At 40.5% G+C, this 544,329-nt stretch overlaps 8 protein-coding genes and 1 long non-coding RNA gene across 31 annotated transcripts; 3 read left to right on the top strand and 6 right to left on the bottom strand.

Annotated features, from left to right (window-relative positions):
• Positions 1–22,186: 22,186 nt before the first annotated feature.
• PM20D1 (peptidase M20 domain containing 1) lies at positions 22,187–47,088 on the bottom strand. The gene is made up of 13 exons (XM_020797756.3): positions 46,797–47,088; positions 41,136–41,222; positions 39,059–39,294; positions 37,725–37,811; positions 36,853–36,986; positions 36,155–36,274; positions 34,609–34,684; positions 32,088–32,149; positions 30,870–30,948; positions 28,323–28,394; positions 25,872–26,040; positions 25,104–25,203; positions 22,187–22,626 (listed from the first exon to the last, which is right to left on the bottom strand). Exons 1-13 carry the CDS (start codon positions 47,086–47,088, stop codon positions 22,497–22,499), a joined length of 1,644 nt encoding a protein of 547 aa, XP_020653415.3. The 3' UTR covers positions 22,187–22,496.
• Positions 46,983–58,421, top strand: LOC140706577 (uncharacterized). Its single transcript, XR_012086292.2, has 4 exons — positions 46,983–47,119; positions 52,632–52,738; positions 52,887–53,011; positions 53,187–58,421. It is a non-coding gene; the product is annotated as an uncharacterized LOC140706577 (long non-coding RNA).
• On the bottom strand, positions 52,857–101,232 carry SLC26A9 (solute carrier family 26 member 9). 2 transcript variants are annotated; one of them, XM_020797776.3, is made up of 20 exons: positions 101,108–101,232; positions 95,019–95,158; positions 92,238–92,348; positions 90,376–90,551; positions 88,948–89,112; positions 87,136–87,288; positions 78,453–78,535; positions 76,276–76,423; positions 74,763–74,876; positions 72,716–72,793; positions 71,588–71,683; positions 68,346–68,452; positions 64,980–65,049; positions 63,605–63,697; positions 62,264–62,404; positions 60,395–60,712; positions 59,362–59,416; positions 56,351–56,496; positions 53,178–53,255; positions 52,857–52,923 (listed from the first exon to the last, which is right to left on the bottom strand). In XM_020797776.3, exons 1-20 carry the CDS (start codon positions 101,230–101,232, stop codon positions 52,876–52,878), a joined length of 2,445 nt encoding a protein of 814 aa, XP_020653435.3. In that variant the 3' UTR covers positions 52,857–52,875. The 2 variants fall into 2 exon arrangements, with proteins under 2 accessions (XP_020653435.3, XP_078247993.1); XM_078391867.1 differs by lacking the exons at positions 52,857–52,923; positions 53,178–53,255 and having other exon boundaries at positions 53,302–56,496.
• A 56,579-nt stretch (positions 101,233–157,811) lies between these two features.
• RAB7B (RAB7B, member RAS oncogene family) lies at positions 157,812–179,361 on the bottom strand. 5 transcript variants are annotated; one of them, XM_078391865.1, is made up of 8 exons: positions 179,081–179,361; positions 171,791–171,992; positions 171,258–171,389; positions 170,369–170,430; positions 166,828–166,954; positions 166,221–166,436; positions 165,123–165,248; positions 157,812–160,294 (listed from the first exon to the last, which is right to left on the bottom strand). In XM_078391865.1, the coding sequence occupies exons 3-8, from the start codon at positions 171,258–171,260 to the stop codon at positions 160,214–160,216; spliced, it is 615 nt and encodes a 204-aa protein (XP_078247991.1). In that variant the 5' UTR covers positions 171,261–171,389; positions 171,791–171,992; positions 179,081–179,361; the 3' UTR covers positions 157,812–160,213. The 5 variants fall into 5 exon arrangements, with proteins under 5 accessions (XP_078247991.1, XP_078247992.1, XP_072853374.2 ...); XM_078391866.1 differs by lacking the exon at positions 171,258–171,389; XM_072997273.2 differs by lacking the exon at positions 171,791–171,992.
• Positions 179,362–180,853: 1,492 nt separating this feature from the next.
• On the bottom strand, positions 180,854–201,535 carry CTSE (cathepsin E). Its single transcript, XM_020798084.3, has 9 exons — positions 201,394–201,535; positions 200,406–200,562; positions 197,586–197,703; positions 195,069–195,187; positions 193,514–193,713; positions 192,263–192,385; positions 190,051–190,192; positions 189,065–189,163; positions 180,854–187,876 (listed from the first exon to the last, which is right to left on the bottom strand). Exons 1-9 carry the CDS (start codon positions 201,447–201,449, stop codon positions 187,712–187,714), a joined length of 1,179 nt encoding a protein of 392 aa, XP_020653743.3. The 5' UTR covers positions 201,450–201,535; the 3' UTR covers positions 180,854–187,711.
• A 2,699-nt stretch (positions 201,536–204,234) lies between these two features.
• Positions 204,235–217,275, top strand: LOC144588671 (uncharacterized). The gene is made up of 6 exons (XM_078391864.1): positions 204,235–206,961; positions 209,244–209,323; positions 211,214–211,314; positions 212,592–212,792; positions 213,613–213,653; positions 215,269–217,275. Exons 2-6 carry the CDS (start codon positions 209,310–209,312, stop codon positions 215,395–215,397), a joined length of 486 nt encoding a protein of 161 aa, XP_078247990.1. The 5' UTR covers positions 204,235–206,961; positions 209,244–209,309; the 3' UTR covers positions 215,398–217,275.
• Positions 217,276–222,749: 5,474 nt separating this feature from the next.
• Positions 222,750–236,290, bottom strand: AVPR1B (arginine vasopressin receptor 1B). Its single transcript, XM_072997269.2, has 2 exons — positions 225,528–236,290; positions 222,750–223,249 (listed from the first exon to the last, which is right to left on the bottom strand). The coding sequence occupies exons 1-2, from the start codon at positions 226,477–226,479 to the stop codon at positions 222,930–222,932; spliced, it is 1,272 nt and encodes a 423-aa protein (XP_072853370.2). The 5' UTR covers positions 226,480–236,290; the 3' UTR covers positions 222,750–222,929.
• Positions 236,291–263,928: 27,638 nt separating this feature from the next.
• FAM72A (family with sequence similarity 72 member A) lies at positions 263,929–273,312 on the bottom strand. Its single transcript, XM_078391863.1, has 4 exons — positions 272,585–273,312; positions 268,098–268,175; positions 266,053–266,177; positions 263,929–264,966 (listed from the first exon to the last, which is right to left on the bottom strand). The coding sequence occupies exons 1-4, from the start codon at positions 272,734–272,736 to the stop codon at positions 264,872–264,874; spliced, it is 450 nt and encodes a 149-aa protein (XP_078247989.1). The 5' UTR covers positions 272,737–273,312; the 3' UTR covers positions 263,929–264,871.
• Positions 273,313–273,713: 401 nt separating this feature from the next.
• Positions 273,714–532,676, top strand: SRGAP2 (SLIT-ROBO Rho GTPase activating protein 2). Of its 18 annotated transcripts, none has more exons than XR_013544325.1 (24): positions 273,714–274,010; positions 276,273–276,824; positions 351,604–351,796; positions 379,498–379,660; positions 418,192–418,254; positions 428,106–428,321; positions 429,890–430,018; positions 438,420–438,644; positions 444,399–444,500; positions 446,075–446,272; positions 459,452–459,536; positions 462,271–462,298; positions 467,131–467,161; positions 472,948–473,008; positions 478,827–478,904; positions 480,201–480,335; positions 485,862–485,967; positions 488,972–489,208; positions 493,049–493,128; positions 494,757–494,937; positions 495,397–495,543; positions 496,574–496,901; positions 497,135–497,712; positions 531,207–531,462. XR_013544325.1 is itself a non-coding variant. In XM_078391859.1 (24 exons), exons 2-23 carry the CDS (start codon positions 276,758–276,760, stop codon positions 497,198–497,200), a joined length of 2,904 nt encoding a protein of 967 aa, XP_078247985.1. In that variant the 5' UTR covers positions 273,714–274,010; positions 276,273–276,757; the 3' UTR covers position 497,201; positions 531,207–532,676. The 18 variants fall into 18 exon arrangements, 17 of the variants coding, with proteins under 17 accessions (XP_078247985.1, XP_078247984.1, XP_072853367.1 ...); XM_078391859.1 differs by having other exon boundaries at positions 438,423–438,644; positions 488,972–489,196; positions 497,135–497,201; positions 531,207–532,676; XM_078391858.1 differs by having other exon boundaries at positions 467,134–467,161; positions 497,135–497,201.
• The last annotated feature ends 11,653 nt before the right edge of the window (positions 532,677–544,329 follow it).

The raw sequence follows: 544,329 nt of genomic DNA, 5'->3' as shown, positions 1-544,329 counted from the left end.
TGGCTTTAAAAAGCACCCAGCAAGGGTGCCAGCCAAATTTCTGTCGGAAGGGCATTCCACAGCTGAGGGGCCACCGCCGAGAAGGCCCCCTTTCTAGTTTTTTCCTTCCGAGCCTCTCTCGGCGTCAGACCCCTCAGCCGTCCCTGCTGGCGATGACGGGTGATTCGGGTAGATCTGGGTGGAAGAAGACTATCTGCCAAATACTGAGGTCCCAAACCGTTTAGGGCTTTATAAGTGATCATTAGCACTTTGAAGTCGGCGCGGAAACGAATGGGCAACCAGTGCAGAGCAGCCAGAGTGGGGGAGATGTGTTGGTGTTTTCTCACCCCACTAAGGAGCCTGACTGCCGCATTCTGGACCATCTGAAGTTTCCGCGTCAGCCTCGAAGGCAGCCCCACGTAGAGTGCATTACAATGGTCTAATCTCGAGATTACGAGCACATGTACTAGAGTAGTGAGGGCCCCCCGATCAAGATAATCCCATTTATTGGATAGTAAATCCCACTGGGAAAGAAGTGGGGCTTCTTTCGAGGTAAATTTATATAGTGGACCCTTGACTTACAGACGGCTTGACTTACAGACTTTTCGAGTTACAGACTTCTCTGGCCGCAAAATTTAGATTCGACTTGCAGCCGGAGAATCGACTTACAGACCAGAAAAAAACCAAAATGGAACAAAAACGGCCTGTTATGGGATTAATCGGTTTTCAATGCACTGTAGGTCAATGGAGACTTCACCTACAGACTTTTTGACTTGAGAACCGCCTTCCAATACGGATTAAGTTCTCAAGTCAAGACCCCACTGTACAGGATTGTACTGCAAATATGCGGTGCCAGTGTGTGTTTGTGACTGGTGAAACATCTCTTGATACCTCACTTGAAAATCCTGTTGGTCACTATAAGGCACTTCTGACTTGACAGCACATAACAAGAAATGTAATGTATGGTCACAACACTATTGTGTAGCCTTTATCTGCACAGCTATTTTTATTCAAAGCAACCCAGATGCTAAAAAAAGCAATATTGCTGTATGAGACTACTTTTAATTACATTTCCTTGCTGGAGGAAATTAATGTGAAGGGATGTGCTCAAGGTCCAATATTACGTTTTCAGTGAAGCCGGTTTTCCTGATTCCCATGTTTCTGTCTTAACTACAAAGACATGTGTCACCTACTCTTATGTGTACTCCTGTGTGTGCTAACTTGGGAGTAAATCCTGTTCAGTTCAAAGAATGTGTCTTGCAGCTTTACTTCAAGTTAGGAAGTCTTCATTTAGAAATGCTCAAAATGGACCTAGAAAATCATCTAAGTTATTTATGTTTTGGTTTGTTGTGTAATTACCAACACCAAATATTTTGTGTTGATTTTAGTTTTGAAGATTGGTTATCCTTAATCTGGAACCCATGGAAGAATATTTGAGGACTGAAACTGAGTGAGGTGAAATAAATGAGAAGCTTCCATAGGAGCTGTAATATTCATGTTAAGACCATCTTTTGTCACTACATGTTTCTCTGTTTGCCTTTTTTAAATTAAAGAACGGACACATTTTCATGGCTCAGAAACTTGCTTTAAAAATTGAACATCCAAACCCTGAAAACAAAGGAGTTTTCTTGAACAAGTGTGAGGAGAAATTTTCAGTGGTAGTTAAGCTTAAATCCAACAAAGATGAAGAGGTAACTGGGATGGGCAACTTGTAGCCCTCCAGATGTTGAGCAGGACTCCAGTTATTCTGCAACATTGGCTTTGCAGGTAAAGGCTGATGAGAATTGCAGTCCAACATCTAAAAGCCAGAGGTTGCCAACCCCTGCTCTACACAAAGACACAGAACTCATCTACACAGCTTGGTACAGTGATTGTGTGAATCAGTGGTTCCCAACTGTGAGTCCCCAGATATTCTTGGACTACGATTCCCAGAGGCTCTGGTTAACATAGGTAGCGGTGGAGAGTTATGGAAATTTTAGTCCAAGAAAATCTGGGGACTTGAGGTGGAGGACCACTGGTATAGAGGAATGATCATATGGAAACCATTTCTAGTTTCTCTCCTTGGAATAGTAGGGGTCACCTGTAGACTAGTCTGCTGATTCAAGCATGCAGAGGATCATGTCTTACAGTGTCTCAGAATGCTTGTCCAGGATGGGTGAAGAAACTTGGCATCAGGTAGAATAAATTCATCTGAATACCTTATATCTCTTTTTCCAGCTTGTTCTTCATGCAATTGCAGTTAATAAGTCTTACTTAGCTATGGAAGCTGCTTTTAAATAAACATGCTTTGGTTTAGGTTGCAAATGGAGGATCCTCTGATTTTGCTCTTTTGGCCTTGTTTTACAGATCTATGTCCACACCTTCCTAAATGGATCAATTCTATTTTCTTCTGCTTAGCACAATATTAATTTCTCTCTTTCAGCAGAGTCCCTCTGTCTGAATTAAATTAGCATCACTGCCTCAGATTACAGATGTTTCTGTTGTTTTGTATTCACTCCTCCCCTCATTATAAATGGAATTCATGCAAAAGATTAGCCAACAACACTCATCAATCACAGTGACAGATCATCCCCCCACAACAAAACACCCATAACAAAAAAACACCCTGATCACAGGAAACATCCAATCTCCTGAAAAGAACAAAAACAAAACCCACCTTATCCCACAGCTACAAATACTCAACAATCCCACACACCGCACCAGAACACAGACAGTATTCTAAAGCAGTGGTCTCCGACCTTGGGCCTCCAGATGTTTTTGGACTTCAACTCCCAGAAATCCTGGCCAGCCTAGGTGGTGGTGAAGGCTTCTGGGAGTGGTAGTCCAAGATCATCTGGAGGCCCAAGGTTGGGGACCACTGTTCTAAAGCAAAGCAAAGCCTGCTGCTTATATATCACCCCATAGCGCTTCAAGCACTCTCTGGGCAGTTTACAAGTTAATTATGCAGGCTACACATTGCCTGCCCAGCAAGCTGGGTACTCATTTTACCAACCTCAGAAGGCTAGAAGGCTGAGTCAACCTTGAGCGGGCTACCTGGGATTGAACCCTGGGTCGTGAGCACAGTTTTGGCTGCAGTACAGTGGTTTAACCACTGAGCCACAAGGCTCCTGTCCTCTGAAGACAACCATCGGACCAGTTTTCATTGACAGATTGTCAGGAGTCTGAGTGATTGCTTTTTGCACTAACCTGGTGGCAGTGAAATTAGATACTAAGAACTGGATTGTCCATTTCTATTTAAGCAACCTTTCATTCATCATAATTTATGTAATAATTTCTTTGGGACAAGTGGGGTGAAAATTGGCAAAATCGTGGAAATATGGAAACTTTACAGGGTTAATTGTTTATTGTGTAACGTCCAATGTTCTGAGCCCGGAGGCTGAATACTCAAAGCTAAGTTTTCTTAATTTGGGGGTTAGAAAAGGGGAGAGGTTCTTATAAATGGGGCATGTTATGAATGGAAAAAAATATGGTAACACAGAATGTAGGGGAATGAGAAATATTGCTTTGTCAGTGAACTTCATGGTGCTTTTCTGGATGTTTGCTTTATCTTGGAAAAAAATAGATAGTCTTTGCAACATATCTGTTTACTTAAGAGCTGTTAGATTAGATGCAGGGAAATGCATTTTCTCACTACTGAATCCCTACTGTTTGTTATTGAGAAAACACCTTTTTTAACCAAAGGAACTTCTAGATTACAATTATGTGTGCTCTATAGCAGTGGTTCGCAAGCAAAGATCCTCATATATTGTTGAATTGTAATTTCCAAACTCCTGACCATTGGCCATGATGACTGGAGGTTTGGGAAGGTGAAGTCCAACAACATCTGGTGAACTGCTGCTTCATGGACTGGCATGTGTGAATGCCATGACATCTGTTGGCTAAAACCATAACTGCTGAGATGCAATACATTTAAATTATGGCCTTTTTGACATTTTCACTTGGTTTTTCCTTTCATTCCTTAAGGTTGGATAAGGTAGGGAAGTGCTATAGTCTTGTTATGTCCAGCTGAGGAGCTATAGCAGGAGTTGAGCAATTGTGGCCTTCCAGATGTTGCTGGCCCGCCACTCCCATAAGCCTGGCTCAACATAGCCAATTGTGACAAATCATGGGAGCTGTAGCTCAACAATATCTATGGACTACAGAATCTGGGGGAAGCCTAATTATTTTTCCCTGTTGAACGTATGTTGCCACCATGATCCATGTCCTTGAGACACTTCAGAAACTGTACATCAGTATAATATTCTGACAGTGACTTTTTTCCTTCCAGGGAAGACATGCAAGTGGACCAGTGAAAATGGGGGTAGTCATGGTTGCAGTGAGGATATCACACTTTGTCTTTATCACAGGATTGGATAATGTGTGATATTAAGAAATAATTGAACCTTAGTTTCCACTATCCTTCATCATTAGCCATGCCGGCTAGCACTGATGAGAGTTTCACTACAACAACATCTCAAGGGTCACACATCCCCTACCTTTGACATATACGTAATTTATTCCCAGAGCCTGGAAAAAGTTACCTTTTTTGGCATCACAGTCACAGCATTCCTCAGCCAGGATAGCTGACCAAGTTTCCTGAGGGACTCTGTTCCTGATTAGACCACAGCTGTGTTTATTTAGTCCACAGACTTTCCCACGTAATAAACAGTTATTGAAAGAAAGCAGTAAAACAAATCACACTCCAGAGAGACAAGGTAAATAAAACATTATGGCTGCAACCTCATCACCAAACATTATACCACATAAGGCTGGTATCAGCTATGGCATATTTTGGGGAAGTGAAAATTTTCCAATTCCGGTCATGGGACAGATATTGCCATCAATGGGATGATTTTACTGGCAGCAGTAATCTGGCAGCAGTAGTTTTTGAAAATTAAAGACTCCCCATTCCAGGGCCCCCAACAGCTTCCTCATGATGCAGGGTAGCCTTGGATCTCATGTGTGTGTGAGGACAGTTGGACATATTTAATTCCTGAGAAACCACGGTGGCATGAACTGCTGGATAGCTTAGGCCCTACATACTTTGGGGGTTTAGGTATGGGAGTTTGATTCCCCACTGTGCCTCCTTGACAGGGGCTTCACTCAATGATTCCTTCCAGCTCTGCAATTCTAAGATGATAATGATTATATATACTGGAGTTCAAGCAATATGTAGTAGAGCTAAAGATTTCAAAGTATGTAAAACTCAAGGATCAACTTTTCATTATAAATACTGCTTATGTCCCATCCCAATAAAAGGTTATTGTCAGGTTCTGGTGAATTCTGATCACGTCCTAACAAAAATGGCAAAATATTTGGGCATTTGTCTTTATTACAAGCTTATTTCTGGTTTTTTGCAAATACTGAGTGTAAAATCCAGTTGTCCCAAGAGAGCAAGTAGTGAAGTTACAAAACATACCTTAATTGCCTTGTGAAGACCGAATTGCAATAAGACATTTCATACTGTTTCTTCTGTCCTGACTGAACACTCCACAGCTCTGATGGTTTTTTTTTTTAGTCCCTGCACAGATAGTTAATAGTTTGACCATGACTGTACCATACACATTAATAATGAGCAGACACGATTTGCATGAAATGTACTTCCTGCAAATGAATATACACTAATTTATTTTTCATTTGGCCTCTAGTCTATATAATTATATCTCTAACTGGATTAATGAAAATCAAATCTGATTGGATTTGCCATTTGCCTTATTATGACAAAGAAAGGCAAAAATCAGTATCAGAGTCAGGCAGCTTGCAGGCATTGAGCATGTAGCGAACCCTCCCCCCTCCCTCCCTCACATATTGGGTCTTTATATCCAGGTTGAAGTGTCTATAAAGGGGATAACAGTCTTATTTACTGACATATTTATACCTTGCCTAGAGATCTCTTAACACAGTCCTGGCAAAGTGTGGCCCGAGGGCCACATATGGCCCACAAGCCACTCCTGTCCTGAACATCAAAACCATTTATAGCTTTTTGCCTAAAGTTGATCAGTTGCTTATCTTTAACATACCACAAAAAACTCTTTAGTATTTGTGAAGATTAACAAGTTTAAAATAAAAACAATCATAACATCACTGTTTCATTTTATTTTTAAGTAAAGTTGGTTTGGCCCCCGAACATAGTTCAGATTTTTCATACCCCCCCCATAAAAATTAGTTGCCCACCCCGTCTTAACATATCTGGGTAGACTCAGAATAATCCTCAAGAATGTCGTTTGTATTCCTCTACCTGCTAGATAAACTGATTGGTTCAAAATTGGGAAAGGAGTACGACAAGGTTGTATATTGTCTCCCTGCTTATTTAACTTCTACGCAGAATACATCATGCGAAAGGCTGGACTGGATGAATCCCAAGCCGGAATTAAGATTGCCAGAAGAAGCATCAACAACCTCCGATATGCAGATGATACCACTCTGATGGCAGGAAGTGAGGAGGAATTAAGGAACCTTGTAATGAGGGTGAAATAGAGTGCAAAAAATGGTCTGAAGCTCAACATCAAAAAACAAAAAAAACAAAGATCCATCACCTCCTGGCAAATAGAAGGGGAAGATATGGAGGCAGTGACAGATTTTATTTTCCTGGGCTCCATGATCACTGCAGATGGTGACAGCAGCCATGAAATTAAAAGATGCTTGCTTCTTGAGAGGAAAGCGATGACAAACCTTGACAGCATCTTAAAAAGCAGAGACATCACCTTGCCAACAAAAGTCCGCATAGTCAAAGCTATGGTTTTTCCTGTAGTGATGTATGGAAGTGAGAGCTGGACCATAAAGAAAGCTGACCTCCGAAGAAGAGATGCTTTTGAACTGTGGTGCTGGAGGAGGCTCTTGAGAGTCCCCTGGACTGCAAGGAGAACAAACCTATCGATTTTAAAGGAAATCAACCCTGAGTGCTCACTGGAAGCACAGATCCTGAAGCTGAGGCTCCAATACTTTGGTCATCTCATGAGAAGACTCCCTGGAAAAGACCCTGATGTTGGGAAAGTGTGAAGGCAAGAGGAGAAGGGGACGACAGAGGATGAGATGGTTGGACTGTGTCATCGAAGCAACCAACATGAATTTGACCCAACTCTGGGAGGCAGTGGAGGATAGGAGGGCCTGGCGTGCTCTGGTCCATGGGGTCATGAAGAGTCGGACACGACTGAACAACTAAATGAACGAAACCTGCTAGTTCACAGCCATAAACCAAAGCTGATTATCATCTAATAATTTGTTATTACAAGTCAGCAATATGTCCCCCTTCCCAAGAAGAGCGGTTAATCTACTGAGATTTTTGTTTGTGATGTTTTATGGGTGTATGTAGCATGCAGGATCTCACTGTGGCAGTGAGAAAGAGCCACTCTGGTTAGAAGTGACTGACTAGCATATTTAATATAGGTCAAGGACTCAGACGTGTATGGAAACATTGTACAGAAATGTTGGCATACTCCGTGAGCTTCTGGTTTTGAAAAGAAACTCAGACCTTCAACATGTTTGTAAGGACAAATTTTTCCTAATCATTCAAAGAACTACTGAAATATTAAGGCATTTCAAACCTTTTTCCGCCTCAGTGCCTCACCTTATTCTGCAAAAAAATGTACATAGGGATAGTGTAATCAATTTCAAGACATTGGGTGTATCCTAACCTAAACTTACAGTGGTGCCCGGCATGACGATGAAAATCTGTTCCATAGAAATCGCTGTTTAGCGAAATTGTCGTCATACGAAAACCCTTTCCCCATTGGAATGCATTGAAACCCAGTTTAATGTGTTCCAATGGGGAAAATACCTCGTCATCCAGCGAAGATCGCTCATAGGGAAGCCATTTTATGAGCGCCAATCAGCTGTAAAAATGGCTGCCCTGCGAAGCATGGGTCCAGAAAACACAGGGCAGCCATTTTGCGAAGCTGACATTCATCGCAAAAAAATTGTCATCTTGTGAACAAACGGTTCACAAAGCACAGACCTAATCGACGTCCAGCGAAAATCCCCCATTGGAATGACTGTTTTGCGAATCACTATAGCGATCACAAAAAGTCATCGTTATGCAGATTTGTTGTTTAGCGGACTCATCGTCTTGCAAGGTACCACTGTACTTAACCTAACTTTCAACTGGTCTCTGTACGTTTTAGGATTCTGCTATTACCACTGCTGGAACATTATTGGTGGTGGCGCTGCAAGTTAAAACCGCAGAAGCCTCTGTGTTGAAAGGTCAGAAGACCAGTACTTGTAAGATCAAATCCATGCGACGGACTGAGGTCCCGTCACTTGTCCCAGCTCCTGCCAACCTAGCAGTTCGAAAGAATGCAAATGCAAGTAGATAAATAGGTACCACCTCGATGGGAAGGTAACAGCGTTCCATGTCTAGATGCGCTGGCCACGTGACCATGGAAACTGTCTACAGACAAACGCTGCCTCTATGGCTTGGAGATGGGGATGAGCACCACACCCTAGAGTCGGACACGACGGGACTAAATGTCAACCTTTACCTTTATTACCGCTCTTGGAACATTATTGACTTTGTGTAGCCATGTCAAATGATATACTGTTGAAAGGATCAATATGGTAGGAAGACTGACTGCTAGGCATCTGTTAACTTTTGTCAGATTTTGATCTTGGTCATCAGGACTCAAAGAAAAATGCCAGGAAGACTTTGCATGCCAGGGTATAAGAGACATTTCCCCAGCCTGAGCTGATACTACTGGTAACACTGTGTGTTCTACATACAAGGCATTCCTGGTTTCACCTTCCTGACTGAAGTGCCTTACATTTACAGAAAAAGAGTCAGCCAGTGAAAGAGCTTCCATTATTCCAGAGCTGGGGTTACCATCAATTTTCTCCAAAACAATATCTCTCAGATGTGTTAGAATCCAGTTTCATCATTTCCAGTCAGTATCTCCATTATGCCTGGGAATGATGGGGACCATCGTTGATCAGTCAATTCTGAGTTTTGTTTGTTTGTAACTATCATATCTTAATCATGGGACACTGAAGCTGGAAGAGGCCTATGAGTCCATCAAGTCCAACCTCTTGCTCAATGCAGGATTACATTCAAGCACATCTGCCAGCTGATTATCTAAGTTTTTCTTGAATGCCTCCAGTGCTGGAGCACTCACCAACTCCCGAGGTAACTGGTTCCACTGTCATACTGCTCTAACAGTTAGGAAGTTTTCCCTGATATTCAGCTGAAATTTGGCTTCTTGTAACCTGAGCCCATTGTTGTGTGTCCTGCATTCTCGGATGATCGAGAACAGATCCCCCCTCCTCTGTTTGACAGCCTTTCAAGTATTTGAAAAGTTCTAGAAAATCACCCCTCAGTCTTCTTTTCTCAAGGCTAAATATGCACAGTTCTTTCAGTGTTTCCTCATAGGGCCTTGTTTCCAGCCCCCTGATCATCATTGTTGCCCTCCTCTGAACTTGTTCCAATTTGTCAGCGTCCTTCTTTAAATGCGGTGTCCAGAACTAGACACAGAACTCAAAATGAGGCAACAGTGCCGAATAGAGGGGAACTAATATCTTGCGGGATTTGGAGACTATACTTTTGTTAATGCAGCTTAGAATAGCATTTGCCTTTTTTGTAGCCATATCACACTGTTGGCTCATATTCAGCTTGTGATCTATGATGATGCCAAGGTCCTTCTCACTCATAGTATTGCTGAGCCAGGTATCACCCATCTTGTAACTGCGCAATTGATTTCTTTTTCTGAGGTGCAGTACTTTGCACTTATCCCTGTTAAACTTCATTCTGTTGTTTTCAGCCCAGTGCTCAAGCCTATCCAGATGAATTTGAATTTTGTTTCTGTCTTCCAACTATTCCTAACAATTTTATGTCATCTGCAAATGTGATTACCATTCCCTGCACCCCCTGATCCAGGACATTAATAAAAATGTTGAAGAGCCCAGAGCCCAGGACTGAGCCGTGGGGTACCCCACTTGTTACTTACACCCAGTTTGAAAGCTATTAATCACCACCCTCTGAGCAGGATTCTGTAGCCAACTGTGTATCCATTTGACAGTTGTTCTATCCAGCCCATACCTAGTTAGCTTGCTAATCAGAGTATCACGGGACACTTTTGTCAAAAGCTTTGCTGAAGTCAAGATATACTACATCTACAGAATTCCCTCTGTCTATCAGGGAGTTTACCTGGTAAAAATTTAATCAGGTTAGTCTGGCAGGATTTGTTCTTGACAAATCTGTGTTGGCTTTTACTTATTACTGCATTGTTTTCTAGGTGCTTGCATAGTGACCGCTTTATCATCTGTTCCAGAATTTTGCCTGGGATTGATGTCAGGCTGATTGGTCTGTAGTTCTGATGACCCCCCCCCCCCGTTCGCTCTTTTTGAAGATAAGAGACAACAGTAGCCATCCTCCATTCATCAGGCACAACACTCATTTCCATGATTTCCAGAAAAAAAACAGATAATGGTTTTGAGAGTTCTTCAGCCAGTTTTTTCAATATTCTTGGATGCAGTTCATCCAGCCCTGGAGATTTGAACTAGTTCAAGGTAGTAAGGTATTCCTTGACTATTTGTTTATCAGCTGCAGTCCTGTCCCCTCCACTTACAATTCACATTTGTTACATTTGGGTCCATTGCAGCCTTCGAAGGATATTTGGAGTGAAAATCTGGCCCAGGTCTGCCAAACCTCACTATACCTGGTCTGTGGAGTATGGCTACCTCATTCATCCTTTAAATTATGCTACAGGTATCCTGTTTCCTTTTACATTCTTGCTTATTCTCATGGGGCTTTTCATTTATTATGGCTATCCTCACACATGTGTAACCTTTTCTAGCTCTGCACCTTTGTGTTGTCTGGGTCAAGAGTACAAACTATTTATTTGGCTTTGCTTCCAAACCTAGACCAAAAATTAGCTCAGAAGCTGTGAGGAAAATATAGGGATTGCCAGTGTGAATCATTTCACCCTGCCATTTCAGAGTGAACCTACACCCTGCTCAGATGATAGCTACCTCCAATAGAAATTTATTTATTTGAAATATTTCTGTACTGTTCTTAAAAAAAAACTATCCAGGCGGTGTACAACTGTGCAGAAGAAAACAATTACAAAATAGCATAAAAAGATTAAAACAGTAACCTCCATCACAAAAATTATAATTAAAAATATACTAAAATAATTTTGAAATACAGATTTTGAAAAGATCTTAGTATCTTTTTCTAAAATCAGAGCGCTTTAAGGATCAAGCAATGATCTGAAGATAGGGTACACCATGTTACTGGCTGAATATTTGTGCTTTCCTTATCTAAAATATCATAGTATGATGATAACTACAGTTCTATGTGACATCTTATAATCTACAACACACAGCTGCCCAGCTGCCATATTCTCATGTGCTAGTCATATGTTTCACAAGATGCAACAGATAATGTACAATGTATTACTACCGAATCACTTTTTTTCCTCTGCTGGGATTTGAGGCTCGACCTAGATAAAAGTAGCCTCATATCCTGTGACATTCCTAAGCCAGCAGCTGTTGATCTGGTAACAAAAGCAGCCACCTGTCATAAAAATCTAGGCCAGCTCACAGTTTTTCTCACCATTCTCTGCAGATGTTCACTGATTTCATAAAACATGAAGATAAATAAAAGTAAGGAGAAACTTTGACAAACTCATCTGCCTGATCATTGTCCACAAGGCTGGAAAATTAAACTTCATCACATAGTCCATCCTGGCATGGTCCAGTTAGTGACTGTGTTGGATGAGGGGCTGTAAATATTATCCTCCCCCCACCCCCCAAAAAATAACATTTCAAAAATCCAATTTAATCCAATTTACTGGATTCCCTCACTCACTATATACTCAGAGGCAAAGTCAATGCAAAATAGTTTTTTACCCACCCGTCCCCCACCAACACATTCCATATACAGCATCTTGTGCAACTGGCAGCTGAATCCTAATTTAACTCTGATGGTGGGAGTTCCACCACATACCTTGGAGGAGCAACTACTTTAGAAGGCTGAGGAAAACAGTGAGAGTTGCTACCCTGATCCCAATATCCGCTGTCTGTGTCAATAAAGGCAAATCTGGCATCCTCAGGCTACAAGATACTTAATTTGAACAATGTTCTCCTTGAGAGAAACATGATTCAGCTTCTGAGTAAGCGGAACTATGATGGTTTGTGTCAAGCTGGCAGTAAACCTTCCAGCGGCTGCCTTTCATCTGCAAAGCCATCTTTCTTGTGATGTTTGGAAAACAATCCATGAGGTTTGGATGGCTGCCTCAGGCACCTCACATTTCGTCAACAGAAAATACTTTTAGACTAGACACAGGAAAGTGACTTAAAATGTTATGTGTTGTATAAGCATCACCTGTGGATATATGTATTTCATTGCATTTGCATATGTGTTTTTGAAGGTATTTCAGTACTTTAATAACATGCTACTGCAACTATCAGCACTTGAAAACAATTTCTTAGTTTTAATTCCTTAAAATATATTTTTTTCTTAAAGAGCTATAATGTCAGTAACCCAATGTTTTAACCTTACTTGACCATTTCATTGTCATATTAATGAAGTTAAGCCATCTAAGAAGCCATGGCATGAGGAGTTGCCCTGATAAATCAGAAATCCTAATTAATACATCAAACAGGAGATGACAAGAATAAACATTGACATCCAGGGCGTCAGTGAACTAAAATGGACAGGAATGGGCGAATTCAATTCAATTGATGATCGTATCTACTATTGTGGGCAAGAATCCCGTAGAAGGAATAGAGTAGCCCTCATAGTCAACAAAAGAGTGGGAAAAGCTTTAACGGGATATAATCTAAAAATGATAGAATGATTTCAATACGAATCCAAGGCAACATCACAGTCATCCAAGTTAATGCACCAACCACCAATGCTGGGGAGACTGAAATGGACCAATTTTATGAAGACTTACAGCACCTTCTAGAACTGACACCAAAGGAAGATGTTCTTCTCATTCTAGGGGATTGGAATGCTAAAGTCGAGAGCCAAGAGATAAAAGGAAGAACTGGAAAGTTTGGCCTGGGAGTTCAGAATGAAGCAGAGCAAAGGCTAATAGAGTTTTGTCAAGAGAACAAGTTGGTCATCACAAACACTCTTTTCTAACAACACAAGAGGCAACTCTACACATGGACATCACCAGATGGGCAATACTGAAATCAGATTGATTATGTTCTCTGCAGCCAAAGATGGAGAAGCTCTAGACAGTCAGCAAAAACAAGACCTGGAGCTGATTGTGGCTCTGATCATCAGCTTCTCATAGCAAAATTAAAGCTTAAACTGAAGAAAGTAGGAAAAAACACTGGGCTAGTCAGGTATAATCTAAACCAAATCCCTTATGAATACAAAGTGGAAGTGAAAAACAGATTTAAGGAACTAGATTTGGTGGATAGAGTGCCTGAAGAACTTTGGATAGAGGCTCGTAACATTGTACAGGAAGCAGCAACAAAAACCATCCCAAAGAAAAGGAAATGCAAGAAAGCAAAGTGGCTGTCCAAGTGGCCTTACAAATAACAGAGATGAGAAGGGAAACAAAATGCAAGGGAGACAGGGAAAGTTACAGGAAATTGAATGCAGACTTCCAAAGAATAGCAAGGAGAGACAAAAGGGTCTTTTTAAATGCAAATGAAAGAAATGCAAATGCAAAGAAATAGAGGAAGATAATACAAAAGGAAAAACCAGAGATTTGTTCAGGAAAATTGGAGCTATTAAAGGAACATTTTGTGCAAAGATGGACATGATAAAGGACAAAAATGGTAGGGACTTAGCAGAAACAGAAGACATCAATAAGAAGTGGCAAGAATACACAGAAGAATTATACCAGAAAGATTTGGATATCCCAGACGACCCAGATAGTGTGGTTGCTGACCTTGAGCCAGACATCCTGGAGAGTGAAGTCAAGTGGGCCTTAGAAAGCATGGCTAACAACAAGGCCAGTGGAGGTGATGACATTCCAGTTGAACTACTTAAAATCTTAAAAGAGGTGCTACATTCAATATGCCAGCAAGTTTGGAAAACTCAACAGTGGCCAGAGGACTGGAAAAGATCAGTCTACATCCCAATCACAAAGAAGGGCAGTGCCAAAGAATGCTCCAACTACCGTACAATTGCACTTTTCACACGTTAGCAAGGTTATGCTCAAAATCCTCCAAGGCAAGCTTCAGCAGTATGTGGACCAAGAAATCTCAGAAGTACAAGCTGGATTTCAAAGGGGCAGAGGAACTAGACACCAAATTGCTAACATGCACTGGATTATGCAGAAAGCCAGAGAGTTCCAGAAAAACATCTACTTCTGCTTCATTGACTAGGCAAAAGCCTTTGACTGTGTGGACCACAGCAAACTATGGCAAGTCCTTAAAGAAATGGGAGTGTCTGACCACCTTATCTATCTCCTGAGAAACCTATACGTGGGACAGGAAGCAACAGCTAGAACTGGATATGGAACAACCGATTTGTTCCAAATTGGGAAAGGAGTACGACAAGGCTGTATATTGTCCCCCGGCTTATATAACTTATATCCAGAATACATCATGCGAAAGGCCGGACTGGATGAATCCCAAACCAGAATTAAGATTCCCAGAAGAAATATCAACAACCTCTGATATGAAGATGATACCACTCTGATGGCAGAAAGTGAGCAGGAATTAAAGAACCTCTTAATGAGGGTGAAAGAGGAGAGTGCAAAAATGGTCTGAAGCTGAACATCAAAAAAACAAAGATCATGGCCAGTGGTCCCATCACCTGCTGGTGATGGCTCTCTCCTTTAGGATTAGTGACTGAAATAGAGAATTTTCCTGTCAATATGAGAGTTAATGCAGAATTATTTAAAGAAAAAAAGTGATTAGATTACAAGACTGGTTGTATAAAATGAGATTGAAAGATCAAATGAAAGTCTGAATTTTGAATGGAAGAATGGTATAATGAAATATGGAACATTGCTATAAATGATAGGTTAACTTGTAACTTAAAGGGTAAGAAGGGACAGATGAAAAAGAATAATTTCTATGATATATGGGGCAGATTTCTTGAATATATGCTAACAAGAGGAAAAGGGAAAGTTCCAAATCAGGAATCAAAACAGTTCTGGAGAAGAGGACAATAAAGGAAGAAGAAGAATAAGGATAGAGGAAGAAGAGGATTACTACAAGAAGTCCCGACTATGGTGCTGGGGAACACAATCAATTTATATTTTGGTTTATATATTTTATGTTTATGTAATAAAAAATAAAAAAGTGTTCATTCTTTTTGATTCTTGTTTTAAATTCTAAAACATTTTGGAGCGTTTCAAACTGTTCTAACTGTTTTGGAGTATTAAAATTGTATTCATTTCTTTTAATATGATCTTATTGATTGTACCTTTATACTAAAATCTGTCAACATTGGATGAGCTGGAAATATTTGAATAAACTATGGCAACGATGGCAGCATGACTCCCACTCCTAAATTTTATAGCTGCACTAAAGAAGATTGGATTGAGCAGGAATGGGTTTTCATGTGGAAGGACTTGATGTTCTGATTAGTTTTTGTGCTCAGAGCAAATCTCTGGGCTAATAATTATTTAATTTTATGTCAGGAATAGGAAACTAGAGGACAGTTTTTTGGCCCCAGGATCTCCCATCCATGGTTGTGAAAATGATGAAGTGTGTGCATGTCTTAAACATGACCAGGAGGCTCTGTGGCCTGTTTAAAAGGCAAAATCCTGGAGGCTTTTGGCAATGGCAATCCACCTTCTAAAAAATGATTTCGAAAACCAGTTTTTGACAGAGGAGTGTGATTGGGGTGGGGGCTGTGTGCCTAGGGCTACACTTTGCTTACTCTGCCTGGAAGTCTATGCATGGTTTTACTAGACTAATGCTGGATTACAGGTTTGCAGTAAAGGACTGAACATCCCACAACTGTGTTGTTCCCGGTGTTATATGATAAGGAGAAAAAGAAGTGGACAAGAACTGCAGGGAAGCTTCTGTGTTACAGAAAGATGCTTAAGATTTTGAGCAAGCCACATAGCTCTGCACTGCATGAGGCAATTGGACCACTGTCAGAATGAGCCATTTCACAAGCATCTGTTGAAAACAATCATGAAACATAAAATGAAAGTGTCCATATCTACATTTCCCTGCTTTGTTGCCCATCGTGCTGCTTTGTCCCAGCTTGGCCAGCTGAGCTATCATTCAATCCATCATTTCCCTCTCCTCAATGTGGTCATTTTCCTTCCTGCATTATACCATTTCCTTTTGTGCTGGTGACTGCTGTTCCTAAATCAGTCACAAAGGGAGGGATGGAGGGGAATGATGAACGACACTCCCTTCCCCATCATGCTGGGCTGATTCTATCAGCAGGCCATGCTGTCCTGGGAAACCAATGGGATCGGAAACAGAGCACAAGTTTCTTTGTGCAGCAGCTCAGAAGAGATGCCATGCCATGCAGTCATTAAGAAATGTCTCTCCAGCCATATTTCTGAGAGGCGCCAAGTGGCAAAACTATGTTTCCCATGAGACCCACTTTATAGCTCTCTGATGCAAAGAGAATAGCAATTGTTTGGTGAACATTTATTACTTTCAGCATTGCTACTGAACAATTGCCTGAAAGGGATGAGATAGCAGTGGGCGGCGATACAGCAGAATTGAGCTGGTGTGGCTGAAGCTTAGAAGGCCAGCAGGTACCAGAGGGGTTGAGATGCTCCTGCAGAACTGAGAAGATAGAAGTTCAAAGGTGTCCCTGAAGGCGATGTCTGTAAATAGCCACCTATGACTTTTTATTTAGTGAGCTCATTACAGTGACGTCTACCACTTACCCTCTGATGTTTGTTTTCAGGGTGATGAGGTCAGATAGACACACAGACACCCTGACTCTTGGAGTCTATAGATAAACAAAGACACATGGAGGAATGGCTAGAGGCATGTACCCATAGATTATATCAGCAGTTTTCAAACTTTGGGCCCATGATGTTATTGGATTATAATTCGTAGAAGCCTGATCATTGGCTGTGCTGTCTTGGGCTTCTGGAAACATCTGGGTTTAAATTTGGGAACCATGAAGGTAGTACTTGCATATTAGCTTGATGGAGGAGAACAGTGTGACAGAGACCATGGTAATCAGCTACTGGAAACAGCTGATCATTAATTGTCATGCCTGTGCCTGTTTTCCTAGCAGGAGTCAGAGGTGAGAGAACACTAATGTGTTCAGCTATCTGTGTGGGACAAGAACAAAGGGAATAACTCTTCCTGGCCCTTGATTCTGAACTACATGAGCCTGAATATATTGGGGGGGGGGGTGGAATCTGGAAAATACAATCGATCTGGGGCGGGCTGATTCACATTTTTTCCTGTTAATCACATGATGCAACAGGAAATGGGAATCAAGCCTGGAGTCCTACAGCCCCAATCTGTAGTAGCTTTTCCTCCCCATCAGACACCTTTCTACTTTTTAAAAAGTTGACTCCTTTTGCTTCTATTCAAACTGGGTGATCACTTTGAACCAATGCAGAAAGGGAAGCCCAGTTGATAGGTGAAGAAATTAAGCTTGTTTCCATGGGTAAGAGGTTTTTTTTTAAAGCTAATGATATAACTATGAGAAAATTTCAAGGAAGAAGCCTTTTTATTGTTTGTGAGGCAGTTCTTTGTAGTGTTACCACCTGTAGGTCCATATGCAGAATTGCTAGCAAAGTGCAAGAAAAGGAGCACTCTCCTGTTTTCCGTGTGACCTGATTCCCTGGTGAAATTTCACAGTAAATTAATTCACATTTTCCTCACTGTGTGGTTGCACCAAGGGTTAAAATGGAGGTCAAGATCTGAGGCTTAAAGGAGATGTGGGGTAAGGCACAATGAATGAAATGAAATGAATGAAAATTTGAATGAAAGATAATGAATGAAAAATTGGGATGTTCTTTTTCTAGGTTATAAGTACAGTACTGTAATTGGGAAGATCTGTTAGGGGTGAATAGGTAAGGGGACCATCCAAATGCATCTGAAAGCTCAGAAGCAGAACATAGAGATGATTGTTTTTCACAGTTCCTTGTTTTTAATACTTGGTTTCTAGCAGTTCCCAAACTGTCTTCCAAGACAGGAGTAGGCACTTTTTGGTTCTCCAGAGGTTAATGGTCTGCATCTCTGGCTAGGGCTGAGGACAAATATTGACCAACAAAATCTGGCAGATCACACATCCCCTATCCTGACTCTAAGAATCTGTTGAATCCAGCCTTTTGTAGCCTAATTCTCTCCAGATGTGTTAAACTGGAATTTCCATAATCATTAGAAGGATAATATTACCTTTGAAGAGAAGCAATTAGAATTTTAAATCAATGCTTCATTCTCATTTTGCTAATTGGCAGCCTTATGGGACTGCTTTAATGCAAGGTCTGTAAACTAGAAAATTATATTCAGCCCTATCTTCCTATGCTCCCCATCAACTTGAAAAAGAACTCTACTGATCAATTCATTTGTCACCTTCTAATTGAAGAAACATAGGAAACTCACCTTGTATTGAGTCAGACTATTGGTATGAATATCATTTATATAAGGACTAGTAGCTGCTCTCCATTGTATTTAAACCTGTGTCCTAGACCTAATTGCAATGCCAGAGCTGGAACTGGAGATGTTTCACATGTAATCCACATGAGCTACCACTAAGCTAAACGGCTTGCAAACACTTGCAGGAAGTTTACAAGCAGGGTATTATGGCCACAGTGTCCTCCTGTTGTTTGTCTCTAGCATTTGGTATTCAGAGGAATCTGGCCTCTGAACCATGTAGATTAGCTATTGCTGGCTGGTGGATGGCTTTCTTAGAAGGTACTGGGGATAGGGGTGGGAGAAGTGTGCCTGGAGAAGTTGCAATTAAACAGAGGTATGCTGAGTGGGACTTGCAACAGCTTCCACTTGGTGAAGCTGCCTTGTTATTAAAACACCTGACATCTTATGGCCTGAGAAACACAAGCTGTCTGTAATCTCAGGCTCAGAATACACGTAGGCCTTAAAATAGAAGCTGGCAAACAGAGCTTGTTTTAGAAAATGCAGGTGTGGGCTTTGACCTTGCTTTAGAAGTGATGCACTGCTCTTTCTTCGCTGTAGTGTTGCACTCTGGCTGAACAAAGATAATGTGAGTCTGGCATACAGCCAGAAGATAGGCAACTTTCTTGTCACTAGCATATCCTAGTTTACTAGATGCAGTAGCAACTGTGTTTACACCACTTCAGTAAGTAGTATTTTCTGTTACAGAGTTCTGACCTTTTGGTCAAATCCCTCTAGCTGTGCAGCAGAAGTTCAGGATTTCACCTTCCTCCAACAAATGACCTACACTTGATCTGTTTGGGAAAGCAGATATCAGGGTTGCCCCACTTCCAGGCAAAAAAGTGTTGTGTTTTTGTGTACAAACCCTTTCACTCCAAACATTGTTGGTAACTGATGTCGAAATCTTCTTTGGAGTCCAGGAAGTAATGCTCACAGTCAAAGAACACAGTGTAACAAAAAACTCTGCCACACAAATATTTTCCAAGTCAACAAAAATGAAAGGCAGCTTCCAGAGGCAGGACCCTGGCTCTTCCACTGTAAACAAGACGATATTGCACCAGGCCCCCCCCCCATGTATGTTCATCCTGATGATTTTTCTGTCCATACCAGTGTGTGTAGCGTATCACTGTGGGTGGGAAAGTGGGAATATCAAATTCACTGCAGTGGCATTCTACCAAAGAAAACAAAATCGAAACAATCTTGTTTAGTTGCAACCATGTACTTATCTATTTAAACCTTTTTACCACAAACTCAATTTTTAATTCAATTAGTTTAAAAGTAATTAGCTAAAGCACTGGTTCTTAACCTTGGGTTACTCAGGAGTTTTGGACTGCAACTCCCAGAAGCCTTCACCACCAACTGTGCTGGCTGGGGTTTCTGGGAGTTACAGTTCAAAAACATCCAAGTAACAAAGGTTAAGAACCACTGAGCTAAAACATGGTGCTATAATGGTGACTTTTCCCCTCTCTTCATTCTTTTCACTAATAGTTTTTATAACACTTCAAAACAATGTCACAGCACTTTCATTTAGGTTACGTTTTACTAATATTTTTATATTTAAAACAATGTGATGTAGTGGATAGAGTGACAGACTAGGACTTAGACCTGGGTTCGAATCTGTGCTCAGCTATGGAAACTCACTAGGGGTGTGGCACTGGAAAAAACACTCCTTAAATTTCACACTCACCTTGCAAGCCCTATTAGGGTCACTATAAATCCATTCCAACTTCAAGGCACATAACAAAAATACCTGGAAGCACGCTCTATGATTAATAAAATATTAATAGTCTACTTGCAGAAGGCACAATGGTCCATCAAACCCTCAACCTCTGGCTCCACAACCAGATACCTAAACCACTGAGCTATCTAGTCAACTGCCATGAAATTTTACCCAAAGAAAAATCCAGCCCTTGACATTAAAAAATTATTCCACCCCATGAACCTTTTCAGTGATTTTTTAAAATTGTGTGAATTAAATATCTCTAAAATACATCAACCTTTATTTCTGAAATTATACTTTTATTTTATGCATAATTATAGTCTGAATTACACCATATTGTAATGCTAGCAATCAAATTATCAGGGTGAAGAACAGCTAACTAGCACCTCTAGTATTCTGTGAAAGTCATGACTAGGAAATTTTGGGCTCAGTCTTGAAATAATATAAAATAGTCCTGAGTTGCAGAAAATCATCTTTTAAATATTTTTTGAAATGAAGAACACCTTTGTAAGAGAAAAAAGTTGGCTTAGTCGGAAGGTGGTATCACAAAGCAACTGCCTGACGGACTACCTGAATGTTAGAGGTAGCAGAACTGAAGGGATGGGATAACAATTAAAGAACAGCAGGTGGAAGGATGAGCTGACCTCTACCCCTAATTTTTCTTCCCCGGCTGCTTTATCCCACTTGTTTTTATCTTCTGATTGTGCTTTAAAGTTAGAAGCAAAAGAAATAACTCCTGCTTGGAAAAGCAGGGAGGATGTGAGGAAGAAAATGATTCCGTTCTCATTTCCTGCTTGCCTGTGCTAAGCTTTAAAATTCTTCTCTCAACGTATTGTACATGAAATCAACAAAATCCACAGGGTCATCCACTACGGAGGGCTATTTGAAGCATCTTAGTGCACAATCCCACACCACCTCTTTTCAAAACTACTGTTTGTTTTGTATACCCACTCCTGTCCTATCTACACATCCAAGGTTTTTATTTGCAGGACATTCTGTTTTTCCCATCCATACAGAGGAAGAAAAGAACATCTTCTCATAATGCTTCATTTCCTTCTCCTGTCCTCTTCCACTGTCAATTTCTCCACCCTGTTGTCTTTTTCACTCCCTTTCCCAACATCTTTACCATTCCTCTCTGCACCCCCCTTCCTGCTCTGGTACCAAAATTGCTCCAAATGGCAGTTGTTCTTTTTCTTGTAGATATCTGTTCACACCAAGCCCTTTTTTCTTAAAAAGAAATAAAATCCAACAATAGAAACAGTGCTGGTCAGCAAGATTAAAGCACTAAGCCACTTTGTTCTTTGCTGTCTATGCTAATCTTACTGCAGTTTGTTTAAAAATCTAAATTTTAAAATTTGTGCATGTGTGTTTTGTACTTCAGGAGGGGAGGCAAGAGATGCTAGACATTTCACATTATTAGATATGTCAAACTACACCCTGCTGTGCATTCCAGATTTGGTTGTGCCTTTGTAATGTTTAGCTTACACGAGGTAAATCACTTGTCACTTTCTTGTGGGTGTAGCGAAAATAGTTCTGCAAAGTTGTGGAGGTCTTTATTATATTTTCCTGTTAAACAGTTAACAAAATGCAGAAATACTAAGAGAACATTTTAAAAAAACCCTCAAAAGTATAAAGTTGAGAGATGACTTGGAGAAGTAAAATCCTGTTTGCTTGACTTCTGCTGATTTGAAAATGCAAAAACATATGTGGTAACTTACACTTCAGGTTATTAATATGTAAGGCTAGAAAACTAGTATCTAGTATCTTTAGAAATATACAAAGGAAGCAGCTTCCTTATGCTTCCATGCAGATAAGTCCCTTTCCCTCTGTTTATGATGAGGTGGAAGCTGCAATCTCTTATTAAAAGAGGCATATTTCACTGCATCTTGTTTTGGGAGAAATATCCTTTCTCTCCCCGCCCCCATCCACAAAGTGTAAGTGGTTTTAGTAACTGGAAATGACCTTGAATCATGTCTGGTATATGTGAAGGCTTTTATGGCCCTTGGATACCCAAAACACAGAGAGCTTGCCCACTTCCAATTTAAGAGAACAGTTTAATGATTTGTATTATGCAAACTTTATAGCACTGTCTTATGTTCTCAATCCTAAAAATTTAGAGATCAAATGTTTTTGAGCTACAAATTACAGCATAATACCTTTATCACACCACAAATTAATTAGCCAGTTCGCTTTACCTTTTAGTACATTTCACAACCATTTGTGGCTATAAATATGAATGCCTATCACTTCAACTCAGTTCAGGAGCAGAGGGTCAGATGAAGCACAGCTTCTCTGTGTAATTCTGATGGCAACAACATCCTCAAACCTTTCAGCTTTTCTTGTTTCATAACTCATGAAGCTTGATATGTGGTTCTATTGGTTGGTGGAAATCACTATTTTGAATGAGTTCAAAGATAAATTTCACTTGTCTTTCATAACCTTCAATGGAGATTCTTTCATTCAGCCCATGGAACCTAATTAAAAAAAGGGAGAGGGAGAAAGAAAAAAGCAACAATTTTCATGCCAATCTCCATCAGTTATCCATTGCTAAAATGTACATAGTGCAGTGACAGCCTGTTATGTCCTGTAGGTTTTACTTAGTAATAAGACTGATTTAAGTCCCACTGATTTTGGTGTGTCTATGAAGTCTGGAGTGAATCCCACACTTCTGTATTTGAATTAGTGATTTATTGGTTCCTATGTTACCATTCTGCTAAAATAAATACTGTTAGCTTTCTTTGGCACCTTTGATGTAATGGTTATATTATGAACAATGTAATGTTATAGCCATCCTTGTTGAGTTGCCTATCTCTATATCCCATCTCTACAGAGGAACCAATAAATTACTAATTCAAAATACAGAAACATAAGGCATCGATAAATGTCCTGAAACATACATCCCACTCCTCTTTCAAAGGCATGCTTAAACAAAATTGTTTCCTGCCATCTAGAAAGAAAGAGGCAAAGGAATGTTTTTCCATCAGAATATGCTTTGGCACCAAGTCTAGGTGCTAATACCAACAATGATATTTCCCTCACTGTCACCCACACCAATTAAACTTGTTTTACAAAGTAGTTATGAAGGGTTTGCAATAATTCATCCCCAAGATTGTACAAAGAGTGGTGCACACTCTAGCCTATGCTTGGACTTCTGGTTATTTGCATAGCAAAACAAAAGCTAACAACTGGGAAAGGTCTATTTGGATTTATACATCTGGGGCAACTACATAGGCTTGGTCCAAGACATTTTGTTGCCTTGGACAAAGCAGCAAATACATCCTGCCACAGACCAAGGCCCATGGTACCATAAGGCAATGAAGTTAATTTGGCATCCAAGTCAGAAAATCTTCCCAACAGCACAATCACAGTAAATTCAGTTATGAATATTTTGCTGCCAATCAGACCTCAAAAGGAAAAGCATTCCACAACTGGAGCACTATAAGGGAAAAGTCCCTACTCATGTCTCCACATTATGAGTTTTTGCACTGGTGTAACATAACTGGCAATTAGAAAATATCATCAAGTTTAAGGATGTGTCACTGGAGCCCAAGACCAAGTTCATCCACACTCTTGTATTTCTGATCACCATGTATGGGGGTGAATGAAAATGAAAAAATGAGGACAGTAAAGAATGCTGATGGGGGGAAATGATTTGTTTGAAATGTGGGGCTGGAAGAGAGCTTTGCAGATACCTTGGACTACCACAAAAACAAACAAGTGGTCTAGATCAGTGGTTCTTAACCTTGGGTTACTCAGGTGTTTTTGGACTGCAACTCCCAGAAGCCTTCACCACCAGCTGTGCTGGCTGGGGTTTGTGGGAGCTGCAGTTCAAAAACACCTGAGTAACCCAAGGCTAAGAACCACTGGTCTAGATCAAATCAAGCCTGAATTATTTTTGCAGGTAAAAAGGCTGAAGCTGAGGCTGTCCTACTTAGGGCGCATAATGAAAAGGCAGGATTCTCTAGAAAATACAATAATGCTAGGGAAGGTGGAAGGCAGCAGGAAAATAAACCCTAACAGCCTGAAGCATTTATTTCAGAAATAAAGACAAAAAATGTTACCTTTCCTCTGGGACTGAATTTCCAACAGTGAAATTATGGAGCATTCAGACTTGTAGTCCAGGCAATGCAAAAGCAGTAAGAATCTAAGTCTAGTTCAGGTCTACAAGATATGTTTTAGGGTGCAACTAGATGGTCAAACTGTCCCAGGCTGGATTGGGTTGGAGCAGGCTAAACAGGATCACTTTGAGGTGCTATATATCTTTGGGGACAATCCTTGCTTGGGGACAATCAGGTGGTTTCTGGAGTAGGAAGCCAGCAAGAGTAAAGCAATCCTATTTAGCCTATTCCACACTAAAAGGAAAGGTAGAAAAATGAAAAAAGCCCACAAAAGATCCTCATCTGTGGAGAAGTAGGGAAAAGCTGCCATGTTTAAACCTTTACTTCTAAGTAGCAAAGTGTCAAATTGGCTTGCCAATCAACCAATTCCACACTGGATTATAAATGATTTTAAAAGTCCCAAAACTTTTGCATACTCTTCTGGGGGGAGTGAGAGGAAGCTTTTAATTTATTAATAAGTGGTTTGATCCTGAGTGGCTAAGTACAGTGGCAGCTATGTTATCTGCTTTGGTTCAATACTGGCAATTGCAAATGCCAGAACTGAACTAAAGAATGAGCCTGCTTACATTAAAACAACAACAACAAAAAACAGCAGCCCCTGCCAGGGACCCAAAAAGCTCTGGGTGTGCATGAATAAGTGTCAGGCTGTTTCACTGCCACACATCATGCAGTTGCTGGGGAAAAAAAAAAGTGAACAAGCCCACTCTCAAAGAGGACCATAGCATGTGAAAAAACGCTATCTGACTGCACCCTTAAATCCAACTTTACTAGTCAAACAGTCAAGTGCCTGATCTTGTGTTTTTATTAAGAAATATTCAGCAAGAATACTTTACCTTGGTAAATCACTGGCACCAAAGATCACTGGATTAAATCGGTAAATGGCATCTGTGAGACTGCCATAGTGTCTGCTATCAGTGTTTCCAACACAAATACCTAGAGGAAAAAAACTCAGTATAACAAATGAAATTGATAGTATTTAAGTCAATGTTGGAAAGTTTCCTCAAGAGCACGGACTAGAGGAAATTAGTTCTCTAGCTAACTTTGGTTGCATTGGGAATAATATGCCCAACGCTCCTTAAAAGCTTTGAAAACTCTCCCTTATATATATACACAGGAGAGACTGGACAAAAATAAACATTTTAAGACTCAGAACTATGTACATTAAATATTAAATAATATTAAACACTAACACTTTACTCAGTAGATTATTTTGAATAAGATGGAAAGGCTCATAGTACTCTGAAGTACAACATACAAAATCTAGCAGAAACAGTACATTAAACGAAGGAAACAAAAAGCAGCCACCTCTCTTGATTTGCATATGTGAAGTTAGATATTAGAGCAATGGTTGCCAGTACTGGTTGCCACTTTCTGATTGCTGTTGTTTCAATGCAACTGTTTAAAACTGCCATGTACCTTAGGTCAGAAAGAGGCAACAGCAGAAAACAAACTGTTCTCAATCATTAACAGTGTGTGAGCTGGGGGTATGTGTTGCAAGTGTAGGTGGGAAGAGAGAAAACATTTAAAAAATGGAAACGACATAGCAGCTGGTGAATGGAAATGGAAGAGGAAGTCAAAAGTAAGCATGCATTTCCCAGTACCTGGAGCTGTGCTGCCAACATCTGGAAAAACATCCAGGATGGCCTGGCGGAAAACCTGCACACCAAAGGTCTGGTCATCCCAGGGGCTAATTGGTAGTGGATCAAAGGCATCCCCTGTTTCTATCTCCACTCTCTTATCATCAATTGTTTCATCTATTATTTCCAGGACCTAAGAACACACCCAAAGGAACAAATAAGCCAAAGCACCACAGTAGTTAAAATTACAGAGTTAAAGCGTTCCAGGATCTGTGTCAACTCTGCAAACTAGCTACTGCTCTCCAAATAAAGATACACAATCAAGACAAAAGTCCTTGAAGGGCCTCATGGTGACAGCATGCTTTTCTCTTACGCAATGGGATCAGTAATGCTGTAAGTGAAAGTTCAATTAGTTTTCGGTCATTTCCTCAAAAAGGCCTTTCATTAGGTAAACCTCTTCAACACAGATACATCCACCATGTACAAAACACTTAGAGGTATTAAACAAGTGGGGATGGGGGGAATGACAGGACAAATCATCCAGTTGTTAGGTTATTAACTTTAGAATGGGAAATCAACTTTTGTCACCTTGATTTCCTGACTATCAATTCAAGTTTTATATCTTCAAAAAGAAGAAAGTATTCCATAACAGCAATTTCCTACTGTAAAAAGGGAAGAGACACAGCATACCAGACGTGCCCAGGATACTCATTCCATATCATACATCTGACATGATTTGGAGGGTTCCCTTGGTGGACACCATGATGGTGGGCCATGATTCTCAATGGGCAGACCGCAGGTGGTATAGAATCCATCTTATACCACTAGACAGATATTAAGAGTTTAGTTTGCCCCCACAAGACCAACTACCACCCATCAAATGGATGGAATGTTGTCCTTTCTACTCTTAGCTGCCCCCTGGGCAAACTGACACTTCTATACCCAAACTAGAAAGATGCAAGAGAGCAATCCAACTGTAAGAGCAGGAAGTCATGTGCAAAAAGATGAGGCTCGCTGAATTGCTGTCCGTGCCTTTTTTGAGTTTTAAATTAACTTCTGCCTACCCAATCTTAGTACAATGTGGAGAAACTGAGAACCAGCACCATATCAGAATTTACTCCTAGTGGCCTATACTGGTCTTTCATAGGATATTTTTTTTCCTCTCCTGGCTTTTGTCACACTGGAAACTTGAGTGAAAAAAGGTTGTTGTTTTTCCCTTTTCATCTTGCTGAATCATCTTTTTGGGCACAGAAATTTGCTCTTTACCTTCCTCTCTGGCATCACACAGCTATTCAGCATGGATACACAATTTTTTATGGTCTCAACAGCTCCCTCAGGTATTGGTAGAGCTTACACATGCATGCACATACATATAGACACATTATTTGCTCCTCAGCCCATAGCGCATAAGAACAGTGAGGTTTAAACTTAGACCTGAGATCAAGGGATATCTGGTATAGGATGGGTGGCTGGGCAGGGTGCAGATAAAAGTCCCCAGTGATCACTATTGAGATGTCTCTTTCTCTGTTGCTGCTAACCATGGGGAAACAGTGACATCAGGGTTTCTTCTCATCTCAGGGGTAATGAGCTGGCCTGCAGGGAAAAGTGAGTAGGATCCTGCCAGCTTTGTTGGGAGAGGAGAGTGAACTAGGGGCTCTTCCAGAGGAGACATTTCTACTACCTTGTTCTGTTTTCCTTTTTACTGCTTGATTATGAGAAAGTGTGGGATTTACTTAGAGATGCTGGGATTTGTGGCCGAAATTGGTTTCCACAAAAAATGAGGAGTAGGGAACTGTGCAGCATCAAAAGGCGCTTCAATATCAGTCCCTCTGCTCAGAATCAACAGGCTTTGCCATTCCAGCTCTATGCACTTCTGCACATTGAGTAAGAGGCACAGCTATAGGTCTCCCAAATCATTCTTGGCAACCATAGCTATGGGTTTCTTGATGATGCTACTATAGCACCACTTCTTTCTTTGCCAATCAGCACTTCATTTCCTCCTGCCCAATTCCCTGTTTGTTTTGTTGCTGGTAGACTAGGGAAGCACCATAGTGCTAAATCACAACCATAATTGGCCTGTTTATGAATGCAGGGCACAAGGGTCTTTCAAGAAGGGAAAAGGGGGCAAGCTTTGGACTGGGAAGGGAAACGTCATAAAATGAATCAGGTTTGGATGAGCTAAAAAGGTGCACAAACACAAAGGGAGGAAAAAACACATGCACATACTGATGTAAGAGGAAAATTATCTTGATGACAGAGGGTGGCTACTACACCTTAAAATCAGGGCTCATCAGAAAATGTAGAGGGGTACAAATGTGCCAACTATAAGAATTTCCAATTCAGTTTTACAGCATTTTCCAGTCAGATTCATTGTCAGACCCAGGAGGCCACTTCAGAGCCCCAGACTAGCCTATGACAAACTCAAAGATTAAGCATAAAGGCTGAATGAAACCATAACACACATATTCATGGTACCTGGTCAACTGTTTGAGCTGAATGAATGCGGAAATTCACAGTTGCATTTGCTGATGGTGGAATAACATTTGACTAGAAAGAAGCAAAGGGAGGAAAAAAGGATATTTTATTCAGAATAGTATATTCAAGCAGTGACAAACCTTAGGCCTAAACCTTAGGTCTGCTGCCAGTAATTTCTGAAGCCATTACACAATCCTTACTTGGTCGGTGGCATCCTATCAATTTTAAATCAGCCTTGCAAATTACAGGTTCAGGGAGAACAACTAATCTGGACCCTTCTTGCCTGAAGTGCTGCTGTTCCCCTCTATCTCTGCATTGCCACTGAAACAAGCAGCCCCATTCTCCCTTTTAGCAAGGAAGGAACCTATCAGATATACATGCACTGGTTGCAGCGCTAATCTATGCTAGATGGGACTAATAAGCTTACTTCCTCTACAAAAGAGTTGGCAGAGTTGTGCTCAGCTTCTCTTCTGCCTCAGTAAACCTGGGTTTACTGAGCTGCTGCTGAACAAGCAGCTTCTTCTGTCATACAGGAAGGGTTGAAGTTTGTGTTCTAAAAAAAGAGTTTTCAGCTGCCAATGAACTGAATTCCCTATAACTAGAAAATCCTGGAAAGGGTTGCCATTGAGTCAAATTTGACTTGATGACATACAACTATTACTATATGTTCAGATATATTATATATCATATGTATTATATATGCTCTTCTCCAATGATGGAGTGTAGGGAGGATGGGGCCGCAAATATGTTTAATCAGGGGTTGCTAAAGCTTCTTTTAGTCTACACGTCTCTCCCCTGCAGTTCAACCCCTCCACCAAATTATCATGTTTCCTTATCCAGCTTCTGTAAGTGAACTGGAATGGAAGAAGCTGGAAGAACAGCTTACAAGGTCAATATAATTCTTTAAACGAAGCACCTACGTCACAGGTGATGGGGCATTTAAAAGATGAAAGTCTGCCACAACATGCTCTTGTTCCACCACTAGGTGTCATCATTTAACTAGCATAGCAAGTGACAGTGGCTTAACCAAGCAGGATTTTCTGAAGGGCATACTTAGAATACTGAATAACGATATCTATTTTCAGTGTCTGTTCATTTATTAGACTAACAAACCATTTCCATTGTTTGAACAATTTCAGGGTCTCCATGTATTATTCTTTCACTGATAATCAGACTGAATTGGCTAAAATTTTGGTTAAGCAAATTTGGATCCCAACTGCTTTCACGGCCGGGATCTAATGGTTGTTGTGGGTTTTTCGGGCTCTTTGGCCATGTTCTGAAGGTTATTCTCTGAAGATGCCAGCCACAGAGACTGGCGAAATGTTAGGAAGAACAACCTTCAGAACACGGCCAAAGAGCCTGAAAAACCCACAACAACCATTGGATCCCAGCTCTTTGATGGAGGCCTTCCATGCGGCTGCCTTGCCTCCACCCAACAAACAGTAACCTCAGATTTCCAAAAAAGCAATGAGAGGAGAGCAGATTGCTTGGCAGTTCTTTGTTTGAAGAAATGGGAGATAAATTCCAAAATGCTGCTTGGAGAGGAGTCTCCAACCAACCACCCCCACAATCCATTCGCATACTGCCTCTCAACTCACCTTAACATTCGCATATTGCCTCTCAACTCACCTTAACATTCGCATATTGCCTCTCAACTCACCTTAAGAAAACTTGTCTGGCATGAACAGCAGCTATGCCATGAAACTTTGATACTCTAATATATAATTTTTCTGAATTATACACAAGTTTTTTGTGCCTGATGAAGATGAATTATCATTGAAAGCTAGCTAGCTACTTGATTTTTAAGTGGTCCAATAAAGGTTCTGCTTACTCCTGCATTTGTATTGTTTTCTTTGTGGTGAGGGGGGCACATGGCCTGCCCTCTGACCTTCAGCTTTCTCTGGAACTTTCTAAATGCTAGTATAGGTTGCCAATTATGCAAATATGTCTTGGAGCAAGACTTTTGTTTAACAACAACTCTGTCAACTTGCTGTTTTCAACTCTATGGTCAATAAAGCACACATACATATCCCCATTCCTATACCAGCATCTCTTCCCAAGTACATGTATGCGGAATACTGCTTTCTTTTCTTAAAAATGAAGGGAATGACTGTGGCTAGCTTTTACGTAAAGCTTTCTGCTCCACCAGCGATTCTGATAACTATGAACAATAACCGATATCATGATATATACAAAACTGAAGGCCTATTCACATGGACTATCTGAATTGTTTCTTTTTCCTCCTTCTTTTAATATCAATATACTTGTATGTATAGTCCCGTGGTATAGATATCACTGGGCTTGTTCACATTGCTGTCAGTTCGATTAGCACATTTCTTGCTAATTTTTTTTTTTTTGTATGTGTGACTGCACCCTTAATCTACATTCTAAATTCATGAGCAGGGTATACTGAACCTGGAAAAACAACCTGCTACTCAAGAAAAAGGATTATATTCCTGTACCTTGGTATCAGTAACCTGAAAAGGGAGTTTATAAATAAATGCAGATTCTTTTCACAAAAAGTCCAGATTATTTGTATAACAGTACCTTGACTCCTGCATGAAACATGGTGATTGCAGTGGTGGTCCGAACAAGAGCATTAGTGGCAGGCTGTCGCTCAAGAAATCTGCATAAAGATTTAGAGGGTCAAAAATGTCTTAAACAGTAATAACAATATTTTAGAACAATATACTATGTGCATTTGTTTCTTTTCTTTTCTTTTTCTTTCCTTCTTCTCTCCCTCAGGAGAATGGGAGCAAGCTTTCAAAGTCTCACATTCATGAAGCACCTTAAGCAAAGTAAGGAGAGGAGATGGGAGGGGATTTTCTTTTGTATTTTTTTCCCCTTCATTTTCACTTTAAACGGAAAGAAGGGCCAAAGAGGGTAGTTTGAGGGGTGTGTGTGGTTGATCCTTGCATGTGGATGCAAGGATTGCCCCAAATGGCATATATCTCAAAGCAACTCTCTTGAAGACAATGCAGCCTGACCCAAGTCAGGATAATTTGGTCATTTAGTGGCACTTTGATTTTCAGCATCCTTAGGCTGGGAGGCATTTGGATTCAGCATAGTCTCAGCTGGCTTGGTGTCAGTCAGCTCAGGTGGCCCGCAGCCATCTTAGCTAATTAGAACTGTGCTTTAAGCTTACTGAATTAATGCATATTTTGCCCCTTTGGTCTACAATTTCTTTTTCCTTCCTTTCAGATGGTGAATTTTAGATAGGTACCACTAAAAGGTAATTCACAGTAAAAAAAAATTATTTAGATCCATTATTTAACGGTGGAATTTTATATATATGGAATATATATAAATATAAATATAAATATATAAAACTATAACTATATAGTTATAGTTTTATATATATTTATATAAATATATAACTATATTTTTATATATTATTTATATATAAATATAAATATAAACAAATAAAATTATATAGAGTTTTTTTTATATATATAAAAAACTCTTCAGAAGAAGAATGTTCTCTATCTTCTACTTCAACATGCTCTTAGCTCTCCTCCCTGCATTTATGATAAGCATATGATTCTCTTAACACAAGCCCCTTCTTAGACTTTCACAAAGGTTAACATCTGATGCTTTGGAAATGTTTTAAGTGGCATAAATTCTTTGTTATTTGGCACCTTGTGAAAATGAAGCAATGATTTCAACAGGGAAATAGAATACTACAAAGACGATATGAAGCTGCTAATGAGCATGAGCTAATCAATCTTAAGGTGGGAATGTCTACATAACATGTTTCTTTCTTACCTGCCAACAAGCGGTCCAAACAGCCACAGATTTGCCATGATTATATTGAGAGGGAAGCTGAACTGTATAGCAAGAGGAGGGAGAAACAGATACACATCAGCAAGTCTAGATTCAGGCAATTCTTTTCTTCTCTGTTTTTTTGTGTTGTTCCAATGCAAACGAAAGAAATAAACATGTGAGTACCAAAACATTTGCAACTCCAACAATTTTCTGAGAGAAGGGTTGCATTTTCTGACAGAATTGCAAGGGTGCCAATATTTTTGGCCATGACTGTATATAAGGCAAGATCCAATCTATTTTCTCTATATATAGGTGACAGGGCAACAAGAGAGTAATGTGATGGAGGAGAAAACAAGTGGGCACACAGGCACAGAGCAGAAGGAAAAAAGATGATTTGGGAATGGATTGTATCAGGTCAGTAACATTACAAAGATAAATTCCAACATGACACACCAGAGGTTTAGGATTTTGATTACGACACTTCCTTTGAACAATTAAAAAAATCCAATTGAAACACAAATTTTGTAGAATGTTATACATGCAAGAAGCAGCTATGATGCAACTTTCTTTTTGAACAAACCACATTCTGAGTATAGAAGACTGACGTGTTTCAAACATAAGACTGAACCATGGTTTGACACTACAGCAAAAAGAGATGTACAGTGGTGCCTCGCATAGCGACATTAATCTGTGCAGCAAAAATCGCTGCTAAGTGATTTTGTTGCTATTCGATTTAAAAAAGCCCGTAGAAACGCATTAAATGCGTTTAATGCGTTCCTATGGGCAAAAAACTGACCTTAAAGCGAAGATCCTCCATACGGCGGCCATTTTCATTGCCTCTTAAGCGAGGAATCCGTGTGAAAACACAGCGGGCGGCCATTTTTTACCCGGCGGCCATTTTGGAACTGCCGATCAGCTGTTAAAAAAACATCACTTTGCGATGATCAGTAAGTGAAACAGGGAACTGATCATCGCAAAGCAGGAAAAAAACCATTCAAAACATCGCAATGCGATCGCTGTTGCGATCGCAAAATCTTCGTCGCTATGCGGTTTTGTCACTAAATAGAGCGCCCATTAAGCAAGGCACCACCGTATTCATATATTCATCCACATATTCATCCACATATTCATTCACTCTTTCAACTTGTAGGACACCTGCTCTCTGCAAGATTCTCCATCCCCATTCCAATTTCTTTCTGATTTGAGCAAACTATACTTTGTACTTGTATCCAAATGATAGTTTGTGCTTGCCCTGCAAGCCGGGATTACAAACTAATTTAAAGCTGGTTTTCAATAGCAGTATGGAAGACCAAGCCCCTCTCCCAGTTAACAGATTGCTGTTTTTAATAAAATGGCAATATATCAAAACTAGGAACTGACTGAAGCAAAGTGCATAATTGGGGGAGTCAACAATAAGACCATTTGTTTCCATAATACTAAATGGCACTTGGTGTTAACTGTGAACAGAGCCATTAATTGTATTTTAATGCTGGATCATTATATTTACAGCTATTTTCATAATGGCCAAAAACTTGTTGCATAGCATTGTAAATCACACTGCAATAGGTACAATGAATCAATGGGGATTTAGTGAGTCAAATCTTCCATATGTTCCATCACTTCAAATGGATCTATTCTCACTGCAAATGCAACATCAATTTTTGGACTTTTGTCTACAAATTTCTGCACTATCCATGAAGGAACTGTGCTGAGCCTGAGGACATGGAGTTTTTGCCACAAAAGCTTGTGATTTGTATGATTTTATAGTGGTCCAATAAAAAGTATCACTCACTCCCGTGTTTGTGTAATCTTGGGGACCATATGCATTATCCTTGTTCTTTCTGGATAATTATGCTAAAGTAAGTGTGGCTTACTATGCGAAGCAACTGGATTTTGGCCATTCAGCAACTTTTTCGACTGGTAAAGGTAGTGTAGACTTTTTTGTATTAATTATACCAGAATCAAAGCTATATAAGAAGATCTGCAATTAACTTTATAAAGTAGAGATGATATTGGAATTTATAAAACTTTGGTTAAAATCCTGTTGCTTAATGTGGGAAGTCACACTAGAATTGGCCTACTGAATGAGTGGGGATTTGCTAAGTCAGTTTGTTGAGTCAATTCCTTCATAGGTTCCATTGATTCAAATGGCCTACTCCAATTGTGACTCAGTGCTAAAGTAAGTTACAGTTAGCGTGGGTCCATTTGAATCAATGGAATCTATGGATGAGCTGACTCACCAAATCTATACTGATTAAATGTGCATAACCCAGTGCAATTTACTATTTTAAGCAAAGGATTTTGGTCTTTGTCTAATTAAACATTTGGTAGCCCATAAAACCCCAGAAAACATCTGCCTGAATGTGTTTCTCGTGAAATGTCCTTGAAATTACTAGCGAGGGCATTATTGGTGACTAACACTGCTGTAGTATATTATTACTTGCAAAAAAAGTTGACACTGATAATTTCAAAGTAATTCCACTCAAAACATATGAGAAGTTACATATTGCTGAATGCTTACCTCTGGTGCTAACTGCTCAAACATAATGATTTCAGGCCCATGACCAAACAGATTGGGCATAGGATTTTGCTCTAACCTATAACAATAAAATGCAGAAACTGAAACAAACAACTTTGGATGAAACATAATTACATCCAAAAACAAAAACAACGCAAAAAGCACAGGAGAGATACAGTATTACAATTCTACAATCAAGGATTAAAGCAGAGGAAGTTTCTTTGAACTGAAAGTATTCAGTACTGACATTTAAAAAAGCATTACTTTTTTCTCTTTGCCAAGGATGGGACCCACCAGTTGCACATGCACATGTTGCAAAATTGACCTATGCTGGAAGGGCCTGACTGGAATATACCTTCTAAAAAAGAGTGGACAGACCTGAATTTTGAAAAATGACATCTTTTGTTATATAAAAGTTCATTACTATAAAACGCCTGGTGTAATGTAAGCAAGATGCCAGCCAGCCAGCCCTCAAGAAGCCAGCGAAGCCCACTGAGCCACAGCTGAGTGGAGCCTAGCTGAGCTGAGCCAAGAATCCAAGGAGGGAAGAAAAGAAATACATAAGAAAACAAATACAGCAGCGCAGAGGTAACACACAGAAACCATGGATTTTCCTTCACAGATTTTAACTGACAGACGGAATGGGTGAGCGCTCAGAAAAACTTTTTATTTTTCACTTGTATGTGCTAAAGGGCTAAAAAGCTAATAAATGTATTTGTACCTTTACAGTAGGACCCCCACATCTGCTTGGGATTGGTTCCAAGCCCCACTGCAGATACTGAAAACTGTGGATAATAGCCAGTACTACATATAAAGTATATATAGAATGGTAAAAGGAGCAAAAAACACTAGAAAATAATATTTTCACATGCATTATCAGAACTGGCTACTACAGACCACACTATGTATTGTTCATTAACAAGTATTCATAACATGGTTTCTGGCTCGTTCTAATAGCCTTTTCTAGTAATACACCTGAAAATAGTTTTTTCTGGATTTTTAAAAAAGAGTTTTAATATTTTCATACCTTAGATAGGTGGAAACCATGGATACTGATATCAAGGAAATGTGGGTATGTATTCATTTTTACTTATTTACAAAGTTACATGTTTTCAACACCTTTGAAGAATTTTTATGCTTATGGAACATGATGCATGAAGATTGTAGAATCAGACATGCTATTGTTGCCTGGACTCATTTTTACTTTACCATGAGTGAAAACAGAGATTTATTTTCATTCTCTGAAAAGAGATGGGCCAAGTTTGGAAGCTATATTTCTGGCAGGATCAAGTAAATGACTTATACTTAGATACCTAGATGAACTCTGATATGATTACCACGATTCTCTGGTTCACACTAGTATTTAAGCCTTTCAGGAATAAGTGTTAGCTGTGATGGATCACCACAGACTTAAACTACCAACGAGTATTCTATAGCGCTCTGAGAGCTTCGAGTGTCATACTTCTGACCTTGAGAATGGGACTTTCTTCTGAAGAAACATTTATCAGATTGTCCTTGTAATCTATTATCAGAAGAAGTAAATACTCACTTGGCTAATGCTTCAGAAAGAATACCAATGCTTGTCCTCTTAGGTGGTGCAGAAGAATGGCCTGGTGCCAATTTCACAGTGAAATTTGCTGTAATTGCTCCCTTTTCTGTAATGCCTATTCTATTAAGTGGGAGAAAATCCATTAAATGAAATTCCATGTAAAACACAGCAGGATTTTGAACAAATGTGACTTATTTAATTATTAGGTCTGGCTTTTGCTACCTTACTGTGGGTTCTATTTAGTTTTCTTATTTGCTCTTAAATTCCAGCTTGAAACTGTGTCTTGTGCTTGTGATCTTGGTTCAGTTCCCAACCATTCTATGCTGCATTACCAACAAATTCCCATATTTATTTGAGATCCAATCACTACATAGCCCAATTACCATGTTATTCCAAATTATTTTCAACATGACTGTGTGGCTTTGTAAGGCTGTAAAATAGGAACTGCGGATCTGTCCATACTGTTTAATAGCTGGAGGGTATTCTGAACAGGAATGTTCATAGTCACCCAGTTATGTTCACCCTTAAAAAGATGGGTATAGAAAACATTGTCAACACCCCAAATTAGGGGTGGGCAAAAATTCTAGATTTCTGTTGAAATTATTTGCTGCAGCTCAAGCTGAGCTTCCAACTCTTCATTCTTTAAAAAGAACATAAACAACATTTATTGTAGCAAACTTTCATCTTTCTTTACTTACAAAGCCACTGGTTTCTCTATCCCAGTGATGATTCCTTCGTATATAAAGCTTCCTTCATCAAGCAAGAAGGAAAGTTGAACTCCTCTAGACTCCAGCTCAGCCACAATCTTCTTTGCTCCATTTTTACCACCTACCTGGAAAAAAAAACATACCATCTCACTAAATTAAGCCACTAGCCTCCTATTCTGCCTCAGGCAGTAACAAGTATTCAGTGCTATAGCAATTACCACAAAATTATTTTCCATTAGAAACAGCATTATGATACAAATTACTGGAAGTGGAACCTAAACGAAATGTTCACCACCTCATCATCCTAACTACACCAATTGCTGGATCTTACTAAAATCCTGCATTCATATGCAATCAGTACCACTGAATGACACATGTTAGAAGCTATTGTGCATCCTACAAAGGAATCTCTTTTAGCACAGTAGCTGACCTCACATTAGTAGAAGTAACAGAATCCCCAATTTCCAACAACCAAACCATACATTTCAGCACCCCTCTTTCTGTAGGGAAGTATTTGTCATACAACTTCCCAGTTTAAAATCCTGAAATGATTACCTTTGGTTTAACACAGAGAGTTCAATTTTTGTTTGATAGGGTAACTGCTAGTGGTTATGGAAAAACACTGTAATAATTAGCAATACTAAAAATAGATATTCTTTGCAAATCAAAACACTACCATTCTTTTGAGCCCTAATGAGGATCAAGTTCCTGTAATGTATGAAAAACAGCAATATTAAAGACTCTCTAGATAAAATGAGTAGCAAATGTTATCTACTTTGAATTTACATTTCACCCTTTGAGATGGAGCTGGTCATGATACCAACATAAAAAAGCAAGAGGAAACTTGCAAAGGCACAGCATACCTCTTCATCGTGTCCAAGGCCAATATAGAAAGATCTCTGAGGCCTGTAATTTCGTCTTAATAAGAATTCTAGAGCCTGTAGAATCCCCTAAAGAATGGGAACAAGCAAGCAAACAAACAGACAAATCAAACATGCATTTCTGTCTCTTCATCAGAGAATCTGCACTATACTGAGAGCAACCAGCATCTGGCTACTGGAAAGCAGAGCTGACAAACAGATTTCAGTATATACCTTCTCTTCATGGATTTATCACAGGCCTATCTACAGGAAGTTCTCTCTCTCTCTTTTTCCCCAAAATTCAAAATATAAGCTAAATTGATGCTGCTAAGCTTCAAGGTACAATTCAAAACCAAAATATAAACATTTATTTAGTGTTTTGAGCCTGCCCAGCTTGCTTAGTTCTCTTCAGGACAACTAATTCAGCTAAATTTCATGCATCTCAAGATGTTTTATTTCAGTCAGGGTGTGGTTATACCATTGATATAATTTGAGAGCTAGATCAAGGTTTTTGAAATCAGTTTAAAGTCACGAGGTAGTCATATGGCTTTTGCGTTAGCGTGTGCATTCACCCTGACTTAAATGTTCAAAGCCTGGATTTTGTTTGTTTTTCAAAAGCTGAGTCCAGAAATAGCAGAAGATCACAGCCCTTCTTCCTCCCCATTAATTTCGGACTACAACCTCCCAACCATTTTTTCTCCAAGCCCTGTGTTCCCATTCACAACTTCAGTTTAGAATTTATGCTAAAAGAAGAGCATAAAGGAAAAGCCTTCTCAGGCCTATTTTGCAGAGAAATAACAGACATACTCTGAAAATGTAAGACTGAGACAGATATGTGTGGTGAATAGTACATCTGAAGCAAAGCAATACACAGCGATATGGCCAATGATGTGAGTTTTAAAGTACAGGTTTCACTTACCTATATTGAATCTTTCACTCCACACTGCAACAGAGACAGTGAGTCATCATTACATAAGAAGAACTAGTCTTGTAAGAATAAAAGCCTTACATAGTTCATCATTCCTTCCCCATAGTGGCCAAACAGATGTCTATGAATAGCCCATAAGCAGAACATGAGTGCAATGTAACCCACTCATGTTTTCCAGCAACTAAGGCTGAGAGCCATGCTATTTCTGATACTGGTGTGGTAATATACAACCATCATGACTAGTAGATGTTGACAGCCTTGTATTTCACATTTGTTTAATCAACTTTTAAATCCATTCAAGATTTTGGCTATCAAAACACAACTGAAGTAAAACAAATTTAATGTGGATTTGAATTTCAAGAAAGGTTTTGTGTTCCTCACAGAAGACACAATTCTACACAACATTTACCATGACAGAGTTTTTGTTATCCAGTGTTCCTCTTCCATATATAAACCCATCACGCTCCTCAGCGGAGAAAGGATCATTGACGTCCCACCCTTCTGGGGAAGCTGGGACTACATCTATATGTGCAATCAACATGTAGGGCTGTAGCTGAGGATTTGACCCCTTGATGCTGAACAGGTGGCTATATTCGCCAATGACTTCATGTTGAATGAATGCAGCAGAAAAAACTGCAGGAAAGGCTTCAGGAAAGAGAAATAGAAGGGACAACTGCTTAGCCAGGATTACTTCTAACACTGAGATTATGAATTAGATCAGCGGTTCTCAACCTTGAGTCCCCAGTCGTTCTTGAACTAAAACTCCCAGAAGCCTTCACCACTAGTTGTGCTGGTCAGGATTTCTGGAAGTTATAGCCCAAGAACATCTGAGGACTGAATTAGATGAATCAGTGGGGACATATTAACTAAGGACATGAATTAATTTTTAAAGGTTTAGACTGATGATTTCTTTTACATTTCAGATAATGTTTTATTCCAGGAAGTGGAGGAATATTCTATACATGTCCTACCTCTTCACTCCCTCAACCTCTAATCTAGGGAACAGATTTTGAAGTACATACACATTTTTTGGTTGACAAGTAAATACATGTGCACCTCAATCTTTTGTAAAAACAATCAGCAGTATTACATATCTGGCCAACATTAGCTGTGACTTGTTTGTGCAGCACTTGTTACTATACTTAGTAAAAAGCTTACCAAATCTTCAAAGTTTTCATATACATTGAAATCCCCTTGTGCAACTCCAAAGTTGTAAATATTAATAATGTCATCAGCCACTGATGTTAAACTATAATTTAAAGTTGCCTATCCCCCTTAGGTGCTGATGATCCCTAGGGATCCCTTTCAACCTGGAACTGTCTTTGGACTCCTTGGGACAGGGTGAAGAGAAGCCTTCAATATTAAAAAAAAGCTGCTGCTAGTCCTGCTTCTAAGTTTGGGACTGAAGGCAGTGATTTTCAGATATTAAAGGCTTTTCTCCCCTAACATCTTGAGGCTCCCAAAGGCTTCCCCAGGTTGAAAGGGATCCCTAGGGAACCTTGGAACCTGGAGGTCAGGGAATGGAAACTTTAAATCAAACATTAACATCGGTGACTAATGATGTCATCAGCATTTATGCAGCTTTATCAACAGATTTCCATTCACTATCTCACAGTTATATAAGTGGGTCTATAATGCATTGTTATCATCATATTGCTAGTGGAGAGTTTAGGTTAAGGAGGAGTGATTTAACATTACATATTTCTATCTGGAAAGATTTTTGAACTCAGGACTTTCTCATTCATGTTCTGGTCTTAGGCTGTAATCTTACATACATTTAATTGCTGGCAACTATCGCTGTATTCAGCAACTTAGTTCTGTGTAAATATGTACAGAATTCTGCTATTAGCATCTATGCTACATCAGTTTTCCTCCAACTTTTATGAGTTCAACTTCAGAATTGAAACACTGTATTGACATAAACCTTTGCATCACAAAACTGATCTGTAGACAGATATGACAGCAAATATTTCAAAGAACACTCTATACTAAGCTTTGGGGGGAAAGGAGGCAGCCTTAAGATGAATCAGATCACTGTTTCATCTAGCTGAGAACTGACTGTCTACACCAAGGATGTAAATGCCCTCTAGATTTTATGAGTTTCAACTCTCAGAAGCCCAAGATAGCAAAGCCAATGGGACAGGACTGTGTGTGTTGCAGCCCAAACATCTGGAGGGCCAAGAGTTTCTCAGCCCTGCTGTACACATGGTAATACTGTAATACAATTTTTCAAAAATTACAATTACAAAGACATTCTCCTTTTTAAAAGCCTCTGCTATTACTTCAGTTAATTAAATAGCAGAGTATTCAATAACAACTTTCAATTTTGTCACTTATGTGCTACTGAAAAATAAATCACATTTTATCAGTGAAGTGTATCAGTTTTGTTAAGAAAATCTAACAATTCTTTAACCATGTAAGAATCAGATTTTGTATTCAGTTAATGTTAATCTCTCAGTTAAATGTAAGAATATAGACTCAAATACCTTTGCGAATATATGGTTCAAATTCTGCCAGGGCTGTCACATTCTGATCATCTGGTGCAAAGGAAACAGTCTGTAGTCTGATGGCACCTTATGTAAAATATAAGAAAACAGATTTCCAGTTTTCTCAAATGAGTTATATACTACAAAAATACTAAAATGAGCTTAAACACTTCTCTGTCTGACAAAACAATGTATCACTTCCAATAAATCACCTTCAATATTTCTGCAATTAAACACTAGCTATGTATACAGTTTGTTGCCCAATATGCTGGTTCACATATTCAGATTTTTGCACATTCAAGATGTACAGGTATTATTCCTAATTATGTGACATCTCACCTTCTTGAGCCTCAGGCTCAAGAAGGTGAGATGCACATCTTCAGTCACAGGTACGGTCTTTCAGATGGTCTGAAATAATATTTAACAAGGACACAGAAGTGGGCTGTACATCTAACCTCCACATATTTGTTGGCTGTCTAAGCCGAGAGACCAGGCATGTACAGAATAGGTAGGGAACTATTTTTCCCCTTTCCATGGGTTGCATTCTTCAGGAGCCATATATCAGTAATCAGTGGGATGGAGCCACCTTTTCTCTTCCTATCTTTTTACCTTACACATTTCATCCATTCATAGAACTATACCGCATTTTTTTCGTGTAGACACCCCTGTGTGTAAGACACCTCTCACTTTTCTAACCCAAAATTTCTTTCTTTGCAGAAAGCTGCTTTCCCTCTCACAAAAAGTGGAGGGGGAAAGCAGCTTTTTACAAAGAGAGGGGGAAAGCATTTTCCTTGCAAGAAAGTGGAGGGGGAAGGGCTTTCCCTCTCCACTTTCTTTGCAAAAAGCTGCTTTTCCCCTCACAAAAAAGTGGAAGGGGAAAGCACTTCCCCTGCTTTCCCCATCACTTTCTTTGCAAAAAGCTGCTTTCCCCTCGACATTTTGCGAGGGGGAAAGCAGTTTTTTGCAAAGAAAATGAAGGGGAAAGAACTTTCCTTTCAAGAAAGTGGAGAAGGAAAGAAGGAATCGCTTTCCCCCTCCATTTTCTTGCAAGAAAAGTGCTTTCCCCCTGCACGCTTTTTTCTTTACAAAAAGTGGAGGGGGAAAGCAGGGATCAACGTGCTTTGATCCCTCCCCCCTCCTTACTTCCGTGTATAAAACGACCTTCAATTTTTCCTCTAATTATTTTAGGAAAAAGTGTTGTTTTATACACAGAAAATTATGGTACTTAAGTGCAACCATCCCATTTATCCATTTCTCATTAATTCCTTTTCCTCTGTCATCCATGTGTCCATTTGTACATACATGTATACATGCACATCAGTTTACCCAACCACGTATTTTCACTCAAACAAGCACACCATTCTCTTTCTGTCTACATCACACACACATGCATGAACTTCATACAGTTTTTTTGCCTCCTCCTGTTTCTATCTTATCTTATGTACAGAAACTATTTACACAGAGATGATGAACCTGTTGGTGGTAGGGACATCAGATAGGATCCTGCACTACACCAGGGGTCTCAAACATGCCGCCCGGGGGCCATTTGCAGCCCGCTGGATGATAGTTTGTGGCCCCCACCTAGCCTGCCCCCCCGAAGCACCCACACATCCTCTGCTGTCAAGTGTAAAAAAAAAAAAGCCTCGCAGACAGGCGGGCTGGCTGCAGTTCTGGATGGAGGGTGCAAGAGGCGCTGTCTTGGGAGAGAGCTGGCGAGCGAGGCGTGCTGCTGGCCCTTTTCCCCGAGTGCCCAAGCCACTGCCGAGCGATGCCTGAGAGTGGCACTCGCTCCCGGCCCATTCTCGAAGAGCGCCTCCAAGCCATCAACAGCAGCTGCTGCTGCCTCTTCCAGGGAAGTGGCTCTCTGGCTCTCTCTCGGCACCCCCAGCACCAGCGGCTGCCTCAGCACCCGGTGGTGCTTCCTCCTCGTCGTCCTGCTTCAGCCGCCTCGGCTCTGGAGGCTGCCTGGGCTCACCTCGCAAAGTTTGCTTCTCTGTCGTGGTGGGGATAGCTGCTGCTGCTAAGTGCATCTTTTTTTGAGGGGCACCCTCAGAGGAAAGTTGATGGACTTCCATGTGTGTGTGCATGTGCGTGCACCTGTGGGGGCCCCACTCCATTCTGTTTAATTTCGCGAGTACTGATGGCGGCTTTTCTCCTTTGGCAAGGCGATTCTGTGAGGGTTTTTTAAAAAAATATGTCGTGCCCTCCCCCCCCGCTAGTTGGTCGCTGGCGCGCCCTCTCTTCTCCGCTTCTTCGTCCTGCTGCTGCTGCTGGTAGTGAAGAAGGAGCCGGAGGGGGTCGTGGCCGGCGATGAGGGCTTATGCGCCCCTCCTCCTCGGAGCCCCAGCCGGGCTAAGGAAATTCCTGGGCGGCTTCCTCGGGTTCTTGCTCCGCTTTGCGGAAAATCTGATGCGGCCCAGCCTCACCCAGACTCTACTTCCAGCGGCCCCCAGGTAAATTAATTTTGAGACCCCTGCACTACACAGATTCAGATCAAATGAAAAGCACTATCACTCAGTATGTATACCTCTTGCTTGGATGCTAGCTAATCAGGCAACAGAAGGAAATGTATGAGTAATTTTTAACTAGAATATTAGCTGGAATATTGATTATGATGATCAGAAGCATTATTCATTGATGCAGATTATTACTGTAAACTGATTCATGTAAAGAGATGTTTTATAAAATGCATGCAGCAGCTGTAGCAGCAAGCTTTCATGGAGTAAACAACTAAAAAAACTGCTCCTGTATGACAGGTCATGGTGCAGCAAAAGCACTCAACTGAGCTAGCAAGACAGAAAAAGCACTAATTCAGCAAAGCTATGAATAAAGGATAACCTTGTAAAAAGCAGACAGACTATAATTTTGCTGTCTTGAATTACCAGAACTATATTATAAGGAAGCAGAGACAGACACATTTGCTTTGAAGGAATGAGTACTTTTTTTTTTGCCTGATTCCATTTTTACATTTGACAAAATAACTCATTTACCCACAATTATAGAGTGATATAATTTCTATGTCCACAGCTCCACATGTCAATCTTCTTTAAAGACACTTAAAGAAAGATCAGGAACTATTAAACATAATTTATTGTGTCTTCAGAATTCTAATAAGCAATGCTAGAACTATTTGCAGATTAACATATAGCAGAAATGGAGGAATGTTTTGTAAAAGAAATATATTTCTTAAAACCTCAAACAGACTGGATCACAATATCTGAAGCACTGCCTCCTCCTATACAAACTCGCCTCATCTCAGGTCTGCTTAGGAGTCCCTTTTCCAGATGCCCACACCTTGAGAGGCTAGGTATACGACTGGAAAAGGCGCTTTTCATACTCCACTTTTTCACAATAACTTTCTTTTTCACACTCATGCACACATTGATTAATGAGGTGGAATTTGAAAAGAAAGGTCAGTCTGTATCAGTGGTTCCCAACCTTGGGTCCCCACTCCCCAGATATTCTTGGACTACAACTCCCAGAAATCCTGGTCAGAACAGCTAATGGTGAAGGCTTCTGGAAATTTTAGGGGACTCAAGGTTGGGAACCACTGGTATATATCAACCACCTTACTGCCAAGCAACTGTGCTTAATACTGCTTTGATCATCACCATCAACATCTTACAACTGCAGAACTGGAAGGGACCCTCTGAAATGAATCATCTTATCCAGCCCCTGTCAAGGAGGCACAGGGGGACCAAATTCTCAATCTCTCTGCCTAAACCACTCAGCTATCCAGCAGTTCATCAAAGCAGAGAGATGGGACCTTGATAAACGTGATGGCAGGGTGACTACTTATGGTATATACTGTATCATCAAAAAGGTGGATAAAAAGGGCACTGAATAGCATAACGTTACATCTGTCAATATATATGTTTAGATGCAGAATTAGAAATTATTTATTTATTTATTTATTTATTTATTTATTTATTTATTTATTTATTTATTTATTTATTCATTCATTCATTCATTCATTTAATATCCCACCTATCTGGTCGGATCAGAACTATAACTATAACTTAAACAGAACTCCTTCCATATGAACCTACCCAGCAGTTAAGATCTAGCCAGGGGGCCCTTCTGAAAGAGCCATCCCTCAAGGAGGTAAGAGGGATGGCTCGTAGACAAAGGGCCTTTTCGGCAGCTGCCCCCCCCCACTATGGAACGCTGTCCTGAGAGACATTCGTCTGCTGACGACGCTGATGACATTTTGGCACCAGGTCAGAACCTTCTTGTTCCAGAAGGCTGTTAATTGAAATAATATCAACTGCGGGTCCTGATGGCAACTTTTAGAGTATATATTTTAATTGTATTTTAATTGTTTTATCTTTTTTTACTGTAGTTAAATTGCTGTCAGCCGTCCAGAGACCTTGGGGTAGTGTGGGTGGCATATAAGTTAAATAAATGAATGAATAAATAAAATAATAGATATAATTGAAGTGGAACTGCAGAGGCCAGACAACTCAGTATATCTACTGACTCTGGTGTCCAGATGTTAACTGACCGCTTGGCAGATATCCTTTGATTTGTATTCCTGTATTGAGAAGTGGGTTGGACTTGATAGCCTTGTAGGCCCCTTCCAACTTCACAATTCTATGATTCTACGACAATGTGCAATTCGAGTCCCTGACAGAGTCCTTATGTTTCATTTTAAATCACAGTTGGACTTAACAATCCTTCAAATGGAGAACGCACGTCTTCAAAAGAATGATTGACCAAAATCCTGTTGTTTAAAATAATAAATTGCATTAAAATAGGCCCACTGTATTAAGGGGGATTTGGTGAGTCACCTCCTCCAAAAGTTCCATTGATTCAAATGCTGATTTAGAGCAGGCCCACTGGAATCAATGGAACTTATAGAGGTGTTGACTCACTACATCCCCATTGAATCAATGGGATTCGTCGTCGTTTAGTCGTGTCCGACTCTTCGTGACCCCATGGACGAATCTAGTGTTATCAATGGGATTACACTAGAGCAATTTATCACACTGACAACAGGATTTTGGCCATTGTCTTCCAGCAGCTCTACAAATGGAGGAGCATCCTCACTGAAAGAAGTATGTGGCCACCCTATGGAAGAGTCATGTCCATGAAGCAAAACAACAACAACAACAAAAAACAAAGCATATTGGGCTGAAGTGGCACTCCGCAAAAGTTTGTGCCAAATGAAACCTGTTTAAGTCTTTAAGGCGGCACAAGCCACTTGCTTGTTTTCCCCCTGGGGAGCATAAGACTCTTTTAGGAAAGGCTGGAAAGCCAGCAAGTCGTTTAACCAGTATTGCTGCACCTCCATGGTCATTTGAAGGGAAGATACCTTTCACACAATGTATAAGCGACTCAAAAATAGGAAAGACGTCCGAAGCCTGCCTACTTAAAAGCCAAACTTCCTCAAAAAACCAGCATTCGGGGCGGACGATATGGTGAAACACGCCAGTATTTCGCTCTCAGGAAGTTTAACATGCAGCGTGTGTCCCATCCCGAGAGACAATTCATTTGCCCCTTCTGCACATTTTGGGCAGTATTTTTTTTTCCTTTCCCCTCCGGCCCCGACACGGCGAAATGGCCAGCGGTTTTGAGCGGCTTTCAACCTGAGGGGGTCGCTGAGGAAACGAATAATTGCCTTGCCGGGGCTGGGCTTTGGCTCCTTCCTCCGGTGTTTACCTTGAAGCAGCTCCTTGAGCTCCTGCCGTTCTTCGGGGCTGAAAGTGGGCTGCAGGCGCCGCGCTTGCTCCGAGCGCGCCCAAAGCCCGCGTCCCCCCCGCGCGGGAGGTTCCCTGTGATAGGCTCGAGCGAGCACCACGATCGTCAGGACCACCCCGCTGGCGCACAGCCCCAAGCCGGTCAGCCACAAGGCCCCCCGCACTCGGGAGCGGCCCGCCGCCATCTTCTCGCGACGCGATCTCGCCGGAACTCGGGGCGCTTCGGGAGGCCGACTCGTCCTGGCGCCAATCATTAATGGAGCTGGTTATTCATCACCGGCGCAGGTGGAGAAGGTTTCCGGACCGTCTCGCCCCGGGGTTTTTACTCTGAAGTTCCTCAGATTCAAAGGCACACCCCTGGGCTCCTGCGAAGATTGCATAAAATGGGACTTAATTCCCGAATATCTATGCATAAAATAGGAATGCAGGTGTACTTAGGACTGTGGCCTTCAGCTACAAGCATGATCATACTGCTTTTCTATGCTCATAATGTTATTGTCATTATATAATATTATTCGTATTATTTAAAAATTGCAGATGAGCAAGGTTTTGTACTTCACAGAATTCTTCCTTGTGTTGAGAACTGTGGAAGTATTGAAATGGAAGTATTTCTGGTCTAGTGCAGATAGAAGCCCCTTAAGCAGACTGTTCTTGGGCCCAAAGCTGTCCTTTACACTATTTGGAAGTAAATCCCTTTGAACACAGCAAGATTTGTTTCTGAGTAAACTTGCATGGGACTGAGCTTCACTGAAAATTGGAAATAGCTGCAGTGGTCTATTAGATAATAAAACATTTATATGTATGTTGGAACCAAAGTTTCCTGATAATGGATGTTGAACCAAAACAAATAAGTACTTGAGCTGTGGAAGCAGCGAAAAGATGCTTGAGCATGGTGAAAAAATCCCAGTACACTTTGTAACAGAAAGTTAAAGGAAAGCAGCAGATGGTCCTTATCATTCTGCTGTGTGTTAGTTTCTTTCTGTTCTTATCACAACTTTTGCATGCACCTTGCAGGTTAGTTATATACTTTGCTGCTGCTTCTCCCTTCGCCTTTGCTCTTACAGCATGCTGCACGTTGTTGTGATATAGCCCATTCACATGCACAGCCATGATTGGATGGGAGATTTTACATGATTCCATGTGGACAGGGACTCAGCAGGCAAAGCCCTCTCAATTCTTTATGTGTTAGCGCATGCAACATGACATATTTTGTTTATGCCTAAAGTGCCTGGGGTGTGTATAAAGGGGGCTGCAATAATTCATACTAGTCGTACCATGTTCCCTTTCCAGTGTGGTCATGTCATCGTATGGTCAAGGAGCACAGGCAGTGAGACAAACATACCATGAGGCCAGAACTTCAGACTGGGGTCTTGAGCTGCGTGTTCAGGGTCCATAGTGGTGTTTGTGTTGCTTTACCAGCATGTCACGATGGCATTTCAAGAACAGCAAATGAAAGTATATGTGTACCGGAGATATACTGAGATTTAGCATGAAATAGTACAATTTAGCTGTTGCATGATGAAAGCAAGGCTCTGATTGTGAGTTGGAGGGAACAGGTGAGCAAACCAAAGTACAAAATCAGGACCTGGCCAAGAAAAAGGTGAATACTTGTATAGATGGCAACATCCACTAGGGACATGTGTGAAATTTGTTGTCATAGCTTTTACCCTAGCCTTTTTCTACACTCTGACTTCAGCTTTTTAAGAGGGCAGATATTTATAAATCCCTTATGACCAGCACTTGCTAATCTTTCATGGTGGAAACTGTGGAACATGGCCTGTTGTACTGTGCATGTTATGAGGACTCCTGCAGTTTACTATTTTCTCCAATTTTAAGGTATTATCCAAGTAGACTTGACAAATTTTTTACTTCTCCGACTCCTCAGGGGAAATCACAGCCAAGGTTGCAAAAATTTTATGCAGCAGTGTATACAATAAGGAAATATTGCACTCACTAGATTACGAGTTTACACTTAATTATAATTTGATTTTAAATCTGGTTTGATTAGACTGTAAATATTATATGGTTTGCTATATTTTAATCTTGTTAACCTAATATGGCTGACCTATGGCCATAATAAAGTGTGTGTCATATCATGTCATAACAGCTCAAAATAGAACAAACTCACAGAAATTTTGAGACAGTGCATGCTAGGAAGCTGAATGTAAAAAAACAGAAGTACTGCATAAGAACATAAGAAGAGCACTGCTGGATCAGGCCAAGGGCCCATCTAGTCCAGCTTCCTGTATCTCACAGTGGCCCCAACAGATGCCTGTGGGGGCACATGAGACAACTAGATACCTATCTCCTGTTACCCCTCCCCTGCATTTGGCATTTGGAGGTACCTTCCTTTTAAGCCTGGAGATTAAACATCCCCATCATGGCTTGTAACCTGCAATTGACTTTTCCTCCAGAAATCTGTCCAATCCCCTTTTAAAGGCACTTAGGCCAGATGCCATCACCACTTCCTGTGGCAAGGCGTTCCACAGACTAACAACACGCTGGGTAAAGAAATATTTTCTTTTGTCTGTTCTCACTCTCCCCATACTCAATTGGAGTGGATGTCCCCTGATTCTGGTATTGTGTGAGAGTTAAAAGAGCTTCCCTCTATCCACTTTATCCATCCCCTGCATAATTTTATACGTCTCAATCATGTCCCCCTCAGGTGCCTTTTCTCAGTCTAGACTAAAGAGCCCCAAATGTGGTAGCCTTTCCTCATAAGTAATCATTTTAGTCACTCTCTTCTGCACCTTTTCCAGTTCCAGTATGGTTTTTTTTTTTTTTTGAGGTGTGGTGACCAGAACTTTGCAATACTCCAGGTGCGACCTTACCAGCGTTTTGTACAATGGCATTATAATGTTGGCTGTTTTATTTCCAGTCCCCTTTTTAATGATACCTAGCATGCAATTAGCCTTCACTGCCGCTGCACACTGGGTTGACACTTTCGTCGAGCTGTCCACCAGCACACCAAAATTTCTTTCCTACCTCACAGACAGCTCGGCACCCATCAGCTGATAAATAAAGTTCAGATTTTTTGCCCCAATATGTATTACTTTACATTTTTGTATATTGAAACACATTTGCCATTTTGCCGCCCAGTCTCCCCGTTTGGAGAGATCCTCCTGGAGCTCTTCACAGTCCCTTCTGGTCTTCACCACCTGGTGAAGCAGGTTGAAGTTCATCACGTTATCTCATTTAAAAGAAACATGGAAACACTGTAATTCATATTGGATCATTCCAAGACACAGATGTAGATAAATTGCAAGAAGGGAAACAAAACATTTAAAAAATAACAAATAGTAATGCCTGTCTCCATCTAATGTAACCCTTCTATTCACAGCTTGCCTGCAGGAACATACTCCTCAAAAATACTTGAACAAATAACTTTAGGATGGGTGTCCATTTTACTAAACAGGATTTATCTCAAAGAATCATGCATAGGATCAGACTTAAGTGACAGACTAGCTGGTGAAGAAATGTGTGCATTTCGTTGCAGATAATTATTGCACCATGTCAACAAATTGGTTAATCAATGTGCATGTGGTTGCCTAATACCAATAAACGTATTTGTGGAGCAATGTATGCTTCATGTGACAATGATTGCCTGCGCAAATTGAAGAAGAGTAAACATTTTTCTGTATAAGTCAGTGGTTCCCAACCTTGGGTCCCCAGATGTTCTTGGACTAAATCTCCCAGAAGCCTTTACCACTAGCACTGCTGGCCAGGATTTCTAGGAGTGTGCAGTCTAAGAACATCTAGGGACCCTGGCTTGGGAACCGCTGCTATAAGTAGACTGGGCAAGAAGGAGGGAGGCTCATCTCTGGATGCAGCTTCTCCTTTCCCTCCCCATGGATTCATGGCTCCCCAGTGCGTAGTTGCACATGTCATAATTTGGAGCATGTGAATGTGTGTGCATGTCCACATAGTATGGAAACAGCAGACTCTTCTGGAGGAACCCTGCAGTTCTGAATTTGTGACTAAATTACTGTTCCTAAATCATTCCTTCATCACAGGGACATTTTAAGTTTTCACAGTATTCAGACTACAAACATTAGCTGTTGGAAACAGTTCTCCTCCTGTTGAAAGGGGGTGGTTGAGGCAGTCTTCCATGTTCGTGAAATTAGAGTTCAAAGGCATCTCATGCTTAAGTCCTGGAGATCGATCATGAGGATTGGGATTTTTTGGGGGGGGGAAGACAATGGAATTCTTAGCTGATTTTTTTTTCTTGCTTGTGGACATGCTGGCTGAGCACTCATCTCTCTGTGTTCGAATAACATGTGCAAATTTTGGTCTCTGCCTCTGTCATGTTTAGATTAAGGTGTACATCAGCTTCTTCAGTAAAGGGGTGGAGCTAGGCAAAATATTTTTCTGGTTTAAAAAAATTTATTTAGAAATTGGTAGGGGTTATGAGCCCCCCCAAACAAATGTTCACAGTGATACTTGTAAAGATCAGCATTTTCATACAAACTTATATTCCCTCATCCTTCCATGTCATTTAGCTTGAATTGGAAATCTCAAGCTTTGCATTAACTTTGGAATGCTTTTAACCTTAAGTCATAGCTTTAAAGATTCAACACCTTTGAGGGTGCAAGACTGTATTAGGACAGAAAACTATCCAACATCAATAATAATTTGCATCATTCACATTTTTATATAAAAATTATTTTGCATTAACAAAATATAATTACAAAAGAGGCTCTATGTTAACTAATTAGGCAGGTCTGCCTAAGAGGTAGATTCTCTTTGTTATGTACATTAAAGAAAAACCATGCGTTTGAATGGCCTAAAACAGCTTGAGAAGAATCATATAATAAACCAAATGCTAGTTTTAAGCTTAAATTGCATGTAAGGTGATGCCTGTGCATGGAGTAAGTTGCATTCTAAATATATTTAACACAGTATTTAAGACATACAATTTCTCTGTATCCTCTTCTGTACACAATATGTATGGGACTGGCAATCAGACTCAGCTCCTTTCAGCCTGTATTTCCCAAAATGAACCCAAGCTGAACTTGTCATAAAAGTTTGGCTATTGAGAACAGGGACCTAAAGCACCAAATACTTTGGAAGTAGCTTTTCTTTTGAAATTCCTAAAGATGAGGACTAGTTAGAAAGCCATCAAGATAAATGAAAACATAGTATTTGGCTTCGTGTCCATTTAGAAGGCTGCATGCCAACTAAACTTCATTTTTCCATTCAAAGTACAGTACTGGGAAAGTATTTTGCATTTAGCTCCTATGGAAAGTAATAATCCCCCCCCCCTCCGTGAACAGAAGGGTTCCAAAACAGGAAAACTAAGGCAAGGGAGAGGACTAATGGAAAGGTAGCACTATCTTTAGGCCATCATTTGATGATGCTCAGTACCATAGCACATGTAATTTCTTAGTGCATGTTCTAAGAAATTATGGATAGTCACCAAATATGCATGGTGCATTTAGGCCACAAAAATTCAAGCAGTTTTGTGTGGATTTTACTAAGAAAAACAGAGAATGAGCTAGGCAGCATCATTTAGACCAGCTTACTTTTTGTGTGAAGTCTATAAAATTCAGTGCACCCTTTAGAAACAACTGTCCCCTTCAATATTCAAATTGCAGTACCGCAAGTGAGAGTTGTACCTGCCAGTCAACCAAACACTGTCTGTATTCTTGATGTTCAAGATGCTGGGAAGTTATTAAGTTATGCAGATGTATTATATGCAGTCTTGGGTTTGTAAGCATTGTTTGAAATATAGGAAGAAGGAAATGGGAATAAGAGAGAAGTAGTAACTGTCATGTACTCTTCTGCTCCTTCTGGACAGATAAAAGTATTCCCTGAGTTCCTCCTTCTGTTGCCCATGCGAGCTGCTTCAAGAATCTGTTGCTCTGAGTTTGATAAACAGTTCGGAATGGAAGGAGAGAATGCCAGGTAAGAGAGATGTCCCCACGCTGTAAATGTACCCATGGTCCTGTGCCAAAAATGCACAAAGTTGTTTTCCTTGCCTTCCTTCATATAGGAATATCACGGTCAAGATGTTTTCCATCTCACTAGTTTTCTCTTTGAATTCACAATGTAGTCTGTGCATCCGAATGAAAAATGCTTCCAAACATTTCCTAGAGAAAAAGGAGGATTTGAACAAATGTTATGGATGGTATGGAGTCAGAAATACACAGAGAGAAATGGTAAATGAATCCAGAGAAGGTAAATCACATTTTAGCCCTATTGATATCAGTGGGACTTTAGTTATTAATCACTTGTGCCATTGCTTTCAATGGGGTTGAAGCACAACAAAGTACAGAACCAATGTGTAAACAGAAAATTCTGATTTTTCATTTATTTCCATCCCTCTCCCACACTTTCAACTTACTTCTTCCAGGTTTTGGAATTCTGCACTACTATCTTCCAAGGATTCATCAGAGATAGAGACTTCTATCTGACTTGATCTCTGCACAACAAATGGTTAATATTACAAGCTATAAAACATGAAAATGATGAGTCAAAGTAATCAGTTATTTATTTGTTCAAGAGTTAACACAACAATAAGGAAAATTACCAAATAAAAATGACAGTAAGGTAAAAATTAGAAGCTATTACAAATATTGAGATAAGTCACCAGTATATCTAGCCACAAAAGTTTTGACCAATTATCATAGTTCAGGGCACAAGAAGTAATCCAAGATTGAGACTGAAGTAATATTTCAGATCTGAAGACATGTGGCATGTTTATAAACACACCTTGTTGTCCCTTCCTGTAATCTTACCTTATTTCAAACACCATGAAAACTTTCTGCATTTCATAAAGTTGTTGAAGGATATTGGCTGGAGTCCAGTAATAGGTTGCAACTAGAATAGGCTAAGTGGAACTTGCAGAGAGGTTGACTTGCCAAATTCCCTCTGATTCAGAGGACTTACTGTACTGTTGTATATGTATATTCAGGATTAACATGGCTAGAAACAAATGGAGGCACTTCCTAGCTGAACTGCTGTGGCTGCATTTTGTACCAATGTACTTGTGTTATTGTTCAGTCGTTAAGTTGTGTCCTCCAGCACCACAATTCAAAAGCATCAATTCTTCAGCAGTCAGCCTTCTTTATGGTCCAGCTTTCACTTTCATACATCACTACTGGAAAAACCATAGCTTTGACAATGCGGACCTTTGTTGGCAAGGTGATATCTCTGCTTTTTAAGATGCTGTACTTGTACCCAAGGCCTAAATATCTTACAAGAAAAGACTCATTACATTCTAAGAAATAGGTTCTATCAGTAGTTTTTTAATAGTGGAGTTTGGATGATGCTTTGTAGTGTATGGTGCTTCAGTGGCAATCACTAAAAGTTATTGTTAAGGTATAAAAGACACAAATATTCAGGTGTGCAATGTATGCTGAGCTTCTTAAAATATTTTTCTAGCCTTATATTTGTATCTCATGATCTTGACTCAACCTCACCATGGAGGAAGGACTTAGTCCTTTGCCCCACATCAGAATGATAACCAGATTGTTTCAGCAAATCTCTTAGAAGCAAATATAATTCTTACACAACAAAGATAAGGGGCTTCATCATGTCAGCTGAAGGCTGGGTTGACAAATCCTTTATCAAGTAGTGCAATGCAAATAAAGAAGTAAGAAGCAAGACTATCCCATGACCTTGATAACTGAGTGCAACATCGCCCTTTTTACAATTACTGTATGTGTTTCCACCAGTTTGTTGTGGTGTTTGCTTTGGATGCTAATTTCCAGGCTCATGATGCAACAAGTATGACTTGCAAATCCAAATGAACCATTGAGATCACACCCACAAGCGGAAAAGAGGTCATCCTACCTCTTTTCAAATACAGCATTTTCAAGGGTTCCCTTTATATATTCAGCTTTGTCATATACTGTAAGATAATCAGTATGCAGATGACATTGAGTTCTGCTTGTCTTATTGATCAGATTCAGATAAGTGGTAGGACATGTTTAATCTGGACTTGAAATAAATAATGAACTGAGTGAGGACCACCGAACCAAAGTTCAATCCCTGTAAGACTTATGTTTGACTGCTGACAAGTTTGTTTGACCTGGGAAGTCAACTGATACAGTTCTGATTGTGGCACATGCCTACCACTGGACCTTAGAGGACGACACCTGCTCCCCAAATATTTTTGTTCTAAAAAAGGTTATTTTCACTTTTAATGGCCAAGTTAAAAAATAATTACAATTTTTAGAGCAGGTGCGCTAAGGGGTATTGATAGCCATCCAAATATGTCAAAATTACTTGGAGCACAAAGGGACATTCTGAGCAATTTCTTTTTAAAAAAAAAGCTTTGGTGAGGTGGGATGCTGGATGCCCCAGGAGCACTGGGTAGTGCAGTTGGGCCTTGTGCCTCCTGGGATACATTTTGCCCACCATTGGACTAGCACAAGCATTTCAGATTCATTGCCACATCCCTACAAATACAGGGATATAATAACAAAGGGACTTCTGCAAAGGCTTCAAGAAAGAAAGAAAGAAACAGAAAAGCACAATGATTTCTGTAATGGCATGTCTTCCCAGACATTATTTCATTCAGATGAATCAAGAATACATGATTGTTTGAACACCCCAAAACACATGGTCCAGATGTTACCAGAAAGTAATTTGATAGTGGCTACTGTTTCCCATTTTATGAATAAACAAATAACATGCCAGTCATCTCTGGATATGCCACATTGTTAGCTGATAGCTCATTTCCTGCGTCCTATGTACCATACAGGATTTAATTTCCATCTTTTCTACTCAGTGTTTTTAAAATGGTTTTTAAGGCATTTCCTCATTACACTTAGCCTGGACTGTCAACATAAGTGTATGTTTTATCATTATTAGTAGTATAATTAGGTCCAGCGGATTGGCAGAAAAAGTAAGCCATGGTCTTCTCTCAAGATGTTAGCTTAGCTAAACTAGGTAAACAGTGCTGTTGAGCAAACACAGCCATAGGAAAGATTAGCAAAATGGAGTTTGAACAGTAAAGCAGGATGAGAGTGCCTGTGCTGCAGTAAAATCATCCCTTTCCTTTCATATCACATGCCGTTAAATGCACCTTTGCCATGCATTTGTGCATCCATTTTTGTTCCATTACTTTTAATCCTTTCTACAAATAAAGAGCTGTCCATTAACTGCCAGCATACATTGATGTTTATCCATTGGCCAGTCCTTTATGGTGTAGCCTCTGACTTCCTCTTCTCCACTTGTTTTAGTAGAAAGAATGTTAGCATTCATTTTGAATACATAAGCCAAACACTGTTGTATCACTTACAGTTGTAATCACTTACTTGGCTTGAAAATGGGTGACAATGTCTAATGACAAGAGGAGATTATTAAGATCGATGGGGTTTCTAGCACACAAGAGTGGGATTGTGAGTCTGTTGGTGATGAAGAATAAAATAAAATAGGGAATGTACCTAGCTGCATATGATGTTCTAAGTTAGCCAATCTGCTCAAGACAAGGTCTGAAATTAATATGGGAAATATGAAACATAGATGCACCTCCACCAGTATTAATAGCGAAAAAAGAACAATACATACCTGGTCTAACGCAGAGCGATATACAGCTTTGTTGCCATTTATTGTTGCAAACATAACAGCGTCATGTATGGTCACAAAGAGATGACTAGGCTCAAGGCCTCCTTCTTCAAAGACTCCTCCAGTGCGAATGTCATCATAAACTTGGGCTAACAAAGAAGATAAAGATACATTGCATGACTGAAGGCAAGGACTGTCTGTTGGAAAGCAATCACTTCTACTGGGATGTAACCATTTGCTAGATTTCCTGGAGAAGACAACATCACGTGGAATGTCCCATTGCTCATGCACTCCAAGCAAGGCATTTTGTTAGCTGCCTTTAAAAGTAACTTGTTGCCTTTTTGTCACATTGCATGTTATTGTTTAATTTTAATTAAGATGAGTTAGATTTGTTCACTTGAAAGTAAGGACCCTTTGCTGCTCGGAGCAGGGCACAATCATGTCTCTATCTTCTCTATCAGTGCTAACATAATGCCAGAAATGTGGGAGGCAGCCACCCACCACCTCCAGGGATGACTAAACATCTCACTAACAGAGCAACAAAACATTCTAGGTACTCAAGGAAAAGACTGCTTCCCACACTTCCAGGACTGTATAGCTGTCAGGGAAGGGAGGAAGGCAGGCTTTTATGTTGTTTTGAGCAGCATGGCACCCTTATTTTCAATTTAAAAGTAGAAAAGATCTACATATTAAGCAATTAAAAGTAAGCACTAATAAATATTATACATAATTGTAATGGTATTTCATTCATTTAGAAGTGGTGGAGTTCATTTCTGTTACAAAAGTAAATATGTTACCCTCAGAAAAGTGATGAGTAATTCAAATGATGTTACTTTTTAACACATTGACTGAAATTCTGTTGCTTAGCTTAGTAAGTCAGAATTAGAGTAGGCCCATTGAATCAATGGAACTTACAAATCCCCACTGATTCAATGGGCATACTCCAATTGTGACTTACTACTCTAAGCAATAGAAATTCAGCCATTCTGTCCAAGCTCTGGAAAAAAGTTGTGCAATACCCCTTGCCTGTTGCAGCAGGCCTATGGAGCACAAAAGTCAATGTACTGTATCTAAAATTCACCAAACACAGTACAATTCAGAGAGAATCTCAAAGATGAGTTTTGTCACTTTTCCAGGCTGAAGTTTCATAACCAGGAGTAAAGGAGCTGCTGGTTGGGAAATGGTCTTGTCAAGTACTGTGAATATAGTTGGCTTGTATACAACAGATTTTTTTTCCTGGGATGATAAGTGATAGAAACAAAGGAACAAAATGGTTCTGAAAATCTTGGGAGAAGGATTTGCACAGTGACTCTGAAGGGTGAGGGAGTGGGAGAGAACAACATTGCCTATTTGCTATGTTGCCCCCCCCATGTGGATAGACAGCAAGACGCACTCCCCCCCACACACACCCATACTAGATGTCCAAAGTATCCATGGATCCTTGTGATTCTACTTTTATCCTACAGAAGGAAAGGATTAATTTTGTAGTGGAAGGAATTTTCTTCTGGAGGAAAATCAGGAATGTTAAGATACTGAAGGGACTGTTTAACCATTGTTCCTTTCACTTGTCTTACGAAAACCATCCTCTTCACTTGCTTTCACAGCTTTCTGAAAGGGTAGAGCATATCAACGGGGGGGGGGGGAAAGAGAGGAAGCATGGAAATCTCTGAAATTACTCTGCTTTGTGAAAAATAAAACAAAACATGTGTCTGTCACGCAGAGGACATCACATGCAGCATCATCTTTCTGGATACCATTAACTGTGTTTCTCCCATGTGATACAAAATATCTATTTAAAACCATAGGCTGTGTTGAGCAATGATGGATCTTTGTACTACTGTACTAATGTGAGACTACTGTCAATGTATCACCTTTGGATTTTATTTATTTGTTTCATTAATCATCAACGTTCCCCCTAAAAGTGATTCCAAGAATGTTATTAAAGTTGGTACAAATAAAATATGAATATCAGAGCTTGGAAAATTACTTTTAAAATAATAATTAATTATATTGTTTTTTAAAAATAAGCTTTTTTATGTTCTACTTTTTAAATAAACTGCTATGTTACTCATTACTTTTTTGTTACTTTAGTTTTACTCCTAGAACTGATAAGACAATAGTGTAAAAATTTAACTCAAATTGTCTGCAAAAATACATAAAAATTGCCTTCATAAGGAAGTTTTAAAACTAAGTAGGATACACACATATACACAGCATGGGATGGTTCCCACTCACTACTTTACTTTTGAAATGTAACTTAATTGTGCCCTTGTTACTTTGACTTTGGCCAGTATCCTGTTGCATAGTTATGCTGGTGTAGTGGGAATGACATCATTGGCAGCAATAGTTTGCCACTAATTTAAAGGTTCCATATGACTTGTGCCCAATGAGATGAAGTTGCAGGCAACCCAAAATGAAAGCAGGGAGTCTTAGTGATAGTCTGCCATCCTTCCTGCTGCCAAACAATGGCTATTTTGGCCATTATTACATACAACGTAGGGTGTGATCACATGGGAAAATTTTTGTAGAATTATCTGGTGCATTTAATTTCCTGGTAGTTACATGATATACAGGGAGTTATGCTCCAGCCTGACTGCAATTTGCCCAAGATGGATCTTTTTGGTCCAGCTGTAGAGCTATTACTTGGGGCCAGGCTGAAGCAGTTCCCTGATAGATGGAAGGGTCACTTTACAGGAGATCGCTTCCTGAAAAGCAACCCTTTTTGGTGAGATCGGAAGTGTGCCTTTCCTATTTGATTGCAGCTTTATTATCTTCCAAGTTCTGAACAGAGTTGAAATTGTGGTTTTCCCATTTCTATGGTACTCCGTACTTAATTTCAGTTGTAGCTAGTGAGCAATTATCCAGGAACTGATGCTTCTCCTATTTGTGTAGGATGCAGTAACATGCTTCATGTGGATTAAATCTATACCTGTCCCTGTCATTTATTCAACCCCTTTTCAAGGCTTAAAAATGGATGAGAGTTGGATTTTGGTAACATAGAACAATATTCTTACCAGGTATATTGGCTAGGTAGACTTTAATTCCAATCCTCTGATAGTTGGTGCATAGCTACATGTGGAAAGAAAGATGATATTTATACAACACAAAATCTGGCCACCATCAATTTATTGCAAATTTCAGACATATTATTTTGGGAAAGTTGTTTCCAGTGCTATTAGATGGTCAGAGGTAGGTTCATAGCATTGGATTTTCAAAAGTACTCATCTATTATTAGTGCTATGTGCAACCCTACATCTATTCAATGGAACAACAATGGGAATGACTAAGTGCTAAACTTTATTTTGAAAAATTGGTTCAAAATGAAAATGGTGTTGCAAAATGGAAGCTACAGAGAATTTAAATCTTTGGGCACAACCACGCTTAGGTCTATAATTCTGCACTTATTATATTATCTCCTAATTCTGGGGCTTATTTTAGATTTTGACTGTATAAATATGTATAAGCACAATTCACAGGACTTATGGAAGGACCTAAAGCAATAGTTGGCCATGGGTTATATTTGTCATCAATCTACATACTATATGTTTTTTCTTGTTGCAGTAGTCTTTGTATCCTTTGTCTAATGTTGTTGCCATCAATCTATATGCAAAATCACTTTTCAGTTGCACTTGAGCCATCTTTGGTCCCTACCTTTGTTCTCTGCTGAACCCCTGTATGAACAACAGTACATGTTTTGATAGCCTTTCTTGTATCATCTCCTTCTGATGAATTCTGAACCTTAGACCTTACTCCAAATCTAGCCATAATCATGTCATAAAGCCTTTTCTGACTATTGATCTGTATTCTACAGAATCAGCATTTTTCTCTGGATGCTTCACTGCCAGCACTTAAGGCTACAGTCTAGTTGCCAGCTCCCTGAAACCAGTCCAACATTACCTTTTGCTTTCCACCACCACCACCTCCCTTTAAACTACAGTTCAATTCGAGCAGACTTAATGGAATGTGAAGAGAATGGGCATTTTAAAGACAGTGACTTCAGAAGGTAATGCAAGATAAACAGGAAGCAGAACCATGAAAATGGTATACCTTGCCCAAAGCTTTTGTGCCCATTAGATCCACGAAACAGACTCCACTCATATCCAAGATGATTGTGTGAACATTGACAAATGGAGGTGCTGTGATAATAGGATCGACACTTGAGGTGGGGATAACACTGCAGGTGCTGCTCCGATGACTAGCAGTGCACCTCTGTTCACAGGTAGCATTGACCTGCCTTGAAACATTCACTGCAGGGTTGAAAGCGATATAAGAGACGCTGTTGCCGTTAGCTGCAGTCTGGTTGTTATTGGTATCTGTTGGAGAAGTGCTTTCAAAATCCTTCTGAAGTTCTTGCAGAGACATTGTCTGTGGCAAAGGAAGAGACATGACATACAGTACAAATTTATGTTTATTTTTATTTCTTACATAGATATGCACTCATGCACAAACACATCACAATTCTATCATTGCTGGTATCTGAAATTGTTAAGGCATCCAAAAATATTATAAAACTGATAATTATAAATTTTAAAAAGCAAAGCTGTCCCAAAATTATATAAACATTAGAAGAGCTTAATGCAAGATTTTTAATGAAGAGATTATTTACAACAAAATATTGATTGGATTCATAAAAGTGCCTCAGGAAGGGGATTAGTTGAAAGTGACTTCCTGCCTCCTAAACGTGCCCCATAATTTTGGGTTGGCTGTTGAAGGGATGCTCTTGAATGAAAAGGCTGAAAAGGAAGTGGGAATCATGAAAAATCAGGTGGAAACACCTTTTATGTGCATTTAGTTGCTTTTCCCTCTCTTGAAGTGACAGTCACACATCTTAAAAATGCGTACAGAAGTAGGGCAAAGAACAAAGAAAGGAGATCTTCCAAACTTCATTTGAAGAAATGAGCTAGAGTTCATGTCAAACAAAACTTGCCAGTGTATGTATATGTGTATATGTATTTATATGCTGCCTTTCTCCCACATAGGGGACCTAAAGCAGATCACAGCAATTAACACTATATGATGATAACAATTTTAAAAATACTGTTTAAAAAACTACATTAAAGCAATTTAGCATTTGTCAATATTAAAAACAAGATTTTTTAAAAGTTTAAAAATATTTTAAAGTCTCCTAATTTAATAAACACAGTATTCCAGAGACCACGACCCCGCTTATTGCTGAAAAGCCTTTCTAAAAATGGAAAGTCTTTGCTTAATGCCAGAAGAACAAGGGGGGGGGGGGCAACCTGGCTTCACAGTGCAGTGCATTTCAAAGCCCGGAAGCAGCCACTGGAAAGCACCCTTGTGTAAGATGCCAAAGGATTGTTGTTTTTGCTACCAAATGGAGTTACACTCTTGGAAATTTCCTCCTCTAGTTATCCTGGCTCAAACTTTTTTCTTTCTTTTTTTTCCTTTCCTTTTTTTGGCCCATGATACATTTTATTGCTATCTTTCATAAGAGAATCCAAGAGCTTGCCTAGGATTTCCAACAGAGAAGAGAAAAATCTTGGCTTAATAACCACCCAACGCTACCAATAGGAACAATTCCATTCTGTCCCAACACTTTAACCTTCAATATTACTACTGTGGCTAGCTTGTGATCCATTTTACAGTTTGCTGGAGATGGACTGTAGACACAGAAACTGTACACCACCCTCTGGTGATGTCATTTTGTAGTGCAGCCGATCCATTAGCAGATATCTTTTTACTGAGCAAGTCATTCCTGTTTCATGTCTAGCAATTGATCACATTTTTTTAGTTTTTGTCATTCCCGTTCCTGAATAAATGTCTCAGAATTCAGGCAATTGTAGTTCAAAACAACAACAACAAAACAAAAAACACAAAACACAAAAAAACCCTACCAAACCAGCAATAAACAGTCCATACAGATAATTTTCCCCAGTTCCACAAAAGCTCAGTTACCTTGTTCTTCCTGAAGAGAGATTTCAGTTTGCTTGATTTTTGTGCGGCGGTGGCTGCTTTCACTGCTGCTGCTGCAGCCTTTTCCTGATTCTTCACATATTTTTTCCTAGCTAAGTAGACTTTTATGGGGTCCACTCCAGTCTGTTTACAGAAAAGACAGAATATTGTGTGGTATTCCTGCCTTTGTCCTTGTGATTTATGAACATCAATTTAGAATCCAAACAAGGAATTTGTAGTTTTACAGTGAGGGGTGCTATTGAAAAGCGAAGGGTACGCCACCTTATGGATACACAGTTTGGAATAAGGGATAGGCTGATGGACCAGGACTGAGGAAACCAGGGTTTGAATCCCAGCTCAGCACTGAAAACCCACTGGGGAGAGGGACAGAGGCACTTGTAAAACTACTCTTTAAATATTTCAGTCCGAAAACCCTACAAGTTGCTCTGACTTGATGGCACATATCAGGCCTTTTTATATATGGAAAGGCTCACTAGCAAACAATGGGGAGATAAGGATACTAGATCTGGTTTAAGGTCCAGACAAAACATTTTGACACAGATATGTCCGATGGTTTTTCAAATGGCTACTTTTCCCATGAAAGGAGATGAATTTCAAGACAACTTTTTTGTGGATTTCAAATGGCAGATAAAAAGATAAATCCACAATTTTAAGCAAAATTGAGAGCTGACTGGGAAAATAAAATCTGGTCCTCAAAAGGAACCAAACTAGGGAAATATATATTCCTTGCAGTTAAAAAGAATCGCCCCTCAACAATAGGATTGTTGAGTTAGAGATGCCTCAGCAATTGGATTTGCAAAGTGGGCTAGTGTTTACCTTCTAGTGACCAATCACAAATCAGAGCAGGGCTAAATACAAGATACAGATAGGAGACTCCACATGTTATAACAACAAATGAACATCTTTCACTGCATGAGGAAAGATTGGTTCTAAGTACAGGAGAAATATGTACTGTCTAGTTGGACCCTAAGCCTCCTTTAGAACACTGCCCATCCTTGGTTCCACTGCAAGGCATCCCATTTCCCTTCATCATCTGCCTTATCATAGATAGGAATCTCATGTACGAACTCTGCAGAAATGTGGTTTAAGCACAGGTAATCTTTGAGTTTGTGTAAGGGAATGGGAATGATAGAGAGATTCTGCTCAACTCTTCTCCTGCCATTTCATTCTCTTTTGACCTTCTTTCCCACTGAGCCCCACCTTTTATGTCATCACCTGCCTGTAGGCTTCACCTTTGCAAAATAAGTAGGGTATAGAAGCCATCGTGTGAAAAGCACCTGGTGATAGTATAAGAAGTTTACTCAGACTCCCTTTTTTTTTTACCTTGGCAATGACTTTCTCTCTAAATATCTCTGAATTAGCAAAGTATAGCGGAGAACAGTAGGTGACAATTTTAATCCCTTCTATTTCTTGGACCTGCAATGAGAGAAGGAGAGAGATTGACAAGGATGAAGCAGAATAAAATGTGGATTTCAAATGGCAGATAATATTGGGCACGGGAAGGAAACAAAGGAAAAATCTGGTAAAGAGATTCTGTCCAGTGAAGGGATAACTAATAAATATCAGAACTTTTTTCGTGTGTCCATCTGTGGTGAAATGAACACACATGGCAATGGTGGTGACATTGTGACAATGGGCTTCTTTCACTGCTGCACAGGTGTTTATGACTTTGTACGCTATGCTGTTTATATGGAAACAACAGGAAATAGTAGTACTGTACATTTATGCAAACAGCCAGCCAGAGACAGCATGCCAAACAGATCAGAGATATAAGCACATAGATTAATGTGGTTCTGCATAGGAACCTTAGAATAATGTGGTTCTGCATAGAGACCTATTGATGTTTAATAATCCTAGGCTATCCAAAAGTCTAGAAGGAAGGATTTAAAAAATTCAGGAGAAACAAGTCATTCTTGCAATGTATTTATTGACCTAATGAACAATAACCTGGGGATGTGGACAAGGTGCTTGGATCTGTCCGTTCTACCACCACTCCGCTCGACCCTTGCCCATCTTGGCTAACTGGAAGATCTGACAGGAAGTTGACGACATTTTGGCGCCAGTTCAAAACCTTCCTGTTCCAGAAGGTCTTTAACTGAAATAATATCCACTGTGGGTCTTGATGGCAATGTATTGAGCACTATATTTTTAATTGTATTTTAATTGTTTTACCTTTTTATCTTTTTATTGTATTCAAATTGTTGTAAGCCACCCAGAGACCTTTGGGTAGTGTGGATAGCATATCAGTTAAATAAATAAATAAATAAATAAATAAATAAATAAATAAATAAATAAATAAATAAATAAATAAATAAATAAATATTCTACTTTGGCCATGACCATCACAAGTAATTTTTGTTATCTGAGGCAAAGGGCAAAATGGCATCTACACACTGGTCATAATTTAATATACAGAAGGTAACCAGATAGTCAGATAAGTGCTAATTCAACACTTGCAAGAGAATAGTATCCTACAGCACACCTGAGGACACCAAATTAGTTCAGGAGTAGAGAGCATGCCCTGAAGAACACAAGGCTGTGTTATACAGACAGTTGCCCTTTCCTGCCCCTATCATGGTTCAGCCAATCATGCCTTGAGCCAGATCACATGAGATTACCTTTTTAAACAAAAATCGAACATGTTCATTAGCCAAATGCTGGCAAAAGAGGGGGAGAGGAATTTTGCAGCTATATTTACCTTATTGTAGACTTTGGGGTTCTTGTATATATCAGAAGCAGCCACAGGGCCAAGGACAGAACCATTGCGACTGGGAAAGAAAATGAAAATAAATATTAAAATATAATTGTATCTTAAGATGTGGGCTTTTCTCCATGACAGTTCATGCTACAACACATTTAGTAATTTTGGAAGGTGGAAATTTTTGCTTTTTACACCCACAGTTCCAAGAATCTCCTAGCCATAACCTTCCCAAGCTCTGAGTAAAATCGCACCAGTCTGTAGTGTGTATAGTGTAAAGGAGCCATATTATGAAGATAAATCTGTTTTCTCAGATTCTCAGACAGAAGCAGAGTCTAGCTGTCTGGAGCTAGTAGTGAGTCATCAGAGAGTGGCTTGGCTTCAGTAGCAAGTCACAGCTAGAGTAGGCCCACAGAAACAATGGCTAATTGAAAATTGTATTTGCACCAGTCTTGGAGAGTTCCTCACACCTTCTTTACTATTCTCTTTCAAAAATTCCCCAGACTTGGAAATAATACTTTTTGGACTACAAACCCAGAATCTACCAACTAGCAGTGTCAAAGGACATGCAAGCTGTGAGTATGGGAGTAATATAGAAAAGTATATTTTCTGACATCTAACCCTAGTATTCAAATGAAAATGTACTGAATTGTTGAGAGTGTGAAGCATGAGAGGGTGTACCTGCTATATAAATACATATATAGAAATGGCCAATTAATCATTCTATCCTTGTGATTTCACTTAATTAGCGTACTTCACAATAGTCAAAGATATTGCAACAGGGTTCTTGTAACTATGATAGTTTGACTTTTGAGATGAATTTGCCCCCATGTGAAGACAAATCGATGCAGAACAGCTTTTTAAAAAAAATCTTCATGCCAACTAATTTTAATGTATGTTTAATTGTTTCTAAAATGTGATATTTATATTGTGTTTTTAAATCTCTTCATTATTTGTTGTGAGCTGACTTGCAACTCATGTGAGAGAAACAGACTAGCTCAAGGGGTACAGAGCATGCCGCGCGGCACATGTCACTCTGTCTTCCAAAAATCTTCCATCTGTCATTTGTCTAGCCATTGAAAAACAAAAGTACAGATAAATTAAAATTTTCATTATGGAGATGCTATGCGAATGTGACCACACTACTGGGGCTGTGACTACATATTCAAATACTTTGGGATTTGCTCCACTTATAAAATGGGTGGATTTGAGGCAGTTTCTACTGACTGCATGATGCAAAGGCTGATTTGAATAGATCCAGCCCTTTCTGTTCTCAAAGCAGCTTCCCCCCCCACACTCTGCTGCTGGGGGGCTTCTGCTTTTTCAAGCCAGAATGATTTGAATGGGCTTTTCCTCATCTGGTTAGTTGTGATATGTTCTTGTAATAATGGGTGTGTGTCTGTGGGTGGTGTTTTGGTCACATAGGCAGTTGAGAGAGTGATGTTCAGGACCAGAGGAAATATGCCGCTGCATTCTTTTCTTTTCCCCAATTATCCTCTGAGTGTTTTTTATTTAAAAAGTTTTCTCACACATATAAGATTAGTGCTAAATCTTATCACTGGATCATATAAGATTAGTGCTATCACCTCATCACTGGATCATCATCATTATTATCTCCCATATTTACACCTCATCAATCCCCATCGAATTGACAGACCTGACACCAAAGGAAGGAAAGAAAGAAGGGGAACTGTAGGTTGGAATGCAAATTGTGTCACATTCAGCATGAACTCCTGGATCAATCCACAGCCCTTGCCCGAGCACTGACTGTGAGTTCAAATGTAATACTGTACAAGCTGCAAATAAATTTGCAGTGTAGTCGCACCCAGGGTTGCAGTCACACAAAGACCAGGCAGGACTTGATCTAGCTAATCACAGTTTGAAAAAGCAGTTCCTCCAAACTTGTTATGAGCCGTGGTTGAGTACAGTGGGCATCAGACTGAACAGATTGGTTAAATGTTTCAGACCAAATTAGGAATGGGGATTGAAATGCAAGTCAGGCTGTAACTATACAGGTGAATACTATGGGATTTGCTGTGGAATTAGAACAGATGATTTCAGACTTTAAAAAACTGATCACATGATGCAAATTAGCCCAACATTTTTGCTTCAGATGTAGAGGGTTTAAAAAAATGTATTGCTGCCACTTGAAGCTTCTATCTCAGAACAAGAGCAATTTGAATGATGTTTTTCCCTTGTGACCAGTTCTTTCATTCTCCAAAAGAACAGGGTGTGTGATTATGGGTGGTATTCTGATGATGTAGTAAGATAGGCATGATGTTCTGGATGTAGTAGCACCACCCCTGCAATTTTTCTCCCTAGACATCCCAAAGTATTTTTTTAAAAAACAGAGTTTAGCACTAGATCCTCGCTATGTAAGCAAAAAAGAGAGAAGAGATAAAGATCAATACTGTATGAAATAGAAACAACTCAGACAAACTACAGCAGACCACTATGTTTCCTCAGTATGTGTGTATGTGTTTGTAGGTTGTAAAGAATTTTGGGAAAATGCCTCCTTTCTCTAACACTGTGCAGCACTTTGAATAGCCCACTGGCTCTACAATGAACCTTAAAAGGAGAGCCAGACATGGGCAGAAGGTGGGATCAGAGGAAGGAGGGCTGTGGTACAGATCAAAGCACATCTGATTGAAAGGCCAGTGTTGATACTAGAACCAAAACAAGCTACGACCTCCGTGTGATCACCTAATTCGAATAGAAGCAAAAACTAGGCTGTGAATCAAGCTACAGCAAAGCCAAAGTGCTCCAGTTCAGCTTGCCAGTGTACTCACAGTATCAGACAAGAGTCAAATCCAAAGACAGAATGAAGAAGCAATCTAAGGATAAGAGACTAGGAACAGGAGTGAGCAGAAGCACAATACTGATGTGGCTTTCTGCTGCTTTGCCTATATTTGTTTTCACATGGGCTACCAAGGTCTAGGGAAGCAACAGAGCAAATACAGACTGCCCTAAAAATATGCTTTTCTTTCACCTTATACTAACTCACTAACAATGACATCTTTTTTTGGTGAAGTTGCCATGACAAAAGATCAGTGTAGGGCAGCATCACATTTATCTCTTCTACTGAGATTTTCATGAGCAATAAGTGGGTTTTCCATTGTATTTATTTGAGAGAGGAGGATACATGCTGCAGGTGTTTCCAAGCATGACGTAAATGTTTTCATATTTATACCAGGGAGATTAGAGAGCAACTATCTGAAACTGACATCATTGTTTGCCAACAGGGATGGGTCTTTTTATGCTCCATGTGCTGCCTGTCACACATGCCTCTGACATTTTGACCAAGATGATGGAAAATGTCTTTACTTGTACATTCCTATTACAGACCACAATCAGGAGAATACTTACAACTGGGTATGGAAAACCACCACCAGGATGGAAAAGCCTACTCCCACGGCAAGTCCAAAGGGCAAGCTCAGGAAGAAAGATGCTAGGAAGCTCACCACCCACACCAGCTGGGGAAACACATAAACACAGTGGGTCATTTCCTTGCACTGGCCAATGATGACTTTGTATGAGGGAATGGAGATGGAAAACACATTTTAAACACATTCTTTGATTTAAAGAATTCAAACCAACATTAGCAGTATCTGCTTAGTAATGCAGAATGTGGTGACACCAAGAAATCCTGTGATAACCAGGGTGCATAAAAATCAATTGCAATTTAAATCACAATTAAAATTTTAAAAAATGATATTTTGATTTCAAAATCTGATTTTTCAAATTTCAATCGTGATTTCAAATCCACACTGTTAACTATTTTGTTTTTTGAAAGGATCAGGATTCTAGCCCTCCATGCTGGCTAAGAAAAATGTGAACGCAATTTCTGCAAACACTCTAGAAGTACCAAGGATCTGAGCATGAAAAGGTTCAAGACCATGCTCCATATCCCCTACCACCATATAACTACTTTGAAGGAATAAATGGCCCCTGTTTGCATTACATTTTTTCCAGGATCAAGTTATTAAGTAGGCCAGCTGGCATGTGTTATAGAACTGCAATCATCACAGATTGTCGTTACAAGAACCATATTAATTAAAACCCTGAGTTTTCTTTATTTCTTTTCCTATTCTCTCCTATTCCTCCTCCCTTTTCCTTTTTTGTTGTATGTCTTAGATTATAAGATGGCATTCAATTGTATTGGTGCATTCTAATAACACTTCCTTCTGAGATTATTCATATTAGTGCCATTTTAGTAGCTATAAACTGGCTTCTGCCAGCACACATTGCCTTGTAACATCCACACCAGTAAAACAAAACTTGTGCAGTTGGTATAGGCATCTAAAGCTGACATATTATTTGCAAAGGTGATGTGATTCATCCCAGAGGTTGGAAATAACATGTTACAAATAACAGCATTACTCCTAGTTGTAGATGACCGTGGCCACCTACAATTTGTGGATGAGGTAGCCACCCCCTGATGCGCAAGTCATTCTGGATTCTAACACAGTAAAAGAATCTAAAAAGTAATAAGTAACAAACAACAGAACAAGCAATGTAGTGTGTTACTGAATTATACCCTGTTTCCCCCAAAATAAGACCTAACCTGAAAATAAGCCCTAGTATGATTTTTCAGGATGCTCATAATATAAATAAGTCCCAGTTAAGTGAAGCCCCATCTTCTACCATTGTGCAGCAATCAGAAAATGACATGACTGTAAAATAAAACATCCCCTGAAAATAAGCCCTAATGCATTTGGAGCAAAAATTAATATAAGACCCTGTCTTATTTTCGGGGAAACACGGTATCTAAAATGGCGACCAGGCATATGGCTTGACCTTTATAAGAAGGTGAATAAAAATACATTGAAAATAAAGTTGGTAGGCTTTGAAACATCTACTGAGATATTACCCCTGTTTTTCAAAATTCTAAATCAAGGTAACAAATGGTACAGAGCAGAGATTCTCCTGCAGCCCTTTGTGGATGAGGTGACATTGGGGCATGGTACATGCGCCCCTTGCCCTGACGTCATCAAGGCACCAGATGATGGTTCCCCATTCAGTATTTTAGCTAGACCCCCTTCCCCATTGTGCTAGCATAGGCCACCTGAGCTCAAGTCTTAGGAACTAGGCTGTTATCTGTAAGCAACAGATGATACGGCAGAGAGAAATGAAATCCTTACTGCTGGAAATGAAATCTTTCCTTCTAACAGACTGGAGCAAGAGGTGGAGGGCAGCTCCTAAGGCTGATTAGCTGGTTCGTTGTTTTGACTAACAAATCAACAAACAAAAATTTCATATTTCTTCTGAATATCCATACTTGATCCGTCACTCATTTATTCATTGGTGTAATTCATATTCCTCCTGTGTGTTTGCAGTTTACTTAAAGCAGCCATTGTTGTGTGGCTTTGAGTACTGCTGAATGTAGAGTGTAGGAATAAGTACATGAAGTAAGTGCTCTCAAAGTCAAGATGATCCTTCAGCAGCTTTAAAGTTAACTACTTGTAAAGGTGCTCAAATCTGCCAGTGTTGTCTCTGTTGTGCTCAGCATATTTTAGGATATTCACATCCACTAAAACATACGCCACTTTCATAACACCATTGTCCAGAATTCTGTAGCATAATTTCTCTTACTTTCTCTTTGAATATTGTGGCTAGCTAATTTAAATAATTCTTTTCACTGATAAAGCAATGTCTGAAGAAACTCACAGGACATTGGCACGATTTATATAAATATAACCGCCTGCCATAAATCTTGTTTATGTAAGAATCAAACATTTATACATTTGATTTTTCCCTTGATGCTCATGTTAATGTGTTTATATCAACCAGTGCCTGGAGCAATTATCTTCTTGTAAAAAGCGTTTTCTTCTCTGGGACTATATATAAAGCATGACTTCTAGATATTGGAATAAAGTGGTGCATTGCATCAGATAATTTGTCCCTCTAGCCTAGTGCTGTGTACTCTGACTGGTAAGGGTCTCATACAGGGGTTTTTCCTGTGCAACCTGATCTTTTTAAAAAACTGTTTACTATGATGCCTAAATGCAGCCTTTTTAATAACAGTTCAGCTTTGTAGATTACACACACCAACCAAGAGGGTGCTCAGCTCATTATTATTTTAGCTGCTTTCAAATCGTAAACATTTAGTCACAGTCTAGTTATAAAACTCTGAAAGGAAACTTCAATTATATGCCATGGAAGTCCAAATTTTCTTCCTGGGCTAAATATGCAATGTAGCTGACACACTAGTGACTCCTCTCTTAAAGTTCTGCTTCATTCTGAAACTCCTGCTTTTTTGTGGAATATTTCTTATTATTTTCAGTGAGAGATATGGTTTAAATATATCTCCATAAATATAGGGACCACATGCTACTTGCCTTTAAAACAACTCCAGACACTCTCAGAGACCCACATTCTATGATAGAATCTAAGAAGAGTTTCATGACGGTGGAAGTACAGAAGACAAATACACCTAAGTGCAAAGTCTCTGTATTCTTTTAGATTTCATGCTGTTGTTTTACAGGGGAGTGACTTAATCCAAACTATCACAGACTAACACAGCTACTCTTCTAATACTTAATCCAAATGTAATATTTTGTCCAGGTCCCTCTATTCTTCCCCCAAGACATTTGACATGAGACACTCACACAGTCCAGCTTGCTTTTTTTCCAGAGATAGTATGGATCAGTCAGTTGTTTGAGAGAATTCTTTAGGTTCACAGCTATCAAGGCTCCCAATACAGCCTACAACATCAATCACATAACATTAAAAACAATGACAAAAATCCAGAAGGACAGTATGAACTTTAGCTACCCAAATATTGTACATGAACATATTGCGTAACTTGGCTAAGAGAGAGTTGTTTGGTAGTTTCACCCATACACACACATTACAGAAAGACTAATCTCACAACCAAGATGCACCTTGGCACCTTGCCAAGAAAACCACAAATTAATTTGCTGATTTAAACCATATGCAAACACCAATAGGATTCCAGCCAAAGAACTGAAAACACCCTGCACAAAACCAGCATCCATTTATATTGGGTCTGTACCAATCCAATGGTTTTTGGACTTATCCAGATAGGACATGTGCTTTTGCTAAATAATTCCATTAGTTACTGATGGTTTTGTAATTTTTCCCACCATCCAAATGGCACAACACTAGGTCTGATATGATCTGTGGCTCTTCCCGGGCTTTCCATGGTTTTTGTTCTTCCAGAAGAAGGTGGTTTATTTTTTCCCCAGAATTTATTCTGAGGTGTGGAGTTTAGCACTGCAACACTTTCCTCTGGAGAGTTGATTTTTTTTCCATCCAAGCCTCCAGATATTTTAATTAGCACGCCATTTTAGCATTTTCTTAAATGAAACAGCAAAGCTCCAGTAGGAGAAAGGATTTCTTGCCAGGATTTCAGAGATCTTCTGGAGAAAAGAAGTTCCAGAGAAGTGCCTCTTTAAAGTTCTGTGTAGATATAAGTCCCGGTAAGCACCAGGAGAAAGCAGAACTAAGGGGAGGGCACAAAACTTTTACTTCAATCAGACAAGCCTTTGTTTCTCCCAGATATTCCTGGTATTTCTAACTTACTACAGGTGCAGTGAATTCTATTTTACACATTCACAAAATTCCTCACAAATTGTCATGATTCTCTAGGGAAGAGAATGAAGGAAAACCAACTTAAATATATTCCACAAAAAAGCACATATAGGAGAAAATAATTAGGATATATTTATCTTGGAAACATGTACAAAAGCAGACTTTTCAGACTGCAATTTTACCTTAGGAAGGGGGCTAAGGTAGGTCCCCAAAGCCAACATGGTAATCATCACTACCACTGCCACACAAAAACTTGATATCTGGAGGGAGAAAAGCACCATTACTGCAAAAAGACTTAACATGTCATGATATCTGTCAATGGTAGGGTCAAGAAAGAAATAATCTTATGGCTACACGATAAATCAGGGTTGAACAACTTTAGGGCCGCATTCCCCCTCTCACACATTGGCCAGGAGTCAACACTCTGCTGTCACCTGATTGTATTTGCTGCTGTGCCACCAAATTTCAGCAGCATGTTGACAGCAAAGAATAGGATATTCCTTTTAAAATAACTTTGCATGGAGTATATGCCTTGTTCTAAAGCAAAATCATGGACCCAGGCAGCTTCTGTAAGAGCAATTCTCCTTTAAACAAAAGGATGTGTCCCCTGAATTTTGTTTTTTCAAAAATTTCTTTAGAGCTTCCCCACAGCCAAAATGTCATCGTGTGGCCTCAGATTTGGCTGAGGTGGTGATAGCAACAACCACAAAAACAGGGGATGGCTTGTGTGACCCAATGGCAATGCGTTGACCAAAATCAGATTATTCTCCAAAGAATCTTGGAAATGTGGATTTGGTGATGATGCTAAGAATGCAATGTTTTAGCATCCAAATCCTCCTTCACTTTACATTTCCAGGGTTTGCTGTATAACTAGAATGACTATTAAACCACCTTGAGTTCCTGCAAAGCAAAAAAATGCCCAACATTCTGTCCACACTGGTATTCAGATGGTATATGGATCACTGATGGTATGGTTTGGAGTGAAGGAAAAAAACATACCTTGTCCTCAAGTGTTTCTACTTTGAAATATCTATCCTTCCCTTTTAAAAGTTGTTGTGCACCTTTCTGGCCAAGCAGTAGGACATACATTCTTTTTGGCATGCTCAATGCTTAGCCTATTTAGTCAGGAGATAGCAGCCATTGTGGCTGTAGATTCTGAGAGAGAAAATGGGGTAGGGGGTGAGAATGGGGCAAGGGAAGTGGGGCAGGAGCAAAGGGGAAAACAGAGCAGCACTGACAGAGGGAGAGAGAAGTGTAAAAAAATAATTTCACTTCCCCTGATCCTCCACAGGTCAGAGGAATCAATTAATTGACAGCTGACTGGGCTACTGAATTTACTCTTCAGACAGATAGGACCAGTGGTGGGATTCAAATAAATTAACAACAGGTTCTATGTCCTAATGATAAATAAATAAATAAATAAATAAATAAATAAATAAATAAATAAATAAATAAATAAATAAATAAATGAATGAATGAATGAATGAATGAATGAATGAATGAATGAATAAATAAATAAATAAATAAATAAATAAATAAATAAATAAATAAATAAATAAATAAATAAATAAATAAATAAATAAATAAATAAATGCCCAGGACATTTAAAAAAAAGGTACCATATAAGCAACAGTCTTATGTGGTATAAGCAACAGTCTTACGTGGTACCTTTAACTTAAAAAAATCATAGTAAAATGAGGACAGTTGGGTGTTTGACTGAAGCGGTCTCACCCCAAAACTTTTTCCCTCTGTGTCCTGCCCTCATGCCTTGTCAATCACCCCCCTCTCTGCCTCGAGGCCATGAGCTTTCCTCCAGTGACGTCAAGGACTCATCCTACCCCCCCCTTTCCCCCATTGATGGCTCTGCTCTTTCCAGGGCTTTATCTCTCTCACCCACACCCCACCTCAGATGGCTCAGTGTGGCGCAGGAAGGGAGGCAGCTAATTGCGCTCCCTCCCCCCATTCGTCGCTGGTCACCTGGCCCCTCCTCCTTCATTCATCTCAGGCCAGCAAACGGTTCTAAGAACCAATAGTACATTTAGGAATCGGTTCTATAGAATAGGTGCGAACCTGCTGAATCCCACCTCTGGATAGGACATCATTCCTCTCTCCACAACCTCAATACTGTATACCCTTCGTAGCCCAATCCACCCGACATCCAAAATTGCCAGTCTTCCACATTGCCCAGAGTATCCCACACTGAGAGGAGTAATCAACCAAATAAACAACCTGAGATTTTCCTCCGGCTCCATCCACAGCTAAGGTTACAGAAAGAGCACAGCAGATCACATGGATTTTGAAAAAGGATCCAAAAAAATTGCTGCAACCCAGGGCCAACATTTCCTAGGGAAGCAAGGAGAAAAGGCTAATCAGTTTAAGTGGTTAAACAAACCTCGTGGTCTTGCCCTTGCAGCAAGGTTCCTTTGATAGGAACTGCAGAAATGCAAGAAATAGGTCAAACAGTCACATCAGACTTTGAGGCTACAGATGTCAGGGCGGCATTATTCATGCAAAGATTGCCACCAGCAGGAGCGCCATACAGCTGCTGTCCCATTTCCCACAAAACTATCGTTGCTGCTCATTCCAGAGATATCCCAGGATTTTCTGAGTCAGACGTCTAGGTTGTGTGATTTGCAGGTTCTTGAGGCATGGCAGATTCAAACGTGGTTTCTTTGAACCACGACCAATTTAATCTCAGGCTCTCTTTACTAGCAAATCATTCATTCAGCAACAAGGAGTATAGAAACGTTCTGCAAAGGTTAATTTGCAACACTTGGTTATTATCTTAAAAAGCTGCCATTGTGCAAAGCCTAAGCTGCATGATGCATATACATGGCATTCTCAAGTGGCACGATTCTGAGCTGTTCCTTGGAAGAATCTGGTTAATGTGTCTGAAAGTATTTACAAAATTAATCCCTTAAACTAATTGCTAAATAATACCTACTTAAGAGTTCCTATGTTTCTGCTCCAGATTTTTCTCTGAGTCATGTTTTAATCTGCAGTTGTGAAACAACTAAGGGACTGGTATCAGCAAGAGTTTCCCTCAAACGTGAGGAATATCTGCCTCCCGATGCTGCTGGAATTTGGAATGGAGCTTTATGTAGTCACTTATGTGTGAAAAAGAAAGGTGTGGGTTTTTTTAAAAAAATATGTATAGATTAGCTCTCATACTGCTTCATCCAGGAATTGCTCCCCACAAGCAAAATACAGATGGATAAAACAGATTCTATTCGCTCTCTGTAACTCTTTCACACCAACATGAGCTGCTTTCCTCCCCTTGCAACTGCCTTTCTCCATTAGAAGAAAATTGCTTGGTCTACCTGCTAAGCTGCTGCTTGCCAGGACTTCATAGCTTGCCAATAGTTCTGTCCTAGCTTCCAGAAAGTGCCCCCCTTTTAAAAAAAATCATGAAAGTAATATTCTCTCTCCACTGTGTTCATCTACACAGTTGTGAGTAGCAATGTTAGACAGCTCCTAGGAGCCCTAGGCTTCAAATATGAGGAAGGAATCTCAGTGTTTTTACTTAGAACAAAGACCTTACAGTGGGAGTTCTGTGGGAGAGCTAACATTGGAGGGAATGCGGAGTAAATCCTGTATATTTCATTTTGCTCCTTCCATAAATACAGCATCACCTCTCTAAGTTAACTTTAACTTGCAAATGACACTCCAGAACCTTTGGGTGAGTGTAGGGTAAAAATCACTTCTCTGCACCTTTCTCCACCAAGAGCCCTGGGCATATTACCTGGTTTGGATCCACATCATAGCCATGCTTTGTTGCAAGAGTTCTGCCCATTGCCAGGTTGATCACATAGCCCACAATGGCAAGTGAAAAAGCTGTGCCAATCATGTGTTTCCACTTTCCCACCTCAGGTAGAGTGGCAGATGGAAAACTAGAACCGAAGAAGGGGGAAAAAAAACCTTAGTAGTCATGAAACAAAAGTTGCAGATAAAAATAAGAGACTCAACAGGGGATACTTTTTCATGACACAAGATCTAATTCAGCCATCATGAAGATATAGTCATCAATGGACAAATGTATACATGCTGATTGCAATTCATATAAAAACGATTAGCAAAACAAATTGGAGGGATCTGAAGGACCGTCATAGAATCATAGTTTGAGCTGAATCATAGAATCATAGAATTGAGTTGGAAAGAGCTCGTAAGGCTATTGAGTCCACCCCCTGCACAATGCAGGAATCCAAATCGAAGCAGATCTGATAGATTGTTGTCCAATTGTTTTTTTGAATGCCTCCAAAGTCATATTTAAATGTCAAACCCCCTCATGAATGTCTTCACAGTTGCTAAAAAACATACATGCCATAGAAAGCCTGAATGTCAACAATTTTCTCTGTAGGATCACTGTGGAATTTGATCCAGAACTGATGACATTGGCTTATCTGTTTTTCATTTGATATTATTTCAACGATTCTTCTGTTTTCATACTTTCATTGTCATTTTGCATGTTTCTATTGTTACATGACTGTTAGCAGCTTTGAATGTCTTCAAAAACATGGTATCAGTTCAAGCAAACAAATGGATTCAACCTGACGGTAGTTTTGCTCTTGTTTATAAATGACACCCCACAATCCTTGTTCAATGGTGTTGCAATATTGCAGAAAATATGCTTGTGAACTGCATCTTGTAGAGAGCTCAGAGATGTTAGTATTTTGGACAACAGATCCCAGAATCCCCACTGGGAGTTGTAGTCTAGTAAAACTGACTTTTCCCAGCTCTGGGCCAGTAGACTTGCACAGTCTGCTACGTTACAAAAAAATTGCCTTCCAGACAAGTTTTCTGCTTCATGCAGGTTCCATTGTGTTACTTTTACAGTATGGTTGCTACTATTGAGTCATGCCCTTGTGCTGGTCATCTGTGGAAGTTTTAATCCTATGAGAAGCCCAGATCAAGTGACTGCATATCAGTGTCTATGTCCCTGATGGAGACTGGGATGCCAGTATGGGAAAGACCCACATAACCAGTCTGTCCATGAAAGCTAAACATCTTCATGTTACCAATACTGCATGTGAACTAGGTCTAATGAGCAATTTTTCTATGGCCCCTAAGTCACAAAGGCATTATTTGCCTTTATGCATTATTTGGGTGAAAGGTGAACAAATATCTGAAATGTTTCTGTTTATGGGATACACAGTAGTTCCTTTAGCAAAGAATGCAGGCTTGTATGAACAATAGTTATGTTGCTGAGAGTAGGCTCTCACGTGTCTTATACAGCAGAGATGATTCTGCACTTCGTAATTACAGTGTACTTTGTAATTCATTAATCGCCTGACTCACATCAATCAAGGCTTGCAGACACTGTCCACTTTTAGTCTGCCCTACTTTCTACTTTGAGATGTTGCAACATAGCCAATAACTGGAAGTGCTCAGAGGTATTACAATTTGTTTTCAGAAATGTCTAAAGTTGTTCTTACTTCTATTACAATCCTTCTCTCCATCTCTCAGTAAGTTTGGCTGCAAATACTGGGACCCGAGAAGAGGGTTTGCAGTGAAGTTACAATGTTTTAAGAGCCTCCAGTTTTGTTGCTTCCTCCTACAGTTCACCTTAATGGGTGTTAATATATTAAATGTGGAGCAAAGGGAATGGCATGTGCTATGCAGGCCCAGTTCTAACATGTTTACTTCTTGTTCATGGAGTTTGAGCATTACATCTAGTTAAGTCCAGACTACAGAAAGGAAGACGTCCATCACTATGTACAGTAGAATTAATATGCTGAATTTGTCAGAACTTGAACAATAACTTCCAGAACTGTCCATCCAGGCATATCTAGTGGCCCTGCTATCTAGAGGATTCTGGGAACTATATATTTAAAAATGCATTTTTGGAGCTGTGGACATTATTAAAATATTCCTATATTGCATGGGGAGGGGAAGGGGAGAATAGTCAGTGAATTTACTCACCCCATAGTAATAGCTCCAACAATTGGCATGTCATATTTCTCAGGCATATTATAACATCCAGAAACTGCAGTAGCTATTATGACCTGAAATCAAAGTAAAGGTATAGTCAAGCAGTGCTTATTTTTTCATTTTCTGCATCAGTATATACATGTGTAGGTAGATGCATGCAAATTTAGATATGCAAACAAACACACTCACACACACAAGGGAGAAATGATTTTATTTTAGCTCGGTGGTTTCAGCATCTGGCTGTGGAGCCAGAAGTTGGCAGTTCAATTTCCCACTGTGCTTCCTTGACAGGACGTTATGACCCATAGGACCCCTTCCAGCTCTGCAGTTCCAAACTCCCCCCCGCCCCAGATTTATATGCCTCTTTTTTTCTGAAAGAATGACACTCAAGGTCACTTTGGCTACCTGACAGATTAAAGTACTGTATAGATCTGAGGAGCATATAGGCCTTATCAAACCTTCTCAAAGCAAGCAATCTTTGTAGGATTTTGAGCAAGGTTATGCTCAAAATCCTACAAGGTAGGCTTCAGCAGTATGTGGTCCAAGAACTCCCTGAAGTACAAGCTGGATTTCAAAGGGGCAGAGGAACTCGAGACCAGATTGCTAACATGCGCTGGTTTATGGAGAAATGCAGAGAGTTCCAGAAAAATATCTACTTCTGCTTCGTTGACTACGCAAAAGCCTTTGACTGTGTGGACTATGGCAAGTTCTTAGAGAAATGGGAGTGCCTGACCACCTAATCTATCTCCTGAGAAATATACATGTGGGACAGGAAGCAACAGTTAGAACTGGACACGGAACAACTGATTGGTTCAAAATTGGGAAAGGAGTATGGCAAGGCTGTATATTGCCTCCTTGCTTATTCATGAATACATCATGCGAAAGGCTGGACTGGAGGAACCCTAAACCGGAATTAAGACTGCCAGAAGAAATATTAACAACCTCAGATATGCAGATGATACCACTCTGATGGCAGAAAGTGAGGAGGAATTAAAGAACCTCGTAATGAGGGTGAAAGAGGAGAGCACAGAAAATGGTCTGAAGCTCAACATCAACATCAAATAAACAAACAAACAAACCCTAAGATCATGGCCACTGGTCCCATCACCTCCTGGCAAATAGAAGGGGAAGATATGGAGGCAATGACAGATTTTACTTTCTTGGACTCCATGAATACTGCAGATGGTGACAGCAGCCATGAAATTAAAAGATGGCTGCTTCTTGGGAGGAAAGTGCTTCTTCCTGAACATATTTCTCAGTTTATTTTGTAACAATCTGTATTTTTTTCTCATCACATGACCAAATGGCAATCAGAAGATGTAAGCAGAAGACTGAAACTCAGAAGGGTGACTATGAAGGAAGTAGAGAAGCTCTTCATGTATATATCCACTTTAGATTAAGACCAAGGTCATCCATACTGTGATATGTTTGATTGCTATGCAAGATGTTAAGGCTGGATAGAGGAGAAAGCTGAGGGGGGAAACAAAGATTTATTTGAGCCTGAAATATGGCTGTTTATGATATGACTGTTTGGTGATCACTCATCTGTAGAATTACTGTAAACCAGAAGGGACTTGACAGCACATAATAAAAACTTGACCAGAGTAATTCTATATTTTATGTATGTTATGACTTCCTGATCTTTATTCATTCAATTTAGTACTTCTTTACTGGACAACCTCTCAACCCAAGAAATTCTTTGCATTTTGCTCGGAATCAATGGGTGAAATCCTGTTGCTTCTCATATGTAGTCACAACTTGAGTAAGCCATTGAATCAGCAAGTATTTGGTGACCCAACTCTTCTGTAAGTTCATTGATTCAGTCCATTGTCCAGTTAATCCATTTTCCCACCTTAATAGACTTTTGCAGTAAGGAAAAAGAGAAAAGCAAACAATTGTAAACTGCTCATGTATGAGTTACAAATGGGTGAAGATCTTGACCAGAATCCTGTTTGTCTAGAATCTGCCCATACAATATAGACTGTGCATGATTGTTGTTTGTTTGAAGGAGGGAGCCAAGTAAGCAGAGTGAGAGAGCAAGAGTGGTACCTGTTCTCACAAAGCTGATTCTTGGGGTATTTGGTGGCTAGGTTAGGAAGGAGCAGAAAGGAAATGAACATGTCGTTTGGGTGCATGTATCTGTTTGGCTAGCCTTGTGTCTGTCTCTGCCAGGGGACTATGCTTGGAGACTGAGAAGCGAGCATTAAGAATGGCAAGGTGGTGGGGAGAAAACATCTGGTCATAGAAATTTAGCATTTCTATGCTAATATCAAATCACAAAAGGATTTCAGCCATTGTCAGCCCAAGACAAATCATGTCCCCTGTCCTCAAATCATGCATAAAATCCTACAAATGAAGAATGATGATGGAATAAAAGCTTACACTGGAAGTACTCAGAATATTTCTGTACCCACCAACCTGTACAGTTTCCCCCAATTTAAATATGAAAGCAGAAAATAAAAGTTGAAACTCCTCCCCCCAAACACATAACATTGCATTGTTAAGGCAGCTATTTTTTCACTTTCAAATGTACAGTGCTTCATTTTATTTGAACTGATTTCTATCCCTTTTTAAGCTCTGTAAAGGGATACAGGATACAGGGAAATTCTTATGTGAGCAATTCTCCCTTAAGTGATGGGATGAACGTGTTACAGTGGGATCTTGACTTAAGAACGGCTTGAGTTAAGAACATTTTGACTTAAGAACCACTCTCATAGGAAAATATTGACTCGACTTACATACTTAGATTTGAGTTAAGAACTGAAAAAAACTGCGTGGGAGGCAGGGAAAGTGCAAAATGTGAACTTTCAGTTAACTGTTGGCCAGTGAAAAGGGTGCCTGTCTGCTTCCTCACTCCTCCCAGCGTTTAGAGAGTGGATTGGGAGACAGTCTTCAGACTGCCTGGTACTGTACTGACTGGACTGTATTTTCCCTGCCTTCCCTGAACCTTTCTTGCCCTAAGAAAAAAAGAAACAAAATATCCCCCTCTAGTGGTCGAAGGCGGAATAGCAGCTTCCCATTAGTTTCTATGAACGGAAAAGAGCAGATACGGATCAAATGGTTTTCAATGCATTCCTATGGGAAATGCAGATTTGACCTGAGAACTTTTTGACTTGAGAACCGCCTTCCAATACAGATTAAGTTCTCAAGTCAAGACCCCACTGTATTTATTTTTAAAAGGAAATAAATCAGAACATCTAACATATGGACCCCTCTATCATGAAAGGCTTAGAAGCCACACATGGCCAGAAACTATATTAAAAACATATTACCTTTTTCAAATCAGAACAGAATAACCAGGGGAAACAGTCTTCATTCTATCCGAATAAAGTCCAGTGCCACCTAGTGATTAAGCTTCATATAATCCACAAAGTTCGTACTACAGTGGGGTCTTGACTTGAGAACTTAATCCATATTGGAAGGCGGTTCTCAAGTCAAAAAGTCTGTAAGTCAAGTCTCCATTGACCTACAGTGCATTGAAAACCGATTAATCCCGTAACAGGCCGTTTTTGTTCCATTTTGGTTTTTTTCTGGTCTGTAAGTCAAATCTCAGTCTGCAAGTCAAACCTAAATTTTATGGCCAGAGAAGTCTGTAACTCAAAAAGTCTGCAAGTCAAGCCGTCTGTAAGTCAAGGGTCCACTGTATAATGAGTTTATTTATCTTTAAGATACTACAGGAATTTGTGTTTTTTCTTCTGCTGCAACAGGCTGTCATGGATACCCAATGGAAATAACCAGCATATTGCAGACCTAATGCCTGCAGGAGAGAAAGTTATTATAGAAGTGCATGAAAAAAATCGGGAATGCAGACTTTAAAGGGATTGCAGCCCAGTCAAGATAACTTCAGATCCAGGGACTGAGAGAGGGAAAGATTCAATACCCTATCAAAAGAGCCCTGTGGTTCAGTGGATAAACTGCAGTACTGCATTCAAGCCTCTGCTCATAACCTCAGTTTGATCCTGACAGGTTCAGCTAGCCAGCTCAAGGTTGACTCAGCTTTCTGTCTTTTTGAGGGTGGTAAAATGAGTACAGTACCTAGGTCACTGGGGGGGCAAGTTGTTGTTTGGATTATTATGCTGTAAACCGCCAAAGAGTGCTCTAAGCACTATGGGGTGGTATATAAATTGAACCAGTAACAACAACAATCAATCACTGTCTCCTGACAACCCCTCAGCCACCCTGCCCAAACATCTCTGAAGGCTAGAAATCCTAACTAGTGAAGAAAGGACTCTTTTCTTTCTGCTTTCCACTAAAGTTTTTTTTTAATAACTTATGTCCTGATCTGGGCTGGTTAAAGATGGTACTAAAGCACTGAGGAACAAGTGATTGTAGTGCTAGCTATAACTTCAATGTTTTGATTGCTGTATTTGTATTTAGTTATTTTATTGATTTCTTTAGAACATTTCTCTGATGCTGTTCAGCAAAAATCTCAGGGTGTCAGCTCGCACTGTACAAATAAATCTACATTTGCCTGGCATACCTTCCCCTATCCCTTTGGAGGGCTTTTCCCTGAGTGGGGTACTATGCTGACTAAGAAGATTGCCTGTCAGATTCAAGCTGGTGCTGGGGCACAGATGCAGTCCTGAGGTGACAATGACTATAGTGTTTGGGCAGGCTCGTGTGGTAGGAGGTAATTCTTTTGGTCCACAAAGTGCTGTTTCCTTAAAAGAGCACTTCATAAAAAAAAAGTACTCAGACTGCATTCATTCTCGAGTCTTCAGTTCACAAATGTAGCCTGGAAATTACTGTGGTAACAATTCTGTGATTCTAACAGAGCTGTTAGAAGTTTCATGTATGGATACAGAAATTGTTTTATGTATAACTGTGTTTTTTGTGTGTGCAATATGAAATCCCCATTTTTGCAAAGCAAAGCGTGCTTCTTATATACTACCCCATAGTGCTTCAAGCACTCTCTGGGCGGTTTATAAGTTAATTATGCAGGCTACACATTGCCTCTCCCCGGCGAGCTGGGTACTCATTTTACCCACCTCGGAAGGATAGAAGGCTGAGTCAACCTTGAGCTGGCTACCTGGGATTGAACCCTGGGTCATGAGCTGTGGTACAGCTGTTTTAACCACTGCGCTACGAGGTTCTCAAGACTTCTTTGGTACATGTCTATTTTCTGAATCTACAGTCCTTTCTCCTTTTCCTCTTAGCCTGGATTCACTTCTGCCACTTCTATTTACATGCAGTGGCATAAACTGGATGTAAAATGTTCTTGTATTAGAACAGTTACACTCATTCCACGGGCCATTAGGCCATCAGTGGTTGCAGGTCAAGATGGCTTTAAGTTACTTCCAACATTTTAATACCAATTTCTGAAAAACACAAGGGGGAAGGCACTATTGTGTTCTTACAGAGCATGCTTTGGAACAATTGCAATTGGAACCAAAGACATCTATCCACCTCTCTGCATTTCCCACAGCTCTAATTACTCCAGTGTTCCTGGAACCTGGTTGTCAGCACGTACATTGCCCTCTTGCCTCCCCAGTCACCTGCGGTATATAAGCATCTTACTTGAGCTTCATTTCTTATCACATTTCAGTACTTTGGAGTACAGTCATATTATCTGGACATTTCCTGTTGTTTAGGCCAGGGATATTTTCACTCAGACTTGCTGAAATATGAGTTGATGCATTTTTTAATCTGTGATCCTGAGTAAACCAGGGTCGCTGCCATATCTGACAAATTGACTGAGCATGTAGCTTTGCATTGTTGGTTGAATACATGTAGTTGATATATAGGTCACCAATGGAGTTAGCAATGGCAGCATGTTTGTCGGGTGAATAACATCCCAGTGCTTCTAATGTCCACATGGGTCAATTTGTCTCTGGCATATTGTTTTGTTTTGTGTTTCTTGTTAGAATGTTTACAGAACCAGACTCCAAAAGAACTGAATAAAGGGCTCATAAATCATTACAAGGTATGAAATGCAATCAAACACCATTGTCTCTTAGAGCTTTGCATGAAGTCCCTGTATGTCTGAAGAAGTGGACAATGTTCCATGAAAGCATACATTAAAATATAGCAATTAGTGTTTAAAGTGCCACAATGTCTTTTTTTTAAATAGTTTTTGTTTTATTTTGTGTTTCTTGTTGAAATGCTTACACAGACTAACATGGCTACAATTTTGAAAACTACCATTATAAGCTTCCAAGATATCATAAGATTTTTGGTTGCATTTGCAGTAACAAAATAACAATTGCACATTTATTGTGCAAAAGAAAGAAAAAATTCAAATATTTGGAAAGGCCCCAAATATTTTCTGCTGCAATCAAAAGCACATCAACTTCCCTAAAGCAGAAAGCATGAGTGTTAATATGAGATCCATACATGAACTCTGATATGTTTCATGATTATATTTTGCATCACTCTGCGTTATATTAATAATCAACAACCGTTGAAAGGAAACTCCATATGGTGTACTAAACAGAATTTCCAACAATATAAAACTCAATATAATTAATGTATCTAGCATAAATATTGTAATTATTTATAACTGCACAAGTAATTGTATGTAAATCCACCATAATGTAATATATACAAATAAATTACCGTATTTTTTGCACCATAAGACGCACTTTTTCCCCTCCAAAATGTGGGTGGGGAAGTCAGTGCGTCTAATGGTGTGAATGCAGCAATTTCGTCGCTGCTGGCCCCGTGGGGGGGGGAGCGTCGCAAGGGTCCGGGTGAGCCTTCCAGGACCCATGCGAGGCTCCCCCCCCCACGGGGCCAGCAATGACGAAATCGCCAGCTTCCAGGTGGGGGGAATGTCGCAAGGGTCCTGGAAGCTCACTCAGATCCTTGCGACGCTCCTCCCACCCACGCACGGGCCAGCACTGGCAAAATCGCCAGGTTCTGGGAGTGTTTTAACGCTTCCCAAGCCTCAAAACACTCCCAGAAGCTGGCGATTTTACCCCCCCTGGCCCCATGGGGGGGTGGGGGAGCGTGGCAAGGGTCCAAGGGAGGCTCCCATGACCCTTGCCACCCTCCCCCCAGCCCCCCACGGGGCCAGCCCTGGCAAAATCGCCAGGTTCTGGGAGTGTTTGGAAGCTTGATAAGCCTCCAAACACTCTCAGAAGCTGGCGATTTTACCCCCCCCCCCGGCTCAGAAGAAAGCAGATAATTTTTTTTCCTGTGTTGTTCTCCTAAAAATTTGGTGCGTCTTATGGAAAGGTGCGTCTTATGGAGCGAAAAATACGGTAACTAGAGATGGGCACAAATTAAAAAAACGAATCACTAAATTTATTTTTTAAATTGCTAATTTGTCAGTTTGTGTCCATACAAATCAATGTCCCAACGAATATACCATATTTTCCCATTTATAATACACCCCCATTTATAATACACCCCCCCCAATTTTCTAACCCCAAAATTAAGAAAACCTAGCTTTGAGGAGTCAGCCTCTGGGCTCAGAACATCGGATATTTTGAATCTCTGTTGAATCTGAACCTACAGACTCCATCTCCAAGGAGGTGTGTTCCGATTGGTTTGTTCAGGATATCTGACATCAGTTCCACAAGGCTCATGATTGGAGGAAGTTAAGTCTCCTGACTGTAGAAAACCAAGCCTCATGGCTGACGCAAGCCTGTTTACAGAGGCAAGGTATGTGCCATTTTGTTCTCTTCTCAGTTATCTCTGCTTACTTCCATGTAAAAGATGCCCCTCAAATTTTAATGTAATGATTTTAGGAAAAAGTAGCCTCATAGATGGAAAACTAAAGTAATTCAATGAATTTTTAGCGATTTTTGATTCATTGGGCTATAAAATGCCCCCCCCCGCACCTAGAGATACTAAAATGCAGGGAAGCCTCCTCTGATTCTCCTCTACAGTCCCTCCACATTTGGTGAAGAATGGTTTTCAGATGTCTGGATTATACATCCACAAAGAGCCCCCTCTAGGAGAGTCCCCCCCCCAGCTCCTAGAAACACCAAAATTACAAAGAAGCTTCTATTGGCTCTCCTTTATAATCCCTACATTTTGTGAATTGAGCTTCCCCAAGTGAGCTGCTAAAGGACCCTTTTTGAGGGGGAACCACTTTGTGGATGTATAACTGTCTGAAACCCAATCTTAACCAAACTTGGAGAAATTGCAGAGGAGAGTCAAGGAAAGCTTCTCTGTCTTTTTGGTGCCTCTAGATGCCTTGGGAGAACTTTCTCGGGAGGTCCTACTTGTGGTTGTATAACCCAGATGTCTGAAACCCAAACTTTACTAACTTTGCAGGGTTTGTAGAAGCGAGTCAGGGGAAGCCTCCCTGTAAATTTGGTTTCTCTAGGTGCTGGGGGGCATTTTATAGTGTTTCAAAATGAATTGACAAATCAATGTATTGATTCATCAGAAAAAAAATGTAACTTGTAATTTGTTGACCTTGATGAACCATGAATCAAAACCTATCACAATTTTCCTGATTCTGGCTCATCTTTAAATATAACTGTAGTTATAGTTAACTTATATAATTATTGGAGATTCTGTTTAGTACACCTTACAGAGTTTCCTTTCAATGGTTGTTATTGTTTTCCATACTCCCTAGTTGCTACATTATCTCAGTAATCAACAGCTGCTTTATAAACTTACCACTTTCTGTATAGAAAAGGGAGGGCAGTGACCCTAATGGGAGTTCTCTAGCTCCTTTGAGTTAAGCAGGAGAAAAGAAAGCTGAGGATCTGCTACTTACTATAATGATCTCCATGGGAATGGGCACTCGAATCTTCTTCATGTATTTTATGTTCAGCTCTTTCACAATAATCAAGAGCACACTGCTGATCAAGGCAAACACAAAGGAGGCCACGTTGGTCTTTGGCAGGTTTTTACAAATATCAATAAAAGTCTAGGGACAGGAAAAGAAGAGAAGCATTACACAGGAAAATGGACAGCAAAGGGGATCATCAATATACCAGCACTAGAAGACATGACACACATACAATAATGTACTGTAATGTAATGTGCTTGGTATTGTGATTCTTAGGGTTCACCAGGATTTCAGGGCAAGAATTTTACCAGCCCGGGGGGGGGGGGGAATCTTTGAGGCCAGAGATTAAATCTGAAGTCCTCCACATGCAAGGCACATTTTCAACCCCTGAGCTTATTTTGAAGGGATTCTTCTCTTAGAATCCCACAGCCAACATAGTGTTGGCTGAGGGATAAGTTTGGGAAACAGTCATCAAAAAGTAACTTCTTGAAGCTTTAGCTAAAATTTCTCCCAATAATGTGGGGCTTGCTCTCCCAGACACAAAAATGGCACATCAGTGGCCATTATTTACCTTGGTAGCCTATATTTCAGAACAGTAGTCAGCACTCAAAACATCATAAGAAAGCACAATCCCTTCACTAGCCCTAGCCAGTTATGGATTAATTATAAGGTTAGTAAGTAGGGCCTGACCAGACAGGATGCGTTTAATCTGACTTGTTGTTTCCAGTGACAGCATCCAGCTGTGATCTCAGAGGAAGGGTTCCAGAGGCCCACAGGAGGCATCTGCAGGCTCTGTAATGGCATGAAGGCTTTCCCTAATCCCTTCTAATTAAAATTTTGTAGAATTAATTGTAACCCTTTGTTACCTTCATGTACATTCCCCAGTATTGCATGACCCTAAAAGCACTCCTGATCCTTTTAGAGGGAAAAGCATCTGAGGTGCAGCTTCTCCTGTCATGTAGCATGACAAATGAAGGTCTGCTTTCTGTGGCAGATTTGATGACTTTTGGAATCTTATATTTCTCACTTTAAATATCACTGCTTTCTTAGTTTTACCTTTTATTCCTTCTAGTTGATTAACCTAACAGATATACAATTACAAAAAATCAGGTTGTAACGGGCAGACATAACATCACATGTCCGTCACAGCTGGGCAGTGAGTCATCAGCCAATGGTGTGATGGAGGGTGGAACTTAAGGGGAGGAGTTAGTATAAAAAGGGGGGTGAAGAGTGTGTGCAGAGAGATAGAGCTTGAGATGAGTGTTTGAGCTGAGGGTTTAAAGTGATTGTTAGTTATAGTGAATGAGAGAGCCTGTCAGTGTGAAATAGTCTGTGAGAGCCAGTGATTTATTTACAGTGATTGACTTATTGATTCTTTACCAGTGATTTACTATTTTTATTTCCTGTAATCAATAAACCAGTTTTTGTTTTTCAAAGTTACACTTGTCCTTCGCTTGATTTTCAAGGATAAGTTGGTGGCAGCAGAGTTTAAAGTAAAGTAGCAACCACTCTCTGAGGTTTGAGGGTGGCTGTTACACAGGTAAAGTAGTTATGGAAGATACACTTCGTTCATTTGTTTTGAGGAGAAAAAGTCTTCAACTGTTTTTTTTAATATAACTCACTATTATTCTGATTTTCAATTCTCCCATGTATATAACTTCCAGCCGTTCCAGGGTCTGACCCAATTTACATTTACCTAGCTGAATAATTTATTCATGTCCTGCAGGATTGACTTGAACATTGCTAAAATACGCTGCACGCATGTTTAGGAAACAATAATACCCAACATTCACTTACATAGACAATAGCAAGGGGTCCTGTGTAGGATGCTATCTGCAGGCCAAAGATATACTTGAGGACAGAGATGAGGATTTGAAGGCCAGCTGCTGTCATAAAACCTCTAATGAAGGATTCTGAAAGGTAGATGGCAACGAAGCCAAACTGCACGAATCCCAAGCATATCTAAAAACACACAAAGAAACAGACTGCCAGATGAAATGACAAGTGGAAGCTCTCAGTTCCATTAAGGAATCCCTCAGAAAGAGATGACCTAGTACAATATCTGGTATTGTATATGGAAATGAGTAATATACTCTCTCAGAACAAATTCCCCCCAGTGTTGGAACATGACACAAAATTGACCTATGTGACCTCTTTTGGCTGCTAGAAGCATGAAGTAAGAGAAGATAAGGTGGGGCAAGGAATTTACAAAGCCACACCAATATTTAGTTGTGGTTTAATCCTTGAAAAGAGCATTCCTACTACATCTGCAACTTATGTCTTGAAATATAAAGGCAGCTTCGCACACACCACTTGAAAAACTGGTGATATATAGACATACAATCACATGTTTTAAAGCATCTGTGAATGCATCAGAGGACCCAGTGGGTGTTTATAAAGACATATGTTCATGTGTATATGCCATCTATGACATACAAGCTGCCACCTTGCTTCCTTGTTTAAGTGTGTTCTTCCTTATACACTGAGACATCAGACCGTTGCTGAACATTGTTGTGTGCAGTGAACATCCAAATCCTTCTGTTCTTCACAGAAAAATGTATATTTTAAACTATTTTTAACTCCTTAAATTTCCCAGACAGCATGGCCAGTAACTTTTCCAAATTTTGATTCTTCTTTCTGTGAGTAAGGGGGATGGGAAACGATTTTGTAATATTCATACTTTTTTCCACTGCACATTCTGAGCTAATAGATGAAAAGTGCAACAAGTATAAATATCTATTTTTTTAAAAAACCTTTAAAATAATTGCTTTAGGCTAGTTGAAAGCAGAATTCTGGCTTCATGGTTCCCTTAAGCAAATATAATGTGGTCTCAAAAATAAAAAGCCTGTTGTCCAGCATAAAGCATTGAATGCCATGCTGTGGAAGAAAACATCTGGCTTATGTCCTGTAAACCAGTGGTCTCCAACCTTGGGCCTCCAGATGTTCTTGGACTGCAATTCCCAGAAGCCTTCACCACCACCTCCACTGTCCAGGATTTCTGGGAGTTGAAGTCCAAGAACATCTGGAGGCCCAAGGTTGGGGACCACTGCTGTAAACCCTACTGATAATTGCAAGCATAAATATATTTGATATGCTGATACAGTCAAAATGTTGTTATACAATCATTCCTTTGCTTTCCCCACTACTGAGCACACAAACAGTTACTATCTATCCCCATGCAAGACTGAATAGTCCACCATTTTTTTGGATACTGGTTTTCTTTACCTGTATTATAGCAGTCAAACAAGCCAAGGTGGCAGAGATTTCCAGTCTGGCTGCTTCCATTGCTGTGTTGTTGATCATAATCTCATTGGCTGTATGGTTAAAATACTGGAATTCTGAATCAGGAGCCAGCTCATGGCAGACAGTCCCCACAATAATACTGATGACTGCAAAAGTGCCTGTGGGAAACAGATCAGTAGTAGCTTCTGTTTTCATGCAAAACTTTTTCTCATGTACAAAGGAACAGCCTAGAAGTCTTTAAATGGCTGAAGAATGTCTGGCTGCATGTAGATCAACTATCCTGAATAGACTACCCAGCAGATTGCTTTTACATCAGAGATTCAGAACCTCCAGCCAAGGGGGGTGCCCCACTCCATCCATTGGTTCTCTCTGAAGTCCTGCTCCTCTTACCAAGAATTAAACCTTTCATCCTGGCCAGTGAAAGCTTTATCAAAGACAAAATGCCCTCTTATTTGAAACTCTTATTTCCAATCCCTGATTAGAGATAAATGATTTTCTTGATGCTTCTCCCTGGCACATCCACTGTCATTCTGTGCTTAAGCTTCCACAGAATTTTTGAGTGTCAGTAGTCACTTCATAAAAGCTTAGTGGCAATGAATAAAAGTGAAGCAGAGAGAATCTCTTATTCTCAGTATGCCTAATGGCATGACTGGTAGCAAGATGACAGAAAGCAAATAACTGGTGGTTGACTGATTCCTGAAAAACAAAATGTGTGGTTCAGTTTTTCCTCAGACTCACAATTGGTGAAACTGAGCTTCAGCACTTACTTCATTAATGAACTGAGGGTGGGATCAGATGGTGATTTAGGTCACTTTTTGGAGCACCCAGAACACAGTCTGATTTGATCTATTTTCTGGTGGCCAAATGACATTCTGGAGACTGTGAACGAGCCTGACCCTACCCTGTGCCTAATCTGGACCTTTACAAGGTGATATATATTGCTTTTAAATTGCATGCTCAGATATCTAATTGGGTAGGGGCAACCAATGAAGCAAAACTCAAGAAGATAATATGGACTGCATTTTTCCATCTATAAGACGTTACTTTTTCATAAAATCATTACCCTAAAAATTGAGGGACATCTTTTACATGGAAATAAGCTGAGATGTGGCTGATAGTCAGATTCCAAAAGATCTCCTGTATGGAGAATTAGTGCAGGGAAATCGCCCCAGAAGGAGACCACAGCTGTGATACAAGGATATCAGCAAGCAGGTTCTGAAGGCCTCAAGAGATGGGAAACCAGGTGATGAAACATGGCCTCTTGCATTTTGAAGAGATACTTGTCCAGCAGGCTGAGGAAAAGAGGCAGTCCCAAAACCAGAAAAATCAGGGAGCTGGACTGGGGACAGATTGTCCAGTGTGGAAGGGATTGTCACTCTCAAATTGGCCTTCTCAGCCACACTAGATGCTGTTCCAAGTCCTCCATTCAGAGCACGTTACCATAGTCTCTTGAGACTGAAAGATGCCTAATATATAATAATAAGCTGAGATAACTGAGAACAAAATGGCACATACCCTGCCTCTGGCTTTCTTCAGCCACAAGGCTTAGTTTCCTACAGTCAGGAGACTTAGCTTCCTCCAATCACTGGCCTCATGGAACTGATGTCAGCTGATCCTGAACAAACCAATTGGAACGCACCGCCCTGGAGGTGGAGCCTCAAGATTCAACAGAGACAAAATGTCCAATGTTCTGAGCCCAGAGGCTGACTCCTCAAAGCTAAGTTTCTTAATTTTTGGGTTAGAAAATTGGGGGTGTGTGTCTTGTAAATGAGAGTGTTTTATAAACAGAAAAATATGGTATACTGTATTTGATTCAGTCACTAAAATGGGAAATGTGAACTTACCTGGGACCATCTGATGAACACCTCCTAAGAAGAAATAGGTTATCAGAGGGAAGAAGGAAGAGTAGAGTCCATTGACTGGAGGTAGGTTAGCCAGCAAAGCGAAGGCCATGCCTGAAAAACACAAGTGAAGAGCACTTCTCAAAACATTCTTCTTTGAAACTGACCTGCTGTGCGGAAATCAGTGTTACACAAAGAACATGCCATTTACAATATATCAGGATTGTAGACCACCATGTTCCTCAAAAAATAATAGAGACATTTTTGTTTGGTCGTTAAGTTGTGTCCGACTCTTCATGACCCCATGGACCAGAGCACCCAGGCCCTCCTGTCTTCCAGTGCCTCCTGGAGTTTGGCCATCTCGTCCTCTGTCATCCCCTTCTCCTCTTGCCTTCACACTTTCCCAACATCAGGGTCTTTTCCAGGGAGTCTTCTCATGAGATGGCCAAAATATTGGAGCTCAGCTTCAGGATCTGTCCTTGTAATGAACACTCCGGGTTGATTTCCTTCAGAATGGATAGGTTTGATCTCCTTGCAGTCCAGGGGACTCTCAAGAGTCTCCTCTAGCACTACAGTTCAAACGCATCAATTCTTCGATGGTCAGCCTTCTTTATGGTCCAGCTCTCACTTCCATACATCACTACTGGAAAAACCATAGCTTTGACGATGAGGACCTTTGTCAGCAAGGATATATATATAGAGATGTACATAGAAGCTAATCATAGTAGTACAGCTGATCCATAGTAGTACAGCTATTAATCTATGATAAGTATGGGGAGTGGTTGTTGTGTTTTGTTATTGTTTTTGCATCAGGGAACGTATTCCTTCAGAGTTCATCTGTTACAAAGTGCATGCTGTTAGTGGGTAGGGTTGATGCCAAGGGTGGATGGAGCCAGAACCAACAGTGAATTAAGCAAGTCCCATTCCTCATTCTTCTGTCATCCTGCTTTTGCTCTCTATTTCCCACAGGCCTCCTTCCCTCTTTGCCATTTGATGCCTTGGCCACATATGGTTTTGGCTGACTAGTTCCTAGTGAGAGCTTGTGCCAGGCATCTGGATCAATTGGGTCAGAGGTTTCTTGAAATTATTAGGAAAGTGCAAATGAAAATAAGATAATGAAAGAATAATAAGTAAAATGTATAAAATATTATTGGAAGCAGAAGATTCTATTAAAACCTTATAGGAATATGTTTTGGGAGAAGAATTAAGTACCAGGAGTTGGGAGAAAATATGAGACATAAGAATATTAAAATTTATATCTGTAAGGATAAAGTAAAGGTTTTATATGTTAGTTTGGAGATAAAAATTAAAACAGATACAAAATATTCTGAGTTGCATTGGAGAGGATGTCAAAAATACGTACTTAATTTCATATTTGGTGGGAATATGAGATCATATTGAAATTTTTGCAGTTAGTTTTTGAGGAAAGAATGGAAACCAAGTTAAATTTAGAGGCACACCTTAAAATATTGCTTTTATCAATTTTTGATTTGGTGAAATGTAATTGGTCAACCAAAGAGTTAATATCAAATTTAGTAAGAGTGGCAAGATTAATGGTAGCTACGAATTGGAAAGTAAAGTATGGTTTTCAATTAAATGAATGGTATAAAAAGTTTAGGGATATAGCTATTGATGATAAATTAACATAAAGAAGGGATTGTTAAATAAGAATCATTTTACAGATATGTGGGAAGAATTTATTGCATTTATATTAATAAAGAGGAACGGATGCATACCTTTCTAAGAGTCATTAAATTTTGGAGAAGAATGGAGGTCCATAAAGGGAAGAAAAACTGGTTATATCTCCAAATGGTCTAATGGGGAGGGAACACTTTCTGTATAGTTGTTTTTGATGTTTTGTTTTAATAGTTTTTTTTCCTTTAGGTTTGTATGCTTATGTTTTAAAAATAAAAATAATTTTTAAAAGAAATTATTAGGCTCAGGGGTTCACGAGCCCCTAAAAAGCTAAGATTACCCTCCACCAATGATCAGAGAGGCTAGGCAATAGCCTCAGGTTTAGCCTTGAAAAATCTCCCAGGTTGAACTCTTCTGACCTTACAAATTTGGGGGAGAAGTGAGGTATAAGCTAAGGCACCCATGCCAATGTATGGTAAATGCTGTCTGGTAAATTTGAGTTTGTGTTTTAGAACATTTATCCTTGGAAAAACTCAACAGGAATGGGAAAGAGGAAGAGGGGAAAAAGAAAGTGGAAAGGAAAAGGAGATATGAACTGGGAACATGGCAAAAGACTATCAGAAAAAAATGCTATTTAAGGAAATCTGAGATTTCTTTCTTATGGAAGAAGGAACATGATTTCTTGGATATTATAGAAAGTCATGATACCATGCAGATGATATAGGGATGTTTCTTTTCTAATAATTGTGCCACAATATCTGGTAAAAAGGGGTGGGTAAGCATATCTGTCACCTTCTATGACAGCGAGCATGACCATGGCTGCGTATGGGGTTTCAAGGAATGTGTATTAACACATTCTGGCTTATGTATTACTTCCCCCAGACAATCATGATGATGGGGTGGAGGCTTCTTAGATATTTGGAGCAGGAGAAAGCAATAGGTTCAAACAAATAGGTGACAAACCAACAAATTGGCATTTTGAGCTAGCAGGCCATTAGGCCATAAATAGGCGCATGTTACCAGGATTATTAAGCCATTCTTTCCATGTGGTGCTTGAACAAAGTACATAGATATTAGCTTCAATGTGTCCTGTGGTTCAAGTATCCTAAATAATGTTTGGATAATGTGGATAAGGGAGCGTTCTCTTACCCTGAGGCACTTGAATGGTCCCACCACTGATTCCACCAAGGACATCAGGCACAATGTAATCTTTGATTTTGTACTTTGGAAGCCATACAAGTATGGGGAACAAGCTGTACAGGATGAGTTTCAGTCTGGATGGTGAACATCTAAAGAGAAAGGAGACATAGAAATTGCAAGGAGTATTTTCACAAAAAGAGTATTTGTGGGAGTTGATCGCTCATGTCATGACCCAAAACACAAGGCCTCACCATAATGTAGAATGAAGCAAATGCCTTAGGTGGAAGGAAGGTGGTAGTGAGCAGAGTTATAGTCTCCCCACCCATCTCTCTTCCTGATAACTTCTCTCTTTTTATAAAAAAACTAGTGTGTGCCACAGAGATTGTTTTCCTTGCCCTTCAAGAAGAGTTGCCTTATGGTGGTGAGGGATGCTCTCCAGTTGCCAGTACTAAAATAAGATTCTTACAATAAAATAAAATGAATAAAAGGAGGCCACCATTTTGCCTTGCCTTCAGGCAGTAAAATATTTTGGAACAGCCCTGCCAAATCCTTATCTAAGGAGCCGCTATTTTAGTCTTGTGGTTTTCTCCACTCACATGCAACTAGCACAATGGAAAAATATATAATGTATTGCCCTATTATTTATAATTAGTGCCTCTGCTTACTGTAGTAATGGGTCAGTATCCCATTATCTCAGCCTCCATCAGGCTCTGGAAAACATGATACCTAGCTAAATTCTTTTGATGTCTACTCAGGTTTGTTTTCCAGTTGTGACACATCTTTCAAGGGATCTTCAGGCCAAAACAAATTTTTATTAAAATCATTATACTTATTTAGTATATTACTGGGAGAGTAAACACAATGAGTACTATTAGCCTGAGAAGCCCTGGAACAACCTGTTCAGCAGATTAGCTAATAGAACAAAGTAAGCATGAGTGGCCTACTTCAGCAGTGGGACATGAGAAATCAACAGGATATAACTGCACATTTATGCTCTTTAATTCAACCTGGTGTGGTGAATGTTTGCTCCAGTAGAACTTCCTGTAGTCCTGTTGCTCCACTAGAACTTCCTTTCAAATTTGCCTTCATATATTTGCCACTGGCTGTTTGCCAGAATTGTCTGCTCCTGACGGATAGCCAGGTATTGGGCAGAGGATTCCCCCTTTATTTGTTGCTGCCTAAACCTGTAACTGAAGATGTCAAAATTCGAACCCGGGGCCTTTTCTATGCAAAGCATGTCCCCTTCCCCTTCCCATTATGTTTAAATGTACATTAGACTTAATGGTGCAGTAATATCATTGAATTATTCTGACTGGACAACATTAGGATCAATGCTAATTTGTTTATGATAACATTTGTTTATGACACAATGAAGCTGGAGGAGAATAGAAACAGTCAATTTTTATTACATTCCACCACAGGCTGTTACACTTTGATAGTGTAACAAAAATAATCCATATTAAAATAAAATAAAATAAAATCTGCTTTTGAGCCACTTTGGAGAGGTAATAAACATTCCATACATCAGATATATTGCCAATTCTTAGGTTAAAGTTTGTATTAAAGCACTCTTCTCCACTGAGTTGGTTGAATTAAGCTCATAGGTTTGCCTTTTAATGCGTTGCTGTATTCATTCATTCGCCTTTGCTCCCATCTTCTCCCTCCCTCCCTCCCTCCCTCCCTCCCTCTCACTCTCATATAAAATACTAGTTCTCCTCTTCCTGCACTGCATTCTTCTTTCCCATACTCCCTTGGTAAAGTGTTGGCTGTATGTACACTGCTGCTGGACTAAATTTGTGCAAAGGAACAGCCATCTTAATTAGACCATAGGACTGCTTTCTCCACTGCATTTAGATCATTTAGATTTACTTTGGCGCTACTTATGGTCTGAGCCGAGGAGCATCTCAGTACCAAGATTTCAGGTTAAGATGCCCTGCCTGGCTTGAATCCTGGGCAGCTTGTGGGTTTATATTGAAGAGTGTATTCTCATTAATCCAACGGTAGTCTGCTCATGTGGTATGTAGTATCAAGCTTTCCTAATAAGATCCTGCTCTCCCTAATCTCACATTTAAAAAAATCTGTGATGGTACATCAACAGCTTGCTTTCACCTAAGAAAGAATGTAACGCAAGCTGAAACAGACAGTTCATCACAGGCAAAGAAAGGGTGAGAATCAATCCTCCCTTTTAGTTGCACTACCAGCTTGCAGCAGACTGCCCAGGTTGATGTGAAAAGATGCATGCTCATTTTAATTGGCAGCTTCCATGTTGACGTAATTTATTTAAATCATTTGTTCCACTATAAATTTATTTTACCACTTTGTAAATGGGTTAAGTATTCCCTGTACCTAAGCAGAGTGCAAATTAATTCATCAATTAGAAAACAATAATGGACTCATCATCAAGAGGGTCACTAGGGTCACTTCCAGCTCTGCAGTCAATTGTATTTTTATAATTTTGACTGTGCCTGGAGTTTAACAACAACAACAACAACAGCAACAACAACAACAACAACTACTACTACTACTACTACTACTACTACTACTACTACTACTACTACTACTACTACTACTACTCCAGGCACAGTCAAAATTATAAAAATACAATTGACTGGTATTATAGAACAGATACAAGTTTTAACCAAAAACCTAAGTATCTGTTAAATATCTACGCAGAATATATGCTGTTCCTAATATTGCTGTTTTTTGTAGCTCTGATGGTGTGATTATTGAGATCTGCAACTGCTTATAGTATTGTGTGACATTTCTTGATATTGTTCCCAAAGCCCCAATGACTACGGGGACTACTGAGGTGTGTTTCTTCCAGAGGTGAGAGGTTTCGATTGCCAGATCCAATCTGTACTTTGCTAGTTTTTCCAATTCTTTATTTTCAGCTCTGTAGTAAATTGGCAACAAAATGTCTGTTGTTTTAAGATTTATTGCATACAAATATCCCAGACAGTAAGGGATATCTGTAGTAAGCAGCAATTACTAAGGATCTTCCTACTCTTCATCAGGTGTGAATGCTCCTGGTGTATAAGGAAATGCTCCTTTCTCTTTTGGAATTAAAAGTACTGTATTACCACTGCATTTTCACCTCTGGGTGGCACTGTTGGAATCATCTGTAAATGCACCATCTAGAGACCAGTTATTCCTTTGGCATGATTCCATAGTTCTGTCCACTTAAGAGACTTTTAAGCGACATTGGGTGCCACCCAAATCTAAAGTCAATATGGGGATTATTGTGTAGTTGAAAGTAATGCATCCAGTTTATTTAAGTAGTACTTGCTTGGTTAAGCTTTCACCTCACCTATGTCACATATACGTAATACAAGAAACATATACCACCGAGTACATTCATGTTCTACTTCTTGTGTCTGATTGTCTGCTGCTAATTCACCATGCCTAGATTATATATATTTGCATATGCATTTTGTGTTTGTGTTTAGTTATGCATCTCAGCAGTCCTTGTGTCTTGTGTCCAAGCAGGTATCTTCTGCCATAAGATGAATGGTGTGGGGCCCAATCTCTTCCCAATCTGTCTGCAGCCTCTTCCTAATAAAGGTGCAGGTAAACAGCTTGGCAAATTTTCTCAGATCTCATACTATCATTTGAGGGAGGTGGTCTCCGTAGCACACAATGCCTCTTGTCACCTCTGGCTGGCAACACAACGATGTTCCTTTCTGAACAGGGATAATGTGCTCTATATTCTGGTAATGTTTTTTTATTTTTATGCTTTTAATTGTATTTATTGTGTTGTATTTTTGTCCTCACTGCACTTTATGATTTTGATTTGTGCCCCTAATGTATTGATGTTGTTATTTGTTATTTTGCTACTTTGTTGTTTTGTTTACTTGTTGTAAACCTCCCAGAGAGGTCTTGGCTGCCAGATGGGTGGTATATAAATAAATAAGCAAGCAAGCAAGCAAGCAAGCAAGCAAACAAACAAACAAACAAACAAACAAACAAACAAACTTCCTGGTTAGATTATTTCAGTACTGTAAATGGGGACTGCCTTTGAAAATAGTTCATAAAAATGCAACTAATGCAGAGTGTAGCGCCCAGAAGGATGCAAAGACTTGATAATATAAAATATAAAATAGTATAAAAAATACTTGATCTGTCTACAGCAGTGGTCCCCAACCTTGGGCCTCCAGATGTTCTTGGACTACAACTCCCAGAAGCCTTCACCACCACCTCTGATGGCCAGGATTTCTGGGAGTTGAAGTCCAAGAACATCTGGAGGCCCACGGTTGGGGACCACTGGTCTACAGGACACTGGCTGCTGATATACTTCTGGGCCCAAGTCATTTATTGTATGAAGACTACATGTACTTGGTGGAAATGGGTTGCCAACAACTGTTGCAGGGGAAATATAAAAAATGAGTGGGAGGGGAAGAGATACCACCATTCAATAGTGTATGTATTTTGGTACAGGGCCCCATTGTTCCTAAGTATATCTGGCTATCAAGAGAGGATACAATGACTGAATAGAGTGTGTATGTGCCTGAGTGTGTCTACATGAAAGGATATAGCCAAATGGGTTGTAGTGGTGGACCTCATTCCAGAATTTCTGCGTGAGTGTGCCCCTTTATTATGCCTAAGACCACAGCTAAAACAAATAATAATAGAATCACCTTGAGTCCCCTTTTCAGGAGAAAGGTTGCATAAATAGATAATAATAATAATAATACCATGAAGAAAACTCAGAGCTTCATAAGACCCAGATAATGCTATATCACCACAGCACACCCACACACCACCCCTTTCTGTTAGTAATGTACCATAAAGCAGATGGCTCATTCTGTTGATTAACTGATCAAGACTCACGTCTTCCAGGTATATTTTCTAATTGACCTCAGGCCTCTGTCTTTCCCTGCCCCCACTCCTCACTTTCCCAACTGTGTTTAGTTTTTTAGATTGTAAGCCTCAGGGCAGGCTTCAGGTGTCTTTTACTGAGGTACCACACCTCATTTTTTAAGGCATACTAGACATAATAAGTGAAACAAGAAGAAATATATGTCATCTCTGTTATTTCCAGCCTTTCTTGCATGGAGCCTGGATATATGGCTTTTTGGCTCAGCTTAGCACAGGCTGTGCTGACTATGCTGCAACAGTCAGTCAGCAATTCATTCAGTAGCTAGAGGGTTGCATGGGTTGTAGACGAAGAGAGAGAGAGAGAGAGAGAGAGAGAGAGGTTTTTGAAATAGTTAGAATTCTCCCTAAGAACTTTGTTGTTCTTACTCCTTCTGATGCCATAGTGTATCGCTGGATAACATGAGCCTAAATCTGCTTTGAAGTAATAAAGGACCAACAAGCCTAATTAAAAAGAGCTTAGTGTGGCAAGACTATGAAGATCTCGCCATGGTTGGCATAAATGCCTTCTTATTCTTACAGTTGCCTTACTCTTTTTAATTTTTTAAATATGCAACTGGGGAGGGTGTTATACAAGATTAAGCGAGGTTTCTTAAAAGAGTGCTTATCAATACTACAGATCTTTCTTTTCTGCAAAAACCATTATATTTAGTCATGAAACTGCCCCCACCAAATAACAGATTTCGATGACAATGAATCAGTGCAACCTTAATGTCATCCCTAATTATTATTTTTCCTAATGGTGAAACGCAGAAGGAAAACACATTTACTCCTTTTTCCAATATACACAATTTTCTTCTCATCCTTCTCGGCATTGGCAGTGGGAACATAATAATTGTCTGCTCCTCAGTGTTTAAGAACAATCCTTTAACAAGAAAAGAAAAGAAAAAGGAAACAGAGAAAAAGATGACTCTTAATTTATTTTGCAGTTTCCATTGATGCCTGAGAATTTTTGGATATCTGATATTGCCAAGATTGATGGTGCAGCATCACTTTGACTACCCATTCTACAGGAAGATTTGTTGGACATCTCTGTTCAGTTGCGTTTCTGAATAGGAACACTGGTTTTAAGACTCTTTACTCCTGATTTGCACAAAACCAGATTATAAATCAAATTGGATGAAATGCAATCTCATTAAAAGTTTCAGTTGGATTGACCACCAACCGACCACCATTAAATGGTGAGCTATCTGTGTGTTTCCACTGAGACAATAAATTTCACATACCTGAAAAGATTCTTTAGTTTCTCTCCAAGAGGGTAACTCCTACTTTTCCTCTCAAACTCTTCATCAAAGTTGTTGCAAGAATAAGCCGGACGGTTAATGATATATCGTGGCTGAGGTTCATTCATCTTCGTTTTATCAAATCCTTCACCCCCAAATAAAATGGAAATAAACTGAAGTGAGAATTGAGAACCACCAAGAGAAAGAGCATCAGTGAGGTTGGCAGCACCCCTTATACTCATTCCCAGTTACCTGGGCTTTTAGATTTTCCTTCCCAAAGTCCCGCCCCTTTCCCTTCCCATTTCTGAAGGCATTGGGGTTGGGCTGCTCTGAGATGTCATTGCATTGTGGCAGGCTGCATAGAGTTTTAATAACAAATTACTTTATTATGATGTGGGAAGTAGACTAGGTTGAAGAAACATTCACATGGCCAAGTGTTAGGCCATGTGCATCTGCTGCTGTATAGTGTTACTATATAGCCTTGGGCCAGCCAGCCAACTTTTCTGTATTAGTGTGTCATAGTGATGAAAACTGGGTTAGTGATTGCTGCATCAGTGAATCATCATACGCTACTTCACATCTATACTGTGCTGTAGCAAGACTTCACACATATTCTAGAAACCCTGGAGTTTTGCTTTGTGGATTGTGCTGTGCTCCTTGGAATCCTGTCATTTCACATCTGATTTGTATGTTGAAAACAGTTGATTGGTGCTTTATAACAGTGATCAGCAGCTCAATTAATATGCCATAGAGCTAAAGACAACACAGAAATGTAACAATTTGACCTATTTTAATTATAATAATGTCAGACATTCCTGTTTGACCAGTCCTATGCAATATCAAGGTGTTTCCAGAGGCAGGTAATAAATAAACTCTTCAAGGTGCAGGTCTTAGTATAAACAAAGCTATCAAAGGAGGGGAAAAGAGCACTTTGCAAGATGATAAGTCTAGGGGTGGAGTGGAAGAATATATAAAAATAGAACAAGGATATAGATCATTATTTTAGTACTGCACTTAAGTACTTAGCAGTCTTGCTAGTGGTCAGGAGAGGAACTATTATAAAGGACAGAGAGATTATGAAGTAATTGTGGATGCCTCTGTGTGGCTCACATGCTTAGAAGAGATTCCTCTCATGTGGTAAATTCATCAACTGTAGTTGATATGTTACTGATAAGCATTAGAGTTGCTTGCGGCTGATAACTGAACGAGTAAAGAATAGATTGAAATTGTACCATGACATACCTGACGTTATTAAGCTGTGGAATTTTAGCACCATTTCAAAACATATAACTTAAAAAACAAACCCTTCAGCAGGTTTTTTCTGTAGTTTGTGCTGCTTACAGTTTTAAGAACTTTAAGACTCTGTATTTATTTACTGTACAGAAGAAAAAAATTAACTGAACAGAAAATGGAATTGATCATTATTTGGTAGTTCTCAAAAATCTATGAAATAAATAAGAATATTCACTTCAACAAGTCAATGGGATAATCAATGTTTATTTTAGCTCCAATGAGAACAGAAAGAAAGAGAATGCAGCTTGGAAACATCTGTCAGAAGATCTGGATTTTGCAAGACTAAACCCTGCATATGGTTCTTCTCAGGGATTGAAAACATGGAAGTTTGTCCCAGGTGTGAACTTCTCTATACCTCACCCCAGCATTTAAACTGCTGCAGTGATTCACACAGAAACATTTAATTTATGGGGAGGTACATTTCAAAACAACTCCCCCTTCTTCCTCATGGCATTCAGCAAGTGAAATTGTGCTGAATTGACAAGACATGGCAAACATTTGAATTAGTGCTGTATTAGTTCAACACTATAGCCAACCTTGGAGAAAAAATATTTTAAAGCACAATTTTGAAATTGCATTGTACTTGTAGTCATCATCAGTGAGGACTACAACTATGAGCAGAAGACAGGCAAAAAGAGTAGGGTTCACTTCCCCACTATGCCTCACTCTGTGGCCATTAGTGACGTCATCTGGAGATGCCCAACAATGGCCCTAAAGGACCGATATAAACTTATGGCTCAAGGGTGTGTGTGTCTGGCTGTGAGGCTAGATGATGGAAATTCAATTCACCACTATGCCTCTTTGACAGGCTAGACTTGGCGATCCATAGGGTCCCTTCCAGCCCTCCAGTTGTAAGATTATGATGATCACACAAGCCAGAAGCAAGACAAAATGATGCAATCGGAAACAATAAGAAAACCATAAATCCTGCCAATCAAACAAAATGTAATAATAATTGTGCCAAAAGATTGGATATACTTGTGATTAATGCCAACATCATGTGGTTGATGGAATAAATATCAAAAGGAACAGTGACAAACATGGCAGAAACAACAATCTAGTTGCTCCCTCAATTCTTATTGGTTGATAATGAATTTATACTCAGTCTCTCTCTCTCTCCCTCTTTTTCTCTGTCCCTCTGTTTACACAGGAAGATAATTGGTTTTGGAAGAACCAATTGCTGTAATAGATAATCCACATTTGGGACCATAGGGCTCTAATCCTGAACATAAGATATTCAAGGTATAACTCCTACTTGCACAGGGCTGTACGGTTCTCATCAGTTTGGTTGAGAATGTTTCCCCCTGTACATGAGAGTACTTGGATGAAAGGCTTCACCTTGTGACCCCATTCTAAATGGGATTTTTAAAAAATAGCTACCAGATATATGTAAAGTTGCAGTATAAACTGGGAGTTAATAACAGGTGGCCTCCCGCACCCCACCCTGAGACTGCCTAAGGGAAGGAAAGGGTGAGAAAGGGGCAACAGAGGTTGCCAGGGGAAAGGCAAGTTTCTGCAAAACTTTCTGAAATGGGTAACTAATCACTTCTGTCAATAAAGGAATTCAGCCCTTGTCACTCACTTTAGAATTTACACGTAGATCTTTTCTCATGAGAATATAACAAAGGAGTAGTCATGAATCAGGCCCACTTGCCGTCTTTGCATTTCAGCGCGGTCCATGTACGGAAAAGCAATGCAACCCTTTTCGATCTGTGAAGTTAGTTTAACCTTTGATGGGATATACTGTATAAATCTGAAGACCAAAACCAGCAGGTACTTCAGTTTCTGCATTTGGCCATTAAAGTCCCACATTTCATTTCAGACACTCAGGATGATTTAAATTATAGACTCTTAAATACTTTGAGAATTTTGGGTAGGTTCAATATTGGATGCCCTTTTACAGTCCAAAAGTGAGACTTCTGGCAGATCTGTATACTGACTACTGCCAATCCTAGTTTGATATCTTGCTTTCTTTTGTACGAATCACAGTTTCCTGGTTTGCTATGTACTGTTGTCCATTATAAAGCACAACTGGAAGTTTCAGATTTCCTTCCTCCATGTGCAAAGGATAGGAGAACACTTGAGTCCAAAGTTCTTTTTGTGGTATGTTCTCACAAGATTAAACTACAGTATGTGTCTATACACTATTTGAAAGTCATACAGGAGCTTTTTTCTGTATGACCAATCTATAATAACAATTATGTGCTTTCAAGTCAGTTCCAACTTATAGTGATCCTTTTCAGGGCTTTCTGTCTCTAGTGTATTTAGAAGCAGTTTGCCATTCCCTTCTGGATATAGTCTGTTAGCATGTAATTTCCCCAAGGCCACACAGGCACAGAGGGGCATTGAACCCTTGAACCTTGGCTATGTAGCCAGATGCTCTGTCTCATAGAACTCAGAGTATATCTTTAAAGAATCATAATGTAAGTCACATATTTAAAATGCCTTTTTTGTCTTTGTCCCCTACCTTTTTGAAATTAAACAGAAACATAAGCTTAATTGTGTTGTAAATAATAGGAATTATTATTTTTGTCTACATTTCTGTCAGCATACACGGCACTATTTTTGTGGTTACCTTGGGTCCCTTTTGGAGAAAAGGAAGGTTGGAAATAATTAAGTAAGCAAGTAAGCAACAAGCAAAATTCTCACAAATGATGCTTCATCTTTTACATTTTTATAAATTTCCTAATTCAATTCAAACATGCCAGAATGGTCATGCAGCTGAGAGCAGGATGGTTCTTTTCCACTCTATTGTTCTGCTGTCCTACAACACTTAAAATGCACACGGTTACTGGAGAAGTGATACCAATAAGTGCAATTCTTTCTCATGTACATTTCACTGACTTTAGAATACCCATTCTGCCCCCACCCCAAGTCTGGTTATGAATAATTTGAGATCATCCTGGGCAAAGACAACAGAATCACATAGAAAACATTCTTATTGAATCACCATCCTAACAAAACTACCCATAGTAATGCAGAGCCCCAATGAGAAAAATGCTCCATTTATAAAGTGCAGTCACTAAAGTAAACATGTTAACAGCTGTTAACAACCATAATGGGTAGAAGAAGAAGAAGAAGAAGAAGAAGAAGAAGAAGAAGAAGAAGAAGAAGAAGAAGAAGAAGAAGAAGAAGAAGAAGAAGAAGAAGCCATCATGTCAGTTCCAACTTATGGTGACTCTTTTTCAGAGTTTTCTAGATAGAGAATGCTCAGAAGTGGTGTACATTCCCTTCTTTTGGGGTTGTCCTGGGACTGCACAGCTTACCGAAGACCTCACAAATTGGCTCTATTCGCAGGAAGCACAGTGAGGAATCAAACTCCCGGTGTAATATTTATGCACAGCACTGACTGCATTCAAGAATCCTTAGTATTTTGCATATGGAATTTCCTATGTATCTGTAGTTAGAGAATCCATGCGCTATCTTCCTTTATGTTCCTTTGTTTGGTGTGACCAGTGAAGGGAATGTGGGGCTGGGGTGGATAGCTCAGTGAACCTGTTGCCCAAGTTTTTCTCCCTCCCATTTATACTAGCACTACTCTTCTGTCAGAATCTCTCTCCCACAAAACAGCTACCTTTCCCACCCTCTCCTTGCAGTCCTTGATGTTAAACATTGTGACACCCAAGGAGCCAAAAAAAGCTAACACTACGAACCATGGTCGTGGCCCCTTCACTCTGGAACAAGTTTCCTGCAGAGGTTCGTCAGACAACAACCCTCTCAGTTCTTAGCAAATTAATAAAAACAGAATTATATAAAGCTGTGTTTTATTGATGCTTTTAACCACTGACTTGAGATGCCCAAATTTGTTTTAAATTTCTTTAGTTCTATTTAAATGCAGTTAAATGAGTGTCTGGACTAAGGGATTATAAATCTCTTAGTTAGCCATACAAAAATGTCACTTGTCCAAGATCTAAACATACTGTAGTGACATACCCTCACCGTATGGACATTTATTTCAATTGTTGGGAAAATATGGGGGGGGGTGTGTGTGTCAGGTGAGAATCTGCTGCTCCCACAACATCTCATCTCCTATATGTTCCTTGTTGCACAATACATGTAAAAAGATCTCAGGATGATTGCATTTGATTTTTTCCTCCCTGCTGTTCCGTCTATGCCTTCTACTGCATGGCGCCCGGCTCTACAGATCAGAAATCCAAAAAGTTTCAGCTTGTTTGATCTAGGGCAAGGCCATTGATAACGGCATCTGGAAAATCGGACTCTTAGTGAGGTTGACATCATTGGCCTGTTTGTTTTAGATGGGATTTAAATCATGGGACTTTTTTCTTGTCCTTTAGCCACTTGCCTTTCCTCAACCCTTCCTGCTTTGCTTCTTATACTTGAATGTGTCTGCCAGCAGTTTTGACATGCAGGAAAAACATAAAGAGGATGTAAGGGTATGTGGCTCCACACTAGAGGTTTGGACATTACAACATGATGTGCTGAAATAAAAACTGGAATGAAACCCTGGAGTAGGAGAATGTACACTTCCCAAATGCTGGACAGGTTCAGTGGCATTCAAGTCTTGACTGATGGATCTGATTGTCTGAGGCTTGTCTTAAAAATGGCTCTTTTCTGGACTTACTTCCAAATGCATGGATTTGTTCAGGCTTCTGGAATAAGCTTTGTAACACTAAGAATTGAAGTTTGCAAATCTGTGCATAGTTACTTTGCACGGACACAGCTTTAAGTTCAGTAGCATTCACTTCTCTGTAATGTATTTCCACGCATGTATGGTCAGGATGTACAGCAAAGCCAAGGAACAGGTGGCCCTCTGGATGTTATGGGACTACAACTCCCATTGTTCCCATTAGTTCCAGGAAATTTGGTATAAAAAAAGAAGATAGGTGCTGTAGTCCAGTAGGATGTGGAGAACCATGTTCTGCTCATCTTTGTCATGAAGCATCTGAGGGGCTAGATGTCTAGAGTGAATTATTTCTTAAGAAACAAGCTATTCAATTAGGAAGAACTGTGGATGATCTTTGGAACCAGATTGGGCTATTGTAGCTTGCTGTTGCTACTGTTTCTACAGCCAACGTCAAAAACAATATTCTCCCTCCTCTTTCCTTCAGCTGGACTTGGAAAAGTTAATTTTTACAACTGTAACTCCCAGATTCACAAATGCCCCCATCAGCTGCTGAAGTGAGAAGAGGGCTTCTGCATAGGGTAAGCTTTATCAGCAGTGGCTGCTGACTCAGTTCGTAGTCCACCAGAAGTCACAAAAGGCCGCAAGGAAGATAGGCAGGATGCCTAGCAGGACACCTTGGCACAGATCTGACAGAGATTCTGTTACCCAGAAATATACAGGGAAGTGGAGAACTGCTGTGCCATGTATCCCAAGTGCCAGAGGGCACAATAAAAGGAAGGAGAAAAACTCTCCTTGGGCAGCCACTTCATAAAGTGGCAACTGGACCAGTTAAAAAGAATAGAAGAATATAGATAGGTCTTTTGCACTATCCTGGGGCAAACTCAGTTAGTTAAACATGTCACAGAGACTTAACTGTGAGGAATAGTGCAAACCTCAAGGTGAACCTGGCCCTGTCAGTTTAAAAAGGTGATAGGACAGGAGGTAGAGGGAATGCTAAGACTAGCAGTGATAAAAGCTTCTTGCAGGCTGTGGAGGAGCCAACAGTTCTTCGTCCCCAAACCAGATGGAAGTGTTCATTTTTGCATAGACTATAGAAAAATGAATGGAGTGTCAAAGTTTGATGCCCGTCCCAGTGACAAACTCTTAGAGAAACTAGAGGAAGCCCATTTCCTAATTTCTCTTGATCTTACTAAGGATATTGGTAAATATCCTTGAAGACCCAAGATAGAAAGAAGCCAGCCTTCTCCATCCCTAAAAGACTTTGTACATTCACACACATGTCCTTTGGGTTACATGGAACCATAAAACCTGGTGGATTATGTGTTACAACTAGTACAGGGCCATACAGCAACATATATTGATGACATCATTAGTTTTAGTTTGTCATGGGAGGAACACTTGAACCATATTTGTCAGGTATAGCAGGAATTGCAAAAGGCAGGTCTCACAGTCAACCCCGCCAAGTGTAAGATAGCACAATCTCAAGTACAATATCTAGGTTTCCAAGTAGGCAGCAGGTTAGTTAAGCCACTAGATGATAAGGTTACCAAGGTCTCAATATGACCAATCCTATAAACTAAAACTGAGATCCAGCAATTCCTGAGGTTGGTCACAGACTACACTCCTCCCCCTATAACAACAGTTCCAGCAAATGAAAGACATCAGCTTTCATCTTACATGACAGTATTTGGTACTACAGCCCTTTTCATTTACAGTCTTTTACTGGAAGAAGAAAGCCCAGGTTGATCATTCTTCTTACCAGGGTTCCTGGCTCATGGAAGAGCCTGTAATAGCCTGCTTGGTGGTGGTCAGGTTGCATGAGGATGACAGGTTCCCTTGTCAGCATGCTGTCACACCTGCATAGTACCACAGCCAGTGGCTGGGTATAATGCTGGGGATGATGGTTACAGTCCTGAGAAGGATTTCTCCCCCAAGCTCTGTCCCTCAGTAGTATTTAGTCATGTAATACTTATGGTATCACCAGACTGTTGTTTTTTAAATTCTCTTTGCAAATAGCATGTAAAATGGAGCACATGAAGTTTGCTATATGATGCCATTGTTCATGTTATCTGTGTTTTTATCTTTGATAAGTGGGGAATAGAGAAGGGCAGTGGTGAGGCTTTTGATTTCTTGGTCCTCCTTGCCAATTGCATTCCTAGTTCAAATTCTATACTGGAAGTACAAATTTGTAATATCACCAATCTTTGTTTTGAGACTTTTGGGCCATATGAGATACTTATTCTATCTATCCAAGTGTGTGTCATTCATGGAGGAGGAGGAGCAGTTTGATAGAATGGGGACAATAGATGCTAGTGCTTGCTCTTGAGCATCACCACACGGGGTGGAGGGGGAAGGAGGACAGCCCATCCTCCTTGCTAAAGCAGCAAATGTCAGAGGAGACACTGTGGGTTGTTAACTGATGACATAATCTGGACTTGCTCTCAGTCTTGCTAGCCATTTCAGCAGCTGCACAGTGCTGTGTGAACAACCTTTGCCACCACTTCTAAGTAAGCAGTAATGGTGGCCACGTTTCTTTCTGCAGACAGTGGTGTTTAGCAATGGTCGTAGGCCCTGTCTCTCCAGAAAACTGTCTACAAAGCCATCGTGGTTGTCCGTTTTGATTGGTGGATATTCTCCATCACCTAAGGCAGTGCTCTTTATTAGCTGTAGTACCTTTAGAAGGAGACAAGAGGAACTGGATTCTTGACCTAAAAAGCATATGCTTCTAGCGTTGATCATGTGTGTTGCCACATTGTCCTTCAGTGCTACTGGCTCCTCAGCCACAACCTCAAGAGATTCCATTAGTAAGATAACTAAACTATGTAATAAGGCAAATATAAATGGTAATATAATTTGAAGGGAAATATTGATAGCTGTTGGTATATTGTACTAGTAGTTATATGACTACTTCCTTCAGGTTGGTGTCTAGGAAGCTCAGGAATTTTTCAGTCTCCTTTTCCAGCCAGCTGTGGACGGGAATTGCTGCACAGAAATTTGGCATCTCAAGCCACATGCTATCATTAAAGTTTCCATGACACATTTGCATCAGATTGTTATTTGGATTACCTGGCCTTCATCCCATTAGGCTAGTTCAGCTAGCTGACCTATATTCCAAATTGGAGTCACCTCAATAGCCTAACCTTTCCTGCTTTGCCCTGCCAATGCATTGTTAAAATCAGCAAAGCTCCATTGCTACCTTTTCACAGGGAACAGGGATAAGTTTTTCCCTGGAAACAAGGGCTGCCATTGTGGTAGCTGCTTAGAATGGGAACACCTCCCAATCACATTCCAGTAACATCTGCTTTATTCTCAAGCCTGCCCTTGAGTCTCATGGGAATTCCGTAGGGTAACTGCCCACTATTTTATAGTGATGTGCTATGGAGAATTAGTCACAAGACATCCTGTACTAGAAACCATTTTGTCCATGGAAGCCTGAAAGCTGAAGCCAGGCCTGAGAAGTGGACTTCTTTCATGTGAGGGAGTGCATGTTGGTGCTTCTCAAGGCCCCATTGGCTTATCTAGGGATACATTGTGAGTTGCAGATAACTGGGGCCATTACGTGTGTGCAGCTAGTTGTCTCCCACTTAACTAGAGCTGTACTGCAGCCATTACAGCTCTGAGTTCAAAAACTGAGCTCTGTGAAACACAAAGCTCTGTACTGAACTTACAGATAGATGTAGAGATATAACCAACCATCCTTCCTGCCAATGGGGAAGTAAGGGTAGGGCTTCTATGGAACTGCCTGTCTCCATCTTGCTAAAGATGGTACAATTGAACAAGGAGGTCCTTGATCTCAAACTGTGATTTTACTTTAAAGAAGAAAACATGCTGATATAAGGAAGTGTAATATGAACTTTCTTTTCAGTTTGTTACTTAAAATTGGGGGAAACAAGCTTTGCATTTGACTATGAATGCAGACCTTCCTAAGCAGACATCAGAGGGAAAATGAAAGTGTGGGGTGGAGATTAAACATGCCCATGATGAATGCATCATCACGGGCATCTGATGATCATGAAAGATGACGTGCCACTTCAGCGGCATGAGCTTTTCTTTAAAATAAATTACAGATGGTGGATAACCAGTTAACTTTGATAAGGCAAATGTTGTTGCAGAGAATTTTTAGTCTTGTGAACTGGTCTTGTCTGAGAATTTTGACCCTCCTCATTTGATTTAATTGAATGGAAGTTCCTATAAGAAAGAAGGAGACATTTCAAGTAAATTCTCCTGGGTGAGGTTCAGGATTCCTGCACCTACCTTACTTGGCTGAACAGTGTGTGTGCATGTCTGTCTTTCAAAATACAATCATCTCTGGAGCAAGGGGCAGCTTTCTGCTCTTGAGCTAAACCACAAGGGAAGATTGGGAGGGAGCAAGTTTAGTCACCCAGGAAGTTGCAGAGTAATGAAGGGATGAGTAGAAGAGGAGAAAAATAAATCCAGTGTCCCTGGACCACCTAGCAAGGCTATGGTGAACTCAAAAATGTAACCAACAGAAATTTTAAAGTGCCCTGAGAATGAGGCTGGAAAATGGAAGCCCTTTCCATGGGGACATCAACATTCAGGCAACCATGGGGCAAATATGATAATATACTGTATTACTAGTGGCATGTTTTATGGAAGGGAGACATGGCACTTCCCTTTCTAATACCCATTAAAGGGCACACATGACAGGAGTGGCTGCATTAGAGACAAAACGTAGCTACAATGATCTGATTTCCTGGAATTTGGAGGCCTTGGGGAACTTGCTGAAATGCTAAAAAAATGACAACTAATGCTGAGCCAAAAGTCCTCTGAAAGCATTTTTTTCTTGGAGAAACAGTTTCCTCTTCCCCTCCTTTTCTTTACTGTTCTTTTTCTTACTCTGTTTACTTTGAAATAAAAGGCCATTTCACATTATTTTTTTCCAAGCCCACCTCACCCTCCCACCCTGTTCTCCATATGGCCTGCCATATATTGCCGGACTGCAATTTCCAGCATCTTTCACTATTGGCTGTGCTGCCAGGGATGATGAGAGTTGTTGTCCAACAATATACTAGGAGTCACAAGTTCCCCATCTCTAATTTACATGACATTTCATCTCTTTTGATGCCTGCAGTGTGTTACAGGCAGGAAAAGAAATGCTGGGGAAAATTAGGAGAGAAAGGCAATCCAAATTGAAAAATACAGAATTGCATAGCTTTTAGGGGAAAAGTCCTGAGTTGCATGGAATTCAATGGAACAACTAAGAATAATGAAATGATAAGGAAATGAAGTATATACTGAGGTCTTTAACTACACCCTTAAAACATTATTGAAATAAATTACCTGGTATAGATCTGGAAAGAATGATATGATTGGGGTGGATATAAAGGTAAAGGTTCCCCTTGACATTTTTAGTCCAGTCGTGTCCAACTCTAGGGGACGGTGCTCATCCCGCTTTTCAAGCCATAGAGCCAGCGCTTGTCCGAAGACAGTTTCCATTGTCACGTGGCCAGCATGACTAGGGAGCGCCATTTACCTTTCCACTGAGGTGGTACCTATTTATCTACTCGCATTTACATGCTTTCGAACTGCTAGGTTGGTGAGGAGCTGGGACAAAGCGACAGGAGCTCACTCCATAACTTGGATTCGATCTTACAACTGCTGGTCTTCTGACCCTGCAGCACAGGCTTCTGCGGTTTAGCCTGCAGCACCACCATGTCCCACTTGGGCTGGATATACTAGATGATAAAATGGATCAAAAATTCTCATGTCACTAGCCCTAAGAATGCCACCCTCATGTGGCAGAACCCTATACAGTAATCATGAATTTGACATATATTGAATCATGAGCATTTTGAAGGAAGTATGTTGAGGGTCAGGAAAAAAATGTATTTTGGATCATGTGCCTGAGGGGATAGTGGTTACAATCCTATGCAGATTTAATGTCCCAGTTAACTCAGTGGAACTTCTAAGTAACCATGGACAGGTCTAGTCTATTATCAAGCTTTTATCTGAAGCCAGGAGGTCAAAAATTCTATGGCTTCAGACAACAGGTCTTCTAGAATTCCTAACCAAATGTTATGAGGCAACAGGCATTTTCTCATATGAGCAATAAATCTGGTTTTGCATTTTCTAGATCTGCTATGTGACTCTAAAATCCATATTTAACAGAATTCCACAGTTGATTTCTCAGACTGTGGTCATTTTATATTTTCTACCTCACAGCATTAATGACACAAGAGAGTCAAAGGTACTTTCATGTAAAGTACTTTGTGTGTGACAATGCTGCATGAATCTCTGCATAGATTGCCTATTAGCCAACAATTGCTATGGAATTGTCAAGCTCTTATCTACTACACATGTTTGGGGAAAATTAAATTCACATCACAGTTCCTGCTCGGTACTGATTTCATAACTAGGGCAGGTCTACTTTCATTATCCAGTACAAAAACATTTTTACCCCTCCCTTCCTTTATTTGCTATGGAGGAAATTATGCTTACTTGGGAACCATGTCTATACACAGATGGACCTCTATAAAACATCCAGTCTACATTTCTCTGAGAGACCCTACCTTGGCTTGGGTACCCTCCAGATCGTTCAGATTTTTGTCTCATTAGCCCCATGGTCAGTGTTGGGGATAATGGGAACTGCAGTATAAAACATCTGAGGGGTACTAAGTTGGGAAAGACCTCCATAGGGCAAGGGCACTTTAGGTTCTATCCATCTAGTGATAAAAGGCATTCCTCTTCCAACAATTTTGGCAGCCTGGCTAGCTTGGCATATGATTTCTCTTGAATTACAATTTGACCCAGATGTATATGCTGGATTAACTCTATGGGGCAATCATGATCTGAAAGGTTCAAGACAACTTTTTTATGGGAGAAAATTGATTTTTATATATACAAATTGAATCAACTGATAAGCCCAGAGCAGGATTTTTTTTTTTACCATTTTCAACATAATCTTCTGGAGTGGCATAGCAACATCTGAATTTACTTTTCTTTTTTTTTTTTTTGGCATCCATATGCAAGCTGTCAGCTTTGACTGGCTACGCAATATTTGCAACTTTAGAAGCTTTCAGAGAAATTGAAACCAACAACCGTAGGTTATACTTATTAGAAATGTTTATTTTATTTATTGTATTTATTAGATTTTTATCCTGCCCTTCTAGACATATGTCTACTCAGGGTGGCTCACGATTAAATTATTCATAAAAACAATTAAAACAATGATTTACATTGACAATATTAGTATTAATCAAGTTGGAAAATATGAAACAAAAGATTAAGTAAAAAGTAAAAAAGAAAGCACTAAACTTGATATTAATGAAAAGACTATAAAGTGGAACAAAGAAATGGACTATCAAGTGCAAATTAACCTGCCCTAACTTCAGTACTTCAGCTCTCTTTAGAGATCCAAAACTATGTCTGCATTTCAGACATCCAAAACTATGTCCCACAGTTCAGACATCATGGATACTATTTCATTTATCTAGAAAGAAATGGGCTGTTTCAACTAAATGCTGGTGAAGCAACACACATACAGTATGATGTAGCCGTTTCCAGTGGTTAGACATATTTCCTGTATATTACAGTGAACCAAAAAAGTGGCTTTCTTCCTCTTGGTCATGGAATGCTATATTGCCTGGTTAGATTGTTTTCACCCTGATTGGGGGCCTATTTACCCAAATTTTCCCCATGCCCATTTCTACAACCAGCTGGCCCAGATGTAATTCTAGCCATCCTTCCAGTTCTTGATTGGCCCACCTCTGTAACATCACAACGGCCCATACTGGTCTCAGGTTTTAGGCCAGTGCTTCCCAGCCTTGGGTCCCCAGATGGTCTTATATTACAATTCTTCCTTATTTATAAAGCAATAAACAGTCTGGAGCTTGGATTGTATTTAAGGAGACAGTTCACATTTAATTCACTGGCTGAAATCCAGTAGTAAATTGCAACTAGAGTATGCCCACTAAATGGAATTTACAGAGGAGCAGACTTATCAAATCCCCACAGATTCAACGGGTCTATTCTAGTTGTGATTTACTACTAGACTTCAAGCACTGTGTCTGAACTCTATGCAGTGGTTAATGATATTTTATTACACTGTGACTCTGTTTTTAAAATATTTTCTACATTCAAATGTGCCATGATGAGGGAAGGGTAGTTCATTCCAGTTCGTTTATTACCGCCACAGGTGTTTGGAGGTTTGGCGCCCTGCCCCTGCCAGTGGATGCCCACTCAAAGGCAATGTCTCAGTTTCCCTGCCTTGCCTCCTCCAAGCACTGCCTCTGAATAGGTAAATGAACTGCCAACCCAGCAGTTCACGCCCCTCTCTAGCCTTGATTTTTTTTTTAGTAGATGTGGCTGCTTAAAAACAATACAAGAGGGTACAATACAAGAGGAGAAAAGGAGAGGATCAAAGACATTTTGAAATCCTGCAAGAGCCCATATGCTACAGATGTGAGATTTTTTTTAGGTATACTCAAAGGCAGCTCCTATGCTCTGATGAAGTGAAATACAGGCTCAATAAAAGTCAGTGGCCTTATATTAATTCATACCTGATGTAGGGGCAAGGCAACACAAAAATTTTATACATAAATTCTGAAAATTTATAGTTACATGTTTTTAATGAATCTTTGCAAGGACTGTACCACCTCCTTTAAGGCAAGACACGATGCTGGTTTATGCTACAGGATGGTAATATTGCAGGATTACTTTTATACTTTGTCAAATACTTTGTACACATAGAAAAAGCATTGTATAAAAATATACAGTAACCCTAGATTCATGTCTGTAAAATAATGTTTTTCTCTTGATTTGTATATGGCTTCAAAACCATGCATCCAGCATCAATCCCTTTTGTTCCAGATTAAGTAATCTGGAGTAATCCACCACATAAATTGCAGTCTCCACTCCACTTACACATACTGATTCAAAAGACAGAAAAATCTCTTTCCTTCATTTGACTGAATTTTGTCAATTAGGGTTTTTTGGTTTTTTTGCATTGTTTATTTTTGTATGTAAATAGAAATTATGTCAGTTACAATGTCAGTGATGTTATTTTACTCAGCAACATTTTTAATACCAGAATTTAGGAAGTTAGAGATGTTAAGATAATATAAATTGGCATGGGGGAAAATACTTGAAATTCTACTTAATACCTGGAGCACTGCTCACTACCATGCTCTCTCTCGCTTTTTTTTTTTTTTTGGCACTATCTGGAAATCTCAGTCAGGATCATGGCCCTCTTGTGGTAGGTTGTGTACAATAAAAGACAGCTGTGGGACTTGAAAAACTCCAGTTTCTTTTAACTGATAGTAATGTACTGTCCTTCTGTGAATTCCCCACTTCTGTTGTGGTTCCATTTGCCCAATTCCTCTGTCTTATAGGGAGATTTATGACTGAATATAAATTGTTGGGGTGCCAGGATTTTTGATGGACATGGACCTGCTTCTTTAGCAACACCATAACATACAGAAAACAAGTTCATGAAATATTTCAAGTGATTATCCTTGTGCCAGATAAAACTTCCCTAGCCAGTTTTTTCTATATTTAGGGTTAGAGCCAATTTAAGAAATGGGAACAGAAGGGAAGCCCAAAAGATGATGTGGTTACCTTTCATGATTAATGCACTCTTAACACACACTCCTTCGTTTTGGTGATTCAAAAAATGTGAGGACATTAGTGAACAGCAGAGATGGGCATGAATTGAAAAATGAATTGCATATTGGCCAGATAGGCAGGATATTAATAGAATAAATAAATAAAAAATAAATAAAATTTGTCAGAAATTGCTTATTAATTGATTTGTATTCATATGAATCAATGCCCCAATGAATACAACTTTGATTCATCAATTCATTGGACTATAGAACATCATCCCAGTCACCTAGAGACACCAACATTGCAGAGGCTTCCTCTGACTCTTCTCTACAAGCCCTCCAAGATTGGTGAAGATTGGGTTTCAGATGTCCAAATTATACAGCCACAAAGAGCCTCCTTGGAAAGTCCCCTCCCCCAGGCACCTAGAGACACCAGAACCACAGAGAAGCTTCCCATGATGCTCCTCTGCAATATCTCTGAGTTTGCTGGAGATGGCTTTCTCCAATCCAGCTGCTAAAGGGCACTTTGTGGGTGTATAACTCAGATGTCTGAAACCCAATCTTCACCAAACTTGCACGACTTGTAGAGAAGAGCCAAAGGAAGCTTCTCTGTGAACTTGGTGTCTCTAGATGCTTGGGGGACATTTTATAAGGGTTTAAAGGCAAACATAGACGTTTGCTATAACCGGGCTGAGGGGGCTCCCCATTGAAATCCACAAGCACCAGCAGAACGTCAACAAAAGTTCACTACAAACGATCACTACACACAAAAGACCAGCTAATGACACCCATCAATTACAGTGACAGAAAATCTCTCCCCTTATCACAACAATACACCCACAACAAGACAACACTAATCACCCATCTCCTGAAAAGGACAAAAGCCTATCTCACAGCCATAAATGCTTAACTCCCAAGCAAACTATACCAGAGCACAGAGTGCGATCCTCTGAAGATGCAGCCACAGATACTGGTGAAATGTTAGGAAGAACAACCTTCAGAACACGGCCAAAGAGCCCAAAAAACCCACAACAACCATTAGATACCGGCAATGAAAGCCTTTGCGAATATATTATTATTATTTTTACACTGAATCAAAAGGAGGGAATGGCAGATGGGATGTGTACAAAATAAATAGCACCTTAAATAGCACACCTTAAATGGCATTATAGAAAAGCAGTAAGCAATCAAATCACATGCACATGCTCTTCCATGAGTATAAGAGACTGAAAAAGGAAGGGGCAGAGGGGAACAGGGTGTGTTTTGCTTTTTTTTTGTTTTCCTTTACCCTGTTTGCCTTTCAAATGCTCTTAAATTCTGTTCCTGACGTAGTATGTCAAAATAAAGCTCCCCATTTTTCACCAGCCCTCTTGACTCTTTAGTAACTAAGCTGAATGTCAATGTTTTCCTTTGCTAAAGTTAAATATTTGGGAGTATTTATGGATGATTTTTATAGGCAGATGGTCCTTTAAAGTGAAAAAGCAGCCAGCAGTTATTCATAGATCCAGCACTTTCCATAACTGCTGAGTCTGTGCCAATGTTTGATGTACCACTTCACATAAGTTTCAAACCAAACTAACTATGCATTTGGCAACCAGGATAAGGGCTCCAGGCACCTGGCAGCTATTACAAGCCGAAGAACCTGAAGCAATTGAGTTAAAATAGGCACAGACTGATTTCTTCTCTCCCTCTTGAGCCAATGACTAAACCAACATATTCACGCTATAATTCAGGAATAGGCATGGTGCTACCCTCCAAATGTTTTGAATAGTGCCTCCCATAACTGCAACCGGCATGGCCAGGAATTCTGGGAGCTGCCTAAGCTTGATATAGTGCATAGCCATTGGAACACCTGAGAAGTTTGTTGTATATTTTACCTGAGGCCAATGGTTTCCAATTTTGGGTAACCTAGGTCAGTGGTTCTTAACCTTTGTTACTCAGATGCTTTTCAACTGCAACTCCCAGAAACCCCAGTCAGCACAGCTGGTGGTGAAGGCTTCTGGGAGTTGCAGTCCAAAACTCCTGAATAACCCAAGGTTAAGAACCAGTGACCTAGGTGTTCATAGACTACAGTTTCCAGAAGTGTTCACCACCACTATGTTGGCTGGGGTTTATGGGAGTTGCAGTCCAAGAACACTTGGGTTAACCCAATAACTATTTAGGCTATTTTGGCACCTGAGGTAGAAAATCACAGAAACACCTCTTCCCAGTCCTCACAGTAAAAATACAATGATAATAAATTAAATAGCAAGCAGTATGCTTCCTTTTCATGCAACATAAAATCTGATGCACAAGACAGTTGCTTCACTTGGCCTAATGGCAAGACTGGCCCTACACCACACTCGTTCATCTTACGGCAATACCTGTGATAGGTACAGACCAGGATTTTTCAGTCTTTGGTGTAGTGAACTTGAGTTAAGCTGAAAGAGATCATGCCATTAGAAGATGAAATTCCTTAAGTACTGAAAAGATCTGATTGTTCCAGCAGGATTTTTCTCACACATCCTGCAGTTTGCAAATTAGCTCAGCTTGTTTTGTGCTGATGTTACCAAGATAAATTTGAAGAAAATATTACTCCTAGACAGAGAAAGGACTTTACCTGTTCAACCTCCCTACCATCTAATCGCCAGCTAGTTTTACGTGACAAATTGTTCTTAGAGAAAACAAAATCTTAGATTTTCTCATAGTTTATCCCTAGTTATTAAGTTTACAATACTTAAAAAGGACTTTAAGGAATGTCTGAGACCAGTTCTGGAGCACTGCAAAAGTGCTGCATCATCTGTGAAAAGGAGGGTTACTACCCTGTTTCCCTGAAAATAAGACCTAACCTGAAAATAAGCCCTAGTATGATGTTTTAGGATGCTTATAATATAAGCCCTATCGCAAAAATAAGCCCCAGTTAAGTGAAACCCCGCCCTCCACCATTGTGCAGCAACCAGAAGAAGATGACATGACTTTATTTGAATAAATGTAGATTGTAGTACATGAAAAAAAAAAACATCCCCTGAAAATAAGCCCTAATGCCTTTTTTGGAGAAAAAAATAATACAGTGGTGCCACGCATAACAAGCGCACCGTTTAACGATGAATCCACATAGCGATCTATTTTTTGAGATTGCTAATGCGATCGCATTGCGATGTTTTAATGGGCAAAACATCGCATTGCGATGAACGGTAAGCGTTTCGCTTACCGATCTTTGCATTGCGATGTTTGCGGAACAGCTGATTGGCGGTTCCAAAATGGCCGCCGGGTGCCCAAAATGGCCACTGCAACCATTTTAGCGCAATTTCCTCGCTTACCGAGGTGGTGAAAATGGCGGCGCTATGGAGGATCTTCGCATAACGGTGAGTTTTTGCCCCATAGGAACGCATTAAACGAAGTTTAATGCGTTTCTATGGGGTTCCCCCCCGCATTGCAATGTTTCCGGATAGCGACGATTAATCTGGAACGGATTAACGTCACTATGTGGGGCACCACTGTATAAGACCCGGTCATTTTCAGGGAAACACAGTATACTCCATTGCGCCAATTTTGATGGATCGTTTTAAAAAAATTAAACAACAAATGTTCAAAGGTGTTTCCCTTTGTCATACTCCTTTGCTTAAATTAAATACAGTAGGTTTGTCATGTCCCCTTTCAAACCACTGTGCATTTAGCCTATGCAATCAACACATAGCCTTCGAAGCAACCCTAACAAGTATTTATGGATCATAGAATTCTCTAATTTCTGCCATAGTTTATCACAATTAAGTGAATCAAAGGCCCTTTTCACATCCATAAATGTCATGAAAAGACCTCCACCTGGAAGAGCTGTATACTATTCTGCTGAACTTTTCAATGAGAGGCAATGGTCAACAAGAGAGATATTCCTTCTAAAGCCAATTTGTTCTTGGCCTATGATATCCTTGGCCTCTAGTCATTCCTTCAGTTGGTCTAGTAGCAAAGCATGCTGCTTATTCTCTAATTTCTTAGTAGGCCATGAGTATATAGTTTACTTAAAGAAGAAAGGAGGCTAACTGGTTTATAGGACTCAGGACTGGATCTCTGGACTTTTTAAAGTATCAGTATGATGGTGGCACAGTCAAATGCTGTGGCTAAGATTGATGTCCACCATTGCGGATAAGTCCTAAATAATTCATTTGAAATTAAGTCTGGGACTGGTGTTTTGCCCTGGGGTAATGATTTGATATGAGTTTCAATCTTTTGCATATTCATTAGGTGCTACCGGAGGGGGGTGGCATTCTTCTAGCAGAATTCATTTTGCCATTTTTGGGGGGGTTGTTGCATTCCAGAAAACTTCTTGTAATATCTCTCCAAAATTTTACAGAAGATACAAAATGGAATAGAGTAATTTGTAATAGCGGAGTTTAGTATAGAACAAATTTAGTATTATTTCTCTTATTAATGACCTTATCAAATGTTTCCTTCATTCTTCCCTTTTCTGTAGTCAGTGAAAAACCTAGGACAAGCATATGAAATAGGATTCTGAATCAAGGTGCTTATCAGTCCCATTGCCTTCTACAGAATTTTCTGTTTGTTTTTCTTCCCTGTTGCCCCTGGAGTATCAGCCAACAAAATGTTCCCAGTTGCTTTCCTCCAACTCCTACATACATTTCCTTAGCTATTGCAGGAACTGATGCCTTTCTCCACAGGATTCCTTATCAACATCAAGATACTGTAAATCTCACCTAGTGCTATGCAGGCAAACAATGAATGTTAACTAGACTGCCTCTGGGCATTGGTAGTGACGGGCCATGACTTAGCCATTAAGAACAGAATAGCAAACAATGACGTCTTCGATGACCTTCATTTTGGAAAAGGAAATGTATCCATATAATGATCAAAGTTCCGAGTCTGACGTTTCCTGCATTGTGGCATATAGTTTTTGTTTTGTTTTGTTATACATTACATCAAATTTATAGCATTTTGAATTTATGACTGTGTTACCTGTTAGCCTGTCCATTAGGCGTCAAAACAGAAACAGTTTTGTCCCTCTCACCAGTCTTTTGTGCATGATTTTAAGTCTGACAATCCTGCACTGCTTCTGCACGTACTATTTTTCTCCACAGAATATCTGTACCTCTTTGTTGCCTGTGTCAGTTTCAGACTCTTGCACTGGTCATCTTTAAATGGGACTATTCAAACTGTTGAAACTTGCCAGTCAATAGCCTGAAATTGACAGGTGAAATAAAAAGATACTCTCAAAGCACCTGGAAGAATTAGTTTAGCAGGAATAGGTGGCATATCAGTAGAATTATTTCAAGGTATGGAAACTGATTCTATCAAAATCCTAACAAGAATATAGAAAACAAAGCAATAGCATACAGACTGGGAAAGTTCAATATACATGCCAATTCCGAAAAATAGATGCCAATGATTACAATAACCCATGGGGCTATCAAGGGTATTTCCTATGCAAGCAAGATGATGCTCAAGGTTTTTCAGTGAAGATTTTTACCATGTATGAAGAGAAAACTACCAGATATTTAAGTTGGATTCATAAAATGAAGATGCGCTGGAAATCATATTGCAAATATATATTAGCTGGAGAAGTATATCAACACATTTCAGAAGAAATGTCTGAAATGGAGACTTTAGCAAGAAATGAGAAAACTGAGAATAAGAAAGGGCAGCTATGAGGGAACTAGAAAGAATCCTTAAAAGTAAGGATGTGTCAGGAGAGATCAAGACCATCCATATTACAAGGGGGAGAATTTCTATGACATGTCATTTCTTTTCTTGCAACCTTATGGTTGAGCTTATGGGTGGGTTTAAACATGTTTATGAGAAATCTGGTAAGAAAGGCCAGATTACTCATAAACATGTTTGAACTTATGGATTCAAATGTAGATTGCAGAGAAAATGTGAAATGTCATAGAAATCCTCTCCCTACTGATTACAATTTATGGATGTGAACGATAGCTGACAGGGGGAAAAATCTATTTCTTTCAAAATGTGTTGTTGGAGGAGAACTTTATGGATACTATGGATTGCCAGAAAGACAAAGAAGTGGGTTTTAGATCAAATCCAGCCTGAATTTTTACTAGAAGCTAGTATGAATCAACTAAGCATATTTTTGGAGATATAATGAGGAGATAGAGCTCACTGTGAAAGTTGCTGAGAAGAGTTGAATGGTAGAAAAAGAGGAAGACCAAACATGAGACTAGGATTGACCCAATAGAAGCAACCATGGCCTTTCTATGGCAGACTTCAGCAGGGCTGTTAATGATAGGACAATTTGGAGGTCATTAATTTATAGGGTCACCATAAGTCAGAAGTGACTTGATGGCACATAATAAGAACACTGCTCACCATTCATTGTAATATGTTAGACAGAAGAATTATCACCAACTATGTTTCAATACCTGAAACAGGTACAGCAGTGATTAGGAAGTATGGTTAAATTACATGGCATTCCAGGGCAGTATAATGTCATTGTGCTCTACTTTGCCACCAGTGCAGGCTTCCTCCTATGAAAACAAATCTAAAAGCAGTGTTAATGTGGATGCCATTTGCAGCAGGATGTGCTTAATTACTGCTCACATCATTTCTGATTTATTTTTGCCTTGTGGGTGCTGGGGAACAATACTGTCTCCTGCGATGCCACAATGAAGGGGGAGGCATGAGGCATGAGAAGTGAAGAGGCAGAAGGCACAAGGAGCTGAGGAGAGTTAATTACTTGTGAGTCCTACCCCAGAAAAACATTATCTTTTTGAAAAAAGAAAAAAAAAAGACAGTCAAGGAAACGGAACAATTTATCGTGATTTACTTGAGATAGTATCATTCCTAATTATTTTATAGCAATAGTTTTACTGCAATGTATTAACAACAATGCCCTATGCTAATCACATTTATTTTTTGTTATTTATTATTCTGATTAGAAAGGTGCAGGGTTGAGGATAGCAGACATTGCCCCTGGAAAATAACTATACATACTTTAAAATATATTTTTATACAATATCCGTTTGTTTTATTTCCTTCAAACCACAAGTGCTTTCCACTACTGTTAGAAAATGAATTCTCTCTCTCTCTCTCTCTCTCTCTGTCTCTCAGTACAAGAGTTGTGCTCAGTTCACTCATTTACATTCACAGAAACATTAGGACATTTCTCCAGGACATCCAAGTTCACCTTGAATAACATAGCGTAAATGTTTACAAAAGTGTAGTGATGTTTGGGGAAAAGAAGTTAGAAACGACACAATGTTTCCCTACATATAGACTCAAAAACCAACATGGCTTACTGCATCCATGCCAAAAGCCAAGGGACCCTCGCATGCCAAAAAAGAGAAGTACGGGAACACACACTCTCTGATGAGCCTACCTATAGTGTGTCTATGTTATAGGGCCCATACTTTAAAACAGTCCTTCGCTAGCCATTTGGTGCTTATTGGAGTACCTATAATTATGGCCACAATCATTGTGAATGTGAGCTGCCTGGGCTATAGTTCTTAAGGACTGATAATGCTGGACTTGTAGCATGGCTATCAACAGCAAAGTGGGAAAGGAGGGGGTGCCCTAGCAGATCTGTTCACAGGTTAATTGTTGTGGGCTAGATAGATAGACATATGGGAGGCATGTGGCAGTGTGGATCATGAACTGCAAATACTTGGTGACATCTTGAGTGCCTAGGCAAATATTTCCAGAGAATTTGATTCTATGGCTTGCAGAAGATGTTCCGGTAATCTAGTCCCCTACCCAGTCCTTTCCACTCCCCACAGCTGAACATGGTCATAATGAGAATGTGGGTTTGGTTATCTGTGACCTTATAAGATCCCGCCTGTCCTCTTCAATTTGAGCATCCTCCCTCTCTGTGTGGTCAAGGTATCTTCCAAACCAATCTGAACTCTCCTGTAGGACCTTGAAGAGCCTGTTGTTCTGCTTTGTGCCATGATCTGTCATCCTTTAAGCTATTTCACCAGCAGCCTTTCTTGGTTTCTCTGTTCTGTAGGCACCACCATCTTCCTTGCAGGGGAAAGCAAAGCTGCCCTCTTGGCTATGGCTGTCTGTGAAAATGGGCAAAGAGAGAGAGTATTAGTATGGGATATAAACAGGGAAGAAAGTGCACAGGTATCATGTACAGATTGGCAGTGACATAGCTGACTCTTAGAAGTAAAGCCGCAAACATGTCGGCAGGTGGAATATGGGTCTAGCTATCGCTTACTGATTGGAACAGACAGGAAGAATATTTAAGGACAAAAACACAAACATGGTCATAACTGACCAATATTGTTTGTGAAGTAGAAATAAGAGGAAGGGTATTATTCCAGCAGTAGTCACTGGTTTTTCAGAACACCAGAACTGTGATGTTGATGTATATTTATAAATTACAATTGTTGCACATCCCAAGTGCACAGAAGTGCACATTGTACGTGTCTCATGTGCCATTCACTTCACATGCCGATCAACTGGCTATACCTTGCTTGTCAGGCTAGATTGGCCTGATATGAAATAAATTGTGAGAAAAAATTCTGTCCACTGCAACATTTTTGCAGCATTTTACCTTGAGTTTGTAATGCTGTTGTCTATGTGGCAGCTTTAGTTTTTCTCTCAGCTTGAAATGGCTTTGTGAATCATAAATCACAGTGCAATCCCAAAGACAAAGCTTGAGGAGAAAAATTCAGCCCTTTGACAGTAAGGCCATGGAACAGAGAACATACCCAGTAAAAAACCTCCAAACTGTAATTGGCACAATTGTGGAAAGAGACCGGGTGCAACTCTGCTTACAGAAAAGAAGCTGCATGTATTTGCAAGGGGAAGAATAGAGAGATCACCTCCTCAGGTTTCTTAGGCTATCTTATACCTGCTCTGACCTTCCTTCAACCATAAATTCTTATTCTTAGGTTTGCTGATGTCACTTCCTTCCCTCACACACCTTTCTCTTATCCCTTCAAGGATGAGACATCTTGCTTATGTTCTTCTGAGATGAAAATGGCAGTCATGGCTTCTGACATCTCCAACGTAGTTAGCTAGAACTAAAATTTCTATCACCTTCCCTATTACAGGAATTCCTTTCTAATATACTCAAACCTTTCTATTTTCTCTGAAAGAAGTAAAGATGTGATTTCCTTTACAAAGAGGAAAGTGTGCCTAGGTAAACATTCTGAGTTTTAAAAAACTGAATCCACAAGTTAGCATTGTTCCAGGGCTACTGTGTACTTACTTTCTAGCAGTTACAACACTGAGGAATCAAATGGGGGCCCACAAGTTTTTGCAAATAGTAGGAACCACCTTCCAAAATTGGAAGACAGTGCATAGATCTGCAGTTTAATAATTGCCATAGCTTATGCTTTAGAAAAGTAGTGTACAAAACTAAAACCTTCAAAATCAAAATAAGTGTAGGAGGCTGTGGTAGACACATAGCAACACTAAAGGAAGGGGCACACATACTGGTCCTTGGGAAAACAGGAGCATTCAAATGTGTGCAGGTGTGCAGGTGGGAAAATAGAATTTAAAGGTGCATACCAGCACCAATACTAATGTCATTGATTTTAATGCACCACCATTTCACGCTGTGAAGTGCATGTTTGAACAATGGAACAGTTCATTAAATTGCAACTCCACATTGAAAAGTGAAGTGAATTAATCTAGAAGACGTCCCAGGTATGCAACTGGCCATCATTATACAGCAGTGGACACCAAATGGTTGCCACATCAAAGTCCAATGATGGAGTCAAATGGGAACGGCCAGGGAAGGAGGAGTACTGCAAATATCAACTGAGAATTAAATCCCATAGCTGTATTGTGGCAGCCAGCATGAAATGGTAGCCATGTGAAATCCAAAGGAGAATGTGTGGGGGAAAAGGGGTTTAAGCTCAACAAGAACCAGCAGAACAATGAACCATGCCACTGTATCATGGCAATGGGAACAAGATGGTGACTTTGTGGCACCCAAAGAGGAATGCATGGGGAGGGAGGGAGATACACCTGAAAGCAACAAATGATCCCAGCCCTATACTGCAGCAGCAGGCGGAGGGGAAAAAGATGTTTCTTGCATGACAAGCATGGGAGCCATGGAAGTGGGGAGGGAAGATTTCAGGACTTGAATAAGTGGATATGAACCCAAGCAACTTGGCAAATAATGGAGCTTGTAAATAAAAAATACTCACATCATTCCCCTTGTCTATCACGGTGCAGTTGGGGCTTCAGCACTGTTAGGATCATTTGTGGCAGCTGTGAGGGCAAGGAGAGAGATTTACAGGATATGACCAAAGCAAAGGAATGGTTTGGTAAATAGTAATAATGAGTGGAAAAGAATGGTGCTTAAATGGTTCCTTACCTGTGACCTCCACTCTACTGCTCAGATCCATGGGCAGTATGTCTGCCACACTGATGGCATCCAAGTCCTGTGAAACGAACTCTTCCACTCCAGCTAAACAACTGGCGTCTTGATCCTATGGTGGAGGACGAGGAGTGGAGCCAGAGAGTGCTAGAACAATTATTTTGATGCTGCTTGTCCAACATTTTGGTGGATGGCAGCATTGCGAGATTGGATTGTTCTTCTTGAAAATGGCTTGTGTTTAGACCATTGCCTGACTGACCACTGTATATAATGGTACTGAGTAGTCCTTCTGCAAATGCTTTGCTTCTGTATGTCACTTGAGCACTGCGCAGGAGTGCCCTTCCATCACCTTATTATCTTGGCTCATTTATTTATTGAACTTGGTTGCAGCATCTTCACAGGTATCATGGGTTCAGTAGGTGGACTGGACCAGGCCTTCCACCTGTTTCTCACCCCAACTTAATCAATCAACAACTTCATCATTGCACCAGGAAAAAAACACCTGCCACCCTTATTTGAGCTCATATCCTTGGGCACGACTCATGAAAAGTGAAAACAAAAGTAAAAATAGTGGGAACATGGAGGTGCAAGATGCACAGCCAAGGGTAGAAACAACAGTAAAAAGATGGCTTCTTGCAAGAGCAGCAACAATGATGGCCAAGGAAGGCAATGGAATGAAGACAGACCAAGATGAAGGGACTAACTGGAAAGGGGCATCATGGTCTGAAGCCCATCCGAGGAAAGGAAATATAGGAACACCCACAGTCCTAATATTCTGAAGCAGCCATGCTTTACCACCATACTCTATACCCATGACATTCAGAGTAAAAACAAAAACTTAGAGCAGGAAAAAAACAGTGCAAAAGACGCCGCACCCCATTTCCCCTGTGCATCAAATGAGCCACCCAAACTGAATATAAAACTACAACATAGTGTGTCCTTAGTGTAGACTGACCTGACACTGTTGCCCTGATTCATTTATCATTATTTACTCAGCCCGAGAAGGGCATCCGTGTCAGTCTGTTGCTGTAACAACAGCTATTCGGTGCAGGTACCATTACTTGCCTGGACTACAACTCTCAGCATTCTTCAGCTAACATGGCCAGTGGAAGTGATAGAGCCCAAAGTGACCCCTCCCCCAAAGTGATCCTCTGGCACCTTAAAAGCTAAGTACATGAAAGGTTATGCCATAATAAATGTGTTTGCCTTTCAGGTGCCACAGGACTCTGCTATTTCTGCCTCCAGTTCTTCTGGCATCTATACTACTGTTGGCCTTTGGAAAAAAAACACACAATCAAGTCTTGGGGAATTAGAAAGTTTGCAGATTGCAGCACTCCATTAGCACTGGAGAACACTTTTATGCAGGCCGCCTGCTAAGAGCTTTCTAATGCACACACTCTGTTCCTCCCTCCCTCTCCTGCTGCTAGAGAACCAGGCATGGGGAAGAACAAACAGATTCAGGTCACCCACTCTGTTCCTCCAGGAACATTTGTCCTTCAAAAGCAATTCATAAGATATCATAGCTGCAGGGCCTCCCATTATTCTCCTCCTACTTTGCCTCGTAATCAAATCATCCTCTCTTCCTTCTCTCCCTCTGTCTCTGAGTGCCTCCCTTTTTCTTCACATCTGGGAGAAGAGGAAAAGAAGACATCCTTAATTTCCCATGCTCTGCCCATCAGTTATAGGCACAGTGAATTTTAAATGAATGGGTGCACACATACATATCTTCTTATATATTATTTTTTCCTATTTTATATTATTATAAATGCACAGATGGTACAGCAGTGTCATTCCAAGATATTTCCCTGCTTTTGCTGTGGGGCAGAGAATAATGTGACACATACCCGTCCCATTCCAGATGCAGAACCCAGCTAGACTGATATTTGTGTCTTGCTTCAATGGTGTAGTGTCCTCCATCACAATCAACCGATCTTATGATATATAGGATAGACTCAGATAGTTCTAAACACTTGGCCCTCTAAATATCTCACTCCTCTTTCCCAGCATCCACCACTTGAAATTGGCACCTCATTCTGCCTAACCATACGGCCAGTCCTATGATGTAGCAATTATACATCACAGTATATTATGCTGTCATTTTAAAATATAGGTATAGCAAGCACTCCAATGCACACAGACAATATGGCAAACATGTATGAAAATGAATGTGGTATATATGTAGTTTTTACAAAATCATCACATGGCTGGACACCTTTCTTTAAGAGCTGAGGCCCTAAACTTTAGGGCTTTAGGCATTACATGATAATCATGTATTTAATTTTCCTGTTAAGAAAATAAAGGGCCCAGAGATGAGTTTCCAACAATGAACACAAACCTCTCTCTATAAAATATGCTTTTGAACCCAACAGGGAAGGAAATTGAATGTGTGCAACACAGGCCAGGTGAGGATTGATTCAGATTCTGAAATGTGGTTAAATGGGTGTGATGTAATTTGAGACATACACACACCCCATCTTCTGTGCAGGGACAGGATAGAGTGATGGCATAATTGTGTGCTCTGATCTCAGTTTACTACCCTCCAAAATGAGGTTCCATGTTGAAAATCAAGTTCTGAATGTCTGCTTTATCAAAGGACATCTATTAAACTCACAACATCTCTTTAAAATCAAAAAGTAAACCAGATACTGCTTGTTGTGCACATTTTGCTGCTCGGGCAAACGTCATGTTCTTGTGTTGTGCGCATACATAAGTTTTCTCTATCAGTGCAAATAACCAATGGCAGGATTTTAATGGGAAACATGATACTGAGAAAAAGAATTTACCCCCTCCTCACATGCCATGTTCCGAATCAGGTTTACAAAGGCATTGTTGCAAAAACATTTTGAGAACAGAAATGCATCCACACATCGCTGGTATCACACCTCATATGTCCCTGTGAGGAACTCTGGATGTTCAAAAGAAGTAGCAAGTGGATAGGATTTCCTCTGGGCAGTATTTCCTCTCTCTGTGTTTCTGTGTCTCATTTGAAAGGGGCAAAGAAGATGTATATTCTCTCCCACCTTCAGATAAGGCCCAGAAATGTTGGGAGAAGAAGTGTAAGTCTCTTTTTTGAACCTTCTTTCACCTCTTCTTTTGACTGCTCTGAACAACTCTTTATTTTGCCTAGGAAGAGCAGCACTCAGTCCCACAGTTATAGTTCAGAAGCTGCAATTATTCTCCTCCACTATGGTAAGAAATTGCTTCCCTACCTGCTCTTTATGAATAGCCATGTAGACACCTGATGATAAATGCAGAAATTACCTCTTGATATAGCATCCGCAAGGAAAAACTTCAGCAGTGCACAAGATCCTGGTAAAGAAGCCCTAGCTAGAGTTTAGAAGAACATAAAAACAGAACGGAGCATAAAATGCAGTGCCTTTTGTCTAGCGATGTTTATGTGCAGCGGAGAATGGTGTGGCTGCTGCTACCGCTGGGCATACCCCTGCCCCAGGACAGCAGCATATGTATTCCAGCCCTTCTTCAGCCCTGCCATTACTTCAGCTACCAGCCATGCCAACAGCAGGTGATGGGAGTCGCAATTTGTCGTCTAGAATTTCTGCAGGATGACCTCTTTTGTGATGGTTGAGTAAGAATGCCTCCTCCTGCTCATCATGACCCCCCTCAATTCCCTACTTTTTGTGCACAGCAGAAAACAGCAGCCCACTGTTAGAGGTGTTTCTGGCTGTGGGTCAAAATAACAAGACTTCAATAGTCTGATCAGTTTAAAATCTCAGCTGGGTGCCTGCTACCACAAACGTTTCTAAAGCACTGTTTTGTCTGGTCTATGAAAGCACAGAGCTAATACTGATAATCTTTCCTTATTAACTCAGGAGAAATTGAGGCACACCATCATTTAACTACCTGCCCCAAATGAAACTGAAAAAAAATCAGACTGGCTTCTCTGCAGCAGGTCAACGCTTTGCCCTTGGTCTTAAACTATCACGTTAGTTTTAAGCTATCATCACACTCAAGTAAAGTATCCTTCCTCTGCTACACGTCTGTGCTTAGGCAAGCTTCAGCCTGAGGACCTGTTCTTTGATATGCTTGTGCATAAAATCCAACTTAGAAGAGCCCACGGTTTGAGAGAAGGGGTTCTCAAAATGCAAGACTGCACACTCCGTGATCAGACAGCTTTCCAAGGAGGTCAGTGTAAATTTGCCCCAGCATCACTAAGAAGGGATTTGGTTCTGTCTACGGTAGTATATTTATACACTGTATACTTATACATTGCCATATTTTTCTTCATAAATCATTACAGACTAATTCCTCAGCAAACTTGCTTTGCAAAAGAAAGAAATTGCTTAAATATACGTATATATATATGAAATTCATACCCAAGCCCAGAAGTGCAAATCTTCCCCTCCACCCCTCCCAACACCCGCCCTGAACAAAGAGTGCAATTGTGTTGAGAGTAAGGCTTACCTTCGCTCTGTAGGAGAGGAGAGAGAGGGGCTGATTCGGGCAGGTGTGTGAACTGCTGCAACAAGTGACAGGCGGCAGAGAGCTGCTCTCAAGGTGGTGCAACTGAGAAGCTCTAAGCTTGAAGAACTCTGTGAGTCATTTATAAACTTACCTCAGCCAAGGGGATAGAGGACCAGGCTTGAAATCTGATTGGCTTGCAAGTTTGCCAGTTGTACCAAGTATACCCAGGCAAGTCCCAGATTGGAGAAGAAGATAAGGAAGCATGGGAGGAAGGACAGCTTTTTTTTCCACATATATGATTGGCATGTGCCTCCGCCTCCCTTCCCCAGGCTTCCCTTTTAGAATCAGACTTTTTGATCCCTTTGACATAGGTGGCCACTCCTAGACAATACATCACATTCAAAATCCACCAGGGTCTCCCCCCTCTCCCCCAATTACTTCGCTCCCAGTGTTCGGACTTTGGGAGGGTTGTGAGTAGAGGACTTGCTTTTGTTGACCTCTTCTATGGTTTCATGATGGACCAGACAATGTCTCCAGCCTAGCCTTCCTGTCTTGCTGATGGGCACTCCACATCAGGCAAGGACAATAGGACTCATTGTATCAGCTTTTAAACTCCCACAAAGTTGGGCTTTGAAGATGGGATGCTCAAGGGAAAGCACCTCCCTTCTTACTTCCAATTCTTTTTAAATGGGATGAGATAAGAGAGATAGAAAGAAAACAAAAAGAAGGCCTCCTCAGAAGTGGCAATTGGTTTTGGTCTTCCCAGGCTGAACGAGGAAAAAGAGACGGAAGTACTCCATCCATTTCTGCACTGCCACCCATGCACAAATTGCTCGAGGCCGTATCTTCTGATTAGCTGACTGGAAGACCCAAATCAAAGTTGCTTACATCTTCAAAAGTGCAGTCTCTTCTTTGTCTACTGTGGATCATATGAACCGCACAAGACAGTGGGAAAGCAAGACCTGAACTCTTTTGAAAAACCTGGCCTCACATGTATTTCAGCCTTGATAACTTCTAGAGATGACCACTTCTCTGCCTTATTTAGTGATTGTTTTAAGACCCCACAATTTGGCCTTCCCCAAAAGTGGCACCCTGCAAATCTAGTTAGCTGCACTCATCCCAGCTAACATTGCCTTAGTGGATGGGGATGATAAGAACTGTAATCAAACACAAATGAGGGTGCCAGTTAAGGGGGAGGGTACCAAAGATGATAAAGGTCAGATACTTGCCTGACCAAAGAAGAAATACTGCTTTACTTTTATGCTCTCCATTAAAACATTTTGCAATAGATACCTATGGAAATTAGAGATCTGTAAAAAATCTAGATATAAATCCTTGGTACTGATGGATGCAAGAGATATCGTTTTTGTTTTTATTTCTTCCAACACAACAGAAGTACATGTTCTGGTGAGTTTCACCACATGCAAAGGTCCTATTGATGTGAAGCAGGAGTTTCCAAACAACCTTCATTCACTGAGGGTGGGAAGGAGATGAATGACCACTAGCCATACCTCTTGCTGGCTGGCATTTGAGAAGGTAATCTACACACATATGTTTCCAAGTGCATGGGATGCCTTCTTTTGTTCAGTGAATGTACAGCTGATGCATATGTTGATGATGATGGGTCAAGTTCACATGGGTCTCTTATGCATTCATTTTCCACTTAGTTAAAAAGACGTTGAAGACCACTGGACTGTGTGTTGCTATTCCTTCATCAAAGGTGCAGCACGACAATACTTGAGCAATGTAGTTTGCTTCATTTTGCACAAAATGACCCCCCCACACACACCAGAACCATTTCATTTAAAAAGCAAGGGAGGACTGAGTAGAAACTTCCACCATACACAAAGTTCTAACTTCTTAAATTCATTATAATAGCCAAACTTCAACTCTGGGTCAAACTGAAGTTGGGGACGTTTTCTTTCTTTTCTTTCTTTCTTTCTCCCACTCCATCCTGATGAAGTATTTTACAGGTCTCAAAAGGTAGCCTGTTTTTGAGATTTTATTGGTCTGATAAAGGTATTATCTGACAGACCAATAAAAGAGGGGAGGGTAAAAGTGGAAATAAAACTGGAGATATGGAGGTGGGGAGGTTACCAAATGGAAGCAGGTTAGATAAAGAAGTAGCACCACATCATTGACAGGTTCCCAGGAATTTGCTGCCAGGCCCTGGGAAATGAATTTTGATATCTTGTTTATTCCAAATGAGCAGCTCCAAAATTGTCAGTAATTTTTCATCATAAAGTATCATTAATACACCCGACTTATCACAGTGTCCAAAGGAACACATGCAGAAAGAAACCATAGCTATTTGATTTGTTCAGTAGAAGTCTGATTAATTGCTTTATGAGAGATAAGAGGAAATAGTTGACCAATTGTTCTCCTGTAAATATCATTAATTATTTCTATCACTTGATATTAAAAGGGCACATTGATATATGAAACTTCATAGGCTTAGAAACAGGAATTGTACAGGGAATTGTGCATCAATTCCAAGGGTCTATTTTTTCCTCTGTCACAGTTCATGGTCTTGTCATCTTGCCATCACTGAGTTCACAAGCTGGGATGGAAGAAGGTGCCCTGATGGCTGTTATTGTTAATTGAAGTAGCAAATGTACCAGAGGCCGAAGGAAGGAAGGAAGGAAGGAAGGAAGGAAGGAAGGAAGGAAGGAAGGAAGGAAGGAAGGAAGGAAGGAAGGAAGGAAGGAAGGAAGGAAGAGTTCATGCTTCTTCACACTTCAAGTACAGTATGTAGTCCCCACCAAGAAGCAAACTGAGAGCTATTAGTCTGCTTGCTCATTTTCTAGGTTTCTATCCAAAGTTCCTCTCTGAAGTAGAACTCAAGATAGCCAACAAGATAAAAATATTAAACCACAATTAAAATGAACACAAACTTTCTTTCTTTCTTTCTTTCTTTCTTTCTTTCTTTCTTTCTTTCTTTCTTTCTTTCTTTCTTTCTTTCTTTCTTTCTTTCTTTCTTTCTTTCTTTCTTTCTTTCTTTCTTTCTGATTGTATTTTATTGTATTCATTTATTTTATTTATTTGTTCCATTTTTACCCCACCCATCTAGATTTGGGACTCTACTCTGGGCGGATTACAGAATATAAAGATAAAAACAGCATTAAAATAACTTTGATCATAAGAACAGAAAGATCAATAAAGAAAACAGGATCCAAGATGGGATAAAGAAGCTATGTAATTTGAGGGGGGAAGGCCTGCCGGAAAAACCAAGTCTTTGACTTGTTTTTAAAAATTCCCAGTGAGGGTGCCAGTCAAATCTCTGGGGGTAAGGAGTTCCAAAGATGAGGGGCCACCACCGAGAAGGCCCGGTTTCTTGTTCTCTCTGTCCAGGCCTCTCTTGGGTTAAGCCCCTTTAATCATGTTGTTTATATATGTTGTAAACTGCCCAGAGAGACCTTTGGCCTGATGGGTGGTATAAAAATGAAATAAATAAATAAATAAAATGTTTTTGCTTTAAACATATACTAAAGTAAGCATGTGGTGGTCATATTAGTTCTGCCCGCCTGCAGACCTTAGGCTTACAGGTGCCCCATGATCCATCAAAAGCCAAACACTAAACCCATTATTAAATACATAGTGTATAATTAGAAAATACAGATACTTTCCCTTTTTTTCACATACAAGGTAACAAATATGCCTTCAATCAGGGTTAGGACCATGTGGCATGGGTGAAAGTGGATTAAATACCTTTTTACCAGTTTTTATTCTAAAACGTCACTTCCCACACAAGAGCTTTAACATTTGTGATGTGCTGAGGACGGAAGGCTAGTTTAAGGAGCACAAGGAAGGCTAGGTGGACGGGTGGTTAAAAATCCATGATTTAAAAAAAAACAATTTGATTTAAATAGCAATAAAAATCATGATTTAAATTAAAAATGATTTAAAAATTTAAATCATAAAAAACAATATTTTTTAAAAAAATTAAATTTTAAAATATTAAATTGTGATTTAAATTGTGGTTTAAGTCAAGTTGATTTAAATCAAATCCACCTTGCTAGATGGTAGTTGGAGAAGATGTGGGAACTTGTACCACTTCAGATATTGCTGAACTACAACTTCTGTTATCTCTCACCACAGGCTAGGCTGGCAAGACTAATAGCAAATGGAGTCAAGACAGTCTCTGGTGTGCGACACATTTCCTAGCTCTGCACCAGAGTGACCAGATACAAAAAAGAGTGATTGTCCTGACATTTTCACTGGTGTAAAGAACAATGAATCTCCTCCTCTGGATGCTTGAATGTTAACTTGCAGAATCTCTAGCCATTGGTTACGCTGGCTGGTGCTTCTTGGAGTTGAAAATGGCTTGGGCCCTGGATACTTGAAGGACCGCCTCCTTCCATATGAGCCTACCCGGCAGTTAAGATCTAGCCAGGGGGCTCTTTTGAAAGAGCCATCCCTCAAGGAGGTAAGAGGGATGGCTTGTAGACAAAGGGCCTTCTCGGCAGCTGCCCCCAGACTATGGAACGCCCTCCCAACTGAAATTCGTCTGGCGCCGACGTTGATGACTTTTCGGCGCCAGGTCAAAACCTTCCTGTTCCAGAAGGCTTTTAATTGAAATAACATCAACTGTGGGTCCTGATGATGGCAATGTTAATTGTATTTTAATTGTATTTTAATCATTTTATTTTTATTGTATTGAATTTTAATTATTGTAAGCCGCCCAGAGACCTCTGGGTAGACTGGGCGGCATATAAATTCAATAAATAAATAAATAATAAGACATCTGGAGGACTATAGATGGAAACTAATTGAATTCCAACAAATATGGCTGGCACTACAAAGTGCATCTGCTGAAACTGGTTCTATGTAGCTATTTTTAAGGCTTCAGGTGCCCGATTCTCCATTGCCTGAGGACACTGTATGGGACACTCCAAATGTCATCCTGTTTGCTATTCCTAGCACCTAGCCACCTCATTGTGCAAAAGGGTATTGGCTGAACCTGAACAGATCTTAGAAACAAAAACCAAATAATAAATATGCCAACTAACTTTTAGCCTGCTTACCGTGGCTTCTATTTGCAGAGGGAAAAGGACAAATTTAGCTTCACCTACCCCAAGAAAAGAACTCAACACAGCTTCTTTTGGGTAAAAGAAAGACAGAGGAGGTGAGTTTAAGCTTTACACTATGCATCAAAGTTGCAACTAACTAGCAGTTTTGGTACCCAGAGTTTTACTTCCTTATTTGTTAAACTTGGATTGTTTGAAAATGACACCAGAGGACAGAGGAATGGGGAGGAAGACATAGGTCTAAGCATGTGATGGTCCTATTAACTCTGCCCCGAACCCAAGTAGTTCTTTCTAGCCAGGGAGGAGCAGTTTAAAGTGGGATAGATGCTAGAGAATAAGAGGGTTGGTGCCTTTCCAACAACAAAGACTAACAGGTGGGTTCACACAGCCTTCTAGCCACAAATTTTAGTGTCCTCTCAAATTTTCACATACACTGAGTCAAAGTCCCAGTTACCCTACCCTGGTTGCAACTCTGCTACACACAGAAACATGGGGTTTTTGATTTGATGATGGCTGGTTCTAGGAATGCTCAGAGATTGAGAAAGAGGAAGTGAGAGTGCCCTAATCTGGACATGAATGTACCCTACATTATACATTATAACTGCTTATCTCTCAACATGATAACACCATCACAAAAGATAGTTTAGTTCCAGGTACTTAATATTAATGAATTCGTTTTCTTGACTAAAAATAAATTATAACTGAGCTTTTATTGTTGTTATTATTATTACTATGAGCTCAGTGAACTCCAGTTTAGAGACCCAAATGGCAGCATGACTGATTGGAAATACAGTAATTACCTTTATAGATAAAAGGGCAATATATGTCAATAGATTGATAGGCCAGTACGGAACACAGGTACAATCCTATGAATCTCCTCTGCCAAGTCAGCCCATTGGGAGCAACAACCATATTCTCAGGTGTGTAGCAGGTTGCTACAACATGGTGCCTTCTAGACGTATTGGATTACAATTCCCATGATCCTGAGTCAGCATGGCCAGGGGTTGATATACAGGGTTGTAGCCAGAGAAAGTCCTGCTATCTTCCAGTCAGACATGCTTCCTGTTGTGTGGGGTGCAGAATAAACTTTTAGAGAAAGAGAGTGTGATGTGCTTTGAACAGTTAGGAAAGGTGTTATAACAATGCTGCTCTTTATTACCAAATTGCAATGTTAAATAGGGCAGTTTAATTAACATTTTATACTTGATTATTTAAAAACAACAATAAAGGACTGGTATATTAATCAAATACCGTATTAATTTATTTTCACATCTGAAACACAAAAAAATGGCTTTAACACATCATTTCATCAAAGGTTCCCTCGCATTAGATCCAGGAATTTGTATACCATTGTGAAATAATAATGTAGAAATTTGTGCTATACTTGAAAGTTATTTTCTTCTTCCATTCCCTTCTTCTGCTTCCAGGGCTTTGGTGGTGCTGTGTGGTGGCAATGACAGCATGGTTAAGGGGAATAACAGAAATTAAATTCATCTTGGTTGTCGTTTTTGTATTGAAAAAAGCTTCACCTGTTCATTTGTCCCTTCTAGGTTTCTGTAAAAACGGTAGTGGCTTCCCCTTGCCCAAAAGTCTAGTGATTTTTAGGAAAATTCTCAATAAGATGGTGTGACGGTCACCTCCTAGAGCCACCTACGTTTTGTGGCCTCGCAAAGGCTCCAGTCGTGTTTTCCTTTCACAGCAACCAGTGGATTCCCTCAATCCACAAAATAAATGACGTTTGATCAGACACTTGTATTGTGAATGCGAACAAAACTTATTTATTAAAACGAAGCCAATTTAATAATCACAGAGGTTCTTCAAATGTACATACTATTCTCTTGCCATATAATTTCCACCTTCTCTGTCTATTTATCTTAACCAGCCTCTAACTCAATCTCTCTCTCTTCTGCCTCTGACTCTAACTAACTCTGACTCTCTTCAACTTTCTCTCTGACCAACCCTCACTGACTCTCAGGCTCTGCCTTTTAACCTCTCTCTCGGCTCCGCCTCTCAAACACATTAGCATAGTATATGAATAATACACGACTTATTTTGCATAACAAGGGGTGAATGCTACAAATGGCAGCTAGCTTCTTAGCTGTCTCATAACAGCATTCATTGAGGACGAACCCGAACAAGACGGAAATCCTGTGGGTGGGCACCCCTTGTGCCTATGGTCTGGCTGCCTCACTTTCTTTTGGGAGGGCCACTCTCTCCACGAAGGATGAGGTGCACAGCTTGGGCATAATTTTGGTCCCAGCACTGTCAATGAATCTCAGATAGCGTCTGTGGTCTGCTCCGCCTATTTCCACCTAAGGCAGATTGACCAGCTGCGTCCCTACCTTGACATCAGGCCCCTTGCCACGCTGGTCCATGCACTGGTAGTCTCAAGATTAGACTACTGTAATGCTCTCTATGCGGGTCTGCCCTTGGTGCTCTCACAGAGACTTCAGCTGGTCCAGAACTGGGCCGTCAGACTACTGAGCTGGTCGAGGAGACATCGATGCATTTCCCCCACCTGGCTGCCCTGCACTGGTTACATGTTTGTTTCCGTGTCTGCTTCAAGGTGGTGGTGTTAACATACAAGGCCAAGAGGGGCCTGAAAAACAACGGCCAGAAACCAGGCCTTCTCAGCAGTTGCCCCACAACTGTGGAATGGTCTCCCACCATAAATTTGCCTGGCCCCCTCATTGGAAAATTTCAAATGATAATTAAAGACATAGTTATTTAGGCAGGCCTTCCCAGACTTTATAATGTCTGGATACAATAGTGCTTTAACAACTACGGTAGATATTCAATCCTCCACCATGCCTTTACTATTTTATTTTTAATGTTTTTATTGGTATTATTTTTACTTTTGTCTAAATTGCAATTGATTATCTCTGTCTTATTGTATTGTGTTGTATTGTGTTGTGTTGTATTATTGTAATGTGTAAACCTCCCAGAGTGGCCTGGATAGCAAGATGGGTGGTATAAAAATCAAATAAATAATAAAATAATAATTACAATAATAATTTGGACTCACATGTGAATTAGCATGTTGGGGATTCAAGGACAGAAGCTGAATCATCTGCTAAGTACTCGGTTTTTAAATGCAGTGTTGTGCTGGATAGCTCAGTGGTTTAGGTATCTGGTTGCAGAGCAAGAGGTTTTCATCATCATCATCATCATCTTAGAACTGCAGAGCTAGAAAGGACCCTATGGATCATCAAGTCCAGCCCCTGTCAAGAAGGCGCCGTGAGGAATCAAACTGCCAGCCTCTGGCTCCACAGCCGAGGGCCTGAGCCACTGATCAATCCTGTTTGATTCCCCGCTGTGCCTCCTTGACAGAGGTTGAACTCAATGATTCATAAGGTCCCTTCCAGCTCTGCAATTCTAAGGTGACGACGACGACGACGACGACGACGACGACGACGACGACGACGACGACGACAACAACAACAACAACAACAACAACAACAACCACAACAACAACAACAACAACAACAACAATTACTACTGCCTTACCGCTTTGAATGTGCTTTTGTGTTGCTTATGTTTTTTTTTTGGGGGGATGGCATTCATTTAATATTTTCTAGTATTTGTATATTCACTGTTGTTAGCTTAAATACTGTTTTTTAATGATGTGAGCGATCTTGAATCCTTTTGAAAGAGAAAGGCGGGGTAAAAATATTTCAAATAAATAAATAAAATAAACAATCACTGGCAACTTAGTCAAGATGAAGAGCCTGGATGAAATGTTGGGAATCCTGTTTTTAAAATAAATGTTTGGTTTTGATGAGAATGTTGCCTTTTAGGTTGAAGGTCAAAATGGGTTTGTGCCCCCACAAGTGGATCTCTGAAGTTGGTGTCTGGGGTGTCCCAGTCAATTCAGACGAACGTCATAATCTAACTCTGTTCATTTCTGGCGCTTCAAACAGTCCCTTTGCCTTTTTTTCAGGCAAAATAATCCTTGTCAATACCAAGTTGCCTTGTGTTATATTTTTAGACCAAATAAATCCCCTTGTGTTCCTTTGAATGCCACATGCCTTGTCTGGGCTGACACTGGGAGGGAGAACTTTATCCATGCAGGAATGAGGAACCGAAATTAGAGAGAGGAGGAAGGGGGAGGGGAGGAGAAGGGCTGGAGAGAAGAACGAGGAAAAGCAAGCCAGAAATATTGAATTTTAAAAACAAAACAAAAACCCCAGTCCTGCTTCTACCAAAAAGAAAAGCTTTAACGTGGTCTTGTTTTTCTATTAGAGTGGAATATGTCTGAGCTCCTGTATTCTATCTCTGGTTTTGGCTTGAGTTACTACCTTGAGGAGGTCTAATTAAGGCGGTGGTGAGAGTACCCAGACATGGTAGCAAAACCAATGAAGAGTCTCATGGCACCTTTTGCCAATGGATTTGGCTCACTTCTTCACATGCAAGCACATTTTGTGTGTGTGTGTGTGCTTCAATTGGACTCTTTATTCAGCCCAAGTGTGGATTGCAGTGATCCCCATTTTTTGAGAAACAGAAGTCAAGTAAATGCAACAAATAATGACTGAGAGAAGAAACACAAGAGGATAGTAGGGGTAACAGGTTCAGTTTGACCCTAAAGAAATGTAGGCATGTCAGTTGGATATGAGCACAGTGACCTCCATATTTAATTATGAAATGAAAATATCCCATTTACTGAAAGCTTGGGAAAGACCTAGGTGAGTGATTCTATGTTTGCAGTGCAATCCTCCTAAGAACTTATAGTTGAAAACAATTATGGTTGAAGTCAGGAGCACTGCTGTGCATCTTTAAAAAAAAGAGGTAGAAAGATTTTGTGGAAGTAAACTAACCATTTTGGTTCTAAAATACTGCAGGGACTATATAATTATATGACATAAAGATATGGTTTATGATGTCATTTTTACACACTATGATTAGGCAGCTTCTGTGCTGCCTGTAGATTAAAATGGGCTCATGATAAGATAAGGCTTGTTCAGTGCAAAGGTCTTTGACATGGCACAAATCAGAAAGAGCTTAAATCAATTGCTAGCAGAATTCCCACTCTCATACACTGCTATGATAGAGAAGGTCCTGTCATAAGGCAGCCACTTCAAGCAGCAGATGCAGCAGTTATCCTGGCCATTCCTTTTGAGCTGCTTGGCCATAGCTTCTGTGGAAGGACAGAGCCATGTATGTCCTATAGTTCCTTCTGTCTTCCCTCAAACGGGTTGGTTTCCAGTACTCCAACAATCCTTGTTGCCCTTCTCTGAACCCATTCCAGTTTGTCAGCATCCTTCTTAAAGCACAGTGTCTAGAACTGGCCACAGTAATAAAGATTAGTTCTAACCAGTGCTGAATAGAGGAGAACTAATATTTCATTATTTAGCGATTATGCTTCCATTAATGCAAGCTAAAATCGTATTTGCCTTTTTTGCAGCCACATCACACTGTTCGCTCATAGTCAGCTATTGATCTACAACATATCCAAGATCCTTCTCACATGTAGTACTCCTAAGCCAACTACCCCTGCCCCCCCATCTTGCAATGGTGCATTTGGTTTCCTTTTCCTAGGTGTAAAAGTTTGCACTTATCCCTGTTAAATTTCGTTCTATTGTTTTCAGCCCAGTGCTTGAGCCTATCAAGATCTTTTTGAATTTTGTTTCTAGCTTCCAAAGTATTAGCTATTCCATCCAATTTTGTGTCATCTGCAAATATGATAAGCATTCTTTGCACCCCTCATCCAAGTTATTGATAAAATGTATTCGTGAAGGCTTTCATGGCCGGGATCTAATGGTTGTTGTGGGTTTTTCGGGTCTTAGGCTGTGTTCTGAAGGTTGTTCTTCCTGACGTTTCGCCAGTCTCTGTAGCCGGCATCTTCAGAGGACAGCACTCTGTGCTCTGGTACAGTTTGTTTGGGAGTTGAGTATTTATGCTGTGAGATCAGCTTTTGTCCTTTTTGGGAGATGGGTGATTTTTGTTGTTGTGGGTGTATTGTTGTGATAAGGAGGAGAGATTATCTGTCACTGTGATTGATGGTCTTTTGTGTGTAGTGATCACCAGTCCTTGTGGCTGGCTAGAGCTTGTTGACTTTTTGCAAGCTGTATTTTTCAATGCTGGGAGCCAAGTTTTGTTGAGTTTCAAACTTTCCTCTTTTTTGTTGAAGTTTTGCTGGTGCTTGTGGATTTCAATGGCTTCCCTGTGCAGTCTGACGTAATGATTGCTGGTGTTGTCCAGTATTTCAGTATTTTGAAATAGAATTTCATGTCCAGCTTGTTTTAGGGCATGTTCAGCTACTGCCGACTTTTCTGGTTGTTTTAGTCTGCAGTGTCTCTCATGTTCTTTGATTCTGTTGTGGATGCTTCGTTTTGTGGTTCTAATACATACCTGGCCACAACTGCAAGGTATCTGGTATATGTATTCGCGAAGGCTTTCACAGCCAGGATCTAATGGTTGTTGTGGGCTTTTCGGGCTCTTTGGCTGTGTTCTGAAGGTTGTTCTTCCTAACGTTTTGCCAGTCTCTGTGGCCGGCATCTTCAGAGGACAGCACTGTGGGAAGAACATGGTCAAAGAGCCTGAAAAACCCACAATGTCATGAGTGCAGCCAAAGATCTGGAACCTGAAGGGTTAACTGTGGCTGAGGAGAATGCTGAGCAATTAGAAATACAAACACCTGAATCGCCTTCAGATTCTCCTCCCCCAGTAGACAGGCTGAGGGCCAGGCTTCGGGGAAGACTTATGACCAAAAGGTCAGAGGATCGCTTGAAGGCTGCCCGCAGAAACATCCGATCAACTAGCCGTGAGTACTGACAGGATGAAAAGGCTTCCAGCAGTTCAAGGGGCTGTTTTACTATATAAACAGCTCTCAGATGGCTGAAAATCTGTGGAAGCAACAAGTCAAACTTCTGGCTTGCATCCATGCTCCTGACAACCTTGAACTGTGTTCTCTGGACTCTTGGCTCTGGACTGTGACCCTGGACTATGTTGTGTGAGTTAGCTTTGGTATTTGGATATCGGCTCTGCATTCCCTGAATTCCTGACTTTGGACTGGCTTATCAGACTCTGCTGTTGTAACCCCTGGGAATGTGACACACAACAGCTATCTGGTATATTCCTGCAGTGGTAAGGGGGTCCCTTCTGTCCTTTGCTGACTGTAACATTTGTTGTATTTTTGTGGTGGGCTTGAATACTGTTTGTAGGTTGTTGTTTTTTTTTCCCAAAAGGTCCCCAAACTGCACCAGAGCACAGAGTGCTGTCCTCTGAAGATGCTGGCCACAGAGACTGGCAAAACGTTAGGAAGAACAACCTTCAGAACACTGCCTAAGAGCCCAAAAAACCCACAACAATTATTGATAAAATGTTGAGCACAGGATCCAGGATTGAGTCTTGTAGTACCACACTTGCTACCTCCTCCAGTTTAAGAAAAAGCCATTGATAAGCACTCCCGGAGTATAATTCTGTAACCAATTGTGTATCCACCTAGTAGTTGTTCCATCTAGCCCACACTTGATTAGCTTGCTAATCAGAAAATCATGGGGTGCTTTGTTAAAGGCTTTGCTGAAGTCAATATATATTATGTCTACATCATTCCCACTTTCTACAAGGGAGGCTACCTGAAAAAATAATGAGATAAGATTAGTCTGGCAGCATTTGTTCTTGACACATCCTTATTGGCTTTTAATTACCACTGCATTGTTTTCAAGGTACTTACAGACAGACAGACTGCTTTATAATATGCTCTAGAATTTTTCCTGGGATTGATGTCAGGCTGACTGGTGTGTAGCTCCCAGGTTTCTCCTTTTTAACATTTTTGAAGATTGGGACAATATTAGTGCTCCTCCAATTATCTGGCACTTCACCCATTCACCATAATTTCAAGAAAATAATAGACAGCGGTTCTCAGTTCTTCAGCCAGTTCAAGGCAAACTGTATGAAAGAGAATGTTAACTTCAGCAACGCTGAGTTTTGAGAGAGAGAGAGAAAAAAAAAAACAATCTGAAAACTCAATGTTGCTGAAATCCCATGTCCAGTTTCAATTTTGGGGATTTGGCATGGGGGGGATGGGGAAACCTGTTTTATTGCTTCACCACCATTTGGAGGCTTTCAGGGCTGGAAGCAAGGTTTTTTTAAAAATATTTTATTTTGCAGGGGCAGGGTCCTCTGGGATGGTTACAAAGAAGACCATGGCTGGCCACATGAGGCCCACTCTTGACCTAATGCATGACATGTTACAATTTTTAAAAGACATGGAGCACCCTGAAAATAAAAGCCCTTCCTTTCAACAGTGGAATAAACCTTCTCATTTTTATTTATTTATGAGTCACACATATGATAAATTGATATTAGAATAATAACATGCTGCCAGTCTGATTCCAAGCGGCAAACTTTCCTTGGATTTGCTGAGTGTAAAGTACTCAGAGGTGGTGTACCTGTCCCTCTTCCTGGCGGCACTCTGTGACCATGTTGTTTGCCTCAGGCCGAGCAGGCTGGTTCTTCTTTCATGAAGCACAGTGGGGAATCCAACTACTTATCCATCCTCCAACCCACTGACCTTTCCATTTAGGTTGATAATGAGAAATAAAGGTATTAGCCAAGTATGGAAAATTCTGGAAGTATCTGTAAAGTGAATGCATATTCTCTCAGAAGATTACTGAGGGAAGAGAGGGAAAGATGAAATAGATGCACCCTATTTCATAGTCTTGCACAGACTGTGAAAAGAATTACTGACACACCTCCCTCTCTCAGAATTGCAGCTGGAGACACAGCACCATCATGAAGCTTGAAAAAATTATTGGTCATTAGTCTTGGAAAACCAAAGCAAGATTCCATGGGGGCTTTATTGCTCCCTGTGGAGAATATTTATGTAGAGATCAATGGCGCACTTGATGTTAGCATTCACTGCTGACTCCAGCATATTTCTCACTTGGCTTGAAGAGTAGCCACATCCTAGTAATCCTTATTACATGCTGATTTGCTGAGTCAAGTATAAATGGGTGGTGTTAGTGCGGCCTAGTTTTTTGCACATTCTTGAGCTAGAAAGAAATAATACCCTACCTCAGCGTTCACTGTGTCTCGGTTGGTTGGTTGGTTGATTGATTGATTTGATTTTTATACTGCACATCTGGCTGCCAAGGTTGCTCTGGGCAGTCTCCACAATTATTAGAACACATGTTATCCTTTCATGGCCAAATAAATACCCTTTATAGACCTTTTAATTGTTTTAGACTATATTTTTCTCTGCCTGAATAGCTCAGGAGGCATTTAAAGAACAGATCATCAATAGTCTGAATAAAGAGGAGTGTTTCATCCAGATGATCTTTTTGACAGGAATAAATGTAAGAAAAATTATTTCAGGACACCAGGAAATGAGGATGTTGAGTTAATGGGTTTCTACTGTAACTAATCATTAGAAAATGTTGACCTCGAGGGGTTCTTAGACAGGACTCAAAACAGAATGAAAATACATAGTCATGAATGTCATCTGTCCTCGCTGTTTAAAGCATACGAGATGAAACCAATTTATTTGGCATTAAACTTTTGGTACTATACTATCATGCTCAGACACCCTGACAGAGGAGTGATCATCCCAGTTGGGTACTTGACAAGAAAATTAATTGGAAATGGCATTGTGGATTAAAATAGAGACCATGCCTTAAGTGGAAGCATAAATATTTATTGCAAACAAGGGGATATTTCAATAGGTTGCAGGTTCTTTGTGCCATACATCCTATCTTATATCAGAAAGGGGCTGTCTTTACACATCCCCTGGGATAATAGACCTCTTGTGAATCAGGCACAGTTGAGTACCTTGCTCTTTGGAAATTATGGGAATGAGATAGTACTGAGAGTACTACATAAACAAGGGTGGGGCCCTGATAAAATAAATACTGATGAAGCACCTGTTTCCCATGAACATACATGGGATGTCTTCAGAATTCATCCACAAGAGAGTATAATAAAGCAGCAGTTCTTGTATTCTTTGGTGCTTTCCTGGTAATCTGTGGCAATGTTTGACTAACTTGGTGGAGGGCAGACTTTTGTGTATTGTAATATGAGATTCTGAACATATACTGTAGGTCCTTTACTAATGACCATAAGTCATTTGTGTTGGCTGTTATTAAACAAAAGATAAAAGGTGTACGCTTTCCTTTTAGGTTGTGTTTTGGTAAAACAGGTGGAAATGCTTTCAACATTAAAGCTAAGTTGTTCTATGTCTTCATGTTAGCCTCCCATTCAATTTGCAGATTGTTTAGATTGGACTTGAAAGATTGCAAGAAGAGTGCCAAAGTTGGAAAGATACTTACAAAGGCTGCAGTTCACTGCAAATTGTACAGTTAACATAGTCTCTGTTAAAACAGATTCACTGAATGAATGGGATTTGCATAACTGTTGACTTACCTTCCCATTGATTTAATTACTCTGTTCTCTACTCTAATTGCAGTTAAGAATGAAATTTAGGCAAATTTGCAGGAGCAGCCCAAGGCAGAGCTTGACTCATGTGATGTTCTTTCTCCATCTTGATTAAGGCAACACCACTGTAGGTGGAAAACCACATAGCTTTACAGCACAAGGGACTGAAGTCATTCCTTGTGAAGTTACAGATAGGGGGTGCTAGTGGATTGAGCAAGGAGTGGTGCCTCGTAACATAAAACTAGTTGTAACTTTGTTATTGGAGGGGAAGGGGAAAGTAACCAGCCCAAATTATGAGATACCCTGGCTATAAAGAAGCGTGCTGCGATTTGTAGATCCAATCACACACACAGTTCTCCAATTCTGAAGAAAATTTAGGAAGATCAAATATAAGATGGATTGAAATGACATGATGGCGCATAACAATAAAACAACAGCAGCAACAACATTCAGTTCTCCATTATGCTTCCTTGACAGGGGCTGGATTCAATGATGCATAGGGTCCCTTTTAGCTATGCACTTCTGAGATGATGATGGTGATGATGATGATATTCTGCAAGAGTGTGTAAGCATTAAATTCCACAGGAAGTCAAGATTTTGACAAATTAAGCAGGTGTAAAGTTTGATGTAAAATTATAAGTAGATTAACAAATTAGTGAAACATCTGATAAGCATACATTAATCCTTTATAAGCCACTTATACATTACTGGAAGTTTTCCATAGATGGCTTCTTGCTTTTTGAAATAAATATTATAATCTTTTCTGATGAGTCTATTATTCTTTTCTGACTTAAACATATTTTCCTCTTTCATTTTTAATTTTTGTTTCCCACATAAATCTTGTCTTTTCCCTTTGATTTGGAAGAAAAATAGAAGGTTTTTTTTTCCCAAGCTCTATGCTTCTGTTCAGTTCAACTGCCTCCTGCTCCTGCTTGCAGTTCTTGTCAGTCACAGTCACCTGTTCACTCTCCCATGCTGGACTGAGTTGGGTAGACCAGAAGTGGATGAATTCAAAGAGCAAGGTTCATTGAAAGCATCTCAACCAAAGGCCCCATCATAGCATGAAGTGGCACTGCTACAGATGCTTTAATTTCAGCACAACCTTCCTTAACTGGGTGACCAACAGCAAGTTGAACTCCTGTCTTTCTCAATAGCCAAACTAGAGAACAATGGACAGTGTAGTCAAGAGGGCACTCATTAATTTAAGGAAAGCTGATTTTAAAAGAATTATTTGTTTTATATATTTGCGAAGGCTTTCACGGCGGGGATCTAATGGCTGTTGTGGATTTTTCGAGCTCTTTGGCCATGTTCTGAAGGTTGTTCTTCCTAACGTTTTGCCAGTCTCCTCTGAAGATACCGGCCACAGGAAAAACCTTCAGAACATGGCCAAAGAGCCCGAAAAACCCACAACAATTATTTGTTTTGTTTAATTTTTTTTTTACCTTTTCTTCAGTGAGAAAGAATGTATACATGGTTCTCCTCTATCCTACATTATCCTTCCAACAATCCTTTGAGGTCAGAGTGTGATTGACCTAATGTCACCCAGTGAGTTCCAGGATCAAGCTGGAATTTATATCCAGCCTCTTAAGTCCTAGTCCAGGGGTCTCAAACTGTGGCCCTCCAGATGTTCTTGGACTTCAACTCCCAGAAATCCTGGCCAGCAGAGGTGGTGCTGAAGGCTTCTGGGAGCTGTAGGCTAAGAACATCTGGAGGGCCACAGTTTGAGACCCCTGTCCTAGTCCAATGCCCTAACCACTGTGTCTCGTAAATTGAGCGTGGGCTGCAATATTTGATACAAGAAATTGTATCATTATATTAAGTAAACAAGGGAGTACATATGAGAAGTTTCATATGGCCTGCACATGAAATAACTCAAATTAACAAATAATGTTCAGTTAGATTTTTTTCTTGTGACACAATGATAGGACTTACACCTTTCAAAGTCATTATACATGTTTATATACTCTGTATATATTGAATCAGTGGCTTTCCCTGTTGTTGCAGGGTATTTGTGCTGCTTCCAAACTCATTTGGTCGGTACCTTGATTATATGGGAGTTCATGTGGACACAAAGATAGAATTACTGGATAGATAATTTTGCACAACATTAATGGCTATCCAAAAACATTGTGCAGGGTGGACCATATTTGAGAGCTGAAAAGTTGACCCCTAGATTTGGGGTACTCTTCTCTGAAAAAGATTGGGGCCACAATTCCAGCTTCTAGTTGAACTTGATTGTCATCATTTCTATTTCATATCCAGACCTCTAACCCCCAGCCCACCCAAAATCAGGATTGGACATCTGCATGATTAATTTCAGCACTAAGAGTCATGTTGACTAATACTGCCTTGCCTGATATTACTCTACTCTGCATAGCATATTTAATACCAGGATTAAAGACTGAAAACTGGCCAAGTTTAATAGGTCATTTTTCTCCATCCATCTCCTGAACAAAAACAAAATCAAGTTGTGTTAATTGTCATACTTTGTTATTGTAGGTCACAATATTGATCCTGTAAAGAATAATTTGTCTCAGTTTAAAGGAGAAATCCCAGTTTCTTTGGGCTTAGTCCAGTTATAATCCCTTCAGTGACTCCTTTTTTTCTAACCATGAGACGCAAGTGATACCATGGGAATAGACACTGCCCCACTTGCTCATATGGGATCATGGGCTGCCTTTGGAGAATGATCACAAAGACAATGAAAACATGATCTAACACACCTGTAGAGTCACATGTTTTCCACTCCTGATTTATAGACATAGGCATTACTGTACTTCCAGTTAAGAACTTGCAACTAGCAATTAGTGAGAAAATAGGATTAAACAACACTAATTAGAACATGTGACATAACCCTAGAAGTATCCTCTGTAGGTCAAATAGTGCAAGACATACCTGCTTTGCAGGTTAATGGGAGTACTGATTTCTGCTAAATGTACAATGACACTGCTATAATTAACGTCACGGCGGTGAAGTGGCTTATGATGCGGTGTAGCTGAGCTGTTTCTTGACGTGCTCCATCACACCAGCATTACTTCCCTGTCTCCACCCAGCAGACAGCTGCTGCATTGCTGCTTGGGCCATCACAAAGCCAGAGTTTGTGATCTGGGGACAAAAGTTATATCCATACCAATTATTTGTTGGTCAAGGTAATATTGTAATATATAAAGGCAGGCAACTTGCAGCTGTCTGCATTCCATCAGCCCTAACCAACGTTTATTCATTTATTTAAAATATTTATACCCCATCTGTGGCAACCCCAGACCTACTGGAGTATCCCACCCTGTAGTTATGCTGCCACCAACCATTCCCTATAAGGAGTCACACAGACCAGGAATGGATTTTAATAAATAAAAGAACAAGGTTTATTGAAACAACAAACAGGGTAAATAAAAGAATCAGGTAAACAGGATAATGTAACGTGGCATAACCCCAATCACACACATACAACAGCTTGGTTCCCACGGAACACTTTAAGGTAACGCACAGACCCTGAACCTATCAGTTCTGGCTACCTAAATAGAAACCTGAACCTATCAGGTATGTACTAACTGACAAACAGTTGTACCCAGTCTGACACACAGACTCCAACTCTTCTCCACACCAGCTCCAAATATATATACAGTACAGCTCCTCCCCCCTGATGTCCCGCCTTCCACTCCCCATAGGATGGAACTTTCCCTCCAAACCCATGACAGACAGGTACCATCAGTGCTGTATGTGACACCTCCCCTCTTTATAAGTTGTTTTGCAGGGGAAAAGCTAAAGTGCTTTTCTCCAAAAAAAACAACCAGGATCAAAACACATAAACAGTTATACAATATCATACAATCCCATACTTACTCACTCTAGGTCAAACATATCACTTATGCATTTAAACATTAATATTTGCAATACATTAAGTTACCTTTATTAATACAAACCAAGCCTGTTCAATAAACAGGTACATTTAACTTTTGGTCACGAAAATATACATAGTCCATGGTTTCTTCGCCGTCTTCACTCGTCGGGTCTTCTTGACAAGGCGTCAGCAACACAGTTCATTAACCCTCTGACCACCTTCACTTCAAAGTCAAAATCTTGCAGGTTTAAAGCCCACCTCATAAGTTTACTATTATGGGTTTTCATTGTCTTTAACCACTGCAGTGGTGAGTGGTCAGTGCACAGAACAAAATGTCTTCCCCAGATGTAAGGTTTGGCCTTCTGAATCGCGTATACTATGGCCAGGCACTCCTTTTCCACGGTTGCCAAATGTCTCTCACCTTTCTGGAGTTTCCTACTCAGGTAGGACACTGGATGCTGGTCACCATTTTCATCCTCCTGGCAAAGAACTGCTCCTACCCCGCTGTTAGACGCATCGGTATAGATGATGAACTCCCGGTCGAAGTCGGGAGCACGCAGCACTGGATAATGGACGAGCGCCTCCTTCAACTTCTGGAACGCCTCCTCACAGTCGCTGGTCCACGGGATGCGGTCATCAGTCTTCTTCCGCGTCAGATCGATCAGCGGAGTCACCATCTCGCTAAACCTCGGGATGAACTTTCTGTAGTAGCCCACCAACCCAAGAAATGATTTGACTTTTTTCTTGGTGTTGGGTCTGGGCCAATCACGAACGGCTTCTATCTTGGCCTCTAGGGGTTTGATCACTCCCTTCACTATCCCCGGCTTATTTGAAAAAACCTTATGATGTTTAGTGAGCAGCACTTTTAGTTCTTGTTGCTGGTCTTGGGTGAGTGCAGGACTGATCTTCACCTCATCTGGGTTGTATTTCACTTCCCCTCTAGCCTCCCAGAAGGGTAATTCAGCTTCCTCACTCTCAGCTGCTTTTATCGCAAATAAAACCCTCTGTTCCCCTCTGTAGTAGGGTTTCAGGGTATTCACATGTACCACCCTCCGTGCTTGGTGTTCCTCCTGTTCTATAAGGTAGTTCAGATCTGACATCTTGGAAATGACCCTGTATGGTCCTGCCCATTTGAGCTGCAGTTTGTTCTCTTTGCAGGGCCTAAGCCAAAGCACTTCCTCCCCTGGGTTAAAGTGCCTCTCCCTGGCTTTCTGGTCATACCAGGTTTTCTGCCTGACCTTCTGAGCTTGCAGGTTTTCTGCTGCTAGCTCTAGGTTTCTCTTCAGGTCATTCATTAAAGTGTCTATGTACGTCACAACATCTTGTGGGTCATCCTGGGTGATCTGCTCCCAATTTTGTTTGATTAAATCAAGTGGACCTTTTACTTTTCTCCCAAACAAAAGTTCAAACGGACTGAACCCGGTACTGGCTTGGGGCACTGATCGGTAAGCAAACAAAAGGGATTGCAGCTTCTGGTCCCAATTGTTTGGATTCTCTGCCAAGTAAGCCCTAATCATGCGCATCAGAGTCCCATTGAACTTCTCCGTTAACCCATTACTTTCGGGGTGATAGGCAGTGGTTTCCTTGTGTTTAATTCCACAGATTTGCCATAACCGTTTCATGAGCTTTGATGTAAACGATGTGCCCAAATCTGTGATTATTTCTGAGGCAAATCCCATCCTGGACATATACCCCACCAAGGCATCTGCCACTGTGTTAGTTTCGATATTAGTCAAGGGTATGGCTTCGGGGTACCTCGTGGCATGGTCCACAATGGTGAGAATGAACCGGTTCCCCCTCTTTGTGGCCTTGGGCAAAGGTCCCACAATATCCACTCCTATACATTTGAACGGGGTGTCAATCACAGGCAAAGGGCACAACTTCGCTTTGGTCCTGTCACGGTTATTCCCCTGCCTCTGACACACATCACATTGTTTACAGAACTCCTTGATCTGCTTCCCTATTTCAGGCCAGTAAAAATTTTGTGTGATTCTCTGCTGTGTTTTGTTCACCCCCCAAGTGCGCAGCAAACATGTCAGAGTGCCCCCTTTGTAAGATCATGGGGCGATACTTTTCAGGTACCACTAGCTGACTTCTGATCCCATCTCCCCCTTTTGAGATATTCATCAGGGTCTCTCTATATAAAATTCCCTTTTTCTCGCGAAATCTCGCTGGGGTTTCAGGTGTTAGCTGGGTGTCTGTCACCTTTTCAAAACACTTTCGGAGAGTGGCGTCTGCCTTTTGCTCTTGGCCAAATTTGCTGTCCGTGGCTAAGGTTTCTGCCACGGCTTCGGGACTACCCTCATCTGCTTCAACCTCGGGCTCTTCAGTACCCCCCTGAACTGTCCCCGTGGTAGCTTGTGAGCGTGTAATCACTAGCACCCGTTTCACATGTTCAGCCCAGGTCATTTCCCACGAGCACGGCTGCTGGCAGAGTCGATGAAATCGCTAGCCGCCAAACTCCCCTCCAGCCTTGAAAGCTCTCAGGTACCTCAGCTACTGGCAGTGAGATCACCTGCCCCTCAATCCCTGCCACCTTCAGGCTCTCATTTGGGATTATATACTTCCTAGGACTAATGTCTGGATGGCACAGGGTCACCTGGGAACAAGTATCCCTTAGCCCCCTATACTGATGGTCAAGTATTCCTACGTCCACCCCTGCGGTCTCAAACAATTGCGAATCTGTCCTCACTAGTAAGCAGCGCTTGACCTCCACAAGAGGACCATTTTCCCCAGCCTGATCAGCAGATGTAACTGTTCCAGACTGAGTAGCCATGGCAACAGGCTCCCTCAGTGGCAAGGAGCTTTGCTCTGTCTGGACACAGAACACAGCTTTTGGCTTGGTTCCACTCAAATCATGAGGCAAATTTCCCTTTAGCTGCTTTAATTTCTCACACTCTGAGATTAGATGGCCCTTTCCTTGACAGAAATAACATTTTCTGCTGTATTTGGAGTCTTTCTCATCTGGTTTTGGTTTTCCCTCCAAAATCTGAGGTCTTGGTGGTTTCATGTCTGAGGGCTTCCCTTCAACATGGGCCCCTCCCCCTTGCTGGTTTTTCCCTGGTCCCTGAGAGTACCTGCTGTAGGTTTCTTTGGGCTTACCCACAGTTTTCCCCTCAGCACCTAAGGGCTTCCTTATTTGGTAAATAAAATCTGCGATCTCTGCCGCTTCTGTCACCAATTTAGGTTTCCTCTCCCTCACATTAGTTCCCCATGCAGGACTGAATAAAATTGTTCCAGCGCTATCAGGTCTTTGAGCTGCTGGAAGGTCTCTGTCCCCTCCTGAGACAGCCATCTCTCTAGCAACCTCACCAGTTGGGCCCCCACTTGGGTAAAAGTCTGCTCTGGTTTTTTTGTGAGTGACCTGAATCTTTGCCTCAGCTGTTCAGCATTTATCCCATGCCGGGCAAACACCAGTTTTTTAAACTCAGCGAAGTCCTTCAGCAGTTCCACTGGCATCTCTGCATAGACTTCTGCCAGGCTGCCACTGATTAAAGATCGCATAATAGTCATCTTCTCAGTTTCCCTTACTGAGAAGTCCACAAACGCTCTTTCCACGAGGGAAAAGAACACCTCAGGGCAATCTCCCTTGTGGTACACAGGGAATTTCTTCAGGTCAGTTTTAGACAATTGGCCCACCTCAGAATCTCTATTGTTATTATTGTTCTGATTCATCATTTCCAATTTTCTTAACTCAAACGCCATCCTCTCTCTCTCCAATCTTTCTTCTCTTTCAGACGCCATTCTTTCTAGCTCCAACTGTCTCTGTTTCTCTTCCCTTTCAAACGCCATTCTTTCTAACTCAAATTGTCTTTGTTTCTCCTTTTCCCTTTCCTCCATTTCCCTCACCCTCAGTTCATGCTGTTGGGCTAGGAGCATTTTTCTGAGTTCTGAGGTCAGTTTTCCCGTGCTCTCATCCTGCACTGAGCCAAATTCCTCCTCAGAACCTTGGTCTCCCTGTGGTTCTCTCACTTCCCCCATTTCTGCCATTTGGCTTCGAGTCAAGGGCATAATCCCCCCCAGAACAGGCTGCCTTCAAAAGTCACGCCTCAAAATAAAACGACGACTTTTTTCCTTTTGCCTCAGAAACAGCCTTCTATAGACTGCTGCTGTCCCTCCAGCACCAACTTGCAACTGTTGCCAGGCAGAATCCACCCCCTCTGCTAGGCCTCTCAGCAGACAGGCTAGATCACTGTCACTTCACGCAGCTTTGCCTCAGCCCTTTCCCGCCAAAACAGGTTGCCTCAGAGCTCCCTAATCTAGTCCCCCCAATCTGAGTTTGCACGTTCTTCCACTAACCTACCTCCCCGTGAGGTAAGCCTAGAAGATTACCACCGCGCCCTCAGATTTTCCCTGACTAGACCCCCCTTGCTCTGGGCACACTTGCCAAGGCTTTGCTGGACCACTGGACAACTAGACCAGTCGTATCCCACACGCTGGACACCAATCAATGTGATGTGTGTCAGAGGCAGGGGAATAACCGTGACAGGACCAAAGCGAAGTTGTGCCCTTTGCCTGTGATTGACACCCCGTTCAAATGTATAGGAGTGGATATTGTGGGACCTTTGCCCAAGGCCACAAAGAGGGGGAACCGGTTCATTCTCACCATTGTGGACCATGCCACGAGGTACCCCGAAGCCATACCCTTGACTAATATCGAAACTAACACAGTGGCAGATGCCTTGGTGGGGTATATGTCCAGGATGGGATTTGCCTCAGAAATAATCACAGATTTGGGCACATCGTTTACATCAAAGCTCATGAAACGGTTATGGCAAATCTGTGGAATTAAACACAAGGAAACCACTGCCTATCACCCCGAAAGTAATGGGTTAACGGAGAAGTTCAATGGGACTCTGATGCGCATGATTAGGGCTTACTTGGCAGAGAATCCAAACAATTGGGACCAGAAGCTGCAATCCCTTTTGTTTGCTTACCGATCAGTGCCCCAAGCCAGTACCGGGTTCAGTCCGTTTGAACTTTTGTTTGGGAGAAAAGTAAAAGGTCCACTTGATTTAATCAAACAAAATTGGGAGCAGATCACCCAGGATGACCCACAAGATGTTGTGACGTACATAGACACTTTAATGAATGACCTGAAGAGAAACCTAGAGCTAGCAGCAGAAAACCTATCAGGTATGTACTAACTGACAGTTGTACCCAGTCTGACACACAGACTCCAACTCCTCTTCTCCACACCAGCTCCAAATATATATACAGTACAGCTCCTCCCCCCTGATGTCCCGCCTTCCACTCCCCATAGGATGGAACTTTCCCTCCAAACCCATGACAGACAGGTACCATCAGTGCTGTATGTGACACCATCTTTGTCCTCCAGACAGCCCACGGCGGCTTACAATATTTAAAAAGACAATATTTAACAACTTTTTAAAATTACAAAAAAAACCCCAAAAAACCAAACCCACCAGCCATATTTTTAAGAACCCCCTTTTAGTTAGCTAGTTACTGAGAAAGTGTTTCTGAAGAGAAAGGTGTTTGCCTCCCTGCCGAATGAAAGCAAAGACAAGGCCAGGCTGGCCTCCCATGCAAGTTCCATAGACAGGGAGTAGTGTCAGAAAAGGTTCCCCTTTGAGTCCTCTCCAAAAGCATCTATGACAGTAACAGGACCAAAAGAAAGGCCTCCCCCCCCCCGGAAGATTTAAAATCTGGGCAGGCTCATAAAGGGAGGTGTGGTCTAGGCTGGACCCAAGCAACATCTGAGGACGACATGCTTCCTGTAATAGAGATTTGGAGGTGTTTGGTGGCTTCCACTGAGATAATGTTTTCAGATTTTTAAAAACTCTAAAAAGTGGAGGCCTTTTAGTATACATGGAAATCCAAAGGATCAAGCCACTACTAAAAAAAACCTTTAAAAAACCAGCCACCATTATTGTGCGGTTTCCGATGAAAGGTGAAAGAATAGCCTCAGAGAGCAAGTAGGCTAACTTGCAATAAACTCGTAATCTTGCCTTGGGAAGAGTGTGCATGTTTTTTCATCGTTATTACCTATTCCAGGTAGACTGGAGGTGCTGCCAAAGGTCTTATCTGGTTGGGACTTCAAGCTGATCTGTCTTCTCTTTCCTGTCTGGCAATCACCAGATGTCAGTATCTCAGCAAGAGGACCTGTAGGAGGTGGGTGGGTGTCCAGTTGCCAACTTTTCCTTGTCTCCATCATAGATATGTGTCTTTTTTTTTCTTTTGCCAATATGCTCAGACTAACACAGGTTCTTCATTGAAAAGTTGGAGTCACTAATTGTAATCTTTCATCCTTTCCTTGTTTCAACACAATAGAACAAAATAGAGAGGGGTGGGAATTTTAAATACTTTCTTCCTCTAGATACAGCAGGGAAGTTTTCTCCTGTTACTTTTTCTAGTTTGAAAGTGGTGACACAAGTCACCCTCATTACTCAAATTGTGACATAAGGAATTCTAGGGGAAAGCCCCTTCTTTGAATCAGAGAAACAGCAGACAACCCATTATCTCAATACTCTGGATGATCTGAGTCAGACTTTCATGGCAGGTGTTCCAGGCAGTTCAGGTGGCCATGTGTTCGATTTTACAGAGGACAGTTTCTTATTTCAATATATTCTCTCCCTGAATGACTGTCCAGCCCAAGTTTGGTTTAAAGAGAAAAAGGCATAAGAAGGCAAGAAAGCAATGACCTTGAAGTTATCTGTCAGCAGTTATCATCTGAACAGGACACTGAACTCACCGGGCACCTGGTCACGGGCTTCTCCACTGTGGTGAGATGCACTGCATTTCTCCTTAAAGTGCAATAATTATTTCTGTACGTGTATCTATCCAAATAAATTAACATACACAAATGTTACAGAAAGGGGTGTCCGCTCTTTTCTTTTCTCTTATTTTTGGAGGGTGGGGATGGCGATCCAGCTAGCTTTGCTCAGGGATGACTCCGTGGAGATCATCTATGGGAATTCCTATTCTGTGACAGACAAAAAAATGTTGCTAAGACAGATTCAATCTACCCGCTCCCTCGGATAGGTCAAACTCCTGAGGGCAAACAGACTTCTATATATATATATGGGTTAAAATATCTTCAATTTAAAACAAACAAGCTCCTTGCCCCTTCTAAATTGGATTTCTGTTAAGCTCGTTCTGGATGTGAATCTATGCTGTGTCTCGTTGATGTATTCCTTTCCTACAGGGGAAATCCCTAAGTCAAGACATAGTTGCCCAAGTGAACTGGAGTCAGAAGAAAAGCATAGATGTTGATATCCCACCTCTTATGATTTGCTGAGAAAATGTGCTCCTTCCCCACTTCTGCTTCACGGGAGCATAAAAAAAAAAAAGACCCAGACAACTGGCATTTGTACAAAATCTTTTTTCAAAAGACATGTTTCCTTTACACTTTTGTATATTTACACGTTATTTAACACAGATTTGGAAGCAACTAATGGAATGTTACAGAGGTGTTATGCTGCTCATTTCACAAAGTTTTAAACTCACAGGAGCTTACAAAAGTCTGTAGGTGATATTTAAGGGGATGCATGTGAGGAATATTAAACCAAACAGGTCGGTTCTACGAAAACAGGTGCTTCTTGCTGTAGTTTAGAAGAGGTAGATTATAACATGTGCAACTGTGATATCTCCTCGAAATCTGGGTTATAACTGAGTTATAGTGTGAGCAAGAAATGGATAGGATTGCACCTATGTGTTCACTGTGAATACATGTGAATGCTTCCTTGCTGCACATAGTGAACATACAGATCTCTGGGTGGGTTTATTGTCCTGTGAAAGCATGAAATCTGAATGGAGCTTCAGTCTATTCCCCATATACAAAATTTATGATTAACTCATTTCAGCACCAAAGGTATTAAATTATGTTTACATGTGATCCTGAAAAGCATAGCTAATCCCATTTCAAACTATTTGTGCAGTCTAAGAAACTTATTAATGCAGTACAAAAGCATGACACTTTAGAAGTATTCAATCAAGGGTGCATCAACAGTGGTCAGTGAAATGAAATGCCTCCAGAATGCATGTACATGCAGAATTCGCAAGCAACAGTGCTAGCCCATTGTCTTCAAAGATTCACAAAACAATGAAAGAAAGATAAAAGCCTCTAGACATGGAGGTTTTATTAATGGTCCATGAATTCGTCTAAACTGTTTTCAAAGCCTCTAAGTTAGTGATCATCTTTTAGTGGTGCCTTCTGTAGACACTTGTTTCTTAATTACATATTGCATGAAATAATACCTACTTACTACCAATTATTATTACTGGTTTGGTGTACTTTCTAGATTTATAATTTATAAATCTCTGCCATGGCTCCAATTAGTCATATTTTTTCTAACGTCTAATGTCATAAATAGTTCGGCCTTTAACTTTTAGAGAAAATTATTTTTAAAATGTCCATTCACCTGCCTAACATCAACATTATAGGCACGATAGAGGTATTTTTAAGCACAAATTGTTCTAACATCTAGCAATTCAATGACCTTCATTAATGAAACTTGCCATGTGAGAATATCCCTACTTGATTCCTCATGCCAGTCTATGATGATAAAATACATGTAGTGTTTAACCAGGCACCAGAATGTCCTTTCCCCACAACCACTTTTCAATGTCTGTTGCACATTTTAAAGTTCATATTCATTCTACTCCTTTCCATTTTTGTGTGATTTAAAATGCATCTTTTTCTTTTTTTAAAAAATCCTTGTTCATTTTTTCTCTTCTCACCGTCCTTCAGAGAACTCTCCTTTGAGGTAGGCATTATTGCCATTTCACAGATGAAGATACTGATGATTCAGATGTTCACACCTGTGGTTTGGCTCTACTGTTCTCCCTACGTATGCAACATCCCATTCCACAAGTGTAAGGTTCAATTTTAACCATTCCTCCAAAAACAGAAGAAATGTGATATACTGTACTGAGAAATAACTATGGCTATGTTGCGGGGACATGACTATACTATGGGTACACCACAAATATATGTCTGCCTGATACACTGGAGTTAAATACTCTTAGAAAAACTGCAGATTTTGATTATGTTAAAAGAATCTACAAATCCTTCCTGGTTTTCTAAGTATGTAAATTGGAGAATGCAAATACTGTGACTGGATCCAAATATGAATTACTAAACATTTAACTCCTATAAACTTTTTTCAGAGAATTAAAAAACTAAGAGAACTGCCCTGATACTAGTCGTTTCAGTCTATGTGTGACATTACATTCACCACTGTATATTTCGTAAACAAACCTTAGCACTTTTACCTTTGTGATATGTTCAGACTGATACTATACTTGTGATGGCTGTGGCCTGGTTCAAATCATGGCACATTGGGCTACCATTGAGAAATATTCTATATGTGCAAATCAGGCACCAGAACCTAAACTATCTGGAAGTACTTACTATAGTTTACCTGCATTATCAACAGACCATAACAAAATGTTATGCACCAGTAAAGCAAGATGAGATCAAGTTATGTCACAGATGTTCTTTGAAGAGTTCGTCTGACATCTCAGAAGTGTATGGATGGAACACTAATGGCCAGAACCACTATGCAGTTTTGCTGATTTAATGTCCAGATATTTTAGGCTGATTCCTATCTCCATGTTCATAATCCACCTTTAGTCGCTGTTAGCATACAAAGAACAAGATTGCTTCAGTTTCCCCATCATCTCTAATGGGTTTTTCAGCAGGTGTCTCTGCTCCTTGCAGCAACTTTCGGACCAAATGGAAATGTCACATCTCTCCAAATGACATCTCAACAGCATTTTGTTTTTGGTTGGTCTTCTGGAGTGAGCTTTATAGAATCTGTTAGGTAGTTCTCAATGATCCCTTTGTACTAAAAGGAAAACAGAAAGCTGCATGAGTATTTGAAGCCAGGGAAACTACAAGAGCTACCTTGCCAATTACACCAGACGTTCATCTACTGTAGTACACCCTAGATTAGCCAACCAGCTCCTCTCAGAAACTGGCAAAAGGAGCATGATATAATTTAGGAATGAACAATGTGTAGCTCTCCAGTTGTTGTTGAACTGCAACTCCCATCATCCCTTACTTATGTTCCCTAAGGCTTATGGGAGTTGTGATCCAACCATACATGGAAAGCCATGTGTTCTCCACCCAATACAGTCACTCCTCATTGTTGTTGTTTTGTCCTTAAGTCGTGTCCGACTCTTTGTGACCCCATGGACCAGAGCACACCAGGCCCTCCTGTCTTCCACTGCCTCCTGAAATACTCCTCATTACTGCCGTCTTATAATCAAGGGAAGGCTCTCCTGGAGCATAAAAATGCTCTGGTTTTGATCTCATACCAATGTGGTGCTGTTTGGAAAACATATATCCATCTGGAATATTTAAGCCAAAATTCTGCAAGAGAGCCGAAGCCCCACCTCAGACATCTGACAAAGAAGCCACTTGCCTGGAATGTCTGCTAAGAATGAAGGAATAATGGCGGGTGAGATCAGTAACCTTATGAAACACGGCAGATTACATACATCCCTTTGGTCCACACAAACCAGTGACTGTGAGGGAGATGAGACAGGAAGTGGCAGGATCCAATATTTCCCTAAAGGTAGATGAACTAAAACCAAGCATCTTCTTTGGCTTGTTTCCTCCTCAGAAGCTTGGGGGACAGAGAAGGAGGAAGAGAAAGAAGATTACCTGACCCCTAACTTGGGTTAATACACAAGCAGAGTAAGGACTGGGTAGCGATCAGTTTGCAATGTCATGAGTTGCAGTTTCAGACAATATGAGAAGATTCCAGCAAAAGCTCCAATTAAGGCAAAATGACTGAGTTCCTTAGTATTGCACCTGGCAGCCTCTCACAATCTGGTGCTTTTCACTTGTGTCGGAAAGCAGCTCCACATGAATGCTATGTTTACTGGGAAACTGTGGGTGTTCAAGTCCAACACATTTGAAGGGCTCCAAGTCGGGAAAGAAGGGCACAAATTAGTTAGATGTGGTGTGGCAAGAAAAAAAAAGTTCCCCCATTCCTTTGACAACAGATCAAGGTCAATACCGGCCCAGGACATTTTTCTGCCTGAAGCAGAATGCCCACTCCCAAGCCAACTACACCAGAGCACAGGTTGCTGTCCTCTGAAGATGCCGGCCACAGGGACTGGCAAAACGTCAGGAAGAACAACCTTCAGAACATGGCCAAAGAACCCGAAAAACCCAAAACAACCATTAGATCCCGGCCGTGAAAGCCTTCGCAAATATACTACCCCACTTCTTTTTTCTTTCAATATTAACTAGTCCGTGGTAAATTGTTCCACCTGAAGCAGCCTCCTTTGTCTTCTGACACAATAAGACCTGCCTTGTTCAATGGGACCTTGGGAACCTACAGTAATCTTGGAATAACAATATTTTTATGTGCCTTGCCCTGCACAACAACATGCGGTGACAGCGTCACCTTGTGGTCAGAGATGCTAACCTCATCCAACATGCTTAAAGATTAATCCCTTCTAGAGAATGCTTTCAACACAACCTTCCTTATACAAGCAAAAAGGATTGTTTAAATGCAGTGTTTTCTATCTGGGTTAGTTCTTTGGTTAGGAAGTGAATCTCTACATTTTAGAATTTGATTTTTTAAAAATTCCATCTGCAATGCCATAGTAATTTGTGGTGTTATGTGCCATCAAGTTACTTCCAACTTATGACAATCTGGTAGGGTTGATAAGATATGTGAGGCACTCAGGGAATAGTTTACTATTGACACACACCCGCACACACACCCACACCCTGCTGAGCTTCCATGGCCAAGAATGAATTTGAACCCAAGCCTACCAAGTTTCACTGTGACACTGTCCATTACAGTGGTGCCCCGCTTGATGATGACCCCGTTAGATAATGAAATTGCTTTATGATGACATTTTTGCGATCACTATAGCAATCGCAAAACGATGTTTCTATGGGTAATTTTCGCTTTATGTTGAATAGTTCTCTGCTTCGGGAACCGGATTTTTGCTTGACAATGATCTTTACAGCTGATTGTCGGGTTTTCAAAATGGCCTCCCTCTCTTTTCCGGACATATTTCCGGAAGACAGCGATCAAAAATGGCTTCCCCTATCGAGGATCTTCGCTGGATGATGAGGTATTCCCACCACTGGAACACATTAACCGGTTTTAATGCATTTCAGTGGGTTTATTATTTTTGCTTGATGACGATTTCGCTTTATAACCATTTTAACTGAATGGATTATCGTCATCAAGCAGGGCACCACTGTACACCATACTTGCTGTCATGTTATTTACATATTTCTCTTTAAAAGTATTTATAGTCCCCTGTCCGTTGTCACTCCTAAGTCTCAACAACAGCAACAACAATGACTTTTTGGGACTTCATCATGGCTTTCTTTTTGTAATCTGTTGCATTTTGAAAATCTAAGTACAATTATAAGGATATGAAGTGATTTATTATATTCCATTCCTATCATTCTTTATAGTCTGAATTCTGCACACATCTTCCCCTCAAATTTGAATATGCATAAGAGAGGGACAAAAATACATTATTTTCTCAGCTTGACAACCAAACACTGCATTTGTTTGTCATCTTCCATCTGGAATAAGAATAACCAGGAAGCTGCAGCTTCAGAGCTGACAACACTGTTTCTTTCTCCATTACTAGAGGTTGTTAGAACAGCTGCAATCCACAGGGGTTTGTGGAGGAAAGAGAAAGGGAGATGATGCATCCCCTAAAATTTAAAGCGCAACATTCTCCAGAGGAGGATCACAAAAGGTTAAGGAGAAAAATATTTTAGAGATGCTACAGCAGACAAATGACTCCTGGCTAGATTTTTTTAAAATTTCTGCTGCATTATTATTTGATTTTAATTAGCTGTTCTTTTCCATTAAGTTGTATTGATTGTTCCATATATTATGAAGCGTCCTTGAAGCTTTTAACACCCCATACAAGAAAGATGAATCAAGTTTTAACATGTGTTTGTCAAAAATGCACAGGCTTCCAGTCTCAGCCACCAAAATCCGTATCTAAATCAGAGGGCAAAATCCTGTTTTGTAACTTGGTGCCTAGAGTAACCTGAATTGGGTGCCAGAAATGTTTAATTTATACTAAATAAAAGCTTCCTATACCCCTCTCTCCATTTTAGGTTCCAAGGCTCCTTAGGGCTTTTTATCTACCCTTGGTAGCCTCCTTGGAATGGAGTGGGGAGCCTTTAAAGTAAAAAAAGTACTGCCAGATGAGCAGTGGTGGTCCTCAGCAGTAGTAATCTGGCAATGATTTTTAACTTTTAAAGGCTCCTCTCCCATCCTGAGGCTCCCAAAGGCTTCCCCTGAGCACAAGAGCACCCCAGGGAGCCTCATAAACTAAAACAGAGGGTTGTTGTTGCTTAGTCGTTAAGTTCTGTGTGACTCTTCATGACACCATGGACCAGAGCATGCCAGGTCCTCCTGTCTTCCACTGCCTCCTGGAGTTTGGTCGTTAATTAAATGTTTCCAGTACCTGATCCATGTTAAGACAAGGACAAAATTATGCAGCAGGATTTTTGCTCAATGAGCACTTTCCCCCACCCTCTTTCCTAAGTTTCTCCCTTGCACTGAGGCATGCTTCTTCTTCTTCTTCTTCTTTTGCCTTAAATCTGTTTTTATTCCAATTAGAGTGTTTCACAATTATGTATGCGAATGAAATATAGGTAAAATTAAAAACAAATTGAAATGTTAAAATGACTAGAATATTTTTCACTAGAAGCAGGCTGCTTTAATAGACTTATCTGGGCCATTTGAAGAACTAGATCTTTTTTATTTTTTTAATTTTTATTTTATAATATTTTATTTTATTTTTATAATATGTGATAATGTATAGCATTATATATTCCCTGTTATCCTGAGTTTTTCCCCTTTACCCTTGAAATAAATAAATAAGGCATGCCTCTTAAAGGTACAGTGACATATTGACTATCAATAAAATATTTACTAGGCTGAGTTCAGTTCTGGGGCCAATTAGAGTAGATCCTCTGAAATCAATAGGATTTAGATTGGTCATGAAGCCTAAGGGAAGACCTCCATGACATTTCACACTTTCTCTGCAACTACATTTGAACTCATAAGCGAATTCAAACATGTTTATGAGTAATTTGGCCTTTCTCACCAGATTACTCATAAACATGTTCAAGCCCACCCATAAGGTCAAACATAGGTTGCAGAAAAAAATCTGACATGTCACACAAATCCTCTCCCTATGTCAAGTTTTATTCATTTCAGTGGGACTACCCTACCCGGGCCTAAAACGGGGTTTTGCCCATTGTAATTAAAAAAAAAAAAACTCAATAAATCTGTGTCACCAAACCTTTTTCAGTGCTGAGTGTTGGGATACAAAACAGAAAAACAAATAGACAGTTGAGGAGAAAGTCAAGATTCTGAATCACTATATGATGAAATATTTCAGATTTTTTAGGATGTTTTCAGATAAGCGTTTCTCCGCCACCATCCTGTCCCATTCACTGAATTTAATGCCCTCGTCACTACCAGACGTTCTCTATATTCTTTTGGATGCAATTGGTGAAATTGCTGGGAATTTAAAAGTGAAATTATCCTTCACATCTCGACCTCTCCCACTGTCTACTGCAGCAAAGGCAACAAAAATCTTGTGTCGAAGTCCAGTTTTTAAAAGGCAAAACCTGGTATCTCTTATGGTAAGGCTAGGACTTACCCTTGATAGTGCTTGTCTTGCCAGGGTCTCAAAAGCTTGTACTACATTGATATCATTCTTGGCACTAACTTCAAAATATGCAATGTCCTTTTCTTTGCACCAGGACAATGCTGCCTCCTTGGATACCTGCAACAGAAAAGGAATATATTTAGGTGAGTTAATAATCAAAGTGGAATGCTTTACGGGGAGGATATTTCTCTCAATATCTCATAGAATAAAATTGGTATTTCTATTTAACATTCCCAAAGAATGGAAGGAGAGAGAGAGAGAGAGTCGAAAAGGATAGTGTTGTGTATTAAACATTCCTTTATAAAGCCATACACAATTGTATTTCTGCATACATGTGCACCAGAAGAGGGCGATAAAGATAGTCATTGCTTAGAGTACAGAAAATATGGCCTACTCAAATCCCTCTCCTCTCTTTCAGTGAAGAATTGTAGAGGTCAAATTGTATGGCACACCAGCTTTGCAATTAAAAGTTGATCATTTATTTTCCCTCTAGGAATGGAATTCCTTCAGCTCCTTGTCTGAGCAATCAGGCTTGGAAGAGAAGCCTGTGTTGACCAACTCTCCCAAAGACCAAGCACAAAACGAAAGGAAGCTGATGGAGGTGAGGAAACCTCACGTTAATTCATAGTAGCACAAACAATGTTTTTAATTTCTTTACTTGTAATGACATGCTAACCACATTATCTACTTTGACACTGATTTAGGCTGTTTAGTGTGGTGAGAGCATGGCTGGCTTAAGATCACAGCAATGCAGAGGTTGAATGATGAGTGTGTGTGTAGGTGACTATAGGGGAATACCAAAAGAAAGAAGGATAAGACAGAAATTCTGTAAAGGCTACTATTTTGCCTTACACACAGAGATTAATAGCTCCTGGTCTCCCAAGTGTAACTGTAGAGATCCTCACATTTAAATTCCTTTGACATCTATCGAAAACATTATGTAAAATGGAAACGTGGGAGAAAGTCTTCCATAAGAGTGAGAACGCTTCTCACACTCATAAAGCTTTCAACCTAGATTGTAAGGTGTCCAATTAAGTTAAAATATGCCTGCTGCCCTGCTTCCTCACAGATTGTACATTCTTCACTTACCTGCCGGTCCTTCAAATCAATTTTATTGCCTAGCACAACCATAGGGAAGCCTGGATCAGCAGGGACAACTTTCTGCAAAAAATCTTCCCTCCAGTCATCTAAGGTGTCAAAGGAATCCATGTCTGTGACATCAAAGGTCAACATGCAGCCATCTGAGCCTTTGTAGAATGTGGAAACCATGGACCGGAAACGCTCCTGCCCTCCAGTATCCCAGATCTAGAGGGAGAGAAAGGACAAATAGGCACTCGTACTTAGTACTGAGATAAATCTTTGGTTATTTCCTTCTCATAGGTGGGAATAAAAGTTTTAAAAACAGAAGAGCTTTTGTGCATGTTTTGCCCTGAAAGACATTTTGGGCAAAACTTCACAGAAGTGTATTCCACATTCAATATAATTAAAGTCTGTTTAATATAATAAACATTTTCTGCAAAAAATGTGCATTTTGTATGAATATTTTATATTAAATATGAAATATTAAAACTCTCTTAGGAATTTGCTGCCAGCAAAGCAATTCTTTCTCAACAGCTGTAACTTAAGAACGGTGTATGTGTCTCATCTGCAATGTACGCCTGAACACGGGGCAGGAGAGCTGGCACATCTTTCTCACCTGCAGTTTCAATGGTGTTTGATCCACAACTACCACTTTAGACAAGATGCTGGCTCCCAGAGTAGTTCGATAGTCTTCATAAAATTTCTTGTGAACATACTGATGGAGGAGCGAGGTCTTCCCTACTCTAGGGAAAAGGGAAAAACATATACAAAGAAGTTACATTTTTAGCAAGCTACAGCTCAGAACTGTGTGAAGAAGACATTTTGCTTCCCTTGAATAGATGGAAACGGGGGCCCTCATTACTTTCCTGTATCTCCTTTCCAAAGTCAAAACCCTATAACTAGAAGTCATAATGGAACAGATCAGTACACATGTCAGTGCTATTCAGTTAGCCTTTGTGCAGATCATTGATCGGAATGGCCTGCGCTCATTTTCTGTACTCTGCATGTATTGATTTTAGATTTTGTTCTGCAGGCTGATCTAAGCTCCCCTCCTGACTGTTCTGACATAATTTACTTCCATTTCTTGATTCTCCACTTGTTGATATGCTGAAAATGCCTTCTATTACAGTTAAATCATGGATGGGCAGCTTGTAGTTCTCAGATACTGTCAGACTCCAACTTAAAATGCTAGTCAGCATGGCCAGTGGTGAGGGATGACAGGAGTTTCAATGTAACATCTAAAGGGCAACAGGTTACCCACCCCAACGATATACATGTACCTAAACACAGTTAAAGGTAGATGTAGCAGTGCCGGTGATGTGCATAACATCTGAATGCCCTGGCTCATTAAAATTCATTTTTTAATCAACAGTGGCTTAGAAGAGGCTGACACAATTTGCTCTTTTATTGAAAATGCCACTGTCTTTCGATCTCACCTCTGCTGTGCTCCCAAACACAAGGGCAAAGGCAACAAACGTGACTTTTCAACTAATGAGCTACAACTGAAATTCTAGAGTTGGAAAAGAGCTTATTATTAGCCCTCCCAATGTTGGTGGTTTTCTAATTTTATGACATTTCAGCTGTTCTTAAATAGTTTCTAAAGGCTGAAAGAAAATTAATTTGTTTTACAACAGGTAAGAAGGTTAGTGGGGAAAAGTTAAGAGTTTAAGAAGTCTAATTCTGTTTTGCTTATGTTGAAAGGGGAATGTTTTAAATAATTAAAATTGATCCGAAGTGCCATTTAGATGGACATTATGCTACTACAGTAAAGGCCTTACCAAAATCAAGGATACAAATCCCATTCATCATTTTACTTTTCACCTTCACAAAAAAGTTCTGAATCAAATCCAAAGTTCAGCATCTACACATGTGTTCCTCAATTGGAATGCATCTTCTAATAGATTTATTATGCCAGTTCCTAACACTGGCTGTTATTTACACAGGGTATAAACAAAAGCATAGCTCAGATCCATGTGTGCTACCTTACCATCTTGCATAAATGATGCATGGAAGTGGTGGCCTTCAAACACTGAAAAATTGGTGAAGGATACACACTGAAGACTCCCCTTGTCTAACCTGTCACACAGTCTAGAACAGACTTATTTACATTCATGTTCCACCTTTCATTCATTGGGCTCAAGATGGTACAGATGAGCTCTCCTCTTTCTCACTTTAAGTCTCACAACAACCTCACGAGGTAGGATAGGAAAGAGTGACTAGCCTAAAATCACTCTGGGAATTCTCTGGATCAGTGGAGATGAACCTTGATCTTCAATCCCAATTCAACACTTTGTCCATTATATCACACTGGCCTGGGAATCTTATGATTATCATGAAACACATATAGTTCTCTCCTCATTAGCTTGGAATTTTTAGGAGGGGCTATGAAACCCGTGGCCTTCCAGATGTTGCTGGACTGCAAGAATGCATGGAACCGGCAGTCTTCATGAAGCCCAGTGGGCCATAAGCAGACCACCTGGACAACCTTACTTTAAAGCATAACCATTGAAATCCTCCTTTCCCCATTTATAAAATCTTCTGACACTAATTAAGAATATGAAACAGTCCCCTCCTTTCCCGTCAACAGAAGGGCATCCAGTACTGGTCCCCATCATGCAGTGTCTAGTACCCTCACGCCTATCAAAATCTGAATGTAAGTCTCAGACTCAAGAAAGGAATGCCCTTGACCCACTATGAGGTTTCCTAAACTGCATTATGCTTTAAAGTGACTGCATTTGTTTTACAATTTCGACTTCAGCAATGACCCCTGAGATCCCTCACAGTTCTGCAATTCAATGACTTCCTCATCAGTGTTATTAATTTGCTGTTTATATGATCATGCATTTTATTCAAATGCTGTGTGCAAGAAGCATAACAGTTGCATGCACTCATGTCTGTTTGACAGCAGAACTGCATCCATGAACAGAACAGATCTTCCTTTAAATGAGCATCTTCCTGCACCCCATAAGCTGCAGAGGAGGGATGGGGAAGATCTCCAGGGGAGAGATGAGGAAGAGAACACAGGTGGCTGCAGCTGAGAGGAGCAGAAGCAAAAGTTCTGTTGCATGAGCAGATGTCAATTCTCAGAATACTGGATGTAGACCTTAATTTTCTTTTCTTTTTTTCTATGTGTGTGCGCCACGGTCACGTTCTCTCACAGTTGAACTAATTGTATCACCAATAGTTCTCTACTTTGCTTCAGCATTATCTGTTCCTTTTATCTAAAGTAGCCACTCAGGGTGCAGTTTTCAATGAAAGACAGGACTAGAGTGCAGGAGAAGAAGCAGCTTTACTTTTTTCTCTCTCTGCCCATTTTCTACCTCCAAGTCACCTTGAAAGTTGTTTCTAATTCTATAATGAAGAGAAGAAATAAGTTCCCATCTTTCTCCCCTCCTTGTGGCACTAGGCTAGAAAATGGGCAGAAAGAAGATTAAAGTGACTTTGCCTGCTGATCTTCTTTTGAAGATTATGTCTTCTGCAGCTGCTTTAGACAGAGAAAAATGTGGTGGAGCCAGGAGATACTTGTGATCAATACAGTACAGTCTGTTATTTGAACCTCATTCTGGAACTTGTTATTTGTACTTATTTGTTATACTTATATCTTACTTTTCTGTCAATCAACCTCAAGGAGGCATATATGGCTTTCCTCCTCCCCACTGCATGCTCACAACAACAGTGCAACACAGGTCAGGTTGAAAAAGCCTTACTTGCCAGAATCACCCAGTGAGCTTCAGGGCTGAATGGGGTTTGAGCCCAGGGCTCCTGAATCCTAGTCCAAACACTATATCCTGCTGATTTTAATGAGTTTATTGTTAGGGATTCCAAAAATGCCAACAGAAATTTAACATTTAACATCACTTGGACACTCTCTTTAGTTAAACTGTCAGAGGAGGATTGGGGAGACCTGGGTTCAAATATGTGTCAGTCTCTCTCTATTTCTCTCACTTTCTCTCTCTTAGTCTACCCTATCTGCCAGGGTTATTACAAGGATGAATAATCCTGGTTCCTTGGGAGATGGATGATATAAATGTAATAGGCAATACAACACAACATAATAAAAATAGCATTAGTATAAGCTAGAGGAGAAAAAGCCATTGCAGTGCTTATGCAGATCTGTCCTGGTAGATGCTTCAAATTGCAAAAAGAATAATGCTTACCCCAAAGCTCCAATGATAATGATTTTCAAATCCACTCGTTTATTTGAAGTCATGAATGAAGTCTAAAAGAGAGGAAAGTTATTGACATTTTAGACTTGAATCCATTGAAATGATAGAAATCCACCCACACATGCATACACACAGTGCAGCAGAAGGTGGCTCATCTGACTGGGTAGTCACTGCGTAGTACCTTTCAGTCTACTACCATCACTGTGAAAGGATAGGTCTGTTCTACCTTAAACACTGTCTCAACAGATTTTGTGAGCTCTCCTTAAGCAAGACAGTGTGTAGGTGCTTAAAAACTTGACCCTTTTCCAGGTTTCTATACTCCACTCAACAGGTATAAATTTGTTTTCCAGTCTAGTCAATGTTGCCTTCCTACATGAACTGCAAGATTACGAATGGCTAGGAAAATACAAATCTCCCACTCGCAATATTGTTACATTTCTCAGAATTCTTCCATCATTTTCTTTGTTTTGTATTGAGTTGCAATTTTATGGGTACTTTTTAACTGAAGTTTATGTATATTCTGGTAAGCAATTTTCCTAATATATATCCTTTAAAACATTTTTGGAATATTTGTAGTTTTGTATGCATTTTCCCAATAACTAAATCATTTTTTTCAAAACATTTGGAACTGTGTACATTTGTCTGTATATAATTCAAAATGAAAAAAGAATCTTGCAGTTTCTTCCCAATAATGGGAAACTGAAAGATATGGACACACTTTGGTAATATCTCCGCCGACCACAAACTGAATGAATTTGTTTTTAAAAATCTGTTAATGGGAATGCCTTTTCCTTCCTTATATATGATATTCACCTCAACACCAAAATAAGTCTTTTTGTTCCATATGGAGTACCAGATCTGCAAGGCCCATGAAATTTACCATGATGCTTGCCTTGAGACATGAGGCAGGCAGCTTCCAGCAAGAAGGCTTTTTTCCACGGTAGCAGCTTCCTTCTGCAATGTTCTCATCAAAGAGTTTACCTGACACCTGCTTTATGGTTTCTTCTGGTGCCTGGCAAAAAAAACATTTTATTCTTCCAAGCCTTTAAAAATTTGTCTCAAAATCACAGGCTTTTAAAAGTCACCTGCACTCAGCTGATATTATTCCTGCTCATGTTCCTGCTATCTTCTCTCATCTGTTGTCTAATTCTATCTCTGATCCATGGCTGATCACTATATTTTATGTCTGTATTTTATCTTCAGATTAAAAAACTGGCCAAAGTAGCTTGGTTAGGAGGCAACATATTGAGAAAATAAACAAACACTGTGCATTTGTGCTTGTCTTCACACTTGACTTTATCTGCAAATAATCCGTGTACTATACTTTCTCCAGTGAAAGGAGAAAAGGTCTGGGAGAATCTTCTGCGTACAGTTGACAAAGGACAACTGTCACTAAAACAACTCTGAACAAACCTCTTAGTGTTGTTGTTTTTTTCTGCATGCAAGAGATGGCACCAGCCAGTGTTGTTTTGCTAAGGCTTTCTCTCTTGATGCCTCAGTGCTTCTGTGAAAAACTACACATTCTTTGTTGGCTTGAACTGCTATTTCATTGACTTTCACACAAGGCTGTATTTTGTGTTCTCTTTGTAAGTGATTTGGTGCTGATTAGATGAATCTGGAAAGCCAACACAAATAGCCATTAGAGGGGTTGCATACACCTCACAAGGTGCACATTGCCAACTCTTGGACTGCATGTTTTAAAGAGACACAGGTTGCATGCAGCCATTAACCTTCAGCTAGGCACTGAGAGTGCTAGCTAACATCAATATTGCTGAAGCATTAATGGGCATGTACAAACAAAGGTAATTCCATGTATTCTGATTCACTGAAACATCACCCAAATTTGGAACGAAACTTTACTAACTACTTACCTTACACCAAGGATTGTAAACCTCTGTTCCCACCCCCACCCCCAACGAGGCTTTGGATGAAGTCTGCTTCTGAAGCCCCATCCACTTTGGAGGGAGAGCAAGCAGGACAGCATGTGAACCATGTCCAGAGTTTGAAAAAAATCATGACCATGATGGCCTTTAGATAGATTATGGCAAGCACCCAGTAGGATTACTCACAGCACAGAACATTAACACTAAACTACCAACCTTAGAGATCTCTTAACAAATAATATTCTCAAAGCATAAATAGCTGACTCATTTGTTCAGGATAATAAGTATGACTCACAGTCATTCTGAGGGACTGTGAACACCCCTGATCTCTAGATAACCAAGTTCCTCACTCATGGAGCTGATTTGCCCTCCACAAGTAACTAGCAGCAAGCTCTGAAATTGATGGCAGAATAGCTCCTAGGAAAGATATGGGCGACATAGTTTAGAGACCAAAATCAATGTTTGTGTTGAGGCCTCCTGCTGCTTTCCTGCAGGATCTGCCACCGAACAACAACAAGAATGTGAGGCCTCCTTGTGCTTGAAGCCTGAGCCAAATGGGCCTCCTTTCCTATCCACTTCCTACGTAGATCCCACCCACCACCTATTTCAGCTCAACTACATTTGGAAGTTTTCCAGGCATTCATTATGTGGGTGGATTTAGTAGCCTTTACACACACAAAAAGATCACAACTGTTAACTATGAGATTTATCTGGAACTGGAAGAGTAGCCTGGCAACAACCAAACAGACCAGGAATCTCAATCGGGGCTAGCACCCCACTGATGCAATGGCCAAGCTACACATTACAGAAAGACGCCAACAGTAAAGGAATTCTCTCTTCTAAAGATGTGCTAGCTTTAATGTATCATTTGCCCCAAAACAATGACACCTAAACAAAGGGATTCTTCAGGCTTTCAATCTTCTAGTGTTAAGGGAAGTGCCATGTGTGAACATGGGCTGAGATGGACAACATCCCAAAATTGGAGGCCAGTGAAATCTGCTCCGGAGTAAACAGATTGCCACATTAGCTTCACTTCACTCCTAAGAGACAGGATGGGTCTAATGCAGTGGTTCTTAACCTTTTTGAAAGAAACGCCCCCTTGAGCCATTGAGGAAGTTATCATCGCCCCCCTCCCCATGGTGATGATATTTATTTATTTATTTATTTATTTATTTATTTATTTATTTATTTATTTATTTATTTATTTATTTATTTAAGACACTTAAATCCAATGACCCCTGAAAACAAAATTCAATTCCAAGAAAATGAAATGCCCCCAAAAAGTAACATTTAATAATTTAGTTGCAAGCGAATTTTAAGACGCAAAAAGAAATACAGTATAAAAAGGGCATAAAAACAAACCGCAATGCAGGAACTAAAAATTTCAAGACAAAAACTCTGAAACTAAATTAAGATTGGAGGAAAATATATATTCATGCACACTGTAAAAAGGCTGCAGCCATCTTCACAGGTTTGGCTTGCTCCAGCGCCCCCCTACCGCCCCCCTTCTGCTCCAGTGCCCCCACACCGCCCCTTTTCGTTCTACTGCCCCCCTGAAAAATGAAATTGCCCCCTGGGGGGCATTATTGCCCACGTTAAGAACCACTGGTCTAATGTACAGATAGACAGAAGTACCCCAAACCAATGGCGGATATATACAATTCAGGCAACTGGGAGCCTAGGTTTCAAACTGAATATCATTTGCCTCTAGTTTGTTTGTTTGTTTGACTTCTATACTGCCCATCTGGCTGCCAGGGCCTCTCTGAGTGGTTTACAACTAAAAAACAGATAAACAATAATATGAAACAATAAACACAATAACAATCAGAATCAAAATTAAATATCAGATAAATATAGACAAGTTACATAAGTTGCAATCTAGTTAATTAAAGATTGGGACTTAATATGATGCTTAGAGAGATTTAGAGACAGGACTAGGCTTGAGTTTTCCAATCTCTGGCATGAGTAATTTTACATGAAACAAAGAAAAAGGACTGCACTCAGCAAGATTGCCATGGGAAGGGAAGAGCTGACATGAAATGTGTTTATCCACACCCCTTACTTCTGCCCCAAGGACCATAAGGTGGCTTATGGGGGCGGGGGGAAGATCCAGTAAAAACAGAACATCAAACAGCAGTGAAACTATGAGTAGAAGCACAGTAGCTGGACAGGAATCCAAAATAAATGCACCATCAAATGAGGGACTTTGGCTGGCTGGCTGGCTGGCCTTGTCAGAGACAGAAAGGTGCCCCACAAACACATCTAGGGAGAGAGTTCTACCGTTTGGGCATAAATACTGAGACAGCCTTCTTTCCAGTAGTTGCCTTGTTAATCTGCTCTTGTCCTGAGGTTCATTTGCTATTGTTTTTGACACAACAGTTTGATTCTGTATTATAGGCTTCTACTGTCACCTCTTTGGGACTCAAGGCTTAATTGCAGAACCCAATCACGAACAGCCTGGGAGCATGGTCAGGCAATTTCCCAACTGCTGAAGAAAACCATTCCTTTGGGCTGTTGGTCCTCTGGCCTAATCTGGAGGCTCAGGACCCAGCCCACAGAGGAAATGAAATAAAAATGGGGTAGAAAATCCCAGGTGATCTCCAATAGCTGAATAGGGACTTCCTTTCCATTCTCCCTCCCAATGCTCAGTGACTGAATTCAGCTGGCTGAGCATTTCATTTCTTCTTCCTCTTACTTAAGAAAAGCGAGAGCATTACGCACTCTCATGCAATACTGTAAAGAGGAAATGCTACAAATAAATTACTCAAAGACCAAAGTTTTAGTATTTGCTCAGAGGCTGAGGATCTATAAGTGATTAATTGATGAGCATTAAGGCTTACAAACATTTGGGTGTCGTCTTACAATATAAAGGAAACCACAAGGCTCACGTTAACAATGTGGTACAAGCAGCACAAAAATCTAGCCTTGCTATATTAAAATTCTTCTACACAAAGGGAGGCCAGTACATATCAGCTGCACTAAGATTGTTCCAGGCCATAACCCTTAGTCAATTCTTGTACGGAGCACAATTGGGCCCCTATTCTTCATTTATTCAGTTAGAAGTACGTAGTTCAATCTAAATTTGTAGGGGCTATCTTACAAGTCCCAAGAAGGTTATCCAATACAGCCCTTAGGCTTGAAGTGGGCTACCTGAAGGTTGAAGCCAGTGCTTGGCTGGCTAAATTTAACTTTTGGTTAAAACTAACCTTTCAACCAATTGGACTGACTTCACTGGTATTACAGGATAACCATCAGCCACCTTGGAAGAGAGCAATATACAATAAAATCACCAGATACAGCTATTCAGTAGAATGTATCCAACAAATGGGATAATTAAAGCCAAGAGCGATCTTGGGCAGCGTATTATTGAGACTGAAAGGCAGCAGGACCTTGGTATTATCATAAATAGGCTTATACTTGACAACACACTGCTTCCACTCAAACCAGCTAAATATCTGTACTTACCCTTAACACCTAAACAATGCAAAGCCCTTACTCTGGCCCACTTCACTGCACTTCTGTCACCAGTCCAGGAAGGCAAGTACTGTACAACAACACCCCTTACACTCAGCGTATATGCCCCTGTAACTCTGGTGAGATGGAAACCTTCTCCCATGTGTTACTTCATTGTGCTTTTTATTCTGGCATTCAAGAAGTCCTTGTTAACCCTTACATAAGGGCATTTCCTGGACGATCGGAGGCGCATTACACACTGCTCTTGCTGACAGGGAGATGTCCTCGCAGATATACTGGGCTAAACCAAAATTCAGATATACTGTATTGACAAAACTAGCTAAATTCTGTGCTGCTGCAATCAAAATCCGTATCTGTAAACTGGTGTATACATGTAGAGGCCTTAATGATCATATGGGCTCTATGAGCTTCTAAGTAACAATTCTGTCATTCTATGCAAGCTACAATAGTCCATAGGAAAGGCCTATGATAGGGAGGCAGTAGATCTCTAATAAGATGTATGAATGCAGTTTTATATATAGGTATATAGATGTTTTCAGTGTTTTTAGATTGATTTTATATTTTGTAATTGAAATAATGTTGCTTATTTTTGCTGGTCAATGACCGTAATAAAACATTTATTATTATTACTTAAGAAAGGCCAGATTAAGAATGATGCATTATAGTAGTAGTATCAGCTGAATATTGCTAGTATGACAGGCAGGATTATAACATATGTTGCTTTCCCCAGTACTGTATTGCCATTCCTGAAAATGCTACACCTGCTCTTTTAAACTGCCAGAGGGTCAAACTTTTAGACAGTTTTAGACAGTCTGCTATTAGAGCTGAAATCACTTTAGCATTTCAGACATGTGATTCAGGCAGCCCTTCATGTCTTGAGAAATCAGACTTACAAATGAAAAATGGACTCATGCCCTCAAATCCAGTAATAAAACAAAGGAAGCTAATATGCAGACAATGAGAGGTGGGAAAAGACACTGCTATGACAATCACACATCAGTACCTAAGTGTTCTAATTTGGGTTAGGCATACAATGGTGCCCCGCGTGACGACAATAATCCATCCCATTGAAATCGCTGTTTAGCGAAATCATTGTCATGCGAAAACCCTTTCCCCACTGGAATGCATTGAAACCCAGTTTAATGCGTTCCAATGGGGAAAATACCTCATCGTCCAGCGAAGATCACCCATAGGGAAGCCATTTTGCGAGCACCGATCAGATGTAAAAATGGCTGCCCTCAGAAGCATGGGTCCAGAAAACACAGGGCAGCCATTTTGCGAAGCCAACGATCAGTGGAAAAAATCATCGTCTTGCAAACAAACGGTTCGCAAAGCACGGATCTAATCGACATCCAGCAAAAATCCCCCATTGGAATGACTGTTTTGCGAATCGCTATAGCGATCGCAAAAAGTCATTGATATGCGGATTTGTTGTTTAGCAGGGTAGTCATCTTGCGTGGTACCACTGTAATGTCGCTCTGCAAGACCAAAACAGTCATTGAATGATAGGATCTTTTGCAGATCACTAATATACTGGGTTGCCATGAACCAGAACAACATAGGTTTTAACACACAACTTCAGTCCAGACAAGGAGGTGACAGTATCCCAAGGTTTCTCTGCCCTAAAATCTGCATGGTGGGCAGAAATGGAACTAAAATGTCTTTTACTGAAATGGTGATACAGCGATATGATGTGGTCACATTCAGTGAAGAGCTAACAGGCACAGCAGCCCTGCCAGAAAAAATGTCAGTCAAATAAGGCAACAGATCATGTGCTTATTGTTTAGTATAACAAGGCGAGGCTGGTAATGAGGATAAATCATAACTGATGCTGGATTTCAAGCTTTAAAATGGCACCATCACCAACCATCCTGGCCCTGTGCCTTCAAAGATAAAAACTAACATTTCATACCAGCCCACCTGGTAGTAAGTCCAGTTGAATTTAAAGGACATTATTTTGAGTACTGTTTCAGTTGCCACTCCCGGTAGAGATGCAGACAGTTATACAGTTATACAGAATAAATTAAGCTTTTTCAGTTGCTTGTCTCTACTGCAAGATAGCCTTCACCTTGTGAATGTCTCTCTGCCATGCAGGTTTTTTTTTTTTTTTTAAAGCAGTTTAAATGGGGCAGTTAAAGGGTGCCATCAATAGCTGCTTTTTTGGGACATATATAGGAATTTAACAAATCACATCATCCACATTTTATAAGATGAGGGACTCAATATGTTTTATTTATTATGTATCTATTCTGCCTTCTATAACTACTGCTCAAAGCAAATGACAGCAAAATACAAATATAATGCAAGAAGAAAAAAAACAAGGTGAAATCTGAGTACAGTAACTGCATCCCAGTTCCGCCACAGTAGCTAAAGTGGTACTTGGGAGCTGCTACCTCCTCAAACCCCATTTCTTTTCCATTAACCTACACCCTTGTAATTGAAGAATTTTTCAACTGAAGGCTTCTTTTTGCTTGTTGGCACCATCAAGTCCCTGGTCAGAGTTTGCAAAAGTTTGGATTAAAGCCCCCAGAATCTTCCAGCCTGCACAGCCGGCAGGAACTGTGGATTCTGGGAGTTGGCGTTCAAACTTTTTAAAAACTTTCCCTAGTACTCCCTCTCTCCCGCGGAGTCCGTGGGCCCTCATCATACCGTCTCTACAATGAAAGCGAGCTGGTTCTCTCCAGGTAGCGCCTACAAACAACTTTGGACCTGCTCAGCAAATCGGGTCAGCCGAGGGAAAGAAGTCGCTCAGCCGACACTCAGAGCACCAGCAGGAACTGTTTCGTGACGGGCTCTGATCCCTGCCTTCTCTCCCCCCCCCTCGACTTTGTTTTCCTAGAAATGACCTGTCCAAGTTACAGCGAAGAACCCCAACTGGCCGGGCCCTGCCTGGGCCTTTCTAGGCAGCAATTCAGAAAAGCAATTTTATTTTAAAATTTAATTTATATTTATATGCCGCCCACACTACCCAGAGGTCTCTGGGCGGAGTACTCAACAATTATGACACACACAACCTAAAGAACCCCCTCATTTTGTGTTATTATTTTCCCTTGCTATAAAGGCGCGGGGGGGGGGGTGTTGAAGAACAGAAGATGCACGCCTGGCTCTTCTTTCTCCTCCTCCTCCTGCGCGCCCCGAACCAGCAACCTTCCCTTCCCCGCGGGCTCTTCCGTGACCCCGCTTCTCCCTCTCTGTGCCAGGCCGTCGGTCCCTCCTTTTCTCCCAGCCTTGCCCCGCGCGGCACTCCGGGTTAAGATTCACGGTTGTGCGAGGATGGGGTCCTTTCCCCTTCCCAGCCCCTTCCCAGCCCGGGTCTGCGACAAAGCCTCGACCCTTGCGCCCTCACCCGGGTTCCGGATGCGGGAGAAATCGGAGCGAAGGAGGCGAGGCACCGGCGGCGAGCGGGTCGTCCTCCAGGGCCAGAGGCTCTCTCGGGCAGCCAACTTCGCCGAGCGGCTCGCCCTTCTTGCTCCCGGTAGCGCTCGAAAGGAAAGTAGTGGGGAGGGGGGGGAGATGGAGAGGCGCCTCAAGAAGCAAACGCAGGCGGGGAAGCCCTCCGAGCAGAATCCCGCCCCCCACCCGGCAGATACTTCTTCCCACGCCCATTCTCTCCTCGGCTCATCTTTCCCCCCCCCCCTCAAGGGGAGGGCAGCCGAAGGGGCCGTCCCAACATGACATCACTCGCCGCGAAGGGATGAGCGGGATTTGAGGCGGGCGGCCTTCCCCAAGCGGAGCCCAGCAAAGCGGAAGCAAAGGCTTTAGCAATCCGTGCTTATGTCAAACTAGGTAGCCAACGTCAGTCGCCTTGGCAGCCACCTACCTACCTACCTTCCGAGGGTCGTGTTGAAACAAGGTCACTCTGGCATAGTCCCCTTTCAGTTGACCAGGACGCCTCTGAAGCAGAAGTTCTCGGGGCTTTTCCTGTCCACAGCTTCACCCACTGAATTTCTAGGAGTCAGGGCTGCTGTCCTGCTGCCAGGGAAAAGGTAGCAATGCTGCTTCCAGCCCAAAGCGGCCAACGTGGAAAGGAATGCTCCCCCAGCCAGTCTTTGCTGATGGAGACTCGGGAGTTAATTTCCAGACCCCCCCCCCCAAAAAAAGCAGATTGTTCTGCTTGTATACTGCCCCATAACCCTTAAAGGAGTATCTGAGCAGTTTACAGTTTTAATTATGCAGGCTATGCATTCCCCCCCCCCCACTCAATTTACTGATGTCAGAGGACAGAAGGCTGATTCAACGTTGACCAAATACCTGAGCCTTGGATCAAACTCCAGTTGTGAGCAGAGTCTTCACTGCAGCACTGCAGTTTAACCACTGCACCACAAGGTGTTGGGATCCAATTCCACTGTTTTCTAGGGGCAGACCAGTTAAGGAATATGTGTGTGCGTGCGTGCGTGCGTGCGTGCGTGCGTGCGTGCGTGCGTGTGTGTGTGTGTGTGTGTGTGTGTGTGTGTGTGTGTTGTTGCAGGGAATGAGAGAGATAGTGATTAGAATGTCAGATTTAGGACTGACATGTTTCAGACTTTCAGCTGTGAAGTTTACTGAATGAATGTGGTCTGGTTGTACACACTCTCTCCTCCTCAGAATAACTTGCCTTGCAAAGTTGTCCTATACATAAAGAGGTGGCAGGATGAGAGAATCACATACACTAGAGTAAGCAGAGGAAAAACAGAAAGGCAGAAAAACAAAACAACATGTGCTGGCTTTTCTTCCCATATTGTTATTCTGTGGGGGACAAAACATACCTGGCACTAAGTTGTTTTTAATTTTATGTATTTCTGTCTGGCCCATGATTTTCATGAGCTGAGGTGAGCTTACATCAATTTCACCAGTTTTGATCACTATCAAAGCATAGCTTTAAATCTAAGATCCAACTCATAAACAACCTCCTAGAGAAAACATAATCTTCAATAGGAGAGACATTTTACTTCTTCCCTGGCCAGCATTTTTTTCTGAAGAAAGTTCATTCGAGCTTCACTTTGCCACATGCCAAAGACCGATAACAGTTTTAACCAAGAACACTGTACAAGGGTGAATGAAACACCCTCTCTCTCCTATGCAATTGGTTTTGATCAAGACTGAGAACTGCCATGGTTAATGTTAAACTTCTTTAAAACAGTGGGAAATGAAGCTTTCCGGTAACTAAGCCCTCTGATGGCTTCAGGAAATAAAGGAAGACAAACAAAAAGTAATACTTTTTTCACTCTTCTTCCCAGTACCTCCTTACTCCTCCAAAACAGACTCTCCTGGTGCACATATTGTCCCAGTGCTTAAATTCTGATAAAGGAACAGGAACATTCTCCTATATTTGAGTCATCAGTCCATATTATTTGGGATCAAATGATGGAGGATTGTTTAGTAATAGAGGTAGTGCCCCCTGCATCTGCTCAGAGGTGCTCACCATCACTCTGCCTTCATATTTGTTCAAGGAAAAGTTCTGTCTCTAAAAGCAGCTTTAGGACCGAGCCATAGAAAGGACACCAGCCAACCTGATTCAACTTAAGACTCAGGCTACACTGTAGACTGTATGATTTATGAAATTATGTTCTTTTGTGTATGTGTCTCTGACTATGAAACAATTTTCAAATAAAGAGTTTGTTATAGTAAACGGATTGCTATTTTCTGAACTAGCTCCATTTGTTATATGAAGCAGCAATTAGCAAAGGATCGTACAAAAGACTCCACTTGCAGATCTTCTTTTATCAAATAACTGCAAAAGCAATCTCCCTCTACCTCACATCTTCCAAATGTGTCTGACTACAATTCACATCCTCCCTTTTGCTTTTGCTGGCTTGGGATTGTGGAAACTATAATCTAAACATATTTAGAGGACACCATGCTAAGTCAAGCTGTGCTAAAGGCACATGAGCTGGCTTTCCTCTACCCTGCCCAGTTAGTGATATATCAGACAGATAAACATTGGGGCACACAGAGCTGGAGTGATGTATGAAGTAGACAGATATTTACACACTTGCTTGGCTGAAAGGGAGATGTAGAGGTCAAAAATACAATTGGTATAAGAAAAAAAAAGTCTCTAAGACTTTATTGCTTTTGCTGCAACAGATTAACATGGCTCCCACCCTGCATGGTATGAAACAGGTTTTGCAGGATTTTAGTACAGTGCTTGATGGAGCAGGGAGTGGCTTTATGCCCAAGGCATTTGATTAATAGCAAAAGTGCAAGCAAATTCCTTTGTAGCTGGTTTCATATCTGGGCAGGTTTCTCTCTGGCAGTTAGCAGAGAGCCTCACCCATTTTTCAGAGCTTTGTGGAATTCTTTGAATTCTTTTGCCATCTTCATTGGCATGGAAATATACCCTTGGGATGTCACCACTGTGTGTGGTGCTGATAAGGAGTGCCTGACAGAAATACCTGGAATACTGTTATCTCTAGTTAAGAGCAGAAAGATAACTTTTTATTCCACCTTCTGCTGGAATCATGCTTGAGTGTTCAGTAGGATTTCAAGTTCAGTTCACATGACTACGTCTGTTGTTTTTAGTTCCCTCATTAATATGAGTGGCATTCAGAAGTCTTGGCATGATATCCCTCATTCACTCCTGTTCCCCATTTTGTAGCATCCAGAGGTCTGAACAGAATACTACCCTCTCTTGGAGCATCTGAGGATTAAGGAGGTTCTTTTAGCCTAGAATTGTGCCTTAGGTGTAAGCCAGGACTGGGGAATGTCATAGTCCTCCAGATGACTAAGCATAGCCCACCATTATACCACATCTTGGGCCAGGCTGGTTTGGGCTGATGGGGGCGGCAGTCAAATAATATCTGTAGGGCTACAGATTTCTGTGTCTGGGATCTTGCTTCTTCACCAGGAAGCATGTTCTGTCAGAAGCAATAAGCAAACATTCAACAGGTACATGTACAGTGTTTCTCAGTATGGAACCATAGTAATTTTTAAAAAAAGTCTTGTGTTAGATATCTGTCTTGCATAGTTGTTAAAGGCACAAAAGCTGAGACAGACGAAACAGCAGTCATACTCTTCTACATCATCTTTGATGGTGATCCGAAAGATAAATCCATGACAGAACCTCTAAATACCTTTCCCAACAGACCTCTTCAAGCTGATGGCAAATCTCCCATGTTCTTCCTAGGCAGCACAATGGGAATGGCATTTCTACTGACGAGAGAGACATCTTTCATATGTCTGGAGGACATGTTCCCCACTACAGAACTTAGAGGGTTCCTACACCATAAGAACACCTGAATATTTGTTTATGTATTTATTTAAGGTAAAGGTTCCCCTTGAAAAATTGTCCAGTTGTGTCCGACTCTAGGGGGCAGTGCTCATCCCCATTTCCAAGCCGTAGAGCCAGTGTTTGTCTGAAGACAGTTTCCGTGGTCATGTGGCCAGCGCGACTAGACACGGAACGCTGTTACCTTCCCACCGTGGTGGTACCTATTTATCTACTCGCATGTGCATGCTTTCGAACTGCTAGGTTGGCAGGAACTGGGACAAGTGACGGGAGCTCACTCCGTAGCGTGGATTTGATCTTACAACTGCTGGTCTTCCAACCTTGCAGCACAGAGGCTTCTGCAGTTTAACCCGCAGAGCCAGCACATCCCTATAATGTATTTATTTACACACATGCAAAAGCCCTCTTGTACTTTATAGAAACTGCAGGGGCAATGTTGCTCTATCCCTCCAGCCCCACCTCCACTGCCCAACTTGTTTTGGCTTAAAGTGGAGTTTACAACAGTGGGAATGATGAGTAATCACTAGCTGGCAGTCATTTCCAGTTTGGAGGAAAGGTTAGGGTAAGAAGCTGGAATGATTTTGAGAGAGCACATTGTGGACCTTGGGGAGCAAATTAAGCCTGTAGTTTGCCCATCCTTGCTCTATGGCAGTGGTCCCCAACCTTGGGCCTCCAGATGTTCTTGGACTTCAACTCCCAGAAATCCTGGCCAGCAGAGGTGGTGGTAAAGGCTTCTGAGAGTTGTAGTCCAAGAACATCTGGAGGCCCAAGGTTGGGGACCGCTGCTCTATGGGACCTCTCAATGAGCTAAATTGAGGCACCTCTCTTACACATCAAGATGAAAATAAGTTTGCTTGTTAATGAATCTTTCAGCTTCTGAACAAGTTTCTTATTGCAGCTTCCTTGCACAATCTACAAAATATTTTATGATTAGAAATTACGGTGTTACCGTCTTTATGAGAAATGAAAATTTCTCTGTTTATTGACTTTCAGCTCCTGTATAATGCTATGGCTGGTTACTACAACCAGGTTTCTTATTTGGAAAAAAAATTGTGGTAACCTTGCAGCTCCAGAGATTCTTGGCCATGAAACTTTGGAGACTCTAATATATAATTTTCTGAACTACCCACAAAATCTTGGTGCACAGCCTGAGGAAGATGAATTATCATTGAAAGTTAACTGTCTTCTGTTTACTTTATTTTTTAATGGTCTAATAAAGGCATCCTCTGCTCTTACATTTGTACTGGGTGAAATGGTTTCTCTAGATCCATTTCAATCTGACTTAAGTCCTGAGTGTGGGATGGAAGCAGCTTTGATTATCTCCATGGATCGTGAAAATGTCTCATTAGTTCTGCTGGACATTTCAGTGGCTTTTGATACTATCAACCATTGTATCCATCCGGGTACCCTCTCAGGGATGGGCCTTAATGGCATTATCTTACTATGGCTCCAGTGATTCATTGAGAGCCATTCTCAGTTATTTTATGGGGTTCCTGTATGATGCTTTGGCTGTTGCATGTTTGGTCCCTTAAAGGCTTTGTCTTGTCCCCTGTTCTACTTAACATATACACAAAATCACTGAGAGTTTTGAAGTTCAGTGCCAACTCTACTTCTCCTTTCCATCTACAACTAAGGGAGTCGTTTTGGTTCTAAAGAGTGTTCTAAAGCATGGTCTGGAGTCAGTAATGGACTGCTTGAAATGAAAAAGTTGAATGTAGACAAAATAGGGGCACTTCCTTCCTTCTTTCTAAGTTTTGTGCAAATAAGGAATTGGGAAAATAAGCACACTACTGGCATGTGACATACTCAGAAACCCTAGCAATAAAATTAAACAATTATGAGTCAGAAAATATGAATAGAATCCGATAATGACCATTAATTTCACAATTCTATCTATAGTCTTACCTGACTTTTTAACATAATCGCTTCTGGGAAGCAATTCTAGGTGGGTCTAATGAGTGTTGATGTCCTAAACGTGTGTTTGGTAGGGCACAAGTTTGTAAACAACTGTGCCACCGGCTACTACAGCCAGAGCCTGGAAATGATTTGTTGGCCATAGTCCTACTGGAGATTTACGTTGGTATAAATGTATTGTACTTGCATAAACGGTGGCAGCAAACTGTTATCTACAGGACTGTACTGTGGGATTCTCCTGGACACTTGCATCTGCTTTCTGGTTGTGATATCACATGTTCCACTACAGATTGCAGAAAAGGCAGATGTTGCCTTCAATCAGCTGATATGAATAATCCACTATAGTGACAGAGTTTGTGGTCAGGATTACAGAAGAGCTGTGAAAATCATATGCCTCACTTCTTCTTTTAGTTTTTGGAAGTTTTGATTATTCTGTAGTGATGGGCTCAGGTGCAATATGTAATAACTTTTCTTCTATCTCCCTTCCTCTGCTTTGGTAAGAGTTAGGAAGTTGCAAAGCAGCCTTTCATTGAGTGTTTTTTTTTTTTTTTTTTTTAGGAGAGAATACTGGAGACTTAAGAGTCATTTCAAATAAATTCTTTACTCCAAAGGTGTAGAAGCTAAGCAGGTGGAGGCTAATAGGCATCCAGCTGCAGAGTTTATTGCAGAGTTAATTCTAAAGCAGCTGTCTAGATATGGGCATGAATTGGAAAAAAAATGGCAATTTGTCACAATTCGTAATTTGTCAAGGTCAATGAGTCACAAATCACTAATCTATGAAATTTTTGCAATGTACTGATTGACATATTGATTCATCAATTCATCTTGACTTTAAAATCCTATAAAACACCTCCAAGGCATCTAGGGACACCAAAAGTGTCTATATGACTAGATGGGCAGGCTATAAATGTAATAAATAAAATAGCGGAAAAGCTTCCTCTGACTCTCCTCTACAAGCCCTGCAAATTTGGTGAAATTTGGGTTTTAGATGTCTGAGTTAGGACATCCAGCACCCACAAAATGGGTTGCCCCAGGGAAGTGCCTTTTAGCAGCTTGCTTGCAGCAGTGCTGGAATTTTCCCCAAGCCAGGTACCAAAGGGCACTTTCCTGGGGGGGACCCACTTTGTTCACACTGTGTTATTGCAAAAGTGCACTCAAAAATCCTCTGTAACATAGCGAAAGAGCCCTGGCGCTTCCCTCTTGTGTTTTTAACGGCTCATGTGAGTAGCCTACTCATACAAGGTATGTACTTCTGGAAGAAAACTCACAGAAGATTGCAGTTCACTTTCCTCATGGATGAGTATTCAAGTATAGAGCAACCTCAGAATTAGAAGTGTCCTATTCCATAAATTCTCCTCTTCTTCAACTTTATGGTCCTTAAACAGGCAGATTGCTCATACAACCAGATGCAGGCACAAAAATGCTTGGCAAGGTAACATATCATTTGGCTTTACATTCAATAGTGTCAATGCAGAAAAAAACAGATACAGCTAGCAGCTAAAAAGAAGGATAAGTACAAACAGAGTGTAAAATAGTTTGTTTCCAACTGGATATAGAAGAGTTTTTCCACATGAGGTGTTAGGGGCAAAGAGGGGATGGGTGTCCTGGCTCTCAAATGGGCAAAATCTGAACATGTCCTTCAGATGTAAGCTTTTTATTTGATCTGTTTATGGAAGATAAATATTTTGGAAAAATCTCAATGTAGATTCTCAATTGTATGAGAAATCTAAACATTTTGAAGTAGAGACTCACGTTTTAGGCCTGTAAAGTTAAAAGTATCAGCTTTTAGTCTGCTGACATATCTGTGCGTCTCTGGGATGTGTATGTGCATCTTTCCATAACCTTTCCATGTGCTGTTCCCATCAGCCATGTTTGAAAGTTCCATTTCTCCTATCTGTTGACACTGCTGGTGGCAGCAACGCCACCCTATCAAAACAACAACACTGCTCAGTTTTTTGGCTGCCACACACCCATCCCCAATATTCTCCCTCTTTCTGGAATGGAGCAACACACTCTGGGGTGTGGAAGGAGCCACCTCATGGTGTATCCAGGGTGGTATCTAATTGCACCATGGAGCACTCCTGTATCATCGATTCTGGCAGCAACTGTAGTGGTTCCACGAATGATGGTGGTGGCCCAGAACTTAAGTGGTGATTCTTGATAATTATTAATTGTGGTGGCGTGTGGTGAGTTCTATCCATAGTAAGGGAATCCTTGCCGAGTCCTGCCTTCTTAAAAAGGAAAACAGCAAGAAGGAAACACACTCAGCAAAAAATTTTATTTAATCAGTCTCCTTTTATTTAATTAAAGTTAAGTACATTTGCATGTTGTAGAAACCTTAATATAAGGTGCTTTTTTTTAAAAAAAAGTTGAGATCACAAGACAATGTACAATTTAATAAACACAGTATTGCCAGTTGATTCTTTAAATCCTCCCATTTCCTATTATATTAACAAACTGCAACAGAAGAAAGTAAACAAGTTCACCTGTTCAGCCAATTAAAGAGCACGCCTGCTTTTCATGAGTTACACAGGAAGGGAGGAGAAAAACCTTCTCACAGTGCATGATTTCAGTACAGTGACATGAATCTGCAGGTTGCCATAACTCAATATTGATAAAAGTTTAGAGAAAAAAAGAAATGTGCAAGAGCCTTTACTAAAATGTGCAGGTCAGCTCTCCCTGCTGGGATCCTTCTGCCTGGGACATCAAGATATTTATACATATAAAAATAAATGTCATTATCCCTGTTGCACTCTTGCAGAAAAGCGTGCCACAATGAAAGAGATTATTTTATCCAGACCGTTCAAAAAGAGACAGAAATAAAGCCTGGTACCTAGACTGCTGTACCTGCCGAGTAGATTAAGAGGCAACGGGAGCTAACCCTACTCTGTTATTCCCACGGTCAAAGACAGAGTAGTACTGGCCAATGAAAACATCCCCTAGAATCCAGAGTGGCCCGGATGTCGTTTGCATGTCCAGACCCTGGAAGCCGCTGGTGCAAAGTTGCATCCCATCACTGGAGTCCTAATGAGAAGAGGAATTGTAGATGTGAAAGCAACGGATACTAACTTGCATGAGAACAATCTGTGCTCAGTTCAGCGTACCAGAGAGCGTACCAGAGAGAAATGAAAATGCTATTCTGCAGCTGTCAATACAATTAGATATTTTAAAACACAAATGAAGTGAAACACTGAGAACATTCTTTAAAAGTCACATGGAATCCCTCCCTCCCCAAAAGATGCTGATGGCCAACCTTGTATTTTGATGGTAGTGCTTGGCTACATTCCCAACCAGGGAGATACACAGGATAACCTCTCCTCCCACTCAAAGTAATTAATTCAGAATAATTATGATCTCAGTCTTTTTAGGCACCATCACTGATTCCATCCACTTTTCATAAAGTGGAGGTGTCTATTTGGGGGGGGGGGGGTCAGAGCCTAAATAATGATGGGGCAGTAAGGAGGAGGAGGAGGTCTGGCCCAACTTCGCAGACCTTTTAAGCCTTGTAATAAGACACATATATGGAAGTCAGAACAATTAGTATAAGGAGCAAAGAAAACATGATAAGACTTTCCTTCAAAGTCTAACAAAGAAGTCTAATTAAAGGCCAGAAACAAAGGGGCCTCCTTTATCTAGGGAAAAACTAGAAACATTTTAAAAGAAGATGGGAAGAGAAATTGAAACAAACACTAGCTTCCTCCAAATGAAATACACCTGTCCACCTGCATCCTTTTGTAAGCAAGAAGGATTCTTTGTGACTTGTGTATGTGCACATACCTACATGCTGTAAATTATGTTTCCTACTATAATACCTTCAAACTTCTACTTGACCCATAACCAAGGAGGCACTGTTGACATGGACCTGGGATAAATCTGTAGCTTTCCAATTGTGTAACTGTTTTCTGTTTTGACATATGAATTAAGAGTGTAAATCATAGGTCTCTTTATATGATCGGCACTATATGGCTCTAAGGATTTGCTTCTAGTTTTGATCTTTGTAACGCATAATCTCTGGTAGACATTTCCAAATCTAGGCTGCTGAACAACAGCTGAGCTCCTTAACATGGAAACAATTATTCATTAAACAGAAACTGATCTCATGCCTCCTTACCCTCACACAGACTTAAAGATAGCTATTGCTAAATTTGTAACCCACACATCGCCACAAATGGCATGTGTTTTATAGACAAGGAACTGAAAGACAGTACATACCGCGAGGGTGTAAGCCTCTGGGGTAAGAGTGTAAGGGATTCCGTTGATCGTGAAAGTAACAGAAGGCATCACATTCAGGTTGTTGCATTCTACAGCATACTGTGGACCAACCGACACAGTTTTGCAATGAGAATAATAGATTCTACCACCATCACCATCACCACCACAGCCCTGTTCAAAGCAATGCACCCTAACTCATGTGATCTTGACTGTTCCATAACTAAGGTGGAACACCTCAAGGTACCAAAATTTAGAAGATGTGGAAGTCTAGAGGTGAATCTTCTGATGAATTCTTTCTGGCCTTTCACTTTCCATTTTTTTAAAACATAAACCTTTCTTTCTTTCTTTCTTTCTTTCTTTCTTTCTTTCTTTCTTTCTTTCTTTCTTTCTTTCTTTCTTTCTTTCTTTCTTTCTTTCTTTCTTTCTTTCTTTCTTTCTTTCTTTCTTTCTTTCTTTCTTTCTTTCTTTTTCTTTCTGAGGGGATCACCACCTTTTCTTCTTCCCTTTTTTTGGGCTCTTGCCTATGCCTCAGGAAGGAGTGGGTGAGAGACAACGCCAACTGCCTCCCAATGCCAAAAAACTTGGTCTCTGCCTCCTTTCTCCGTATTTCTCAGATAGATAACATTTGGAAGCAATGCCTCAAGCATGCTTTTAGAATGCTGCAAGAGAAAGCAGTTTAAAAGTGGTAATTGGGAGTAGAGAAACGATCCATTAGGTAAAGGGTTAAGTACACCTTCTCCTTCTCTCTCCTCTCTCTCTCTGTTGCATACTTTCTCCCACTACTGCCTTCTGGTTAAAACATAGTGACTCTTCATTTAACAAGAAAGAAAGAAAGAAAGAAAGAAAGAAAGAAAGAAAGAAAGAAAGAAAGAAAGAAAGAAAGAAAAGCTGGCACAAAATATAGCAAAAATATAGCATAACTAAGAGTGAAAAGATAAAAGTATAAAGCTTGTTTGATCTGACGGGCATTCTGAGGAAAGACCTACCTCTCCATCTACAGGTTGAGCCCCAATTAGATTTTGCATCTGCTTTATGTCCTCAGAAGGACCTGTGATGAGAGAGGTTCCTGTGTCCACTATAGCCTGGCATCCTTCTGCACAGAATTCAACTGTCCCACCAACCTGGATACTGAAGAGGAAGAAAATAAAATAAATCTGGAACTCAAGGGGCAACTTGCTTCTCTAGAAGGAAGGCTATCTGTCCCTTCTAGTTTTTTATGGCCTTTCTTCTTTAAAAGGACCCAATGTCTTCTGATTATTTAGGAACATAGAAAGGGACATTGTGCACAGTCAGACCATGTTTACACACAGCAAGGTTTTGCCAACAGTGACTGGCAGGAGCTTTTCCCCATGACCATTTCCTAGCCCTAAGGTGCCAGGGTTTGAACCAGGGACCTCTGATGTGTGGATCTGTATTTTAGGTTGCAACACCCAAAATTCCCCAGGGAGCATAATCTGCACAGTAAGATCTGCACACCACTAGCAGATTCTTCCACTGAATTGTAGCCCCACCTTTTGGAGCATTATTTATGCCTGAGCACAGCTTTAAAGACTAATCATTTTACTTAGAGTTTCAAAGCCTTAGAAGTAGTTAGCTGGCATTAAGGGCACCATTTAAAAAAGTAACTCTTTGCTTTATTACTTTTCAAAACAGCTGACATAGCTCCTTTTGGTTATTTTTTTAACCAAATTTATTTTTATAAATTTGAAGGGGACAAACTGCTAGCTTGTCCCATGACTTCAACAAGAGCCAGCAATGTAGCCATGTGTAATTTTTTTTTTTACTATTCAGGAAGCCATGCTTCTGATACTATAAAAGTCACTAAAAATTTAGACTATGACTACATAATCCAATAACGCAGGCTTTGCTGCAGTTATAGTATGGGTCAATTTGAAGGTGTGTGTTTTTTTCTAATCACACAATGTTTCAAATTGGTCTGACTCTTTTTGTTCCCAATGTGGCTTTTTTTTCTCTGCTCCTGGGGGCTTCTACTTTTATCAAGTTGGAATAATTTGAATTGACTCTCAAATCAATTTGCAGGCCCTGTGTGATCACAGACTGTGAATTCAGCTGTAATGTAGGCTGCAAATCAAATTGCCAATATAGTTGGAGCCTTACTTATATTACAAAAAGAGTGAAGACAATAACTCCTTCTGGAACTACAGTTATAACGTAACATTGGCCAGAATCCTACTGGTGTTCATGTAGGAGTTGCATAAACTACTGTGGCTAATTGGTAGGGTGCCCGGGTGTGTCTTACTCATGTACTTGCACACACCGAGTTGTGCAGATGAGATGCATCCATCACATTTTCAATTAGCCATGATTAAGTTATACATACCTTAGTGATCACCAGTAGTGTTCTGGCCTCAGTTATATTTTCAATACTAAAAAAGGGAATTAATTATAAGTAATTTCTTGCTTCCAGCTTTGATGGTTGATGGAATTCAAAAGATTTGTAAGGGTTGATGCTACTTCAACTGCATCTTTGAAAGAAGAAAGAATCTAGCCTTTTCTCTTGCTCTGCTATCCTGCTGAGAATCATTTCCCTGAAGCTATTCCCCTATTTACTGTTGTAGTACTTGAGGAAAGAATAACAAAGAGCAACTTCAGGTGAATTTCAGGCGGAAAAAGTTTAAACCTCCTTTCATATTACAGACCTAATCCAGACTGAGAACGGCAGTGCTGGTGGTAGTTGCAATATATGTGTGGGGGTGTGATAGTACCGTATTACTAATACACGAGGGATCTGAAGCATAGGCTTAAAAATGCATTTCAAGTAACATCTTGACTGGCACTGAAATGCCTTTATCACTTTACCAGTTTAAGCCTTGCATCATCTGGACGGCAGGAAAAACACTGGCACCATCAGTGTACGCTCAAGTGCATATTGAGGAATAAATGCACCATCTGGATGGGCCCACAGTTATCTTGCACAGAAGTGAAATTATTATTTATTTGTTACAATAGCATTGTATCTAATAAATTATATTAATTGTACCTTTATAATTTTTTTAAAAAAATTGCAAGTAGCTCACTATTCAGAATGTGTTATTTCAAGCTCCAGACTGAAGTGCCTGATTTGCTTCATCATATTCAGGAAAATAAACTTATTTTTATGGCTACATCTTGTCCCCAAACTTTCCTGCCTTTATCTTGATTGTTATTCCAGACAGTCTACTCAAACAAAACATTTACTTATCCAGTAGGATCTGCCAATATCCCTGTTTAGTGACTGGAATCCAGTTGAGGTTACCACTGAAATGGGAAGGATCAAAGCCACCAAAAACCAGTTCCCCTCCTACAGAAGAATCTGGGTTCCTGGAGAGAGAAAGAAGAACAGATATAGTATAATATGGCCTTCCCCCTCCTCCCGCCATAATTTTGCTTACTCTGCCCAGGTCTCTAAACTAGAAAATTATGTATTACCCAATGAACTAGAAGACTATTTGCTGAATATTATTTACAAATAGAATAAATAATTAAGAACTAGAACATTATTTACTAACTATTGAACTAGAGTATTATTGTGGAATATTATTTACCTGGCACTGCAGTCCAGATGTTTAGATTTTCTGCTGTCTACATCCTTTCACTGGCCTAATACCAGATTACTGATAATATCTCAGCCAGCTCAATATATTTTATTCCCTGAGACAAAGAACAAAGGACAGAGCCTCATGGTGCAGTGGTTAAACTGCAGTACTCCAGTCAAGCCTCAGCTCACAACCTCTTCCATTTGAGGTACTCTGGCTGAGGGAGTGTACCCATTTTATTTGAAAGCAGCAGGGTAACTAAGGGGTTCCAGGTCAAGCTGCATGGGTCACAGATCTTCTAATATCTTGCTGCCATGTCTCAGCATTTGCCATCTGAAGCAACTGCCTTATCCTGCCGCATGGCAGAGCCAGACATAGGTATTCTTTAGTTTCCCATGTAAAAAACTGGGAGAGGCAGTTTTCTATAATTTGGGGAAAATAGGGAGAAATTCTGGATTCATTCCACATTGCACACCAAACAATGGAGAAATAATATCTGTAACTTGGTTTCCTTTCAACTTTTGTCTTGTCCAGAACCTAAATTCAGCAGGTTTGGCCAAGACAATGGAGATTACTCAACATGGAAATGTTTCTCTACCTTTGGTCTAAAGATATCTGTGTTTTATATAACCCCCCTGAGGACCTGATCTCAGCTGTCAAGTTGGTTCTGCCTTACAGCAACCCTACTAAGATTTTTGAGACATGTGAGATATTTAAGGAACAGATCATTATTGCCATCCTGATTGTCCACAGGTGAGTAGGGATTTGAATCCCAGGACCTCTGATGGCCAGTCCAATATATTATTATACTATACTGACTCTCCAACTAGTTTTGCTTAAAACGGGCATTTGCCTTGAAGGAAGAGCCAGGAATTGACCCAAGGTCATTGGCTTTCCAATGAAATGCTCATACCTGCTCAAATAAACAGAAAATATTGGTAGTTCCACCAGGTTTTGGGCTATCATGTTGTCAAACACTGGGGTGACTCCATCTACTGCCAGGGATGGATAGGCCAAGCCAAGGATCCCATCAAATTCAGAATCTAGAAAAGTGCTTCCAGGTTCAGAGGTGCTTTCTGCAAACTGCTGATTGGCTATAGTCAGTCCTTCAACCTGGAAGGCATAAATCATTCCTGTTAGTTCTCATCTTACAGTCCTACAAGTAAACAGTTATAATGGCACTCCAGGGGAGATTATTTGGCAAAAAGAAAGCAAGAACTGGCAGGGTTGGAGAGCTGGCATTTCTTTATAATAAATGTGATAACATATGTCCCCATTTTCTCCTCCCCTCCATTGTTTGCCCCCATCTTGTTGAAATGTATTTCACTATGCAAAAATTGTTTTATATATATCCCTATTGTGTATTTTTATGTTGTAAGCCGCCTAGAGTGGTCTTAACCGACCAGATAGTAATAATAATAATAATATGTAACTCCCTTCAAGCTCCCTCCTTCTTTCTGATCTCACAGTATTTGATGTCAATCATAGTAGTTGAGAAAAGAAGGAATGCCTTTTTCAGCAACGATATATTGTTATCAGCTTTTGTTTTAATTCTAAGTATTCTGGAATGTTTGAATTTCCAATCATCAACTGAGACCCATTTGTCTTCCAGAAGACCTGCCCTTGGTAGAAATCAAAAGTTTCAGAATGAAAATTTCTCCTTGGAACCCCTCTATGCATCCTCACAGCCTGCTCTGGAGGAGTGGGAGATACTTCAGAACAACTTGGAGGCAGAGAGAAATGCAAGGAAAAGAGAACAGGTGAAATTGAATTTCACCGAGAATTCTTCTGCTGCTTTGAGAAAAGATACAGGCACATCCAGAGGAGGAATGTGAAAATATACACATAGAACAGAGATGGGCAAAATGTATATGTGACCTCCAGGGTCTTTTTCATGTATGTCACATATCTCAGACACCCTCCTGAATAAAGGTTATGGTATTTTCCAATCCTGAAAATCTCCAGAAGTGTAAATCATACATTGTAACAATGCATAGACCTTCTGGACCTTGTTTGTTTCTACGCAAACAAAGCCATTTTTTTTCCTTAAAAATACAACAAAAGTTGTTGTCTCCCACAATGGGCTGTGGAGAAGAAAAATTGGCCCCTGGACTTATAGAATTTGCCACCCTGCTACAAAATCTGGGATATCTCTCTGATAATGAGTGTTAACTTCTATGGAGGGAACACATATCTAGGCAACAGGAGATCATCTTAAGATTCATTTCTTTCAGAAAGCAATCACTTCCTTCAAATATCTTCTGCTCTTTCAAGTGAATGGGTACTTTGAAGCCAGTGCAGGATGTACATTTGGAACATATAGAGAAAAGTGGGTGGTGCTCTTACACTCCTCAAAATTGTTGGGTCCCTGCTGCCCACATAGCATTTTCCACTCTCAAAGCAAACAGGTTTAAACAGAAATAATGCAAAAAATGTTTTTTTAAGGTGCACAAGGGCTTTCCACTTACAATTACTTCATCCATTCCAATTATTCCTGTCAAGCTGCCAGTGCCATACTGGATGGAAAAGGCAGTTCCCACTTCTGTGTAGGTGCTGGATTGTGATGGGTGGAATCTAGAATGGGCCGCTGTAGGTTTAAAACATTGAGGAAGGAGGAGGGGAAGAAGGAGAGAAGGAGGACAGAGTGAATTAAATGTGATACTCCCTAACTGATATATGAGCAGTCAGGTCCACCTGTGGCAGCTGCCTCAGGCAGCAGACCCTGGGAGGCAGAAATAGCAGTTTCGTGTTTCATCATTTTTAGGGTCCTGATTATCCCATTTTGTTGCCCAGAGCTATGCACTGCCTAAACTGACCTGCTGCCCTTAGGTATGATGGGGAATGCTATCTCATCAGCCATATTAAATGAGAGTTCAGCAGGCAGTTCAGTAGAACTAGACCATCCTGCCCCTTGCTTCAGGCATCAAAATGTCTTGGCCTATGTACAACATACAGAACTCTGGCATGTCCTCTTGCAGCCTGGCCCTAAAAACATTTATTCTCAAAATAAGGGCTTGACTACACTGATCATTTGGAAGGAGGCTGGTGGCAGTACAATATGCCCCTTTGTTCAAACCTCACATCCAAATGGCATATCAGAATTCAAGTGGCACTATTAGGTCTGGTTTTTTCCATTTTAAATTTCCAATATCATGAAGTAGCTTAATAAGTGAACCACTTCAAGATATGAAGAAATTGAACACTTCCTCTGCTTCTTGGGGGGGGGGCAGAGGAAGTGAAATTTCTTTTAAGACTCTGCTAGACTATAACTGAGGCACTATATCACTTGAACACAAAGAAGAAGTAATTTTTTGTTACTTTCAAAGGGTTGGTTGAGAAACACGGATTTGGCTGCAGGCAGTTTCTTGACTGGTTCTTAAAGGAACACTCTGGGAATGATTTGGTTCATTCCAGCAATTATGCTGTGTGTAGTGGCTGGAAAAAGGAACAAACCAACCCATTCCTGCAGCAGACCAAACAGTGGGCTTTATGCCTATTTGATAGCACCTAAATATGTTGAGTTCAGTTTAGCTTAGTCTAAAGTCACCACACCCTGAACTACAGGGTGAACCTGTGCCAGAACTTGGAACATCAGGTTGAAAATTAATCAGTTACTATTAAACAGTAGAAAGTCATTTCTATTAATAATTAAACTGTTGTTTCTAGCTGGCTATTTCACACATGGATGTTATGAGTCACCAAGCAATGAAAATGCATATGTGGACCTGTCTCCTCTCTCTGTTTAATATAATGTTCAGTTGTAACATATATTTTCTTGTTCACTACATAGCCGGATCCTATGTACATTGTTTTACTTTGAACTAAATTGCATTGTATAAAGTGGGGCTTAATCCTAAGTGATCTTTTATAGAATTGAAGTCTTAGGCTGAAATATTGTATGTTGTTACCTGGGAGTCCCATGGAACACAGTGAGACTTACTTCTGAGTAAACTATGCACAAGATGGCACTGTAGGAGCATTTCATCCAAGGCTTCTTTTATCAAATCATTTACAACGAAAATCATCCCCAAATGCTTTTTCCTCTGTCAGCTTTGCATGGTGAATCTATTTTTAGACTAGATTATTATTTCATCATTTTTCATTGCAAATGTGCCCCCATGTGGTGAGACCAATATCACATCTTGAAAATGAAATATCAGATAAGCATGAGATTGCCTTCGCTACTAATACTTCTTTCTAGCCAATCCTCACTTTCTCTTTATATTATTAATGTACCGGTTATATTCCCTTTTGTCCTAGTTGCTGGATATCGATGATTTGCAAGCGACTTCTGTCACAAGAAAGTAATTTGCAAAAAGTTGAGGAAGAGATAATTGAATTCTCTTTTACAGGTGAAGTAAGTGTATGATTTATACTACAGCCATACATGGAGATGACATCAATGTGTTTCACATGGTAGATATGCTATGGGATGACGAAGCTGCATTTCTCTCTCACCATGGAAATTAAGCCTCTGTAAGAAGCCATTGGCTAAGGCAGAGGTAGGACATGTTGATTTTTGAACTACATTTCCCAAGATTCCTATAGCCACTGTATAATTTTGGGAACCCACCATGGAATTCTGGAATTCCATTTTGGAACCACAGTGGAATTCTGGAAGCCTCAGCCACAAATACTTTAAGAAATGTCAAATCAGACACTATAATCAGCATGTCACACAATGTTCTCTCAACTTCATGTCTGAGCAACTGGAACTCAAAGGAAAGTAGTGCTTAACTTCTGACAATGAATCACAATATAAAGGAATCAAAGTTTACAAGTGTTGGTAGATCAGAGAAACCTATGATCTGATTGTTTCTGACACCGGAGGAATTCTTATAAGGACCTTATGTGGCATCTACTTCAGGTCAGATGAGACTCTGTCCTAAATGTTTTCCACCTTACTAATGACTGTACACTTTACATGGAACAAGTGTTCACAACAACCCATCCTTCTTTTCCCCCATCCTCACAATGATCCATACCACACGCTTTGCTGGCGCAGTATACTGATGGTACCCATAGGTTGGAGGAGCCAGTATCAAAGAGTACTGTGAAATTCTGTGGTGGATTCCCGATAGAGATTTGTCCAAAATATTCCACCTAACAGAAAATGAAACCAAAGTTTATTATACATTATAACATAGAAATGCCCAGCACAGGAAGGAAAGAACTCTTCAGAAGCCTGAATGGAAATCTCACCAGGTTCAGTCTTCATCGGACATAATATATGTAGTACAGGAGTACCTTTACTGACCAGGTCCAATATGCTTTTGATTAAAATGGTTGTTTTATCTCCATTTATCTTTTCATTTGCTTATTTACTTTTGTAGTTTTCTGCCACAAGTGAGACTCAAGGGAGCTTGCAAATGAATAGAACTATTGCAGTTAAAGCATAACATGAACATTATATGACTGAAAGCCTAAAAAGATACTCAAAGACACACCAATAGAAGAAAACACGGGATTTCATCATTGTGAGGTTTATGATTTGATTATAGCTGCATAATAGAGAAGCGATGTTATTGTGCAGCTGAGCAAATCAACATTCTACAAGGAAATTTTAAAAATGGGGGCAGGCCAAACAAAAACTTATAGCTTTTTAAAAAACTGCACTTTGGGTCAACACCAAATTTGGTAAGGCATATTCAAACTATTTCTGCATCACAAAAACACAGAGCAGTTGCGTTTCCCACTGCCCTGAATGCTTTCAGTAAATATTCTCTCAGGATTCCTGAGATCAGGCTCTTGATACAAGTTTTCAAAGGGGAAATCCGCTCCAAGTCTGGGGCAATCTGAACTTTTGAACCTGTCACTCAGGATCCAGTTGAACTTTCCTTCCTGAGGAAACAAGATTTGTGCTTGCAAAGGTATTCTGTGTCTGGATGCAAAAATATTTTAAAATATATTTTAAAAAGAATAGAGAACAGATATTCAGAGCTCACTCATTCATTTCAGCTGTGAAATTACTGGGTTTTTTAAAATTTGTTTAGGTTTTTTGCTTTTTGCTTTTGTTTTGCTTTGTAGCTGGGAAGTCTTACTCAGTGTTAGCAGAGCTTTGGTGCTTATACCCTGTCATAATCTCAACTACTCCACCTTTTTTTTCACTATGCAACTGTTTAGTAACAAAGAAAAAAAATCTCCAGAGATCTTATGTGACATCAAATCTCATCAAATGATAATTAATTTGTGTTTGGGTAAGAAGTGGTTTACTGATCCCAGTCATCTTCTGGGATTTTCACTTGCTTGGTGTCACATTGTGAATGGTAGTGAGCACAAGAGGCTATCCTTTAGACTAGTGGTCCCCAACCTTGGGCCTCCAGATGTTCTTGAACTACAACTCCCAGAAGCCTTCACCACCACCTCTGCTGGCCAGGATTTCTGGGAGTTGAAGTCCAAGAACATCTGGAGGCCCAAGGTTGGGGACCACTGCTTTAGACCATCTTGACTGCTGCCATTGGCATTGTCAACATTCAGGCTGCCCTTTGCAATATAAAGGTTTGCATTGTTTTTCCTGCTGGCAATGTGGGCACAATATCGTGCAGCAATATCAGGCCATTTCCTGGAATTCTGAATTGTGTAGACAGAAGCACAGTATCACATTCATACACCAGGGTTCTTTAAAGAACTGAATATGGGGCAGTGCTTGATCAGACCTGTGGTACTGGACTTTCTGATGTGTGGCAATGGATTCACAGGGGCTAAATTGTTAGGATCATAACTTGCATATAATCTTATTATTCTCTCACAGTATTGTAGAAGTTCCATTTTTATCACTGGCAAGACTTACATTTCATTTGCAGAACTCATTGAGCCAGGCATTCCACAAGATGCTGAAGTAGCTTATTATGATTTCATTAGGCTACAGATCCCTTGCACTAATCATTCTGGTCATACCTCTAGTAAAGCTGCACTAGCAGAACAAGATCACTTTAGTACTTTTTCTGTTAGCTTGTCATTGGATGCCATATTCTCTCTTCACCTATGCTGAACTTATATACTAGTAAATACATCCAACTATGACATAAACACAATTTTGTTCTGATCTCTGTCTGAGAGTGTTCATTTGCTTCTAGAAATGATGAGTACATTGCTGTATAATTGCTCTCTTTCCCATACTCTATTTCTCTTTGGCAAGCATGTTTCGCATCCATAGCCAAAACATAGGGGCTGTTTCAAACATTTATTCCCCCCAACATAGAAATTCATTTATTTTATGTTAATAATCTAACAATGAGTAAAAAATGAAAGGCTTCATCAGTAATATGAATGGAGCAATATAAGGCCAGCATTTTATTGCCAAGTGACCTGCTAGAAATGGTAATAAAGTAAAAGCAGATGGATAATCAGAACTTGGATGATTTAGAACAGCTGTGGATTATAGTCCCTCCCCCCCCCCCAAAATGACCATTTTCCCATGTATTATCTGTAGGTAGTACATGGCACATTGCCCACCTTTGACATTCCTCGATTCATAACAGCCTTAACTTACCTGGTTCTCTCCAACATGCAAACAAAGGGGGGTTAAGCTCTTCCCCTCTCTGTGATTGCTTTCTCTACATGAAGAGTTATGTGTCTGAAGGTTTTTCAGGGTCCTTATTCATGTATAGAGCCTACATATGAGCAGGAACTTCTCCCTTGCAGAGATACTATTCTCCAGGTTGAGAAAACAATGATGAAGAAGGGAGCAGCCAGCTTCTCTCCTGATTGTATTGTGGTCGGGGGGGGTAAGTAATGCCTCAATAAGACTAGTGACAGTTTTGCTCTTTGTTCTTACTAACCCCCTGCTTTGGCTCCTAACTTACATCAAAATAGTTGAGGAGTGGCTCACTGGTATCCTTGAAAGCTGAGCATTCCTGGGTGTATTGGATCATGTCCAGCTTGTGGCTCTTCCAAAACTGAGAAAGCTGTCCACGTTCTCTCAAGGTTTTCCGCAAAGATTTGTGTTTTTTCAGAGGAACTCTAAGAGCAAGACAGGGAATCTATATAACGAATGCTATGTGATAAACAAAGACTTAAAAACTCATTTTCACAAAATACTGCTAAGCAGCCAGCAGTTCATACTCTCTATGAGCTGCACATGTTTTGAGACTTCGATCCATGGTACACACTCTGTGATCACGTTATTATGTTAGGAATTGCAATCTATTTTTTGCCACCATTAGATATTTATTGTGCAATATCAAAATCCAGTCTGCCAAAGCGGCGAAGACATCCTTTATGATTCAACTTATAGCACTCCATTATCAACAAGTATGTTTGGTGGAGACACTGCTGCCAAACTCTGAAACTCCCTCCTACAGGAAGCCAAGCCAGCCCCCACTTTGCTTTCCTTCTGGAAACAGATGAAAACCTTTTTTCTTTAGGCAGGGTTTCCAGTATAGCGGTGTTTCTCAATCTCTTTTGAGTCACGACCACCTTTTATAATCACCAAGTAACCTACAACCCATCACCATATTTGCATAAATGTACCCCTGAATCACTTGGGTGTCAAGCCAATTCAGCAACACGCCACTTACAACAACAACAATTTTGATGCAGGTTTCACCTCCTCCCCCATGGAACAGAAGATAGGAGGGTACACAGAGGGGAATATTCTTTGGGCTTATTCTGTTATTTTTTCTTCTTTCCCTTGAAAGAGACGACTGAGCTAAATAGGGTTGGTTCCATGCACACCAATCACTGCATATAGATGCAAGGATCACACGAAATGGCATACCACACCTCAAAGCGACCCTATTCAGCCTAAAGCAGCCCAAAACACATTGACTGCCTCGTCGCACCCTCACTTACCTTTGTAATCCATTGGCCAGCCAAATGCAAAGGATTACAAGAATCAGCAGCTTCATCCTGGCAGCCCTATAGTTTCCTTGACTCCTAACTTGTGAACAAAAGCTGTGTTCTTATACCCACATGCCCAACCCAGCCACTGTGATAAAAAAAATAAAGATAAAAACGTACAGTAAGAAAGCCACACCATTTAATGTCAATATAGCGCCCATGAAATAGAAATCAATCCCTCTGCATGTGCTTCGTTCCAGTGGCCATAGATTAGGATTTTAGTTATTTTCCTTTCCTTTTTATTTTGAAGCAGAAAAAAATTGAAAGAACTGTAGGACTTTGTTAAAAGTATGTACAGAATCAGATTTAGACACAAAAACTATGAATCCTATGTGATGTGGTTTGTACAAGACTCGTTTGTTGCCTAATAGTCATATGGAGTTTCTGGAATAAAATATGTGTGAATCAACAGGTTGTGTTTATGGTACAACAGATTGATTGATTGACTGAGTGAGTGAGTGAGTGATAAAACCATGTGCAAGTACATTGTCTTTCCAACAAGCTATTATTCTAAAATAAATACACATGAAAGGAATAGGGCCCATTTGGAATGAAAACTGTATAACTTCTTGTGGGGAAAAAAGCCTTTACATATCTTAATAAAAGAAAAAGTATAATTGGTATTTTTGCTATCAGCGTATGGTGTGCTACTGCTGAGTGTGTGAATATCAAAGAGGAGCAAGTACTCAAGAGACTCATAATAGAATAAAAAATAACACTTTGGGTTACCACTCCAAGAAATGCTTTCAGAGACAGTGTAGCAGAAAGATCTGTACACTTGGTTACAGAAATCTCTAAAGCTGACTTCTCTGTGTGAAGCTCTCCTTAGTCATTAGGGAAAATTATGTGTATCTGCTTCTCTTTCCCAGAGTCCCTAATCCTTTAGGCTTGCAGAACCCCTAATCCATGTGTGTTGTGCATGTTTAGGCTACGCATGGGCACTTACACTTTAAAAACAACAACAGCTGAAACCTAAATTTTTACATCACCGTTTACTCTCTCTATGTTCTTTACTGTTTCACTTTCTTACCATCAATACTTCTAATACCCTTTGTTTCTTGGTAATATGTCACAGTCTGAGAAAAATATTTCCATTGAGCCCAATATCTGAACAGTGGAGTGCAACAGACGATGTGCAAGAGAAAACTATATGACAACATCTTTCTGATGGGGGCAGGAGTCTGGAAAAGGTTTTTCTGAAATCTTGGAGGGAGCAACTTTCTAAGAGTAGAAATCAGAGTATAGAATAAGTTGCTATTAAAGACAGAGAACATTTCCTATACAGATCCAGATCAGCTGTCTGTCTGGCTCAGTACTGTCTCTATTGAGTAGCTATAGCTCATGGATGTTTCAGAACTATAGGTGAAACAACTTCCCTGACTGCAAAACAGAGGGAACATGAGTTTGGGTTGTCAGCTGCAGAATGCCTAACAAGGACTCTTTTGAAGGCATCAATGGTGGAAAGTGGCTGAATCCCTGGATTCAGGAAAGATCATCCAAGAGAAGTGACTAGCAGAAAATTCAAGGCCTACAAAATAAGGTACCTCAGTGATTCTGTGTCTGAATAACAAACTACATGAAAACACTGGATCTCTATGTTGTTTTCTTTAATAAGATGATTTTTAGAGACTGATTACCTTTAATACAATGATTCTTTAATGGATCGATATTATTGAGAACATTGCATTAGTAAAAAAAAGATCTTTTTCCTCAGAATATTTTTCTGTTCTGACCACAGCTTCTATGATTCTTCTTTTCTTAAACACAGCACATCATTGGGCATTTTAGTGTCACCATTATCAGAAAATAAGATACCAAAGGAAGTTCTGAAGCTACACAGGAAGAGGTACAGCTGATAATAAAGAACGAGATGAGAAACAGCAGTGGAGTGAGGCCTTTACTCTAACGACTGCTGTCTTAGCCCTGACTGGGATGGTTGTTGAAAGCTTTGTAAACCATGGTTTAGGGAGCTGGAAAGAATTGCCAAACATTCCTTCTTCATCTCTTCCCTCCAGAGTTCACAAGCATTAATTTTTTTTGTACTCTAATTCTTTGAATTCCCAAACCAACATAATTATGGCCATTTCGGGAAACTACAGAAAGAGAATGTAAAATTTCCAAGATTTGCTCCGCTTCCTCCATCATGCACTGACTTGGTCACAAATATCCAGCTTTGTATGAGGAACTCTGGAACTAGAAAAATAAGCCAGGATGTAATTATCCAGAAAGAAAGATAGTTTGGACTTGTTCAGCTGTAGCCTTCATACAGAAAAGGGTGTGTGTGTTTTTCAATGAAACAGTAGCAGCCCTTTTTCTGGAGACACATTTGGAAGTTCTGAACAGAATGAACAGGTTGGAATGAAAGCAGCCAAAGGTGTTAGTTAAGCTCATTTGCCAGTCAGAACATTGATTGGTTTAGCATCCTAAGAACACTACAGGCAAAGGAAATAAAACAGCTAGGTACTAAAGATCTTATGGGGAGCAGCCAATACAACCAGGAACTTCTAGTTTGGGTTGGGAGGGCACGTCTATGATGAGGGCATGTTTCAAAATTCCATTGTGTCTCATTGACCAAGTGACATTATACAGAAGGAACTGTGTTGTAATCTAAAGGACATTAAATTAAATGTATATGATTCCCAGAGCTTGGAAAAGTGGTGTGTGTGTGTGTGTGTGTGTGTGTGTGTGTGTGTGTGTGTGTGTGTGTGTGTGTGTGTGTGTGTGTGTGTGTGTGTGTGTGTGTGTGTGTGTGTGTGTGTGTGTGTGTGTGTGTGTGTGTGTGTTTGGACTAGAACTGTCAGAAGTTATTCCCTGATCCATCAACTGGCCATGTTAGGTGGATATGTCTGGGAACTGAAATCCAAAAAAAGTGTCAGGCTTTGCTGATCCCCACTAGTCATACTTGATAAACTTTCAGCTCAAGAGCCAGACAAGTATCTTGAGGGGGCACCTCTCAAAGCAAGCAGGACACTCCCCTTCTGGCATGTGGCCCTCAATGTGATTGCTCAGTCATCATTCACTCACCCATAGTAATTACACACAGCCCTCCCCACAGCTTCAGTGAAACTGGCACCAACAGAGACCTCCAACACATATGTGAATAGTGGTGGAGGTTAGGTCTTCTCATCCCAGACATGCCCCCACATCTCCATTCCCCTATTTTTCAAGTGGGGCTTGGCAGCAACAAGGTTTTACAAAGTCTCTTTGCTAAATGGGAAATAATTATGTGTTGTCCAGTCGATTCTGATTTATTATTCTATTCCCAAGAATTTCTGGGTGTGCAGTTCTCAGAAACAGTTTACCAGTCCTTTTTTTCTGAAGGTGCTCTGGAACCGAATCACATCAGCCACACACCCTCCAGGTAATCTTGGCTGTGCCCTCTCCTGGGAGGTACAAGGGTGATTCCAACTCCCAGCCCCTGGCTCTGCAGTCAGAGGCTCAAATGCCCGGTGCTACAGAGGAAGAAGAACCTCTTAACTCTGGAGATCAGAGATAGCAGGGTTGGCCAGAGGTGATATCTGGCCCATGAGTCAGAAGTTCCCTTCCCTCAGTCTCCACCCTTCCATTTTTTGCCTTGGCTGTGAGAAACCTGACTGCAGGCCCATATTTCTTCTCACGGAACTATGCATCTATATCTTAATAAACCTGTTTTGCTAATACCTTCCTCTGGATGAAGCTAGATGTAGTAATTAAGTTCCAAGAGATGCCACACCTTCCTCTGTTTCCAGTCATCAGCTACTAGTACTGCCCAGTCTATAAAAGCGTTCAGATTTACTTCTACTGATTAAATAGTCCGTTCAATCTTTTAAATAAAATGCATGCATGACAAATATACACTTATATACATTCAGAGATAGATAGATTAGTAAGGTACTTTATAGCCCTTTTTGCAGTATAAAATGCCATTTCTTTTGAGATAGAAGATCTTTACTAAGATGTTTTTAAAGAGGCAAGAGAGAGAGAGAGCTTTTGCTGGATCTCCCAGCAAGTGGCAGTTCAGATTGGACTATAGCAGTAGAGACGAGGGTTTAATCCTTTTCCCCAGCACCATTGTCCTGATGCAAATGCCTTATTGCCACTGACCTCTTCCATGCTCACTCAAGCACCTACTCTTCCATGTCCACTGGAGCCCATCCACTAAGACTTGACATAGTGCATAAATTCCATTAGATCTATATCTCTATTACTTCACACACAGGATGTTTGCATTTTAAGACTATTTTCACTAGCTTCATATTTGGAATTGTCATTTTTTGACAACAACAACAAAAGACCTTTTTCTTAAAATAATAATCTGGTTGTGGTTGCTGAAGTGTACACAAGAGCTTCCTTGTATTGGTGTCACCACAAAGACTAAACTCAGTAGGGGGGGGGGGAGGAAATGGCTCTCCCATGCAGCACTTTAAAACAAAAGCTCAAAAAGTCATTTGTACGATATTATTATTGTAATTCCAAAGTTTCAGAGTGGTTGGTTAATGTCAATATGTTTGTGAAGTCAGTTACCTGTGCATACTATTTGATAAGACTCAGCATACACAAGATTTCTTTACATACCAGTATACATTGATATGACCCAGAGATGACCAAACTGAACATAGACTTTGAATCCGGAACAACTGCTACGCCCAGGGGGGAAACTACTTTTTCTTTCCCATTTACTTTTGAAATGCTTTTCTTAGAACTTAAAAAAACATAACTATAGCTCAGCAATGTGGCAGCTATGTTACGTTCAGAAGGTCACAGTTTGATCTCCAGTATCACTAGTTTTTTAAAAGCAACCTTTTACTTTCCATTTTTCTCCAATACAACAAAACAGTTTCAGTGCTACAAATATTACAAAAGATCCCCTCCTCTCACCCACTTTCTTATTGTCTCAGTGCTCATAACAAAGTCAGAGGCAGCTTCACCAACCACAGCATGGGACCCCACTTGCACCCTGTGATATGCCCCCTCCCCTTTTAGGTCATGTTTGTGTAACTGTAAATGGCTTGTGATATTAGAGTGAGGCCATAGTCCGTACATTCAAAACGTTAAAACAGAAAAAGGAGTGATGTTATCCTTTTTTTTTCGTAATACAATTACCAGGTATGTTATGATGACTTAGTTATTCGGGAAAGGTACTAGGTAGAAGTAAATAGCTATTTGTATTTATTTACTTCTCAGCTTTGTTTAAAACACCGAAAATAACGATGGATGAGAGTGAAATGATACATAGCAAGAAAACCAAATGCTTCTAGTGTCAGTATCCTTATCTCTTTCTCTAATCTGACTTCTTTATCTCATGTTAGTAGCTACACAAAGCTGCTTATGATTGGTTTTTGAAAGGAGGCTCCGTACAATTTCCTCTTGCACATTTCCCCGTAATTTTTTTCCTTTGCATTACTATCAACTAGAACAGTAGCTTTCAGATTGCAATAAGGATAACTGCCACTTCAGAAAGATCCTTGAGGGAAATAGAATTACTTATGACGCAGCTTATAGGGAAACGTCTTCTGGAATGGAAGTTACCTCACTGAGTGGGTAAGTAAATGGTGGGTAAGTGATGGAACGGAAAGGAAAGGAAATGGGTTTCTATTCAAATGTACTCTCCACCGTTTGAGGTATTTTATTCAATGTCTTGGACAGTAGTTGAAGCATACAGAAAACCCTTGCAAAATTATTCCAGTTAGAGAACCTGTCTGGAATAATGGAGGACCCACACTGGGAAAGAGATAATAACAGAACATCCTCCAACATTCTAATTTGAGGAAAAAGTTAATGACAAGAAAGTCTCAGTGAGGGTAGTAGAAACCGCTCACCAGGTGAACTACCAAACAGAAAAACATTGTTTATGAATCTGCAGTGAGCCCTGGCTAGAGGACAACGAAACTGCATCAGATAAAATAAAATCTCTTTCCACTGGCTCTGCTAAATGGAAAATAAACTGCCTCTTTTCACTTGCATAGCATTCTTGAGAGAGTTGCAGACTAATAAAGACAAAGACTATGATAACCAGGGAATTGCATTCTAATTTTTAGCACCGTATAAATTCTGATCAAGCATCAGTTGAGATGAAATCTAGTTAATGAATTATTTGTCTCAGTGAATAGTTTTGCTGCCACACCATGTATAAAGTTAAAAAGGAGCTAGAAAGTTAGAAAGTACCCATGGTGTGAAGCAAAAGAAGAGTAAATAAAAAAGAACGAAATGAAAACATTGTGTATGAAACTGTTATTTGACTCAGGGCTCAGTTGCATTTGGAAAATGTTGAATTTTTGTAGCCTTGCATGCAGCTTTTACGAGATTTGGTTGGGAGTGATCTCTGCTCAGATTCTGGATCTCTTGGATTCAGTACTGGTGAGGAAGCACCTGCTTGCCCTGTTCCTCAGGGCTGACTGGTTCATTAGAAAGAGGAGGCACCCATCTCAGTAGCAGATATTCTGTCTCATCAAAGGATAACAAATGGTTAGCTGCTTGTTTTGCTATTCTGGTTCAAACTAACAGGCATAGGGAAGGAAGTGTATATACTATACTTCTTGACCTTGAAGTAGGGAGTGCCATTTTTTGCTCTACCTTAGGCAACAATGTGTCTTGGGCTTCTCCAAACTTTGACACCTCAGGTAGGAAATCTCACGGGCACCTTGTTCTGGAACTAAAATAGTAACAACTTAAACATAAATTAGATCTTGAAAGCATGCAAAGGTGACATGAGCGTCACCTCATTCAGTGTTTTAATACAGCTGGTTCACTACATACATCTAGGATTTGTAAATCAAGACACTAAATAACAATTCCTCTTGCCTAGATCAACTAACAAAGGGAGAATACTTATTGACAGTTTGGCACAGTCAGTGTAAAAACATGAGCTCTAGTTATATGAATATTGGAAATAAATATATTGGAAATACTTATGTGGTTATTGTAGAATTGAAGCATGAGTTTAACAACAAGGATAGATTATCTAACCAGTCATCTATCCAGTACAACTCTGGAAAGAATACTAGAAAAAGCAAATTATGGCCAAAATCCTGTGGCTTGGCATATTAAATCACACTGAGCCCACTGAATCAACTGGAATTTGTTGAGTTAACTCCTCCATAAATTCCATTGACTCAAAAGGGTCTAGTCTAACTGTGATTTATTTTACCATAGGAAATCACAGTCAGAGTAAGCCCATTTAAATCAATGAAAGTTATGGAGAATTTGACTCACTAAATCCACATTGATTCAATGGGCCTAGTGTGATTTATGTTAAGCAACAGGATTTTGGCCTATATGATTTAGGAGCACTTAAACAAAATGTAAATTAAATCTGTTGATGGATAACTGTTACTGTTATTTTCCATGAACACTGCCTTATGAACATCACTTTTTGTATTAATTCTATCAATGAGAAAAACAATTACATGCAAGGACACAGCTGTCCTGATGGCAAAAGTAAAGGGAGGAAGAGGTAAAACATTGTAGCGCCTTAAATACTAATATTTCAGTGTCAGTTTTTATGGATCAAAATCCACTTCTTCAGACACAGGGAGTACAAATACATGTCTTCTATATTTATAACATTGTGGTGAGATTCACATTCAGGTAATGTTCCCTCTAATTTTCTGCCAGGGCTGGGTGGGTGGGAACCCCACGACCGGAACCAAATGAATGGCAACACTGGCTGCAGGTAAGCAGCACCAATACAGCACTGCATGACCATCATTTGTGCAGCTTAGGGGGAACATTTTGTCCATGTGATGTGGTACAGATAAGAAGACTTCATCTCTATTAAGACTTTCGGCAATGCACTTTTCTGCTGTATCTGTATCCTTTGCTAGGACCTGGAGGAAGCCAGCAGCTGCATGAGTTGCTGAAAACCTGTTTCAATACAGTCTGCCAAAAGAATGGATGCTAACAAGTAAGTTCTGTAGAAAACAGAGTCTCAGTAGGTCACCACTGCAAACCCCTTTGATCAATACTCCCACTCACATCAACATGTACATTAAAAATATATTCAGAGTTGATTATTTTGCTGCCTGAAGCAGTACATAATGGCACCACCGCTTAACCCACATGAAGGCACACAGTGCCGAAATAACCTGGCAATCAGGTTAATAAACATCTGTCCAATCCAAGGCTGAAATCCTGTTCCTTCTTGTAATAAATCACAACTAATTTTGTAATCTTGCATAAATAGATTGCAAAATTAGACATGATAGAGTGGCAAAATTAGTGCACTGGTCATTATGCAAATATATATATATATATATATATATATATATATATATATATATATATATATATATATATATATATATAACTTGCTGGCCTCCAAAAACCGCTGGGAACATCAGATAGAGAAGGTGTCAGAAAACGAGGAAGTCAAGATCCTGTGGGATTTCAAGATCCAAATGGACAGACGCCATGAACATAACACACCAGACATACTAGTAATAGAACAAAGAAATGTCTGGATCATTAACATTGCAAATCCAGGGGATGACAGAGTTGAAAATAAAGAACTGGAAAAACTAACAAAGTACAGAGACCTGGCAATCAAAATATTTCACTTATGAATGAAACACACTTCAGTGGTCCCTGTGGTCATTGGGGATTTGGGAACAATATCAAGAAATTTCACACAGTACTATAAGCAGTTCTAGATCTCAGAAATATCACCATCAGAGCTACAAAAACAGCACTATTAGGAATAGCATACATACTCCACCAATTTTTAACAGATACTTAGGTTTAATCATCATCATCATCCATTTGCTATCTTTTCATGAAACCCAAAATCTGCTGCTTGTAGTGGCTACCTTATTAGGTAATGGTAGGGCCAGCCCCATGTACAATTATTCTTCTTAATGAGTGAAAATAGACTATATCTCCTACCAGAACTCCTGGGCTTAAGTTACATTGGAAATTTGTACATCTGTTCACAATGAGGTGCTCAAAGCAGCTTCACTTTTCAAACTCTGTGTGTAGACATGGCTATACTGATAGCTTTCTTCATCCAAGACATGAAGATTCATAACATTCCAAGATGTGTTTTGTGTTGCCATCTGCTTCAGTTTCTCTCTATTCACAAAGCTGACATCCTTTGTATTCTCTTCCGTATCAGCTATTCTTACCTGAGATTGAAAACATGGGAGAGGAGGCCCTAACAGCTGAGGCCAGAGGGGGTGGGGGTGGGGGGAAAACACCAAAATGGGGATGGAGAGATTCAGCTCAGAGGATCTAGAACTGTATGTTAGTTCCAAATTAAAAAAATTCTTACATGTTACACATATTGATCAGCTGTTTATCTACTTACTTAGTTGATGGTATGTGCCATAAACATTAATGGGGGAAATCATCACCTAAAAGAGTGAGAAGTGTTCTGAGGGTCTTTGGAAGCATGCATGGGTTCTTTCCTAGCATAGGATGGGGATGCTTTGAGGGGATTAAAATGATGTGCACTGGAACTTTGGTCAGGCACAAGGACATCATCCTTAAATGCAAATAGACTTTTCAACCCTCGTGGCGCAGTGGTTAAACCGCTGTACTGCAGCCAAAACTCTGCTCATGAGCTGGGGTTCAATCCCAGGTAGCCGGCTCAAGGTTGACTCAGCCTTCTATCCTTCCAAGGTCGGTAAAATGAGTACCCAGCTCGTGAGGGGGGCAATGTGTAGCCTGCATAATTAACTTGTAAATTGCCATGAGAGTGCTTGAAGCGCTATGGGGTGGTATATAAGCAGCACGCTTTGCCTTGCTTCAACCCACCCACACCAAAAAGTCAATACTTCCCTTTTCTGTCTCTCTTCAGCTGTACTATTCTATGGCAAAATATCCTCATTTCTACCATAACATCCATGTTCTGTCTTCTTGGGCTAATAGTGCTCTATGGAAAACTCTGCAAGAAAATTGGTAAGATCCTTCCCTAATGAATATTCTTCTGCACAGGCTTGGTTTGTGGATATTGTTGTTTGTTTCTGAATTGTATTTTTGCTATCCATTTTCATACAAAAGCACTCGTAAGCTAGGTAGAAATAATCCAGAAGTTAACTATCCTAAAACAGAATTAAAATGTTGTAGAGGCTAGAATGTTGTTCTGGAAATGGAGAGACCAAAGTTTAAGTTGGTTTGACCAATTTCATTCTTCCCCTCCCCCAAATGTTTCCATGCCTGAGCGGGGATTAAAACTCAGGTGTCCATCACTCTATCCACTACAATACACTGGGTAACCATCTGTAATATTACATAGTTTAATACCATAAAAAGTTATGTTTGTTAGATCAAATTACATACTTGCTTTTAAATGTGAGATATATGCAAGTGTATCCAGGATTTCATGCATATTTACTCAGAAGTAAAAGGCTCAGAGTTCAATGGCTGAAATCCTGTTCCTTCTTGTAATAAGTCACAACTAAAGTAGGCCCATTGAACCAGTGGGGATTTGATGAATCAAGTACTCCATAAATTCCACTATTTCAGTGGGGTTACTTTAGTTGCAACCTACTACTGTGTTTACCCAGAAAATAAGACAGGGTCTTATATTAATTTTTGCTCCAAAAAATGCATTAGGGCTTATTTTCAAGGGATGTTTTATTTTACAGCCATGTCATCTTCTGTTTGCTGCATAATGCTGCACAATGGTGGAGAGCGGGGATTCACTTAACTAGGGCTTATATTACGAGCATCCTGAAAAATCATACTAGGGCTTATTTTCAGGTTAGGTCTTATTTTCGGGGAAACAGGGTATGTTTGGCAACATAGCTATGGCCAAGGGGCTCATGAGGTTGCTTTTGTATCCAGTGATTGTAACTCAAAACACTGGGTCTGGACTGTGCTTAGGCTAGGTGAGATGGGAGCCAAATATTACAATCAACTGCAGAAGAGAACAGAACTCATTCACCTTTACTAGATGTGTAGTATGGTGAATTTTAGCTGTTGTAGTCTGTCAAGCAAATTTCAGATTTTATTTATAAGTTAAATAAATACATAAACAAACAAACAAACAAACAAACAAATTCTCTTTTCTGCACAACCATTAGAAGTGCAGAAGTATTGTCTTATTTTGTACCACCATAGTCTAGAACAGAATCATTTGAAAACTTTGCCACCAGGGAGAATTGTGAGAGGAACCCTTACAGTATTTCTTACCAGTATATTTGGGTTAAGTAGGCTTACATTTTCACTTTCAGAAATATATGCCTGTAAACATGATGGAGGAAAGCAGCCTAGGCTCAGATCCAGAAAAAATGACAATACTGCACCCAGAGAGGAATTTTCTGCTGAGACAAATCTAATGTCTGAACACAGTGTTGTCTCTAAGTGGCTAAACATGCAGCCCAACGTCCAACAGCTGCAGAAGCAAAATGTTCAAGCCAACAGCCACATCACAGGTAGGCTTACAACTGAGGGGGGGGAGAGACTACACTAGCCATTTGTCCCATAATTTTCATTGGATTAGGCACATATGAAATCAAATAAAAAACCAATGACTAAAAAATGTAAAGCTCAATACAAGGAAGCCTGTTGGGGAATAATCTCTTTTTTTAGTCAGCATGGGTGGTTTTATTTTGCTCAATTTGGGCTGAAATTCCTCTTCTTTGCTTTTTGCCCCATGTGATCAGTTGATCCTATGCTAAGGGGTGCTCATGGAGGTGTCAGTTCACTTCAATCAGGTGTCTGTTGTCTTTAAACAGTGCTGTTTTTTTAATGCTTCCAAGTTAGCACTGACTCAGATAAGCAATATGTCAGCTTGGGGAAGCAAAAACACCAAGTGATGGGATGCTCCTAGTAGAAATTGCCAATTGACACCTTGTCAGATCGAAGACAACTTCCATACATGGAGCCCAATGCAAACATTTGACTGCTTTCTCTGCCTCTGTCCCTCCTGATCACTACAACACAATATTTTTTTCATTGTTTGGATGGGTACAGAGATTTCATCTGCAGAAAACAACAGGGACCCAATTTGAAAAGCTGTAGATCAAAGCAGATCAAAATGTATTTTCTTTGCCATGCAGAATCCCTCTGACAGTATACATTTAGACCAGAGAACGAACCAACCAGTTGTATCAGGATTTGGCTTCAGCTTATTGGTTCTTACCCACTCAGAGCTTAGTAGTCTGTCTCTACTTTCAAACCTATTTTCTTTCATTGGTCTCCTTCCTTCTGCTTATCTAAAATATCAAAATTAACTGTATTCCTTGCTCATAGGTAGCAGCTCAGGAAGCTCACCGCACTCTCTCACCAGACAGGTAATGAGATTTCGTTTAGCACAAGCTCACATGAATTGAAATGAATTGTTATAGTGATGATAACCTTTTGCTAAAATGACAGAAACTTCAATGCAGTTTGTAAAATCTGGGACTCTGAATAACCTAATTTAAAATAAACATAATCGTCTTTAGCAATAGAGATAAAGAAGAATGTTGTACAATAGATGGCATCCCAAATATTAAATTAAATGAGAATAGTGATTACATAGACGTACACAGAATTGTTCAGACATTAAGGTATATTATGAATAAATAATAGATATAAAATAGTTGGGAAATGTGGATATATTCAGAATTTGGATAATTAGAATTTTTATTCAATACCTTAGTGAGAGTAATATACAAATCAGTTCAGAAATAGAATTATACAAGTAATCAGTGACAGGTTGCTATTAAAAAGTCTACTAGGTGAATATTGTTATTGCATAGATTAGATTAGGCATCCTCCAGACTTGAGAAACTATGGTAATGTGCTCTGTATAGAATAGCATCTAGTGTGGCTGAGAAGGCCAATTTGAGAGTGACAATCCCTTCTACACTGAAGACAAATACAATCTGTCTCCTGTCCAGCTCCCTGATTTTGCTGGTTTCAGGACTCCCTCTTTGCCTTGGCCTGCTGGACAAGGGTCTCTTCAAATTGGGAGAAGCCATGATGTACCGCCTGCCTCCAGGCTGAATGCTCAGATGTCTAGGTTCCCCATCTGTTGAGGTCCATTCCTAAAGCTTTCAGATCCCACTTGCAGATATCCTTGTATCGCAGCTGTGGTCTCCCTCTGGGGTGATTTCCCTGCACTAATTCTCCATACAGGAGATCTTTTGGAATCCGACCATCAGCCATTCTCACGACATGCCCAAGCCAATGTAGATGCTATTGCACAACATAAGTTCTAATGTTGATGCATCCGTCCTTAGATGTGCACTGCAAGAAGCATGGAGAAGAAAGTAAAATATCATAAACTAGCTATTTCCTCTAAGATCTGATCTGAAATGTGGACAGGAGACAAGACTGTTGATGAGGTTTGTATATCAGCAGCAAGTGGAACTGCAGTGAGCACCCAGTCAGTAAATTAAAACAAGAAGTTCCTATGTATGGAATGAAGCTACACAGGGCCAGTCCAAGGCACTTTGCTGCCTGAGGGAAATGACACAGTGTCCTCCATCCCTTGCCTCAGTTCCATGGAGAGAAACTGACTGTACTAGAAAGAGGTCTTGGGTTTGTTGTAGGTTATTTAATGAAAATGTCAACTCAGCTAGCAAAACTGATGCATAGCTCAATGGTTGAGGTATCTGACTGAGGAGTTAGATTCCCACTGCCTCTCCTTGACTGGGGCTGGACTTGATGACTCATAGGGTCCCTTCTAGGTCTTCCATTCTAAGATGATGATGATGATGAACAGGTTACTCTCGATGCTTATGTTTATGTGTGCAGAACTTCAAATGCAGAAGCTCCCACACCAGTCCGATGCGACTGCTGTGAGCAAAAGAGACCTTGGCAAACTGCCAATGCAGCTTCAACTTTTTGGCTCTATGCATGTGCAACTATTGATGGGGATATTGGTCTTACTATATTTAAAAAAATTTCCTCCTCTTTCAGCATTCTGATTCAGATGATGAAATCAATTACACGACGATTGTATTTGGAGATTCCGGGCATGACCCCAGCACTGTTGAGGACTATGAAGATCAAAATGTGAATGTGCATTATGAGAATGTATCACCCTAGGAAAGGAAAGCAGACTCTAGTTGCAACTGGTGCAAGGAACGATACTGCAAAGAACACACAAGGATTCTCAGTAAAGGTTGCCACAGCTCTGTCTCTTCCAGCAGTTATCTTTTCTCGTGGCCAATTCTACAGCTTGAAAGTTTCATATTCCCAATCAAAGAGATATGATTCCTTTTGCTAGTGAATAACATGTAGTGCTGCTCATAGCCATTATATATGATAATATGTCAAGAACTAGCTCTCACCGCTCTACAGAATCTCCCTCTGCTGTGATAACACAAAATGTTCACAAACATTCTAAATGCTAAAAAGGGAAGTCTTGGACAGCTGCAGATCAGTACAGGTTGGCACAGGGCCAAGGTTAAATATGGACTCTCGGGTAGCTATTGATGGGAACTGGAAGGCAGTATAGAGTTTAAATGAAATCTGAATTTTACATGTTCATTTAGAATCACTCTTTTGATCTCTAGTTGAATGATACCTTCCATCATTTCTAATCTGAAGCCGTGTTTAACAAAATGCTAATGCCGCTATTGATTTGATACAGTTACCTTGTTTTCTTACTTTTGTAGTTCCCAGCCTTGACATTTTATAAAGAGTAAGATACAAACAATTGAAATATATTTTGAAAAGTAGAAGAAGTTAAATAAAACATAAGAACACTCTACACTGGTAGGTAGCAATTAAAATATGTATAGGTGAACTATGAATTAAATTGAGTTTTATATGTTAGTCACAACTATTTTATGGAAAATAGCCTAAACTATATTGTTAAACTAGTTTTGATGGAGGCTACCTCTTCCTAATTAACTCCTGACAGTAATAATTATTTTAATACACTAGTGCAGCAGTTCCCATAGGTCTCCAGATGTTCTTGGACTAAAACTCCGAGATGCCTTCCTTCACCACTAGCTGTGCTGGCCAGGATTTCTGGAACCTTTAGTTCAAGGACATCTGGGGACCCAAGGTTAGGAACCACTGCACTAGGGGAATAAAGGTACTACTTAAATAATACAATGGCTAAAATCCTGCTTAAAAATGCTGGATGTATAAGGGGAATTGCACAACGGATTTTGCAGTCTTCTGTCTTTCTGTTGTGCATCCAGACACTTGACTGAGCAATCCAGTTATGTTTCAGTATATGACAGACATCCATAAACTGGATTTTGTACAGCTGGTACACAATCATGTGCACCAGCTGTACAAAATCCAGTTTATGCTATGCAATTGCAGTGGGATTTATTATTATGCTAAAAACTCTATGTAAATACATGGCCAAAGGAAACAGCCATCATTCAGTAATCGGAACCCGTCTTCTTAATTATCAGAAGAGGCTTTGTCAAGCTTTAACCATCCCTTTGCCATTTCTGGCAGCATGCTCATTATGTAGCACAAAAAGGCTGATTGTTCTCAAAATCTTTCAAAGAATCCTACTGGCCCAGGAAGAGACCAGGAAAGCCTGCATGGAGACCTCACAGATCTCTCCTGATTGCAGGAAATCAAAGAAGGTCTGTAAGCAACATTCTCAATACAGGTGTTCAGATGTTTGATTTCTGGACTATAACTCCCAGAATTCCCAAGATAGCTGAATACCTCTATTTGCAAGCATGTACCATGATCAAAGTCATATTGGGCAATACTGATTTAAGTGGTGTTTGTAGGATTCTGGCCTTTATTGGGAAGCCTTCTAGGGAAAAGGTTTTGGTTTGCTTTGCTTTGCTTACGTATTATATTGCTTTTCATTGATACTACTACAGGCTTCCATGCATCATGCTATCTCTGTGTTGTAAACAAACAAACAAACAAAACAAAACAAGCAAACAGATTGTTTGACTCAAGGAAATATATTAAGCCATTTTTATGGTTTTATGCTGTCAAGTTGCTTCTGAGTTTTGGTGACCATGATAGAGTTTGTAGACTATGGGAGATGTTGAGATTGCAGTTGTTCCATAGATTGGCTTGTGAAACCTGCTGAAATGTCCTCATCTTTTTCATGTAGCCACCTTAGACAGTCATGCAGCTCCCCTAGCCAATCTAACACCCCTCCAGCTGGCTTGGAGTAGCTGCCAACATGGCAGGCTGTGAATCAGGCAAGCTCCATCTCAACCCACCTGAGTGGGCATCGAGGAGAGTATCCCTATGGATATTATCTTGAAGACAAAGGACATGAAAGGGGAAACAAGAGCAATTTAGCCACGAAAACCTTTGAAGCAAGGCTAGGAGATCTCTTACTGGAAAAACAATTAGGATCTTACTTCTTTTAGTGAACTTTATAAGCCAACAGGAATGCTACTAAGGGCAATCACTGGGAAAAGGGAGTACTGTTGAATTTCTTTCAGAAGGATTTGAAAGAATTTTCATTTTCTTTAGAAAACACACAAGCATAAGGTTTCCTTCTATTTACACTCATCATTTGCAATCAGAAACATATTTTCTATGTCTTTTTCTCCTCTGGAATTAACACAGAGAGATTCTATCTTCACTTTAAACTTTATCTTAAGCTAAAGTATTTTAATGGCATGTTGTGGTCTGGGAAATCAAATGCCTGGTCCTTTGCTGTTTGTCTTGTATTCCTACCACAAGTCCCAATGTCCTCAAAGCCAAAATTCAGCCCTTGTTCTCTTTGGTGCTTAGGGTTTTCACCAAATACTACCTAAATCTTCACAGCTGGCATTTTGTTTTGCTTATATTCTTGATATGTGTCCCTTTGGCTGCCCTCTCTCAATGAACAATGAGACGGTTTATAAATGTCAACTGTGAAATCAAATCCAATCATTCATATTTGAAACCCACCAAACACTACCTCTCATCACTTCCTTTGATATTTCTCATGTTTCCTTTGAATTGACATCCCTGAAGGGACAGATCAGCTCACATAACTCTGAGGAAGGATACGTCACCCTGAAGGCAGCAGATTTCATGTGTTAGGTTACAGTTCCTATTATTCCAAGCCAGCCTGGAGGTTGTGTTAATGGCAGTCCAGGATGGGCAACATACAGCTTGTGGGCCACATGTGGCCTCTCCTGCCTATTTTTTGTTGGTGGCCAGACCTCCACGGATTTTGGGATGCACCTTCTATTGACTGGGGGGGTAGGGAGAATGAAAATTAGCTCCATGGGCCACCATAGTTGCTCACCATATTTGTTTAAGGAGGTTATTCTCGTTCCTGCGGTTGGTTTCTGAGCATAACCTGGCTTTTCATGGAAACAACTGCTCCTAATGTGAAGTGGATATTTTGTCATGTTATTCCTGTCTAGAGTTTGTCCCATTGTTAGGTAAAGTGAGGCAGCTGCTTCAGGGAACAGATGTAGGGGAGCAGCAGTGAGATGCTAGAGGTCAGAGATGTGGAATCTATGCAGACTACCATGCATTGCTGAAAATGCCTTGTTCCTCTCAGATGTATGTCGTACTGTATTGGCTGAAGGGGGATTCAGCTGTCACTCTGGTCAACTTCTATTATGTCAAAGAAGTGCGAGCCTCTGTCATTTTGTGTTTCACCTCAGGCTGCAAAATATCCTGAACCAGCACTCTACTTGTGTCAGTCAAGATTCTTTGCACCCAATTATGGAGTTACTTGGATGGTTGGGATGTTCATAAGCCTTCTAACATCACAAGAGAAGAAAAATGGTGGCTTCTCTGAGTGGAGGGCAACTGCCAATTTGAGTGGGGATTATTTGCTGTTGGACTATGTAGACAGAACTATGAGCCAATCTGAGAACTGTATACAGGAGCAGGGAGGTAATGAATAGAACTCAGAAAAATTACTTTTTGGACCCCAGTTCTCAGTATCCTTCCAAAATATGGATGAGGCACATATTGATAGGGCTAATGTATTCTTGATGGAAATGTGATGCTTGAGCTTGGAGAAATGGAACAAACAATAAAGCACCTTCCCTTATATAATTACACATGTATAACATGCATATGAAGTGGAAGGGGGCAAACCTAGCAGTCAGCTGGAGTGCCAAATTACATGTACTTGCTTCAGATGCACAACTATTACAGAGAGAGAAAGAGAGAGAGAGAGAAATAGGAATGTTACCTGATAGCAGTCCCTCACTCCTAAATATGAACTGCACTAGAAAGTGGGAACCCTTGGTGAAATGGATTGATATTATAAATGTGTTCAGGCCAGACAGAAGCAAGTATTTCTGTACACAATGCATAGCTAACATGTGTAGTTCACTGCCACAAAGTGAAGGGATGATCAATAACAGGCCAGTGGAGTGTCCTGCCTGTACCTTTTCTTCCCTTGTTGGATTGACTGAGTTGGAGCCTGCCTTTCTCTCAAAACCAAGATAAAAAGAGAATCACAGCAGGAAACAGCTAAAGATAAAACCAAAGATCATTAAAATGTTAGAACAATTAAACAAACTATAATAGTAAAGTAGAATTGAAGTGAAAATAATTTGAATACACATTGATAAAGAAAAGAAAATAGAGGAACCACCAGTTCAGGGACCCTTTCCCAACAGTCAGTCAGTTGTCCAAAATCTGCCTAAATAAAAAGTCTTTGCTACCTGGCAGAAAACACCATAAAACAATGTCTGTGACTTTGGTCGGAGACAGTCCAGAAGGTTACCATAAGCAAAGGCATGGAGAGTCCCTAAGAGGTCCAGCACAACCTACAAGGCCATACAGTGGACCCTCTACTTACGGAATTAATCCGTATTGGAACGGTGGCTGCAAGTCAAAAAGTCTGTAGGTCGAATCTCCATTGACCTACAATGCATTGAAAACCGATTAATCCCATAACTGGCAGTTTTTATTCTATTTTTGTTTCATTTTGGTTTTTTTCTGGTCTGTAAGTCGATTCTCCGGCTGCAAGTCGAATCTAAATTTTGCGGCCAGAGAAGTCTGTAACTTGAAAAGTCTGTAAGTCGAGCTGTCTGTAAGTCGAGGGTCCACTGTACTCCCTTCATTCAGTACCCAGTTTTGACCATTCACCAAGGAGACTGAAACCATCTCCATTCCACTCTGAAGCCAGAGGAGACCAAAACCGTCTTCACTCACCAAGGAGACTAGGACCATCTTCATTCAACTCTGAAGCCAGATTGGATTTGATCAAAATAATCTGTCTCACTAGGGTCACCAGGTTTTAGGGTTACTGGCCAAAGTCTTAGGATAGACCTCTCTTTCCTTGGGTTTCCAGGTGAGAAGACATAGCTTAGGGCAAGTGACACTGGTGGAGGAAACAGTCTGATTTACTGTATGTGGATGAAGTGGCTTTAAAGTCTGCTCTATCTACACCCAGGACTCACTGGGTCCGCACAGAAGTATTTCTATGTGTGTTGTCCTTGTGCAACATCAAAAGCCAGAATGACTCCTGGATACTGGTAGTACACGCAATTGGGTCTATCATGGTGTCTCAAGCAAGGCAGTAGGTGGTGTGCCAGAGTCACAATTTGTGAGCCTCTTCACAATTTGGGAGGCAAGGAAGTTTCTGCAAGCCTGCAGAAGGTCTGGGGGGGGGAACATTCCCATATATTGTGTGTGTGTGACTTATTGTAAAATGCAAGCCCTAACAGGCTGCCTGAAAACGTGTGTTTATCCTCAAAGGCTCTGGGTACCCAGATTATTTTGACAACCACATTTAACCTAGATTCTCAGCCTATGTACCTGAACTCTTCTCGTGCTCATTCCCAGCATCGGCAGGCCCAGGGGCAGCTCAAGTCTCTCTCTCTCTCTCTCTCTCTCTCTCTCAACTCTTGTCTTGCCTACATCTATTACACCATGTGGACATTAAAAGAGACTACTCTCTTGGTCTTAGGTTTTCGTTCTGGATCTCTCAGGGGATAAGCAATCCTACATCTCATCCAGGAAGCTCTCCCACCACACTCTCCAGCATCTTGCCTGACAAGGTGGAGAGTGGCTCAACGTTAATCCAGTAGGGTGGGATTTGGGGAGTGGTTTTTCAACAAAAGTCTTATTATTTCCTCCACTTATTAGACACACTGGAAACTGCCTTGCTGCAAAGAGGCATTCACTGTTCCTTTTATCTATTCCATCTGTTCCTTGGACATTTTTATAGGCCAAGATGATCAAACACCCAGCAGAGACATGGTGACTCTCACTTCTTCTAAGATCATGTCCATATCATCAGGCTACACAAACTGAAAGGTATCCATTATCACTAGATATTCTCTGGACTGCATAATCAACAATGTCCACGTCAAAGCAGATCTGAGCAATGCTACGGAAGTGTAATAAGACTCATGCTCAATGTAAGATATGGGTGGGGACCTAGGATTTCGTGGAGTATTAGATAACATATCTTGTAGCCTGTGTGGGGCAGAGAGTGTCAGATAGCAGGCATTATCTTCAGGGTAACTTTTAAGAAGGAGACCAGGACTGCAAATGTAGCAAGACTTCCTCACAGACTTCTGTGGGTTGGATGGACAACCTTCATAGGCTAGATATTCTCTCCCAATGCCATAGGTCATCAGAGAAAAGGTGAGCACATGTCAAAGTAGCAGTGGAGTTGAGAGGAGGAACTTGGAGGTTCTCAGAAGGAAGATGTGTCCTTACAGAATCTTTGTTCCATCAATGGGTTCTTTTGTGTATATTGTTGAAGCCCACTGATATAAATTGTTAATTGACCACCGATCAATTTATTTCAGAAGAAATGGACTAAACCGGTAGGTTCTGTTTTTGACTACAGCCAAGCACATCAATAAAAACTGGATATTACTATTTTTTTCTTAGCTAAAATACTCAGGTTTATACAGAATATGAGTTTGGAATTAACTAGTTACAAAAAATATGTTACTTGTAATTAATTCCATTTTGTAACAACTACATTGTAATTAAATTATATTATGATTACAATATGTTGAGGGACAACTTAATTCCTTGTGATGGTATAACTATAGCTGTTTTAGTTATTCTTTTTTTAGTTACACTAGATATGGTCTCACTACTTTGATATGTGTTGCACCTTAGACCAGAAGCCTGCAGCAGTTGAATGACAGCATTAAATTAAATGGCATTTGATTTTTTTTAAAAAAAGAAGACTATTTTACTTTCTTTTAATAACACAAAAGGAAAGAACTGTGTTTTTTTCGAAAAGACTGACAAAAGAAAAGAAGAGCAGGAAAAAATCACTTTAAAGACTTGACAGTTTTATTTCAGTGTGAACTTCCATGTGTCAAAATGCAGTTCCTCAGACATGTGGATTTTGATCTATAAAAGCTCACACTGAATTAAAGCTGTTCGTCTTTTTGAAGTGCTATAATATTTTTCTTTCCCCTCTTGCCCCCCCCCCCCCAGTTCTTTTGCCAACATGTTGAGACAGACATAACTACTTCTTTGGAATTTTTTAAAAATAAAACTGCAACTGTAACACTAACCAGTTTTTAGCTCTGGAACTGCAATTTATTGATTTTTCTAGAATTAACTTTTCAAGCTCTGTATAGAATAAAGCATTTGTGCATGGAAATTTACAATATAGGGCCATCATATTGTAGGCCTGTTTTAAAGTTTAACATACAGAACACTTATCATTCAGTGGCACTGCACAGGTTCAGGATACTTTAGAGCATCCCTGAATCAGTCACAGTGTCCTCGTAGGGCTGGTAGAAATCTCTCAAGCCTTCTAACTGCAGCTGAATCCCATCTTCAGGAGCAGCGGGAGTGTTCTGGGGGCTGTGAGTCAAGATGGTTGTTTTCCGACTGCAGAGGCTTCCATTGGAGAACTGCCTCTTGAGATTGGAGTGAAGACTCCCACAACAGGAGAGAAAGTGCAAGATGTCCTGACAGAGACGTCCACTGAAGAACATGTAAATCCAAGGGTTACAGCAGCTGCTAAGGCTGGCCAGCAACATGGTGATAGTAAAAGTCACATTACTCGATTCTGAAACAAAGAAGGAAATAAAGATAGCACTTTTAAAAAAAGAGTCTATGCCAATACATGCAGGCTTTCAGACGCAGGAATCATGCCTATCTGCCATAAACTGTAGGCATATGGCAACCTATCCTGCAGTCATTCTTGACCAGTGTGGCTTCTGGGCACATAATACATGCTCAGTAATGCACATTCATCGATGAGGTGGTCTTCAATATGAGAGCCAATGTGGAATGGTGATTACAGGGTTGACAAGGGCTTGGGAGTTCCAGGTTCTAAAAATTAATTATGTCTTAACAGACGAGTACTCCAGAGTGGCAGGCACCACTTCTGAAGTATACTCCACTCTTGTATTACACATGCCTAATCTAAGACACTGTCTCTGCATTGTTTCCAACCCAAATATGTCTTTATTCATGTCCAGGTTTAATTAACTTGCTTTAATTTTGTTTAATTAATCATTCTAAATTTCTTTTGTCCATTCACAGTTACCTCACAGGCAAGATCAGAATCTCCCCTAGTCATGAGTCATAAACTCATATTTTAGAACTTTGTGAATCAATGTCTGTCATTTATAACTATCTAAGTATGTTTCAAAGGGTATACTGTACAGAGATTGAAAAAAATAAAGCAGGAAATTACATTCTGAAATCAATGACACACTGGCACAATTCTTGTGCATTTTCTTAGTGGTTTGGTTTGTAAAGAAAGAATTAGCACCCCTAAGCGACTGGAACTGTACACATGTTTTCCTGTAATAACAGAACATTTAAATCTAAAGGCTCTGATCTGTTTCATAAAAATCAATTAAAAATTGCCATTGGTTTCAAAAGGAATAACATTGTTCTTAAGAATATAATCTCCACAGATAGATGGTGCTAACCAGAAAGAGCATGTTGACTGGAATATGGCAGGGTTTGGGAACATTGGGCCCTCCAGCTAGTTTGAAGTACAGTTTCCCTCATCCCTTAACAATAGCCATGGTAAGAGGGGCTAATGGGACTTGTAGAGTGAAACATCTCAAGGACTAAAGTATACAAATCTCCTGTTTCCGATAATGATCTATGGTGCTTGTTATGCACATAGTGAAAGTTCCATTGAGCCTTATGTGAATTACTCTGCGCTGGGAGTGCTTTGCCAGCAGAAAGATGGATTGTCTTCAGTCTCTGTGTGTGACAGATATCACCTCCTATTTATCATGCCAGATAGCCTGATTGTTTCTCAGTACACGTATATACAAGAACAAACATGTGTTTGCCAACATGTAAATCTAAAATGACCCCACCCTGTCATTACCTAAAACCCAAAGAATATTATAACTCAGGTTTTGGGGGATGTGAGCCCAGATTTGCCAGTCTCTGTCACATTTTTGCTATGGCTGATTGCACTCTTCGAGTTTCTTTTGGATTCAGTGCTTTAGGCTAGGAATTATGCCCTCTCCAAAGTGCTAGATGCCTTTTAATGATAATAATTCTCTCTTTCTCTAAATATGTTATTTTTAGATTTAGACAGCTATATAAAGATTCATTCTCCAGATGATCTGTCTAAGAAACACTCAGTCAAGGTAATGTAAATAACTCAAAATAAGGAAAATTGACACCATAAAAGCTTACCAACAAATTCACTTCTGCATTTGAGTCATATAATCAATTGTGTTTTGGCATACCCTTTTTTCTATAGCATGTGATTTATGATTTCCCTTCAAAGCCACAATCAAGGCACATTTGGATCTTTTATCAGCCTAGATATATTATTTGTATAGGGGCAAAACACAATTTCCTCCAAATCTCTTCACATATAGAATAATTTATGTTCTGCTCTGACAAAAGCTAGAGGAGATGCAGAGCTATGCAGTCACACAATTAGAACAGCATGCATATTGTGGATGTTTGCAACAGACATCAGCCTAGGCATTGCTATTTACTCTGATGCTACAAAAGATGCTGACATGCCTTGGAAAAGAAGTCAATCTGCCGTCCTGCCTGGTATGATCAAATGAATGAGTAAGAGAGACGGTTCATCTCTACTAAGGTATGTGTAGAAAACAGGAGCTGTGTGTATACTTTTGTATGGGAGAGGTAGAGGGTCTCTGAAGTGTGTGCATACCTGTTTGTATATGTTTTAAGAAAGTGATCTACTTTTATTTTTATATGCAAGTGAATGTACTATTTCTGGGGTGGGTGGAAAAGCTATACTCTGTTCACTAGGAAGTCTGACTGTGCTCTAGTAATTGCACCTGGGAGCGAGCAGGGTGAAAATTCCCCACTAGCTTTCAGCTTCTACTCACCATCATTTGGTGCATTCTTGTCCCACACAGACCACATCTGCACACTGAAGAAGGGCGCCCAGCAAGCCACATAAGCCAGTACAATGACAAAGGTCATCTTCACAGTGCGGATCTTTGCACGAGAGATAGTACGGACACTGCTGACCCGGGAACCAGACTGGCACTCAGCTCCCTTCTGAGTTGAGGCTGTGTAGGAAATGGAAGCTGCTGTACAGGCTCCCCTACCGTGCTGTGTCTTTCCTCGAAGGTTCTTGCAGATCTTGTGGCAGATGAGACCATAGCAAATGGTGAGGATGGCCACGGGCAACACAAACACACACAAAGTCATCCATGTGATGTAGGCCTTGGCCCCCCAAGGGTACCTGAATTCTGCCCAACAGTCCAGCACTCCCGAACCTTGGCGTACTTCTCTCACTGAGAAGATGAAGAGTTGAGGCAAGCTGAGCAAGCAACTAAGCAACCATGTGGTCCCAATCATCAGGTAAGCCTGGCAGCTGGGCTGCTGGAGAGTGCGCAATGGGTGGCACACGGCCATATAGCGATCCAGCGTCATCGCAATCAGCATGTAGGTGGAGGCAAACATGCTCAGCACCTGCAAGTACTTGACAAGTCTGCAAAGTGGATCGGGTCCCTGGAAACGATAGGTCACCTCCCAAATCATCTGAGGAAGCACCTGGAATAGGGCAACCCCAAGATCAGTCAGGCCCAGGTGCAGGATGAAAAGGTGCATGCGACTCATCTTCTTCCTTAGTCGGTACATGGCGAGGAGGACACCCAGGTTCCCCGCCATCGTCACCACCAGAATGGCAGCCAGAACCCCAATCTCAGCTTTGGCAAGTTCCTCATCTCGAGTGTAGAGGACTGTCTGGTTAGGGTCCACTTCTGGTGGTCTGGTGTTCTCCAACGAAGAGCTATCCATGGAGCTGCTAAGGTAGGTGCTATTCCTCTCCATTGACAAAAGAGTCAAAGATGCCTGGTGATTTCTCAGAAGTAAGTACTGCAGTATGAGGCACTGGGAGTTAGCAAGTCTTGTTTTTTCCCCCCCAAAATTATATCATATCAGATTATCAGAAAAATAGCACCTTTCTGAATGAATCTGAAGAAGCCTGGTCATTTTTCCCATCTCTGAGTTGGATCTTATTTAACTGTCCATATCCTTATTTAACCCCAATACTTCTTTCCAGGATGAGATGAGTCAAAAGTCAGCTAACAACAGAATCAGTTTTAAACTGCCTTTCCCAGTTTGCGTGAAAATATGTAAATTTTGTGTAAAGCTGCAGCATATAAAACAAATCTTTACCAGTTTTCACTGCTCACTTCTGCATGCATCTTAACCCTCTTCCTTTCCTTTTGGAATTATCTAAAGGTATATAATCCATATTCTCCCATTGTCTTGAATTCTCTGCTAGCTCCTTACTTTCTTGAGATCCATTCAAAATTCTGCTTCTCTGAAACAATGAAGTAATTAATGTTTAGAGCCTTTTCTGTATTTATTGGTAAATACATAAAGCAAACATTATACCAGGAAAAACACATTGCACAGTCAGTCACACATTTTATCTAAGTAATAAATTGAATTAGAAAAAAGCATTTACAAACAAATCCAAGGTGATGACTATCTTTCTTGAAGCCCGTGGTAGGTATCGAATCTGAATGCTGCTGATTCCCAGGCTGTGTGAACAGTGTCTGCTGTGTGAGTCTGGGTTTTATAGAGAGAGAGCTGCCTGCTCTGGTTGGTTCCTGCTGTCTAGCTCCATTGTCATCTTTGCTGTTGAGCTGGAGTCTGTGCAGAGAATCTCTGCCTAATACAAAACACACATGCTTATACACCTACTGTATAACTCTGCTTTATACAACATGCATGTACATGTGTATACACACACAGGAAGTGCCCCTTTCCTGGGCAAAGAAACAGATGCAAAATAAGAAATAAAAATCCAGCTTTACATCTATTGCTTGTGATTAATATTTTTCTTTCTTTGTGTCTTTTTAAAACTTTTTTACTAGTTTTACTGTAACTTTTGCACAACTGTGCAGCTCACTTACTGCCTCTTGGATTCGCATGGCTTCTTATTACAGTACATATCCTCTCCTGCTCTCTCCTTCTATTTACAACAGGTTCATGTAATGCAATAGAATAGACTAGACTAGAATAGAATAGAGAGTCAGTGTCCATTTTGGAAGAGCTGATTATCAATGTATTTCAAGTGCAGTGTTTTTTAAAGAATTATTGCAAACACAAAATGAATAAAAAATTGTTGCTCTTTAAGACCAGACCAATAGATTGCTCACAAAATTTGAATTTGAGATCTGCTGAGATTAGAGATTTATGCATGAAATGTTGAACAGTTTCCGCTACACATAATAAAAGCAAAAATGAGTCATTTTTCACTTTCCTGAATACTTCCCCAAAATGTAATGCAGAAGCGTCATAGTGATAATTTTACCTAATAGAATATCTTGATCTCGGGCAGAGTTTTGCTGTGATGACTGTAATGGTGATAGTGTTGCTCCTTTTATTTCCAAGGAAGCATCATTTGGGTTTAACTGGTGTTAAGATCATGGGCTTTATCAATAGGTTGCTTGTTACTCCCTCAAGGAAGTAATAAGCAAACACTGGCTGCTTTCTGTATATTACTACTTCTTACCCCCCCCCCCAATCTGTAGTTTTTCCTGCAGATGGCAGGAATAAAATAATACAGATAAGGTGTTGCTACTCTTTACTTAGCGAGCACCAGCCACAAGATCATGCCATGTGCACTCATGAACATATCATAGGTGTTAACTAAAACAAATGATTGTGTGAAGATAGGGCTACACTAATCTGTAGAAATGGCCATCTGCATGGATTTGTTGTATAGAGCAATACACATTACAGGGAATAATAATATTCTCAATTGTCTGAATCGTCTTATTGCCTGGCAGCGTACTCAAGTGTAAAATAAAATGAAAACAGAAATGAAATTCCACTAAATGTAAAACTGAAACAGAGAAGAACTTGAAAACCCTATTCCTGGTCCTTCCTTAGCATATATGTCATGTGGTGTTTATTCTTGTACAATAGCAATATCTTATTCTCTTCAAAAAGGAGGAGAGCAATCAAGAGATACTTTGCCAAGGGCTAATTCAGACCTAAATTGGACATACAGTACAGGTGTAACACAAATTGTTGCTTGGGGTATGATTCTCCGGTGCTACCAGAATTGGGTGTACAGAAAATAATTGAATTTGTGTTATTTGAACATCTCCTTCCTCAAAACTGTGGCTGATCGTTCTCACTAACATGGTAAATTTATGTCAGGGTTGGGATCTTTTGCTATAAGTAGCAAGAGGCAGGGCTGACATGCTTGAACAGCCTTCCAAACAAATCATTCATTCCATACAGAAAACCGGATGTCAGAGAAAGGGTTGGTCTGTCATTGTTCCATAGAAGATGAAAGCTTCTTCCTGTAATCAACGTTACTAGATTCATCAGCAGCAATGACAACTGGCCATTTTGATGTATAATGTTCAATTACAACCATGTTATTGCCTGTTCTTTGAGTCTGATTGCAATTATTTCTTTCTATTTAATTAGAGCTATTACAATATTTTTCCCATTTAATCAAGCTATCAAATAATTTGGTTTTTAAACCATGTGGCTGGTTCTCATATTCCAACTATTACTAGCCTGCTTAGTCCTGATACTTGGCCAGCAAAGACAGAGTAGAAGGCAAGTACATGTTCACATCCACTTTTAGTCTAGCTTGACTATCTGGCTGTTCAATAGACCACCCTATATTTAGCCTTTGGACTGGCTTCAAGTCTCCCTTCTTACACTGATTCTGTGTTTGGACCTTATAACTGCCTTCAGACTACCACACTAGCACTGCTGAATCTTACTAATTTGAAGCTGCTCCGATATCCTGCAAATGCCCATGATATAGTCTGTTCTCCTATGGCAGGGAATTCCAGAGTCTGGATACAGCCAGTGAGAAGCCCCTGTCTGCTGTCCCAAGTAACACACCAAAGGCCCTCCTCTTGTGAGGTTCAGCCACACCTTCTGCTTGTACTCCAGTTGTTCATTGCCTTACTTGTGTCAAATTTGAACTCCACAACAACCAGCTACAACCTGGAATCCTTGCTGACAACTGCTGGTGCTGCACCTTATCACTTCAAAATCATATCAAATCTGAAGGAATATCATAGGTAGGCAGTAAGGAATTTAGTAACACTCCTTTGTTGAATTGTGTGTGAATTCCAAGGTAGTCCTTTAAGGACCAAATAATTGCTTTTGTCTAGTTTTGTATACCCTCTTTGTCTCTTGTTCTGCTTTGGAAAATGTCTAGAACATCTTAGTGTTCACCGTATGTTTGGGATGTTTGGGGAATTATTGCATAGGACAGCATTCTATTTGTAATGCCTGCCAGCATTATTTCAGTGGGAAATTGCTGTTGTGAAGTAGGTGTAAGATTTCCTATCACACACAATAAGCATGACTTAGCATGTGACAGAAAATGCGTGCACTGGCTTCTTAACTTGTGGCAAATGGATCCTGAAAGTTGTCCGTTGATATACACTAGCATATTCAGATTCCGGCTATACAGCTAAAAGAAAGACACAGAAGAAGAGTTAATGATTCTTATAATATATTTTGTACTATATTTTGTACTATATGAATAACCTTGCTACACGCTAGCAAGATTATGCTCAAAATCCTCCAAGGTAGGCTTCAGCAGTATGTGGACCAAGAACTCCCAGAAGTACAAGCTGGATTTTGAAGGGGCAGAGGAACTAGAGACCAAATTGCTAACATGCGCTGGATTATGGAGAAAGCCAAAGAGTTCCAGAAAAACATCTACTTCTGCTTCACTGACTACGCAAAAGCCTTCGACTGGGTGGACCACAGCAAACTATGGCAAGTTCTTAAAGAAATGGGAGTGCCTGACCACCTTATCTATCTCCTGAGAAACCTATATGTAGGACAGGAAGCAACAGTTAGAACTGGATATGGAACAACTGATTGGTTCAAAATTGGGAAAGGAGTACGACAAGGCTGTATATTGTCCCCCGGCTTATTTAACATACATCATGCAAAAGGCAGGACTGGATGAATCCCAAACCAGAATTAACATTGCCAGAAGAAATATCAACAACCTCCAATATGCAGATGGTACCACTCTGATGGCAGAAAGTGAAGAGGAATTAAAGAACCTTGTAATGAGGGTGAAAGAGGAGAGCGCAAAAAAATGGTCTGAAGCTCAACATCAAAAAAACTAAGATCATGGCCACTGGTCCCATCACTTCCTGGCAAATAGAAGGAGAAAATATGGAGGCAGTGGCAGATTTTACTTTCTTGGGTTCCATGATTACTGCAGAGTGACAGCAGCCATGAAATTAAAAGACACCTGCTTCTTGGGAGAAAAGTGATGACAAACCTAGACAGCATCTTAAAAAGCAGAGACATCACCTTGCCAATAAAGATCCGCATAGTCAAAGGTATGGTTTTTGCAGTAGCGATGTATGGAAGTGAGAGCTGGACCATAAAGAAGGCTGACCGTCGAAGAATTGATGCTTTTGAACTGTGGTGCTGGAGGAAACTCTTGAGAGGCCCCTGGACTGCAAAAAGAACAAACCTATCCATTCTAAAGGAAATCAACCCTGAGTGTTCACTGGAGGGACAGATCCTGAAGCTGAGGCTCCAGTACTTTGGCCATCTCATTAGAAGAGAAGACTCCCTGGAAAGGACCCTGATGTTGGGAAAGTGTGAAGGCAGGAGGAGAAGGGAACGACAGAGGATGAGATGGTTGGAGAGTGCCATCAAAGCTACCAACATGAATTTGACCCCACTCCGGGAGGCACTGGAAGACAGGAGGGCCTGGCATGCTCTGGTCCATGGGGTCACGAAGAGTCAGACACAACTTAACGACTAAACAGCAACAACATAGCACATTTTAAACATGTGTCCTCTATCACCCAAGCCATGTTTAATGGTTATCTGAAAAATGAAGAAAGTTAAAGTGTGTCATGGGGCTGAAGGAGTATTTATTAGCATGTGCTTATGAAAATAATTCCAGTGGCTCAGTGAATTGTCCTGATTTGTATCCTACTCAGCTTCTGCCAGAGGCAGTATTGACTTATTGCAATGATTCAGTGCTCCATCAAAAGGCTGTTATTTTGCTGATAACAGCATGTTTGTTTGCCCAGTGGGCAATCTGTTTTCCTGTTGCCCCCCTCCCCAGCTACCTCTTGCAAGTGCTTTTTTGCTTATACTGCTTATGAGGCATTGGATGACATGTGTGAGAGAAAACAAATACAGTGAAAGCCATGTGAATCCTTAGAGTGCATTCAGATTGATCTATTTATTTTTCAGCCAGCTGCCCATCCACATCTGCTATAGCTCCAGGAAAATATCTGCACTGGATGCTCAGTCATAGCAATTCTCACCTCTCAATCACCTCACAGGCCTAGACTGGGGGCATATGGGGCTTAATTAAATCAGGCCTTGAATTAGACTTTTTTTTTAAAAAAAAGACTGAGTACATTTCTTAGCTTGCTTTGCGATATACTGTTGATATGAACACAGTGAGTATATTCTTGGTGAGCTCACTACTACTTCTGCTGTGGAAGGATATGCAAAGCACAAAAAAGCTTAAATATTAGCATTTTAGTCTCTTTTAAAACATTTTATTTTAAGAAATCACATTAAACAACTGTCAACTATATACAATGTTATATAGCATTAACAATGTAAGTCTGAAATATTAAATCAGAATCAAATAAAGCTTGAATTTAGAGCTCATATCTATGACAATCAGTTTCAGTGTTTTTGGTAAAATCAAAAGGTACATATAAAACACAGTACTAAGAGGACTTTCTCTCTTTCTTCCTGTTTTTAATTGTCCACTGTAATTACTGACTGTGTCCATACTTGCCCCTCTTTGCTGAGGTCTGAGTTGATGAATTCCTGCTATATCTTATTTAGAAAGACACAGAATGATTTATTGATAGCTTCACTATAGAGCAAAAAACAAAACAAAAAACCAGCAGGTAGTCTCTGTGTCAGACTTGGAACTAATTAAGAGGCAGGGACAAAAAGTTGTCTGCAACCATAAAACATCCCTGAAAAATGGGTGTTTTCTTAAGCCTGTCTTTTTCATAATCAGTAATGAGGAAACACACATGCTTCTGTGAGCATGTCAATAGCAAAAGGGCATTTTTAAAACCACAGGCTGTAATGATATAATGCCAGGCTTAATGGTTCTATCTTCTTTCACTTTATGTCTGAGATCTTTCCGGGGTCCTTTAACAGAAGGCAGCTATGTAGGAAACTGCTGGAAGGGCAATTAAATAAATAGTAGCATTGTACAAGGTAATCCCTCCTAAAGAGTTGTGGATACTGCATTCCCCAGACCTGGGAATGTTTAGATTCCACACAATAAGGTCACCTTTCAGTTCCTTCTTCATTACAGTTATTGGAGACAAAAATCTAGTACATTATTGCTGTAATAAGTCAACTATTAAGTACTGTAGCATTGCACTCGTGCGCATGCCTCTCCCAAAGTAAGTCCTTTGACTTCACCGGATCTTATTCCACGACGAGTATGTGCTATGGGGTGGGGAACCTTTGGCTTGCCAGATATTTTGGAGTCTAGCTTCCAGAAACTCTTAACCAATGTGACCAATGGCAAAGTCTCATGGAAGATGGAAATGGTTCCTTGATGGTGATGTGCACAAGACACACAACCAAAATACGAATTAGGGTACATATAGGCACACACATCAGAGAACTATTGTGAAAACATGAAGGAAAGAAAATTTCACTTTTTTTGAACTCAACAACAATGCACAGGTTCAGAAATAGTCATTCCTCGACTATTTCAGCTCCAGAAAAGGACCAACATGTATGGTAGGACACATGAATAAATAGTGCATGCAAAAAACATGCCATTTTTTTTCTTGGTGTTGTTTGACCAATATCTATTGCCAGCATTAACCCCAACCCTACTTCTGCTTTCATTTACAACATCTTTTTGCTATAAAAGGAAAACTTAGGATCATGGAAATTTGAGAATATATGAAGATGTACCTTCAGTCTTAGCCAGCTGTCACAACATCAAAAACAATGTGTTGGGTTTTATTGCTTCCTGCTCAGGAGTGTAATTTTTCTGACCTCATTTCACCTGCTGCTATGGGGGAAATTGTCTGCAACACTGAATTTATAACTATTTGTGGGTTTACACTGACATCATAAAGACCATGGTCCATAATTTTCATGTTGATGCCTGCTTTGTATTCTGTTTCCTTTCCAGTCTTACTTCATGTGATCTTGAATGACAACCAGTTACTCAGGAATAATAGAGGACACGAAGGAAGCTCCTTCCAAATGAGTCCATTTAACCCAGTATTGCCAGCTTTGACTGGCAGTGGGTTTTGCAGAGGATATTTTGCTAGCTCCACCTGGAGTGTCTTGACATTTCCTGGTGGCCTCCTGGGGATTCTTCAGTTGAACGATGAACAGTTATCCAAATCTGTCATCTCAGAATTCTTATCCCTATATACCTCCTTCATTGCATCATTGCAAGAGCAATAGAAAAAAACACACTTAATTTGTAATGGTGATTGCGGTCTTCCTAAAAGCTCTAAGAAAGCATTAAAGTACAAACCTACATATATCATAGATGCTAAATTATCACATTTTGAACTACAATATTCATCTGACATTTGAAAGTGTAAAAATCTCCTGAAGTAGGAAGGCCTGGGTGAGCCACATCCCTCACCCATTATATTTCTTGATAATAGGGGTGATAGCTGGGCTCAAAATCTCTCTAAGTGTGATTATCTAATTAGACGGGAAGTGGAAACAGGTCTTCAAAATTCAAGAGAGCACAAAGCCAGACTGTTAGCTTCTGCCAATTACCACCCATCATAGCACTTTTCCTTTTATCAGTCACACACCATGAAGAGCCTGCTTCTTCCCTGGAGAAGCTACAATAGGAGCGCCTTAGATAGGCTGAGGCCACTGATAACAAGCCTGCTTTCAAGCTTCTGCCTCTAGGTTTGTTATCAAATTATGGAATGGATACTAAATACCTGGAAAGGCGTATAAAGCTCCAGGGAGCAATACGAACCAAAGGTGTGGGTAGGGTGCCTTCTCCTTATCAGGCAAGGAATGGGGTGGACTGAAAAAGAATCAGACCTGTATCAACAGCTTTCTGTATTACCATTGTGTTGCCATAGCTGATCTACCATCCCCGCTTGATTTGGGAGGAACGCCTTTCAAAAGGTGTTTTTCCTGTGTGTGCTTTTATTTTCTTATTTCTTGTTCATCTCCCACCAGAGGTTGAACATCATAATGCTTATTCTGATACTGAGTCCTGCACTTCTTTGACCATTTATTTTACCTTGGATCATTAGCTGCTAGAATCAGTACTTTGCATTTCCCATTATGTAACTGAACTATTTCAGCTTTCCGCATTTTCTGTGTTTCATGATTTCTTGATGTTTATTCATTGTTTATTGGTCATCTTCTCAGCCAAGAAATTCTTAGCACCCTGTCATAAATTCACATTTCAGATCCTTCTGTTTTTCATAGTAAATTGTGTTAAAGTCTGTAATTTTGGGCCACATGACAGAGCTGGCAATACACAGCACCATACAACGTGTATTATCAAAGTCAATTTTGCATTATTGAATATTACATTCTTCATCTTATGAAAGCTGCTCCAACCATCTATATTCTGAATTGTATTATTACTGTCCATTCAACCATATTTCAAGGTACTTTTATTTGCCAAGAAGTTTCACACTTTCATTCTGGATTTTTAATTGTACTTTTTGGAACGCCTGCTTTTTACAGATTACTGTATTGTGAACCTGATTTTCTTTACATTCATTTTTATATTATGTTCATTACATACTTCATGGACGTCACTGAATTATTTTGTTGACTCTTTGCAGCTACTGAGCTGTATTGTTTGCAAATTGGATGTTCTTCATATCCTCTCCATTGACAATTATATTATTCGAATCAGAAAGTATTTTCCTAAAGATAGTCACAGAGTACAATGCAAAAAGCAGTGGAGAGAGTTTATATTCTTGTTGTACTCTTCTTCATATCTTCTGTTCTCTGTCATCTGATCTTCAACTTTTCCTGAAATTACAGACTTGTGTATACTGCTTTCCTTGCTGCACACAAACTAGCAACCAACTGAAAAAGATCATTTTGAAGGGATTTCAAAAGCTGGAAGGAATGACTGGTTAGTGTTGTATATATAGACAATCTCCTCAGCCCGGAAAAGTCACTCCCAGTCACTCAAACTACAAAGAGCATGCAAGATTGTAAATAAAACTAAAACAAAAGTTTCTTCATAGTCAGTAAATATCCTACCACAAATACATATATCTCTGGCTCATTATTTGAAGGAATTCTGCCATGTGTTATTTTAAATAAAACTTCAAGCCAATGGCTTGCTAGACTCACGATTTCAAGGACTGATTCCAGTTCGATACATAATATAACAAAAAATTACTTGTCAAGGCTTGAAATTTTGTATGCATACAGTGTTAAAATAATTAAGAGAACTGTAAAAAAAAGCAACCCTGAAAATGCACCTTGTGCCTAAGAAAATTAGGTTGGAACACAAAGTCACTGAAAAACAATCATCTCTCCATACAAATCTGAAAGCAAGGTCAATGTTAAATAACATGGCCTTGCAGAAGAATCTCTTCCATAGCTGATAGCTGAACATGTAAACAACCGAAAAGGAAATGCAAAAGGAGAAAAAAAACCTCACAGATACAAAACATTGCAATATGTTAACATGGTCAACAGGTGGCATTTGCTGATGTAGCAAACTGCTGTACCTATAACTCAGCGATGGCGAACCTATGGCACGCGTGCCACAGCTGGCACTTGGAGCCCTTTCTGTGGGCACATGAGCCATAAGTTGGCGGATCGCTACTCTCCCCCCCCCCCACAGAAGCCATAGTGCTGGTGCTTCAGCAGGCGGATCTGGAGCAGCTGGTGCTGGCAGCGGATCCAGAGTGGGGTTTCGAGGCACCTCTGTGCCAGGATTCCCCCTTCTGCCGACACTTCTGGATCCGCCGTAGCATGCCACCCTCCCCCCCCCCCCAGTTTGGGCACACAAGCCCCAAAAGGTTCACCACCACTGCTATAACTTATGTAATATAATATAAATATATGGAGGCAAGATGCATACTTGTGCCATCACAGACACTGGATATCGGCAACACAGGTAGTGGGTTCAATGTATGCCCCATTGAGCGCACAGGAGGAAAGACACAGTACATATGTAGCACATAAATAATGAATAAAAATAAATATTAACCATAATGAATAAAAATAAATATTAACTATACCTCAGTTGTGATTTACCATTATTGATTGTTATACTGGATTGCAAACTATTGCTGTATGGCTTTATGATAAATTGTTTTATTTATTTACCTTGCCATGGGATCTACGGATATAGAGTAGACTAGAAATCTAAAGAATGAATAAATAAAATGACTCAAATCATTCCATAACAATAAATAGACTGATTTTGGCCTAATCCTAATGGATGCTCTCAGTCATTGGACCTGACAAGCTGATCAAGAAGACAAATGTGTTTTTAAAAGGGTATGTCTGCGGACACCAGCTTTAGACTTTTTGTTTATAGCCCTAGTAAGCTATTGCTTTTAACAGTTTAGCACCTTGCAGCCCTGGAGCTGTAATGCTTGCCTCTGAGACATACACAGTTGTGGTTGCAGACATGCCTATTGACTCTTTTTAAAAAACCTTTGGTTATCATCTATTATTCACAGATAATGGAGAGTGCTACTGAGGCTGTTTTGCAAAGAAGTTACTTTTAATCTTCGGGGTGGGGGAAAGGACTTTAAAACAGACACAATATAGATTATTAATCGTTTCAGAAGTTTCTTTATTCCTATCTCCATGATCTGTTATTGTATTGATTCACTGTATCACACTTACTGGCTGAAATCCTCTTGCAGAGCTATGCAAAAGGAGTAACTTTTGAAAGCAAATTGTTTCAAGTTAAAAAAAAATCCTCTATAGACATAATCAGTTGTATGCTGAGATACCTGAATCAGAATGTAGCAGATGATGTCTATGGAGAGTTCTTAATTTGAGGCAATTCCCTTTCTAAACGTATGCTGTTTGTATTACATCAGTGTAACTAGGCAAGAGAATTTGGCCATTATATTCCAACAAAAAAATAGAAAACTCTTCTTTTATACAATCTGAAGACAAGGGCAGTGATACCTTTACCATACTACTAAAAAAACATGAATACAACCCATCTTTCCATGCCACAAGGACCTTCATCAGGCTGGGCACTGCAAAGCTGGACATGGTGTAAGAGAAACATAAAAGCTGGACAGATACAGAGGCCAGTTTTCCTTATTCAAAGCAAGTTCCAAAATGGGAGTTGCAGACTCATATCAGAGGTGGTAAGTTTCATGTTTCACCTCTGGTGGTGATTAGACCAAGAGTTACAAGCCACCCAGTACACTTCCCCATGGCCCTACATTGAAGCACACTGAACTTTTATGTTTGCCCTGCACCACACCCACCTATGTAATGCCCAGCTGGATAAAAACTTGTACAGAATTGAAAGCTTGCTTATGTTTTTATGAGCTTTGTGGTGCAGTGGTTACAACCTGGATTCAATTCTATGCAGCTGTCTCAAGGTTCACTCAGCCTTCTATCCTTCTGAGGTTAGTAAATTGAGTACTCAGCCAGCTGGAGGGGAGGCAATGTGTAGCCTGCATAATTAAATTGTAAACTTCTCAGAGAGTGCTTTAAGAACTATGGGGTGACATACAGTAGGACTCCCATCCACAAGATCAATATCCACGGATTTGCTTATCTGCTGCCTGAAAATATTAAATAAAGAAACCCAGAAATACATATTTATACATATATCCAGGGTGTATTTACTAGAAATGTTCACCAGAGGAATCCAGACACCATGCTAGGCATAGTGTTTGCTAGTTCCATGTTTTTCAGTATCCGCAGGGAGGAGTCCTTAAAACCAATCCCTCATGGATACTGCAATCTTACTGTATAAGCAACATGCTTTGCTTTGGCTTTTTTTTGGTGATTGAATAAAGTTACCACCCACTCTTGTCTTTGTCTTGACTGTATTGTTCCTATTTATTACTGATCCACTTACTGTATCATATTTGTTTCTTCCCATTTCTAACATGGTATGTAATGTTTTATCTTACATACATTTTCAGAACAACCCTAACATCTTTGGACAGTAAGCTGAGGTGGATCAGGGTGAAGTAGAAGTACCTCTCCATCCCAAGAGAGGATTGTTTGCTAGTAGGAACAGCAGACACATTTGCCCCAGTCGTTTTTGGTATGCCTGCACAAAGCTGCCACCTGGAGCATAGAAGACATGGAGGGGAGATGCTTGGGATCCACTAGATGACAGCTACCGTATAGTCCAGCATATATCGAGGCTGCCGGGTTGAAGAAAGCTCTTTAGAGGGTTACACAACCATTCTGATCTGCTTTTGATGAATATCAAATTCCCTTGTTGGAACATCGTATGACTTGACACTGGGAGAGGATGCCAGTGATAGGGAGCTTTGCAGCTACCTGCTAAGTGAAAAAGGTATACAGGCAAGTATCACTAAATGCCATCTTCATTTTCAGCCCAATAAAACTAGTTGAAAAGAGCCTATTTCTCCTGTCAGCCGTCTCCTGGCACCACCAGGGATTCTGAGTTCATTGGTTCTGCTGAGCTAATTTACAGCTCTTTCCAGGTAATCCGAAGACACATTTAATTTGTATTTTCCATGCCTGGAAATGATAGGTAATATGTTTAGGAACCTGTAATAGGACTGCATTTGCTAAGCTGTGTGCCTTTTACGAATTATTTTCCTGAGTAGTTCAGGGAAAAAAATTAAATATATTACCTCATGCTAGCTATAAGGACCACAACTCAATATCAACCTTCAGAGGTTATCAACATTAAATACATCAAATTTGATTTCAGGAATGCTCCTTGGTGAATGAGAAGCAAGTGCAAATTGACAGTTAAATGCCACCTGAATCTACCACTCAATGCAAATGAACTTCTAGGTACATGACATGAGATGTCAAGGAGTTTTGCTGTAGTCAGATTTGTTGTTCTACCTTTTTAGCAAAAACAAACAAACAAATAAATAAAGCTTAACCACTTCTTTACAATCAATAACACATGCAATGATGCTTCAGAAAGAAAAATGAAAACTAAGGGGGGGAAAGGAGAATAAAAAAACAAAGGAAAAACATAGTGCCACTGACTCAAGACTTGAGTTCTTCCTTAAAAGCACTACTGTAGTAGCAGACATTTTCAGTTCTAATTCATGTAAGTTCCCTTCCATTTGTAAAGCTTTGGTGCACAAGTCACACTTGTAATGAAAATGTGAAATCTATTTTAGCTTTTAAAAATGCTCCCTGTACAGCACAAATGCCACTATTCCACTTTCACCAGTTATCAGGCATTTGTTGTTATGTAATGAACTCGTACATAGAAGACAGCCTTGGATAATTTACTTCTTAGAAACTAGGTTTATAACCATGACTTGATGCAATCACATTTACCAGCTAAGGGGCAGATCAAAGCCCCCCTTTAGCCATGCTGACTGGAGGAATCCTAGGAGTTGCAGCCCCTCAAATCCAACTTTTCCCAGCTGTAAGAAGCGTATGTTCTGAAATAGATGGATGTCATCGAACAGCCGCCGCCATGCTTTACTGTGGTCTCTACCTGGATCAAACCCCCAAATCAAGCCAAAATTCTGTCTTCAGAAGATTTCCCTGCATTTTTCTCTGTGGCAATGTTGATGATATTTTGAAGTAAATGGGCATGGGTGTGATTCACAGTCTGTGATTCACTTGTATAAACTGGAGATGTTGTAATTGCCTTGCCCTTCAAAAGCAATGAATCCTGTGAAAAGACAGTCATGAATTTCTGACTTCCTAGAGAAGGAGAAAAGTCTACTACATTAGTCTACACCTCTAAACTAAAATGTAGGTCATAAATTAGGAAGGAAGATGCAGCAGAGAGTGCTGCAGCTGCTTATACCTGATCAAGTTTTATTTAGAATAAATGTTTTGTACTTTTGCAGTCCACTTTTTCAGGTGCAGGGAAGCTTCTGTTAAATTTCTTTCTTTCTTTCTTTCTTTCTTTCTTTCTTTCTTTCTTTCTTTCTTTCTTTCTTTCTTTCTTTATTTATTTATTTATTTATTTATTTATTTATTTATACCCCACCCCTCTAGACCATGTCTACTCGGGGAGGCTAAACTTCATAGCTTAACTGCAGTGTAATCCTGTGTGCATTCATTCTAGAGTAAGCCCTATTATATATAGCAGGACTTACTCTGGAGTATATGTAGAGCATGCTGGGGAGGAGTAACCAGGCATTTATGTAATACAGTACATGCTTCTTCCTTTTAATTTGGTCTGCGTTTTACTGAAACAGTAAAAGTACCTTGTTTACATAATTAATAATAATTGCGTACTGTCAAGTCAATACCATGTTGACCGACTGAGGTGTGGAACAAAGAATCTCTAAAAGAGTATCTGATATGGCTGTGTGAGAAATGATGATTGTGAAGCAGTCTGTGCACTCCGAAGGGTTAGAAGTACTGTAGAGCATTACTAAGTAAATGTGTAAGATGGGATGTGTGCAGAGACATGTTGCTCCAGTGTAATAAGTAATAATATCAAAATTAGAAACTGTTGCATCAGTGGAACCATTTGGCTATAAAGGATAGAAGTGCTATCAAATAGAGTGTGTTGATGCTCACTTCAAGAAAAATGACAAATTCTTCACATTGACCATAAACAAAAAATGTAAGCAAATATCTTTAAAAAAAAAAGACCCACATTTTAAAATAACAACTGGTAAGATTAAATCAGAGCTGAACATGTCTGAACTTTTCAAGTCTGAAAATTCTTTCAAGCTAGACTGCAAGTCCCTCACAGAGGCCCTTCGCCTTTGACATTAATTATTTCTGTTGCTCTGCAAGAATGAAAACTAGACTTCCTGCTGAGAAGGAAGCAGCCAATGGCTGAATAATTTCTAACATATCTCATAGTAGTGGTTTTACCCATCCAGGATAGCTAAGGAAAGAGGGCCCTCTGCGCCACTCATCAAAATGCTTTATCCTTGCTCAAAAACTCTCTTGGCTTATTAACACAGACAGCTTGTTCAGATTTAATCCATGATCATGGCTCTGATCCGGAACAAACAGGGGTCTTTGGTTCTTTGAATTCTAAGGTCTAGCAGGTCATTCTTTAACCTTTCCAGAACTTGCCAGTTCAATTCTTGTCACCCGAGATTATTACTGTCACAGATATAATTAGTTAACAAAACATTTAACAGTAGGGGAATGTGGATGTTAGAAGAAAAGTACATTTGACCATTGAAAAACATAACATTTATATTATGGCATAATGACAATTAATAATAATAATAATAATAATAATAATAATAATAATAATAATAATAATAATAATAATAATAATAATAATAATAATAATAATAATAATAGTTGTTGTTGTTGTTGTTATTATTATTATTATTATTATTATTATTATTATTATTATTATTATTATTATTATTATTATTATTATTATTATTATTATTATTATTATTATTATTATTATTTAGTATCCATCCATGGATATTTTTAGAAATTTAGGACATAAAAAGTGAAAGAGCAATTTAAAAACTACTAATGAATTAGAATGACAGCAACAAAACTTCAACTGTCTTGGCACATTTCAGAAAAAAAGAAGATAATATAATATCAATTTGATCTGGGGGCTGAATCCTCTAAAGCTGTGACATATTTATTTGTAAATGTAACACCACCATCTAGTGTTTGCTATGGAAACATATCAAACTAAAGCCTTAGCTTTTGCTCAATACTTTAAAAACATACACAACGGTCAATTAGTGTAATTAATAGTTATTTGGTTGTTTAGATTATTAAAGTCATTTAGTAAATTCCCAGATTTGCAGAAGACCATGAGGAAATAAAGGATTGTGAGGGAACTTTTCTGGCAGAGGAATCATATAGAACTATATGACTTTAAAATGTAAAATCTTCAGAAATTCATTAAATTCCAAATGATTTTTATAAACATTTTATCTTCCCCTACACACTCATTATTACATGATCTTAACTCCATATTAAAATATTATGCTCTCCCAGAATTCCAGAGCATTGCCAGAATTATTCTAAAAAAACACTACTGACATGTCAGAAAGTGTATGATTGTAATTCCGTATTCCTGGTTCAGTCATTGGCTTGGTCTACTAATGTACACAGCCTTTGATAAAGTGAAATAAAAGAGCTATCAGCTTGCATGGGTTTGGGGGATCATTATGAGGGTTATTAATGCATTATGTCCCACATCTAAGGTATAAGAACATCTAGTTTATATTCTCTGTTCTCATTCCCCATGGAAACCCATTGTTGCAATGGGTTTTCAAGCTTAGAGATTTAAAGCTCCAAAACATACTGACCAGCTTTATAGATTGATGAAAAGCAAATGCAACTTTAGTGTCTGCATCTTTCCATTTAATTTGACATTAGTAGTATGCAATAGCTGGAGCAAACTACTTATCACACACTTTTCTCTGTTAAGTCATTAATTAAGAAAAATCCCACCCCCGTAACAGCAGAATTCACACCATGGATTGACATAGTTGCAGTTTCCTCTGTCCCTCACCATCGCCTATCCCAACCAGAGTTGATGGAATTTTCAGTGCAGGAACATCTGGAGGCCACTCTTTATCCATCCTGATTTCCATTTATTTAATTAATTTATTTATTATTTGACCTACCCCGCCCCTCTAGACAGAGTCTACTTGGGGCGGCTTACAAACAGTTATAAAACATCATAAGTATAATCATATAAAATTGTCATTGTGACTATCAAAATATATCATAAAAATAATCACATGATTAAATCAGCAAATTTAGAAGTTCAAGATGGAGGAAAAGCAAAAAGCAAAAAGCGTGCTGCTTATATATCACCCCATAGCACTTCAAGCACTCTCTGAGCGGTAATCATGAGAATAACCAGTCCCAAACTTCATTACTTGTAACAAAAAGATCAACAGAAACAGAGGCTGGAATCCAGGAGCAGCTGTTCTAGGAAGTCACAGTGAACTCACAGTCAGCTTACTTTTATGTGGACATGGAGAGGACCGAAGGTCTCTCTCTACACATCCCAAATAATCTGTAGAAGAAACTGCTTTTATATTTACCAAATGTTATTTGTTGGAATGAAGATTTTTCTTTTATTATTATTATTTATATGTCTGATGAAGATGGTGTTTTTTGTTTGTTTGTTTGTTTGTTTGTTTTTGGTCACTCTTCACTCCAGATGTTCTTAGACTGCAACTCCAATGATCCTTCCCTACTGGTTATGCTAGATAGGGGTAATTGAATTGACTCTGCAACAACACTTGGTGGGCCTCAATTGCTCATCTCTAGCTAGATGACTGGCATTTCAATAATCCATCCAGATAGATTTGCCTATCTAAAGGTGCTTTTACAAAGTTCTCCATACATGTACAAACACACACACATACATTGTAATCTGCTGGAGTTCATCAGAGTCATTTTGGTTTTATATCAATTTTTTTCTTGCTTGCTTGCTTTTTTTTGCCTGTGCGGAGGTGATCTAATTCTAAACTAACGTAGCCATGCAGTGAAAGGGTGCTAAAGCAAAAAAATTTATTTGGGATGACTAGGGAGAAAGATCGCCCCAATTTACTCCATCACCAGAAAACCATCTGAGGTCACGCACACCCTGGACCTTTTGTAGAATGAAACAAATGATCACACAAGCAAAACACCATTCGAAAAATGTTGCAGTTGTAAAAAAGAAGAAATCCTATGAGCCGGGAGGGAAAAGTCCGGAAAGGAAAGGAAAAAAGACAGGCTGATTCACATTGACCTTTGTATCCTGTAATCATTGACAAATATATTGAATTAACCTGTGCCAGTTCTGGAGCAAATTGCAAAGTATTTCCCAATGTAATCACATATTTATAATGCATTTTCCCTCACATTATTACACACAAAGACAAATAAAAATTCTGGGCAGCAGTGAAAATAGAGCCATAGATGAGATTTCCGTGTAGCTGTTCACTTCTCTAGGTAGCAGAAAAGCTCCTGGATCATTGCCATTTTGTTTGCAAAGTTGAAATGGAACCCAACCAAATTCTGTTTTTGCAATGCCTTCCAAACTTTGACAGAATGAGAGTTCTTTTCAAAGCAGAATTCCTTTCAATGTCTGTTATAAAATACTGTAGTGTCATCCTTAAAAGTCATTCCTAAAGCAACTCTGCTTTTGTTCTCTTCTGACTTCCCAGTGCTTCACTGCCAAGCAAGTCAACCAGATGTCGTGGGTGGATGGGAACAGACATCAACGTTCACATGGTCTTCTGGATCTCCTTGTTATTTCAGTGCTACTGCCAGCAGTGTCAGGATTCATCTAGAGCTCTGAAACAGGTACAAGATAAGAATGTTGTCCAAGCCAAATTGAATGTGTGGGGGTGGGGGGGAAATCTGTCAAACAGAGAACAATCTATGGCTTTCTTTTGAACATTTTAATCTTCATGACTAACATAGTTGAGGCAATGTTGTGTTCTGATTAGCATGTCAGAGTGTGACTGCCTCAAATCCACTTGACAATAAAGCTCATTGAAGAGCCTCCTATTATAGTCTCTGCACTATTCCTCAAGCTAGCCTACCTCACAGGGTTTTTGTGTGGATAAAGAGGGAAGTGGACTGTGTATAAGTCTTTGGATGAAATGTAGGATATAAATGTAGTCAAATATAAATGCAAATGATGTAGGAAAAAATTGTAAACAGTACAGACATTGATTGCAGGAATTTTTGCCTTTTGCGCAGCTGTTGCAAGCCATCTTGAGACCCATTGAGTCAAAAATGAGAACTACAACCACTATCAGTTCAGCCAGGGATAGAACAAAATATTATCATGCTGAATGTCACACCATCAGAAGACATGGTTTTAGTTAAAATAATCATATTTTAACATCATCATCATCATCATCATCATCATCATCATCATCATCATCATCATCATCATCATCATCATCATCATCATCATAGTGTGATGTCGACTCAGTTCTGACTTACGGTGACTCTTTCCCGGGGTTTCCATGTAAAGAGTACTCAGAAGTGGTTTACCATTCCCACCTTCTGGGGGTGTCCTGGGACTGTACAGCTTCTCCAAGCCCACACAGGCCAGCTCTTTTCCCAGGAGGCACAGTAGGGAATCAAACTCTCAGCCTCAGACTCCACAGTCAGACACAACCAAGCAATCCAGCCTAATACCATAATTGTGTGCCATCAAGTCAATTCTGATTTATAGTGACCAATTTCAGGGTTTTCTCACTAGTGAGCCCAAAATCATTGCCCTCTTCTCACACTGCCTCCCCAGCCATAACAGACAGTAACAACATGATGCCCTCCAAGTACTACTGCTGCCATTCCCAACCAGCAGACAAATAAGTTCTGCCACTGCTGCATATCCCACTCAAGGACAGCAACCTGACTTCCCTGCCCACCTCCTCTGGGTGCTGCCTCTGAGTGGGCACCCACAAGAGGAGGCCGGGCCAGGAACTACCGAAAGCCAGTTTGTCTAAAGGATGAACCAGCCTGAACCACTGAACCGGCGGTTCATGCCCATCTCTTGTTCTAACTACAATTATTATTTTCCTTTGGGTTTTGCCTAATATGCTTGCACTGACTAACGCAGCTACCTCTTCTAAATCTATTATTTTGAGCAATTTACTCATTCCAGCAGCAAGAAATCATAAAAAGGCATCAAGATGATCTCATATAGAATTTTTATTTTTCTGTTTTATTTTCCTTATGGTCACTGAGATAGACTTGAAGGTGCATGGACAAAACAACAAAATTCCATCAGGATTCCCAAACAACATACTTTTCAGCTTACCATAAAGGACATGATTAGGAGCTTCTTCCCCATATAGAAGTTGGCTGGACTGGTGATGAGAAAGCATCTTCTACCATACCTAGGAGTGGGACATTTGAGGAAATTAGGAAAGACTATGTACCTGGCATACATAGTGCTATCCTTCAACATATAGAAATCACTGGGAGCTCAGGAGGGCCAGCTAGGAGTTTACTGGTGCTGCATGCTGACACCATCTGCTGTTGGAGATGATTGCCTCACTCTGCTTAATGATAGGGCCAGCCTTGATTTTCCTGGGAATTGAGTGCCCTAATTTTTCCAGATCACATCGGACTAAGTAAAACAACCTCTCTTACAAGCCCCTCATCTCATTATATGCTCTGGAAAATGGTATTCCCTTGGCCATCTTTTTCCATCCCTGGAGTATTCTTTGTATCATTCATAATCTATCCAAATTTTGGTTACAGAGGAAAAGTAGATTTTGCAGAGTACTGTACAGTTATGCTACAAGAAAAGCTGTAACTAGGCATTGACTGAAAGCAGTTTCTTGTACTACAATATTGCCCTCTACTGGGAAAAGTTTCCTGCAAAGGAGTAATATTGACTTAACAATATTGTGCATTTATTAATAATCTTAGAACTGCAGAGCTGAAAGGGACCCTGTGAATTATTAAGTCCAGCTCTGGTTTTATTGCTTATTGTTCCTTTTTTGTAGGGGTTTTAAATTTTGTTGCAAGCCTTGAAAGGTAGACATTAATATTTAATTTTTAAAAAATGTTACGAATCTGATCGTTTGGATTGAGAGTACAATCATTACATAGAGATAATCCTGCTACATTAGTGCATTTGCTGCTGCTACATTCTATATACTGTACTCTGGTTTCTTTTTGGATCATACTACTATCCTTTGAAAAATTCACCTTCTTTAGTTTTCATGAAAAGAGTACAAGCCCTTTGACATATTTTTTGGCTTCTTATTTTTGAGTTCTGCATATGACATAGAACTGGAAAACAGCCATCTTTCAATAGACTGCACTGTCCATTTGAAGCCTTTAACTCACTTTATTGCAGTTGTGGGAAATTCAACCAGCAGTCACTTATGACAACACCCTAAAACTGCTTTTTATAGTGTATTTCCAATTTATTAAAGTGCGTTTTTAAAATGAAACAGCAGATGGTGATATAGTGTCAATTTTGAATCAGTGTATACAGTAATACAATAAAATGGATAGTTCAGTCAGAGACAAACAAATGAGAAACACAGATGTGGCATTCAGACTGGTGACCTAAAGAAGCTGGCTCACTACAGTAGGTATAAAATGCATAGCTGGTGATTATCTGGTATTTGGTTATTGTGATTGGGTTCTTGATAAGTCTTGGTGCGGGAATTGAACGGCTGACTCATTTAAACTATTAACAGATTTATTCAGATTCAGCGTAGGTGTGTCAATAACAACTTGATTCCAATCATATAACTGTCTTTCAAACCTCATAGAATTATTATAATAAACATCTCTTCTTAATACTGGGGAGCTGGGCCAAATCATTCCTTGTCCATTGGGTTCCTCATCGGGGTTCTCCTCATCACGCAAATGATGCCACAGCATGGTTAGCGATCTCAGTCCCCCTCTGGTGGTGGTTTGTTGTAGGTGGCATCTGGGCACACCATCCTCTTCCAGCGACCTCGTCCCCTCAGAAAGACCACCACTGTCCTCTATGAAGTTTCAGTGATAGTCACTCCCTCTCTCTCTGGTATTGGGTCTGGCAGCAGACCTCCCACCTTCAAATTGGGAAAGTATTTTAGCAGCTCACTCACATGTTCACATCTCTATTCCTCCCTTTCTTGTTCGTTGAAATCCAAAAGTCCTGCTCTCCAGCTCCCACCTTTATCGCTTCCTCCCACACATCAATGCTTTGCTCCTCCTTCCCTTCTTCTGTAGAACAAACCACTACTCCTGTCCTCTGAAGATGCCGGTCACAGAGACTGGTGATGCATGAGGAAGAACAACCTTCAGAACACGGCCAAAGAGCCGGAAAAACCCACAACAACCATTAAACCTCTACTTTAGCTCTTTCTTCATCAACCCTATGTTTTGTTACCTCCCTCTCCCCTTCCTTGATTACCACGTCCTTGCTATCTGGAGGAGATGGCGCACTCTCGTCCTCCTTTCCTTCACACTTATGAAGCTAAGCAATTGACAGATACAGTAATATAAAAAGGGCCAGTCATGACAAGACAAGCTAAAGGCACTCTGATCCTGCTAAAGAAAGCCCATTCTGATATTTTCAGACAGAGATGAGCCATTCTAGCTCTATTGTGTCTCTAATTTCCACCATTACCGACAGGGGAATTTCCTTAATGGGCTGTTCTCTCAGTGCCAGAGGTGGAGTTGATGTTTGAAATGGCTTTTCCAGGCTGCAGAACCACTGGGAGCACCTGTGAAATTGGTGCAGGTTTTCTGCAGACATAACTGGGAGATGAGAGGACGCAGAGCAGAGACGTCGCAGATACTAGTTCTGATTTCTAAATGTTTAAAATAGAGACACAGAGCTAGGTACCAAAAATGAATCACTCTGCATAAGTTACAAAAACATCTTCACTTCTGTCTAACTAGCACTACACTTACTCTGGAAGAAGCCCCTCTCATCTTTTGGGGGACTTAGTGTAGGTAACTACATATGTGTGCTAGTATTTTTGTTTATAATTTCCAGACATTCTCTTTTCCACATACACTTGGGTCAATCACATTCTGAAATAAAAAAGGAAGAGGCCATATGGTCCCCAACATTACACAAACGGAAGAATGGATGATACCTTTTACTGGAGCATTATGAATCAAACAAATTGCAAGGTTTCATGGGGGGAAATTCACTTCTTCAGGCTTAGCACAACCCCTTTATGAATAATGCAGAAAAATTATACACAAGAGTCCAAAAACTGGTAGTTTCATGTCTGTGAAAGTTGATCTAATTTGTCTGAGGCTGCAGTCTCAAGTCTTTTTGCAGCATGGTCAGGCACGCACGCACGCATGCACATGCACGCAACGCATGCACATACACACTTCCTGCTTTGAAACTTCAGTTTCTTTTTGGCTGTGGGGGGTTGGGGAAAACAGCACAATAACATAGCAGCCTCTAGGATAAGTTAGGGGCTATAATTTGGTTTGTTCACCTGGTAGAAACAGACAATTGTGCTAAATTAAAGTCAAAATAATTTTTTACTTGGTGAGCATAAGGACCCGGAGTTTTGGACCAGGAATTTCATTCCATACCACTCATGTGTGGCATTAATTTCATTACCCTTATCAGATGGCATTTACAGGTGTTTCCCACTTGGCCCAATCACTGCCATGTGATAAGTGATGACTGAGCCACCACTGCATGTTCCAACCAGATACCAACTGTTGTCCTTTATCCCAACTTAAAAACAGCTGTCATACAAAAGTTTTAACACACTGCCACTTCACTAGTGCCTTGCTCTGAATTCACCAGAGACATTCCTCTGCATATTCTATCAATTGAAGACGTGCTGAAAGTGAAGTCTAACTTACACCAGAGAAAGATCAGCAGCTACCAGAATATTGTTTCCATTGTAAAACTGGATTCCTCAAAATGTATCATTGGGGTCCAAACTATACACTGAAAATTGTTTAACATTAGAACTGAAATCTGTTGGTATTCCAAATATGTGGTCCTGGCAGACTTCCGTGCTTCAGAAATCAGACTTGCCAATGAAGACTATGCTGACGTCCAGAAGACCACTCACAAAACAAAGCAAGCTAATTTGAAAAACTGCAAGTGTCAAACGTTGATGTTGTAACAATCTGACATTCTGAACCCTTAAGGAATTACCTCTCCTAACAATGGGATATCCGTAGTGTATAGGCTGACTCTGAGCATTCCCTTTCCTTTGACCGAGCAAAGATACATCCTGGGTTTTAAAATACTTGTAGAAAGGGAACGTGTTTTCATTTCTAGGAAACACAATTTTATATTGCACATCACTATGCAATCCAGCAGACTGAAACATGACTCTTGCTCTCCTATCCCTCAGCAAAAGTTCCAGCTAATGTTCCTGTCCTCTTGTGACTCCTACAATTTTCTTATTTCTGGCATTCTGAAGTCAAACCTCAGCTGTGTCACCATTATGTAGTCTTCTGCTGAAAAAAAAAAGAACTTCTTTTAAAGCTCAAACAGTAGGGAAATTCACAAACTGACAGCATGGCCCCTACAGATGACAGGTGTACCAAACATGCGCTGTGTTCTTCCTCTACATGAGAAGGGAACCCAAGGCCAGTCAGAACTCTTGTTCCTCAATGTGGGTCTCTGTTTGTGGCTGGCAAACATGGGACTGACTGGGGACAGGGACAGCAACTGTGACTTCCTCATCAGTGCATGAGGATGTACATGTGAAACATGTTTATTGGATGATGGTGGTAGTGATAACTGATAATTAATAATAAGCAGATCTCAGAAAGAACACCATCAGAGTTATCAAAAAAAGCAATATAACAAACAGCATATATACTGCACTGATAATTAACAGAAACTTAGGTTCTTGGTTAGAACTTGTATCTGTTATATAATACCAGTCAATATTTCTATAATTTTGATTGGCTGAGTCTGATGCTGATGATTATGATAATAATGATGCTGATGATAATAATAATAATAATGATGCTAATTATTCTACTACTACTACTACTACTAATAATAATAATAATAATACTAATACTAATACTAATACTAATACTAATACTAATACTAATACTAATACTAATACTAATACTAATACTAATACTAATAATACTAATACTAATACTAATACTAATAATACTAATACTAATACTAATACTAATACTAATACTAATACTAATACTAATAATACTAATAATAATAATAATAATAATAATAATAATAATAATAATAATAATAATAATAATAATAATAATAATAATAATAATAATAATAATAATAATAATAATAATAATAATAAAAGTTGCTTAAGTTGATTCCAAATCATGGTGACGCTTTCCAGCATTTTCTAGGTGTATCAGAAGTGATATACCATTTTTTCTTATGAACAGGGTATTCTGATGCCCTTGCTTAAATCTCTATCCTGTCCTACCCAAGAACAAGGAGAAATCAGATGAAACAATTAGGTCAAGAGAGGCAGCTTCATCAATCAGTAGTGGTTTAGGAGCAGGGAGTGCTGTATCCTGCCATGCCTTGTACCTTGAAGTTAACCTATCAGGCATGGAGTGAGACACTGTCTCATTGCCATCATTGTACTAAGATACAGCCAGTTCAGTTGGCTTCTGAACAATGGAGCAGAGAGGAGGTATGCTGTCTTTTGTCTCAGATGGCAAAATATCTGGAGACTACTCTGCCTTAAACCCTGAGTGCTATTTTTGTCTTCCACATCTTTGTGCCTTCATAGACTTAGAGCTTAGAAATGCTGCTAGCTGGGGGTTTCTGGGAACTGTACTTTGTAGTAACATTTCCAAGCTCTGCATATGTTTGCTCACATCCTTCACTCCTTTGCCTCCTGGACTCTCTGTCCTCCGGAGGTGTTTTGCTCCCTTAAACAGTGCTATCCTTTCTCCTTGTTGCCCCATATCCTTGGGGCCATCTCCTGGAACACCACTGTGATGATATCTCTCTGCAGCTTTATCTGTACTCCTCAAAAGAACTTTTTCCATAATGATTTTGGCACAGAGCCTCAACCCCTCCCAATAGTGAGCCATGGTATATGTAACTTACTCAAACCCATATTGTCTCTCTCACTCCGTCTCCCGCCTTTCAGTTGCCTCTCTTGTGTAAGCATCTTGGGGCAGGGATCTGTTTCTCTTTGACTTTGTAAAGCCTTGTGCACAACAAGGATCTGTTTGTACAAAACAGAAAAGGACCTCAGCTCCTTAACATGAAGAAACACATTTGAGGTATGCAAGCACAAGTTTTTTGTCCTTTTTGGCAACATTTTTATCATGCTTTGTATTAATTGATAACGCAGGTCTACGTCTTAATCCACTTGTTTGTGAAAGCTTGCATTTCTACTTGTGCCTTTTACCCAAGCAGACCATATACAATGGCAATTATGGGATTAAATATATATACTTTTCTACACCCCTCCAGGGTAGGGCTAATTCTGGGTGAAATACATCTGTTCCTAGAATGTGTTTTCTAGGGGAAAGCACCAAACAGCATATCAGCCCCCTATGGAAACTAGATCTGTAAGGAACGCCGTTTAGTTTGTAGAACCTGTCTCCCTGAGATTTGTATAGTAGTTCCCTCTCCTTTATGAGTGGGTGGGGATTATTTGGCGATCCAGTGAGAAGTTGTTTCAGAGAAGATGGTCTGCTTTGTACATCAAGTCTTAGGGTTTATGCAGCTCTTTATTTATGCAGTGTATCTTTTTTAGCTCACACTTTAACTTCATAAATAAAGTTTGTGTGTGTGTTTTGCTTTGATTTTGCCTGATGTTAATGTTTGTGTGTTCCTACATTTGAAGAAGCAGGGAATTTCCAAAGGAGAAAACAACTTCAGTTTAAAGTAGAAAGTTGTGGTTGAAACTATACTTGAAAAAGGGGAAGACACCTAGTTCACAAATTGATTCAGTCCATCCAAAATATGAATACTGATGTATTTTGTACTATAATTTCACACTAAATACAAACCAGTTGGACTTGACTGCTAGATTATATATGTATGGGTAGAACTGTGCTGTAAACCTACTGTTTGCAGGTACTAAGGCGATCAAAGAATGGCCAGGATCCTATTAATGTCCTCAAAAAGTTTGCCCAACTTGTCACAGCTAACCATGGCTAATTGATGGGCTCCTGGAATGCATCTTGGTTATGGTCATCTATCCAAATGTACCACCAAGATGCCTCCCAGCATCTCATCAATTAATCATACGTAGTTAGCTGTGGCAAATTTTGTGTACCTTATGCAAACACGAAGAGTATTCTGTCCCCTAAATTTTACTGCAACTCTTCCACACTACTAGTGAAGTGTTATATATGGAACAGAGTGCCTAGTGGGATTATTTTGTAATATTTATTTGAAGTGGAAATTAAGGTACAAAAAGGGCATTTCATTCTGGCCACATTTTGAGTGAGGTTTAGGGTTTTTATGTTTGCTCTGAATTTATTTACTTTTAGGGGTGTCATTTCAATCATAATTGTTAGCTTTAAACAGAAATGTGTTTTTCTGTGCGGAATCTAATCCAGACTTTACATTTTATTTTGCTTTTAATTTAGTGTTGTGAACGCTTGCTCCGGCTACGGGAATGTTGTGTGGATGAAAAGCTTCTTTTGTCTTTTCCTTCCTGATTTGGCCTTTCTGCAGTCCAGTGTTTTCTCCCACAAGCATGCTTTTGCTTTGATTTGGAATTTTTCCTATGAAGGCATACATGTGGAAAATGTTACATCAGACCCGAAAAACCACATGGGTTTTTTTGGGCAAGCTCTACAAACAGGATATCACATTCTTGAAAGCATTATGTATCTGTTATGGATGTGTTAAACAACATTGCCAGAAAAACACCATGTAGGAAGAACTGATAGTTCTTGTTTTTGCAGTGTGGTGCTCACCACTGAGGACTTTACAGGATTACAGGCACTGTCCTGCCCCCTCCCCTCATATCTCCCATAACCCCATTCACTCCAATGGCATTCAATCCAACTTTATTACTATCTCCTAAGGGGATTCCCAGTTTGGTGACTCTGCAGAACAGAGTTCAAAGCTCCTCTTAGCCATGAAAAACCACTAGAGGAGTGGAACTGGAAATAACACTCTTTAAATATCTCACTTACCTTGAAAATCTTATCAGGGTCACTATAGGTCAGTTTCAACTTGACAGCATGTTGCTGGCTCTCTCTCTCTCTCTCTCTCTCTCTCACACACACACACACACACACACAAATGCGGCAGAGAAACCGTGACCTTTCAGATGCTGTTAAACTCCCAACCCCTGTCAGCTCCATCCAGATGGACTATAGTCACATGGATATTCTATGCATTTTGTCATGTTGGTATATTTATGTGTTTATGAACATATAAATGTTATGAAATCAAATCAGAATTACACAGTGTTGCATATTATCCATTCATGAGTACCTGGCCATGTAGAATAATGCAAGAGAGAACAACTGTTTTGAAATAGGAAAATTTTTCCAATTTGAATGTGGGGAAAAAATAGCTGAAAGTTGAGGAGGGAAATTGCTAAGCAACCACTGCTGCTTTGTAATATCCCCCTCCTCTCAGCTGACATTTTTGCTGGAATATTTAAGTGATGGCGTTTAGCCATCATATTAAGCAAACCATATGAATGTGATGCTTTAAAACTATGGTTGTTCACTGGTTTGCTTTAACACTAAAACACTATTTCCAGATAGTCAACACCAGATATTTACCAGTGCCTTATTTTGGCCTCACTTGGGTTTCATTGGCTTTATCAAACTGAAACTTGGCTTTTGATTGTGCATTCTTCAAATTAGCACCTATGTAAGAACACATCCATCCTCATAAGATGCTGTAATGTCTGCAAAAATGTTTACATGTATTTTTATTTACAATAGACACATAGCTGCTAAATTTTGAACTGTACACATTCACTTTTCTTTTGAAGTGATTGTAGTCACTATGGTATTTGTTAATTTATTGACTTAAACTGTGCTATTATTTTGCCACAGCTTTTTTAACCTGATCCCCTCCGGATGTGTTGAATTACAATTCCCATAATTCTTAGACTGCATATCCAATGCCTATATTGGCTGGGTTTGATGGAGGTTGCAAAATTATTTCTCAGGCTATACTGTATACTGCAAGCCAGTGTGGTGTTGTGGATAGACTCAGGAGACCTAGGTTAAAATCCTTGTTGAGTGTAGAGGCTCACAGAGGGCAAGCTACCCAGTGATAAACCATCCCTTTAACATGTCACCTACCTTGAAAATCCTATTTGGGTTGCCAGTTTGCCATAAATATGAAGAGACTTGATAACACATAACATTCTGGGAATTATAGTATAGAAAAGCAACTTTTCCAAGTTCAGCTGAACAGAGTGGAAAACAGCTGTTTTTGAAGGACAGCAATAGGAAGCTTTGTTTCAGTTTAGGATTAACTCCTGACTACTGATACTGAAATCCTATACCGTACATAGCTGCTCAAAAATATGTCCCACTTAGTTTGGTGAGGCTTATTCACCGAAGAGCGAGTATATGTGACAGGGACTGCACCATTTACTCCATCTGGCCAGTGTTTTAATGTACATCACTCCTCTGATAATCAAAATATTTTTATGTTGGGGGGGTGGAACCACACCACCATGCTTAATAAATATTTTGTCCATTTTAAGATCTATTGGGATACTATATAGTGGTTCTAGGACCAAGCCCTTAATCTTAGGCAGGAATTTCTTTGTTCCCACAATAGCTGCATTTTTGGTTGCCTGAGGTTTCTGATAAAACACTGACACTGATGATTTATTACCTACTTCCTGGTTCCCAAGGATACTGTGTAGGCTCCATTCTATAGTATGCTGCTCATAACCAAAAGGTGAATGCTTCAAAATATCTGTGTCTCTTTTATTCACCAGAGGTATTTATCTTTCTTCTTTACATAATCTTTCTTTCATGTGGTTTCGAGATCATAAATTCCCCCCTTTTCTAATTCAGAGTGTCTCTTTTTCAATTTGACTGTTTTTTGCAAGTCAGTCTTTTCTTGTCACATCTTCAGCAAATCAAAGTGAAATGCCAGTGCTTTTTATTCCCTGACGTCCTCAAGACATATTGCAGAGGATATGTCTGAAGAGGGCTTTGAGGAACTCTGACACATTGACCCAAAACACCTGCTGTAGGCTACATCACAGTTTTGTACTGCCCATATTGTCGCCTGGCAGACACTGTGGCAACAAAGGGTAACTTGAAGGTACCGTATTTTTCCATGTATAAGACTATACTTTTGTATAAAACCTTTAGACTAAAAATTGAGGGTCGTCTTATACACGGAAGTAAGCTGGGGAGAGAACAAAAACAACTGGAGGGGAAAGCAGGGATCAAAGCGATCCTGCAGCGCTTTGATCCCTTTTCCCCTACACTTGCTAAGCCCTGCTTATTTTTCTTAATTTTGGATTAGAAAAGTGGGGGGTGTCTTACACATGGGGGTGTCTTATACATGGAAAAATACGGTAAATACAAATGGTGCGCAATGTCACAATTAGTGAACACCCAATATATTTTGGTGCACTCCTATTTACATTACTTGGATATCATATGTCCTAAAGTAAGATGGGACACTTCCGTGGCTGCCTAAGCCAGCCTTCCTTGACATTGTACCCTTTAGCTGTTTGAATATCCCTGTCACGTCAGGTATGATGGAAGCTGAGATCTGAAAGAATACAATGGAAAAAGCTTCCCTAAGTGGAAAGATTTCCTATCTGTGTAGTTTATAATTATTTATATTAACATGAATAGTTCATGCTTAATGTTTATAGCAAGTATTGTCTCTTAAGTTTCATAACACTGCCAATGATTAAACTAGCATTGTTTAGTCCCATGAATGGTGCCCAAACTCTGTTCATTAGCTCTTCTCTCTTCCACAGGATTCCCAGCCTTCCATTGAGTAACATGAATTGCCCTGCACTAAGAGTTGCTATACATTAGTTCTTCTATGGAAACCTGCCTCAAATACTCAAAGTCATCATAATGTTTGTTTTGTTTTGTTTTTTCAGGATGTTTGGCTGTGTCCTGGAGGTTTTTCCTTCCTAACATTTTGCCAGTCTCTGGAAGAAAAATGTTAGGAAGAAAAACCTCCAAACATGGACAAACAGCCCGAAAACCCCACAACGATCGTCGGGTCCTGGTGGTGAAAGCCTTTGAGAATACATTGAAGAAGTGACTTTTTTGGACCTTACTGTAAATCCTAGAATCTCCCTGTCAACAAGGCCAGGTGGCATTCAGGGAATCATGACCTACTTTTCAACTTCTGAAAAAGATTCATTGGCCCATGATAACATTACACCCACCTTTCTTCCCATGCCTAATACAATTAACACATCAGAAGCATTCAAGTCTCATTCTCCAGCCAATAACAAGAAGAATGCACAAAGCGAATAATTTGGAAGTATCATTTGTGGGCAAGGTGGAGTAATGAGTTGTCTACTAAGATAAAAACAACAACTCCAGTCTATGTAATTGAATAAATACATCTGACAGACTGACATGCCCAGACTTCACTCTGCATAGCAGAGCCTCTCCCAGATTCTGGAGGGGAAGGTGAAGAAAAACTCAGATATTTTTTGCCTGAAGATCCACCTTCTTTCCAAGCACATCAAGTGTGGCTAAATCTCCACCTGTTTCTCTTCATGGAAAAAATGCTAAAAAACAACAAACCCCCAAACCCAACCCTAAATATTACTTTTTAATGTCAATATGCCAAATGCAGGGGAGGGGTATCAGGAGGCAGGTATCTAGTTATCTCGTGTGCTCCCAGAGGCATCTGGTGGTGCCATTTTGAGAAACAAGAAGCTGGAGTAGAAGTGCCCTTGGTCTGGTCTAGCAGGGCTGTTCTTATGTTCTTTTGTCTTCTTCACCTATTCCCACCAGAAAAGTCATATCATGCAACTAATTTTTTTTTGCCTCTGTGACTGGACACTGCTGTGCAAAGGCTGAGAGTTATAGTCTTATTGTCAAAGTGCCTATCCAATAGTGGAAGCAGGTACTGAGCAGGTTATATTGATGCAGGTTGATGGTTTTCAACCTCTGACTCTTCAGCTGTTTGGGACTTCAGCTCCCAGAAACCTTAAGCATTGGTCATGTTGGCTGGGCCTGCTGTGAGTTGAGGTCAAAAACACATGCATTACTGACCAGCACTGAAATAATTTAAAACAATGTGGACGTTCAAGTCTTTCTGGAACCCCTTACTTTGTTCTTCCTGGGGCAGTTCTCTGTCCTTAAGCATTATTATAGCATTCATAAATTACTCTATATCCAGGGAACAGTAGCATGTGATTGTGCTTTGACCCTGCTTCATTCCACTTGGGCTATATATGATCGGGAATCTCATGCAATCTGGGTTCTAGATCCAGGGGTGGTGGTATAACTGAATTCATCATCTTTCTATTCAGACCTTTCTCCTCCAGAGGTGAGGCATGTAGGCTGTCATCAGGAGCAAGTCATGTTTGTTTGCACAGAGAGAGCATTACACTCCAAGCTTGTCTGGGGTACTTAAAAAAAATTGAGAGCTAAGGTCATATTGAGGCTAAGAGCAGGAACCAAGCATGGTGGGCCGAGCCAGTTCCTAAGCACCTAGAAGAGAAATGACTTTGTGTGATTCTTGCTATCATTTTCAAATTCCACTCCTTCCCACAAATTTAAAACCCATAAAGGGACATGTATCTGGCTTGGCACCTAACGTTTCTTTTTGCTTGTGTTAGAAGAATGATTCAGGGAATTGTGGAACTATGGGGTATATGTGCAAACATTAGACTCAGGAGCTACCTACAGGGTCTCAGGCTTTTCACGCTCAAGGGTCTCAGTGCCTGGATCTGCTGCCTCCCATTAGTGCTACCAGTTCTTTAGTCTCTGTGCTCAGGGTACTGCTGGACTCTTGGGCCATGGCAGATAGCCTCTGGCACCGAAAACTGTTACTGGGGTCTAACAGGAGCACATGATAAAGCCACATGATTGATCCATTCCTTTAATTTGGCCCTTTCTAGGCATGCAAATATACATGAGAACATGAGATGAGTATTGGTGTAGTTGTTGCTGATGTCAGAAAGACACCGATTGCTTCCGGTGGTGGGGAAAAGTGATAGTCTCCATGTAGTAGGGAAATCTGTGACCAATAACTCCTAGATAAAAGACTTTGTAACTCCCAAACAGAAGGTACTGAACTATAGCTCTTTCTTCCTTTTGGTTGGCTTTTAGCACCAGCAAAACCATCCAGGCAAAGATGGGAAGACAAGGATTTGAAAAAGTGTTTTTATGTAAGAATATGTTTTTTAAAAATCCACTATTTTTGCCACTTCCACTGAATACCCTAGAATGTGACATAAAATGACTTGCTTTTAAATGTAGATGAAACCTTCTCTCAGAAAGGATTCAGGATTTTCACAATTCAGACATTTTTGGCAATGAAAGCATATTTGTTTAATCTTCTGTATTTCACAACCATGCATGCAATGTGCATAGGTGTCTGTGCAATATTCACACACAAGCAGAAAACAGGAAAACCTGTGACTTCACTTAAATACTTCCTCACACGGATGAACAAGACCAATGATGTCCTTGGAGATTTCACATCTTACAGTGGTTTATGAAGAATCAAGGAAACATAATTGGGATAATGACATTACATGTTTCTGGAAGTATTGCTTTTCATATTTAATATACATACCAAGTGTGTTTAAATGCAAGACAGCAGGAATATTTATGTGGCTACAGTTTTAATAGATTGTACTAGAACTGGAATAGTCTTCAGTTTTTAAAATATGTTTGTTGTTGGAAAACAGCAGCTGTACTATTCCTCCCTATTAATGTGGGTTTTTTAAAGCTTTCATATGCATTCTATATATGCAGAAACACAGATGGAAGTTAGTAAGATACATTGTGAGCAAATTTTCCTGGTGTATGATATTACCCAGAGACATCACATTGTCAGTATTTTGAAGAGCCCCAAATGATGGGCAAACAGCAGCCAAAACCACATGAAATGTGAGAGTTCTTTTGAACAACTCAGACCTGGCAAATTCGTTTGCTTTTGCTGCTGTCCAAAATTAGCCTTGTTTAAGTAGAGAAATCAATAAGTTCAATCTTTTCTAGTTAAGACATACATTTTGGCAAGGGCACTAAGTGAAAGCATCTCGCTGCAAACTTGAAATCACTGAGGAGTGAGTGATGCTCCTAGGAAACATGTTATAAAGTTTATGGATACAGCAGACAAAGCATGCACGCCAATACGTTTTACAACTTCTTTCCCTCTTTTCAGACCGAAACTGAACAAATAAGTAAAGCAGCTATGAACTTAGCATATCTGGTCTGGTATTAAGACATAAGGTTCAGAGACATGACTAAGGCTGCAACCATTTTCAAACAGGGAGCAATGCCATTTAAATGTGCCTTATTTCTGAGTAAAATAATGACACAACCCTGCTAAACTGCTAATTTAATGAGGACTTCCTCCCACTTTTTTGTCATTAAATCCAGGGAACTAAAATAAATGCAAATTTGATGTATTTTGCTTATGCCAACCATGTTCTGCAAACCCTGAGACTTCAGTAGGTTTATATGCAGGTAGATGGAAAAGTCAGCTGAATCCTGTTCAGAGAAGAGCAGGTTTCTGTGATTTATATAAATTATATCAGTTTGCTTAATTCATACTAGCTGGAAAGAAGGGCAAGTACTATGTAGCGGTCTTGCATCTAGTTACCTTATTACTGGTAAGCTTTTCCAAATTTGGTGTATTTTGACATTGACATTTGGACATTCATATTACACCAGTTTTACTCATGCAGTATGTGGTGATTCTGCACATTTGAAGACGGTGTGTTTAACGTTATGGAGAATTGTACTTCTCCCTTGAATTGCACAGGTCCAAATAGCATGTGTCTCTGGCCACCCAGAACCCCATGAGTTTAGCACTGAAGGCATGAAAGTGGTCTATTTGCCCCCAAACTCAGCATCTCCAATTCAGCCTCTAAATAAGGGAGTCATAAGGATCTTTAAAAGCAAAAGCGTGCTGCTTCAAGCACTCTCCGGGCAGTTTACAAGTTAATTATGCAGGCTACACATTGCCCGCCCCTAGCAAGCTGGGTACTCATTTTACCGACCTCGGAAGAAGGCTGAGTCAATCTTGAGCCGGCTACCTGGGATTGAACCCCAGGTCGTGAGCACAGTTTTGGCTGCAGTACAGCAGTTTAACCACTGCACCACGAGGCTGTTTAAAGTTGATTACACATGGTAGTGTATGGAAGGGATTGTCAGTCCTATGAAAAAGAACCCCCATTGAAAGAACTGCTCTGTACTGTATATGTATAAACACAACTGTTTATGTTTTGTAGTTACATTTTTGCAGGCACAAAAATTATACGTGGATTTTGAACAACAAAAGGGGGCTGGTGCTCCTAACCCGAGTGTTGTTGAAGGGAGAAGTGTACACATGTTAGGCTTGAGTATAAGCAGTTTTGAATGTGCATAGGCAACATGCTGTGGTGACTGGCAGCTGAATAGCTGAATAGCTGAATGGTGGAATGTTGTGGGATTGTGATCTGGATGGAGTTAGTTGATATATGGCTATCTAGAGACCAGAACATTAGAGATGAAAGAAGTCTGTTTGACAGTAGTAATCTGCAGTATAATTTCGGAAGAGAAGTGCTGTTTATGGTAGTTCAAGTACTGTGTTTAAGATTGAAAATCTGTAATATAATTCTGAATATTATATTTGGATTTCACTTTTGTCATTACTTTTGTATTTTTGAAGGCTTTCATGGCTGGGATCCATCTGATGGTTGATGTAGGGGTTTTTTTTTTTTTTTTGGCTGTTTGGCCTACCTTTCCCTTCATATCTATTACCTATAGTCCTTAATTAAAATTCTATTTGATTGTTTGAACCAATATTAAGGAAAATATACCCATGTAACATGAAGCTATACTTTAGTACTAGGGACACAGAAACACTTCCATATAACACCTGAGTCATCTGGAAGACCAACTTAGCATGAAGAAGGTCCTGGGTGGGACAGTATAAAACCCAAAATACTTGTGAGAAAGTAGTTTTAACACCTTTTCTTGTGGCACCAAGGATTGGTGGCTAGGATTTTAAGTGTTAAGATATGAAAAAAGTGTCTAAGTGGTGACTGCAAGATCCTGAGGATGCATGACCTAGCTAGTGTAAAAATTACCAGAACAGCTCACAGTGAAGGCTGTTTTGGAAAACTAACAGCTAGAAGCCTGCTGTAAACACATTTAAAATCACACTTATGCAGATATTGAATCTCATACGTGTAAAACCATAGAACAGTTGCTATGAACACAGTTGACCATAGTATGAACCAGCCTCAGAAGAGCAATCTCCTAGTACTACCAACTATAGAGCATTTATGCAAATAATAATGGTCTTATAAATATTAGTGTAGCGAACAGCCAAGCCCTGCCCTCACCTGTCCGAGTGGAGTTGGAGCCAATGAGACGACGGAAGGTGGAGCCAAGGGGGGAGGGGGCTAGATATAAAGGCTGGTGTATGGGGTGTGGAGAGAGATTCTGTGAGTGAGAGACAGTGTGAAACTTAAAAGTGAACTTAGAGTTGGAGGCCTGTAAGAACACTGAATGGAACAGAGAGTTGATAGAGTTTTAAAGTAGAATTGACTTAGATACCAGTGATTGGCATCCTGTGATTTACCTATTGAATAATTATCCTATATGAACTTCCCTGATCTAATAACTTAAGTTTTAAAAGCACACATGTCTCCTTGAGTGAATGGTATTGAGGCAGAAATACCTGGTGGCAGCAAAGAAAGAAGGGCAAGAACCTCGTGAAGGTCTGGGGAAATAGGGGCTTCAGAGGAGATCATCACAATTAGGTAAAGGTTCCTCTTGACATTTAGTCCAGTCATGTTTGACTCTAGGGGGCAGTGCTCATCCCTGTTTCCAAGCCATAGAGCCAGCTTTTGTCCGAAGACAGTTTCCATGGTTATGTGACCAGCGCGACTAGAACAGAATGCTGTTACCTTCCCACTGAGGTAGTACCTATTTATCTACTCGCATTTACATGCTTTCGAACTGCTAGGTTGGCAGGAGCAAGTGACGGGAGCTCACACCATTGCATGGATTTGATCTTACGACTGCTGGTCTTCTGACCCTGCAGCACAGAGGCTTCTGCAGTTTAACCCACAGCGCCACCACGTCCCTCTTATAAATATTACCCATGCCAAAAAAAAGGCTTAGCAAGTAAATCAAGTAAATTATCTGTAAAGCAAACAAACAGATGTAAGTGCTGATTTGCCTTGAATAGTCAGTCTGTTTTGTGTATGATGAGTTCCATTCAAGTAAATGAACATTGATGTAGACATAAAAAGTCAATCTAGCAATTGTAGGTTCTTCAAGAAAAGGTGCTAGATGCCTACCAGACCAATAAAGCAGCTTATAAACTTGATCACTGACATATCCAGACTGCCTGAATATTCTTGTAATAATTTCGATTCCAAAGAGTACAAACATACTTTAAAAAAAAATCATACTCCAGATGGCACTTCAATTTTGGAAAAAACAACTGTTCAATTTGCAGTTTATCTAACTGCTGCTTTTGACTTTAGTACACTATTGGCAAGATTCAGTTCAAGTCAGGCCTTCCTCCTTCCTCTCCAAAAGGCACCGTGCCACCAGTTATATAGGGAATACTCTTGTGCCAGTAGAAACAGAGAAACCAGAAGTTTTTTATTGAACCTGGCCTTATATTTATTACATTCAGTTCCAGGGTCACAGTCACCACTTGCTTTTTCTCATAAATAACTTCAGAAGTAGATACAGTTACAGATGCTGCTGCTTAAATACTTTTTAAAGCCTCTTTTGTTTCTGGATTGAATGCATCTGCAATTCAACAAACAGAAATTTCTAGTCCTGTTACTTTTCCTTTGCATCTTCCATTTCCATTAGGAGCAGGGAAGCCTGCCAGTTCCCAGGCTATGGCCTCACAAATGTTGGCCACAAATACACTGGCAGCAAAAAAGCTATTCTGAAGGTTTCCTCGAAAGTTAGTACAGTATTTTAAAAGAACTCAACTTCTATGCTTGCACAACATATTCAGAGAGACCTAAACTTAAAAGTGTTCCAATACTCGACTCTCCTTTAAGCCAACACAGGTTTATGGGCTATTGGCAGTAGCACAAAGTCAGTATTCACAAGTGGCTCCACATGCGACAGCATTAATTGTGGCCCTTGAAGGGAAGCCATGCATAGCCCCTGGCCTACCCAGCTGTATGGGGAAAAGGAGGCCATGCAGGCTAAGCTGTAATACATCACACACCAAATACTGTTGCCAGTCTTTCCTTTAGACAACTGGAATTGATGCTGGTGTGGAGCTTATTCCTTGATCTTCTCTCCAACAACACTATCCATTAGAAAAGAGGCAACAGCAAGCGATTGTAGAAGCCAGCCATGAATATTGTTAGCAGGTATCCCTCCAGGTGAACAAAGACTGCATTTTGACCATATAAATGGATGCTTCCTAGATCAAACAGTGTAAGGTATTACCCTTTGAAGTGCATCTCCCCACCCCAAACTGTTGCAAATGCCTTGTGGAGATCTGTGCATGTTACATATGCAAGAGACACACCACAGAACACACTGCTGAAAATATTTATCTGATGTATTCTTCTTCAATGATGCTTGATTCATCTTCCACTGTACTTTCCTCTAGATCTGGCAAGTTGCCCCAAAGCAAAAAGTTTGCACCTGAAAAAGAAATGCAAACAAATTCATTTGTACTCTTTGACCACAATTTAAAAGTGACTGAAAATCCCCACAAACATGAGCAGATAACAACAACAACAAAAAAAATCCCATAATCCTATTCACAACTTTTGTTGCTGTTGTTTAGTCGTTAAGTTGTGTCTGACTCTTTGTGACCCCATGGACCAGAGCACTCCAGGCCCCCCTGTCTTCCACTGCCTCCCAGAGTTTGGTCAATCTATAGCCTTGTCGCACTACTTTCCCGATTTTGAACCAATCAGTTGTTCCATATCTATTTCTAACTGTTGCTTCCTGTCCCACATATAGGTTTCTCAGGAGATAGAAAAGGTGGTCTGGCACTCCCATTTCTTTGAGGACTTGCCATAGTTTGTTGTGGTTGACACAGTCAAAGGCTTTTGCGTAGTCAATGAAGCAGAAATGGATGTTTTTCTGGAACTCTCTGGCTTTCTCCATAATCCAGCGCATATTAACAAGATACTAAGTCAGGGTTAGTATCTAATAAATCTTTACATAAGTAGTATCTAATAAGGAAATCCATAATTTCTATCATCCTTCTATTGAAATCTCACCATCTAGTACAAGGCTAACAGCCAGTCTTTTCAGATTGACTCCTGTAAATAGTTGCAGAGAGAAGAGAGACTTTCAACAAGTGGACAAAGGACAGCAAGACTTGGAAAATCTGCAATTCTGAAAGTTCACTCTTCTGCATCAGAAGATGCTCCAGGGCTGGCCATTCTCATCTCAAGTTCAAAACCACTTATTAGTCTTAACAAGCATAGGCCCACTGAATAAATGGAAATTTGGGAAGCATAATGACTCAGATGCTGAGATCCTGTTACTTAGCATATTAAGTTGCGTTAGGACAGGCTGACTGAAACAGCAAGAATTTGTGAGTCAACTCTTCCATACGTTCTGTTGATTCAAAGGGGCCTATCCTAGTTGCGACATAGTACCTCTTGTGGTGTACATTTTCTTGAGGCACCTTGCTGTAATAAAAACATTTAAGTCAGAACTATATAAGAGGATAAAGAAAAAAAGGAAGTCTTTGATGAATGAAATGTTTCATACCAGAGGGATCCAGCCTGTTTATTCCAAAAACGGCTTGGCTGTGAAACATCCAGAAGTGTCCATTGTTGCAGGAGAGTAAGCAAGGTTTGCATGGAGCAATCACATGGTAACCTACGACATTGCCGCTAGAAGAAAAAGAAGAATATCTGGCATGCAACTTCTTAGGTGAAATGACAGACAAAAGTTAACGTTACAAGAACTAGAGGTATATAAAAACACTCTGAGTAAATGGCAAATTAATAAAATGGGATTTTCCACCATCTATTAAAACTGACCATGGCTGTTTGATTAAATACTGAGAAAAATTCCTTTTAAAAACAGTACAGAAATATATCAAACAGGGAAAAACCTAATTCTAATAAAACACAGTATAAGAAATAATAAGCAGAGCAACGCAAAGCAGGGATGAGGAGGAAGGAAGGTGGACCAAACCACTGCATTCTGAACATTGCCACTTTGTGCTAGCTGAGGCAGAAACAAAGAGTGAATTAGGAAAAAAAAAATATATTGTGCCAGTTTCAGCTAAAGTAGCAGATAAACACAAATCAGGCTCATTCTAAGAGTGGCTTTGGATCCAGCATACCCAAAGCTGGTTCCTCCCTGGATCCTGGCCACATAACAACCATATGAGGGCTTCCTGACTGAGCACAAGAATATTCCCTGCCCCAGTAAAGAAGCACCAATGTGCTATTGGGATCCAATTTGTTCATTCCGATTTGTACGAGGATCCAAATCTTAATCCCCCAAATGTTGTGCTACCCATTGATTTGTATAAGGAAACTAAAATAGTCATAACTTTCTTATTTTTTCCCCATATGAGATCATGGAATCTGGTGAATAACTGCCAAACTGCAGGCCAGCCGTCCCACTGGTTTCTCTGACAAACTTATTTAAATTTGTTTTGCTTTCCCACAAAAGTTAATGAAATGAAGAAATAAGGTAGAAAATTATTTTAGAGGAAATTAACTGCGGCCTACTGCAAACAAGTTGTCTGAGGGTGTATTTTTGTGTATGCATTAATATTTTTCAAGTTTTCTAATGAGTGGTGCTTTTGTGCACGGCGGTAGTGGTGTCTATGATGTATGTGTGCTGCTTGTGTATGTGTAAGCAACATACTTACACAATATACATATACACGATAGGAAAAAAGTTTTTGAAAGCACTTAACAACATTAGACTGGAGCCAAATCAAAGCCAAACCTTAAAACCTTAGGCCAGAAGAGAAATGGGGGTTAAAAGGATAAAGAGAATGTTACAAACTTATAAAACTGTTACTGAAATAATACTGGGACTAACATACAGAGTTTCTCAAATAAATAATACAGTGTGGGAAAGTGAAAAAAGATTAGGAAAGAAGGATGGAAGTTTAATAACTGTCCTCAAGCTAAAGAATACCCACTACTGTCCATCTCTCCAGGCACCATTATTAAAGAATGATTTCAAGGGTTTTGCTCCACATGAGAAACGATGGCTGCCAATGATAGCTCCAGCTCTCCTCTGCCCCCTGTCGGAGCATTTTTGTTTTGCAGTATTTTGGAGACGCACTGTCTGGTCTTGCTTTATTATCCACATCACCCAATCCATCTAAAGCAATTCAGATCCATTTCACGTCAGGGTCCATTCCAAATCAGTCTGGATTAGCCCAGTTTTATATGGGACTCAGCCAAATTGGCTGCAGAGTCCGATAATGTGCCATTCTAACTCCCCCAACTTTCAACATTGTGGTGTTAGGAGTGTCCTCAAAAATATGCACCTGACAACGTTCTTTTGACAGAAATATTTACAATGGGTAGGGTCTATGAAAACACTTGACTCATACATAATGGCTGTGAAAATAGGCACCATTTTCATTTCTAGGTCATCAAGCAGCTTAGCTGTAAGTAGAACTCTAGTGAAAATACTTTGGGCCTATACTTGTCATATAACCCAAGCGAATGTTAAATAATTAGTCTAGCTTCAAGCTTTTGGGCACAAATGTACAAAGGAGGAGAGAATACAAAGCTGCCTGATTCTGAACATTATACTGAAACTATAGCATTACTTACCATTTCAAACAAGCAATATTTTTTAGTTTACACTTGCAGATTTTTGTGAAATAGCAGTGCCCAATGAAGTCCACGGTGCTGGTATGGATTAGAGAAGAAATATATTGCAGTTACTTGAAATGAATTTTGTTGTGGTTTCGCATTGTTAGCTGTGAAATATTCTGGTAGTTAAATTTCCAACAGAGCTATCACCTTTGCTTTTGTCATTTCTTTGTATTTTCATTTTTCTAAAAGCCATCATAAGCCTTTCTATAGTTAAGGTGATATAACATAACAATATCAATGTTTAATGCCACCTAGAGTGGTCCGGTGATCCAGATAGGCGAGGTATAAATGAAATAAATAAATAAATAATCTTTTGTTTAAAAACACTTTACCAAGGAGTCTTTTTCATATACTATCTCTCCAAAAACTGATGAAACAAAGTAGTCCTTTGGAGAAACACTTTAACCAGTTCTGTAAAATTCTGATGTCCATGACTGAAATATTACCTTTTACATATGAAATGCAATTTTGTTCTAATTAAGACAAGTCCTATTTATTTTTATTTCCCAAAGTGCATTGTGCCTGTAACTATTTTACTTACATTAGGATACTAAATGTAGTGTGGATAACAGTTTCATTGTCATGAGAAAGCATATTAAGAATTAATGTTTAGGTATTAAAATCTAGGAAAAAGAAAAGATTGCTAGAATAGCAGGGTGATTGTTTTAAGTTAAGACCACTATTCAGGGTCACATCTCATTAGGATATTTGCCCTCCAGATGTTTTAGTCACAATGTATACAATTCCTAAACACTGGACACGCTGGCTGGGGCTTTACAGAGTTGTAGCCCAAAATAAATGGAGAAAGCCAAGTTGTTTACTACTTCTGTCCTTTAGCAGAAAATGTTGTAATAGATTAATTTTTAATACCACCCTAGCCACCTTATACAAGGATCCATACTAGAGTTAATGGACTAAAGATGTCACAGGAATTCCAGTGCTAAATGCAACATACTTCAAGGTTACAAGCCTAAGCACAGCTGCTAGCAGTAGGGCAAGCTATGCAGAGGCAAGTTCAACATTTTTCAGAGTAAACATGCACTGCAAGTCTCTGAAATGGAGGTGGTGATTGTGGCAATAGCCAGATAGCTTGAAAAATATGCAAGCCCCAGTGCTTTCCCCTCTTGTCTTTTCTATATTTACACCTAGATTGGTACTCCTAGTCTTCTTTCCTTCTCTTCTCTCTGAGCAAAGAAAACAAGCAATAAAAAAATGGAATGACAGATTAGCAAATAGCTAAATGGCCTTTCAGACTACCGTTTCATCTATCCAGCAATTCAAGAGTATTTTGAATATTCATATATGCAGTGCAAACATTGGGAGTAGTCATAACGAAGTACATCCAACATTTGCAACATTGTTTCAGTCGATTATTTCTTGACACTGTGTGAGACAATAGAACAGTTTGTCTCCAAGCTCTGTATGTATGGTTACATCCCCAATCCATAGTTTTGAAATTCAATTTTTGATTACTACATGCCAAGTCCATCAGCCAGTCTAAACACTGGCCATCTTTATGATGAAATTATTACAGTTGTAGTCCAAAAACACATTTTTCTAAGTGGTGCCCAGTAAACATACTAAAACAGTATCAATTACTGCAATATTTCTTCAAGAATTGGTCAGCTTACATTACTGAATACAGCAATTATATTTTCATTTCTCATTATGTTACTGATGGATATGGGTTCAGCTGACAACTGCTACCACTCAATAAGCAATGAACTATAGAAATAGGATGAGGTAAACCAATGTGGAAGATTTAAATCAATTTTAATTCTACACGTAGTGTGCACCAAACACATTGACAGCATCTCAGAAAATAATTGAAGCTACATCTCAATGTGAATTGTTTTCAATTTTAATTAATTAATGTTAATTAAAAGTATATTTCATTGCTTACTAATAAAATAACTACTGTTATTGCCTTCCTGAGCAGAAGCAACACTTTTGCTGTATAATTCACCAGAAATACTTTTTCCCTGACTTGGTTTATGTGAGACAGTTCTTAATTTTCCACTGCTAGCACTTGCCACAGTAGATGCATACCAATGCTGAGTTATAGTGTTGCTATTCTTTATCTGCTGTTCAATAATGTAGACTTTTCACCAGCCTAGTATAAAAGATACTCTATCTCAAACACAGAATTGAAAGAATTCTGAATTCATAAATTTGTTTTGAGAACCAGAGTTGAAGAAAGCCTGCAGTACTTGAACACAAAAAGACACACTGGGTTATCCTAGGTTTCTTCATTTTAGCAGAATCAATAACATTTTTATTCTCCACTTTTCAACAATATTAAATTTTCCCCTTCAGGTTTAGCCACTCCACCCTAACAGAATATACCTGGCTTCTGTGCTATTACTACAATATGAAGAAACCAATAGTGGTAAATTATCTCCTGAGGCAACAAAACATGGCTTTCATTTGTAACACCTCAGCAACTACAGCTTTGTTTCAATCTGCTTATTAGGCATCACTTGGAATTTTTTTTTCTGGATTAATAGCTGAAGCATAAGGTTTGAAAGTCAATATATAATTGTTCAGTAAAAATACAGAAAAACATACATATTTTCTTATTAAGAATTAATATCAGCCTCTGGAAGATAGCTATGAAAATACTACTACCATGGCAACCATAGAGGATTTTAAAAACACACACACAAAAACAGTAGAGCAGTGGTTCTTAACCTGCTACTCGGATGCTTTTGAACTGCAACTCCCAGAAACCCCAGTCAGGACAGCTGGTGGTGAAGGCTTCTGGGAGTTGCAGTCCAAAACTCCTGAGTAACCCAAGGTTAAGAACCAGTGCAGTAGAGCAGTGGTCCCCAACCTTGGGCCTCCAGATGTTCTTAGACTACCACTCCCAGAAGCCTTCACCATCACCTCTGCTGACCAGGATTTCTGGGAGTTGAAATCCAAGAACATCTGGAGGCCCAAGGTTGGGGACCACTGCAGTAGAGGAACATCTTCTGCTGAGATGAAGAAAAGTTAAGTTAACCAATTGTGGATTTTTGTTTTTAAAGACTGTGAGGTCTGTTCACCACTGGTTCTCAAAATAATTTCCTGGCTCAGAACTCTTGAATTCTGTGCAAATATTTTGTACCAGGCACTACTAACAGATCTCAGGATGCCAATAGAAAACATAAATAAAATAGATCTTGCATGTCTGAAGTTTGCCCACTCCTGCATGAAAACATAAGCATGTGTACACGTGTGCACATGTAACCTATCATGTGGTGTACATGCCCTGTATAGAAATGAGGGCAGATCAAATTTTTTATGCATCATATGAATTGCTTGCAATCATACTGCTGAATTTTGGGAAGGTGTGCTGTTCTATCCCAAGAGTACCATCACTTTGGGATAGCCTCTATTTGCGTCATTTTTATTTATGTTCGTATGCTGGGGAAATTAAATTTGGGGCACTTCTCAATCTCAAAAGCACTGAAGTTCCTATGTATATTAGCACTATAGCTACTTCAAAATTTTTTGCCTTCTAACACTTTCTCTCCTCCCCCCTTTTTTTACAGTTACTTTGAATCACAACCACTGAAGCTTTTGGGTAGTAGATACTGTATCTTTCTGTGGTTTATATGCAATACTTTGTACTTTTGACTGTTACCACAACCAATAGACCAGAAACTGACTAAGGGAAATGAAAGTGACAGTTCCAGCATAATGCCAGTACAGTACACAATACTGAACTGTAGTGTGGGTGGAATAATCCCAACATTAGAACCATTTGTTTTTCTATCATACTTTAAGCTGATTGACATTTTAGGACAGTTGCCAAGCTGTCACAAGCCAGCCTGAACAAAAACCTCTATGCATTTGGGCATTGGGGGAGACTGCTTTTTTGGATCTACAAAACCGGTAAAGTACTTGCCAAAGCACAATAGAAATGGGTTAAATTTAGATTGCTGAGTAAGGCTTATTCTGGGAAACCCCCAATATACTCCTCTCTCAAATGCTGAATCTTTACAAACAGAAAAATTCCATGTCCAAACCCATTTGCAAGTTTGAATACTTCACCATAATTGGTCATGAGGCAAGCTTCCCCCAGCACAGCTAGAGCTTAAGGGGTGCAAGGAAGGCCCAGTAACTCATAGGTTTTTCTTTCATTGTTTCACTACCACTTCCCAGCATCCATTGCAACTGCTGTGCTCTGCTTTAATAGTAAAGCCAGCCCTGACACTTTGGCTGAAAGCTTCCTGCATTCCACCCCCATGGTTTGACCACTTCCTTTCACCTCATGTTATGCAAGTATCATAAGGTTGCATTAAATATAGAATTTTGATCCCAATCAAGATAACTTACTGCAATTTACTGGCAACATAAAACATCCTTAGAATTTCTTACGGGTCCAAGATTAGAAGCAAAATATTAGATTTGAAATGTCATCAGATTCTAAATGCCCCCAGACCCCCACATTGACTCACCTGGTGGGAGGGATGTCTGTGGAATAGAGATCTGTCTCCGTGTCAGCCAGGAGCACAGCTTTCATGCCTCGTGAGCTTAGCACTTGTTGACAGAACTTGCAGCACAGCAGGGAGACACACCTGTCAGCGAAACTGCAACTGCTGGTGGACATGGCAACGTCAGTCTGTGCCAGAGGGGACTCCAGTAAGTATGTTGCTGTGCTTTTTCTCCCAATAGGACAGATACAGGTATTGTCTTCCTTCAGGAGCAAAGCTACTCTTCTCCAGTTAACTTTCCTGCTCTTGTCTTTTTGGTGGATCTTCACTCACATCGAGACGTTGGTTTCCCTAATTCACAACCAACAGCACAGATTCAAGCACCCACCTTGAAGAAGATCTGCCAGGCATGGCATACTTCAGAAAGAAAATTAATTACTTGATCATAGAAAATTCGTCTCGGGAATCCTGGTGTGTGGAGACTGATGATATGCAAACGCATTAAATAAACAAGTAAATAAATGAACTTCTATAAGTATGCAAGGAAAACAGTGATGATGGGAGGGAGCGCAAGGTTTTAAAGTTTGACTAATACCCCAATAATTTTAAATAAAAGCCACTGGGGCTCTCACCATACAGTACTTTCTCCAGTCTCTCAAGAGTGTTGCCTCAGCCAAGGTACAATCTTTCCTTTCTCTCTCCCATCCACCCCTCTCTCCGATCAGCTTCCCAGCCTTCAAGGAATAGCCACAATTTCCCCCCTTGATATGATTCCCCACTGTCTCAGAAGCCTTCGTTGCTTCTCAGCCCGAAGATCCGGATCTTTGTACCTCCCGCCAGAGCCCCCAAGATGGATGCTACCCCTCGCTTTCTCTCTCCCCTATGTGCTCCGGACCTCCTCAGAAAACTGCGCACCTCCTGCCAGTCCCTTATCAAGTTTGAATCTGTCGTCGTGTGTTTCATTGGAGGAAATCTAACCCGCCTCCAGAGCCTGATTGGCAAAAACGTCTCCCCTGTTAACCAATGGAGAAATTAGGCCACGCTCCCGCCTATCGACAGAGGTAAGAGGTGGTGGGGGAGAATGAAGTCCCGCCCCTAACTTTCGATTGGTCGAATTAGGACTTATATTTACATGTACCGCCCCTTCGTGGACACAACCCGTTGGGCTGAGCTTCTAAGTCTCAGAGCCTCCTGAATGGTCCTCCTTCTCCTTCTCTGGGCGGTGCCAGTACGGAAAAGTGGCGGGACCAGGGCGGTAAAGGGAGGAAGCTGTGCGTCGCCGATTGGCTAGGAAAACTGCCAGTCTTCCAAGTCTTCGCTTGTGATTGATGCTTCTTTTTGGAGTGGGCGGGATTTTTAGAGTCGGGCTGCGGAGGGAACGTTGACCGCGGGAGAAGCCTGAGGGGGAAGCGACTCGAGGGAAGCCGGTCCCGTCTGTGCCGCGCGGCAGGTAATAGTTGCGTCCAGGATGAAGGAATCCGAGGTCGTGTCCCGTTCTCGCGTTAGGATCCGGCACAGTTTCCCCACTCCCATAATATTCCTTAGCGGGATCCGCCCGTCCGCCTTGAGAAAGCTGAGCATAATGAGTGAATGTGTACTAACCTCCCGCCCGGACAGGAAGCCCATTCGGGAAACAGCGCTGCTTTTTTCGAAGGCTACAGCATTTCCCCCCAGCCCATAATACTCCCGCCCCACCACCCGCTTTGGGCACAAAGTAAGGCAGGAGCAGACACGGTCGTGTGGGAGACGTCCTCTCGTCCAGGGACAGAGGATCGATGCCCATCCCATAATATTTCCCAATGCGGCAAGCGGGGGAATCTGATCTTCGTGTCCTGTGTCGTGTTCATGAGGAAGAAGGACTCTCGCAGACTCAGCAAAGACGCAGTTTTCTGGAAGGACTGTTAACCCGTCCCGAAAACGATGTTGTTGATGTGCCCTTTAATGCTCTAACGAGCTCTTTCGGAGGGTTGACTTTCCATAGCACCAGGGAGTAACTTTTCAAGAAAGTTTCCACTTAAAACAACAACAACAAAACAATACGGCACCAGTTCTTCCTGCTCCTTTTCCTCGAAAGTAGCCCAGCTTTTTATATTGCTTTCCCCCCTAAAATTTAGTTCTCCGTCCATACTAAAATATTCCCTGGTGAGCAAATGCTTATTTCCTGTGGCGTGATTGTTCTTTCCCATTGTGCATAGCTGAAAAAGCGTTGGCTCCCTCCTGTTTATTTGCCAGACAAGCTATACATCCAACTGTGCCCTCAGGCCATACACCCTGGCTGTTCCTAGACTGGCAACTCTTACTTTTTAACATCCTCTTTCTGATAGGTTTTGCAACCAAAAGGAAAGGCAGGCATAGCTGCCAGCTTTCGTGGACAATTTTGCAACCCACCAACAAAATGCAGCCCATCAGCTTCTATGCTGCTCCACTAAGGTCTCAGTAAGTCACTGGCTAAGGGCTGCAGAGAAACAAATTATCAAGAGGCAGATGAGTAGGTGAACATTTCATTCCTGTTTATTTTTATTGAGAATTTACTACAGTAAATGCATCTGTACAAGACAGTAAGATTTGCCTATTGTAGAGCCTGGGAGAATTAACATTTAAAACCACAGTACCAAGGTTGCTCTGCCATTATGATCATTACTCCAAGAATCTGAATAGTGCCTCAATTTGACTTCCTACATATGGTCTATCTCCGAATCAGACGAGCTAGAAAACAGTTTGGCAGGTCATATATTTTGGAGAAGAGAAAACACCCTGATCCATCAAATTCGCATTAGATCTATCTCCCTAGTTTTAGTGAGTGCTTTAAAGATATATTCATTATTTCTTTGTAGCTTCTTGATAGGATGTGTTCTAGAGTTAGCCAAAAATAGACTTCAACTCCTTTGGAGGCAGCCACACTTTCTGTGTTTTCATCAAATGCTTCAGTTCTGACTTGGTTATCATTTACTGTTTCCTGTCTCGGTGACCACATTGTTCATCTGTGGGTGTGCATCCAGGTTTTTTCTTTCCCCAGCCCCCTCTTCACATTTGCCAACAACAGTAGCTTGTAATAAAAGAAAAGTTGTGCCCTGACTTTCCACTTCTGAGAGTTTTGCATCTTGTCTTGCCCACACTGAACTGAGCTGCTTTTCCTGGCTCCAAATTGGCTTTGATGTCTGAGGCAAATGTCTGCCCCCCCCTTTTTTTCATTCTCAGTGTAGTGGACTTCAAATCTGAAAAGTTAACAGTGATACATACACCCCCTCCCAAAATGTGTTCTGTTGGCTGGACCAAGGACTACAGCCTCAGGGGAAACCAAAGGGATTAATCTTGTTTATACAGTGGCTTGTGGATTCATTTGTGAGCCCCTGTAGGTCATGTAATTGGAGGATTAGGATCTGACTTCTCTCTTTAGCAGATCATGTTGCTCTGTCTCTAGTTCTTTCCCTTCATGCTTAGTTTAAATATCACTTCCCCCTTTATTTTGAATAGGTAGAGTGTTCCTTTGTCCCTCTCTTTATTTTCTTGAGTCAGTTTTATACTAATGGTATCACCTTCCCTAATCTACCCAGAATGTAGGTATTTCACTTTTTTCTTGTGTTAAGATGTTATTTTTCACTTCTTCTGTGGCTTAAATAGGTAACATTTATAGTTAGGATTCCTATTTTTAACTTGCATTTGTTATGTATTTTTAACTGGTTGACAATCAATTACATATTTCACTTTACAGGCTCTTGGACTGAAGAAAGTGACTTTGAAGCTTTTGTTTCTTCTATCATTTGGGATTTAATTTGCATCATCTCTGACGCTATCTTTTTAAAAAAAGCAGCAAGTCAAGCCCACACAACATGTTGTTGCGCAGAAGGACTTCCACTCCCTGGCTGTGCTGTTAATGTTAGCAATCAGGAAAAGCCTTTGGGGGCTGCAGATCCTCTCTAGTCTGATGCTACTGCTGCCACCACTGCTGCTAAGGGGTTTGGTGCAGGGAATCCAAACTGCTGCCTTTTCTGTTCGCTGATCTCTTCACATCTGCATGTCTCTGCTGCTCGCATACACACCATCTCACACCCTGTCTCCATGGACTGATTGCCGTTGAGGGAAGGCGAGCCCCACTACGTGATCCTTTTTAGGGGAGAAAGAGAAATTGCATTTATCTCTTGTAATCTGGAAGATCTGTTCTGAGGATAGTCCTTTTTTTGGGGGGGGAAGGAAAACATGACGTCGCCAGCTAAATTCAAAAAGGATAAGGAGATCATAGCAGAATACGACACTCAAGTCAAAGGTGAGGTCTTTTTTTTTAAAAAAGGCATATATATTTATTTATTCTGCACTGTATGTACAATGTCTGTTTCTGAGTGTCTTTCAGTTGCAACTTGCAAATACAGGCACTCATACTATATGGGTGTGGAAGAGAAAAGCATTTACAGATCGTCAGGAATTTGCACTGCTTTTCAATAGTGCAGTTTTAGAAGGGATTGACAGTGAATGTTGCTTTATGGGTTGGGTTCTTGATATACCACCATATTTTTTATACATTTTTGATTTTTTGACACTTTTATGGCTTACTGTAAATATATGTATATGGTGAAAAATTATTTATGTGTTTAAAATGTAACATGAAATCTGTTCATATTTGATTGTAAATAGTACCCTCCCTAGAGAAATTTATGTGTTCACTTAAGAAGCTTTGTTGCTTGGCAGTATTGTGGATTTTGGCTTATACAGTAGGAGCTTTTTGCAACTGTATGCACCAAAAAGCTTTCACTCTTCATAAACGCCTCCTGTATGTGCATGTTTCTCACACCCCTGGCAGCTGGCTGCAACGCCCTTCAATTTAAACTGGATCTGCGCAATGATAAATTGTTTTAGGGATTCCATGGTTGCTGGGGGTTTTTGGTGCAAGATGTGCGTATAAAGGCCATGTATGCTATGTTTGCAACAACAACTTGATAGGCATGCTCCATGCAATAATATCATGATGACATTAGGAGAGTGGGCTTGGTTTCACACCATCACATGTCCTGGGTGGCACAGTAAAGAGATGCTTGCCTAACTCTTTTGTGTCTGCAGAGTTTTTTTCAGCATAACCATGCATGTGTGTGTTGCAGGATCTTGCTCTTGCTTAGGTACAGCCTGACAAAAATCCATGTTGATGGGGTGAACTTTGAAACACTCATTTGAATGTGAAGTGCATGATATGCTTTGTATGTGTACAAAACAGGATAAACATACATAGAGTGGCTTTGAGTTTGCCGAAAATTAACTAGTCTTTAGTTGTGAAGTATATGTGCAATAGGTCTTGGTCTTCTGCTGTATAAGCAAATGTGAATTTGTGGGCTTAGCATATTCTGTCTTTACCAGTTTCCAGCTCTCTCTGTTTCACTGAAAAAGCAATACATGCTATTTTTTGTTTAAAAAGAGGTTACAAAGCATGGATCATAAATAGCTTTTAAAAGAAGTGTTTCAGGATTCCTGGTTTTGAGGCAGTAGCCAGTCAAAGCATTTTTGTCCTCCCCTCCTCCTCCTTCCAATGTTAATGTAATCTTTTGCTTTGCGAACTAGCAACTAGGGCTTTCCGAATTCCGATGGCCAACAGGAGGCACTGACTCAGAAAAGCATGATCTCCATCCAGCAATAGATTGCTGTCTAGTCTGGAAGGGCAGGTGGTCTTAAAATGCAGTGTTCAAAATATATGCGCAAGAGACTTGAATTTCCTTTGTTTCAGGATACAGCAGGGAGGGTTCCCTCCTCCAGCTTGTTGAAACAATGCAAAAGGCGGTTGTTCTCTACAAGTGATTGCTCATGTATTGTGTTGTCAGTATTTGGGGGAAGGCATTTAAGATAGGCAAGAAAAGGACAAGATATGTTTTAACATAAGCCTGCTGTTTTGTTCATAGACCTGGATGGCATCTTTGGAAGGAAAGCAGTGTTCTAGTGGTAATTGTTTTCTTTGAGTTGTTATTTCAGCATGGCCTGAAGCAGAGCAATGTCCCCTGCTGCAAAAAGTATTAAAGTTATTCACTTTGATTTTGTACTTAGGGCTAAATAATGCAAATTAAGAACATGTACCTCTATGTTTTCCCTTGCAAATAAGCTCACAAAGTTACTAGCCTGCCAGGTTTTTTTTTAACCTTGCTTACCAAGGGGTTAGTCACCTGAGCTTCTGTGTTGACCACAGCAGAGTAATGGCAGTAGGAATATCCCTCTTGTAAGAACAGCATGAAAATGCAAGTGACTAGCCTTTCAGTTGTCTGATGGAAGTGTCTCCTATTGTGAAACATTCCTGCTTTCACAATGAGGAAACTAAGCAGGCAGCTGGAGGGGGAATGGATGATCCATCCCTCCTCAGCTAGCATCTTTGCTCTCCTACAAGGAATTCTTGGCACCTATGATGATCAGCTAAGTTGCTAAATATAAACCTGAGGTATGTGCCAAAACCTGGTTACAGTGGGGTCTTGACTTGAGAACTTAATCCATATTGGAAGGCGGTTCTCAAGTCAAAAAGTCTGTAAGTCAAGTCTCCATTGACCTACACTGCATTGAAAACTGATTAATCCCGTAACAGGCCGTTTTTGTTCCATTTTGGTTTTTTTCTGGTCTGTAAGTCAAATCTCAGTCTGCAAGTGAAACAAATTTTGCGGCCAGAGAAGTCTGTAACTCAAAAAGTCTGTAAGTCAAGCCATCTGTAAGTCAAGGGTTCACTGTAATTATCTTTTAACCCAGTTTTTAAAGGAGATGTGTAGGTTCATTTATTGAATGGTTAGGAGGACATCCCTGATTGACAAGATCCTAAATACAGTACTCAAAAGTCTATGTTCTAAGTCATAGTCTAGTGATGTACAGCTTTACTCTGCAGATGAATTGACTAGTGAGGAGTTTTTCCTTCCATCTCTGGTTTTATTTGTCATTGCAGAATAAGTGTTGGAAACAGAGACTATGCATTAAGCTCATAATGTAAACTTTCCAGCCTCTTTTAAAATTGGCTTTCCTTTAGCAAAGGAAAACCACTGTTCTAAGTGATGCATAAATCCTCCAGATAAGTGGTTAAATACCACATGTTACACAGTATGTTGGAGAAACAGATACCTCATGTGGCACTTAGCCACATACTCTATGAATAAGTCTATGATTTTTAGTGGTTTCTTTTAAAACAGCCCTTAAAAGAAAAAGAGAAAACTTTAATATGCATTACTTATATCTATCTACTGAAATCTACTATATCTCTCTCTAACAACTAGCAATATTCAGACTCCAAAAAGTCAGAGGTTTCTGTCTGTTGGATAAGTGTAACCCAAGGAGAACCAATGATGTGAGCTATAAACATAGCCACATGTGATTCCTGAGAATTTTAGGAGAACCACATAGTTTCAACATATATATTGATAACTGTGATTATTTTTGCCACTGGAAGTGTGATCGCATCTGTTATTGTAAATTTGATAAAATCTGATTGTTTTGAAACGTTTTTTCACCTTTGCATTCCTAGAGAAGTTATCTTCATAACAGTTGTCTTGACTCTTATTAAAAATGCACTGCACATTGAAGGCAGGAATATACCAAATAGCTGACATTTTCTTAAAAATTCACCCTTTCCCCTTCTTTCAAGAGAATGTTGTCTTGCTGTGTTACTATGAGTTCCATGGAGATTAAGGATTCTGCAGCTAGAAAGGTATCTGCATGATTTCCATATGACACTGCCAACAGCATAAGTTCCTCATTTTCACTCAGTAGGCTCTCTGTGTTTCTTATGTGCCACCAAGCTAATTTATTCTTAACAGTATGCATTCTGTAGATGCCTTTGGTTTATAATTCTTGGATTGGTTGAAGATTACTACTCTTACTGGGAGTCTAAATGTGTTCTGTCCGGTGTGTCAAGACAAAGAGAAACAATGCTATTTTTTAATGTTTGTTCTACTTCTCATCCTAGTGAAATATTAGATTTAATTGATTTGCATAAAAATCTAAACATCAGCACTTCTCAAATGGTGTGAAGAAGCTGAGAAATTAGAGACATGGAATAGGAGGATTTTCTGGAAAATTCAGACTTTTCTGTCGGTGCTTGGAAATGACTGGCTAGAATTAGGAAGGGTCAATAATGAGAAGGAAGCAATACTTGCAGTTTATCTTTTCCAAGTGTAGCCTACAGGGCCAAGTCAGCTTGTTCCCTGGTACTGTGCTAATTGGAAAATGACTTCAGCTGGTATGGGGAGGTGGGGAGTTATCTTGTCTTCCTGAACATCGGAGGGAACTGGAAGTTTGATTGGCAGATCATCTGGAAGAGTCCGGAATGTGAAGGCTTATGTATAAACAGTTTTGCTTTTGTTGGCTTAGCTTACCTCTCAGGAAATGCTATGCTCATTTTGCTACCCTGTTTTCATGCCAGGAAGGATGCAGACTGTGCATGCTCCAAAACCATGCTGATGGTACGCTAATATGTGAACATTAGGTAGATTAGCTAACTTTTTAAATTTTCTGGTGTCTTTCTCTTAACTGTTTCAGCCTTTGCCTCAGATTGATTGATTCCTCCAAGTACTTTTTGGAATCTTTTTGGAACTCATGCCTTTTTGTCTTTCTCACTACAGTATCTTCAAAAATGTATTAAAATTCTCTATTCAGTTGTTTGGGTTTTTGACTAAGAGTATTTGTTGTACTAAAACCAGGTCTTGCCTTGACCAGTTATCAGGAGCCTTGACATCTTTCTGGTTATAGCGGCAGTTCTGCCTTGTAGAGTTGATATAATGGTCTTAATTGCCTAACTGTGTGCATTTTTGGAACTCCTTGAAAGCAATGGCGTTAATTCCTATGCAAGAGTCAGCTTTTAATATCCTTCTTCCAAGAAAACCAGCATCCGGAAAAATAAGCTAAATATGTTAAAGGCTCCCCACCCCCCATTCCAAGTCCCAAAGACTTCCCTTGGTTGAAGGGGAATCCTAGGGAGCCTTGGAACCTGGGCATGGCAGAGACAGGAAGCTTTAAATTAAAGATTAATATCAGTGATTGATGACATTATCATCATTTGCAATCACAGAGTTGGGCAACAAGATTTCAGCCAGTATTTCAGTGTGTTAAACAGATATGTGTAAAAAGAGGAGCCATTTAATAAGATCAAAGTAATAATGGTAATTTTGAAACTTTAGGGTATGTTTTGAAAGAACATTTTCAGATGTTCAGGTTTGAAACATAATGTTTTCTTTCATGCTTGGTAAAAGAGAGGCACACTTCATCTTTGGATTTTATACAGCAAGGAAGAATACTTTTGAGAGTTTTGTGTAGTTAACTGTGTATTAATTTAATGCCAGTAATATGTTGGAGCAAATCAATGGTTACTGTTAGTAATCTTGCAACAAGATATTTTTTATATATTTGTTTCAGGAAAAATGCACAGTTTCTACTAGCAGTTTTCTCTAAGTAGTTTTTTGGGTTTCTTTAGTGGACGTGCATCTGCAGTATCAGAGTTTTTCTATTTTTGTGATTTTTTTCAAGAAAAACAATATTGTTGGCAACTTCACATATTATGGAGTACAGACTATTACGTGGTTTGAAATCTTCCTTATTTTCAAAAGGAAATCCTACACTCATAAGGACATGAGCTGGGCAAACCTCCTTTTAAAATTACAGAATTGTGTGCTTAATTTCTTTTAATAACTGCTAGGCTTGTGACCCTGAAAGCCTGTCTCTGAAGCAGGCTGAATGAGAGTGAATAATGCTTTGTGTGTGATGCAGAAATTTGGCATTGGGAGGGTGCAAAGCAGAGGATTCTTTTGAGAGGCTAAATGTAAAATGATCTTGTGTTTAGAAGAATCAGAATTATTTGGGAGTGAAGTTCTGCAGTCATGATGTTACAACATTAGTATGTAGTCTGTGGTATGTCTAGATAAGAATTAAAGAGAAAGAGACATGGTAAGAAGTTACCACTGGGCAAAATGCGTCTACAGCCTGTTATATGTTAAGCAGAGAGTATGCTAGAATGGGGAAAGCAAATATATAGATCCTGGAAAGAGGCTAAAGTAAGAGTTATTATCTTTGTTATGGCACATTTGGTCAACCACATACTGTACACATACCTTTAGGGGCACTATAGAGAGACCCTTCTCCTGAGATGAACGTTTATTAGCTGTTAATTAGAACATGGTCTTTCGATCAGATGAAATGTGTGAGAAGTGTATATTTCTTGTGTGTGGAAATGAGAAACTATTCCTTAGAAGGGAACCTTTTTTCCTTGGTTGTATGAATGTCTGTCTATATATTCTATAAAAGACTTCTATACTCTTATGCTAAGTAATACATTTATGTAGGTGAGTGATGGAATTCCCATGAAGGGGTACTTGATCATTAAGAATATATCACTGAATCTAGCAATACACATCATGGAACTGCCTTCTATTTCCACTTTTCCTTCCTGCTGTAGCAGCTACCTAAAATAACATCTCCAAAGACTCTCAGAGCCTTCTGGAGCAGATTTCTGGGGCATTCGGAGACTGTGGTTGAAAGGAGAACTGTTCCTCCATGATTGGATTCTGTTACCAGTTGTGGTTGGAAGGAGAAATCTTCCTACACTATTGGATTCTCTTGTTACATAAGTGAATGCCCAATGTTAGATATAGGCCAAACACAGACAGTCTAATTGGCATCACAGTGGCTTGCTTGCCTGTTGTGAAGGATATAGATAATAGAATCATCATAGAATCATAAAAAAGTGAAGTTGGAAGGGGCCACAAGGTCATCAAGTCCAACCCCCCACTTAATGCAGGAATACAATCAAAGCACATCTGCTAGGTGATTACCTAATTTTTTCTTGAATGCCTCCGGTGTTGGAGCACTCACCAACCTCTGAGGTAATTGCTTCCACTGTTGTACTGCTCTAACAGTTAGGAAGTTTTTCCTGATATTCAAGTGAAATCTGGCTTCCTTTAACTAGAGCCCATTGTTGAGTGTCCTGCACTTGGGGATGATCAAGAACAGATCCTGCCCCTCCTCAGTATGACAGCCTTTCAAATATTTGAAAAGTGCTATCATATCACCAATCAGTCTTTTCTTTTTTAATTATAAACATTAATTTTTCAATATATCTACATTTAATCATGCTTGTTAAACATCGTGTTACATGGGTTGCTTACATTTGTTTGTTCTTTGCATCTTGGTGTCTTCTCAGTTGTCTCTTCAAAATCTATACATTTTTTAAACATTTAGACCATTCATGTGTGTGTTTTAGTATACAATATTGACTAGTTTTATACAATTTTTCTTTATATAATTGTTTAGCCATTTCTATCTCCACATTTTCTATCATGTCCATATCAACATCGTAACTAATATATATTCATTAAGTACTATTTGTTTTGCCCCATCTTTATATCTAACTTCAATTTACCTTAAAAGCCACCATGTTATGCCTTTACCCTGATTAATGATCCCTTATTTCAGTTTAATTCCCTTTTTAAATATATAAGATACTGTATGCTGTTTTACAATTCCAGAAGTGAAGTATATACATGCTTTCAACAATGAGGCCACCTTAATATTTCTTTTCTCAAGGCTAAGCATGCCCAATTCTTTCAGCCTTTCTTCAGAAGGTTTCGTTTCCAGCCCCCTGAACATCCTTGTCACTCTCCTCTGAACTTGTTCCAATTTGTTAGCATCCTTCTTGAAGTGTGGTGTCCAGAACTTGACAGAATACTCAGGGTGAGGCCTAACCAGTGCTGAATAGAGGGGGACTAGCACCTTGCAGGATTTGGAAATTATTAATGCAGCCTAAAATAGCATTTCCCTTTTTTGTAGCCATATCACACTGTCAGGTCTTATTCAGCTTGTGGTCTACAACAATTCCAATATCCTTCTTGCTTGTAGTTTTGCTGAGCCAAGTATCCCCCATCTTGTAACTGTGCCATTGGTTTCTTTTTCCGAGGCGCAATACTTCGCACTTATCCCTGTTGAATTTCATTCTGCTGCATTTAGCCCAGTACTCCATCCTATCAAGGTCATTTTGAATTTTGTTTCTGTTGTTCTTTACTTAATATTTCCTAAGGTATTAGCTATTCCGCCCAATTTGGTATCATCTGCAGATTTGACAAGCATTCTCTGCACTCCCTCATCTAAGTCACTAATAAAAATATTGAAGAGCACCAGGCCCAGGACTGAGCCCTGGGTTACTCCACTTGTGATCTCTCGTCCCAATTAGAGAAGGACCCATTAATCATCACCCTCTGAGTACAGTTCTGTAGCCAATTGTGTATCTACCTGACACTTGGTCTATCCAGGTCACATTTAGTTAGCTTGCTAATCAGGATATCATGCAGCACTTTGTCAAAACCTTTGCTGAAGTCAAGATATACTATATAGCATTGCCTCTGTCTATCAGGGAGGTTACCTAATCAAAAAACAAGATCAAATTAGTTTGGCAGGATTTCTTCTTGACAAATCCTTGTTGGCTTCTAGTTACTACTGCATTGTTTTCTAGGTGCTTGCACAATGACCGCTTTACAATCTGTTCCAGAATTTTGCCTAGGATTGATGTCGGGCTGACTGGCCTGTAATTCCCAGGTTCCTCTTTTTTTGCCCTTTTTGAAGATGGGGATAAGATTAGCCCTCCTCCAGCCCTCTGGCACCTCCCCCATTTCCTATTATTTCAAGAAAATAATAGATAGCGGTTCTGAGAGGTCTTCAGCTAGTTCCGTCAGTACTCTCGGATGCAGTTCATCTGGCCCTGGAGATTTGTACTTGTTCAAGATGGTAAGGTATTCCTTGACAATTTGTTTATCAATCTACAGCTGCAATCTTGTCCCCTCTCCACTTACACTTCCAATTTGTTTGGAAATTCATAATTTGTCTTATGGGAAAAGACTGAACTAAAATAGGAATTGAGTACCTCTGCCTTTTCTTTGTCCTCTGTTTTCATTTTTCCATCTCCAGACTTATTGTCTGAGTAGGAGAAGGAGTCATTGTTAAAATAAGTATCTGAATATACCTCCTGAATAATCAGGAGGCCATAAAGGCTAAATTAGGCTGCTAGTCTAGATTTTCAGGTTTTCATATTTTCAGAAATTAACCTTGTTCCCATTAGTGTCAGCTTGACAACTGAGTTTTAAGGGCTCTATGAGTCAGTTGAGATATATTTGTGGTTCAACAGTCTGGTTTGTTTGATATAGAATCATAGAATAATGGAATTTAAATTACCTCTGGAGGTAGTGTGCTTGGCAATGCTAGAGGTTTTCAAAAGAAAATGAGATAGCCATCTGGCAGATATATGTGGATTTGGATTCCTCCATAGAGTTGGATTCTATGGCCTTTGTGAACAACCTGGAAGCTTTGGCATTCTTGCCTCTGTTTCTTTGACTGGTCTTGGATAAATCGTCCTTTATTTAATCAATGATGATGGACAAACCAGGAACCTGTAGATGTTTCCAACATGCTAGCCTTACAAACTAGGGTCAGGTCTGTGATTCATTCCCATCGGTGCAATGGGGACCTATTGGTCTTGACTCCAGTGAGAAACTGCTGTGCTTTACATGAGATAGTGAAATAATTGTTGATAAACAATTGAATTGGAAGAAATCATTGATATTTTTGTAAAATAAATGAAAACAGACTCTTGACTTGAAACAACTTGCATCTCACTCTAGAAAGTATAAAAAAATCTGGTAACTGAATGAGCAAATTTACCTTTCCTTTAAGAAAAGATTTTGTTTTTTTGGGTGCTGGGTGTTGCAAATTGTGATAAAATTTGTTTAGTGCTATTAATTTTACCACTGTTAGGCTTTTTTCATATTAGAAGGATTCCAGGCTTTGTGTATTCAAAACTAGTATTTTTCTATTACTATCTGAGCACAGAGTCTCATGTAAATTATAAATACAGGAGCATAACAACTTACAGATGTCTGAGCTTAGAATTGAATGCTAGTAATTCTGGCTTAAAAATTAGGGTCGTTATCTGAAAACAAGATATACTAATTTTTCTGAAAGCATTCTCCCCAACCCTCTGAATAAACATAACTATACTGATGGCACACCTGTGTGGGTCTGAAGGTATGTATAGTTTATCTGAGTATGTGAATCAGTGTCCTTTTCCCCCATAATGTTAAAGTACCATAAACATTTATGTGGCAGTTACATACTTTCATTATGGGGAATGAAAATTATAGAACTTGCATTTTCAGTTTTAGTTAACAGAGCCTCAGTGCCCTTGTGCCCCTTCCTCCCTTCCCTCACTTAAAGTGCTGTATTTTCTAGTTCTTTCATTGAGAGTTCTTCTAGTTCTTGGTTGTTTTCTTTGATGATCCTTTCACATTTGGAACAAAAGGACATACAATATACTCTCTTGTGTGAGAATGAGTCCAGGGCTTACCAAGCAAGTTACTTTGATTCTTTCTTGCCTATGATAATTCCTTGCAGCATCTTGATATTTGCCAGCATAGAGCTCACTTGAATTGCTGATGTCTGTTTCTTCTGTCAGTTAGATATCCAGTACCAATGGACTGGTATAGCTTAGGCTCAGTCTTCCCCAACCTCATATTCTGTGCTTGGTTGGACTACCTCTATCATGAGCTTCAGCTAACATGCCTGGTAGTGAGGGATACACAGTGTGGTATAGTGGGTAGACTAATGGACTAGGACTCTGGAGGCCTGGGTTCAAAACCTCACTTGGCCATGGTTGCTCACTGGGTAAAAGCCCTTCTGTTGAACACTTTATTGATGTTTTTATTTGAGTCATCCACTCAAATTATCTTGACTAAGATATCTTGTAAGCCCTTTTAGTATTACTGTTTAAGTTCCAATTTAATGACACATCTAACACAATATATTGAGGGCTTCGGGTAGGGGAAGACTGCTTAGGTTATCAACAAAGATCTTTTCAGCATCATCTATTTCAAATGAGTATTGCCTGTCTTGATCAAGAAGCTAATACGATATTGCAGTGGAGCTTTGTCCTACTGGGAAGGAGTGCTTATATAGGCTTTGGGAGTGCTCTCGTTTCTGTTGTCTAAGGGTTGCTGAAGTACCTTGTTAACCTCTAAAAGTAGCCTGGTCAATCCGTTTATCATTATGAGTACACTCGAAAAATAATGTTTTTTTTTTCTTTAATAGAATTTTAAAAAAACTTTTGAAAGGGAGCTTAGATTTAAATATTTCGGCCTACAGTACAATGTTTTATTCTGATGAAGTATGTGCTTAATGTGCTTGCATAGTTAGCCATTGTTTAATAGTGGAAATTAACTATTTCAGTAATTGGAATTCCTTCAGAAGCAATGAATGAGATTTATGCTTAGAGTCCAAGATCTACAAATAGTCTGATAACTGTTTACAATGGGAACAAAAGATTTGTTAACCAGACAAAGACATGTTAATACTTACGAGCAGACATGCATAGAATTATACTTCAAATCGATCCAGTCTGGCTAAGCTAGACTGCTATTATAATATATAGGACTTGTTCATAAGCATGTATTTGTCACTTTAGGTTTGGATAGATCAGTTCTGCTCTGCTCTGTGTTACATGATTACCTCAAAGTGAAACAATTTTAAAGTAACAGTAAGAATGGGAGTGAACAGCTGTTGAAGCCTAGATCAAAGGAATGAATAAATTAGGAAACTACTGAATGAAAATCTTGAACTGTGTAGAACTAACAGTCCCAGTTTTTTTATTTCCCTTTACACTTTAAAGTTGTACTTCTAAAAAAAATACTGTATGTTTCGGAAAACCACAGCTGCTGTGATGTTCTCTTGTTTTCTGTGGAAATAGATGCCTCAGGGTAATTGTAATTGAAAGTGAACAATGGAAGCTACTGGAAAAGCCAGTTTGCTCAGAGAGCCAGTGTGGTGTACAGTGTGGCTATAACAATGCCCTTGAATTCAGGAGGCTTGGCTTCACATCACTGCTAGGCCATGAAAACTGATTGGGGTGTGATAATGGTAAAACTGCTCCTGGGATAGCTCAGTTGTAATATTCTGTACCTAGAAAACCCTGGAAAAGGTCGCCATAAATTGGAATCAACTTGATGACACACATACGATAAGTTGGAATTGATTTATGGCACATACAGATACATATAACTTACGTATAAAATCTGATCAGGGTCACCTTAAATCAGTTGCAACTTGGTGACACGACAAATACACATCTTGTAGGAGCAGGATGGTTTTTATTTGGTGATGAGGACTAGACCCATTTTGTTTTCTGTATGAGTTAGGTTTACTGATGTGATTGAACTGTTTAAATCAAAGGTCCCCAACCCCCAATCTGCAGCCCGGTTCCGGATCGCGGCCTGAGCTGGACCAGGCCACGGAGACAGACCTCCCCCCTGCACGCACTCCCCCCGCGCAGCCCGTTTGCACGTGCTTCCACATGAGCGCTCCCCCACTGTACGAGTGACCCCTGAGAGCTGTGCTGCCCTTTGCACATGTACGCGCCCACGCGAGCACTGCGCTGTCCTTCGTGCATGCACACAAGTGCAGTGGGGTGCCCCGCCTTTGCCAGCCGGTTCGTGGGGCTGAAAAGGTCGGGGACCGCTGGTTTAAATAACAGGCTTCTGATCACATCCCCCCCACACACTTTCAGTACTCTTGCATGAATTTTGACTGAACTATGGCAGTACTTCCTAAGAGTTATGTGTCAGTTTAGAGTGCTCTAAAGTGGTGGATCACAGTGGCCTTTGACCTGCATGACTGTTTTTGCCGATGCATTTGACTTTAACATCTTGGAATAGGAGATACGAAATCACCAAATAATACAGCTGTCCACTTGAGAAGACTGATGTTTACTGAATTTGAAAATTCTATCTAGATTCTATTTCTGTAGGCCAGTCATGTGAGGCTGGTCCGGAGAGTCTATAGCCAGACTGTACACTGTAAACATGTTTGAATAGGAGACAAGTGCATTTTGACTAATAGAGGCTCTGTATGTTTTGTGTCACAAAATTTAGGGTGAAAGAGAGTTGTTTAAATCTTGTGACATTTCTGATCTTGTGTTCATACTCAGTGATTCGTTTTCTTCTCTGGTTACCATGCTTGTGTTGTGCAGTTGTTGTCTTCTCCTCATCTTCTTCATTCTTCTTCCTGGAGGCTTAATATTATGTCAGAATTAATTGTTTTGGTTTAACTGAATAGAAATGTTTTTTCCTTCTTATTCAGTTACTAAATCTGTTTTGTAGTTTTCCAGCTTCATGTGCTCAGCAGACTTATCAGTAGTATATTCCTATGGGTTTTTATTGCTATCCATTAGAAACCTTTTGCTTTTTCCCCTCTGCTCACCTGCAGTATTGAATAAATTGTTGCTATATTTTTGCTCTGAAAGGTTTTAAAAGTAGACTTTCGCCCATTTTTAAATATTCTTTTTAAACAAACTGCTCTTATTTTTTATTTTTTTATAATCATGACTATTCTAAACTTGTAGAAAAAGAGTTCTGTTTCTCCTATCAGCCTTCAAGTTCAGTGTACTTCCTGTGATTTTTTTTCAGTCTGCTTTTGTGCAATCAGCTTGCTATTATCCATGTTATGTTTCAATAGGGCTGACTCCAGAGGACTGCAGGAAGAAACTATAATATGAATACAAGACTCTTTAAAAAAGCCAAATACTGTACATCTGGAGTGGGAGGGGAAAGCTGAAGGGAAGGACAATTAAAGCATTGCAAAGGCCACAGGAAACAGGAAAGATGTTTAGATGGAAACTTAAGTGCTGTAAATGAAAATGTGCACTTGGATTTCCCAGTAAAGCTGAATTTCTAAAGGACATGAATAGAGGTTTTCATAGTTTTTTCATGCTGCGGGCATTTCCACTCCAATGATTCCAGTGAACTTCTTCTAGCTGGGGAAGGGAGGTGAAATGGCAAACCAGCAAATCAATTCTTTTAGAACTTTGAGTTTTGTTATTGTTTAGTTGTTAAGTCATGACCGACTCTTCGTGACCCCCATGGACCAGAGCATGCCAGGCCCTCCTGTCTTCCACTGCCTCCCGGAGTTGGGTCAAATTCATGTTGGCAGCTTCGGTAAAACTGTCCAACCATCTTGCGCTCTGTCGTCCCCTTCTCCTCTTCCCCTTAAACTTTCCCAACATCAGGGTCTTTTCCAGGGAGTTTTCTCATGAGATGGCCAAAGTATTGGAGCCTCAGCTTCAGGATCTGTCCTTCCAGTGAACACTCATGGTTGATTTACTTCAAAATGGATATGTTTGTTCTCTTTGCAATCCAGGGGACTCTCAAGATTCTCCTCCAGCACCACTTTGAATTTTGCTCTGAGCTAACTATGCAAGTTGGTTTTGTTATGGCAAAACATGTGCATTGATTGTATTCCTGTACATGAGATTTTGAATATGATGCCTGACTTGCAGGAAGTAGGGAGGTGTGAGAATTGGCTAGGTGGGTGAGAAGATGACTAGCTTGGAATGATCAGAGGTATGTAATGTTCTTGAGGACATGGGTATCTACTGTCTCTTTGGGTTGTGCAGGTTAAAAGGTGCCTGCATCAGCAGATGATTGGAACTCATTTTGAGGGCCTGTGTGCATATGTATATGTATGGTGCTTTTACATTGATGCAGCGTCTTGAGACCTGCAGTGAGGGAATGTTCTGGGAATCCAGCAACCCTAGGATGTAAATGATATAAATTGGGCTCACTGTATCCATTTGGTTAATTCCATGGGGAGATTGTTGGATAAGACATTTGCATCATGCAGCTTATTCAGGTGTCAAAGTCTCAATATATGTATGCATGCCTGGTTCCATGGTTTAAAAATGTTCTTTTTCCCAAAGTAGTTAGAACAGTTAATGATTTCTTAGCTTTAGAAAGACTCTTCAGCCTTGATCTGACACTAATGGCAGAAGACACACAAATACGCACACATGGTGGGTAAACAGCCAACAATTTTGGTTAATGTCTTGCTTTTAGGATAATTTCCATTTATATAGCAAATAGAAACAGTTGACATATTTTGGAATCCAGTCTGTTTAGGTTGCTTTCCTTGCTGCAAGTGCTCTTGAGATAAGGGTGTGTTCACTATAACTTGCAATCTTGTTTCTTTCCAAATTCACAGTATCCATTCATGACCTTGTGCATATAAACAAAATCTAAGGAATTTAACCAGACAATACTCACACTGCAGGGTGTGTATGAGAGTTTGAGAGGGGGCAAGCAAGATAACTGAACACACCCTAGCATATTTTGGAGATCTTTAAGTCCTGCATTGTTTTGCATCCAGTCCCATTTTTCTAGGATTACGTCAGTGACATTTTATATGTACTCTAAATCCAGTTGTCCATGATTGCTCTGCATGACTGAGGTAATATGGAAAGATTTCAAACCTGGTAATTATTATTCACTGCATTCTTATGAGGATGATTTGTAGAGGTATAGCCCAAGATCTGAGGAAATATTCCCTTAAGTTCTTCCTTGTGAAGGTAGATGCTTATCTACTCATTCTTTGCAGGGACTTGAGAGAGGACAGTGACTTGTACAATAGTACATGAGTGTGCTTATGAAGGATGGCTTCATAAGCATGCTCATATCCATTGGCTCATACAGTACTGTTGCCACCTTTTCTATTTGCTTGGCTTGCCATCTTTCCAAGTGAGATCCTCACTGGGGAGATGCTAGGGCCTGATTTGGGGATTCTCTGCATGTAGAATGTGCCAGGATTGAGTTTTGTGTTTTCTTTCAACAGAGGGAATAGTGGTGATTGAGACGGCCTCCCACAGTCTTCAGAAAGCACTAGGCAAAGGATCTGTTCACAGTGCTTAACTGAAATGTTCAAAGATGGATTTTAATTTAATGGTCTAATAAAGATATTGCTCAGCCTTATCTTCAAAGTTCAGAGAAGTAGCTGAACTAGTAGAATTTTTCTCATGGTTCTACAGAATTGATGCCCTTCTTTTCTTTGTGAATATCTGTAGTGTTGTGATGCTTTCAAAAGGAAGTGGTAGAAGCATCTCTTCCTTTTAAGTGAGAGTGAATGTGCCCCAAGTGATCTTTCATTATGCAGAAGGTGTTTGCTATATAAAATGGGGGGGGGAGAGACCCACTGGGGGATGTTAGATGTGTCTGTAGGAAGACTTGGCTGGTCTCTTAACTGTTTGGCATTTAGCCAACTTGACCTGTGTTGTTTCTTGTGAGAAGGTTAAATGGTGCTTTCAGAATGACTTGGATTATCTGACAAGTGGTAAAAAATAAATCCATCTCTGTGAATAGACTAATGGGCTCTCTGGTGTATGAGGAAATTGCCTGCTCTTTTACTTCTGTTTCTACTTCACTGGATCCCTTCTTTTAAAAACAAGAAGTTTACACAAATCAAAGACACAAAAACACCAGCACAAATTCTTGTAACTCAAAAGTAACTCTATGGTCAACATGCAGTTTCATAGTCTTCATAAAGGAAGATTTCTGTAGACCTAACTAAACAACTAGAATAGTGTTTATTACTAAACAACTAGACTAGAATAAATTTTATTAATATCAAGATTAACCCCAATCTGTCATTTTAAAATAAACTTTTAAGAACATAGTTTAATTATGGGCTTTGTTCTTTGAGTGTTAAATATTCTTACTTCATTGTACTGAACACTCGGTGATCATGTCACTTAGAGGATGTGTTAGATGCTGCCTTTTATCAGGTCTCACTATCTTGTGTTGTCTGCTCTGAAAGGCAGCGGCTCTCTAGGAACTCAGGAATGGGACTTTCAATCTACAGGTTATCCTTGTTCTGCCCTCCTGAAAGGGAGATGTTTGGAGGGAATAATGTCTCTTATGGCTGTGTGATAAATGGTTCTATATGGTTCCATGCTGCATACAAAGAGTGCCTCTTATTGTTGTTTGATAAATGTTCTTTATGATTGCATATTCTCTTGGCTGTCAATTTTCCTTCTATTTACAGGGGTTCTTATGAAAGCTATTGTTGCAAGTAACTTTTTTGACTTGCATTTTGAAACCTCTAAAATTGGTTGCGGAATTTTATTTATTTGTTTGATTTCTAACCTGCCTTCCTCTCTGTAGAGGGAATTCGGGGGAGCTTGAAAGTGGTTTTAAAAACACAAATATTTAAAGAGTGACAAAATTTTAAAAATCACATTATTAAAAAACAAAATGACAGGGTTTTTTGGTCTATATTATGGAGCGGAAAATTTGGAAGAGCTTAATACTTGCTCTCAGGACTTTGAATACTGGATAGACAGTCACGGTATATACTTCTAAAGAAGAAATTTGTGTGGCTATACAAACCAGATCAAAATTTGAAGCAAGTAAAGATGTGTTCATTTCATATTTTAGTTACGTACTTTTGCTAATCATCTACAGAACCTCTTGTGTTAGTTTGAGGAAGTTTGGGATGGGGTGGGGAGATTCCATTATAAATATAATATTTTCTCTGTTCTTTCCTCTTCCCCCATTGTATGCATCTTCAAAGAAAGTATTCCTGTTTTTTTTCTTTCTAGGTTTCCTCTGCAGCTTTCATATCTAAAACTGAATCTTCCCCAGGTTCAGTGCAGTGCTTTTATTAATCTATAGGAAGACCATACTCAGGAGTCTTAAAATGGCACAGTGTATGAAACTGCAGAATTTTAATCTTGGGCCACTACCCTGTTTCCCTGAAAATAAGACCTACAGTAACCTGAAAATAAGCCCTAGTATGATTTTTCAGGATGCTGGTAACATAAGCCCTACCCCAAAAATAAGCCCTAGTTAAGTGAAACCCTGCCCTCCACCATTATGTAGCAATATGCAGCAACCAGAAAATGACATGACTGTAAAATAAAACGTCCCCTGAAAATAAGCCTGAATGCGTTTTTTGGAGCAAAAATTAATATAAGACCCTGTCTTATTTTTGGGGAAACAAGGTAGTAAAGTATCTCTGTCTAAAACAGGGGTGGGCAATTAATTTCTGTAGGGGACCACATGAAAAATCTAAACTGTGTTTGGGGCCGAACCAATTTTACTTAAAAATAAAATATAAGCAACTGATCAACTTTAGACAAAAAAGCTATAAATGGCTTTGATGTTAAACTTGTTCATTGAGAGAAATCCTGTCTGTCTTGTGCTTGAAAAGTGCTTGAACACTGGACAGGAGCAACGACTGGCGGGCCAGACAGGAGCGGCTCGCGGGCTGTATGTGGCCCTTGGGTCACACTTTGCCCAGGTCTGGTCTAAAAGGAACTCTTGAACAATACTTTGGTTCAGGCTTTGAGCCATTGGAAGGACTGTAGTTCAGTGGCAGAGCCAATGCTTTACGTGCAGAAGGTCCCATGTTCTAGCATTTAAGAAGGCCTGCAAAGAACCCAGTGTCGTTCAGGATAACACAGCTTTCAATGTACATGTCCAAAGTCCACCACTCGCCCCAGGACAATACTTATGCTTATATGATATTTTCCATATGGATATGAAATCTACTTGTGTTCTTTGAATTTGAAAGTCATAACAAGAGATGTTCTTTACAGTAAGCACTGTGTTGTAGTTGTACCTCTGTGAATCAATTATAACTTGTTCAAACTTGGATTTGCAGTCAGATGCTTAAACCTAATTCACATGTTTGTTTACCTATTAACAGGGTTTCAAAAACAAATAAACAAGGTCATGCTGGCACCAGCAGGCTGATTATCTGACACTTTACTGTACCAAGCCTTCATTTCTTTTTACACTGGCCTAATAATACACCAAGAATATATTACTATGGCCAGAATCTTATCAAGAATTTACACTGTTGTAAGTGTGACTACACCACACAATTTGGTGGAGGCAAATTGCTATTAGTTAACAAATGCTGCTGGCGTTCCTGGTTGGCATGCTTGTGAATCAACTTGGTATGTAACATGGGATGCGAGTGGTAACTTGATTATTAGGAGCAATTGACTTCTGTGATTTACACAGCTAAATTTACGCTGGCATAAGTCCCCAGTAGGATTCTGTCATGGATGTAAATAGATACAGGAGTGGTGTTTAAAAAAAAAATCCAGGGCCTCATGTGTTTAGAAAAGTAAAAATGCAGTGAAAATGTATGCTTTAAAATATAACAGTATTTCTGTGAAAAGGCATTCCTTTGATATTTTCCTTGTTCTTGAGCAATGCAACATTTCTAGACCCAAGATGATGAACCCCATCATTAATAAAACAATTCTAGAGTAATGCAACATTTATGCATATCTTGGCTTATGGAGCAAGATTTCATAGCTGAAATATGACCATGGTGAAGAGGTTGGAGATGAGTGCTTGCAGTCTGCCTTCTCTCCTATGTTCAAATTCCTGTCTTTGTTTGGTTGTAATAAAATATTTTGCATATAACTATAAACCTATAAATGTGGGTGTGTATTTGATCTTTTGTTATTTTAGGGCCATGAACTCTGTTTGGGCATGAGTAGACGTTTGGTCTAGATGGGCGGGGTATAAATCTAATAAAATAAATAAATAAAATGAGGTTCTGCCATAACTAAAATGGCTTCTAATTATGTGGAACAAGATGAAGCTTTGGAGGAAAGCTTGTCAACATTTTCCCCCAACCACTTGACATTTTATATATATTTTTCTTTTTATTGTTGATAAACCCTTTAAAAAGGGGGATTGTGCAGGCTTTTTATTGTTGCACCCATTTCCCCCCTGACTTTATTCTATTTGTTGTAGTGATAAAATTGGATTGGATTGCTTTGTAGGCCACTTTGAAAGCATTGTGTGATGGGTAAATGTGGTGATAAATGTGCCTAATAAAAATGAAATCTGTGAGGGGACTGCTGATTAGTCAAGTTCATTTTTTCTGTCCAGAAGTATGTGGCATAACAGTGATGGAAAAAGCATCATACTGTTGTGACCTTGTGGCAGTGAAGAGTCCTGTGTGTTTGTTCTTGACACAGAGGATTGCATCACTACAGGAAGAAGGCCTGCAAACACAGGCTATCTTACTGTAAGAACCTTTTTTTGGCTTGTAAGAACTTCAGAGTTGACCCTTTTCTCATTCATTCTGCATTCATAGGCCCATTTGGTGGGAATGTGAGGTTGCTCCCACATTGGGGGAGTGCCCTTGCTTAGAAAGCTAGGTTGGTCTGCTCCCTCTTGTCTTTCTGGCATCAGGTAAAGATGTTTCCGTCTTAATAGACTTTGAAGAGTCAAAGTGAGCATCCTAGCTGAACTCTCTCTCAAATAGTGATTTTGATTTTTAAAGTGTGCATTTAAAGGTTCTTTTAGTGGTTTTGTATGATCAGTTTTTTTATATTGTGATACATTTGTAAATTGTGTATTTATTGTTTTTTAAGCTTGTATTTTAATTTTTGTGAGGCACCGTGTGTCCCATTATGAGAGGAAATAAACAGAATGGGCTGTGAACATAATTTTGCATGAATAGTGCATGCCAAAGGATGAAATATATCTACATTTCTTTCTTATCTGGTGCTTCCAAAGGAGCTCAGAAATGTTCTTTAGCATTCTCCAACACTTCAAAAAGTGGCTTAGGGATTAGGCGCCCGAAGTTTTTAAGAGGATAAATCATAGGACAATTTGACTTGTGGTGATGTTGGTCCTTTGAAAAGATATTCTATCATACTGCTATTGAATATAATGACGAGGAATCAAAAAGAACATTTAAAAGCTTTTATGGATATTTTTCTGATAGAAAGAAGCTCCAGACTATTATGTGGATTGTTGTTAAACTCCCCTAATTTTTAAATGGGTCTTGTGTATTGAGCGTTAGTGTGCTGTGGTCAATGGAATGCTGGACTTGGATTCAGGAGACTTGTTGGTCCATGGAGACTCACTTGTGAGTGGCAATAATAAAACCATTCCTTGGACATCTCATGTGCCTCAAATACTGTTATGATTGCCGTAAGTTGGAAACAACTTTATGATCTATAATAGACATGCACATAAATGATGTTGAGATTTCAGCCAGATTTGATATATGATACTTGGGCACAAAATATGGAGAAATGAGACTTTATGTAGCCTCTCTTTTTTTAAATACAAATTAAGCTTTGTTCTAGACAGAGTCAAATACAGAGCTTTAAAATTATTAGTTTTTACTCTTGTATGCCTGAGCCCACAAATGTAGAATTCAGCTAATAATAAACTTTTTAATTTTGCTTGTCTGCAATTTGGAAGCATTTAAGAAATACTTTTTGTATTTAGGCACTACTTCATACCTGTGAGAACAAAGCTATAAAGATGATTCCTCTTAAGGGTTTATTCCAAGAAGATAAAGTTTAAGTGAATTTTAATGCTACCCAAAAGATGATTGATTGAAAGTCCTGGATATCAAATGTGTGATTTAAAGTTACTCATGGTCTGCCAAGAAAATCTATCTGCTGAGACTATAAAACCTATGACATGTTCATTTTACTGGCTTTTGTTCATAGAACGGATTAGACTTTATCAAATCCTAGGGAACTGGAAGCAGGAGAAATGTAGTATTCTTTTATCAATTGGTGCATGTGCTAGCACAATCCCCTGCTTTAATAAAATACTTCAGCATTTCCAGAGCTCTGTACAAATATGAACAACTCTTTTGTTAAAGTCTTAAAATACTTTTCACTTAAAGTTTGTTATCCCAAACTTTTCCCTATGGTGTACAGTACACCATAGTACAACCCCTGTTCCAAACCTCTAGTTGAGATAAACTTAATGAACCGTTTGCTATTTAGCTAAAAAGAGGAAGTGGCATAGGTGACAGTTTGAATGGCTTAGTCACCACTAAGTCTGAATCAATTAGAAATCTGAGACTTAGAAAATATGCTGTACTTTTTGCTATTTTATACTTTATGAATCATAGTAACCATAGCCTAACTAGGTTCACAGGTTCTGGTGTTGAAATAGTGCTGGTCTCCCCCATCACATTTGGCCTTGCTCTGCTGCAAAGTCGCATTAAGAGCAACTGAAACAGATTATAATTTGAGATATAAATTGAATGGTAATCCTTTTCTATGGTTTGTTTTATTTACATATATATTTGCACATGCCATTAGCATATGTTCACTTATAGAGGAAACATGGATAGGATCCAGTCCAAAACAGCTTGTAAACCTACTGAGTTTAGTGGGAAAGCAAAGGAGAAATGCATGGATACAGAGGCCAGATTATAAAATGGTTTTTCCCAACCCGGCACCCTCTAGATGTGTTTAACTATAGTCACCATAATCTCTTGTCTGTAGTTGTAGTTCAGCAAAACTGAGGCAGTCAGGTTGAGGAATGATGATGGAGGCAGTTGCCATTAACAAAATCCCAGGAACTGAATATCAAGCAAGGGTCTTAAAAGTCATTACCAGGTGTGAAATTCCAGTCTTCTTATTTCTAGCCACATATAACTAACAATCATATTGTTTCTGCTGTTGTTATTCTATGCCAGGGGTTCCTTCACCCACTAGCCATTGTTGCCTTTTACAGTACAAAGCTTCAATGAAAAAGAAGTGAATATCAAACAGAAATCATTACCAGTTGTGAAATACCACATTGACTCACACAATTTGCAAGATATGTCTAGTAACCAACTGACCAATGCCTTTTTATTTTGGTGCCATAGATAAATGTATAGAAAATTGTCATGTAATCTCACTCTTGTGTCTGAGGCAGTGGATTTGTTCCATGAAAGCGTACATCAAAATGTAACAGTTAGTCTTTAAAGTGCCAGAATATTTTTGTCTTTTTAATTCTTCTTTTGTTTTTGCCTGATATTCCTGCACAGAAAATCATGGCTTTCTCTTTTAAAACTGCACATACTTATTTACAGATGAGAATGAATATTGAGAGGATAAGCTGAAGGACATGGCAAAAGTAGGGTTTGAGGAAGGATATGGCAATAGGATCAAATGCAGTACGAAAGAACAAACACTGTACAGATATCTGCTTGCTCCTATTTAGGACAAAATTCATGGCAGGGATGAGGATGTATATATAAGTTGCTCCCCTGTGTTGAGCAGGGGGTTGGACTTGATGGCCTTGATGGCCTTCACCTTTCTATGATTCTATGATCCCCATCTCCTGAAACTTCTGTAAACCTTGATGCATTTAGTGCAAAGGCTTGAAGACATATTTATTTCACTAAAGATGACATTGCTCCTATGAGCCCAATAAGGCAGGGGTTCTCATCAGAGGAGCTCTGTAAGAATGTTCAGCTGAAGATCAAGGTCTTTTTTGGACCTTCACACTCAACAAGTGAAAGTGTCTTACACTGTACCATGGGATGGATGGGTGCAGGTCTGAAGGCATGGAGGCTAAATTCAAGGCCAGGAAATGGCTGACAATTTTTATTTTCAAAGAACAAATCAAGCAGAAAGTGCCAGAGCAAGCACTTTTTGGTTTGTTTTGGGTGTGTGTATGGAGATGGGATAGGGGAGTTTTGGGAAGACCCCCCCTAAGGCCTAGAACCAGAAAACTGATCCTTGGGACTTTTTGAGTGTGCCAAAATGGGCCATGTTTAGTGGGATCTAGGCTGACTCTTGGCCCACAAAATTACCCTGTAGGGCTGCACATGGCCCCATAGACTGCATGTTGCCTGTATCTGCACTGTGGAATACGTAGGACAAAGTAGCCCAACTTAGCAAGTGATAGCTACATTTAAAACACCAAAGAGAGATTTTAACATAAATATGACCACATTGACACAAAATACTAAATCGGAGATCTTCAAGGCGACAAACTAAACTAAACTCAAAGAGACAAACTAACCTAAACTTTACACCCTAGCTCATTAAAGGACCAATGTACTGGGACTCCTGTTTGGGCTTAGCAATAAGCTTTTCTTCTCCAGTAAGGTCTAGGTTAGTTGATCTGCTCATTTGTGTAGGAGAGGCCGTGTGAGTGATTAAATAGTGTCAGCTTGGTTGCTTGTGAACTAAAAGGTATGGTTTTCAAGAAAATTAACAGTGTGTTGTGAATATGGTCAGTATCAGATGAGGAATGCATGGAACAGGATATAAATGGTGAAGTTTCATCAACTTTTTGCCTCTGTCATCATACAGGTACAACTGAGCGGACAGGAAATGTGATGGGACAACAGATTCAATAGAAAAAGACATCCCTCCAGCCTTAATGAGTCAGTGCCCTTCACAGCTCCAGGTCATTAATTCTGGGCAGGTCCCAAAGGCTTCGGCAGGAATACATGACTTAAGAAATGTTCCAGGGGATCTTGCTGTAGCGTTTTCAAATCCTGATTAAATAATCACAGACAAATGGCAGGAAGATACATTGGAATACTCCTACCCCCAGCTTCCATCAGCAGTGGCAGCACTTAGAAAAAACACACAGATGGAAATTTCCCAAATATACACCTTAGAGACAGCAGTCCCTGATATTGAAGAGCAAATTCTGGCTGAGGCTCCACCAGCTAATTCTGAGTGCCATGTTACTATATATAATTGGCTGCTAAGGAGATCAAATAATGCATAGGTTTCAAATTCAGGAGTCCTGGAGTCCATACTAGATACTCTGGGTGAGAATTGGAACTGCCAAATGAACATAAAGTGTTCTTGTATATACCCTATAAAGCTCAGTTTGTCAAGAGGCAAGGTGCATGCGAGCTTCATAGACAGCAAACACCCATCATTTTTGGAGCCTGTTATATAAATTTAAAGGCACAGCATTATCTTTTAAATGGGGAAGACATCTAGCTCATTCATACAGGCAGTAGTCATGTACGTGTCAGTGGCTGGAAAACTTTCTTACAGTAATTTATTTATTAATTCAGTTTAACAGAATGAAGAGAAAAAAATTTCCCCTCAGAAACAATGTTTACTTTAGATTTGTTACTGAGGTGTGCAACTCTGTATGTATTTTTTATTTTTTTTACTTAACTGAGAAAACAAAGTTTGGTGGAATCTGCAGTCCTGGGTGGTGGCAGAATAATCAAGGAGTATCAATAAGAGCAAAGTACTTGAGGAGGTTCTCTTGGGTTCTTTTTTACTTAAAGTGCTCTTTGTTTGAGTGCCCTTGTTAAACCAGGCTGGATGGCTTGTTCTAAGGGTGAATACTGAGTGTGTGTAGGGGTTGCACTGATTCCAGAATAAACACACAAGCGTCTTCCTTTTTGCAAAGCCATTGTAATAAAAAGTGTTGACTCTCATCTGGCATGCTTGGTGTGTTTCTGGGGGTTGTTTAGCTTTCCTCCTTCTCCATCCTTTTTTGGCCCAGTTTTGTATTGGGAAGCTGGTGTTGGTCAGAGAAAGGGGAAGGGGGAAGGCTGGTTTTGTGCTGATTCTTGACAAATGGACATGATAAGAAGCTTAGCTTGCAGGCAGCCCCAGCACCTAACATTGCTAGTCGATGATGAAGATTTCCTTTTCTTTTCATTCCAGGTTAAAAGAAAGGAATCATCAAAAGGCAGTTGCGCATGCTGTGCGAATGGGTGAACAGGAAGAATTATTTTTGGGGTGGGGGAGGGAATCCAGACAGCCAAGAGCAATAAGCTTAACATATAAGATGTACACTGTTAGTGGTAGCATTTGTATTTTAAGTGGTTAGCAAAATCTAAATACTTGGATTATATTTAGATTTATGCTTGCAACATGAGCTCTGCAATGCACCCATGATAGATGCTGGCTTGACTCTGTCAACTAAGCAACTGAACAGTTCCTTTCCTCTTTTTCTCTCTTTTACAGTCTGTATCTGAACATTTAAAGCATTACTATTTGACTGTTGAAGCACATTAATGGACATTGGTATGATTGGCATGTAGGAGTAACAGGATACTTTATTTTTCCCATGCAGTTTATCAAGTTATTAATAGGACTTAACTCATCTTTTAATCGCTTGGAATATTGCTTTGTTCTTTATATATATCAGAAGAGGATAATCTATCTTTTGTGCCTGGCTACTTTTCACAAATTGGCCTGCAAAGACTTTCCCCATCTCATTTATATATGGACAATTGAAATGGTTGCCCTTTTGTAAGAGTCTCTGGTTTTGAACTTGGAGCTGCTTTTGACTGAGTTGGCAGTGGAAGAATGTTCTCTGCCTGCAAGGACAACCAACTTGATTGTGAGGAAGAGTAGGTCATGTGGTACATCGTCTCTTTTGGAAGACAGAGCTGCAAGGGCCAGGGGCAGCTGCCACCAACATCACCCATCACCTGCTGCCTAAGGCAACTTCTCTATTCACTCTGCTTAATGGTAAGATTGGTCCTTGATCTTGAACTGTGTAATGCCAGTCTATTTTGTAAAGTCTGGGTTTCGATAAGAAGTTTTTCAAATTTGCCACAAGTGTTTGAGAGCACAAAATTGATAATACTCAATGAGACTTGTGCTTTTAAATTTCTCCATCTTATACAGTTAGGGCCAGTCTGATAGCATTTAGAATAGTTCAGTCTTCATAAACTTCAAATACAAATGACAGTTTTTCTGGGTAATTTTATTTTATAAGGACAGAATAGCTACTCTGGAAAACTTGCAGTTAGTCTCTAATTTATGTGTTTGAAAATCTCACCAAACACCAAGATATATACTCTGCCCATATTGCTTTTTCCATGGTGGGGGAGAGGCTATTGTCTCTGAATGATGAAAAATGCTTTATTATCAAAGACAATGGAGTTTAAAGGGTGGTGCTGGCAATAACTGCTCTTTTCTATTGGTATAGAGATCAGTTATGCTAGGCTGACGGCAACTGTTATCACTGTTATCTTTTGAGTGTTTGTTTAGATGTCTACCCTTGGTATGTCAGAACTTCTACATGAAGCTTTAGCCCAAAGACTAGAACTGTATCTGGCAAAGGTACTAAACTGTAGACTGGGTGGACTTGGCTGTCATAAGCATGCTAAGAGATATTTTGGGGACAGAGATCAGAGTCTGTCAAAGAAGAAAACTCTTTTGTACCCACAAAATATTGCAAAAAGCTGGGTGATTAACTTTTTAGAGTATGTATTTTAATTGCATTTAATTGTTTTGTCTTTTTATTGCATTTTAATTGTTGTAAGCCGCCCAGAGACATTTGGGTAATGTGGGCAGCATATAAGTTAAATAAATAAATAAATGGTATGTTGAGAAGACTTGATCTCTACTGAGACCCTTATAGATGCTCTCTAACAAGTTTATTTAGTCCATTTCTCCTATCTGCCTCTTCAGTTTCCTGTTATAATTCTGTTTTTTTTTTCCTGCAGTAGCTATTTTGAAATCTGTAAAAATGTTCTGGGAGGTTGAAATGTTCTAAAACGGCTTCCTCTGTCTTGCCACAGTGGCTTGTTAATGTACTACATGCATTAATAACCAAGTTTTCTGTAATATCTTATAGGTATAAAATAGTTGTGTCCCTTGACAGACTGATCTCTGGCCCCAAAACAACTTGTAGCATTCCTGTAACAGGATGTCTCCCTGATTTACAGTTTCTTTTGTCTTTTTAGAAAGGACTATACAGTGGTGCCTTGCTTTACGATCGCTTCGTTTAATGACGAAATCACATTATGATGAACTTTTTGCGATCGCAAAACAATGTTTCCTATGGGGGAATTTCACTTTGCGATGATTGGTTCCCTGCTTCGGGAACCGATTTTTTGCAAAACGATGATTTTCCAACAGCTGATCGGCAGTTTCAAAATGGCCGCCGGATAAATAAAATGGCTCCCTGCTGTGTTTAGGGACGGATTCCTTGCAAGACAGGCAGCAAAAATGGCCGCCCTATGGAGGATCTTCGCTGGACGGTGAGTTTTAAGCCCATCGGAACGCATTAAACAGGTTTTAATGTGTTTCTATGGCCTTTTAAATTTCGCTTTATGATGTTTTCGTTCTACAGTGATTTCGTTGGAACAAATTAACATCGTAATGCGAGGCACCACTGTAAGCTGTTATGAAAGCCATGGTTTAAAACATCTCAAAGACACGGGTAAAATCATTCTCAATGTTTCCAGTCTTTGAATTATCCAGTGTGTGTAACTCCCTTAATTTTCTAAGGACTGCCTTGCCCATAAGACCTTACCTGAGGAAGCCCTGCTCCCTGTCCCCATCATTATTAGATATTGTGTGTGTGTGTGTGTGTGTGCGCACACACACACACACGCACACACACACACGCGCACACGCACACTATATATTCGGTACTTGTATGCTGCTTTGTTAGATCTGTAATAATGTAAATAAGCATATGTAACAGTGTGGCAAAGGCTTACTCTTATTCCAGTCTCTTTTGCCCATGCAACACAGGAATTACCATCTTATCCCCAAATGGCTGGAGAGGCTAGTAAGAAAACTGGCTTACCCTGTGATCAGGAACCATGACCTTGAGCAGACAGAGAGTTCTGTTTTGATAAAATTCTTGAACATACTTTTCAGAGAGGGGAGGGTACAACTAATTCTATGATGGAAACTTGTGAAATCGAAAGTATGTCATTGCATCTCCCTTTGTAAATGTTCTTCCCACTTGGGGTCCAGCTTTCTGAAACTGGACACTGCATTAGAATGAATAATTCAGATTTGTAAACGATATTACATTTGCAGCCCAATCGAGTGTTGCAGTTTGCTCAGAAGCTGTTCTCCCCCTGTTCAGTGATACATCTTCTCTTACAAGCGACCCTTATAAGGAAAGGCAGCCTTAACTGTCAACATACAGACTCTGTTTGTCAACTAGAATTGTTTTGATACATAGTATACTCAGCTCGGATGGTGTGAGAAGCTTTTCTGAATGTGTTCAAAGGTGCAGGAAAGTTTACCGTATCCAACCGGTTTTATTGTGCCTGTTGCTTTTCAAAGAGCTTTTGACAGGTTTGACTTGCTCAAAATAATCTGCTTCTATCCTGGATATTATTATCACTCTCTTTTTTAAAGAGTTCAAAAGAATGAAATCATAATCCGTCTTCATTGGTTATCACCCAAACCAAAACATTTCCACAGCCGTTTTCACCTTGGATTTGTTATGGGATGTTTGAGTACGTCCTCACAGGATTCTGTACCTTTTATTGGTAGTCTTTCAGGCTACCCCATCTGGTAACTGTGACTGAGGTTCTAACATTTGACATTTCATGGAAGAAGTATTTTGCTTCATTGAACTAGTTGTAATGAACTGTTAGGGCAGCCTGTTGATAAGGAAAGAGAGGGACATGTGAGAGAAATAACCAAAACCACACTTTTTTAGCTTGAGTTTAACTGTTTAATGGTTTGGGTTTAAATTACTTGTAAACTCTTCAATTGCTGTTGTTTTTAGCAAAAAGGGGAAGGTATCAGTGTGGTTCTTGAGTATTGATGAAGTTATCCACTGTGAGGTCAGGGGTCTAGCTGAATTTATTTTAGGCAAAACGTCACTGAAGAATTACTATTGATTTTCTCCTTTAAAATCCTATATACAATTGTATACAGTACTTTTATTGCAAGTTGCCGGGTCTCAGCAGCCTCCTCGTTAAGACTGACTGCAGACACTTTTAACTGCAGTAAGGACATCATGGAGCTGAAAGGAAGCCGTAATATCACATGCCCCTCCCTCAGTGTGTCTTGTAGCCATCCTATCCTAAACAGAAATTGCTTTATATTTCTTTAAAAAATGTTTGCATCTCTTGTAAGCCATGTTGGAACTAACAGATGGAAAGGTGGATATAAATCTTTAAAATAACCAGTGTGGAAGAGGCTGTTTATCATAGATGCTCAGATGTGTCTCTGACCACTTCTTTTCAGAATCAGGGAGAGAATATTGAAATTCTAGGAAGAAAGCTATAAGATCTTGTTGCCCCAGTTAGAAAGCAAGTTTATCCTAACAGCTTTGATGAGTTTTATTAAGTGATTTCCCATAAACTGTTGTTTGGAGGGTTCTTTTGATGACAAGTTACCATGTCTTTGGTCATATCTCTCTGCCACAGTTGTTGAACATCTGTCACAATAAGGATTCAGGATATTTTCAACCACATTTTGTAAGACCTTGTGTATGCTGTGCAAGTGGGAGACTGGATATTGTTGAACTTGTAAAAAAAGGTTTTTTTTCAGGAATGCTGCCAGAATTCCCCAGGTGACATTGCAAATAGCCATGCTGGTTGGAGGATTCTGGAAGTTATCTTTTTTTTTTAAAAGGCAACCTTAACGAGCTCTGGGATATTGGGCTCAGAAGCTGTCATCCTAGAATCTGCTCCCCCTCCCCCAATCTTAGCCTTTATGATGTATTGAGGCATGAAACTGTGAGCTGTATTTGGAAAAATTTCAAAAGCCTGTGGGAGGTGAGAATGGAATATAGTTTCCTGTGGATGAAAGCTCAGCATACCTGCTTATGCAATTCAGTTCCATGATTATAATAAATGATACAGAAAACACAAGTATGTGTAAACTTGTTTTATAATCTAAGTCAAAGAATTTATGTTTTTTGGACATACAATTTAGATTGGTTTAACTAGATACAAGGACTGACTTATGGAACTGACCTTTTTCTAAGTCATTATTTGTACTCAGTACTTATATATGTTGTTTTTATTTAATATTAACATAGCAACCATAACTTTAACAATGCAAGGTCACCCCAAGCTAAAATAAAAAAGCTGGCAAAGAGAAAAGAGAGGCTGAGGAGAAGGTGAAAGGGTAATTAATGCTTATAGATTTGTTTGTTCCTCAGGTCTTTCGTTTAGAGACACATGAATAAAATACATTGACTTTCAAGTCATGCATAGAGTTAAATGTAAGCTTGCAATACAGAGTTTGCATCAAATCTGTATTTCCTATAGCTAGTTTACATATACTGTATCAAGTAAGGGTATCTGTACAGTATGCTGGTAGATTAGTGGACTGTGCTTGTTTTTCTGTTCTGTGTTTTGAAATGCTGATGATCAACAGGATGAAGCAGATCCATTCCAGTGTTTTGAGCTGCAAATGATATATAATGACCTTTCTAATTTATCTCTGATACAGTGACCTCTCTAATTTAGAACCAATGGAACGGTTCCACACCATGTGTGTTAAAATATCTTCTCTATTATTGCACTATAACTGATTGAAGGAGTAAAGCATATTCTGCATTAGTTGTAAGGGAAGTCTTCTGGTGGTGGTGGTAGTGTGCCGCCAAATCATCCCTGACTTACGGTGACCCCATGGATTCCAAAATGTCCCGTCCTCACTAACCCTGCTCAACCTTTGCAAACTTAAGCCTGTGGGTTCCTTTGGGAAACAATCTATCTCATATTTGGTCTTCTTCTTCTTTTGCTCCTGCCTTCCATCTTTCCCAGCATTATTGTCTTTTCCAGAGAATCCTGTCTTCTCATGATGTGCGAAAAGTAGGACAGACTCAGTCTAATCATTTTTGCTGCCAGAGATATTTCAGGCTTGATTTGATCTAGGACTCATGTATCCATCTTTCTGACAGTTCAGGATATCTGTGGTGGTGACTTGGGGACACAGATGAGCCATAACTACAAATCCTTACCTCATCTGAACGTGAGGTTGATCTTTATGTGCTAAATCTGAACGTCTCCAGAAGTTTGTTCTAAACATGTTCAGCTGAACACACTTTTGCTGTTTCTATCAGGAGCTCTGATATGACAGGAATCCTAATATGGAAGTACTGTATATGCTTTTAACAGAACATGCTTACACACATTTCTGCAGACCTTCACTGCAAAGGTCTCTGTTTCTTCTGAATGAGGGGAAAAGTGAGGGACTTGTATATACACCCTCCCCCACCTTGATTATATCTGTCCATATTTAACACCTAAATTGGGATGTCTCAAATATGAAACTGGAGTTTTGACTGAAGAGAATACATCCATAAACTGAGCTGGAGGAATCTGATCTTCTGCTTCCATGTTCTATTATACACACACATTAACTGTCAAATTTTGTTGTAGCTGTAAGCCAGTGGTAGGAAACTAGTTTTGATAATGTTGGTAACTTAGTAGAACTTCTTTTGTGGATATTGTTTGAAGGCACTCAGAGCATATGGAAAAAAAAACATGTTGAATATTTTGATCTTGGTTTGGGGGCAAGTACGTCAACCGGTTTGGCAAAGAGCTGGTCACGCTTGTCCACATCATAGTTTATCCATTCTGACAACTGAGATTTTGGAGAATTTTGTTTTTGTTGCTAGAAATAGAAATGTGCTGCTGCTGCTGCTGCTCCTCCGTAGTATTGGCAAGGATGTACAAGGAATTCCCAAGTTCTCATAGTGCAGTGTTTGTTGAGTCTGGCAGTGAGGTGGTGCTTTGCCAGCCAGACTCAAAGCCTGCATTAGGTGACGTCAAGTTAGAACTTGCCCATTTCTGTACTTTGGGGAAATAATAGAATATTCAGTTTGCAGCTTGCTTTAGGACTGATGGAGAATTTTGCTTTTTAAAATAAATTCCTAGTTTACAGTTCTCACACTAATATGGTCATTCTTCAGGTTCCTCATTTTGTGCTGCAAGTCTTGGCTCAAAAATTACAAAACAAAAATGTGTCATAGCACTGATTCAGTGAAAAATGGTTTATCATAGAAACTGTGTATGAAAATGTGCATTTGTGGATTAAAAATAAGTCTGAACAATGCAAGAAAATTGTGCAGTGTGTACTCCTGAATGTGTCTGTGATAGAGGCCAACTATGTATAGCTAGAGCAGGCCCATTGAATCAGTGGAATCTATGGAGGACTTTCTAAATCCCCACTGCTTAAATGAGCCTAATTTAGTTGTGATTTGCTAAACTAAGGAACAAGATTTCAGCCACTGATTTTTACAGTTGTACCCTGTGGTGAGAGGCCTAATGAACATCTGGCTTTTCCTCTGAAGCCAAGGCAAGATTTAGTACAAGTCTCTTCTTCCTCTGCTTCTTCAGAACCTAGTGGAAATGGAGACCACCCCCTTCCCATTTCCAGAGTTCTCCTGTGCAAGAAGACCTATGAGAAGTATTATCTATTGTGCCTTTTTGTTGTACGCTCTTTCTCTCAGTTTCTGAGAAGGATATATCTTTGGGCAAACCATGTAAGGCAGAAATTCTGAAGTGATGAGTCTCCACGGGTGACCAACACTGTCATATTAATTTGTCAACTCTACTTAGCACAGACTTCCTGAAATCAGTTGCCAGAATCCTGTTGGTGATTTATGGATATATGTATAAGTAAAATATAAGTTGCAGTGACAAATTGATACAAATAAATGAGCTGCCAGGTGTGACCAAGAATCAGCATCTTGCTAATTACTGGCAATTTCCTGTTATGATTTGCGTTTTTCGACTTATAGATATTTAAATTGCTAGTAAGATTCTGACCAGTGGAACTTGAAGTAATTGTGACTAAAGTTCCAGTTCGTTCACTGTCTCTGGGCTAAAACAGAATAGGGTCTGCATGTAATCTGTTGCCTCTCTTGTTGTGAGATATAATTATAAAATATTCACTTGCATGAAAAGTTAGATTCAGAGAGAGCTTGCAGCTTGGCTTGTAACTCATGAATACTGCATGCCTTATAACTAGAAACAAACAGACAGCACCACAAAACCACATGGTCTCTATAAAAGAACCCTTAATCAGATCAAAAAGTCTGCATTGGCTGTAATCATGACACAGCATGGAAAATATGGCCTAACTCAGATTGTGTTGACTCCCACCGAAACCAGGAGTTTTCAATTAAATATACTCTATTTTAGACCTCAGTGTCATGAAAAAACTAAACAACCAGAAAGTACACAGAAAAATTGAGCATTTAAAAATACAGCAGATACAGGTGAAATTTCTTGGAAATGACATGCTATTATGAATCCATATTTTTGCTGCATAGTTGATTACAAAGGATTGTTCTGAAAAGAGAGAACATGTGGAAGGCAGAAAGCTGCTTAGCTTGTTGGTTATCTTGCATTGTTTTTGACATGAGTGGTGGTGGCTCTCCAGGGTTTTAGGCTATAGATTCTGATGGTAGAACATGGGATTTGCACCAGTGCAAGGTGTACACTCTAGGTTTGAGGACTGAGCTGTAATACCATGTTTCACTTTGGATTTCATAACTCTGGAAAGTACAAGATTTGGAATGATGTGTAGACAATTCTTGCCCACTGATGCTCATACGTTGAAAAACCAATAAGTGTCAAGTGCTATGGTACCTTTTTCCTATTTCAAAATTGTCAGTGTTTCTTTTCTTTTGAAATCTGGTGATTTCAGTAATATTATGTACGCTGGCATTCTGTGTAACAACAGACACTGAAAGGCAAACCTGCTGGTCTCACACTTTAAATAGCTCTCAGATGGCAATGCAGATAGTTAGAAAACACAATACTGTGGAGACTGCTTGATTATGTTAGCTCTGCAGTTCTATTATTAGATCACAATAATGGGAATGAAATGCTGTAGCTACTGCATTGCACACTGAAGCCACTGAATAGATATGATGTGTTTTAATTCTGATACTCAGAAGGCTTGCAGGCGCTTACTTTGTGCTATAGTTTATTTGGAATCTAATCTTGTTTTTCTTTTCTAAAGGTTAAGGTAGGCTATGAAGGGCCAAAACTTTAAATCGAGTATTGTTTTAAGGGAGCCTTAAGCAGCTACATTATTTAAAAATAGCAATGTCTTTGAAACCACCATTCCCATAGTCTCGGCTACCTGTGATAAGAGCGCATTTTTTTCACCCCATTTATAGGTCATGGTTGAGAATACAGTACCTTTGTTCCATATTTAGATGTATAATATGGATGGGACTTAGTTTTAAAAAGAAAGGGGGAAAGCACACAAAGAGGCCATTTTAATTTCGGGTTATATCAGTGATTCCTGAAATAGAGCCTCTTAAACATGAAGGATCCATTTAAACAAAAGAGGAGAACACAAACATTTCATGTTTTTTCCTCTGTATTTTCCCGTATTTTTCTCTTCTGTTAAACTTTTGCTTCACTAAAAATGGCTGGGATTTTTTCCTTGCCTCAACTCCCCTAGGTGCCTCCTTGAAGTGCCCTCCCTGCTCTTTTCCCTGAGTCACTTGCACTTCCTTAGCATGCCTGCCTCTGCTCCCTCTCTGCTTGTTTGAGTTGCCCCGCTGCTGTATGCTTCCTTAGCACACACATACAGTACTGTATTCCCCTTCTTCTCCTTGCGTTGCTGTTACTGCTGCTGAGTTGTCTTTCCTGCTTTTTTAGACTAGTGCCAACAAAAAGAATGGAGGAAACAGACAAACAAAAATGAATTGAAGGAACTGCTCCTGTTCATGATAAATGAAAGTAGCACATTAAAAAAATAACCAAACAAACAAACAAACTGAAAATGGAAGAGGTACCCCAGAAAGAAATCAAAACAAGAAACCAAAGTTTCTGTTGTGCACATCCCTAATTTGCAATGTCAAAGCTTGACAGTCTCAACGTGTTATAATTCCCTTTGATCCTCCTCAGTTGTTAACCAGTTCATCAAGGTGGTCCATCCTAAAGCCCCATATTATCATTCAACTCAGCATAAATCCTAGTTTTTGGTTTCAGAAGGCTGCTTGGTCACTATAGCAATACTGAAAATGGATTTGTCAACAGTGTTGAGAGAAATGAAATCAATGTTTCAATAGAGGAGTCAGTAAAGAACAACTCAGAACTTAAGATACGTTAGTAGGCTGTTTTTGGTTTTAATTGGATATAGGCCAAGTAGTCCTGAGATCTTCCTGATACAGTTTTCTAACCTTGCTAGTCTGCTGCAATCTAACCTCTGTGAAATCATAGAACTGTAGAGCTAGAATGGACCTCAAGGGTAACTAAATCTCCTGCCAAAACAGGAAATCAACAGCTAAAGCATCTCTAGCAGATGGCCATCCAGTCTCAGTTTAAAAATTGCTTATGAAGGAGAGCCCAGGCTTCTCAGACATTCCTCTAAATATTTAATCAAAACATTCTCTTTTGTAATTTCAGCCCATTACTCCACATCCTACCCTCAGGAGTCTCATATCACCTCTTAGTTTTCTCCAGGCTAAGCAATACCCAACTCCTTGAATCATTCTTCACAGACTTTGGTTTCAAGACTTTTTTCCCTCTTGGCCACCCATTACCCTCCAGGACATATTTCAGATTGATGAGATTGTTCTTTGATTGTGGTGTCTCAAATTGATCATAGTACTGCAGATGAGGTCAGATCGAAGGAGAATAGAATGGTACTGTTCCTTTTCTAGACGTCGACACAATACTTTTGTGTATCATTTTATATAGCATTGATGTTTTTTGCTGCTGTATTATGCTAGTGACTAATTTTCACTTCTGCTCTACTAAAAACCCTCTTCTAGATCTAGTGAGCTACAGTATTCCAGTCTAGGTATGACCATGATGTAGTTCCAGGAAATTCCAGCATATCACGTTAAGATCAGTACCTAGCATGAGCCCTATCTGCATTGGGACATATCACATTTAATTACAAAGAAAGTGTTAGTGTTCATGAAGTTTCGCCTTCCTCTCGTGGATGTTCAGGTCACATCTCTTGCTATTTTGGACATTCAAGCCATCATTGACCATTGCATCCGAATATCAGTGTATGTTTTCTGCAGTCAAGGAAATGAAAGATAGAAATGTGAGTGAATGGCCATGAGAGAGGAAATTAGGCAGGGAGGTTTTATGGAGGAAGTAAATGGCCAAATATGTTTTGCCAAGGGGGATGAATTCACCAGAAGTATGGACGTGTGTGCTTGTGAATGTGAAACTGGGCTCTGATAATAAGAAAGTACATACAGTGTACAAACGTATAGCAACAACTCTGGAAATTAAAATGTCTCTAATGAAGACTGAATATAGTATTAGATCCAAAATGATGTGTAAACCTGTTGCATTATTGGTTTATTTCAAAATGGTAATTTATACAGCATTGACTGAAAGACAGTGTGTTTTCAGCTTATCATCACAAAGTTCATTTCTTTAAAAATTTAATCCTTCACTAACAATTTTGCAAACTGAACAAGCTGTTAATATTTCTCTTTTAGCAGGCAAGCTAATTTCTCTGGCCGAAGTCCTGTTATATGCACGTTCTAAAACACTATACCCATGCTTTTGTGTGTTGCCTGTGGAGTAGTTGAAGGGCACTTGATTGTACTGTTTTAGATCAAATGTTCCTTCAGAATCTCATTATTTTGTCTGGTGTTAATGTTGATAGGGTGATATAGTAGCATTAGTTAAGGAAATACAGGTTTTGATATTAAAACTGAACTGTGGTATGTCATTCTCTATTTCCCAGAATGAAATAGCAGTCATAATCTTGCTAGTGATTTCTATATGTGTAACTTAAATTATGTAACTTGCTGCGGTGAATTGCCACTAATATTTTTTTATATTTATTTTATTTATATCCTGCCTATCTGGTCGGGTCAGGACCACTCTAGGCGGCTGGTACTGGTTGTGGTTAAAGGTACATTCTCAATTGTGCAACAGGCATGATCCCTGTAATATGACTGGCACCTTGTTAGTTAGCAAAAATTTGTTCTGGTGTATTATACAATTTATCTAATGCACATGTAAATCACCTATAAGATTCTAGCTAGCTTATTTGTATTGTGGATGTCTTCATTTCAGCGTATGGAGGAATGGTAGCACTGCCCATTCTGCCATGGCTTAACAAACGCACAGCAGCTTCTAGAGTAACCTTCACTGCATGACAAGGAGGTATGGGTGCAAAAGGAAGAAGCACTTGTGCAAGGCCCCAGATCCTTTTGGATCTTCTTATGGTGTTTATTTATTTAAATTGTTTTGCCCTTTTCACTGTAAAAGGCTTCCAGAACAGTTGACAAAGATTGCTAATAAGTCAGTCCCCTGCCCTCAGGGCTGCAGACTAAAAGACACAATGCAGAAAGTAAAAGGAAGGTAGGAGGAACAAAATAAGCCTACCATGTCTAAGTTTCAGTGTTCTTGTAACTGCTCTTTCTGTCAAGGAAGAGGGAAGCAAGCTGCCTGCAGATGCTCCTCCTTTGGCTAACAGGTAGGGCTGGGTTGTTCTTCTGCTTGCTGTTATGTTCTTCCTGAGAATTACAGTATGCTGATGTCATGAAACATTTTTTTTGTGTCATGACACATTTTTCTTGCAAGTCAGAAAGTTTAACAAAATTACTGTGGTATGGAATGGTGCCATATGAAGTAGTATAATCTGTATAACAGAGCAACCAAGTGCTGAATAGACAAATCATCCTGGCAGTCTCCAAATTGTTGAATGGAAACTATCCACTTTAGTATGTAGGACGTGCAACTGCAGTCCTATGTTTGCCATAAAATTCATGATGGAGCAGAAGAAAATGAATCTCTTGTAAAGCTGGTATCCTATGTAGCAGTGTGTTAAATGCCATCTTGCAAAGATATTTGAAAGTGTGAATATAAGAGAACATATTGAAAATGCTTGCCTGTATGTTAAAATGGTGGCCTTTAGGGTTAGTCTTATCTATATGCTGCTGGCTCAATTTGTCCGCAGAACAGAAAGACTTAGGGTTGCAACATAAATGCCTTGGTAGATATTACGGTCTTTTTAGCATTCACCTCTTTGTCCTGCACATTTTGGGGCATGTTGGTACTGTTATACAAGTTTCTGTTTTTGTATTCTCACCATGCATATGTCGTGGGATAAATGTGGATAAGTAGCGGGGACAGCAGCCTTTATCAATGCTTGGTTAGTCAATTTAGGATGCAAAGGTTTCCACAACTTTTAAAAACCGGGTTGAAAGGTGAAAGGGAACAAAACTTTGGAAAAGTGAAAGAGTTATCATTATAAGAAATAATAACAATGGCAGATATTCTAAGGCAGATAAAAAATGTGTGTTGTGAAAATGGTGTGGGGGGAAATCGGCCATTTTCCATCTCATGACCAGTTCTGGGGGAAACCTAGAGTTTTTGTTTACATTGTGCTGAGGTGCACTGACTGTTTGCTCCCACTTGCAGTGTTTTAAAGGTTGAAGCCTGGACTTGTAGGAGATTTATCACAGAGAAAATATGATTAGATTATCACCTCTGCAGTGACCACACTGATTTCAAGGAAGATCTCCTGGCAATGTTCTCTCTAATTTTCAGCCTTACTGGACAGGGCTCTGCCCCTTCCATGCATGAATTCACCCCTGTGCATGCACAACTCTGACCCCCAAACAGTGTTTGGTCATGACCAGAACCAAAGGGGCTGAAAACAATTGTTGTGGGTGCACAGAGGAGGTGGAGCCATGCATGGAGGGGGCAGAACTGTGTGCATGCACACAGGTGTAGACCTTAGAGGGAACCTTGTCTCCTGTTTTATATGATCAATGTAAAGCATGCCTTTCTTTGAAGAAGAGGATAGTTAGAATGATTTTGACCAAGAAGTAGTTTGTGAGTAAACTAGTATGGGGCACGGAAGAGAGAATGTAAAGCAGTTTTGAATTCCTGTCCGTTTCATTTGTTTGCAGACTACGGGGATAAGGCAAGATCAAACATGTCCAGATTTCATGCAGAACCGTAGTCAAATAAAAGCAGCTGAATATACGACTACTTGTAATGGAAGCAGATGACTAATTTAACAGCCATTACTTTACCTGGCGCTGTGGGCTAAACCGCAGAAGCCTGTGCTGCAGGGTCAGAAGACCAGCAGTCGTAAGATCGAATCCACGCAACGGAGTGAGCTCCCGTCACTTTGTTCCAGCTCCTCGCCAACCTAGCAGTTCGAAAGCATGTAAATGCGAGTAGATAAATAGTTACCATCTCGGTGGGAAGGTAAAACAGCGTTCCCTAGTCACGCTGGCCACGTGACAACGGAAAACTGTCTTCAGACAGGCGCTGGCTCTATGGCTTGAAAAGCGGGATGAGCACCGCCCCCTAAAGTCGGACACGACTGGACTGAAAATCTCAAGGGGAACCTTTACCTTTACCTTTTACTTTACCTGACCTGAAGGAAGGCAACTTTTTTGAAATTTTATAGGACATTCTGATCTCATCCATTTTCCTTCCTTCCTTCCTTCCTTCCTTCCTTCCTTCCTTCCTTCCTTCCTTCCTTCCTTCCTTCCTTCCTTCCTTACTTCCTTCCTTCCTTCCTTCCTTACTTACTTACTTACTTACTTACTTACTTACTTACTTACTTACTTACATATAAACTGCTTTCCTTATAGCAGCTAATCTTTCCCTTTGGTTTAGTAGGCCATTCACCATGAGAGACGACTGCCATATGTGCTTTGTGTAACTCCATTTCTAGTATTTTTCTATGGGCTATGTGTCTGAAAATGTTGAAACTTCAAAAAATTGGTTAGTAGGATATCCTAAGGGACACACAATTCCTATACTTTGTCTGCTTTCAAAGAGTCTCTGGCAATCTTCCACAAGTAAGATGGGTTATCCCCCCCTTCACTTTTTTAATTTGAGCCTGTCTAGAAGCAAGTCTCTTTAAAGCCTTTAAAATATTTTTAAAGCTCTTAGGCTTCAATGTCTCTTCCAGATGGTAATGGTATGAGTCAGATTCTAATTTTTTATTTTTAAAGAGTGATTGTGCATTCTCTTGTACAGAACAGAGGAAGCTGATGCATGGTTATCTTTCATATGCTAAAGATCTACTCCATTACCATTTTCTCTTCCTGTTCTATTTATTCAGAGCAAGGTTTCCTTTATATCACTGTATCAAACTCCTCCTCTTGTTTATTTTGCTTTTGCCCTTCAGTTCCGTGGTCATTTTGTTGTTGTTTACTCATTTAGTCGTGTTTGACTCTTTTTTTTAATAAACATTTTATTGAATGAATATACTACAAAACACACAACTCACATCATCAAAACACCAACAAACAAAAGAATGAACCTCTCCCACTGAGCTAAACCCTCCCCCGTTTGGAGTCAGAGACTCCATCTTCGTTTGACTCTCTGTTCTCTCCAGCTGGGTTCCGACTCTTCGTGAACCCATGGACCAGAGCATGCCAGGCCCTCCTGTCTTCCACTGCCTCACAGAGTTGGGTCAACTTCACGTTGGTTGCTTCGATGACACTGTCCAACCATCTCGTCCTCTGTCGTCCCCTTCTCACACTTTCCCAACATCAGGGGCTTTTCCAGGGAGTTTTTTCTTCTCATGAGATGACCAAAGTATTGGAGCCTCAGTTTCAGGATCTGTCTTTCCACTGAACACTCAGGGGTGATTTCCAAAGCTGCTCTGACCGCCACACCGGGTGCCAGCTTCCCGGGCTTCCAAAGCCACCCTGACTGCTGCACCAGGTGCTGGTGCTTTGGAAGCCCGGGAAGCTAGCACCCGGTGTGGCGGTCGGGGCGGCTTTGGAAGTCCGATCTGCTGCCCTTTGCCTCCCATCCCCGCTGCCTCTGCCGCTGCAGGGCTTCCCAGGTGTCCAAAGCCATCCCCACTGCCCTGTACCTCCCGTCCCTGCTGCCCTCTGCCTCCCATCCCCGCTACGCGGTAGCGGGGATGGGAGGCAGAGGGCAGTGGCAGTGGCTTTGAATTTCCCACCCTTTCCCCCTGCCTTTCATAGGTTGAAGCTCTGGCCACAAGTCGAACCAAATTTTTGCGACTGGAGCTTTTTGTACCTTGAAATTTTCATAAGTAGGAATGTTCGTAAGTCAAGGCCCCACTGTACAATAATGATTTTTTTTTTAAAGAAAGTTTTTTTCCCCTTTGTTGTGAACAAAGCTAATAGGCTGCCATACAAACCTTAGAATGAATTCCTGGGATGTGATTATATTGATAGGATGGAACGAGTAGGAAGAGCATCGGAAACACTTCAAAGAGTACTTATGTTCTAAGGCAACATTTCCTTAAGATAAGCCTTTTTTATCCTTGAAAAATGAGAGAAGTAGAAGGTCTGTCAAGAACCTATTCTTTAAAAGAGACTCTTACAGAGTGTGGGAAGCATGCAATTTCAATAGCTAAATAAAATAAATAAATAAATAAATAAAAGGAAATACTGAACATCTCTTTCTTGGATTTTGTCAGATGTGCCGAAATATTATTCAGTCTCCCTATTTTTCCTGAAGTACATCAAGATATTTCATAGGCTTTCTCAGTATACCTTTGTATTAATCATTAGTGGCATCCTGTGTGGCTTTAAAGTAGAGAAATGTCAGCTCCCTTACAGTTGACCAAATATATGTGCTTTCATCTCACGGATGAGCAATGTGTGGCTTCCTGTGTGTTGCTCGACTCAACCTTAACTCATGGTAAGGAATGATCCAAGCAATAGTTCAGGAAAATCTAGTGGCGAGTTGCTCACTTCAGCTCAGTTCTCATTGAGGAAGGGTCAGTAAAGTAAGTGGTGAACACTTTCTAAAGAATGAATGTTAAGAAAATGAAAATTGTGTTAATTACTCAAAAGCAAGCAGCCTAAGGAAATGCAGTTGAGATGACTAAGTGGTTGTTGAGGCTGAGAGCACTATTGGGAATAATGCATCACAGTGGTTAGAACCTTTTGCGTGACTCTATGCTGGTAAAGGCTTATGATGCCATTAAACCTTACAGCAAGGGAAATACAACACTTAAAATCAAAGATTAAACTCGGCAGCTGGATGTCATCAGCCTTTATGCACATGGAGTATGTTACTAACTGGCAGTTGGAAAAGGCTGAGAAAGTGCATGCACACCTTTCACTCTCAATCCAGAACAAAGAAGTATTGAGTTTGAAGAACACTACCTTCACTTGCTTTATTTATTATGTTAATATCCTACTTTTCCTCCCAGGAGCTTGAATCAATGTATAGTATATGGTTCCTGCTCAACCAATTATGTCCTTAGAACACCCCTGTGAAGTAGGCTAAACTAAGAAAGTGGCTGACTCATCATCAAGCAAGGATGATTAATGTGCTCTCCACTTTCTACCAGGTAGGAGATTCCCTACTTTTCTCATGTCTCAAGATACAGTGGGGTCTCTACTTAAGAACTTAATCCGTACTGGAAGGTGGTTCTCAAGTGGAAAAGTTCTTATGTAGAATCTACATTTCCCATAGGAATGCATTGAAAACCATTTAATCCGTATCTGCTCTTTTCCGTCCATAGAAACTAATGGGAAGCTGCTATTCCACCTTCTACCACTAGAGGGGGATTTTTTTTCTTTTTTTTCCCCTTAGGTCAGGGAACAGTGTTAAAAGCACTTCTGACAAAGCTAATTTTGAAGCAATGGACTGAAAACCAATTAATCCGTTCTGGCTGTTTTTTTTATGTAGAGGTGCGTTCGTACATTGAAGCATTAGTTCCCATAGGAACTAATGCAAAGCTGGTTAATACGTACTCTACCACTAGGGGGAGAACTTTTTTTTTAACCTAAGATGACCTAAGGTTAAAAAAAGAGCAGGAAAGTTTTTTTTTCCTGTTCTTATCTGGATTTTTGTTCTCAAGTAGAAGCAAAATTTAGCAAATGGAGCTGTTCTTAAGTGGAATTGTTCTTAAGTAGGGACGTTCTTAAGTAGAGACCCCACTGTAAAGCATCTGTCATTCCAAAATGCTTTTCATTTTAATTTAATACTTCTCTATCCACGTCTTTACCATCCATCAGATGTCTCTGCCTCTTGCAATTGTGTGTGTGTGTTGTTGTGCATGTGTAAATGTATTTTTGTGCATGCACTCAACTGTTGACTCTGCATAGATGTGAATGGAGTTGAAACAAAATGAAACATTTTTTCTATATTAATGCAGTACAGGGGGATAGCAGAGTTGCTAGTCATTGTCAAGACAGCATTGCTGATACATAGAAACCGGAGCTTCTTATTATTGCTGTTTTCCTTAACAACAGTCCCCTCCTTACCAAATGCCTTCGGGAAAACAACTTTGTTATTTAGGGATAGATTTTCAAAAGTGGTTGCAACATGTGACAATTTTTATTTTGTTTATTTAAAAAGTTCTGCTGGTATGTCACAAGCATGCCTAAAGGATCTCTTTGTTGTTAAGAACACATTGTCAATTAATCATACACTTAAAAAAACCCTACTTTTGACTCTAGCTTTCTCAAAGTGATGATGAAAGGGAAAGGAATTAGAGGTTATTGAAAAATACGGAATGGCATATAAAAGCTGTTTAAGAACCTGAAGGGTTTCCAATGCAGATAAAGAGATTTGCTGTAGAATTCAAAGTATGTACAGTATTTAAAAGCATTGACTGTCACTTTGTTTTGTTTTGTTTTTCTTTAGGCATCATTTGTATTAAATTCTTGTCACTGTGTCTGAAAACATATGCCTTCTGCATCTTAAGAGTATGAATTTACATAAATGCTGCTGGATTGTAACTTTTTAATATTATGGTTGACCTACATAAAATGGCCATGAACAATTATATATATCGTAGTGACTTAGGGTGTAAATCTCCATGGGAGAAATACCTAGCTTCTCTGAGAATAGAATAGTTCTTGCTAATGTGATTTCCTGTCTTAATTTCTAGATGAAAATACTGTTGAGAATGGTTAACAATGTTTTGTATAAGTGTTGTTTACTCCTGTGTTGATTTAAGACTAGTTCAAAAATATTGTCTCATAGTTGTATCATATGTTCTGTAGTGAGCAGTTGTAGGCAACTTTGGTATACTGGTGACTGCATGTCTAGCACATATGGGGTGAAAAAAATGTATTCATATGTGCGCATATTGCTTTAACATACGTTCACCCAAAGTCATATCTTGTAATCAACTGAAGGTAATCTGTATTTTATTGCAATTTCTGTTATTAAGGATCATTGTGCATGTTGGTTGGGATTGATAAGAGGTTTATACAAGAACATCTTGCTGGCACCAATTTGGGGGAAGTTGCCTTTTTAAAGTGATTTTGATGCATGCAAAATCATTTTGTCTTGACTAAGCTAGGTTAGATCACTGGAAAAATCACTTGGGAACAGTACCTACTGTGTGAGTAAGAACATGGTTTAAGTAATGCCAAACGTTGTGTTGAAACATCCCTTCAGGAGAAAACTCCAACTGAATGTCAATTAACATTCATGTTTAATTTTGTAGTTAATGAACTAGGGTACAATCTACCTGCCATTAAAGATAATAAAATATTTCCCAGCAATTCAAATGCATTGTTGTTTGCTATACAGTTTACTGCTTCAAAAAGGATTCAAATAAATACTCCTTGGAAAGATGCCTAATGGCACAGTCAGTAGTTAACATATTTGGCTGGCATGCTCTGGAATTTGAGTGGCAAAGAAAAGGAAGAACCCATAACAGCTTACTTGCAGTAAGGATCCAAGCAGGTTAGTGTCATGCCTGGTCAGAGGAATCTTATTGTGAGGAAGAAATTTATTTGGGGGAAGAAATGTAAAACAGCTGGATGCTTCTTTGGACCCAGAGGGCCTTGGGTGGACTTTTCCATTTGACACCCACGGATGGACAAGTCTGGACTCTAGATTCAGACAAGGCATTTGGACCCTCTCCCAATCTGTAAGGGTGATGCTGAGAAAACGGAAGGGCCTAGTTACAGATAATAAAAAGGAGTACCTGCCTCCAAGAGAGTTCTCATCATGACCAAGGGCTTCCTCAAAAGCAAGTGGTCTCTAAGAGAGTCAGCCCTGCTTTCAGGATGACTTGAGCCTTTGGTGTTGCAGCCTCAGCAGCAGCATAAGCTGCTGGCATTCCAAGCTTCCAGAGCTGCTAGTTTCCTTATTTGCCATGTGGCTGCATCTGCCAGAGCTTGTTGTTATATTCCTTGTAGCCATGTTATGTTGTGCTTGATCTGAGCTGTTCATTGCTGTGCCCTATGTTTCTTCCTCATTGTACTGTTGCTATCTTTGCCAGCCATTGATCTTGGACTGTTTAGTTTTGCTTGGATGTTGGTACTGTCACCACTGGTAAGACTTGTCTGTCTGCATTCCCAAACCACATGTTGTCTTGCACTTTGAAGCTTTACCATTGGTTGTGTGCTTTTATGACATCTCTTAGCAGCTAAAACCAGGAAGTAGGACAGTTAGGATGGTTGACTTCAGAAGTGTTCAAGTGATCTTTATAATAAAAAAGTTGTGCAGGATAATCAAGTTGCCATTCTATTCATGTTAATAATATAAAGAGACTATAGAAATAAGTAATGAAATTTCAGGCTCACCCAAGTCAATGACTTTTTTGAAAGACATTTATTTGGTGAAGTGAAACTAGTGGTTATAAGTTTGGGAGAGTAGAATAAAAAGCAAGGCCTTTCTGCACAATGAAGTATTGCCCTAAATAAGGGAATGCAGCTTTATAGTGGCCAGCAATGTTGTGAACTACCTGTACTTCCTTCCTTACAACCAGCAGCTTCAGTGATGCAAAGAGAAAGAATCGGTGCCAGTTCTTCAGGTCCTTGGGTTCAAGCTGTTTCTATGAGCAATCTAAAGAGATGGGGGTTCTGTCAAAAAGATCTTGAACAGTGTGAGGAAACATATGGTACTAGTGAAAATTTTGGAACATGAGAGTAACATGATCATTGTGGTATGTTCTGGTCAATAATCTGTCTGGCTAATGGCCACAGCATTTGGGACTGTCCAGGAGCAAAATCTGTATATTAGGTTACAGATTGTATTGTGAGAATTTCTGCTGGATGCTCTTTGCTGGAAAAAGAGATGGTCAGGAGGGTTCAGGTTGTGCTCAAAGCTTTTGTCAAAGCAGCCTGCTCTTTACATAGTTTGTAAAACAGCTTCTAACTCAAATGAGAAGCCCGAATAGCCCATTAAATAGAGAAAACTATTCATATCTTGGTGTGTGATTGCTGAATCCAGAGCTGGCAGAAGCATAGCTGGCATATGCATTGGAAACAAGATAGAGTTTGCAAGTCCAAACTAGATGCATGCTTTCAGTGTATGTGGAGAAGGTTATGTTGTTCACTGATCTGGCTCAGACAGTTGGTTGCTTTTGAGTATTGGTAGCATATTCTTTTTTAAAATTACGCACTTTTTAAAATTATGCAATTTTATGCACTTTGTTTGTGTGCCATAGTGCTTGAGATGTGAAGGGTTTCCCTTGGTGCAAATGTTTTTTAACGCTTAACAATCCATAATTGATGGAGATTAGACATTGGCCAGCTCTTTATTATAGCAGCTTCATCTTTTGTATAATTGTAGCATTAAGTAGAAGAGAAGGAGGGTTTAGAAAAAGCAAAAATATAATTTGAGTGCAAAAGAATGCTTGTCTTTTGGCTATAGTACCTTTTACAGGGTTATAATTCCAGTGGTAGTTTGTGTACCACCATCTCTACAAATCAAAGCATTCTGCACTGGCGCAATCTAGTAAATGCTCCAGTAAAGACCTTGTTACACTTTACTGCAATTTCTTCTTTCAGAACATCCTGTTACATCCTGGTATAACAGCTTATTATCTGAAAACTCAGAAGGTTGCTTGTAATGAAGAACTTACTGTTCTTAAATTTAAATGTAAATTTAAGGCAGTTTTGCTAAGATGTGCCAGAATTAGACTCTTTACTTTTAAATTCAGGGGTACATTTCTGTACTCATGTATAAACTCATATTTATACAGTTTCTTGAATGTGGGCTGAACATGGACTTTAAATAGAAAAAAAATTGGGTCTTAGTTTGTGGAATTTATAAATAACTACAGGACAAAATGGAAGCTTACCCCACCATTTGGGATATCACCCTGGAGGCTGTGTCATCTCCCTCATTGCCTCTTACTATTTCGTTCAGATTCCATAATATTGGAGTGTGCAGCAGTTACGCCTTTAACTGATACACAGGTTTGGAATTTTGCTTAGGAGATACTGACTTAATCTTTATGATGGATGGTTTCATTGTGTGGTGTCCTATTTCTGGATCGAATAAATTTTCTGTGCAGTAGAAATGCTACAAGTGAATTAAAAGCAGCTTTCGTTGTGATCTCTTGTGTAAATATTTTAAAACTGCCTTTTAATAGGATTGGAAATTCTTATAAAAGACCAATTTAAGCTGATTAATACAATTGATTGTAATTAATGCCTGCTTTGGGGTATTGTAAGGAGGGTGGGTGGAAGAAGCAAAATGGAAAAGGGAATGGAACCTTTCATTTATTTGCAACATCTGATTTGAATAAAGCAAACTGTCTTTTTAAAAACCTCTTAGAATAGGCTATAAACAGGAACTAGCAATATCACTCCAAAGTGATACCTATTTTCTTAGCATGTAGTTTGAGAAACCATAAAAGACTTGTGGTATACCAGAAAATAAATGAATGGTAAGTAATGTTTTGTGTATTAGAGCAAGTTGTAAATGAGAAATTACTGATGGGTTGGGGACACTCTGAAGTTGTTTCTTCTCTTTTTCTTGATAGTCCTTTGATTGCATTGAAACTTTATATCCTTCAGTCTAAAAAAAAAATAAATGGATTGGGACAAAACCTCCAGATGCCCTTGAGGTTACATGCCTTCAGAATGATTGACCATTTGCCTGCAACTTTTAAAGTTTATTTCTTTATTCTGTCGAAAGAATACTGAGCAAAATGAAATATAGATTTCTACTGGGGAGATTTAAGTTGGGATCTAGTTTATGATGTCTTGAGTAGTTTCTAACAGTAGTATTAAATCAAGAATACTTTGTGGAAATGAGAGGGAGACATTGACAGAATCTCTGAAAAGTATTGGTTGCCATGGCAGCATGAACACACACATTACAGAGGTGGTGTCTTGAAGTTATCTTTCCGTAGACGAACAAAACTACTCAGCTCAGAAGACACATATTACTGCTGCTGTGTCTGCTGGGAATAAAAAAGGAAGTGCTGTGTTCAGACTGACTGAAGATGTCCAAAATGAGGGGCAAGCTCTTTTACTTGACAACAAGGTGAAAGGCAATATGTTCAATATACTCACCCTCTTTTTCCTGTGGAGAGCGTTATTAGTCTGATTCCTAATATCCGTTCATTTAATGCTTTTCAGTAGGGCTTTGAAATTACAGCATTTCATCTAGCGCCACGCTTTTTTTGATCATTTTTGTATGTTTAATATGCTAGTTACAAAACAAGAGAGAGAGAAATCCTGAGGTGATATTAGATCACAAACTGAAATTATCCATTACATTTGTATCTCAGTTGCATGCAGAATTATAGGATACTTCCCACTAGACAATTAAAAAAAACACAGTTATTCCAGTACTGTTGTTTATCCAGTGTAGTTCTTGTTGTTTTCCTTTTAGGTTTGCCTCAGGCTGAATTTCTTTTTGAAGATGCTGGCAGTTTTCCATGACCAACTGAGATCATAAGAATCATCCTGCTATATTAGGCCTCAGTAATGTGATAAATCGCAAAATATGATGTGGTACATAGCAAAATACTGTATTTTTTGCACCATAAGACTCACTTTTTTCCCACAAAACAGGGGTGTGGAAAGTCTATGTGTCTTATGGAGCTAAGAAAACAGATTATATTTTCCTGTTTTCTTCTCCTAAAAAATTGGTGCGTCTTATGGAAAGGTGCGTCTTATGGAGCGAAAAATACGGTAGTTAGATTCCATCGTCTAGTTATTGAAATTGAGTACTGATTATGTTACGCCTCTGTTTAGAGGGTGATGTGGAATTTGACACAGTTTATGTTCAGGTCTTTTAAAAAAAAATTTCTGAATCTGAACGCATAGGAAGAAAAATACATATTTGATTCTAAGAACCTGACACCCCCACCCATGATTTGTTATGCAATTTTTTTTTCAAATCATGGAAAATCCTTAGTATTTAAATACATATAATGTTCAGTGTAGAAAGACTTGTGATAACGAGTGCCTCTTCTAGGGTTTGGAGGGGAATGGAACTATTTTTCCTTTTATCACAGTTCTTTGTACAAATAGAAACTCTGAAATAGGGAGGAAGAGACAGCACATGTAGGTTATTCTTCTCACACATTGCCCATGTCCACCACATTGAATAATACCCCGTCTATAGGTTTGGATTGTAAGCCTTTCTCATTCTGTTTTAGATACTAAAATTTGTCACAAATTAGGATACGATCAGTTATTTAATCCAGTATAGCCACTTACATTTAATTATAATAGTATGCTTATCATTGGTCTGCCATTGAACTGTGGAGTTTTTCCAGCTGTGTGAATAAAAGCCTTTGTCAGCTACATTTGGGATAGCACTATGCATCTCAGTAACAAAACTTCTGCTTCTACACAATGAAGGTCCTAGATTCAATCCACACAGTGTTAAAAAGGTTAAGTAATAGATGAAGAAGAAGACCTGTACCTGAGATCTTGGATCCTGGCAGTCAAAGTAGACAGTACTCGGTTAGACAGACCAAAAATCTGACTTTGTTTTAAGACAGTTTTATTTTGTGTTGATTGTTTATATAGTGCTAGCTACTTACAAGGCACTTTAGAAAGAATACTAATCTCTACAAAGAGATGTTTACAATCTGAATTAGGCACAGTGAAACAACAAAAGGAGGAGGAAGCAGGTAAGCAATAGAAGAATGTGATTATTTTATGACTGGAATCCAATTGATGTTTATTTGTGTTTTGCATAGGTTGCAGTGGCTAATTGATGATATGTTCAGGGTGCATCTTGGTTGCACAGTCAGGCACATGATCAGATACTTGACCAAAATGTACCCTGGCACCATATTGATTAACCATAATTAGCCATGGCAAGTTATGCAAACATGAATAAGGTTCTGGCCTCTCTGTTTCTAAACATCTGTTCTTAATAGCCCATTAGATTTAAAGTAGATCCTGAGCATTCAGATACAAGTGTCCTGGACTATGTATAGAGGTATAACATGAAACTGAAGTAGCTAGAATTTTCTGTTTTTATGAAAACTCTGCTTAACTGTTGGAAATACCTATATTATAGAAGTTGTCCATGATCTTCAATTGACAGTTTCTACAAAAAGGAAACTGCAGAGCTGGGAATTCAAATATGAATATCTGTTATATAAAAATGGAATTGACTAATTCCAGTTGCTTGTGTAGTTGTAGAGCACTCATAGAAAATCTTTCAGTTATCTCTAGTATTAGAAATGTGCATGTTAAAGTGTAGCTGACTAGATAGCTTGTTGAGTTAGGCGTCTTCCAGAGATTGAGATTTCAATTCTCCGCTGTGTTTCCTGGGAGAAGAGCCAGCCTGTGTGGCCTTGGGCAAGCTGCATAGTTCCAAAGCCCATTGGCAAACCAAGTCTACATATTCTTTATCTAGAAAAAGTTTGGAAAGGGGACTATAAGTCAGAATTGACTTGATGACATGCATGATGATGATGAAGAATGCTTTATTAGCTATGAAAACGAACTGCAAGTTTAGCAAAAACCCCACCCTACCTTTGTGAACCTTCTAGTATCACTGTTGCTGTTGTGTGAATTTAGTTTGCTTTGGTGCAAGCCACCAATAGTATCTCCTACACAATCCCTGTTAGGAGTGTGGTAATTCCATAGGGAATTTAAACACCAACAATTTAAACAAAGATGTAAGAAGCATGGGGTGTAATGTGTTGATTGTATGCAGTCTTCAATGTTTGCAAGAAGCAGTGCTTAAGCACACTCATTTCTGGGTGCTTGACTGAAGCAAGCGGAGCGATATTTAAGCTTCTTTCAAAAGTGAAGTTGCATAAATGGAGGGGGAATGTGAGGGAAAGCTGTATTTGAGTAATCTATAAATACTGCATTTGGAATTGTTCAGCTGGCTCAATCGTAATAAATGATGTGCTTAGAAAACATTTTTCCCACTGACTACTCGATTGGTTTGTGAAATGACTTGAATTTATTTACTGCCCCCTCCCTCCCTCCCTCCCTCCCTCTCTCTCTCTCTCACACACACAGACAAATATATGCAAAGGCCATTTTTAGCATTATAAAAGACAAGGTTTCATGTGGAGAGCCAAGGTATTGAATTTCTGACTAGCAGACAAAATAGTTCAATATCCAATAAGGTGGGGTGTGTATCATTTCCCAGGACAATTTGAACCTTGATTTTGCTGAAGATTCCTGAGGCAGGGGATTATCTTTCCTTCAGATAAATGAGAATGATTTCTCCAAGGGCTGACTGGAGAATGGACGAAGAGCAAAATATATTCTTGAGGCCTCTAGAGCAGTTTCAACTGCCAGTCATTCTGGTGAGAATTAATAGAGTTTGTGGGGGAATGCCTGCCCTCCTGCATGGTTGGGAGCAGCAGCACTACCTATCCACTCTTTTTTTTTGTTAAATTTATATATTTAATATTTATTTAAAATATGTCTCTGCTGCCTTTCTCCCCAAAAGAACCCAAAATTGCAGAGATACGCAATTAGCCATGGCCAAAAAGCAAGTTAGTACCCACTAAACTTCTGCTGCTTGTGTACTTGGTGCTTTTCTTTTATGGTTAAAAAAATTACTGCCTGTAAGAAAATATATTTGAAAAACTGGTGGTACTAAGTAAAAAAGAAAACATGACAAACATGAAGAGCCTTTAAAAATTAAATACATTGGTGTGCTTCATAATAATCAGTGCTTGGATGAGAGAAAGGAAAATGGAGGAATTTAAAATGCGATTTTTAAAGGAATGATTAGTCCAGAGAGACACATCATACTATAGGTTCTTCCTGCATGGTGTAAAGACTTGTGTTATCCCGTTGTCATGGGAAGGATGTGGCACACAGCATTCATATTTTCAAAAAAAGCAGTTCATATTGCAGTGAAAATATATTATTTCTCTGCTATTTCTAATTTTTTATATACATCTACAATTCATTATCTTTACACCAGCTGATCATATTTTCAAATACAGTACAGGATACAAGATAAGTTTTTAAAAAATTCTTATCAGACATGCATTAAAAATTAGCTGCTGCCTTGAGTATCAAGACTTTTTGCAACACATTCTGCAACAACAATAATGACAGTGATGGCTGTAAATTATATACACTGAGCATTTTTATGTGATTCTGTGTGCAATAGTGGCAGCATGCACACAAGGGAAGGAAGCATATATTCTGCATTGAGAACTGCCTTTATACTCATTTCTATTCAAGTCGAGACGACTAGGTGGAGAGGAATGGGTCTTAGGAGCTTAGCAATTTCTTGGTTATAGCCAAGAGCATGATAGAGAAGTCTTCAGCTTTTTTTTCTTAAAGAATTAATGAGATAAGAAGCTGAACTGTTGAGGATATCGATATTTTAACAATATTTTAGCTGGAGGCTAAATCTTCAACTTTCTGCTGAGTGTCAAAGGCAGTTGAAACTATCTCAGTACACTTTTAAAGTTCTTAGTGTGACTGAAAGGATATGGCCATGGCCTTCATCTAAGACTGGAACCATCCAAGGAAAGGCTGTGGTCTTGTTTCTGACATTGCATTGTGTCTCAGAGTATTTCCAGTGCTCAGTTTAACTTGAGAAACAAGTCCTTGTCTTTTGCTTGTTTCTAGGAATTAGAGATCTTCTGATCTGAGGTTTTACTTCCAAGGAGATGACATCTAGCTTTATTTCTTTTTCATGGGATGCATTGCCTTTTTGGCATGACTGTAAGAGCACTGTAGGGGCATCTGGGGCATCTATACAGTATTGGCATTTTGTCAGTTGGCAGTCCCAATTGAAAGTTTAGATTTTAGCCTCTAAAACACCAAAAAAGCTTGGTCAGGTTAGTTAAAAGAGTGTATTCTCCCACATTATGTTCTAAACAGTACCATCACACAGAAAGAGATGAATAACTGTTAGAGAGCAATCTTGTTTGGGGATGGGTCGTATCTTGGTTAGGTATAAAGAGTGTTTTGCCTTTTATGGCCTTTGCCAAAGGTGTTTCTGACTTTTTATAATTTGATTATATATCCTGTTTGCCAAATTCTAGTTTGACCCTGGAATTCCAATTGTTAACACAGCAGCCAAATTCAGATAGTCATTGCCAAAGTGGGACTCCTATAACATTTTTCTAGAATGTTGTCAGTGCAGTGACCCCAAGGTTGAGCAGGATGATCTTTCTATCAAAATCTTTTAAATTAATGGTAACTCATAACAGAGGTGGGTGATCTTAGGGGCCGAATATGTCCCCAGGCCTCACTGTGCCTAGAAATGGCCATTCTCATAGTTTGGACTTGTAACCTTAAAAACTGGACATTAATTATCAAACATAACTGCAATTAGTTGCAGCAATGTTTATTGGCTGATGTTGTACTTTAATGTTATATTTTATTAGTCAGCCAGAGCAGCTGTATTGTGGAGTGTGCATGGAAACAAAGTAAACAAATACAAAGGTAAGTAAAGATTTGAGAGAAAGGCAAATTGTAATGAGCTTTTGAGACACTCTAGTGATAACAGCAGATAGATGAACTCAAAATTCATGGCAATACATCATTATTTTGGTATACAGTGGTGCCTCGACTTATGAACTTAATCCATTCCAGAAGATAGTCATAACTCGAAATGGTCATAAGTCGAAGCACCATTTCCCATACAAATGCATTGAAACACAATTAATCTTTTCCGGCCAAAAGTAAATAAATCACAAAACAAAACAAAACAAAAAAACACTGCAAGACCCATCGGAAATGCTATTAATCTATTCCGGCTAAAGAAAAAAAACACACCCCAAAAGCAAACAAACCCTGCAAGACTCATCAGAAATGCAACCCCCCAAAAAACAAACAAGTAAAACCCAAAAAGCAAACAAATTCTGCAAGACCCATCGGAAATAGGGGGGAAAACCCAGAAAGCAAACAAACCCTACAAGACCCATCGGAAATAGGGGGGAAAACCCAGAAAGCAAACAAACCCTACAAGACCCATCAGAAATGCGAGAAACCCCTCCCAAAAAAACAAAGACTGCAAGACCCATTGCAGCACAGAAACATAACCCCCCAAGCCCAAAACCATGCCTCTTTGCCACCAACGGTTACCAGTTTGAATTCCCTGCCTTTTTTCCAATCGTAACTTGAAGCTCTGGTTGCAAGTTGAAGCAACATTTTGCGGCTGGAGCTGATCGTAACTTGAATTGGTCGTAAGTCGGGATGTTTGTAAGTCAAGGCACCACTGTATTACTGTACCATTTTTGGCCCTGTGTTGGAGGAGGCACACTATACTAGGCACACTATTTTACAGCGATGTCTATGAATTTGTGTACAATTTCCCAAATACTGACAGCTGAGGAAGGGTCTCTCATGCATGCTGGTGTTGGGAACACTGTGTGGTTGGGCATTCTAATTTTGGGATGCCTCTCTGAAACCTGATGAGCACTAATGCTGACTTCATTTTTCTACCAGGTTAACATCTCTTTTTACCCAAGCACTCAGGTTTTATTAGTTCTGAGTCACCATTGCTGATTTTATACATTGAATTTTTGTTGTTGTTTTATGTTAGGCTGAATTGCTTTTATTATTGTATTTGGCCGTGGGATCCATTGATGTTGTATCAGAAATGTGTGCATGCAAATATAATGCACTTGTATTTAATGAAGATCTGAATATTTGAGGAAGTAAAGTGTGTGCGTCCGCATGTGTGCATGTGCGTGTGTAGGAGGTAATACTCAAGCACAAATATTGTCTCCTCTCTGCGCTCCCCAATTTGGTTTATTAACTAGACACTCCTAGGAAGAAACTGCTTGCCATTTAATAGGATCCTCTGTGTGTTATCTGAGCAGACTACTGAAAGACAACTAAAGAGAGAGGATCAAATATTCAGGTATCTTTTGTTGTTTAATCAGTGAAATGTAGATTGTGAGTGCTGTCTCAGTGAGACTTTCTTTCTGCCTCTTACACCTGACATCAATCCCTGTGTAACCTTTTATTTATATGCCTTTTAAGGGACTGGAATCCAAGTGAAGGATGCCAGATTGACATTCTCGAACACTGAAGCCTTTTATCAAAGAAAAAAAGATATAGCTCAGCCGGCAGGAGTGCAGCCTTCCCTACCATTGTGTCCTTAACCCTGTATTGCAGTGGAGAGGGGAAAGTTCATTCTCCATGTCACTCCATTCTTTCTGCTAGCAGGTCTGACAGGAACAGTTGACATAACAGGATGGATGCTGCTGAATCTTCTCTTATATTGCTATTTAATAGCAATGCTGTGTTTGCTCCAGAGATGCATCTGTAACACTAGTGAAGAAATTGAAAAACAATGCATGTGTCTCTTTAGCTTTATATTGGCGCAGTCCATATTTTTAGCACTGTATTGAGATATTCCATATTAGTCTTTAAAAACACATCCCAAAGTGTTTGTGTCCATGTGTGTACATGCTTGCACATAATTCTTAAGCTCATACAATGATTATAAAGATCATTTGCTTGCGGAAGAATTGTTATTTAGTACACAAGCAGAACACCCCTCATTTTCAATGTGAATTGAAACAGATGCAAAGCCGAACCATTCATTTTCTTCTTTGAAAGAATCCCATTAATCTCCAAGTGACTCCACTTGCATTGTTCTGCATTTGTTTCTGTAACTTAGGGAAGCTTTTTGTAATGAAATTTAAGAGCCGGTGCTTCAGGGTGTGCACAATAGGATGTCAAGATTATTGTCACTTAGCATGATTTTTTTTTTTTGATGGGAAAATTGGCCAGTGTGCAAAAGGCTGAGAAATAATGTGATGAAATGAATGCTAGGAAAGTCCAAGTGAGTAGAATGCTGAGGTGTCTGAGAAATCTTCTGACCTTGTGTAAATATAGAAAAATTGTGCTTCTGGAAAAAAATATATATTTGAGGCTGGCTTATATAGATTTATTTTTAGTGCCAGCTAAATTACATGATATAATTATAACTGCTGTATTTTTAAAGTACATGGCAGTCATTTTGTCCAGAATGGTTGAAATAGACTTAAGAGCATTGGCACACCCACATGTATGAAGCCAACTTTTAGAAACATTGGGTTTTAACACCTCTGCCTGCTCCTTTGATATATATATCTGTTTGCTGTTTATAAGAAAACAAGACCTATTAACTTCCTCCTATATAAAAGTGTAATGGGGCAGTTTCTCAAAAAGAGGTGGTTTTGTTTTGGTACAGTTTTAATGTGTGCTTTTCTCTTCAGATGTGAAATCTGTGGCATTGATCCCTTTGTCTGAATAAGAATGTCAACCAGTCACCAGTTTAAATTTAAATTACAAAACAGTTGATCAAGCTGATGCTTTGCCTTCTCTATTCACTGGAGGGGGTCTTGCAGTGAAGCCTGTGGAGTCCTTATTAAAATAAATAAAGGTGACCGAGCAGTTGATGGATTGACTCCTATGGCTACTACTTCATCACTTAGGCCAGGGTTATACATCACCTAGGCCCATAGGAACCCTGGCCTATTGACCACAAGCAGTGTACTGGTACATGATGCTCAAAAGCTTCTACAGTATATGCAGTGGAAACAAAAAAGATTTTGAAGATGGGCACAACTGCCACCTTGTATTGTCCTCCAACCAAAGCAAGACAAATTATTTAGGATTTATCCTAAGGTTTCTTTGTCTTGATTGTTGGCAGTGGCAGAGACAAGGTCTGGTAGCTCTGCCTGGATTCAGACAACACAATAAATAAACCTCAGAGCAAAGGTCTGTAGTTTGTTCAGCTGCTGCCTTTGCCAGCATGTTGCTGGTGTGCAATAAGCTATGGTTCCTGCAGTTGTTGTAGAGCAGTGACAGCGAACCTTTTCGGGCCCGAGTGTCCAAACTGAGGGGGGGGGAGAGAACAGCTTGCAGTGGAAGGGGGGATTCTGGGCATGGAGGTGCCTCGAGACACCACTCCGGATCCGCCGCTGGTGCCACCTGCTCCAGATCCTGACCTGTTGCCTGTTGGAGCGCCAGCACTGTGGCTGCAGCTGCCTCCTCTGCAGGTTTGGCTGCAGGGGGAGAGGGGCATAGTGATCCAGTGACTTATGGTTTGTGTGCCCACAGAGAGAGCTCTGCGTGCCAGCTGTGGCACACATGCCATAAGTTTGCCATTGCTATCCTAGAGTGTCATGTTGTCCTAATTAACATTTAATGTGAGGGAGGAAATGTGCAGGGTAAGCTTTGCATATTGAGCCTATGAGTGTTAAATCCAGCCATTTCTATATGGGGTGATACCTGACTGGCACAGGTAGTTAAAAAGAGAAATTATGTATATAAAAAAAGAGAGAAATTATATTAAGTGTGGAAGTTGGTTTTTCTGAGAGGCCACACTCATAGCAGAGTGTCTGTGTAGAATGTTAAAGTCTAATTCAATTTAGTGCATGCAAACAGGGAGGTCGCTTCTTAAGAACAAAGATGTGACAGTTTTTGTTGTGACTTTATGTGCTTAAACCTGATAACTAATCTTATTCTTTGGAAGCAGGGAATGTAAATGCTCTCAAACTGTACATTCCTCTCAGTGCTAGATATATTATATCGTTTGTTGACCCTGGTAGAGTTTTCAAAGTGTTTGAGGTATTTGAGGAGTGGTGTACTGGTGCCATCCCCCTGGGAGTTCCTATGACAAGTGGGGCTTTTTTGTTTTCCTCATAGTGCGGACATGGATCCCCTGGACTGCTGTAACAAACCTCTAGGGCTGTTATGCACCTCATAACTCTTACATCCAGTAGTGACTTTTACCTGCAGTGATTCATTTACGCGTGAGATTTCTACAGAACCATACATGAGCAGAATAATACAGTATTGCTTTCGCTAGAAGCAGATGAGACATTTAGCTTAGTGACATTTGGTGTTATGTGAAAAACAGAGCGACCACATCTTAACACAGCAATTTGATAGTGGATCCACCCACCCCAAGTTAGGTACTTGCTCTTGAAATAAGAAACTCAGTTGAGGGAACTCAGTTTCGTTGGTTTTGCTGTAATACTTGCAACACATTGTTGTGGGCTGGAGTGTTTCTTTCTTTCTTTTTTTACGTATTATCAAGAATACTGAGTTCCATCCAGCCTCTTAGTTTTATTTCTCTCAAAACATGAGGAAGCTGTGTTGGCCATAAGAAAAATTCCAAACTCTGTTATGGTAATGCCATTATCTGACCTACCAAAAAGTCTTAAAAATAACTAAGCAATGTCAGTTCTGGCGAAAATATTAGGAATAGTACCGTAAGCAGGGTGAAAGGCTGTGTAGGTGTTACCTACTGTTGAAGTTACAGTGGACCCTTGACTTACAGACGGCTTGACTTACAGACTTTTTGAGTTACAGACTTCTCTAGCCGCAAAATTTAGATTTGACTTGCAGACTGAGATTTGACTTACAGACTAGAAAAAAACCAAAATGGAACAAAAACGGCCTGTTACGGGATTAATCGGTTTTCAATGCACTGTAGCTCAATGGAGACTTGGCCTACAGACTTTTTGACCTGCAGCCATCGTTCCAATACGGATTAATTCTGTAAGTCAAGGGTCCACTGTACTGCCTGGACTGTATTTTCCCTGCCTTCCCTGAACCTTTCTTGACCTAAGAAAAAAAGAAACAAAATACCCCCCTCTAGTGGTTGAAGGAGGAATAGCAGTTTCCCATTAATTTCTATGGACGGAAAAGGGCAGATACAGATCAAATGGTTTTCAATGCATTCCTATGGGAAATGCAGATTTGACTTGAGAACTTTTTGACTTGAGAACTGCCTTCCAATATGGATTAAGTTCTCAAGTCAAGACCCCACTGTAGTAAAGTCATATTTTGTAGGTATGTACTGAGATGATATGGAAGGAAGTCTTTGCATGCACAAGTAGAGCTAATTGGATATGGGAGTATAGACTAGATGGCCTCTAGCCCTGCTTCAAAAATGGAAAGCAATAAAAGGCCATAAACTTTGAATTTTCATTTTGTCTGAACCAACACTCTTAACTTCTCAAGTGAGTTTAAAGAGCTAGCTGGCAAAACGCAGCATTAATGTGAACTCTATTTGAATAAACTTCTGAACACAAGTTAATTATAGCTTTATGAGACGGGAGTTTCTGTTTTGGTTTAGAGGCTGATTGCAGATGAGGTCTAACATCTAAAATTACAACATCAGCAGACTGTATAAATGTGGCTCTGTGTTCATTCGACAGCATTTTTTTTGACCTGCTCAAAGAGAAAAGATTAGCTTAGCCACACCACTAATTAAAGTTGCCAATTAAAGTTGGGGTTTCTGTTTTGTTTAGGTAGCTTTATATAGTGTAATTCACTTGAGGGCTATAAAACTTTATAATTGTTTTGCTGCAGTTGACATATAATTCTTGTGACTTTTCCTTCTAGCCACCAGTGGGAAGACTTGGGTTTATGGAATTACATTGTTTTTTATTAGAACTCCAAGGTCCAACAACTGTACAGTACTCAGAAACAAAATTGTGAAGCAGGAAGACATAGAATTACAGAGCAGTGTGATTCTTTGTTTTTGTATGGTCATCTCAGACATTTGTTTTCCATATTAAAACTGAATCTGATGCACAAATCCACTTCTTTTCCCTCACAAAGTTTTCTTAATTACAGTAGCTTAATTTAGGAACTACCTTTTGCCCATCCATGCCCTGTTCTCTATTTTCCTTGCTTTTGTAATCTGAGTGTACTATAATAACAGGAAACGACTGAAAAAGAGCCCCCCCCTTCTCTGTGTGTAGGCTATTCTCAGTTATCAGGATGAAAAATGAAACTGTCTCTTGTGCCAAATCACTACTTATCTCTTCTTTTCCCACCTTTTTGTCAGAATCAGCCATGCGTGTGAATTTCAACTATGGATGGCGTAAACAGTTTTATTTCTTATAGGTAAAAACAAGATAAAAGTAAATAAAATAAAATAAAACAAAATAAAATTAAAAGACAAAAGTGAAAAACATAGTAGCACCTTAAAGAATAACACACATATTTGTGTGTGTGTGTGTGTGTGTGTGTGTGTGTGTGTGTGTGTGTGTGAGAGAGAGAGAGGGGGGGGAGCTTTTTTTAAGTACTGTCAGGGAAGGCCTAGATATACTGTAGAGTGTTTCATGCCTTCTTTCAATGTCTTATCATTATAAACAACTTAATGCTTGGGATTAGAAAAAAGCATCTTGGAAGTCCTATAAAAGGGTGCCAAGGAAATCTTGGCTTTTGTCCCAGATCTCTTTATTTTAAATTTTCTGTTTAAGAGACAATAGGCTGGGTCTCCAATTTGGTGCTTGTAACAGAACGTAATAGCCATCGTAACATGCCAAATCCCTTTGGTTCAGAAAGGGAATTTTTTAAAAAAATAATCTTTCAAAGCTGCAGAAGCAAAGAAATAACTTTTAAAAGCTATGAACTAGAAGTCTCTTGCACATCTCCTCTTATTATATGAGTTATACAGTAGTGATATTGCTGCAGGCAAGTCACACTTGCTATGTGCTTGTGGTATGAAATTGCTTGCTTTGGAATATGACCTGGTACACTTTTAAGTGTGGTTGTTCTTCGAAGGAGATTCCCCCCCCCCTTCTCTGATACTTAGACCATCTTTTTACTTACATGGGAAATTTCTCTCTTCCTCTTTGTACTGCTGTGACAGTGCTTGCAGGATGTTGAATATACCTTGAGTGCTTGAGATGTTGTTATTGTGGTGTACAATCGTACCTAGGTTTATGAACGCCTCGGTTAACGTATTTTTTTGTTTACAAACGAAAATCCATTGAAAATAGCCTTGGTTTATGATTTTTTTTCTGCAAGTTTGCATTGCGCCTGGGAGGTTTATAGCATCGCTCCCATGCATGCATTCTTATGGAAAACCGTGTTTCAATTTGTGCATTTTTCGCATTATGAAACATCCCGGAGAATGCATTAAATTCATAAACCAAGGTACGCCTGTACTGTGTTCTAGGAAAAGTGGGAGAAATTCCTCTTAGTGCTGCAGCAAGGTAAGGCTTTGGGATGGGTGAGCTTAAATGTTGCCAACATTCTGAGACAGACTACTGCAGTTACTTCTTTGGAAATTTTTACTCCAGGGGTGTTTCTTTTGCAGTGGCAAATTTTGTTAGATTAGCTGATCTGCAGAGAAACTTTGCACTCCTTATGAGCATGTGAAGATAAATTCATGCAATTTCCTGTATAAACAAAAGTGATAATAGTGTTTCTTATTACTACTCAACTGGTTTCCAGTGAATACAGCAATAGGGAAGCAGATGAGTTAAATCCATGCAAAATGGGAAGACTAAATGTAAAATAGTACAGCATCCTGCCTCTCTTTATGACAGTGATTGAACCAGATGCCGAATTGTTTATGCAGAGTTAAGGAGATTAAGTTGGAGATAAGAGGTATGAAAAAGAAGAGATGAAAAGCAAATTCACAAGGACCCAAGCAATTATATTCCTGTACAACAGACAGCGCAAAGGTATTTCATTTCCCTTTGGATTCCTGAGATTATTGTTAGCATTCTCATAGCCCGGTAAAAACATAGCAGCAGTCTTTTATTAAGTGTTAGGAATAAGTACAGCTGGTTGTTAGGAGGGGGCTGTTATATTTAAAGAGATGAAGAAGAAGGCTGAAACCTGTTGGAAGTCTAGCTATATACGATGTTTGCAGGATGAAATGTGTGTCATACTCTGGTCCACAGGCTGGATGAATTTTTTCTGAAATTGTTTCCAGTTGAAGATTTCTAACTGATGGAATTACATTGTTAATTTTGTTGTTGTTGTTTAGTCATTAAGTCATGTCCGACTCTTCGTGACCCCATGGACCAGAGCATGCCAGGCCCTCCTGTTTTCCACTGCCTCACGGAGTTGGGTCAAATTCATGTTGGTAGCTTCGATGACACTGTCCAACCATCTCATCTTCTGTTGTCCCCTTCTCCTCTTGCCTTCACACTTCCCCAACATCAGGGTCTTTTCCAGGGAGTCTTCTCTTCTCATGAGATAGCCAAGTATTGGAGCCTCAGCTTCAGGATCCATCCTTCAAGCGAGCACTCAGGGTTGATTTCCTTCAAAATGATTAGGTTTGTTCTCTTTGCAGTCCAGGGGACTCTAAAGAGTCTCCTCCGGCACCAAAATTCAAAAGCATCAATTCTTCAGCAGTCTTTATGGTCCAGCTCTCACTTCCACACATTGCTACTGGAAAAAACATAGCTTTGACTATGTGGACCTTTGTTGGCAAGGTGATGTCTGCTTTTAAAGATGCTGTCTAGGTTTGTCATCGCTTTCCTCCCAAGAAGCAGGCGCCTTTTAATTTCATGGCTACTGTCGCCATCTGCAGTGATCATGGAGCCCAAGAAAGTAAAATCTGTCACTGCCTCCATATCTTCCCCTTCGATTTGCCAGGAAGTGATGGGACCTGTGGCCATGATCTTAGTTTTTTTTGATGTTGAGATTCAGACCATTTTTTGCAGTGTCTTCTTTCACCCTCATTAAGAGGTTCTTTAATTCTTCCTCACTTTCTGCCATCTGAGTGGTATCATCTGCATATCGGAGGTTGTTGGTATTTCTTCTTGCAATCTCAGTTCTGACTTGGGATTCATCCAGTCCAGGCTTTTGCATGATGTATTCTGCATATAAGTTAAATAAGCAGGGGCACAATATACAGCCTTGTCATACTCCTTTCTGAATTTTGAACCTATCAGTTGTTCCATATCCAGTTCTAACTGTTGGTTCCTGTCCCACATATAGATTTCTCAGGAGATAGATAAGGTGATCAGACACTCCCATTTCTTTAAGAATTTGCCATAGTTTGTCGTGGTTGACACAGTCAAAGGTTTTTGCGTAGTCAATGAAGCAGAAGTAGATGTTTTTCTGGAACTCTCTGGTTTTCTCCATAATCCAGCACATGTTAGCAATTTGGTCTCTAGTTCCTCTGCCCCTTCGAAATCCAGCTTGTACTTCTGAAAGTTCTCAGTCCACATACTGCTGAAGCTTGGCTTGTAGGATTTTGAGCATAACCTTGCTAGCGTGTGAAATGAGTGCAATTGTGTGGTAGTTGGAGCATTCTTTGGCACTGCTGTTCTTTGCGATTGGGATGTAGACTGATCTTTTCGAATCCTCTGGCCACTGCTCAGTTTTCCAAACTTGCTGGCATATTGAGTGTAGCACCTTAACAGCATCCTTTTTTAAGATTTTAAATAGTTTGACTGCAATGCCATCACCTTAAGCATAAATGTTAATAGATAATTAGTTTTCATGCAATTGTTCCTTATGTACCCCTGCATGACTTTCATTCATGTATATTAAATTGTGATAAATTACATCAAGCGCTTAATCAGCAGAGGTTCCTACAAGGTATTGTGGCCACAATCCTGTTGGATTTCTGCAGTGATGTAAATCCTACAACTGCTGTCTTCCTGTTGTGTTCCATTGATTCCTTGGGTCTAGGAAACAGTCACATCCTGAATAGCAGGCTAATTTTCCAAAGCACTGTGGTGGCTTCACCCCTTGCACATGGGGTTCTGGCGGCAACACTCAGGTTTTCCTGAGGAGGAAGCTGAGGCAGAAGATGAGTTCTGTTGGGAGCACTTTTTTTGGGGGGGGGAGGTATATTTTCCTAGTTTGACCTTTGTTCTCCCTGACTACATGGTCTAAGGGGATGGGGGTTTGGCTTTAAATGAATGTGAGCTATAGTTCTAAGCCCTTTCCCTGAGAAGGAAGCTGAGGCAGAAGGTGAGCTCTCTTGGGAGCACATCATTTTTTTTTGGGGGGGGGAGTATAGTTTTCTAGCCTGACCTTTGCTCTCTCTGACCAAAGGGGGTGGGGGTTTGGCTTTAAATGAGTGCGAGCAGAAGCACTAAATGAAATTCTCTGATTCTATTTTTTACTCTAATCTGGTAAATAGGAAAGGCAAATAGCATTGCATACACCTGGGGGTCAGGAAAGTTTTAGGGGTCAGATCATACTTCCACACTCTTAGGGAGCAGACCAGGTAGGTCGGGCTCATCAGCCTTTGAAGGCAGCCCATCTAGGAGAAGGAAAACTCTGACTTCAAACCTCCACTGCCTTGTGGCTATATCCACTAATGGAAAAGGCTTCAAGAGTTAACCTTGAGGCAAAATCCGGAGTCGGAGTCCCGAAGGCAGTTCGTGTCATTCTGCCAACTCCTGCGACATCGCTGGAACCAATTGTATTGGCTCTTGCCTTTCCATTGGACTATTTCAGCGACCTGGAGAGGGGGATTTGCTGCTTCAGTAACAGCCTATCCTCCATATTATTTTACCCAGGCTTCGTGCTCTGGAGAGGACACTCCAGCTTTGCATACAGTGTCGAAACAACACGGAAAGGGATTGCCATTCTCCGAATTGGCCTCCTCAGCCACACTAGATGCTGTTCCAAGTCCTCCATACAGAACACGTTACCATAGTCTCTCAGACTGAAGGATACCTAACACTGGTTCAACTGTGCATACCCGCTGCAGTGCTGTATGCCTACATACCTGTGCAGCTTACAGGAAATGTTGCTGACTGTCCTTAGCAGGTCATATTTTTTAAAGATTCTGTCCAATATGTTGAATTCAAACTCAATAAGTGTGGAGAGGATTTCTGACTTTTTAAATGGATGTACTGTACTACTGAAAAATGGTGTCAAGGCTGTTAAAACACCCACATAACCTGTTGCCATCATTTTCCAAATCACCTTATTAGTATGGATGAAATGCTGCTTCACTAAAGATTTTTAAAGAATGCAGTCTTAAGATCTTGTGTTTGTGAATTCTTCATTTATCCTGAAGCCCTTCTCACAGTGAGCCTAGTGAGAATTCAGTGGCGGTATTAATGTGTGAATGGGTGCCACTACCTGGGGTTTCTCACTGTGTCAGTTTTTTGAGTACTAATGATTGTACAATTGGTACAGGCTGCATCGTAGCCACCACATAGAAACTTTGGTTCATAATTTTGTGCCTTTACCAGATTCCCACTGCTCCATAAGCAATATCGTCATACATATGAACAACTTCATTGTCCTCCAAGTGTAGGTTGGAAATTAAGCACTGTTCCTAGGGATTGAAAGCTTTCTCCTCTGCTATCTTACAACTGTATTGCTGTAAATTCTAGAGAAGCCAAGATTTCTATGAATTCTGGAACAAAGGAAAATGTGCTATGAATTTGATCTGGTATTGGGACTGCTGTACAGAATGAATGTTCCTTCTTTTCTCTTTTTTTTCATCTTGTATGCCAGTTGGAGTTAGTTAATTATAATTAGCAGTACTGATACATGAAAGACATGGCATTATGCCAGCTCAAATTTCTGTGCATATCATCTTGGTAAATTGTCGCTGCTGTTTTTTAATGTTTGCTTGAGAGGGTATGTCCATACGATGAACACCAGGTTTCTGATTTTTCCTAGATGTCTATAAACGTCTATAGATCTATAAATGTTATTTCTTTGCTGGGGTTTATTACATATGCTTCCAGAAATCTTCAGCATCTGTAGAGGGTTATTGTTATCACCGAATTTCAGAATGGTATTGGTCCTTGAATTTAACTCACATCACTGAGTACAGCACACCCACTTACAAATTCCAATGCAGTGATATAAAGAGAGGGTGAGTGGGGCCAAGTGAAGAGAGCATGGATCCGGATTAGTCCCCATGTAGATGGAAGGACTCTTTAGGGAAGGCTTCTAGTGCTATGGAATTTTTCTACTGGTGGAAGAAAGAGGATTCACCCTTCTCATGTGTGTTCCCATGTGCCCTCTGAAAAATGTATGCTGGAAAGTTGGAAGCCACTGAGACACCATGGGAGGAGGTGCAGAGGTAAAATGGTCAAGAATCTCTCTCTCTCCTCCTGTCTTCAGGAGTATCCTGGGCAGAATGGTGCCCAGGGAGTGCTCGTACAGTACTTGGGCCAGGGAGGGAAGCTGGATCCAACCTGATAACAAGAAGTATGAAAATGTCCTGGTAAAAGTACTTGTTGTGTTGATTTGCTAATAGTGCTCTTTAAATTTAATTCCAGCTTTTCATATTCATGGTGCTGCAGGAAGGTACAAGCTGCATCTGTTTCTTCCACAATCTGAAAACAATATGAAATTTGTTAAAATCCAAGGTAGTCTTCTGCTGAGTTGGGTTATAGCAGATAAGGAATATGATTTACATATGTTAAATACAGTGATACCTTGCTAGACGACGACCCCGTTGAACGACAAATCCACATAACAATGACTTTTTGCAGTCAATATAGCGATCCGCAAAATAGTCATTTCTATGGGGGATTTTCGCTGGAAGGTGTTTTGGTCCGTGCTTCACGGACCGTTTGTTCACAAGATGACGATTTTTACAGCTGATCGGCGGCTCTGCAAAATGGCTTCCCTGTGTTTTCAGGACCCATGCTTTGCAGGACATCCATTTTAACAGCTGATCGGCGCTCGCAAAATGGCTTTTCTATGGGTGATCTTTGCAGGACTATGAGGTATTTTCCCCATTGGAACACATTAAACGGGTTTCAATGCATTCCAGTGGAGAATCGCGTTTTGCATGATGATGATTTCGCTAAACAGCTATAGTGGTGCCCCGCTAGACATTTACTCCGCATGACAGTTTTTTCGCTAGACATTGACTTTTTGCGATCACTATAGCGATGTGCAAAACAGTGATTCCTATGGGGAATTTCGCTGGACAATGTTTGGTCCCTGCTTTGCAAACCGATTTTCATTAGAAAACGATTTTGACAGCTCCCTCTGCACTCACAAAACAGGTATTTTCAGGATCTAAGCTTCGCAAGGAAGCTATTTAAACAGCTAATCAGCGGTTTGCAAAGCGGCTTTCCTATGGCCGATCTTCGCTAGACAACGACGATTCTTCCCCATTGGAATGCATTAAACAGGGTTCAATGCATTCCAATGGGGAAATGCTTTTCGCTAGACAATGATTTCGCTAAACAGCAATTTCAGTGGAACGGATTATCATCGTCTAGTGAGGCACCACTGTATTTCAATGGGACAGATTATCATTGTCATGCAGGGCACCACTATAAAGCAGTGGTCCCCACTGGGGCTCCAGATGTTCTTGGACTTCAACTCCCAGAAATCCTGGCCAGCAGAGGTGGTGGTGAAGGCTTCTGGGAGTTGTAGTACAAGAACATCTGGAGGCCCAAGGTTCGGGACCACTGCTGTAAAGAATATATTATACAAGTTTCTGTTCTTGTTTTCAGCTCATTACAACTGGCTTACCTTTTTGTGATTGAAAATTAATTGTGCCCAAATGATTTAAGAAAGCCTTTAAAGTTAAAACTATCCAATACAGTCCCCTTTCTTTCTCCATTTGCTTATAAAGTTAAAAAGAAAAAGGTATTATATTGTTTTGGTATCTCCCAGTCCTTCCTTGTTTCTGATTTCAGATGGAAGTGAAGAATAGCTGGGTAAGATGGAATCTGCTTGAAGGCAGCAGGAAAGCAGTCTCACAACATGGCTGAAAATTGCATTGCATGTTCCTCTTTTCCATTTTATCAATGTCTTTTGAACTTGTCCCTGTTGAGGAACTGATTCTGGGAGAAAACCTTCCCCAGTTCAGATGGGCAAGTGAGCGTCTCTTTTGACTAAGTTCAAGGTGGTGTATGTGGTTGTCCTTCCCCCAACTTTATTCCTACAATAGTCCTGCAGGATGGGCCAGGCTGAGAAAATGTGATTGGGGTTGCAACACCCAGTCAACTTTATAGTCATATAGGGATTTGAACCCCAGCCTTCTGGGTCATAGTCCAGTACTCTAACCAATAGTTCTGTTAATTAAACTTAATAGTGTATTATACCTTTTCTTGCTTGCCCTCCTAGTGGCACACTAATTTCTTATGTAGACTGATACCATCAAAGAAAACAAGGAAGTAGAATTTTTAAAAGGAGAAGGAAGTTCAAAACTGAATGAGTAGAGACTTCTAATTTATGCCATGTAGTTTAGGAGTTAACCAATTCTGTGAGTTTACATATTGGCTTTACAATTTACTATTTCTGTGAGCAGTACTTTGGGACAGTAACCCACTGTACCATAGTATGGTCTGACAGTGGGCTGAAAAGCCTTCCTGCTTGTATAAGCGTTGCTATAACAAGAAGACATTGTACAGCCTTAGAGAGCTCTCTGAGCTTCAGGAAATTCCAGCATTCTTGACTTTATTTTATTTGCAGTCAGAACAAAACACTGCAAAAATTATCAGTGAGCAAGACTGCTCTTCCGTAGCTAAGTTTTCCAGATTGGGTACTTGGTTCTTCAATGAGCTATTGTTCTCCACTGCCTGCAGCCCAATCAGCTGTTCAGTTCCTTTCCCTCTTAATGGAAGCATAGTGGTAATTTACTGCAGAGTACTAGTGTTGACCTAGTAGGTATCTGCAGAAGTATGTTGAGGTCAGTCACTTAATGTAGAGGTTTTCCCTGGCGTATGGAATATACAAGGCAGTGTTGTTAGGTTGTTGTTTGCATAATCAGGATTTTACATGGACATGGTATTCAGTCTGATGAAGCTTGGAAAAAAATTTGGAAAAACTATGAAAAACAAATAGCTACAACTCACACAATTATACAACCACTGTAACCGGTAGGGGTGGGGTGTATCTAGAAATCGTAGTTCCTCCAAAGTAACTTTTTCAACCTCTGCATTTGAGGAATTCAGAGTAGGGTAATGAAATTTTGAAATGGTCTTTTGGCTGCTCTTGAGCTTAAAATTGTAGAGTGGGATTTCTGTGAGTTACACTATTACAGAAGTGTAACGTGTAGATGTTAGAAACAACAACCTGCTTTTCCCATATATTCTTAAACCCTGGTTAATGGGTTGGTTCCCAGAACAACTAAAGTAGATGCACAAAATGATAGTTTTGTTTTGTGGTGTCTGTCATTTCAAGGATCAATCCATTAATGAGGTTGGTGTTCAAGAGCTAGTGCTGGAGACTGTTAAGATGATAGGGAATTTTTCTGATGTATAGCAATTGAAATGACCAGGGTGGCTTAATAATTTTGTAACGGAGAATACAGTTCCAGGTAAAACAAATTAGAAGTCTTACAGTAAGTGATAGGTTTCTTTTTTGGGATAGTCAGGCAGCATTTCAGTTTTCTCAATCAACAAGCAGTAAAATTGAATGATTTCAGCATTTTACCATATTCCATGACATCTTTCTGTTGAAGAAGTGTGTCTCTAAGTCAGCCTGTCTTTCCTCCACTACTTTCTCCCAGCGCTACAATTTTTATTTATTTGAACCTGCTATATACCCCATCTTTATAAGAAATCAATAAAATCAAGTTACATCAAGAACGTCTGATGCGCAAAAGATATGAATCACCCATATCTCACTAGGTGTCATCCTCCCTTCCCATTCCCTCAGTGTTTCTTTCTGATTTCTGATACATTTATTTTCTTATGTACCAGTGGGATACTTTTAATCTTTTCCTTTAGTTTTCAAGTGCTAAATGTTATTGCATACTTACAAGAGGAGCTATTACTGGATCTTAATATTCCGTTGGAATTAATCATGTGCCATCAAGTTAATTCTGACTTATGGTGGCCCTTTTCAGAGTTTCCCAGATAAAGAATATTCAGAAGCGGTTTACCATTTCCGTCTTCCGAGGGCATCCTGGGACTGTGCAGCTTGCCCAAGGCCAGACGACCTCTTCTGGGATGCACAGTGGGGAGTCAAACTCCCAATCTCTGGCTCTGCAGCTAGATCTGAGCTATCCAGCCAGCTATAATGGAATCAATAAACCACTATAAAACAGCCAATTGATTGTGTAAAATTTACAATTTAAACCATGGATCATTGGATTATGAGCTAACCCTAAACTGTGTCATACACCATCCCAACAGTATTGTTGTTGTTTTTAATTTTGCATCATTTTATAAAAGAGAAGGGCAGTGGAATGGGGAGGGAATGCAGCATAAGAGGTGTTGACTCTGAGAAAAAAAGAGGGATTTGATGGTAACATGTTATACTTCTCATGATGAAATTTCAGGTAGATGGGACTCTCAGTCTATAGCTGCTGAAGACTACTGTCGTATCGTGTTCATCTGAGGAGCAAAGTTAATTCAGTTGTCTACAGCAGGGGTCCCCAACCCATAGTCCACAGCCCGCTGCCGGTCTGTGGGCTTCCTTGAACTGGGCCGCAGTCACGGATCTCTGTCCCCCTGCATGCATGGAGGGCGTGTTGCACTTGCAGAGGGGCGTGTCGTGCTTGCGGGTGGACGTGTCACACTCATGCTAAGCATTCCCCCAGTGCCCCTCGCAGGAGAGCAGCACCCATTCCCTGTGGGGAAGTCTGCCCAGGAAGCACCAATGGCCTGGCACCGGGCTCGGCGGCGCCCCACCCAGGGCGAGTGGCCCGGCAGGAGCGCGCACGCAATCCTGCTGCTTCCTGCCCAGCCAACTCTTCCCAGGTGGGAAAGCTGAACCGGGCCAGGCCGCACGGGGTGCTGCTGCTTGTCAGTGGAACTTCTGTGGTTCCGGGAGGGTTGCTTCCCTCCGCTGCCCACCCCCACCCTCGAGTGTGACTTGCCTTCCAGGGCTTCCCATTGGAGCCTTGCTCTCACCGTTGCCGTGGCAGCTCCGTTGCTTTTGGCGGCCCTGCCCGGCAGCCCTTGCCTCCTCCTTTTCCAGCAGGGGAATCATCTCCCACTGCCGGAGCCCCACTTCCCTTGCCGATGGACGCCACACAGCCACCCGGGCAGGGAGGGGAACATGCCTACCTTGGCTCTGAGACGCAATCCTTGCAGTTGCTGGAGCAGGAGTGGCCCCGCCTTGACCGGGGGGGGGTCCATTCGGGCGGCTCGCGTGAAGGAAGCGGAGCTACTCTGAATCCGGTAGCATCGCAGCCGCACCTTTGGAAGGGCCAGGGCGCCCTTGAGGGGCATCACTGGCCCCACCTCCACTGGGGGCCATGAGACGGGAGCAGCATCTGTTGCTGTTCGTCATTGGGTGGGGCGGGTTGGAAAGAGCCGGCATGGTGGCCTTGGCCAGTGCCCCAAGTGAACTCTGCTTCCCGCTTGGGGGGACCACCCGTGGCTCCAAACACATGCAGAGTGCCTTGTTGGTCGATCAGCGCCTGTCATCTGGAAGAAAATGTGGGTCTGCTGAGAGCCGCAGGCAGCCTTGGCTGCGGGGCCGACATTCCCAACCTTGGGGAACATTGAATAGAGCAGAACCAGAGGCAGACCAGATCTTAAAGGAGGTGTCAGTTCAAGGGTGCTGCTTAAAGGTTAAGGCATCTTTTCAGTATGTGTTCCAAGCAAAGTTACAATTTGAGTCTCAGACTACTATATATAACATAGGATCTGTTACTAAGGCCGAACTAGTAGATATAGAAAACCATCCTTCTTTCTTCTCCATATAGCCATGACTCTATTCAGGTAAAAGATGGTTGGAATATGGCATATACATAAACTCCACGCCTATGTGTCCTGCCTTCCTGAAAATCACTTAGATATTTGTACAGTAAATTCTGAAACTTGACAGGGTGTATGGCCTATGGGCTAGTACATCTAAATAAACATGAAACTTGTATGATAAATGCAAAGGCTTGCAAACCTTTAAAACACTTTCAGCTTAATATATTTACAGAGCTCCCATAATGAGGAACCACAGTAAGGAAGAGCTCTGAATCACATGAGCTTTGTAACTGAACTCAGCTGAACATATTTACAGGCTCTGCTTCAGAACTTTTCATAACAGGTAAAGCGGAGTGATTCTTGGGTTGGGAGATGTTGCAGAGTTTTGAATTTCTGGTAAATTTCTCTTTTTGCTACCAGTAGAAGCACAGAAATCCAGACGATAATAACTATCCTCAGAATTCACCCCTTTCCCATTAACTGTCACTTAAAGTCTCAGTAATTCACTCAGAGACATTTGCAAGAGGAAGAATAAAAACATTACTTACAGTCACTTGAAATTACAGATTTGGGTATACTGCTTTCTTTACTGCACACATACTAGCAACCAGCTGAACAGATCAAGAGTAACAAACAACTGTCACTGACCAATGAAAAAGGGATAGAACATTCAGCAGAGAGGTGAAACTCTCTTTGAATTTCAGAAACAGAAAGATTTCTTCTCTCCCCAGCCCAGAAAAAACCCTCCTAGTCACTCAGACTACATACAGCATGCAAGGTTGTAAATAAAATTCCACCAGGAGTGTGGAGCTTATGTGTATGTCCCCTCTCCTGTCTCCCTTTTAGCTCTCTCTGTGATCTGAGATGTAAAACCTGAATAGGGTGTATGTGTGTGTTTGTGTACAAATGTGCGTAATTGTGTAAGCACACATATTTCAAATAGGCTGTTTTAAAAATAAAACACTCTTCAAAACTAAATACAGTACCTTTGAATTAAACAGTTCCTGTTGAGTTTTGTATCCAAATAATCCTTAGCCATACATAAAGCAGAAGTGTGCTGAATACTAAGGTTAGGATTTGCTTATTTATATTATGTACTGTAAATTCAGTCTTGGAACAAAGCTGTTTTATGAATAAGTTGCAATGTTGGGAAGCTCACATTTGCATTTTAAGCGTCCATGAAGGGATGGAAGAAAATGCCTAGTTCAGTCATTTTGATTGGCTTTGGGGTGGGGTGGGATGTATCATTAAAAGACCTGGAACCAACTTACTTAACAGATATAAATGATGGGGTGATAATTTTTAATTTTAGGAATCGTCCTGAGCTGTTTTTAGCGTCATTTCTTACCAGAAAGGTAGAGTACTCATGTATATATCAATAAAATAAAATAATCAACAACAGTGTCTCCAGATTTACTGCTACCTGGTGAGCTTAATTTAATTTTCCATGAAACACATAATTGCATATCTCCAAAGGCAATTGGAGACATTGGGAATTCTATATAAAACATTTATCAGTCCATAACAAAAGCAACACATATGCTAAAAGTACTCTGTGTTGCATATTTTAGTCAAAAGGACCTTTTCAATTCAAAATGAAATAATCTTTCCTGTGACCTTTCCTAACCGGGAATGAGGATCTGTTGGACCTTCCAAAGGCAAAGTATGCTGAATTTGATGTGTGTCATTTAATTGCAGTGATGCAGCTGGAGAACCAGTGTCTTAATTGAATAGTCCCAAATTGGTGTCTTCTGGGAGTGCCCAGCACAACCAGTGCTTTGGTTTTGACCTAGGAATAGACTGCAAAGGAATTTGATGGAAGGTTTCTAGAGGGAATTTGAGCTGACAGCAAGGAATTGCAGCTTTATCCAGCCTTGCGGCTCTTATCTAGACAGAGATTCAGTACATTTTTGGACAGTGACTGCTTCGTTGGGATGCCGAATGTGCCCTTGACACTGTTGGTTGATAGAATTTGCAGCAGCAAAAGCTTTTCTTGTAAGTGAATTGCATTGGATTCTTGGTGTCTTTTGTTACATGTTGGCCAAAGTGTCCAAAGCACAATAGTAGTTATTTTTCTTATCTTTTGGCATAGTTAATCATGATGAGCTTTCTGCTGATATTGAGCTTGGGGGAGTAATTTTAACATTAATTTGACTAACTGAATTTTATATAATACAGTATTTATAGCATTCCCGTCCTGCCCGTCCTCCAAAGAACAGAAAACAGTGTCCATGGGGCCATCCCATTTTATTCTTAATGTCATCCTGAAGAACATTTGTTGCCCATATTTGGTGATGTTGTCCTCTAGTAAAATAATATTACATCATGACTGTAACTACCATTAAGGAAATTATGAGTCTGGATTTATACCAAATCCACTCACTATATTTAAGGCAGTATTTCATATTACAGACAGAATTTACAGAACAGTCATATCGTTCATGTTGGTCACTGGCATTTACCTCTCATATATTATTAGCCGGAGTATGGTGGTTGACACACATCTATACAGTTAATCAAAGGGGAAAAGGAAAATGTAGGACAGTATGCTGATTCATAAAATTGCATCTTTTAAAAATGTGTGGAATCAAATTTTATTCCTTTAAGAAAGCTGAGGTCTTCTTTTTAGTAAACATTGATACAGGCAGAAACCTATTGGCTTGGTTTCCTTAGCAACTTTAAACATGAGTTGATTTTGATTGGAGAATATGGATTCAGATTGTGGAATGTGTGCCTCAGTCTAGAATATTCAAAATAATCATCTTGCAGATTTTCATTTTCTTACACAATATTCCTTCTGTTTATTTGCTGTGAAATGCAATTAAAATAAAAGTTAAACTAGAAAAATATCCTTCTGAAGTGAAGCCATTCAAAGTATTTTGTGACTGAATGGCTTTTCGGGTCTTCTAGTTCTAATTCTATTGCACTATGCACAATACCATGCACATTATTTTGTAGGTTCATGCTTTTCCTCCAGGGTGGTGAAGTGATTAATTACCAAGCAGTTTTCTAATTGCTTCACTTCAGGAGGATATTTTTCCAGTTTAATTTTTATTTTAATAACCCAGCAGGATATAGTGGATAGAGTAAGAGACTAACTTGGGATCAACTCCCTGCTCGGCCATGGAAACTCACTGGATCCATGTGTGTAAGTGCACTCCTTAAATAGCTCAATTACTCTGAAATTCCTATTAGGGTCACTAGAAGTTGGTTCTGACTTAATGGCACATAACATACACAGAGGATGAGGTGATACCTGTTTTGGTTTGCTTTAGACTATTAGCTTTAACAATGTACCAGCACCATGCACGATCAGATAATGTGTATAATTCTCTCTTCACCTTCACTTTTAATGGTGATCATGTATGATTCTTCTTCTTTTTTTACTCTTGGTTTACAGAGATTCGAGCCCAGCTTATTGAACAACTGAAATGTCTTGATCAGCAGTGTGAGCTTAGAGTCCAGCTACTCCAAGATCTCCAGGATTTTTTCCGGAAGAAGGCTGAGATTGAGATGGATTACTCCAGGAATTTAGAAAAACTGGCAGAACGATTTTTGGCAAAAACAAGGAGCACTAAAGACCAGCAGTTCAAGTAAAGTGTTCTTCTTTGGGATAGGGAGTGGGGTGGTTCTCTATAAGAATGTGAAGGAAGCTGGGTTATTGAAGCTCAAATCAATCACTTTGTAAATGTCAAAGTGTTTGATAAATGTTCTTATCTGTGACTTTTTGTCTGCAGTGCAAATGTACAATAGTCTCTCTTCTCTCTCGCAGTTTTAGCTGGAGGCAGATCTCAGATGTGTTAAATCAGCATATGTTATCTGCAGTCATGCAGTATTTATCTTAGCCCTAGTGGTTTGTACAGTAGAAAGATGCACCAGCTAGTATGAAATCGGATACCTTTATGTGCTGTGGTGCTGCTTCCTGCACTGGTGGTTGTGCATCAAACAAAGTGACTTAAGAGTACAGGAAATTGCCCTGCAGATTTAAGGTATAACTCTAATATAATCCTATATTTCTGTTGGGCAATATGCGGTCATCTGGTTTGCTTGATTTGCACCTCTAGTCCCATGGAGCACAGCCACAGGTAAAGTTTGAGGCGGGGCAGTTACAGTCCAGCATCTTGTGCATGGTCTCATGACTGATGGCACATCCCACCAACTCTAGTCAGACATCCATTCTGTTGACAGATTATTTGATTTGTCAGTTCTGCTAATGATCTGTCAGATGCAAGACCAGAGAACCCACCGGTTTTCAGTTAATAAATGTACACAAAACATGGGCAGGGGGAGTCATTATTTGGGGAGATTGTCATTATATGAATGGGTGGACAAATGAAATGAAAAATGCCAGGGTTACTCCTTGCCACACATTCCCCATCCCTATTGTGCACAGTGTAGACAAATAGGCTTTCCTTAACTTTGTAATTGTAACAGGTTTCTGCTTCATATGAGCTGCCATATGTGCATTTGAAGTATATCAGCTTTGAGGTTTCACGTGTACAAATAAACATACTGCACCCACTTGCTTTCGGTTGCCATAGGAGGTCCTTCTGCCCTTATGATCTACAGTGGTGCCTCGCTAGACAGTTACCCTGCATGACAGTTTTTTCGCTAGACATTGACTTTTTGTGATCGCTATAGTGATTCACAAAACAGTGATTCCTATGGGAGAATTTTGCTGGACAATGTTTGGTCCCTGCTTCGCAAACCGATTTTTGATAGACGATTTTGACAGCTCCCTCCGCGCTTGCAAAACAGGTGTTTTTGGGACCTAAGCTTTGCAAGACAGTGGCTTTCCTATGACCGATCTTTGCTGGACAACGATGATTCTTCCCCATTGGATCACATTAAACAGGTTTCAACGCATTCCAGTGGGGAAATGCTTTTCACTACACAATGATTTCGCTAAACAGAGATTTCAGTGGAATGGATTATTATCGTCTAGCAAAGCAGCACTGTATTTGTCATCAGTCATGAGATATGCTCGGGTTCCATCTACTGCAAAAGAGAAAGTGGAAGTTTGCTGCTGCTTATGGTATCTGCAAGGATATATATCTCTGAAAAATAATGGAAGTTGCACAGTTATAGGAAAGGTGAGTTGAAGATGCTCACTGCTGCATAGTTTTTGCCTCTAGGCCAGACAGAAGAGCAGCCTGAAGGACTAAACAACTGTACTTAACAGTCTGTTTAAAGAAGGGAGAAGAAAAGGTATATTTCACTCTGATTTATTTTCAAGCTTCCATCAGCTGGACCAAGTGGCCTACATCCATGCAAAAATAGTCCTCATTAGGGAAAATGGCTAAAAACAGAGTGTGTAGAAAATGTATCTGCTTTTTCTTTTATTTTAATAGGATCCTTCTTATATCATTCCCAGTGCAGAGAAAGTAATCTTATTTTCTCTTGGGTCCCACAATTCCATTGGCTCACTGAGTTATGTGCTTAATTTTTAAACTACAATAAACCTAATTTCTAATGTTTCTCCTTGTACATTTCAAGTGGGATTTTTATGTACAGTTTTCACTTATATGTGGCAAAATGCTTTCTGTGAATGCGTGGATCCTCCCTTTCATTGATTCCACTTCTGATATGCCTGATGTACCTCATATAGGATGATATAAGCTTTTTTTTTTTAAGAGTTGCACACAACCGTAGAAAGTGATTTGTTAGTGTCCAGATTTCTTACCTAAAATATTATCTTTGTTTTAAAATGTTTCTAGGGGTTAAAATGTTTCTAGGGGTCATGTTTTCAGAAGTAGGAATAAAAATATGGTGGCAAAAATGGCTTGGCAGAACAGAAACTGGGAGATAGATAAGAGAGCACCAGCTGTTGCACATTCATGCTTTAAACTTTTTTTTTCCTCCTTCAGTACTTCAGCAGTACAGTACTTTGAGTGCTTTCATGTGGTGCACTTTTAGCAAGGTTTTTGTCTCCAGAACTGTTGCAAATTTCTCACATTTATCTATGTCGAATTCATGTCCCTGGAAGAATATAGGCAGCATATTAACTGCAGCTGTAGCTTGACAGCTGCCAGCTTTATGGAATGTTCTGTGAAATATGCATATGATGCATAAATTAGACTGAATTTTCCTTCTCATGGTGAGCCATTAGAATGGCTTTCTGGTGGAGAAGTTGTCCATTTTTGGAACAGCTTTACTGGTTTTGTGCATAGAGAAGGAAGTGTTGTGGTTCTGTAGGGTAGGCTACCAAGAGGGAAATAAATTTTACTGCGGCAGATATCTCAGCAATGTGTGAAGTATGTTGAGTTCTGCTGTCAGGATAGCGGCTGGAATGGCAGCTTGATGTAAAACTGTCCTTGGGATCAAGCTAATCTCAGCTCCAGAATACGCAGTCTGTCCTCTTGAGAAGGAATCCATCTGGTCATGCCTTCGTCCCAAATTCAGTTTGTTTAATTTCCAGCCATTGTTGGATTAGAATGATTTGTTTTTATTAGATGATTTAATCTGTATTTGGAATATGAGTTGACTGTGGTGGAACAAGCAACCTTCTTTTTTCACTAGAAAGCCTTTTTCTGAAAGCCATTAACTTCTTGCTCTTTGGCTTCCCTTTTGATAGTGCTTTCATGTGGTGCACCTTTTGTTCTTCCTGTTACTGATACTTAATAAAAACATCCTCATTAAAAACATAGGCTGTGCTATTCTACCACCTAAACTGACCTCTAAGCATAGCTAATAAAGGGAGGTGAAAGTGTCCTTCACATACAGTACTTATAGAACAATAGTTGTGCCTTCAACTTTTTGTTTTCCAGCCTTTTACTCTTGACAGTGGGAGGCTAAAGAAAAATGGAAAACTACAGCCTGGTTATATTCTGTGTGTCGTTAAAGATACATGGCATTTTTTAGATATCTCTTAGTTCCACATTCCAAATAATCAGATTTCAGGTTTGTCCAGCTGCAAATGCTAGGATAAGCTTTTATTTAATGATGGTGTCAAATTCCCCTTGTGGAACAGCTCTCATTAGAGCTTTACAGCCTAGATTCCTTTTGTTTGGTGATTCTGTTAAAGTCCTTTGATGTGAAAGTGAAGGTGGCTCAGCAGGGTTTTAATTGATGCTGCAACTATGTGTCACTCACAAGTGTTAGATGAAGACTCCTAGCAACTTTTTTTTCCATTTTAATTATTTTGCTTTATAAAGCTGACTGTCAGCATAATCTGGAGATTGAATAGCAATAGAAAGATTGTCTGCATACAAGGATAAATAGGAGCTGCCTCTCTAACTTGCTGTGCATAACCTTTCAAGCTACTGTATGGAAATATCTGCAGTTGAAATATTTAATAGTAACAATAACAGTAGACATCTTCCCTGATGGAATTCCAGAATCTTGGTTAAGATAGTCCTAGACCAGGTATCCTATGTTTTCGTTAGATAAATAGCCTGCTCTTAGTGAGAAATAATCATCCATTATTCCATTCTGTTTCCACATGTGGGACGAAGTGGACTTGTCCATGAAAGTTCACATTAAAATATAACACTCAGTCTTTAAGGTGCCACATGTTTTTGTCTTTTTTGTTTTGTTTTGTTTCAATTTTTTTGCCTGCTTCTTCCCTGCCAGTGTTTTAGAAACATTATGACAAATTTGCCATTTATTATTTATGTCATACTAACTGCAAAAGAAGCTTTGGTTTTCTTGTATTTCTTCTATTCCAGATCTGGAGCCTAGGAGCCTTTTTATTAAAATAAAGGAAAAATAGCACATTGTGTAAGACTTGAGAAAGAACAAATATATATTTATATATTTAACCCATGCTTGAGGTTACTGTAAGATTATTGTGGAGGCATCTGAGAAAGATGGTCATACATAAAGAAAAACTTATAAGAAGGGAAGCCCATAGTTTATCCTTGGGTACAGATAATATTTGGATTAGATGCAATTGCTCTAAATTATAAAGTTAATTATTTTTCTTCCATAAAGCAAAGCATAGACATATCACCTTCTCTTTTACTAGTACTGTTGCCAAACTTAAAAACATACACTTTCTTGGATAGTAAGATCAGATATACTGGAATGACTACCTTAAATTGCATATTATTGCCTCACCATTAGTGGTAGACCAGAATGCTCTTCAGTTGTCATTGCTGTAATAACTAGCACATTTGTTCCAAGATTTCTCAGCATATTTAAAAGGGAATTTTAATTGTTGTTAACTTTCATGCCCTTCTTGTGGTTTTGGTAAATGCATCCATGGGTTTTACTATAGATGTGTGGGTGTGTATAGTAAATGTACACATTCTCTCTCTCTCATTCTCCCCCCCCTCTGTGTGTGCATGTGTGCGTGTGAGAGAGAGAGTCACAAACAGAAAGACTTAGAACACCTTCGTTCCATTCTTCAATTGAAAGTGCTCCTAGAGTTGATTATGCAAAATAAATAAATAAAAAGACAGGCCGTATCCGCAGGCTTAGAATCCAGGACAAACAAACAAGACAAAGAAAGTAAACGATATGTGAAGGAAAGAGGAAAATGAGCAAAAACAGATACCAGTTCTTAAAGTTGCATAGCAGTTCTTATAGTGACCAGTTAGAATGGAAATGGTTCAGGAAGAGTCCAGCGAAGCTAGTTTTTCAGCAGAACTGCTTTTATAGCCTTGTTTTCTATGTCTGTTGCAGCCTGATAGAATAGCGCTGCTAGATTCAGTAAGGGAAAGAATCAAATAGCTTTGGTTCTCTCAGGCTGATGGAGTGAATCCTGCTTATCATTGTTTTGTTTCCAACAGGCTTGTGGAACAGCTGTTGCTAGATATGACAGCACAAGATTCTGTCTCACTATATAGGATAGCCATTGGTGACTTTGTAAATATCAAACCCAGAAGCCAATACTCTTCAAAGGGAAGGTTTCTTTCTTCAGGGCATGCCTTGAGTGGTCTTGTCATGTTCCTTCTGTTTTTACCTCTGATGCTACACTTATTTCTGATGCTGCACTTCTCACTGCATTCAGGAGGTTTCTTGGAGAACATTTTCCCCTCTTCTACAGGGCTCTAAATTATTGTCCTTGACTTGTAACATACCAACGTTGTAACATCTCCAGAATCTTGAGAACTTTTGAAAAAAGTCTGGAATTTTCTAGGCGTATAAGGAGACTAACCCTTACTGTTTCTGCTGTGAATAGCTACCTGAATGTTGAGATTTTAAACCTCATGTCTCCTTGATAACAGTTTATTACAGACCTCTCTGCTATAGGAATACTGTTTGTAATGGTAAAATGTTTTTAGCAGTAAGCTATGACCCTTTTTGCTACTTAGTCTTTTCTCTTGTTGTAAGAGGTCTGTTACCCTTCAAAGGCCTATGCTTAGCTGTTTATATCAAAAGACATCTGTCTATTACCAATTATTTCCCTTGGAAAATCTGCAGCATCGCTAAACTATACAAAACCCCTTGTGTCTGAGTAAGCTGAGCCATTTCAGAGGTGCCTAGAGGTGTTCCAGGTTCTGCTGACTAGGAATATTCCATAAAAACTTATCTCCTGTACTCTGCCCTGATATTTCTGAATACAGGGCAACATGCAGACATTTTAAACAAGTGAATCTAAATTGAAATCAGCCTCTGCTTCCCAAACACACTGATATAAAGCAAAGCCAGTGTATTTGTTTAGCTTATGAAGCAAGAATGGGTGGTGTCTAGATCTTCAGGTTTTGATGATCTGGAAGTCTTGTCAGTCCTAGCAAATGTAGGCATTTGTGAACAATGATGGGAACTGCAGTTCAATATCATATAGAGGGTGGATTATCCAAAGTTGATGTGTGCACGCATTTACACTATAAAGCAAGGGTGAAGGCGTCCAGATATTGCTAGAGTGCCAGTCCTACCAGTCCTAGCTGGGAGAGACAAGGGTGGAGAATGATAACAGCTACAGACCAGTGACTTTTGAAGACACACACATTCTCCCTCTTCTTTTATAAGACCATGTCTTCAAGGGAATTTACTCTAACATTCCTGATTTCTCTTATTGTAATAAAAAGCAAAAAGCAAAGCGTGCTGCTTATATACTGTACCGCCCCATAGTACTTCAAGCACTCTCTGGGCGGTTTACAAGTTAATTATTCAGGCTACACATTGCCTACCCCCAGCGAGCTGGGTAATCATTTTACCGACCTTGGAAGGATAGAAGGCTGAGTCAACCTTGAGCCGGCTACCTGGGATTTGAACCCCAGGTCGTGAGCACAGTTTTGGCTGCAGTACAGCGGTTTAACCACTGCGCCAAGAGGCTCATTCCTGATTTCCCTTATTGTAATAAAGCAACTACTTTTGACTGAGGTCCATTTGGATTCCATGTAATCTAGGCATCATACTTGGTCACATGCACCTACCTTCAATAGTTAAGCTGCATTGTGTAGCAATCTCCAAACTGTTCTCTAATGTGGCAATGCAGAAATGTTGGCTCTAAAAAGGTTTTGAACTGCCACTACTACACGTTCTTGGAAACCTGTTCGTTTGCCATCCCCACTGTACTATCAGAATGTAAATAGCTTTGTCACTTAGAGTCAGAGCAATGAATTTTCTTGCCCAGTAGTTTTTGCTGTATTTGTCCTTGATGGAAAGCTTCCTCTCAAGTCTGTCTGCTTGGGGTCCTCTACTGTCCAGAGGCCAAACTCTGTTCATTTTGGGAAAAATTCTTGTAAGTTACATTTCTGTAATGGGCAGGGCCAAGAACAGTGGGACAAAATGGCATCATACCTCAGTTTGAATATTTTATTACCAGTAACTAAACCCTATGAGAATTGTTTGAATGTGTAGAAGTTGGGGAAGGGGAAACCACATAGAGAACCTGGATGGTGAAAATGTAATGAGGAAGGGGATATAGCCCACCAAATGAAGGTAGAATGAGAAAGAGGACATAGCCTACTGATGAACCGTAGTAGGTCAGATTGGGAGTTCCCATTATTTTGCTAACTGGAGTTGTTTGAACTTGAGGTCTTTTATATGCAAATCAACATCCCTGCCATGTCTTTAAAGGCAGCTAAAGAAATGTCATCTGTTTAAGTCAGGAATTTAAAAATAGCTTCAGAAAACAAGGATAGTCTTCAGAAGTATGTTATTAAGCAGCAGTTGTCAATTTTAGTATATCGGGATAGCCAGATCTATGATAAAATTCAGGTGGCTACTGGGCTGTTTACATAAAGTAAGACAATGCAGAACAAGCCTGGCAGCCTTCAGGCTGAGCACTTCTAAACAGCATATGTTCATAATTTTGAAAGATGGGTTGGAGGATTGCGGGGGGGGGGACATGAATATTATCCCTACTCAGATTTCTTGAAATATATTGTCAGATTACCTTAGAACAATTTACATGTTTGGAAAAAGTAAATTCTGACTGAAATCCTATTGCTTATCACTCAAGCTTCCATCTAAGATGTGGTCCCCAACTCCCGGTGCCGGTCCGTGGGCTTCCCAGGACTGGGCTGTGGAGACGGATCTCTGCACCCCCCACACGCACAGTAGGCATGTTGAGTTTGCGAGGGGAGGCGTGTCATGTTTGCGATGGGGAAGCGTTGCATTCACATGCATGCGCGGGGGTTATCGTGCATGCGTGCACATGTGAAACATCCGTCCCTGCACACCCACCTGCGAGCACAGGGATGCCCCCGCCCGCCTGCACACAGAGTCACCCCAACCTGTCCGCGGTTCCAAAAAGATTGGGGACTGCTGGTCTAAGACATGCGACTTAGCACATGCATGCCTCTACCCAGCTTTCATTCTCCTCTGCATAGCCCTTTGGTTCTGGTTGTGACAGAATCCCGTGTGCGGGGGTGGTGGTGTTGTACACACATGCAGGGGAGAAGTCGCATGGGGGAGAGATGGAGCCCCACCCAGCAGGGCTGAAAAATAGAGGGTATGTTCGTTGCACTAGAATAGGACCATCAAATCAGTGGGGGTTGAGTGAATCAACTCTTCCATAAGTTCCATTGATTCAAATGGACCTTCTCTAGTTAGGACTTCATTGTAGTAAGTCACAACTAGAGGAAGCCCATATGAATCAGTGAAATTTACAGAAGAGTTGACTCATCCAAACCCCACTAATTCTACATAATTCCCAGGTGTGTTGAACTCTAGTGCAATTTACTACACTAAGTAACAGGATTTCAGCCTCTGTGTTAGAAGTATTCAGAATTAAAAATTCTAACACACAGGTTGTTTTTCCAAGTGATGTGAAAGCACGTGTGGTTATGCATTGTAATGTTTTAGCAAACAGAATTTATTTATTTATTCATTCATTCATTTCATTTCATTTCATTTCATTTATACCCCGCCCATCTGGTCCAAGGACCTCTCTAGGCGGCTTCCAGATACTTAAATCAAAACAGACAAATATACACAAAATTTATGACATCCACAAGTAAATTAACAGATTATACAAGATGGCAGAGGAAGAGAAGGGAAAGGTTGTGACGGAAAGAAGAAATATATTTTTAAAAAGTAATATACCGGTATATAACAGCCAGTATACTGATACTTCTCAAAAATAGGGAATGCAAGCACTGATTTTTACGTTTGACACAATGGGAATGTTAGTAAATAAATCATTTTTGCTTTATAAAGCAATGGAGAAGTTAGATACTTGGTGCTATTTTAGGAAAAGTGTACAAAGAAACCAGTATTTATGTTTGAAAAGTAATTCATAATCATAAAGACACTTTATTGGGTTAGTGGATCTTTTATCCAAGTGTACTCAGGATCAGAGTCTTTGCTGACGTCTTAAACTTCAGTATTTTTTAAGTATAGTTGGCATCTTGTTATTTTGATACTCAATTAAGTATGCCTTTGATACAGCCTTTCCTAAGTGCTTACATGCTGCCACAACAGATCTTGGGATCTGAGGATTAGATTTTACAAGCTACTGTGTTTGTTATTTAACCTCACTGAAAGTGGTTCAGAAAAGAACAATGGAAATAGAGAAATAGGTACATGTGATCAGACACAATTAATGCAAATAGGCACATTTGATTTGAATGTCTAAACTTGTATCCTAAGAATGCGTCATACAAATGTCATCCTGTCTGGAAAGGTGCATATCTGTCTCTTTTTACAGCTTTGTTTTGACAAGCCATTTTCCTAAATTGAAGATTTCCTACCTTTAAATTTTCCCATTCAGTCAAGATTTTTATTGTTTTCCCTTGTCTCAGTTTTAATATTATGCCAGAATTCCTCTACATATTTTTCAGGAGTGTTGAACTATAACTTCAATAATCCCTAGTAATCCTGGCCATTGACCTGCTGGTGGTGAAAATAAGAATTACAGTCCAGCATGTCTGAAGAGGTCTAGATTTTGGATGGCTGATTCATGCAGTATAATGGAATTGAAAACTGAAATTATTCACTCCTTACCTGGGCCTTTTGAAGAATCAAAATTAAGCCTAATTACTTCCTAAATGATTCATTTAGAGGCAAGCTAATGCTTTTGGCCGTACTGTATATCTTTATGATTACGGAGATCTAGCTATACCGTTATGGAGATCTGCCTACTGACACATTTAATGTGAACCGAGTGATTGCTATGGGAAACTAAAGATTGTAATTCTAAAATGATGGGCCACCTAGACCTTTTATTTCATGGTACTTCTTTTTTGTCTTCTCACTTCAGCAACACAATTGTTTAAGAAGCAATTGGAAATACCTTTGATCAGTCCCAAGATCAATACAGCTTCCTTCCTTCCTTCCTAGTATAGAAGCAGCAATGTTTTGGACATTAGAAGCCTGGTATGATTGAACCTTGAACTAATTTCAGTCTTAGGGGAAATTTCATCCTTTAATCCTTTTAAGTCTAAGTCATTTAGGCAATAATATCCATCCAGAAATAATGAATTGAAACTGATCTTTGACCTGCATCAAGGAATGGTTTCCTTTTGAGCACAGTACGCTTGAGCCTTTCTCTTTGGGTGGTCATAAAACTAAATCAGAACATTTACAATTGTTGCAGCAAAAGTTCGCTTCCATGGCATGGTAGCTGCATTTAGTGGTGCTTAAACGTCTTTGTAGTTTTAGTTAGAAATCCTGTTAGGTCCTTTACCCATGAAATTCCCATCAGAGGCAGTTGCCCTCCAGTTATGACTAGCAATTCTTGTATATGCATGTATATTACTGTGAGGTGTTATTATTTTTAAAGAGTTTTTTTAACCTCACCTTTGTTTTTTTCCAGTATATCTGGTCTTTCCTAGTCTGGAATCTCTTCTTCAGGGTGGGTCCTTATCTGCACAAATACTTCTCGGCCTGGAGCTGCTATGTGTTACATACACATTATTTGAACAGTCAGTTTATTTTAAAAATCTCTTTAGGATGCAATGTGTAAAAACATGAAAGGGTAGCTTAATGTAACAGGATTAAATAAGATTTGAGCACACACCACCCCCCGCAGTATAACACAAAGTCTAAACTAGGTTACAGAAATTGTGTCCTGATGGTATGAGTCTGAGATATGGGTGTGGTGATGAGCCTGTACAAAAATTAGAATCATGCTGTGTTTGATCCTATTCCCTCCCCTCCTTTCCTCTACTCTGTGGCCTTTCATGTGTAACCGCATGCAGTGTGTTAACATGCAAACCAGCGCCATTGGACACCAGCAGTTCTGTTTGCCATATTTCTGTGGGCCTTTGGCATTTATGCTATGTGCTGCCTTGGAATAGCTGTGTGAGTTGTGGTGTGGCAGTTTGGACAGCTGAGAATTGTCCCTGTAACTCTTTAGTGCCTGCATCTTTTGCTGTCATCTCAGTTTCGGTCTGTGCTGCTGAGCTGGTCTTAAAAGAATTATAGACCACTCATCTCAGTTCTTCCGCTTTATGTTCCTATCTGTGTGTGTGTGCGTGCATGTGTGCACATGCCCCTGTGGCAACTGTAGATTTTAGTAGTGGCACATATAATGGTTGCTGTTTATTGTTTGTATCATAGCAAGTTCTTGATGGTTTTATAAATTTATTCATGGAAAATGGAGCACTGGCACTAATTGCATATGTGGAAGGAAATCTCACAATTTCAGTCTTTGTTTTTCCTTTGAAAAACACACATTTAAGTGAAACCTTGGCATGTCATTCCAGCTGGACTGTACAGCAAAGGAATACCTTCCATTTGGTGGCATTTTTTTCCAAAAATGTGAAAGTAGGCCTGGTTGAAAATGAGACATCTTTCTAAAACCAGACTTTTGGCCTCTATAAAAAGGTTGCCATGATGCAACTCACTCCATAGACCAGTTTGCATACTTCACCGCCAGCTTTTAGGCATAACGTTCAAGCTTAAACTGATGACACATAAGATCTTTATTGTAAAAGCTTTTACTTTTTTTTACATTTAAAAAAGCAAAATGGTATTAAAGCAAATGCTGGTATTGTAAGCTAGCTTCCTTGAGGACTTTTCATAGTGAAAAGTCAGGAAAGGTATTATGCAAATATACCATAGTATATACCTTATGCTAGTCAATTTTGCCAGGTAAGCATGCCTTAGCAAATTTTCCATGATGACATATTGCAGCAAGGGACACTGGTCCTGAATAAACACCAGTACCTGTTGTCCTAGTATGCACTGTTAAGTTTGGCAAAGAAGGAGTAGTTGAGAACATTTTCTGGTACTTTTATTCTTGGACAAAACATCGTATGTTTGCTAGAAGATATGACAGTGCCTTGTGAAGCGAATGTACTGTTCCCATTCTAATCCGCACAGATTTGGGGAAAAGCAAACATAACCATAGCATGAGAGTGCGATATAGTGGATAGAAAATCAGACTAAGATGCAGGAGACCTGGGTCAAAATCTTTGTCTGGCCATGGAAACGTACTGTAGAGTGGCAGTGGTTAAACCGCTCTTTGAACATCTCAAATACCTCAAATAGTACCATCCATAGCAGTGGGCAGCAGGGTTCAGAGGTAAATCTGATTGCTTTCAGTGGCACTTAATGCCAGATATATGTATAGTCTGATAATCTTATTCAGATTACCTTCTACTAGATGCCATGCTCTGCGATGGATTAGCCACTCTGCGACCTGGCAGAGAGGCTTGTCAACCCATTTCCAGCCATAAGTGACTAATCCATTGCAGAGCATGGCATGATAGGAAGGTGCCACTGTGCCCGCAGCAGCAGCTGAACAGTGAATGGACGGTCCAGCTCCATGGGGCCGGACCCTCGTTATTTCCACCTGTGGGGGGATATTAGTATTCGTCTATGAATACCCCCATCTCTAATCATGATATTTGTTCATATAACTTGGCACTGGTTATTTTGACTGACAACAGCTCCCTTATCTGTTAATATTGACATCTTGGTCTGCTTTTGATTTGGTCAAAAGCCAGGATTCTGAAGAACCCAGGAACTCTGAGGTGTCTGTCCTCAAACAAAGCACAGCCATGAACTATGAGTTATGATTCCAGTTTGTTTTGGTATATAGTCAGAATCCCTGGTTCAGATTTCATTACAGTGGTGCCTCGCATAGCGAGGTTAATTGGTTCCAAAAAAAACATCGTTATGGGAAAACATCGTTAAGTGAAACGTGTTTTCCCATAGAGATGCATTGAAAACCGGATAATCCGTTCCAATAGGAATGGATTATCCGGTTTTCTCCCCCACTATCGGGCGCAGCCCTTTGGGAGAAGCCTCGGGGGAGGGGGGGAAGACGGCATCGGCTCCTGCCTTCTCCCCCACCACCTGGCTTCTCCCAAAGGGCTGCCCCGACTGTGCTTGCAGCAGCGGAAGAGGTGCCCGGTGGAGGAGAAGGCAGGAGCCGATCTGTCATTTCTCCTCCACCGGGCACCTGCTGCTGCAAGCACAGTCGGGGCAGTCCTTTGGGAGAAGCCGGGCTGCTCCGAAGAAAGGCAGAAGCCCATCCGATCTCCCCTCGCAACCATCGGGAGCAGCGGGAGAAGCTGCCCGGTGTGGAGGGGGGGAGATCGGATGGGCTTCTGCCTTTCTTCGGAGCAGCCCGGCTCCTCCCAAAGGGCTGCCCCGAAGTTGCTTGCAGCAGCGGAAGAGGTGCCCGGTGGAGGAGAAGGCAGGAGCCGATCTGTCATTTCTCCTCCACCGGGCACCTGCTGCTGCAAGCACAGTCGGGGCAGTCCTTTGGGAGAAGCCGGGCTGCTCCGAAGAAAGGCAGAAGCCCATCCGATCTCCCCTCGCAACCATCGGGAGCAGCGGGAGAAGCTGCCCGGTGTGGAGGGGGGGAGATCGGATGGGCTTCTGCCTTTCTTCGGAGCAGCCCGGCTCCTCCCAAAGGGCTGCCCCGAAGTTGCTTGCAGCAGCGGAAGAGGTGCCCGGTGGAGGAGAAGGCAGGAGCCGATCTGTCATTTCTCCTCCACCGGGCACCTCTTCTGCTGCTGCAAGCACAGTCGGGGCAGTCCTTTGGGAGAAGCCGGGCTGCTCCGAAGAAAGGCAGAAGCCCATCCGATCTCCCCTCGCAACCATCGGGAGCAGCGGGAGAAGCTGCCCGGTGTGGAGGGGGGGGAGATTGGATGGGCTTCTGCCTTTCTTCGGAGCAGCCCGGCTTCTCCCAAAGGACTGCCCCGACTGTGCTTGCAGCAGCAGAAGAGGTGCCCGGTGGAGGAGAAATGACAGATCGGCTCCTGCCTTCTCCTCCACAGGGCACCTCTTCCGCTGCTGCAAGCACAGTCGGCCATGCCTCCCACCCTTCTCAAGCCGCAGGAGGTGGGTGGTGGGTGGGAGGCATAGCCGGACTCCTCGCCAGGCACCGCGGCTCCGATCCGATCTGAGCCGCGGTGCCTGCCAAGGAGTCCGGCTATGCTTCCCACCCCCACCCCCACCTCCTTCGGCTTGAGAAGGGGGAGGCATGGCCGGACTCCTCGCCAGGCACCGCGGCTCCGATCCGATCTGAGCCACGGTGCCTGCCAAGGAGTCCGGCTATGCTTCCCACCCCCACCCCCACCTCCTTCGGCTTGAGAAGGGGGAGGCATGGCTGGACTCCTCGCCAGGCACCGCGGCTCCGATCCGATCTGAGCCGCGGTGCCTGCCAAGGAGTCCGGCCATGCCTCCCCCTTCTCAAGCCGAAGGAGGTGGGGGTGGGGGTGGGAAGCATAGCCGGACTCCTTGGCAGGCACCGTGGCTCAGATCGGATCGGAGCCGCGGTGCCTGGCGAGGAGTCCGGCCATGCCTCCCCCTTCTCAAGCCGAAGGAGGTGGGGGTGGGGGTGGGAAGCATAGCCGGACTCCTTGGCAGGCACCGCGGCTCCGATCGGATCGGAGCCGCGGTGCCTGGCGAGGAGTCCGGCCATGCCTCCCCCTTCTCAAGCCGAAGGAGGTGGGGGTGGGGGTGGGAAGCATAGCCGGACTCCTTGGCAGGCACCGTGGCTCCGATCGGATCGGAGCCGCGGTGCCTGGCGAGGAGTCCGGCCATGCCTCCCCCTTCTCAAGCCGAAGGAGGTGGGGGTGGGGGTGGGAAGCATAGCCGGACTCCTTGGCAGGCACCGCGGCTCCGATCGGATCGGAGCCGCGGTGCCTGGCGAGGAGTCCGGCCATGCCTCCCCCTTCTCAAGCCGAAGGAGGTGCGGGTGGGGGTGGGAAGCATAGCCGGACTCCTTGGCAGGCACCGCGGCTCCGATCGGATCGGAGCCGCGGTGCCTGGCGAGGAGTCCGGCCATGCCTCCCCCTTCTCAAGCCGAAGGAGGTGGGGGTGGGGGTGGGAAGCATAGCCGGACTCCTTGGCAGGCACCGCGGCTCCGATCCGATCTGAGCCGCGGTGCCTGGCGAGGAGTCCGGCCATGCCTCCCCCTTCTCAAGCCGCAGGAGGTGGGGGTGGGTGGGAGGCATGGCCGGTCTCCTTGGCAGGCACCGCGGCTCAGATCGGATCGGAGCCGCGGTGCCTGGCGAGGAGTCCGGCCATGCCTCCCACCCTCCTCAGGCCGTGGGGGGAGGGTGGTGGGATCCATCCGGATCCCCCCACCCTCTCCCCGCGGCTTGGATCCCACCCGCGGCAGGCTACCCCATGCATGGTCGGACTCCTGAAAGTCCGACCATGGCCGGGGAAGCCAGCCGCGGGGAAGGGGAATCCCAGCGGTGGCCTCGGAAGGACCCTTCGGAAGGGTCCTTCCGAGGCCACCGCAGGCATTTTCCCCCAGCTGAGCTGCGGGAGCACTCCTTCGGAGGCTCCCGCCGCTCAGCTGGGGGAAAATGGTGCCTATGGGGAAAACATCGCAAAGCGATTTTTCCCCATAGGCAACATCGTTATACGATCGCAAAAGCGATGGCAAAAATGCCATCGCTATGCGAATTCATCGTTAAACGGGGCACTCGTTATACGAGGCACCACTGTATATGTATACTACAGACAGAGGATCTATGGTTTCTTCTGCCACTTTAGGAAGAGCCATATTTCTTCAGTTGCATTAAGTCAAATGTCTCCTGAACCCTTGTTTATTGTCATGCTTGAACCAGGCCTCATTTATCTTTATGCAAAAAAATATTGTTGTGTTATTATTGACAGATTACAGTGGTGCCCCACATAGCGACGATAATCCGTGCAGCAAAAATCGTCGCTATACAGATTCGTCGCTATGCAGAACAAAAAAGCCCATAGGAATGCATTAAAACACGTTTAATGCGTTCCTATGGGCAAAAAACTCACCATTCTGCAAAAATCCTCCATGTGGCTGCCATTTTCGCTGCCCGGTAAGCGAGAAATAGGGGAAAAACACAGCGGGCGGCCATTTTATTTATCTGGCGGCCATTTTGGAACAGCTGATCTGCTGTTTAAAAAAACATTGCTATGCGAAAATCGGTAAGTGAAACGCTTACCAATCATCGCAAAGCGATGTTCTACCATTAGAAACATCACAATGCGATCACTTTTGCGATCGCAAAAAACACATTGCTATGCGGATTCGTCGTTAAACGAATCACTCGTTATGCGGGGCACCACTTGTACATTTGTAGACATCTGGTATCATGACCAGTGTTAACTCTGTTATAACCCTGTCTTAGATTAGATCATCAACTACAGCTTAAGTCCCTAAAGGCATATGAGGTAAAACATTCCAAATGATTTTGGCTCCAAATGCCCTGTGCTCTATCCTAAAAATTCAAGCCAAGAATGAGCCAGTGATTGTTGTGTGGGTTCTTGGAAATCAATCAATCCATCGTCATCATCATCCCTCTTCTTTGTTTTGTTCCCAATGGAGAACTATTAAAATTGTTCTATTGTTGTTTCTTGGTTTGTGAAATTTGAATAAATGTCTGCCATCCACATTCTTGGTTTAGGACATGTTCCCCTTTCTCAGTTACAGTGTGTGATTTTTCTTTTAATGTGATGCTTATTTTGCAAAGGGGGAAAATATTTTTGACAGCACAATGGAAGTGTGGAATTGTTCCATACTATCCAGAAGGAAAGGTTGCTGCCCTGTAAACATCAGATGAGCTAAATCTCTTTTATAAACAAAAACATTCTGTCATCTATTAACATGTGGGGTATTAATGAATTTGCCAAACAATATTTCAAGAGAATGAGAACAAAACATTGCTATGCTGACTCAACAGAATATGCAGTTCAGCATTCTCTCTCCCCATTACCTTCTCCTGAAGTTCAGTACAGTCGTGCCCCGCTTAACAATTGCCCTGCATTACGACGAATCCGCTTTATGATGATGTTTTTGAAATCACAATTGCGATCGCAAAATGATGGACTAAATGAAGGAATTTTGCTTAACGATGATCGTTTCCCTGCTTCGGGAACCGATTTTCACTTTACGATGATCAAAAACAGCTGATCGTTGGGTTTTCAAAATGGCCACCAGGTGCTTAAAATGGCTCCCCGCTGTGCTTAGGGACAGATTCCTCGCTATACAGGCACCGAAAATGGCCTCCGTATGGAGGATCTTCGCTGGACTGTGAGTTTTCAGCCCATTGGAACGCATTGAATGGTTTTCAGTGCGTTTCAATGGGCTTTTTAATTTCGCTTTACAATGTTTTCGCTTAACAGCGATTTTCCTGTAACGGAGGCACCACTGTAGTGTGTCTAGTACATGTGATTCATCATTTTTCCATCTACATCTGATGATCAGAAACTTTCCATCTCTTGACTGCTTCCAGCCTGTAAAAATTCCTTATGCCAGGTATTCCTGAGAAATTTCAAAGTAATGCAAGATGAAACAAGAGGCTTAGCTGGGCTAGAGCGCTGTTTGCACACTGGCCAGCCATGTGCATTTGGAAACTCACAAGCAGGACTTAAGCCAATAGGACCCTACCACTTATGCTTCCCAAGAAATGAGATTAGGAGGCATATCACCTCTAGTACTGGAGGAAATGCATAGTCATCATGATGTGTAGCCACTGAAAATCATATCGTGCAAGAAACCATAGTGTGGGCATCCATCATTTATCCATCTGCATTGGAAGATCAGAAATTTACCAACTTTAAACACACAGCTTGTGCTTATTTGTTTTTTAAACCACCTTTTACACATTCCAGGATAGTGCACAACTGCAGTAAAACATTTAAAAGAGAATAATGGAATCATAGAAGTACCCAGCTTGCTGGGGGGGCAATGTGTAGCCTTTATAATTAAAATTGTAAACCGCCCGGAGAGTGCTTGTAGCGCTATGGGGCGGTATATAAGTCCAATAAATAAATAAATAAATAAATAGAATAAAAGTGTAATGGGGTTGAAAGGTTCCTATAAAACCATCAGGTCCAACTCCCTTCTCAATGCAGGAATCCAAGTTAAAGTATATCTGACATACAACTGTGTGACTTTATCTTGAATGCCTCCAGTATTGGAGAGTCACAACCTCCCAGGGTAATTGGTTCAATTGTTGTAGTACTCTAACAGTTAAGATGTTTTTTCTGATCTTCAGCCAAAATCTGACTTCCTATAACTTGAGCCCATTGTTACATGTCCTGGACTCTGGGATGGTCAAGAAAAGATCCAGCCCGTCTTTTGTATGGCAGCATTTCAAATATCTGACAAGTGCTATCATTTCTCCCCTTAGTCTTTTTTCTCAAGGCTAAACATGCCCAGTTCTTTCAGTCTTTCCTTATAGGGCATCCTAGTATTTCATCATAAGACAGTGCTCCCAAAAGTAGATACAGTAAATCAGAAAGAATTAGCTGCTTAAAATGCCTTGGAAAATAAAAAGTGGTTTGAGGATGAGTTTGGTATCACTTCTGTCAATGACAGAAGAGAGCAGTTGATTATCCAATCTTTTCTGCAGCTATTAGTTCGCCTTTCCTTCCGCGAAGTAAGGGCGCCACATGGATCCCTATGGTAGTATATTTTATACTGTCATTCCTGTTTCATCAGATGACTGGTAATGGCTTGTTCCCCATTTGCTTCAAGGCTGAACGGAAAATTTAAATGGAAACTTCCTGGATGCAAGTTCAGCTTCTTCCTCATATATTTTTCAATACATCAGCACCGCAGCTTTAACAGCTAGGGTAACCTAGCCCTGTATATTAACTGATTTAAACAGTTATTTCTGCCGATCCTTGTAATAAATGTATATAGAAAGGAATACCGGAATTTAATTTTGATAGGCATGGATCCCATTGTAACTGAGGGATGTTTGTGGAAGGAAAAGAAATCCGAATCCACTTTTAGTTACTTTCTTTAAATATCCTAAAATTAACCTATGCTAAAATCCAAGCAAGCTCTGACTTGCGAGTAGCCTATGAGTTAAAGTGGAAGTTACAGTTTTTATATTTTGGGAGATTATTCTCTCCTATTTGTACATATGTATTTGTGTAGGAAAGTGTGTATGTTTGCTCTCCAGCTGGCTTATTGTCAAGTTCAGGGAGTGTTGCCCTTTGATCTCTTTATTGGCTTTTGTCTGTAATAGCAGAATGCATATACAAGTCCAGAAAATAGCAGCATTTTTCCCCTCTTGTACGTGCTGTTGCTTCTTTCTGGCAGCCGTAGCTACTAGTAGCTTTGAATCACCCCAGCTTCCCTCTCTTCCCATACACACAAAACCCTGAAACAATCCAGATTGCAAACTTCAGTCATTTCCTGATGTATTTTTCATAGGGCAAGAAATGCCAGATCAGCTGTGTTGAAAGTGGCATTCTCCTGCTATGTTCTTTTGTTGAAATAAAATGAATCTGCTTCTTACTACATCTCTCTCTCTCTTGCTTGCTCTCCCTCTCCTCCCCACCCTCTGCATGTGAAACGTTTCTGTCATCCTAATATTTCTAGGAAAGTTAGCTGCCTTTATGGTATGAAAACTTTACTATTGACAAGAAAATGCAGTATTTATGTATTTATTGGAACTAATTGTTCTTTGCCCAGGAGAATGGAGCTTTATCTGCATCACAGTGGAATATGCAGGTATCTGCAGGTATCTGTATCTGCATCACAGTGGAATATGTAGGTAGCAGAAATTGAAAAGTGAAATAAAATGTATGACTGAAAAGCAAACTAGTTATTCTGTGCAAGTGGTGGAAGGCACAGGACTGTGTATTTCAGGTGATATATTTGAGCCTGCCCCAGTGTTAAGGCAATCAGGAGACACACTTCTGTCTGTTCCACCACCCTCACATGTATGTTTGGTGGGGACATGGGAGAGGTCCTTCTCTGTCACTGCTCCTAGAGTCTAGAGGCCCCTCCCATGGGAGACCAGACTGGCCTTGTCTTTGCTATCATTCTGCAAGGAGACACATACCTTTCTTTTCAGGCTTTCTCTTAGTGGGCTGTCCGTCTGAGAGGGGTGTTTTTAAATGGATAGTTGTGCCTTTTTGCTTTTAAATGTATTTTGAATATAAATTTTATTTACCACTTTAATGGAATATTTGTTTAACTCTTTTTAAAATATTTGTATACTTTTTCTAGCTTTGAAGTGTTGTCTTTTTAATTATGTAAGTTGCCTTGGGTTCTTTTAGATAGATAGATAGATAGATAGATAGATAGATAGATAGATAGATAGATAGATAGATAGATAGACAGACAGATAGACAGATAGATAGATAGATAGATAGATAGATAGATAGATAGATAGATAGATAGATAGATAGATAGATAGATAGATAAAGTATATTGTGTGTGGTGCTTCACATCAAGACATGCACATGTGAAGACTAATAGCTACAGTGGAGCCCCACATAGCGATGGTAATCCGTTCCAGGAAAAACGTCGCTATCCGGAAACATCACTATACGGAAAGAAAAACCCCATAGGAACGCATTAAACTCTGTTTAATGCGTTCCTATGGGGAGGTAAACTCACCGCTAAGCGGGAATCCTCCATAGGGCCGCCATTTTCGCCGCCTTGGTGAGGAATCAGCGTGAAAATGCTGCGGGCGGCCATTTTGGAACCGCCGATCAGCTGTGTGAAAATGGGGCCTTTGGGAGGACTGCGGGGGAGGGCTCCCCACGGTCCTCGCAAAGCCCTAGCCGGCATTATCGCCCAGCTGAGCGGCGGGTGCTTGGGAAGGAGCACGGGGAAGCCCTCTCCCACACTCCTTCCTAAGCGCCCGCCAGTCAGCTGGGGGAAAACGGGGCCTATGGGGAAAAATCGCAAAGTGATTTTTCCCCATAGGGAACATCGCAATCCGCATCGCTATGCAGATTCATCGTTAAACGGGGTGCCCGTTAATCGAGGCACCACTGTATGTATAACTTTTGTTTAGACTACATTCCAAGAAGGTCTTGGTGATTAATGCCACTCTTCCCACCCACCCCCATTTTTCTGTTTCTTCTCACAACAATTCTAGAAAGTAAGTTAGGTTGACACCTGATGGGGGAATCCAGATGAGGTCTCTTTCACAACTATAGCTACTCAGTAGTTGGAACTATGGTAAGCAGGATTATGGAAGTTTAATCTGCAGTGTACTGACCCAATAAAAATTGAGCAAATATGGATTGAACCTGGAAATTTGAAACCAATACAAATTTGAATCAACACAATGAGCCTCGTGGCGCAGTGGTTAAAACGCTGTACTGCAGCTAAAACTGTGCTCACGACCTGGGGTTCAAATCCCAGGTAGCCGGCTCAAGGTTGACTCAGCCTTCCATCCTTCCGAGGTCGGTAAAATGAGTACCCAGCTTGTTGGGGGAGCAATGTGCAGCCTGTATAATTAAAATTGTAAACCGCCCGGAGAGTGCTTGTAGTGCTATGGGGCGGTATATAAGTCAAAAAAAATATATCACATTAAACAAGCAGAGAGCACAATGTTAAGCAAGCCTATCTACAGGGCTGTACTTTGGAACTCACACCCCTGTCTCGGGTCTTTCTGTGACTGTCCCAACGTCTTTTATTCAGCTTTGTAACTTAAGAAGCATGTGTCTCTCATGTGCTTGTCTAGCACTATAAGCCTATTCTTGCTCTAGTTCAGTGGTGTCCAACCTTGGCCCTCCAGATGTTCTTGGACTTCAACTCCCAGAAATCCTGGCCAGCAGAGGTGGCGGTGAAGGCTTCTGGGAGCTGTAGTCTAAACATCTGGAGGGCCAAGGTTGGACAAGCCTGCTCTAGTTCATCTACAGGCACAGCAGTTTCTTCTTCTGCCAACTAACCTGTTTCCCGAAAATAAAACCTAACCTGAAAATAAACCCTAGTATGATTTTTCGGAATGCTCGTAATATAATCTCTACCCCAAAAATAAGCCCCAGTTAAGTGAAATCCCATCCTCCACCATAGTGCAGCAACCAGAAGAAGATGACACGACTGTATTTGAATAAATAAGCCCTAATGCATTTTTGGAGCAAAAATTAGTATAAGACCCTGTCTTATTTTCGGGGAAACACGATATATGTCGGAACCAACATATACTTTAAAATCATCCATGCTTTGGCTGAAAATATAACATTTGTGGCCTTCAACAAGATGGGTCCACTGATGTTCATATTCTAGATATGCATGTGTTGAAGGCAAGCTCAGATTTACTATGTGGGACTGCTTAAGTTAAAGACGTTATTGATGAGATGAATATCTCATTCCAAATCAGGAACACTATAATTAATATTGTATTTGTAATGGCTGAATTCATAGTGACCAGATACTCACTTGGAGTCACTGGAGTGTTACTTCTGTCTTGAGTTGTGTTGAGCAAAACAAGGGTGTTCTCCCTTGAGCCAGAAACATAAATTTGTGGTCTCCGGAGGCAAGCCAACAAATGAATTTCAAGCTTGTAGTTGTCAAGAGATGATGTGTTTTATCAATTGTTATCACGATCTTTAGCATTAATCTGTCTACTTGGTCATCTCTAGCTTCATGTTTGATGATAACCAGCATCCTCTCCTCTCCTCTTCTTGTTTTCATGTGCCATCAAGTCATAACTTGCGACTCCAATAGAGTTTTCTGGGTACGAGTGAGGTATTTAAAGAGTGGTTTTACCAGTTCCAACCCCTACTCTGGTAAGTTTCCACAGCAGAGCTGGGGAATTGAACCCAGGTCTCCTGAGTCTTAGTCTATTACTCTTTACAGTATACCACACCGAGTACAGCTCTCCTTCTCCTACCTCAAAGGAAAAAAATTAATCTTTCTTTAGAGAAAGGGAGAAAGTAATAGCCCTCCTTTGTTTAATTTCCGATGAGCTCTAAAATTGAAATCTGTAGCTATTGGATACATTTTTGCCATAGCCCGGCTTTGCAAAATATTTTTATTATTGCCGCTTCCAAGTATTACACAATACTTTGGGGGAGAAAAGAGCACATATAAACAAATATAAAAGGAAACAAAATAATGTGGCCAAGTTAACAGATCAGAGGCATAGTCTAATAGGAAAGTCTCTGGTGAAAACCCCTTCTAAATTAACAGGAGCTGCACAAGATCTCTTATTTATTCATTCCTTTTCATTCTTTTTCTGTCCCACATTTCTCCAAGTGCAAAACAGCTTACAAAATTATTTTTAAAAAGCAAATACTACTAAAACCAGAATAAGTTATAATATTAAAATGTGATTAAACATATAATATTGATAAAACACCAGTAGCTTAAAACAATTTAAGACATTTAAACATGCACCAGAAAGGGTAAAAAGAGTGGAGAAATTATGGCTGTTTTGGTTTTCCTAAAATCCAGTGTGCATGTGCCACTACACCCCTCTTTTTGTTTCCTTTGAAATCAAGAACTCAAGCAGAACACTGTCACTTTCCACCAGAGTTCCCCACTTCATCTACCAAATCATCTCTGTTGGGTAGAATCAAGTCAAAGACAGCCAATCCTCTAATTTCTTCCTGCAAGTTTTGTAAGAGAAAGTAAATGAAAGCTAGATTATAGAACTAAAGGTGCCTTGTAAAAATATGGGTGATTGATTGATAAAATCTTTGACCAGGCTCTGTGTTTTAGCTTGCTTAGGAAATCAGTTTCAGAAGGTTGGCAGTTCATTCACATGAAAATAATAATTTGTGCAAAAAGAAAAAAATGATTATGTTCAAAAGCATTCTTGTCTTGCAGTGTTTTTGTCCTGTTTATATTGCATATTCCATCCTACTGACCATAGTTACAGCCAATAGGAAATAGTTTGCTGATGCTTACTTTACCTTCAGCACATTTGGTTTACAGCAGACTATTGCAGCAAACATGCGTTTCCAGACATAATTGCCTGCACATATATTTCAAAGCAGAACAGTTTTAAAAAGTAATGTAATCATTATTCCTGTTAGTTTCCATGCTCAATTCAAGGTCTTGGTTATTACCTATAAAGTCCTTAATGGTTTAGGACCTCAACACTTGTTAGAACAACCCTCTTACAAAACGGACACCTATCTCACCTGCTCTTTGCAGTCCATGATGTCAAGAAGAGTGACACCGAAGAAGGTTGGAAGAGTTAGCACCCAAAATTGTGCTTTCTCAGTCATGGCTCCATCTCTTTGAAATAAACTTCCAATAAAGGTTTGACAGGATCCTTCCCTCAATGACTTTTTAAAAAAGAAGAAAGAAATGACTGAAAACAATATGTTTAAAAGCAGTTTTTACTAATATCGACTTGGGCTTTTAAATTGTGTAAATATTTATTTTATTTAGAGTTGGGTCTGCATGTGGAAGGGGACAAATTATTTGTTGATTTGAATTATATGTTTGTTTTGTTTTTTATTTGATTGAATTTACTGGTGTGAACTGCCCAGGGAGTGCTATGCAGTATGGGGTGGTATACAAGTAAATAAATAATTATCCAGACCACTGGTTCTTAACCTTGGGTTACTCAGGAGTTTTGGACTGCAACTCCCAGAAGCCTTCACCACCAGCTGTCCTGACTGGGGTTTCTGGGAGTTGTAGTTCAAAAGCATCCGAGTAACAAAGGTTAAAAACCACTAATCCAGACAGTCATCAGTGAAAATAATTATCTTCGTCTGTTTATCATAGCTGTTTTGAAAGAGATCCTTCCTCCTTATTGATTTTTATATTACCTCCTTATGGTTGATGAATAGGTCCAAAAGCAAAGGCTGTTTCTTCAGTGCTGCAGAAATCCCCTTAATCCTGGAATTACTCCGAGGCAGCTATAAGGTCCTTTTATTTGTTTAGGATCTCAGTCATTACTGGTTGCTTGTCATGGCTTTGCTGTCTACAGGGGCTATTCCCTTAGCCTTAGGAGTGTTCGATTCTTTCTTTTTATCTCTTCTCCTGTTTCATTTGAGAAAAATTAGTTTTTTGCCTTTGCCGTGGAGCCAAAGGCCTTATAAACCTACCTGTCCAGACAAACCTGTACGGGTTAGGTGACATTTCATACCTTGTGATTTTCTTTTTCTCCTCCTTTCCCGGGAACCTTAATTTCAATAATAGTACTCTCATCTCTTGCCAAAAATGTCATATTTCTTGAAAACCTTCATTTTGAAAGAAATGAAAAATTCTAGAGCTTGGGGGGAAAGTACCTTTTTGAATTATTGTAGTCAGAGGGTAGGTTTTCCATCTCTGCAAAATACATGTATACCTAGTTGTTTACAGAGTAATCCAAACAGAATTGGGGGTTACTTGGTATAAAATTGGGATGGAAAAAAACCTTGAAAGAGCCCTACTGTATCTTGTTCCTTTGTCAACCCAAGGAATTTTTTCTTGGACTGTTGGATTTGGACAATTTGCTGCCTCACTAAGGGTTGTATTCTGAATTAGAATGTCATAGGGTGAAATATTTTGGGAACTGGCAATAGAAAGTGTAGTGCATATACACTCTGTAAACACCATAATCACTTGTCCCCTTTAGACAAAATCTACAATTTATCATAGTTTGCACCTCTAGTCCATGGTGAAGTGAACTCTCCCCCTACATGGGGGCCATATTTCAATGCAGCACATGCAGTACTGTATTTGTTTATTTAACTGGTGACAATCAGGAGAGGATTTAAAATGTATCCCACTCCCTCTGCTTTCAGCAGATTTCAGGCCTTACTTTTGTAAAGAACAATTTGTAAAGATGTGAAGGTTTGGAAGTTTCAGAATGTTGGCAGCATGTCACCAGGACATAAAGTGGACAGTCTTGGACTTCAGCGCACTGAATAGTATCATGGTGGTTGGATGGCCTTTCACTTTGTGGGCAAGGGGTTTTGTTTTTGTTTTTAGCCAATCCAGTTCTTCTAAAAATTCAAAATGTTTCAGAAACTTTAATTTTTGGAACACCAAGTAAGTTATGATTTTTTAAACAGCCCGATCATATGCATGTCTGTTTAGAAATAAGATGTGTAATTAAATGGGGCTTGCTAAAATGTAAGTAGATACAGGATTGCACCCTGTTCTTCATAATATTTTTTCTTGTGCACGCAGAGACTTTGGTCAACACCTATATATATTGTTTAGATGGGCCTATTCTAGTTGCAACAGCCAAAAGTTATGCTATCTAAAGCCAATCCCCACTGTGAAAAGCTTGGTGTAGGCTGTTGTATTACACGTCTGTTGTCTCTTGTTGCCAGAACAGCTTAAAGAGAAGCAATTGTGATGATTTTACTCACCTAGAAGTTCACAGGAAAATTATTTATATGGGTAAGAGACAACCAAATTGGAAACTGGCTTCTCTTTAGAAATTCTGCTGTTGGTATATAAGTTCTTTGTTGTTAAGAAAAATCATGACTAAGTGAGTGTTCCTAGAGTATCCTGTCATGAGATTATCTTCATGGCTGCTCAGATGGGAAGTGAACTTGGCTGTGTTTTGAAAAATTCAACATTATTTGCTTTCTGTTTCCTGATATTGAATGTACAGTTCCTGGAAAGCTGTAGATAGGATTGTCAGATGATAGACCTGTAACTTCCTTACCACTAGTCATTCAGTGGTTCTCCACAGAAAAAGGTTATGGAAACAATCCTGTTGACATTTGATTCAAACTCAACATTGGAAAGAGAAATTATTGACAGTTAGAGCAGTGTTGATTTCTCATTTTGAAGTTCACTCTGCAACCTTGCCAGTAATTACCTATTTAATTTTATATACTATATTATATTTTCACTCTTTAGCTTCAAAACTGTAATGACTTATCGTGTTTTTTTTAAATGATTTTTTAGTCTTTATGTTGGGACCTCCTCTGAGACTATTTTGATGAAAGTCATTGTATACATACTAAAAAAAGGGAGGGGGGGTTTAAAGGTGTTTATAGGGCATAATCCTATTGCATAAGTACATTGCACAACTTGAGGTTGCACCCACAGTAGTTACAATAGCACCGAGGCAGATTTGGTGTCCACAAACACTTCTGCTGGCATGTTGCACAAGTGTTCACACCAGAGACACAGAAGCAATTGTGCAGTATAATACCACAATTCCTTGTTACTGGACATACTTGGCACATTTATGATAGTACTGTATAACTTTATGTTATGCTGACATGAACAAGGTTTTGCTCATTGTTTATTAGAGTGCTTGTGCTGTGATACCCGCGAAACATGTCTTTGACTCATCTAATACATGACTCAGTTTTCATATTTCAAAAGTGCAGTGTTGGAAGATCTTGTAAGGTACAGTGGTGCCTTGCAAGGTGAATGTAATTCGTTCTGCGAGAAGCTCTGTCTTGCAAAAAGCGGCTTCCCACAGGAATGCATTGCAATGCATTCCTATGGAAACCTCGCAAGACGAATGAATTTTTCATCTTGCGAGGCATTGGTCTCGGGGGGGGGGTCATCTTGTGAAGCATGGCCACAGAAGAAGCCATCTTGCGAGGCACCATAGCGATTGAAAAAACCATTTGTCTTGCGGTTTTTCGTCCCACGAGGCGTGTCTTGCGAGGCACCACTGTATCACAGTTTCTTTCCTCAGATAGTGAAACTGTGGGTTGGATATAACTGTGGTTTCCAGTTGCTTCCTCAAGTGGAGTGGAAAGTAGGCTGTTTCTTTTTGCAATCCCCCTTTGTACCTTCAAAATTTGATGCAACAGAGGGGTAGAGATTCACCCACTAAATTTTACCCAACATGAGAAGAGAAATCATACTGTGACTCTGCTTTCCTTGCAGGAAGGATCAGAATGTTCTTTCACCTGTCAATTGCTGGAACCTCCTCTTAAACCAGGTGAAACGGGAGAGCAGGGATCATACCACCTTGAGTGACATCTACCTGAACAACATCATCCCTCGATTTGTTCAAGTCAGTGAAGATTCCGGGCGTCTGTTCAAAAAGGTAATGGTTATACTGCGGCTTGTATTTTTCATGATTCTAGAGATTGCTGTAGTGGACCTGCATCTTCACAGATGTAGTACGTGAACAGGAATGGGAGATTTATATCCTTTCTGTGTTTGAATTAATTACTGTATTTGAATTAATAATGTTGTATGTGGAGCTACAGCTAAAGAGAGTCTGGTAAACAAAAGTTGCTTCAAAGTACAGTTTCAAATCCATGGACTAGGGCATGTTTAGAATCTGATGTCCTATATAAAATCCAATTTCCTTGCTACTTTGCTTCTGGAATCAGTTCAAAGTTCTCTGACATTTTTAAAGGTCAGATGATCCCCATCTAATGTATTTTAAGAGCATCTGCTTCAATCAGGCACCTTGCTCTTTCCCATTCTGTCTCCTCAGCTCATATTAGAGGAGTAGTAGATGGGCATCTTTACTTGTTGTGGCAGGCCGTTAGTACAATGGCTTCTTAACAAAAAGGCCATCAAGCCCTAAATTTATCACCTTCTGCTGGGTGATGAAGACTGTTGCAGGACATTTTGGATGTTGCAGCTGATGTGGGTCTGTTGAGTTGCTGATTGTTTTCTAGGATTCATAATGGATTTGACTGTTTTGTGCCTTCTGCTTTATGTTTCCTACAGTATTTTTATGAGAGATTTGCCTTTTTAAATTTTATTTTAGTATTATTAGTGTTACTCAGGCCCTATCCTGAGAACAATTATATGTCTGGAACAAGGGGCTCAAAAGAGGAAGAAGCCCCAAAAAGCGTGAAGAAGATGGCTCCAGTGTAGGCCTGGTTCCCGTAGAGGTCAGGAAACTATAACTGACTGGAAAATGAAATGCTGGGAACGTCATGTTGTTGACACACCTTCTTTGATCCTGAAACAGTGGGCTAGTATGGAGATGAGTACACGATGCATAAACCACTGGCAAGTTGTTGCCCCATAAGCCTGGGATGTTCCTTATGCATTGATATGGTGCCTAGGGTTATGCCCCCCCCCCCAAACAATAGAGAAATGTTTTCACAGGTTTTGGACCCACCATTTTAATCACCAATGAAGAACCATTTTGTGATTAGCAACTGGGGAAGAAGGTAAAGAAATCAAATCAGAAAGCGGGAGACTTTAGAGGTGTCAATGGAACAAAAAGCCACTGCACCCTAAGAGAAGAGACTTTCACCTCTCAACCTTTCCCCCAAAACTTGGTTCTTGAACACTTCCCTTTCCAAGGGAAACATTGGAAAGAACATTCTGACTGTTCTTAAGTAAGAAAGTGAATAAACTATGAGGGAGTAGGTAAATAATATTATCTGCCCTCTAGCTTCACATTTGAAGGCACTGCCATTATTTAAACCTAGCTCAGTGGGGTCTCTATAATGTTATTACAGGTGCAAAATCAATGTAACACAAAATTGGGTGAGCACAAAGGAAAAAAAAGTTCTGGTGTGCATTATTTCTGTTCAAGATTTCAGCCACTACATCCTATCTTTTTTCCCCTTTGGCTTTACATCTGACATGGGGAAAGTGTGGCCCGAGGGCCACATACGACTCATGAGCCGCTCCTATCTGGCCCACCGGTCATCGCTCCAGTCTGGTGTTTAAGCACTTGTTCAAGCCCAAGACAGACTGGATTTCTCTCACAGAACAAGTTGAACATCAAAACCATTTATAGCTTTTTGTCTAAAGTTGATCAGTTGCTTATCTTTAACATACCGCAAAAAAACTCTTTAGTATTTGTGAAGATTAACAAGTTTAAAATAAAAACAATCGTAACATCACTGTTTCATTTTATTTTTAAGTGAAGTTGGTTCGGCCCCCAAACACAGTTCAGATTTTTCATGTGACCCCCTATAGAAATTAATTGCCCACCCCTGTTTTACATCCTTCCTCCAGTGATCAACCAGCATTTTGCATCCATTGTGTTCCCCAGCTTATTCTCCTTTCTGACAACTCCCTTTTATGTATGGCTGGTGTTCTGTTCATTACATAGGAACTGGCACTCATAGGACTGAGATTGCTGTTCACATAGAGGACATTCTCTGTTTAATCCCTTCCTAGATTAAATCAAGTGTAGTGTAATTTTAAGTAGCTAGAGTTTTTTGCAGGCTAGACAAGAGATTCTACTCCAGAATAAAATGAGGACTATTAAACTCATGAAAACAGTAAATTATGGCTTTCAGTAATACATTATAGCAATCTAAATGCACAGTTTCCATTTCTGGCTCGCTATCTGTAATTTCATTTTGCAATCATCTATGCAGGGAGAAGATTCTTTGAAAATAAATTCTTTTTTTGAAAGATAGAAATGTTCAACTTCACATACGTCTCATATTCATGTTGACCGACTTAAAATGGCTGCTAGGAGGTTGTTTATGTTTCTGCAGTAGAGTTCCCAGAATCCCATAGGCAACAACTGGCAATGTTGCCTGGGGAATTCTGGGAATGGTAGTGTGACAACACAAACATACACACATCTAATTACTATATTTTCATGGGTTGGACTGCAGTCCTCAGTAATTTAAGCCATAATTAATTCTTTACTCTATGAAGTGCCACACAATTCCATTAATTTCAAAACATACATAGATGCTGGTATCCCTCTAGAAATGGAAACATAGCTCTTTATCTCTGTACATCCAGTATGTTATTGAACAGTATAGAAAATTTTAAAATTGTGAGTATTTTCTCCTAACTAAGTCTGCCAATGAATTCAACACTTGTTAGTCTTAGGTGACTCAGAATGTGGGCTAGGCATGCAGAGAAAACTCCCAATTTTTGGGTTGTTTTGAATCAACAAGATTTCTCACCAAGGAATTTTTGAGCCTCACAAGACTTCTTACCTTCAGGTGAGAATGGAAGAAATAGCCCAGTGACTCTGATCTAGGTATGTTATGTGGTCTCTCTTTCTCTCCAAGACTTAAACACGTGCTGCTATCAGGAGCATACTGTGCATTTCTGATTCCAGCTAACCCTAATCCTAGTCTTCCAGACCTGGTGTCTCTCTCTTCTGCATTCCTTGTGTACAGCCCACCACCTGCTTGTGCTGGTAGGTTTTCAAGAATTACTCAGCCTCCCTCGAGCATAAGAAGTACAGTGTTGGCCTCATCTAGTTAATGGTGTTTAGATATGATCCTATCCCCCACTACAGCTATAATTTATTTATTTATTTATTATAAGGCAGGAGAAAGTATGCCTGGCCCAGGGTCATCCAATTAATTTCATGGATGAGCCAGGACTAGTACATTCTTCACTGGAAAAAGTGTGTGTGGGGGGGAAATGAGTTGTTTCTGTGACTTTACAAATGGAAGGATTTGAAGCAACATTCCCTCCAATTTTCCACTGGGCGGGGCTCTGCCCCTCACATGCACAACTCCCTTCCTATGTGCGTGACTCCATGCCTGCACTGGGTTTTGTCACATCCAAAACCAAAGGGGCTGAAAATTATCACTTTCAATTTGTGGAGGAGGGGAAGGCTGCACGGAGGGGGCACCTTAGAGCAGTGGTCCCCAACATTTTCCCAACCACGGACCGGTGGGGGGGGGGGGCGTTGCACGCTTGCTGGGGCATGTCACACTTGCAGGGGTATGGTGTGCTCACAGGGGGCGGAGCGTGTTTGTGTGCATGCATGCTCACAGGAGGTGCTCGCGGGGGGGGAGCAGATCTGTGTCTGCAGACGGGTCCTGCCTAGGCTGTGGACTGCTGCCAGGTCACGGAGTGGGGGTTGGGGACCTCTGCCTTTGAGGGAATCTTGGTTTGAAGGGTTGCCGCCACTGGATCAGGGTTGACAGGAATAAGAAAATCTTTAGCTTAATTGCCCTTTTAAAACAATTTTTAGACAAGCTTAAAAGTAACAATGAATATTTCTAATGTCACTGATTAATTATATGTGCATTGAAATGGATTAATTAAGAACATGTATATTCTGCTTTTCTGTTGAAAATGTCTAATGAGAAAAGAGAAAAAACATAATTGTGTCAAAAATACCACAAGCAGCATTACTTAACAAGAACAGCAACAATTCACAACATTGTGGCATTCTGAACCATGGGCTGTTTAATCCTCAAGATTGTTTAAGGATGTGGCTGAGGTCCTTCAGGCTTATGCTCCAACTGACCTTTCAAAGATGCCCCTATTCTGTGGGATGCTTCTGATGGTATCACTCTTTGTGAAAGTGACCTTTTAAAACTTCACTAATTGCATTACAGTTGATTAAGTACTTAAAGGAGATTATTGAGTGACAGAGACCCTTCAGTTTGCTTAACCCTTGTAGGGAGTAAGCAGCATAATCTATTGAGGACAACACAGGAAAAGAAGTTAGTTGGCAACTGCAGAGCACCTTTTAATAGGAGTTTATTCTCTCTCTCTCTCTCTCTCTCTCTCTCAATCTCTCTCTCTCTCTCTCTCTGTTTGTGTAGGGGGGAATTATTTCCAGTCAAGGAGATAAGTTAATTTCACTCTAATTTTTGAGATGCAGATTTAACTCTGACTACTCTTGAGCTAAAGTTGGGGGTTGGCAACCTTACATGCTCCATATCTTGCTGGACTACATTTCTCACCATCCCAGACCATCAGCCTTAAAGGTGTAGGACTGATGAGAGTTGTAGTTAAAAGCACTGTGAAGGTTCCAGTCTGTCTAGTCTATCAGCAAGGTTTCTGTGACTCCATGTTAAATGCTCTTACTACATTCTTACATAGTGGTCATAAATACAATATGCTGAAAAATGAATGATATGGGCAGCAGTCCCAGGTGTGTTCACTTGGGAATAACTCTTCTTGGGGCTTAGTTATCACTAAAACATGTCAACCAAGTGTTTGTCTTTTATAGTCCCCACTCTTGAAAATCTTGATGGGAAAGTGTGGATTTTTCTGATGGCCCTGGCAGCAGTCTTTCTCAGGGTTCTCACCAATGCAGAAACCAATGTTAATACAAGTTTCTAGTTGTGCAGCTTTTCATGGGCTTTTGTGCAGGTTTATCACAGCTGCACTTGCTCTTCACAATTTAGAGCCCTCCCTAAACCAAAACATTTCTGCAAACAAGCAAGAATTTGATATCTCTTAATTTGGGGAGTGGGAGGACAGACTAGAAGGACATTAATGATTATGAAAGAAACAATGTCATAAACCATCTAGAAGGATAATGGCGGCAGGGGGATGTGTGGTCAAGTTGATTCTACCATATGGTGACCCTAGTAGAGCTTTCAAAGTTATTGAGATATGTGTGAATTGATTTTACCATTGCCACTTCCCATTGTGTTTCCATGCCTGAGTAGGGATTTGAACCCAGATCTCCTGAGTCTCAGTCTGATGCTGTTTTCACTTTACTACACTAGGAGGTATAGCAAAAATTTACAAGTAACAGATTACAGTGGTGCCTTGCTTAACGAGCGCACTGTTTAACAAAGAATCCGTATAGCGATCCCTTTTTGGGGATCGCTATATGGATCTGCCCCAATCGCCGCACTCGCTTTGCGACGATTGGGGCGTCCGGCAGCCATTTTGGAGCCGCCGAACAGCTGATCGGCGGCTCCAAAATGGCCGCCGGATGACCCGAAATGGCACCCTATCAGTGTTTTCGCGCCCTCCCCTTGCTTACGGAAGTCGCGAAAACGCTGCGGGGGGGGCATTTCGGGTCATCCGCGGCCATTTTGGAGCCGCCGATCAGCTGATCGGCGGCTCCAAAATGGCCGCCGGACGCGAAAACATCGCTGGAGGGGTAAGTTTGGACGCTTATTGGAACGCATTAAACTAAGTTTAATGCGTTCCAATAGGCTTTCCTTGCCCATACAGCGATGTTTTCGCATAGCGAAGGTTAATCCGGAACGGATTAACCTCGCTATACGGGGCACCACTGTAATTTTACTTGGGAGCAGAAATTTAAATGCTATAAATGTAAAATGGTAGGTACAGATATCTCTTGATTTGCTTTCCAGCATTGATGCAGTTTTTCTTCCCTTCACAGATTTATATAGGTTTGAGCTGTTACTTGTCAGGAAACAAACCACATGGATTTAGTACAGTATCTAGATAACAGGTTTCCCAGGTTGGTGAAATGCCAAGGCGGGTTCTTCTGTTGACTGTCTTCATTCTTGTTATGTGTCACTAGGGCATAATTCGTTGTATCAGTCCCTCTTGGGAAAAATTTCTCTGTGTGACATGTGATATGTGAAATGGAAATAGTATGTAACTTAACCCAGAGCCACTGGTGATTGTCCTCTTTGCTAGGAAGCTCCCTTGATTTCCTGCACTGCAATCAACATGACAAGTGTGAACTAGCACCAGCTGACTGATAAAGGCCAAATATCAAAGTGCATAAGGAGCAAATTTGTTATCTAGTAAATAGCTAGTCTGTTGAACTACAGAACTATGAAAGGAGTGACACTGTACATATGCTATTTAATGCGTTGCATTTTTACTGTATTCTTTGTCTATACTGCTGTATATCTCTTAGGGTATCTTAAAGCAATCAGTTCATTTTTGTGGCATTTTTGTTAAGAGGAACATGACAGTTGATATCAGCTGTGTTAGACAGGTTAAAAATCAAGAAGACACAAATAATTCTAATTTCACATTTTTGTACACATCTGTTTATTTCAAGTGTGGAACAAAAGCAATATTTACAACACACACACAAAGGGAAACCATCCTTCTATTGAAGTTGCAACACATTTGTCATGGAGTTGGTAGCTTCAGATAGAATCTTTTGCTTTTTTCCCCTACTGGCAAAGAAACAAACCTGTGTTACCATTCAATTGATCCCAACTTTTGACATCAAACCTGTTTCAGAATTTGGAAAATTTTTGAAACTGTAGCTCCCAGGGCCCAAGGTTGGAAGGTTCTGAGAGTTGTAGTCCCAATAAGTAAGTTTTACAAGATATGAGTTATCGGTGTCCTAAGACAGGAAATACATCCAAAAATTACATACAGAAGTATATGTTGGGAACTCCTTTACCCAATTCATTCACAGTTGACCAAGCAGCTGCATGTCCATATAGCTGCGTAGAGTAAGCTGCTGCCTCTGGCTCGGAATGTCTCCTGTGAATGCAGTCCTCACCACCTTTGTCCTTAATCTACAGAAATCACAGATATAGAAGCAAGGTCACCAGTAGTCAAATAGTGTGTTTACTTCTGTTAAGTGGTACCCTCTGTTGTCAACTGGTGTAAATGTAGTTTTCCATAATTTTAGTATATGTATTAAGTATAACTTAAGAACTTTCTGCAAAAGGGGACAGCCTATAGAATTCAGACATGTAGGTCCAAACTGAAACAAATTTCCATCTTCGATCTTTACTTTGCCCTGCTTGCTTTCCTCTTGGAAACTTCTGGCTACCTTTTCTTGCTCCTCAGAAAACTCTACTACCATAATTAATAAAATAGTTTGTGTTCACCTGGGCAATGTGTAAAGTCCAACTCTTAATAAATGGATTCTGAAACTGACCATGCCATGATGCTTCGGGAAAGAACTTGCAATGACATATACTTGTCTGTTTGGTGTATACAAAGGTATCTTTAAGTGTAAGCTTGAAAGCAGTTTTGTTTCCTAAAGAGCAGTCTTGCAGATTCAGCTATAGTAGTATAAGAATTCATGCTGTAAAATCTTAAACTGTGTACACCCTTCTTTCATGTGGCACAGTGACAGCCTATCTGTCTTGTATGGATATATCCCCCAACTACTAGGAAACAGTTGTTTAGAGAAAGCCTCTGCTTGAGAGGCTGATTGATGACTTTCAGAATAATGTTCATGGGATAATTGCTCACCCATCCTCTTATTCCATCCATGTTTTGTCCTGAGGATCATTATAAAATGCCTGTGGCTGTTGCTCTACTACAGGTTAGGCCTGGGTTTAAGACAATGTGGTCCTCAGGAATGTCAGGGCATTCCTTCCCTCCCCCCTCCTGCAACCCTAGAATCCATGTGATAACTTGGTTTGGAGAGTTTCCCAAGAATTTGGACCAAGAGTCTAGGGTGCTTGGAAGATTGCAGTTGGAAGGAGAGCTTGCCCAATCTCCACTTATTGCTGGGTTCTGCTGTTGCATAAACAGGTATTCAACATCCATATAACGTCCCGTGCCATCGTTAGGACTGACTAGTAATTCATTAGTTTATAGGATGATGCTCCAAGCTATACTTTTAGCCCAGTTATAGAATTAGTCAAAGGGATCTTTCATGTTCATTCTTGTATGTTGAAGTTTATGTGCAAATTTAAGTGCTCACATCTCCTGAACAGTCATAAAGATTGTAAAACCCTGGGTAGGAGAACAGTTTCCCATGTTGTAAAAGTTGCTTCTGTTTCAGTTTGGTGCAATATTTGGGGCTGGACTTGGGACTTGTTCGTGGTAAACTGGGAAGGGATCGTTTCATTTGAGAGATGGAACTGCTGCATTCCACACTAGATGAGGCAAAGCCCCTGTCATGGATAGTCTGAAGATGAGCCTGCCACTGTATTGAAGCCTTCTAGCTATGCAGGCCTGTGTGGCTGTGATAAGGTCTGCATGAGACATAGTCATAGCCTCTGGCGCTTATCGCAGAGAAGGAAAGATGCATCCTGTCACAGCTATTATCTGTAAATCCTAGCATTGCCATAGATCCCATAGGAAGAATCTCCTTTTTTAAAAGCAGTTAGCAGGAAAGAACAGCTTTAACTTTTTGTGAAGTGTATATGTGCACGCGCGCGCATGTACAAGGAAGTAGCCTAGCCCTCCAGTGAGAAATGTGCAGGCTACAACAAAGTCTCCTGTCTTTTACTGCAAGATCTTTCTTGTCTTGAAGGGAAGGTGTTATATGGATGGTGAAGGCATGCTGTCTGTCAGGTTTTGGCATGTTTTCCTTTTAATATGATTAGCTTCCAAACTTCAGAAGCAATTTATATTTGGGCCTCCTGAAGTTTTTTAGATATGTCTCATTCCTATCCTGGGTTGTCAAGTTTTCTTGCTCTTGCAAAAAGTCTGCAATATGGTCTTATTTAATCCAATTAAAGTTTTTCTTTCCATGTTGCATGATTAAGAGAGCCTTTTTAGGGCTGTGATGCAAGGGAAGATCTCATTTGTTTGAGCAATAGATGGAAACCTGCCAACTACTTCAAAGGTATTGTTAGTGATAAGGGAAATCAGGTTTACTGCCAAAGCCCACATTTGAGCGGCATCTGGGACAAAATGTGGTACTAACACATCTCAGTGGCTTCTCAATGGCTCCCAGAGGTGTTTACTGCTCTGATCTATTTACTGTTAAGGCCTCTCATGAGATTGTTTGTTTCAACATTGACGTTCTACAATACTATTTTGAGGATGGGAGTGGTCTTCATTTTATTGCTCACTGCAGCCAATGAGCAACAAAATGGGGAGGATTTAAAATGGCAAGATATTATTTCTTTTGTGCTGGGGAAAAAATAATTTTGGCTATGTACTCACTGCATAGAAGTCCAGAATACTGAAATATATTGTGCAGCTTCAGGTGTACCTGATAAAAAGATTGATTTGACGTCATTAGTTGTCACCCCTAAAAAATTCTGTATAAATGTGAGTGCACAATTTTCTTCTACCTGTAATGGAATTTGAAATTACTTTGGAGGACAATTCTTGCAAACATACTGAGTCAGCCAGTGCAAACTGTATAATACTTTGAAACACAATGTTGTACCTTTCCTCCATTTAACTTCTAGTCATAACATTCATGGTATTCCTGCTCACTATTTTGCTCTCACAATACTGTGAGGCATGTCCAGCTGTGAGTGGTCCAGAGTCATCCAGTGAGTTTCATCTGAAATGAATAGCTGAGTGGAATCTGAACCTAGGTCCCCCTAATCTTAGTCTACTACACTACTCTGAAGCCTTTTAATCCAAAATAGAACTGCTTTATTCTTTCCTTTGCTACAATCCATGATCACACCAAGAAATCTCCAGTTAAGTTATCTTGGCTTTCTAAATGATGAATCCATTCACCAAATAATTTCATTTACTAAATCACAATGTTTTCATCATACTTCTCTTACATTTACCATTAAAAACTGTTGGCATTCTTGGTCTACTACTGAAACATTGCCAGAGTCATCACCAAATTGAACAAATTGCTGCTAGAACAGATAACTTAACTCCAGTTGCCAAACTGCGATCAGTAAAGTGATCTTTGCAGGGGTTGGATTCCTTGAAAATTTGGCCAGTTTCAAAGTCCATAGCGTTGTGGATATAGAACAGTTAAACAAGTAGGCCAAGGCTTATCTTTGACAAATGCAAACACAAGAGAAAACACAAAGAGTTTTAATGTTTAGATAGAATTACTGACAAATTTTTAAAAGGTTATATGTCATCCTCATGAACCTAACTTCATTTTTTTCTACTTGGCACACCACTTCCATTTACTGCACAGTACCATCAAGTTTTTATGTTGCAACATGCAGGCTTTTGTTTTTGTTTTTGTTTTAAATAATGTGGGTTCTGCTATTGAAGATAAAATGTTAATTTGATGGGAAGAGAATCCAAGCCTTAGATGATCTAAATACTACACAGATTGCTGCCTCCAGGGAAGAAAAAATAGTTTCTTTCTTTTCTTTCATTAATTATAGAGCCTGGATGAAGTACAGTGAAATTCAGATGTGAACCCTACATGTTAGCTCATGTTGCATTGTGGTCCTCTCCCTAGGTATCTTTGGATAACAGTATGTTTTGATATTGCTTCCATTCTTCTTTTTTGTGTTGCTTTTCGTTTCTTGCTGTCTCTCTTTTTTTTGTAGTATACATGTCTTTGATTTTTCTGTATTTTAGCTTTATTGAGTATGCTGTTTTTAAAATCTTCATGCTGTTTAAATGCATTGCCTTAAAAAGAACAAAGTTAGAGAAAGGAGCAGGGTACACTGAATCCCTCCACCTACTACTCTGTTCGACCTTTCCTATTGTCCTTTGAGAAATAAAGCAGAGTTGGGAAACATTTCGCCTTCCAGGTATTGTTGACCATCCCCCACCCCCTTCATTCCTCACCACCAGTAGAGATTTGCCATTTGGGGGTCATTCATTCATTCATTCATTCATTCCAGGACTTCCAGCCCACAGACCTACAACTACAGACACCTACATTTTGCTCATCTGGGTAAGTGGCTACAGTGAAACTGCATAGCTTTCTCCATCTTATACAATGGTGCCTCGACTTATGACCATAATCCATTCCTGAAGATGGAACGGAAGTCGAAATGGTCGTAAGTCGAAGCATGCATTCCCATAGGAATGCATGGGGACGCGATTAATCTGTTCCAGCCAACACCCCCCCATAAAATAAAAATAAACAGAGCAAGCCCCATGCTGGGACTGCAAAAAATAAATAAATCACCAAACTAAACTAAACAAAAAACAAACAACAACACACCACAGAAATATACCCCCTCCAGTCCTGCAAAACCGGCACCTTACCTTACTAGGCAGTCCCAAGCCTCCTCCGATGGGCTCCGTGGGCCGCTGCTGCTGCTGGTGCTGGTTCCCGATGCCACCTCCAGCTCCGGCACCCACACCGGCAGCTGTTCGCCAGGGCAGCCGCGTCGGTCCTTGGCACTCCTCACCGCCCTCTGTGGGCTGCTGCTGCTGCCCGCCGCCGCCTCCTGCTCCAGCACTGGCACCGGCAGCTGCTCACCAGGGCGGCCATGTTAGTCCTCGGCACTCCTCGCTGCCCTCCGCAGGCCGATGCTGCTGCTGCTGCTGCTGGTGCCCGATGCCACCTCCTGCTCTGGCACTGGCACCGGCGGCTGCTCGCCAGGGATCGAGCGGCAGCAGCCTTCAGAGGGTGGCGAGGAGCACCAAAGACCGACGCAGCCGCCCTGGCAAGCAGCCTCTTTGCCACCAACAGTTTTAATTTGCCGCCTTTTCCCCCTGCCTTTTCCCGCACAATGGCACAAGAAAAGGTTGTAACTTGAAGCTTCGGCCACAAGTTGAAGCAAAATTTTGCGGCCGGAGCTGGTCGTAAGTAGGGACGGTCGTAAGTCGAGGCACCACTGTACTTCCAGTTGTTAATGCACCAAAAAGGAAGCTGCTGTAGTTCTTCATGGGGATCTTTGGGAGGCGTCTCTGTAGTTCTTCAGGAGGTACCCTGTGTGGATCCCAATGGCAGTTCCCAGGAAGAACCATGGCAGTTTCCATTTGTATATATTAATGATAGGAAGTATAGGCCAGGGTTGGCCATGCAGCCTCAGAATTGGCCCTTTTCCTGGTCAGCAAAATGTTGGTGTCTGTAGGTGTATGTTTGTGAGCTGAAAGCCCCCAAATGCTGCCTGGAGAATTCTTGGAGTTATGATCCATATATATATATTAAAAAAGGTACATCCCTAACCACCAGGTATGCTGAGGAGAGCTGATGGGATTTGTAATCCAACATTTGGAGGGCTGTGCCTTCTCTATTGATTCTCAACCTTTTTATGGGGGCCTGTGATTTCTGTGTGTAATGCCACCATTATATGTTTAGCAAATTTTTAAGATAATTTCATATTATATTATATAGAAACATAGGCTTGTTTTATTAAGAGACTATCATATTTTGGACTTGTTCGTTACCATTCCTTGCCAGTAAAGGAGAGAAGTCCCTTAATCTAACAGAGGTTGCCATGTTTTATTTAACTGTTACATATGTGGCAGATTTTGGCAGGCTACCCAATTGTGTATCAGCTCATTAAGAGTTTGGCATTATCTATAAAATAGAGGTTCTCTTCCTCCAAAGAGAAATGAAAATTGCTGGGGTTTAACAAATCTTGTGTTGCTTAACCATGAAAGACCTCCCCTTCCCCCCCTTTTTTTCTGGCTAGTTTCTGGGCAGACAGATTTCCTCTAGTTTCTTTGGCTGATTGACAGCAGCATACAGTAACAAAAGAAAGTGAGAAATGAATTCCATTTAAATAGCTTAATGCTTGATTCTGTACAATTTATTTCTGCACTTAAATAGACTCCTAAGACCCATTATCAGTTGAGGTGAAAGGTAAATGTTCAGGGAACGCCAAGAATATTTATATATCTGTAAGGAAGCTGAGCTAATCTCTTCAGATTTCTTGTCTCTGCGTCCATTTCCTTCACTGGAGTCTTCCAGGGCACCAGAATCATTCTTCCCATGACACCGCTTCCTCCATATGTTCATCCTTCAGCTAGAATTCTGTTCTAAGAAACTACAGTGAAAAAACAATCCATTCTTTATGTTGTAAGGAGAAATTGCAACATAATGCGCACACACACCCCTCACTTACTACCAAGAACCAATTCTGGTGTTATCTGAGCAGACAGAAATATCGGTGTACATATATTTTCTATTACACTGTAGTGTGTCTGTAAGTGAGCCATGAGTTCAACAACAGCTTCCCCTTCATGCTCCTTAGCAAAGGATGTGCAGGGACATAGGGGAACCATGATGTACCATGATGTACCATTCATGACTAACAGCTACCCATCCTATATGAAGCTGTAGTTCTGAGTACCCACCTCATTACTCAGCTTTGTTGATTTATATACCTTTTAGTTTGACAACTGAAGGACCTTGCATATCAATTCTGTTTCATCTTAAAAATACTAATGAAGTAGTAAGCTGAAGTAGAGCAAATTTCATTCTAATGTATTTTTTAAAGAATCTTTTTAAGTACTTCAGTTCCTTATGTTCCACTTGTTAAAATTTGTGTCATGGTTGCACATGGCAGAATAACACTTTATCTGCTTTACTGTTTGTGGAGCAGTCAGCCAGAAAAGACTCCGGGACTTTTTTCAGAGCCTTTTACAAACAATGTACAGGATTTAGTCTCTGCTACTAACTTGTAGGGATATGCACTAGCACAACAATTCAGATTCAGAATTCAAATTTGGAATTCAGAATTATGGGCCTTGGATTCAGACTTTGGAATTTTAAAAATTCAGAATTTTGAGATATCTAGAACACCATTATAGTGAATATAAATACTATATAGTCATTAACCTCCCCTTAAAAAAAACACAAACAGGCAATTTTTTTGAAGAATTTCCCTGTTTCCTCTGACACCTTGTTAGTTATTGTGCCAAACAGAGTATACACCAACAAACAGCAATGCACCAACAACAGGCATACTAATTGAACCCTGAATAGTAGGAATGCCAGCAGGAAATGCCAGCAGCATTGGGGAAGCAGAAGACAGGTTGCACTGGGGAATGAGCAAATACCCTGGGCAGCACTGGCAGGTAGACTGGCGCAGCAGATTGCTTGTGATGGGTGGGAACTGGGTGACAGATTTTGTTTGGGGGGTTCATAATAGCAGCTGTAGACTGTCTTTTTTCCTCTCCTTCTCCCCTTCCCTTGAAAAACGTATGGCAACTCCAATCCAGAGTTACCGGGTTCCTCTGCCTTCACTACCCTTGGTGCAGATGTGTTCTCGAGAAATCACCCCAGGATGCCTGAGAAATAGTTTTCTGTTTCACTTCTCCTCTAGCAGGCAGAAATCTAGCCTTTTGCTTTCTGATCTATAGGCGTAAATGGGACGTTGGATATTAGGATATATTATAGATAGTTGCAGCTATCATATTCAGATTCTGATATACAGTGGTGCCCCGCATGACGATGATAATCCGTCCCATATAAATCATTGTTTAAAAATCATCGTCATGTGAAAACTATTTCCCCATTGGAATGCATTGAAACCCATTTAATGCGTTCCAATGGGGAAAATACCACGTTGTTTTGCAAAAATCGGCCATAGGGCAGCCATTTTGCGAAGTGCCGATCAGCTGTTAAAATGCTGTCCTGTGAAGCATGGGTCCTGAAAACACAGGGCAGCCATTTTGCGAAGCCGCTGATCAGCTGTACAAATCATCGTCTTGCGAACAAATGGTCCGTGAAGCACGGCAAATCATCGTCAAGCGAAAATCTGTGTTTTGAAGAATTTAAGATTGTAGAGAAGGGCTTCAGAGGAAGCCCTTTGAATGCTCCGAAGGTGCAGATCGTAGTGGCAAGGACCCACAGGGAGGTCTCCGAGGGCTTCTCCGCCACCATGGGAGACCTCCCTGGAGGTCCCTACCACCACAATCGGCGCCTTCGGAGCTCTCAAAGGGCTTTCCCCCAAACATTGGAAGAAGCCATCTGAGAGCTCCAAAGGCAGAAAGGGATGGAAATTCGAATTTCCCGCCCTTTCTCCCTGACCTTTTGGCTTCAGAGCTTTCAAAGGGCTTCCTCCGATGCTGGGGGAAAGCCCTTTGAAACCTGGTAGACCGAGCCTACTCCAGGAAAGCCTGAAGGCACCGATCGTGGTGGTGGGGGACCCCCAGGAGGTCTGTGATGGTGGTGGAGAAGCCCTGGGAGCTTCCCCGCTGCCATCAGAGACCTCCCTGGGGTCCCCCACCACCATGATTGGAGGCAGCGCTCACCCAGCGCCAGGAGGCTAGAGCTGGCTGGGCGCCAGGCCACGCGGAGGCAGCGGAGCACTGGCAGGCTTCAGACTGGTAAGTCCTTTTTTAAAAAAAACTTTTCTGTGTGGGTTTTGGAGGGTGGGTTTGGACTGGGGGGTTATGTTTTTGTGGGGGTTTTTTGTATGTGTGTTTTTTGCAGTCCCAGCGTGGTTGCTCTTTTTATTTTTATTTTGGTATATATATTTTTTGAAATGCTGGAACGGATTAATTCCATTCCCATGCATTTCAATGGGAAATGGTACTTCGACTTACAAACTTTTCGACTTACGAATGTCCTTCCAGAACGGATTAAGTTTGTAAGTCAAGGGTTGACTGTAATAACTAGGTTAGGAAGAGAATACTGGGAATGAACTTTGAGTGAGTCAATAGATGGGATGATCAGATTGTCTTCAAGTGTATCTGCAAATTTATAAAAATTTGATACTAGTTTAAAAGCCATTGTTTCATCCTATGGAATCCCGGGACATGCATTTTTGATTGTTTGCTGTCATTCATAGGAAATTTAAAGTGTTTGCTGTCAATCAGAGGAAAGAGAACTCTCAAGTTCTTCTTCGTGGCCTCTGTGAATCACACTAGGGTGATCCGTGCCTCTTCAGAATATTCTAGAGCTTCTGCAGTAGGAAAAAAGACATTAGAATAGACCCCTCCCCCTCGGTATAAGTACCTTGGCGCTAGGACTGTCCCTTCAATTTATTTCAACCGCCGTGTTGAAGAGCCTCGTATTTCTGTCTTCGGTGAGTCTGAAAGTGAAACAAGTTCTTTTTATTGCTAAATTTAAAACATTTCTCTATGCCGGTGCACAGCTGGACACAGTGCCCTATTCTGTACCCTATTCTGTACCCTATTCTGTGGCCTCCACAGCCACCGGTGCGCTATAAGGTGCACCCAGTATATGAGGCAATTCCACAAGCACGTGTCAACCAATGCTGCACGCAGCACACTCATTGGGTAGGTACATTTGCCCCGATCAGTGCTTCTCTAACCTGCTGGCTGTGGATGCTCGACCGGCTGCTTCCTCCGGTCTGCTATTTTACAGGTTTTTACATCACGTCAGAAACCCCCATCTCGACAACCTTCCATGTCGAAAGGGCCTTATCACTCAGATGAACAGAGCCATCATATAACTCTTCATCAACCACCTGCAAAAATCTTCATCAACCACCTGCAATTTGAATGTACTGTATAGTGAACATTTCCAATCTTTTTGAGATTTTAATAGATTGTGTCTCCAAAGCTTGAAGCAGCTCTGTTAATATCCCATCTACTCTTGGAGATTTATTTCTTCCAGATGCTTTGAGAGTACTGTTCAGTTTGATGGTTCTTCATCAAGCATTCTTTTTAAAAGGAATTTATTATCCTTGTATCTCTTCTGTACATTCTTTCAATCTTCCCTTTGTTTTATCCTGTTCAGTCACTGTATTCCTCTGCTGATCTTTCAGCATCTCCAGTCTTGGTTTAAACTTCTCTTTGAAGCTCTTTCTGCATCCAACCATTTCATGGTGTTTCAAGCAATGGTGAAAGAAGAAACTAGTAACACAGATGAGTGTGAGTTCAGAACTATAAATGATCAGCTGCTTCCTACAGATATAAAACACTCAAACACAAGCTCTTAAGTTGTCTGATCCACCCATGCTGTCTGGGGTAGAGAAATACTGTGTATTTTCAGTGAAGAATGTGTCCAATGCTCCATATGAATTTAGGAAAAGAATTTCATATGTGTTGTTCTAGATCAGTGGTTCTTAACCTTTTTGAAAGAAACGCCCCCTTGAGCCATTGAGGAAGTTATCATCGCCCCCCTCCCCATGGTGATGATTGATTGATTGATTGATTGATTGATTGATTGATTGATTGATTGATTGATTGATTTATTGATTTATTTATTTATTTATTTATTTATTTATTTATTTATTTATTTATTTATTTATTTATTTATTTATTTATTTAAGACACTTAAATCCAATGACCCCTGAAAACAAAATTCAATTGCAAGAAAATGAAATTCCCCCAAAAAGTAACATTTAATGATTTAGTTGCAAGGGAATTTTAAGACGCAAAAAGAAATATATAAAGGATATAAAAACAAACCGCAATGCAGGAATTAAAAATTTCAAGATGAAAACTCTGAAACTAAACTAAGATTGGAGGAAAATATATATTCATGCACACTGTAAAAAGGCTGCAGCCATCTTCACAGGTGTGGCTTGCTCCAGTGCCCCCTATCGCCCCCCTTCTGTTCCAGCACCCCCACGCCGCCCCATTTCGTTTTACCACCCCCCGAAAAATGAAATCGCCCCCTGGGGGGCATTATCGCCCACATTAAGAACCACTGTTCTAGATCAGTGACTTTATAACTTAAGGACTGGTTAGACTACTTAAATTAGTTTTTGTACAGGTTTGGAAATATTATTTCTGTCTGTGGCTTTGCTGAATTTTTAGAATTGAATCTTTGTAGTCTAGAAAAAGATTTGCCCATAATAAGCATGTTACACTTCCATTTACTTTCCCTGTATTTATTCACAAAGTCTGTGGTGCCGGTTTGGATTCAGACCAGCCAAGGGGTGGACAAAAGGACCCTCTCCATGACAAGTCATTCATCCAGCTGTGATGCTTCCGGCCAACCATGTCAAAATAAATTTCTTCTGGAAGTTTGAAATAGAACATCAGCAAAGTTAGAGGCGTGTACTTGTCACAAATGGCACTGACACAGTGCAGGGTGGATTATAGGACATATCTCCCAATATTTCAGAGGCCCTCTAGTTAGCGGAGACAAAGACACAGTAGTGTTTTTGGCTTCACAGAGAATATGATACCTGAGATCTTACAACATTTAAGTCAAGAAGGAGCATTATCTGGAAGCCCAGTTGATAAGCTGAAGAGTTGTACAGTAAGGCTGACATTGGTGAGCTCTGTGGAAGTAAATTAGTTTGTCCCACTTAAGAGGAAAGTCATCTCACTCCTGTGAAAATATTCACAACTAGATAGTAATGGAATTGCTGTGAGGAATGGTATACATAGATATGTATTGGAGTTCAGTGTGAAAGATGGGCTTGCCCTCATCAGTTCTGGCAACCTGCACATGTGTGATTGCTTTGTGGGTGCTTTTAATAACCAGGCCATCACTGTGTCTTTTCCCTCTGTAAAGTTCCTGTTCTAGCTAGGATACTTAGCATGCAAATATTGTATGTTGCTGCTGCTCTCAGCATGCTGTGTGGGACAATGCACCTACTATCTGGAGAAGAGACAAGGCATAAGCAGGATTGTGTGGCACAGGGAGAGGTGCTGCTTTCACAACAGGGATGCACTCACTCCTGAGTCGGTGTCCCACATGAAGTGTCTGAAAAGTGGCAATTCACCTGTGGCATGTACACCATGTGATGTTTTGGAAGGAAACGGGAAAATCTTTTGATGCTGAACTTAAGGATTTCCAAGGCAGGATTGATGTAATGGAAGAAAGAAATGCCATGATCACAGCACCCAGTCTGCTGAAAAGCACAACAGAATGAAAAACCGTATTTGATCTTGCTCTAAGTTCTGTTTATGTTTCTGCCATAGGCTGTTAGGCAGGGGAAAGGTTGGTGATGATAACGTTGATCAGAAATAGCAACTGGCTACTCACCAAAGCCAAAATCTGTAGGATCACTTAAGCTGATAAAATATTGATTAAATGTTTTCTATTGGGAAGTGCTATGCAGGTGATAAATGAATTGAGTTAGTACAGTTTCGGTAGATTTTTCGTGGTTTGTGGTAGGTTTTTCGGGCTCTTTTTGTCTAAATTTCTTGGTTTGCTTAGCTAGAATTTTATTAGTCCCAGCTTGCCTTGTAAACCAGATCCAGACAACTAGAGCTACTTGTATCTAAGGCAGGCTGAAAGAAGCTAATTTCAAACTATGGTTTATGAAGCTAGTACAGTATGTTAATAGAAACCATTGTTTTAAGTATAACCATTTAGGGTTTAGTCAGAAAGCTGAATAGTACTTCATTGAATTTATTGACCAAATGTTTGTTAAACCTCCGGTCTCCTCATGAGCATGGTGGAATATTGTGGATCCTGTGAGTTCCACATTCATTCTGAAAAATAGTTGTTTGTATAAAATGTATATTTACCCTGTTTCTCTGAAAATAAGACCTAACCTGAAAATAAGCCCTAGTATGATTTTTCAGGATGCTTGTAATATAAGCCCTACCCCAAAAATAAACCCAGTTGGGTGAAACCCCAGCCTCCACCATTGTGCAGCATCCAGAAGATGACAGGACTGTATTTGAATAAATGTAGATTGCCGTACATGAAAAAATAAGACATCCCCTGAAAATGTGTTTTTTGGAGCAAAAATTAATATAAGACCCTGCCTTATTTTCGGGGAAACGGGGTAACACCATGTGTACAAGTAATGGTGAACCTAGGACATAACTGGTTTGCTGGTTCATGTGTACATATGGAACATATAGTAGTTTATTTATTTTTATATTATATTTGTCTTTGATGATGGAACTCAAGGCAACATCTGAGGTCTTGGCTTTCTCCTACCCAGGCACTGAACAACCCCAAGTCTGTTAAGTCCTCTGGTGCATGTCAACACATTTAAAAAACTGTAAAGTAGCATCTTATCTTTAGTTGGATTATTCCATATAGCTTTCAGCTAGAGACTGCTAATAAGGGACACTAAAAATTTTGAATGGTGTTTGTTCCAGTGCTCATTCTGTGTTGTTCAAGCACGCATAGCAAATATCACTTGTCCCTCCCCAGTGTAATTTTAGCCCTTTGTTTAATGCAAATATTGTATTTGAAATTTTGTAATCTCTACCTTTTAAAAAATTTTTTAGGAATTAAGATAAGCTGTGCTGTAATATAATTGCTCTTAGTCATGAACAATGGAATGGAGAGAAAACATCCCTTGCTGTTTTTTTAATGTTATTATTCTGAATTAACAAATTGCTGCTTCTTACTCAGATTCCAACCACATTTAGATAATATTTAGACCATAAAATCTTGACAGCATATCAACTTGCTGCCAACGTAAGTTGCCCTTTTATTATTGCCCTAAATATTTTGAAGCAACAGCTCTAATTTTCAGTAGAATGCGGAACAGTCAAGTAGACATTGACATAGATCGAAAGAATCTTGATTAAATTAAACGGAGGTTGGGTTGGGGGAAACAAAGAGAGCTTTGAGAAACTGATGTTGTATTCTGAGAGTTAATGTTCCAGTCAACTGTGGCAGTGACCTAAAGCTTTGCTCGTGATTCATAGGGACTAAAAATGTAGGCAGAGGGGTATTGTATGTCTGGCGCTTAATGCTTGCTTATCTGTACACATATGTATGCACGTATGTATACATGTATGACTGTCTTAACCTTTCTAGTCCGTGTGTGTGTAAGATGTTTTAGTAAGGCAACAAAATACAAAACTTGCCAGAGTTCTGTATAGTATTTTTTCCTTTCCTGCAGCTGTATTGGCAGGCACACGGTGCTGGTTTTTTAAAAGAAACCATCCTCCACTCTTTGTTCCATTGTGTAATTCTTTCATGACCTCCAAGCTGTGCTTATCTGCAATGCATATCTACTGGTGCAGCTGGAATTGTCCTTGTATGTTACTTCTTCAGTAAGAAGGCTTTTGATTGCCTGCCTGACTTTGAGAGCCTTATGAAAACTAATCATTATAATTAAATGAAGAGAATGTTGAATCCTATCCTTTTTCAATAATCCTACATATTCAGCAGATGCTCTGGAGAGACCTTCCTTCTAGCCATCCCAGCTGGTGTCCTTCCTTTGCCTGTGCATTTTGATTAGGATCAGTCCCTTCTCGTTCTATAGCATGCTGTACAGTCTAGATTCAGACTCCTCATAGCAGTGGCAATCCAGGCCAGTCATCTTTGTTCAATAAATGATTTCTTCCAGCCCACTGGCCATTTCTTTTTCTTTTTCCTTTCACAGCTTGTTGCTGTGTTATCAGGGTGAGGCAGTAGAAGGGTGTTTAAGAGGGCTAGCAGAAAAGTTGTCTAAATTAAAAGGGTATGCAGCAGTGACAGGCTACCAAGTACCCCCTAGCTCAGAGATTCTCAACCTTCCATCTCCAGATGGTTTTGGACTAAAACTCCCACAAGCCTTCATTAGTTGTCCTGGCCCGAAATTCTAGTACAGTGGTGCCTCGCAAGACGAGCGCTTTGTTTAACGAAGAAATCACATCACGACGAAGATTTTGCGATCGCAAAATGATGTTTCCTATCGGTTTTTTCGCTTTGCGATGATTGGTTCCCTGCTTCGCTAACCAATTATCGCAAAACGAAGATTTTCGCACAGCTGATCGGCAATTTCAAAATGGCCGCCGGGTAAAAAAATGGCCGCCCGCTGTTTTCTGGGACGGATTCCTTGCTGCACGGGCAGCGAAAATGGCCGTGCTATGGAGGATCTTCGCTGGACGGTGAGTTTCAAGCCCATAGGAACGCATTAATCAAGTTTTAATGCGTTTCTATGGGCTTTTAAAATCACTTTACGATGTTTTTGTTCTACAGCAATTTCGCTGGAACAAATTAACATATCTCCGGCTTGTGGCACTTATAAATTGAACAGGCTTGTATTTATTTATTTATTTATTTATTTATTTATTTATTTATTTATTTATTTATTTATTTATTTATTTATTTGAATTATACCCCGCCCATCTGGTATATTCTACCACTCTACAGAGAAGTTCTATAGTTTGCAATCCACTTCTTGTCTTTTTGTGAATCTCATGTTGCTCCAAGTATTTTGAAATATTTAAACTGCATTTGTGGTTTTTTTGTTCACCATGATGTTTCCTGCCTGATTGTCCTTCTCTGATCTCTGTTTACCCAAGTGTCAGTTTGAATGATTTCCTTTTATGTATGCTTTCTCTTCATCCTGAACCTTCAGCTCAGAAATAGGTGACATTGTGCAGTACCTTAGTATTGCTACCTTAGTACTTTTGTGTGGCCTTATGAGGGTTCAACTTTAGGCTCCAAATTCAATTCGAAGAAATCAGCAGATCCGTGTTGTTTCAAAACAGGTGTGGGATTTATTGGAGGATTAAACAATAAAAAAGTGTCTGGAACATGATTATATGAGTCTTTTCTCCTTCTGTTAACTGGTCCAGAAGGGGCTTCCATTTGTCAAACTTTTACTTTTACTTTACTTTTGTAGGACTTATACCTCTCCACCCTAGACAAAGTCTACTCGGGGTGGCTTACATGAGTAGTAAAACACAACAATATAACATAGATAGTAAAATCCTGCAAAACTTATTTCTATATACATAGCTAAGATGGATTGATTAAAGAAAACAAGAACAGGTTTCTATAACTACAGTCCCAGGATCTCTGGAGATCATTTGAGACCCAGTCCTTTACTGTCTGCCTCGTCGTGCCCTCCAGCAGAGGCACGGTCTCCTCGTCCAGATCATCATCCCACAAGATCCGTCCATCAGGGTCTCAATTCTTCCGGAGTCTTCCCTGTAGTTCCGTCTCTTCATTTCTCTCATTCTCCATTCCAATCTTTCTCTCCTTTCCCTCTCCACTCGTTCCCTGTCCTCTCTCGGTCTCCTTCTCCGCTCTCTCGCTTCTGTTTTCCCCCCCAATAAGAGGGTTTAGGGGGAATCTCTTCTCTTCTCCTGTAATCTGCCTCCTGCTTTGGCACTCTCAATCTTTCCCATAATCCAGTACAAGGATCTTGCATCCAGACCCATTCCCAACCAGGTGGTAACTGCTGTTCCCTCCTTTCCACTTCCCCCGCTCCTGCTTCAAACTCTACCCTCTTCTTTCTTTCCCTTCCCACCTTTTCTTACTGAACTTCCCCTATCATCACTTTCTGTACATCTCCCGTCAGCTCCTCTCTCACTGTCTCCCGCGGAGGCTCCACTGAAGGTTCGGGTACAGGTTTGGGGTCCACCTCCCCATCTCTGCTGTTGAGGAGGGAGGCTCTCCAGTGAGTGGGGTATCCTTCTCGCTCTCTGTCTCACAGGCCTCTGAACAGTTTTCTGGAAGAAATGACGGGTATAGAACTAGCTGCATCGTGATTCCTGACCTAAAATAACATACATTCTTTGGTCAGAGGAGCTGCGATCCTTGGGATATCAGATTCCATTTCTTTGTTAATAATTCCGGTTATGAACAAGACCATATAAATATCTTTCGTATTAGGGATGGTCAACCGCTCCAGTTTTCTGAACTTCTTTGTGCTAAGAAAAATCTGGTGAATATTGATGCACATTTCCTCAGTTACTGGGAACTGCTGGTTCGTGTTCTCTCTCTCTCCCTCTCCCTCTCTATTTTTTGAGTATAACAGTCATAAAAGAAAGCTTTTCTTTGTCAAGCTTCCAGTCTTGATTTATTTACTTAGAAATGCATCTGGCCACCCAAGGATAGTGGTGTGGGAGTTGGGGGCAAGTGTTGAAGTACAGTGTGAAAATTCAAGCCATTTGAACAGTCTGACACTGCTGTTTATTTTCTACTTTGTTTTTGTATTTTGAAGAATAGTTTTAGTGATCACCAACAGTAAATAAATGTAATTGTTATATAAACCAATAAGATCACAACATACAAATAAAGACTTGTGTCAAATTAAGTATGCATTTTAAAAGGTTGCACATGTCAGAATGAAAATGAAAAGCAATATGATAATTAGCAGGCTTATCCAAAAAGGGAGGTAAGATGATATGAATGACTTTCTAATCCATCTTTTTTATATGTTTCCCTCCAGAATTTTCATTCTTTGATTATTTTCTGAATGTGTTCACATGATACTTGTAATTAGTCTACATTTCCTAACAGATAGCAGAACATTTTACAGATGTCGTACAACAACAGTACAGTATAAAAGCAAAAAGAGTTATAAAATTATTTTATTTTATTTATATGCCATTCCATTAGTGCAAACACTAAATATCTAACTTGTACTGCCTTCTTTTGTATAGCTGGTACCGGCTTCTGTTAAAGGCAGATTAGTAAAAAATATGTATTGCTACTTTCATCTGTTGTGGGAATTCTTTTGAAAAAAAGAATGGAGCCAGTTTCAAAGACTTTCCCTTGCCTGTACTGCGAGGAAGTGATCAATCAGAAAAATCATTTACAATTAGATTATACTTGTTTCCCCCCACGTTTCCTTGTTAATGTTTCTGCCTTCTGTAATCTGAGCTAAAGCTGTTTGGAAATCCTGAGCCAATTGACTGTTTTTTCATAACTTGAAGTTTTAATTCCCAACGAAGGGGTTGAGCCATGTAAACCTTTCATTGGCATGATGCAGATATAACACTGTTTGATCTCTTAACCATGATTAACAACTGGGAAAAGGTTTGTAGACTTCTCCTTATCTCTTCTCTCATTCTGTTATGAGATTCTTCCCCCACCAGCTCCTTTCAGGTTTGAAGCTAGCTGTGATTCATGTTATTTCATGTTATTTTTCCTGACTAGAGTTGGGGACAAATTGCAGTTTGGAACAATTATAGTACTATAGTGGCCAAAATGGGTCGGTTACAGAGGAGTTAGAGGATAGACGAGGCAATGAAGATAAAGGGCAAAGCTGTTTAAATGAGCAGGTCAACAGAGAGAGTTAAAGTTGGATCAATAATGGACATGGGCCAAGAAATACCTCAAGGGCAACGTGGGTAGATGGGGAAGTGAAGCACTGGGATCACTTTAAAGTTAGAGGTGTGCAGAATGGTGTTTGCTGGGAGAACAAAACAGAAATCTGCATTTTTCTGTCTAAGGCAGAGTTAGTCAGAGTACACTTCTGAGGGTCCAAATGTAAGCATGAGTGCTCTCAACTCCCACCTCAGTATTTTTGTTTAAATGTTGTTTGTTCATTTTGTTCATTCAAGAAATCTTCCTAGGGTGCTCAGTGTGCAATTTTTCTAAGTTTTAGGCTGTTGCATGGCCCTGCTGTCTATATCTTAATTTTTAAAAAATTAGCCAGGGGGACTAGGTTGGCGGGAGCTGGGACAAGCAACGGGAGCTCACTCCGTCGCATGGATTCGATCTTACGACTGCTTGGTCTTCTGACCCTGCAGCACAGGCTTCTGTGGTTTAGCCCGCAGCGCCACCACGTCCTTTTTATACACTTGTACATGTTTCTAAATAAGTACATTCATTTATGGATTTTACTTGATTTGGATGTGTTTTTGATTGATTCTTAAGATAAGGTACATTTCTTCTCATGAGACTTAGAAGGTACACAAAATGGTTTTCATAGCATGTCAATTAAAGTCAAATTCTTTTTTGTCCATACTTTAAAATAGTATTTAAAATAGTATTTGCAATAGTATTTGCTGTCTTTGCAACAAAAGAACTGTGGCGCAAGTAGTCTTGATGACCACCTTGACCACAATGCATTGCTCTCAGTCAGACACAGGGCAGGCAAATGCAGTGCAGGCAAATGCAGTGGGGGGAGAGGTCCGGGTGGGACAAGTTTAAGCAGACAATAGGCCCTTCCACCTTCAGCATCAGGTTTTGTGTCAGCCTTGTTTAAAAGGTGCAGAAAGTGTAAAGCCATTGGTTGTAATTTTTAAAAACAAAACAACTGGCTGAAATCCAGTAGTAAGTTGCATCTAGAATAGGCCTTTTGAATCAGTGGGAATTTAGAGAATAACACCTATGTAAGTTCCAGTGATTCAGTGAGGCTATGCGAGTTGTGATTTACTATTGGATTTCAACCAATAACTTCATTCTGGATTCTTTTTTTTTTCTGAATGGCTTTTTCACATTTTCTCTGTATGATTATTGCTATTTTATAGTAAAACAAAATGGGTGTAATACCATGTTTCCCCGAAAATAAGACAGGGTCTTATATTAATTTTTGCTCCAAAAAACGTATTATGGCTTATTTTCAGGGGATGTTTTTTTTTTTTCATGTACAACAATCTATATTTATTCAAATATAGTCATGTCATCTTCTTCCAGTTGCTGCACAATGGTAGAGAGCAGTGTTTCACTTAACTGGGGCTTATTTTTGGGGTACGGCTTATATTATGAGCTTCCTGAAAAATCATCCTAGGGCTTTTTTTCAGATTAGGTCTTATTTTCAGGAAAACAGGGTAGGAAGTTAATTTTTTTTTAAAAAAAAATCATTTAATCTACCATGGGTTCTGGTAGCACAAACTCTGGAGAAAGTCAACCGTGCTCTTATATGACTTGAAAAAGAAACTCATTCCAGATGTTGACACAGCAGATGTTTATGCTATCATTTTTAACACATGCCTGTCAATGTCTTCGTATCACATGGCAAAGTATTGCTATGCACACAGCATTCATTCTGTATTTGGCAATTCCAGAGGAAGTTTCTGCCCAAGGAATAGCTCACAATCAAACATTATGTCAAAGAGCACATTATAGCAAACTTGGCATACTTGCCACTGTCAGTCCAATTATGCACTGTTCTCCCTAAGGAGTCAATATAAATTGCTTGAATTGCAAACGAGTCATTTTTTATGGCCATTTGAAGCGGGCAGTCCGTAAGGATTGTGCTGCCGTTTTTCTGTTTTTCCGATTCTTCATGTAATAGTCACAAAGGTAGATGATTCAAGCTATTGAAGAGACTCGGGTTTATATAACATGAAAGGCCATCTAGCTTGGCTGGCAGTGGATGCAAAATAAAAAGAGACTGGACAAAATGCATTTTTGTATATATTGATATAATTCCTTTATTGGATTGGCTCACAGGGCCAAAATACTGTACAAGCTTTTGAATTCCTTAGACCTCTTTGTTAGGTTGTATGTGAACAATATGGGGCAGAGAGATGGGAGGGGAAAAAGAGCAGTTTATGTCACCTGACTATAGCTTTAAGATGGAAAGCAGCAGGAGGTTGTAGACTTTAAAATCAAACTTTGCAAGATACTTAAATGGTTTCAGCTTATACCCAGGACCCTACAGAGGATTGCTGAAGACTGGAAAATAAGCATGCGATAGTAGGTTGTCCATTTTTGAAAAAATAAAATATTGTTGAAAATGAAACATCTGTTGTGCTTCCTTCTGCTTCCCAAGAATCTTTGAACGAGGGTATCAAAGTGTACAATTGTGATGTTGGCTCTAAGTACTTGAACTGAAAGGACTAATATAAATTAGGACAAAGGGAACCCAGGTTCAAATCTTTACTTACCTGTACGGCTCACATATCATTTCTGACCATTTAATTTTTTTCCCCTCACATTGATCCTTAGCAGGTCTATGTTTGTGCCATATGTGCCAAGGGATATGAAAACTAGAGAGTCAGTAAGTATAGTAGTTGTATAGAATGTTGTAAAATTTTTCCCACATTCAGTAAAAGAAGTGAGAAACTGCCTGATATGTTTTTTGGAAGTGGAAGAAGTAGAATAATAGTTGACAATTTGGTTTTGATTTGACCAATTTCATAAATTTATTTTGGTTTGCATAATAGTGAGTGTTTGTAGAATCACCCTTCCCCCATTTACAAAGGAACCAAACATATACTGTAGTTTTATAAAACTATTTGATATTTCTCTTTCTTCTATGCCTCTTTCTGGTCCACACACATATTGGGTCAAAATCGTGTTGCCTGACACAGTAATTCATACTAGAGTTGGTCCATTGAATCTGTGCTCTGGATGTTTATTTTACTGTGGTAAATTGCAGCCAGAGTAGGCCATTTCAGACAATGGAACTTAGAGAAGACTATGCTTAACAAAACCCCACTGATTCAATCAGCCTATTCTAGTGCAGTTTATTACACTAAGCGACAGGATTTCAACCACTACAGACTTAACCAAATTGCTAGTGCTGTATTATAGACAACTGTAGTAGCTAGTGCCTTAGAGTAGTCATAGTCTAGAGGGGCGGGCTAAAAATCTAATAAATAAATAAATATATCATGTGGTGAGTATCTCAATCTTCTCCCTCACTTACATTAGTACAGTGGTGCCTCGCACAACGGGCGCCTCGTACAGCGATGAATCCGCTCTACGAGGCCGGTTTTGCGATCGCAAATGCGATCGCAAAACGGTGCCCGCATAGGGCGAAAATCGCAGAGCGAAGGTCAGTAAGCGGTTCGCTTACCGACCTTCGCTTTGCGACCCGACGATCAGCTGGTCGGCGGGTCCAAAATGGCCGCCTGAACCGCCAAAATGGCCACACACAGCGTTTTCGTGCCCTCGGTAAACGAGGGGAGGGTGCGAAAATGCTGTGCGCGGCGATTTCGGCTGTTCCGGCGGCCATTTTGGACCCGCCGACCAGCTGATCCGCGGTCTCGCTGCTGCCGAAATGGCCGCGTGCAGCGTTTTTGCGCCCTCCCCTCGCTTACCGAGGGCACGAAAATGGCTGCCGGACCCAGAAAAGCATCGCTGTACGGTGAGTTTTTGACCATTTGGAATGCATTCAACGCTGTTTAATGCGTTCCAATGGCTTTTTTTGATCCGTACAGCGATGCTTTCACACAGCGAGGGTTAATCTGGAATGGATTAACCTCGCTGTGCGAGGCACCACTGGTATTTGTCTGCAGTTTCCTGTTACATTTGATCTCAAATGCAAGCATAGCCTACATTCCTAATTCCCATCTCAAAAACAAAACAAGACAATATAACAAATACAAGCTGTATTCATAAATTTCCCAGTCACCACTCCCATCACCCTGAGTATTTTAAATAAAAAGTTCATTCACTTTTTTCATTGTCTTTGGTGCAGTTCTTTTTTGGGCAGTCTTATATCTCTTAGCTTTTCTGTTTTTTGTTAAGACTTAGAAGAGCTGTTGCCTATTATGACATACATAGGGTATTGAAAGTGTGCTGGTTGCCCTCAACCCTTGCTTTTAGAAGGCTGCAAAGAAAGTTCTCTAGGTTTCCAGCTATTCTGGAATCCCTTTGTTGTGAACATGTGAGACCTGAAACAAAACACTGCATTGTATTCTTGCACTTTCAGGAGCATTTGTTTGGGATCTACCTTTGAACAAAAGTCTTGTAGTCTGGGACCTCTTTGGAAGTTGAAGAGAGGAGAGGAAAATTTCAGGGCAGAAACAGACCTTATCAATAACCAGTGATTAAAGTTGAAAGCCCAGTACTGTTGAAATAATGTGAACAATCATAAATCCTGTGCTTAAGTCCTGAAAGTCAATCACATACAAAAATGCAGGCTAATTTGTAAATCATGGGAGATTTGAGGTACATTTTCAGAGACTTTCAGATTAGAGATTACTCTTCTAATGACATATTGTTTCAGCTCTTAGCAAATAGTAAGGGAGACAATATCTTTTTTTTTTTTTCATTAACATCCCTCCTTCTGGCCCTCATCCTCCTTGCTATAGCACAGCAAGGAACTCTGTTTGGAACGGAAACAAACAATAGCTGTATTGTTAGCAGGGACCTAGGACTGAGGGGGTCCAGTTGTGTCAAGTGGAAAAAGGAAAATATGTCCTTTCTCCAGGAATATCCGGGGGGGGGGCTGTTAAAATCACATGCCATGTATCCCCTTTCAGTTCCCCCTCCCTAGTAGCTAATATGAGCTATAAAAACCTTGAACAGCTGGATGTTTACTCCTTGTCCTCCACTTCTTTCCTTTTCCTGTTAATGGGTTCATTCTATTATGTGTTACTTCTATAAGCTTAAGTAAATAGTTTCAGGGGGGGATTCAGAGCTTCTAACTTGTATTTCAGAAGCTATTTGTAAAATATGAAGGCTCAAGAAATTGGAGCTTTAATCTTAAACATCATGAAAGTCTAAAAATAATGGTGATATGTGTGTATATATGCAAGAATGACTACACTCTTGCATTTAGGTCAGAATTTTACTTTTTACTTTAGGATCTCTCTCTGTGTCTGTGTGTCTGTCTCTGTCTCTGATCTGGTATGGGAATAAAATCAGATTTAAGTATCTTCAAAAGAACACAGGGTGGGACAGAACTCAGTCTCTTTACACTTATTTGGGCATGCCATCAGGTTGCTTCCAGCTTAATGGTAACCCTGTACAGTAAATGAGAGGTCTCTAAAAGCCTTGCTCAAACTATTCATACTCAAGGTCATGCATTTCTTTATAATCCATCCTGTTTGGTCTCCTTATTTTCCTGTTGCCTTTAGCTTTCTCAGACATTATTGTCTTCTCCATTCAGTCTTTTTTATCACGATGTTTCCAAAATATGATGGCTTAAGTCATTTCAGTTTTGCATTAGAGATCAGGGTTGATTTAATCTAGAACTCACTTGAGTTTTAGCAATCTTCAGTATCTGTAAAGCTGTCCTCTAACATAACATTGTGAATAGATTGGTCCCTCCATCAGCTTTCTACACTATTCACCGTTCACATTGGCACATATTAATCAAGAATACCACAATATGGATTGTTTTGGTTTACAGTGACATATCCTTATACTTGGGGATCTTTTCTAGTTCCTCCAAAATTCTTTGATATGTTTCATTAGCCAATATATATTTGCAGTATGATCTCTGGTGCCTCTTCCTTTTCTAAATTGACTGGATTCAGAAAAGGCCTTAGGCATAAATATTTTGTGTGATAAAGATTCTTCTATTGCTAGCTAACACAGGGAAAATTTGTTTTAATCATATATTGGTTACAGTTAAGTACATTTGTGTATGTTGTATGTTCACATTAATTTAAAAAGCATATTTTCATTAGCTGAATAAATAGGGTTGACATGTGAAACTCTGCTTTGGTTGACAAGAGTCAGGCTATAGAGCTGTCTCTTCTACGACAATAGAAATCTTTGTGCGTTCAAGAAAGAGAGGGAGATCCATATTTGCTTGTCTCAGTGCATTTTCCATTAAGGCTACTAAGAAGAGTCCAGCTGGAGCTAACTAAAGGTTCATCCAGATATAGCATGCTGCTACCAAATACCTCTGGGAGTCCCACAGCCTATAAAGACAGAAGCCTTCCCTCACGGTTTCCTCCCTGTAGTAACTGATAATCATATGTTTGAACAGGAAGGTTTTGTGTAGCCATCATGGCTGCTGAAAAACCTGTTCATGCATTGTCTCACCCTGCCTTTTGAAGCCATCTTAAGGTAGCAGCTATAAGGACACCTTGTGGTGGTGAACTTCACAAATTAGTTGCATTGTCAGAAGAAGTCTTTTCTGTAATCTGTCCTGAATCTACTGCAAACCACTTTCTTGAACGGCTTCAATTACTAGAATTTTGAGCTCAAGCGAAATCTCATAGGCATCCTTCAGTCTCGAAAGACTATGGTAACATGCTCTGAATTGAGGAGTGTCGCCTCCAGAGCATGAAGCCTGGGTAAACTAATATGGAGGATAGGCTGTTACCCAAGCAGCAGATCCCCCCTCTCCACGTTGCTGAAATGGTCCAATGGAAAGGCAAGAGCCAATACAACTGGTTCCAGCAACGTCGCAGGAGTTGGCAGAAGAACTGCCTTCGGGACTCCAGCTCCGGATTTTGCCTCTAGGTTAACTCCTGAAGCTTTCCATGAATGGATATAGCCACAAGGCAGTGGAGGTTTGAAATCAGAGTTTTCCTTCTCCTAGATGGGCTGCCTTCCATGGCTGACGAGCCATTATCCGTATCCCTGCATAACTGTATAAATGGAATGAACTGTCATTTACCTTTTCTTTCCCCCTCAGTCTTTTCTTATAGTGAAAGTGTCATAATTCTGGTCTTTATGGTTGCTCATTTCAGCATCCTTTTTGTCTTTGTGAAACTCTAAAGTGTGGTTGCAGCGTAGATTTATATGAAGTCATTACAACACTTGACAGTTTTATTTTCATCCCCTTTCCTAATAATCCCTAGCATGGAATTTGTTTCTTTCACAGCTGCCCTGCACCGAGTTGACATTTTAATTGAGCTCTCCACCACAGCCTCAAGGTCTATTTTTTTGCTTACTTAGTTTCCTGGTAAACCTTTGAGAAAGTTCTAGAAATGAAACTGCAGAGATATCCATTGTATTGACTAATAAAGGACTTTTCTTACTTTGTTTTTGCTCCTCCTGTGCCTTTTCTCCTGCCTACACCGAAGTTGCTTTTTCTTTTTGGTATGGTATAGAAGAGACAGCTTCTGGTAGAGGGTGTGGGAACAGCGATGACGGTGACGGCCCTATTAGTTTTCGTATGGTAAAGAGTCTCTTTGTCCTCCTAGTCAGGTTTACAGTCAGAGACCTTTTTGACATGCTTAGTTTCCTTCTCTGTCATGCTTTAAGACAGCTAATTACAGTGTTTAAAAGGATATAATGTGGAGTTATCTGTAGATCATAGAGCCACTGTTCCAGCTCCTTTTACAGCATAGTAATCCTGGACAACTGTTAAAATTCTGCAATTGTCAACTGCCCTTTTCTGTCAGAAATAATTTGGATTTCCAATGAGCCTTTTCATTTTAAACAGCATAGAGTTTCACATTGCTTATGAAACACAATGCCAGTCTCCACAGGGAGCCAGGGCATAAAACAGTAAGTCACAATCATTTCAGAACCCTGTTCAAATAAATAGGGATATTATGGTTGTTATGAGTTTTCAGGGCTGTTTGGCCATGTTCTTAAGGTTTTTCTTCCTAACGTTTTGCCAGTCTCTGTGGCTGGCATCTTCAGAGGACAGGAGTCAGAACTCTGTGCCCAGTGTGCTGATTCCTGTCCTCTGAAGGCCACAGAGACTGGCAAAACATTAGGAAGAAAAACCTTAAGAACACGGCCAAACAGCCCGGAAAACTCACAACAACCATCGGATCCCGGCCGTGAAAGCCTTCGAGAGAACAGGGATATTGTTTGATACATCCCTTCTCAGAACTGTTGTTGCGAGGAAAGGAAACATCTGCCTGGATATAATTGTCTTTTTATTGGTTTCATTGTCTTTCCAGTGTCATGTATAGAGCCATGTTGATTGCATGATTGAGGAAATATTGTACACTGTTGTATAGACAGTATAGAGACGCTCTTGGTTCTGTACAGCACTGCTTTTCTGCTAAGAAAGTGAAAACACTATTCTACCTGATAGCTATGGAAGAAGGGGGGGAACCCTGTTATCTTATAGTGGAAGTAGTTTGTGTGTCTGTGTGAAAGAGGACTGTGTATCCACCTGCCTCTACAGAAAGTAATCATATATTTTCCAGTTAACCCAGATTGCAAGGTTTTTAATAGTATGGTAGAGCACGTCACAAGAGATGAATCACATAAGCCATACATTTAACCTTAATTCACAAATTTGCATATACCTTATTTGCCGGCGTACAAGACGACTGGGTATATAAGACGATCCCCCAACATTTCCACTCAAAATATAGAGTGGACGGCTCTGCTGCGGCGCCGGCAGCGGCTGCCTGGGCACATCAGAACTGGCAGTGATGCAAAAGAAACATGACAGCTCAAAGTATAATGGCTAATTATGTGGGCCAGCCTACTTTGTTTAAAACAAGTTCCAAAAAGAGAGCTACAGAGGTATAGGTTTTAGAATTTAGAATATCTCTTCCAGTTTTGTTAGTTAACAGATTACCAGTCATTCAGTATCTCCCATCCCACTACAGTCCTATGTTGAAACATATGGATCCTTTTTGGCTGGGAGTGGAGGTATACAGAAACATGCCAAACTCCATATTGGAGATGTGGGGATGCATTTTTAGTGGAATGCTAAAGGTATCACCTGTCGTAAGACTTCAGATTGTGTAGAATAAGGGTCCCCAACTTTTTCCATCCCATGGACAGGCTGGGGAAGGCGGGCACCCCTGCACTTGTGCGCATGCGCAAACAAGTGCACATTCTCTATTGCACAAAGGAGTGCAAACTTGTGCGCATGCACAAACAGCAGTGTGGTGCTTGTCTGGGCACGCTCGTGCACATACGCAAATGGTGGTGTGGCGCTCACACATGCTGGAGTGCGCATGCATATGCGAATCAGCTGTGCGGGGATGAGTGCGTGCAGGGGGCAGGGCGGGAGGTCTGTCTCAATGGCTCAGTCTGGCTCAGGCCACAGACTGTCACCGGGCCACGGACCGGGGGGTTGGGGCCTCTGGTGTAGAAGGACCAAATGCTTTTTTCCCCCTTTTATGCTTTACCATGCTGGGTTTTAAAATAAAAGCAGTGTATTTCCACATGTACAGTAAACATGAAAATTAGAACCTTTAAAAGAGCAGATAACCCCAGCTACAACTCATGTTCACCAAAGCTTGGTGAGCCATGTTCCTAAGTTTCTCTTGCTCACAGTTCATACCAAAGGAGCAAATTTATGAGTCACACTGCATTAGTTTTAACAGGTCAGTTTAGTAACCCAAGTGCCCCTGGGAGTATTGTATTTCAATCAATCTGTAACTCTGTTAAGGTTCTTTGATTTTAAAAATAGATGACAGAATTGTCAGCTGAAGATAGTCTCACATCTGGGTATTGGGAAGTGTGCTTAGACTTGACTTTGTATGAATACAAAGTACATTGGGTGGGGTTCCTTTTGTGTTTCCTCTTGGCACTCACACTGGATTCTAAAATAGTAATAGTTCTGTAAACTGTTCAAACATAGTGTGTACAGGTTATAACAAAGCAAAACATCTTAAATAACATCTCCCCAATGTTATTTAACATTTATATGAGGCTGTTGGAGAAGGTAATCAGGAGTTTTTGGAGCTTTGTGTCACCAATGTGTGGATGACACTCAACTCTATCTCTCCTTCCACCCTTCTGCAGACAATGCTGTCCCATCCCTTGAGTACTCTCTGGACGCCATGCTAAGATGGATGAGAGATAATAGACTGAGGCTAAACCTGGACAAGATGGAAATTATGAGGGTGGGGACCCCTAGTGTTTGCGGCCTGGATAGGTGCCTCCCTCTCTTTGAGGGGGTTACTCTTTCCATGAAGAGTATTGGGCATACTCTTGGACATGACGCTGTCAGTGGAATCCCAGATAGCATCTGTGGTCTGCTCCACCCATTTCCATCTAAGGCAGATTTCCCAGTTGTGCCCCTATCTTGACACAGGATTCCTCACCATGCTAGTTCATGCATTGGTAATCTTGAGATTGGACTACTGCAATGCTCTCTACATGGGGCTGCCCTTGGAGCTGTTACAGAGACTCCCAACGGGTCCAGAAACTGGAGGCCAGAATTTTGAGTGGGGTCAGGAAATACCAACCATTTCCCCCACCTTAGCCACCATGCACTGGTTACCTGTTTGCTTCTGTATCCGCCTTAAGGTGATAGTTTTAACCTATAAGGCCTGAAATAGTTTGGGACCTTGATATCTGGGAGAGCACCTCCTTCTGATTAGATCTGCCTGTCCTATAAGATCATCACAGGCAGGGTGATTGAGAGCTTTGACCCCGAGAGAGACCTGAAAGGTGACTACCAAATGCGGGGGGGGGGGATTTCTTTGGTTTGCGTTGGAACAACACAAAAAAAAACAGAGAAGAAAAGTCAAATCTGATACAATCCCATATAGAAACCCAAAAATGCAAATCCTGTAATGAGTTTTTTGCACCTCTCTACTGGAATTTTGGACCACTCTTCTTTTGCAAACTGCTCCAGGGCTTTCAGATTTGAAGGACACCTTCTCCCAACTGCTGTTTTGAGATCTCTCCACAGGTGTTCTATGGGATTCAGATCTGGACTCATTGCTGGCCATTTCAGAACTCTCCAGCACTTTGTAACCATTTCTGAGTGCTTTTTGAAGTGTGTTTCGGGTCATTGTCCTGCTGGAAGACCCATGACCTCTGGTGGAGATGCAGCTTTCTGACACTGGCCACTACGTTGTGCCCCAAAATTCTTTGGTAATCATCAGATTTCATGATATCGTTCACACAGTCAGGGCATCCAGTGCCAGAAGCAGCAAAGCAATCCCAAAGCATCTTTGAACCTCCACCATGTTTGACTGTAGGGACTGAGTTCTTTTCTTCGAATGTCTCATTTCTTTATCTGTAAACATTGCTATGATGTCTTTTACCAAAAAACTATACTTTCGTCTCATATGTCCACAGTACTTTCTCCCAGAAGGATTGTGGCTTTGTCACATAAGTTTTGGCGTACTCCAGTCTTGCTCTTTTATGCCTTTGTGTCAGCAGTGGTGTCTTCCTGGTTCTCTTACCATAGGATCCCTTTCATTCAGATAGCGACGGATAGTGCGAGCTGACAATGTTGTACCCTGTGTCTGCAGATCAGCTTGAATTTGTTGGAAAGTTAATCTGGGTTCTGTATTCACCATTTGCACAACCCTTTGTTGTAATTTTTCAGTAATTTTGCTCTTCCATCCACATCCAGGGAGGTTAGCTACAGTGCCATGGGCTGTAAACCTCTTGATGATATTGTGCACAGTGGACACAGGAACATTAAGATATCTGGGGATGGACTTGTAGCCTTGGGATTGTCAATGTTTTTCCACCATTTTTTTATCTCAAATCCACAGACAAGTCTTTACAATTCATTCTTTTCTCCATGCTCAGTGTCACACACAACACAAAGGTTGAGTCAACTTTTCTCCATCTTAACTGGTTGCAAGTGTTATTACTATATTGCCCACACCTCTTACTTGCGACAGGTGCACCTAAATACAAATTAAAGGAGCATCACATATTTGGAAAGCAATTATTTCCTACAATTTAGACAGGGTACCAATAATTTTGGCCAGTGCATTTTTGGGTTTCTACGTGGGACTGTATCAGATTTGACTTTTCTTCTCTGTTTCTTTGTGTTGTTCCAATGTAAACCAAAGAAATGAACATGTGAGTACCAAAACATTTGCAACTGCAACAATTTTCTGAGAAAAGGGTTGCATTTTCTGACAGAATTGCAAGGGTGCCAATATTTTTGACCATGACTATATATGTCACTTAATCAATGAAGACTTGATGACTGGCAGATTACTTAATTGTAGAACATTGCAATTTGAAATTATGTGAGGTGATATGAAAGTTGACACTGATGGTAATTCCTTGGTTAGGTTACCTACACATACAGCTCCTGAAGTAATGAATACATTTGTAATACTCTGTCTGGAGAGTAGATTTATGGTATGAAGAGCAGAGTACATAGACTCCTAACCATTTATTTACATCAATATTCACATGAGCAGAGTTCATTTCCCCCCTTTTCTCATTATCTCTGTCTAAGGAAGCAGCAAAAAATAAATATTGGAGTTTGGACCCATGGTAGCTGGGGATTTGGGGAACTAAGCAAGTTTTCCATATTGTGAACTTCAGGGCAGTAGTTCTGAACCTTTCAGATCTTATGCCCCACTAGTCACTATATCCAAGAAAATGAATTTGCAAGGAATGAAGGGGAAAAAACCACATTTTTTCCCAAGAACATGTTCATGTCAACAGGCAATCTATTTTTATGTTTATAATTTTCAGTAAGTTTTAGGGACATTAAAAATTGCAGTTACTGGGAATAAATACAGGGACAGAACAATGATTCCATTAATAGTTGAACACAATACTAACATTGTTGAGGATAAATTTTACTGCTAGTGTAAATATAGAACACAAAGATAGTAAACATAAATTGTAGTAGTATTACTGAGAATAACTTATTAAAAACCAGAACCCTACCTAGCCTACTTCTGTATGCAGTGAGTGGTATTTACACTGCTTGTTCAAAACCCTTGCTCTAGGATGTCATTAAGTGGCAGCGGTGAGGCCTGTGTTCATTTGTGCCTGTTGCTGACCAGCACTAGTCTCCAATCAGCAAGGGCTCATTGGCTGTTTGTGCTCCCACTCACGCAGTGCTTATCTAGGAGTATAGGCAGCTGCCATTTGCTAAAATGGCCCCTCTGCATTTGAAAAACATAAGTGCCACTTCTGTAGCACTTGAGATACCAGTTTCTTTGAGACAAGGTTTAAAGTCTGGTTACTGCAAAGTTAATCACCAGGCAGTAGACTTTGCTTTTTCTGAGTTACACTGTCTCCATCTTTCCTTGTCCCCTTCCAAATATTGTTCACTTACCTTGTTTCAGTATTCAGAAAGTAGGAGTTAAGAGCAAACTCAGCAATAAACTGCCCTGGCAGCAACTGGAGTTCGTTGTCTACCACTGAATACTTGCTTCGACCAGGTGCTACCAGCATTTGGCTGGCTTTATACAGAGTATATTTCATTATATTAAAGCTGTTGGATTTGAGTGTAATTAGCACTAAGCTAAGTGTTTATTTGGTTTGCTACTTTGAATAATGATCATTTGTGTCTGTGTTATTTGTGAGTTTTGTGTGAAGCCTGCACTCGCCACCCTCTGTTCTCTTCTCATTCAATTAACCTTTTTTGTTTTGTTTTTTTTGTGTTGCAGAGCAAAGAAGTTGGGCAGCAGCTCCAGGAGGACTTGATGAAGGTCCTGAATGAGCTTTATACGGTAAATCAAGTTGCCTCTTTTTCAGAAAAGAGGAAAAAAATGTTTGACTTTCCCTTGAGTGCTGCAATAGCAACAATCAAGCATTTGAAATGATGAATGGCTGCAGTTTGTGCTGAAACAGTGTGCATTTGCTAGACTATTATATACTGTAAATATTTTTTTTGCTCAGCTCTTAACCTCAGGTTGTATCTGTATTGTCTTTCCTCCTGTCCGATTACTTTCCATATTGGCTATGAATAGGACTAAGTGTTTGGGGACATCATTGGAACTGTGCAGAGTATAATAACTACAGTTCTGAGATCAATTTTGGCTAGAAACAGACCGTACGCAAGTGCTTCTATTTATTTAACATGTGGGCAAGCACTGTGCACAAAATTTGGCATGCAATAAATTTTGCTGCACATTATCAGTTCTATTCAGTGCTTTTGCTATCCAGAAGGGAGAGTTAGATCTGGCTTCTTAGACATTTGGGTTGCAGCAGGTTTTCATCCTAAATATACAGAACTGCTAATCTTTATCAAAACCCAACATGTTTATCAGCCACAGCTCTAGACTTGGGCTTTGAAAATGGACTTGTAATATGATGTGCCGTATCTGTCTGTATATCTATCATGTACTAACATTTGTATGTCTCTGTGTGTACATTAGCACACGTCCACTGTTATACACTGCCACTGTTCTGCAAATGCATTATTATTACATCATGGGTCTGTAGTGCAGTGCTGAATTCTAAAGGAAGACCAAAGCTAGTATCTTACAGAGCATCTACTGAGTGGAAGGTCCCACCAGCAGATTGATGCAAGATCACACTGAATGAGGAAACCACCATAGAAATCACAATTTGCACAACAGCAACACTTGAACAGGTTGCATGATCTCATGTTCTGCATTGGTGATACTCTGGCCCAACATACTGAAATAGCATTTTGCCTATATTATCTATTTTTGCTTTGTACATTCAAGATATGTATTTCATAAAATATCTTTTACAAACTGAAGGGCCAGATTACTCAGTTGACAGACCCAGATTTTTTATCCAGACATCTGCAGACCTCCACACAAAACTTGTCTTAACATTTCTGTAGCTCTTGCTTTTGATACTAAACTTGTTAACATTTGGCTGAATTTTCATTCCTAAAGCGCTTTTGATATATTTGACTGTGTTGTGTATATGCAGCACAAGCTTGCATGTATGTAGTACACCCTCTAACTTGTGCTACCGTTAATCAACAGCTGGAGAACTACTAACAGAGGCACACAATGAGGAATAAAAGCTTACAAAATATGTTGATACTTGTACTGTCCCATCATTTTCCCTGCAGTATGATTATTAGCTTAAATATTAAGAGTTATCAAATAGTTTCACAGATGCTGTTACCTCTTCCCTTGATTATGGAGGTAACTCTCTGTGTGGTTTCTCACATGGTTTAAGGCCAGGTAGCAAGTTCATAGTTGAGGCCATATTTGAGCCAGGATACTCTGACATCTGGTTCATACTTGGAAATATTTTGCTGATCAGCTTTTGGTTCTTAAGGTACCATATCTTTCTGCTCAGCTGTGCAGTTAACATGAGTACCAAGGCAGAGGCATTGCCTGGGGAGGAAGAAGAAATGTGTTCCCAAAAGGTCTTATGGAGCTCTGGAACATTTCTTCTTGAACAGCTGAATGGTGTATGTTTGGAGTTGATTAAATCTGTCTGTTCAGCAACTGTGACCAAATTGCTTCTATTTTAGTAAAGGAGCCCTGCAAGTGTTTTCTTTGGGGCTAGTTTTCAAAATGCTAGGCTTCTTTTGGATTTTCCCTCGTCAACAAGAATTACTGAACTGTGAAAGTCTGTGGTCTGTATCTCCTATAAAAAGCTACTTCAGGAATGCTCTTGAAAGCAAAGCATATTGACCCTGGTCACAGAATAGGGGTTATTAATGACTATGATCTAGGTACAGGCTGATTTTGCTGGTCTGATCTGAATCAGCAAATTACACAGGGATTGGCCAATGTTTGGGATAGTTTTTTAAAAGCTGCAGAGTCCAGAGCCTTTACTGCATGGTGTGGTGCAGTGGAATTTTTAGTACTTGACTACATTCCAGCTGCAGATGTTTAGCATTTTGAACACTGAGCTGGGGTGGTGACATAGCAGCAGGGCTCTGCAGGAGACTGAAGGGTGCGTCCTGCTTGTGGCTTTTATCTGGCTTCCTGGAAATTGGGAATAGTTAGCCTTAGTAAATCCACAAGCATGTCTCCATAGGAAAAAGAACTGACGCTGTTTGTAGCAATGGTATTAGATCACTGTAATTAGCAAACGGCTATATGGCTGTGATTGTGAAATGCTGAGGAGGCCCCATTGTTTTCAGACATAGTGCTCAGCAGCCTTAGTGGAGTTGCTGGCCAACGCAATACCCATGGGCAACGCCACTGAGTGATACTGCATACATGGCCAGTTGCCCAGTGACAACGAAACAACAAACGGCCAACCAACTGGAGGGGCAGAAGCACCTCTTTAAAGCCTATATCTAAGAAAGAGGAGGAGAACCAAAGGAAAGAGGATGGACCATTTCATTCCAACAATGTTACTGACTGCTCAAACAGTGACAGCCCCACAGCCTCAGGAAGGCTGCCTGAGACCAGGAAGTAGAGAGCATCAGAGCCCTGGCGGGCCCCACTGATGGTCTGATCCTCAAGTCACAGTGGAAATGAAGGGCCAATGCCCACTTAGATGTGCTGCTGAATTTGTGCTGGGAAGCACATACAAGTTGCCCTCCCCACTGCAAAGGGGGTCCCAAATGGGTGACCTCAAGGAGAAGGGGAAATGAATGAGCTGGAGCCATCTTTCTAGTATGGATGGCATATGGGGATTTGTGGGAGGCTGGGGACATAAATGCCACTTCCTTCCTGCATAGAAGAGTAAAACAGCCCTTACCGTGCTGTCCAGTATTTATTTATTTTATTTATTTATTGTATTTATACCCCGCCTATCTAGTCATTTCGACCACTCTAGGGGGCTCTAGTCATCCCCTTCTCCTCTTGCCTTCACTGTTTCCCAACATAGGGTCTTTTCTAGGGAGTCTTCTCTTCTCATGAGATGGCCAAAGTATTGGAGCCTCAGCTTCAGGATCTGTCCTTCCAGTAGTCATGATTTCAGTAGTACCTAACAATCTGTGGGTTTTGATTCTACAATGACTTCTGATGTGGAACCATGGATAAATCTCTCCAGCTTTGATATGGTATAATCTTTATAATTCTCGGGACTGAAGGATACCTACAAGAACAATCTTTGAATTTTTTGGCTATGAATTGGAGCCCAGTCTCTGGCTGCTGAGGAAAATGGCAATCGTGGATTTGAGGCTCTTCTTTATGTGATCTGCTTTGTGGGCACCTTGTAAAATTCTGGCCTCGTGCCATAACGCAGGCTGGACAAGGGCCCTCGTTTATCCTTGTTTTGCTTATACAATAATAAAATGTACTGTAAGGCAGCCTTTGACAAGTTACTCCTTACTGGGAATATGAATAGAAATTGAATTGTTCAGTATGCCTCTTCCCTTGGAAAGGGTCAAGCCAGTAGCACATGGATAGTGGCTGAGTGTCTCTTCTGGCCACTGTGACTGTTAGACATTTGGTATTACTTTGTGTGAGGACTTTCTAAGTAGAACTGCACAGAGAACTGCACAGACCCTAAAATGATAGGTCACAGAGCTTAGGTTTCCTGCAAAAATATTTCCTGGCTACATCACCATCTGTTATCTGTTATGAGTAAAATAATCCATCAGAGTGAAATAATGGTGAAATAATCTATAATCTACCAAATAAATGTTTACTTGTGTGAGTGCTAATAAAGCATATTTAATTTACATAAGTTAATCCACTGGAGATCCTATGTATCAGAAGATGTATACAAACTACTATATTACCTTGTACTTTCATCTGGAGAGGCCATTGTATACCTAAAAGGATTGTGCGCATATGGGCTTCAATCTGGTGCTTAGCCCCAATCAGAGTAGACCCAGTGGGGTCTACTATTTGTTGTTGTTTAGTTGTTAAGTCATGTCCGACTCTTTGTGGCCCCGTGGATCAGAGCACGCCAGACCCACTGCCTCCCGGAGTTGGGTCAAATTCGATTCGATTTCGATTTCGATACCTTTATTGGCATATGAACAGACAGGAGCAAAACGTAGATACAAACCAAACAATAATCAAGAGAAAAGTAAAGTGAGAAATACACTCAAAACAGCAAGTAATATCATAGGTTGTGGGTTAAAATAGAAATTTCCAATAGATATCCTGCAATGGCAGATGTAATCAAAGGGCAAGAATCACTCAGGAAAAAGGCTAAGGAGTTGGGGAAAAAAGAAAGCCACGGTTCTAGGAAAAGCTTTCTCAGAGAAGAATGAGCCAGGCAGTGAAATAAAATATGGTCCAGGGAGTCTGGCAGAGTATGACAGAAAAAACAGAGCCTGTTTACACGGGGAATCTTGGAGAAACGGCCTACATGGACCGCCGAAGGGAAAATATTCAGGCGAGCTAGCATAAAAGCTCTTCTCTGACCAGGATTAGTCAGTGAAGAGAAGTAGTTGGAAGGACGTCCTAGGGAAGGAGGAAGACTGAAAAAAAGAGGAGAACAGGTGGGGTTCAAATCGGCTGAAAGTGTCTCATACTCAAGCTGCCAGAGTTTGTGCTTGATCAAGGAGTGGGCCTGTTGTAATCCAACATCAAAGAGGAATTCTAGATTCAGTCCTAAGGAAAGAAGTTTAGAATCGATCAGTTGGAACCAGTTCGATGTGTAAGAATCGCTAAGAAGGTCAAAAAGGAGAGAATTGGGGTTAGAATGAAGATGAATGCGGAGCCAGTATTTGAAGGTGGTGACCCAGGCAAGAGTAGACGGAAGGTGGGTTCCCAATTCGAGTACCATGGTGGAGAGGCGGATCATATTGGGAACACCTAAGATCTTTCTGAGGAAAACAGCAGCAATGGAATCAATGTCATGATTTACAGCCTCTATCCAGATGGGCACCCCATAAAAAAGGTGGGATAGAAGTTTACACTGAAAAATATGCAGGGCTGCTGGAACAAATTGGTTGCCCGAAAGATAATGGAATTTTGAAATTGCATTGAGTTGGGTAGTTGATGTAGAGATAATCAATTTTTTATGTGGGATCCAGTTTAGTTTGTGATGGAAAGTGAGCCCAAGGTATTTAAATGTTGGCACTTGCTGGTAGGAATGTGTACCAACTGTCCAAGTGGACAGAAGGCTGGATTTAGAAAAAACAACTATTTTTGTTTTGGAGGAATTTATACAAAGATCGTTGACGGAACAGTAGTCTTGGAATTTGGCTAAAAGGAGACGCAAGCCGGCTTTGGAAAGAGAAAGCAGGACTGCATCGTCTGCGTAAAGGAGAACTGAAAGAGGGGCACCATTAAGAGAGGGGGAAGGGTTGGCAGCTTTAGATAAGAAAGGGGGAAGATCTGCTAAGAACAGGTTAAACAGTAAGGGGGCTAATATGCACCCTTGACGGACACCCCTATTAACTTGAAACCTATCAGATAGTATATTGGAGTTTGGAAAGCGGATTTTGTTGTTGTTGTTTAGTCATTAAGTAATGTCCGACTCTTCGTGACCCCATGGACCAGAGCATGCCAGGCCCTCCTGTTTTCCACTGCCTCCCGGAGTTGGGTCAAATTCATTCTGGTAGCTTTGATAACATTGTCCAACCATCTGGTCCTCTGTCATCCCCTTTTCCTCTTGCCTTCATTCTTTCCCAACATAGGGTCTTTTCCAGGGAGTCTTCTCTTCTCATGAGATGGCCAAAGTATTGGAGCCTCAGCTTCAGGATCTGTCCTTCCAGTGAGCACTCAGGGTTGATTTCCTACTATAGTCTGCTATAGTAAGGATTAAATGATTGATTTAGGCCATGATCAAGATATATTTCCTTCTCTGGTTCAGGAGCTGCCAGTAGTACATTATTGCAAATCACCTTTGAAATACCTTCAGTTTTTAGATTTCAAAGAGGAAAGCAGCTCAATATACTAGTATGGCACATCATGCGTGTGGGCAATATCTAAATACCAGGTGCTGATAAATAATAGAACTAAATATAACAAAATGCTTTACCATTTTATAGGCATGCTAATATTGGACGTTTTACTTACCTTATTTGCATCATTTTGCAGGGGGGTGTTGTTGCATCTGTTCTTTTCTTTATTCATTTCAATTTGAATCTTATAATTGCTCTGTCACTTTAATCATATTAATATACATGAAAAACTTTAGTTCCATAGAAATTTACAATTGTTTCGGATTTGTAGAATCTGAAAATTATGCCAATAAAAAGCTGATATAAAATAGAACATTAAGTTACAAGAGGCTTGTGTGTTTTCTTGTAATATGACATGCCAGGCATTTCTTACTATTGCGGCAGCCATGTATATCTTTTTGGAACTAAAACCATTGTGTTTGTTTCCGAACTATGAGTGTCATTGTGCACTGCTGAAATATATTTTGAATGGAGTACATATAGTCTACAGAGAATTAAGGCAGGGATTAAACAATTGTTGACCTTAATTCCATTCTTAAAGTAGTTCTATGATATAATCAAAGGGGGGGGGGGTTACTGCTTTTAATCCATGAATATGTAATAGTGAAAAGAGAGAGCAAAGGGTTGATAGTTGGTGAGTGGTGAGATGTTGACCTACCTTTGTAGGTTTAGAAAAGGTATTGAGTCTCTTTATCATCATCTTACTATCCTTATTTAAATTCAAATTCCATCTGGCAAAGTGGGCTGTAGCCTACTGGAGTTTACATCACAGTATGTTCATTCATCTTTACTGTGCCACAGGATTCTGGGATAACGAAAGTGAGGTACCTTCTGTTTCTCACATGGTTAAAGGTTCATCCCGGTAAAAGTAGGTTGAGCAACACAAAGCCCTCCTCTTCCATTCTTGTGGTTCTACAGGCTCCTCAAAGGCCTCTTTCCTCCCTCTGCTGTCATGATAAAAGTGGCATTAGGCATGTTTCCCTTTGAATTAACGTATACCCCACACAGCTTGTTTACAAGCAGTGTTGTCTTCCTAGAAACAACTTTTCACTGCTAATGCCATCTGGGAGTTCAGGGACAGAGCCACATCAAGGAGTTACTACTTGATTATGAACATCATCTTTTTTAATAGGATGTCACCCATTCCAGAACAGGTTGAGTCCCAATTTGAGAGCAGAAAAAAATGTATTAACTTTAACGCACTCATAACGACAGAACTGTAATACTTGTAGTAGCTGTTTGTTGCATCAAAACAAAACAAAGTGTGGCTCCATAAGGGCTGATACCTTTTATTTGGCATAAGCTTTTATGAACTGTAGCCCTTTTTTCATATGCATTTGTTCAGAAACAGGGTTTCTGTTTTATGTGGATTAGTTTCTTTGTGAATCTGGTGCATTTCCACTATATACAGCTCATAATGGTTTCTTCCATTTTATGTCTCCTGAACTATGCTCCAAGCTTCTGAAGAAGTCTGCTACAGGGCACAAAAGCTTATGTCAAATAAAACTTCTTAATCTTTACAGTGTCACAAGCTTCTTTGTTGCAGTAGCTACATTTCTGTTGTGGGCCATCATGCAATCAATATGAGTCTTGACCATGATAACAGATCTGGCAAGTACACATAAAAGAATTATGATAAGACATTCTCAGCTCTCTGAAGCCAATTAAAAATGAGGTTTCATTTGTTTCCATTGCCCTGTACTATGTCCCTGCTAAAGGGATGCTGGTAGGGGAAGAAAAGAATTCTTTGCTGTGCTTACAGCTATTATTCTGAATGCTTCCTTTCAATCTACTAATGTATGAAAGCTGCCATGTAAATTATTCAGATGCTCTCATTTAACTCTGACTGGGCTTGCATTTTTTACTGTGACGTCTTCCTGTAACCAAGAAGCATTGCTTAATCACTACAGGAGAGGAGAATGCACATATCCCACTTAAGAAAAATTATAGTCAAGTTCAAGCTGAGGTGAAATAAGAGTCAGTGGCATTGTGCCTGAAAGTGACTTGAGGCAAGAGTTTGGCTCATGTCAGTATTTCAGAGCTGGAACAGATCTCTGCTCTCTGCCGAGTGTGTTTTGAGCCAATTCCTGTTGAGTAAGTGTAACACCTCATAGGGCCCCGTTACAGCAGCATTTAAGAATCTTTCAGCCTTGTTTTAAAATTTGTTCTGTAAACCCCACACTATGGAAAGACGTGACAAAAAACAATTTTCACTAAATAAATATTTGTCACTGGTGTAATGATAATTATGAATTGAACTGCTGGATAGCTAAATGGTTTGGGTATCTGGCTGTGGAGCCAGAAGTTGGGAGTTCAATTCCCCACTACAGTGGGGTCTTGACTTGAGAACTTAATCCGTATTGGAAGGCAGTTCTCAAGTCAAAAAGTCTGTAAGTCAAGTCTCCATTGACCTACAGTGCATTGAAAACCGATTAATCCCGTAACAGGCCGTTTTTGTTCCATTTTGGTTTTTTTTTTTTTTTCTGGTCTGTAAGTCAAATCTCAGTCTGCAAGTCAAACCTAAATTTTGCGGCCAGAAAAGTCTGTAACTCAAGAAGTCTGTAAGTCAAGCCGTCTGTAAGTCAAGGGTTCACTGTATGCTTCCCTGACAGGGGCTGGACCCAGTGATCTGGAGGGTCTCTTCCAGCTTTGCAGTTCTAAGATGATGATGATGATGATGATGATGATGATGATGATGATGATGATGATACTAAGTCAGATGTTATAGTCAACTAATTTTAGAAGATGGGTCTAACAAAAAAGAGGTGCTAAATGGAGAAAGTGTGTTTCTAACCAGATCCACTGGCTGGAGTCTTGTTGTGCAGCTCTGCACAATGTGAAGACTGATGCTATCATCAGCCATAGATTTTAATCCGTAATATAAACTTTCCTTTCCCCCTCCCCCATGTTTCAAGGGACCCCTTGGGACCTTGTTGGGCCAGTGGTGTTGAAGGCTCTCTCTCATCCTGAGGCTTTCAAAGGCTTCCTCAGATTTAAAAGGATCCCTAGGGAGCCTCAGAATGTATATTGTTTTTTTTCAGGCGATAGAAAACTTTAAATTGAAATTAAAGACTGCATATGATGCAGCCCTCATGCACACAGAATTGTGCACCACGTTTCTTGGCATTAAATTAATTGTTGTACAATGATCATTTTTGTAAATCTCATTGATTCACTGGATCTGCTGTATTTAAAACTACCACTTGGATTGAGGCACAGGTCCGTGTTATCACTCTGCACATATCAGATTGGTTTGACACTCTGTTACTGGACTGATTTATGGAACCATTGGTGTTTTTCCATGTGAATGTTCACTTTCTTTAACAAAGACAGAACAAAGCAAAAAACCAAACAAAAAAACTTCCTAAAAGACTATTGTATTACTCATTTGTTTTCCTAGAAAACAAATGAGTAATACATAGTCACCAACACTTTTCATCATCTTAATTTCACTGTTCATTGTATTCACAGGTTCTGTCTGGAAGTAGTATCGTGCTTACATACATGTCTTGCTGCTTGTCCTAGTCTTCTATTTTTTCTGGCCTTTTATGACTTTGTACCAATTTTCCTGCACAATTTTAAACTGACTTAGAATGTTCTGAAAGCTCAGTGATGATCTGTTGAGGACTGTGCAGTTCCATGAATCACATAAAAAGGGGGTGATTATAGATTAGCAGAACTATTTCTCGAGTTGAAATTAAAAAGTGCAAAGTGCAATCAGTGATCATTTGGCCTATAATATTTGTAGGTAGGACTGAAGTTTTGTCCTTCCCATCTGAGCAGATACCAAGCTAATGCTTGACTACTGCTGCTTATCTCTTGAAGGTGATGAAGACCTATCATATGTACAATGCCGACAGCATTAGTGCTCAGAGCAAGCTGAAGGAGGCAGAAAAGCAGGAAGAAAAGCAGATTGGCAAGTCTGTGAAGCAAGAGGACAAGCAAACCCCACGCTCCCCTGATTCAGCTTCTAGTGTCAAGTTTGAAGAAAAACATGTCCGACGGAGCTCAGTCAAGAAGATTGAGAAAATGAAAGAGAAGGTATGTAAGCAGCATGGTGGGGCTAACTGCTCTGTAATTACAAATCTCTCTTCCTGCAGTGGAGCTGCTGAGTTCTTCTGCTTGAAATACAACACACAATGGAGATCTGTGCTAGATATGTGCAGGGGGTGGGAAAAGAACGATGTAATAGGAAAACAGCAGAAATACTAACCTGACCAAGTGGCTCAGTATCTGAGTTTGGGAATTACTGCATGCTTCACCTCCTTAATTTAGAGTTGCTGTATGTGAGGGGAAGCAGGAGATGGAGAGACCAAATGTAAAAAAAGAGGATGTCTTCCTATACTTACTATTGGCCTTTCACCCACTTTTTCTTCAGCCTAATAAACCTGAACACTAGTGGATTTGTGCTGGAACTCTGACTCCAGATAAGCTTGCTTAGGTAAAAGAAAACCACATGAATTAATACAGACATAGGAGCAGGTGATACCTTTAATCAGCCATTAAGAATATAAAACAAAACAAAAAACCAAATAGCGAGCTTTCAATGATAAATCATCTTCTTCAAGCTGTGCAACAAGTTCTTGTGGCCAATTCCAAACTCATGTGCTTTTTTTAATGTCCCAAATTCACAGGGTTGATGGTGTAGACGTCAGGTAAGCTTCTTAGATGGAAGCTGCTGCATGCATGTTGGTTTCAAGCTCTTCTTCAGCAAGCAATTTGGAATTTAAGCCCAGCTCTTAAAACAGAGGACAATCACAGGCAAGGGGGGGGGGGCTCCTTCTCGCTTTCTGCCTTTTGGGAACTCGAAGAGTTTCGGTTTAGTTGGATACAAGTTGCCTTTTAATAAATTGGATAGAAGATGAAAATGCAGTTTCATTCTGCAGGATTAGAATTGTCCAGCAGACTTACTACATCACATCTGTAGCAAACTATTGTTTTGTCTGCTGTTAAAAATGTGAATTAGGAATTAGGAAGGGCTTTCTCTGTTGAGATCTAGAGTTGTTTTCCCCTTTTCTTCTGAAGCTTACAAGAAACCAGGCTGTCAAGTACTGTAGAGAGAGAGAGTGAGTTTGGGCTCTGAGCTGCAGAGTACAACTAGTTCACTGAATTGCAGTTTGCACCATCTGACAGTGTTGTCCTGTCTTTACCACCAGAGTGGTAAGAGTGGAGTGTCTCTTATGTGCTGCATCAGAAAAGACCAGTTGACATCCTTCCAGGGAATCTGATTAGTTGGCCTTCATGACAGAGATTCTTCACTTGGCTCTTTGGTTCCAGCACCAGAGTCTGCTGTAGGGTTCTGAACCCTTCAGATACAAATAGGTTTTACAGAAGTAGATTCACCAGGTGAACTGATATGATGGTAGTTTGCCTTTGGTATCCTTGCCTAGACCCATCTTTGTACCACTCTGTGATGCAACACTTACACAAGTCACATACTATATGATGCATTCATTTTGCATACAAGTATTAAAGATTTCACAGACTGAATCACAAGGAATGTTCAGGGTAATAGAATAATTACTTTGACAATACAATGTCTTTCCTCGAGACCCATGGTTCATTTATTTTTTCTGTTTCTTAATAAGCTCCTTTAATTTTATTTTCAGCGGCAAGCAAAATACACAGAAAATAAACTGAAGGCTATTAAGGCACGAAACGAATATCTACTGGCTCTGGAGGCCACCAATGCATCTGTGTTCAAGTATTACATCCATGACCTGTCTGATCTCATTGATGTAAGTGTTCTGCTTTTTGTGCACCTCTACTGAATATTATTGCTGCAAAACCCATTATGTTTTTTACCCTCCACTGACTGGCTTTAGTGACAGAAATTCTCACAGGATGTGGGTTTGTCTTCTATGTTCAGTGTGTATTTAAGCCAGTTGTATGATGACAGCAGTGCTGAGGCACTTGTGTATAAACAGCAAAACAACTGGACAAGCACTGGACCATTTTGGTTATTCTTCCCAACCAAAATTTGTGGCTTTTAGGCCAGTGCCATTCCTTCAACACAGTCTTGGGCATGTCTACAGCTTTGTATATTTGCCTAAGGAGCAATTCTGTGCGTATTCCTCTTGGAATTGGTCTCATTCAGCTTAGTGGGGTTTAGTTCAGAGTAGGCATGGATTGGATGGTTTGGTTCTTGACCTTACTGTATTTAGAGACAGTTTTTTTCTTCCCACCCCAATCATTTTGGTGCTGGGCAGCCGAGCCAACCAGAGTGCTTCTGCGACCACATACTAGAAATATCTTTGTCCAGTCTTCAGATCCAGAAGAAAAAGTTCAGCTGGTTTGGTGATGGGTGGCTGATATACACTGATGCCTTGAGTACAAAATAGCAAGTTCTAGCCTTCCTCTCCAACTTGGAAAACTCTATATTGGAATCTTTCCTGTGGTTTCACTGGACTGTCCAAACCTCACGGCAAATGTAGAGGACAGTTTTTATCCCTCCCCAACTCCTGTCAGGAGACAGAATCGATTCCTCTCACTGCTTTTGCTAGATGGAAGTGGACCCCCTTCACATTGACAGTAGGGATGGGAATTTTGGGGGCTGCTGCAATTAACCAGATGCTAAATGGAAAAAAATTGTAGTGTTTTATGTGCTGAGGAGATTGAATAGGTAATGTTTGGAATGCAAACAAGATCTAAGTTTTTTAAGCCGGGTTAACTGAAATGTTGCTCTCTATAATGTGGGACCCGCAGGATGGTTGTATTGACTGTATCGAGCTGCTTCCTTCACTGTTTGCTGCTCAACACTGCATTTCTCTGTTTCTTGGCGGCAGCTGTAGAAGCGTCCTGTAATCAAGGTTAAAAATAGTCATTGGGGAGCCCTGAGGGTAATTGGTTGAGGGAAAGGGGCCTCCAAACAAGCAAATTAATTCCTCTCCCTTTGCTTGCTCTCCACTGTTTGTTATTCAGGCAGTCATAAAATCAAACAGGTCACACTCATTTCTGTTCAGTTCAAGCATTTATTGGAGGCCCTTACGTTTAGTTTTGCTCTGAACTGCAGGTCCATTAATAGTAGAAAACCTGTTTTGTCTTAGAGCTGGATTTGGTATCATATTCAATGGTTGCTATATTAACACCTCAAATTTCTGTTATTTTTTCAGTGTTCTCATCACTAGAATGATTTCAAAAGAGTTGGAAATGACATTTAAATAAAATCTGGTCTGCCAATTGCCTTAAATGCCCATGAGATTTAAACAGCTTTGTTTATCTGAATGGTGCACAGGATTTTCTGGCTAATGGCCATGAATTTAATATGAGTTTTCATAAATTCAAAATAATGGAAATAATTTTGATCCTAACCATAATCATGGTCATTGTGCCTGTTCAAGGAATGCATGGAGTATAGTCATTTTGAGATCCTCCTGCTTGAGAATACAAACTGCCAGTGTCCTGTTTCAGCATGGCCTGTATGAAAAATGTCTTATCCACAAGCTGCTAGCATTACAGGAAGAACAAATTAGTCTTGTTCCACTGTACATCAGTTTGGCACATATTCAGACTCAAATTCATTCTGTCCAGTGTCTGCATCAACTTGATTTTTTTTAAAGTATGGAAGATGTTCATTTGTTTCTATATGCAGTTTTTCCTAGTGTGATGATTTGTTTACATATTATTTTTATATGCATTTTATATGGTTCTCTAATACACAATTTTCAGCTGAGAATGATATTGTGTTATGTAATTCAGGGAACTCTGCTATACAAAGGATAGGAAAGGCTCTGTTAGGCAACTGGTCATGGAAGAAGGATTTGAACAAGGAGAAACTAGTGACCTGATGAATCAATAGGAGACTGTTCCAAACTTGACAGGAGGTACAGAGCTGGGGGCATAGTGCCAAAGAATTGACAATAGATACATTTTTGGGCATTAGGAGTGAGTTTGTAACTCTTCCTTTCTCTCCCTTTAATCTGGGCATTAAAGGTTAAGGACTTTTAGTTGTATGAAAAACAATCAGCCAAGGAAGAGACTATTGGAAAAAGTGATCATAGTGATATCGCTTCAAATATAGGTGCATTAAAAGTCCTAGCTATTCCTTCCAATGTTTGTGGTCCTCCCCCCACCTCGTTGCAATGCCAGTAAGCTTTAATAAGGTTTCCTAAGACACATGTTGCAAAGAATCATATCAGAGCCCATTTGGATTTTCTTAATGAATCCTTAACTCTTCTTTAAACACAGAGAGGTAATCTGAAAGAGTTGAGATAAGCACCATCATTTATCCAGATTACAGCAAACTCTTCCCAGGAGTCCTTGGACTCCTGGCAAAGCTGTCTGGTTATGCTCAGACTCCAGCCAGATGCATTCATCTAAGCAATGGATCACTTTTTCTACTCCTGAGGGCTAAGGTTTCTGACTGACAGTACTGCAGTACTCATCCTTCTAGTACCTAAGTTGTGGCAGTCTTCAACGGCATGCAACACCCCACCCACCCCCGCTTCAGGGCCAATCCTAAACAACCGACTTCTCAGTTGAGTCCAACTGAACACTTCCCTCTTACTCATTCTCTCTTACTCATTTGCCATGGGTTTGTAAAGAGTTCACGTCATTTCAGGGGCAAGGTAACAGAAAAGCAAGTTTGAGGTATTTTTAAAATCATCTTGTGAATGCTAAATCTCATATTAAAATCAGCCTGAAGGCATGAGGAACTTGGAGGATTTACCTGAAGTATCTGGCTGAGTCCAAGCCAGGACTAGAGCACCAGCCTTAGGAATCATTCTAGAGCATTGATCTGTCCACCTTATTAGGTAGGGCTTCTTCCAGGGCTTGGGAAATTTGTTTTGTGGACAATTCCTAGCCAGCTTGTGGAGTTGTAGGCCACAAAAAGTAACTTTCCTTGACAGTTGATCTTTCCTAGTCCTGCTTGAAGAGACTGAGAATTGAACCTGGGACCTTACCAATGCAATGTTTGTGTTCTGCATCTGAGCTAATAGTATTTGCATACAAATCCAACTTTAAAATGGTTGAAAGAGCGATCACTGAGTTGAGGAAAAACAAATCCAAACACTAAGGGCACAGTTCCAGTATTCAAGTAGTGTTTGATGTGTTTGGAAAAACAAGAAAACCCTGAAGTTGATACTCTTCACCTAGTGCTGTTAGTACTTCCTATAGAAGCCATTTGCCTAGAATTTCAAAAGTATAAACTGAAAATGCTTGCAATTGAAGACATTGGCCGCCTGTTGGATTTAACGTTACTAGAAACAACTGGAAGTATTGACACAATCATTCAGTTGAATCATTCCCCAGATGGGTTTGAATTTACTGAAACTCTTTGGACTGGTGCTAATCCTTTATGTTAAACAGATATTGCACTAATGGGAAAATATGTCTGACTAGCAGGATTAAAGGAAGGATCAAGGTAAGCAGTGGTTCTTCTGTTTTGTTTAGATGCCTAACAGCTAATACAATTACTACAACAAAACAATATTGAGATTGGTACTGGCTATAGCTCTAGATAACCAGTGTGGTATAATGAATAGAGTGAAAGACTGGGACTCAGGAGGCCTGGGTTCAAATCCTTAGTCAGCCATGGAAACTCACTAGGGGCGAGGCACTGGTCAAACCATTCCTTAAATAATATCTCACTTTGAAAGCCCTGTTAGAATTGCTATAAGTTGGGTCTGACTTGACAGCACATAACAGAGCTGCTAAGATGAATGCTGACACACATCACCTTGAGTTTTTTTGTCTAGACAGTCTTAAGACAAGTTACTTCCCTGTAGCAGTGTCCTTTTGTCTCCTTATAAACATATGACCTTAGAAGTAAAAAAGTGCCACAGCAAGATTACTATCTAGATAGAAATGAAGCCTGCATCCTCTGTGTTAGGACTGGTTAGACTTCTAAACATGTACAACAGTGGTTTTTAAAGCTTAAGAGACTACTAGTTATCTATGGTTCAGTTTTAAGTGGCTCTCAAAAGAGCAAGAGGTGTGTTCTTTAAAAAATGTTTCTAGTATGTACTGAAGCAACCACATACTCTCTTGCTGAATTTAAACATTTTAAAATGAAAAGGAGCATGAGCCTCTCGAGTCTTGGCTTCTCTGCACGTGGCCACAACTTTTTAAACATAAAATACTTATTTTTATTCCATCATAAAGGACATTCTGCCATAAATATCACTGCTAATAATGCAAGACAAAATAAAATGAGAAAATTATACTTGAAGCATAGTTGAAATATAAAAGGAACTTTCTTTAAAATATAATTAAAATGAGAAATATTATACAGTTTTTAAAACCAGTTTCAGCAATTGACAAGTGAGCTTAAGGGCCCCAAACCTACCTGAATGTGGATATCTTTGATGGCTGACAGAGGGATATCAAATATATGGTTACTCTTTCCTCTTTTGGAAAGATATCAGTCCAGAAATGAAATAAAACTTTAAAAATAAAAACATTGTGGCACCTTAAAGACTATCTGCTGTGCTTTCGTGGGCAAGGCGACTTTTTTAGATCTGAGGAAGCTCACCTTAAAATATAGCAGTTAGTTTAACATTTTTGCCTTCTTTATTTTTGATTTTTCTTTTCTTTTTAGCCCGGTATGCTAGCACAGACTAAGATGGCTACTTTTTCTAAAACTTTTGGAAAGGAGTTCCAGGAACTGAGAGTAGTTACAAGAAGGCCCCCTCTCATGTTTCCATGAAATGTGCTTCAAATTGTGGAGGGATCGAGAAGAGGACTTCTCTGAGGCTCTTAAAATCTTAGCAGCTTCATGTGTGAAAATATTGTCCTTCAGACAGGCTGATGGCAAGTTGTGATTGTGTCTGGAAACAGACCAGTGGTTATTAAAACTTTTGTAATATGGGAGTTACACATGCCCTGTAACTGGCACTGGTTGGCAATCTAATTGCAGTACACTGGGCCAGCTGAAGTTTCTGAAAGGTGCTCCTCATCTCTTGCAGTGCATATTATATATAATCATCAACCTAGTTATAACAAAACACTATGTCAGTGTGGCAAGGTCAGACATTTCAACAGGTACAGTAGGCGCATTGGCTTCAGCGATACAGACATACTCCTAAACACCACTGGAACTGAAACATGCAGGTTCAAAGCTGAATCTAGGACTATGCCTGAACTATAAAACTAAATTCTCAAAGGGATGACAATGTCTCCATCTTCCCACCCAGCATGGGTGGAAAAAAATCCAGAAAAACAGACACTTGTTTTAAACTGCTGGATAGTCAATGGTATAGGTATCTGGCTGCGGAGCCAGAAGTTGGGCATTTGATTCTCTGCTGTGCCTCCTTGACAGGGGCTGGACTCGATGGTCCATAGGGTGCCTTCCAGCTAATCAGTTCCAAGATTCTTATTATTGTTGTTTACCATAGAAGTGTGTGCTACAGAATAGAAAGCACCAGATAAGATTTAATCCATAGAATATTACTTATACAGTTGTCTATGTGTTGATATTAATTAAAGAAATAAAGATTTTAAAAGAAACCAAGCAAACCAAAGTGGTAGATATATAACAAATAGAATTCACCTACGTAATAACTCATTTTAACTATTCACAAAATCTTCCCCAGCTATATGTAAACTGCAGTGTGTAAACAAGTATTGCTTGCCTTTGAAAGCACTTAAGATTGGACAGTTATGGAGTGTTCTTCTGCTCTGAATTTTGAAACCTGCAGTATTTACTTGCATTATGTTGTTCTGGGTTTGTATTTTAAGTCTTGTAGCTGGTAAAGGGTTAATGAGCTGTCATGCTGAGGAGTGAATTTGGATGAGCTATCATTAAATTCTTATAAAAAATTGATTTCCTTGGAGAACATTTTCCATCAAAGATTTATATAACCTAGAAAAGGCCGGCAAGACTGACACACTTATAAATGTGATATTTTGGACGTTTTAAAATGTTAGTGATGGGGAAGGAGTACTGAACATGTTTTTTGCTGCCAGCAGTTACTATAAAGATGGAAACATCACTGTCTTAATCTAATCCTCCTGATTTCTTATGAGATAGCTTATAAAATATGAATTACCATTTCCCTTTCCAGTTCCATGAATGGAAACAGATAACGTGAAGATGAATGCAATTGCATGGGATGTATTTTGCCAAACAGGCAACTTTATCTGAACTGAATCCATCCATCAGGCTGGGGCTTCAGTAAATTAAAGGGCATATTAACACAGATGTTCAACTGATAATAATTTTTTGTTAAGTTTCAGTTGATCTGCATCATAATTGGGTAGTAATTCTCACTAAAACTGGTTTCCCTCCAATTGCACTTTGCAAAACATGGAATTTTAATGCACTGGCAAAGCTGCAACTGCTTAGATGGCTGTTTACCAATGGAAACGCCCTCTGCCTGTGCAAATTCTCAATCAAGCAGCTTTTGTTTTTGTGCTTGGTCTTTGTGCTTCTTGATTGAATTCAGTGTTCTTTCATTGTGCCTTTCCAGTAAAGCCAGCAACTGCTGCTGCTTTACAAGAATCCACCACCTGCCACAGGCTTTTGGCACTGTACCCAGTCATGTTATAGCAGACAATGACAGGATTCTTATTTTAAAACCATAGAAGGTGTCTGGATTTGTATATCTTTCCTCTTCTTTTCCCATTTATTTTCTTCCCTTTTTGCTTTTCTTTTTGTGATACGGATCCATCCTGCCCCCAAATGCTTATGCCAAAGGAGGAGATTCCATTGATACCAGCTTTTGGAGTAGGACATCCATCAAACAGATGGGCTTCTCTTCCTTTTGGATGGCTTCCTAGCACATGCAATTTTTGCACTCATTTTTTAGAATGGGAGCCATTCTCTTATATTTTTTTGGGGGGGGTCTTTTTAAGGATCAAATCAGGACTTTGTGTGTTTGTGTGAAGTAATGACAGGAGATCTTTCCCATAAGTAGTGAATTTTGGCTTGGTAAAAAATTAGCTTTCATTAACAATATGCTAAGGTCAGTACATTTAGCAAATATTTGACTTTGATACTTGTATTTCAATATTTCCTTCACTTTCTTTCCTCTGTTTGCAAAGTGGATCTTCTCAAATTATTTATTTAATTCAGGGGGTTATTGTCCCACAAACAGACCTACTGTGTTTTTCAAATACAAAGCAAGAGTGCAGAAGCAGAATAATGCACAATAAAAACAGCAGTTAAAACAGTAAAAAGAAGCTATTAAAACAGCATTTAAAACCAAGAGGGAAAATACAGGTAAGGCAAACTCCAGATACAAATAAAAAAACTTCAAAAATGAAGAGAATGCACTTAAGCATTAACTAAGATAGTTGACAGGCAATCAAAGAAAAGAAATGGAAAATGTCACCACTGAGAAGATCTCCTCTCTTGTAGGTACTTACCAAACCCAAGATGTCAGGGCCATCATGAAAAGTCTTTAAATGTATGGAAAAACTGGGAAACAGTAAATATTTTAAATATTGTTGTAATCTGATCACAGTGTTCAGTTCCAAAGACATTTGGCTAGTGTGTTCTTCACTAGTTTAATGAAGATTTCAAATGATTTTAAAGCAACCCACATGCAATGTATTGTAGCAGCCTTCCCCACCCTGGTGCCTTCTGGGCATTTTGGATGACAACTCATGTTGTCCCCATACTCTCTGGAGCTGGTCGAAGTTGTATTCCAAAACCTACAGAAGTCAACAGGTTAGTGAAGGCTGCACTGCAATAATTATCTTGGCAAGGATAACTGTTGTGATGGCATATTTCTGGTCTGAATACAGAGATTATAGCATCAAACTAGAAATGGATTTTGTGTTGCTCTAAGAATTTGAGCTGGGTTGGAAAGACAGATAAGCATCAAGCAGGAGGTGATTTTGTCTGTAACTGGATTGTGTCCAGGCTTCCACCTGATAAGGCAAGAAGCTACAAAAATAGATCGTGCGTGTTCAATACAAGACATGATTCCATAGTGGCTATAAGTATGGCAGTGTTTTTAAATGAAGGATATCAAGCCCCATTAAGCAAATGTAAGTCTATTAAAGTCACTATAGCTCAGGTCTGGAAATCAGTTTTGTGTTTCTTGCACAAGTTGTTGGACCTGTTCAGACCAAGATTTGTGTGTACTGTATTGAATAATGAATGTAATATTACATTGTATTTTCTGTGACTCGTATTCTTATAGAATCTTGAGTTTTCAGGTAGTTTCTGCTTGCTTGTGTTTTTTTTTCCAGCAGTGCTGTGATCTAGGATATCATGCCAGCCTTGGCAGGGCACTCAGGACATTCCTGTCAGCAGAGTTGAACTTGGAACAATCAAAGCATGAAGGCCTGGATGCCATTGAGAATGCAGTGGAGAACTTGGATGCTAACAGTGACAAGCAGCGTCTCATGGAGATGAGCAACAATGTCTTCTGCCCACCCATGAAGTTTGAATTTCAGCCTCATATGGGTGACATGGTTAGTTCTACTCTTCTCTATGAATATGCATAAATAGGGGTTTCCTTTGTAGTCATATTTAGAAACATTGTGTACAAGATAAAGTAAACTGTGGTGTTGATTGATCTGTGACTTCAGGGGAATATACATGTCCCCCATATATTTTAAATGAATGCATGGAGAGAGAGCAGGGTTGCATGGACTGACCTCACCTGCTGGCCATGCACTATGGCTGTGCTTCCCCAAAAGATATCGGATTGGCAGTTCTCCATGCATGCAGATGTATGTGCAGATGTGTGTACATGCAAGGAAAGACTGGCTATTGAGAATTGCTTCTCTAATATAGGAGCTTTTAGGCATACAACTGTGTTTGGAGAGAACCTCTATCAAATGTCATTTGGATGATATTCACTGTGAACACAGTGCTGCCGTATGGTGATTGTATTGGATAGGTTTAGCCAATGTGGATCTGCAGCCTCCTCCATGCTTTCTTAAGCATGTGGGGAGGGTTCTGTATACCCTTTTTATGCTATGACTGGATTTCAGATACACAACATTATCCTACAATTTCATCAGTACACTTCTTTACCTCTAGACATCTTGGTACTAGTTTGTACAGTCTTCACTTTGTAATGTTGGTTGCTTTTTATAATGGATGTATCTTAGAAGTAAAAAGGAGAGTAAAATAAATGTGGTAAGCAATGTATTTGCTTTCATCTGTTGACTATTTCCTGTAGTTTCCAGTAGGATGATTTGCTTAGAAGAAGAGTTGATTATAGACATTCTTTAAATGAAGGCTGTTCTAGAGAGCGAACGAAGTGCAGGAAGATATGGTGTAGCCTGGTTTCCTTCCCTACACCTACATTTGTTTAAGAGGAAGGTATCTTTTCACTGTTCTAACATCTGATTTCCAAACAGCATTTGGTGAACATGTGATTCTGTTTCCTGATTATGACTACTATTCATTAGATGCTGGGACATTGATATAAATCAGGACTTGCAGACTTGTGTTCTCACAATTAAAGATGGATTTGTAGTGTGCCATATCACAACCTTCTCTTTTGGCTTTTTATTTCTTCCAGATTGTCCCCCACGTATCTGTATATTAGACTGATATTTCTGGGTCTCTTTTCTCTCATGTTGCTGCAAGTTCTTTATGTAGATACTATTATCTGCATGAGGAATCACTGATGTTAAGGTGCCGCACTGTTGTACTGAATTCAGCAGTTTTCATTTTGCTTCCCCATCCACACCCTGAGAATTTCTTATAAAGATAGCTTCTGAAGACTAACAATCGTGGTTGCTGGATGGCAAACCATAAAACTGAAGTTCAGTATTTTATTGCATTTTCTTTGGTATTTATTGCATGTTACTTTCATCCAGTTGATCTTTCCCAAGAGAAAATATCACAGATGCTTTGCATTAGTTCTGTTTGCAGTTTTCTTATACAAGGAATTCACCCTGCTTTTTAGCACAGCTGTGATATATTAGAGTTCATGTTGTTAAAGACCCAAGTGCCATTGGATACTATGCAGAATGATATTATTTTCTGTAAGGGCACCCAGTCTCTAGTTTGATTGTTGTGACTATTGGATGTAATTATTCTCAGCATTGCACCATTTGGACATTTTATTACTAAATTCACTTTCTGGCTACTTTCCGATCTGTTCAAAGCCCATGCTATTTAGTCATTGTAGTTAGCAACCAGAGTACTGTATATATATTCAATGGAAAGCAAGATTGTCTCAGTGATGCAGACACATTTGGAAGGTCTGAGCTCTCCCATGGAATCCATTCGCCCGTGATATACATTGGCAGATGTAGTTTCATGTGATAGTCCAAAGCATCTGTGATAAATGTCCAGAATTATGAAATGTGTACTAATGAATTCTGACACAGACTATTAGGCTGATGTCCACACTCCTTCTCTACATGTATACGTTCACCAAATATGTGAGAAATTGTCAGCATTCAAACAGGCTGCAGCAATGACTCTGTGTGTATGTTACATTTATTATGTATTCATATTTACAGATCTAATACCGTGTTTCCCTGAAAATAAGACAGGGTCTTCTATTAATTTTTGCTCCAAAAAATGCATTAGGGCTTATTTTCAGGGGATGGTTTTTTTTCATATACAACAATCTACCACATTCTTCTGTGTATAAGACTATACTTTTGTCTAAAATCTTTAGACTAAAAATTGAGGGTCATCTTATACACAGAAGTAAGCTGAGGAGAAAAAAACAAGTGGAGGGGAAGCAGGGACCAAAGTGCTGCAGGATGGCTTTGATCCCTGCTTTCCCCTCTGCCTGCTAAGTCCCATGGGGCTTAGCAAAAGGAGGGGGGAAGGATCAAAGCAATCGCGTGGCTGTATAAGGGGGAAAGGGATCAAAATGTTCAGTTGCGGCATTGCTTTGATCCCATTCCCCCTCCTTTTGCTAAGCCATGCGGGGCTTACAACAAAGGGAGAAAGCAGGGATCAAAGCCATCCTGCAGCACTTTGATCCTTTTTACTCTACATTTCCTAAGCCCCACTTAGATTTCTTAATTTTGGATTAGAAAAGGGGGGCATCTTATACACAGAAAAATAAGGTACATTTATTCAAACACTGTCATGCCATCTTCTGGTTGTTGCACAATGGGGGAGGGCAAGGTTTCACTGAAGAGGCTTATTTTGGGGGTAGGGTTTATATTACCAGCATCCTGAAAAGTCATACTAGGGTTTATTTTCAGAGAAACAGGGGAGTATAGTCCTATCACTGTAGATAGTTGTGTCAAAGAAAAAACACAGTATATGTAGCTGGCTGGTCCTCTCACTTATTTATCATACTTACATTTGGACTAGTAAAAAAATCACTAAAATGGGTCAACATCAGTTCGGTTATGTGAATATACTCTTTTCTTTTAATATTGTGAGCTGCCTTGGGTCCCCTTATCAGGAGAAAGACAGCCTATAAATAAAACAAATAAATGAATAATAAATACATAAATAGTGTGGAGCACTATTTTTAAATTTATATTTCTAAATTTAGTGTTGCATGCATCTAGATCAATTTAAAAGTCAAATCCCAGAATGACTTTATTTCCCCCTGACTCCATACCAAAATATTCAAGAAATAATATTTTGACATTCCTATATCATTGATACTGCTCTTATGCACCTTACATTCTTTTTAAGGAGAAAAGTTAGATAAAAATATTTTAAATAAATGAAAATAAATAAATATATATTTACCCTCTGGCAATTTTTCTAGAAAGGTATATAACAGCCATGAAGGGGAGAAGTGGCTGATTAGGAACACAATGGGAGCAGAAATTTACTTTGCCATATCAGGCTTACAATCTAATTTCATGCATTCCCTTCTTTTTGCTATTTAGTAAACAAAAACCAGGCACAGAAGTAGTTCTCATAACTTGGTTGCTTGAAATTTGGCAAAAATGTGCATTAAAATTTGGACAATGGCATTCATAACTTTTCTTTTGAAATGTGGAGTCAGAGGTTCAATATACTTTTTAAAACTAATTTGCTTCTTTGAACATTAACATATTGAGTCTAGTTCTCTGAATATTACAGGTTTGAAGAGGGGCTGGTGGATGAAGTGTCTGAATTGTTATTAATAAATCAAGATATGAACATGGCTCTCCCCCATGCAAGCAGTCATTTTGCTCTTTCATCACTAGCCATGATTAAACCAAGAAATCACTAATTAACCAAAATTTCCTATTTCATTTGATCCAGATTTCCTAGTATTAATGAAATGGGGAACTGTGGTTAATTAGAGAATTTGTGTCTATGAAGATTCTCAGTCATCCATCCATGTGAGGTTATCTAGAAGTTGAGTCATGGCAACTGGATTTGTTTCTTTTTAGGTTGAAATTTTTCACTGGTCATCCAAGTAGCTTCTTCAGTCTGAGGAGAGTTGGTAGGAGACCCCTGATAGAGATCTTGTGGATCGTTTGTGGCTCATGTAGAGGAGAATACAAAGGAGCTCTGTGCACATGCAAAACTATCTTGTCTTATAGGTCATCAAATTAAGTCAGTGTTATGGGGAAGGAAATTAACATGCCCTTGTCTTCTGACATACTGAGCAGGTCTATCTATTCTGTGTAATTCCATGATTCTTTATAGAGACTGGTCTGGGTTTTTTTGGGGAGTGGTGGTTGGGTTTTTTGGGGGAGGGGGTTGTTTGTTTTTTGAGTTTTTGTTTGTAAAATGCAGCTACAGTATTCGGATTGTTATTTTAAAGGGTAAGAGGTTTTGGTACCTTTTCACCTTGAGCTCTTTTCTTTCTAAAAACTGTTCTCTCAGCAACCTGCTTTTGCTATTACTGGGAGGAAGCAGAAGCAGAAATATGTTTTCTTTTGTAGAATAGACGTATCTCAGACAAACAAGTTTCACTGGAAAAAATAGGATTCCAACCCCTGCCTTCTTCCCACACCAGCCTCCTCCTTCCAGTTGTACTTTCCACAACTTCAGTATTGTTAGAACCACAAAACTGTAAAAGAAATCTACTTTGTGTGGTTCCTTCCTTTGTTTATTAGACTGTACATATTGATTTCAAATGGTGCAGGTTTTCGTTCTCATCGTCATAGATTTGCTATTTAGATGGGTCAAGTTTTTCAGTTTTAATGTTGTGGCTATAAAAAGTCTTACACCAACTTGTAAAGTGTTTACATTTATTTTGATAATACATATCCCAGTTTATTCCTTGCTCCATTGCTGTATAACCCAGTCAAGATAAAGTGAAGAATGGGGGCCATGTGTGCAAAATACAGTGGTGCCTCGCTTAACGTTTGCTTCGTTTAACGTTTTTTTCGCTTAACGTTTATTTTTTCAGAGGCAGATTGTGCTTCGTATAACGTTTTTCCCTATGGGCGATTTTCGCATAGCGTTTTTGGGACCATGCTTCGCTTAACGTTTTTGGTTTTAGGTCCCCTGCTTCGCTTAACGTTTTTTTTGTTTTCAATTTAAAAAGTGTCTTAGAAGGGTCCAAAACGGTTCTAAATGCTTGGATTCATTAGAGGACCCCTTAAGTCATGTGCAAACCTGATTTGGCTTTGATCTGACGTTTCGTTAATTTTTTGTGAATTTTTGTTTTTTGGCCCATAGGAACCAATGGACCTGTCAAAATCTGACAGCTCCATGCTTTCCTATGGGGGAGAAAACAATTTACAAAAAATTAAGGAAAGTTCAGATCAAAGCCAAATCAGGTTTGCACACAACTTAGGGGGTCCTCTAACGAACCCAAGAATTTAGAACAGTTGCTGCGTCTTCATTAATTTTTTGTGAATTTTTTCTTCCCCCATAGGAAATAATGGAGCTGTCAGATTTTGACAGCTGTCAAAAGTTGGGGGGAAAAAATTCACCATTAATTAACGAAAAGTCAGATCAAAGCCAAATTAACTTTTGCATCCGTTTTAGAGGGTGCAGAAGCTAATCCAAGCATTTAAAACCATTTTTGACCCTTTTATGACACACTTAATTTTGCAAAAATTGACTTCGCAAAGCCATTGAAACCTATTGAGTCAGCTACAATACATTCCAATGGAGGAAACATTGTATTGTTTAACAATGTTTCCTATGGGTTTTTTCGCTTAAGGATGGCAATCCGTGCCTATTGGAACGGATTAACCGGTTTCCAATGCATCTCTATGGGAAATGGTGTTTCGCATAAAGTTTTTTTCGCATAAGGTTTTTTTTTTTGGAACCAATTAAAAACGTTATGCGAGGCACCACTGTATATACAAAGTGTTTTTTTTCTTCTTCTCCAGGTCTTCCAGCTATGTGCCCAGCAGCCAGTGCAAAGTGAGTTGGTTCAGAGATGTCAGCAGCTCCAGTCTAGGCTATCCACACTAAAGATTGAAAATGAAGAGGTGAGCTAACACAAAACTCCACACTACTCATAGCAATTTTCTCAATAGTGTCTCCTCTTTTCCACTTCGTACTGTTTTGCTGGTCTAAACAGCAAATGAGGAAAAGGAAGGATAGCAAGGAACAAAATCTGTATTAGTAACTTCATTCCACAGAAAAGCTTCTGAGGCAAACCAAATGTGCTTCGGTTCCTAACATTAATTACTTTTGAACAACTACATTGAAACAACAATGATTTTAGATGAGCTCTCCCATTTTGACGATGTTTAGTCTTATTGTTACCTTCTAGAATATGTTGCATTGCAGACTTTAATGTTGATTGAAATGGCAAAATCTCTGTCATTTGACTGAGTTTGACTTTTATCCTGCCTTTTACATAACATTGCAATAGGAGGAGGAGGAGGATAGGCCCCTTCTTATGCACCTTGGATAGCATGGTGAGGGCAAATGGGTTATTCATGGCCTTCATCTGTGCAAAGTGTGTTTATATTGGCACTGAAAGCCTAGGGCTTAATCCTGAACTTTACCTTCTCCAGCCTGTTTTTCAGTTTAGAAGTCAGCTTATGGTTTTTGAGTGGCCATATTTTTCTATTTGAGAAAATGAAGAATATTTGGAACAGTACTAACCCTATATAATCTTGCCTTTATTGACATCTTGGTTCTTGATAACAGGACATGTAGCTTGAGTTACCATGGGCTTCTGTCCTGTGTGTACTTTGGCAAGGGGAAGAAGAAAATAAGATAGTTGTGCCAAATTGCATTAAGGAGCATCTGCTATACAATCCATAGATCAGAACTGGGGTGGGTTAATGAACAGCTTCAGTCATCTTGCACATTTCATTGTGCAATGGGAAGGTGGGATGCAAATTGAAACAATCAAAAACAGTGGAATATATTTTACAATGAATTTTAAATGTTTGAATAATGGAGTATTCATAATCACGCATGTTCTATTTTGTGCTCATGTACAGCCATGTAATATACTTGCCTTTTCCAATTTGATTATCTTTATCACATGGAAAAGTGCAAAGTGTTAGGTACCTTGCAGACTACATATTAAAACTATATGTTCAGTTCATGCAACATTATTGCGGGACTTACTTTAACCAATAAAAGCCTCACAAATTATATATGACTTCTCTTTGTCTATCTTCCCTAAGATGCAAAGAGATTAACATATCTTATTTTCTTCCTCTTCTTGTTACTCCAAATACTACTCTTCTCCAAAGGAAGCAAAGTAACTTTCTTTTCTAAGAGAAAAGGAGGGGTAGACAACCCCTGACTCACCTTCAACCCATCCCCACAGCATTTTTGTAATCCCTGATGCACCCGTTTAATATTACTGGAGCTCAAGATCATACCACTCAATGGTTTTTCCTTCCAAGTAAGTCTGCAGAAGACTGAAATCTCCATCATCCATCTCCCTTTTGTTTTGTAGATCTAATTAGTGCTCATTGTGTGCTTGGGGACCATAGAAACAGCTGCAGTAACCAATGCCAGTAGTAAAATGTATTGCTTCCTATATCCTCACCATTCTCCCCTCCCTTTTCATTCCTCTCTTGTCTCCCCCACCCAGGTTAAAAAAACAATGGAGGCCACACTGCAAACTATCCAGGATATTGTCACCATTGAAGATTTTGATGTCTCTGACTGCTTCCAGTATAGCAATTCCATGGAATCAGTAAAATCAACAGTCTCTGAAACCTTCATGAGCAAACCAAGTATTGCCAAGAGACGGGCCAATCAGCAGGAGACAGAACAGTTCTACTTCACAGTAAGAGGACTCACTTTCTGTGCACTTTCAGTGAAGTTTGTATGTGTTGGAGCTGGAAAACTGTGTTTCTTGAAGCTAACAAGCTGTCAATATCATTCTTGTAGTGAAGAATGTTCTTCCTACAGGGTCAATATTTGCCTGCTTTTGTTTGAATTTCTCCATCATTCATCTGGCCCTTGTTTCAAAGCCTGTGTTATTTATGTGTTGTCAATGTACTGTTACATCTAAACCATATAACCTAATTCTTCACTTCTTACAAACTGATACTTTACAAGTATAGCTAGGATGGGGAAAATACTAAAGCTGATAATGATAGCTTTCAAGGCTCATGTTTCCTGCCAAGGAAGGCTTTTGTTAAAATAGCTGTTACTGTCACATCCCTCTTTAATTTTAATATATTGTTAATATACAGTATACATATATAATGACTTAGTTCAGCTAGGAGAACAAGAGACATGCTAACAGTCTACACCAAATGTATTATTTAGAAGAGTAATCACAATTACAGTTAGTTGTGATGTTTGTGGATCCCTTCCCTTCTTACAACTAGAGCTAGTTGTAGCCCATTTTAGAACACTAACATCCTGTTAATTGACTGTTCAAGAGGGGAAGTGGAGTACAACAGGATTTGAGAGATCCACCTTTTAGTCTCCACAGAACAATGCAACTCATTGTGTGTCCTTGAGCTTGTCCTTAGCCTGACTTGCTTCACAGGTTTGTTGTGAAATTGAGTGGGTGGAGAGGGGGCATGTGTACAGCTTGAGATCAGAGGAAGAAGAGGTTATAAATATAACTAATAAGTAAATGATACAGATGTGTTTGTGTTTCTGTATTACAGCTCACAGACTCCATAACACAGATCACATATCTCAATTAGATAATAATGTATTTTATTCAGGATTTCATTTTTATTCCATATGTCTGATGAAATGGACTTGTCCACGAAAGCGCACATTGAAATATGATAGTCTTTAAGGTGCCACATGGTTTTTCTTTCTGTTTTGCTTTGTTTTGTTTCTTTGGATCTTGCTTCATCTGATTGCACAGACTAACATGGCTGCCTCTTCCAAAACTGCAGTGCAGAAAATGGTTCCATATGCATTCAGTTGGGTAGAAGCAAGTCTTCAGAAATATTCCCCCATTAATCTGGGACTGGTCCTTTTAAAATGGATACTGCAATATTGCAAACATTTTATACCTTTTTGTAAGGAGGATGTTACTTATGAAAATTACTGCATACTGTATAAATTGCTTTGGTGGACAGGATGGTTTATGTTGGGTCTGGTCTAGTAATAGGTTTATTGGAGAGGGTATCATTCTCTTAGACAAGCACTCCAAATATTTCAAAAGCCACATTAAATTAAAAGGTCTCCTTGGAAGGTGAATTTATCAGAAAAATGTGGGCGGGAAAAGTGATTCAATTAAGAAGCAATTTGATGTCCTCTGCCTGTATAAATGGTTATTAAATTGAACTTACAGATCCTCTTTTTCAAGAGGGAAAAACCACTTTCTGTTTTGAAATGAATGAGTCCTGACTTCCTCTGTGCAGGGTATTAAATTTCTTCACTTCGTATAAATCTCCATGCTTGCCCACTATGTTGAATACTTGCAGTCAAGATAACTATGTAAACAAAAGTGATTGATAATCTATGCAAGAGGCTTATAAATAACCCTAATAAGAATTTAAAGCTTTAACTTAAAAACATCAGATGTCTTGCTCAAAAATAGATAGTGGCTGAGTATTGATGAATATGAGGGGGAAAATGCAGACAACAAAGAAAATGAGTAGAACTGCATTTTAATATGACACACATTTGGCAAGAGGGTAAGAGATGGAAAGCTTTGAACGTATTTTCAGCACCCCAGGGTGAATCTAAATTAGACCTTACAAACTTGACATTATAAAGACATTATGTCCTTTGACACTTTTTTTCCTCCAGTCGTGCAGATGAGTGTTTGGAGATTGTTATGTATCTTGTGCTCCCCACATTGATGGTGCAGCCTGCCATCACCTGTATTCTGTGCTTCTTTTAGAAATCAGTTTGCTGGGATTAGATAAATGAGGTTGCTTTCAGACCACGCCTAAGTTTACCTTAAAGCTTATTGTGCTATGTGAAATCTAATTACGTATAGCTTCGTAGTTTTTGGTAATTTTAATTTTTAATTTGAAATTTTTTACATCCACAATCTTGGTAGCAAGTTAGTACAGTACTGTGGAATTTGACTGTGAAGTGCAGTCCTGAAGAGATGTTGCTGTTATTGCATGTTACCAAATTGTTTTTAGTTTACAGCTATCTTATGAGTTTATAACCTCCAAAAGACCTTGTAATTAAACGCCCTGCTTGGGTCATGCATATGGAAGGCTGTGGTCCCATTTATTGATGAGATGAATTATAAATAATGAGGTAGATCATGAATCCATCTCATGTTCAGTCTTCTTCTTTTCCCACTGTTTTCAGCGATTCAAATTGATGTACTTTGTACCTGTTTATGCTGCACTCATTATGTCTTTCTACCAGGTATATGAAACTTAGGTCCGTGCCTTGGCACATCAGCATTAGCTGTTTTTCCCATTGTGTATCAGCTGTAACAAGGAGAAGAGACTTTTTGTGTTAGAAGCCAGTTCTGTTGGTAACTCGTGAAGATACGATCTGACAGGATCAAAATAACTTAAGTAAGGCTGTGGTCACACCAGCAAAATATTTTTGAGTTACTTCTCATGAATTTTGACCCCTTTGGTTCAGATGATGCAAGGTCATTATTGATCCTTTTGTTCTCCCTCCGTGCTCTCTCCGCATCAGATCCTACCTACCAGGAGGCTTCTACTTTTTTCTTGTGGGATTCATCATGCAACAATTACAGTAGGGATGGGCAAAATGTGGCCCTCCAGATGTTGTTGAACTGCAACTCCCATAATTCCTAGACCACACAGCCAATATTGAGGAGAGTTGGGCCTAGCGCACGCAGCCAGTAGTGAGGAGAGTTGGGCCTAGCCCACACAGCCAATAGCGAGGAGAGTTGGGCCTAGCCCACACAGTGAGGAATGTTGGGATTTGCAGTTCAGCAACATCTGAAGGGCTGCACTTTGCCCAGGTCTGAATTACAGTGATGTCCTGTGAGCACGGCTGTACCCATACTTTTATTGGCAAAACGCCTTGTACTGCTTCCACCAGTGATGTTGTTTGCCTGCATGCCCTTTTATTTTTCATTTTTTTAAAAAAATAATGACTGGAGCATCAATGCATTGGAAAACTTTTCATTGGCCTCTCGTCGTCGTTTAATCGTTCAGTTGTGTCCGGCTCTTTGTGACCCCATGGACCAGAGCACGCCAGGCCCTCCTATCTTCCACTGCCTCCCGGAGTTGTGTCAAATTCATTCTGGTAGCTTCGATGACACTGTCCAACCATCTCATCCTCTGTCGTCCCCTTCTCCTCTTGCCTTCACACTTTCCCAACCTCAGGGTTTTTTCCAAGGAGTCTTCTCTTCTCATGAGATGGCCAAAGTATTGGAGCCTCAGCTTCAGGATATGTCCCTCCAGTGAGCACTCAGGGTTGATTTCCTTTAGAATTGACCTCTAAGCATCATTGGCCTCTAAGCATCACTTATTTGCAGATCCGTCCACCAGGTGGTGCTTGTTTTCCTGAGCCCTTTCCTGTTCTCCTCTTGGGGAACCTCATGGCTGAGCTGCCATGAGAACAAAGTCCAGCTATTAGTTTCTTTGTTGCAAGAGGCACAAATGCAGCAGAGAAGCTCACACCCATGGGAAATGTTGTCGAAAAACTGAAGTAACAAAATTATTTTTTCAAAGGAAAAAAGGAGCTGCAGAGACAAAAACAACAACCCAGAGAGAAATATAATACTACTGAAGTGTAGCCGGTCATATCACATCAAATTTAGAGAAATGTTGCGGTACAGTGGTGCCTTGCTTGATGAGGATAATCCGTTCCAGCAAAATCGCTGTAGAACGAAATCGTCATCAAGCAAAAGTAAAAATCCCATTGAAATGCATTGAAAACCTGTTCAATAGGTTCCAATGGGCAAAATACAGTGGTGCCTCGCTTAACGAGTGCACCGTTTAACGATGAATCCACATAGCGATGCGTTTTTTGCAATCACTAATGCGATCGCATTGCGATGTTTTAGGTGGCAAAACATCGCATTGCGATGATCGGTAAGCATTTCGCTTACCGATCTTCACATTGCGGTGTTAGGGAAACAGCTGATCGGCGGTTCCAAAATGTCCGCCGGGTGCAGAAAATGGCCACCCGCAGCGTTTTCGCGTCCTGCCCTCACTTACCGAGGCGGCGAAAATGGTGGCCGGATCGGGAATCTTCGCTTACCGGTGAGTTTTTCCCCCATAGGAACGCATTAAACGGAGTTTAATGCGTTCCTATGGGGTTTTTCTTTCCGTATCGTGATGTTTCCGGATAGCGACATTAATCCTGGAATGGATTAACGTCGCTATGCTAGGCACCACTGTACCTCAGCGTCCAGCGAAGATCCTCCATAGGGCGGCCATTTTCCAGTGCCTGTATAATGAGGAATCCATCCTAAAACACAGCAGGGAGCCATTTTACACAGCGGGCAGCCATTTTGAAAGCCTGATGATCAGCTGTTTTGATCATCGTTAAGCGAAAAATTGGTTCCCGAAGCATGGAACTGATCATCCTGAAGTGGTTTTTCCCTATTAAAACATCATTTTGCAATCGCAAAAACGAGGTAATTGTCAAGCAGGGCACCGCTGTAATTTAAAATAACCAGTCAAAATGCGCACACCCTGGGATATATTTCACATGGCTGCAATGTATGACTGCTCAGGGAGTGAAAGACACGAGAAAACAAGGAGATATTTTCCTGGTGTGACCACAGCCTAATGTTCATCCACTCCTCTTTTCCTAAGCCCTGTAGAGTGAATGCTTGAGATAATAAGATGTGCAAAGATTTGGAGAGGTATATGGTATATAATGCCATAAAAATAATTAAAACATACTGGATTCCAAATGGAAGCAGGTTGATGCGAGTTATACTGAGTACCAAAAGCCTACAGTGGGAGGGAAAAATTTTACAGGAGTCTCTAAAATGGGAGACACTCTTATTTTTTTTCCAGATACTGTATATTGCAAACATTGCTGCATGGGAGAGGTTGAAAGAGGGCCATTTGTCTTGTAGATATATGTTAAAAATCCATCCACTTTAAGACAGAATGCTCTAATACTATATTATTTTGGATATATTTTCAACAAAATCCCATCTGAAGGTATGGAGCAAGATGCAAATGAGAAAATAACTAATTTGTAAGATTAGTAATTCCATTGTATATTAGTTGAAAAACAATGTTAGGCAGTCATTGTATTTACTTATTTATTATGCCCTAAGGTAGAAACAAGCAGTATAGAAAGCCTGGAGCACATACTTCTTTTCATTTTAACTTTCAGTATAAATGTCAAAACAAAATAACATTAGATGATTTGCTGATTTGGTGTGTTTATTATCATTTTTATGAACTGTTTTAACATATTTTAAGGACTTGCTTGGCTTTAGAAACATTCAGCTTGTATTAACATTAATTTTTAATTTGTATGGAAGAAAACAGTGGCTATTGTTAGTCAAGAGGAAGAGATTATATCCCAATGGTTGATTCACTTTCTGAAAATATAAAGAATCTCCTCTTTGTTTCTTGGTCTGCCATTACTTTCTTCCTTCCTTCCTTCAAATGGATCACTTCTTTTCTATGCTTCAATGTATCAAACGGATCACTTCTTTTCTATGCTTCAATGTACCCTCGCTCTCTTTCTCACTCTCTCATGCTGTCCTCCCCCAGTGGAAGCAAGGGAAGGCAGGAATAAGAGTAATGTTATATCTCACAATGCTGTTTTCAAAATAAATATATGAAACAGTGGTACTGAGGTGCTGGTGGAAAGAGGAGGTTTGCATATATCAAAAAATAGACTTCTGAAGAAAGAGTGGATAATTTTAGTTTCTAGTTAATTGCTATCACTTATTAATAATAGCAAGCCCCTGTAGAGTCCTTCATCTTTCAAGGTATTTTGCAGAAATATTTTGTTAATCTTCACAAAATCTAGAAGGTTTTTGAAAGTACTGTATTATTTATAACCCTTACCTGTAATCAGCACCATGCTGCTTTTTATCAATGTGCTATTCTTTTCTTTTCTTTTTTTCATCCTTCATTTTAATCACTGACATTAGAGCAGCATTGTGATGCTCTGGTTTTCTCCATAGTGCATTCTGGGAATATCTTTGCTGAAACTGAATGCCTTCTTTAGCTTTGATGTTTGTAAAAAAATGAGCTGAGCTATGTGGAATTGCAGGGTGGGAGGAAGCAAAAGTACAGTATGTGTTTATTAAGGATATAGGCCATATGACAGAAGGTATTTTCATATAGCCCCAAAGCGTAACACTGTGTCTTCTTGCCAGCAAAACGCGAAGATCTACATTGGTTTATACGTCAACTTATATATTTTTTTCTCCTGTCAGGCGCTTTTTACTAGTAAATACCAAAGTGGGGGATGGTATTCATAGCTGTGTAGTTGTGGATGAACCATAATAGGATGATACATTCTTCCATAAGAGAACTTAGCAGCAGAGAAACAGTGCTATGATTTCAATCCATCTTTGTCTTTTTAAGAATGGATTTTAGCTAGACTAGGGAGTGATACTGTTTGGGGGTTCAAGGTTTGTATTCTAAAACATTGTCTAGTATGTGTAAATAGGCATAGGAAGGAAATACTTCTGAAAAGGAAATGTTTGAAAGCAAATTACTGTATGACAAACTGTATTCATTTTACATATGATCTGTTTAAAACGGGTGACTTCTAACCCAATTCTTTGCCACCTTGCTTGAGATCAGGGCATTCTTACCTATTGGTATGTGCTGTATTTTATGCCTTGATCAGTGGGAGTCTGATGCAAAAAACCTCACATGTTTCATTTAAAAGGACTCAGGATGTGGAGCAGGACATGAAGAGGGTTGGGAAACTCCCTCTCCTTTTTGGGGGGGACGACTCTTTTCATGAAGAGTGTGGTTCGCAGCTTGGGCATCTGCCTGGAACTAGATCTTACTGTGGAAACCCAGGTGGCATCTGTGGTCTGGGTAGCCCATATCCATCTTTGGAGGATTGCCCAGCTGCATCTCTATCTAGACGCGGGGGTGCTCACGATGCTGATTCACGCACTCGTAATCTCAAGCATAGACTACTGCAGTGCTCTCTACGTGGGGCTACCCTTGAGGTTGATGCGGAGACTTCAACTGGACCAAAATTCAGCAGCCAGATTAATAACTGGGGTGAAGAAATTCCAGCACATCTCCCCCATTCTGGCCTTCCTTCATTGGCTACCGGTTGGTTTCTGCATCAACTTCAGGGTTATAATGGTAACATTCAAATTCCTAAATGGTTTAGGACCTTGGTACCTATCAGAATGCTTGCTCCCAGCCAGATCTGTCCGTGATACCTGTTCTTCACGGGCAGGGCAGTTGAGGGTCTTGACCCCGAAGAGGGCCTAGAGGGAAAGAACAAGAAACTGGGCCTTCTCGGCAGTTGCCTCCCGCTTGTGGAACAACCTGCCGATGGAGATTCGCTTGGCACCCTTGCTGGATGGGTTCAAACAAGCACTGAAGACTTGGCTCTTCCACCAGGCTTTCCCTGAGCATTAAGTTTTTGAGATTTCAGGCTCCTTTTTAACATCCTTTTTACCACCCTTTCATTATCCTTTTTACCATCTTCATAGTCATCTATTTTAATTTATCCCACTGGCTGTCGTTTTTGTTTGAATGTATATATTATTTTACTTTTACTGTGTTTTGATACTGTGTTGTTTATCTTGTTGTTAGCCGCCCAGAGTGGCCTAGTTGCCAGATAGTGTGGAGTATAAATCAAATAAATAAATAAATAAACAAAATGTGGGTCGTTTCCCCAGTTTTCCAAATGATATTTCCCAATATTTATTGATGTTTTTAATTGTATTGCTTTTTTTTGGATTGTGAGCAGCCCAGAGTAGATTTGTTTAGATGGGTGATATAAAAAGCCAAATAAATAAATAAATAAAGCAAGCAAGCCTTTGGATAGTTTTGAAATCATTGTTTGGAGAATTAGGAATGAGCAGCAGTGAGGTTTGTGTTCTACATTCCTTCTTCCCTGTCCTCTGTGTACAAGGAGAGGTGATTAGAAGAGTCAATTCCTAGTTAGTAGCAAATCCTAGTTTATCATAGCGTCAGACATCCCAGATAATGGCTTGTTCACAAACCAGTATTAAGTCCTGCATTATATAATTCTTGAACTGTTTTCCTAATTACTGGGCAACAAAACAGGGTGTTGTACATATTTTTTAACCCTCTTCACATAGCTACCTAGTAGTTCAGAGTTCAGAGTCTCACCTTCAGGTTTCAATTGGCTCCAGGCAGGCAATCTGTCATGTCTTGTTATCAGGTGGTTATTTATTTTAATAGGGCCTTGAATGACAGCAGGGAGCAAGCCACTGAACTGTGAACATGCCTACGATGAAAGGTTTTTCTAATCACTGTGCTTTAGCATTGTGTTTCCTGCGTGTGGGTTGATTTGAATTCTTATTTGCTTCGTACATTTCTTGGCAGTTGTGTTAATTTTTCATTTAACAATATGATTAATTTTAAGGCCTCCTGCAAGCAGGTGAATGAAGTTGTGGGAGCTTTTTATTCAGCTTTGATAGCACTAGATGTTATGTTCTCTTCTCCCTCATCTTCCTTTCATTGCTCTGATTTTTGACAGGTTGCCCTTTTAAAGTGGTGAGTTTAACACTGCTTATTTTAACTACATAGAGTTATAATCTGTAATGCTGTAATTAGCTGGCACAGTGAAACCTAAAATATTTGATGCTGATGTTAAATGAGGAATTAATGTGGAAAATGTCAGTAATCTGGGGTATCTAGACACTTTGGTATTTAATGAACTTTGAAAGATAATATGATTAAAGGATGAGTAGGAGTTTGTTTTAGTGAACTCTTCGGGTTTCTAGTGGTAATTCTTTAATATCCCCTAAACCATCTTCAAAGTGGCATTTGCATACCTTCTTCATTGGCTCAAATTTTGTTCCCTAATTTAAAATCATCCAAGTGGTGATTTTTAGAAATCAAAGAACTCCTCCTTCCATCCCACAGGCTCCAGTAGCTTCGTCATGATTAAAGGCTTATATAGGAGTCCTTCAGGGGATGCTGGATATGTTTTCTTTGTGAAAGATTGCTGTGGCTGATGATATCTTTAGCCTTATACAGCATAGCTCTGCAAACACGATTGTGGCAGGTATGTTAAGAAAACAAAGAGCTATCACAATGAAATACAGTAACAGAGTTACACTGAGATGTAGTTTAGGCTGTGAGGCATCAGCCAAAATGCTTTGTGACAAGAACTAGGTCTCATGCCAGGTATCAGGCAGGAGCCCTGAACAACATACTGTCACATAGGCCCTTCCGGCATCAACCTGTAAAGCTTTAGGAGGCAAAGAAACCCGCAGTATAGCTGCTGTTGTCCATGTTCAGGGTAGCGCTTTAAAGACAAGCATCATGGAAGGCAGCTGCCATTACTGTCTTCATTATACCTACTGCCTCAGTACACACCCAACCCTCCATGGAACCTACCTCTACTGTACACATGCCATCCTGTGTGGTGCCAACTGCTGCCCTTGGAAATAGCAGCCCTAACCACCTTGGTTTTTTTTTTTTATTTTTTTTTTATTTTTTGCATCCTCAGATGTCTGAAATGAGAACTATTTCTCGTTTCAGTGGTATCTTCCAGCATTTTTGTGGCCACACTTGTGCCCAAAGTTGTGACAACAGAAGCAGTTCAAATTGCAATGTTAAAGGTGGTGGTGGTGGTAGTGGTACTAGTAGTAGTAGGTGGGTGTGTTGGTGGATGGGTGTGTTTGAATTCAGTGGTTTTACACCACAGAGGTTGCTGGAGTGGGTTTTTGTTAAATGAAAAATTCTATATATTTAACTAAAAGAGGTTTTTTTTTAAATTGGAAACAATTAATTACAAACTTGCAGATGTGAGAGCAACAAAGGACTTAGGAATTTCGAAATACTGCATGTACTGTATGTTTTTCTTCCAAATTTATACTTTTCGTGCTATTCAAAATAACCACAATATTTCACATAAAACAGCTAGCTACCCATTTCACGTTGATAGTCTCTGGTGGCCGAAATTACTCCAGTTAAAAGAACCAAGTTCATACATCTGCCATTGTCATGGCGCATTCATCGTTCATGATACCTGTATGCTGATCGTAACAACCTGTAGGATCTACCTTGATTTTTCAGGAAAGTTTTCAGAATTATGTGAACAAAGGGATTTACCACATTAATGTTATATGTTGTCATATGGGAATCTGCAGGTCACAGAATAACCAGGAAGGCCTTATCTGCTAACCCAAGCAATCTGTATCAGAGAAGACCAGCTGCTACAGTGGCCCCCAACCTTTTCTGAATCATGGACCATTTGGGGAGGCAGGGGCCGTGTGCGAGGGGGGCGCACTCATGGAGGGAGGGGCATGCTTGTGTGCATGCGCAGACAGGAGGGGTGCTCTCACGGAGGGGAGGGGCATGCTCCCAGGTGGTGCATGCTCACCCATGCCTGCAGGTGGCGGGCCATGCATGCGGGTGGGGTGCGTGGGGGGAGTGCATGGGGTGGTGGGAGATCTGTCTCCGCGGTACGGTCCTGCCATGGCCACAGACCAGCACCAGGCTGTGGACCAGGGGTTGGAGACTCCTGATCTACTTGGTTGCCCAGTTCCAAGTGCAGCTACTAGTACACAAAATACAGTTGCTAAACTAACCTTGCCCATGAGTGAGCATGGTTGCCATTCCAGATGAAGCTGATTAATAGGCTTTCTTTGCCCCTGAAGTCACATGACTCTCTAATGAGAGTAGTGTAACTGACAACTACTTCGAAACCGTCTTTCTTCTAAGGGATTACAAACTCATATACAATAGGCAGTTTCCTCAGTTCTGTGCCAAGAACTATCTGTTTACAGAGTCTCTGACTTCTCAAAATTCAGCCTCAGTTTGTTGACACTTATCCAGATTAGAAAGTGCACTGCACATTTTCTCCAGGCAAATTTGTCACAGAACAATAGAGTTGAGACAGTGTTATCAGCAGGAATGATGGCACATTATATCCACATTTCTTAATCACTGCCTCTGTAGGATATATATTGATGTTAAAAACCATTATGTACAAAATGTTACCCTCTGATACCTCACAGAAGGATCATTAGAGCCACAGTCTACAATTTCACACAGAAGGTTATTCATTGTGGTAACCAAAGCCAGTTGTCTCTCAAAGGCAGGTCTGAAGCCTGACTGAAATGGATCAGTGTCCCCCAAGATATGTAGTGAAAGAGTTTCTCCCCACTGAAATACCTTGTCCCCTAAAGGTTTGTAAGTAGTGGCTTCTGTGTTCTGGTTTCAGATATTAACTTTTTTGTGCTCTAGTATGGAAGCCTGGTAGATATGTTTGTGGCCAGAAGCTCATCAGTTGTTAATTGGCAGAAATCTCAGCAGTGAATTGCTGCAAGTGAACAAGTCAATAGAGGCATTTGCTGCTTGCACACAACAGCAAATGCCTCCATAGACTTACTAACTTGCAAGAATTCACTACCAAGACTTATGCTGATTGCATTATGCCAGTATAAAAATGTAATAGGATTCCAGTGAGTGTGTTTGGGATAAAAGAGGGTGAGGCTTCGGAATAAGATGTGAATTATTGCTAGTAGATTTTGATGTGTTCATTAATTTTAAAATATAGCATCAATTTTCATATCTCTTTGTTAAATGATTTTATTTCAAAATGAATTGCATCATTGTGTCATGCTCATCCTTGTAACGTTATAGAAATTGTAGAGATGGGGCAATTATCTCAGTTAGATTTTGACTGTGATTCATTTTATGTGACTTGGACTTGGACTTATGAATATAGTGGTGTCATGAATTGGTAGAAAAATCATGCTGTCTTAGGAAAAACTATTGAATACAAGGCGTGCTTTTGTATACTTGTATGGTGATTAAGTTTTAGAGCAGCAGCATGCCTAAACATGGATAGACTTTTATTTCCTCTTGTGTGTATTAATAAGAGCCAAGGCAGACATCAAAATGGAGTGTGATGTGTAAAGAGTATCTGTGCTTGGAATAGCCGTTGACTTCTTGGATTGCTTGTGAACTTCCAAAGTCTTCTGGGTGACAAACCAGAAAGCTTGTTTATGCTTAAATATACATTTTGAATTATGCTTTACAATTAATGAGCACTTAATGCAGAATCTCATCTTGTTTCTTCAAAAGCATTGTCTCATCAGTTGTATAGTGGGTTAGAAACTGATGGCTTTTAATGGGGGGGGTTGATTTATGTTTTGAAGATTCCTTCTGTAGTCTAGTTTCTTTGCTACTTGAGTGATGGAGATTTAACTAACATATGTCATAGAATTCTGAAGCCCATTTTGAAATCCATGAAGTGAGGCAGAGAGAACAGTAAGGACATGATACCATTCCATATGAGGTTTAGATACCATTATGTTTTGGCTGGTACCCTGTTCACCTGATGCAAATTTTCTAGCTCTTAATACGATATTATAAAGCTGTTTCACACAACAAAGCTGTTGATTATGTAAGCCAGCGTGGGTCCTTTTTAAGAAGAAAGGCAGGGCAGAAGTATTTTAAATAAATAAATACCTCATGTAGCACTGTCCAACTGAAATTCTGCTGCACAGCTCTGCATGTGCAATCAGAAATACAGCAGCAGAAATGACAAATCACTATTGTTTAAAGACTTCTTTTGGTGATTTTGGGATGCACGTAACTCACATTATGTGCGAGTGGTGTGCATGCTTAGTCACCAAACGAGGCCTTTAATCAGCAGCAATCTGCTGCTACTGTTTACATTATTTCTGTTGTGCACATGGAGCTGTGCAACAATCTCTCAGCCAATGTGTGATAAGTCTTCATTTTCTAGGACTTGAATATTACGTGCAAAATGTAATGGCCTGACTTGCCTTCAGCTTCTAGTCATATAGGAATTGTCAGGTGCCACTTGGAAATTACAAACACTTTGATTTTCTCAATCCTTTTTTGGTCCTTTGGTCATTTTATATGCTTGGGAAATAACTGTTGATCTTTGTCTTTTTTAAAAATTTGAACAGAAGTTGAAGGAATATTTGGAAGGAAGGAATCTGATCACCAAGCTGCAAGCTAAGCACGATCTCCTTCAGAAAACTCTGGGAGAAAGTAAGTCATGGAATTGCTTGTCATTTTCTCAAACCATCCCTTGTAATTACTAAATTAGGCAGCTGACTGAGCATAACCATCTTGGATTATCGATGCTAAGTGGACGAAGTCATGTTTTATGGATTCATTATTCCATCCCTACAATGCTTCTTAAGTAATGGTGAAAGGGAAGTACCTAATGAGCCAATAATGTGCATCATCTATTTGTTTAAGTGAAGCATATGCCCATTCTTCCCCACCCCGCTTTCCTCCGTTCGTTCCAACATTTCACAGACTCAACTAAAGGAAGCCTTGCAATTATTGTTTGCTCCTAGTGTGCAAATATTCTGTCATCTAAAGTATTTTTATCATTGGTTATATGTCGTATTGTCAGATCAGCTTCTTGTCACTCTATGAGCTTTATAGAGCAATTCAGGAGAAAGTGTGTTTACAGGTGAAATTGGGTAGTAGTCTGGAGTGCACAGCCTATTTGCACCACCAGAAATTGGAACGGGAATGAAAAGTTGTCTAACCCATGAACCAAGGTCTCATCAGAAATTATGTATCTGGGCACCCGTGAAAAGCCCATCTGTCCAGCATCTGGGGAGAGAGAATGCTAGATAATCTGAAATGCCGAGGTGCAATGGAATTGTCCATTCATAGGACAAGGGCAAACTCCTAGTTCCTTTATTGATCTGCTTTCCATTTGGAGGATTCAGGTCTTTGGGGAGGAGAGTCATTCTAAACTGTAATATGTAACAATCCTCCTTTTCCCAGATTTTCCTTTAGTTCTTATGGCATAGTTGGCTGCTTTTAATAGAGCTGTATATTATTACAGTGCTTACAGTTACATGGCATTTTTATACCTTCAGAATCTCTGGACAGTAATGTGAATGTTCCATTCTGCTTTGCATTCTGGATCCACAAATGCATTGAATAATATTGGTTGTTTTAAATGGATTCTGTTCCACAAAAATTTAACAGAGGCAATAGGTGAATTTTCCAGGTTTGCTGACAAAAGACATTATTCAGCTATCATAAAAGTGGAACTATTCGGCCATTTCCTAGGAACATCCCCCTCCCCACGTCTCCATCTAATACTTAGGCTGCCCCTGTGATGACTTTTGCATTCCAGCATGCTTGAGCCTTCTCTTAAATTGCCTGCCCCTCTTCCTGCTGGAAGAGCAAGAGGAAAGCTGAATGTATTTTTGTTTGCTTTTCTAAAGATAGCAGAATCCCTTTTGCTTGTGTCTCCTCTATAACAGTTTTGTGGACTGGTTAGAGTTTGGGTGCAAAAGCACTTTGTCCCTGAGCTGAAGCTATTCTGAAAAAAATGTAGATGCAGTTTTTGAGGAGGGCAAGGAATTTAGAAAAATGTATTTTCCTCTAACCCTGAGTCAGAATGGAGAATTCTGTGAATGGAGAGGATTCCTGATGCCACTGTATACATGTTGTTGAGCTGGAGAGTTTGTTCCTGATATATTCCAACAATTTTGGCACTGTTTCTGTGTGTAAGGTTGTTTAACAGACTGCAAAATATGTCTGGTTGTCTAACTTTGGAGGAAGGTGGTATTGCTTTATGTCCATGTTGTCGCCCCCCTTCTCTTTAAGGCGACATTTGACTCCTCTTGCAAATTATTTTAATCTGAAGATGACAAGTTTTGTTAGAAAAAAAAATTACCAGCAAGTCTTTCAATCTGCAAGTAATTATGTCCCAACCTTCCATCTGCATTTGTCACTGTAATACTAGAACCCTTTGATGTTGTCACAGCCATGTAATTTATACGTATGAATATTCTGTGATGGAAAGAGGACAGATGGTAAGAAACTCTGGTTTGGGATAATGTTGTTATAAATTATGCACTATTCTGGATAATTGAGGTTTATGTTGGGAGGGAAAAGTGACTGTTCAAAATGTGTTATTTATTTTCCATGATTAACAATTAGCCCCATTCCTATCACTTCCTATTTAATCTTGGACTGTCAGGTCAAATCCTTAGCTTATTAAAACAAAACAACAGCATTGCAGTTGAGAAATCAAGTTAAAATTTGTCTCAGCTTTAACACGTGCCTAATAATTTGTATGCCCTCTTTTTCACTCATAACTGTGCCCTTTTAAAATATTTCCAATGGTGGCACCAGGCATAGCAGTTTGGCCTCTTTTTTTCTGAGCTAAAGAAGGTTAGTGAAATCATTTTTCAATAAATACAGTTACAGAAAGCATCATTAAAACCATGCCTCCTGAAATAGATGTCATACTAGCAAGTTGAGCCTTTAGGCTAACAAACCTATAAACATTTTCAGGCTCTCTGGATGGTTTCATAGACTGAAAGTCTCTATTCCCTACTAATTCTTCTTTGAAGAAGGTGGGGGGAGGGGTAGGGTAATGCCAAAGCTCTCTTTTATAATAGAAGAGAAAAATTAATGCACCTCTAGCAACCAAAACACCTAGTGCTTTGCAAAGAAATAGTTCAGAGGCAGCTGTTTCACATGTTTCCTGGTCAACCACAAAGTAATATTGTCCATAGGAGCGGCTGTATCAATCATAATAACCGCTGATTGTTACTCTGATTGATACAGAATAACAGAGGACCCGAGAGTAAATACCGTGCCACATCTTTTTTTAAAAGAAAGTTTCTTCCAGTCCATGCTTCTCCTGAACTTAGGTTGGAGTCACATCCCTCTCATTCCTTCTTCTTGCTGCAAACTTCTTGATAAAAACAACAGATACACAGATTTATTTTTCTCTTAACAGGTCAAAGAACAGACTGCTCCCTTGCCAGGTGGGTATGGCCACAAACAGTCTTTGTTGCTTCAGTGTTGTACAATCACACATCTGCAAACACACTTTCAAATTCTTCCATTATAACAATGCTTCTCTTCTTGTTCAGCTTTGTTTCTAAAAACCTTGAGCTCCTAGCAATGTATGCTTCCATTTGGAAGCCTTTCAAACAAGGTCCCACATAGCAGACATAATGTAAGAATGTGGTTTGCAGACTACAATATTAGTCTGCTGAAGAGGTAACATTGCCTGTACAGTGGTGCCTCACATAGCGATTGCTCCGTATAGTGATGAAATCGCTTTGTGATGGACTTTTTGCCATCGCAAGAGCGATCACTTTGCGATGGTCCCTATGAGAAAAATTCGCTTTGCAATGATCGCGGGGAAGCGATCATCACAAAGCCCCCATTTTTGCACAGCTGATCGGCGGTTTCAAAATGGCCGCTGAAAAAACAAAATGGCCATCCGCTGTTTTGCCTCGCTTTAGAGGCACAGAAAATGGCCGCCCCAAGGAGGATCTTTGCTTTAAGGTTAGTTTTAAGCCCATAGGAACACATTGAAGGGGTTTCAATGCGTTTCTATGGGTTTTTAAAAATCGCTTAGCGATGAAATCACTTAGCAGCGATTTTTGCTGCACGGATTAACATCACTAAGCGAGGCACCACTATATTGCCCAACTTCCATTTTAAGCACAGAATTAGATATCCCATTTGGCAATGGCATTACCAGGCAAAGTTTAGTCATATGTATACATATTGTGAAGCTACTGTGATGTACATATTTCTTCAGCTGCACTCTAAATCCTTGGCTGGGAAATAATATAGGCAGAAATCTCTGAATAATATAGAGTGAGGAGAACTGGTCTCAGGAATGCCCCATGTTGAACATAACATGCTGTGATGGCTTGTCATTCTTGGGAGTGAAGGTGTAGTTATTTATTACAAATACATTTTGTTTTTAAATTTTTATATTTCATTTCTTGTAAGATGTTATAAATGTTATTATTACAAAAAGCCATCTAAGAGTGTTAATAAACTATTATCATAGCTATACCCTAATAAACTTACATAAGGGAGAACCTGCTAATTAGTTTATGTGTAGCAATCTCCCTTCATTTTTTCATGCCAGAGAGGACATGGTGCATCATTGGATTTATTTCTGTTGGGGCAGGAGGAATTAAAAAACCCTGAAACAAATAGGTGAAGTGCTTTAGATTAATGGGGGAGGGGTGGGATCAGTCATAAAAGGGTTTTCTTTCATGCTGACTCATTGACCTCATCTGATCTGAGATGGAATTGGATTGCAGCAGTGGAGAGAATAAATGTTTTGTTATAACTGGGCCTAGCATCAATCATACTATCATAAATGTCACAGTATATGTGGCTATAATAATAGAAAAAAATGACTTTATATTGGACTCTGATCAATGTTACAAATCTCCAAATTGCCATTCTGTATTGACAAAGAAGGCAAGGGGTGTGTGTGTGTGTGTGTGTGTGTGAGAGAGAGAGAGAGAGAGAGTTATGTATGTGAATGCATGCTTATGTTCGCCTACCATTCTAACAAAAGTAGGATTATTATTCCATATCTGGTATCATTATTTCATTTTACATTTTTTATGGCAAAGCAGAGCTGACAGGTCCTAATTAGGGTCTGACATTTATAATAATAAAACATTATTTATTGCAGAACAACATTAAATATTGGACTATCATTTATGCAGCAAGCTTAAAATATACTGCTTTTGCTGTAAAAGGAATGTGGCATTTCAGAGATGAACATTTCCCAACAATTTTTAATGGTTCTTGCTATTTATTTTTAACAAGATCCCAGAATCAAAAATTTCATTATAGTTCTTAAGCATGAGCAAAACTTTGTGTGTTATAGATTCAGCATCCATTTGTCCTGACAGAGTTTTTTAGATGATTCAGGGGTTTTTCATTAGGTTTTTGCCTGCTGCAATTCGTTTTGCAGATCAAAAATCATTGCAACAGAAGCCAAAGCAGACAGTAGACAAATTCATACAAAAGGTATTAGAGGTGATGGAAAAGATCAGTCTACATTCCAATTCCAAAAAAGGGCAGTGCCAAAGAATGTTCCAACTACCGTACAATTACACTCATTTCACACGCTAGCAAGGTTATGCTCAAAATCCTACAAGGTAGGCTTCAGCAGTATGTGGACCGAGAAATCCCAGAAGTACAAGCTGGATTCCGAAGGGGCAGAGGAACTAGAGACCAAATTGCTAACATGCACTGGATTATGGAGAAAGCCAGAGAGTTCCAGAAAAACATCTACTTCTGCTTCATTGACTATGCAAAAGCCTTTTACTGTGTGGACCACAGCAAACTATGGCAAGTCCTTAAAGAAATGGGAGTGTCTGACCACCTTATCTATCTCCTGAGAAACCTATACGTGGGACAGGAAGCAACAGCTAGAACTGGTTATGGAACAACTGATTGGTTCAAAATTGGGAAAGGAGTACGACAAGGCTGTATATTGTCCCCCTGCTTATTCAACTTATATGCAGAATACATCATGCAAAAGGCAGAACTGGAGGAATCCCAAACGGGAATTAAGACTGCCGGAAGAAATATCAACAATCTCAGATATGCAGATGATACCACGCTGATGGCAGAAAGTGAGGAGGTATTAAGGAACCTTGTAATGAGGGTGAAAGATGTGAGTGCAAAAACGGTCTAAAACTCAACATCAAAAAAACTAAGATCATGGCCACTGGTCTCATCACCTCCTGGGAAATAGAAGGGGAAGATATGGAGGCAGTGACAGATTTTACTTTCTTGGGCTCCATGATCACTGCAGATGGAGACAGCAGCCACGAAATTAAAAGATGCCTGCTTCTTGGGAGGAAAGCGATGACGAACCTTGACAGCATCTTAAAAAGCAGAGACATCACCTTGCCGACAAAAGTCCAGATAGTCAAAGCTATGGTTTTTCCAGTAGTGATGTCTGGAAGTGAGAGCTGGACCATAAAGAAAGCTGACCGCTGAAGTATTGATTTTTTTGAATTGTGGTGCTGGAGGAGGCTCTTGAGAGTCCCTTGGACTGCAAGGAGAACCTATCAATTCTAAAGGAAATCAAACCTGAGTGCTCACTGGAAGGCCAGATCCTGAAGCTGAGGCTCCAATACTTTAGCCATCTCATGAGAAAAGAAGACTCCTTGGAAAAGACCTTGATGTTGGGAAAGTGTGAAGGCAAGAGGAGAAGCAGACGACAGAGGACGATGGTTGGACAGTGGCATCAAAGCAACCAACATGAATTTGGCACAACTGGAAGCAGTGGAAGATAGGAGGGCCTGGCGTGCTGTGGTCCATGGGGTCACAAAGAGTCAGACACGACTGAACAACTAGACGACGACGAAAACACTTTGCTACACTACTGTCCCACACTACAGGTGTACTTTTCATACTTCTCCAAATATTTGTTTAAGGTGAACTGAACACAGTGATTGAAGACATATTTTTGAGCCGTGAAGGACTAGCCTTTGGCAAATGTTGGCTTAGGCTCATGGAAGATTTACTATGAGAGAAATTGTGGGAATAGTCGTAGCTCTATGATTATAAACATTGCACATGCTTGACAGTCTCCATCATCTTAAAGCATGACAAGGAAGGACAAGGATCTACCTGATTCTTGCATTCAAGCTACATATAGATCTCTTTCATGTAGAACAGAGATTTCTTCTTATGATTTATTCACAACAAAGCTGGATGTGAGGGATCCTCTTCTGTCTGCCCCTTAGTTTGTGCACTCAGCCAGGCTTTTAGGCTCTGGTAAATGCACATGTTAGGAACAAAGAATTTTGGGTGGAAGGCAGGAAAAAACAGTTTGAGGTCTCTCTGTTTGAGGCCATGTGTACTCCCTGTGTAGAATTGCTTGAGATGACAACTGAAAATATGTTTCTCTGAACATTTTACTGACTCTAGTGCACTACTTCTGGCTATTTTAAGTGATACATGGTAGTGTTTTATTGATGCTTTATTGATCTTTTATTATTACTTTTTCTTGTGAGTTTCTTTGAGATTTTTTGAAAAAGAAATATGATGTTTATTAAATAAAACAAAGTTATATGTATATTTTGTACTTATATCCACTTCCATCTGATAGTGTGGTTTCTTGTATGTACAATGAACAAGCAGATTGCTCTTTCAATTAAAAGCAGTTAGCCTGGGATTGTCTTATAGAACAAAAATATGAAATAATCAAATATCCACCCTCTGCTGAGGCAACTTGGCAAAACATAAATGGCCATTTCACTTTCATGCACCAACATCTTAGAACACAAAATAATAGTCACGAGAACATTGTGAGCATGTTGTTTCAACATGGTTTAATTTGTCACTCTTTTGTTGAGCACATTTAATAAAGAAATAATAGTAGAAGTCTGTTAATTACATACAGATAGAAACCAGTGTGCTACATTTTCTCCTTCATCACTCTAAATCATCCAACAGAAACTTTCTTACCTTAGTGTGATGCTGCCAATGAATTATTACTAACTGTCACTGACAGGGCTTTATAACATGCTTCTCAAAAATTGGAAGTAAAAGGTTAAGTATAGTGTTATGTTAGCTGTAAAGCTCTGCTGTGCCTAATTTGGGAGTTGCACTGCTTTTATTTTGGATCACTTGATGTTTCTAGAAGTTAGGAGTAAATTAGTAAAAATGTATTCCTTTCCACCTCCAGAAAAAAACATTTATATGCCAAGTGATCTGGTATTTTGGTTGTTAGTGATTATGTTGACATATGCCTTTGCTTTCTCCTCTCTCCTCCATTATCATCAATGATGCTTCAACATCACATTTGGATCAGCAGCAGACGCAGCTCTACCATAAGGAAGCAGGTAATAAAGACATAATCAAAGACAAAAGAGTCATTGAAGTTATTTGTAAGATTTCCAAGTGCTGTTGTACTTAAACCTTTAGAGTAGTTTCTAGCCCTTGAAAAGGCAAAATGATATCTCTGTTCTTTAATTTGTTATAGGTAGTTAGCTGGCTTGGGGAAGTTAAAATTTAGACCAAAACACCATGGTGAACAAGTCCTGTCTGCACAAGCTAGAGAGTACTGAAGATACTTATACATATCTATATCTTTGATACGTCAAATAAGTATTGGCTTGATGCTACCTTGAGGCTGTCTGAGTAGGAGGTCCATAGAGAAGCCTAAGAGATGTAGTTTTTCTATAAATCCCTTATGCCATGAACTGGCAAAGACATCTTTCTGCAAACAGTATAGGTAGCTACTGGTTGTTGGGGCATAGACCACCTTTAACCAGTAACGAAATGCATGTAGCCACGCTTGGCATTCTACTGAGGGCGTACCAGCTTCAAGCTGCAGACCAGCTGAAGAGGCGCATCTTGACATGGCAAATATGGATCACAAAGTATTTGATAAAACGCTTTCAACAGAGGGGTTAAAACCCTTAATCCAAACAGCGATACCATACAACAGCTGCGCAAGGATTTTATGCTTGATTAGCTAACCACCCTGCACATAGTGAAATCGTCTAAGTAGTTTGCTTGTATTATTGGTCACCTATACTGCTGATTGTCTGTGGTAGGACCAGGACAGGGAGCGCGAAAAAGTAATCTCCAGGTATTTGAATTTTTTAACCTGTTCTATCTGCTGACTCTTAATAGCCCAATCTTTGGTTTTTGCTATATCTAGAGAGACCATTATTTTGGTTTTGTCAAAGTGGATTGTTAGTGAGTTATTTCTACAATAGCTCATAAAGGAATGTATGATTCGATGGTTGTTGTAGGTGTTTTGGGCTGTTTGGCTGTGTTCTGAAGGTTTTTCTTCCTAACATTTCGCCAGTCTCTGTGGCCAGCATCTTCAGAAAATTGAATGCAAACTTCCAAAGAATAGCAAGGAGAGACAAGAGGGCCTTCTTAAATGAACAGTGCAAAGAAATAGAGGAAAATAATAGAAAGGGAAAAACCAGAGATCTGTTCAAGAAAATTGAAGATATTAAAGGAACATTTTGAGCAAAGATGGACATGATAAAGGACAAAAATGGGAGGGACCTAACAGAAGCAGAAGACATCAAGAAGAGGTGGCAAGAATACACAGAGGAACTATACCAGAAAGATCTGGCCATCCCGGACAACCCAGATAGTGTGATTGGTAATCTTGAGCCAGACATCCTGGAGAGTGAAGTCAAGTGGGCCTTAGAAAGCATGGCTAACAACAAGGCCAGTGGAGGTGATAGCATTCCAGTTGAACTATTTAAAATCTTAGAAGATGACGCTGTTAAGATCAATATGTCAGCAAGTTTGGAAAACTCAGCAATGGCCAGAAGATTAGAAAAGATCAGTCTACATCCCAGTCCCAAAGAAGGGCAGTGCCAAAGAATGCTCCAACTACCATTTGCACTCATTTCTCACACTAGCAAATTATGATCAAAATCCTCCAAGGTAGGCTTCAGCAGTATGTGGACCGAGAACTCCCAGAAGTACAAGCTGGAAGGGGCAGAGGTTACTAACATGTGCTGGATTATGGAGAAAGCCAGAAAGTTCCAGAAAAACATCTACTGTACTTCTGCTTCATTGACTACGCAAAAGCCTTTGGACTGTGTGGACCACAGCAAACTTCAGCAAGTTCTTAAAGAAATGGGAGTTATTGACCACCTTATCTATCTACTGAGAAATCTGTATGTGGGACAGGAAGCAACAGTTAGAATTGGAAATGGAACAACTGCTTCGTTCAAAATTTGGAAAGAGTACGACAAGGCTGTATATTGTCTCCCTGCTTATTTAACTTATATGCAGAATACATCATGAGAAAGGCCGGACTGGAGGAATTCCAAGCGGAAATTAAAGATTGCCGGAAGAAATATCAACAACCTCAGATATGCAGATGATACCACTCTGATGGCAGAAAGTGAGGAGGAATTAAGGAACTCTGTAATGAGGGTGAAAGAGGAAAGCGCAAAAAATGGTCTGAAGCTCAACATCAAAAAAAAAAACAAAAACCTAAGATCATGGCTACTGGTCACCTCCTGGCAAATAGAAGGGGAAGATATGGAGGCAGTGACAAATGTTTCTTTCTTGGGCTCCATGATCACTGCAGATGGTGACAGGAGCCATGAAATTAAAAGACGCCTACTTCTTGGGAGGAAAGCGATGACAAATCTAGACAGCATTTTAAAAAGCAGAGACATCACCTTGCCGATAAAGGTCCACATACTTAAAACTATGGTTTTTCCAGTAGTCTTGTATGGAAGTGAGAGCTGGACCATCAAGAAGGCTGACCACCAAAGAATTGATGCTTTTGATTCGTGATGCTGGAGGAGAGCCTTGAATCTCCTCCAGCATCACGATTCAAAAGCATCAACTCCTTGGACTGCAAGGAGATCAAACGTATCTATTCTGAAGGTAATAAACCCTGAGTGCTCACTGGAAGGACAGATTCTGAAGCTGAGGCTTCAATACTTTGGCCATCTCATGAGAAAAGAAGACTCCCTGGAAAAGACCCTGATGTTGGGAAAGAGTGGAAGCAAGAAGAAAAGGAGATGACAGAGGATGAGATGGTTGGACAGTGCCATCAAAGCTACCAACATGAATTTGACCAAATTCCGGGAGGCAGTGGAAGACAGGAGGGCCTGGCGTGCTCTGGTTCATGGGGTCACAAAGAGGCGGACACAACTTAACGACTAAACAACAACAAAAGTCTCCCATTAGCATGGAAAAATCCAAATCCAATGCTTTCCGTCCATTTGTGCACACCTGCACATTCACTGTCCTCATATTCTCTGCTGACAGAAGTTTGAAGATATTGTCCTCTAATGGCTCCCACATGCATAAGTCAGACATCCTAAATACTCTTGAGGAAGCATTCATATTCTTTGCTAACTGTTTGAGTCTCCTGTAATGTATGTTTTCTAGTATGGTTGGCACTTCTTTTCTGCTTTGCCACATAGGGTTTTGCTATAGCTGAACATGCACCATGGTAATCAAATCTGTTGTGGATGACTTGTGGCATTGTAATTGTCAGCATAGCACTGTAGGTAAGAACTGTGATTTTTTTTTCAAGGCTAGTTTTTATTTGAGGTTTCAATAACTTTTTGGCTGTTTTGGTTTTTTATTAATGTGAGGCATCCAGGTTTAATTTCTTCAGAAGCAGTCTCTTTCTGTTTTGAAGTCAGGGCATCCAGCTCCATGTGTCTTTTACTGATGATAAAGCTGACAATTTGTTTCTCATCTTTCTTTCACATTGAAGAATTTAAAGACAAAATAGTCTTAGCCAGGTTTATTTTTAAATCTAACCAAACACACTTTTTTTCTTTCTTACAAACCTGGCCCTTCTGGTGCATCTCAGTGTTTATTTTTATCCTTGTGTGCTATGAAGCTTTCTTTTGGAGTGAAATGAAAGGTTTTGTAGAGTTTATTTTTGTACATATAAATGATATACGTAGAGAAATTGTAGCAGAAAATGATTGCCATGGTTTGTATAGGTGCCTGACATTTCCATGTTATATTAATTCAATGCTCTTTTAATTTCTAATTGCCATTATAGTGAGTATGTGTTCCCTGCCATCTGTGTATCCCTTTTGGAAACATGAATCTTAGGAAAGCAAAATATTCTCAAGTTCTGGAGTTTGCTGCTTTGCATATGTTTTTTAACCACCACCACCCCTTGGGTGGCCTAGAGAGAATTTGTATATGGTATGGACTTCTAGGACCACAAACTGAGCAAAGACACATGCTGCACCCTCTAATGGGATCCCTTGTAATGGAGGCAAAACCAACAAATTAAGATAGGGACATTTTGTCCCAAAGAGCAGCATCTTAGCTGTCCTTATCAGAATTAATAACTGTTCCATAATTAATGGAAAAGAAAAGGCTTGCCTTGAAGGGGATTTATCCAGTTGTTAGTCCCAACTAGATTAGACTCACTGATTTAATGTGATTTAAGTTAATGTTGACTTACCAACATTTTAATGATCCACTGCTTCATAAGGCTGATGATTTCATCAGCCATGGCAATTTTTTGTAAATAAAACATTCCCAGTTTCTCCCCCAAAGTTCCCGAGGCTCCCTTCAGATCCTTTTCATTGTGGGGAAATTGTTTGGGGCTGAAGGTTAGAGGGGGAAGCCTTAATAACTCCAAAAAAATATTATTTTAATGGTGGGATGATTTTACCAATAGTGGTGATTTTCTGAAGTTAGACTCCTCATTCCCTCAGCCCTCAATAGTTTTCCCACAAGAAAAGGGATCCCAAGGGAACCTCGGGGACTTTGGGGGAGAAAATGGAAATGTTTTATTTCCCCCAAAATGCTGCAGTTGTTGACATACACAGCTTAGCTACACGTAAAGGATTTCACCAGAGTCAAAACGAGTTGGACTAACAGTTGGATTTGTCCTGCAGACACCATTGGTGAGGGTGCTAAATGTGCTCTTATGGTGACTGGTGCTGTTGAACTGTCATCTTGCCAACTGATTCCAATTTACTGTACTTTCCCCCATAGAATGTAATATAGGCATGGGTGGGCAGAACGCAATTCTGTGCAATATTGGTAGGAGGTAATGGAAGTTATTGTCAACTTTGCCCTCTGATGGAAGCCACTAAGTATGTAGCCCAGCTTTCTCTGCATTTACCTGCTCTACACTAGTTCAGTACTACTCAGAATTCAAATTCTTTATTATCCTGATGTGATGTTAGTGCGTGACAAAGATATAGGACAGATGCATTTGCTTTAGCATAGTAAGCATAAATGTTATTATTTTAATACTGCATAGTAAATTTTTAAAAGCCTCCAGGTTCATATTCTCCAGATCACTTCAATTATCCTCAACTAGAGCCTGGTGCAGTTACCCATTTCAGTCTGTGTATTAATTATCAGAACTGTAATTGCTTTAAGTATGCAAGTTATTGATGAATCGCCTAATGCAACAAGAATGGAATTAATCAAATGTGGCAGTTTCTTTGTGTCATTTGAAATAGATCTTGACATACAAATAACATGTTTAAATATCCTGTGTAACTGAACAGAGCATTTATTTATTTATTTTAATGCCAGTAGTCAATCATTTATGTCCTGGTATCATTTAATATTTTGATGTCACCTGATATTTTGATTTCTTGTTTTTGTAATTGGGAAAATGTGTGGGGAAACATTCTTCTTTCCAAGACTAACATGAACAATGAAAGTCTGCCAGAACAAAAGTGTCCATCCAAAATTGTGAAACCAAATTGTACCTAAAAACATCCTGTGTGCATTATTCTTCCTTTACACAACCCTTTATAAAATCTCATTGCTGGCTTTCGAAATGATGGGAGTAATCATTGAGCTAATTTGAAAGGGAATGGCTTTGTGAAATATGCTCTGTAAGAATGAGTAAAATTCCAGCATTAGGTTCCATCTAGGCTTTTTGGTAATGTGTGCTTGTATGTATAATCTGCTAATGTAAATGGCATGTCAGCCCTATGGTATTTCCCAGCTCCCAGTACATGCATACAAAGAAAACACCTCTAGTATAGTGTATACCATTTAGGAAACTGGGTGATAGAAAGCAGGCCTCTGTTGTAGCCAGGTCTAAACAATATGAATTTCTGAACTGCTAATTCTAAAAGCTGTGAAACAATTAAACTGCTCTTTTTAGCTCACATTTTCTCCTTTTGTTCAGGATTCTAGCCAATCAATTCCCTTGGTGGTAGAGAGCTGCATACGATTCATTAGCAGACATGGTAAGTTTGAACATAAAGGATAAAAACAGACAACAAATGGCTGTGGGCACTTTTAATAACTAATAACATTTATTATGGCATCAAGCTTTTGTTGACCTAGCTCTTCAGCAACTGCATGGAAACATGCATTCTTCAGCGTGGCCTCTGTGAATGCACACATATGGGTTAAATCAGCGCCTGCGCTGGAACTTCGGAATCTTCTAGAGCTTTTCTGAAAAGATACATAGTTTAGAACGCCCCTTGCACGCATGTTCCATTCCCCCCCCCAGCCTCCAGTTCCATTTATCTGCCACCCTAAGAGCATGAGCTCAGATACACTATGAACAGTGACGGATAGTGGGGAGGCCGGGTGGGGATGTGTGAATTCACAGAGGTCCACTTGAAGAACCATGGTTACAGGTAAGTAACCTCTCTATTTTTTAAAAAAAATTTTGAGTTGCAAACATTGGGCTGTGATAAAGTTCATAAACCTGTTAAATCTTAGCTAGACTGTCGACAAGGCTAATTATTAAGTAGGTTGGTCTAGTCAGTGTCTGGAAAGGAGCAGAACTCACATGTCTAAGCAGGGTGAGGCAGCAAATTACAGGGCACAGCAGTGGCAGCCTTTTAAGTGGTTCCCATTGAGCCTCCCAACCATTCCTTTCTCCTGGGTGATCTAAACTATCTTACTGTTACCTAGGTATAGTAGAAGATATCACTCCTTTACTGGTGGTTAATGTGAAGTTCAGTTGGCAGTCCAATTTTCTTCTGTATATACCATTGATGTTGAGGGGTGCCATATTGTCCTTTGCGCATTTTGGAAGTCCATGTTTTCTATTCATGGAGGGCAAGTGCTGGAGTTGATCACATTACAATCAACTGTGAATTCATAAAATGTACAAAATCTCAAGTTCTCAGACTTTTCACCAAGCTGGATGGCAAAAAGTAGGGATTGGGGTGGGGAGAAATGCATTGACGTGTCCAAATGTTGAGCCTGATGTTTTAAGCCAGGGGTCCCCAACCCCCTGTCCACAACCTGGCACCAGTCTGTGGCCTAGGCAGGACCGGGCCACGGACAAAGATCTCCTCCCCCCACCTCGTGAGCGCACCACGCCCCCCACCAATTCATGGTTGGGAAAAGGTTGGGGACCACTGTTTTAAGCCATCAAGATCTGCAGTTACACTCAGCTCTAAGAGTAGCAGTTTGAAGAGTAATACAGAGAATTGTGCAGATGTAATCTGATTTCTGGCAAAGAAAACAATGCAGTGGTTCCCAAAATCTGGAAATACAAATATAGCAGCAACCCAGGTTCCTGCATCTAGCCTTAGGTGAAACTAATAGGTTTCTTTGTCAGTATATAGCAGTATTTAAAAAAAATGCAGTCCTTATATAAACAAAAATGGAATTTAAAATTTAAACTTCTTTGGAAATAAAAGCGAAGTTTAAATTTTAGGTGAGAACTGAGTAAAAGTTTGTTAAGGCCAAATAAACAATGTTTTTAATTTGGTTTTGGAATTCTGTGTGCAGCTCCTCTTAGGTGAAAATAAAACTTTTTTGTCTCAAGTGGTGAGTTGTGCCCTAAAGCAGAGGTCGTCAACCCCCGGTCTGTGGCCCAGTGTCGGTCCATGGCCTGAGATGGACCGGGTCAGGAAGACAGACCTTCCGCGCCCCCCCTGCATGCACTCCCCCACACACACCAGCTTTGGCACGCACGTGCATGCCAGTGGCAGCACAATTGCTCCCCCACCACTTTGCACATGTACCTGAGAACGCCCGCACCAGTGAGAGAGAGCACGTGCTCCTTTGAGCATGCACAAGAGTGTGGGGGGTGCCCCACCTTCCTCAGCCGGTTCGCGGTCCCGAAAAAGTTGGGGACCACTGCCCTAAAAGACTAAATGTGGCATTTTCCAGATTTCAAAAAAAAGAAAAAAAGAATTAATGATCGTTCATAGGAATGTATTCCTTAATTGGTCAATATATTTATCAGAATCAACAACAAATCCACTATAACATTTGAAAAACTATTTCTGCTTACTGCATGGGTTTGTTTTTCCTTATGATGAAAACTGTGAGAAACCTTTTTACTCAATTATAGTTTAGTAAGGCCATTGGGACCTAGGTCTGGCTTATGAAACACTATTTCCAGCACAATTTAAGAGTGCTAATTTTAACATTGAAACCTTAAATATCCGTGGAATAGATACCTGGGACACAACGTACAGCTATACAAATCTATCTAGGTATAAGTATCTTGCAGAAAATCTGAGAAAGGGTTTTCACGCTGAACTGGGCTGGGGTTTGGCACTCCCTCCCTTGGGGGCTTCTCATTCCCCACTCTACTCTTTTGCTAGCAGGTAAATACTTCTGTGTTAGCTAGGGCATGTCACCTTCCAAGGTGGTTGTTGTGGGTTTTTCGGGCTCTTTGGCCGTGTCCTGAAGTTTGTTCTTCCTGACGTTTTGCCAGTTTCTGTGGCCGGCATCTTCAGAGGAACAGGAGTAGCTACAACAGTAGCTCTGTTGTTCGATGAGTGGTTGAGTATTTATAGCTGTGGGAACAGCTTTTGTCCTTTTCAGGAGATAGGGTGATGATGGTGATCAGTGTGTTTTTGTTGTGGATGTATTGGTGTGATAAGTGGGGGGAGAGATTATCTGTCACTGTGATTGATGGGTGTCTTTAGCTGGTCTTTTGTGTGCCATGATCCTTGGTCCTTGTGGCTGGATAGAGTATGTTGACCTTTTGCAGGCTGTATTTTCCAATGCTGGGAACCAGGCCTTATTAAGCTTTAGACTTTCCTCTTTTTTGTTGAAGCTCTGTTGGTGTTTATGGATTTCAGTGGCTTCCCTGTGCAGTGTAACATAATGATTGCTGGTGTTGTCCAGTACTTCAGTATTTTGAAAAAGAATTTCATGTCCAGCTTGTTTTAAGCATGTTCAGTTACTGCTGATTTTTCCAGTTGTTTTAGTCTGCAGTGTCTCTCATGTGCTTTGATTCTGGTGTGAATGCTGCATTTTGAGGTTCCAATATATACCTGTCCACAACTGCAAGGTATCCGGTATACTCCTGCAGTGGTGAGGGGGTGCCTTTTGTCCTTTGCTGACCGTAACATTTGTTGTATTTTTGTGGTGGGTCTGAATACTGTTTGCAGGTGGTGTTTTTTCAAAAGTTTCCCCATGCGGTCCATGACCCCTTTGATGTATGGCAGAAATACTTTATTTGTGGGTGGCTGTTTTCCCTCTTCAGTTTGATGTTGTTTTCTTGGTTTGATGGCTCTTTTGATTTCATTCTTGGACTAGCCATTTGCCTGTAGGGCCCAATTCAGATGATTGAGTTCAGTGCTGAGAAATTGAGCTTCACAGTTGCGATTTGCACGGTCTACAGTGTTTTGATTATGCCTCTTTTTTCTCGTGGGTGGTGGTTGGAGTTTTTGTGTAGGTACCGGTCTGTGTGGGTGGGTTTTCTGTAGACCTTGTGTCCCAATAGGAGGTCAGTTCTGCGTATGACCATGACATCTAAGAAAGGGAGTTGGCCCTCTGTTTCTTTTTCCATGGTGAATTGTATATTTGGGTAGATGCTGTTAAGGTGGTTTAGAAATTTGTCCAGTTTTTCTTCACCGTGGTTCCAAATTGCAAAGGTGTCATCCACGTATCGGAACCAGACTGTGGGTGTGGTGCCGAAGCCAGGGCCTATTTTTTGAAATGTTCCATGTAGACGTTTGCTATAACCAGGCTGAGGGGGCTCCCCATATCTGATTGTGTATAAATGTCACCACACCACTGGTTTCTCTTCAGATCGTATAAATCTTTTGCCTTTGTATATTTTTCCGATATATCTAAATTTTGCACCAAGGATCATACTTGCATGTATTCTTTAGGGATCAGGAAGTTGCCATGACAAAGAAGCCCCCTTACCACTAAATCAGATATGCAAGCTTTCCTTTAGTTTTCAGATTTCAGGAGGCACAAAACACAATATACTGAAGTTTATCTTCAACCAGAATGGATATATGTATTTTATGTGAAGTAGTTTTATTTTCATTGTGCCGCTACATAAACTATAGGCATTTCTGCAAACCTGTAGGTTGTCACAAATTAAAAGATGCATAGAGCAAATGCTAATCTGTCCTGTGACACAAATTTAAAAGCAGTACAGGAACAGAGAAATATCATCAGTGATAAGAATAGTTAAAGTAAATAGCCTCCAGATCAAAGTACCGTATCTTCTGAGACAAATTTTAGTTTAATCTCATTACAGCTAACACAAACATACCCATTTCTATGAAACAAACGTTTTTTGACTGGATGACAAATCAGCTATTTTCTTGAAATCGTGAATGTTCTTGTAGAAAACATGGGCCTGGATCCAAAGTTTCCTACCATCCATCAGAGGCCTTCCATTCACAAAGTAAATCAGGCCGATAGAAAGTGAGACCTTAACATAACACAGTGCAACCTCTGTAGTTGTTCACCAAATCTATATAAGCAACTATTAACAGGAGTTTTGACATCTCTTTTCCACATAAGCTGTCTGTGTATCCTGAAAGCATTTTATCAAGGTGGACTGTAAAATTCAAACAAATGGGAAATTATAAGTTTATGAAGCCATACCAGTCTTTGAATCACAGGTTAGCAATTACTGTTATCATATACATGACCTGCTTCCTTTCTTCCTTGACAATCATGTCCTTCATATATTTCACAGGGCTTCTGTCAGTTATTCCTAGTGCTTTTTATACTTGCTTTTGTGATGTTTCTTCTGTAAACTTGCTTCTTTGAAAAGTTGCAATTTCATTTGATATCACAGGAAGGCACCCTAGGGCATCAGTAGGTCTGCAGGGCCAATTCCATCCTCAGAGTCACTATGGGCTGCACCCCCTCCTCTTGACAACCCAGAAGTGATTGGAATTATACTTCAGGTTTAGAAACACACATACACACACACACACAACCCTGCTGATTTTGATCATAACAAGGTGTCAGTGGGTACACACCTTGCTTCAGATGGAAATAGCTTTTCCTAAATATGCCTAGGAGTAGAAATCTCTGTTTGTAAACAGTACTGTTCCAGCAGAGGACTATATGGGGCCTGTGGACCATATCTTCTCCATTTTTACCTAGACCTTTGCAATATAAAATACTCCCAGAAGTCTAATCTTATACACATATAATTAGGAATTTCAATGAGGCTTATTCCCAAATAAGTGGATACAGGTTTGCTGCTATGGTTCTTAGCATCATTATAGAAATATTGTAAAACTGAAAGACTCTTAAAGGAATTTTTAATAACACCTAAGTTGTCTGTGTTCATCACATTCCAGATGTTAAATTCATTGATCATTGGTAGAACAGTTTTCTTTGCAATAGTTTTTAGTGTATGTTGCTCCCCTTTTGACTGAATAAAATTTAAGTATAACTTGTTGCTTCCAAATGTTTAAGTATTAGAAATGTTAATGTGATGCATCTTTATATTAATAATTAGCTCTTTATAACACTTCATTTTAGGCTCATGTTTTCTGTAGAACAGTAGTCTGATACTGAGTAATAGAATCAGAAAAATCTTGTTACAAGGTTAGAAGCAGGTTATCCCTTTCAGGCGGGAAGTATGCTCCCAATTCCTGGAAATTGCAAAGTGAAAAGAAGTGTATCTTACTCTCAATGCATGGTAAATTCCACCAAATCGCTTTCCTTGCTTTAGGACAATAGAAATGAATGATGTGATAGTTGTGCTATTCATCCGAGTTAAAATGGCTGTACTGTCATAACGTCTTGTGCAAACAGAAGGCTACAAGCTTGACATTTGAGCTTTTATTTCTGTTTTTATTTCTCCTGTTTTCTTAATAGGGCTGCAGCATGAAGGAATATTCAGGGTGTCAGGATCTCAGGTTGAGGTGAATGATATCAAAAATGCATTTGAAAGAGGTAAGAGACATTTTATTTTGAACTGAATAATTCTCTTTTCATTGTGCACTCATGTTTTGGGATTAGATGCGTAGAAGAATGAAAGAATGAAGTATTTCTTTCCAAAGCTCAGCAGCCTTTGACAACTGAGATCATTTCGGATTATGCTTCTTGTTACACTAGCATATACTCTTCAGATAGGGCTTACTCCTCTCATGTCAGGTGTATGCCGGTGCATGGCATTTTCAATCAGGCTTTATTAATGATTTGGTTTACAACATTTTTTACAAGGTGTATTAACAGATTATGTATCTGGAGATACTATGGTTTGGATCCTATAATAAGTTAATTCAAAGTTCGTTTCCTGGCTGAACAGCTGATCTGGAGTTTGGCACCCCACTCCCTCCAGTGGGGGCCACCTCAAAGCAGCAGCATCCCACCTCAGAGGAGGAAGGGTGAGGTACTGCTGCTGAGTGGTCACACACTGTAAGGGGTGGGGCAACAAACCATGCTAGCCATCAGTTCATGCCCATCTCTAGTGGAGATTGCGAATAGTATTTCCACACACAAAATTAACTTCAAATAGATCTACTCCAGAATTTAGATCCATTATCACTAAATCACAGGGGCATTTTAACACTGTTGTTTCTTTATTTCTAAAATATGGGACCTGCATTCACCAGCCAGACCAGAGTGCTAGTTTTAATAGCACACAGCATTTTTTTATTGAAAGTATCTGCCTACTAAGAAGAGAGTACCATATTGATCCCATAGTAAAAGTTCCCATCTGACATTATAGATAACTTCCTACATATGTATTTAATTCAACTTAGCTATGCAGTTACTCATGTTAGTATCTATTTGGCCTTTGCATATAAATAAAATTTGTTCTTGGGGCTGAAGGAGATTACATTGTGTGTGTTGTGTGGGAGTTAGACATGTCAGATATAAAAGCCACACTTAATTGCTAACTGATGAAAGATTTTTGGGAGTTGGAGAGAACAGCCAGCTATTCTAACATCATTGCAGAAATAACACTAATAGTTGTAGTTTCATCTCCTGAACAGTTTTGGGGGGGTGTTCTGGAACTGTAGTAACCAAAAGGCATTTGGTGGTGTCTCCTGATAAAACTACCTCAAAACAGTTGGAGTATTAAACCAGAGAAGTAAACAATATATACTTTGTGGACTGCTTGGACTCCCTCCTGTGATTTCTCCTTATTTGATGTCTATTTTTCCAATAAAGCATTTCATTTTGGATTTCTAGTATGTAATGTTTTTGTTTGCTCTCTCCGTGGGCTTGTTCTCTTGTCACCAGGAGAGGACCCACTGGCTGGGGACCAAAATGACCATGATATGGATTCAATAGCAGGAGTTCTAAAGCTCTACTTTCGTGGCCTAGAACATCCCCTCTTCCCGAAGGAAATCTTCCATGACTTGATCGCTTGTGTCAGTAAGTAGCAGAAGAATTAAATTAATCAGTTGCCCATAAGGCTTGCAAAGAAATGTAATCCAGCAAGAGGCCTTGCACTTACTAACTGAGAAAAAAGGAGGGAAGCCTCTATTTGGCAAAGTGGTGCAGAAAGTGGTGCAGCCGCCTAGAGTGGTCCAGAGCTGACTAGATAGGCGGAATATAAATAAAATAAATAAAATAAATAAATAAAGTCTTAAACACAAGACGGTTTACTCCAATCTGTTTTGAAACACACATGTTGTTCTTCAGGGGATATGTGAACATGATCACTTCAGAAATTTTTATAATTGACATAAACAGCAAACTAAATTAATTGTGATGGTTGTTGAGGGGTTTTCGGGTTCTTTGGCCGTGTTTTGAAGGTTGTTCTTCCTGAGGTTTCACCAGTCTCTGTGGCCGGCCGTCAGATCCCGGCCGTGAAAGCCTTCAAGAATACATTAAATTAATTGTATTAAGAAGTAACCTTGTGTAGGATATATGAACCAGTGGAACTTCCTAGTCATGACTACATTGTATCATTGATTTCAGAGGGTGTAGTCTAAACACGACAAAGTCTGATCTGTCACTCACTGGACTAAATCCATTATAACGTGAGTTGACAGTTAGTTTAACATGAGTTGACTTTTTCCTTCTCTGCTTTTGGCATATCCACCCCAAATGTGCTCCAGAAGGTCTCTCAACATTCCAAAGCAGTTTTGGAGGTGTTCAGGGGCTGTACTGAGCAGAAAGTATTTGATCTACCAGTGGTGTCTGTTCTGCTGATGGAATGGAAATGGAGGTTTCAACTCATTGTTGAGGCACCCTTAATTGATGAAAAATATTTTAAATGTTAAGAATGTGTGTATCAAAATTTATGCCTCAAGACAAATATTTCTGGCTCAGATTACATCAAGATAAACTGTTTTCTATGATACACAAAAGATTTTCACCTGCCCCACAAAATATAGTGATAACATGTTACATATTACAATTTAGAAATATATACTGTATAGTATCCATCCTCCACATCTTAACACAATCTTCTTCCTTAACCTCCAGGACTTATAGAACTTAAGGTATCTCTTAAAAACTATTTTGCTGACTCCTTAGAACATTTGTTAATCCCTTAAGAGTATCTCCAGGCAAGAGATTTGAATTTGCTGTGTCTTCTTAGAACTTACTAGGATTTGATGCACCACTTTGCTTCCAACTTGGCAGGATTAAATGTAAGAGTGGAATAAGAAAGATTACCGTTTTCAGATTGTCCCTCACTGGCCCTGAGCCATTTGCACTTTGTTCGTAAATGTATATGTTTAATTTATATCTTTGCTCCCTTCAGATCTCTCTGTGTGTGTTTCTCTCTCACACTGTTCATTTAGGAATTTCCTAGTTATAAACAGCTTAAGACAACTTATAGGGAAATGTTGGCTGAATCGTTGTTGCTTAACATAGTAAGTCAGTATAGAGTAGACCTATTAAACAAGTAGGAATTTGGTGGGTGAACTCCTCTGTAGGTTCCATTGATTTAAATGGGCCTACTCTAGTTGTGACTTATTATGCTTAAGAAAATTACAATCAAAGTAGCCCCACTTGAATCAATGGAGCTTACAGAAAAATTAGCTCACCAAATCGCCATTGATTTAACCATCAGTGAGCCAGCAATCTACTACACTAAGCCACAGGATTTTGGCCAATATGTTAAATATAGTCTACTATAAACAAGAAGTTTTAGAGTAAGAGAAGCTTTCTAATAGAAACTCTTTGTTTGTCTTACTCTCTTTATATTTTGAAGGCAGTGAAGGTGCAGTGTATCTCAGGATGTGTGTGTGTAGAGAGAGCATCTGTCTCTTTTTTTGGCTGACTATCTTTCATAACTATACAAGGCATTCCTTATTATGACTTTATGCAGAATGTCAAAAATTACTTTCTATAAATTAAGCTGATAATTTACAATCTTATCTTTTCAAGGGTTTTTTTTAAGTTTGTTCTTGTGACTTCTAGTTTTATAATGAACTCCTTAGTGCTGACTCGTTTAACCAGCAAATAGCAAACAGTGAATCCATTGTACTGAGTATAAGAAGGCCCATGATGGAAACAGCTTTTGAAGTAGCATGTAGGAGAGCTCCTTTTAAAAGAATCTGCAGTTTCATTCTGCCCAGGCAGTTTAACTCCTGTTAGATGAAAAGAGCAGTCTGTTGCTAAATCACTGTGGACTTGCAGGGCCAACAGTTTATACTGCCCACTTTTTTCCCATTAGATTGCTATAGACAGAACTCTTTACCTCACCCTTCGGTTATGCTAATCTATCTGTGGAAAAGGATACCAAAAAATTTCCTTTTTAACATCGACCTGAGCTAATTTTAATAGGCTCTTCTGTTCTGGCTGACACAATGAAGACGTCAGACCTAAATACAATATATTTCCACCCCCTTTCCCTGCAACATTTGGAGGTAGGGGACACCCAGCTTCTCAGAACAGAGTTTTGGAGCCCACATCACAGTAAACAGCAGTGGGAAAGAGAGGGTGCTCTGTCCCTCATCAGAAATCCAGTGCTGAATTCTGCTCACATTTCTTCCAAAGTGGTGAAATTCAGGTGACCAAATCTTGACTTAATAAACCAGGACATTGGTTTATCCTCAGACAGTTAAAATTTGCTTCCTAAGTTTGGTTTGTTTAGAAGCCATTAACTGTAGTTCCCAGCTCACAGGTAGTGGAAACATCATACTTGGCTGCAGCTTTTTAGTTTGCTTTATGAGGCACATGGATGTTGGAATGAAGCAACAGCAAGGGGGCAGTTGGTGGCTGCAAAAACCTTCTACATATCCTGGTTTGCATGGTCACTGATCTTGATATTAAAGATTTTATTCATTTTTAAATTGGGGTGGCACCTTCCAGAGGCCTGGGGCCCATATATAGTGCCCCAAAAAGACATTGAAGGGCTACACATGACTCCCACAAATAAATGTCTTTTTCCAAATTAGGATGCTTCAAATGGCCAGTCATATCTTCCAGGAGTTTAGGGTTAGGCTGAGAGGGTGCTGTGGGGGGGGGGGGGAGGGCTGCATTTTGCTCACCCTTTTGAAATCATTTATAATTGTATTTGAAGGCATTTATAATTGCATTCTGGAGACATGGAGGCTGCAGAAACGGTCTTGCTCCTCATGCCAGCTAACGTAATTGTTGTCAGAGGCAAACATGTCAGAAGGGCTAATCTGCATGGTTGTCGGAAATCTTTCTGGTACTCTGCTAAAAACCTAATAAAAGACTTCAAATATTTTTTAAAAATAAGTTTCAGATACAACAGCAGCACTGTCTAAATGTCACATGAACTGACCGTCTAACCTTCACCAATACACAGATGGTTGTATTGCTATACACTGAAGTTTCTGTCTGAGAGCTTGGAAATACTACTTTTTTAAACTACAGTTCCCACAATCCATCAGCCAGCATGGGCTAGTGAGCATCCTTGATGGGCAGGCAGGCATGCTGTGAAATATATACCCCCTCGTACTGAGCAATCTGAAGATAGCCCCACATCACCTCTTTGAAGGACCTTTTGTCAAAACTGGTTGTGATTTTTTCTTTATCATATTCTGAACAAAGTTTCAGGAATTGGTCAGTCTCTTCTCGTCCAAATTTATTTGTTGCCTCACCGCTATTTATACCAGGGGCTAGTTTGCACATCACTACATAGTCACCATGCTAGAAAATATCTATACCTTTCTGATTGTCTATCCAGATACAGTGGTGCCTCACACAACGATGTTAATTGGTTCCAAAAAAATCAACGTTGTGTGAAACATCGTTCTGTGAAACACCATTTCCCATAGGAATGCATTGAAAACTGGTTAATCTGTTCCAATTGGAACAGATTGCCGTCTTTAAGTGAAAAAACCCATAGGAAACATCGTTGAGTGAAACAATGTTTCCTCCATTGGAATGTATTGAAGCCGACTCAATAAATTTCAATGGCTTTGCGAAGTCCTTTTTCGCTCCTGTAAAAGTGCCTTACAATGTTTGGAGCAGGTTTAAAATGCTTGCAATCGTTAGCCCACCTCCTGAACCCTATGCAGACTTAATTTGGTGTTGTTCTGAGTCGTCCTTAATTTTTGGTGATTTTTTGAATTTTCTCTCATTGGAATGCATTGAACTTTCCGTCCAATGCATTCCAATGAGAGAAAATTCAAAAAATCACCAAAAATTAAAGACGACTCAGAACAACACCAAATTAAGTCTGCATAGGGTTCAGGAGGTGGGCTAACGATTGCAAGCATTTAAAACCTGTTCCAAACATTGTAAGGCACTTTTACAGGAGCGAAAACGGACATCGGAAAGAGCTTCAAAAGCAGGAAAACGGAGCTCAAAGAGCCCTTTCCGATGTCAGTTTTCACTCATTTAAAAGTGCCTTACAATGTTCGGAACATGTTTTAAATGCTTGCAATCGTTAGTCCACCTCCTGAACCCTATGCAGACTTAATTTGGTGTTGTTCTGAGTCGTTCTTAATTTTTGGTGATTTTTTGAATTTTCTCTCATTGGAATGCATTGAACTTTCCGTCCAATGCATTCCAATAAGAGAAAATTCAGAAAATCACTAAAAATTAAGGACGACTCAGAACAACACCAAATTAAGTTTGCATAGGGTTCAGGAGGTGGGCTAACGATTGCAAGCATTTAAAACATGTTCCAAACATTGTAAGACCCTTAAAAATGAGCGAAAACGGAAGAGCTTCAAAAGCACTGAAGCCGGCTCCAGTGCTTTTGAAGTCCTTTCCGATGTCCCTTTTCGCTCATTTTTAAGTGTCTTACAATGTTTGGAACATGTTTTAAATGCTTGCAATCGTTAGCCCACCTCCTGAACCCTATGCATTTGGTGTTGTTCTGAGTCTTCGTTAATTTTTGGTGATTTTTTGTTTTCCCTATTTAAATGCATTGAACTGTCCATTCAATTGATTTAAATGGGGAAAATAAAAAAATCACCAAAAATTAATGAAGACTCAGAACAAAACCAAATTAAGTTTGCACATGTTTCACAAGGTGCACTATGAAATCCAAGCATTTACAACAGGTTTCAATCATTTTAAGACACTTTTAAATGAGCAAAGGGGACATCGTTAAGTGAAATTCCCCCATAGAGAACATCGTTAAACGATGGGGGAAATTCCTCAAAAAAACCCATCGCTGTGTGAATTCATCATTGTATGAAGCAATCGTTGTGCGAGGCACCACTGTATTTTACACAGTATTGTTGTATGAAGATCACACACATCCATGTTCTGTGTAGCCTAATTTTGCATCTTATGGTGTTGTAATTGCCAGTGAGTTCTCAACACTTGGAATAAATACCTAGGTTTTAGCAAAATTTTCTCATATGCCAAAACTCTGATTTTTCCCTTACTTCTGTGCATATGAAACACTTCTTATGGTGGCAAAACAAAGTTTGTGTAGTTGCCATACTGTTACTTACTTCTGTGATTTAAACAACTATCTCTGGTGCTTCACACACACCCCTTCATTTTCCCTTTTAGCAATGGACAATCTTCAAGAGAGAGCTCTTCACATTCGGAAAGTACTCCTGACTTTGCCTAAAACCACTTTGATTGTAATGAGATACCTCTTTGCATTCCTCAATCAGTAAGTATTCTTGGGAAACCATATTGAGATCTGTATCTGTGATTCGTAGGGGGATAAATAATAGGATCCTTGAAGTAGAGAAGACCTTATAGGTCACCTAGTTCAACCCAAGCTTGGTGAAGAAGGTCCAGAGCTAAATCATACCCAACAGGTGGCTGTGCAAGACAGCTCTGAATTTGTGAATAACAGTAGCAGTGCCAGCCTCATGAAACAAAAAAAGCACTCTATCTTCCCCTCTCTTTTTGTATCAACATAGATCGTAATGTGAATTTGCTGCTTAGTTTCAAAAGATCTGGTGGTCACTAGAGCCCCGTGGTGCAGTAGTTAAGCTGCAGTACTGCAGTCAAGCCTCTGCTCACAACTTGAGTTCAATCCTGATGGGTTCAAATAGCCACCTCAAGAGTGACTCAGCCTTTCATCCTTCCGAAGTTAGTAAACTGAGTACCCAACTTGCTGGGGGGGGGGCAATTTGTTGTTTGCATAATTATGTTGTAAACTGCTCAGAGATTACTCTAGTACTATAGGGCAGTATATGTTGAAAAAGTAACAAAACTTTTTCCCACACAGTGTATTACAGTCTCCTGATGGCAAGCATGTGAATAGGTTTTTACTCACAGAGGAAATACTTTGTAAGTAAGGGATGAATTAAGGAGGGAAAAGTAAACATACCAAAAAGAGAGAACTAAAGTTAAAAGAACAGATATAAGTATTCTATGCCAGATTTTCACCAGAATTTTGTACTATCTAAATTAACCAAAGCAGTTGTGTTCATCTTGCTAATTTGTGTAGCTGTGGGTATATGAGAACTATGTAGGGCATCTAAACTATGTTCTTTCCTCAGAACAGCTGTTCTGCATCTTGGAAATTCCCTGTTCCTGGTATTTCACCAGTCTTTTGTGTTCAGTTCTTATATCAAGGCTATCTAAAGGATCTGTATTCCATATACCCAACCAGTTCTATTTGACTGGTTATATCATCAAGTGAACTAAAATAAAAATAAAAATTTATGCTGTATGTCTGGGAGGAAAACAACTGCACAGTTTGATTCTCTAACTTAGTGTGCCTCGGACTTGGATTCCCAGATCTTGTTAGACCTTAGTTTCCAGATTCTTAACCAGAATGGTCAGTGGTTAGTGATTCTGAGAGTTGTCCTCCATCAGCACCTTGGAGGTCCAGGTTTGGGAATCACTGTTCAAATGGCTTCTTTACTGAAGCTGTATATAATGAAAAGCCAGATTACAGTGCTTTTCTTTTTCTGGCAGCATTCATTTTTCAGAAAATACCTGGATCATAATTAGAGATGTGCCCAAATTAATTTGGAACCTTCTATCCAAATATCACCACATAACAGCACAGCTGCCAGCCAGACTCTCTCCCCACCTCCTGGTCTGGTGGAACCATTCAACTTCCTCACCCTGTTGTGGTCCTTTATTGCTGGCAGCGCGCCCATCTGGGCAGGAGCTTAGGCAGCCTGTCCCTGCCTCTGCAGATAGCCGTACACTCACTGAGGAGGCAGGCCGGGGATTCTCCCTGCACAGCCGATGAGTGTCTGTCTGTCTGTGGAGGCATGGACCGGCATCAACTGAGCTCCTGCCTGGTTTGGCACACTGCAACAAAGGACCCGACAGAGCGTGATGAAAGGTGAGTGGTTCTGATACTGGAACAGAATTAAACTAGATATTAGTTTGCAGGGAATACACAGGCCTCAAAGAAACTAGGCCCAGGACATTCACACATAATTAAGGCAAATAGAGAAACATTCACAGATAGTATAGAATTTCATTGTAACACTTTCATTTTGCCCATCCTCCTTTTGATCTGGCAGATGGCCTGGTACTGGAATGCAGGCAGGAGGAAACTAGCGATGACAGGCCAAAACATTCACACCAGGGAGCCGGAGAGTGAAAGCCATATATCAGGGCCCAGGAAGGCTACACATAAACATACCAAAAGATAAGAGGAATTGATACTCTTTTCTCCAGACATTTAGGTGCATCCTGGGCATAAGCCAAAGGAACATGGGGCACATAATATGCATATCTATAGGGAACCAATCAGCGTAGTTGGCATCACTACCCAATGAAAGGCAGGATCCAAACTTTGGGTACAAATGACCAATAAAATGTAGTACTTTATGGCTCTTTGTATCATTATAGAACGTTTGTACACTGTATTTTCGGGGTCTTCTCTGCTTTTAAGAGAAGTCCACAGCTGACCTTTTCTTTGCTGCATTGGACATTGGCGTGGATTTTTACTGTTCACAGCAGTTCTTGGGCAGCTCAAGGACAAGGGCATTTTGGTTGCAAAGAAGGGTGCAAATGGAAAAAATTGGAGGGAAGTGTGGCTTACCAGGCTCTTTACAGCCTTATGCTGTGAACTGTGCGGCTCCATGGTTTTGCCACACTTCCATCTGGTTTTTGGCTGGGTATGAGGTGTTGCTGCTGCAACTGCTGTCCAGGCAGGATGCGTGGAACAAAATGCCAAGAAATAAATCTCTGGCAGCAGCATTCAATCTGCACGGAGAATAAACTTCCTTAAAAGGAAACTTACATAATGGTTCCTCCCTACAGACATACATGTGTGCACTTAATATATACTCTTATGTATTAATGAAAGGAATGTTCAAAACAGTGAAAAAGGTGCCGGACACTTTTTAAAGAAATCAACATGTTATCTAGCAGGAAAGTGTTTTGCATATGTGCTGTGAATATGTATTCAGTTCAGATTGTGTCAGAGAAACACCATTAATGTAAGCAAAACTCCATTTGACCTAAGGTGTTAGATCCAAGAAAGCTCCTAACTCATTTGTTAAATGCCACCAGTGTTTAGGGCAGTGATCATTCTTCCAAATTAGCTTCAAGACATTCTTGCCACATTAGATCAAATTTAAAAGGCTGAGCAGGCAGAGCTAAGCTCTTTTCCTTTTTTGCAATTCACTCTGTGCTGGGAGTTGTCCGTCTTGTGGCTTGTATCCACCCTTTCCCTCTCATTCCTTCCCCTGCAGTTTGTCTCAGTTCAGTGAAGAGAACATGATGGACCCCTACAATTTAGCCATCTGCTTTGGACCCACACTGATGTCAGTGCCTGAGGGCCATGATCAGGTCTCCTGCCAAGCACATGTCAATGAGCTCATCAAAACAATAATCATTCAACACGAGAATGTCTTCCCAGGACCAAGAGAACTGGAGGGCCCTGTCTACACCAAAGGTGGAAGCATGGAGGATTACTGGTACGGTAGGAGGTAATGGGGGAAAGTGAAGGGGGCGTGGCACTAATTATGGTCAAATGAGTGAAATGCATATTTTAGTGGTGCTGTCATTTCTCAGCTTTCAATGCTGATTCCAGAATCTTCCCTGTTTGTGAGACGACTGTTGCATAAAGACACAATGGATGTAGCTCAGAAATCTGAAGACAACTGCTTTTCCTACCCTAAACATGCAGGTCCTGAGTATTCAGAAAGGACTGAGCATGACTGGCTATGCTTCATTATGCTGAAGGAAACTAATCCAGTCAGACTTGTCCATGAAACGGTCTGTAAGGATATTATGATAATTGCCTTAATCTGCTGGTGAAAGCTGCACAGCAGACACACCGGCTGAATTCATCACTGATGTTCTTCTTATTTTTCTGCATGTCCTGAGCAACTTTAACTTCAGAGACAAAGTCTCTAGAAAGCTGCAGCATGGTTTCATTTTCAGAGGAGCAGCAACAATACGAAGAACCTGAAACCTCTCTCTCTCTCCCAGCACCCAAGAGGCCCGGCTGCACATTCTCTCTGAAGCCAGCATCTGCAAATAATTCAGCTGCAACACCTCTTGTCATGTGGGGGGGGGGAGCGACTTGTAGAGGGGGGTGGGAGCTGTGTACTCTTCCTCACTATTTCATGAAAAACTGCATGTCAAAATGGCCCCTGTACTTGCCTTCATGGAGAGACCTCTAGTTTCTCATGCCAACTCAATCGTTGAATCCTGGGCTGCAAGGCTACTAAGTCTCTTCTTGCTGCATGCTGATTTCAAAAAATAAAGCCCTTTTACTTGCTTCTGATCTTAATTTTTGCAATTTAATGCCCCTTTCTATTGTTTGGTAATGAATGACTCCTCACCACAAGCCAGTTAAAAATTGATCACAATCTTATGACAATATTGGCTTCTATTAGTGCTTTTACTTAGAACCTACAGTAGTAGTTTCAGCTGGGAAAGAGGTCCAGGAACAAGGTTTCTTGCTATTATAACTGCTGGAGCTGAAGGAAGCTTTTAAAATTATGGAAAATAATGGAGGGAACCAAACTTACTGCGTCCGGCCAACTCCAAAGTGCATGGCAAACTCCAGAGTGCCTCACGAATGCAGATTTCACATTGCAAAAGACTTTGAGAAAATGGATAATTATACTATGGATGGATGGATCTTTCTTGTTGTACTGGAATAGAGTCAAATCATATCAAGGAATTTGCCAGTAAATACTAAGTACTGTATAATTGATGTTCTAGTTGTAACTTCCTTTCTGGAATATTATCTGTATGTTTTTCTTTTTATGAAAATAAACATAATTATATTTTTAAAAATTGAGAAATATAATCTGAGAATAATGTGTAGAGTACCTAAGATTACAGGTTTTGAATGGCTTTACAAACAAATGCTTTATAAATGGCTCATTCAGAAGCAAGTTGTTTCCATTATTCTCCATGGATTAGACCAGGTTTATGTCTTGCACACCATTAAACTTCATCCATAGAACAATATGCATTAGTGAAGTTTTGCTGCATTCTTTTTTTGTCAGAGTGTGTGGTTGCTTTCACAATGAATTCTTTTCACAAAGATTTGAATCTCGTCTAATCAAGAGGCAATTGCAAGATTACAATCTTATCACAAGGTGCTTCCTAAACTTTTCCATTGCATGGGGAGAAATGATGGCACAGAAAGTATTGTCCCTACAAGTTCCTGCTGCTTAGCAAGCCTGCTGGATTAAATAATAATCATTGTCTTGTCAAACTGACCCATTTTTATTGAAAGTGTATATTGGGTTTCTGAGACTGATATCACTCATCCTTTTAAGTGCAACTGTTAAAAGTCCCTTAGATGTTGCAATTCTGTTGTTAGTTTCTCTTTTCTTTTTGTTTTAAGCACATCCATTCTCTCAGTTATGCTTGGAGTCAAACAGACAGCTTTCCCCCCTTTGCTATGAAGTGACTTCCTAATCACTTCAGATTTCCATCTGCCCTGCAGTCTTCTGCGTTGTTCCACATTTGGGGACAAACTAGTGAGGCATTTTGATGTAAGAAAATGTTTGAAAATGAGTTGACCTACACTCCAGAAACTTATTGTAGTGTTCTCAAGGCCACATGCAGTTTCCCAGCACAAAATGCCTGTGCCTGGGGCAGCAGGCTTACAGAAAAAAAAACATTTTAAAATGTGAAATTGCCCTATGTATTTTCCCTTAAAGCAGAGTTAAGAATCCAGAGTGCAGGGCACATGCAGCTTATAAGGCACTGGATGTTTTAGATTCACACAAATAGATTTTACAAAACCAGAAGCGGTCTACTTCCATTTTTTTTTTAGTGCTGGAGCGCCTGTGGTGGGTTTGGGGACCTCCAGAGCTTGCCTGTTGTCCTGTACCATCTTTTTACAGTCTTTATTAAATTTTAGCTGTCAGTTTTTAAATATCTTGATGTGACAATACATGAAGATTGTTCAGCACCTACCAAGATACTGATTATGGAAGCAGCTAAAATGTTGCAGGTTTATATGAATTACTGCTAATGGAAAGCTTGCTTTTCTCCAAAATGAGTCTGCATTCAAACATGAACATTTGAATTAAACAAAAAACGGTGGCTGTTAATTCCTACATTATGAAACAAATCACGGTGTGAGCTGTTTTTCTTGGTTTTGGTTTTCCTGATAGCTCCAAATATGCTCAGAAATTCATACAAATGAGTTTTTAATTTGATATTGGTGCTACCATAGTAGGACACAGTTGAATATGTGGAGATGATTAAGTTGTCAAGCCTGTCTACACACTTACGTCACAGTAAAACACAAGACTCAGTCTAGTATGGTATAGGTGTGGTGCCCATGCACAGAAGGATTCCTCTAGGATATAACAGAATCCTCTCTTTCTCACTGCTGCACACTGACAACATGCTCGGTACTTACTGGATGTGGATGGGTGGAAAATCTACGTGTGCTTTCTATCCCAAAGTCTCTGTTCTCTACCCTGCTCCACTGTGTGAAGTACGATAAGCTCATATTTCATGTCCTTGATCAAGAAGAGAGGACGAAGTCTGGAGCAGAATACAGGAGGTGTACACAGACTTCTTTGTCCCTATCGTTATAGGGAATGAATGTGAATATAAAAGATGAACAGAAAAAGAGAGCACACGCCATAAAGGGAACAGAATAGAGGGTGTTGGATCTTCAATGGACTGGATAAATCCCACAATAATTATCATTTTATGTAACTAACATTTTGAGCTTTGTTGCATCTGTTTCTAGTGTTAACTGAAGCAACTTGTTAGGGACCAAAGGTTAGGCATGGGAATAGAAGGAGCTGGAATCAAGCAAGAAAAGGGAAGTTACATTTCTGGATGATGAGTGTACTTTTGACAACATGGGTCTGAAATCTGAACCAAGGATTTGTATGACTGTACATGCTTGAAGTTTTGATCTTTTCTACCATCGTGGGTATGGAAAGAAACCCATCAGGAGGCAGACTGAAATACTCCCTGTTATAATTTTATAAATGTTCCCTGCATCTCACAGAGTCTAGACCAGGGACTCCCAACTAATGGGAAGGTTCCTCCCTGCAAAAAGGTTTTCTGACCCACTTCAGAACACCTACATCTAGTAGGTGATGTGTGTGATGTGCAGGATTTCCCTCCCTGTGCAAAAGTAAGATTGAAAAGAAAAGTTGCTGTAATCATCACTCAGACCACAACATTTTAGCACTACCTCAACTACATGCAATGCACGTCTCTACCAAACACTGCCTTCCACAGACAGTACGTATTGAATGACAGGGTATCTGAAGTGTCCCATCGTATGCCATTAAGATAACCTTCTCTGTATTTCTGCTTCTTATTTGCAGTGAAAGCCCTCATGGGGAGACAGCCTCCACAGAAGATACTACTCAGGACACAGCCCCTGACCACCATACAAGTGACGATGGTAGGACATCTCTTAATGACAGCTCAGAAGAAGCAATACCTGCAGTGATATTGGAGCCCTTCTTGGTTCATGGAGTGATAATTAATGGACAAAGACTAACTGGCTGCTCTAGAAAGAAGAGGAGAACCAATACCTCCTTTTGATTTTCGTTTCCAGCTGTCTTTGAATGCAAGTCCTTTAGAGTGAACCAGCAGAACATTAGGATTCAATGTCTTCTGCCATCCTGATGGCTAAATTCCAAAAAAATTATATTAGAGTGTCCACTGATTTTCTAAAAGAAATATAACTTTCCATTCCAAGGGATAAAATGCAAAAAGAAGGCATGTTTATTAACTGTTTCCAAAAACTTAACAATCCAAAGGATAACAGGGAACTAGAATAGTAAGCTACAAGCATCTAAGCAGCACAAACTGGAAGGAAAAAGGCCTACCTGGGTTGAAAACATTAGTGAATGTTTTGTCAGCCTGATTAGCATGTTGAAAACTGATTGTTTGAATTTTCTTTCTATACATTTCTTTATAAAGTATGATTTAGACAAATCTTTGCTTCTGGAAAATCCAGTACAGTATTGATATTTTAGTTCAGCGGACATAACCATCTGGCCTTTGGCCAATCTGTGTCCTGTAATCTCTGGAGTTAAGCTCTTTGCCTTGGTAAGAGGGGATCCTGAGGTTGATGCATGCAGCAGCAGCGTTGAAGGCTCCTTGCTTTCTGGAATTTTCATCCTGTTCATCCCGTACTTCCTCATGCTAGCACAGAAACAACCCGGGGTCACCCAGATAATAACTGACCTGGTGATTTCCTACTATTCCTTACCATTGGCCATGTTGCCTGGATGATTCCATCCATATTGAGGAACTCAAGGTTGGGAACCACTGTATTGACCCTCCCAACTTCCCAGAAGCCAAAAGCTATCTTTCAGAGGGAAAGTATTTTATTTTAGGATTGGGTTCACTGCAAGGCTGTAGAAGTTATAATAGTTTTGATGGCTTCCGAGAACATCAAACTTATGCCAGATGAGTTCTCATGTGCTGCTGGATGTTAATAGTTTACACATGGAGAGAGGAATACCATTATGTGTTGTAGAATTAAAGAGTGAAAGGGAAGCATCTATTTGCAAATAAATGAAAGGAATTGGAGCAAAAAAGTGGGTTTACCAGCAAGGAGGCCTGAAAAGGATTTTGTGAACAACTGGTGTTATGTCTGTTGTACATGCAAAGAAAAGCAGGAAACTGAGGGGGGAAATAGATGTAGCTAAGCAAAATATAACCTTCCCTCCTCAGAGAGAAAAAAAAAACAGTCAGATATTTATTACAGAACTGTCTATGGCATGATTCCTCATTGTTAAACACTGGCTTCTCTCTGTAGATTTTACTCTAACTCCCTGCCTTAAAATTATGCAGAATGGTTCACCTGCCTCTTCCAGCTGCCAGCTCTGACACTAGCCATTGGACTTGGGGTGGGAAAAAGTGTGCTAGCTATGTTGGGTTATCTAATGTGCTTCTGACTGGCCTTGTCTTTATAGTGAGCTGCGTTTGATCCATAGGTTCGCCACTGACAATAATATGTGCATCTTTAATTTCAAAAAAAAATTTAAACTATAAAACTCTGTTTTCTTTTTCTTGTAGAATGTGAACCCATTGAAGCAATAGCCAAATTTGACTACACTGGCCGAACAGTCCGTGAGCTGTCTTTTAAAAAGGGGGCTTCCCTCCTGCTTTACCAACGGGCCTCTGATGACTGGTGGGAGGGTCGTCACAATGGAATTGATGGTCTGATCCCGCATCAGTACATTGTTGTTCAGGACACGTATGTTATCTTCTAATACTGTAGGGGCACAAAGCTTGGAGAAAGAGTTTTCTGTTTGTAAAGGTTGGAGAAAAGGGATGTTTCGAAATATCTATTTAGATGTTAGGAACTTCAGTTATTCCATTTATTCCATTTAGATTCCTGAATGTATTTATTTATTTATTATTTATTTATTTGATTTGTATACCGCCCATCTGGTCAAATAGACCACTCTGAGCGGCTAATGTAGTCCACAAAATTACTTTAGATAGAAAAACTCAGTTTTTCAGGCAGCTTTTTGCCTGCCCTGGGGATATTCCCTCCCTTCTTTACCAATAGGTTAGGCACATAAATCGCATGTTGTAACATGAAGCAAAAAACAGTTAGACTAATAAGATTGATACAGAGATAGTAAACTGCTGTGGTACATCTTGAGGATATTACATGGGGTTTGGGGTTGTGACTTCTTTTATTTCCTAGTGAGGATGGCATATCAGAAAGATCAAGTCCAAAATCTGAAATAGAAATCAATTCTGAGCCACCTGAAGAAAAAGTGACAGCCAGAGCTGGTTCCAGTTGCCCAAGCGGAAGCCATGTCGCAGATATTTATCTTGCCAATATTAATAAGTAAGTGTCAATATCAGTATTCCCATTTTGTACAAATGGTTCACCTATTGTTCAGCCAGATAAATTTTCCAAAGAAATTAATTTGTAAGAGATCATTGTAATATTTCCTCAATCAGACAGGATAATGTCATCTTCAGTTACCTTTTGATTATCATAATGAATTTTACAGTGGCTTAGTTTGTATATTAAGATACAATTTTTAGAGTCTGGAAATCCACCACCTTGTTTTATTGGTTCACATGCACACAACTTAATGTTATCTGCCATCAGTCTAGAAGGAAGTCCTTCAACATTGTTTTCATTCTTACACTGCCAGTGTTTCCAGTTCCATTCCATTTATATACATTTCCCAGTGTCAAGTACCCTAAATTGCATACATGAAAATTGCCTTGCAGTTGACTGTCAAGATTTCGGTAGAGACAGATAATGAGCCCACAATGCAATTTATTTCAAAATACAGTTGTTCCTTTTTGCAAAATCATTCTTCTCTAATGTGCACCATAAAAAGGATTGAATATTCTGCTCGTTCCCCACCACAGTCCACGTATTCTGAATTTGTAATACTCTCAGAGGCACGTGCTCATCATGTAATCCAGTCTTGGATTGGGGTACATATTTTTATAAAGACAGTATTTCTCAATCTTAGAGCATTTAAAGAATGGCTTAAAATCCCTGAATTGCTTTGATTTATTGGTGTCAGCAATTCGTTTAGCTCCTCCTTCCCCCCTCTACTGTTGTTCCAAAACTCTTTAGGTGGATTGGGCTGAGCAATGGTGGCTGGTCCAAGGTCACCCATTAAGCTTCATAGCCAAGAAGGAATTTGAGTCTGCATTCTCCCCTGCCTGAATTAACAGTGTAACTAATGCACCATACTACCTTGTTTTAAGAAGCAGAGTGGAAAAGTGGCTTTATTTCATAAATTGGTATGTGTGTGACTTCAGTATTCCCTGTGTTGAGATACAATATCTGTGTCACTTAAATAAGGTAATAAATAAATTAAACATTTCCTGTGCTGCTTTTATGATGACAGGCAAAGAAAGAGACCAGAGTCTGGCAGTATACGAAGAGCTTTCCGTCAAAGTGACAGCCATGGACTGCCCAGCTCACTAGGAGACTCTGCCCCACCAGGGGCTGTGGCCAGTTCTCGTCCTTCCTCACAACCCATTATGAGCCAAAGTCTCCCAAAAGAGGTACCAGATGCATGCTCTGTCAGTGGCCATGGAAGCCTCAATTCTCTCAGCCGGCATGCATCTCTGAAGAACAGGATAGATAGCCCCCACATCCGGAAAAATGTGACCACAGCAAGGTCAAAGAGCTTTAATAACCACCGACCCATGGATCCTGAAGTCATTGCACAGGTAATCGGATTCTAGGCCAGTATGACTTAAGACTAGTCTTAATTTTTATATAGTACAAATCAGTTCCTCCACCTTATGCTGCCCATTCTGTTAGAAATTCATCTTTATGAATTTTGTTGTTGAATATTCACTGATATTCATCTAATACACAATGTATTTTCCAGATAGTCTCTAAATATTGTGATTTTGGCAACAAATGTTATTTGATGTCAATATTTTATATTTTGCTTCAGTATTTGCTTCAGATCAGGAAACGTCCCCTTAGAAGTGATCAAAACAAGTCAAGTTTTGAATTCTGAGGTAACCTTTGATTTTGAATTTCAAATTCAAATCTGAATTTTTAAAATAAAAAGTTAAATTTCTGTTTTTCATTTCTAAAACATCAGCTCAGTTTGTGATTGCTGCATGTCTAGTTAATCTAAAAAGCATGAAACAACTCCTGCCTTCTGTTAGTGGAGCCTTTAGATTCAATGAGTTTGGCAAGGTTCCATATCCATATTCTGGACAGCTTCAGACATGCATTTTATTGAGAACACTGGGTAAATGGCCACATTTTGGTCTTAGACCTTGAGGAAAAATTAATTCTTCCTAATTACTTGCATGACTGTGCAGAACAAGTTAAAGCTCAGGGACTGATAAAGCCCTGAGAACAGAGTCCCCTTCAGCCCTCATCAGGACCAAATACTAATGCCAGAATGTTTTTCCCTGTTAGTTTCATCAATTATATGAGCAATTCTTTTAGGTAGTATAGAATTGCGAAGTGTAGAGAACTGGCTATATCTCCTGCTGCTAACAACTGAATTCCTACCAGGTAAGCAGGATGTAACTTCCTTTCTTGCCTTCCACCACTGAAGTCTTTGAGAGTTTGTGAGGTTCTGATTATTTACAAATATGAATGTTGAAAGGGACCATAATGTATACTTTGCTCATTGGATTTTATACATCCAACGTACTACCTTTTATCACCTGGCAGTTTCCCTTTGGTGAGAAGGGCAAGTAAATGCACTTTTAAAAAAATGTTATATACTTTTCCTACTAAGTGGTCAGTAGCACCAACATAATTATTCTCATTACTTCCAGTTTATGGAGTTATGATTTCATCATTGTGTGACTTTTCCATCTGTCTTTGTTCAGTCTTGTAATTTTGCTTCCTTCGAATCATTTGAAAGAAATGTTCAAGATTTTGTTGAAAAAGCACCACATACAATGTTAATAACGTATGCTTTTCAAAGTTTACATATCTGTTATACTGAACAGCCACCTAGAGTGGACGAGTCACCCAGATAGGCAGGGTATAAATATAATAATAATAATAATAATAATAATAATAATAATAATAATAATAATAATAATAATAATAATAATAATAATAATAATAATAATAATAATAATAATAATAATAATAATAATAATGTTCCAGTGCTGTTAGGACTACACCGTTCAGGATGTTTGAAAAGCTGGGTGTTCAGTGTCAACCTTTTAGCCTTCAGCCAGTTCCGTGACTTTGTTCACCAGGGTTGAAGGATCACAAAAGAACACATCTAAAACAAAAGCCAGATGTATGGGATATTTTGCTGGGTTTTGTGTGTGTGTGCATGCATGCACTGCTATAGCCTAACATGGGTGTAGACTTTTGGACCAAGCCCCATACAGTGAAGAATTTATCTCCTTTTTCTGGACATTTTTCCCTACTTCACAGGAGAAACAACTTTTAAAATGCTCACCATCATGTTATTCCACTTGCTTCTCTTCACCTTTAGATACAAGTATGGTTTTCAAAAAGACTATATTCTTCTTTCCTTGGCCAAGAGTTAAACATGAGCCTGTGTTGAACAGATCATACTGATTTTAACAGGGAAGCCATGTATTCACTGTTTGCTTGAGGAGCTCTTTTCAGAATCATCCATCAACTCCCTATCTCCATTCCCCTAACATGCCTATATTCACCTTGTAACACCTGAGCACTAAGAGCAAATGAACTGGCTATGATTAATCCATCCATCCATCTAAGTTTGCATATAGAACTGAGCAGTTCTGAATTGTATCAGAAATCATTTCTAAAACAGGTAGGGGGTTGAAATACCCTTCCTGTCTCCAGAGTCAGCAGTTATCCATTTTGTCAGGACTTTACTTGACAAGGTCTCTGCTACTGGCTTCCTCTGTAAATGTACTACACTTGGATACTTGGCTAGGTCTTCTGCCTTCAGTCCATGATGGTTCATTAAAAACTCAGAAACACTTCAGTCTCATTCCAATCTCATTCCAATCATGTCATTTCAAGAGATATGCTTGAAGGAAGGAAAATGTCACAAGGCTATCAGGTACCAAGGGAAGGCTCCTGGAAAAGAAGGGCTTTCAGTAGTAACAATGCTTGCATTTAATACATTGCTGAAGCTATAGTCTTTAACTCTCTGTACAAATATTATATTTATTGTTTCTCCTTCCATATATGGCAGGCTTGGGGCAAATGTCTGGATATCTGTACACACACATACATACACACACCACAAATTCTAAAAGAAGGTGGAAAAAGTATGTAAAATATCAGAATAAATATCCACTAACTACAATCAGATTCGAAAGAAATAGCCATGTTCTTTTTTGTGGCCTCTGTGAATGCACACATATGGGTATTGTCTGCGTCTGCGCTGACTCTCTCGGAAGATTCTAGAGCTAAAAGTAACAATTTATGGTGTGATCCTCCATGAGGTATATGCTCCTCCCACCCACCATCTTCCCCAGTTCCTGAACGGTTCTCAGGAAAGATTGAGCGCTTCGCTCTTTTGCCTTTGGCTATTTTTCTAGGCTTCTTTGAGCTTTTGTTGTTTATCTTTACTTTAAATTACCTACTTAGTGATCCTCCACGTCTTTTGTTTGCCTAATCAACTTCCCGCACTCCTTTTATTCCCTTCTCTTCCCCCCCCCCCCCCGGTTCTTTATTTATGGCCTCACTGTCTCCTTTTAAAAGGTGTACGACCTGTGCGAATAAAATCGCACTTTTGGACAGTCATAGCCAGTGCCTTTTTTGTTTGGGTGAAGAACATCCTACCCATTTATGTCCTGCTTGTAAAAATTTAACCAAGCCAGCACTTAAACAGAGGCTCCAAAGACTTCGGTCTTACCTTTGGCAAACAGCCATGAATCCTCCTACTTTGTCTTCAGAAGCTGCTAGATCTCCTGCCCTTTCAGCCGATAGACTTCCAGCGGGCCAGTCTACTTCTGACTCTACCTCTGTGCTACCTGTTAAGGACACTGCTGAGAAAGCAAAATCGTTTGGTAAGCACAAGCTGCCCTCCTCTCAGAAGTCTCGAGTGCATGATCCCAGCTCGAAGAAAAAACCTAAACCTGCCCCTAAGAAGCCCAGAAAGGATAGGCTTCCCCGAGTGGAGCCCCCTCAGCCTTCTCTGCCTTCCCCTATCCTCGAAGAATCATCCAGGGAAGCCCCTGACTTGGCCTCGGACAGAGACGATGCCCATGATGTTGCACCCCCCCACGATGCTGCCCCAAACTCCGAGCATTGGCCTCAATGCGGCTGCGCCACAGTCCAGCCCGGCCTCAGCCCATTCCAACCCTGATTCAGGGCGGGCAGCTGAAAGCTCGGCATCTGATCTGGAGGTTCCCCCCTTGCCTCCATGGAAGAGAACGGAGAAATGAAAGCACCTCTCCCCACCGAGGTCGATTCCATTGCAAGCCGATTTATGCTCTTTTCCAATGGTACCATACTTCATATGGCAAACCTGGTACGAGAGGTACCAGCCTGAACAGGCTAAACAGCCCCAAACGACACCGGAACTCCCCCATGCTGTTCCCTTTCTGGACTCAAACCGCCTCTGTGCGACCACTTTGGCCCCGACAGTTTTGGCTCCGTCCGCACGTCCCCTCGTCCCGTCTAAGTGAATGCAAGGCAAAGTTCGGGAGGCCTTAACACTACATCCCACACCCTCAATGCCGGACCCGGTAACATCTCAGGGCCCTTTCAAATACGTGCCGACTCAGGGGCATCAAGCTCCCCCGATGGAAGGCTTTGGTCCATCGGACTACCCTTCGTCTCCAAGCTCCCCTGCATCTTCGGAGGCACAACACTCTTGAGTCCTCCCATGAGCCCGACCTTCCCCCTCCAATCCCAGATACGAGGGGCAGCCATGCTTCCTCTTCCTCGGATGACTTCTCCTTCTATTCGACTCTCATTTTTCAAATGGCACAAGCCCTAAATCTCGACACTGAACAGCCCTCGTCCGCTGATGCCGACCCAGTGTTCAATGATATTAATAAGGAGCGTCCCGTTCCTGTGAGTCTCTCCTTTAACAAGTCTATCCTTCGGCTTATTAAGGACACTTGGGGAAAACCTCCTTCTATCATGCAGATCTCTCGCCGCACCGATGGCCTCTATAGGACCCACAGTGTCGAGGCGGAGTTTCTCAACAAACATCCAGTGTCTAACTCTATCATCGTCGAGTCTAGTCAGGCCCGAACCCAGATTAAGTTCCAAACCTACCCTTGCCAATAAGGACGGTAGAAAATGGCGAAACAAATCTACACTTTGCAAACCTTCTTACTCAGAAGCATCAGTTACCAGGCAACTATGGGCGCTTTTCAGCATCATCTTTGGAATCAAGTCTTTCCTTTCATTGAGTCGTCTCCTGAGCCCATGAGATCCGACTGTTACATACAGCACTGATGTTACCTGTCTGTCATGGGTTTGGAGGGAAAGTTCCATCCTATGGGGAGTGGAAGGCGGGACATCAGGAGGAGGGGCTGTACTGTATAAATATGTGATGCGTGTGTGGAGAAGCGAAGCAGACGAAGCAGCAGCTGGGAAGAAGGAGTTGGTGTGGGAGTCTGTGTGTCAGACAGGGTACTACTGTGTGTCAGAGTACCAACCTGATAGGTTCAGGTGTCTGTTGGTTAGCCAGAACTGATAGGTTCAGGGTCTGTGCTTTAAGTTAAGGTTCTGGGTGAACCAAACTGTATGCTTGTATGAGTGAGAATAAGCCACGTTACTTTATGTTATTCACCTGATTGTTTTATTTTGCCTGTGTGTATTTAAATAAACCTTATTCTTTTTACTTGTTTAAAAATCCATCCCTGGTCTGTGTGACTTCTTACAGGGAGTGGTTGGTGGCAGCTTAGTGTAACTGTGTGACATATCCCAGTAGGTCTGGGTTTGTCACATTGATTGGTGTCCAGCGGGTGGGATACGACTGGTCCAGTTGTCCAGTGGTCCAGCAAAGCCTTGGCAAGTGTGCCCAGAGCAAGGGGGGTCTAGTCAGGGACAGTCTGAGGCGCGTAGGTAATCTTCTAGGTGTACCTCACGGGGAGGTGCGCTAGTAGAAGAACGTGCCAACTGGGGAGACTTAGATTAAGGTGCTCTGAGGCAGCCTAGTTTTGGCGGGAAAAAGCTGAGGCAAAACTGCGTAGCAACAGTGAGCTAGCTTGCCAGCTGAGAGGCCCAGCAGAGGGGGGTAGGCTCTGACTCGATACTGTTGCAAGTTTAGTGCTGAAGAACAGCAGCAATCTCTAGGGAGAGCTGGTTCTGAGGCAAGAAGGAAAAAAGTGGTCGTTTTATTTTGAGGCTTGACTTTTTAAAGCAGCCTGTTCTGAGGGGGGATTATGCCCTTGACTCGAAGCCAGATAGCAGACATGAGTGAAGTGAAAGACCCCCAAATTGACCAAGGTTCTGAGGATGAATTTGGCTCAGTGCAAGGTGACAGCACAGGAGAGCAGAACCCAGAACTCAGAAAATTGCTCATAGCCCAACAGCATGAACTGAGGATGAGGCAATTTGAAGTGGAGGAAAAGGAAAGGGAAAGGCAATTTGAAAGGGAGGAAAGATTGGAGAGAGAGAGAATGGAATTAGAGAGAGAGAGAGAGAAAATTGCTCTGGAAAAAGAACGGATGGCGTTTGAATTAAAGAGATTGGAACTGATGAACCAGAACAATAATAATAATAGGGATTCTGAGGGAGGCCAACTGTCTAAAGCTGACCTGAAGAAATTCCCTGTGTACCACAAGGGAGATTGTCCTGAGGTGTTCTTTTCCTTAGTGGAAAGAGCGTTTGTGGACTTCTCAGTGAGGGAAACTGAGAAGATGACCATCATGCGGTCTTTAATCAGTGGTAGCCTGGCTGAGGTTTATGCCGAGATGCCTGAGGAACTGATGAAAGATTTTGCAGAGTTTAAAAAACTGGTGTTTGCCAGACATGGGATAAATGCAGAGCAGCTGAGACAAAGATTCAGGTCCCTCACCAAGAAGCCAGAGCAGACTTTTACCCAAGTGGGGGCCCAATTGGTGAGGCTGCTTGAGAAATGGCTATCGCAGGAGGGAACAGAGACCTATGAACAGCTTAAAGATTTGATAGCACTGGAACAGTTCTATTCAGTCCTGCAGGGGGAATTGAAATTCCAGGTGAGGGAAAGGAAACCGAAATCTGTGGCAGCAGCCGCAGAGATCGCAGATTTTATCTCCCAAATAAGAAAGCCCTTGGGTGAGGGGAAATCTGTAGGTAAACCCAAAGAAACCTACAGCAAGTACTCTCAGGGACCAGGGAAAAGCCAGCAAGGGGGAGGGGCCCATGGTGAAGGGAAGCCCTCAGACATGAAACCAAGACCTCAGATTTTGGAGGGAAAACCAAAACAAGATGAGAGAGAATCAAAATACACCAGAAAATGTTATTTTTGTCAGGGAAAGGGTCATCTAATCTCAGAGTGTGAGAAATTGAAGCAGCTAAAAGGAATGGTGCCTCAGAATTCTAGTGGGACCAAGCCAAAAGCTGTGTTCTGTGTCCAGAAAGAGCAAGGCTCAGTGTCACTGAGGGAGCCTGTTGCCATGGCTACTCAGTCTGGAACAGCTACCTCTGCTGATCAGGCTGAGGAAAATGGTCCTCTTGTGGAAGTAAAGCGCTGCTTGCTGGTGAAAACAGATTCTCAGTTGTTTGAGACAGCCGGGGTGGACGTAGGAATACTTGACCGTCAGTATAGGGGGCTGCGGGACACTTGTTCCCAGGTAACCCTGTGCCATCCAGATATTATTCCTAGGGAGTTTATAATCCCAAATGAGAGCATGAAGGTGGCAGGGATTGAGGGGCAGGTAATCTCTCTGCCAGTAGCAGAGGTACCTGTCAACTTTCAAGGCTGGAGGGGAGATTGGCGGCTAGCGATTTCATCGACTCTGCCAGCAGCCGTGCTCGTGGGAAATGACCTGGCTGAACATGTGAAACGGGTGCTAGTGATTACACGCTCACAAGCCACCACAGGGACAGTTCAGGGGGGTAATGATGAGCCAGAGACGGAAGCAGAGGGGAGTTCAGAAGCTGTGGTGGAAACCTTAACCACAGACAGCAGATTTGGACAGGAGCAAAAGGCAGACGCCACTCTCCAAAAGTGTTTTGAACAGGTGACTGACGCCCAGCTAACACCTGAAACCCCAGTGAGATTTCTGGAGAAAAAGGGGATTTTATATAGAGAAACCCTGAGGAATATCTCAAAAGGGGGAGATGGGATCAGAAGTCAGCTGGTGGTACCTGAAAAGTATCGCCCCATGATCTTACAAAGGGGGCACTCTGACATGTTTGCTGCGCACTTAGGAGTGAACAAAACACAGCAGAGAATCACACAGAATTTCTACTGGCCTGACATAGGGAAGCAGATCAGGGAGTTCTGTAAACAATGTGATGTGTGTCAAAGGCAGGGGAATAACCGCGACAGGACCAAAGCAAAGTTGTGCCCTTTGCCTGTGATTGACACTCCGTTCAAATGCATAGGGGTGGATATTGTGGGACCTTTGCCCAAGGCCACAAAGAGGGGGAACAGGTTCATTTTAACAATTGTGGACCATGCCACACGGTATCCTGAAGCCATACCCTTGTCTAACATTGAAACTAACACAGTGGCCGATGCGTTGGTGGGGTATATGTCCAGGATGGGATTTGCCTCAGAGATAATCACAGATTTGGGTGCATCGTTCACATCAAAGCTCATGAAACGCTTATGGCAAATCTGTGGAATTAAGCACAAGGAAACCACTGCTTATCATCCGGAAAGTAATGGGTTAACTGAGAAGTTCAATGGGACTTTAATGCGCATGATTAGGGCTTACTTGGCAGAGAATCCAAACAATTGGGACCAGAAGCTGCAATCCCTTTTGTTTGCTTATCGATCAGTGCCACAAGCCAGTACCGGGTTCAGTCCATTTGAACTTTTATTTGGGAGAAGGGTGAAAGGGCCCCTTGATTTGATCAAGCAAAATTGGGAGCAGATCACCCAGGATGACCCACAAGACGTTGTGACTTACATAGACACCTTGATGAATGACCTAAGGAGAAATCTAGAGCTGGCAGCAGAAAACCTGCAAGCTCAGAAGGTCAGACAGAAAACATGGTATGACCGCAAAGCTAGAGAGAGGCACTTTGACCCAGGGGAGGAAGTGCTTTGGCTTAAGCCCTGCAGAGAGAATAAACTGCAGCTCAAATGGGCAGGACCATATAGGGTCATTTCCAAGATGTCAGACCTGAACTACCTAATAGAGCAGGAGGAGAACCAAGCAAGGAGGGTGGTTCATGTGAATGCCCTAAAACCCTACTACAGAGGGGAACAGAGGGTTTTATTCGCGATAAAAGCAGCTGAGAGTGAGGAAGCGGAATTACCCTTCTGGGAGGGTAGAGGGGAAGTAAAATACAACCCAGAGGAGGTAAAGATCAGTCCTGCACTCACCCAAGACCAGCAGCAAGAACTAAAAATGCTGCTTAGAAAATATCAACAGGTGTTTTCCAACAAGCCGGGGATAGTGAAGGGAGTGATGCATCGGATCCACACAGGGGATGCACCCCCGCAGGCAGTATCCCCATACCGAGTAACGGGACCCTATAGGGACAAGGTGCGGAAGGAGCTGGACGAGATGCTGAGGGAGAACATAATCGTCCCCTCTTCTAGTCCTTGGTCCTCTCCGATAGTCCTTGTGGACAAGCCTGATGGGAGCATTAGGTTTTGTGTTGATTACAGGAAATTAAACCGTGTAACCACTCCTGATGCCTACCCAATGCCCAGGCTAGACAACCTGATTGAAACCATAGGGGGTTGTCGGTTCATCTCATCATTGGACCTGGTAAAGGGATATTGGCAATTAAGAATTGATCCCAGGGATCAAGAAAAGACTGCCTTTTGCAGCCCTTTTGGTCTCTATGAGTTTCGAGTCCTGAGCTTTGGGCTCAGAAATGCACCAGCCACATTCCAAAGGCTGATGGACCAGACCTTGGCAGGGCTCAGTGACTTTACAGTGGCCTACATTGACGACATAGGGATCTTCAGTAATACCTGGGAAGATCACCTGATACACCTGGAGTTAGTGCTGCAGAGGTTAAGTGCAGCAGGGCTAACGGTAAAGGCCAGCAAGTGTCAGCTGGGTAGCCCAGAAATAAAATACTTGGGTCACATGGTAGGGGGAGGAATGATAAAACCCCTGGAGGCCAAAATAGAAGCTGTTCGTGATTGGCCTAGACCCAACACCAAGAAAAAAGTCAAATCATTTCTTGGGTTGGTGGGCTACTACAGAAAGTTCATCCCGAGGTTTAGCGAGATTGCGGCTCCGCTGACCGATCTGACGAGGAAGAAGGCTGATGACCGCATCCCGTGGACCAGCGACTGTGAGGCGGCGTTCCAGAGGTTGAAGGAGGCGTTAATCAACTATCCTGTCCTGCGTGCTCCAGACTTCGACCGGGAGTTCATCATCTACACCGATGCGTCTAACAGCGGGGTAGGAGCAGTTCTGTGCCAGGAGGATGAGAATGGTGACCAGCATCCAGTGTCCTACCTGAGTAGGAAACTTCAAAAAGGTGAGAGACATTTGGCAACCGTGGAGAAGGAGTGTTTGGCCATAGTCTACGCGATCCAGAAGGCCAAGCCTTACATCTGGGGAAGACATTTTATTCTGTGTACTGACCATTCACCATTGCAATGGTTAAAGACTATGAAAACCCACAATAGCAAACTTATGAGGTGGGCTTTAAACCTACAGGACTATGACTTTGAAGTGAAGGTGGTCAGAGGGTCAGTGAACTGTGTTGCTGACGCCTTATCAAGAAGACCTGAAGAATGAAGACGGCGAAAGAACATGGACTATGTGTATATAATGCTGATAAAAAGTAAAATGTACCTGGTTTTGAATTTGGTTTGTATTAATAAAGGTAAATTGATGTACTGTATATGGTAAAATGTTTAAATGCATATTTGCTATGGTTAACTTGGAGTGTAAGTATGAGTAAGTATAATATGGTATGTATAACTGTTTTTGTGTATTTTATACAGGTTGTTTTTTGGTGAAAAGCACCTTAGCTTTCCCCCTACAAAACAACTTTTAAAGAGGGGAGGTGTTACATACAGCACTGATGTTACCTGTCTGTCATGGGTTTGGAGGGAAAGTTCCATCCTATGGGGAGTGGAAGGCGGGACATCAGGAGGAGGGGCTGTACTGTATAAATATGTGATGCGTGTGTGGAGAAGCGAAGCAGACGAAGCAGCAGCTGGGAAGAAGGAGTTGGTGTGGGAGTCTGTGTGTCAGACAGGGTACTACTGTGTGTCAGAGTACCAACCTGATAGGTTCAGGTGTCTGTTGGTTAGCCAGAACTGATAGGTTCAGGGTCTGTGCTTTAAGTTAAGGTTCTGGGTGAACCAAACTGTATGCTTGTATGAGTGAGAATAAGCCACGTTACTTTATGTTATTCACCTGATTGTTTTATTTTGCCTGTGTGTATTTAAATAAACCTTATTCTTTTTACTTGTTTAAAAATCCATCCCTGGTCTGTGTGACTTCTTACAGGGAGTGGTTGGTGGCAGCTTAGTGTAACTGTGTGACATATCCCAGTAGGTCTGGGTTTGTCACATTGATTGGTGTCCAGCGGGTGGGATACGACTGGTCCAGTTGTCCAGTGGTCCAGCAAAGCCTTGGCAAGTGTGCCCAGAGCAAGGGGGGTCTAGTCAGGGACAGTCTGAGGCGCGTAGGTAATCTTCTAGGTGTACCTCACGGGGAGGTGCGCTAGTAGAAGAACGTGCCAACTGGGGAGACTTAGATTAAGGTGCTCTGAGGCAGCCTAGTTTTGGCGGGAAAAAGCTGAGGCAAAACTGCGTAGCAACAGTGAGCTAGCTTGCCAGCTGAGAGGCCCAGCAGAGGGGGGTAGGCTCTGACTCGATACTGTTGCAAGTTTAGTGCTGAAGAACAGCAGCAATCTCTAGGGAGAGCTGGTTCTGAGGCAAGAAGGAAAAAAGTGGTCGTTTTATTTTGAGGCTTGACTTTTTAAAGCAGCCTGTTCTGAGGGGGGATTATGCCCTTGACTCGAAGCCAGATAGCAGACATGAGTGAAGTGAAAGACCCCCAAATTGACCAAGGTTCTGAGGATGAATTTGGCTCAGTGCAAGGTGACAGCACAGGAGAGCAGAACCCAGAACTCAGAAAATTGCTCATAGCCCAACAGCATGAACTGAGGATGAGGCAATTTGAAGTGGAGGAAAAGGAAAGGGAAAGGCAATTTGAAAGGGAGGAAAGATTGGAGAGAGAGAGAATGGAATTAGAGAGAGAGAGAGAGAAAATTGCTCTGGAAAAAGAACGGATGGCGTTTGAATTAAAGAGATTGGAACTGATGAACCAGAACAATAATAATAATAGGGATTCTGAGGGAGGCCAACTGTCTAAAGCTGACCTGAAGAAATTCCCTGTGTACCACAAGGGAGATTGTCCTGAGGTGTTCTTTTCCTTAGTGGAAAGAGCGTTTGTGGACTTCTCAGTGAGGGAAACTGAGAAGATGACCATCATGCGGTCTTTAATCAGTGGTAGCCTGGCTGAGGTTTATGCCGAGATGCCTGAGGAACTGATGAAAGATTTTGCAGAGTTTAAAAAACTGGTGTTTGCCAGACATGGGATAAATGCAGAGCAGCTGAGACAAAGATTCAGGTCCCTCACCAAGAAGCCAGAGCAGACTTTTACCCAAGTGGGGGCCCAATTGGTGAGGCTGCTTGAGAAATGGCTATCGCAGGAGGGAACAGAGACCTATGAACAGCTTAAAGATTTGATAGCACTGGAACAGTTCTATTCAGTCCTGCAGGGGGAATTGAAATTCCAGGTGAGGGAAAGGAAACCGAAATCTGTGGCAGCAGCCGCAGAGATCGCAGATTTTATCTCCCAAATAAGAAAGCCCTTGGGTGAGGGGAAATCTGTAGGTAAACCCAAAGAAACCTACAGCAAGTACTCTCAGGGACCAGGGAAAAGCCAGCAAGGGGGAGGGGCCCATGGTGAAGGGAAGCCCTCAGACATGAAACCAAGACCTCAGATTTTGGAGGGAAAACCAAAACAAGATGAGAGAGAATCAAAATACACCAGAAAATGTTATTTTTGTCAGGGAAAGGGTCATCTAATCTCAGAGTGTGAGAAATTGAAGCAGCTAAAAGGAATGGTGCCTCAGAATTCTAGTGGGACCAAGCCAAAAGCTGTGTTCTGTGTCCAGAAAGAGCAAGGCTCAGTGTCACTGAGGGAGCCTGTTGCCATGGCTACTCAGTCTGGAACAGCTACCTCTGCTGATCAGGCTGAGGAAAATGGTCCTCTTGTGGAAGTAAAGCGCTGCTTGCTGGTGAAAACAGATTCTCAGTTGTTTGAGACAGCCGGGGTGGACGTAGGAATACTTGACCGTCAGTATAGGGGGCTGCGGGACACTTGTTCCCAGGTAACCCTGTGCCATCCAGATATTATTCCTAGGGAGTTTATAATCCCAAATGAGAGCATGAAGGTGGCAGGGATTGAGGGGCAGGTAATCTCTCTGCCAGTAGCAGAGGTACCTGTCAACTTTCAAGGCTGGAGGGGAGATTGGCGGCTAGCGATTTCATCGACTCTGCCAGCAGCCGTGCTCGTGGGAAATGACCTGGCTGAACATGTGAAACGGGTGCTAGTGATTACACGCTCACAAGCCACCACAGGGACAGTTCAGGGGGGTAATGATGAGCCAGAGACGGAAGCAGAGGGGAGTTCAGAAGCTGTGGTGGAAACCTTAACCACAGACAGCAGATTTGGACAGGAGCAAAAGGCAGACGCCACTCTCCAAAAGTGTTTTGAACAGGTGACTGACGCCCAGCTAACACCTGAAACCCCAGTGAGATTTCTGGAGAAAAAGGGGATTTTATATAGAGAAACCCTGAGGAATATCTCAAAAGGGGGAGATGGGATCAGAAGTCAGCTGGTGGTACCTGAAAAGTATCGCCCCATGATCTTACAAAGGGGGCACTCTGACATGTTTGCTGCGCACTTAGGAGTGAACAAAACACAGCAGAGAATCACACAGAATTTCTACTGGCCTGACATAGGGAAGCAGATCAGGGAGTTCTGTAAACAATGTGATGTGTGTCAAAGGCAGGGGAATAACCGCGACAGGACCAAAGCAAAGTTGTGCCCTTTGCCTGTGATTGACACTCCGTTCAAATGCATAGGGGTGGATATTGTGGGACCTTTGCCCAAGGCCACAAAGAGGGGGAACAGGTTCATTTTAACAATTGTGGACCATGCCACACGGTATCCTGAAGCCATACCCTTGTCTAACATTGAAACTAACACAGTGGCCGATGCGTTGGTGGGGTATATGTCCAGGATGGGATTTGCCTCAGAGATAATCACAGATTTGGGTGCATCGTTCACATCAAAGCTCATGAAACGCTTATGGCAAATCTGTGGAATTAAGCACAAGGAAACCACTGCTTATCATCCGGAAAGTAATGGGTTAACTGAGAAGTTCAATGGGACTTTAATGCGCATGATTAGGGCTTACTTGGCAGAGAATCCAAACAATTGGGACCAGAAGCTGCAATCCCTTTTGTTTGCTTATCGATCAGTGCCACAAGCCAGTACCGGGTTCAGTCCATTTGAACTTTTATTTGGGAGAAGGGTGAAAGGGCCCCTTGATTTGATCAAGCAAAATTGGGAGCAGATCACCCAGGATGACCCACAAGACGTTGTGACTTACATAGACACCTTGATGAATGACCTAAGGAGAAATCTAGAGCTGGCAGCAGAAAACCTGCAAGCTCAGAAGGTCAGACAGAAAACATGGTATGACCGCAAAGCTAGAGAGAGGCACTTTGACCCAGGGGAGGAAGTGCTTTGGCTTAAGCCCTGCAGAGAGAATAAACTGCAGCTCAAATGGGCAGGACCATATAGGGTCATTTCCAAGATGTCAGACCTGAACTACCTAATAGAGCAGGAGGAGAACCAAGCAAGGAGGGTGGTTCATGTGAATGCCCTAAAACCCTACTACAGAGGGGAACAGAGGGTTTTATTCGCGATAAAAGCAGCTGAGAGTGAGGAAGCGGAATTACCCTTCTGGGAGGGTAGAGGGGAAGTAAAATACAACCCAGAGGAGGTAAAGATCAGTCCTGCACTCACCCAAGACCAGCAGCAAGAACTAAAAATGCTGCTTAGAAAATATCAACAGGTGTTTTCCAACAAGCCGGGGATAGTGAAGGGAGTGATGCATCGGATCCACACAGGGGATGCACCCCCGCAGGCAGTATCCCCATACCGAGTAACGGGACCCTATAGGGACAAGGTGCGGAAGGAGCTGGACGAGATGCTGAGGGAGAACATAATCGTCCCCTCTTCTAGTCCTTGGTCCTCTCCGATAGTCCTTGTGGACAAGCCTGATGGGAGCATTAGGTTTTGTGTTGATTACAGGAAATTAAACCGTGTAACCACTCCTGATGCCTACCCAATGCCCAGGCTAGACAACCTGATTGAAACCATAGGGGGTTGTCGGTTCATCTCATCATTGGACCTGGTAAAGGGATATTGGCAATTAAGAATTGATCCCAGGGATCAAGAAAAGACTGCCTTTTGCAGCCCTTTTGGTCTCTATGAGTTTCGAGTCCTGAGCTTTGGGCTCAGAAATGCACCAGCCACATTCCAAAGGCTGATGGACCAGACCTTGGCAGGGCTCAGTGACTTTACAGTGGCCTACATTGACGACATAGGGATCTTCAGTAATACCTGGGAAGATCACCTGATACACCTGGAGTTAGTGCTGCAGAGGTTAAGTGCAGCAGGGCTAACGGTAAAGGCCAGCAAGTGTCAGCTGGGTAGCCCAGAAATAAAATACTTGGGTCACATGGTAGGGGGAGGAATGATAAAACCCCTGGAGGCCAAAATAGAAGCTGTTCGTGATTGGCCTAGACCCAACACCAAGAAAAAAGTCAAATCATTTCTTGGGTTGGTGGGCTACTACAGAAAGTTCATCCCGAGGTTTAGCGAGATTGCGGCTCCGCTGACCGATCTGACGAGGAAGAAGGCTGATGACCGCATCCCGTGGACCAGCGACTGTGAGGCGGCGTTCCAGAGGTTGAAGGAGGCGTTAATCAACTATCCTGTCCTGCGTGCTCCAGACTTCGACCGGGAGTTCATCATCTACACCGATGCGTCTAACAGCGGGGTAGGAGCAGTTCTGTGCCAGGAGGATGAGAATGGTGACCAGCATCCAGTGTCCTACCTGAGTAGGAAACTTCAAAAAGGTGAGAGACATTTGGCAACCGTGGAGAAGGAGTGTTTGGCCATAGTCTACGCGATCCAGAAGGCCAAGCCTTACATCTGGGGAAGACATTTTATTCTGTGTACTGACCATTCACCATTGCAATGGTTAAAGACTATGAAAACCCACAATAGCAAACTTATGAGGTGGGCTTTAAACCTACAGGACTATGACTTTGAAGTGAAGGTGGTCAGAGGGTCAGTGAACTGTGTTGCTGACGCCTTATCAAGAAGACCTGAAGAATGAAGACGGCGAAAGAACATGGACTATGTGTATATAATGCTGATAAAAAGTAAAATGTACCTGGTTTTGAATTTGGTTTGTATTAATAAAGGTAAATTGATGTACTGTATATGGTAAAATGTTTAAATGCATATTTGCTATGGTTAACTTGGAGTGTAAGTATGAGTAAGTATAATATGGTATGTATAACTGTTTTTGTGTATTTTATACAGGTTGTTTTTTGGTGAAAAGCACCTTAGCTTTCCCCCTACAAAACAACTTTTAAAGAGGGGAGGTGTTACATACAGCACTGATGTTACCTGTCTGTCATGGGTTTGGAGGGAAAGTTCCATCCTATGGGGAGTGGAAGGCGGGACATCAGGAGGAGGGGCTGTACTGTATAAATATGTGATGCGTGTGTGGAGAAGCGAAGCAGACGAAGCAGCAGCTGGGAAGAAGGAGTTGGTGTGGGAGTCTGTGTGTCAGACAGGGTACTACTGTGTGTCAGAGTACCAACCTGATAGGTTCAGGTGTCTGTTGGTTAGCCAGAACTGATAGGTTCAGGGTCTGTGCTTTAAGTTAAGGTTCTGGGTGAACCAAACTGTATGCTTGTATGAGTGAGAATAAGCCACGTTACTTTATGTTATTCACCTGATTGTTTTATTTTGCCTGTGTGTATTTAAATAAACCTTATTCTTTTTACTTGTTTAAAAATCCATCCCTGGTCTGTGTGACTTCTTACAGGGAGTGGTTGGTGGCAGCTTAGTGTAACTGTGTGACATATCCCAGTAGGTCTGGGTTTGTCACATTGATTGGTGTCCAGCGGGTGGGATACGACTGGTCCAGTTGTCCAGTGGTCCAGCAAAGCCTTGGCAAGTGTGCCCAGAGCAAGGGGGGTCTAGTCAGGGACAGTCTGAGGCGCGTAGGTAATCTTCTAGGTGTACCTCACGGGGAGGTGCGCTAGTAGAAGAACGTGCCAACTGGGGAGACTTAGATTAAGGTGCTCTGAGGCAGCCTAGTTTTGGCGGGAAAAAGCTGAGGCAAAACTGCGTAGCAACAGTGAGCTAGCTTGCCAGCTGAGAGGCCCAGCAGAGGGGGGTAGGCTCTGACTCGATACTGTTGCAAGTTTAGTGCTGAAGAACAGCAGCAATCTCTAGGGAGAGCTGGTTCTGAGGCAAGAAGGAAAAAAGTGGTCGTTTTATTTTGAGGCTTGACTTTTTAAAGCAGCCTGTTCTGAGGGGGGATTATGCCCTTGACTCGAAGCCAGATAGCAGACATGAGTGAAGTGAAAGACCCCCAAATTGACCAAGGTTCTGAGGATGAATTTGGCTCAGTGCAAGGTGACAGCACAGGAGAGCAGAACCCAGAACTCAGAAAATTGCTCATAGCCCAACAGCATGAACTGAGGATGAGGCAATTTGAAGTGGAGGAAAAGGAAAGGGAAAGGCAATTTGAAAGGGAGGAAAGATTGGAGAGAGAGAGAATGGAATTAGAGAGAGAGAGAGAGAAAATTGCTCTGGAAAAAGAACGGATGGCGTTTGAATTAAAGAGATTGGAACTGATGAACCAGAACAATAATAATAATAGGGATTCTGAGGGAGGCCAACTGTCTAAAGCTGACCTGAAGAAATTCCCTGTGTACCACAAGGGAGATTGTCCTGAGGTGTTCTTTTCCTTAGTGGAAAGAGCGTTTGTGGACTTCTCAGTGAGGGAAACTGAGAAGATGACCATCATGCGGTCTTTAATCAGTGGTAGCCTGGCTGAGGTTTATGCCGAGATGCCTGAGGAACTGATGAAAGATTTTGCAGAGTTTAAAAAACTGGTGTTTGCCAGACATGGGATAAATGCAGAGCAGCTGAGACAAAGATTCAGGTCCCTCACCAAGAAGCCAGAGCAGACTTTTACCCAAGTGGGGGCCCAATTGGTGAGGCTGCTTGAGAAATGGCTATCGCAGGAGGGAACAGAGACCTATGAACAGCTTAAAGATTTGATAGCACTGGAACAGTTCTATTCAGTCCTGCAGGGGGAATTGAAATTCCAGGTGAGGGAAAGGAAACCGAAATCTGTGGCAGCAGCCGCAGAGATCGCAGATTTTATCTCCCAAATAAGAAAGCCCTTGGGTGAGGGGAAATCTGTAGGTAAACCCAAAGAAACCTACAGCAAGTACTCTCAGGGACCAGGGAAAAGCCAGCAAGGGGGAGGGGCCCATGGTGAAGGGAAGCCCTCAGACATGAAACCAAGACCTCAGATTTTGGAGGGAAAACCAAAACAAGATGAGAGAGAATCAAAATACACCAGAAAATGTTATTTTTGTCAGGGAAAGGGTCATCTAATCTCAGAGTGTGAGAAATTGAAGCAGCTAAAAGGAATGGTGCCTCAGAATTCTAGTGGGACCAAGCCAAAAGCTGTGTTCTGTGTCCAGAAAGAGCAAGGCTCAGTGTCACTGAGGGAGCCTGTTGCCATGGCTACTCAGTCTGGAACAGCTACCTCTGCTGATCAGGCTGAGGAAAATGGTCCTCTTGTGGAAGTAAAGCGCTGCTTGCTGGTGAAAACAGATTCTCAGTTGTTTGAGACAGCCGGGGTGGACGTAGGAATACTTGACCGTCAGTATAGGGGGCTGCGGGACACTTGTTCCCAGGTAACCCTGTGCCATCCAGATATTATTCCTAGGGAGTTTATAATCCCAAATGAGAGCATGAAGGTGGCAGGGATTGAGGGGCAGGTAATCTCTCTGCCAGTAGCAGAGGTACCTGTCAACTTTCAAGGCTGGAGGGGAGATTGGCGGCTAGCGATTTCATCGACTCTGCCAGCAGCCGTGCTCGTGGGAAATGACCTGGCTGAACATGTGAAACGGGTGCTAGTGATTACACGCTCACAAGCCACCACAGGGACAGTTCAGGGGGGTAATGATGAGCCAGAGACGGAAGCAGAGGGGAGTTCAGAAGCTGTGGTGGAAACCTTAACCACAGACAGCAGATTTGGACAGGAGCAAAAGGCAGACGCCACTCTCCAAAAGTGTTTTGAACAGGTGACTGACGCCCAGCTAACACCTGAAACCCCAGTGAGATTTCTGGAGAAAAAGGGGATTTTATATAGAGAAACCCTGAGGAATATCTCAAAAGGGGGAGATGGGATCAGAAGTCAGCTGGTGGTACCTGAAAAGTATCGCCCCATGATCTTACAAAGGGGGCACTCTGACATGTTTGCTGCGCACTTAGGAGTGAACAAAACACAGCAGAGAATCACACAGAATTTCTACTGGCCTGACATAGGGAAGCAGATCAGGGAGTTCTGTAAACAATGTGATGTGTGTCAAAGGCAGGGGAATAACCGCGACAGGACCAAAGCAAAGTTGTGCCCTTTGCCTGTGATTGACACTCCGTTCAAATGCATAGGGGTGGATATTGTGGGACCTTTGCCCAAGGCCACAAAGAGGGGGAACAGGTTCATTTTAACAATTGTGGACCATGCCACACGGTATCCTGAAGCCATACCCTTGTCTAACATTGAAACTAACACAGTGGCCGATGCGTTGGTGGGGTATATGTCCAGGATGGGATTTGCCTCAGAGATAATCACAGATTTGGGTGCATCGTTCACATCAAAGCTCATGAAACGCTTATGGCAAATCTGTGGAATTAAGCACAAGGAAACCACTGCTTATCATCCGGAAAGTAATGGGTTAACTGAGAAGTTCAATGGGACTTTAATGCGCATGATTAGGGCTTACTTGGCAGAGAATCCAAACAATTGGGACCAGAAGCTGCAATCCCTTTTGTTTGCTTATCGATCAGTGCCACAAGCCAGTACCGGGTTCAGTCCATTTGAACTTTTATTTGGGAGAAGGGTGAAAGGGCCCCTTGATTTGATCAAGCAAAATTGGGAGCAGATCACCCAGGATGACCCACAAGACGTTGTGACTTACATAGACACCTTGATGAATGACCTAAGGAGAAATCTAGAGCTGGCAGCAGAAAACCTGCAAGCTCAGAAGGTCAGACAGAAAACATGGTATGACCGCAAAGCTAGAGAGAGGCACTTTGACCCAGGGGAGGAAGTGCTTTGGCTTAAGCCCTGCAGAGAGAATAAACTGCAGCTCAAATGGGCAGGACCATATAGGGTCATTTCCAAGATGTCAGACCTGAACTACCTAATAGAGCAGGAGGAGAACCAAGCAAGGAGGGTGGTTCATGTGAATGCCCTAAAACCCTACTACAGAGGGGAACAGAGGGTTTTATTCGCGATAAAAGCAGCTGAGAGTGAGGAAGCGGAATTACCCTTCTGGGAGGGTAGAGGGGAAGTAAAATACAACCCAGAGGAGGTAAAGATCAGTCCTGCACTCACCCAAGACCAGCAGCAAGAACTAAAAATGCTGCTTAGAAAATATCAACAGGTGTTTTCCAACAAGCCGGGGATAGTGAAGGGAGTGATGCATCGGATCCACACAGGGGATGCACCCCCGCAGGCAGTATCCCCATACCGAGTAACGGGACCCTATAGGGACAAGGTGCGGAAGGAGCTGGACGAGATGCTGAGGGAGAACATAATCGTCCCCTCTTCTAGTCCTTGGTCCTCTCCGATAGTCCTTGTGGACAAGCCTGATGGGAGCATTAGGTTTTGTGTTGATTACAGGAAATTAAACCGTGTAACCACTCCTGATGCCTACCCAATGCCCAGGCTAGACAACCTGATTGAAACCATAGGGGGTTGTCGGTTCATCTCATCATTGGACCTGGTAAAGGGATATTGGCAATTAAGAATTGATCCCAGGGATCAAGAAAAGACTGCCTTTTGCAGCCCTTTTGGTCTCTATGAGTTTCGAGTCCTGAGCTTTGGGCTCAGAAATGCACCAGCCACATTCCAAAGGCTGATGGACCAGACCTTGGCAGGGCTCAGTGACTTTACAGTGGCCTACATTGACGACATAGGGATCTTCAGTAATACCTGGGAAGATCACCTGATACACCTGGAGTTAGTGCTGCAGAGGTTAAGTGCAGCAGGGCTAACGGTAAAGGCCAGCAAGTGTCAGCTGGGTAGCCCAGAAATAAAATACTTGGGTCACATGGTAGGGGGAGGAATGATAAAACCCCTGGAGGCCAAAATAGAAGCTGTTCGTGATTGGCCTAGACCCAACACCAAGAAAAAAGTCAAATCATTTCTTGGGTTGGTGGGCTACTACAGAAAGTTCATCCCGAGGTTTAGCGAGATTGCGGCTCCGCTGACCGATCTGACGAGGAAGAAGGCTGATGACCGCATCCCGTGGACCAGCGACTGTGAGGCGGCGTTCCAGAGGTTGAAGGAGGCGTTAATCAACTATCCTGTCCTGCGTGCTCCAGACTTCGACCGGGAGTTCATCATCTACACCGATGCGTCTAACAGCGGGGTAGGAGCAGTTCTGTGCCAGGAGGATGAGAATGGTGACCAGCATCCAGTGTCCTACCTGAGTAGGAAACTTCAAAAAGGTGAGAGACATTTGGCAACCGTGGAGAAGGAGTGTTTGGCCATAGTCTACGCGATCCAGAAGGCCAAGCCTTACATCTGGGGAAGACATTTTATTCTGTGTACTGACCATTCACCATTGCAATGGTTAAAGACTATGAAAACCCACAATAGCAAACTTATGAGGTGGGCTTTAAACCTACAGGACTATGACTTTGAAGTGAAGGTGGTCAGAGGGTCAGTGAACTGTGTTGCTGACGCCTTATCAAGAAGACCTGAAGAATGAAGACGGCGAAAGAACATGGACTATGTGTATATAATGCTGATAAAAAGTAAAATGTACCTGGTTTTGAATTTGGTTTGTATTAATAAAGGTAAATTGATGTACTGTATATGGTAAAATGTTTAAATGCATATTTGCTATGGTTAACTTGGAGTGTAAGTATGAGTAAGTATAATATGGTATGTATAACTGTTTTTGTGTATTTTATACAGGTTGTTTTTTGGTGAAAAGCACCTTAGCTTTCCCCCTACAAAACAACTTTTAAAGAGGGGAGGTGTTACATACAGCACTGATGTTACCTGTCTGTCATGGGTTTGGAGGGAAAGTTCCATCCTATGGGGAGTGGAAGGCGGGACATCAGGAGGAGGGGCTGTACTGTATAAATATGTGATGCGTGTGTGGAGAAGCGAAGCAGACGAAGCAGCAGCTGGGAAGAAGGAGTTGGTGTGGGAGTCTGTGTGTCAGACAGGGTACTACTGTGTGTCAGAGTACCAACCTGATAGGTTCAGGTGTCTGTTGGTTAGCCAGAACTGATAGGTTCAGGGTCTGTGCTTTAAGTTAAGGTTCTGGGTGAACCAAACTGTATGCTTGTATGAGTGAGAATAAGCCACGTTACTTTATGTTATTCACCTGATTGTTTTATTTTGCCTGTGTGTATTTAAATAAACCTTATTCTTTTTACTTGTTTAAAAATCCATCCCTGGTCTGTGTGACTTCTTACAGGGAGTGGTTGGTGGCAGCTTAGTGTAACTGTGTGACATATCCCAGTAGGTCTGGGTTTGTCACATTGATTGGTGTCCAGCGGGTGGGATACGACTGGTCCAGTTGTCCAGTGGTCCAGCAAAGCCTTGGCAAGTGTGCCCAGAGCAAGGGGGGTCTAGTCAGGGACAGTCTGAGGCGCGTAGGTAATCTTCTAGGTGTACCTCACGGGGAGGTGCGCTAGTAGAAGAACGTGCCAACTGGGGAGACTTAGATTAAGGTGCTCTGAGGCAGCCTAGTTTTGGCGGGAAAAAGCTGAGGCAAAACTGCGTAGCAACAGTGAGCTAGCTTGCCAGCTGAGAGGCCCAGCAGAGGGGGGTAGGCTCTGACTCGATACTGTTGCAAGTTTAGTGCTGAAGAACAGCAGCAATCTCTAGGGAGAGCTGGTTCTGAGGCAAGAAGGAAAAAAGTGGTCGTTTTATTTTGAGGCTTGACTTTTTAAAGCAGCCTGTTCTGAGGGGGGATTATGCCCTTGACTCGAAGCCAGATAGCAGACATGAGTGAAGTGAAAGACCCCCAAATTGACCAAGGTTCTGAGGATGAATTTGGCTCAGTGCAAGGTGACAGCACAGGAGAGCAGAACCCAGAACTCAGAAAATTGCTCATAGCCCAACAGCATGAACTGAGGATGAGGCAATTTGAAGTGGAGGAAAAGGAAAGGGAAAGGCAATTTGAAAGGGAGGAAAGATTGGAGAGAGAGAGAATGGAATTAGAGAGAGAGAGAGAGAAAATTGCTCTGGAAAAAGAACGGATGGCGTTTGAATTAAAGAGATTGGAACTGATGAACCAGAACAATAATAATAATAGGGATTCTGAGGGAGGCCAACTGTCTAAAGCTGACCTGAAGAAATTCCCTGTGTACCACAAGGGAGATTGTCCTGAGGTGTTCTTTTCCTTAGTGGAAAGAGCGTTTGTGGACTTCTCAGTGAGGGAAACTGAGAAGATGACCATCATGCGGTCTTTAATCAGTGGTAGCCTGGCTGAGGTTTATGCCGAGATGCCTGAGGAACTGATGAAAGATTTTGCAGAGTTTAAAAAACTGGTGTTTGCCAGACATGGGATAAATGCAGAGCAGCTGAGACAAAGATTCAGGTCCCTCACCAAGAAGCCAGAGCAGACTTTTACCCAAGTGGGGGCCCAATTGGTGAGGCTGCTTGAGAAATGGCTATCGCAGGAGGGAACAGAGACCTATGAACAGCTTAAAGATTTGATAGCACTGGAACAGTTCTATTCAGTCCTGCAGGGGGAATTGAAATTCCAGGTGAGGGAAAGGAAACCGAAATCTGTGGCAGCAGCCGCAGAGATCGCAGATTTTATCTCCCAAATAAGAAAGCCCTTGGGTGAGGGGAAATCTGTAGGTAAACCCAAAGAAACCTACAGCAAGTACTCTCAGGGACCAGGGAAAAGCCAGCAAGGGGGAGGGGCCCATGGTGAAGGGAAGCCCTCAGACATGAAACCAAGACCTCAGATTTTGGAGGGAAAACCAAAACAAGATGAGAGAGAATCAAAATACACCAGAAAATGTTATTTTTGTCAGGGAAAGGGTCATCTAATCTCAGAGTGTGAGAAATTGAAGCAGCTAAAAGGAATGGTGCCTCAGAATTCTAGTGGGACCAAGCCAAAAGCTGTGTTCTGTGTCCAGAAAGAGCAAGGCTCAGTGTCACTGAGGGAGCCTGTTGCCATGGCTACTCAGTCTGGAACAGCTACCTCTGCTGATCAGGCTGAGGAAAATGGTCCTCTTGTGGAAGTAAAGCGCTGCTTGCTGGTGAAAACAGATTCTCAGTTGTTTGAGACAGCCGGGGTGGACGTAGGAATACTTGACCGTCAGTATAGGGGGCTGCGGGACACTTGTTCCCAGGTAACCCTGTGCCATCCAGATATTATTCCTAGGGAGTTTATAATCCCAAATGAGAGCATGAAGGTGGCAGGGATTGAGGGGCAGGTAATCTCTCTGCCAGTAGCAGAGGTACCTGTCAACTTTCAAGGCTGGAGGGGAGATTGGCGGCTAGCGATTTCATCGACTCTGCCAGCAGCCGTGCTCGTGGGAAATGACCTGGCTGAACATGTGAAACGGGTGCTAGTGATTACACGCTCACAAGCCACCACAGGGACAGTTCAGGGGGGTAATGATGAGCCAGAGACGGAAGCAGAGGGGAGTTCAGAAGCTGTGGTGGAAACCTTAACCACAGACAGCAGATTTGGACAGGAGCAAAAGGCAGACGCCACTCTCCAAAAGTGTTTTGAACAGGTGACTGACGCCCAGCTAACACCTGAAACCCCAGTGAGATTTCTGGAGAAAAAGGGGATTTTATATAGAGAAACCCTGAGGAATATCTCAAAAGGGGGAGATGGGATCAGAAGTCAGCTGGTGGTACCTGAAAAGTATCGCCCCATGATCTTACAAAGGGGGCACTCTGACATGTTTGCTGCGCACTTAGGAGTGAACAAAACACAGCAGAGAATCACACAGAATTTCTACTGGCCTGACATAGGGAAGCAGATCAGGGAGTTCTGTAAACAATGTGATGTGTGTCAAAGGCAGGGGAATAACCGCGACAGGACCAAAGCAAAGTTGTGCCCTTTGCCTGTGATTGACACTCCGTTCAAATGCATAGGGGTGGATATTGTGGGACCTTTGCCCAAGGCCACAAAGAGGGGGAACAGGTTCATTTTAACAATTGTGGACCATGCCACACGGTATCCTGAAGCCATACCCTTGTCTAACATTGAAACTAACACAGTGGCCGATGCGTTGGTGGGGTATATGTCCAGGATGGGATTTGCCTCAGAGATAATCACAGATTTGGGTGCATCGTTCACATCAAAGCTCATGAAACGCTTATGGCAAATCTGTGGAATTAAGCACAAGGAAACCACTGCTTATCATCCGGAAAGTAATGGGTTAACTGAGAAGTTCAATGGGACTTTAATGCGCATGATTAGGGCTTACTTGGCAGAGAATCCAAACAATTGGGACCAGAAGCTGCAATCCCTTTTGTTTGCTTATCGATCAGTGCCACAAGCCAGTACCGGGTTCAGTCCATTTGAACTTTTATTTGGGAGAAGGGTGAAAGGGCCCCTTGATTTGATCAAGCAAAATTGGGAGCAGATCACCCAGGATGACCCACAAGACGTTGTGACTTACATAGACACCTTGATGAATGACCTAAGGAGAAATCTAGAGCTGGCAGCAGAAAACCTGCAAGCTCAGAAGGTCAGACAGAAAACATGGTATGACCGCAAAGCTAGAGAGAGGCACTTTGACCCAGGGGAGGAAGTGCTTTGGCTTAAGCCCTGCAGAGAGAATAAACTGCAGCTCAAATGGGCAGGACCATATAGGGTCATTTCCAAGATGTCAGACCTGAACTACCTAATAGAGCAGGAGGAGAACCAAGCAAGGAGGGTGGTTCATGTGAATGCCCTAAAACCCTACTACAGAGGGGAACAGAGGGTTTTATTCGCGATAAAAGCAGCTGAGAGTGAGGAAGCGGAATTACCCTTCTGGGAGGGTAGAGGGGAAGTAAAATACAACCCAGAGGAGGTAAAGATCAGTCCTGCACTCACCCAAGACCAGCAGCAAGAACTAAAAATGCTGCTTAGAAAATATCAACAGGTGTTTTCCAACAAGCCGGGGATAGTGAAGGGAGTGATGCATCGGATCCACACAGGGGATGCACCCCCGCAGGCAGTATCCCCATACCGAGTAACGGGACCCTATAGGGACAAGGTGCGGAAGGAGCTGGACGAGATGCTGAGGGAGAACATAATCGTCCCCTCTTCTAGTCCTTGGTCCTCTCCGATAGTCCTTGTGGACAAGCCTGATGGGAGCATTAGGTTTTGTGTTGATTACAGGAAATTAAACCGTGTAACCACTCCTGATGCCTACCCAATGCCCAGGCTAGACAACCTGATTGAAACCATAGGGGGTTGTCGGTTCATCTCATCATTGGACCTGGTAAAGGGATATTGGCAATTAAGAATTGATCCCAGGGATCAAGAAAAGACTGCCTTTTGCAGCCCTTTTGGTCTCTATGAGTTTCGAGTCCTGAGCTTTGGGCTCAGAAATGCACCAGCCACATTCCAAAGGCTGATGGACCAGACCTTGGCAGGGCTCAGTGACTTTACAGTGGCCTACATTGACGACATAGGGATCTTCAGTAATACCTGGGAAGATCACCTGATACACCTGGAGTTAGTGCTGCAGAGGTTAAGTGCAGCAGGGCTAACGGTAAAGGCCAGCAAGTGTCAGCTGGGTAGCCCAGAAATAAAATACTTGGGTCACATGGTAGGGGGAGGAATGATAAAACCCCTGGAGGCCAAAATAGAAGCTGTTCGTGATTGGCCTAGACCCAACACCAAGAAAAAAGTCAAATCATTTCTTGGGTTGGTGGGCTACTACAGAAAGTTCATCCCGAGGTTTAGCGAGATTGCGGCTCCGCTGACCGATCTGACGAGGAAGAAGGCTGATGACCGCATCCCGTGGACCAGCGACTGTGAGGCGGCGTTCCAGAGGTTGAAGGAGGCGTTAATCAACTATCCTGTCCTGCGTGCTCCAGACTTCGACCGGGAGTTCATCATCTACACCGATGCGTCTAACAGCGGGGTAGGAGCAGTTCTGTGCCAGGAGGATGAGAATGGTGACCAGCATCCAGTGTCCTACCTGAGTAGGAAACTTCAAAAAGGTGAGAGACATTTGGCAACCGTGGAGAAGGAGTGTTTGGCCATAGTCTACGCGATCCAGAAGGCCAAGCCTTACATCTGGGGAAGACATTTTATTCTGTGTACTGACCATTCACCATTGCAATGGTTAAAGACTATGAAAACCCACAATAGCAAACTTATGAGGTGGGCTTTAAACCTACAGGACTATGACTTTGAAGTGAAGGTGGTCAGAGGGTCAGTGAACTGTGTTGCTGACGCCTTATCAAGAAGACCTGAAGAATGAAGACGGCGAAAGAACATGGACTATGTGTATATAATGCTGATAAAAAGTAAAATGTACCTGGTTTTGAATTTGGTTTGTATTAATAAAGGTAAATTGATGTACTGTATATGGTAAAATGTTTAAATGCATATTTGCTATGGTTAACTTGGAGTGTAAGTATGAGTAAGTATAATATGGTATGTATAACTGTTTTTGTGTATTTTATACAGGTTGTTTTTTGGTGAAAAGCACCTTAGCTTTCCCCCTACAAAACAACTTTTAAAGAGGGGAGGTGTTACATACAGCACTGATGTTACCTGTCTGTCATGGGTTTGGAGGGAAAGTTCCATCCTATGGGGAGTGGAAGGCGGGACATCAGGAGGAGGGGCTGTACTGTATAAATATGTGATGCGTGTGTGGAGAAGCGAAGCAGACGAAGCAGCAGCTGGGAAGAAGGAGTTGGTGTGGGAGTCTGTGTGTCAGACAGGGTACTACTGTGTGTCAGAGTACCAACCTGATAGGTTCAGGTGTCTGTTGGTTAGCCAGAACTGATAGGTTCAGGGTCTGTGCTTTAAGTTAAGGTTCTGGGTGAACCAAACTGTATGCTTGTATGAGTGAGAATAAGCCACGTTACTTTATGTTATTCACCTGATTGTTTTATTTTGCCTGTGTGTATTTAAATAAACCTTATTCTTTTTACTTGTTTAAAAATCCATCCCTGGTCTGTGTGACTTCTTACAGGGAGTGGTTGGTGGCAGCTTAGTGTAACTGTGTGACATATCCCAGTAGGTCTGGGTTTGTCACACCGACCTCATCAATATCCATTCACAAGCTGTTTCTCTTGCCAAGTATCAGAGGATTGCAGCGCGACACTCTGCTGAGGCCGCTTCTCTTTGGTCACCTTTATTTCTATTCGACGCCATGCCTGGCTCAAATCCTCCACAATCTCTGATGACACCAAGTCAAGAATTGAGGACTTGCCTTTTGATGGTGCCGGCCTGTTCAACTCCACGACCAACAACGCTATGGAATACTTCCATAAGAAGCGCAAAACTGCGCGCTCTTATTCTGCCCAGCCGTCTTCCTACTATCAACAGCCCTTCTACCGTTCGGGCCGGTTTCATCCTAAGCAATATCAAAATCAAAGGTTCCAACCTTATAGACAGTATCGCCCCCAGCAAACCGACAGGTCCTTACCTGCCCCCCCCCAGCCTCTGATGGCATCGTACCAGCCACAAACCCTGCCTTGGCAGCGTCAACAAAAGGACAACAAAAGGGTAAGCAATATTGACAACTACCTATACCTCCCTTGTCTGACATTCCTCTCTATTCATTGAAATGTACCAGACTGGCCCCATTTTTCCATTGTTGGCAATCCATTACCTCAGATAAATAGGTTTTATCCATCATAGCATCTGGCTACCTCATAGAATTCTCCGAACTACCTCCGTTGGGGTTCATTCGATACACCCCCTACTCTTCTGCTTTGCAGGACGAGGTTACCAAACTTCTCCAGAAACATGCCATTTTCCCAGTCCCTACTTCGGACTTTACTGTTCCTAAGAAAGATGGAGGCCTCCGCCCCATCCTTGATCTTACTCATGTCAACCGTTTCATATCTCCCCACAAATTCTGCATGCTTACACTGGACTCTATTATCCCTTTGCTTTCCCAGGGAGACTGGTTCATAATCATCGATCTGCAGGACGCCTATTTCCACATCTCCATTCACCCGGACCATCAAAAATTCCTCCAGTTTCATTTCAACAGCACTGCCTTCCAATTTTGTGCCCTCCCGTTTAGGCTCTCCACCACCCCCGGTCTTTCACCAAGTGCATGGCACCGGTAGCTGCCTTCCTCCGCCTGCAGGGAGTAAATATTTATCCCTACATCGACGACTGGTTGATAGCGGCAACATCGTATCACGACGCCATAAGAGCACGAGACGTAACCCTCCATACGCTTCACAGTCTCGGTCTCAAAATCAACCTCGAAAAATTGCACTTGATCCCGAAGCAGACAGCCAGGTTCATAGGCATGGAGGTAGACTCCCTCCATGCAAGAGCTTTCCTGCCTCCAGACAGGATCAGGAAAATCCAAAAAGCTGTCCGCCTCCGTTTCGGCACATCACGCCCAACACCTCCTGGGACTCATGGCATCAACGACGGCCATCATCCAGCACACCAGGCTCAAGATGAGATCCATGCAGGCATGGTTCCTTTCCCTATTCAATCCGCTTACACACCCTCCATCTGCTCTGTTGCGGGTGACACCAGAACTAGCCTCCCAGCTCGACTGGTGGACTCGCCCAGACAACCTTCTCATCGACAGGCCTTTCTCGCCTCTCAGACCTTCCATACAGGTCACAACCGAAGCCAGCCCCACGGGGTGGGACGCCCACTGCCTTCAGCACACAGTCCACGGATTCTGGTCAAAACAAGAACTGTCACTTCACATAAACCATCTAGAACTGTTGGCAATCATCAAAGCGTTCCACGCCTTTCTTCCCCTCATCCGAGGACAAGTAGTGCAGTTGGCAACAGACAACACCACTGCACTCTTTTATGTCAACAAGCAAGGAGGTACCCACTCCCCTTCTCTGCTATACCTAGCTGTCGACCTCTGGGAGTGGTGCTATTCCCATCATGTTTTCCCTATTGCCGTCCACATTTCCACTGACGACAACAGCTTGGCAGATCAGCTCAGTCGACTACCGACGAGAACGCACGAATGGACTCTGAACGAGGTCATATTCCAGCGGCTGTGCCGACGATGGGCCACGCCCTCAATAGACCTCTTTGCAGCCGATGCCAACAAGAAATGTCCCCGGTTCTGCTCCAGGGCAGGACGGGACAGCAACTCTCTGGGAGACGCATTCCTGATGGACTGGTCCCAAGATCTCCTTTATGTATTTCCCCCTCTGCCTCTACTCCAGAGGGTAATCGTCCGTCTCCGACAGGAAGGGGCCAACACAATTCTGATGGCCCCATATTGGCCCCGCCAACCATGGTTCACTCACCTGGTCTCGATGTCATCGGATATGCTCCGCCTTCCTCTCCGCCCAGATCTCCTCTCACTCGACCATGGCCTCGTTCTTCACCCAGACATCGCCTCTCTCAGTCTTGCGGCATGGAGGATACTCCCGACATGATGCAGGTTCTCCTTCAAGCTCGTAAACCTTCCACTACTCTCCTATACGAAAACAAATGGAAGTCTTTTCTGAAATATACTCATGGCGATAACTTACCTGCTATACCTTTTTCTCTGAAGACTCTGCTCGCCTATCTCTTGCATCTCTTCAGTTTCAGCCTTTCCCAGTCTACGTTGAAGGTCTACCTTCCAGCCATTATGGCTCACCAGCCGGACAATTCTCCCTCCTCCAAGTTGTTTTCTCACCCAACTGTCAAGAAGTTCCTTAAAGGGCTCAACAATATTTGCCCTCCTTAACAACGTATCACCCCTCAGTTGTCACCAGCTCGTTCTTAACGCTTTGATGCGGCTTCCGTTTGAGCCTATAGCTTCCATCGATCTCAAATTCCTGACCCTGAAATCGGCCTTCCTTGTTGCAATCACGTGAGCCAAACGAGCTAGTGAGCTTGCCGCTCTTCGAGCCGACCCTCCCTTTATCCAGTTTCACCCTGATAAAGTGACTCTTTACTTTGATGTTTTTTTCCCCGAAGGTGGTCTCCGATTTCCACGTCAACCAACCCATCATACCACCCTGCTTCTTCAAGTCTCCTTCATCACCCCTAGAACATATGCTCCATAATCTCGATGTCAGACGTGCCCTGGCTTTCTACGTCAAAAGGACAAAAACCTTTAGAAAATCCAACAAACTTTTTCTCTGCTTTCACGGCCCAAACAAAGGGGCCCCAGCCTTCTCTCAATCCATAGCACCGTTGGATTGTGCAGACTATCTCCCTTGCTTACAGCTTGTCGGGGAAACCCCCTCCAGAACATTTGACAGCTCATTCCACCAGGGCGCTGTCCACCTCTACTGCCTTCCAACGTGGCACTGAGGTTCCTGACATCTGTCGTGCTGCTACGTGGTTCACACCGTCCACGTTTGTCAAGCACTACCGCCTGGATGTCAGAGCACGCCAAGATGCTGCATTTGGCAGAGCTGTCCTATCATCCTTCTTACCATGACGACCCACCAACCGGTAAGTGCAGCTTGCTAGTCACCCATATGTGTGCATTCACAGAGGCCATGAAAAAGAAAAAGAGGTTACTTACCTGTAACCATAGTTCTTTGAGTGGTCCTCTGTGAATTCACACAACCTGTCCATCCTTCCCCTCTATCCGTCACGGTTGGTTATATAATTAATTAATTCTTTCCTTCATACCCGGCGGATAAAGTTCAGGAACTGGGGAAGATGGTGGGTGGGAGGAGCATATACCTCGTGGAGGATCACACCATAAAATTGTTACTTTTAGCTCTAGAATCTTCCGAGAGAGTCAGCGCAGGCACAGACAATGCCCATATGTGTGAATTCACAGAGGACCACTCAGAGAACTATGGTTACAGGTAAGTAACCTCTTTTTAGTCTGTCTTAGCTCGTTGACAGAAATCAAGGGAAGTAAGAAAGGGAGAAGTAAGCAAGATATAGTAGCATAGATTTGTTTTAGTGGGAGATTTTGTGGATCAAAATTCACTTCTTTAGAAATCTAAAGAAGTAGATTTTAATCTATAAAAGTTCAGAATGAAGTGAATCTGTCAGTCTCTAAACTGCTACAAACGTGTTGCGCCAGGGAATTTTTTTTCATGTACAACAATCTTTGTTGTTGTTTAGTCATTAAGTCATGTCTGACTTTTTGTGACCCCATGGACCACAGCACGCCAGGCCCTCCTGTCTGTACTTGCCCCTTTTTTCTTCTTCTTTAGAACATCAGAAAAATGGCAGGTCAACACTTCCAAGCCTGGTCTTGGAAATACGTAGAAAAAACATGCAGATCTCAGCTACTCCACAATGTAATATCATCTCCAAGGCAGTGGGAGGGGCATAACCTAAACAAACATGGAAATAAAGGCTTTCCAGTAAGTCTACTTTGGTCCAGCTTTTGATATTAAGATACTGCTTTGAGCAGAACATAAACAGCTCATATGGCTTTGGACTGCAAACCATCATGTGCCGTTAACTTAGCTGTTTTGAGAATGTCATGGGATCGATTCTGATGTTTCTATATGTGAATTCTTTGGCACTACAAAATCAATTAGTAGAAATTACCAACTCCTAAAATGATGGCTGGTTTTCAGAAGTATTCCAAGTAACTTGGAAAATACTTCTTCCATACATCTTCCCCTGTAGCCCAACTATAATATTACTTTATTTTATTATTACGGTCAAAGGCCAGCAAGACTGGAAGAATATAAAATAAATACAACTTCATAAAACTAAGCAGAATTATACATTCTTCGATTAAAATCATGATAAATCAACCCCTTCTTTCAAATTCATAACATCATAATCAGCTAAGCTGACTCTATATCAAACTATAATATCTATCACAACCCTCTTCTGCAGGGGGGGGGCTGTGGTTAGTTTAGTTTTTTTTTTCCTTGTATGCAGAAATTACCTATGGATCACATTTCCTTGATGGCTATTTACAGTGCCTTGAATGGCATATATCTATCTCTGTTGTCTTTCAGTTAAATTCTCCTTTTATCCACTCATCTTCCCTATCAGTGTTGTTCATTGTTTCCATGGGAGAATATGATCAATAAGAGAGAAAAGGGTTGCATTAAATTACAGCTTCCCTTTCATGTCCTCTCAGGTATTGTTTCAAAAACTATGAGATACTTGTCTTCAGTTTGACACCGATGTCTGGAAGAGATCTGTATTTTGCTTTAAAATCTTTCCAGACTGCAGTCAGAGGCATTGGGTTACTGTTTTTAGTTCTTTCTCCTCCTCACTGACGGATTTACCTCCCTGTATGCCTTCAAATGCCTATGAGAAAACCAAGATGCTAGAAGCCAAGCTATGAGTCATGGAAAACCTAAATCATTTTTACTCTCTAAGAACCCAATTACCCCACTCAAGGCTGCATCTGCAGCTGAAATATTAAATAAACTTATAAGCAAGAGTTTTTAAAGACAGAACAAAAATACTGCCTTGGTGTTTGCTTCTACTTATCTCTTTCCTTCTCTTCCTTCATGAGAGGAGAGAAAAGTGTCACATTTACATACATCTGGATTTTTAAAATACCATAAAACAGTAAATGCTTTCAGTGAGATGCCAGTATGTGCCAATGCACTTACAGTTTGAGGGAGGAGAATCATTAATTAGGCATGTAATTAATGGCTTACATTCATTTCCATTCTTTTGATGAACCTTAGCATTCTTAATGATCATCCCTGTATACAAAAACATGGTTAAGAAAGAACAGATTATTATCTATCAAAATGTTTTTGCATTATCTACTAGCCATGAAATCAAGAAGAGAGATAGGAAAAAGATGTTATCAGCCAACACTTCCAGCTTTACAAAACCCTCTCTTTAATATATATCTTATGCCATGCATGCCTCCCACAGCCATACTAGATTGAATGTTTTAATAACTAAATCTAAGGTCAGAATAAAATCACGGAGGCTACTGATTTGCTTAAAACGAGTTTCAAAGATTAAAAGAGAATGTAACAGTGATGTTCATGAAATGAGGACAATACAGTTCCAGCCTATCCGTGTAGAATATTTATTTGTAACATTTATGTCCTGCCTTTCCAGTGAGCTAAAGGGGAACATACATGACTCTCCTCCTCCCTCTTTATGTGCACAATAATTGTGTGAGGTAGATCAAGTTAAAAGATAATGATTGGACCTATAAACCTTGTGTGAAGGTTTATAGTGTCTGCCCTTGGAAAGGCAGAGTTTTCAAGGGGGATGAGTGTACTTTCAATCTCAGTGGGTTAGCAATATACTGCTCTTTGGATGACATAGATTCATATCTTGCCTGTCTTACTTTATAAGGTAAGGATGATGGTGGAACTTGTCATGCCAAGAGGAGCAAAGTTGGCTCAGTGTTGGCCTTCTAGTCTAGCAGTGTCTGTCGTAACGTAATATTTTCTTGTCACCATACAGAACTTGTTAGGCTAGTTTCGACTCCTGTAAGCTTTTGTGACTTTTCTGTTTGCAGGATATTGAAGCTACTATGAACTCTGCTCTGAATGAGCTGCGGGAGCTGGAAAGGCAAAGCAATGTAAAACACACACCAGACGTTGTCCTTGACACCTTGGAGCCATTGAAAACCTCCCCAGTTGTGGCACCCACCTCAGAGCCATCCAGTCCATTGCATACTCAAATCCTCAAGGACTCTGAACCAGCTTTCCAGCGGAGTGCAAGCACAGCAAGTGACATTCCCTGCACCTTCAGACCAGCAAAGTCTGTCAAAATGGCTGCCCACGTCAAACCTCCAGCAACCAGGCCAAAGCCTGTGATTTTCCCCAAAACAAATACCACAAGTCCTGCAGTTGCCTCAGCATCTCAGCAGTCTACTGACAAGTCCTGTACTGTTTGAACTTGAAATTCTACTGTGAATATAGCATTTTTGTTTTGGGCAAGGGGAACCTCTTTAGGGGACATTCAAATGTCTGTTTAATTAGTATTGGACTTTTGCTGAAGATTAGTTTGTAAGTTACTGTTGCCAAGGATTTGCCCAGCAGGAAAGCTCCAGTTAATTAAGCCTCATTTTGTACCTCCATCAGTGATACTAGGGCACCACAAGTCTCTGTAGGCTGAGACATGGCAAGTTTTATATAGGGTCACTGTGAAATCAGTGTGGAAAAGACAGAACTGTTTAGTCTGTTGCTGGTAACTAGTCAATGCCTTGTTCAAGTGTCTTGTCACTAAGAAAAACTGTTAGTGTTCTTGTATTTTGGAGGCTGATAGAAATGACGTCTATGCTTCAACCACTACAAGGAAACAATACATATAGTTGAATCATGGATGTTTTTGATCCCACTGATTTAGGTGGTTGTGCCTCTAACTTATTTTTGTGCATTATTTCAGTACCCAGTGGTGCCACAAGGTCTGTTTAGTTCTCAATACAGCTTATCCTCTTTGAGGGATATATGTTTTCAAACCTAAGCAGCTTTCTGTCCTAGGTTCAGAATCCATAATGCCATACGAACATAGTCTTAGTTTAATATAGGCATACTATAAATACTTATGAACATATTCATTTAAAGTGGAGTATGACTACTTAACACATAAAGCAGAAAAACAAAATGTGCTTATATATTGCCTCATAGCACTTAAAGCACTCACTGGGCCATTTATAATTTAATTATGCAAGCTACACATTGCCCCCCAAGCAAGTTGGGTACTGAATTTCCTGACCTTGGAAGAATGGAAGACTAGGTCAGCCTTGAGCCGGCTACCTGAATCTGTTGGAATCGAATGCAGGTCATGGGCAGAGTTTTGACTGCAATACTGCAGTTTAACCACTGCATCACTCCTTATTTATACCTTTGCTTGGTGCTTCCATAATGAAAAATAGCCTTAGTGCTTTGACATGAGATTTTTAAATTACTTGGCTAGAAAGATTCCTGTGCCCTTTCATAGCAACTTGGGAGACAAAATTAAAAATTCTGTTAAATTTTGAAAACCGGCTACTGTTCATTCACTCTCTTTCAAGTGGCATGTTTTCCATAAATGTTCATCTAGTAGGCTGTGCATTGACCTCCCTATGTTTTTGACTAGAACTGCCATTGTTCCCAGTCATTACTCATGCACTCGGGTGGCACTGGAAGGTTGTAGCCTAAAACAGCTGGATTGCTCACCCCAAAAAATGAGATGAGTTCAAAGCCAGTCCCACTAGTTCAGACCTATTTGAAAATCTAGGTCTTAGTTAGAGAATTGGCCCTGTCTTCTTTCTCTGCCACCCACCTGCCTTCTCCCCCTTATGGCTCATTCTGCTGTGCGCTAGTGGTAAGGTGGCATATGGCAATTAAAATAAAAGCTGTGTGGGACATGGACACAGTTCAGTATGCAGCTTATTTCTGTGATAGATTACCATGCCATCAAGTACTCTACTGATAGTCAAATGAATTATCTTAGTGCCTAATATTTTTAATGATGAATTATAGGATTGTTCAAAGTTCCAACAGACAGTATAGAATGGAAATGTATTTTTCAAGATGATAACCATCTTAAAAAGAAGAAAATGCACACTTCAAAAGCAGCAGGGAGTTACCACCACCAACTAAAAGGACTTTGAGTTAGATGCATTCTAATTTTATCATCCTTTGATTGTTGACTTCAGGCAAGATTAAGAATTGAAGTATGCTTTTCTTTCATCTGTAGGTCTGAGCTACAGTATGTTTTTCTTGTGGTTTTATGAATGGAACAGTTAGTTACTGATATTTTAATAGAAGCAAAACATGTAATCTTCTGCAAACAAGCTTGACAGTAGTCATTTCAGAGTTATCCAATACTGTTACTTGGAAGGGTATTTTCTTTTAATCTTCCTACAACTTTTTAAAACAATTGTTGGTGCAAGGTTTTTAAAATTATGTCCATGACTTAAAAATCTCATAAACACAGATAGAAAAAAATGCAAAAATTGTTTGGAGACCATTTTGCTTCATAACATTTACATAAGCTTTTGCCTTCTTAAGATATATTTGCCCCCACTGGTGTTTTTCTGTGAATGTGAGGAAGAAGCTGGAGGCGGTGGGGGAGGGGAGGAGAGACCTCATGGACCTTTCCTGCCTCAGATGAAAGGTCTGAGCATTGTAGCTGCTCATTAACTCTCATGATGGAGCAGACTTCCAATCCAGAAATCCTAATTTTTCCCCTCTCCATTATCCCCCTTTTTAAAAAATATTTTTTAAAAAAAAAATTAGAAATGCACTCAGAGAAGTCTACTGGATTAAAAAAACAACACTTTTATAACATCTTTTAAGATTGCTCACTCCTAAGCCAGAACAGTCCTTTGGCACTTGTAGCAGTCACTTTGGCAGGTCAGGTAGGAGTACCATATCCCTCTGTTGTAGCCAAATTCAAATGCCCGTTAAATGTATTCTTCTAGTTAAGGTATTTGAAGTGCCCTTAAAGTATTATTTGAACTGGTATTATGTCACTGGACAAGGTGAAGAGCAGTGATGGAGGAAGAATCTCTTTCCAGAAAAGATGATAAAAACATATGCTAGTAATGCCTTATTTTATCATGTGTCATTAAGAAACAACCTAGCTATCCAAGGCACCTTGAAAGGAATAGCTTCTTTCATGTCTGCTGTGTGTTTTGTTAAGTGAGTGAAAACTGGCATTTTTAAAATGGCTTGATATACTGTATTTACTCTTTATAGGCTTTTTTAGTTTAGATTGTTTTGTAGACTTCAAGACTGAGGAGAACCTACTGAAAAAGGACGGAGAAACATCATGGTATATGTCCAAGCTTAGAAAAGTTGTTGTAGCTGTAGATGTTGATGGCAGGTTTCTGGGAATCATATTCTAGAACAGGTAACTTTTCTATGTTGTGCACATCATGTGCTATCAAACTAGATAGAAATGTGTACCATGAAAATGTACATATCAAAAACATTTTTCCATAGGCAGGTTCTATGGAACGTATTTTGGAAAACAGGTTACTTACATTGCCTTGTTTAGAATCTCTAGGATAGTTGCTTTGAGATGCATTTCTGTTGCAAGAAGTTCGTGTCCATACACTACTGGAAAGGGTTATTTTCCACATATCTCTCCTAGATAAAATACTGAAAAGAGGGAAAGGTAAGATGTTGCACATATCTACAAAACTATACTAGTTTTGTATTAACTGGCATACTTTACTCGTTCTACTTTGCTGCAATACTGAAATCCCAACAGGTCACTCTACCTGTACCTGCATCTTATACAACATGGAACTACAGATATCCAGGAAGAGGATTTGCTTTTTAAAAATGTATTGACAAGACAATCTTACTCCTGTACCATTGTAGCTTTTACCCTTTGGAGCTCCCTGTAATTCAGCTGCAACATCACATTTTCTTCCAATTGGCAGTTGAACAACATGCTTGATTTACTGTTAAAACATGCCAGTTTTCTTACACTATCTGGTAATCTTAGGAACTACTAGGCTTAGTTTACACACCAATACACTGAAATATGACTCAGACAAAAAAACATGTTTTCTTCATATCTCTGTTGACCAAGTGCTAAAGCACTGGGCAATGTTTAAATAAAAACACTGTGATTTGAAAAAGGATTGATACTCTAAATCAGTGGTTCCCAACTTTAGATAACCTAGGTGTTCTTGAACTGCAGTTTTCAGAAGTCTTCCCCACCAGCTGTGCTGGTTGGGTTTCTCAGAGTTGCAGAACACCTGTGTTACTCAAGGTTACTCCAAGAACATCAAGGTTGGGAGCTACTGATATAAATACTTAGAAGGCTTTTTATGAGGCAAAGAAATACCTCATTCTTTTATAGTGGTCTGGTTGAATAATATTCTGATCAGCATTCTTCAATCTCACAGGAAGTTCAGAGGAATGCAACAGGAAGTAGAGGTTCCTGCTTGGGCTCTTGCTTCAACAATGGCTTTGGGGCTCAAACCTCTGAGTCCCAAAACTTTGAGAGGGAAAACTTTGCCAAAACTGGGACTCCTGGGTCACCAAAGGCCTGATTCATCCTGTGGCCACCACTTGTGCCCATATAGTTTAGTCCTTCAAATATTTCTGTCTGTGTTTTACAATATTTAATGGTGTCTATTGTAACTCATTCAGAACTTCAAAATAATCATGGCCCCCAATTTGTTAAAGCATTCAACCAAGAATTTAAAAATTATTATTTAACGATTAAACACTAGCATTTTTTTTTATTTGTAGCAGTAATTGTAATAACAGTTAATGTTATTTTATTTTGTTGGTTTTTAATTGGTTGCTTATTTTCAGTAATTTTGAATTATGTTGAACTAATTTGATGTTTTAACATAACAGATTAATTTTGTAAAAGCTCTTTTACCATTTTAATGTTAAGGAATAAATTTGCCTTACCAATTTAACTGTACAATGCTCACACTGATGGCAACATTTCAAAGTTGTGGTTTCACTGACCAATTTTCTCTGATACAGAGCACAGTTGTTCAAGACCACGCTAAAACCCAACATTTTCCTGACATTTGCAATAGGACTTTCTCCTTTCCCATGCAGCCATTTCCACTATTCCAAAATAATTTCCTAAGGGTTTTTAAAAATCCTTACAGAGCCAATTTTGGGGGCACACAGCAGGGGGCTGCGATGGGAAGTGAGGATCACCCCTTTGAAACTGCTATGTTCTGCTGTTTTGCCAGCAGAGTTTCATCACTGAATCCTATCTCCTGGACACATAAACCTTAACTACCTTCCTAGCCGCGGTAGGCAGCTATTATCACTTGTAGGCAGCAGGGTGGTCTAAATTACAAATATAGAGAACCATGACCCTGTCTGAAATACCACCATTTTCCTCTCTACTTTCCACTGAGAAGAAAACTCTTGAAGAACTGGCCTTAGTTTTCCTGGTGGAGCATGTTCAGGAATGTCTGTATTTTTCCTTCATCTCTCTCACTTTCTGAGCTGTTTTGAGAGGAAGAGGGAAGGATGTGGTAGCTAGTTTAGAACAATATCCTTCAGTGGGTTGGACTTTGCTCCCAAGCTGCCAATTCCCACCTCCTTATTCTGATCTATTGATAAAAAGGAAAAGGAAGAAACTTGATTGGCATTAATGTGCCTAGACTCTTTAAAGTCTTGCTTAAATAGACTTCTCTTTATGAGAGCCCAAAGGACTAACAAACTTAAGGGCTAAATATTTACTTTAATGGAAACAATTCTGGGGCTTAATATAGTTCACATTAAACATGGCAGATCTCAGTGACCATAACTACAAATCTACAAAGAAAGATAAACAGGTCTTGAAGCTGAGAACCTAATTGTCCGTCACTTATAAGTCCATTCATTTTTCCAGCGTTAGACATTTGTCCACAACATGTCTTAGTGGGTGTCCTTAGTCTGCAAATTCTAATAGGGCAATTTTTTTCCTAAACAAAAGCTTGGATGTCAATGTGATGCTCAGTAGCAATCCGCTCAAGGTAGATGAGTCTAAAAATGTTATCTGAATAGGGAGAATTTGACCTTGCTTCTAACTTTGCAGACAGTGCCTAGAAAATTGTCCCTATCTCGCACAATTACAGCTGATACTCAGCCTGCGCAAAGCTTGGGAAAACCTAGTCTTGCCTTTGCTATATAGTGCACAACTTAACAATTATGCATGTGCAGTAGCTGCTTTTCAATGGTTTTAGCAACTGTTCCTATTCAAGTGCTAAAAGGCAAAGGAAACAAACTATAACAGATATTTCTATTTTAGTTGATCTTCCTAAGCATGGGGGTGATTAGGTATTTAAAAATTTTGGCTGAGTTGTGGTTTTCTCGTTTTGTTTTTTGACAGCAAGTACAGTAAATCCAATTTTTTTAAAAAATTACAGCAGCTTTCAAAGAAGATAGACTTTTTTCTATAGGTGTGAAATGTTCCATGTGGTAGAAATTAACCCGTCAATTATAGTAGTACTTTAGTAATGTTTGAAGAGGACTCTTGCTCTAGCTTTCTCTTCCCCATCTTTTTGCTCCAGAAATAGAAGGCTGCACTCTGCCGAACCAGGGCTTTCATGAGTTGGGCTCTGTGGTGCCAAATTGTTTGCGCAATATGCTTAGAATAAGAACAATTTATGTAAAAAGCAGACCAAACTGAGGTAGCTGAAATACAGCAAATGATGAAGCATATATATGAAAAGGAATGGCAGCAATGCCTTATTCTACTGTATGTAACATAGTTCAACCTCACAATCTAGTAGTCTTCAATTTTTTTATATTTAAAACCTCATGCTGCAAAGTCAGGTTTGGGTCCATTCAGTGCATTAGATTATTTTGGTTGTTATTTTTCTTAATTAACAGCAGCTGTTTTAATGGATTTGGAAAGAAATGTTCTTGTTTTAAATGCAATTTTTCATTCTTATCTTCTACACCTATCTATCTATATATATGGTGTATATATTTTACTTTCAAAGGAAAAAGGAAAAAAAGAAAACAAAAAACTGTAAAAATTGTACTTTGTATATACTACTATGTACAATATTGGAGGTACATCTCTTTTTTCATCTTTTTTTTGGTACAGTATTGTACAGTATTAGAGGAGTAAATGTGTTGGAATTGTTAAATCCGTGCTGAAGGGAAACAAATATATCTGTTGTCATTAGCAATAGTTTTTTGGAATAATAAATGTTTGGGTATGGTGAAGTGCTGGCCTCCAGACAAAACTGTGTGATGCAAATTCTGTACCATGGCAAGGGAAGTAAACTCTTGTAATCTCAGAATATCTCTGATTGAAAATTCATATTAGATCATTACAGTTAGTTTGTGTAACTCTGTATGGAAGATGCTTTTTGCTCCTCCCTTCTTTTTTTAAAGGGATTTGGAAGAGCTTGGACATGGTCAAACGACAATGAAGAAATGTGTTGTGAAGCAGGAAGAACTGAGCATTTCACCCAATGAAATGAATCATCCTGGTAGATTGAACCAAGACCACTAAAACCTCTAGCACTATAATTCACACTCTCAAATTACATTTGGTTCAAGTAATATAAACCAGTCTAATTCTCTTTCAATAGAAGCATATTATAGTTGGGTCCATCACAGGAATGTAGAATGCATAATTCACTGAACAAAACCAAAGCATAGATCAATTATATTTTTCCTTTCTTCTTTACAGACTAAAACCATCCCTACATTTTGAGAGTGTGATGACCATGGAAGGTTTTTCAGAATATAATAGAGAAAACCTTCTGTGCAAACATGTGTTTTTCTTCTAAACATTATAGAATTTTTTTAGGACAGATAACACACATAGTAGAATGACAAGCAAGTCTTGTGCAAAAACTTGCCACATCCCAAAAAGGTATGCCTACTTCCACATTGTGTTTACCACAGGTTCTGGCAGAATCTACCTTTGCTTTGTGTCTGAGAACTTCAGTATCCTTAGCAGAGCCCAAAGCGAGACTAATGTAGTGTTGTGTTCATATTATAACTATGGGTATCGCACAATTATTTATAAATGTCCAAACTGGGAGTTGAAAATATGTATCTTTACATGCAGAACTTTGAAAAGTAGCAGGTCTACTTCCACATTATTCAGAATATTTTACTTCAGTTCCTTTACTTCCAAATGCACTAGTGGGACTGAGGATGCTCATGAGCAACTGAACCCTCTCTGCTCAGATCAGATGTGACACGTCAACATTCCAGTCTGATGTGAAAGCTGTTGGGTGCTAATCCTACCCATTCTTGTTCCTGACAGTGGTAGGTTCTGAGTTTGAGGTCACAAATATTTTGTGCAGGAACAGATTGGTCACTGCTTGGAACCGTATTATCAAAATGCCTTTCAATTGTGCAGCACTCCATATGATGTGCACTAAAACATCTTATGCACTACATAAAGGTTTCATGACATACATTGACATATGAAGTGGACAGGCAATGTGAACATTGTTCTATGAAAGTGGCGGTTATGAAATCACTGTAAGCCAGGAACCAAAAGAAAATTTGGGTGGACAATGTGAACAAAATTGACTTTGTGCACAGGGGTTTCCTGCTGAGTCTTGTATGGCAAATGGATCTACACCAAAAGTCAGCAAAGTTCAGTCCTCCAAATGTTGGACTGTAATTTGCAGCATTCCTCATCTTTGTCTATGCTGCAGATGTTAGAACTTGCAGTCCAATCACACTCGGAGGACTTAATTTTGCCTACCTATACGAAGAGTCAGACCACTAAGCAAAGGTGATTTAGAAGGATTAATTCTTACAAACATTTATTAGCACCACAAAAGGCTTGCTTTTCCCAAGCCATAGTTCCTGCCTGGAGATAAGCATGAACAATAATGATATTTCTTTTAATCCTAGCTTTGTATAGTGCGTTTGTATCTTGATCAGAATTGAGAGATCATAATATAAAACAAATTCTAAAGATAGAAAAAATAACCAGTAATATCAATTGCACAGTGCTATAGGAGTATTAAAGATAAATTAGAATCAAAGAGCTTGCACCTTCTTGTGCTTTGGAAATGCAAGTTTAAAATATCAAAATGACAATAATAACAATAACCTGTGGGTAACTTGCATTAGATAATTATATGCCTTCTGTACTTCTGAGCTTCAGTGATGTTCCAAGAACTGGCCATGAATCTGCTTCTATTATTTCCGCTGAGATCACTTTGATGATTCACAGAGAGATTAATGTTAGCAGCAATAAATTCATACAGAATGGGGCTTACAACCATGCTAAGCCACCGCCTCCCTTGACAGCTACCCCCTGCCTTGCACAGCTGTGTTCTTCCTGCTTCAGTCAGCCATAAGTGAATGGAAAGGTGAATCTCCACATGACACAAAGCAAGGTGCCTGTCCATAAGATGGAATCAGCTGGCACTGTTCTTTGGTGGGGTGGGGAAATCAGCTATGAGGTGATGTTAACAACGTGACAAGAAGCCTGTTGTGAGATGCTATTGGCATGATTACTCTAAAGGAAAAGCAGATGGCATAAAGAGAATTCAGTGCAAACCTGTACCAGAATGATTTGGGGGAAAGACTACAGGGAATGGTCTGAAGGCAACTCATGCAGGTCTCAACATGACTGACACATGGAAGGGAAACCAGCTGGGAACCAACAAACTACTCAAACACATTAACAAATTTCACTCACACCTCCTTTGGCAATCTGAGAATTGCTTAGCCCATGCTCTTTGAGCTCATGTATCAACAAATGGTATATTTAGCTCTTTAGGACTGATGCCTGCACAACTTGGAGGCTCTCTCTCAGTAAGCACAGTTATGACTTTTCCTCCCATATTACTGCCATGCAGGTCTTTGAAAAGTTACCCTTTCATTTAGTGAGTTGGCTATGCTTAGCCTGGAGAAGAGAGGGAAGCTACAATAGCCATCTTCAAACTTCTGAAGGAATGAAGATGGCTTGTTTTGTTTCTCCCACAGGTGGCAACTGACCCCATGGATCACTTTACAAGAAAAGAATTTCAACTAAATATTAGGAATAACTCCCTGAGTATAAGAGCTATTCAGCAGGGTATTGCACTATCTTGGAAGGCGGTAGAATCCTCTTTGTTGCAATTTTTAATACAGAAATTGATTGGCCATCTGTCAGGGATGCTTTAGTTATGGAATTCCTGCACTGGAAGAGGGCTTGACAAGATATGACCCTTGTGTCCTTTCCAATACTGTACTGTAATTCTACACTTCTACAGGTTTACATTCCACTAGAAAGACCCACACAATCTTCCACCACTGTGTAATGAGTCATTTAAATCCTAGGTTCCCAACCTTTGTTACTTGGATGTTTTTGAACTGCAACTCCCAGAAACCCCAGCCAGCACAGTTGGTGGTGAAGGCTTCTGGGAGCTGCAGTCCACAACTCCTGAGTAAGCCAAGGTTGAGAACCAGTGATTTAAATGCTGCCCCAGCCATGCAGGAGTTGATCATAAGTGGCTCCCATTGAGGTGGGAGGAAGTCCAAGCAGCGGTCCTGCGTGGCCTAGGCATCAAAAACAGGATTAATCTCAGCAAAGGATTGAGAGAATGTTGCTTTTCTCATTCACATGCATTTCCAGCCTTTGCTTTTGCTAATCAAAGTTTCACTGTTGTCACATAATTCTTTCTTGTTTTCTTTCACAGGCTGATAGAAAACAATATTTCATTGAGGGGTCAATTTATTCTAAAACCTGTTCCAAACAAACAAAGCCTGGTGGTCTCATGGCTACCATGGAATTAACTCCACATTGGCTGATAATAAGCTGTGTTCCTAAGTATATTTTCTAGGTTTTGCTTAGCCTAAAAAAAAAAAGAATGTATGCTTTACTCTTCAGAACAGAACAGCACTTTAAAAAAAAATTGAATTATGTCCAGTTTAGGGGGGTAAATATAGTAAATATAAAGCATCCTTAACAGTACATACTGTTAAAATTAGACTTTTTGGCCACACCCCTCTCATCTAGCCCCACCCCCAACATTTGGGAGTGCAACCCTTGGGCAGTTGACTAATCTGAGCAGTGGCCCTTGCACAACAAAATCACCCAGCCCTACTTTAAGAGATCAGAGAAGTTGATTGCTCATCAGTGGGACTGTAACATTTTTTAAGCTGGTCACCAACTGGATGGTGCATCCATGTGTGAGGCGAACAATGCCAGGAGAATCAGACAGAGCACTGTACAGATACTATATTTGTACGGATATATGTAGAACAGCTCTTCCTACCCAGTTGTGATCCTCCCAGTCATATGCCATGTTCCAACTACTTCCTAGAACTATAGAGCTGTGTATGTGTCTCTAATAATTTCTTCATTCAGGGTGATCAACATGGATGGTGCAGCTCCTTGTGTGAAAATCTCATAATCTCGTCTTAGTATCTCTTTCTTGCAATGTAACTCTTTTATCAGGCCACCCACATCCCTCATTCCTTTTCTCACTTTTACTAGAGCACACAAAAAATGCCTTGGGGAACACAGCCATCAAGCAAACCCTTAATGTCATTTTTTTTAAAAACAGGATTTAGTAACTCTTACTGTCATTTTCACAAGATTTTACAAGGAAGAGGCTCTACATGTCCAACATCGCAAGGCTATGTGGAGGCCAAGGCCAGGCAAAAATCAAGCTGATTTGGCTGGGTTCCCTCTCTTTTGTTCCCAAAGGGGTTAAAATTCTTCCTTTCATTGGCCTTAACCTTTGAGTGGCCAAGAAATGTTAGTTACTAATGAACACCAGAGTTTCTAATGCCTTCCATGCCTCCTCAGCTCTCATCCATTTCAGATTAAATACACCTGTCCAGTTACTAACAGGATGTGGCTGAGCATGACCATCTCCCGCAGTGCCTTGATTATGAAAGGTTTCATCTTAATGGTGTTGCAGTGGGAGTGGAAGCTGGGGGTGGGGATTGATTAGAGAAGCGGGGGGGGGGGCTAACATTCCTCAAATGGCTGGCAACAAGGAAAGTGACTGTTTCCTAATTCAGACGATGTGTCCCTCCCTTCTTTCCCCTGAAACGTCTCTTGTTTTTTCAAGAGGAGAAAAAAAATCTACATCATATTTTAATAATTATGGCTCTAAAAGTCCTCTGTGTTTATGTTCCAGAGAGTTAATTATTTACAGTATGGTTTGGTTTGGGGAAGGGAGAAGGCTTTTGATGTTTCATCAAATTGTTTTATGCAGGGTTGAAATTCAGCCGGTTCCAACAAGTTCATCTCTCCATCTCAAGCTTCACAGGAACTCACAGTGCCAGAGTTCATTTTCATGGGGGGGGGGGAGGAGTTGAATATATCCCACTCCCCAAGGAGCATTTTTTTTCCTTCCTAAAAACATGATCAGCTCAGGAGTAGAGAATCTGTGGCTGGTGGGGGTGAGAGTCCAACAACACAGACTCTTCTCACCCCAGCACGGACAATTCAGAGCTTTCTATAGGTATCACTGATAAATGCATCATAACAAAGAGCCAGAACAAGCAGTTGTTGGTTAAAGCAGAGCCTTTCTAGAAAATATTTATTTACCATGACAGAGACTAACTTTTGAACAGGTTTTCTTTTTGTTCTGTTAAAAACACTATGGACCGATGTATAGTCAAATGAAAGTTCCTGGAACACTTTAAACATATTTTCAGAAGGTGGATTTCCTATTTTGGGAAGGGGGTAATTGACTCAGCAGCCAACCTGCAGTCGGATGGTATGCATGTCTCTTGTGAAGCCAATACCTGGCTACAGCGTGAGAATTCACTGCAACCTCTGTTTTCACATTCTACTTTCTTCATCTTTGGCTACTTTGACCCACGCTCCATCTTGCAGTGAAATTGTGTTGTTAGTTCCTAGTGCTGGCTGAAGACCATTTCTGTCTAATGCTCCTTCCTCAACTCCTCAATGCATTATTGAGTAATTAATAATAATCACAGGAAGACCTTGGGACTGTGAAGCTTGCCCAAGGCCACACAGGCTGGCTCTACTTGCAGGAAGCACAGTAAACAATCAAACTCCAAGCTTTTGGCTCTGCAACCTAACTCACTGAGCTATCCATCCAGCTATTCAGTCATTAAATCCTATTTTCTTCCAAACCATCCTCAAAGCTGTTTCTGGATAACTTGAAACCGGTTACTTCACCTTGTTGTAAGGCAAAAACCTGTTCTTTAGTCACACATACTGGTACTCAGTGTTGTGAATGTAGCCCTCAGGCAGTGAAACTAAACTATTTATTGTGC

This window comes from Pogona vitticeps, chromosome 4 (genome assembly GCF_051106095.1).
Source record: "Pogona vitticeps strain Pit_001003342236 chromosome 4, PviZW2.1, whole genome shotgun sequence".
NCBI classification, from domain to species: Eukaryota; Metazoa; Chordata; class Lepidosauria; order Squamata; family Agamidae; genus Pogona; species Pogona vitticeps.
This window is presented reverse-complemented; position numbering and strand designations above follow the sequence as displayed.

Excerpts from the sequence above, each read along its gene's own strand:
- PM20D1 (XM_020797756.3), bottom strand. The coding sequence starts at position 47,088 with ATGATTGGCGCCAGGACGAGTCGGCCTCCCGAAGCGCCCCGAGTTCCG. Across the intron at positions 34,685-36,154 it reads CTTTCTGAAGCATTAGCCAA|GTTAGAGCAAAATCCTATGC; the intron begins GTGAGTATTTAC and ends TTATTGTTATAG. Across the intron at positions 30,949-32,087 it reads TTTGGACCGCTTGTTGGCAG|ATTTCTTGAGCGACAGCCTG; the intron begins GTAAGAAAGAAA and ends ATCTTTATGCAG.
- SLC26A9 (XM_078391867.1), bottom strand. The coding sequence starts at position 101,232 with ATGAATGAACCTCAGCCACGATATATCATTAACCGTCCGGCTTATTCT. Across the intron at positions 68,453-71,587 it reads AAAAAAGCAAGCTGGACTGT|CTGGTGTGGGTGGTGAGCTT; the intron begins GTGAGTGTCTCA and ends GTGTTTCCCCAG. Across the intron at positions 62,405-63,604 it reads GAGAGAAAGTCATTGCCAAG|ACTGGAGTGGACCCCATAAA; the intron begins GTAAAAAAAAAA and ends TTCTGTAAACAG.
- RAB7B (XM_078391865.1), bottom strand. Across the intron at positions 166,955-170,368 it reads ATTATCATTGGAGCTTTGGG|AGTAGGGAAGACCTCGCTCC; the intron begins GTAAGCATTATT and ends CCTTTTCCCTAG. Across the intron at positions 165,249-166,220 it reads TTGATTTGAAGGACCGGCAG|GTATCCAAGGAGGCAGCATT; the intron begins GTAAGTGAAGAA and ends TTTCTGTTGCAG.
- CTSE (XM_020798084.3), bottom strand. The coding sequence starts at position 201,449 with ATGAAGCTGCTGATTCTTGTAATCCTTTGCATTTGGCTGGCCAATGGA. Across the intron at positions 197,704-200,405 it reads CACTCCTCAACTATTTTGAT|GTGGAATATTTTGGACAAAT; the intron begins GTAAGTTAGGAG and ends ATTTTCTGTTAG. Across the intron at positions 189,164-190,050 it reads CTCAACCTGTAGATGGAGAG|TATGCTGTAGAATGCAACAA; the intron begins GTAGGTCTTTCC and ends GTTGGTCCACAG.
- LOC144588671 (XM_078391864.1), top strand. Across the intron at positions 211,315-212,591 it reads AAAACTCTGCAAGAAAATTG|AAATATATGCCTGTAAACAT; the intron begins GTAAGATCCTTC and ends TTTCACTTTCAG. Across the intron at positions 213,654-215,268 it reads CGCACTCTCTCACCAGACAG|CATTCTGATTCAGATGATGA; the intron begins GTAATGAGATTT and ends CTCCTCTTTCAG.
- AVPR1B (XM_072997269.2), bottom strand. The coding sequence starts at position 226,479 with ATGGAGAGGAATAGCACCTACCTTAGCAGCTCCATGGATAGCTCTTCG. Across the intron at positions 223,250-225,527 it reads CAAGAATGCACCAAATGATG|AATCGAGTAATGTGACTTTT; the intron begins GTGAGTAGAAGC and ends TCTTTGTTTCAG.
- FAM72A (XM_078391863.1), bottom strand. The coding sequence starts at position 272,736 with ATGTCCACCAGCAGTTGCAGTTTCGCTGACAGGTGTGTCTCCCTGCTG. Across the intron at positions 268,176-272,584 it reads ACAGACATCCCTCCCACCAG|CACCGTGGACTTCATTGGGC; the intron begins GTGAGTCAATGT and ends AATCCATACCAG. Across the intron at positions 264,967-266,052 it reads AAACAGGCTGGATCCCTCTG|GTGCAAACTTTTTGCTTTGG; the intron begins GTATGAAACATT and ends TTTCTTTTTCAG.
- SRGAP2 (XM_078391852.1), top strand. The coding sequence starts at position 276,758 with ATGACGTCGCCAGCTAAATTCAAAAAGGATAAGGAGATCATAGCAGAA. Across the intron at positions 351,797-379,497 it reads ACTAAAGACCAGCAGTTCAA|GAAGGATCAGAATGTTCTTT; the intron begins GTAAAGTGTTCT and ends CTTTCCTTGCAG. Across the intron at positions 473,009-478,826 it reads ACGATTCATTAGCAGACATG|GGCTGCAGCATGAAGGAATA; the intron begins GTAAGTTTGAAC and ends TTTTCTTAATAG.